General features: G+C 45.3%; 10 protein-coding genes, 4 long non-coding RNA genes and 1 pseudogene across 59 annotated transcripts; 9 read left to right on the forward strand and 6 right to left on the reverse strand.

Moving 5' to 3' along the window:
- Positions 1-16,962: 16,962 nt before the first annotated feature.
- CCDC87 (coiled-coil domain containing 87) lies at positions 16,963-20,194 on the reverse strand. Its single transcript, XM_072790008.1, has one exon. The coding sequence runs from the start codon at positions 20,141-20,143 to the stop codon at positions 17,522-17,524; it is 2,622 nt and encodes an 873-aa protein (XP_072646109.1). The 5' UTR covers positions 20,144-20,194; the 3' UTR covers positions 16,963-17,521.
- Positions 19,971-31,579, forward strand: CCS (copper chaperone for superoxide dismutase). Of its 6 annotated transcripts, XM_072790009.1 has the most exons (9): positions 20,280-20,450; positions 20,775-20,869; positions 24,148-24,188; positions 25,956-26,093; positions 26,311-26,488; positions 27,032-27,092; positions 30,890-30,967; positions 31,044-31,147; positions 31,264-31,579. In XM_072790009.1, exons 1-9 carry the CDS (start codon positions 20,412-20,414, stop codon positions 31,415-31,417), a joined length of 888 nt encoding a protein of 295 aa, XP_072646110.1. In that variant the 5' UTR covers positions 20,280-20,411; the 3' UTR covers positions 31,418-31,579. The 6 variants fall into 6 exon arrangements, with proteins under 6 accessions (XP_072646113.1, XP_072646111.1, XP_072646110.1 ...); XM_072790012.1 differs by lacking the exons at positions 20,280-20,450; positions 24,148-24,188 and adding an exon at positions 19,971-20,101 and having other exon boundaries at positions 20,797-20,869; XM_072790010.1 differs by lacking the exon at positions 24,148-24,188 and having other exon boundaries at positions 20,264-20,450; positions 20,797-20,869.
- Positions 31,580-51,170: 19,591 nt separating this feature from the next.
- Positions 51,171-96,613, forward strand: LOC140612491 (RNA-binding protein 14). Of its 19 annotated transcripts, none has more exons than XM_072790042.1 (4): positions 66,780-66,973; positions 67,943-68,365; positions 93,700-93,788; positions 96,338-96,613. In XM_072790042.1, exons 2-3 carry the CDS (start codon positions 67,954-67,956, stop codon positions 93,762-93,764), a joined length of 477 nt encoding a protein of 158 aa, XP_072646143.1. In that variant the 5' UTR covers positions 66,780-66,973; positions 67,943-67,953; the 3' UTR covers positions 93,765-93,788; positions 96,338-96,613. The 19 variants fall into 19 exon arrangements, with proteins under 19 accessions (XP_072646152.1, XP_072646153.1, XP_072646146.1 ...); XM_072790036.1 differs by lacking the exons at positions 93,700-93,788; positions 96,338-96,613 and adding exons at positions 71,684-72,377; positions 74,174-74,613; XM_072790043.1 differs by having other exon boundaries at positions 66,781-66,967.
- LOC140612493 (uncharacterized) lies at positions 55,719-67,035 on the reverse strand. Its single transcript, XR_012013685.1, has 2 exons — positions 66,409-67,035; positions 55,719-61,593 (listed from the first exon to the last, which is right to left on the reverse strand). It is a non-coding gene; the product is annotated as an uncharacterized lncRNA (long non-coding RNA).
- LOC140612492 (RNA-binding protein 4B) lies at positions 93,790-103,718 on the reverse strand. 9 transcript variants are annotated; one of them, XR_012013683.1, is made up of 5 exons: positions 103,520-103,718; positions 102,413-102,836; positions 98,707-98,809; positions 96,851-97,527; positions 93,790-94,399 (listed from the first exon to the last, which is right to left on the reverse strand). XR_012013683.1 is itself a non-coding variant. In XM_072790054.1 (4 exons), the coding sequence occupies exons 2-3, from the start codon at positions 102,822-102,824 to the stop codon at positions 96,860-96,862; spliced, it is 1,080 nt and encodes a 359-aa protein (XP_072646155.1). In that variant the 5' UTR covers positions 102,825-102,836; positions 103,520-103,709; the 3' UTR covers positions 93,790-95,287; positions 96,851-96,859. The 9 variants fall into 9 exon arrangements, 4 of the variants coding, with proteins under 4 accessions (XP_072646155.1, XP_072646156.1, XP_072646154.1 ...); XR_012013682.1 differs by lacking the exon at positions 98,707-98,809 and adding an exon at positions 95,126-95,287 and having other exon boundaries at positions 103,520-103,709; XR_012013681.1 differs by lacking the exon at positions 98,707-98,809 and adding an exon at positions 95,126-95,287 and having other exon boundaries at positions 93,790-94,480; positions 103,520-103,709.
- A 5,661-nt stretch (positions 103,719-109,379) lies between these two features.
- On the reverse strand, positions 109,380-147,901 carry SPTBN2 (spectrin beta, non-erythrocytic 2). Of its 4 annotated transcripts, none has more exons than XM_072790059.1 (37): positions 147,420-147,901; positions 140,364-140,542; positions 135,771-135,922; positions 135,129-135,302; positions 134,245-134,336; positions 134,005-134,085; positions 133,565-133,680; positions 131,499-131,611; positions 131,176-131,363; positions 129,568-129,685; positions 128,888-129,046; positions 128,263-128,565; positions 127,030-127,183; positions 125,909-126,779; positions 124,457-124,594; positions 123,339-124,095; positions 122,302-122,504; positions 121,878-121,968; positions 121,502-121,648; positions 118,847-119,110; positions 117,412-117,636; positions 117,003-117,092; positions 116,399-116,659; positions 116,179-116,309; positions 115,737-115,941; positions 114,851-115,225; positions 113,926-114,170; positions 113,686-113,824; positions 113,360-113,444; positions 112,884-113,080; positions 112,391-112,533; positions 112,224-112,299; positions 112,090-112,140; positions 111,647-111,867; positions 111,150-111,323; positions 110,563-110,605; positions 109,380-110,239 (listed from the first exon to the last, which is right to left on the reverse strand). In XM_072790059.1, exons 2-37 carry the CDS (start codon positions 140,518-140,520, stop codon positions 110,006-110,008), a joined length of 7,173 nt encoding a protein of 2,390 aa, XP_072646160.1. In that variant the 5' UTR covers positions 140,521-140,542; positions 147,420-147,901; the 3' UTR covers positions 109,380-110,005. The 4 variants fall into 4 exon arrangements, with proteins under 4 accessions (XP_072646160.1, XP_072646161.1, XP_072646158.1 ...); XM_072790060.1 differs by lacking the exon at positions 147,420-147,901 and adding an exon at positions 146,753-146,838; XM_072790057.1 differs by lacking the exon at positions 147,420-147,901 and adding an exon at positions 146,556-146,571.
- On the forward strand, positions 138,434-141,408 carry LOC140612497 (uncharacterized). Of its 2 annotated transcripts, none has more exons than XR_012013688.1 (2): positions 138,434-140,061; positions 140,628-141,408. It is a non-coding gene; the product is annotated as an uncharacterized lncRNA (long non-coding RNA). The 2 variants fall into 2 exon arrangements; XR_012013687.1 differs by having other exon boundaries at positions 138,434-139,896.
- A 5,504-nt stretch (positions 147,902-153,405) lies between the features above and the next one.
- On the forward strand, positions 153,406-157,099 carry LOC140612496 (uncharacterized). Its single transcript, XR_012013686.1, has 3 exons — positions 153,406-153,542; positions 154,716-154,943; positions 156,798-157,099. It is a non-coding gene; the product is annotated as an uncharacterized lncRNA (long non-coding RNA).
- A 3,858-nt stretch (positions 157,100-160,957) lies between these two features.
- Positions 160,958-263,152, forward strand: TOP6BL (TOP6B like initiator of meiotic double strand breaks). Its single transcript, XM_072790076.1, is given in 15 exon segments — positions 160,958-161,092; positions 167,010-167,151; positions 173,153-173,206; positions 214,619-214,728; positions 221,914-221,997; positions 223,178-223,233; positions 223,817-223,888; positions 225,855-226,050; positions 234,857-235,007; positions 237,873-238,019; positions 242,280-242,398; positions 243,032-243,142; positions 244,924-245,022; positions 258,240-258,312; positions 262,718-263,152. Coding segments are annotated over 15 exon segments (1,788 nt in total). The 5' UTR covers positions 160,958-161,062; the 3' UTR covers positions 263,062-263,152.
- Positions 263,153-263,251: 99 nt separating this feature from the next.
- On the forward strand, positions 263,252-266,404 carry RCE1 (Ras converting CAAX endopeptidase 1). Of its 7 annotated transcripts, none has more exons than XM_072790069.1 (8): positions 263,252-263,476; positions 263,611-263,713; positions 263,807-263,890; positions 264,150-264,228; positions 264,755-264,922; positions 265,050-265,121; positions 265,338-265,454; positions 265,739-266,404. In XM_072790069.1, the coding sequence occupies exons 1-8, from the start codon at positions 263,292-263,294 to the stop codon at positions 265,972-265,974; spliced, it is 1,044 nt and encodes a 347-aa protein (XP_072646170.1). In that variant the 5' UTR covers positions 263,252-263,291; the 3' UTR covers positions 265,975-266,404. The 7 variants fall into 7 exon arrangements, with proteins under 7 accessions (XP_072646170.1, XP_072646168.1, XP_072646169.1 ...); XM_072790067.1 differs by having other exon boundaries at positions 265,349-265,454; XM_072790068.1 differs by having other exon boundaries at positions 265,352-265,454.
- A 1,747-nt stretch (positions 266,405-268,151) lies between these two features.
- PC (pyruvate carboxylase) lies at positions 268,152-369,809 on the reverse strand. Of its 4 annotated transcripts, XM_072790063.1 has the most exons (22): positions 369,688-369,809; positions 364,468-364,505; positions 290,999-291,134; positions 290,656-290,840; positions 290,241-290,406; positions 289,970-290,115; positions 289,691-289,808; positions 289,238-289,389; positions 287,607-287,725; positions 285,251-285,413; positions 282,798-282,980; positions 272,846-272,990; positions 272,403-272,492; positions 272,094-272,315; positions 271,459-271,615; positions 270,722-270,962; positions 270,347-270,596; positions 269,896-270,140; positions 269,633-269,812; positions 269,308-269,556; positions 268,873-269,013; positions 268,152-268,787 (listed from the first exon to the last, which is right to left on the reverse strand). In XM_072790063.1, exons 3-22 carry the CDS (start codon positions 291,132-291,134, stop codon positions 268,539-268,541), a joined length of 3,537 nt encoding a protein of 1,178 aa, XP_072646164.1. In that variant the 5' UTR covers positions 364,468-364,505; positions 369,688-369,809; the 3' UTR covers positions 268,152-268,538. The 4 variants fall into 4 exon arrangements, with proteins under 4 accessions (XP_072646164.1, XP_072646163.1, XP_072646162.1 ...); XM_072790062.1 differs by lacking the exons at positions 364,468-364,505; positions 369,688-369,809 and adding an exon at positions 318,031-318,186; XM_072790061.1 differs by lacking the exons at positions 364,468-364,505; positions 369,688-369,809 and adding an exon at positions 318,001-318,024.
- LRFN4 (leucine rich repeat and fibronectin type III domain containing 4) lies at positions 275,752-279,758 on the forward strand. Of its 2 annotated transcripts, XM_072790066.1 has the most exons (3): positions 275,752-276,580; positions 277,010-278,368; positions 278,916-279,758. In XM_072790066.1, the coding sequence occupies exons 2-3, from the start codon at positions 277,020-277,022 to the stop codon at positions 279,475-279,477; spliced, it is 1,911 nt and encodes a 636-aa protein (XP_072646167.1). In that variant the 5' UTR covers positions 275,752-276,580; positions 277,010-277,019; the 3' UTR covers positions 279,478-279,758. The 2 variants fall into 2 exon arrangements, with proteins under 2 accessions (XP_072646167.1, XP_072646166.1); XM_072790065.1 differs by lacking the exon at positions 275,752-276,580 and having other exon boundaries at positions 276,657-278,368.
- Positions 295,954-305,261, forward strand: LOC140613292 (uncharacterized). Its single transcript, XR_012014446.1, has 3 exons — positions 295,954-296,464; positions 301,549-301,724; positions 304,894-305,261. It is a non-coding gene; the product is annotated as an uncharacterized lncRNA (long non-coding RNA).
- A 10,199-nt stretch (positions 369,810-380,008) lies between the features above and the next one.
- LOC140612504 (small ribosomal subunit protein eS25 pseudogene) lies at positions 380,009-380,360 on the reverse strand (annotated as a pseudogene).
- Positions 380,361-380,658: 298 nt separating this feature from the next.
- C21H11orf86 (chromosome 21 C11orf86 homolog) lies at positions 380,659-382,606 on the forward strand. Its single transcript, XM_072790075.1, has 2 exons — positions 380,659-381,132; positions 381,751-382,606. Exons 1-2 carry the CDS (start codon positions 380,863-380,865, stop codon positions 381,844-381,846), a joined length of 366 nt encoding a protein of 121 aa, XP_072646176.1. The 5' UTR covers positions 380,659-380,862; the 3' UTR covers positions 381,847-382,606.
- The last annotated feature ends 27,399 nt before the right edge of the window (positions 382,607-410,005 follow it).

The raw sequence follows: 410,005 nt of genomic DNA on the forward strand, positions 1-410,005 counted from the left end.
ACGTGTACACCAAACCACCATCAATAAAAACTCCAGACCCCTAAACAAAGATTCATGCTTCTTTCCTTTCAGAGTCTCATGGACACTCCATTTGTATCTGTTCTCTCTATATCTTCAGTGAACTCTGCCTTCACCTCTTACTAGCTCACATTTGATTTCCATTCTATGTGAAGCCAAGGACTCACTTGGCTGGTCCTGCAGGAGCCCGCCTCTGGGTCCTTGGACCTGGCCTATCTGCATCAAAACCCAGGGCATGCCAACATTCAGAAGCTGAATAGGAAAGAAGGAGGCAGCTGTGGAGACTGGGAAGAAGTGGACATTGAGCAGGGAGGAAGGCTGAGAAGGTGATGTCGAAGAGAGTGTATTTCAAGGAAGAGGAAGTGGCTGACTGTGTCGAATGCCATGGGACCTTTGGATTGGGTGACATGTAAGTCATTGGAGACCTCACTGAGTGGTAAGCTGAGGGAGGATATGAAAAATGTGGACAATGGCTGGAGACAAGGATGTCAAGAAGTTTTGCCCTGGAGGAGTAGAGAAACAAGGTGATAACTAGCCAGAGAAGAGGCATTGGGACAGTAATTTTTAAGATGGCAAATACTAGAGCATGCTTATGGGTTGGTGTGAATGGCCAAATGGAAAGGAATATGTTGAAGATTCAGGAGAAAGAGGAGAGAATTTCAGGAGTAAAGAGATTGGAAGGTGAGGGGTGAGTATTTGTTATCTGTTACTGTGTGAAACATTACTGCAAAATGAATGGCCCAGGCTACAGTGTCCTGGGAGGCTGGCCTGGGGAAGATCTGCTTGGAAACTCAATGTTCAGGTCCAGGCTGAGGCCTCAGTTGTTTGCTGTCTGATGGCTATGAGTTGCCCTCAATGTTTGACAATGTTGGGCTTTACCAACATGACCACTTGCTTCCTCCAAAGCCAGCAAGGGAAAGTGAGGATGTTACAATCTTGTGTGAAATAACCACGTACACATAGTCACATATCACCTCTGCCATGCTCCGTGGTGTACTCCATTGGTTTTGGAAGCAAGCCACAGATCCCTCTCACACCCAAGGGGAGGGGGAAATGTGGTGTCTCTCCCTATCAAATAGGGTCCCCAAGTGTGGGGCAACTGATGGTGTAGAAGCCAGGGTGCGCAGTAAAAGAATTCACCCAAGGCTGAACAAAGGAGATAACACTTTATTGAATATGGCAAGGGAGTGGAGGACAGGACAGCAAAGCAGAGACAGCAACGAGGCAGTGGTTGATGGTCGCATTTAAAGGACGCAGGTGAGGAGGTATGGGGACTTTCTCTCTTGGTAACTGTGTCTGATTGTAAGTAGCCCATTGGTCAGTTGAAGCCTATGGATATTTTGAGGTAGGTTGCCTAATGAGCCAGTTCTTATTCAGCTCATTGGTTGGTCGGTGGGGGTCGCGGTGGGCCCTTTCTACATTCTTTTGCTTAAGCCTCTTGCCTAAAAGTGGCCTCTACAAGGGAGACTACACCAAGATGTGGATACCAGGAGGTTGGGATCATGGGGTCACCTTAGTGTCTGCCTGCCACAGGCATTTCCCAGAGGAGTGCCTGGTGCACAAAAATATTAACCACAGTAAAAATAATGGCTAACATTTAGCAAGCACTAACTACATCTGAGGCCTCAATGTCCTTGCCACATTCATGCATTAGCACAACAGCCCCATGAGACAGGAAATACAGGCAACAAGAGAATCCGTAACTTCCTCAAGTTGCAGAAATAGTAACTAAAGGAAGCAGAGTTTGAATCCAGTTTTTTTTTTCCCAAAGATTTTATTTTTTTATTCATTCATTCATTCATTCATTCATTTATTCATTCATGACACAGAGAGAAGGCAGAGACATAGGCAGGGTCCTCACAGGGAGCCCGATGTGGGACTCGATCCCAGAACTCTGGGATCACACCCAGAGCCAAAGGCAGACGCTCAACCGCTGAGCCACCCAGGAGTCCCTGAATCCAGTTCTTTTTTTTTTAAAGATTTATTTATTTATTCAGAGAGAGAGGCAGAGACACAGGCAGAGGGAGAAGCAGGCTCCATGCAGGCAGCCTGACGTGGGACTACATCCCAGGCCTCCAGGATCACACCCCGGGCTGCAGGCGGCACTAAACCGCTGCGCCACCAGGGCTGCCCCCTGAATCCAGTTCTAATACCAACAAAGATTCTCCTTCTCAAACTGGCCTCTGCGGACCCCCCAGGGCCATTGAAAGCCAGAGTCAAAAGGGAAGCATTGTTCATCCAAGCCAGCCAAATAGACTAAGGTCTTGGTCACCAGGGGACAGAGTAGTGGGGGAGAGAGGGGGAAGAGTTGACAGAGCAAGATCCCAGGTTGTGCTTCAGGAAGTCCAGGTAAGGAGTTTGGAATATGTGGTGAATCTTAGGAGTACTCATGTTTGAAAAAGTCTGCCTTTGTACATCACTTTCTACACTAAGATGAAGTTCATTTTAAATTTATGTTTTAAATAAATAAATAAATAAATAAATAAATAAATAAATAAATAAATAAATAAATTTATGTTTTATTGGGCATGCCCCCAAAATATTTGAGATGGTGTGTAATATTTGCAGCACATCTTTTAGGACCTGAGTTTTCAGTGAAATAGCAGCTGCTAAAAAAAAAAAAAAAGAAAGAAAAGAAAGGAAGGAAAGGAAAGGAAAGGAAAGGAAAGGAAAGGAAAGGAAAGGAAAGGAAAGGAGGAAGGAAGGAAGGAAGGAAGGAAGGAAGGAAGGAAGGAAGGAAGGAAGGAAGGAAGGAAGGAAGGGAGGGAGGGAGGGAGGAATAGCAGCTACTTGCAGCTCATTCCTAGATACCAGCCTAAGGAGTTTATTTCACTCTCTCCTGCCACTGGGGTCTGAGAAGGTCTGCACCATTTATACTGAAGCAAGTGCTACCTAGAAATGAAAATATCTAGGAGACGGAGCAATACCTAAGTCATGGCCGGATGGAACTGACCTTTCTGGGTCAAGGGAGCAAACAGCAGGGTTTCCTTCTGCAAATGCTGACCTGATTTATGAGAATGACGATTAACAGCTCTATGGTCTGAATACATTCCAGACCCCTCAGACCCACCTCCTGACTTTTGAGAATGGAGGACACCTCATAAAAATTTTACCTAGTAAAGTGAGACATTGCAGTTTTTAAAGCCTCGGTTCTCCATGGTAACAGAATCTTCCGGGACTGGGAGACAGAAGACAGTGACATGAGGTTAGAAGAGAGGGCAGGATCCCAGGCTGTAGAGTCAGATTGACTTATGTGGATCCATTCTAATTCCGGTTCTGCCACTTCAGACTGGCTCTGTGACTACGAGCAAGTTACTTCACCTCTCTGAGTCTCTTTGTAAAAATAGAAAGATAGAAATCCACCTCATTTATGATGAGGAAACAGAAGGCAGACTGAGGGCAAAGATCAAGCTGACACCCCACCCACCACCCACCCCCAGGTAGGATATGTGGGACACCTCTCAGGCGCTCCTGGCTGTCCTAATGCTAAGGGATGGAAAAACATGGTTAACCAATAGAAATCATAGTCCAGCAAGACCTTTGTCTCCCTCAGTTTACAAATGTCGTAGTGATTTACAAGAAAAAAACATTTTTATCAATAAACTAACTTCCAGGGGCACCGGGTGGCTCCGTGGTTTGAGCGTCTGCCTTTGGCTCAGGTTGTGATCCGAGAGTCTTGGGATTGAGTCCTGCATCAGGTTCCCCATGGGAAGCCTGCTTCTCCCTCTGCCTATGTCTCTGCCTCTCTCTGTGTGTCATGAGTAAATAATGAGTAAATAAATAAAATCTAAAACAAACAAAAAAACTAACTTCCAGAAGGAAACTCCCAACTGTCTTAACATTAATGCTTTGCCTGAGGGAGAAACAACCTTAACTTGACAATGGCAAGGCCTCCAATATTTTGTAGCATACAAAAATTCTTTTGAAAATCTCCCTTTTTAGGGCATCTGGGTGGCTCAGTCAGTTAAGCATCTGCCTTCAGCTCAATCCCAGGATTCTAAGTTAGAGCCTTGAATCTGGCTTCCCGCTCATCAGAGAGCCTGCTTCTCACTCTCCCTCTGCCCCTGCTCATGTGCTCTCACTCACTCTCTCTTAAATAAATCAATAAAACTAAAAAAGAAAAGAAAACCTCACTTTTTCCCTACCCCCAACTCCCAAGTATATAATCAGTCACCCCTCACAACCCTGGGGCAGCAGCTCTTTCTGCCCACAGGCCCTATCCCTGTGCTTTAATCAAACCACCATTTTGCATCAAAGACATCTCAAGACTTCTTTCCTGGCCATGGGCTCTGGACCTCACCCCACCAAACCTCACCTATATTTCAAAACTATATTATCTATCACATCAGGGGATCCCTGGGTGGCGCAGCGGTTTAGCGCCTGCCTTTGGCCCAGGGCGCAATCCTGGAGACCCGGGATTGAATCCCACGTTGGGCTCCCGGTGCATGGAGCCTGCTTCTCCCTCTGCCTATGTCTCTGCCTCTCTCTCTCTCTCTCACTGTGTGCCTATCATAAATAAATAAAAGAAAAAAATTAAAAAAAAATATCACATCAGTTCTAACCTTCCAGAAAAAAAAGAAAAACAAAAACAAAAACCACTTGCAGGGAGAATCTTAAAGGGAGGGATGAGAAGTTAAGAGTGTGGAAACCCAAGTCTTTGGGAGGGGCCCTGAGAAAGGTAGACCAACAAAGCAAAGCGTGGGCATTTGGGCTTTTACCATACCAGAGGTCTCAGAGGGAAATCTACTGTCCCTGGAAATTTGGAGTTGGAAATTTGTAGGGGTGTTTTTGGTTATCACATTGATGGGGCTCATCTTGTCCTTAGCAGACAGGGATCAGAGATTCCTAATGTCCTTTAATGTTTCGGACAGACCCACATCACCAAGAATTGTCCCATGTCCTTTTTTTTTTTTAAGATTTTATTTATTTATTCACGAGAATACAGAGAGAGAGAGAGGGGCAGAGACAAAGGCAGAGGGAGAAGCAGGCTCCATGCAGGGAGCCTGACATGGGACTCGATCCTGGATCTCCAGGATCACCCCTCGGCTGTAGGAGGCACTAAACCGCTGAGCCACCGGGGCTGCCCGAATTGTCCCATGTCCTATGCAACTTCCTAATGTCCCACTGGTCATTTAAGTGGAAAAAATTGTTTATAATTACCTGCACCAAGTACCTTAACTCTGTTATATGTGTAAACACAGTTTTAGTATATACTGAATTATTCAAGAATGCTACTGAAGTGTAAATCAAGGGAATTTTCCTGGCACAAGTGCGGAGCTTTACAAGGAACATATACCATTTCAGGAGATTGTGTCTCTGTAGGCAACAAGCCTGAATCCGTCTATTTGGAGCCACTCAGTCCACAATGATGGCTTCAGTTATATCTTCTCACGTGATCTGGACTGAGCATGTACATGTGGAAATGCAGATTTCTATAGCACAAATTACTTTCATTTTATTTTCCCTTGATTTTTAAAATTACGTGGGTAGGTGGGATACTATCTATTTCATTTCACCCCTCCCCTGCTTGTGCACATGCTCTCTCTCTCTTTCTCTGCTCTCTTTTCTCAAATAAATAAAATATTAAAAAAATAATAATATAGGGATGCCTGGGTGGCTCAGCGGTTGAGCCTCTGCCTTTGGCTCGGGGCATGTTCCCAGGGTGCGGAGATCAAGTTCCGCATCTGGTTTCCTGCATGGGGCCTGCTTCTCCCTCTGCCTGTGTATCTGCCTCTCTCTCTGTGTGTCTTTCATAAATAAATGAATGAATAAATAAATAAATAAATAAATAAATAAATAAATAAATTTCATTCATTTAACAAACATAGACCAAATGCTTGTCATGCATTAGGCGGTATCTAGATGCCAGGGATGTCGACGGGGCATTGCAAAATATTTGTTGTTAAATGGCCTGTTGGTTCTGACACAGTTGAGATTCACTGGTCGTCTAAGCTGACTCCTACACACATCCGAGACACATCTTTTCTCCTCTCTGAGCCTCGGCGTCCTTGCAGACTGAATGAGATGATGCAGCCTCTCACATGTGCCTGCTGAATGGTAGCTGTCAAACACAGTCACTATGTAAATCTATTTCTGTATGGCACAGGTATACTAAAACCCTTTTATCTTTCTTAAATAAATCCTCAAACCCCATTGTCTAGATCTATCTGTATTTTGAGGCTCCTCCTCTCCCTCTCAGCTCTAAGATGTCTAGAATCCTCAGGGATTTATTCAGTCCGAAAAAGCGAGTGATAGGGACCGTGTGTGAGGCCCTGGCTATGGGCCGACCTCACCCCACACCACTCAGGGGCCTGGTCTCGGGCTGCCGTTGTGACTCACCACCGCCACACGATGGCGCTGTTGGGGTTTGGTCCTGGACATTCCGAGTGTCGAGATCCTGAGAGACGCTATCCTTATGCTGGCTCACCTCCCACGCAGCCACTGTCTTCCAAAGCATAATCGCTAAGCCAGGGAGGCAAAACCAAAGAAACAAGTGCCTTTGCATTGTCTGCTCCCTCAGGAGAGATTTGTGCTCTGTAGAGGTCACACTCTTTCCCAACTGTCCAGTCTCTGCCTACATGCTTTTTCTTCAGAGTAGGACCACCGCATCTAAAGGAGCCCCCTCTGTCTCAGAACATTTTACACCTTTCAGCATTTGTCATAACACCTCCTTATTTGCTTATTCCCACTGGACTGTAAACTTCTGAGAGCAGGGATCTTGACTGTCTCATTCCCCTCTGTTTGTTTTAAAGATTTTGTTTATTCATGAGAGACAGAGAAAGGCAGAGACATAGGCAGAGGGAGAAGCAGGCTCCCTGTGGGGAGCCTGATGCAGGACTTGATCCCAGGACCCTAGGATCATGACCTGAGAGGAAGGCAGACGCTCAACCATCGAGCTACCCAGGTGTCCCTCCCCTCTGTTTTTTATCTCCGATGTTTCTGACCCTCAGGGCCATTTTCCCCATCAGACACCACAGGCTTCTGAGCTGTCCAGGGCCTGTGAAAATGTTAGAGTCTAGAAAAAATTTTTTACTGAATCCAAAGGTTTTTTTTTAATTAAAAAAATTGCTATCTATTTAACTAAATGCCTATAGAATAAGTCATTGTTGAACTTGATATTCATAAATATTTTGGTATAACTGAGAAGGATTTTTGAGTTATAATTTCTCAACCCGAGACCATTTGGAGTATACAGGATGACTGCTTAAAAACGTCACAGCAAATTGTAATTTAAACAAGCTAATTGAAGTCAGAAAATTTCAAAAGCAAAACTGTAACACTCCTTTCAGAAAATTTTTGCAGCAAAGTATTATTTAATATGGGACATAGGTACATTTGGTCATATGTGACAAGATATAAGGTGGGAAACTAAGACCAACAAGGGTCTTGGGTCAAAACGATGATGAAGCCTTGACTCAGTGGATTTGCCCTAGTATTTGTTGAATGCCTGGATGGATGGAGATTCTGGGCTCCAGGTCTTGAGCCCAAACTCTTTTCCTGGAGGTGAATTTATCTCAGAGACCATCTCTCAGCATCAAGTGAGCAGCTATGATCCACCTCCAGGTCTCCCTGGCTGAATCATCAGGCTGAGGGTTAGGGTACTGACCTTTCATGCCTCCACCCCTAAGTGCTCCAAATCTTCATGCATAAATTAATTCATATCCTCCCTGCTTTGTGGCCAAAATCTCAGCAGCTTTGGAGAGAGAGTCTCAAAAGATTCCTGTTACACCCTAATCCCTGAATCACCTTAACTCACTGTCGTGTAACTACAATCATCCAATCACAGTGATAATAACGCATAGCTAGTGCTTACTCTGTGCCCTGTGCTACATCCTTCAAAGGAATTACTTTTTAACTTAAAAAGGTCATCTCCAGGTGATCTGGGGCCTTCAGACCTAGAAGGAGAGGCTGGCATCTTAAGGACTTCCTCAACAGAAACCACTTAAATCTCTGCTTTAGTTAGCCAGCCAGCAAGTTGTTATTTTGGAGGATTTGGTCAAATGAAGTATAGCAATTTAAAACGTGAAACTAGACCCAAGTCTAGGCCAGTACCACCATTTAGGGGGTGGGGGGAGCAAGCATGGGAGTCTGTGTGCAAGGGCTGTAAGAAACCAGTTTGTCCAAGGAAACCCAGCATCTGACAGCATGGGAGGATCATAGGCCCAGCTGTCCAGAGGTGGTGTGGGGTTGGCTGGCGTAGAGACTCTCCTGGGGTGGGTGAATACAGACTTGTGGGAAATGACAGTCACTTGGCCAGCATCTGCTGGGGAGAAGCACAGAGCACACCTATCCCCTAGATGGTCCAGACTCTGGTCCAGAGCCTTGGGGTTGGGTTCCCTTGCATGCCCATGGTGTACCCCTCACCCCTCCCTGGGAAGTGCTCTCCTGCCATACTCTTCCCTGTCCCAGTCCTCAGGCTGGCTCCAAACTCCAGGCAGCAATCTCCTTCCCCAGGGGCCAAATCTTGGTCCTCAGCAGGTATCATTCTATAAACATTTCCAAATAACACCTGAGCCAGTCCTGTGCTCCAGGGAGAGCTCTGTTGTCATCAGAGCCTAGCTCCTCTGAGCTCGTGGACTCTGAGATTCTGAGAGATTAATTTGTCTAAGGTCTCTAGCAAAGCTCCCCTAGAGCCTCTGTTCTCTTTCTTTTTTCTAAGATTTTATTTATTCATTCATTCATGAGAGACACACAGAGAGATGCAGAGGGATGCAGACACAGGCAGAGGGAGAGGCAGGCTCCCTGCAAGGAACCTGATGCGGGACTCGATCCCAGGACCCCGGGGATCATGACCTGAGCCAAAGGCAGATGCTCAACCACTGAGCCATGCAGGTGCCCCTAGAGCCTGTGTTCTTGCCCTGAATCATGCTATCTACCCTGGAACCCAACTGTGGGTGCCTCTCTGCATCTCTAAAGCAGGGACTGATGTTGATGTGACAGGGGTTATTGTGAAGAACAAAAGAGTTCATGCCTGTAACACCAGAACAGAGCCTGGCATGTAATAAACCCTTCAAAACATTAATTGTTGTTTTGTGACTCCCTCACACTTTTGTAACTTTTTTTTTAGATTTATTTATTTGAGAGAGAGAGAGAGAGAGTTCACAAGCAGGGGAAGGGGCAGAGGGAAAAGGAGAAGCAAGCTCCCTGTTAATCAGGGAACCTGACACCGGGCTCCATCCCAGGACCCTGGGATCATGACCTGAGTCAAAGATAGAAGCTTAGGGACGCCTGGGTGGCTCAGCAGTTGAGTGTCTGCCTTTGGCTCAGAGCGTGGTCCCGGTCCCGGGATCAAGTCCCATGTTGGGATCCCTGCGGGGATCCTGCTTCTCTCTCTGTCTGTGTCTCTGCCTCTCTCTGTGTGTCTCTCATGAATAAATAAATAAAATCTTAAAAAAAAAAAAAAAGACAGAAGCTTAACTGACTGAGCCACCCAGGTGCCCTTGTGAGCAGCTTTTATTGACTTGTTTACAGAGACGGAGCAGGTCAAGCTGGAGTGGACCTTGTAGATGATCCACAACCACCCTTTCAGTTGACATGTAAACCAAGAGAAGGGATCTGCCGACGTTCCGAAATAGCAGACCTAGAAATAAGGTGCAGGTCACTGCCTTCAAGTAAGCTTGGCTATGCAAAAAGAGTATGAGCCCTAAATTTAGGGGATCCTTGTGAGCATTAAAGGAGAGAATTATGGGAAACTCCCTACCTGGCACAGTGACTTATCCAGCACATAGTTGATACTCAGTAAGGTTGGTTTTTCTTCTTCCCTCAAACACCAGTTACTCTAATCTTTTCACAGAGTTCAGAGGTAAGAGCTGACATAAATTAGGAGACTGGAGAACAGCTGGGAGGGGAGGCACAGTGGGTAGTGGGGACCTCTGGACAGCCAATAGGTACTAGGCCCTGGCAGAGGTAAGTGGGCACCAATGTCAAAAAGAACCTTCTGGTGTCTTGTTCTCCCCCACTCCCTCATGTAGTAACAGAAGGACACAGGCTCTGGAGTCATCCAATCTCTACCAGTTTGTTGTTGTTACAACTTTATTGAAATATAATTCACATACCATATGAGTCATCCACTTAAAGTATATAACTTGGGCCACGTGGGTGGCTTAGTTGGATAAATATCTGCCTTCTGCTCAGGTCATCATCCCGAGTCAGGCTCCCTGCTCAGCAGGGAACCTGCTTGCCCTTTCCCTCTGTCTTCTTTCTTTTGCTCTGCTCTCTCTCTCAAATAAATAAAATCTTTGGGGTGCCTGGGTAGCTCAGTCAGTTAAGCATCTTTCTTAGACTCAGGTCATGATCCCAGGGTCCTGATTGAGCCCCACATCGAGCTCCCTGCTCAGCGTGCTTCTCCCTCTCCTGCTCCCCCTGCTTGTGCTCTCTCTTTCTCTGTCAAATAAATAAATAAAATATTTTAAAAAGTATATAATTCAATGGTTTTTAGGATATTCTCAGAATTGTGCAACCATCATCACAATCCATTTTAGAACATTTCCATCATTCCAAAATTAGCCCATTAGTAGTTATTCCCCACTTTCTCTGTCTTCCCCTAGCCCTCAGCAACTACTAATCTACTTTTTCTCTCTACGAATTTGCTCATTCTGGATATTTCATGTAAGTGGAATTATACAATATGTGTCCTTTTGTGCCTGGCTCCTTTCGCTGATCATGTCTTCCAGGTTCATCCATTATATAGTATGTATCAGTCGCCATGGCTTTTTATTGCTGAATAGCATTTGATTGCATGGAGACACTCCATTATGGATAATGCTGCCATGAACATTCATGTGCAAATTTTTGTGCAGACGTATATTTTCATTTCCCTTGGGTGTATCCCTACAAGTTGGAATTGCTGGGTCATGTGATAACTCCGTGTTTATTTATTTTTTTTTATTTATGATAGTCACAGAGAGAGAGAGAGAGAGAGAGAGAGAGGCAGAGACATAGGCAGAGGGAGAAGCAGGCTCCATGCACCGGGAGCCCAACGTGGGATTCGATCCCGGGTCTCCAGGATCGCGCCCTGGGCCAAAGGCAGGCGCTAAACCGCTGTGCCACCCAGGGATCCCAATAACTCCATGTTTAACAGTTTGGGAAACTGCCAGATAATTTTCCACAGCGACTGCCCAGCTTTACATTCCCACCCGCAGTGTATGAGGGTTCCAGTTTCTTCACATCTTTGTCAACACTTGTTGTTGTCTCTTTATTATTGTAGCCATCCTGTTTGTGAAATAGTTTCTCTCTCTCTCTCTTTTAAATTTTTATTAAAAAATTTTTAAAAAAAGATTTTATTTATTCATGAGAGACACACACAGAGAGGCAGAGACATAGGTAGAGGGAGAAGCAGGCTCCTCACAGGGAGCCCAATGCAGGACTTGGTCCCAGGACCCTGGAATCACGCCCTGAGCCAAAGGCAGACGCTCAACTGCTGAGCCACCCAGGCGTCCCTTCTCTCTTTCTCTTTTTTTTTTTAATTTTTTTATTTATTTATGATAGTCACAGAGAGAGAGAGAGAGAGAGAGAAGCAGAGACACAGGCAGAGGGAGAAGCAGGCCCCATGCACCGGGAGCCTGATGTGGGATTCGATCCTGGGTCTCCAGGATCATGCCCTGGGCCAAAGGCAGGCGCCAAACCGCTGCGCCACCCAGGGATCCCTCTTTCTCTTTTTAAAAAATATTTATTTATTTATTCATGAGAGACACAGAGAGAGGTAGAGATACAGGCAGAGGGAGAAACAGGCTCCCTGCAGGGAGCCTGATGTGGGACTTGATCCCAGGATCACACGCTGAACCAAAGGCAGATGCTCAACCTCTGAGCCACCCAGGCGTCTGGTGAAATGGTTTCTCATTGTAATTTTGATTTGCATTTCTCAAATGAATAATGACACTGAACATCATTTTATGTGTTTATTGGCCACTTGTATCTCTTCTTTGGAGAAATTTTCTCAAACTGCTTTACCTATTTAAAACTTGGGTTGTCAGGCAGCCCAGGTGGCGCAGCGGTTTAGCGTCGCCTGCAGCCCAGGGTGTGATCCGGGAGACCCTGGATCGAGTCCCACATCAGGCTCCCTGCATGGAGCCTGCTTCTCCCTCTGCCTCTCTCTCTGTCTCTATGAATGAATAAATAAAATCTTAAAAAAAAAAAAAGACTTGGGTTGTCTATTATTGAGTTGTAAGAGTTTTTCTTTTTTAAGATTTATTTACTTATTTTTATTTATGATAGAGAGAGAGAGAAAGAGGCAGAGACACAGGCAGAGGGAGAAGCAGGCTCCATGCCGGGAGCCCGACGCGGGACTCCATCCCGGGACTCCGGGATCGTGCCCTGGGCCAAAGGCAGGCGCCAAACCGCTGAGCCACCCAGGGATCCCGTTTGTTGTTGTTTTTTTTAATATATTCTAGATACAATTCCTTTAGCAGGTATGTAATTTGCAAATATTCCCTATTCTGTAAGTTTTGTTTCACTCATCATCCCATCTTACCCTAATTACCTCCCAAGGCCCCACCTCCAAATATGAGCACATTGAGGGTTAGAGCTTTAATATGAGTCTGAGGAGAACATAAACATTTAATTTACAGCAATGTCTAACTCAGTGGTATTAGGTATTAAGTGAACTTCGTATTTAGTAATTAATAGCTTTTTTAAAAAGTGCAGCCTTGGTAAAATTTTAAATCAATCATTTTTCTAGACATTTTAGGTCCCAGATTGATACTTTCAGTCTAAAATAGCCTAGAAAGTTACAGTTTGGGGTGTGAGGAGCTACAGAAGACATATGTGGATAAGCACACTATTTAAAGAGGATTCCTATGTTTAGCAAAATTTCTGTCAGTGTATGAAAAAAATATTTGCCTCTGGATCTCCACTCAGATGCCCGAAGGCACCTCAAACTTAACCTTTTGAGGGCTCAACTCATCATCTTCCCTCACTCTTGTCCCACCCCACTCCCACAAAACCCTCCATCCTCCCATTTCAAGAAGGGCTCCACCAGAGGCCCAAGCTAGAAACATTTAACTGACTTGAACCACCCAAGGACCCCACCTGTCTATATTGTTTTTGTGGTATCATGGAGCAGATGGTCAGGGGGCATTTGCTGAGGAATACATGGCTTCCCACCACCTACACAATAAAGCCCAAACTCCACCTGGCCCTGCCTCCCCCTCCAGCCTCACTCTTTTCCAGGAACTTTAAAGGCTGTTAATACCAATGTTCTTGTGCTTCCTCCACATACATCACGCTTATGATCCATACTTTTGTTCATTCTAGACTTAGAAATTTTTCTCCTTTGCTACCATGTGCCTGACAACTCCTGCTCAACTTTATAGAAACTAGATCCTGTGTAGGTGTGGCTCTCCCTTACCACTATTCCCCCAGCTCTGTTGAATGCCCTTTTTGTGGGATCCCACTGTGCCCTTTACTTGCTACATTATTGAAATTATCTTCCCCACTAAGCTTTAAACTCCTCAGCAACGGGACTGGGGCTCTCTGTTTTCCTTCCATTTCCTACCTCCCTCCACAGAGAGCACCGGCCCTTGGGAGAGGCTCAGGCAAAGTGCTCTAGATCTGAAAGAATAATGCCAAGAGCCTCAGAGTCACTTCTGGAATCAAGGTGGCTGAGAGCCTGATTTCCTCAGGGCACAGGCAATAATGAAAGTAAAAAATTTGGTCATATATGGCTTCATCCTGCAGGCCTTAACTGGGCAGACTTGTTTTCTGTATTTTATGATAAGAAATAGTACAGTGGTTAAGAGCGTGTACTTCAGAGTCACACCACTGGGTCTGAATTCAGACTACCATGTTCCTAGTTGTGTGACCTTGGGCAAGTCATATAACCACTCTGTGCCTCGGTTTCCTCATCTGGACCTTGAAATGATAGTCATACCTATCTCATTGCATTGCCATGAGGATTAAGTGAATTACTGTGTGTAAAGTGTTTAGAACTGAGTCTAGTGCTTAATAATCACTACATGGATATTAGCTAATCTGATTTAAATTGGCTTTTTTTTTTAAAGATTTATTTATCCATTTTGGAAAGAGAGAGAGCACAGCAAGGAGGGTCAAAGGGAAAGGAGAGAATCCCAAACAGACTCCCCGCTAACCTCAGAGCCAAGTGCAGGGCTTGATCCCACAACCATGAGATCATGACTGGAGCTAAAATCAAGACTTGGGGGATCCCTGGGTGGCTCAGCGGTTTGGCATCTGCCTTCGGCCCAGGGCGTGGTCCTGGAGTCCCAGGATCGAGTCCCGAGTCCCGCATCAGGCTCCCTGCAGGGGCCTGCTTCTCCCTCTACCTGTGGCTCTGCCTCTCTCTCTCTCTCTCTCTCTCTCTGTCTCTCATGATTAAATAAATAAAATCGTTAAAAAAAATCAATATTTAGATGCTTAACCAACTGAGTCACCCAAGTGCCCTTCTTTCTTTTTTTAAGTAGACTCCATGCACAGCGTGGAGTCCTTTAAACTGCCTTTTAAAATAAGCTTTAACAGCAAGTCAACATGAAGGAAAGTGTTTGGTAAATGACAGGACAAGGAAAAGGTGGACCAAACGCCCAAAGCCTCAGGACCAAGAGGGGTGGGGCTGTAGGCTTAGCGGAAACACCTGCGCTCAAATCTGGTCCCCCGCAACACCTGTAGTCTTCAGCCCTTGGTTTCAGCTCTCAGCTTCTCAGCTTCCCAGTGTGGCCAGATCGCCCAAAAGCCAATCTGTCTATCCAGAACATAGATGATCAATTTTTTTCTTTTAAGCTGTAGTTTTACCTCTGGCCTTATCCTTGACATTTTATAAACAGATATTACTGATAAAACAACCCTTCCCCCACTTCTACTGCCCTTGCCCCAGTAACTGCCCAGTTCCCTGATCCAACATGTCCCCCAGCCCCTACCATCCTTACGACTGCCTTTGTCCTCATGTCTGCCCCTTTTCTGCTTCAAACAAACCAAAAATACAAATAGGGACTTGAGACACTTTCTGGGGTTTCGCGGTGTCAGAACTATCTTCATAATATTGCTAAGACATTATTTGCCTTTTCTACCCTCACTCTTTCCTTAGTAGTTTTCCAGAGGCTACATGACCTCTGATATTGTCACAGATGTATGCAGAAACAGGTAGGAGAATCCAGCTATCTCTCATTAAGCCAGACATTTAAAACATTTGCAAAACAGTAAAACTGCTTCACTATGTTTTTTGTTTTGGAAGAGTTACATCTCATAAAAATACGTTATTTCTGTTTATAGTGAGATTAATGTTAATTTAGATAATAAATATATATTTAAATATGCAAATGATGAGCCATCCTTTTAATGCAACAAAGAGATGAGATTTTTCAGCTTTCATGGGCTTGGTCCCTGCTGCTGCCTGGGCAGCAAAAGGGCTGCAGCAAATCATCCCAGCCAAATTGAAGTATTTATATGTCTGATGGCTCTGGCAGGCACAAAACTAAAATGTCTACAAAAATCCTCAGAAATTTAGATAATTGATTTTCATCCCATTACCCTAGAGTCTAGTTTCCCTAGAGGGAGGTAATATAATAACGCCTTCTCTTGCATTGTAAGATTGGTGTGAGGCTTAAATGAAATAACACCCTGGGGTGCCTAAGTGGCTCAGTTGGTTAAGCATCCAACTCTTGATTTCAGCTCAGGTCATGATCCCAGGGTCCTGGGATCAAGCCCCACTTTGGGCTCCATACTGAGTGTGTAGTCTGCTTGTGATTATCTTTGTCTCTGCCTCCACTCATGCTCACTCTCTCAAATAAGATCTTTTAAAACAATGAAATAATATCCTTAAAGCACCTGAGCATAACACTTGGCAAATGGTTCTCAGCACAGATGAGTTTGCCAGAATGGAGTTAGTAGCCTCTGGCTGCATGGAGGCTTGGCAAGGAGCAAGGATCCCCACTGCAGCCAGACAGCTAGGGCCAAGGATTTGAAGTCCCCAGACCTGAGTTTAAGTCGGGAATCCACCACTTCAGGAGCAAGTTATATTCAACTGATTCTCACCTGAATGAATGTGAAAAGCACTTTATAGGGGATGCCTGGGTAGTTCAGTGGTTGAGCGTCTGCCTTCAGCTCGGGGGATGATACTGGAGTCTTGGGATAGAGTCCCGCATCAGGCTCCCTGCATGAAGCCTCCTTCTCCCTCTGCCTGGGTCTCTGCCTCTCTCTCTCTCTGTCTCTTATGAATAAATAAAATCTTAAAAAAAAAAGCACTTTATAAACTTCACCTCTCCCCCTTGCTCTGCCCCACCCGCACTGTTCACCTTGCTTTTCTGAAACACTCCAGGCACCTGCCTTCCATAGAGCTTTATAGCAGGTGTCAAGGAAGGAATCCCCAGTGTCCACGGGTCTTGCTTCTTTCCTCCATCAAGCCTTTGCTCAAACCTTCCCTTCTCAGAGAGGCCTGCACTGACCATCCTAATTAAAACTATATCCCTCAGCCTTTGTTTCCTTTCCCTACTCTTTTTGTCTACAGTACTTATTACCTTCTAACATTTTATTATTCAGCATGCTTAGGTACTATGTCTATGGTTTATGGTCTGTTTCTCCTGAGTAATGAAGATGTTTATGAGGGGTAGAGATCTTTGTTTTGTTCAGTGATATAAATCAAACATAATTTACGTAGTAGGTGTTCAATTAAGTATTTGCTGAATTAGGGAATGGAAAATACACAAGAACTGGTGACAATTGCTTCCCCCAGGGAGGGGAACTGGGATGTGTGAGGTAGAGATGGGAAGAAGACTTCCTTTTCAGTATATATCCTTGTATTCTTTGTACCATGTGCTTATGTTAACTTGTAAAAATATAATACAAATTTTTAGCTCTACCAACAGGATCCAAGAAGTGGAAGTGAGAGCCTGGACCTAACTCCTTCATCTTATGATGGTCCAGGTACAGAGCAGTTAGGTAATTTGTCTGAGGTTACAAAGCCAGGATTTAAATCCATATCTCCTAACTCCAGAGCCTTAGTTTTTTTTTTTTTTTTTTTTTTTTTTTTTTTTTAATGAGAGAGAGAGACAGGGACACAGAGACACAGAGACGCAGGCAGAGGGAGCAGGCTCCATGCAGGAAGCCCCATGCGGGACTTGATCCTGGGACCTCAGGACCACGCCCTGGGCCGAAGGCAGGTGCTAAACCGCTGAGCCACCCAGGTGTCCCTAGAGCCTTAGCTCTTAAGCATCATGCCATAGAACCTCTTGATTTGGGACTCTAATCAGCCAATTTAAATGTAGTTGATAAATGCTAAACTGAGGTGTTTCAAAGGTGAAGGTTTGCCTCTGACATTTCCCATTACAATAAACTACAGATGGTCTCAGTTTTTTGGATGTATGAGATTTTGGCTACATTGTGCATGGCTTGAAATAAATGGCAATATTGGGCTTCTGGGCTTGGAGATTCTTTTATGAGAACTTTACAGTCAAAATAAAGTATTAATCTTAGCCGTTGGTAGTTGGAGGCACAATGTTCCTGAATCCTGCAATCCCAGATAATTTGTCTTCTAAAGTAGTCAAGAGGTCTGAAGGATCTGCTAGGTGTTTGGGGGTGAGGGAGGGATTTGAAGGCACAGAGTAATAGGAGTATTCCCAGGAGTTATTGAAGGCTGGATGCTGAGCTTCTTGAACAGCCCTGGCTGGTGGGAGGCCTTCTGACCCTGTGTCAGGTGGTGGACCCGTTGCTGCTGCTGTAGCCAGTACAGCATCTCCACCTTGTCATGCTTCATCTTATCCAGGTATCGCCGCCCCTTGAAGGTCACTGGCTCACCAAAGATTAATTCAATTTCCTTCAGGAGGGAAACCAAAGGAGCCTGCACCAGATTGATCTTCCTGTGTAGACGGTTGCGGAACTGATTCTCCTCCAGGAAGCTACCCAGGCCCATGTTAGTCTTTTGGAAGAAGCGGTTGGGGTCAGAAGCTTGTCGCTCAAACAATTCTAGTCTCCCCAGCAACATTTCCCGCAGCTGAATGGGCTTCAGGACTTGCTCCCAGGCACTCACTAATGAAGGCAGCTGACTCAGACGGGCATTGGAGCTGTACTTGATGACCATGTCTAGCCGGTCCTTGTCAGGGACCTCAAGCATGGACCACAGGTGCTCCAGACGCTTCTGCAGGTTCAGGATTTTGTAAGGTTCTCCCAGGAGGCTGGTCCTCTTAATTCCTAGCCTGTGCCTTAGCACTGTGTTCCAATCCCACTCTCCTGGCACAAAGTCTGGCTCTTCATCTTCCAGCAAGGGAGGTGGGTATTGAATCTTTAGGGACTCTCTGACAGGGCCTATGGCCTCCCCAGGACCTTCCTCTTCATACATTTGGAAGATGACATGGAGAAAATCTGTCTCCTGGTTGGTGAGGTACTTGAAATAGTCACCCACAGACAGGGTGGTTTTCCACCAGTTCATCCATGAGGCTTTGTTTGACCACTTCTCCCAGCCTTTGTTTGCTTGGAGTGATGTGAGGGAGATTATCTTCTCAGAGGAGGGCTGTAAAATGTTTGTTCTCTGGGAATAAAATCCTGCTAACTTGGGATTGATGACGCGATACTGTTTTTCTTGATGTAGCAAGGCTGAGGACAGGAAGGTCGACCAGTCTTTATTGGCTGCAGGCTCAACCAGGGGTCCCTGGTCAAAAGAGAAGTGGTCAGGAGAGACACGGCTCATCAGCTCCTTGTAGACCTCACTGATGTTATTGCCAACAAAGCAACCAATATCCATTTCCTCGATAAGTTTGGGTTCTAGTTCACCAGCCAGGTGGTTGTATAGGACTCCGGCCCCATCAACATGGAAGGAATCCAAAAAGTTTCTCTCAGAGACCTGCACAGCAGCTGCCTGAACCACAGCCTGATTCTTTAGCTTCAAACTAACAGTCACTGGCTGTGGTTGAAGTGGAATGGATTTGAGGCATTGGGGGCCCCACTGCCCAGTGGCTTCTTCCTCTTCAAGGCTTTTTAACGTTCTCTGCAGTTCCTGCATGTGATGTGCTGCAGCTGGGCGGCGGGTCAGGGCTCCCAGGAGCAGGGGCAGGCCCGAATCCAATGGTAAGTATTGAGTCCTCTCCAATTTCATGTTCTTTATCATCTGCTTCAGGTCTTCAGCCACCATGTCCCCTGCCAGCTCTGTTTTGCTTCCTGGAACCAGAACCAACGGGGTTATGGGGCGAGAGGGGAGTGGAGGAAGGCCCAGCTCATCTGCCAGCTTCCAGCCCTCACGTAGGGAGGGCATGGATTGGCCTCTCTGTTGTTGGGAGTAGAAGGGCAAGTGGGAAGAGGTGGAGGGAGCCTGGCTGGCGGGAGTCACAGAGTATTTGGGAAGTGACACAATCTGTGTGGAACTGAAGTCGCTTTCTCTTTTCTTCTGCATGGAGGACAGCCACTGGAGAGGCTTTTTCCTCTTCAGCTGGGGGATAGACTTCACTTCCTTCACTGGATCCAGTTCAGGCTCATTGAGAAACTCCCGTGGGCGGCTAAGTTGGATGAGGTAGTTTAGGTTGAGGTTGCAGCTTGGTGCTTGGGCGAAGCTGGTGCTGTGAAGCCATTGAAAAGGGAAAAGCTTGAAAGCCCCAGTAGGGCCTACTGGGCGCAGCTTATGCATGCCACCGTGGGCCTGTTCTATCTTCAGTAGGGTGAGGAAGTCGGCAAACAGGGAACGGTAGACCTCAGGACTGGTAAGAAAGATTGTGCAGTCCCTGGCGAGGCCGGCGGTCAAACGCGTGAGTGTGGCTGACTCAGTGAAGACTCCGCTGGTGGTGGACATGGTCTTCAGCAGGTGCAGGTATCGTAAGAAGAGCTGCTCGCTGCTGAGCAGTACGTATACCTGGAGCCGCTTCCGCAGTCTCTGGTTGTCCAAATGGCTCAGACTAGGTTCAGTGGGAGGCTCCTGCCAGCTGCACTTTAACTCGTTCAGGATGACCTCAATGAAACGGAGTCGGCCTTTGGTAGGCACGCGCACCGACCGCCCACTGTTGGCCAGCCGCTTGGCCACTTGACGGCACAGCGACGCCACCGTCAGCCGTGAGACTGGCAACGGCAACAGCATCGGGGCCTCCGGCGGGAGGGGCTTCTGAGATTCTGGGCACGTCGCCTTGCGGGGGAAGAGCGACAGCGGACACAGCAACCGGTGGTAAAACCGCTGGAGGTCGGGTTCCGGTTCGGTGGGCTCCATCTTTGCGCGGCGCGGGAGGGCTGAGTCAAAGAAGCCAAGAGGTTACTAAGGCAACCAGGCGCCGGATGGTCCGAGTGCGCCTGCGCAGCCAGTGCCTCCCTCCCAAAGAGTGACGTAAGAGGGGAGGGCCTGACGTGCGCGCGCACCAGGAGGCTGAGCAAAGTGTGGCTTCCGAAGCTCCGCCTCCCCGCGACGGAGTTAGGGGTTTGCCCGGCGCTACCTCAGCGCCGCGGCAGTTCAGGTCCTCGGGCCGGTGACGGGGTCCGGGATGGCTTCGGACTCCGAGGACCGCGGGACCGCCTGCACGGTGAGGGTCGAGGCCTCGTGTGGGAGCCTCTCTGGGCAGAGAGCCTCGGCCCCTAGGATGATTGTTAACGCAGGAAAAAGGGAAGGAGTAGGCACCTGGGGCGGGGCCTGGGGCCTCCGCGGGAAAGGGTGCGAGATTAGCAGAGTCCTTGGCCTTAACTTTGGGGAGTTGGGGGATTGGACCTGGAACGATCACGACTGATAATGAGGGCACTTGAGAATGGGTCACGTGAGAAAGATTTGCCCTCTCCAGGCTTTTTGGGGTGGTCATAGGGGAGATGAAACAGGGTCACGCAAAGTAGGGGGTCCCCTCGACTCTCATCAGCCTGTCCCTGCCGGCCTTGCAGCTGGAGTTCACAGTGCAGATGACCTGTCAGAGCTGCGTGGACGCGGTGCGCACGTCCCTGCAAGGGGTGGCAGGTAAGAGCCAAAAACTTGTGCAGACAGTCTGGAAGCCTCTAGAAGGAGCGGCAAATCTCTTAGAACAACGCCACTCTCGTTTACAGATGTAGAAATTGAAACCCAGAGATAGAAAGGAATGTCCTCAGAGTCACAAAGGGACCCAGAGGCAGAGTCTAGATCTCAAGCCTGCCTTGCCAGCGCTCTCTACAGGCTCTGACACACTGGGACCTCTCCGGCACCCAGGGAGTGAGGAGCTAGGCTGAGTATAGAAAGCCCCACCTACAGAGGGAGTTCCCGGATAGCAAGCAGCTTTTGCTTGCGAAACAGCATAATCTTGACAAAGCAAACAGCAGCCCTGGCCATGTTCCATCCTAGGCAGCTCCCAATTCTTATAAGCCAGCTAACTGGTCTGGAGGTGACCTTGCACAATCAGAAATAACTGAGAAGGCAGAACTACCAGCATGGCACTGGGAATTGGCCTCCTTTGATTCCGTTAAATATTTGTCCAGGCCTTCAGCAGGTATGGACTATAGACTGAGGGCTTTTTAGGGAGAAGGGTTCACAGGTGTTTCAGACACAGTCCCTGCCCTCAGGTGACGATGAGCATGCAAGCATTGCTCATGGAAGAGCAGTTCTTGAAGGATATGAGATGAGATAGGTTCTAAGCTGGGACAGTGGTGGCACTTGTCCAGTACAAGGGAGCAGTAGTGGATAAAGGTATGTGCCCTAGAGTCAGACTGCATTGAAATCCCTTCTTTGCCACTTAATGGTGCTTAGATTTCTTTCTTTCTCTCTCTCTCTCTCTCTTTTTTTTTTTTTTTTTTTTTTTTTTTGGTGCTTAGATTTCATGCATGTTGCTATTTTTTGCCTTTTTCTTCAGTGTTTAAATGGGCATGATAATGGAAGCTACTCTGGAGGATTGTCATGAAGCGTGAGTTGGTTAATATGTGTGTAAAGCACTTTAGAAACTTCTTTGGCATGTAGTGAGAGCTCACTAAATTTTAGAAATTATGAGGAAGGACTATAGGTAGCAGTCTGGGCAGAGGCATTTGGGGACAGATTTTGAAGCAGAGAGAGACAGACAGAGATTTGCCCTCTCCAGGAGGCCTGGGACTTTGGGGAAGAGGGTTCCTACTCTTCTAGGAATAAATGGGAGTTGCTCCCAGCCCAAGGCAAACTTCGTTGAACTCTTATCACTCAGCTTAGAGTTCCCTGTGGCCTTATGTTTTCTTTCTTACCGGGCTTTGAGCTAAGCAAGGGCTGGCCTGACCACACTCTACACAAGCCACCCTGAACCTTGCTCACCTAGGCAGAGCCAGCCTTTTTCTTGGTTCAGATGCAGTTCTAGAGTTCAGGAAGTGCACAGCTCCTTGCAACTACAAGGAGCTGCCCCATGGGTCCCTCTCACTGGAGGAGCAAAGAATCAGCTCCTAGGAGACCCTAGAACAGGAACCCACCTGTGTGGAAATCAGTCCATCAGAAAGTCTTGTCTTATCTGCTGTATATATACAATATACTCAGAATTTAGCCTCTCTTTTTCCATACTTTGGCCTTCACATAAATCCAAGCCACCTTACTTCTTCCTGACCCACACGAGAACCTCATCTGTGGGCTTCCCATTGCCTCTGTTGCCTCCTCCAATTGTTTTTCCATATAAAAGCTAATGTGATTTTTAAAATCATACCTTAGATTATATCACTGCCCTGCTCATTTAAGGTTTTAATAACCCTCTGAAGTAGGTAGTATTATCTCCATTTACAGATGAGGTAACTGAATAGAAAACTCAACAGAAAGATTGAGTAACTTGTCTAAGGCTATACAGCTTGTATGTGACAGACTCTGTGTGACATACTCATGATTTCAACTCCAGAGTCCACACTGTACATTGTGCCTTTTCCCAGTGGCCTCCCATTGCATTAAAATTAAAATGCAGATTCTTTCCCTTTGGGCTTTGTTTGCCTAGTCTCCGCTTATAGCTTCCTCTCTTACTATTCTGTTTACTCCCTGCTTTAGTCACACTGCCCTTCTCTTAGAACATGTCAGTGCTGTTCCCTCTGCTGGAATGCCCTTACCTTACATTCAGGTTTTTGCTTAGAAGCTCAGAGAGACCTTCTTTGACCAGCCTATGTGGGGGCCCCATTTGTTTCCTAACCCTATTTCATCGATCACACCTTTCAGTATTTGAACCTTTTTTTTTTTTTTCCTTTTTAAAGATTTTATTTATTTATTCATGAGAGACAGAGAGAGGCAGAGACATAGGCAGAGGGAGAAGCAGGCTCTTCTGGGGAGCCTGAACCCGGGATCATGACCTGAGCCAAAGGCAGATGCTCAACCACTGAGCCACCCAGGTGCCCCTTTGAACCTCTCTTGTGTGTATATTTGACTTTTGTATTTCTACATCAGAGTACATACTATTTCATAGGGCAGAGATGTTGCCTGACTTGTCTACTCTGCTTCCACTGCCTGGAACATGGCATGTGATGGGTACTTAGTGTATGCTTGTTTTTTTTTTTTTTTTATTTTTTTTTTTTAGTGTATGCTTGTTAAATGAGGTGAGCAAGCAAAGTTTCTCATACTGTGTGGTTCACTGGGCCTTGGGAGCCCCTGAAAATCAGCCTTGGGGGTTCAAGCTTACTTTCTTGGGGCAAAGGGACTGAGTGTCAGTTTTTGGGTTGGACAGGCTGCCTTCCAAACTTTGTGACCTCAAGCCAGGTGTGTCACCCTCTCACCTCATTCCTCACCTGCCAGATGAGAACCATATCATCACCCTGATGTGTGTAAGGCAGAGCACAGCTCTTGGCATCTCCTGGAGGGTCAGACCAACAAGAGTTCCCCCATCATCCTCTCTTTACCCTTTTTGCAGCCACCAACATCCAGAGGTATCCCTACGTTGACCCAGAGCTCCCAATGCTGCATCGGTTGCCTGGTGGCTCAAGATAAAATTTTGTGTGAAGTGAGGTTGGATAACATGGAGGGTTTTCGTCTCACAGAATCACCCTGTACTTGCCGGAGACGGGCTATGTGTGTTAATCTGATGTCTTACAGATTCTGCCCCTCCCCCAACAGTATCACTGCTGCTGCAGGGGATCTGAAGAAACAAGCCTGTGGAAGCTTTTGTAACCATATACCAGATATTCCTGTCTTTCAGATGCCACCTGCCCCTAATAGCATTTCCCAGTTTTGCCTTGTTTTAAGCCAGAAGAAATCCGAACCTTTCCCATACCTTGGGGATTGTTATTCCAGTCTCTGCCTGGTGGTTAATCCAGGCATAGTCTGGCTCCTCTGTTGCTCTACAGGGTAAAGCCCAAGGGAGCCATGGGCAGTCTAGAAGGCAAAGGTAAGACCATTTCATGCTGTTGACATGGTGCCCTATAGAACGGAACACTACACTGACTGTTGGTGATGCCTTCATCTTTGGTTTCCCTCCCCCGTATTCTTTTTTTTTTTTTTTAAGATTTATTTATTCATTCATGAGAGACACAGAGAGATAGAGAGGCAGAGACACAGGCAGAGGGAGAAGCAGGCTCTTTGCAGGAGCCCAATGTGGGACTTGATCCCGGGTCTCCCAGGATCAGGCCCTGGGCTGAAGGCGGCGCTAAACTGCTGAGCCACGGAGGCATCCCAAATGCATGCTGGGCATGGAAGAGGCCAGGGTCATGGAGGAGGCCAGGGTCAGGAAAAGCACTGGTCCTTGTGCTCAGGGAGCTAGCAGGCTTGATGGCCCTCAAAGGTGAGCATGTGTCAGAATCATCCTGACGTCTGTGGGCACACAGGTTGACATCGGGGATTTGGAGGGCAATTGAGACATGTAACTTTTGAACCTGACCTTTGCGGAGCACACGGGGCCCCTGCACTCACAGAGGGTTGTCATTATTACAGCATGAGTTACTCGGGGAAGAGGAAGCTTCTATAGGAGGGCACAGGAGGGGTCCCAACCAGCCTGGAGGGTAGGGGCTGCTTTTCAGGGTGAGCAGGATCTGGGTAGGCTCCAGAGCTAGGCTGCCTGAGATGATTTCCAGTTCCACAATTTACCACACTGTGCCTTTGAGCAAGGTTCTTAAATCTCTCTCTGCCTCAATTTTCTCATCTGTAATATAGGGACAGTAGTACCCACCTCACAGGTTTACTTGGGTGTCTAATGAGCTAATATGGGTAAAGTGCAAAAAAGCCCCCAGTGCACATGCAGTAGATGTTAGCTCTCATGATGATGGGGATAGCTCAGCCCTCCCTGTTTTGGATGTGCGTAACAGCATTATTGGCATATAATTCAAATATAAAATATATCCATTTTAAGTGTAGAATTCAGTGGTGGTTAAAATGTTCAGAGTTGTGCAGCCATCACCCCTATCACTTGTACATTTCAGCCCCTCACCTGTGTTGGACATTGCATCCACAAAGGCATCATGTAATATGTGGTCTTTTGTGAGTGGCACTCACTTAAAATCATATTTTCAGAGTGCTTCCCTGTGGTAGCATTACGAGCAGTTCATTCCCTATCTTTTTATGGCTGAGAAATAATGGATACACATTTTCTTTATCCTTTTATCAGTTGAATTTGGGTTATTTTCACCTTTTGGCTATCATGAATAATGGACTGTTTTATTATTTTTTTAAAGACTTTATCTATTTACAGAGAAAGATAGCATAAGCAGGGGGAACAGGAGAGGGAGAGAGAGAAGCAGGCTCCCCGCTGAACAGGGAGCCCAATGTGGGGCTCCATTCCAGGACCCTGGGATCATGACCTGAGCCAAGATGCTTCACTGACTGAGCCACCCAGGCGCCCCAATAATGGACTATTCATTGATGGCCCACTTTTATAAAAATATCTTAAAATAATTATCTATGTTTCTTAGTATGGGACATGATAAGGAAAAACAATAATCCTGGGGGTAAGGTGGCCTTCTCCTCCTTTTATTTATAAAGATACAGGCTCAGAGAGGTTGAGGGCCTCACACACCCAGAATGCGACTTCTGAGCTTGCCTCTAGCCACAGGAAGGTTGGCGAAGATGAGAATGGGAAATTAAACATTCTGTACCTCTCTTCTCCGCTCCCAGCACAGGGGTGTCGGCCCTCTGCTGCCTTTTCCCCTCTCTTTCCCTCCAGGCATCCAGAGTGTTAAAGTGCAGTTGGAAAACCAGATGGTCCTGGTGCAGACCACCCTGCCCAGCCAAGAGGTGCAGGCCCTTCTGGAAAGCACAGGGCGGCAGGCAGTACTCAAGGGCATGGGCAGTGGCCTCCTGCGTGAGTAGCTACTCTGGTCCTGGCCTGGGCCTCTCTGGGAGGGAGGTGGCCTGGAGCTGGTACACATCTAAACTATAGGATTTGGGGACTTGGGGTTTGAGTGGTTTTGGGGAAGGCATGAAAGTTATGCAGAGCTCTCTCCTTGCTCTTTCTGAGCTGATGAAGGTGTGGGGCTAGCTGAGGTGGCGAGCCAGCCTGGGTATCTGATACCTTGCAGAGAATCTGGGAGCAGCAGTTGCCATTCTGGAGGGCCCTGGTCCCGTGCAAGGGGTGGTGCGCTTCCTACAGCTGACCCCTGAACGCTGCCTCATCGAGGGGACTATCGATGGCCTGGAGCCTGGGCTGCATGGACTCCATGTCCATCAGTTTGGAGACCTCACCGGGAACTGCAACAGGTGAGTCATACGTAACTTCCCCTATGGCGTCTTCATCCCTGTACTCGTGCACCCAAGATTCAGCCACCTGCACACACTTTGATGCTTGGTCCTCATGGGTACTGTGATGCACATATATGTTGGCCCTGTCTATAGACGAGGAAACTGAGGCTTAGAGGGTTCAATGACTTGTCAGAGGCCCCAAGGCATATAAATGGTGGGGTGGGATTTGAACTCAAATCTGACCTTCATGCTCCTGCTCATAGCCACTTTATTGCCTCTGAGGTGGAAGCAACTCATAGACACAGAAGGGCTGGTCCCCGTGTCACAGTGTTTGTCGTGCTGTGATGCAGTTTGTTGCTTACTCATCTGTGTCTCCCCTGAAAGCTTATTGAGGGCAGGACCCACATCTGATTCTTCTTCATGCCCTCAACCTAAAACCTGGCGCAGAGCGAGTCTGTTTGTTGAGTGAGTGAATGAAATAAATATAGTTAAAGTGAGAGAGTGGGTCAGCTGACCTAGGAGCCAGTGTCTTCCTGCCTACCTGCTACCTTTTCTTCTTAGCTGCGGGGACCACTTTAACCCTGATGGAGCATCTCACGGGGGCCCTAAGGACTCTGACCGGGTAAGTAACCATCTGGGTGAGGCTTAGGCTACTACAAGAGGGCCCCAAGCCTCAGGCAGGGGAGGCCATTCCTAGGGCCTTAGCATGAGATTCCTTTTCAGTGAGGTCCTCTCGCTTTATTTTGTTCTGTTTAAAAACATTAACCCTTTCTGTGGTCATGGCCTGCCCCCTAGGGACTCACAGTCCTGTGGGGAAGATCCCTGAGAACCCTGTGGTTGCAGGGCAGTGAGATGATCCTTGCAGGAGCCTGCAGGGAGCCCAGAGTAAGCAGTGACCCAGCCTGAGCCCAAGCACATGGGCAGTGGGAGAAAGCTTCCTGGAGAAGCTGAAGGTGTGGAAGTGGAAGATCTTATCTGAACTAAAAAAAAGGCAGTTCCTGATGGTACAGCTCCTGGCCTGGAGTTTCACTTTTCACCAGAGAATTGTTTCCCTGTCAGCAGTGAGTTGCATGCTGCCTTGGTTTTTGCTTCTCTGAGTACTACTTGTTCTGTTACTTCACATTTTGCTGTACGGTGACTCAGTGCTTTCCTTAGGTAAACTTAGTTACTTTTAATGTTTTGATCCATCACAGAATGTTTCAAATGTTCCAAAGTACAGAAACTTGTCCCAAATTCCTGTGTCCCTATCACCCACTTTCTTTCTTTCTTTATTGTTTTTTTTAAAAAATATTTTATTTATTTATTCATGAGAGTCTCACAGAGAGAGAGGCAGAGACACAGGCAGAGGGAGAAGCAGGCTCCATGCAGGGAGCCCGATGTGGGACTCGATCCAAGGTCTCCAGGATCAGACCCCGGGCTGAACCACTATCACCCACTTTCAACAGTGACCCAACTTATGGCCAATCCTGTCTCATCTATACCTCCTGCCTTTCTCTACTATTATTTTAAAGCAAATCAAGATAACATTTCATGTAATTAAGGTAGAGGGTTTTTTGACAAGAAACCCAGTATTGCCACAGAGAATGGAAAACCAGGACTTGTAGCCATAAGAGCAGGCTCATTTTAAAGTGGAGGCCAGGAATCCCTGGGTGGCGCAGTGGTTTGGCGCCTGCCTTTGGCCCAGGGCGCGATCCTGGAAACCCGGGATCGAATCCCACGTCAGGCTCCTGGTGCATGGAGCCTGCTTCTCCCTCTGCCTGTGTCTCTGCCCCTCTCTCTCTCTGTGTGTGACTATCATAAATAAAATAAAAAAAAAAAATAAAGTGGAGGCCAAATAAATGGTAGTAGAGTTCTGTATTTTGGCCTGCAAGGTCTGGGGATTAAGGAAGGCCCTCATTGTCGTTGTCATTTTGTCATTGTCATCGTCTTCTTCTCCTTCTCCTCCTTCTCCTTTTAAGATTTATTTATTTATTTGAGAGAGAGAGAGAGAATGAGCACAGGGGAGGGGCAGAGGGAGAGAGAGAATCTCCAGCAGACTCCCTGCTGGGCACCGAACCCACGACCCTGAGATCATGACCTGAGCCCCCAAAACCGAGAGTCGGATGCTGAACTGACTGAGCCACCCAGGCGCCCCTGTGGTACATGTTTCTTACTTCATGTGCCTGATTTTTTTTGGACTTTTGATAGCTCTGTTACATTGCCAATGGTCAGAAGTTTGACTCCTTTCCCCTCTCACCCTGGGAAGTTGGAGAAGGGTTTTTGTTGGGTCCCCTGTGCAGTGCTGTGTTTGTACTCAGTGTAACAATTTATTGCTATGCGTCAAGTTACTCCAAACTTGGGGTTTTAAAACAACAAGAATTCATCTCAGTTTGCTCTGGAGCAGGAACCTGGATGCAGCATAGCTGGGGGCCCTTTGCTTAGGGTCACTGTAATCAAGGTGTTGGCTGGGGCTGCAGTCATCTCAAGGCTCATGTTGCGGTTGGCAGGCCTCAAGTCCTCTCTGGCTGTTGGCCAGGGACATCAGTCCTTTGGCACATGGGCCTCTTCATAGGGTGGCTCACAACATAGCAGCTAGTTTTCCCTCATAGCAAGTGCATGAGAGAGGGCATCTAAGACTGAGCCAAACTGTTCTCTTTTTGTAGCCTAGTCTAACAAGTGACACTAGGTCCAGCCCACCCTCAGTGGAGGAGCACACAAGGATGTAAATACAGGGAAGGTGCATCGTGGAGGCTGTTGTCCTCATGGAGCCCTGAAAGGTGCTGCACAGAAATTAAGCAGGTGAAGAACAGAGAGTGAGAATGTCAGGCACAGCAGAGAAAACTCCTTAGGCAGAGCCCCTGAGGCATGAACCAGCAAGGAGCATTCAGGAACTGGTAGCACTGTGTCTCTTATGCAGTAGAGATCAGAAAGGTAAGAGACTGCCTTGCCATCTGTGCCTTGGCCTGCTGTGGCCTGGGCCCCTCTCGGGGCAAAAAACTAGAAGGGGCTGGAGCCAGCTGCTCTACTGTCCCCAAGTCCTTGACAGGGGTAGAGTAACATCTGGACTGTCAAGGCCACCTGTGATGGCTGACAAGTTCCTTTGGGATTTCTCCATCTGTTTTTGCCCAGTTGGAAGTGAATTCAGCGTGGGGATTTACGCCAGAGCCTGGTTGTCCCTTTGCACATCTAAATAGTCTCCAAGCCGCCTTCTCTTCTCTTGCCTCCCCCCCAGTCCTGCCTATTCATGCACTGTGCTAGAGGGATTGCTCCAAAGCACAGAGTAACCATGGGATGCCCCTGTCCACAGCCGTTTTTGGTTCCCCAGTGCCGGAGGATAAATAGGCCCAGCCCAGCCTCTTGGTGTGACATTCAGGGCCCTGCGGTCCAGTTCCATCTGTCCTAGTGCAGGGGAGGGAATAGACCATTCTCTTGGGTCACTCCTCTGAGCCACACTGCCAGGCTGCTCACTCCCTCAGCACAGTCCTCAAGATGTTCCTCAAGGCTCAGTATCGCCTCCCCTGCCTTGATCTTTCTACCATAAAGGCTACCAATGCAGGGTAACAAAATGCCAGGTGTAAGCAACAGATTTCTCTCTGGAAAACAAGATGTGGCGCTTCTTGCCGCTTCTCAGCCCCATCACATAGGGGCATCACCCATGTGCATCAGCCCACACTGGTACAGGCACTTGTTTCTGCCTAAAATATCCAATCAGAGACTATTTATTTGCACAGATGTGGGTCTCTGTGACATTCCAGTAAGATCCAGTCATCAGAAAACCTACTTACTGCTATACTTAGTGTGCATTTCATAATCACTGGTCTGTTCTATGTCTATCTCCCCACCACGCTTCCAGCTCCTTGAGGGTGGAGACTGCATGTGCTCCTGACCCCCGTGCCAGTGGAGTAGGTCTGATGTACAAGATGCTCAGTAGATGTGTTAGGACATTTTGTATTACTTTAAAAGGGGGAAGGGAGAACAGAGGCTGAGCCAGCTTCTAGGGGGTGGGACAGGTCCCCTGCTCCTTGTGTTTCTTTCTGTTCCTGGAGGCTAGGAGTCAGGGAGGGATGCTGGCTGCTTCCTGTGGTCAGGAAGCCAAGTCTAGCCAACTTAAGCCCAGGGGAATTGTAGACTGCCAAGGGTTAGTGTCAACAAGAGGTTGGAGAACTGAGCTAGCTTCTGAGGCTGAGATGCAGGGAGGGCAATAGCCTTGCAGGGGAAACAGTCTGGTCCAGTGGGCATGATTTCCTAGGAAGGGTATTGCTGTCCAGGATTTCAGTTCCTGGGCCCGTTCCTTGTGTCCTAGGCCATCCCTTTATCCTACCACACTGTACCCAGAGGAAGACATTGATATTTGGGGGAAGGGGAATTAGATCCTGGGAAGCTAGAAGTCAGCAGCTGTGTCTCACGTGGCCCTCTTCTCTCCCTTGGGTCTCATTGCAGCACCGTGGGGACCTGGGGAATGTCCATGCTGGCACTGATGGCCGAGCCATCTTCAGGATAGAGGATGAGCAGCTGAAGGTAAGCTGGAAAAAAAAAAAAAGTGGGGACCTCTCCTAACAGATCCACTATCTGAGGCTGTTTTCTGCCCTCATAGGTATGGGATGTGATTGGCCGAAGCCTGGTCATCGATGAAGGAGAAGATGATCTGGGCCTGGGTGGCCATCCCTTATCCAAGGTCACAGGAAACTCAGGAGAGAGGTACGTGATGCCACCTGCAGCAGGAGGCTCTGCTCTGCCAATGTGGTGCATGGGCAACTCCAGGGGAGCCCAAATCAGTGCCCAGAGCCCACTCCTGACCACACATTCTTCCTCAGGTTGGCCTGTGGCATCATCGCACGCTCTGCTGGCCTTTTCCAGAACCCTAAGCAGATCTGCTCCTGTGATGGCCTTACCATCTGGGAGGAGCGAGGCCGGCCCATTGCTGGTGAGGGACGAAAGGAGCCAGCCAAGCCCCCTGCCCACCTCTGAACATGGCCTCAGCTTCGGGTTTGTTCTCCCAGCTGTGCACTGTCTACTTCCAGAGAGAGGGGAGGGAGGCCCTGCTTGCCCAGTCCTAGGAGGACTTGGGTACAGGGTGTGAAGGTTGCTGTGATGTTCCCTTGCAAATTAAAGTTTTATTTTCCTACAGAACTTTGGGTTTTGTCCGTGTCCCAATGTCCCTCTATGGGCTTTGTGAACACAGGCCTTCTGCTTCTCCTGTTCTTGTGAGCCACCTTTTGGCTTTGGAGCCAAACAAAACTGGATTCAAATCTGTGTACCTACTGAGGGCAACCTCCTCATCAAGGTCACAGGCAAGGACACAGCACTCATATCTCTGCCAGAGAAGATCCTGTTTTAGTTTCTCCCTGTGGTTGGGCCTGTAATATGGGAATATGGGAGCTGCAGGTGGCCCTCTTCTCCCTGCCTTGTCAACTGAGTATCAGAAAACACCTGTCTGCTGAGAAGAGGGAAGAGGCAGATGCTCAGGGGGAATCTAAGAGTTGTTTGATAATGTCAGATGCCCCAGAGAGCCCACTCTGGGCCTTTCCTGTGGCTAGCCACTCCCTGACCTGGGGTTTAAGAGGCACTCCTCGATTTTCCTAGTGCATCCCCTCCTCCTGCTTTTAAAATTAATTTGGCTTTAGTTGATTTTTTTTCTTATTCTTAATAATCTTAATTAATTTAATACATAAAGTGTTCAGTGCAGGACTTGGCACACAGGAAGTTAAGGGAACAGTGGCTCTGCTTCTGAGGCCAAATGGGGCTCCTGGAGGCTGCCCCAGCTAAGCCCCCCTCTCCAGGGATGGCTGGTATCCAGGGACTAATGTGTGGGGCCAAGGATTCTGGGCCTCCCCACTTACCATTTTGTGCCCCCGTCCTGACCCTCCGCTGGACTTTGCTATGCTTGCTCATCCATGACAAAACTGCTTTTATAACCCAGTGGGCTGTCAGAATACAAAGTTTGCCACTTACTTTGTCTGCTTGGAATCTGGCAGGTGATTTTACAGATAGCTGGCCTTGCTAAGATGTGCCTGGCTCTGCTCCCATTCCATAAGCCTTGTCTGGGTCTCCCTGCAGGCTGCTGGCTCTGCATCTAGCCCTAGCCCTTGGACCCTGCTCTTTCTTGCCAAGCCTATACTGGTTGCTTTCCAGCTCCCTTGATTCCTGGGAACCAAACCCCTTTTAAGCATAGGGCCTGGGCTGTCTCCCCCAGATCAGTACAGGAACTCCTCTTGGACTCTGCCCAGAGCCAGCCCCTGACCTTCTGTCACCTGAGTCTGGAATGATAGCTGGGTTTAACCCTTTTATGGCCAAACCTCTTATCAAACCCCACCACTCTGTTTCCACATTCCCATTAGCTTTTCTCTCTTTTAAACTCTTGACTGTGTAATTTTTGTTTTTTAAGATTTTATTTTTAAGTTATCTCTCCACACAATGTTGGGCTTGAACTTACAGCCCCAAGATCAAGAGTCCCATGCTCCACCGATTGAGCCAGCCAGGTGCCCTTTAACTGTGTAGTTTTTAAACTTTGGTTTTAAACCACAGAACACTGTTCAAACATCTTGAAGGCCCAGCTGTGAACCAAATGTGGAACTGCAGCCAGAGATGTCTAGCCCTGATTAAGGACTTCCCAAAAGTCCTGGGCTCCTGGGAGCATAGTTTGAAAAGCTTTGCCAAGTTCAGTCATTTTTGTGTTGTCTTTCAATCTCTGCCATGTCCACAAACCCATTTGTGCTGTCATTTTCCAAATACTTAAAATTTATTCACTTTTAAAACTAATTAAAAATGAAATTTTTATGATATTAGCTAACCCATATAACGATTATTAGAGTGTGGGGCTCTTTTCTGAACACTATGTGCAGTGATTTATGTAATCCTCAAGATAGGGGCAGCCTGGGTGACTCAGCGGTTTAGCGCCGCCTTCAGCCAAGGGCCTGCCTGATCCTGGAGACCCGGGATCAAGTCCCACGTCAGGTTCCCTGAATGGAGCCTGCTTCTCCCTCTGCCTGTGTCTGCCTTTCTCTCTGTATGTCTCTCATGAATAAATAAATAAAATCTTTTTAAAAAATCCTCAAAATAATACTACACCAGGGATGGCTGGATGGCTCAGTGGTTGAGTGTCTGCCTTTGGCTCAGGGCCTGATCCTGGATTCCCAGAATTGAGTCCTGCATCAGGCTCATTGCATGGAGCCTGCCTCTCCTCCCTCTGCCTGTGTCTCTGCCTCTATTTCTGTGTCTCTCATGAATGAATAAATAAAATCTTAAAAAAAATAATACTACACAGTAGCTTCTGTTATTATCCCATGTTACAGATGAGGAAGCTGAAGCACAAAGTGGTTATATAACTTCCCCAAGGTCACACAGCCAGTAATGTGGCAGCGTCTAAGTTCAGACCCATGTGGTCTGGCTCTGGTGTATACTCTTAACCACCCTATTGGTTCTCATTGTAAAATATGGAAAGTAAGATTCATTTGTCATAAATAGAAATTTGCTAGAAAAAGAACATACATACATAGCTATTAAAATAAAAATTACTCATCCACAAACTGCCCAAAAATGGTGTGTAACTCCTGGTTTTACATTGCACTTCAGGGAACCCAGACACTTTGTTTTGTTTCTCATTCTGTCTGCCCCCATTTATTATTTTCCCTCTGCTGCAGATGCTTTTCCATTGGTGCCCAGCACCCAGCCTCATACCCATGTCTCAGGGACTTGTCTCTCCTTTCCCTCTCCTCTCTGGGTTTCCCCCTCCTGGGATTCCATTCTGCAATGCAGCCTGGGATTCCATACTGTGGGTTTGTAGAGCTGTGGACATTTGAGGAAACTTCTGTTTTCCCAAGTAGGAGACCTCCCTGGCTGAGTCCTGAAGGAGGGGCCCAACTGGAGTATCCTTTTCAGAGTAGTGGTAGAGCCTCTTAAGGACTCCTGGCTGCTGGTGGAGGTCCTTGGAAGAGATGGGACTGTTTCCAAAGGCAGGCAGTTTCTGACTCCTGAAAATCCTTTTCCCAGTGGCTCTCAGGTGGGGACCCCTGTCCCTGGACCAGCAGCATGAGCATCACTTGGAAAGTTTTGCAAGGCAACTCCTTGGGCTTCACTCCAGACTCATCGAATCAGAAACTTTGTGGGTAAATCCTGGAAATCTGTTTTAAAAGCCTTCTAGGTGATTCCGAAGCACACTAAAGTTTGAGAACAACTGGTGTCATCTTTTAAAAAATGGTTAGCTCAGGGCCTGGGAATCAGAAACTTTGTGGGTAAATCCTGGAAATCTGTTTTAAAAGCCTTCTAGGTGATTCCGAAGCACACTAAAGTTTGAGAACAACTGGTGTCATCTTTTAAAAAATGGTTAGCTCAGAGCCTGGTGCCCTCTCAGAGCATCGTGTCTGCCTGCCATTCCCTATCCTCATGTAGGAGCAGAGTCCACAACTATCCTCCAGGCCCCAAAAACCTTTCCTAAAGTTTATTTATTTATTGTTATTTATTTATTTTGTATTGTAAAGATTTTAATTTATTCATTCGTGAGAGACACAGAGAGAAAGGCGGAGACATAGGCAGAAGGAGAAGCAGGCTCCCTGTGGGGAGCCTGATGCAGGACTTGATCCCAGGACCCTGGGATCACAACCTGAGCCAAAGGCAGACGCTTAACCAATGACCCACCCAGGGGTCCCTAAAGTAACTTATTTAAACCTTAGTTGAATTTCCTTTAAATTCAAAAGATAGGGATCCCTGGGTGGCGCAACGGTTTGGCGCCTGCCTTTGGCCCGGGGCGCGATCCTGGAGACCCGGGATCGAATCCCACGTCGGGCTCCCTACATGGAGCCTGCTTCTCCCTCTGCCTGTGTCTCTGCCTCTCTGTCTCTCTCTGTGTGACTATCGTGAATAAATAAATAAAATATTTTTAAAAAAATAAAAAAATAAATTCAAATGATAAAACTTATTATTCTGTTTACAAATCTAGTAAAGTAAGAACTACTATTTTTACCCCTTTTTTTTTTGATAAAACTGAGGTTGGATACATCAGACTCCCTTATATAATCACATCCATTTGCAACTTAAGTTCCCTCAAAGTTTTAAAATTGTATTTGTATATCTAATTTTCTTTCTTTTTTTTTTAAAGATTTTATTTATTCATAAAAGACACACAGAGAGAGAGAGAGACAGAGACATAGTCAGAGAGAAGCAGGCTCCATGCAGGGAGCCTGATGTGGGACTCAATCCCAGGACTCCAGGATCATGCCCTGGGCCGAAGACAGGTGCTCAACCACTGAGCCACCCAGGCATCCCTGTGTATCTAATTTTCTTAAATATCACAGATGCCTGGACTGAAGGTAAAGCTTCACAACATACTTTTATCTTAAATTTATAAATACAGTGAAACTATTCTGTTGCTTACAGAATTAAAAAAAGTATATATTTTAGCTAAAAATCGCAACCCTAAAATCAGTTTTTAGAAACTTTTTCTTGGGCACCCTGGGTGGTTCAGCGGTTTAGTGCTGCCTTCAGCCCAGGACCTGATCCTGGAGACCCAGGATCGAGTCCCACGGTGGGCTCCCTGCATGGAGCCTGCTTCTCCCTCTGCCTGTGTCTCTGCCTCTCTCTCTCTCTCTCTCTCTCTCTCTGTTTTAAATAAATAAATAAATAAATAAATAAATAAATAAATAAATAAATAAATAAAAAATCATTTACATAAGATAGTAGAGAGCTCACCATCTCGTCACCAAGCTTTTTCTCTTTTTCTTTTTTTTCTTTTTTCTTTCTTTCTTTCTTTCTTTCTTTCTTTCTTTCTTTCTTTCTTTCTTTCTTTCTTTCTTCTCTTTCTTTCTTTCTCTCTTTTTTTCTAAAGGTTTTATTTATTATGAAAGACACACAGAGAGATAGGCAGAGACATAGGCAAAGGGAGAAGCAGGCTCCCCACTGGGAGCCTGATGTGGGGCTGGATCCCAGGATCCTGGGATCACAACCTGAGCCAAAGGCAGATAGATGCTCAACTACTGAGCCACCCACATGCCGCACCAAGCTTTTTCTTTTTTTTTAAGCTTTTTCTAATGTTAGTTTATGTAAGTATAGTGCAGTTATTAAGCCCAGTTAATTAACATTGACATAAGACTAGTAACTAAACTGCAGACCTTTCTCAAGTTTTGCCAGCTTTATTGCTAATGATCACTTTCTGGTTTTAGATCTAATCCTGGATGGTACATTGCTTTTAGCTGTCCCATCTCCCTGGTCTCCTATCTGCAGCAGTTTCTCAGACTTTGTCTTCGCTTTCTTGGCTTGATACTTTAACGAGTCCTGGTCAGTATTTTGTAGGTTGTCCTTAATTGGGTTTGTCTACGTATTCTTGTGGTTAGGTTGAGGTTATGTCTTTTTGGCTTGAATACCACAGAAGTGAAGTTGTGCCTTTCTCAGTACATTGTGTTGATATATCTTATTACTGCTGGGGTTTAATGTAATCATTTGGTTAGGGTGGGGTCTTCTGAGTTTTTCCACTGTAATCATAACATTTTCCCCTTTGCAGCTAGTAAATATTTTGTGGGTACCTGCTACCTGGAGACCAAGTAAATACTCTGTTTCTCATCAAACGTTTGCCTACTGTTTTTTTTTTAAAGATTTTATTTATTTATTCATGACAGACACACACTCACACACAGAGGCAGAGACACAAGCAGAGGGAGAAGCAGACTCCATGCAGGGAGCCTGGCATGGGACTCAATCCCGGGTCCCCAGGATCACACCCTGGGCTGAAGGCGGCACTAAACCACTGGGCCACTGGGGCTGCCCTGCCTACTGGTTTTAGCATCTAAAGTAATTTTACTGGTGTTGGTGGTGGGCGCCTGGGTAGTGCAGTTGATTAGGTGTGCAACTCATGGTTTTGGCTCCAGTTGTGATCTCAGGATCTTGAGATCGAGCCCCTCATTGGTTTCCACATTTAGCGCAGAGTCTGCTTAAGATTCTCTCTCTCCTTTCCCTTCTGCCCCTCCACCCACATGTTCACACTCTCTCTGAAATAAATAAAAACCAATAAAATTTTAAAAATTATTTTTTATTATGACAAAATATAAAATTTACTATTTTTTAAAGATTTTATTTATTTATTCATAGAGATGCAGAGAGAGAGAGAGAGAGGCAGAGACACAGGCAGAGGGAGAAGCAGGCTCCATGCAGAGAGCCTGACGTGGGACTCGATCCAGGGTCTCCAGATCACACCCTGGGCTGCAGGTGGCGCTAAACCGCTGCACCACCGGGGCTGCCCTAAAATTTACTATTTTAATCTTTTTTTCTTTAAAGAGAGAGTGTGCACCCCCCAGCATGTGGTGGTGGGGGAGGGGCAGAGGGAGAGGGAGGGCTTGCTCTCACGACACTGAGATCATGACCTGAGCCAAAATCAAGAGTGGGACACTTAAGCCATTGAGCCTCCCAGGTACCCCTATTTTAACCATTTTTAAATGTATATTTTTGTGACTTACCTACCTTCATATTGTTGTGCAACCAACACCATCATTCATCTCCATCTTATTTTCCTAATCTGAACTCTGTTCCTGTTAGGGATGCCTGGGTGGCTCAGTTGGTTAAGCATCTGCCTTCAGTTCAGGCCATGATCCTAGTGTCCTGGGATCAAGCCCTTAGTGCCTTGCTTAGCCACAAAAATATACACTTGCTCCTGTTGTGGGACATGGAGCCTGTGTAAGATTCTCTTCTCTCCCTCTCCCTTTGCCCCTCCCCTGCTCTTGCTCGTTCTAAGTCCCTCAAATAAATGAAACTCTGTCCATGTTTTTTTTTTTTTTTAATTTTATTTATTTATGATAGTCACATAGAGAGAGAGAGAGAGAGAGAGGCAGAGACACAGGCAGAGGGAGAAGCAGGCTCCATGCACCGGGAGCCCGATGTGGGATTCGATCCCGGGTCTCCAGGATCGTGCCCTGGGCCAAAGGCAGGCGCCAAACCGCTGCGCCACCCAGGGATCCCAAACTCTGTCCATGTTAAACACCAACTTCCCCCTCCCCCTCCCCCAGCACCTGGCAACTACCATTCTAGAGTCTTTCTCTATGAATTTGACTATTCTAGGGACCTCATGTAAATGGAATCATACAATATTTGTACTGCTGTGATTGGCCCATAAAATCAGTTTCTTAATTACACCTTCTAAATGAGAAAACAAACTGATCTGTCAGATTCTCCAATATGTCAACATTTCTTTAACATTACACATACTTTAAATGCCAAATATATTCAGATTTCCCCAAATATGACAAAAATCTACTTGTGAGCCTAAAAATATTACCACTTTGGGTTTCATTTATTTCAGCATGTTTGTTTCTAATTCTGTATTTTCCCAGTATTGAGTTAGATTACCCACTAAAGGGACACTTTTTTGGCTGAAAAGAAGTTGGGGTTACAGTCCCCAGGACAAGGGCTGCTCACCTCTGGAGCTGCAGGTGTCAAGGACAATTCTCCTTGTGCAATACATGTACCTGCTGTCTATTCTTCTTTGTAAGTATTGCTGTGGTAACAGGGAACTCCAAGGCCAATCCCTACAGATGGCATTGGCTTTACAAACTATGGTCCCTAATTTTAGATTGAGCCTGTAAGGTATGTTTTCATGATCTCTTAATTTTATTTTTATTTTTTTAAGATTTTATTTATTTATTCATGAGAGACACAGAGAGAGAGAGGCAGAGACACAGGCAGAGGGAGAAGCAGGCTCCATGCAGGGAGCCCGACGTGGGACTCGATCCCGGGCCCCCAGGATCACACCCTGGGCTGAAAGCGGTGCTAAACCCCTGAGCCACCTGGGCTTCCCATGATCTCTTAATTTTATTACCTGATTTAAGCAATAAAAATTACATAAACTGCCTCCCCATCCCCACACTTGTAGTTTTTTTCTCAATTTCATAAAAAATTAAACCCAAGTAGGGATGCCTGGGTGGCTCAGCAGTTTGAGCACCTCCTTTCGGCCCAGGGCGTGATCCTGGAGTCCCAGGATCAAGTCCTATATTGGGCTCCCTGCATGGAGCCTGCTTCTCTCTCTGCCTGTGTCTCTGCCTCATTCTCTCATGAATAAATAAAATCTTTTAAAAAAAATTAAACCCAAGTAATCTATTAGAAGTTGGCTTTTATTTTTCTTTCTTTTCTTTTCCTTTTTTTTTATTTTTTTTTTTGGCCATAATCCTAGAGAAATTCTAAGGACAGATTTTTTTCTGGCTCTGAAAATGTATTTATCACAAAGAAGCATCTTTACATAATGAATAAATTCTTTGCTAGTGTTATCAACACTGCATTTATGTTCTATATATGGCCATGCTTAATAATCATTCTTACTCATGCATATACCCAGGAAAATGTAATAGCAATGAGCTGGGCTTTGGGTCCAGATCCCAGGTCTACTGCTTTCTAGCTATGTGACTTTGTCTTCTCTGTGAAATGGGGATTATAATGGGCCAATCTCATGGGCCTACTATGATAATCAAGTAAGATTGCCTGAGCAAAGAACAGTACCTGGAAAATTTAGTAACTGTTCAGTGTTAACTATTATTATTTTGTTATTCGCTCACTTGTTCATTCATTCATTCATTCATTCATTCATTCATTTATTCATTCAGGACTTAAGAACCTGCAACTATCTCAGGAAGCTTTCTGCTGCTGCTTAGCTACATAAGGAAGTAGAATTTAAGTAAGAACTTTCCCACATCTTTCTCATCACTTTATTCTGTGCTTTTTAGCACAAAATAGGTCAGCAGAATGTAAATGTTCTCCAACTTTATCCTATTTGATAACGAACTTAGTACTTTTTAAAAAAGATTTTATTTATTTATTTAAAAGAGGGAGAGAGAGAGAGAGTGTGTGTGTGTGTGTGTAAAAGTGTGTTGGAGTTGGGGACAGGCAGAGGCAGAGAGAGAAGCAACTCCCTGCTGATCTGGGAGGGACTCCAGACTCCAACCCAGGACCCTGAGATCATGACCTGAGCCAAAGTCAGCAACTTAGCTGACTGTGCCACCCAGGCACCCCTTCACAAAAGGTACTTTAAATTTTATTTTATTTTATTTTATTTTTAATGTTATTTTTACAGAGGGAGAGAGAGTGGGGGAGGGACAGAGGGAAGAGAAAAGAGAGAGAGAGAGAGAGAATCTTAAGCAGGTTTCATGCCCAGTGCAGAGCCAACATGGGGCATGATTTCAAAACCCTGAGATCATGACCTGAGCTGAAATCAAGAGTCAGATGTTGGGATCCCTGGGTGGCGCAGTGGTTTAGCGCCTGCCTTTGGCCCAGGGCACGATCCTGGAGACCTGGGATTGAATCCCACGTCAGACTCCCGGTGCATGGAGCCTGCTTCTCCCTCTGCCTATGTCTCTGCCTCTCTCTTTCTCTCTCTCTCTCTGTGTGACTATCATAAATAAATAAAAATTAAAAAAAAAAAAGAAGAAAAAGAGTCAGATGTTTAACTGACTGCACCACCCAGGTGCCCCTAACTTTTAGTTTTATTTTTATCTAAGTAATATATGAATACAATGTAAAAAGTCAAATAGTACTACTAGGTTTATGATGAAAACATCACCCCCTGTCTCATCTCTTCTGAAATCCAGTTCCTCGAGGCAACTGCATTCAACTCCCTTGGCCAGTTCTTCTGGGATTTACTTCCATATTTTTAGGCAACATGACGTATTGCTGTTTCTTATTTGCAATCTTGCTGTTGTCTGTTGTCTATATTAGGATGAATTCTGCAAGTGATGAGAGTTCTGACTAGTAGCGGCCAGAGCAATAAAGCTGTTCTAATTATCTCGTAAGACAAGTAGACTCTTTTGGTTGCATGGGTAAGCCTCCTTTACTCACATGCTAACACATAACAAGGTCAGGGTGGATAGCAGGAAGAAGGAGGTGAAAGGGAAAAAGCTCTTGTCCTTTATTAGGGAAGAACATCTATGGAACACCATGTAAATCCATGCTGTGAAATTGCCTTCTGTGTTGTTAAGAAAATATAATTTATGATGATTAGATTCCTGTGGCTGCTGTAACAAATTACCACAAACTGGGTGGCTTAAGACACCAGAACTTCATCCTCTTATAGTTCTTGAGGTCAGAAGTTCAAAATTACTATCACTGAGCAGAAATTAGGGTGTCAGTGGGGCCACAGTCTCTCCAGAGGCTCTTGGAAAATATTCATTCCTTATTTCTTCCAATTTATGGTGATGGCTGGCATTCCTTGGCTGTGGCCACACCACTCCAATTTTCAAGGCCCAAATCTTCAGATCTCTCTCTGCTCTGTCTTCCCAATACCTTCTCTATTTATCTGTGCCAAATCTCCCTCTGCTTCCCTCTTATAAGCATACATGTGCTTGTATTTAAGGCCTACTTGAATAATCCAGGATAATCTATCCATCTCAAGATCCTTAACTTAATCTGCAAAGACCACTTTTCCAAATAAGGTAACATTTCCAGAAGCCAGGAATTAGGACCTAATACCTTTGGCCTATTAGAATGACCTATTAAACTAAAGAACTTTTGGGTTGTTAATATAATTAACAGAGGCAAAAGTCATGAGTAAATTTGGGCTCTCTTCTCTCCATTACAGGACAGAATTTCTAACATGTCCTTCCATTCACTGTAAAGAGATAGGGCTTTTGCTATCAGATTGCTTTATTACAGAAATGAATTTTTACCCAAACTTAGCTTTTTTGAGACTTTTGAGAGCTTGAGGGAAATTATTCTGGTTGTGATGATACTGAGTGAGTGTGGGGGTAGGTAGGGACAGAGGGTGTTCTGGCATTTAATGGGGGAAGGCTAGGTACCCTTGCCAACCTGCAATGTGCAGGATAGTCTGGCATAATGAAGAATTAACTGTCCCATAACCTGCACAACTTTCAAATGTCCTACCAGATATCCTTGTAGGTGAAAAACTTGTTTATAATTAGAACCTAATTTATTTAGCATATTAATTATTGGATTTATAAACAAAGTATTTTAGGTACAGTCTTACTATACACTGATTTATCCTGTTCTTTGTTTGGTTTAGAATATTACTAAGAGTTGTTCACCATTTTGGAGAATGATATTGCCGGTGGTGGTGGCAGTAGTACTATTGGAGTTGCTGATGCAATAGCTCTGTATCAGTCTACGTTTGCAGCTGACCAGAAGACATTTTGTTATAAATATTTCATATTATATATATTATTTTATTAGAAGTGTCTTTCCTTTTGGTTCTTTTTATTACAGTTAAGGCCATTTGGGGCAGCAGTGATGGGCTAGGTATATCACTGGTATTACCATGTGGGGAGAGATGACACATCAGGGCAAGTCTAGCATTGTTAGCAGAGAAACAGGTCTATTTTTTTTTCAACTTTTTATTTTTTATTTATTTATTTTTTTTTTTAATTTTTATTTATTTACTTATGATAGTCACAGAGAGAGAGAGAGAGGCAGAGACACAGGCAGAGGGAGAAGCAGGCTCCATGCACCGGGAGCCCGATGTGGGATTCGATTCCGGGTCTCCAGGATCGCGCCCTGGGCCAAAGGCAGGCGCCAAACCGCTGCGCCACCCAGGGATCCCTTTTTTCAACTTTTTAAAGATGATTTTATTTTTTTTATTTGACAGACAGCAAGAGAGAGCACAAGCAGGAGGAGCAGCAGAGGGTAGAGGGAGAGGCAGGCTCTCTGCTAAGCAGGGAGCTCAATATGGGGCAGGGTCCCAGGACCCTGGGATCATGATCCAAGCCGCAGGTGCTTAACTGACTGAGCCACCCAGGCACCCCAGAGAAACAGATCTAATTGTGGGCTTTTGAAGTATGGCAAAAACAGAGTACGGCAATTTTTAGAAAATTATGACTCTAATTGAATGTTGGACATTATGACTCTAATTGAATGTTGTTCCAGAAACTAGAAGAACACCTGGCAGATGGTAGGTGCTTAATAAAATTCTAGTTGGGATACTATGAGTTCTTTTTATTTGACGTATCATAGAATTCTATAACAAACTCTTCTAATTGTTCCATTTATTGAGCTTACTATATGCTCATATTTTATCATACCCCATTTAATGCTCAGAACGACCTTGTGCTTCATAGGTCTTTACCAAGAGAAATTAAAGCTCTTGTTTGTACAAATACTTGTATGCCAGCTTTAGTCATAATTTCCGAAAATTGGAAGCAGTCCAGATGTCCTTCAACTTGGGAATAGAAAAACAAACTGTGGTACATCCAGACAATGTTGATCATTGATAAAAAGGAACTAACTACTGATACAGGCAAGGACATTTATGAATATCAGATACATTAGGCTAAGTGAAAGAAGCTAGACTCAAAAAGCTGTATACCCTATGACTCCATTTGTGTAACAATTTGGAAAAGACAAAACTATAATGAAAGATGAACAGATCATTGTTTCCCAGGACCTGAGGTTTGAGGGGAGGTTGACTGCAAAGGAACAGCATAAGAAAACTTCGAGGTGATGTAACTGTCTTTATCTCAATTGTGGTAGTGATTCTGTGACTTTATGTGTTGTCAAAACTCAAAGAACACAAAAGAGGTTGTCAGTATATGTAAAGTATACTTTAATTAAAACAAAACAAAAAAAACAAAACCAAACCAAACCAAAACAAAACAAAAACCAAAAAAACCCCATAAAACCCAGCAATTTCACTTTTGAATATACACCCAAAAGAAGTGAAAGCAGGGACTCAAATAGATATTTGTATACCTGTTTTTATAGCAGCATTATTCACAGTACCCAAAAGTTGGAAGAAACCCAAATGTCCACTGCCGGATGAATGGAGAAACAAAATGTAGTATATACATACAATGAAACAGTATTCAGCATTAAAAAGGTAGTTCTAGGGCAGCCCGGGTGGCTCAGCCATTTAACACCGCCGTCTTCAGCCCAGGGCCAGGCGATCCTGGAGACCCGGGATCGGGTGAGTCCCATGTCAGGCTCCCTGCATGGAGCCTGCTTTTCCCTTTGCCCCCCCCCCCCCCCCCGCCCTCTCTCTCTCTCTCTCTCTCATGAATAAATAAATAAAATCTTAAAAAAAATAAAAAGGAAGTTCTGATACATACTATAGCATGGATGAACGCAGAAGACATTATGCTAAGTGAAATAAGCCAATCACAAAAGGACACATACTATATGATTTCACTTATACGAGGAACTTAGGGCAGTCACATTCATACAGGTGGAAGGAGAATGGTGGTTGCTGGGTGTGGAGGGGAGGAGGGAATGGGAAATTAGAGTTTAATAAGTACCAATTTTCACTTGGGAAAGATGAAAAAGTTTTGGAGATAGAGTGTGGTGGTGGTTGCACAACAATGTGAATGAATGTACTTTATGTCACAGAACTCTATCCTCAAAAAGAGTTAGAATGGTAGATTTGATCTTATGTGTATTTTTACTGCAAACACATACAACTTGTTCAAAGAGAAAACAAGGGGCACCTGGGTGGCTCAGTCAGTTAAGCATCTGACTCGATCTCAGCTCAGATCTTGATCTCTCAGGGTAGTGAGTTCAAGCCCTAGGGTGGGCATGGAGCCTACTGACTGACCAAATAAATAAACAAATAAGGAAACAAAATCCCAAAATCCTTGTAGGAAGGCCAGCTTTTTAAGATTGTATTTATTTATTCACGAGAGACACAGAGTGAGAGAGGCAGAGACACAGGCAGAGGGAGAAGCAGGCTCCATGCAGGGAGCCCAATGTGGGACTCGATCCTGGGTCTCCAGGATCACACCCTGGGCAAAAGGCAGGTGCTAAACCTCTGAGCCACCCAGGCTGCCCAATGGTGGGCTATTTTAAAAAATCAGATACATCACCAACATTGAAGTTCTGCTTTTCCAAAGGACGTCTCTTCAGGATCTGAAGGCCATTTCAGGAGGAAGGCTAAACCTGCAGTAGCCAATATGGCAGCCACTGGCCACATGTGGCTACCAAACACTTGAAATGTAGCTAATCCAAACTGAGATGTAAGTGCCGTTATTGTACAATACACAATGAATTTCAAAGACTTAGTACAAGAAAAATAATGTAAAATATTAATAATTTTATATATTAGTTATATGTTGATAGTTTTTTAGCTAGGTTACAAATATTGTTAAAATAAATTTTACTTGTTTTTCTTTTTAAAGTGGATAGCAGGGGGGCATCTGGGTGGCTCAGTGGTTGAGCATCTGCCTTTGGCTCAGGTCATGATTCTAGGGTCCTGGGATTGAGTCCTGCACCGGGCTCCCTGTGGGGAGCCTACTTCTCTCTACCTGTCTCTGCCTCTCTTTCTGTGTCTCTCATAAATAAATAAATAAAATCTTTAGAAAAAAATAAAGTGGATAGCAGAAAAATTAAAAGCACATATGGATTTTACATTATTTTTGTTTCACAGTGTTCTGACTCTACACCCTACCAGCAATATAGGAACAAACATGGAACTGCCCCACAATACCCTTAAAATGGCTGTGCTTGCTGGGTAGCCAGAGACCTGCTGAACCCAGTCTGGGAATACTGCCAGCAGTTAGGATTTGCAGAGATATTAGAGTACTATCAAAATGATGTCCCACTTTTCTTCCTTAAGATGCACTTTTTTAATTGTAAAAAAATTGGATTCTCACTGTTAAAAGTCTAATGATATGGAAAAGTGTAAAACAAATTAAACCCTATTTCATCCATAGCCAATGTTATTTCTCTGCTGAAAAAACATGCACCTATGTGGAGGATTTTTCCCCCTATAGCTTAGAAAAATGTAACATTATACAATTACATTGTATTTTTCCCTCTTAAATTATGGTCATCTTCCATATCAATAAATTCTTTATTTTTAAGATTTTATTTATTTACTCATGAGACACACAGAGAGAGAGGCAGAGACACAGGAAGAGGGAGAAGCAGGCTCCATGCAAGGAGCCTGATGGTGAACTCGATGCCAGGATCACACCCTGAGCTGATGGCAGATGTTCAACCGCCAAGCCACCCAGATGTCCCCATATCAATAAATTCTGAACTGTTTTTAGTAGCAACATAATATTCCATCTTTTTTAAGGCTTTGTTTTTATTATTATTATTTTTTAGGATTTTACTTTTAAGTAATCTCTGTACCCAATGTAGGACTCAAACCCACAACCCCGAGATCAAGAGTTGCATGCTCCACTAACTGAGCCAGCCAGATGCCCTCGTAATATTCCATCTTAAGGCAATACCTTATTTACAGACATTTAGGTTGCTTCCACTGCTTGCTACTACAACAATGCTACAATAAGTAAGTTTATATAAATATTCTTATGAATGAGTTTTTTTGTAGACTAGATTTCCAAAGTAGGATTACTATGTTAAAGAATCACCACACTGAAACTTTCAATATTGCCAAAATAGTTCCCAAGAAGGATGTAGAGTTTACACTGTCATCAGCATTATGCATGTGCTTCTCTCACACCCTTATCACCAATAGATATAAATCTTTTTTTTTTCCATTTTTTTCAAATTCAAGAGTGAAAAATGTTCTTATTTTCTTAGGAAATTGTATTTCCTTGGCTACCAATGAAGTTTCTTGTTTATTAGCCATTTGCACTTCCTTTCCTATAAAATGGCCAGTTCGTATTGTTGGCCCATTTATTTCATCTTTTTTAAATCAGTTTATAAGAGTTCTTTCTACAGTACAGATATTAACTTTTTAGACTCCCAAACTTCTATCTTCAGCTCAGACCTCTGTCTTGAACTCCACACACATATTTAATTGTCCATTGTATCTCCACTTGGGTGACTTAGAGGCATTTCAAACTTACCATATCCCAAACTGAATTTCTGATCTTTCACAGAAAATCTGTTTCTCCCACAATGTTCCCCATCTCACTAAATAGCAATTCCATACTTCCAAGTTGCTCACTGTCATCTTTCTTTTTCTCACAACTCACAACCAGTTGCATATTGTGTTAGCTCTACTGTCCAAGTACATCCAGATCTGACTACTTCCTCTGAATTCTACTGGAGCTACCTTGATCCATGTTAATATCATCTTTCTCCTGGATTCTAGCTATTGTATTCTGAACAAACAACTGTTTTCCATTGGTTTTCGCTCATTTTAATAGCAGCCGAAATGATTATTTATAAAACTGTGGAAGATAAGCCCTATCAGATGAGCCCCCAGCCCTGCCCTCTGCCCTCCACAGATTTCCAGCCTCACTTAGAAGTAAAAGCCAGAGTTTTTTTCATGAATGTTGTACTTTGTCCAATGCTTTATCTGTCCCTCTTGAAATAATCATGTGCTTCTTATCCTTTATCTTTTTTTTTTAAGATTTATTTATTTATTTATGATAGAGAGAGAGAAAGGCAGAGACACAGGAGGAGGGAGAAGCAGGCTCCATGCTGGGAGCCTGATGTGGGATTCGATCCCGGGACTCCAGGATCGCGGCCTGGGCCAAAGGCAGGCACTAAACTGCTGAGCCACCCAGGGATCCCCTCTTATCCTTTATCTAATGGATGTGATATATCACATTGACTGATTTGTGAATAGTGAACCAACCATTCATAGAAAACCCAGAAATAAACCCACAATCATATAGTGAATTAATCTTTGACAAATCAGGGAAGAATACCCAATGGAAAAAAGTCTCTTTAACAAATGGTGTCGGGAAAACTGAACTGCAACATGTAAAAGAATGAAACTGGGCGGGATCCCTGGGTGGCGCAGCGGTTTGGCGCCTGCCTTTGACCCAGGGCACGATCCTGGAGACCCGGGATCGAGTCCCACGTCGGGCTCCCGGTGCATGGAGCCTGCTTCTCTCTCTGCCTGTGTCTCTGCCTCTCTCTCTCTCTCTGTGACTATCATAAATAAAAAAAAAAAAAAAGAATGAAACTGGGCCACTTTCTTACACCATACACAATAATAAATTCAAAATGGATTTAAGACCTAAATGAGGCTTGAAGCCATGAAGATCCTAGAGGAGAACATAGGCAGTAACTTCTCTGGCATCAGCCAGAGCAACTTGTTACTAGATAGGTCCCCTGAGGCAACGGCTATAAAAGCAAAAATAAACTATTGGACTACATTTAAATAAAAAGCTTCTGCATAACAAAGTAAACATCAACAAGACTAAAAGGTAACCAATGGAATGGGAGATGTTTGCAAATGTCATATATGATAAGGAGTTAGTATCCAACATATATAAAGAACTTATACAACTCAACACCCCAAAACCAATCTAATTAAAAAATGGGCAGGAGACATGAACAGACATTTCTCCAAAGAAGACATACAGATGGCCAATAGATGTGTGAAAAGATACTCATCATCACTTATCATCAGGCAAATGCAAATCAAAAACACCATCACCTCACATCTGTCAGAATGGCTAAAATCAACAATACAAGAAACAACAGGTGTTGGCAAGAATGTGAAGAGAGGGGAACCCTCTTGCACTGTTAGTGGGAATGCAAAGTGGTGCGGCCACTGTGGAAAGCAGAATGGACTTTCTTCAAAAACTTAAAAATAGGGGATCCCTGGGTGATTCAGTGGTTTAGCACCTGATGATGAAGGGATAAAGAAATTGTGAGATAGATATATAAATCTGTCTATGGAGCCATACTGGCACTTTGCTGTTATATGCTATTATGTATATATATATATATATGTTCCAACATAATGTATATATAATGAAATATTATTCAGAATGAAATCTTGCCATTTGCAATATCATAGATGGATCTAGAGAGTATAAGGCTAAGCAAAATAAGCCAGTCAGAGGAAGACAAATACCATATGATTTCACTCGTGTGGAATTTAAGAAACAAAATGAAAGAGCAAAGGGAAAAAAAGACAAATCAAGAAACATTTTTGGGGCGGCTGGGTGGCTCAGTGGTTTAGCGCTGCCTTCCGTGCAGGGCGTGATCCTGGAGACCTGGGATTGAGTCCCACATCCGACTCCCTGCGTGGAGCCTGCTTCTCCCTCTGCCTGTGTCTCTGCCTCTCTCTGTCTCTCATGAATAAATAAATAAAATATTAAAAAAAGAACCACACACACATTTTTTTTTTTTTTTAAAGAGGGAGAAAGAGAGAAGGGGGTGGGGAGGGGCAGAATCTTAAGCGGGCTCCATGCCATGGAACCCGATATGGGGCTCCATCTCTCACAATCCTGAGATCATGACCTAAGTTGAAATCAAGTTGGACACTTGACTGAGCCACCCAGGCACCCAAAGAAAAAAACTTAACTGTAGAGAACAAACTGGTGGTTACCAGAGGGGAGGTAGGTGGGGAATTGGTTATATAGGTGAAGAGAATTAAGGAGTGCACTTGATGTGATATGTACTTGGGTGAGGTATGGAATTGTTGAATAAAACAAACACTTAAAAAAAAGTGAAAGCCAGTCATTTCATCGATCCACAGGGTGCTACAACCTCACCGTACATCCTCATGCTCTTTACTCTGTTATAGTTTCCAGCCATACTGGCACTTTGCTATTTCTTGAACAGGCAGACATACTCTTGCCCCAGAACTTTTTGACTTGTACTTTCTGGCTGGAATGATTCCCCTTAGGATGGCTTGCTTGCGCTGTCATTTCAAATCTTTAGCACCGTCTTTTTTTACTTTTAAAATTTTTGATTAAATACCCACACCCAGCACGGATCCCAAAGCAGGGCTCCAACTCAACCCTGAGACCCAGATCTGAGCGGAGATCAACAGTCCGTGGCCCAAAAAATGAACCACCCAGGCGCCCCTAACACCATTGAATAGTCTATATATGTTTTACTTGTTTGTTATGTTTCTCTTCACCATAGTATAAGCTACAAGGACAGGATTTTTTTGTTTGTTTTGTTTTGTTTTGTTTTTGTGGAGGGCCAGGTGTGCCCGCGCACCCGGAGCCACCAAGGACAGGATTTTTGACATTTTTTGTTCACTGCTATATCTTTGGTGCTGCCCATTTGGTAGGTGCTCAATAGAACTAGTAGAATGAACATGTAGGTAAATATTTTCCTGAATTTGTCACATGTATTTATGTTTTTGATGTCTTCTGCCATGCAAAATATTTTTATTTACATACATCCGTTGGTTTTAATTTTTTTTTTTTTTAAGGCTCAACTTTTGATCCCTCAGAGACTGTTCTTCTGACCTAACATTGTTTCATTAAACTTTCTATTGTGTAAAATGTCAAATCCACACAAGAGTGATCTCATTATTCCTCTCTTGGAAATTCCATAAAAGCAAAGATGAAACTCTGATTTTTCAGTCTCCATCCTCTGCCAAGGATCTCAGCAACATCAGGGAATGTATTTCCAAAGAATGAATTAACAGCACGAAGGTGCTCCTGGGCAGATGCCTCTCAGGCCCTCAGACAGCCCAGCATGGTCCCGGAGGCGGCAGTTTGCTGACTGAAGGCGGCTGTTCTGGTTTCTTCCGTCAGGCCCGACCCTCCCACGGACGCGCTCCCTGCTATCACCAGGTTTGGCTTAGGCTGCCAGGTGGGAGGAGTTCTGACTTCCGACTGAACAAAGTTTTTCCTTGGGCCCGCAGATCCCGGCCCCACCCGGGCCAGAGGCCGTCTCACCGACTAGGCCTCTCGGCCGCCGACGCTCCCCGCGCGCGTTCCCCCCTCTCCAACCCTCCTCTTCCCCCTCCCCCCGGCAGTGGCGGTTGGTCGCGCGCCGTCGTCCCTTTCCCGCCCCCTCTGCTAACGAGCGGGCTCCAGACCCTCTGGGATTGGCTGCGCCTGAGTGCATCTTCCTTCAGCCTCTCTGATTGGTAGAAGGACGCGCGGGATATGGGCTCCGATTGGCTAGGCCAGAGCGCCTGCGCGGCGGGGTTCTCGGTCGCCAGCCATTCCTGGGGAGGACTGCCGGCCGGTCGGACGTCTCGCCTGTCGCTGGAGGAGAGGTCCTGGCTCTCCGGGAAGGCGGCTGCGGCGGCAAAATGAAGATATTCGTGGGAAACGTCGATGGGGCGGATACAACGCCAGAGGAGCTAGCGGCCCTCTTCGCGCCCTACGGCACGGTCATGAGCTGCGCCGTCATGAAACAGTTCGCCTTCGTGCACATGCGCGAGAACGCAGGCGCGCTGCGCGCCATCGAGGCCCTGCACGGCCACGAGCTGCGGCCGGGGCGCGCACTCGTGGTGGAGATGTCGCGCCCACGGCCTCTTAACACTTGGAAGATTTTCGTGGGCAATGTGTCGGCTGCGTGCACGAGCCAGGAATTGCGCAGCCTGTTCGAGCGCCGCGGACGCGTCATCGAGTGTGACGTGGTGAAAGGTAACGCGGGGGCGCGCGGGGGCGGGGGCGCGGGCGCGCTCTGGGCACTCAGCTTGTTAGCCACGCCCCTTTCCCGGGGGTCGGTCACCGCGCGGTTGGGGCGGGTGGGGAAGTCCGCGGGAGCGAGGCCGGAGGTGTTGGGGGCGCGTTGGGTAGTCACCCTCCTCCCCTGCGGTCCAGGCACTATTCTCCAGATGGGAGGAAGCGGCTCTGGGTGGGTTCGGCGGCCACTGTGAGCCGAGCTACGGGGCCGGGGACGCGCCTGAGAGACTTGCGAGTGTACCGGGGGCGCGCCTTCCACTGGTCTCCTGGGCCTGGCACCGAGCGGAAATTGGGAAGTGACGGGCACAAGCCGGATCATGGAACGGGGAAGATTTCGCCACTTCCCCCCTTCCTCTCCAGACGTCGGTCAGAGCAAGGGAAGAGGGAAAAGGTGGGGGCTGATGCCCCAAGGCCACCCTCGTGTTCCCTCCCGATGAATGCTCCCGAGCGGAAGGTAACGGGGCCCTTGGACATTTCTCGGGCTGGGATCTTCTAGCTTTGTGTGGCATGGGTCTACTCATGGGTATAGTTACTCGTGGGTATAGGAGGGGCCCCTTCCGAATCATTTTGGCCTTTAAGTATCGTTAGGTGGGTTAGGCGTGGCAACGCTGTTTTCCAAGTCCCACAAACTAGGCTCGATTTTACATCTATGAACTGGGAACCTGGACCTTTTGAATGTGGAAGGAGGCCTGTTTTATGAAGGCCTCTTTTCCATAACCTTTACTTGCCAGCCCATGTCCTTGGGGCAGTGTTCTTTTATAAGCTTGGTGATTTTGCAAGGGGGCATATACTCTGGCTGAGGGTGACATGGAGAGGCACGTGTGAGAGGTCTTGGTTAAACATCGGCAAAACAGGTTTACTTGCTAATCGACTTTGCTGGAGTAGTCTAATCCTTAGGTAGATCCCAGTTTGCCTTTTCTTGGAGAAAAATGTATCACTGTAACTTAGGCCTGACTTCTTTTTGGGACCCAGTTGACCTTTTTTATAGTCTAGGTTTCTATCCTGTAAGTTCTTTTTCTTTTATGTTGTCAAGGTTCGGTGGGATAGCCCTTTTGTATATGTGGCCTTTTTCGGTTTCTCTTGGGAACAGATCAGAGTTAACTTTGCCATCTTCAAGGATGTAACCTGGGGGAGCATCTGATGCCCTACTCCTGGTGCTGGATTCATACCTGCTCTTACTCTGAAAAGTTTTGGTGATAGGAAATGGTGCAGGTGCTTACTTCCACCAAGACACTTCATTTGCTGTCCTGGATGGGCATATCTTTTGGGCTATTCCTTGTCCTTTCTGAAACTGGGAAAGTGTAAGGGGTTGCAGGCTCCACTACTAGGAGCAATTCCTTGTTCTGCATTAATACTGCATTCTGTTTTCCTTAACTCAGGTTATGCAAGTCTACGAATATCCAGAATCAGGCTTTGCTGCTGGGGGCTCTGAGGCAGGCTATGTTGCACATTGATTTTTGCTTTTGTTTAGAGTTAGAATAGGAAGGACTTCAGATTGGGCATCTGGCCAGGAAATGGATAAGGGTACATGACTCACTATGAGAATTCTGTGTTTAATTGACTTACCACATTTCTTTTGTGGTTCTCAGGCATGATGACTACTAGATTGGGAATCTAGAAATTAGCACCTAAGGGGACAGTCTCCATGGAACTCATTGGTCAAGATGCTTGTTTTCAGCTGGTGGACAAACCAAAAATTTCCTTGGATTCGCTTTGGTGTGAGACCAAGTGACAGTGGTGGGAAGGGTGAAGTGTATAACTGCATGTGGTTTATAGAACTCCTGGCTGACACTTAGTGAGAAAGCGAAAGTTTTGACTATTTTATCCTTTTGTAAACATTCAGTTAGTGGAAATGTGTTAACTTCATCAGGGAGTAGTGGTTAGCTGTTATTTGTAGTTACCCTGATAAGTAACAGAAGTTCTGACTCTTTGACGTCAGACTCTGGGAAAGATTTGACTGTCCTTTCCTTCACTGATGCTTTTCTGTCTCTCTGGGGTGAAAGAAAGTGAGATTTTTAAGTTGGGAATGTAGCAGAAGAGACTGGCTCTGGTTTTATAAACACTCATTTCTTGGGTTGAGAATGGGCATTCGATAATCAAGTCTTCTGGTGTTGGCTGTCAGGTCTTTGAAAAGCACAGAAGCTTGGGGTTGCACAGGACAACCAGTTCTGTTTTATTTCACAGTGGAAAAACATAGTTGCTTGGTTACCCCTGAGGTGTAGATATGATTTGATTTAAAGAGCAAAAATCTCCATAGCAACTGGATTGTAACTACTTTCCATGGTTACATTCTATTGGGTGTTCAAAGATGAAGTAGGAGAGTTGCTGACAGCTTTAGGAACCATTTAGGCTTCAGGGGAGGTCTGAAAGGCAGAAGAGGAAGCTGTTTCCTCTATTTTTTGTAGGTGGCCGTTTTTCCCTGTTGTAGACAAATCTGTAGTTTAGAGATTTCTACTTCCCTCAGGATAGGAAAACTCATTTTTTTGGATTCTCTTGATGCTAGAATTGTGATGCCGCCAGACCAGTAGGTGATCTGTGTAAAACATTGCTTGCTTTTTTGCCTTTAAATGCAGTGGATTTCTCCCAGAGGTTACTGTTTCTTGAACTAGCTCTCCAGGCAGGTAGGTTTCTGGAGTCTCTAGATTTCTGGTTTTTCATCATCCTAGGATTAATTGGGTTCCTGGGCATCTTTGATAGGGTTAGGTCTTGGTTTGGCTGCTGGCTTAGCCCTGATGTGATTAGATTAGCTGGACAACCAAGTCATACTGTTCTTTACTGTTTGGCTTAGGAACTCTTTGATGTAAATTGGTTATAATTGTATCTAATGGCTTTTTAAAAAGCCAGTGATAAAAATCAGTGATATAATTCATATGGGCAGTCAGTTGAATCATACATGTGAAATCTCCGTTTTCAAACTTCAACTTGGTTTCTTAACAAAACCTAGCTAAGTAGAGAGTAGACAGTGGGATGTCCTGTTGCTCTTACAAACCCTTTGAAGTTGTTGTTGGGTGTTTTTCCCTAGCTTGTTCTAGTCTCAGGAATCTGTGGATGGGTTAGCCAGGACTGTAATATCATTCATTAATACTCATAGTGTTTGAAGATTTTTTTTTCATTTCCCTTAATCTGCCGACAGGCTTCTGTTTTCTGCTTGGCACTGCATTCTCTGGAGGGTCAGCTCAGTCTCTTGCTTTTTTTTTTTTTTTAGTCTCTGCTTTTAAAGAGGTCTCTGATCACTAGTATCTGTTTTTAGTTACCTCTACCCCAAGTGGTGGTGAGAGACCATAGGACAGTTCTAATATCCTGTGGCTAATCCAAAAGGAACACTTTGCCTTAATTGGTAGGTAAGAAATCAGATTCTGACCATGGAGGTATGAGGGCTGAGAGTTGGGATGGTTCATTTTGTTCTTCCATCATCTCTGGCAGGTTCTAAGCTTGCACGTACAAATGGTATGGTAGCTGTTATTTTTTATTATTACAGATGAAGGATAATACTCTGTAGGGAGAGAAGCCTATGGTTATTCCTAGGATTGAGTAATCATAATTCTTTATCATTATTATATAGCTATTTATATTTAACAAGGCACTTTTATTTTCTTATTTGAACCTCCTAACTGAGGTGGGTAGGACAGATTTGGCAAGTCTGTAACATCTGGATCTGTAACAGGCTTTTAAGTGCCTAACTCAGTATTCTTTGGCTATATCATACTTATGATTTGTACCTGTTGATTATATTTTTATTTTCATTTGTATGAGAGGCAGGTTGATGGCATTGCCTCACACTGAGAAAAATAACTTGCTCTCAGAGCAGCTAGAGAGGGCATCCTGATAGGAAAATTTCTAGAAATTCAGACACTTATTTCAAGGCTATGTAAAAGGATTTCTTATCTTCAGGAATAGAATCTTAGTAATTTCATCCAGTTAGTTTTTTGTTTCCTAAACTGATGTGTGAGAGATGGGGTCCTGGTACTTGGTACTTAAATAGCCATGGGGTCGGATGGGTTAAAGTGCATGGCCTTATTTCCCATGAGCGTGATCTTGTCATTGTTTTTCAGATCCTGCTTGCACCATTGTGGTTTGTGAATTTGGACACGAATAAGAATTTCTTCCTACTCCTCCCTTTTCTAAAGTTGTCTCCTTCTGTATGGGAGATGAGTAGGACTTTGAGATCCCAGCATCCTATCTTAAGTCTGTATCCCACCACAGCTCATTCAGATCCTAAATGAGGACCTCAAGGGTAACCTGCTTAGCAGAACCTGCAATTGTAGCTTCTCATCTTGAAGCTAGGAAACCAGATCTTTCCTGTAAATAGTCTGCTCTGTGAACAGGAATCCAAGGGGTAAGGTATATATATTTCTGTCCCTTGAAGAGGAACAAGTAGAGGATATGACATAGCCTACGGTAGGGGGCTTAGGCCTGAATTCAGCCAAGAGGCTCAGTTTCCATTCCCACACCTCAGTGACTTACATGAGCTCCAGCTGCACCTGTTCTCAGTTTAAATTTCTAGTTATCTTACACAGTCATGCCTTATATATTGATTTCTCAGGGATAGACTGGTATAGTGAAGGGGCACAGAAGAACTGGAATTCTGTTCCTGGCTCTAATAAGTTTTGATCTAGGGCCATATAAATTCTCTGAGCATGTTTGTACACCTGTAAAATGGAGATAATGATCCTTTCCTTTGCCTGTCTCAGGATTATTGTGAGGCCCAAATGAAGGCCTGTGCATGGAAATCCTTTGAAAATGAAAGTACTCAGAGAAAGGGAGATGACATTGGAAGCATTTAATGAACTGTGCATTTCAGTCTAGCTTTCTTGCTTTAATTGGACCCTGGGCTGAGACATGGGTCATGCCAAGACATAATTGGTTATTTCCAGTATTTCAGAGTTATGGTTCAAAGGTGAGCAGTAGTGTTTGGTGACCTTGGGCTAGAGAACACTAAGTAATCGAGTGATCCAAGAACCCTTTCTGTGTTTTGTCTGGTGGTTTACACTTACAGGAACTGGGGAGATTTTTATCCTGTGTTACAGTTCATCTTTGCTCTTCTCTCCAGAAAGTTGAGTGAGGTAGCAGGGGGAAGGGGAGAATGGGGAGAAGGCCATAGGGAAAGGTGATGCTTGGGACAGTTGGAAGCTTTGTTATGTGGGAACCATGTTTTATGACATACTCCTGGAGAGGAGGGTTTGGAGGCCTGGAGGTAGCTGGCAACAGCTGGGTGCTGTTGTGTGTCCAGTTTGGGACCCATCAGGTAGCATGCCCTGCCCCCCTAATTGCTAACCCTCTGTCTGCTGCTTTATCAGACTACGCGTTTGTTCACATGGAGAAGGAAGCAGATGCCAAAGCCGCCATCGCGCAGCTCAACGGCAAAGAAGTGAAGGGCAAGCGCATCAACGTGGAACTCTCAACCAAGGGTCAGAAGAAGGGGCCTGGCCTGGCTATCCAGTCTGGGGACAAGACCAAGAAACCAGGGGCTGGGGATACGGCATTCCCTGGAACTGGTGGCTTCTCTGCCACCTTCGACTACCAGCAGGCTTTTGGCAACAGCACTGGTGGCTTTGATGGGCAAGCCCGTCAGCCCACACCACCCTTCTTTGGTCGCGACCGCAGCCCCCTGCGCCGTTCACCTCCCCGAGCCTCCTATGTGGCTCCTCTGACGGCCCAGCCAGCCACCTACCGGGCCCAGCCCTCAGTGTCACTGGGAGCTGCCTACAGGGCCCAGCCTTCTGCCTCTTTGGGTGTCGGCTATCGGACTCAGCCCATGACAGCCCAGGCAGCCTCTTACCGCGCTCAGCCCTCTGTCTCCCTTGGGGCTCCATACAGGGGCCAGCTGGCTAGCCCTAGCTCCCAGTCTGCCGCAGCTTCCTCGCTTGGTCCATATGGTGGAGCCCAGCCCTCAGCCTCAGCTCTCTCCTCCTATGGGGGTCAGCCAGCTGCGGCTTCCTCGCTCAACTCCTATGGGGCTCAGGGTTCCTCCCTTGCCTCCTATGGTAACCAGCCATCATCTTATGGCGCGCAGGCTGCCTCTTCCTATGGGGTTCGTGCGGCTGCCTCCTCCTACAACACCCAGGGAGCAGCTTCCTCCCTAGGCTCTTATGGGGCCCAGGCAGCCTCCTATGGGGCCCAGTCTGCAGCCTCCTCACTAGCTTATGGGGCCCAGGCAGCTTCTTACAATGCCCAGCCCTCGGCCTCTTACAATGCCCAGTCTGCCCCATATGCTGCACAACAGGCTGCTTCTTACTCTTCCCAGCCGGCTGCCTATGTGGCACAGCCAGCTACAGCTGCTGCCTATGCCAGCCAACCAGCCGCCTATGCTGCACAAGCCACTACCCCGATGGCTGGCTCCTATGGGGCCCAGCCGGTTGTTCAGACCCAGCTGAATAGTTATGGGGCTCAAGCATCAATGGGCCTGTCAGGCTCCTATGGGGCTCAGTCAGCTGCTGCGGCCACTGGCTCCTATGGTGCTGCAGCTGCCTACGGGGCCCAGCCTTCTGCCACCCTGGCAGCTCCATACCGCACTCAGTCGTCAGCCTCATTGGCTGCTTCCTATGCTGCCCAGCAGCATCCCCAGGCTGCTGCCTCCTACCGTGGCCAGCCGGGCAATGCCTACGATGGGGCAGGTCAGCCGTCTGCAGCCTACCTGTCCATGTCCCAGGGGGCCGTTGCCAACGCCAACAGCACCCCGCCGCCCTATGAGCGTACCCGCCTCTCCCCACCCCGGGCCAGCTACGACGATCCCTACAAAAAGGCTGTCGCCATGTCGAAAAGGTACTGTATGCCCCCCCGCCTCTGCCCCCAGCTGGGGCTTAGGGCAAGGGGCTGAGGTTGGCAGGGGAGGGAAACTGGAGCCATTGGCCCCTCCCTTGGTCTTCTCTCCTCCCATGGGATGTCCAAAGGCCGAGGGGGTTGATGTCTGTGAACTTTTCTGGTCACCAGGGTTCAGGTGGAGCATTAGTGCTCAGCCTGGGGTGGTGCCAGCTAGTCAGGCTGGGAAAAGTGTCACCTGTCTAGGCTAGCCCAAGTGCCATTGGAGCTACTGCCTGCAGGATTGTGGCCCATAGCCTTTCCCACCGTCTCAAGGATCCTTAAGCCTGTCATGTGGTTGTCCTGGCTTTGGTGGGGTGGGTTTGAAAGAGTAGTCCCTTTGGCACTCACTGGCTGAAGGCAAGGTGTATGAGGTGCGTCCACTCTTTGGGGAAGTTGGGGACCTTGCTTTCGTCCGCCGTTCTGTTGATAAACAACCAAGGTCTTTCTGTGCGGGGCCCAGGGGGGATAGTTTGTTTGTGATTTGGGAATATAGACCAAAATCCACCTTGGCCAGTTGAGAAGGGAGGGCTTCAGTGGTGGGCTTGGTTTCCCACTGAGTTGAACCAGGCTTGATTTCTTGCCCTGGATAGGGTGATGAGCCTTCTGACAAAATCTTGTTTGTTGGAGACCAATCATCACACCCTCCCTATCCCCATTGGCATCTCCCCCATGCCCACCTGGAGCCCTCCCCTCAATTGTCTCATTCACCAACTGTCTTCTTCTCTCGACTAGGTATGGTTCCGACCGGCGTTTAGCCGAGCTCTCTGATTACCGCCGTTTATCAGAGTCGCAGCTTTCGTTCCGCCGCTCGCCGACAAAGTCCTCGCTGGATTACCGTCGCCTGCCCGATGCCCATTCCGATTACGCACGCTATTCGGGCTCCTATAATGATTACCTGCGGGCAGCTCAGATGCACTCTGGCTACCAGCGCCGCATGTAGGGCCATCCTGGGATGGGGCACCACGGGGGGGAAGGAGAGGAAAGGTGGGGTAGGGTGCAGACCCAGGTTATAACCACTGGCCCATACCTCTCCTGTTTGCGGTTTTTCATCCCCTCTACCCTGTGGGCCTTCCCCAGGAGATGATCCTTTTGAGTGTTCGGCAGTAACCTTTGTTCCTTCGCCTCAGCAGCAAATCTTGCTACTGGCTCTAGATCTGCGGTTTCCCCTCTCCCCTGCCTCCCATCTCCCAGGATGGGAATTTCTTTTATGTTTTTATTTTTTCCTGGCTCCCTTTTATTTTTGTGCGCGATATTTAAGGTCGTCTGGATGGGGAAGCAACCTGCAGCTGAGAGGTCGGCGGCGCCTTTTTCTTTTTAGATGTGAGGGAGGCCAGGAAAGGGTTAGCTTAACCATTTCCTATGCGCCAAGCTGTGCCAGCAGTCCAGGGGGGCCCTGACTTTGTTCCTCTATAGACTGTGTTGAGACTGAGTTCCTGTCGGGACAGTCGGTTGGTATATGTCCAAATCCCTACTGACCCCCTGATGTTCTAGCTGATGCTGAGTGGCACAGTCCCACATCCCCATCTCCCCAAGTAGGTGGTGTTAGAAAACCTTGATTTTTTTTCCCTTTTGTATGGACTACAAATAAAACTTGGGGCAATTTGCAGTTTGGAAACCTGGTTGTCATTGTCTTGATTGCACTCAGTTTCAGAGGAGCCAGTTTGACATCCAGGAAGACATGACAGCTAAAAGGAAGGCAGCTGGAGAATCCCAGGGCAGATGAGGAAAGGGGTTTGAATGTGGGAATTAGTGATTTCCCTGCTGCCCAAAGGCATTTAGGTCATCGTTGTCCTACTAGTCTGCCATCTTTAGGACTGGAGAGTCCAGACCAAGTTGCTTGGACTTCTCAGCCCTTAACTTGAATTGATCACACCAAGTAAATTTATTGCCCATTTTCCCCTAACTTATCTCCAGTTCGGGAACAACCTGTGCTCCAGTAGGGTGGTCCTGGGGTATGGCTTCTCAAGTGAGAAGTGGGGAAATAGGCTGCTTTGGTGCTTACAAGGCTAGTCTCCAGGCAGTGGGCTTGAGTGAGCGTTGGAGCTGGGACCCAGAGGGGAGCCAGTAATGGGGTAGGGGTGATTTCAGTGTCTGGTACTTCCCTGTGGTTAGCGAAAGGAGGAACAGGGACAATTGGAAGCAGGTATGGGGGATCTGGCAATATACCTGGTATTTCGCCTGTTGAACATCACCGTGGAGCGTCCTTCCTGCGTCCTGTCAACTTCTACCATCGTAGTGCCGAGACTCACTTCCCCTATCTCCATTTGTCAAGGTTTCCAGATGTTTTCTTGCTGGGTTTATATCTGAAGGTGACCTCAGACTGGGAAAGGGGTGAGGTACAAGCATAACCCAAGTAGGGATGCTGGGTTAGAGGGAGGAATTGAAGAATCTTTTTATATTTTTATTCTGGGACTGGTGGGTGGGGTGGGTGTGTTGAGAGGACCTGGCAGGGGGGTGGGGGGCAGGCAATTCCAGGCAGGGACAAGATGGAGGCTTGGGCTTACTAATAGTGAGTGAATGGAAGAAGACTGGTCGGGTAGGAACATAATGATGTTCCTTTGGGCATGGGGACTTAAAGAGATTCGATTTGGGAGTTTGCTGGGGCAAGGTGATTTTGGGCAGTTATATGTGTCAATCAAGTGGAGTTCAGGTGGGTTCTTTTCTGCCTCTCTCACTGGCTTCTCGTGAATTTGCCTGATTCAGAGTAGCTTGCCCCAGATGTTTTCTTTCCTCTGCCCAGTGGGCAAAAGCCTATGATCTTTATAACCATGAACTCTTGTGGATGCTAATTGGGGTAATTTCAGAGGGTTACTGGGGTCATAGCTCTTTTCCTTGTTTCTCTTTCTGCTCACTGCTTTGCCTCCAGGTGCATTGCTGTTCCTTTTCATTTCTTTACAGGACTGTGGGGGGAGTTCAATAGGTTTCTTGTCACTTTTCTGCAGGGAGGGTGGGGTGATCTGAGGGCCAAGCTAACCAGCTTAGCTCTGGTTATTACTCTGGAAAATACAGGGTTGGTTGATTGCAGGGCTGTGATTGTGGCCTGTATATTTGTAATATTTGTCATGTGGCTTTCTCTCTTCCTTTTTCTCCAGTGAGGGTTCTGCCACTACTCCAATCCCACGGTTCCTGTGGAAAAAAAAAAAAACAAAAAAAACAAAAAAACACTTAATGTGCTCTTGAGGCCAGTGTTGATGTTCTTTATTGCAGCCCAAGTTCTTCAGAGTGACCTGGCCTAGATGATCACTCTAACTGCCTGTCATCCTTAGGTCCTGATACCCTTTCTGCCTCAGCCCTCAGGCTTTTCGTTGTTTAAGCAGAAGAGTCTACAAAGCGAAATCATTTGTCATTCTCTTCTTCCTTGCAGATTGTTTTAAAATTCCCTTTGTCCTTTTTTATTTAAATTATGCCACCTGTGTTAATCCTGTAGCCCACTCCTTATACCTGGCTTTCTGTGGACTTCTAAGTTCTGGGTCCTATAACCTGAGATGGTTGGGTTGAGTGAATGGGAAGACAGATATTTAATGTGTGTTTGGGGAGAAGAGGGTGGGGAATATGGGCTCCCAGTGTCCTTCAGATTTTTGCACTTCTGCATCTCTCACCTCTACAACTCGACCTTCATTGGAGAAATTTAAGATGATTTATTCCTGGAACAAGATCACATAGAGGCTTCTAGCCTTGTCAGCCTGCTCTCTTCTGAGGTTTGGACTTTGTTTCACATTCTGTCTGGGGTAAGCCTGGGGCTCGATCCCTTGTATTGGAGATAATGGGACTGGCACTGACTGGTCAGCCTCTGGGCAGGCTGCATTTCTAGTCATGCCCATCAGTTAAGCTCTGCCAATGTCTGTGCACAGACTGCTTATTCTCTAGTCATTTTGTCCCATCAAGCCATGTAAGCTGACCATAATAGGGGATGACTGAGATCATAATGAAAATACATTTCTTAGATTTATGGACTATTATGTGATAGAAGGTTGGGTAATAGAGAAGGTAAGATGGAGAGCAGGTGATGGCAGCCTGGATTGCTCAGTTGGTTAAGTGTCTGCCTTTGGCTCAGTCATGATCCCGGGGTTCTGGGATTGAGCCCCAAGCCAGGCTCCCTGATGAGTGGGGAGTCTGCTTCTCTGTCTCAACCCCCCACCCTTCTTCCTGCTCATGGTTTCGTTCTCTCAAGTAAATAAAATCTTTAAAAACGTGTGGAAAGCAGGTGAAAAACTTTATAGTTACTTTTAGAGAGATCATAAGTGGTAGAACCTAGAGTTTTCCAGAAAAAAAGTTCTTAAAATTATTTCAAGTATAGCTCTAAGTCATTTGAAATACAGTGTTCAAGTAGCTGAGCCCTTGCGCTGACCTTGAATTTATAATAGGGAGGCAGGACCTACTTCAATGAACTAGTTACAGTTAATAAACAATGCTAGGGTAGTGGAAGATAAGGAAGAGGCAGCTCCACTAGTTAAAACTTTCTGGAGATGGAATTTGTTTGGAAAATTGTCCTGGTACAGAAAGAATGACTAGTGGTGTTGGCTCTAAAGTCACAGGTTTCCCGAGTTTGAATTGTCACTACTTAGCTGTGTGATTTTGGACATGTCAGGAACTTTCGTTTTTTATCTATAAAATGAAGGTAATTGCTAACATTTATTGAACACTTGCTAAATAAGCACTGTTAAAAGGGCTTTTCACAAAGGAATTACATTTGCTCTTCATTGCAGCCCAAATGCCAATTAAGTATTTTGAAACCTCTTTTATAAATAGGGAAATTGAGGCTATAGGTTAAGTAACTTAAGATCATATGGTTAGAAAGTAGATCAAGGGATTGAATCAGTATTTTGAATCGAATTATTCAGAACTTTGTAATCATTATAATACTGTGGAAGGATCAAATAAGAACACGGGACAAGTGTAGGACCTTATATATAGACAGTGCTCATTAAAAATGCTAGCTATCTCATAGAGTTAGAACATTCTGAGGAGATTGGGGTGGCCTAGTGGAGCACATATCCGAGCAAAGGACTTTGATGTAGCTGTAAGTGCAGCACATATGAATAATAGTGAAGCAGTGTATTTTTAAATGAGTGGTACCTAGGAGTGAAGTTGGCCACGGACCACACCAGTTTTTGTTATCTCCAGCAACACTTCAGTGTCCTGAGATCAGATTCTCCTTGAGTATAGAAAAGAAAGGTATGAGGATAGGGAAAAGTCGGTAAGGGGAGGGTAAGCGAGTATAGCTGGCAGTGGGATTGGAGGTTTAGAAAGCCTGCTTGACTGGCCTAGTCAAGGCAGGCCAGTCTGAACATCCCTGGCAAATACTCGTTTTTAATTTGAACTCTTACCTAAAACAGTAACTCGTTTCTGGACAGGAGCCAGAGTTATTAATGTGTATAAATTATATATATTCACCCACAAGGGTGTGAAAGTAATAGATTGTTTATTCACATTTGAATGGTTTTCACTGACATCAGTGTTTCCTACCTAAGTTTGGATTTTCCCCTCATTTCCCTTTCAAGAGTCCAGGCTTCAGGCACTTGTCTTTTCAAAATCTGCAGTCAGAATGTATATTTATGCTTGGCTATGACATACAGCTTTCTAGATAACTTTGGACAAATCACTTTACCTTTTAGGTGCTTGGCAACCTGATCAACAAACTAAGAAATCTCCCAAATGACATCTAAAGTGTTCTGGACAAGGTGTTTTTAAAACACTGCATTCAATCCTATTTTGGATTGTTGGGTTGGTAAGGTTAGAGGTTTTGGACCAGATGTCTTTAATTTATAAGCCTTAATAGTTTTTAAGGAACAAGTATTAAGCTTCTTTAGTACTCAGTAAAATAGAGTTGGATAGGTGAACATCATGGAGGTGGTTGAACTACACAGATCTTTCTACGTAAAGCATTTTGCAGCATTTGTCAAGCTGGTAATCTTGGTAATCAAAAGCTGTAGTGTAGGTTACCCCCCTGGCTTTTGGGCACCTGATTTTTCTGTTTAGGGAGACTGGAAAGCGTAATAGGTGATAAGGGTTTGATTTTAGAACTAAGTGTCCATGGTCTTAGCTGATATTGACTGAAAATCCAAAGTATTTCTCCTTTTGGTTTCTAAGAAGTCTTGCATTCATCCCCCCCCCCCCCCCCCCGCCCCATGTTAAGTCAACAAATAATTGAGTACCTACCATGTTCCAGGTGCAGTTCTAACACTGAGGATAGAGAAGGGAAGAAGAAAAAGTCCCTGCCCTTGCACAAGTATTTGATGGGGGAGGGGGGTAAGAGGTAGAACAAAATGGAATGAACACATAGGATTTCAAGTGGTGGTAAGTATTTGGAAAAATAACATGAAGTCATGGGATGAAGTTTCAAGGTAGGGTTGGAGTAGGAGGGATGGTTTTGGATGGGGTGGTCACCGAAGTACCTGGAGAAAGAATATTCCAGTCTAAATGAACTTGAAACAAAAAGGCCAGTGTACTGGAGCATGGTTGGGGTTTGGAGTGTGTGGGGTGGAACAATGTGTTGGGGGTGGGTTTGTTTAAGAAATTGGGAGATTTTGGCAAGAACCAGATCAGATAGGGTGAGTTTGAAAATTCCAATTTTAGTGGGTTTTAAGGAGCAGGAGGGGATGATTGAATGCATTTATTCAGTTGGATGAGCTTGCAAAATGAAACAAATATAACTCCCTCTTAAAGGCTTTCAGAAGGTAAATAATTAGATTGAGGGTGGGGGGGTGAGGGTGGGGCTGTGGTCTGCAAATCAGCATAGATTGTGATCCTGAGATTTATATTCCCAGTCCTCTCCCCTTTGGACCTGGAGAGATTCCTATAGAGTGAGTGGATCTCATCTGCTTTGGTATTTTGGAAGAAAGTTATCTCCAGGGCTGTTGGGACACACAAAATTTGGAAGATCAAACTGAAAGGAGCTGAGAGGATTTCTATACCAGATGCATTTCCCTGCAGATTGAGTGGTGACCCTCACCCGATGGCTGGCCACCTCAAAAGGGCACACACAGCTGACTAACGTGGAATTGATTTTCATCATTGATTATATGGCCTTTACTCAGTCTCAGAATATCAGCATCCACAATGAAAATGGACCAAGATTAGTGCACCACATCTGTAAATGTCATATTTCGATGATTTTAGGTCCTTCGCTCTTCCCACCCTAGAATAAGTCTTGACCAGTTTTTCACCATTTGATTCCTGAGTCATGTCCGGTTTTAAAATTCATTTCCGTAATTTTGACTCCTTCTCTTTATGGCCCCCACCCCCTTTTCTGGGGCTGCTTTTGACGGTCGTATATCATCTCTACTGATCCCTTCCTCATAGATAATTCACTGCTTTTTGTGTTTTAAGTTCTTTAATCTATCTCCCCCCCCCCCCAACTCCCTCCTCAAAAGCTGCCTCGCAAAAAAGGGTCATTGCTTGCTCACTGAATATGGGATTACATGAAGATCCAAAGGATGAGAAAGAAAATGTGATGAGGGAGACAGACGCTCCGGAGAATGCTGTTTTGATTGTATTTTGTTTATAGATGGATGTGACTAGGCTTTTTTAAGGTCCGTTCTAGGAGTTTAAACCTACAGCTCTGGCTGATGGTGCCCAATAAAATAAAACAAAAAACTTTGCTGCTCCAGTTTTTTCTCAGGGCGGGGTGGGGGCGTTTTCAATATCCAAGGTCATACAGAGAAGCCGTTTCTTCATTTTGGACCCACCCCGGGAGGCTGGTTCCGCGCGGGAGCTGGTCTCAGCGCCTCCTGAGTAACGCAACTTCCAACCGGGCCAACTTCGGGGCCGTTATAACCTAGTTGAAGCTGCGCCCATTAACCGTTTCCAGAGTTCCTTTCATCACCTATGACCGTAGTTTGATTTTGGGGGAGCTCCGGGACTCCTAGGGCTACGGTGTGGATTCTTGGGCAAAGGACGAGGTTGGTTTTTCAGGTGGGGAAGCTTCGTTATTTTTCTTACCTGGCGTTGGGGTCTGCGTAAACTATCGCTCGTAGCATCCTGGCTGCGAGGGGGTGGTGGTTGGGGAGTGGAGAAATTCGGAGAAGGCAGAATGGAGCGGGGGATACTGTCAGAATATGCACGTGTCGGTGGCAAAACGTGGAAGCTTCACAAAATTGGCGCCATGAAACTAAAGACCGCCGCACCGGAGCTCCTGCCTGCTCCGCCTAATGGCGGGCCGCACCCCGCCGGCAAAGCCCACGTTTGTAGTTCCTCCCTCACGCCAATCTCTTGCCCAATCACTGGCTTCGGCTTCGCGAGATAGGCGCTCATTGGCATTCGTATAAAAGCTCCGGGGTTACTGACGTTTCCACCTCTTCCCGGCCTCTCAGGTAATTGGCGTTGGTGGTAACCAATCAGGAAGAGGATCTGCGGGAACGCCTGCCTTTAACTTAACTGAGCAGCCAATCCGGTGGTACACTCACCTCCCCTTCTACCCAGAGTCACTGCTGCGGCCGCCGCCATTTTAGCGTTTTGTCAGAAGCGTCTGCGCCGCGAGGAAGAGCCCCTGCTGATTTCGGTGCGGGTGAGAGACTGAGCCCTCCACTGTTGTTTTTTTTTTTTTCCCCTGTTAAATCTTATCTCACTCCTTTGGGCTTCACGGGTATCCTAGTGGGTTCGCGGCCTCTGCACCCGTCTCTGAGAGCCGACCTCGGTGCTGGGCATTGCGCGGTAAGCCTGAAGCGGCCCTTCCCCCACGACCTCCCCCGAGAATACCCTGCTTTCTCCCCACCTTGCCCTCTATCCGACTCGGCTCGGTTTCCTGCTTTTGAGGTTTCCATAGAGATAACCGCGCTTTCCTTAGACTCAGGAAAATTGAAACCCTTTTCGAGAATTTCTTGGCCCGTGAGACGTTGTCTGGCTGATGAGTCTGAAGCCCCCTTTTTTGGCCACGCATTTCCCCGTACTGCAGGAGCTCTTAGGATGGCACCTCGGGAGAGGCGTTCCCCACTCCTGCACTTCCTGTACTGCCCTCATGCCTAGCTCTCTGTCCCGAATTGCCCGTTCACTGCTTCCAAAGAAAACCCTAAAACGTAGCTATTCCAAGGCCCACTTTTCCGGAAATGGTGGCCACTCGGTTGCGAGAGAAAGAGCTAATTGATAATTTCAGTAGTCAGTTCAGCTAGCCAGTAGTTAGACATTCGTTTTCTGACCTCTCAGTGGGTAGAGAAGCCCAGTATTCCTAGCCTTGCATGTATGTTCTTATTTTCGTTAGAAGCTTTTCAACTCTTCTCAAATCCTTTGTGTACTGAGGACATTTCTGTTATAGACCTCATCTTATTCTTAGGGATTCTACAGCTGGTACTGTAGCAGGCCTCCTTATTCCCACTTCCCTTTGATTTTTGTGTGGAAGTGGGTGTGTAAGAGAGAAGGAAGACTGGAAATGTTTGCTAGAGTCAAAGGAGATTGTAGGTTTTGGGTTTTTTTTTGTTTTGTTTTGAAGCTGATGTGAGCCTTAGGTCTTTTGTTAGAAAAAAAATTTTTTTTCATGCAGGCTACATCGAGATGGTTAAGCTGTTCATTGGAAACCTGCCCCGGGAGGCCACAGAGCAGGAGATCCGCTCACTCTTCGAGCAGTATGGAAAGGTGCTGGAGTGTGACATCATTAAGAACTACGGCTTTGTGCACATAGAGGACAAGACAGCAGCCGAGGATGCCATTCGCAACCTGCACCACTACAAGCTGCACGGGGTGAACATCAACGTGGAAGCCAGCAAGAATAAGAGCAAAACCTCCACAAAGTTACATGTGGGCAACATCAGTCCCACCTGTACCAACAAAGAGCTTCGGGCCAAGTTTGAGGAGTATGGTCCAGTCATCGAATGTGACATCGTGAAAGATTATGCCTTCGTGCACATGGAGCGGGCAGAGGATGCAGTGGAGGCCATCAGGGGCCTTGACAACACAGAGTTTCAAGGTGAACCACCCTCTTTGGGAAGAGGGTTGAACACAGGCTATGTGCAGAAAATAGGTTGGATAAGTAAGGGTGGGGTTTAGGGTATAGATGCAGCTGTTGGTGTTGATGGTGAAGCATTGTGGGTGATGGACTTAAAATGGAGAATTCATGGGATTTAAAGGCTTTACCTTAGGGCAGTGTCTGCACCACATGGCTTTAGTTTGGAACTCCTAAGGCTTTTATGCTTGTTAGCACAGAAATCCTTTCCTTTGATTTCCCTAGTTAGCTTTTTTTTTTCCTCACCTTTTCTTATAAGTAGGTTCATTCTGAATTTATTGTCTCAGCCCAGTATCAGCATTATGCTTTATTTTACATTTGAAGAACCTGGCAGAACTGTTCTAAGCAACACTTTTGGGAGCAGAATCCCTGTTAAGCTTCCCCTAAACCTCATCCCAACTCATAATCTCCCAGTAAAGATAACTAGTCACTAAATAGCTAGTTTTTAGATAAATGGTGTCTTTAAAGGGCTATTGCTCTTATTATGCTTCTACCAAGATGTTCTGTTTTGACAGTAAGGCCACTCCAGAACAAAGGTTTGATTTTAGAAGTTTCTGAGGAGAAAGATACTGGGGGGCGATAATGGCAATGCCTTTTTACTATTTTAGAGGGTGGACTCTTAACATCTTTGGTGAATAGAGCATTTAGATGGGTGTTAACCTTAGAGCCTTGGTTAGGTTATTAGTGTGTCTGGAGGGCAGCATGAATGATGGTATGGATTGTCATTTTATTTGGAAGGTTTTATGTTTTCTTGGTTTAAGATCTGAGCTCCTATGGCAAGAGTGGCAGTCGGGAAGGGTGAGTGTGGTAACCATGGTGAGTTGCTATCTATTCTCCCACCCCAACCCCTCCTTCCCCCTTTGTGTCCTCAGTATCAATAAAGCCTTTTCCCTTTGGTTGTAAACTATATTCAGGTTAAGAGGTACTCCCACAACTCCTTGCTACATTTTTAAAGTATATTCCAACCTTTTTAGCCCAGACAAGGTAGTTATTGCTTCTTTTCCTGAATACTGCTCTTGTTAAGAGTCATTGCTGCTGTTTGGGGTGTTTATTTTTCTTAAATTGAACCTTTCTTAGAGCTGGAGGTCCGATCATCATTCCCCCAAGTAATGGGTGCGTTGTGTCATGGGTATTGCTGTGCATTATTAAAGAAAAGTGTCCCCAGTCTCTCAGGTCTAGTTTGTTTTCCTTTTTTAATTGGTAAGTTGAGAATTATTTGCTGTCAGCAACTTAATTGGGGTCAAAGGCTGCTTTTGTGGAGGGTTTATGATGAGATACCTAATTTTTGGACACTCTTCTCCACCTTAACCAAGTCATAGAATGGGTGCTGTGTCTTTTTGTAGCAGTTACATACGAAAGGGGAGGTCAGTGTGTACCAATTCAGGACACCTTGTCCTTATGGTGTAACTCAGGGCTATGAACCTTAGGCTCTCTGGTGCTATTTATGCTTATTTATATTTTCACTATATTTATTATTAGTCGTTCTCCTTAGTTCTATTCAGTAGAGTTCTTTGTGCGTGAAGTAGCAGAATTTATTAAAATGGTCTTCTATATCCTTTCGCTTTTCAGTGTTGGGTGTATTCTCTATTTGCTCATTTAAAAGACACCAGTTATATATGTTTTTAAAGACTTAGTTTCTTTTTCTAGCTTTGGAATAGATAATATCCTCAATCAGGGTGTTAGTTAATGACCTTATATCATGAATGTGCAAGGTTAAGTTCCTTGGTTGCACTTGTTTTGCTTTGGTTTCGTTAGGTGCCAAAATGGTCCCGTGGGCAAATGCCAGAGGGACATGTGAGCACTTTAAAACGTTTAAGTACTTAATTGTGAATCTTAGTTCCTAACCTGCAATCTATTTACACTTACCAGATGCAGTATTTACAAGAGATTTTTGGGGGTAGTTTGATCCTTCCAACCTCTTTTCCCTTTCCTAGCTTGCTAGGACTTTAATTTTGCTTGTGAAATTGTTTATTTACCGATTTCTGTAATGTTGGTTGAGTAGGTGACCTGTTGACTCTCTTGTACTTCTGACCATTCACTTTGATACCTGCATGTTTGGGTACATCATAGCCAATTGCCTTGGAAGTTTTTGCTGGAATTTTGCATACTGATAAATTGGTAGATCATGTTAGCTGGAAATTGTTCCTGTGAAAAGATTTAAACCTTAAACTTTTTTTTTTTTTTTTTTTTTTTTAAGATTTTATTTATTCGTGAGAGACAGAGATAGAGGGAGAAGCAGGCTCTCTGCAGAGACTCGATCCCAGACCCTGGGATCATGCCCTGAATCAAAGGCAGACACTCAACCGCTGAGCCACCCAGGCATCCCAAACCTTAAACTTGCTGAAAAATTTCTTTTAAGTTTTTCGGAAGTAATACTTTTTATTTCCAGAATACAAACTAATTTTCAGCAGAAGATAATATTAACTGTGTATTCTTAGGCTCTCTGGATCCCTAGTTTAGGGAGAAAAAGTACTTTAATCTTGTTAAAGTGAATGCTTTGATACCCTAATATTACTGGTTATTCTCCATTTTTCTCATATCCCTTCCCCTTTTTCTTCCATGATTTTCATAATCTTTCTAAAAATTCAGGCATCTTCTGAATTACCTGTCCTGTTCCTTAGGAGGTTACTAAAGTTAGCTCTCCGATTGTAAAGAATCTTTGGTGGATTGAATATCAAGACCAGCAATTTTAAGGACTCCATTAACAGGGGAGGCAGTCCTTCAATGAGTATTTATTGTCCCTTCCCCCATTTCATGAGTGTTTTTCCCAGAAATCTTGAAATTTGCCCATCACACTCAGTCACGGATCATGTATGGGTCATATTCTCCATCACTGGTAACTTTAGGGTCTTAACTCTTCGATTTTGGGGTGGGGAACTGAGGGATTGGCCTTTGCATGGTTCTGCTTAATGAAATCAGTCTTGATAGTGAAGATGGGAAATGTCAGAATCTTGTGGAGCACTCTAACTAGTTTCTTTTGACAGTGGGCCATTGTTAGGGGTAGTTTTTGTCTGCAGTTATCTGGCAAAAGATGAAGTTGCTGGTTTTGGGGCACAAGCATTAAACTAGTGTTAGAGCTGAAACATTTCATCTAATTGATCTTTGCCTGAAATCACGTCATTATAATGAATTTGCATAGTATTTTTTTTTCTTTAATCTTTTGGCAATGAGTCCTGCATTAGAGTTGTCTAGGTAAAGCCATTGCTATGACCAGTGTCTGGGGTAGGGGCGGGGGCTATGACTAAGAGTGATAGCAACCCTTCTTGCGTCTGTTTCTTCAAGGCAAACGAATGCACGTGCAGTTGTCCACCAGCCGGCTTAGGACTGCGCCCGGGATGGGAGACCAGAGCGGCTGCTATCGGTGCGGGAAAGAGGGGCACTGGTCCAAAGAGTGTCCGATAGATCGTTCGGGCCGAGTGGCAGACTTTACCGAGCAATATAATGAGCAATATGGAGCAGTGCGTACACCTTACACCATGAGCTATGGGGATTCGTTGTATTACAACAACGCGTACGGAGCGCTCGATGCCTACTACAAGCGCTGCCGTGCTGCCCGGTCCTATGAGGCAGTGGCGGCTGCAGCTGCCTCTGCGTATAATTACGCAGAGCAGACCCTGTCCCAGCTGCCACAAGTCCAGAACACAGCCATGGCCAGTCACCTCACCTCCACCTCTCTCGATCCCTACGATAGACACCTGTTGCCGACCTCAGGAGCTGCTGCTGCTACAGCTGCTGCTGCTGCAGCAGCCGCTGCTGCTGTTACTGCAGCTTCCACTTCATATTACGGGCGGGATCGGAGCCCCCTGCGTCGCGCTACAGCCCCAGTCCCCACTGTTGGAGAGGGCTACGGTTACGGGCATGAGAGTGAGTTGTCCCAAGCTTCGGCGGCCGCGCGGAATTCCCTGTACGACATGGCCCGGTATGAGCGGGAGCAGTATGCGGATCGGGCGCGGTATTCAGCCTTTTAAGGCTTGAGGTGAGAGCGGTGGGGTGTCCCCTGTTCTGGTTTTGCCATCCCTCCTAAAGGCTCCAGTTAGGTTGCCCTGCTTGCTTGCTTTTGCTGGGTTAGGGTAGGGTTACTATCATGGTTCACAGGCTAGGGATAAGTCCTTAACTACCTAACTTTTTGAAATACATAAACATCCTTAGCCCTCATGGCTATTTTTCCAGGGCTCCTAGTAGTGGGAGTCAATCTGATGCTATTTATCCCTGGAAAAACAAAGAATGGTGTGATGAATCTTGGGTCACACTTATGTGCTGTAATTAAACGGAACCTGGGACCCATATATTCAGACTGAGGTGTGCTGTTTCTCAGAGCCTTTGTTGAAATTCCTAGGTGTGCGACATTATTAAGGTTTGCAGCTTACTGTTCTGCTTCGTGCCATGTGAAAGGTCGGTTATGACCTATAGTAATATAAATTTGATAATTAGTTAACTAGTCATCACTGCTTGGGTCCCAGTTACTATGAAGACTACCCAGTGGCATCATCTTAATCTTGAAGCAGCGTTTTTCTCACGTTCCTGAACAATTCACTCCCTATGAGCTTTATAGAAAAACTCTTTGAAGTTAAGTTGGGACAGAGAGAAGAAAAGGTATCTTAATTTATAAAGCTTTCAACAAGGAGTCTGGGGCATAGACTCAAATCCAACTTCACTCAGCTCAGATTCATTCCCTGAATATAGAGTGTCCACTCCGTTGCTCTGTCTTTGAATCTGTCCTATAAGAGCCTGTTTACTTTGTTCAATTTTTTTTTTTAAACTGTCCCACAGTGTTATGGTGGACATCTCTCCACTTCTTCAAGGTTTATGGTAATATAAATCTGCCATCAACAGCAGGGGTGAGAGATTTGCCTTAAGCAGATCACTCCCTTCATCTTCCCACTAATTACGGGCATTTAATACTCTTGAACCACCAGCTCTACCTTGAGTCCTCTGGCTTTTTCCTCTACTATACATTTTGAGCCTCATGATCCATTGGCTCTACCTGAGTATATTCTTTCTGATGCTTGCCAGCTTTGGGCTCCAGGTGTTTGAGTTTGCTGCTGTATTAAAGGGTGATTCTCAATGCCCTTTGTTTTGGGTAGACCCCAGTTTGTCCTAGACGTTACCTTTGATCCATAATTCAGTAGTGACAGTGTGAATGATATTCTGTTATCTTTCAGTTAAGGCAGAAGGTATGTGAGTTGCCCAGGATTATTGGGTAGGAAATCACTGATAGGGCTGGGAAAGTAACTTGAATGACTTGATATGTAGCTTATACAAGTCCTCCACTACATTCTTTTGGATAGGCAGAGTTGGATACCTGTTCAATTGATGCTGCTTTTTCCTAGACCTTTAATCATTTTTAACTTGGACCTTGGCAGTAAACCGAGTTTCAAACATGCTTTTGACTTTTAGACCAGAGAGCTAATTGGAACCTTTCTTTTTTTTCTGCCCTTCAGTGATAATTTGTGATGTGGAAATAACCTTTTCTGAGGAATGGTGATTTTAACATCAAGAGAAATGCATTATCTTTGGTTACTCTCATGAAAAAGTATTTGCTATTTAATTTAGAGAAAGGCCCCAGCCTGGGATTGCTTGACCTTCCCAGTTACTCTCTGACCTCCAAACTCTTTTCATTTTTAGAGGTTATTGTGTATACTGGGGATGGGTACAAGTAAACTTAAAAGGAGTGTCAAGTTACCAGACTTCATAAAGATATTCTTTGAAGTTTTAAGTAGGAAAGCCCTTTTGAGCTTTGCTGTAAAGCCCCTGTATTGTGCTCTCTTTCAGGTGGGATGTGTGTGGGCTGAAATTCCGAGCTGCGGTTGTGCATGAGAATACACCCTTCGTGGTACCCCGTCTCCGGGACGTTCTCGGCTCTGTACGTTCAGTCCCTCAGGAACCGTGGACCTTAATTTACCTTGCTAAGTTCAGACCACCTCTTCCTTTCCTCCCTCCTGCCCATTTTCCTGTTCTTCCTGTTCTTCAGTACTTCTGTAGTTTCCCATTTATGTTCTCTTCTCCCAGCAGGCCTCATTGTGTGCAGAAACTGGTGGGGGTTGTGCTGTCTCCCCGCCTCCTGCTTCCAGTGGGTATTGGACTTGGGAATGACCTTGATGAGAGTGTCACTGCTCCTGAGTCTTTTTGGCCCAAAGGCTTGTGGCGGGTAGACACATAGAGTTGGATAACTTTTTTTTTTTTCCCAGTGAAATAAATGGTTTTTCAACTTAGGGTATGTGTGCTTTGAGAGAGTTCTTGCTTGGGCTTGTGTCTGGATTCTTTATTTGTCCCTGGAAGAGAAGGGGAATATAAAAAGTTTGACATTCAGCTCTGGGTGAACATCACTGCAATTACTTTTATTGTAGATAGGACTTAACAGGCACCAAAGGAAAGAAAGATCGTGTGCGGAAGAAGAACTCAGGCAGGTAGTCTTATTCCAGTAAAGACTACTTTTATTGTAGATAGGACTTAACAGGTGCCAAAGGGAAAAAAAGATCGTGTGTGGAAGAAGAACACAGGCAGGTAGTCTTACTCCAGTAAAGTCTTCCCCCTGTTCGTACACCTTTGTAATAAAACCAACTTACTTACTAGTGGTTTTGAGATGGAAGTTTTTTCCTGTTTGTGAAGCCATCATCATGTACCTCTTACCATTCCAACCACCCAGTCAGTACATTTAGCTTGATTTATTGCCAAGATACAGTTCTAGGAAAAGGAATAGGAGGTCAGCCTTCATTTTTCATGCCATATGGAAAAATAAAGTTGTGGCTGTTAGTATTCTGCTGCTTTAGGCCAGTAAAGTAACACTTTTTTTTTTTTTAATTTTTTATTTATTTATGATAGTCACAGAGAGAGAGAGAGACAGAGACACAGGCAGAGAGAGAAGCAGGCTCCATGCACCGGGAGCCCGAAGTGGGATTCGATCCCGGGTCTCCAGGATCGTGCCCTGGGCCAAAGGCAGGCGCCAAACCGCTGCGCCACCCAGGGATCCCCTACACTTTTTGATGCCTTTTACCATCTGTTTCTATACCTCTCCCCAAATACAAATCTGAAGTGCTCAATGGTAGCACTAGCACTTCATTAACTTGTACTTAGAGCCTTTAGAATGATAGGCACAGGAAAAGGACCCAGCAGTGAGCTTTTAGAGTATTTAATAATGAGCATAGGGATGAATACAAGGAAGAGCCCTGTCTCTTAGTTCCATGCTTCTATCAAAACAGACCGTCTTCCAGATCTTTTTTTTTGTCTGTACCTTGTTTCCAGTTTTAACATTACATATAGTAGGGTATTTTCTAGAACTATTCATTCAACAAATAGCACCTACTGTATATGCCTTTATGAAAGGTGGGTTATGGTAAAGGGAGATAAGAAAAAGGATCTGGTTTTTAGTTGGGTGATTTCTCAGATTTTTCTTAAGGCTTCTATCTGACTGGTTCTAATTCATAGATGGCTAAGATGGGAATAGTTATGGATATAACTTATAATTTACTGAATGTTCTGTTGAAACCCTGTGATTGGTTTTGTATGTGTTATTTAATGCTCCAAGCAGCCATTTTTCTGTCCATTGCAATGTTTTATTCCTCTTATCCTCAAAATACAAATAATTGCTGAACATATAGGCTGTGTTTGATTGAGAAGTCTAGTGATGTAGAGTAGTTCCAGGAAAACTATTGGTGGAAATAAGGTGAAAAGGATGAAAAGAGTTCTTAGCTCCTACAGATAGGAAGTGGTCAGTAATGAAGATTATGAGTAAAGTTTGGTTACTTTCCTTGCATTTGGCTTTATTTTCCTTGGCTGGGTTGGATTTCTGCCAGTGCCACTTCTTGGAGGGTGGTGCCTACTTTGATCCCCTTTTCTCTGAAAAGGTGGACCCATCACTCTTTGGCATTTTTCATTGGTACACCCCTTGGTCTAATAGGTGGAGTTGGTAAGTTTCAAAAGGTGGAGACTGACAGTATTCATTGCTTCAGCAAATGATTTGAATGATACTCTGCAAGGTATTGTTGTAGGTGCTGGGTATAGTTGGGTATAGTTCTGGAGCCTAAGGTGTGTGGGGAGGACAAAATAATGTCAAATAGAGACTTATTTAGATGAGAGTAGTGGGAGGAGGCTTTTCTGACGTGATGGTATGTCAGTAGATTAGATATGGAAATAATGTATTTTTGCTTTATAAAACAGGCTGGTTAAAATCTTTAAAAGGAGTCATTTCTGCTTTGAGAGCATGGTCTCCCTGTATGTAATAGATAACCTAAGCAGTTTTTCATGACTCAAAATCTGGGCTAGGTTAATGCTACATTCCTACTGTGCTTTGTAATTATTGTTAAAAGGCAAAACACTATTAAAAATAGTGGAAAGTGGATTCTAAAACTATTTAAATTGGACTTGCTGATATTTCAACATTAAGATTTTGGAATTAGTGTTTAAGCTTCTGATCAAGTGTACCTTGAGTTGAGGCAACAGTCTGCTCTGTGTAACGGACAGAATTAGACTGTTGTTGGTTAGCTCAGGAGTTCTGGGGTAGTTTAAGAGTAATGCTTTCATATATTGATTTTTTTTGTAGGCTTCCACCATTTCTTCTGTTCAGTAAAGTGTGCTTAGCATCCTCTTGAGAGCTGATTTTGTAGTTCATGAAGTATTTAACTAGTTGCCTACTGTAAGTACACATGTGGAGAATACAAAGATAACTGTCCCCACCTTGCCTCTGCAAGCAGCTTTCTATTTAGGCCTTGGATGTGTAGATGATCGGATCACTCACTGGAAGGTTGGAGTGGAATGGTCCCAGTATTCTGTAGTGTTGGCATCTGGCACAGATCTGACCCATCTAATTCTGGATGGGTCAAAGGACTTAGGAAAGCTGTTTTTAGGGTAATACTGGGGTTTGATTTGGTGTTATACCAAAAGTTTGTTAACTTAGAGTTCTTCCAGGCATCAGACTTGGAGTTGATTTGAATGCCAAATTAAGCCAGACTCCTTAGCCCAGAGCTACCTCAGTACTAAAAGGCTCTAGGTAGAGCATTAGCATTATGGTATTAAGTACTGTTGCAAACTACTGGAGTGAAGTTTACTCAGTACTGAGCATTATGGTATTAAGTACTGTTGCAAACTACTGGAGTGAAGTTTACTCAGTAATGATGTTTTCTCTGTGGTCTCACGCGGAGTCAAAAAATTGCCAGAATAATGACAGTGGGAAGTCCCCTGAGTACTTTGCTGTGGGTTTGGAGAACAGTATAGTCTACATTGAAGCAGAGCAAAGTAGTTACAGAAGGGAATGTCTCCCAAGACAGAATTTAAAAATTCCTGTATTTTAATACTTATGAAATTTTTGGTTCATTTGAAGAGTGCAGAGCTGAATTCCTAAGTGCGTAGAAAATAAATGAAAAAACTTAAAGTGTTTTACCAAAACTTTAAAATAGAATTATGGGGCTCAACCTAGGCGAGATCATGGCAGCACTGAATATTTAGTAAAAGAATTGTCAACTAACTAAATTGGGAGAATGGGAAAGTATGGATGGGGAGTGATGGGATGTGTAAGAGCAAAACTCATTCCATAATAGAAATTAACAATTTTTTTAAAGTGGTAAATGGAGAGTATTGACCAACTTGAGTCCCATAAAGGTAAGAACAGCTAAAAAGTTGTTATATCTGGGGAAGATGAAGCTAGAGACTTGAAAGCCTTATACTATTTGTTAAGCCACGTTCACGGGTTATTTTGATAAAAAATAAAAGTTGGGGATGTCTGGGTGTTTCAGTGGTTGAGCGTCTGCCTTCTACTCAGGTCGTGATCCTGGGGTCCTGGGATCCCTGCAGGGATCCTGCCTCTTTCTTTGCTAAGGTCTCTGCCTGCTCTGTCTCTCATGAATAAATAAAATCTTAAAAAAGTTTTGTCATGCTAACAGCTCTTTTCTGTTTAAGCCTGAGATGATGGCTAGTGAACCTTTTAAACTAATAACAGTTTACTGTTCTACAGTGATACGTAAAGTAATAAAGTAATATGACTTTATTAACAAGTAAATAGCATCTCTGAGATACGAGGTGGGGATGGTGCTAGCAGTCTGTCAAGGAGATAAGACACCAAAGAAGGAAGTGCTTAGCTGTTGGTAAGTAAACCTTAAAAGCTGAATTGAGCATTTTATTACTGCTCCTGTTTTGTCTAATTTGTCAGTGCCAACAGGGGAAAACTTAGTACTCTTTTTCTTAGTCCTTCAGGGCTTGTTCTTTAAGAGCTGAGCCTGCTGGTTTCATTCAGTCCTATCCAACATGTTGAATTGTTCCTACTCCATTATGTAGCGAGATGAGAACTCTTAATTTCACTATGTAAGAAATGTTAAAACCAGATGTGAGAGTCTGGAGCTTCCTTATATAGAACTTCAGACTTAACTATCATCCAGGCTGCTGCAAGAGGAAGGGAGATAGTTTTTACCCACTGGCTTGAGCTGGAGTAGGGTCTTCTGATTTATTTATAGAGTTGAAATGGTTTGAAGAGCAGGTTTTAGTAGTGAACAAAGACGTTTTTCCTGGAAAGCCTGGGAACTAAGATGCCAAAAAAATGTTTCCTGTAGAGTTTCCCTATGGTACCATCTATAAAATGCGAGGCCCGGTGAAGACTGGGAACTAGATTTCGAATATATACCTCAATTTCGAAAGAAAAAAGTTTTATGGAATGAAACTAATATGAGGTTTTAGGATTATGTATTTAATCAATTCATTTTCCTCTTGTTTTTTAATATCTGAAATTTGAATGCATTTTGATATCCATAGTTTAATTAGCACTGTGGTTTTAGTGATACGTAAAGTAATGATACAACTTAAAGTCAGTGACATTTTGTATTAAATGAAATACGGTTATATTGCATGAGCACAAGTGTATCTGTAAGCTATATATATATATATATATATATATATTTTTTTTTTTTTTTAGGACTTTATTTATTCATGAGAGAGAGAGAGGCAGAGACACACAGGTAGAGGGAGAAGCGGGCTTCACGCAGGGAGCCCGATGTGGGACTTGATCCCGGGACTCCAGGATCACGCCCTGGGCTGAAGGCAGGTGCTAAACCGCTGAGCCATCCAGGAATCCCCTGTAAGCTATATTCTTAAAGGTGGAATGGCATTTTGCATTTTGGTACAGGTCAGATTGTTCTCAAAAGTTACTACAATTGAGGAGCACCTTGGATGGCTCAGTCCATTATGCATCTGGTTCTTGGTTTTGGCTCAGGTTATGATCCCAGGGTTGTGGGATTGAGCCCGGCATTGGGCTCCATGCTGAACGAGTCTGCTCAGGATTCTTGCTCTCCTTCACCTTTTGCCCCTCCTTCCCTCTCTAAAATAAAATAAATAGAATCCTTAGGGATCCCTGGGTGGCGCAGCGGTTTAGCACCTGCCCTTGGCCCAGGGCTCGATCCTGGAGACCCGGGATCGAATCCCATGTCGGGCTCCCGGTGCATGGAGCCTGCTTCTCCCTCTGCCTATGTCTCTGCCCCCCACCCCTCTCTGTGACTATCATAAATAAATAAAAATTAAAAAATATATATATAATCCTTAAAAAAAGTTATTACAGTTTATATCCCAACAAGTTATGAAAATCTTTTCTTAAATCCTAATGCAGTGTATGTGTTGATCTTTCCCAACCTAATAGTGTAAAATGATAGCTTATAAATATAGTATCTGTTTATATGAGTGAGGTAGATCATCTTTATATTTTTAACAGTCATTTGTATTTCCGTTTTTTTTTTTTTTTTAATTTCTATATGATAGTCACAGAGAGAGAGGCAGAGACACAGGCAGAGGGAGAAGCAGGCTCCATGCACCGGGAGCCCGACTTGGGATTCGATCTGGGTCTCCAGGATCGCGCCCTGGGCCAAAGGCAGGCACTAAACCACTGCGCCACCCAGGGATCTCTATTTCCATTTTTTTGTATTCTTAGTCCTTACCTTTCTAAAATCCAGTATTGGTTTTATTTGTGGAAGCAATGTATAAATTAAGGAAATTAATTTGGTGATCTGAGTTGCTAGTGTTTTTTCCAGTTTGTCATTTCATGATGATTTTGCCATGTAGAAAAATTAAATGTGTGGTAATTGAATTTCCAGCCTTTTCTTCTAGCACTTGAGGATTTTGCATCATACTTGGGATTTCTGCACTTGAAGAAAGTAAGAAAATTCTTTTTTTTCCAGGTATTTTTACGGTTTCATTTTTTAAGTTTAGAATTTTTTTTTTTTAAGATTTATTTATTTATTCATTCAGAGAGAGAGGCAGAGACACAGGCAGAGGGAGAAGCAGGCTCTATGCAGGGAGCCCGACATGGGACTCGATCCTGGGTCTCCAGGATCACACCCTGGGCTGCAGGCGGTGCTAAACTGCTGCGCCACCGTGGCTGCCCTAAGTTTAGAATTTTAATCTACTTGGAATTTGTTATAAAGTGTGAGGTAAATCTCTAACCTTTTTTTTTTCTAGATGGCCACTCAGTTGGGGAACAAATAGAAACAAATCTCAATTTAATTGCAGTGGAACAAAAAGGGATGAAAATGATGCTATTTGAACATCATATCTCCTGTTCTGATTATAAGAAGGAAACCATTTTAGCACCCTTTTTGAAGAAAGCGGAATGAACAGGACATTGGATACCTCCTACCTACTCTTATAAGCCCCTGTTTATGCAGGGAGGAACTATTGCCTTAGATTAATTATTAAATCGTAGTCTCTAGGGGTTGGCCGGTGGCAAAATCAACTCTTGTGAATCTATGCTCAGAGTGCTTAAAGTATGTAGTCTTTACTTTATGGAGTGTTAATCAGATTGGTTGCAGTTGGCATGCCTGGCATGCCTGTCCTTCAGGATTCATTCAGTAGTAGTCAACCTACAGAACTTGATGAAGAACTGGTGTTGCTCCCCAATCCATTTGTGGCAATGCCCAGGGGCTTCCCTATCAGATTTGGGCCTACAGGGACTTGCCTTGGCTTGTAATCATGATGGATGAGACTGATTTTTCTCTCGTAACTGTTTCTTCTGTTATTACACTGTTCGTAGCTCTGAGAGAAAGCCTGCATACCAATTTAGGGACAGACATGTAAGTTTTAACCCCTTAACTTTAGAAATTTTCTTTGGCAAATTATACTCATTGGCAATCTAAGAATTTACTTGGAGTCTTTAAAATGTTCTCATATTTGGTGAAAGGGCTTATTTGATTTGGCTGCTCAAGCTCCACCTGTGTATTGGTATGTTTGGCTTAGTCTTCTATTCACTTTGTTAGGAGCCCGATGTGGGACTCGATCCCAGGACCACACTCTGAGCTGAAAGGCAGACACTCAACCACTGAGCCACCCAGGTGTCCCACTAAAACAGTTTCTTGAAAGAAATTTCCTTTTGGCTTTAGTGTTGGATATCTTTTAAGAAGTGGAAGTGAATAAGAAATCTGGTAATATTTTCCCCCTTCACCAAGGGGAAATGGGTAAATCACATCAGTGGTGTACCAACTGATGTGGAAGGGTGTCTTGGTTTTCTCTGGTTTGGAGACCGTCCTTCCAAAATGCCAGCCTCTTTCATTTTTAAAAATTCACTTCCTTTTCTTATGTTAGCTATCTTGTGTCTTTCTTTTCTTTTTTTTTAAATTTATTCATGAGAAAGGCAGAGGCAGAGGGAGAAGCAGGCTCCATGCAGGGAGACTGATGTGGGACTCGATACCAGGACCGCAGGATCAGGCCCTGAGCCAAAGGCAGATACCCAACTCCTGAGCCACCCAGGTAGTCCCATCTTGTGTCTTTCCAGATTGCTTTCTTCAAAGTTTCAACCCTCTGATCCCACTGGAACTTCTGATTCATTGATCCAACTTTTCATTGTCCCTCACCCTCTTATATTCTCACCACTTTCCCCAACTTGAAAAACATACCAGTCATTATCATTTCTTTGTCTACATCATTTTCTTTACAAGCCCTGGGGCTACTCAGTCCCCCAGCATCATCATACACACTTGGCAGTAAGTACTGCATCCCAGGTCATATCCAGTTCATCTGTTCACAGTCACTTGATTGATGAGGCTGAAGGTGATGGAGGAAAAGTTTCACTTTGAATGATCGTTAGCCTGACTTGTGTAGACTATGGTTCTGCCAAGAGATCAGGAGGAGTACAGTTCCCTAGTCCGTTGCTGTCTCTTTTCACTTCCTCTCTTAGGCTCACTCAGCTACTGGCCTACTTCATTCTTACTGAGAAAACAATCAGAAGGGAATTCAGCCTTCTTTTTTTTTTTTTTAAATAGTTATTTATTTATTTATGATAGTCACAGAGAGAGAGAGAGAGGCAGAGACATAGGCAGAGGGAGAAGCAGGCTCCATGTACCAGGAGCCCGACGTGGGATTCAATCCCGGGTCCCCAGGATCGCGCCCTGGGCCAAAGGCAGGCGCCAAACCGCTGCGCCACCCAGGGATCCCAGGAATTCAGCCTTCTCATCACACCTGTTCCCCTCTAGCATCTGCAGCCACATCACATTCCCTCTGGTTAGTTTCTTTTACCTAGGGCCAGTGCCCTACTTAACACCTTAGGGCCAGCTTGCTGCTGCAGTTCTTTGCTTCTTATATCTGGTTTTCCTGTTTACTGAATCAGTCTTACTAGCATTATAAATATTGTTATTCCCACTAAAAACTTTCCCTTGCTCGTTAACACCACTTCATTTCTGCTGTTTTTTTTTTTTTTTTTTTTAAGATTTATTCATGAGAGACAGGCAGAGAGAGAAGCAGGCTTCCTGCGAGGAGCTGGATAGGGAACTCGATCCCAGGACCCCGGGATCACCACCTGAGCCAAAGGCAGATGCTCAACCACTGGGACACCAACGTACCCCTCTTCACTCTGTTTTGTAGCGAAACTCTTCAAAAGCATTTTCTATGGTTTCTGTCTCCAATTTCCATTGAAATTGATTTCCATTGAAATTGATTTCCATTTTCTCTTAAGCCCTTTTTATTTTTATTTTTTTTTTAAAGATTTTATCTGACATGGAGTGAGCAAGTGAGCAGTGGGCAGAGGGAGAGGGACAAGTAGACTCCCTGCTGAGCAGGTAGCCCAACACGGGACTCCATCCCAAGATTCCAGGCAGATGTTAAACTGACTGAGCCACCCACGTGCCCTGTCTTAAACCCTCTTTTTTTTTTTTTTAAACCCTCTTTAATCAGATGTTCACTTCTACCATTCCACAGGAAAATTGCTTGTGATTTTATGTTGCTAAGTCACGTGGTCAGTTTCTTTTACCTGAAAAGAAGAAGGCTTCTTGTTCATGTCACATGCCCATTGTGGTGGTGTGGTGGTTCCTCTTTGTGTTAGTTCTCATGACTCAAGGATTGACAGTGAACATAGTGAATTGGGTGTTAAGAAATAGCTTTGTATTAAAAAAGGGAAGACTTGAATATAGAGTGTTAGGAGAGCTAGAGTACTGTATGTATGTGCAGATTACTGTGATAAATAGGGTGCCAAGCCTTATTGAGAAACTTGAGATTTGAGCAGATTTGAATGAGATAAGAGCCAAACAGACTTCTAGTATTCTAAGCGGAGAGAACAGCTTGAGTAAGGGCCCCAAGGTGGGATTGTAGCTGGCCTGTTTTAACAGGCCGGTAGGGGGAAGAATGGAGTGACAGGGAGAGAGTAGTAGGAGAGGAGGTTAGATCTTTAAATGATGGGGTAGTTCACGTAGGTCTGTTTGGCCTTTACTCTTGAAATAGTATTGTTTTTAAGCAGGGGAGTATGGTGTGATGCACCTTTTATAAAGAAAAAAATGGCTTTACCGAGGTACTCTTTCCTTTTTTTTTTTTTTTTTTTTTTAAGATTTTATTTATTCATGAGAGAGAGAGAGGCAGAGACACAGGCAGAAGGAGAAGCAGGCCATGCACAGAGCCTGATTGGGGACTCCATCCTGAGACTCCAGGATCACACCCTGGGCTGAAGGCGGCCGGCGCTAAACTGCTGAGCCACCGAGGTGTCCCTAGGTACTCATGTCCATGAAATAAGAGTACAGATTTTTTAAGAGTACAGTTTGACACATTGATAAATCACAAGATGAACATTTTTTCACCCCAAAAGGCCCTGTGCTGATTTGCAGTTAATCCCTTCAACCCCTGGTCCTTATCTACTTCTATCTTTGGTATTAGTATTTTGACAAAATTGATTACTTTCTGTTCCTGAACAATTAATTTGACTTGCAGGACATAACACCTGGTTTTTCTACCTTTTCAATTTCCTCTGCTAATTTTTTCTCTTTCTGACCTCTTGATGTTAGAGGCTCCATAGTTCAGCTCTGAGTCTTTAGTAATCCTGTGGATTCAGATGCCATGTGAATATTAGTATTCCCAAGTTCAATCTCTGGTCCAAGTCTTCCAAATTTCAGATTCATACCCTGTTTGATATTTTGATATCAAAAATTTGATATTTTTGCTTGAGCATCTGATATTTCAAAACTTGTGTAAATTTGATCTTCTGACAGGTATCCTTTTCCACAATCACTCCTCTTATACCCTTCCCTCATCTCAGTTGATGGAGACCCCATCCTTCAGTTATCCTGGCCAAGAACTGGATTATACTCACATTCAGTCCATTAGGAATCTTGCTGGTTTTACTTCTCACAGTCTTCCAGACTTTTGGCCCTCTAGTAAGAGCCACTGTCCTCTCTTACCTGTATTTCCTAAAGTTCTTTCCCAGTTGATCTCACTGCTTCTACATCATCTACTGTCTACACAGTACAGCAACCAGAATGCTCCTTTTTAAAATTTTATTATTGCCATTATTTGATTTAAGTAGGCTCCATCCCCAATGTGGGGCTTGAACTTACAACTCAGAGATCAAGAGTTCCATGCTCTATTGACTGAGCTATGCAAGTTCCCCTTAGAGTGATGCATTTATTTATTTACTTTATTTTAAAAAGATTTTTATTTGTTCATGAGAGAGAGAGAGGCAGAGACACAGGCAGAGAGACAAATAGCTCCATGCAGGGAGCCCAACATGGGACATGATCCCGGGACTCCAGAATCACACCCTGAGCCAAAGGGAGGTACTCAACCACTGAGACACCCAGGCGTCCTGAGTGATGCTTTTCAAATGGAAATCACATAATGTCTTAGACCCCACCTCTTTAATCCCCCTACTGCAGCTAGAGGCTCTTCCTTTCAAATTTAGAATCCAGTGCAAAGTTTGTAAAGTCCTGCATGATCTGCCCTACTCATCTTTGAGTACTCTTTGTCCTACTCCTTGTCCTACTCCTTTGCTCCCTTGGCTTCATCCATACCATATGCTGAACATTTTACAGCCAGGCCCCTTCTCCCTTAGCGTTTACATTGGTGGTTCTCTAGATATTCCTTATAATCCTCCCATTTTTGTAAATGGCAGATTTGGGTTTTCAAGGTGAAAAGGAAGCTGGTAAGTTTTCAGGGCAGTAAAAATGAAGCTAGGGGCTGTATTCTCTCTTTTCTCCATGCTTATTTTAGTGGTATTGCCAATTCCCTTGGCCTTACCTACCATCTATATTCTGAAGATTCCCAAATGTTCATCTCCAGCTCCCTACTTTCTTCTCTATGCTCCAGCAGGCTGTCCACAAGGCAATGAAAGTTTGAGATTTGAATTTATTCCTATGGTTTCCTCTAATTTGGATAACTGCTGGTCTTTCCAGAAAGGTATATGGAATTTTTCTTTGAGGACAGTCAGTGGTCCTTGGTACATGCTTTTGAAATTCTGTGGCTATTCCTTGGTCTAGAGGGAAGGGATCAGAAAAGATGAGAAAAACTTAATTCTCACAAGTGGTGGTGGGGAAAGACTTCTTGATGTTGCTATTGAAACATAGGTTGGGTTTTTTTATGTGCCAGAAATGTGCTGAGGTCTTCATGTGAAATCACCATACCCCTTCCTTTCTTTTTGTTTCTTTTAATTTTCTGTGTATATTACCTACGGTGGATGCCAAATCTGGAGGTCTCCAGAATTCTCCTGGACCCTCTTCAATTTATACTCTTTCTGGGTCAGTATTTCTCAATCACTGGTGATTTCCGCTCCTTGTTCCCCACCCTCTGCTGGGACAGTTTGGCAGTGTGAAGTTTTTACTTGTCTCAACTGGGGGGATGCTACTGGCATGTAGTGTAGAGTCCAGGGATGCTGCCACGCATCCTACAGTGCATAGGAAAGAATTCCAATTCCTTACCACAAAGAATTACCTAGCTCTAGATGTCAGAAGTGCCAAGGTTGAAACCCTGTTCTAGGCAATTTTAATCAATTCCTTTCGTTTTGCATACTAACTAAAGTTGTGCTCTCCAGTAGGATAGCCACAGACCTATAGGGTTCTGTGAGTATAAAATTCCCATGGAGTTTCAAAAGCCTAGTACGAAAAATAATGATCATTCACATTTAAATGATCATTATATCAAATTATATGAAATAATATATTGGATCTGTTGGGTTAAATAAAATAATTTTACCTGTTTCTTTTTACTTTTCTAAATGTGGCTATTAGAATTTTTCAAATTACAGTTGACCCTTGAACAATATGCATTTGAACTATGTGGATTCATCTATATGTGGGTTTTTTCCAGTAAATACAGTGTAATGCTATAAATGTGTTTTCTCGTCCATATGATTTTAATATTTTCCTAGCTTTATTGTAAGGATACAGTATATAATGTGTAAAACATACAGTATATATTAATCAACTGTTTCGTGTTATCAGGCTTCCAGTCAACAGTAAGCTATTAGTGAAGTTTTTTGGCAATTAAAAGTTATATGTGGCTTTTTGGCTACACTGAAGGTCGGTGCCCTGACCTCCATATTGTTCAGTATGTAGGGTCAACTACATATGTAGCTTGCATTTGTGGCTCACATTATGTTTTTGTTGGATTATGCTGATCTGGATGAAGACTGAAATTTACTTCTCTTGTCCTAGACCTGTCTTCTGTGCTCAAAGTTCAGGGATCCAGAGACATACATAGGGTTCTTTTTCTTGGTTGTCTTTTTTTTTAAGATTTATTTTTTAAGAATTTATTTGTTTTAGGGATCCCTGGGTGGCGCAGCGGTTTGGCGCCTGCCTTTGGCCCAGGGCGCGATCCTGGAGACCCGGGATCGAATCCCACATCGGGCTCCTGGTGCGTGGAGCCTGCTTCTCCCTCTGCCTGTGTCTCTGCCTCTCTCTCTTTCTCTCTGTGTGACTATCATAAATAAATAAAAATTTAAAAAAAAAAATTAAAAAAAAAAAAAAGAATTTATTTGTTTTAAAGATTTTATTTATTTATTTGAGAGCACAAATAGCGGAGCAGCAGGCAGAGGGAAAAGGAGCAGGCTCTCCACTGAGCAGGGAGCCTGATGGGGGGCTTGATCGCAGGACCTGGGATCACAACCTGAGCCAAAGGCAGATGGTCAACCATTGAGCCACCCAGGTGTGTTGTCCCTGTTCCCCCCCCCCCCGCCCCGCCCTTTAAGATTTATTTTTAGGGAGAGCATGTGCAAGTTGGGGGAGGGGCAGATGGGGAGAGAATCTTCAAGCAGAAACCCCCCACCCCATCATAGAGCCCAAAGGAGGGGACACCTTGATTCCAGGACCCCAAGATCATGACCTGAGCCAAAATCAACCAAAGCTCAACCAACTTAGCCACCCAGATGCCCTTTCACCCATCTTTTTCTAACCACTCTGCCCTGCCTTTCAGGTCCTAGTTCACCAAACACTCCCTCCCTCAGGTCCTTCTTTCTATTTGGAAGGATTTTCCCCCTTGGCCACTTTTGAGCTAATTTCTTATCCTTAATATCTTAGCTTCAAGTCCTCCTAGTAGACACCCCCTCCCATTTTTCCTTACCCATGTATTTGGTACTTAACCCACTATTTTGCTTATTTAACATTTTCTTCACAAAACTGAAAGGTGATCAAGGAATTTTCCCCCATGCCAGGCGACAGCGCCTGATACATAACAGGCATTTAATAGTAAGTATGTAAACTATCATTTGAATTATGTGTTCCTCTGGAGAACATAATACCTTCTGCCCTTATCCCCATTCATTGCCTTAGCAGTCCTAGTCATTCAAGAAATGAGTGTCCTCATAGAACCAGGACACGAGCTCTATCTACCCTTCGGGTTCTGGCTTCCTTGTGGGGCCCAGGGATCTGTGCCTGTCTAATGAAGCCTGGCTTGCCCAGCCCTTTTTAGTGCAGTGTGATTCCAGATGGGAAGCATACCAGCACCAGTGTGATTCCCACAGTATTGGCCAGTTGCCTTGGATGACCTTGTTTAAAATTTCATTGTGTCTGTAAGGAGAGGTACAGTTCACACAGCCACTGAAGTATCCTGGCCACACCTCAACATGGAGGGAGTATGATACCTTTGGAGGGGAAAGCCCTTTCCCTAACCACTCATTTTCCTAATTCACATGGCCACTGCCCTGCTTCAGAGATACCAGAGCCAAGGGCAGTGCAGGACCACCATTACTGTGGCAGTCAGGTTCACCTTGCCAAATGAAGAAGCTTATTAAAAACCTTCCATTGGGATCCCTGGGTGGCGCAGCGGTTTAGCGCCTGCCTTTGGCCCAGGGCGCGATCCTGGAGACCCGGGATCGAATTCCACGTCGGGCTCCCGGTGCATGGAGCCTGCTTCTCCCTCTGCCTATGTCTCTGCCTCTCTCTCTCTCTCTCTCTGTGTGACTATCATAAATAAAAAAATAAAATAAAAAAAAAACCTTCCATTGTATCTCCTCCATGTAGATAGGGTTTTCCCTAAGACTGCTGGATCCCTTTGCCAGCTGCTCCTCTCCAGTAACTTCTTACTGTGGCTTTCTGCTATAGAGAACAAGCACTAGGTATCAGAAAGCTTTCCCTCAGCATGTGTTTGTTGGTGGTGGGGGGTGTTGGGGAGGGGTGGCCCAAGTCATTTAAACTTTTAAACCTCTATTGCTTTAATTACCAGGGCAGCCAAGAATGCTACCTCGTGGGGTTCTTGTGGACTAGCAGAGATGTTGGATAAATCATCAGATCTGGGCCCTTGTATAGTTTGAATTTGGCTGGGACCTTTAAAGGACTTGGAAAACTAAGGCACTACTGATTTAAATAATCTCACCAGACTTTAGCTTCTCCTCTGTTCCTGGGGCTAATCTGATATTTCTGGTACTTCAGTTCTCTTCAGCAGGAGAACATAGCCCAGATCTTAAAAGCCCTGAAGACGGGTTATTCTGACAAGTTGACAGCTTTTCCTAGTAATGCATTTTTATCTCTCTTTTCCTCCGAAATCTCCTAGGGCAGGAGACTGTTTGAGGACTACATTTGTGAGACAAATCCTGACAAGCCATGAAGTCCATCCTGGGCAAGCTGCTTCCTCTCTCTCTTTGGGCTGCCTTGTAGCCTCACAACCCTTTTTTGCGTTTCAGGCAAGCTCTGCACAGTGCATTGAGTGCTGAAGACCTGGTATCTTTTGTGACACGTTGTCTATCTCTACAAGGCTGCCACTGGCCTAAAAGGTGGAACAAAGCTTGGGCTATAGTAGGACTTCTGCCAAGTAGAAGCTGTGGCAGGTCTGTGTCTCCCCTACCACCCCAGGGAAGATGTTGCAGTAGAACCCAGGGAGTTCTCAAATACCACCTAGGGGAATCTGGATGCTTTTTTTCTGGGCATCAATATTTAAATCAGGCTAGGATTTATTTTGCTTTGTACTTGAAGTGTCTTACTGTGCTGCTGCTGTGTTTGGGTCTTGCTTGGGTGGACTGCTCAGGAAGAAATTCATGGAAATGGAAGACCTGGGATGTTCTTCATTCCCATCCCCCACCCTGAAGCTGGGCCAGGGATATCCCCTTGGCCTTCATTATCCCTCCATTTTCCCTGTCTCTGTAAACTGGTAAGTTTGTTTCAAAGGGGAGATGTCTTTTCTTTTTTCCCTTTTTTTTTTTTTTTTTTTAAATTATTCATGAGAGAGAGAGGCAGAGACATAGGCCGAGGGAGAAGCAGGCTCCTTGTGGGGAGCCCGATATGGGACTCAATCCCAGGACCCTGGGATCATGACTTGAACCACTGAGCCACTCAGGTGCTCCAAGGGGAGAGGTCTTAAGTAAGGCACAAAGAATAAGCAGTAGAGTTTTGGTAGAACCACATAAATAATTGCCCTTCTCTGAACTCACACAGTACTTTTACATTTCTCCTAACAATTAACATTTTTGTCATACCATCCTCTCAGCTGAGACCTTATCTCATCTCCCCTGCCCCTCAGAGGTGCCTTGTGCAAAGCCCTTAGGGCCTGGCGAACAACAGGTGTTAAGCAAATGTTAGGGTAGGAGGGGTTCATGCAGTTATTTATGGGTTGATTAACCTCAGGGATTTAAACCCTACCCCTTTGGACTATCCCTAGAATCACATGCCTTTATGAATGAATGATCCTTTTCTTGTCTATAGGGTATTTTTTTTTTCCCCTTTAAAATGTCACTTTTTTTTTTTTGTCTTCATCATTAGGGGAGAGACCTCTGTTAAATATCCCATAAATTTCACATTTATATTGCTATTCATTTTTTTCCTTTCCAGAGTGATCTTTTAAGTGAATTTGATTCTTAAAGAGGTTGATTCTGTTACCCCCAAACTTAAAACTGCTTAATGGCTTCCAGTTAGTCTTTTAAGGTGAAGATGAAATTCCTAACACAGCCTTATAAGGCTCTAGTGAACTGTCCCTGTAACTTAACCTCTTCACATGCCTACTGCAGTTTATTCCTGCCACAGACTCCCTTTCTTGTTTCTCATGGATGCCATGGTCTTCTTGATCAGGGGCTTTCATATGCACTACTTTCTCACTTGGACATAACTGCCCCATTCCCTGTCCACCAAAGTCAGTCACTACTGTTTTCATAGCATCCTGTACTTGACCCTCCATGGTACATATCAGAGATGTAATTAAGGTTTGCTTCTCTGTTAGGAACCACATAGGCCTTCATTCATCACTCAAATCTTGGCTCATAGTAGGAATTCAAATCGTTGATGAATGAATTCAGGAGCTTTTTAGCGTTTTGAGAGGCCTCATGGGACTCTGAAATGGTCTATCATGAAACTTGGTCTTGTGAATAAAAGGGATTTATGCTCACAACATGCAATTTCTCCTGGTATTTTTTAAAAATAAATTTTATTTATTCATGAGAGAGAGAGAGAGAGACAGGGAGAAAGAGGGAGAAGCAAGCTCCATGCAGGGAGCCCGATGTGGGACTCGATCCGGGGTCTCCAGGATCATGCCCTGGGCTGAAGGCGGCGCTAAACCACTGAGCCACCCGGGCTGCCCAATTTCTCATGGTATTAATGGAGATTTAGAAATAAATACATTTGTTCCTACTCAACAGTTCTCTTTTTTTAAAAAAGATTTTCTTTATTCTTGAGAGACATAGAGGCAGAGACACAGGCAGAGGGAGAAGCAGGCTCCATGCAGGGAGCCTAACATGGGACTCAATCCTGGGACTCCAGGATCCCGTCCTAGGCTGAAGGTGGCGCTAAACTGCTGAGCCACCGGGGTTGCCCTCAACAGTCCTCTTACATTGGCTGAAAACTAGCCCCTTTCCCAGTGTTAACCTGTTTTTTGGGGGGAATGAAAGGGTTTTTTTTTTTTTTTTTTAAAGATTTGAGAGAGAATGAACAGGGGGAGAGGGTGAGGGAGAAGCAGACCCCCTGGTGAGCAGGGAAGCCTATGTAGGGCTTGACCTAGGACCCTGTGATAGTGACCTGAGCTAAAGGCAGACACTTAACCCACTGAGCCACCCACGTGCCCCATGTAAGTTTTTAAGGGAAAAATATTTTGTAGGATTTTTCCTTGCTCATAAGGGAACTTATTTTGCCATCTAAACTGCTGTCCAGTATAATAGCCACTAGCTACATACTGTGACTAAAAAAGTTTCTCAGCTTCACTAGCCAATTTAAGTACTATTTAATTGCTACATGTAGCTAATAGCTATCAATTGAGGACAGCACATATCTAGAACACTTCCAACATTGCCAAGTTTTATTGGAGAGAGCTGATGTGGAACTGTTCCTAGACTATTTTATCTTGCCAGCAAGACAGGAATCAAAGTATGTTAAACTTACATTAAAAGTGCTTATGTGCCTGTGAGCATGAGCGTGCACACACCCCCACCGAAGAGGACCTGAGATTTTGGTGAGGCCAACAAAACGTGTACATATTTCTTTATTCTGCCTGGTGCCTGGTACATCAATTATAAGGGAATCCCAGTACCTCTGCCTTTTCCTTCATGTAAAAGAGCCCTGCCTTTTTAGGGAATATTGAAGCTAACATGGGCCTTGTATACTTTTAACCTCTTCAGACTGTTATATCCTAACCCCCCAAAACCAGGAAAAATTTTGCTTCACTTGGGTTAGATTTTTTTTTTTTTAAGTGGGCTTCAAGCCCAGCATGGAACCCATTGTGGAGCTTGAACTCACGACCCTGAGATCAAGACCTGAGCTGAGATCAAGACTTGGATGCTTGACTGAGCCACCTAGAAACCTCTGTCAGGATTATTTTAAATAGAAAATATGTGAGGGAGGGGCATCTGGGTGGCTCAGTGGTTGAGCATCTGCCTTTGGCTCAAGCTCCAGGGGAGTCCCACATTGGGCTCCCCACAGGGAGCCTGCTTCTCCCTCTATGTCTCTACCTCTCTCTCTCTCTCTCATGAATAAATAAATAAAATCTTTAAAAATAATTTAAAAAATACGTAGGAAATGCTATAAAATTAGATTAAAATTCACAGAATTTACACATGAGCATTTCCACATAGGTTTCAATACAGAAAGCTTAAGTAGGATTGAGTCTATCACTAATCTTGCTTTTATGGAGACCTAAGCCATGATAAAATATAATGTTCATAAATCTCAAAAAAAATTCCGTAGACACGTTTAATTGCAGAATGTTGTTACTGCTAATCATTAACACCCCACTCTTCTGCTAAAAATATGACATGTTCTCCTTTGATCTCTCATAATGGTTATTCATTTTAGCCATAGTCTAAACCTAGCAAAATACTAGCACCACAGGAAGTGAGACCTCTTTAAGTAGTTCATAAGAGAATTTAATTGAACTTGTACTATGAAGTCATTGTTCATTGAATCAACCTGATAGGTCCATGGCAATATTGCAGTTTACCTTTTTCCTGATACCGGGGTTTTAACCTGGGTTTGCTAGCCTGTAAAGTGGAAAGAGTAGCTTTGATTATTTAGAAATTAATTAAGATTCTATTAATTAATAGAATTAAGGAACCTGACCACGAGCAGTAGCATACTTATCAATGTCTCAAGATTCTGGATAACTTTTCTCCACCCGTTGTTGAGGCCATATTACTTAGACCTCACTAAATCCTTCCTTTTACATCTAAATTTCAGGCATCTACTCATTTGAATTTTGTAGTTTGAGCACTACTAAGAATGAACCAGAAAATACTTGGTAAAGAACAGTCAACAAACACAAAAAGGTACTTAAGTGTTAGAAACGTTTATTTGTCAAAATATTAAAAAAAAAAAAAAAAGTGGGAGGAGTGAAGTAAAACAAGGCTAAATTTCAGCTAATGCTGTACCACGATCACAGGTCAGACATAAAACAAAACAAACAAACAAAACAACAACCCCCACCCCCAAAACCCCAATGGTCCTAGCAGTTTCAGATTAGCTTCAATGTTAGAGTCCAGAGCTAACAGAAGAGTAAAAGGTCTCTTGCCACTACATGGTCATTTTAAAGGGAAAGGAGATGTTGCAGGTAGACAGGGAGAAGGGTTCAATTCCTAAGGAAAGCAAGATAAGAGGGGGTTCCACTGTACAGGAAAAAGGGGATGCCAGCATAATCCTTACCTAGGGCTGCTCAGAGGCTGAGAATGTAAGGAATGGAGTGAAAGGCTACAGAGACTAGTATCAAGAGGAAAGAAAAGTCAACTTAGAAGAATTAAATTAAGAAAGAAAACATAGTTGGTCACAAACTCCTTTGTTTACTGAAACATGAAGCAATGGAAACATCCCGGCAAGGGGGACCGCGCGGAGCAAGTTCTCATATATGACCGCAGCCCGAGGGTTCAGTCCGCAATTATCCTACCTGAAAGAGAGCACAACACAAGAGGCTTACACAATGCCTGGAGAGCAGCTTGGTTCCGAGTACAAGGGCCCTGGTCCCGTCCTGTATTCCAGGGGGAAAAGAACAAAGAACAAAACAAAACCAAGTCAGACTGGATCAAACTTATATCCCATATAATTACCAAGGAATCTACTTATAGCTACATATAAGAAGCAATCTATCTGCAAGACTGCTGTGTTGGTGATAAGATATATCTTTCTCATGTTCTAATCCATCTTTTAAGCAAGACAACCTCTGTGATACAAGGGTACTGTCCTTGCAACAAAGGGCAGACACATACTATAAAAAACCATAATTTAATTTTTTGCATCCAGAAAAAAGCAGATGATGTCAAGATCTCAAATATGGCCAACTGCACTACTCTAAATTTGTTTCATTTTATTCTTCCATAGTAAACAAGGTTTCAGAAATGACAATCAAAGGGTATCAGGGAACGGTTCAGTCACCCTCCAATATACCTACATGTCATTACTGTCACAGATTTAGAACCATAACTCCAGTAGTTCCCCTACTTGGTCAAACCTCCCTTACCAAATCAAAAGAAGAAATCCTAAAATTCTCTAATTCTTCCACTGATGATGGGAACTCCAGACACCAATGGCTGGGGGAAAAAAGAAGTTAACTCACACCAAGTTCCTCTACTTATTACAGACAAAGGGCCAAATCTTGGTCTTGATCTGTACCAACCGACTTCAAAAGTTGTGACGTTCTTGAATCAGTTCTGCTAGGGTGAGACCCAAATTCAGATCCCCAACAGTTCTGGAGTATTTCATCCTGGCAGCCTCATTAACATCAGGCTCCTGGGACTGCAACCAACTCAGGGTTATTCAGTCCATTTGAGGTTCACACCTGGAAGGTAAGTTTCTTTAAAAGTCATCACTAAAAAGAGGTTAGTTGAACAACCACTGCTTGCAGTCAAAATTCACTTTAAAATACCTTAGTGATACCCTTCTAAAGCTACAATATGCTAATTTAACTATGAAACACATTTGAGGAAAACAGAAGTTATCTGGTAGATACCACCTTTAGAGAAATATCCCACTTCGTGGTAGATCCAGCTGCATTAAAAATAAAAATTAAGGCAAACTACACAAGCTGTTAAGATTACGTACTTCATGCACATAAAGACACACTGCTACACAATGGTCTTAAGAGATCCGTTTTTGTCATAGTCATATAGGATATCATTTATCACAGGTTCAAAGCATTATTTGCTTCTCACTACATATAAGGGCAAATTCCCATTGCTTCATTTTCTTCTATATGTATATACCAATGGGATAAGTTAGGAACCCTGGAAACTGTTCAACAGCCCTCCCAATTCAAGTGATGCTCAATTTCAAGATACAAGGAAAACCATGAGAATAGAAAGTTGTCATGATGCCATTTCCACTCAAATGAAATTTATCTAGAAAATCCTACTAATTATTCTTGCCATTCCAACATCTTTGGTATACATTTTCTGAAGTAGGAAAAATTAAATTTCTGGGGTCATCACCAGTGGGATTTTATACATTTGGAAATTACCTGTTTTATCTAGTTCCTTATGTGTTCCCCTTGAACAAAAACCAAAACAAAAGTTGCTTGGAAGAAATGAGAAGTGTTTGGGACTCTAAATGTTAGTAACAGGCTATGCAGAAATATGGCTTCAAGAGCTCATGCATAAGGTGTCTGGACTACTAATAAGGAAAGGACTCCATGGGATAGTGGCACCAAAACATTTTGCTTTCAAGTGTCTTAGAACCAAACACCTATAGCTTATTGGACTTTATTTGGCTTATAGATCTACTATATTAGTTTCCTCTGATAAAGGCTAATGACCTAAGTAGTTATATTAGCAAGTGAGAAGTCTAAAGTTGTAGTTAAAATTCTCACTGTGACATTCATTATTAACTCCAGGACCCGTATTCTTCTGCTTACATCGCGACTTTTCCAATGAAGAGAGTTCTGGAGTCTGCCAAGGCTGAGTGAATTCTGACTACCTCTAAATTATCAGATGACTTCAAAGTACTTAACCTCTCTGAGCCTTCATTCTTTTCTCTGTAAAAGAGAAAATATTTTAAAGGCTTACTGTATAGATTAAATGATACAATGTACAAAGAGGGCACTCAACAAGTGTTCTCTTAACTATGTGTCTGTAACCCAAATTGCTTAATTAAATAATATCCTCACTAACGGAGTTTGTTGTTATTCTCTCTGAAGGAACAAGCTGGTTGGAGTCATAGACTAAAAAACCTCAACAGGCCAAATGAACCTCTGGCCTAAGCTAGAGAAATGCTTCACACTAATATGTAAATTTTTACTTCTTAGATACTGTCCTGACAGCAAACAGGTGGCTTTAGCCTCCTCTATGCAGCACTGATCTCTTTCAAGGTAACTATAGAGTCTTAACCACACCCACCCCACTCTCACCTCCAGTTTTTAAAAGGCTGAGTACCGCGCTCGGTCCACATACTGCTCCCGCTCATACCGGGCCATGTCATATAGAGAATTCCGTGCAGCTGCTGAAGCCTGAGACAGCTCACTCTCTGGCCCATAACCGTAGCCCTCTCCAACTGTGGGGAGCACAGCTGCAGCACGACGCAGGGGGCTCCTGTCCCTTCCATAATAGGAGGAAGTGTTGGCAGCGGCAGCAGCCATAGCAGCCGAAGTGGCAGCAGCACCTGAGTTCGGCAACAGGTGTCTGTCGTAGGGATCAACAGAAGTGGAGTTGAGGTGACTGGTCACAGCTGTGCTCTGGACTTGAGGCAGATGGGACATGGACTGCTCCGCGTAGTTGTACGCAGAAGCTGCTGCTGCCGCTGCCACTGCCTCATAAGAGCGGACCCGGTAACGCTTATAGTAGTCGAGTGCTCCATATGCATCGTTGTAATACATGGATTCCCCGTAGCCCATGGTGTAAGGCGTGCGCACTGCTCCATACTGTTCGTTATACTGCTCGGTAAAGTCCGCCACACGACCTGTACGATCTACTGGACACTCTTTTGACCAGTGCCCCTCTTTCCCACACCGATAGCAGCCACTCTGGTCTCCCATCCCAGGGGCAGTCCGAAGTCGGCTTGTGGATAACTGCACGTGCATCCTTTTGCCTTGAGGAAATAGATGTAAGAAGACTTATTATAACTCACTGGCATTCTTTAATCCTCCCAAAATCAAAGTAACTAGTTAGCATAAGACACACATACATACACACACTCCTGCAACCTATTTCAGCAATCCCCTCCAAAAGAAGTCAGAGTGAAGGTTTAATACAGATGAGAGAAAATTTGAATCCTCAGAGACCAGTCAATACTTTCTACTTTTATCAGGTAGCTTGATTCCCTCCTACTTCTGTCTCCACAACTTTCCCTTCCTTCCTCTGGCTCCCAACACAGAAACTGAAAAACTTCCCACTGCTAATACTGGTTATAACTGTAATGATTCAAGACCTGCCAATTTTCCCAAATAGCCAACAAAACCTCAGTTATGCCAGATTTGAAAAGTATCTTACCAACCTCTCACTGATTTACTCAGGGCAATATAGGGCCTCAGCAATTACTGTAGCTTAAAAACCACGGCAATCTTCTGTTCATCTTGTTTCCTCCAGCCATTTTTGCAGGTGTCACCAGAAGGCTATGTTGGATACACAAATCCTACCTGGCTCATCATCTGCTTCACCTTAGTACCTCTAGGAGTTATGTGACTCTCCAGATTTCAACCCCCCACCCATGTTTTTCAGCAAGGGCAAATCCGTGCCTACTGTGGAAAGAAAACTTGACCAAGGTCTCTCAACAGCAAGAATTAGATACTGAAGCAGTACTCATTTCTTAGAGACAGTGTGTTCCCAAATAATTCAGCATTTCATCCAGACATGTGGCTCACAATTCTTCATAGGGGATTATCTACTTGTTAGAAAAATGCATCATTTGCCTAAAAGCCTCTGGGCATCCATACAAACAAGCAACACCCATTCTTCAGGAAATGGCCAGCACTACAAACAGCTAAGAGAAGAAACAATCTTTGCCTTGGGCTTGTGTACCAGCAAGCCCAGGGGCCCTTACTGATGAAAGCATCCAAGGTCTTTAAAAGCAGTTTGAGGAAAGGAATATTCTTGGCAGTATTTAGTCCCAAACTGCCTAAGACTTTGGAGATCAAGTCAGTATTTCTCAAATTGTAGCCAAAAGGCAGCCATTACAGATGCAGAGAACAGGGGCTTCACATCACTCTTAAGGGCTGCTCAGAACAAATCCCCCCTCCGCAATCAGCAAGTTGCTCTCTCTTTAACAGACCTTGTTCTGGATGCAGCTATGCGATAGGAGGCCTCGTGCTCCACCATCCTGTTGGAAACAGCCCGATTCAGGACGGCAGCCAGAACAGCGCCATGCACTGACCCTGAGAGGGGAGCGGGTTAGTGCAGTAATAATCACTTTAGTCAAACTCCGTTCTGCCCGATGTCTAAGATTCCTACCACCCCAGTTTCTAGTAGTTGTCACCTCCAACTTAAAACCCTTTCTTTAGCAGAACAAAGATGCTCAGGTTTTTACTTCCCAGCTGCGAGCAGAGAGGGAGCATCCACCATCACCACTGATAGTCAACAATACCAAATGGCAGTAATTCTCTGCAGCATTTAGCTACCCATTGTTTTCAGAGATTTAAATACTCCTAACTCTACGAAGTTATTAAGGACCACATGCTAACTATGCTTAGAACAGAAACACATTTTTTTGCCCTAGTTTATATCCCAAATGTAGAGCTCCCTGATTTAGACTGGAAGACTAAGTTACTTGGTTTTCAAACATGCATGGTGACATTAACCTATGTGATAGACACAAACTGCTTCCATTCTGAAGTCGGAATAACCATGTCAATCTAAAAAGCCAATTCAGAGACCTAAAAGTACATTTTTTAAAAATTTCAATTTAATTTGCTTTTTACTTTTATAGATTCTGGCCCTGGTTTTGTTTTTCTTTTTTTTGAGAAACAAAACCCAGTGATTTTTCCTTGGTATTTGTTGCTACATCCAATCTTCATTCCTGTTTTATTGAAAAAACTCTTAAGTTTATAAACATCTATGTTTATAAGATGTTTATAATCTACCTCTGTAGCAGCTGTAAAAAAGATTCAGGTAAAAAAAAAATTTTAAATAGAACTAAAAAATCTGTAATAGAAGTATTTTTGCCACACAAAAATTTCCAAAGATTGTAACTAGGTTTTTAATTTAAATCCCCTGAAGTTATTAGAACTGAAAAATACTGTGCTTCTCTATTACCTTAAGGAACCAGGGCAAAGAAAATTGAAAGATTAAATTCTACCACTTTGCTACACTTGGAGAGGCCAAAGCTTAAAGATTTTATTAGACCTCCAAAGTTACTGAAATACACTGCCAACATTTCCCAGAAAACTAGCCTAATAGAAGTGTTTTCTTTTGAAAGCTGGAACAGATTATTAAAAATACTGAGAGATGGGCAGCTTGGGTCCCAAGTGCTGAGCTCCTCTCATGTGCCAGGATTCAGAGAAGGCTGGGGGTGTAGCTAATCCACAACAGGACTCCAGTTTAGTGCCCATTTACATATGGGGAGAAACAAGACACCTGAACTCTTATATACCATTCCCAACTCAGTTGCTTGAACTGTTACTTAGGAACAGCTTTTTGAATTAGGGTCTTCCAATGCAAACTGTTTGCTAATTCAACAGTGGTTCAGTTCACTGCTGCTTGTGGAGAGGAAACAGGTCTTGAAAGACCCAGGTTAACTCAGGTTCTGCTGCTTCCTTTTATAAGTCATAAATGCAGAAGCCTAATGGCACTATTAATAAATGTTCAAAAGATGTTCAAAGTGGCACTCTTAAAGGCCACCTTTGGTAGGAAACGACTAAAAAGGCTTTATCGACAAATGTGATCAATTGGTATCTAGATTATATTTTCTGTAAAACTGCAATATGTATCCCATGCTAAACTTTCTCTTGTCATCTGGAAAAAAACAGAGCTGGTTATAAAAATGTCTGAATGTATAACTCAGAGTAGAGTGCTTTCTTCGGAGTAGATAAGCTAAGAACATGAAAACCAAATAAAGGATTCTTTTCCAATGATTACATTTTAAAGAATTTCATGGATCACTATTACTAAAACACCCACTCCTAGAATAATCAGACTTGCTTTATTAAAACACGCACTCTTCCCAAGCCAACTCCCCCAATTAAATGACTTATGCATGCATGCTTTTGCCCTTATCTTTTTATTCAATTGTATATTAAAAAGGTAAGGACATGCAGTATTACATTACCAGGACATCTTTGCAGTTTGTACCCGACTTTAATTGCAAATCTTTTTACATTTTGTTACCTGTCAAGAGAAAACCCCTATTTTCCCTCCACACACTGTCCATTCATGATCCCATCTCTATCAAGTGAAAATTAAGAATATTCTTAAAGCTGTATGAAGTGCAACAGCTTTCCAAAATAATAAAAGAAAAATATAAATAAGAGACGTAAGTGAGAAAAGCTATCACATTTTAAATAAACCTCTAACCGTAATAGAAACACACTCATTGTTCCAAACAACACTCACCTTTCATCATATAGTGCTTACTGTCAATACACTTTCACATCTATTACCTCATTCTAGCCTCACTACCATCCTGTGAGGGAGGTACTGCAGGGATCATTAATTCTATTTTATAAGCGGGGAAAATGAAGCACAGAGAGATTAAAACACTTGTCCAAAGTCACACAATTAGTTAATGGTAGCAAGTTATCTATAACTTTTACCCTCTGCTTTAGAGAGGAGCTAAAGGTCAAGACACCACTGGCTGAGGCCAGAGAGATCTGACACACTATTTGCAATCTACAGTACTTGCAAACTTTCTTACCCTTTTCTGTTAACTTTTCTTCTTCTCCCATTTCTTTTGTTTTCTAGGTTTAGCAGAGAACACTTAAGTATTTATTTCTCAATAAACCTTTTAGTGGCACTCAGAAAAAAATAGTGTTAACTTATGAACCTGAGAAGTGGCTATAAACGTGTGGGTCAAGATGATACTGTCAGCAAAAAACTTGTAGAACAGCGCTGCCCAACAGAACTTTCTAAGATTGATGGAAACGTTCTTATCTATACTAATAAAGTCACAAATAGTCTCATGTAACTTCTGAGTGCTTCAAATGTGTACAATACAACTGGAAAACTCAAAATTTATTTAATAGCCACATGTTGTCTAGGGGCTACTATATTAGCACAGTGGCAGAGTCTTCAGATAACCTTGAGGTATTAGTGATAACCTTTGTACCTTTATAATTGGTAAAATTATACAATACACACCACGCCACCTTTACTGGAACCTTTCAGAAGCAGGACCATCATTTCATTCAATCTAGTCTTTAAAATTTTTTCTTTTTTTACATTAGGGTTAAATAATAGTAGGTGGAGAATAGTCCAATGGCATGGGTTTTGGCCCTGCCTGTATAGTTCATAGACTGAACAAATTTGAGCATTCAAAAGTTACTTCCCCAAATTCAGGTTCACCATTCAGGTTTATAATATAGAGATCCCTCTAGATGTCTCTGTCCCTCTTTCCCACAACAACCTATCACATAAAGCAATAAAGAGTATAAACCCTAATCATTTAAACTCTCAAATATAAAGCTTCCTGGTCATAACAAAAGCAGGAGGTAATCCACAGACTTTTATCCCCACTTCTTTGAGGTACTTATTTGCCCAGATTAAACTTCCCACAGCACTCAAATGAATGAAGACTATGGGATAAAGTAACCCAGTTTGTGACTCTACACAGTTGTTGAACATTTTGGCAAATAAATCTGAAAAGGGAGTGTTTGCTTCTCCCAAGAGTAAACTGTGCTTAAATGTGGTAAACATGCAATCTTTCTATTATATCCAGTTAAAATAGAAAGGAAACCACCACCCTGACAGCCGCCTGGTCCTGTGTTCTTGTCTCTGTCTTGACCTAGACCCCACTACTCTGCCACCCAGACCCCAGAGCAGTTCACCTTGAAACTCTGTGTTGTCAAGGCCCCTGATGGCTTCCACTGCATCCTCTGCCCGCTCCATGTGTACGAAGGCATAATCTTTCACGATGTCACATTCGATGACTGGACCATACTCCTCAAACTTGGCCCGAAGCTCTTGGTTTGTACAGGTGGGACTGATGTTGCCCACGTGTAACTTGGTTGAGGCTTTGCTCTTATTCTTGCTGGCTTCCACGTTGATGTTCACCCCGTGCAGCTTGTAGTGGTGCAGGTTGCGTATGGCATCCTCCGCGGCCGTCTTGTCCTCTATGTGCACAAAGCCATAGTTCTTAATGATGTCACACTCCAGCACCTTCCCATACTGCTCGAAGAGTGAGCGGATCTCCTGCTCTGTGGCCTCCCGGGGCAGGTTTCCGATGAACAGCTTCACCATCCTGATAAGCGCCTGGGAGAGAAGAAATAAGATTTCCAAAAGTTAAGGGTGGAGTGGGAAATTTCAGGGCATTGCATTTTGGTCTAATCCTCCAAAGAAGTTCTTGGCACCTTCAAGATTCAAGATCTCACATAAACGTTATTATTTTTTTTTTCTTAATAGGAAGAAAAGGTTTGTACATAAGAGGTAGTGTGAGGTGTGTGACACCCAAACAGGAGGTCAGGGTCAGCATGCACTGCACCGTCTATTATCTCCGTGGAATGAGACGCATTTAAATAACAGAGTTGGCTGTTTTATGTCTTAAAATACTCTTTTTGGGGTGCAGGAAAGAGAAGAGCTCAAGAAGGGGGCAAGACGCATGTATTTTGAATGTCCCTGATAACGAGGTTTTGGAGGGAAATCGCTGTACCTCTCCTCCGTGCGGTATTACCCTCAAAAATACTCCAAGAATAAAGAGGCTTCCTCGGCCCCATCCCAGACCCTCAACGACCCAACCTCCAGCTCTTTCGCCCCAACAAAGACTCACTCGACCCCTGCCCCGCCCCCTCCGGAGACCCGGCCCCGCCTCCTCCCGTTGTCTTCAACGGACCACCCGCAGCAAGAGAAACCCAAACCGTGGGCCGGCCCCGTCCGCTAGAGGCCCAGCCCGGCCCGCCCTCGGGCTCCCCGCACACCTCCACAAGACCCCCTCGCACCTCCGGGTGGCGGCGGCGGCGGCGGCGGCTCCCGCGTCAGAGAGAACCCTACAAAATGGCGACGGCCGCTCGAGCCTCGGCGCGACCGGGCCCTACCTCGCGCGCCAGCTCACGCACGCGCGAGTGCGCGCGGCCTCCTTCCCCTCCCCCTCGCGGGAGCCGGGCGACCAATCCCGCGGCCGCATACAAATGGCCGCCCCAGGCTAGGCTCCCAGCCGCCTCGACACGGGGGCGGGGCCAGCTGGTGACGGCGCCGCGGAGCCGAGGTCAGCCCGCCCCCAGTCCCGGCTGGCCAATCAGCACCCTGGAAGCGGGGGTGTCGGGGCTCAAGCGTCAGAAGGACTCCGGGCGCAACCACTACGGTGGTGTAATCAGGGTCCCGGGGAGTTGCTAACATCACAATGGATCGTGCTGTTGGGCCAGTTAGGGCGGGAGGGGAGCTGATGACAAAGGGTTATCTCGCCGGGTCCTCTAAACGGGGGCTTTCTTAGCTGGCTGGCCAGCCTCTTTGGGAGCTTGGGTCAACATTTTAGAAACACAGAAGAGCCGCATTTTCAGCAAACGTAGTCAGTTTTTGTAGAGCTTTAAATATAACGATATTTTTCGCTGCAAGCATGTTATTCACTGGTGAGAAAACAGAACCAAAGATGGCAGAGCTGGGATAGTTCTAAGAAGCATTGTATCCTGGCTACATTTATCGGTCACATCTTGTTTGTGCGTGGATATATGTGGGCTCTTTCTCTCTCTTGTTAGAGCATTAGCTCTAATTGTATGTCCCTCGCAGTTCCTGGTCCGTGGTGAATATCCCAAAGGAATACTTAGTGCAGAGGCCCAGAGAAGTTCCTTGTTTAGGGCGGGGCGCGGGGACTGGGATGAGGAAGCGTCTCCAAATCCACACCAGCTGCTGGAGGTCTAGGCAACCTGGGCTCCGGGCACTTTCCGGCGTTCAAAATTCAGCTGTGGTCCACGGGCGCCTCCTAGTGGCAAAAGAAAAGCTATTAGATGGGTTAGTCACTGTCACCCTTGAACAAAGAAGGGACGTGTATAGAGATGGATGGACCCAGCTTATCTCTGAGTGGAGTATGCCAGGGTGGTTGTCAATCACCTTCTTCATTGTGGTGGCTCCATAGAAGCTTCTCTGATACCATCAGGCACAAATTCCCCAGGCTGCCCTCTTCCTCCCTAGCTACTTTGATATTTCTTTCACTGAATTTTTTTGGTTTCCCAGCCATTTCAGAAGAGGCACTGACTGTCCTTGCAATTTTAATACAATTCATGATTTCTCCCACCTAATTCTATCTACCTCTCCCCTTCCTTCCTCCCCTTGGTCATTTCCAGTTTCTCTCTACACCTAGACTTTTAAAACACGTATAGGGACCTCCTCACCCATTTCTAAAAGAGCTTTCACTCATCGTCACTATTATTGTTTTCTATCTTGGGTTCCTTGCCTGTGTTCCAGGCCGGACTTCTTTGCAAAAGGAGTCTGAACCTGTGATGCCCACCTTCATACACTGTGTTTTGGGTTCTGCCCACCTCTCCCAATTCCCCAAATTTTCTGAGCTCATCAAAACTAATGTCCTTTTAACAGTTTTCACCCTTCTAAAGCTTTCATTTTGTTCACTATCCATTTTCTCCCCTGTGTTTTTATGCTGTTCCTTCTCATTGTTGAGCATGGTTCCATCTCCTTCCTCCCATCTATTTTCCTACCCTTATCTATCCCCTTTGATCTCACCTCCCCTTATAGGCAACCATTCTGATAAGCTTAATGTGTATTATGCTTGTGTTCTTGCCAGACATTTCTTTTCAGTGTGCATTTGCTTTATCCATTTTAAAAAATGTTTTATTGTGGAAATTTTCAAAAAAGTCATATACAGAGAATGTCATGATAAACTTTTATGGACCCTTTACCCAGCATTGGCAGTTATCAACATTCTGCTGACCTTATTTATTCCCTGTACTTTTTTTTGGCTGGAGGCTTCTTTCTTTCTTTCTTTTCTTTTCTTTTCTTTTCTTTCTTCTTTCTTCTTTTTTTTTTCTTTTTTTATTTGTCAGAGAGAGCACTAGCAGGGGGAGAGGCAGGCAGGAGAAGCCTGCTCCCCATGATCTGAGCTGAAGGCAGGCACTTAACCGACTGAGCCACCCAGGAGCCCCAACTGGAGTTTTTAAAAGCAAATCCCAGGCATAATGTCATTTCACCTATGAGGACTTCACCATCTACCTCTAATTAAAACATCAGGACTATGCTAATATTATCTAATCTATATTAAAATTTCCCCTAGATTGTTGCATATGTGTCATTTTGCAGTTTTTAAAAAAGATTTTATTTGATAGAGCATAAGCAAGGGGAGTGGCAGAGGGAGAGGGAAGAAGCCGACTCCTGGCTGGGCAGGGAGACCAATGTAGGGCTCAATTCCAGGACCCGGAGGTTATGACCTGAGCCAAAGGCGGACGCTTAACTGACCAAACCACTCAAGTGACCCTGTAGTTGGTTTCTTCTAATGCGGATCTAAACAAGGTTCATTGATTTCTTATAGGGGTAAATTATCTAAATGTTTATGCAAATTGTGTTGCATGGCTCATTGTTTTAGTTTTTTCACTAAGCACCTGTGTTGCTGTGTGTTCTCTTACCACTGGGTAAACTCCCTACTGTGCAACCACCATATTTTCCCTATCTGACTCTACGTATAGGAGACTCATGTTGCCTCCAACTCCCCACCACTATAAACAAATTTTAAATGCCATTAAAAGCATCAACAAATTGTTGATGTTACAATTAACATCGTTAATTATATGTGCCCTACTGGATCCCTGTGAGAAACAGGGGTGGGGAGTGCATATAAATCCAGAGTGGAATTGCTAGGTTGCTGGGTCATAGGGTATACGTGGAACTAACTTTAAGTAGTGCCAGATTATTCTCTGGAGAAACCGTACCCTCCCACCCACAGCACGTGAGGGGTTCTCTATATCAATGATTCTGCCACTGTTGGATGCTGTCCAGTTTTCTAATTTCTATGAGTCTAATAGGTATAAAGTGATGCAGCGCTATTGCTTTAAGGATCTCTTCTGTGAATTTCCTGTTCATATCTTTTGTCATCTTTCTTAGTAGGTTGCAATCTCCTCTTTGTTGTTGATTTGCAGGATTTTCTTGTATATTCTACACATGGATCTTTTACTGGTTTCAAATATTTTGTCATTCCACTAAATTATTAACTTTGTCCATGGTGTCCTTCATTGGAAGAGAAATCCTTTTTTATGGAATCTAATATTTGTCTTAAAGTTTGTGCTTTTTCAGTTTTGTATAAGATAACCATTTCTACACCCCTGAGTGACAAATATATTCTCCTACATTTTCCTCTATTAACAGTCATGTTTTTACTGTTCACATTTAGGTCTGTAGTCAGTTTAAAGCACTGCCATCCTGGGGCACTTGGCTAGCTCAGTAGATGGAACATGTGACTCTCAATCTTGGGGTTGCGAGTTTGATCCCCACACCGGGTATAGAGATGTTAAGAAGATAAACAAAAGCAGTGCTGTCCAAACAGAAATATAAAAGGTCATCATCTATGTAATTTAAAATTTCCCAGTAAAGACATTTAAAAAGTAAAATGAAACAGCTAAAGTTCATTTTAATACTTTCAAAACCCAATAAAGCTAAAATATTTCAACATAAAATCAATATAAAAAGTATTAATAAAATATTTTGAATTCTTTTTCTCCTTTTCAGTTTTTTTTTTTTTAAGATTTTATTTATTCATGAAAGACACAGAGAGAGGCAGAAACGCAGGCAGAGGGAGAAGCAGGCTCCCCCCGCAAGGAGCCTGATGCAGGACCCGATCCCAGATTCCGGAATCATGCCCTGAGCCAAAGGCAGACGCTCAACCGCTGAGCCATCCTGTCCTCTTCAGTTTTTGAAGTTGGTGAGCATTTCACACTTAAAGCACTCTTCACTTTGGACTGGCCACATTTCAAGTGCTTAGTAGCCACATATGGCTCATGGCTACTGCCATGGACAGTGCAGATCTAGAGTTCACCCTCAGAGGCAGTGTTTGGTAGGAAGGCAGATACATATTTGTCCAAATAATCTAAGTTTAGCTGTCCATATGTCTCATTACTGTGGTAACTGTGTATATTGTATTTTTGTGCTCTAATCTATCTTGTATCCCTCGCTGCTCTATTTCATTAAGTTTCTTTCTGGAACTTTTCTTCCACTCATATCTGAAGGTGTCTCTCAAGATTTATTTCCTGATCTTATTTCTATTTATCTTTTCTGTCTTGCCACCTAGATGATGCTCAAACCACATCTTCATGACTTCCCCATTCACAGTACAGAGATTGCATCCTGCTAGACTGTATTTTGCTGCCCTATTTTCATTCAACTTTTACATGTTAAAACGAGCAGTTCTTCATTAATTTCTTACTCCCATATACACTGCCTTTCTAAAATTTCCCATTATTGCTTCCCTTCCTAACTTCTATGCTTGCCACATTGGAGTTGTAAATACCCTGTTTCCCTGAGGACTCTAAAATGTATGACTTTTTCTTCCTTCACACAGTGGAGATTTTACAGTTGTACCTGAGAGGAACAAGGGAAGGTTGTAGTGCTGATGTATTATTCCATTTAGTCCCACAACAGATTGTTCCAGTTAACATTTGTCCAACATGTTTACCATAGAACACTTCTAAATTTGCTTTTCTTAAGAGAAAGAGAATTATTCTGTGGGCTGTTTGGTCTACCAGATCTCATGTTTGGAGACCATTCTGGGGCTGTGTTGTGCTACTCCCAGGCATGCACATACCTGACCCTGTCTTAGTCATGGCTGATGATGGTCAGGGGTCTACTCAGCCAGGGCTCTTGGCCAATTATACTAAGGATAGGGCTGCTTAGGGAGGGATTGAGGAGGTGGGTAAAATAGGTGATGCAGATTAAGGTGTGCTCCTAAGGAGCACTGGGTGATGTATGGAAGTGTTGAATCACTATATTGTATGCCTAAAACTAATATAACACTGTGTGCTAACTATACTGGAATTGAAAGCAAAAAAATTACAGATAGGGCTGTTTCTCTGGAAAGATCTTCTCTGAGCCCTGAAATGGTTGGTCGTGTATTTATGGGAAACAATGAAAGAACAAAGATTTTCTTGTAGGAGACCACCAAGGCAATACCTTGATGTTTCCAATTGCCAAGCCAGAGAAAAGGGAGAAAGCTACCTACCCCTTTTTTATACTTCACCAGATCTAGAATATATTCTGTTGTGTTTGTGTGTGTTTATACACTTTGGATGTACCTTGTGGCTTCCCAGGTGATGCCATCCTATTGGTCGGTGGATCGGAGACCTTGCAACTTAACTGACCTCTGTCTGAACCCCCCTGATCCTCTCTATTGGGGAGGAGACAGAAGATGGGGTCAGTAATCACCCCCATGCGCTCCCTCCCTCTCCACTGTTGGGCTGAGCAGCGGCTGAGACTTGCTTGTGGCTTGAATTATTGAATTATCTTTCATTTTTGAAAATGGTCAAGAGAGTCATGAGTAAAGAAAGTTGTGTACCAGGGAAGTAGTTGTTCACTGCCTTTTAACATGAACAGTGCTTTTTAACATCATCCTGACCCATGGTGAACTTCTTTGGTCTAAAAGGAGGCTTGTCCTCTGTCAGCCCAGCAAACTGGAGGTCATTATCATGGGGAAATGAGACCAGGGGTAGGGAGGCTCTCAAAATAATGTGGTTCTTTGAGGGCTTAGAGGCTGGAGGGGGAGGGAGGGTGCAGAGTGGAAACCTGACATACAGGAGGCCAGAGCCAGAGGCAAGAATGTGGGGATAGGCAGGGAGGCTTGTGGTCAGGAAAGCAAAAGACACCCAGAAGCAGTACGAGAAGCTGAGCTGTTTAATCACCTCCTTGGCCAGACTCAAGGCTGTGGCTGCCCCTGAACAACTCACACCTGGAAGCCACTGAGCATCGCTAGAGATGGAGTGGCCACTTGAGTCAGAGGATGAGTTAGCATGGGAAGGGGAAACTTGGGCATCTCTGACTGGGTCATCTGGCAGTCCTGCCCCCGGGTCCTGCTTCAGCTCTAAGAGGTTCCTGGCTGGTCCCCAGGGGCAAGGAACCAAAGGGCGTGCCCTGGCTGCGGGGAGAGAATGACCTGAGGCAGGGCAGCCATTCCCACATGGCCTATGTCGAGGTGCAGCGCTGTCCGCACCAGGGTGAGGGTTGGGGTGGAGGGCTCGGGGGGAGACAAAAGAAGTTGGGAGATGGGAGTGGAATTGGGGGTTGCCTGGGTCCCACCACCAGTCTGGAATTAAATAGCAGAAGAGGAGCATTGCCTTTGGGAACACTGACTTATCCCCCGAGACAGTTCCTGGTGATGGGCTGACCTTGGCAACAGACCCTAGCAGCAGGCAGTTGTCCTGCCAAGAGGGTGGTCCCTGTTGACAGTCCCTGGCAGTTTCCTGAATAGAGGGAAGAAGCTGGCCTGGGAGTCTTGCCCCCAACTACTTGCTCTTCTTGAAAAAGCTGAAGCGTTTTTCTCTCTCTCGTTCTCTGCCATCCTTGCTGCGAAGTACAACAGGCCCCTCAGCCCCGACCGGTGATACTGGGGGCATGGTCATGGCCCGGGTCATGCCCCGTGTGGCACTGGGCACCGCTGGCTCTTCAGGCTCTCCAGAGGCAGAGGACGCGGTGGCAATGGCAGCATTCACCACCCGCAGCCATGAGCTCATCTCTGCCTGCAGAGGGCACAGAGAGACAAGTGGTTAGCTTCATGGCAGCTGTACTGAAGCTGTACTGAAGCTGGAAAGCCTACGAGAACAGGCAGACAAGTGACTGGACTACTTCACCTCACTGGAGAAAAAGACACCTTTTAAGATGGGGAACAGGTTTTTATGTGGCTTTCACAAACATCCAGGTGACACATCGTGAGCTATCTGATCACGAAGAATGAAACACTTCATCAAGGAAAAAGGAGAGGAAAGAAAGTGAATCTGTGACTGGAATGTTCTGGGAATGGCACAGAGAAATGGGAGCGTAGGAGGAGAAGGGGCCAGCTCACCTCATCCTTGGCCTGGAATAAATATTCTTTTCCATCCTGTAAGCTGTTGGGAGAAAGAAAAACCTCAGGGCAGGGCTGAGAATCTGGAATGGCTATAGCAGAGCTGAGAGCTCAGTTATCACCCTGAGACCAGGCTGCAGAACATGCCGCTCCAGCCCTCGGTGCCAGACCAGACATGTCCTGCACATTCTTCAGATTCCCAAACCCTTCCTGTTTGGCTGCTGAGGACCATGGCGAGCTCACCCCCACCTCAGGCCACGCCTCCTGCTCTGGCTGCTCACTAGCAGGCTGGGGCAGGCCCCTGGAGGTCCCCCAGCAGCAGGGGGGTACCAGCACCCCACCTTCAGGTTTCCTACCCAGGATAATTTTTTTGCTGGATGTTGTCAGTGGTCAGGCCTGCATCTGGGAGCCCCAGCTCCCCTTACTGTAGATCCCAACCAGAACCCCTATACCTCTCCTTCATCTCTATCACTGGCCCCTCATGCCCAGCCCTCTAACTCTGTTCCCTCAGCTCCTAGCTCATGGCTCCCCCTACTTTGGGTCGCCTCCATCTCCCCTCCCATACCGAGGGCACCTTCCATTCCTACCCCAGCTTGAAGACATGTTTGCGCTTTCGATAATCAAAGGCGACGCTGCCTTGAGCCCTGGCCAGGCTGACAGGCACCTCTCCGTGGTATGGCACTCCCATGCTGGCTGCCTTTGAGTCCTTATAAAAGCCGAGGCTCCCACGCCGCAGGACGCAGTACACATTTTGCCAAGACCTGGGAGGGCCCATGGTGCCGGTGAGATGGGTGACTGGTATTTGAGGTGCCTGGAGCCCTGGGAGTACCTCGGGTGTCTGAGGCCTTCCAGGGCTGTTCCTGTTTCTGAGCTCGTCTTTTTTTTTTTTTTTTTTTTTTTTTTTTCTGAGCTCGTCTTTACCCGCTGCTGACCCTCACCTGAGGCCTACTCTTCTCCTGGGTCCTCCCCCTTTCCCAGAGGACCCTCCTCCTTACAGGGCACCTCTTCCCTGAGGTTCCAGGGAAGCTTCTTCAGAAGGCAGCAATGGGAGAGGCCACCAGTACTGTATGGCCAGGACCAGTACCTGTTGGCAGCTTTCTTGCCAAAGGCCTCCATCTCCTGTTTGCGACACAGCATCCCCTCCATCTGCTCCTGGGCTGAGAGCTCAGGGCCTCGGGGGGGCAAAGTGGCAACACGGGCTGACTCGGAGGACCTGCTCTGGGGCATCACAGGAGGGGCTGGGCCCCGCGTCCGGGTCTGCTTCTCTCCTCGTGGCCCATTGGCCTCGTCTCCTGTGCCAGACCCCTGTGGGGAAAGTGAGGAATGGTGTCAGTGTCACAGGAGAAGATGGGAGATCCCTAGCCTGAATGTCATAAAGCCAAAAGTCTAAAAGCTGGTTTTCCCACCCCCATGTTTCCTTTGGGCCCCTGCCCTCTCCTCTGCCTAGTATCACCACTACCTGGCTCCCACCCTCTTCATCCCTTCATCTCTGGGTGATTAACACCCACACCTCTGGGAGAAACTTACAGGTCCTTCTGGGAAGCTGCTCTGCTCAAGTCTCTGTTGTTCCAGCAGGGGCTACAAGGATAAGAAGCTGTAAGAAGATATGCAAGGTGGGAGCTAAGATTCTGATGGGGGTGCACAGGGGAGCAGGGGGCGACCTGTGGGGACTCGGCATCTGTGCAGACTCCATTAACACTGGCCTGCTGCGTGGGTGCTGGTGGCCGGGGGTGGGTTCTGGAACAGCAGAGAGAGAGACACAGAATGTTAGGCCCGGGATTGCTCAGACTCAGCCTCTTCCTCCTTCCCTGAGCGTCCCAGCTCTTACCTGTCCCAGGTGGCATCAGGAGCTGTCTGGCTGTCCACCAGGTCCCCTTCAGGCTGACGGGCTGTGGGCTCTGGAGCAGGGGGCTGTTTCCTCCGTTCTTCCTCCTCCTTCTTTCTTTTCCGTTCTTGCTCCTGCTCCTCCAGCTGTCAAAACATTCTGGGATCAGAGCATAGAAGGTCTCATTTAAGAGGACCAGGGCACTGGGGAAAGCTGAAATGCCTCAGCTCTAGCCTGATGAAATACAAAGGATGGAAAATATAATTCCAAAAGAAGGTGGGGATTTAGAGGCAATGAAGGAGATAGTGTCTCTTAGTGTCACCCAGGGCGGGTGGGGGGACTGATGGCTCCTGAAGCTGCAGTGACAATGGGTACTCTTGGCCCACATCTGGGAGATGTTGGCGCAGAGGGAAGAGAAGACACATCTTCTTCAAGCAGGAGTACCGGCCTGGGCAGTGGGAGGGAGCAGGCAGTCCTGCGGTCCTGTAGCCCTCACCGCTGTGAGCTTCTCCAGTGCGCTGAAACGCTCCTCCCAGGCCACTGCTGACTTCTGGAAGGCCTCATGCCGCTTGATGAGGCTCTCAACTTCATCGACTGTGCAACCCAGCTCAGCACTTCGCACCAGTGGCTCTTGGCTGCACAGCCAGGCCTCTGCCATACCTGCGTCTCTCCCAAATACAAGCACTTCCAAAACTGCAGGGGTTCGGGAGGGGTCACAGAGAAATGGCAGGTCAGAGCATCAGCAGGGCACTGTAGCCACAGTCCTTCAAGAACAGAGACATGGAGGAAGCTACTGCCCCAGAGCAGGAGCACAGGGCAGAGCCAGGCAGTGCCAAGGGTGGGCAACCTTGAGTTCCATGCCCAGGCTTCTTGGTCTTATGTACTCTGGAAACTCCAGTGTATGAGACCCCCAGCCCCTTCTCCCGAGGCCTGGTGCCCACAGCCAGCTCCCTGGCCCCCAGGGCAGCTCACCAAGCTGGAGCCAGTCCATCTTTTCCTGCCACTTGTCTGCTGTCTCCTGGCGCCGGGCCTGCAGCTGAGACAGCTTCTCTGAGATCTGGGGGGCAGAGACGTGAGTTAGCACCCAGTGGGACCTTTCCAGGGTCCCTGGAGGACTCACACAAGGAACTGGTGACTTCTGATTTCAGGAGGCAGATGGTTCTGGAGAAGAGTTGGAATGGGGAAATCCCTGAACAGCACTGAGGGGGAAGAGGTTTCTACAAAGGAAGAAAGAAAGGAAGGAGGGAGACTCATCCTCCCCTGTGAGGATGGCCTGGCTGTACCCACACCTCACCCACCTCCTCAGCTGCATAGTGGCTCCTGGCAAGCAGCCCCTGCCCCATGTCGATGCATGAGGAGAAGCGGTCGGCCCTGGCCTCTATCTCTGCCTTGATGCCTTGATGATTCTTGATGACCAGGTCTGCGGAGGACACATCCCTGGGGGGACAGAGACCATATTACTGCTGCTCACAACCCTGCCCCAGCCACCAGCCACCAGTCCACAACCCTTGGAGGCTGCTGAGCACCATAGGCCTCACCGGGGCCGCTCCTGAGCATCCATCTGCAGGTTCACCCCATCCATCCACAGCATCAGCTCCCGAACAGCCTTGAAGAAGCGGAACTTGTCCGTGGTGTCCAGTAGCAGCTGGCGGCGGGCAGCAGAGCTTCCTTGAAGCTGGGTCCAGGCCTCGGCCACAGCCTGCATGTGGCGGCCGATCTCCTCAGCCTTGTCTCCAGCATAGGCCTTCTGGAGTCGGTGGCCATCATCCTGTACCTGCTGGACCTGCGGGGCCCCAGCTCAGAGTGAGGTACAGCTGGGGGGACTCCGAGGAGCTGGAGTCTCCCCAGTCCTGGTCTCTGTTCTCTACCTCCTGTCGGTTTCATCCATCAGAGAAGCAGGAGGCAGAGCAGAGGGTGGGGTGCTGGGAAAAATGAAGGCTGGTGGCTAGCCTAAGCCTTGTCATACCCTTCCCAGCTAGGTCTCAACACGGGGCCTGCAGAGTCTAGGGGAGCAAGCCTTTAAAGGGACTACTGGCCAGTTGAGCTTTCAGAGGACTGTCCAGGATACACAAGACCTCAAAGACTGCTGGAATGAGATTTTCAGCCAAGAAGGGGTAGTGGCTGATTGGGTTTAAATGATTGGAGGAAGAATCTACAACTGCTCAGTGTAGGTCTAGAGCTAAGCTGGGTGGGACCGCAGGCAGATTTTAGTACAATATGAAGACTCTAGTCATTGGGACCATCTGGAAATGTAGGGGGCCCTCGAGAAGTCTGGTCACTAAAGGTGTGGATGCTGTGGCTGGATATTCCTTGGCCAGAGATGTCACCCTGGAACCATTCTAACCTCATTCCTGAGTGTCCCTCCAGGATGGCATCCTCCTAGCATTTCTGAGTGCTCCCCCAAACTGTTTTCCGCAAAGTCTCCCCCTAGCCAGCCCCCATACCACCGTCTGTGGGTCAGACCTGGGCACTGAGGGCCTGGATGTCGTGCTCGAAGGCGCAGTGTCGGCGCTGCAGGGCTTCGGCCGCGTTGAGGTCCCTGCCGGTCCCGTCTGGAAGTTGCTGCTGTTTGTGCTGCACCCGTGCCAGGGCTTGGCGGGCCCCGTGCAGGAAGCGCTGCAGCTCATGTGCTGCTGCCAGCACCTGACCCCGAGTGTCTAGCAGCTCAAGCAGATCTGCCCAGGCCTCATTGAGACTGTCCTTCCATTCAGCCACAGTGGCCCGGGCGGCATGGCCCCCAGCAATGAGACCGTTGGCCAGGGCGTTGGCACCATCCACGCGCTCCTGACCGATGGTACTCGTGTCCCGGGAAAACTCTCGGAATTTGTCCCGGAGCATCTGGAGGAGGAAACAGTCACATGGACTGGATGGTGCTGTGATGCCGATGGATGTGGTCCCTGCCTGATGGGGGAGTCTTCTTGCCCCAGACCGAGAAGCCACTTCTCTCCCTGGGCCATGTGGGCCAAAACAGGTTTCTTCTGCAGAGCAACTGGCTTCCATTTACCCCAGATGTGACTGATGCCCCCGGCCCCTGGCCAAAACACTGGTCTTCAGACAAGGATACCCTAACTGTGGTTCATATATCTACACGAATAATGACAGTCCAAGCCCCCAAACTGTGCAAGGAAACCTTAAGTTCCCTGTGTTGGAAAAGAATGATTGGAAATTTTCTTTTTGCCCACGTCTCCGAGCAGCCCCATGACCTCCTTTCTGCACAGTTGTTCAAATACCCAAGGACAGCTCCTGCTCAGCCTGCTTTTGTGCCCCCCCTTGCTGGGGCCCTGGCCTCCCACTAGGTCCCCTACTCCTCCCAGAGCTGCTCTGCCCCTGGCGTCCACCCCACACTCACGGTCACGTGCTCGTAGTCCTGGCCCAGCTCATGGGATGCTGCCACCACCTCACGCTCCTGGATCCACTGCTCCAGGTCGTCTAGCTCGCGTCGGAGCTGGCACAGCCGCAGGTGCTCCTGCAGGCGCTCCCGCCGCTCTCCAGCCAGCTCTTTGAGGCTGGCATATAGCTTGTCCACTTGGGCTTGGCGGATCGAAATCCGTGTGCTGCAGGAGCAGGGGAGGTACCACAGGACTTAGGATGCCGTGCTGGGATCCCTAGCCTATTCCATAGAGTCCTGCCCCTCGGGCCCCCCAACTACTTGCCAGGTCTCTGCCTCTCCAGCTCTCTAGACATCTGTGTACACGTGTTGTACCAAAGGCTCCACAGTCCCTGCACCACCCCAGAACCGGCTCCCATCTCCCCCAGGGGCTGTTCCACTCTCTGTTGCCTACTATATTCACCTCTCTGGGTGGTTGTGGTCAATCATGTCTTGGCTGCTGACTGCCAGCTGGTGGATGGTCTGAGCATAGTCAGCCAGGGCTTGCTCCAGCACCTGATGCTTCTTTACCTCTGCTTGGGCGCTGAGCTCATCCTGGGGATGACAGTGGGCATTGGGCAGTAGGGCAGGGGTGGGGTGGGGGAGCAGCAGCCACACAGCCTGAGCTCTGCCCTGCCGCTCACCTTGGCTTTCTCCTGGCCCATCATGTGTAACTCCTGCTCGCCCATCCAGGCCTCCGCCTCGGCGGCATCGCGGTAGAACTGCTGGGCCCGCAGGGCCTCCTCCAGCCGCTTGCCTCGAAGCTCCAGCTCACGGCTCAGGTGTTTCCACATCTCTTGGAGCTCAGCCAGCTCCGGGCCTGCCGCTGCCGCGCCCACAGCACGCTGCCGCTCTGTTAGGTCTGCGATCCGAGGCTCATGGCCCTGTATCTCCTTCTGCAGGGTCTGTCCCCAACAGCAGACGAGGACAGTCTGACAGGGGACCCTTCATCCTACCCTCCCCCCTTACACCCACTCAACATCCGGCCCCTCAGTTCGCACTTCTCTTTCTTCCCTATTCCTCCTCCCATGTCTTTCCGTGGCCTAAGGTTGTTAGGCCTTCGATCCACCTGATCTGCTACAATGGAAACCCACCCTCCAGCAGTGAGGGTAGGCCAACCACTGATGGGTAGGATCACACATAGCCTCAAGGGAAGCCAGAGAAACCCCAGGTTTTAAAAGAAAAAACAAACTTCTGAGTCTGGGAGGCTCTTGAGATCTTTTCTTTTGCCTTTAGCTTCAGCCTCACCTGGTTTTTCTTCATGAGAAGCTGGACACTGGGCAGGTCCTTGCCATGTTCCATGGAGCTAGCCATGGGTAGCCGCTCTGTCACCCACAACTGGATGAGAGAGGGGGCGGTCAGTGGAGATCCAGAGGGCAAAGCAAGAGTAGGAATAGACAATGGGGAGGCCTGGGGGGAGAGGTTTTCTAGGGCTCCTGGAACATGTGTGCTGGGAATAGTCATCTCTATTGATAGGGTGAAGGGACCTAGGGGGCATCCCCAAGAATCCCTTGAGGGTCTACTTTCAGTGCCAAAGGGAAGAGAAAACAGACCACTGCTGGCATCTCCCCAGCCTCCAGGAGGGAGACTGGAAAGCAAATGTCAGGGAGTAATTTGCCATGATCACAACTCTACCCCATCCAGACTGGTGACTCACAATCTCATCCTCCACATCCCGGTGGAACTGGTGCTGCTCGCGAGAGGCTTGTAGGCGCTGACAGCGCTCCTTCATGGGCTGGCACAGGGCTCGGAACTTCTCCTCCACAGCCCTGGAGGTCCTCTCCACCTCCCCCGCACCCTGGTCCTCCTGGGCCAGTGCTGTCGCCTGGGCCTGGATAGCCTCCACCTCCTTCTCTCGCACAGCCATTTCCCGTTCCAGCATCTGTGACCCAGGAGGAAGGAGATGTCATCAGCGCGCAGCTGCCTTTGAACTCAGAGGAGACTCCAGTCTTTATGAGCCAATCAAGATTTCTTATCCCTGGGGTTTGCCTTAGAGAGAGCATATCCTCATGGCCTACCTCAGTGGATCTCAAACTTTAATATATGTAAGAGTCCAGGGGGGTGTGATAACCAGGCCAGTTATCAGTTTACTGTCTCTCGGTCCCAAATTCAGATGTACCTGGGTTCAGGTACATCTTAGCCTGTTTGAGACATTGCAACTGAACACTGTCAAGGGTTCATTGCCAGCTGGTGCAATGCCAGGCCTTGTGAGTAGAGGACACTAGAAGGACACCACAATCCAGGAGAGTGGAAGGTGCTATTTATGGTTCCAGTGTGCCTTTCTTCCTGCTCCTGAGGTAAAACTGCCTATGGTGTGTAGGAAATCCAGTGGCTCTCACCCTCTGGCAAGTTTTGCTGACATCCCAGTGGCAACTTCCTACAGGTCAGTTTTGGCCTGCCAGCTTTAGACCTGCTTGGTCCCATGATACCCCAGCAAAGTTCTATAGCATCCAGCAGGCCTCGGCCCTCTTCAATGAGGTCCTGAAACTCAACCTTGGGGTTGGGTGGGGGGAGGGTATCTTGTTCCTCCTGGGGTACCCCTCCTCAGCCCTAGAGGTAGTAGCTGATCCCTACATTTGCTATTTCTGTGCTCTTTACAGCAGGGATCAGCAAAGCCTGCTTGTTTTTGTAAATATAGTTTTATTAGCAATAGCCACACCTATTACACATAATTTTACACATCGCCTATGGCTGCTTTTACCCTACAAGAACAGAGTTGAATAGTTGTAACAGAGATCGTATGGCCTACAAAGGCTGAAATGCTACTGTCTGGCCCTTTGTAGAAAAATGTTTTCTGGTCTCTGCTTTCAATTTCTCTTTAGCCTTTTGGTAGTTAAACACCTTTTACTGATTGATACTTTTTATTAAATTTTCCTTGTTCAAGTTAAAGTATGGGTTCTGTCTCCTGACTACTTTGACTGATACACACTCCTAGGGGTGCTGCTACGGTGGCCCATGGACGTGGCCTTGAGAAATACCGGTAAAGATGTTGTCTGGGAGACCTTAGAATGACCTCCCCAACCCCAAGAGCTACAGACCCCCTACTCCTTTCTGCTGCAGTTCAGCAGCCCCATCCCAGGCCCACCGGGCACCTGTTGCTTCTTGAGCAGGATGTTGACACTGGTGAGGTCCTTGCCATAGTCGTCAGAGTGTAGCTGGGCCTGCAGGCTCTCCAGCCAGCTCTCCAGGGCTGAGCAGCTCTGGGCAAACAGCTCGGCTCGGTTGGCATCGAAGAGGCTGCGGGCCTTGGCTTGAGTGGTGCTCTCCAGCCTGTCCCAGCGCTTGTGGAGGTCCTCTAGCTTCTCGGACACCAGGGCTTTCAGCTCAGGCTTCTCAAGGGTCAGTTCCCGCCCCTCCTGGGAGGTGGGATGAAGAAGGTGGCAGTGTCAGAATTAGGTACCACTGAATTTTACGGGTCAGTGGCAGACCAGGGGCTAAAAGGAACCTGAGGTGTAGGCATTAATTCCAAGTTCTTGTGTACTCTCCACAGCACACTTTTCTCAAAGGTTCCCCCCTACTCTAAACTGACTCCCCCATCCCTCCAATGCAGAGTCCACCCTACTTGTTCAAGCCCCAGCTCAAATCTCATTTCAACCACAAAGAAGCCACAGAGACCTTTCCTATTTGGGGCTCCCTCACACCTATGGCTTCTGGGGTGATGCCACACATGGTCTTGTGTATCCATCCTCTCTTGTTTGTCAGCAAGTCACCCCTCACCTGAGTTATGTACATACGCAAGTCCCACACGTTCTCCTCACTCCTGGCCTTTTGTTTGAGGACTTTTGTTGCCAGGGAGATGAGGGAAGCATGGTCTCTTGACCTGTATGCCAGGCAGACTGGGAGTGCCTGATACTTACTGCCCCAGGAAGCAGCCCTCAACCAGTGACAGGCTGGGAGCTGGAGGACAAATGCTCTGCATCCTCATGCCTTGGTTGAGATGTCACTGATGCATGTTCTACACAGTCTCCCATGGTGCCTCATTAGGACTGAGTGCCAGTTGCTCACTGGGGTGCCTGGCATGGCAGTGTAACCATTATTGAATGCCTTGCCTTTCCATCCCAGCTTCCCACTTCCGTACTGGTGTTTTCTTTTTTTTTTTTTTTTAAGATTTTATTTATTTATTCATGAGAGAGAGAGAGAGAGAGAGAGAAGGCACAGACACAGGCAGAGGGAGAAGCAGGCCCCATGCAGGGAGCCCGACGTGGGACTCAATCCCGGGTCTCCAGGATCAGGCCCTGGACCCAAGGTGGCGCTAAACCGCTGAGCCACCCGGGCTGCCCCATACTGGTGTTTTCTATGGCCATCGCTCATAGGTAGGTGACCTGCACTGAAAACCTTGCTTCAGGGTCTGCTTCTAGGAGAACACAAACCAAGGCGCTGCCTTGAGGCCATTTTGGGTATGGCTGCCAGGATGAAGAGGGTCAGAGTCTAACACTGCTTGGGTAACTTCAGGAACCTTTAGCACAATCCATGTGTCAATGTACAGTCCTTACATGTGATCAAGGCTTGTCCTGACCTGCCCGATCAGGCTTTTCCCACCATTCCTTCCTTTCCACATTCTGTGTTCCTGCCAGACTGACTTACCCCCTTGTTCCCATATAGGCACCTTGGGTTTCCTGTTTGCTCTGTTTGCCCTACCCAGAAACATCTTTCCTCTACTATCTCTGCTTGTCAAATCCTACTCATCCTCCATGGACTGCTCTGGAGGCTCCTACCTCTAGGATTCCTGTACCTCCTCCTCTCTCATTGCAAAAAAGTTTTGTTGGCACATAGCTTTACTGGCACATACAGAGGAGGGCCCAGGCTTTATCAAGCCCTCTCTTGCTGCATTTGTCAGATTCTGCTTTGGATATAATTTAGGTATTTGCAGATGTCTCATTCCCTGGCTGTCGTGTCTGTCATTCCTCAAGGGTGGAGCTCACAATGGAATTGCCTTCATTTCCCCTCTCAGTGACTCATCCAATGCTTTGCATATAGTAGCACCAAGTAAGTATTTGCTGAACAAATGGAAACACTGGATATACCCTGGTCTCCTCCTCTCCTCAACCGTCATGCCCTTGAGGGAAGGAAAGTGTCTTTTTATGTGCCTCGCAGTACCTACCAGAGTGCTGAGCACACAGATTGTCACCCGGGGAATACTTACTGAGTTGAAATAAAGTTTCACCTATGCTCAGCTCCAGAGGAAGTGGTGGGTTTGGTGACCAAGGACCAGGAACAATAAGACTCAAGAGCAAGGGTTGGCAAACTGTGCTCTGCGGGGCAAATACAGCCCCCACTTGTTTTTATAAATAAAGTTTTATTGGAATGCAGCTACACTCAATCATTATGTATTCTCTATGGCTGCTTTTGCACTACAATGGCAGAATTGAACAGTCATAGCAGAAACTGTATGGCCCGTAAAGCTGAAAATATTTACCATCTGGCCCTTTGCAGAAGTTTGCTGATGCCTGCTGAAAAGTGTCCTTCTGCTCTGGACACAGGGATAATGATGGTGTTGGCCCAAAGCAGCAGTCTGGCACCCTATTAATTTGTACTTGCTCAAGGTTCTGTAGTTACTGTCTCATAGTCCTAAGACTTTTGTTCCCAGACCATAAGTTTCCATCTTGGAGGTTTGGCACTAAAGACCCCATGACCTCTAGCCCCAAAAGAACCAGAGCCTGAAGCCAGGGTCCTCCCCTGCACTGTGGCCAGGATCCTGTCCAGGGGAGCCCCTAGGGCTCTCTTGCTGCTAATTTCACATCACTCACCTTATCTACCTTATCCAACCAGTCTTTGTTGGCGGCCAGCTCAGCCATGAACGCCTGGTGCTTCTGCCACTTCGTGTGCAGGTTGCGGGCTTCATCGTAGGACACATCCTGGGCTGTCAGCATCTTCTCATCAATCCAGAGCTTCAGCTGAGTCAAGCATAGAGCAAGGATGAGAAGGGCAGAGAGCACTGCATATGCAGTGAAGCATAAGGGGGTGAAGGGAGCGAGGGGAATGGTGGATGTGGGGAGAAGCCATGCAAGGGTCCACTTAAGTAATACTACAACAGACTTATTCTATGCTCAGAAAGCTGGGGCATGTTAGTAAGGGGATGGCTAGGGAATGTCGGAGGGGACATGGAGGAACCAAGAGCCTCACCTCGTGACAGTCTTGTAGGAAATGTTGCTGCTCGCGGTTGTCCCGAAGACGGCCCAAAAGCTGCTGCACTGCTTCTTGATTCTTCTTGTGTCTGTAATGACAGTCCCTTGTGAGACCCGCGAACCTGCTGTCAAAGGGTTATTACCCTCTAACTAATCGAGAAAGCCACACAGGAATTCTGGTATCCAGCAATCAACTATGCCAGTGGACTTCATCTCCCCTGGCGTGGGGAGGCTCAGCTCCCCAGCTCATGGCTTAGTCCCATTCTGACCACTAAGTTTTTCCACCTCTACTTTTTGTCAGTCCCCATCGCCATCCATCTGCCCATGCTGCACTATCCAGCTGCTTCATCAGTAAAACAGGCCACACTGTTCTCATTCACTTCCCTGTCGGAGCTCTCCTCTACCCGCTGTGTTTATCATACCTCCTCTCAATGGAGTCGGCCTTCTCCTGGATCTTCTCGGCATGGATGTTGCCCTCAGACACCAGCTGGCGTCCAGCCTCCAGCAGGCCGCGGATCCGCTCTCCATTGGCATCCATGGTGCTCATGAAATCTTCCAGTTTTTTTATGGCGGCATCAGCAGCTTGGAGTGTCCCCGGCATCTCCGTGTGGGACAAAACATATTCCTGTGTGGGAGGAGAGCACTTGTCTACCTTTCAGAAGGGATCTACCATATTGGACATGAAGGCCAGCTGAGGATGGGAGAGTGGACGGTCTGGCTCTGAAGACAACATGTGGGGGGTGGGAATAGGGTGGGGGGGGTGCTTGATTATCTATAGGCTCACGAAGTAACAAGAGAGCTGGGCAAGAGGACCTTAACAGCCCAAACCCTGTTCCCTCTTCTTCCTGGCCACTGATTTGATTTAACAGTTATATGACAGGTCAGGTTTTCTATTTCTTCTCAAGTCAGTTATATTTACACCTCTTTAAAAAACATTCTGTTAAAAAAAAAAAAAGGGCGAGGGGGATCCCTGGGTGGCTCAGTGGTTTAGTGCCTGCCTTCAGCCCAGGGCGTGATCCCGGAGTCCCAGAGTCCTGGGATTGAGTCCTACATCGGGCTCCCTGCATGGAGCCTGCTTCTCCCTCTGCCTGTGTCTCTGCCTCTCTCTCTCTCTCTCTCTCTGTCTCTTGTGAATAAATAAAATCTTTAAAAAATAAAAATAAAAAAACATTCTGTTAAATCCATTTCTTTTTTTAAGTAAGCTCTACACTCAACATGGACCTTAAATTCATGACCCTGAGATCAAGAGTCACATGTTCTACTGACTGAGCCAGGCACCTTTATCTTTTTTTTTTTTTTACTCCCTTATTTTTCTAATATGTTCTCCCAGTCCACCAGTCCATCTTGGTTCCTCAATTGCCCGCTGCCATTTCCTCCCCATCCACTTCTGTCCTCCACACTTCCCTGTCCCTGGTTCCCTCTTCTTCCTGGGTGGGACTGCGTGTCCCTGGGCTCTCACCTGGCTGCTGAGCACGCCCTCGGCCTGGCGAGCATCCCGCAGGAAGCCTTGGAAGCCGTGGGCCTGGGCCAGCCGGCCTTGCCGGCTCTCCCACATGCGGCCCAGCTCCTCCCAGCCGGTTCCCAGGGCTTCGAGTCGCTGCCTTAGGAAGAGGCACTGCGGATCAGCCTGGTCCCGGGTCACCTCCTCACCCAGGGCCCGCAGCCGGCTGTACTCGCCCCGGGCCCGCTCCACCTCTCCCCGCAGGGCTGCATGTTGGGCCAGGAGGGCCTCTGCCTCAGGCAGGGTGGCTGGCCCTTCTTCAGAGGCCACAGAGGTCTGCGTGCGACCGAGCCATGCCTGGAAGTCATCTAAGCTGCGCAGGAAGTCCTGCAGCCGCCGCGCCTCACCCAGTGACTCTTCTCGGCGTCGCATGGTGGCCCGTAGGTCTTCCCAGCCAGCTTGTACCTCTCCAAGCCGGGCATTGATGGCAGAGGCTTGGGCAGGGTGGCCAGTGGCCAGGGCATTTGCCTCTCGAGTCAGCTCGCCCACCCGGGCGGCGATGGCCTCCAGGTCCCTCTCGGTGCCGGCCAGCTTCCGCTGCAGTGCCAGCACCCCAGCTAGGTCGTTGCCCAGGCCCTGGGTGGACTCGATGACCTTGGTCTTCTCTCTCATCCAGGCCTGGGTCTCTGTGCACTCTAAGTGGTAGTTCTGGATGCTCAGGGCTGACATCAGGGCTGCCTTCTTGCCGTCTGCCAGGGTCCGAAACTGCTGCCACCTGAGAGTGGAGGGAGGGTCTGGTGTCCGGAGCTGCTCAGTTTCCCTGCGCTGTCCAGGTATGTATGGAGGCTTCTTCCCTGCCTCCCCCTTCTCTGGTATACCAGAGAAGAACACCTGCTTCTGCTGTTAAAGAGGCTGCTCCCTGCTCATTCTCCCTTGACTCCTTGATTACTCCCTGTCTAGGTACAAGCCTTTTTGGACTACCCCCTTTTGTTTCTTTCCTCATTTCCCACCTTTGCCCCCACAACGTATTCCAGACAGCCTGCTTTCCCTGTTTTTAGTCTCCATACCATGCCCTGGAGAACTTCCTTCTGGCTGCCATCCCTGCATCCTTTCTAGGTTACCCTCCCCAGCCCCACCTGTGGTTGAGCTGCTTCTGGGTATTGACAATGCTGTCCTTGCCCGGGGGGCTGGCTTTCAGCAACTGCTCTGCAATGTCATTTACAGCAGTAATCCGTGCTGCGAGGGCGTTCATCTCAGGCTCCAGGGTCTCGAACCTGAGCAGGTAGAAGAGGCAGCCATGAATCACAGGAGCCGTGAATGCACCAGCCCTCCTCCCCTAGAGGCCTAGGGAAACCTCTCTGTCAACGTGAGGCTGATTGGTAGGAGCCTCTGCACATCTTAAACTACAAGGTCTATGGGATCTATGGGTCAAGTGGGGAGCCCCAACTCCCCCCAGACAAGTAGAAAAACAACCATCTCTTGAGTTAACTCAAGAAGATGGTGGAAGTTTAATATTAGGAACAGTTCCACAAGCCAGACTCATTCCTGGCCCAGCGCCCTATTCTTTATCAGAACCTCCCTATTCCTCCTGGGATTGACCTCTTAGCTGCCTACCTGGGACCCATCCTACTACCATGTGCTAAAAATGAACTGGTGACCAAAAATATTTGAGCAATGAGCATGTGAAGTATAACTTCTGTGATATTCTCACAGTTGGCATATGCTTTCTGTAAGGGCCAGATAGCAAATATTTTAGGCTGTGTGGGCCATAAGGTCCCTGTCATGAGTATTTAGCTCTGCTGTTGTGGTGCAGAAGCAGCCAGGGATGATATGTAAATGAATGAGCCTGGCTCTGTCCCAATAAGGATTAAAAAAAAAAAAAAAAAAAAAAGGCAGCAGACTGGATTTGGCCCCAGAACTATAGTTTGTTGATGCCTGTCACAGGATATCTTGAAAACTTAAAAAAAAAAAAAAAAAAAAAAACTTTATATTTTTAAAACCACCAGGAAATTTGACTGTAGAACAAGTAATAGATGATATCAAGGAATCACTAATTTTGTTCTATGCGATAATTAATGGTATTGTGGTTCTATAAGAAAAATGTCCTTTCTAAGTGATTTTAATATGCTTCATTCTGTAAATAAAGCCACTTTATGAGGTTAATCAGCGTATCTGTCTAAAGGTTTATAACATCAAAGCCTCAGCTATTTTAAGTCCACACACGCAATTAAAAAATGATTTACTATATTTGAGAATACTTCATATTTCTTAGAGGATGCATCCTAGAGAATATAGAAGTTAGATGGTAATACGCCGGATTTGCTAATTTTTAAAATGAAAAATGATCAAATTATAGCAAAATACTGACAATTACTGAATCCGGATGCTGAGTATATAGGAATTTGTTTTATCTTTTCTCCTTTTGAGTATGCTTAACATTTTTCATTAAAGCAAAAAAAAAAAAAACAACAGTCAACTGTTAAGACTCAAAGGGTTGTAGCAAGAGCAGGCAGTTGTTGGCAGGGCCCACCACGCATACGAAACTCCCCCATTCCTCCCCACCCCCAGGGAGTCTGCAGGGCGCCTACCTTTGCTGCACCACCTCCAGGTCTTCCAGGCGCTCAGGCAGGGCCAGCCCATTAAGCCACTGCTCCTTCTCCTCCACCCACAGCCCACAGGCCCCTGCCTCGCTGAGCATGGTGTAGAGGGCCAGGGCTGCTTCCAGGGCCCGTGCTCGTTCGCCTGCCCGGGCCTGCAGCTCCTTATAGTGCCGCTCCAGGCTAGGCACCCGGCCCTGCACCTCTGGTGTGCGGCTCAGTGCAGCAGGCAGGGCCACAGCCTGATCCCGCAGGGCATCCAGGGCTGGCCGGTGGCTTCGGATCTCCTCCTCCAGGGCCCGATGCTGTCGGGCCAGGGCCTGTGTGGAGAACTCATCATGCCCCAGCTCGGGGCTGGACACGAGGCGCAGTGCGTCCACCAGCCAGGCCTCCATGTCGTTGGCATCTGCCTGGAACTGGTAGAGACTGGCGGCCTGGGCAAGCCGCTGGGCGCGCTCCTCTGCCAGAGCCTCCAGCCGCTCCCACTGGGCCTGCAGCTCAGCCATGCGGGTGGCAGCCTGGCGGGCTCCCGGATGGCCCTCTGCGACTAACTGCTGGCCCTGTTCCAGCGTAAGCTTCAAGGGCCCCTGGCGGCCGCTCATCTCACCCCGCAGGGCTGTGTGTTTGTTGAGCAGGCGGAGGACGCCAGTCAGGTCCCGGCCAGTTTCTGCTGAAGCCAGCAGATGCTGCTGCTCCCGAACCCAGGCCTCGGCCTCACCCACCTCCCAGAGGAACCGCCAGAGGCGCCGGGACTCCTCCAAACGGGCCCGTCGGGCTGCTGCTAACTCACACAGTGCCTCATAGCTCTGCTCCAGGGAAGCCACCCGCTCTGTCACCAGCTGCGGGTCACATGGTTTGTACTCTGAAAAGTTCAGGGTGGAGGGTTGAAGCACTGTAACCCAGCCATCCTGCCGCCCCTTACCTACTCCTGGCAATGAATCTCCACCGGCTCCTTAGGCCTCCCTCCCTAATGCTGTCACCTACCATCCACCCATCATCCTTCCTGTCCTCAGTTTGCCCAGTCTGGCTGCTTCAGTTCTCAATGTTCTCCTTCCTAGCACCACCACCCACCCACCCTGCCCCGCTCCCCAGCTCCTTCCCCCAGTGTTCACCTTTCCCTGGGTCACAGAAGCGCAGCGCAGAGGCACTGACAGCCCGCACCCTCTCAGCCTGCACAGCGATGTCTGCTTCTACCAGCTCGTGCAGCTGAAGCAGGTCCTCCACTCCAGCCAGATGCTTGCCCAGGTCCTGAGACTGCAGCCGGCCCTGCCAAGACAGCCGACATGCCTGTGTCCCTTGGAGGCCCCCCAGGTTCCCTCCTCACCGAGTTTCTTTCAGCCCCATCACACACCTGGGCTAACTTGGCTCCCTTTCCCTGGATCTGCTGCACCTTCCAATCTCCAGGTGCTGCACCTCCCAACCTCCAGATGAGCACACCTGCTCCTGTCTGGCAGCCTGAACTCACACGTGCAGTGACACCCCAGTTCTGTCCTGGCACCCCGGCCACTTTGTACTTAGCCTCTCCCCTCCTGTGGAACCACCGATTCTCTTACTAAATCTTGCTCCTGAAATCTCCATTCTGACTTATCTTCTCGGCCTCAGAATTACCACGGTTCAGTCTCCAGCACATCCAGTGTCTCTCCTGACCCACCCCTACACCCATTCCGGGCCGAGATCACTGCACAGACTCTAACTGGCCCCTCAACCTCTACTCTGGCTCTCCATGATTCTCCTTCACATCGTGGTCACATGTCTCTCCTTTCCAAACCTTCTGATCACTCTCAGTGCTCCATGTGACTCTGAACAAGGACCCAAACCCCTGAGCAGGCCCAGAAGGCCCTGGGTGAGCTGGCTGCTCCCACCTTTACCTCATCCACTGCCTTTCCTGTTTGTGCAGTACTACTGGCCCTCCTGCCTATGCTGAACACAGCATGCCTATGCAGGCCCAGAGCTGTTCCTTCTTCCCGAGACATTCCCTGCTCAAATCTCCCCGTGCTGGCTCCCTGTGTTAGTCTGCATTTTCTCAGAGGCCTTCCTGGATCACTTCACCATGGGGCCCTGTTCAGTTTCTTGTAGGCTTTAAGTCTACCTGCTATTTTGTTTTTTTTTTTTTTTTTTTTTCAGTACTATTTTGTTTTTTTGATAAGCCCATGGGTTTCCTCATCAGCCCCCTCCTGCTAGAATTTGAGCCCTGCAAGCACAGGGCCCTGTTTGCTCTGTGTATCTGAACTGGGATCAGGGCCCTGCACTGAGACTACTGCCACCAAGATGCGCCAAGGGAATGAAAATCCCCCCAGTTGCACTCCCACAGTCCTGTTCGTCTTCACCCCCTCATCCCGCGTTACCTTCATCTCTTCCATCCAGTCCATGAGGTAGAGCAGGTCCTGAAACACCTTCTGCAGCTCCAGGTTGAGGAGGAGCCGCTCCCGCCGGGCTGCCACCATCTGCCGCAGGAAGTCCCAGAGCCGCGCCACGTTGTGCTGGCGTGCCGCAATGCGCTTGATGTCATGGTAGCGCTCGGCGGCCAGCTCTGCGGCCACTGCATCCACGGCTTGCACCCGGCCGCTGTAGGCCACGATGTCCGTCTCGATGGCCTCGTGCTTCCGCACTGCTGCCTCGACGGCTGCCAGTTCCAGCCCAAAGTTGTCCTGGAGCAGAGAGCCGGCCAGGGAAGTGGAGGAGCCCAGGCACCTTCTCTGCCCATTTGCCCCTTCTCTCCAGAGAGCTTCCGCTGCATGATGCCAACTCCACAAGGTGGCTCTGTTTCCTCCCTACCCTGTCCCATCCTGTCTCACTAACCCTTTCTCCTGTTCAAGCCTCTGGCCCCTGGTTCCAGGGACTCTTGGTCTTCTGATCTGTATGATGGAATTCTCATCTCATTAGCTTTCTGTCTTGCCAGGCACCTAATCTACCGCTCTCTCCTATTTCTCCTGCCTGTCCTGCACAGGCCAAGAGCCCCCCATGTTCTACCTGGGACACAAGGCGCTGGTTCTCGCTCAGCCAGGTCTCCCGCATGGCGGCTTTGCGGTCGAAGCGGGCGGCCAGCTGCTCCAGCTTCTCCTGGCGGATCAGCTCGGTGCGCAGGGCCAGCTCGCGCTCATGCTCAGCTTTCTCCAGCCGCTCCCAAGCCTATGAGGTGAGGACAGGATTGGTACTAAAGAATTGGGCTCAGGAAGTGAGGGTGGGGAGGGGTCACGGGGACTGGGGCATGCGATTAGTCCCAGGGAAGTCTAGTGGATCTGTGGAATGTGGTCAGTTAAGACGCTAGTGCATGGAAGTATGAGACATGGACAGCATGAGGGCCACGGAGCCATGTGAAAGCACACCTGCTTCTAGGTGAGGACTGGAGGGGGATAGGGAATGATGGAAACCACTGGATTTGTTTGTTGGGGGGGGTGAACCCTATTACTTATATTAATCTTCAAACATTGTCTGTGGAAAAATATAAAATATAAGCAGAGAGTGAATTGGGGGCGTGTTGTACAAGATAAAGAACTGGGCTATAACTTTATCATGTGCACTTGCATGGGGAGACAGAAGGAGGAGGAAGGGGGAGGGCAGCGGGCAGCCAGGACAAGTGCTCCAGGTGGGGTGGCAGGGGCTGGGGCCGAGGACAGGACATTGGTAGGGCGGGAAGGGAGGCTGTGCACCTTGTTGATGTCAGAGATGAGCCGGCCCTCGCGAGGTGTGTAGACCTTCTGATTGTTGGCTCGCAGTTTGCTCTGGATGGTGAAGAGCAGAACTTCCAAGTTCCCCTTCTCAGTGAACCTGAGTCAGGAGGTCGGGTTTGGGTCAGAGTCAAAGGTCATAGAGGTCATAGAGGCACAGGGGCTCTACGTTTCAAAACAAAGCTTCCTGTGTTGCTTTTCTTCTCATCAAAGCAATATACATGGTCTCAGTGCAAAAGCCAGAAAATACTGGCAGGCGTGAAGAATATACTTTTAAAACAAATGAAAACCAGACAGAAACAACCAGTTAGACTTTGGCATGCATGTTGTTGTTGTTGTTCTTCTCCTTCTTCTTCCTTTTAAATTTTTTTTAAATTTTTACACAGATGGGATTATTTCAGAACCACAGCTGACATTTGCCAAGGACTCACCCACCACGAGCCAGGCCCTGCTCTCATTTGGTTCTCTGTTATCTGCATTCTCTTATTACCTCATTTTCCAGATAAGAAAACGGAGGCTTGGAGAGGCTAAATAAGATGCCCAATGCTTACAACTGCTTGATGGCAGAGCCAGGATTTGAACTCAGGTACTCTGAATCTGAACATTTAGTCATTTGTTCCCTGCTGTCTACAAATAAGCAATTTTTAAGACTGCTTTTTCATTTCTGTTTCATGAACATATTTTTTATGTCAATAAGTATATTTCTTCAACATTATTTTCAGCGGCTCTCCTGTGACTTATTTTTCTTTTACCAAGGTCAGGTTAGTGAACATCCTGGAAGCTATGTTTTTGTTCACTGCCCAAAAGAGGGCTTTCTGGATCAAAGGGCACACCTCAAATCATTCTTGGAATATGTAGGAACAGATGTTTTCTGGATTAGTATTAGTTTTGGAGCTGAAACATATTAACTCCAAAAGAGCTCAATAATAAGCAAACAGAAGTTTTAGCATGTACTATATAGAACTGCCTACTGGCAATTCCAGACTTGAAAAAAGTCCACTTCTAAAACAGGTGAACAGTGAGAACCTTGGCAGTGTGCACATCACCAGCCATGCTCCCGAGTCACTGACTGTGACCTGCCTGTCAGATCCAATCCCCCTGTCCTTAAGCTGGGATTGGGTTCTGGGACGCCCGGCCAGTAATCTTGTCTGAGTGAATTGCACTGACTCTACATACCATAGTAAGCATTTCCACACGATTAATTTTTTTTTTTTTTTTATGATAGTCACACACACAGAGAGAGAGAGAGGCAGAGACATAGGCAGAGGGAGAAGCAGGCTCCATGCACCGGGAGCCTGACGTGGGATTCGATCCCGGGTCTCTAGGATCGCGCCCTGGGCCAAAGGCAGGCGCTAAACCGCTGCGCCACCCAGGGATCCCCATGAATTTTTTTTTTTTTAATGGATCATCATTTAAAAAGTTTATCTTGGGATTGCTTCTGGCACTTTGAGCTGGGGGAAATGAGCGTTCACTGCATTTACATACTGCCAAATTTCCCTCTCCAAAGGCCACCCTAATTTGGGCTGCTTCTCCCACGAGCATGGCTCAGGGCAGGCATGCCGCAGCAGGAAGTGGTCCAAGGGCACCTACTTGGGTGGCTTCTCTACCGTGCGATAGGAATTGAAGGACTGCAGCTGGTTCTGGACCCCGCTCAGAGAGTTGGCCAGCTGCCGGTCATTGAGGGTCACAATTGTTTGCTCAATCCACTGCAACAGCTCTGAGGCCAGGGACTCATACTTTTCCACTAGGCGCTCTGCCTCCATGGCATGGTCCAGCACCTGCAAGACAGAAACAAGGGGGTCCTGCCATGGGGTCCCTGGCCCACCCTACAGCTCTACCCTGTCTCTGCTTTTGGGGGAGGAAGACCCCACCAGGCCAGATCTTTGCTTCAACCACCCCACAGTAGGGAGTACCTTGCCAATCCTTTTGCCTTCCACAGCCAGGGCCTTCATCTTGGAGAAGTAGTGATAATAAGTAGCCACATAAGTAATGATTGATTTCTCATCTGGTTGGTCCACATTCACATCTGAGAAAAAGGGCCACTCGGGTCAGGCATTTATTTTTGGAGATTTGAAACCTGCCTCCCAGGAATACACCTGCAACTTGAATCACTCACCCCGAATCCCAGGGCCTCCCACCTCTGCCCTCCAAGACTGACATCTTTCAACTCTTAGTGCAAAATGACAAATAAATCATTTGGACTAAAAGGACATGAAAAAGCTATGTTTTTTTATTCCCTTAGAAACAAGCTGAAGACAAAATGCAGAAGCCCAAGGAGGCTTTTTACCAGTGTTTCCAATGGAGACCAAAATTTGCTGTTTAGGGGAAGAAAGGCAAAAAAAAAGAAACAGTATTCCCATTTGGGGATAGATCTTGTACTTATGGGCTGGGTAGATGTCTAAGAAATCAGTGGATTAAGGGTCAGCAAGATGGAAGATACAAACTAAGCTTCCTAACACCAGGATGTTCAGAGGGACAGGTCCAGTGAGCCCTAGCAGTTCTCAGGGCTGTGTCAGGGCAACGGTCATGGCTGTTGCTGACCTCAATCCCAAAGTTCAGGTATGAGTCCAAGGAGGTGAGGGTCCTTCAGGCAAGTCAGCTTCTACCACAAAGACCAAGGCTGGAGCTCTATATGCCTTGGGTTCTCTTAATTAGGCAGATTCCATCCTACCTACAGGGGAGACTATGGGACTAGAAGCCCTTGTGACCACCTCACAAAGCCCACAGGCAAGGAGGACCCATTGAAATCACTTCATGAAGCTACAGGATACTTCCCTTTACTTAAATGTTCTTCATCAGAGCTGTGCTTCTCAAATGCTTTCCCAGGAACCTATGTCTACCCTGCTTCCACCACTAGTTAACTAATATTTGTTACTCTGGACTGAGATGGTGCTACGGTAGGATGGAAAACAGGTAACTGAGACCCAAGTCTGCCCAGTGAGCTTAGGAAGAAGTGTTTCCCGTGGGGAAGCCCCGTGGCCCTTCTCCGCCTCCCTTTTGTGGTAGCTCCAAGTCTTGTCTGTCAGAGATGTGGCTAACACAGGTCTGGAGTTTGGATCTCTGCTCCACCAGCTGTATGACCTTGGGACAGTCACTTAACCCCGTGATAGGTCCCCATCTCTTCTTCCATAAACTGAAGACAACGATGGCACCGATTTCAAGGGGGTGTTGTGAGGATTCGGAGCATGTCGAGTGCAGCTCCAGGTACAAAATAAGAGCCCAGCGGCCACTGCCAGTCTCACCAGCATTCAGATCAGAACCCCAGAAGCCAGTCAGCAGGGCTCTGCTGACCATAAGGCCAGAGCTGGGTGAGAGCTCAGGATCATGCAGCTTATTTAGGACCCTAGAATTTTAGAATAAGAAGGGCTCTTAGAGGGATGCCTGGGTGGCTCAGCGGTTGAGCGTCTGCCTTTGGCCGAGGGCATGATCCTGGGGTCCTGGGATCGAGTCCCACATCGGGCTCCCTGTGAGGAGCCTGCTTCTCTCTCTGCCTTTCTCTCTGTGTCTCTCATGAATAAGTAAATAAAATCTTTAAAAAAAAAAAAAAAAAAGAAGGGCTCTTAGAGACCACATAGACCAATCTTCTCATTTTAGAGATAAGGAAAATGAGCCACAGAGAGGCTAAGTAACTGGGTTTAAGTCACAGAGCTGCTCCATGATGGGGCTGGCATAGAACCACATTTCAGGGCTCTCTCTGCCACAGGACTGCCCCCTTCCTAATTTTTTTGGGGGGCGATATAATTTTTGTACCATAAAATTCACCCTGTAAAGCATACTATTCATCAGTTTTAAGTATATTAACAAGGCTGTATAGCACTTATCATGATCTATTCCAGAACATTGTCATCAGCCCCAAAGGAAACCCCTTACCCATTAGCAGTCCAGTCACCTCTCCACCCTCCACCCTCAGCCCCTGGCACCCACTCATCTGCCTTCTGTCTCTATCCCACAGCAGCTTCTTTACATCACTTTGCCCCACCTTCAGGATCCAGCAGCTTCGTGAGCCCCAGCTCCTTCTCAGCCAGATTGAAAGCGTTTTGCAGATTGTAGTGTGCGTTGCACTTCTTCAGCGATTCAAAATCCAGCAGATCTGGCCTGTACAGAGGGAATATAGAAAGTATCAACAGCACATAAGCTCCTAAAGAAGAAAAGTAAAGTCACCCCTGTGTTTATCCCTGTCACCAGCTCCATTTTGTCTAGAACCAGGCAATCCAAACCCACACCCACTGCTCCCCAACCCTCTGGCTCCCATCACTGTCCTTTATGTAGTGTGGTGCCCCCACATCCCAGCTCTTGTCTGGATGTTCACTCCTCATAACTGCTGTGTAGTCCATCTCATGGCTCGTCTATGCATCTATGCACCCCTAGGCCATGAACCCATCCAGCAGGAGCTCAGGCAGGCTCGCTAACCCAGCTCACCGGTGCTTATGCACAATGGCATTAAAGGCCAGCCCATCTCTCCAGCTGGTGGTGAAGTTGTGCACGTTGACATTGGGATACCTATAAATAGAGACCAGGAAAAATAGTGAGTAGGGCCCAGCCCTGGTCTGCGACTCAAGGATGGATCCCCAGCTGGTGCTTCTGGGAGACCATCCCTCCTTTACCGCACAGCTTTGGTGCCTCCAACCCTCCAAGGCCACAGTCCCTGGGCAGCCTCACCCTGCGGTCTTCATCTGGCACCACAGCAGTAGGGCATCCTTGGCTGACTTCTTCTCCTTGTTGTCTTCTGTTTCCACACTGATGTCTTGGATCTAAGAAGGAAAGATGGAAAGTCCTCACTCCCTAAACAGGGGCTTCTGGAGTTACTGAACATACTCAGCAGTACACAGCAGGAACTTTAGGTTCCTATAATAGGGGTGCAGGGACAGAGCCTGGGGCCCTTTCATTCTGGAATAGTGACCACAAAACATCAGTTCAAAAGGACTTGAGGCAGCAGAATGGGTCAGAAGTCAGAAGAGTGGAAGAGTCTCAAAGCAAAGGATGATGGATGGCTCCTTGGAGCGGGGAACTGTGTGGAGGGGTGAGTGCTTCCTGAGAGCTGGGTTTCAAAGGGGGCGCTGATGGAGCTCTCTCAGGGCTGGGAGGAGCAGAAGAGGTTACACCCAGGGAGTCAGGGGACAACTGGGATGTGATGGTATCAGGACGTTGGGTTGCCTATGCTCAGAGCGTAAGAAGCAGTAGGGGGACTGTTTTAGGGAGGCAAGCGGAGTTTGAGGCAGAGGAGTGGAGCAATGAGCAGGAGGTGAAGGTCCAATGTGTAAAATCTCCAGTCCCCTGTGGACCAACATGCGGCCCTACTACATGTGGCCAGGTAACAGACCAGGCCACAGGGAACCTGCCACAGAAGTGTGACAATACGCACACTGATCTCTATCCCATTTAAGGAGGAGGGTCCCCTGATCTGGTGCCTGGATATCACAGCAACCACAAACTGCTATACCATGTATAGCATGTTTTTATCGATCATGACGTGTACAGCACTGAGGCATGAAGCGCTTGCACTGAGGTGTGAAGCACACTCTGCATGGCGCTGTGCCAGGTACCTGGAATCGAAGGATGATGGTCCAGACCAGCCCAAGGGTCAGACGGTGGTTTCCGTCCACGATGTCATGGGAGCCCATATTTTCCAAGTGTACTTTCTGCTCCTTCAGGAACTGCAGAGCCTTGTCCACATTCTCCAGGCAGTGGATCCGCATGCGGCCTTTTGTGGGCTTTGGCTGTTGAGGGATAGGAGACATGACAACATGGGGCCCTGTGGGCCCCCTCCTCCTTCCCTCTCAGCCTTCCCAGGGCCCTGCTTTGCACACCTTCCCCATCTCCCCCACCCCCATCCCCACCCCCAGGAGCACAGAAGCAGCCCTCAAGGCTGGGCCAAAGTTCACAGAGCCAAAGCGGAGGTTCCAGAGGTGGCTTGGGCAGATTAAGATTCCCAAGGGAATTAATTGCACCCTGAGTGGGTGGGAAAGGAAATGTTTTGAATGGGGCCACTGTTCCTGTCTCCGTGAAGCAATGCTCCTATTTAATCCACGCAGCAAAACCTCTCAGAATGAAACCATCCTCTGACCAGAGGGCAGCCAACTACTTTCCGCTCTGTGCTGTCACTCTTCTCTCTGAGGGTGCCTCCCAGCTTGTCCCCTCAACCACTGTTTCTCGGGCTCCCTCCTCCCTCTGTGACCACAGCTCACCAGTGTCTCTCCCGAGAGCACCTCGAGGAGCCTCAGGAGGTTACGTCCATCCCGGAGGTCGCTGTACAGGTCTCCCACCCGGCATGTCACCCGGGCCAGGTGCGAGTTCACCCACTTGGTGAAGGTTTTCTTCTGCACGGCTTCCCGCTCATCTGTGGCGGCAACATGGGGTCATTTCTGTCCTTCAAGTACAGTTCACCTGCTTCTAAACACCAGTGGATGGGGTTGGGGGCCTGGGGGGAAGACCCCAGAAGTGAGGTCTGGGAACGAGGATTGGAAGGAAGATGCCTGAGATGAAAATCTCTAACTTAAAAAGCAGGGAATAAAGAAATTGGAATGAGCTCATAAGGGTAAAGATATAAATGAGCAAATGGGCTTCAAGAAGAAAGGATGAGAGAAGTTAGAAGCAGTGAGACATGAGGGGAAGGCTTGGGATTTGGGATCGGGGATGCCCTGTAACAGTGGAGGAACACTGTTACTTAATCAGAGACTCATGTCTTCATCTATAAACCAGGCATACTACTTGACTTTCTACTTCAACGCGTGACTGTGTTGATTAAACAAGACTATGTACGTAAGATGCCTGGCACACATGATGAGTTACTCCTTGATGAGTTACAGTTATCCAGGCATGATCTAACCCGAAGGAAAGACCCAGAGCTGCTCAGGAGCAGCAGGAGGTGTGGCTGTTCTCTTCGCTGTTGGACAGGGCGTGGACTTAAATTACACCAGCAGCTCTTCCAAGTGGTCATTAGAAGGACACGACATTATAGAGGCTCTAAGCCTCCTTGAGTCAGCTTGCTCTCCTGGGATAATTTAAAGGAAAGATGGGCTCCTCTATTTGTGGGGTGGGTTCATTCAATTTGCTGCAATGGGATTCAGTCCTAGGACATCAACATTCCAATGCTAAGAAGGAAAACAATCTTGAAAGTTGGGAATAGGGAAATCACTGAGCCTAAGAAACACAGTGGGGAGTAAAACAGGCAGAGTTAGGCACAGATCTCAAGGACAGGGAGGAAATGCCTTGCTGCCCGGTCCGGTCCGTTGCATAGGAGAAGCTGCTGCTGAGTGCATGCTTTTTAGGTTCCACAGAAAAATTAAGATTTTAGACATTATAAATGACAAAGTGAGGGAAGAGGCTCAGGCCATCAGAAGCTGCTCTGGCCACTCAAATTTCTGTCTGTTTTCCCCAGAGAAGCCTAGTGTGATCCCCGAAACCCAAGTGGCTGGAGTCTGAAGAGTCACTTTTGTTTCCCTTCTGGGCAACAGCATCTCAGAAATCAAAAAGACTCGTCCCTGAATTTCACATTCCTATGCACCTCACCCATTAAACATAATGACACACCCACGTCTACTACTGTCTCTCTTACCTCCAACCCCTGAACCTGAGCGAAACTTGGGGTCCTGACAACTGCACTGGCAGGGCCCTGCTCTGTGGGCTTCCTTCCTTTCAGGGTCTATGCGCCCTGCCTGGGCTGGGGATTGCCCAGATCATCGTCCATCACTGGATCGTGATGCCAGGGGCACAGGGGTGAGGCCATTTTGGCCCCCAGGTAGAATAAGAGGAAGATGTAGAATCAGTGGCAGCTAGGAGGAAACTGGGCAAAGCCAAGGACCAGAGATAAAGCATAGCTTTACAGGGTGTCCACAACATCCACAGGCACCTCCCTCCAAAAGAAACCCCACAGTGGGTCCCAGGAATTCACTGAAATATTGCTGCCAGGATGAACATACACCTGCTCTACACCTGAACCTGTCTGCACCAACCCTCTCTGACATAGTCCCTGGTTTCTACACACACACACTGCTCCTTCCACACCTTTAGACACCTACTCAGAAACCCAGGGCAACAGGGACAAGCCCTGGGTTGCTTGGCTTAACAGCTGTCCCAGCAGGTGCTTCATCTCCAAATCCTCCGTGGTGACAGCCTCCCCGTGTGCTGACCTGGGCGCTGCCACCACGCTCACTGTCCTGCTTCCAGGGGGCCCGAGCCTTTCCCCACTCTGTCAGCACCCACGAGGCATTTTCTGGCCTCTGGTAATTAATTATTCCCCTTGCACACTGTCTCCCAACACTCCGCGGGGGCTCCTCCGTCGGGGCCCGGGGCGGCCGCTCACCTTGCAGCTGTTTGAAGCGGCCTTCCAGCACGCTGGCGTACTGAGCGGGGTTGATGAAGGCGGCTGGCGACAGCAGGGGGCCCCCCGGGCTCTGAGCCCCTGCCACCGCCTCATAGTAAAAGTCGCCCGCCCCGTTGAGGCCGGGCCCGTGCGCCCGGCTCAGCCCGTTACCATTCATGCCGCCCGCTGCCTCTCACGCGGCCGGGGCCCGGCGCCCATGCCCTGCCCGTGTCCGTCCCGGAGCCCCGGGGTCCCGAGCGTGGGCTGCCGCCGGGGAGTCGGCTCCAAGGCGGGGAACGTGTCGCGGAGCCGGGGAAACCGCGTGCCGGCCGGCCGAGCGCCCGAGCTCCGGGGCCCGTCGGCAGAGCACACCTGGCTGCGGCGAGAGGACGCGGAGGCGGCTCCCGACAAACAGGTCGGACGGTGTCGGGGAGGGGGGAGGGGGAGGGGAGGGGAGGGGAGGGGCGGCGGGGGGCGGGGGGCGGGGCCGGCGGCGGCGGCGGGCCCGGCCCTGCGGAGCGAGCGCCGAACTGCCAGCGCCTGCAGACCCGCCCCTCCGGCCCGAAGCTGCTCCGCGCGGGCCCCAACGCAAACGCCCACTTCCCGAAGGCTTGCAGGTGGGACAAGGATGGCCCATCTTGGGGTGGCGCTGGGAGGTCCGCCTTCGGGACGTGAGCTTTGGTCCCCAGCTCGGAGAGCAGAGAAAAGAGAAATCCTTGAGGCAAAACCAGCTCAGAAGGTGCCGGCCACCGTACCAGGCGGTTGCTTAAATACTCTTTATCTGTGACACAGGTGATCGAATCTTCCCTACTTGTTTGCCAGCACTTGCAGTTCCGGCCTCTTTCCTGCCACTTGGTTCACCGAGCCCTCCTCAGACAGGCCATTCCTGGCCCCCAGTACAACCCACTGCTGGGACATCTGCCACATTCTCTTCCGACCCCTCTCTGGGCTTCAGCTCATGCCCCTTATAGCCTACTCCTGCCTCTCTCCTGTCTTCATTCAGTATTTATTTGGCATCTACTGGTGCAAGGCGTAGTGCTAAGTTAAGTCCGTACAGAGAAGCCTCTTCGGGAGAGCCCAGTTTGCTGGTGGAGAAATGACAGCTCAAGGTGGCATGTGTCATGTGTGCACAGACATGGTGACAGTCCTGGGTATCATGTGGCATGTGCACACAGACAACATGACAGTTCTAGGGTCAACATGCATCCCAAACCAGGGTATCAGGGAAACTTTTCCTCAGGTGACATTGTCCACAACCCACTCTTCTGTCTTCTCTCATCTATAGAAACACTGATATGATTGTTTCACAATCCAGCCTAAAGACTCAATCGGAAGGGCAGAGAGGTCCTGGAGAAAATACATGACAAGGGGTTCCCACAGCTAAGGCCACCACACAAGGGTCCTCAGATGCTGGGCTGCCTGAGAGGAATTACCTGGAGAGCTTTTTAAAAATCCTAATGTCTGGACCATAGGTCCAAAGATCCTAATTCAATGTGTCTAGGAGTCTGTATTTGGAAGTCTGTATTTGTAAAAATGTCCCTGGGTGATCCTGTAAAGACTGCTGCCTGGTTTGGGAACCACCCCCTCAGTGTCTCCCTACTTCCAGAAGGCCACCCACTCATTCCGGGGGCACTGCTTCCAATGGGGAGGAGCAGTTGTGGTCTCTCCCACTCACTGGGCTGGGGGGACAGCAGGTCGGTGGAAGAGACAAGGGTGGGACACGGAGGAGGGAAGCCAGACGGGGCGGGTGGCCTTAGGGTGTGTGGGTGATTCAGCCCCACGCCAGCCGCTGGTGGTGTCAGGTGGCAGCTGTACTCTTGTTGCCATGACAACTCCTCCCCGGAACGCAGGGAGGCCCGTCAGACGGGTTTGTTTGTGCTCAGAAAAGCTGAGGGAAGAGCCCAGGCCTGAGGGTAGGGCAGGGGCCGAGGTGGGTTGAGAGCAAACTCGGGAGAATGGGCGGCTGCAGAAACCAGCAGCGGGTGGAGGGAACTCGCTTCAGGGAACAGGTACATGAAATAAAGGGAGGAACAGGTACAGGAGATAAAGGGAGGAACCGGCAGCAGGTGGAAGGAACAGGTGGGGAGGGAGCGGGGAGGATAATGGGCTGGGAGGGAGAACAGGTGTGAGAGGTGACACAGAAAACCAAGGAAGACCCAACAAGGGGATGAAAGGTAAGGGAGGGGTGGGTGGAGATGGCAGGGACTAAGTATGAAAGAGTCAAGGACCATGACTCAGGACATAGAAGAGCAGAGCTGAGCCCTCTGCTCGGGGGAAGGGAAGCTGGGGAACATTCTGGATTGTATGAACTTTACTCTTGGCACTGGAATTGGGGACCAGGGGCTTGCGGGGGTAACGTGGGTCAGCTGGCAGCTTAGAGAGAAAGCTGGTCTTCCCACGAAGTTGGAGGACCCTCCCTGACAAGCTTATCTTCCCAGACTCCACAGCATGTCCTCTGGCCCTCCCCGGACCTCACCTGCCAGGGCCTTAATTCGAGACCTCTCAAAGAGGCGGGCTGAGCTGCTGTCATTGTCCCAGTCCGAGTCAGGCAGGTCCCAGCGGTTGTTGATGTCGCTGTACTGGCCCTGGATCTCCAAGCTGTCGAAGTCTGTGGGTGACAGGGTGCTGCTCATGGTGGCAGGTGGCCTCCTGCTCCTGCAAGGGGGAACATGGCTGGTGAGGGGCATCTCAGGACCACTGAGCCCACTACTCACTGTGTCCTTCTCTCCTCTTGCCCTAGATCTGCTCCGCTCTCCTGAGGGCCAAAGGCTGAGACTGGTTCATCAATGGAGATCAGACCTTAGTGGGAGAAGGGAAGCCATGGTGGGGAAGTAGAGGGACAGGACACCAAGAGATAAATGTGGAGTGAGACAGAAAGGCAGGAGTGCCTCAAAGTGCTGTGGCAGAGAGGAAGGGCTGCAGAGACGGACAGTGAGCAAAGCTGGGAGCTAAAAGTGTTAACGATGGCTAACAAATGGCATGGCTCAGGACAGCAGTGCACAGGCCAGGGAAACACACAAGCAGATGTGGGACCCCATGAGCAATAATGAGTATAAACTTTGATTTCGTGGTTCCACAAACTGTTCGGAGCTCCCACGCCACACGAGACGATCTCCTATCCCCAGGAGGTGATTTGAGATGAAAAGACCCTAATCCTGCTCTCGAGCTAAGATGCATTTATAATACACCAGGAAGCTTGTGATGCCCTTAGGTAAGTATAGACAAAGTGCCCAGGAATTGAGAGGAGGACACAGTATGGTTCTCCCTCCTTTGCTTCCTTTTGTTTCTCACAGGGAACAAGGGAATACCTAATAGGTGCTAGATAAACGTCAGCTATGAGGGGGATCCCTGGGTGGCTCAGCGGTTTGGCGCCTGCCTTTGGCCCAGGGTGTGATCCTGGGATCGAGTCCCGCATCGGGCTACCGGCATGGAGCCTGCTTCTCCCTCTGCCTGTGTCTCTGCCTCTCTCTATCTATGTCTATCATAAATGAATAAATAAATAAATCTTAAAAAAAATGTCAGCTATGATATGTGTCCCTACTATGTACATGCATCGCCTCATCACACCCCCTAAGGGGCAAGGGTTCATTGACCAGGAAACTCCACCTCTTAAGTCATGGTTCAAGGTCACGCAGCTGGAAGGGGCAGAGTTGAATTTTAAAGAGAGGTTCTTTCTGACTTTGGGGAACAAGCTCTTAATCACAATATTTACATGTGCCTCGAATCTCCTGGAGCCCTTCAGAGCTCCCTGGGACATTTCAGCACCCATGGCTCCCTTCTAGGGCCCAGGCTACTGAAATTAGGACCACACATGCTTGCCAGCTCTACTCATGATTCTACATTATGCAAACTTTGTCCTTCTCAAAACTAACAAATAAATTTTAGATTAGCTGCTAGGGATTTTTAAAAACCCTCTACTGTCCACAGTTCTCATGTAATTCACCATTCAGCAGCCATTCAAGGGAATGGAGGGGGCCCAGTCTGTAACTTTATTAGAATCTCAATTCTACATTTCTAATTTTCCTAGCACCTCTCAAACACAAAGACATTTTAGTCTTTCTGTAGACATAGCTACTTCCTAGGGCAGAGGCTATCATCTTGGCAGTCTCTGGCTCTGGAAAGATGGACAGGAGAACCTCGTGTGTAGTTTAGGAAAAGAGGAAGGGATGGGTGGTGAGTTGTGGGAGGGTAGGAAGGTGTGTTCCCTGGCACACAAAAGCAGAGCTTGGCTTCTGTCATTAACTGGTTCCATGAAGCTGAACCTGACCCTGACCCCCAGGAAGCCAGGATTGTCCGCCCCTCCCCTTTCTTTCAAAGACAGAGCAGGCAAAGTTTCCCTGGGAGTAGCATTAATGAGGGGTGAGGAAACTAAGGTCTAAGGTTCCTAAATTGGGCTTTGCATTCCCTGTAATAGGAAAAAGAGCTTAATTTCCACTAGCCTGGGACACGTTTCTCATTTTAAAATCCATCATTTCTTTTAATCTCCAACAGATTCTTTGAATTTACTCTGTAAATATTTATATAAAAATAAATTCTAGGGCAGAATTCAGTCACCCTGAGCAGAGTGCTGTGGGCAAGGTGTGACCTGAACTAGAGTCATCTAATATAGGCAGGCACTGAACAGGGAAGCAGCCCAAACCCCAGGACCTGTACTAATTCCATTTCTCTCAGCCCTTCAGGTCCAGGCTTCCTCACCAGTAGCCAGCTCACACTTTGCTCTGGGATTGACATTTCCAGTACTTTCTCTCTACATAGACCTCCCTGCAGAAACACCTACATACAATGCCCTCCAGCCTTCTGTTTCCATGACCCTTTTGCCTTTTATTAGGAGTCACAGACCTACTAAATCCTGCCCCCAAGACTATGGCCAATAAGCTGTTAAAATATAACTGATTTGGGGGTGTTTGTGTGGCTCAGTCAAGAGTCACAGAGCATGTGGCTCTTGATCTTGAGGTCGTGAGTTCAAGCACCATGTTGGGCATAGAGGTTTCTTTATAAATACAATTGAATAATAATAATAACTGATTGATTTTGGATTCCTTTGGGTGGGCCTGCACTTTCCAGTTCTCTACAGGCCCCGCCATTCCCTTTTCTCTCCCTCCTAGCCATGTCACATATTTTTCTTACTTCCCTGGGCTCTGAAAGCCTCTGAGGTTTTCATTTTTTTTTTAAAGATTTTAAAAATTTATTATTTATTCATAGACATAAAGAGAGAGAGAGACAGAGAGAGAGAGGCAGAGACACAGGCAGAGGGAGAAGCAAGCTCCATACCGGGAGCCCGATGCAGGACTAGATCCCGGGACTCCAGGATCGAGCCCCGGGCCAAAGGCAGGCGCCAAACCGCGGAGCCACCCAGGGATCCCCACTCTGAGGTTTTCAAATCCTGCTTGCCTGACCCCGTCTCCAAACCACTGTGTCTCCCTGGGGCTCCATCAACTGCACAAAACCTAAACACATCTTAATCTGGCTTCCTTTTGGTGATCCAACCTGGTCCTCCTCTATGGGGACCCAGGCATGGGATCTAGACCTCCCAGTGAGGTCTGGCTGTTAGATCCTCTCCATAATTTTGAGGAGAAGGTATGGAGTAGGAATCTCTCCTCCTCCCAAATAGAAATTCAGCTACTTAAATGCTCCTTTGGCTAAACTGAGTTTTGACACATGTGCTTTGTGTCCTGAATTTCCGGGGATGCTGTCATACAGATAAGGAACCAGGGTGGCACGGTGTCCTTAGGTCATGGATCTCTATAGGACCACATGTTGGGACTCCAAGGAGTTTGTTTTCATGGACTTGCATGTGAATGATGCTCTCTGGTGTTGTTTAGTGTGGTGGTTCTGCGGGGCTCTGAGTTTTGGTTTTCACGTATCTGGGCTCTGCAGTCCCTTGGCCTTTTGGGTGATACTCTGTGTTCTCTATTCTCTGCTGCTATCTCTAGATTCCTATAGTTTTCTATGGAGTTTCTTTACATAGATCCTGCTCTATGTCATTCCTTACCTATGATCTGGGTCTCCATACTCATATTTCTTTAGCGTGCCTGTCCACCAGCCTCATAACCCCCTGTCTCTCTGTACGCTGGAGAATCTTCAACCTTTTTTTTTTTTTTTTTAGAATCCTCAACCTTATTCTTCCCCATGGATTCCCAACTCTGGCAATAGGATGGCACAGCAGCTAATCCAGATTACAGTTTCACCAGCACCTTATTCTTAGCCACTGACCTCAAGGCCAGGCCCAAGTAGCTTACATTGTTTGTTCATGCTAGAATAAAGCCAACTCCCACCAGCTGCAAGCTTGGGGTCCTGCTAGATTCTCCACCTAAAGTGCTGCTGGATACAGACTCTGCTCAGCCACGTGAGGATCCTCAAGAGCAGCTGTCCCACTTCCCGTTTCCTCCCGTTTTAGCTGGCATGTAAGGCTAGAAATCCTATCCTGGGCTAGAGCCTGTCTTTTACCCTAATTCCTCCTCTGGCCACATCCCGCTCCTGATTAATTCTTTACCTAGCTCCGAGAGTTGACGGTTCCCTCGTCTGCGCTCCCACAGCACTTGGAGAGCAGCTAGTATTTGCCCCCATCACATTGTATTACGCTTAGTTGTTTATGTGTCTCTCTGCTTGCTCCACTTTTAACCCATTGAGGACAAGAGCCGTGTCCTACTCATGTTTGTCTTTTCCAAGCCCATACAATTGGTATTCAGTAAAGAAAGAATGAATGACTCAACCATAATTCTTTTTTTCTTGCTGCTGCTGGTTTGTTTTTTTTTTTTTTTTTTTTTTTTGCCAGCAAATTGATTCTTAGAGCCGGAGAAAAACTCAAGGAAAGAATAAAATGGGATTGGAGAATACCCTCTGCTGGAGGACTCTCTGGGTTAAACCCTCAATTCGGGATCCAGGATTCTCAAACTTGCATGAATTACAATTACCTGGAGAGCTATTAAAATACAGACCACTGGGCCCTGCCCCCCCCCCTCCACCCCAGGGTTTCTGATTCAGCAGATCTGGGGTGGGGCTCATAAATTTGCATTTCTAACTAGTTCCCAGAGGATATTAAAGTAGTGTTTTGGGGACGACACTTTGAGGGCACAGTTGTCCAAAGATGAGGAGGAGTAGAGTTGGTTAGAAGAGCAATGAGGATTGAAGAGACACAAAGTTTCAGGGGTGAGTGTGACTGGAGGTTAGCTTCTGGGGGGGGGTTCAGGCTCTATCCAATGCTAAGCTCAAATATAGCTTCTCTGAGAGACCCCAAGACCCACAAAGAGCCAGAAGCCTCAGGCAATAAGAGAGGAAATGAAGATGGAGTGGACTCTAGATCTAATGAGACAAATAGAGCTGCTGGTCCCACAGGCAAATCACAGATGTGCGGAAGAAGGAAAGGACGATGGCGGAGACGCTATGGGGGGGTGGGTGGGGGCAGAATTGAACAAATGACAGTAGGATGAATAACAGATGAGAAGAAATGGGGACCTTGGGCAAATAAAAGTCTTTTTTGATTCAAAGTATGAGTGATTGGCAGAGACGTAAAAGGAAAAAGAGATCACAAACTCAGGGCAACTAGGAGGGCATAAGAAAGATGCACCCAGGGCAATCAGAGACCCCTGTGGAGAAACAAAACCCTAACCCATATTCCTCAAGGCTGAATTCCTGGTGAAAGGCAGCGACTCTCCTCCAGCAAACTTAAAGACTAGGCTGAAGAGTGGCACTGAATTTTTGTTTGATCTTCTTTGCAATCCTCCACTCAGGACAGAATTATTCAGATTAATTTTCACTCCCTTGCTGTGCCTCTCCCCCAAGCCTGTAATGGCCGGGTTACATCAGTTTTTTGCAAGGGACAAATCCAAGATCCATATTAACTTTTTCCTCTTCGGAATTGGCCAAGAGGTTGTCCAGCACCCGAAGCCAACACCCACACTTGGAACTCAACGCTGGCCCTTTCACCTTCAAGGAAAACTGGTTTGTGGATACCCTGCCCATACCTGCCGGAACCGACCGGCTCTCCAGCGCTAGAATTGTGGCTGCTCGAGGGCGAAACAACCCACGGAGAGCAAATGCAGCAGGTTCGTAAAGGGACAAGCCCGCAGCGCAGCCGAGCATGCGACGCCATGGGGCCGATGGGGGAAAGTGGTTCCGCGCCAGAGTGGACAGTAGATGCCCCACCGTGGTGCCGGGGTCGGAACACCCCAGCGGGGAGGCCTTGCCCACTAGTTCTGTGCGGGGCGACTCTAAGCCAGCCGTCCAGGTGTCCCGGCCACGGAAACACCTTACACCGCTCCTTCCCCACCCCCTTCGCCCTCAGCTCGTGTTCTGGTCACCACCGCCAGCCGTGTCCCCTCTCACACACGCACCGTGAGGAAGCATAAAGGAGAGCATGGAGCAGCTACCGAAGAGGCGAGGAGGAGCCCCTTGGGCTCCAGAGGGAAGCCCCCAGCAAGCCCCCGAGAGGCAGCGGGGCGCTCGCACGCGCGGGCACAGACGGCGGAGCGCGTCCGCAGCACCTGGATCAGCGCCGGCCGCTCGGCGGAGGAGCGTCGGCGACCGGAACAGCGGGCGCTGTCAGACACGCTCCGAGCACCGCCGACCCGATGCCTCAACGCGTTTGTCAACCTCAACTCTTGCAAGACTCTTCTCTCCAATCCGGAAAGGCCCGCGTTCCCCACGCCTCGACCCCCACCCCCGGTACCTGGGTGGCTGGCACATGACTCTCCATCCTGTCCCCGGGACCGGGCGGAAGCGAGGGCCCGGCGCCGCATCCTCCCTCCCGGGCTCTCCCGGCGGGCCCGACCTCGACCCCGACCCCAACCCCGCCGCCCGCACGCGGCCGCACAAAGCGCGCCGCCCCGCCGCCGGGACAAAGCGGGCCCGGGCGCCGGCACCTACCTCGGTGCGGAGCGCCGGCCGGGCAGGCGGGAGTGCGGCGGGCGGGGGCGCACCGGTGGTCGCCGCGCCCGCAGCCTGGCCGCGAGGGGCGGTTGCGGGCGGCGGCGGGTGGCCGGGGCGGCGGCGGGGCGCACGGCTAGCGGCTGCGGGCGCTGTCACGGGGCGCGAGCGGCGCGGGGGGCGCGCGGGGCCGGCGGCGGCGGGGCGCGTGGCGGCGCGCGGGCGCGAGCGGCGGGACTGCGGCGCGCGGAAGGAGGACAATAGCCTCCCCCTGCCGCAGGCCGCCGGCTCCCGCGGGAGGCCCGGGACCATCTGGAGCCCGCGGCCCCGCGGGGCTCTGGGCGGGGCCCGAATCACCCCCTCCCCGCCCGGCGCCATGGCAACCGCGGCCCCTCTCCGTTCTCCGCGCTGCTCCCCGGCCCGGGGTCGCTGACCTTCCCCCGGGCGAACTCCGGCGGTTCTGCGGCCGGCTCCCGACCCCCGCCACCTTCCGCGTGGGTGCCCCCTATAATGCCGCCTTCCGGTCACCCCGGGGCCACCGGGTACCCCCCACACAGCTTGCGGGGCTCGGGCTCCGCAGATTGAGGACCCTCACCTTTGTCCCCACTCCTCCTTTCCTCCCAAATCTATCCCTGAGACACACAATCCTTCCTTTAACGGCACTCACCGCCCGGAGGGTTTCCCCAAATTCAGCTTCTGTTTCCTTTTCAAATTTTCATCCGTGGGCACCTCCAGTTCATCTCCCTTTAAGCAATGCTTTCATCCATCCCTTCTCTCGAGCATCCTCCTTCAGGCAGGTAGGCCAGCTCTCTTTCCCAAAGCGTCTCCATGGTCTACGTGGTGGAGATTCGCCTGCTCGCAGATCAGATTCTCAGAATAGTCATCACTGCAGCTTCTCTCTGCTCCTTCTCAGCTCCTCTCATTTATCAACCAGGAGAATTCCGTCCTACTCACTGTCTTAAAAGGGAGTGGGGGTGGGGATGGACATTTCTAGGCCTGGCACAGCTGGGTTTCTCCTTGGTTTAGTAGCATCTGAGTGGTTGCAAGGTCTTAGGTCATTAAGCAAGGTGAACTGCTATCTGCTTGAGAGAAAAGAATTATGCTCAAATAATAATAAAGTTATAAAGTGCCACCTGCACGTTAAAAATGCATTATCCAAAAAAAAAAAAAATGCATTATCCCATGTGACACCCCCCACCCCCCACCCCACACTCCAGCTCTGAGAGGTAGGTTCTGTTCTTCCAGACTAAGAGGCTAGGCTTGGAGATGCACAGCAAAAACAGATTGGGCTTTGTACAGAGCAATCAGAATTTACCCATTAGATTGTGCTGTCTCTGATGATGCAGGCCTGTTTCCACCTGGGAAATGCCTGAAATGGCCAAGTAAGGGCAATGTGAAGGATAGGGTTTGTGTGAATTACTGGGTTTAAGGTTTTATTTATTTACGGGTAATGGAATTGTAGGATTTTGCTCCTTTCTGAAAAGGTACACCTACTGAAACAAATTTGTAAGTGATTGAAGCACTTTTCAGTTAGGATTTTGGCGGGGTGAAATCATTTGTTTTAAACTTATTTGAAAACATTTCCAAGGGGGAAAAAAAAAAAAGATCTGCTACCAATCCTGTCTGGTTGTATCATCTCACCTATCTGGCCTTGGTTTTCCTAGTTTATAAAATGGGTTGGAAGGGATATCAGGGAGTTGCACTAAAAGGTGACCTTGAACTTCTCTTCTAGGTCTGATATTCTGATTTCACCACCAGACTGGAAATTGATCTTCTGAGGTGTGCCTCACTAGTAGCTACAGTTCAGGCTTATTTATTACTTATTTTTTAACAGTCGCTCTTCAGGCAATGGAGTCAGAGAAGGGAGAGCATAAACTACAACTGTTCCCAAGGGTAAGAGTGAGTGTGTTCAGGGGGAAGGGAGCAATGAGGTGTGTTTTTGGTCATCAAGGAGCCTTGGCCAGGGATGTTAAAGCTGATGGGATGAGAATCAGCTGATCTGCCAAGGAGCCAGAACACCCAACCGACTACTGCTCTACTGCTATGGGAACCAAGGGTCTCAACAACAGCTATTGGATTGTGACCCAATTAGGAGACAAGAATATTAAGTCTATGGTCAGCATACTAACAAGATCTTTTATATAGTATTTCCTATTTTTAGCATTTCATAATCCTTTAAAAAGCCTTGTAGGGTAATGGGTAGCCCGGGTGGCTCAGTGGTTTAGTGCCACCTTTGGCCCAGGGTGTGATCCTGAAGACCTGGGATCGAGTCCCACGTTGGGCTCCCTGCATGGAGCCTGCTTCTCCCTCTGCCTCTCTCTCTGTGTGTCTCTCATGAATAAATAAATAAAATCTTTTTTAAAAAGCCTTGTAGGGTAAACATTATCATTCTCATTTTCTTGATGAGCACACTGTTCTTCAGACACCTAAGTGAATGCCCAAGTTCAGAGTTAGTTCATGGTGGGGACATCAGGTCTTCCAATTCCTAATATGTTCTTTCCCTTCTGTTAGAGAGAGTGTAGCAGAGTGGTTAAAAGCATCAGTTTTGGAATCAGACTCTTTGGCTTTAAAAGTAGTTTTGCTGCCTACTTGCTGTTGACTTGGGGCAAGTTGCTCAACCTCTCTGGGATTCAGGTTCCTTACCTGCAGAATGATATCATAGGTGGGGATCAGATGCGTGATTGCAGGTGCCTGACACATAGAAAGCTCTCAACCGGTGTCAGCCATTATTATTTTAGGAGAGTATCATTTTACCATACTATTTCCCAATTTGGGGAGGAAGCATGCTCAATAAAGAGAACAGTGAGATGGCTGGTCTCAGTTGTTTTGGAAACTTATTATTTTCTCTGTAGTACGTCAGTATAGTCAATGATGGAGGGGAAAAACGTCTTCTTCCTTTTTACATGATTTGCAACAGTGAATGGAAGGAAATCCACAGAGTGTGCTGAGCTGCTCTGGAGAATCCAGATTTGCTACTCATGTTACCAAGATTAGTGGAAAGTCCTGCCCCTAAACCTCCAGACCTAGCCCAGGGTTCATCTTTCATCCTGTACCATGGAAGAGATGTCTCTCCTGTCTGAGACTGATTCTTCTGGTTCCTACATGAAGTGTCATCCCCTCCGGCAGTCTCATGGCTCTCAGTCATTCTGGTGAGTTCCCTCTCTTCTGGCTCCTTCTCATCAGCATTTGAACATGCGCCAAGTATCTGCTAGCTTAAAAAACAAGTGAGAGACCCTGATCCTCCTCTGCGTCTTGCCTTTATGATCATGATATTCTTGAGTGATTTGAATGCATTGGCTCTACTACCTTGCTTCTCCTTGAGCCAAACATTCATTTAAAAACTATCTGACTTAGGAGCTCGTAGGTGGCGCAGTCCGTTGAAGGTCCATCTCTTGGTTTCAGTTCAGGTCATGATCTCAGGGATTGAGCCCTGTATCAGGCCCCACACTCCAGAGTCTGCTTGAGATTCTCTCTTTCCCTCTCCCTCTGTTCCTCCCTCACACACACTCTCTCTCAAATAAATTAATCTTTTAAAAAAATTAAACAAAAACTATCTGGCTTATGTGTCAGGCACTGTGCTGGGATCTGGGGATCTAATGATGAGTAACATGGACAGTCTCTATCTTCTTGGAGCTTATATTCTGGTAGGGTTGACAGACATTAATAAAATAACACCCTTAGATATATAATTACAAAGTATAACGAATGAAAAGTTCAGGATGCTAGGTAAGAATTTAACAGAGCGTCATAATCTAGTTGGGGGGGGGGGCATGTCAAAGGGGACCTCCCTCAGATCATTAGAGCTGTGATCTGAAACATGACAAGTGTTAACTAGCCTGAGAATAGAGGATAATAGTAGTGGGTAACTAACACTAATTGGGGATTATGTTTCTAACACTTTATGCATATCATTTCATTTCATTCTTATAAAAACTCTGACAGGTGAGTATTAACTTTATTCCACAGAAGAGAAAAATGGAGGCATAGAGAGATGAAATGTCTTGCCCAGGGTCATGTAACCAGGCTGAGGTAGAGCTGGGATTTCTAGACCAGACGTCTGACACTTGAACCATGTTCGTAGCTACAGAGACACAAGAGCATGTGGATGACAGACTTGAAGCAGCAGGGCACATGGTGTGTGTAAGAAATGGAGAGAAGGGTAATGGGAGGGAAAATAGAGGGCAAGAGGGAATATGTGCTGAATTCTGGCTGGGGAAAATAGGCAAGGGCTTGATCATGCAGGGGTTTCTAGGTCCTTTAAAGAATTTTGGTTTTCACCTCGGGAGCCCTGGGAAACTATCGAAGGATTTGAAGCCATGGAGTGAAGTGATCCACTGTGTATTTTTTTTAAGATTTTATTTATTTATTTGAGAGAGGGAGCAAGAGCCCAAGCACGCAAAGCAGGGGGAGGAGCAGAGGCAGAAGAAGTAGGGTCCCCACTAAACAGGGAGCCCTATGTGGGTCTCGATTCTAGGACTCGGACCCGGGAGTCTGGAATCATGACCTGAGCAGAGGACAAACAACCCTCTGAGCCACCCAGGCACCCCTCTACTGTGTATTTTTAAAAGATTACTCCAGCTGCTATGTGGGGAATAGAGGAGTGTGCATGTTGATGTGAGAAGCCAGTTGAGAAGACCGGATTTGGGTGAAGAGAGTGTAGGTCTCAGAACCTGCTGGGTTTGTGATATCTTTGGCCCAATCAAGTGGACATACTTAGGGGCAAGTGCATCTGGGTGCACAGCTCAGAATGGAGACTTGGACTTCGATACACATCTGGAAAGCATCAGTGCAGAACCAGATGGTGAGTGAAGGAGACGGATGGGCACTGATGCAATTGATTTAGTCCAATGCAATATAACTTCCATTTCTCTGTAGCTACTTTCAACAAGGTCCTCAGGAATCCTCTTGCTAAATCCAGTGTTAATTTACAATTGCCTCCTTACTATTCCTCTTGGCAGTGGTAGATTTTAATTATGCCTGCCTCTTGGGATTTTCTTCTTTTGGTTTATGGTTGCCACAGTCCTGGTTTTCCTTCAACCCCTGTGGTCCCTCCCTTATTTCTTTTGTGAGTTCCTTTCTGCTCATCACTTAATTGTGTTGTTGCCATTGGTAATAGTGTTTTGTTCTAGGCTCTTTCCTAATTCTATGCATTCTTCCTGGGCCTCTTTATCTACCGCTCTGCAGCCAGAGCATCTTTTTTTTTTTTTTTAAATCATTTAAAGATGTTTTATTTTTTATTTATTCATGAAAGACACAAAGAGAGAGGCAGCGATAGAGGCAGAAGGAGAAGCAGGCTCCCCCCTTCCAGGACCCTGGGATCACGACCTAAGCCAAAGGCAGATGCTCAACCACTGAGCCACCCAGGTGCCCAGAAAGCATCTTTCTAATACAACATTCTGACAAGTCTCTCCTCTGTGGAAACCCCTTCAGTGGCTCCCCAATGCCTTTGGGGGTAAAGCCCAGAGTTCTTAGGGAGTTGACACACCCCACTTACCTCTCTACCCTCATTGCTCACCACTCCTCTTTTGACGCTCTATATCCTGACATAAGGAATCTGTTGGAGCTTTCCCAATGTTTGTGGGATTTTGAACATGGTATTCTCTTTGTGGGAAATTCTTCCTTTTCCATTTACCTAGGATTGATTTACTGGTCTGTTGGGTCTAAATTTAGGTGTCACTTCCTCCAAAAAGCATTCTCTGGGCTTCAAGTCTGGGACAGGGGCCTTCTGACAGAACTCCATGTGACTATTACTGCCCATTGGTTGTGTTCCTTCTTAGATTATGAACTCTGTGAGAAAAGGGAGCACATTCATTTCACAGTTGTGTTCCTAGTAGAGCAGACATGTAGATATCTGTGCAACATTTTAATGAATGACAGAAAGGACTTTGGGAGAGAAGGGGATTTCTTTTTGTAAAAAGATAAAACTAGATGTTTTCATATCAAACAATGTGTTTCTGTTTCTTTTACCCTGAATCTATCCCCCATGATTAAGTAGCAGCAAGTGCTTTCTAGATGCAGTATCCTCTGCATAGGGATGACACAGAAAGATCAGGGTCAAAGTCTTGGGCTTTTGAATTCTTAACCAGACCATTTTTTTTTTAAGATTTTATTTATTTATTCATGAGAGAGACAGAGAGAGAGAGAGAGGCAGAGACAGAAGCAGGCTCCATGCAGGGAGCTCGATGTGGGACTCGATCCCGGGACTCCAAGGTCACGCCCTGAGTAGAAGGCAGGTGCCAAACCACTGAGCCACCCAGGGATCCCCTTAACCAGACCTTTTAAAATCAAATACAGAGAAGATGTTCTTTTATTGTTCCTCCAAGTTTTTATTTAATTCCAGTTAGTTAACCTACAGTATAATATTAGTTTCAGGTGTAAAATTTAGTGTTTCAACACTTACATACAATGCCCAGGGCTCATCATAACAAGTGCCCTCCTTAATACCCTTCACCCATCTAGCCCATCCCCTACCCACCTCCCCTCTAATAGCCATCAGTTTGTTCTCTATAGTTAAGAGTCTGTTTCTTTGCCTGCCGAGAAGCCTGCTTTATTTATTTATTTATTTATTTATTTATTTATTTATTTATTTATTTATTTATTTTTGGAAAAGAGTTTAGATGCATCTTTGGGCTCTGCCTTCTGTGCTCACCACAAACAACAGTAGACAAAAGAGACTTATGTTCCATTCTGATCCTAGAACTCTGAGAAGACAAAGCATTTCAAAGTTCCCTGTGCTAACAAGGGACTGCTACCACAGAGTAGAAGTGGCACTGTCACCTCTGGAGGCAAAGTAGGTCTTAGATAAATTGAATTTCTTCATTACCTACAGCCTTCTCACTCCCTAAACCTGAGTCTATTTGACTTGACATTTGGGGGAAATTTGAAAAGTTACTTGGTGCCCAGCCCCTGAGAGGAGTGTAATGATGAGCTGAGAGCCCAGTGACTGTGGGGATTGCTGTGGAGTGGCAGGTGAACCCCACAGTAGAGGCTGAGGGCTGCATGGCTCAAGCCAGGAGCCAGTTGAAGACTCAGGAGTACTAGGAAGAGCTGAGATAGGAGCCACTGAGCTCCTCATAAAGGAATCACTGTCTCTTTCTAATCTACACACCAGGGAACACTGTAGCAGGTACAGTGGCAATGGAGTCCAATGGCCAAGACCAAGCGAGGCAAAAGCAACAGAAGATGGCATTTGACCTCGGTACCCTTCCCTGATGTCAGAGTGATATGTGAACCCCCAACTGGAACATTGTCAGGAGAAAGAAACAGTTGAAGTTTAAAACTTGGAAAGATTGAGTTGTCTGGAATTGGCAAAGTTATTTTTCTGCCATTAGTAGAAATGGGGGCTGTAGAGCTAGGTTAAGAAATAAGGAAAATTGCACGTCCTCACCTGGGTCTGTGACTTGAGATTATAAACAAGCCTGGTGTACAAAGTCAAGGTCAGAAAGGTGGACTTGCAAGGAAAGTCCACCTTGTGTCTTACAAGGACTGACCTAATTTCCTGATGACTGTGGACCAGGAGGCTTGTATAACACCAGCTGGGGACAGGATTTGCAAAGAATGATCATGTATTTGAAAGCAAAAGTCTGCAGATGAACCAAGATAAAGCCTCAGGTCAAACAGGGTGTTCTGATGCTGGGGATGGTGGAGGAGGGGAACAGAGGACAGAAGAGTACTACCTGGAGCTCCCTTATATAGTGTAGAAAAGTCTGAGGTTCTAGGAGTCTTGAGGGGTGCATTCTGAGCTGAACAATGTTATGCATGCATACTGTTGGTGACTAAACTGGAGAAACTGAAACTGATTTGAGGACATAGAAGTATTACATCCATTTATCTTTGTCCATTTTGGATTCAAAACAGCAGTTTATTTATGGACCATCCCTCCCCAACTATTTTTAACTTGCAAATCTAAGCACCATTAGAAATTGGACCTAAAAACACATTTGAATGATTTCAACCTGTCTAGGAGCAGACTGGTTGATGATGATTCCACCACTTTTGATTTCACCTGTCAGTAACGAACCACTTCCTTCTTCTAAGAAGCTGATACCATAAAGCCCTGAGAATACACAAATCCTTTGAAAAAGTGTCTGATCACACCCACCTGCCTGAAATAAATTTTGGCAGCATCTGCTTCATCCTAACAGCTGAAGGGAAGTCTTTGGAGTTCCTTGATCAAATTGCACTGAGAAATGTGAGTTGTGTGGGAAACCTACAAAGAGTAGATTTTTGGGTGCCAGAACCCAAAATGAGTAGACTTAGTGTACATCTTTGAAGCTGTAAACATTTTAGGTCAGTTTTCTGTATTGTAGCCTAATTCTCTGATGTGGAGATCCACAGCTATGTAGCCAGTCATTTCAATTATTATTGGCATCTGAAACTTCCTGATGGTTAAGACAGAAGACTCTGGAGTCTTATGGCCTTGTTGGAATTCAGGCCCAACATTTTCTTTCTTTCTTTTTTTTTTTTTAAGATTTTATTTATTTATTTATTCACGCAGGGAACCCGATGTGGGACTCAGTCATGGAACCCCAGGATCATGCCCTGGGCCGAAGGCAGGTGCTAAACCGCTGAGCCACTCAGGGATCCCAACATTTTCTAATTGTGTGACCTTGTATCAGTTATTTAACTTCTCTAAACTTTGGTTTCCTCATCTGTAAATAGGGGATGAATTTATTTTTTAATTTAATTTAATTTTTAAAAAAGATTTTATTTATTTATTTATGAGAGACACAGAGAGAGGGGCAGAAACATAGGCAGAGGGAGAAGCAGGCTCCCTGTGGGGAGCCTGATGTAGGCTCCATCCCAGGTGGTGGTAGTGGGATGGCAGACGTTCAACCATGAGTCACCCAGACTCCCCAATAGGGGATAATTTTAAAGGAGTTATGGTAAGAAATTAACTAATGCATGAGAAGCACAAATTAGTACTTAATAAATATTAGCTATTGCTATTATCATGATTTTACTTGTTTTGTATGCAGACAGATCTTGCCTTAAGTAAAATATAACATATAAAAATTGAGATTTGCATAAAAGTTTAATGGGGGAGGTTCTTCATATCACAACAAAGTTCTTCAGTCTATGAAAGAACGGATAACAGGGTTTCTTTTAGACAGTCGGCTTCTCAGTGTGTCTAAAACAATTTGATTCACACACAGCTAGGTTTACACAATGTGTTTGGAACATAGCTAGTATACAAAGCACAGGACATCTGTAATACAATCATCCAGGCCAGGTCTGAAACACTGTGACAAGTTAACAATAACAATCCTGGATATTCCTCTCTGTCCTTTATACAGGGATTAGATGACTTCTCTGTGGTTTCAAAGTGCAGAGGTGGGACCAATGGGTGGAAGATGCAGTGGGGGAGTTTTAGTTCAATATAGTGAGAAACTCCTTACCAAACCACTGCTGTCCAGAACTGGAACGGGTTGCTTCTGAGGTGGCAAATTTCTCAACATAAGGTATTCAAGTAAAAGCAAGATATCAATTTGTCAGGACTGTTGGAATGAGTATTACATGAAATGGGGAGGTGAATTAGGGCAGTGTTTCACAACCCTAAGTACATGAAATATATTGTGCAAACTAGGTCAGTTCTCTACCTTGGATACCAGAAAGGGGTTGAGGAAGGAGGTACAAAGAGGCTGTTCAGGAGGAGGGTTGGGGATAAAGGAAATGAATTGGGAAAAAAATACTACTTCTCTGGTTGGGAAATACTAGATTAAATGACTTCTAAGATTTCCTCTAAAGACTCTAGGGGCATGTGGCTAGCTCAGTTGGTAGAGCATGCAACTCTTGATCTCTGGGTTGTAAGTTCAGAGCCCCAAGTTGGGTGGAGAGATTACTTAAAAATACAAAAAAAAAAAAATCTTAAAAAAAAAAAGATTCTAAGACTCTCAAATTGTTTCACAGATTTTTTTTAAAACTATATTCCTGGGATAATTTTCCCATTTTAGTTGAGGAAAACTGGAACATAACACCAAAAGTAAGTGATAAAACAGGAAAAGAATCCAGACATCCTCACCATTTTAGAATTTTGATTCCACAGCCTCTTTTCAGCTGGTGAGAAGGGAAGTTGAAGAAACAGAAGATAATAGAAGTAACGCTAGAATGGATGAAATCAAGTCAACCTCAGTGATCAGTGGAAAATCAGCTTCACGAAGACTGCATATTACTAGCTTTAAAGACTCCATACACCAGCATGCCTGGCAGAGTCCTTAGAGTACTATAATCAGATGAAGACCGAACTAAGACTACATGTGGAGCCAGTGTCCTCTTTTTCCCAGAATCTTTTTCCCAGTTAGCCTATTTGTCTTTCAAATAAAGTTGATCATCTGGCCTTTGGATCAATAGGTTTCCTCAATCATACAGGACCAGATTACACTGCTTTTTCCATTCCCAAAGCTTCTGTGCCACAAAGAATGCCTCCTACACAGTGGACATCAGCTAAGACATCCAACCCTGCCTAGAGAGAAAGTTAAAAGCCAATTAGACAGTAGAACAAGCTTTGTGATATAGATTTTATTGGTTATCAGGGAAGAGTAGGAATTACACATTAACAGGGATGAAATGAAATCTCCCCAGTTGGCCTGGGAACTTACTACTGATGGATGAGGAATCAGACTCTGTACGGGGGTGGAGTTAGGGGGTTGGGGGGGGATTGTCAGCTGGGAAAACCAGGAAGTCATCTAAGAAGTTGAGGAAGAAAACATAGGGAAAAGTGGTGAAGAAAATAATACTCCATCTATACAAACTCTAGTATTGTCTTGGGGGAGAATTTTTTGCCCATAAGTCTTAGAATGAGGAAGGACAAATGCTGTAGTCCAAGAATTGGTACAAAAGTCGGCACCACTATGGCCTCTAGTGCCCCCAAAACCTAACATACCTCTGTGAGAACATCCCTGTCTGACCCCAGATAGGAAAGCAGAGAGGGAGGTGAGTAGCAAAGCTGCCCCAGATTCTGTGCTCCAGGTGGAGAAGGCCTCAAGAAGGTGAAGGGATGAGCTAATCTGAGCTTCCTGGCCCCATTTCCAAGGATGTGATTAGTGGAGAGGCACCTGGGACCTGCTCCATTTCAGGAAACCCGGTTATGGGAACTGGTGGGGGACAGACTTGGCTCAGGACCCGAGAGAAGCAGTTAACCCTTTCCTATTGCGTGTATGGGAAACAGCCTCTTTTAGTAGTTTCCCAGGGGGAAAGAAACTTCTCAAATGGATTTAGTTTTGCATCAGTCCGATAAAGGAGACCTCAGGGATATTTTCCATTTCAGTTCCTATGGTCTATCTTTTCAGGGCTTTTGAATGCTCTAAAGGAGCCTGAGCACAAGGTAGACCTAAGAGGTGTCTAGGAATGACATACACAGAGAGGGCACATTTAAAAGGGAAAGACAGCTCAGCAGTTCCTAAAATGTCAAATGTCACTGTTGACCTGGCAGCATTTCTTAGATTTCTGGTTCCACTTTAACCCTTGGGTTTGGGTCAGAACCAACTTGGGGCTCTTTAGACAGGGTCTCTTCTATCCAGAGGATTTCTTCTCAGAATATGCAGGATGTTCAAAGCAGACATGCAACACTATTCTAAATACTGAGATGGGTGCATAAATGTCTGCATATTAAGGAGAATTAATATGCCACTAAGTCCAAGGACTGGGGATAACTGGCCCCCTGAAGACACTAATAATAAGACCCTGAACACCAGGGCTAAAAATGTCCAGAGCAGCATCCCAAAGCTCCTTGGCTGACCTGGTTGACTAAAGTGACCTTAACTTTGGAACTCAAATTTCTTCCTTGATTGAAGGTAATTGATAACCTCTACGGTCCCTTATGACTCTGACATTCTACTTCTCTGAGGATGGGATCTGAGTAAAAACAATTTTAATAATGCAGAGTCCAATAGTATATTAGTTACCAGACCCCAAGCAGGATGGGGCACATATTGAAGGGTTAGGAGCTTCCGTTCATTCAAACCTTAGTTTGTGGGAGAGGAGGGCATCTAAGTTCATTGATTCCTTAGTTTTTGAATGGAGGGACTGGCTTTACATGGTAGAGTTAATGTTCCTATACCACAGACCTCAGACAAGCAATCACATCCAAGTAGGAGATGCGCCGGGGAGCAGAAAGAAGTGTTAAGAGATGTTTGTTTCAGATTCTGGCCCTCCATTTACAACTCACTGCCATACAACCTCTTCTTGGAACCTCATCTTCATTCTTTATAAAACAAGGATAACACCTTCCATACAATACTGGGAGGATGACTTAAAACAGATAAGAAAAAGTGAAGACCACTTAGCACAGAGTAGATGCCCACCAAACGTCAAGTCCGCATCAAACTTTGTCTAAAGGGGGCACCTGGCTGGCTCAGCCAGTTGAGTGTGGGACTCCTGATCTCAGAGTCATGGGTTCAAGCCCCATGTTGGGCATGGAGCCTACCTAAACAAACAACACCATGTTGCTTAACTAAAAGGGTTTATACTATGGAAGTCCTGATGGCAGGCCTTCATATCAAAGGCTCCCCTCCTCACTTCTGCCCACATCCAGTATGGAAGGTGGCTGTGTCCCTGGCCTCTGTTAGATTTCCTCTGACTCTAGGATGGTGTTGGGTACTCCACTGCATGTTCATCCCTGAAGCTCACTCCAAGACCAAAAGCTGGAAGCCAGGACAACCAATTCATCTGAGGTACTTCTACATTTCCAACTGTTCCTCCACCCTTCATTCCCAATGCCGCTCTCAAGGTGGGGCATTTCCTGCTGAGCCAGAACTCTCTATGGGAAATATTTTTGAAGAGCCATCCTCAGCGCCTTGGTTCCTCACTGATGGATAGTGAATATAGTAAGGATCTCACAAGATAGTTGTGAGAGTGAAAAAACTTGTGTAAAGAGCCAGTGGTGTCAGACAACATGAAGTCATTCAATAAATGTTAGCTCCCTTCTCCTTGGCAACTCCTTTGCCTAAAAGGAACACCGGAGAGAGAAGACAGTGAAAGGGAGAGGTAGGCTCCAAGGATTCCCCTAATGCCAGCTTTCTTATCAAGTCTGAGATGGTTTTATGATGAATTTTCCAGAAATAAAAGCTACCTTTCTCCAGTAGGTCTACCTGTGAGCAATTGTGCTGGAGAAGGTGGTCAAAGGCACTGGCCATGGGCTGGCCAAGGCTATGATTCAGATCTTAGCAGACACGTTCTCTGGAGTAGCACCAAGGTTGTGTACTGGGTGGGCACTCTGCCAGCTCCCCCATCTGTTCTGTCCAATCCTGGCTTCTTGGAGTTGGGGTGGAAGAATTTTCCCTGAAGGAAAGCAGCCAACACCCTGTCCCACCCTTCTCCTTGGGCAACTCTTTGCTACACAAGAATCTCTCTCACCTGTTTTCTTTCAGCTGCCTGGGGAACCAGCTGCCAGACTATCAGTTTGGGCTCAAGCCCCGCTCACCACGTCCCTCCCTGAACCTGCCCGAAGTCCAGCAGCTGGTCTGGAGTAATATCTTCCTTCCAGCTGGGAACACTGAAAACCCCAGAGCTTGTCGAGTCAGCTGAAGCCCGTGAAAACCAGCTCCGGCCGTTGGCATATTTAGTGCAGAGCCAAACGTGGGGCGGGGCGTTCTAGGTCCTGCCTGGGGCTGGCCAGGCACTTTGGGATTAGGCTGGGGACATGCTTGGGGCAGTTGCCAGGTAAAATACAGGATGCCTAGTTTTGAATTTCAGATGAGCGAATAATTTTTTAGTATACTTAAGTCCCAAGGATTTCGAGGGATATTCGTAGCTTAAAAACATTTTTTTTAAAATCTGAAATTCAGTTTTAGCTGGCCGTCCTGTAATTTTATTTGCTAAATCTGGGAACCAGAGGCAGGTCTAGGGCACCTGGGGCAGCCCCGGCAGGAGGTGAGGCGGCGGGGGAGTCAAGAACAGGCTTGGGGATCTCGCACCGGGCCTCAGCAGCTCCTCCCGGCTGAGGGCTGCACCTCGGCGGGACTGTGGGAAAGTCTCTTTCCAGAGGAAGGAGAGTCTTCGCCTGGCCTCGTTCCCGCAGCCACCAGCCTCAGTCGCAGCCCGCAGGCTCTCCCCAGCCCGGCGGCTCGCCCATCCGTCCGCCCACGACCCTCGCGGCTCCCGGCACCTCCCCACCGCTCCGGGCAAGCCCTGGCTGCTCGCGGCCTGGGGGCGGTGCGGCGTGAAGTGCGCACGCGCGGTGGGCCAGGGGGCGGGGCGCGCGTGCGCGCGCGCGGGCGGGAAGAACTCTGCGCTGCCTGGCGTGGGCGTCGGCGGAGGTCGACGTCCCAGCGGGCAGCAGGTGGTGGGCGTCGCTGCCGCTGCCCCCGCGCCATGGAAGGGGCGGCCGTGGCAGTATGCGAGGTGATGCCAGGGAGGAGAGAAGGCCGAGAAGGACCCTCTGAGGAGGGTTTCGTGAGCGAACCGCAAAGTTTGGGGAGAGGGGTCTGGTGGTGCCTGAGGTGGGAGTGGGGTGATTCGGCGGAAGCTCGCTGGCCCCACACGGTGCTGTGAGGAGCAGATGAGGGACGGCGCCTCAGTTGGGGGAACGCCTCATTTCACAGCCCAGAAGACCGAGGCCCCAGGAGCTGAAGTGTTTGCTAGGCGTTCGCGGACACCCAGGTCAGGGCCGGGGAAACCAGCCTGGAGTGAAGGGGGCCTCTCCCCGGGGCGGAGGGGGTGCGCAGGAAAGACTACTGGGCAGCCTCGGGCGCAAGGCGAGGCCAGGGCGGGCGAAGTAGGAGAGAGGCGGACTCGTGTGGCGTGGGGCGCAGGCCTGGGTCTGGGTGGTGGAAGGTGGTGCAGAGGCCTCCCCCTCGGCCTCTACCACCCTGCGCGTCCCGGAACTTTCCCGCTCTGGAAAGTGGGATGGGGCGTCCCGCGCCGCCACGCTGCGTGAGTTCACCCATGGCAGCACCCTCAGAGCCGCCACCTGCTCACATTCTTAGCCCTTGGTCTTGTAAGGGGTACTAGACAGAACAGAACCACAGGCCTGACGGGGTTGACCTGACGGCCCCTGAGCGTTCGCCCGGTCCTCTTGCCTTCAAGGCCTTATCCTCCAAGTTGAAGGATTCGATTTTACAGACGGAGGCTAGGCTAGAACCCAGAGCTTCTGACTCCCAGGCCAGTGTTGTTTTCCCTATTGCAATCTACGGATAAAGCCACTGCGGGAAGATCTTAACAGAGGGGAGCACACTAAATCAGAGGCTGTGTGAAGGAAAGTGCTGGATTGTAGAAATGTCTGGAAGCCATTCTTAGAAACTTGGGTGCAAATTAGGATCTTCATTCCCAAGTTCTCTGAGATCTCCTCGCCTTAAAAGAGGTAGTAATTTTCCCTGTGATACTTTAGTGTGGAAGTGAGAGTGTGCTTTTATAAATAGTGGAATTAAATACAGAATATTTTTAATAATACATTTATTTTTTATTGGTGTTCAGTTTGCCAACATACAGAATAACACCCAGTGCTCATCCCGTCAAGTGCCCCCCCTCAGTGCCCGTCACCCATTCACCCCCACCCCCCGCCCTCCTCCCCTTCCATCACCCCTAGTTCGTTTCCCAGAGTTAGGAGTCTTTATGTTCTGTCTCCCTTTCTGATATTTCCTACCCATTTCTTCTCCCTTGCCTTCTATTCCCTTTCACTATTATTTATATTCCCCAAATAAATGAGAACATATGTTTGTCCTTCTCTGATTGACTTATTTCACTCAGCAGTTCCATCCACGTTGAAGCAAATGGTGGGTATTTGTCATTTCTAATGGCTGAGTAATATTCCATTGTATACATAAACCACATCTTTTTTTTTTTTAAATTTATGATGGACATAGAGAGAAGTAGAGACACAGGAGGAGGGAGAAGCAGGCTCCATGCCGGGAGCCAGACACGGGACTCGATCCCGGGACTCCAGGATCGCGCCCTGGGCCAAAGGCAGGCGCTAAACCGCTGAGCCACCCAGGGTTCCCAAACCACATCTTTATCCATTCATCTTTCGATGGACACCGAGGCTCCTTCCACAATTTGGCTATTGTGGATATTGCTGCTATAAACATCGGGGTGCAGGTGTCCCGGCGTTTCATTGCATCTGTATCTTTGGGGTAAATCCCCAGCAGTGCAATTGCTGGGTCGTAGGGCAGGTCTATTTTTAACTCTTTGAGGAACCTCCACACAGTTTTCCAGAGTGGCTGCACCATTTCACATTCCCACCAACAGTGTAAGAGGGTTCCCTTTTCTCCCCATCCTCTCCAACATTTGTGGTTTCCTGCCTTGTTAATTTTCGCCATTCTCACTGGTGTGAGGTGGTATCTCATTGTGGTTTTGATTTGTATTTCCCTGATGGCCAGTGATGCAGAGCATTTTCTCATGTGCTTGTTGGCCATGTCTATGTCTTCCTCTGTGAGATTTCTGTTCATGTCTTTTGCCCATTTCATGATTGGATCGTTTGTTTCTTTGGTGTTGAGTTTTATAAGTTCTTTATAGATCTTGGAAACTAGCCCTTTATCTGATAACGTCATTTGCAAATATATTCTCCGATTCGTAGGTTGTCTTTTAGTTTTGTTGACTGTATCGTTTGCTGTGCAAAAGCTTCTTATCTTGATGAAATCCAATAGTTCATTTTTGCTTTTGTTTCTTTTGCCTTTGTGGATGTATCTTGCAAGAAGTTACTGTGGCCGAGTTCAAAAAGGGTGTTGCCTGTGTTCTCCTCTAGGATTTTGATGGAATCTTGTCACACATTTAGATCTTTCATCCATTTTGAGTTTATCTTTGTGTATGGTGCAAGAGAGTGGTCTAGTTTCATTCTTCTGCATGTGGATGTCCAATTTTCCCAGCACCATTTATTGAAAAGACTGTCTTTCTTCCAGTGGATAGTCTTTCCTCCTTTATTGAATATTAGTTGACCATAAAGTTAAGGGTCCACTTCTGGATTCTCTATTCTATTCCATTCTCTATCCTGTTCTCTATTCTGTTCTCTATTCTGTTCCATTCTCTATTCGGTTCCATTGATCTATGTGTCTGTTTTTGTGCCAATATCACACTGTCTTGATGACCACAGCTTTGTAGTACAACCTGAAATCTGGCATTGCGATGCCCCCAGCTATGGTTTTCTTTTTTAAAATTCCCCTGGCTATTCGGGGTCTTTTCTGATTCCACACAAATCTTAAAATAATTTGTTCTAACTCTCTGAAGAAAGTCCATGATATTTTGATAGGGATTGCATTAAACGTGTAAATTGCCCTGGGTAACATTCACATTTTCACAATATTAATTCTGCCAGTCCGTGAGCATGGAATATTTTTCCATCTCTTTGTGTCTTCCTCAATTTCTTTCAGAAGTGTTCTATAGTTTTTAGGGGATAGATCCTTTACCTCTTTGGTTAGGTTTATTCCTAGGTATCTTATGCTTTTGGGTGCAATTGTAAATGGGGTTGACTCCTTAATTTCTCTTTCTTCAGTCTCATTGTTAGTGTATAGAAATGCCACTGACTTCTGGGCATTGATTTTGTATCCTGCCACGCTGCCAAATTGCTGTATGAGTTCTAGCAATCTTGGGGTGGAGTCTTTTGGGTTTTCTATGTAGAGTATCATGTCATCGGCGAAGAGGGAGAGTTTGACTTCTTTGCCAATTTGAATGCCTTTAATGTCTTTTTGTTGTCTGATTGCTGAGGCTAGGACTTGCAGTACTATGTTGAATAGCAGTGGTGAGAGTGGACATCCCTGTCTTGTTCCTGATCTTAGGGGAAAGGCTCCCAGTGCTTCCTCACTGAGAATTATATTTGTGGGCTTTTCGAAGATGGCTTTTAAGATGTTGAGGAATGTTCCCTCTATCCCTACACTCTGAAGAGTTTTGATCAGGAATGGATGCTGTATTTTGTCAAATGCTTTCTCTGCATCTAATGAGAGGATCATATGGTTCTTGGTTTTTCTCTTGCTGATATGATGAATCACATTGATTGTTTTACGAGTGTTGAACCAGCCTTGTGTCCCGGGAATAAATCCTACTTGGTCATGGTGAATAATTTTCTTAATGTACTGTTGGATCCTATTGGCTAGTATCTTGTTGAGAATTTTTGCATCCATGTTCATCAGGGATATTGGTCTATAATTCTCCTTTTTGGTGGGGTCTATGTCTGGTTTTGGAATTAAGGTGATGCTGGCCTCATAGAACGAATTTGGAAGTACTCCATCTCTTTCTGTCTTTCCGAACAGCTTTAGTAGAATAGGTATGGTTTCTTCTTTGAATGTTTGATAGAATTCCCCTGGGAAGCCATCTGGCCCTGGACTTTTGTGTCTTGGGAGGTTTTTGATGACTGCTTCAATTTCCTCCCTGGTTATTGGCCTGTTCAGGTTTTCTGTTTCTTCCTGTTCTAGTTTTGGTAGTTTGTGGCTTTCCAGAAATACGTCCATTTCTTCTAGATTGCCTAATTTATTGACGTATAGCTGTTCATAATATGTTTTTAAAGTCGTTTGTATTTCCTTGGTGTTGGTAGTGATCTCTCCTTTCTCATTCATGATTTTATTTGAGTCTTCTCTCTCTTCTTTTTAATAAGGCTGGCTAATGGTTTATCTATCTTATTAATTCTTTCAAAGAACCAACTCCTGGTTTTGTTGATCTGTTCCACAGTTATTCTGGTCTCGATTTCGTTGAGTTCTGCTCGAATCTTTATTGACTCTCTTATTCTGCTGGGTGTAGGATCTATCTGCTATTTTTTCTCTAGCTCCTTTAGGTGTAAGGTTAGCTTTTGTATTTGAGTTCTTTCCAGTTTTTGAATGGATGCTTGTATTGCAATGTATTTCCCCCTCAGGACTGCTTTTGCTGCATCCCAAAGATTTTGAACGGTTGTATCTTCATTCTCATTAGTTTCCATGAATCTTTTTAATTCTTCCTTAATTTCCTGGTTGACCCTTTCATCTTTTAGCAGGATGGTCCTTAACCTCCATGTGTTTGAAGCCCTTCCAAACTTCTTGTTGTGATTTAGTTCTAATTTCAAGGCATTATGGTCTGAGAATATGCAAGGGATGATCCTAATCTTTTGGTATCGGTTCAGACCCGATTTGTGACCCAGTATGTGGTCTATTCTGGAGAAAGTTCCATGTGCACTTGAGAAGAATGTGTATTCAGTTGAGTTTGGATGTAAAGTTCTGTAGATATCTGTGAAATCCATCTGGTCCAGTGTATCATTTAAGCTCTCGTTTCTTTGGAAATGTTTTGTTTAGAAGACCTATCGAGTGTAGAAAGCGCTAGATTGAAGTCACCAAGTATAAGTGTATTATTATCTAAGTATGTCTTAACTTTGGTTATTAATTGATTGATATATTTGGCAGCTCCCTAAATACAGAATATTTTAAATTTGTCTCCTCAAGATTGGATGCTTTATCTGGACAGTTGAAACCTGTTCAACTTAAAATATTGTGTGCAGTCTTAACTGCTTATAAACTTACTAGAAATAAAAGCGAATGTCTGTTAAGCATTTACTATTATTATCTATGCCAGGCACCATGTTAAGCATTTTGCTCTTATTTTGTTTACATTTAGCAGTAGCCATACGTGGTAGTTTTGTCCTCATTTTCGTAAATGAGGAAGCTGAGGTAGAGAGGAGTTAAATAATTTCCCCAAGATCACATAGCACATCAGAGACTCAAACCCAGATATCTGGCTCCAAAGCCAGTGCTTTTAACTAGTATTCTGATCCTCAGGATGATTTAATGAAAAATAAAGATGATTCATAACCAGATGCCATTCTTATTCATAGTCTTCATATTGGCTTTTACTTGGGGGAGGAAAAAAGAAACAGGAAAAACAAACTCCCACATAATTTTTTCGAATTATTATTTCCAGATAAACCTACCTTTTATTTATTTTTTAAAAATTTTATTTATTCAAGAGAAAAACAGAGAGAGAGCCAGAGACACAGGCAGAGAGAGAAGCAGGTTCCATGCAGGGAGCCCCATGAGGGCTGGATTGCAGGACTCCAGGATCACCCCCTGGGGCTAAGGTAGACAGACGCTCAACCGCTAAACCACCCAGGCTTCCCGAACCTACCCTTTAAATAAAGCAATTTATTGTCTCCATTTCCTGTCCTGTTGAGTATTGTGTTAATTTCTTATGTCACTTTCCTAGTTACTTCTTTTGTTTAGACACAGTGCTTTGTTCTGAATAGATGTAAATCTGACATTTTGCAAGCAAGAATATTATTTTTTGGAAATTAGGATTGTTAATTCAACTGTCATAAATTTATTACCACCATGATTTCTAAAGATTTGTTTCCTTTGAATTCTGCCCTTTTCAGATTTTGAAATATTTAATAATTCACTGGAAGTGTGAAACAGCAGGAGTATCAAAGGGAACGTTGCTAGAACGACAGCTAGTGATTTCCATGGAAGCATTAAATTCTAAGCACCAGGCAAATACTCTTCATTGTGTAACAACTAGTAAGTAGGGGAAGAAATAATTGATTTTCTGTCTTTGTTATGATTTGTTATAATTAAAATTTTCAGTTAGTCATAATCTTTTATCATGTTATCACTCCAGGGTTACTGAATAGTTAAAAAACTTAAATAATCATGTAATAAGTATCTGGTGATAGATTTACAAATGTGTTCTACAAAACTCTTTTCAGAGGAATATTTTACTGGCTTAAGAATTCTCAGAAACAAACAAAAAAAAAAGAATTCTCAGAAACAATCTCCTTGCTCTTGGTTTTAACCTCCTCTTTCACAGCATATTTATATTACATTGAATTTTATCTCCTTTTATATGTTCAGACTTTGGTAGTTAGAAGAGAGCCAAAAAATAAAGGAAAAGAAAGAAAATGACAAATGGTGCATACTTTAATAATTGTAATTTGCAATTAGTTTGAAAATAAACCTTTTCCACTTGACTCTTTTTCTCTCGTTTTTGCCTACACCCTTGAGGGAAGCTGATGCATTGAGTGGCCCTGGAACAACTTATTGTCTTGAACTTTGGAAGTGATCCTTTTTTGTTTGGTTACTTGTGTGTGTGTGTGTGTGTGTGTGTGTGTGTGTGTGTGAAAGAGAGAGAGAGAAGAGAGTGTATCTGTCTGTAGGTTTACTGAAGGATACTGTGGGATGAAGTTATCTTGTCAGCCTTAGAGGAGTCACCCTGAGTCCCAGTTGAGACTGAGTAGTACTTTAGGCTCTATAAGACATTATCTCACTGAACTGAAATGCCCTTTCTTCCCTTTGGGTATCTAGCAATATATCCTTGAGAGAGATATGATAGGCTGGTTTGCTGTTACTGTGCATGAACTCTACTCTGACTGGACAGAGTTCCCACCATTCATAAGAAAGTTTTGGTTATGATGGCTAGGGTGATGTTGGTCTGTATATGGTTATTAGTTTATGCATTGATTCTAATCCAATAAACTGGCCAAGGTAGCAGGATTGATTTCACTCAAAGCAGAGGACTTGACCACAGTAGCTTTTGGCAAGAGATCCAGTTCCATAGACATTTTGAGCCAAATGGACTTCTTCAGCCCATGTGAAATATAGGGGCCTCTCTCTTCTCTTTATTGTCTTTATTGTCTCTGATCTTTATGTAATAATTTTCATATTTTTTTTGTAGAAGGAAGGGAAATACATGCTTATCATAAAACATTCCAACATTACAGAAATATATTATGGAAAATGAGACTTTCTAGTAATTTCATCCCTTGAGATAATAATTACTTTTTAAAAGATTTTAAAAATTTATTTGACAGAGAGAGAGTTTGAGAGAGAGAAAGAGAGAGTGCATATAAGCTGGGGGAGCAGGAAAGGGAGAAGCAGGTTCCCTGATCAGCAGGGATGCGGGGCTCATTCCCAGGACCCTGGAATCATGACCTGAGGTGAAGGCAGATGGTTAACCAACTGAGCCACCCATATGCTTCCTCTTTTTTTCTTAAATTTTTAAAAATTTATTTATTTATGATAGTCACACACACACACACAGAGAGAGAGAGAGAGAGAGAGAGAGAGAGAGGCAGAGACACAGGCAGAGGGAGAAGCAGGCTCCATGCACCGGGACCCTGACGTGGGATTCGATCCCGGGTCTCCAGGATCGCGCCCTGGGCCAAAGGCAGGCGCTAAACCGCTGCGCCACCCAGGGATCCCAGCTTCCTCTTAAGATAACTATTAATTAATGTTCGATATATATTCTGTTATATTTTTCTAGGCATAAATTTGTTGCCTCTCATCAGGCAGAGAAAAAGCCAGATTTTACAAGTGTTCTAGGATGGAGGGGTAAGAGAGATAACTCAGCATTCAGTCTTTATGTTCATTCAGGCCAGTTATTTTTAATACAACTTTGGTCCTCAACTGGAAAACTCATGCTTCTTCTTTTCAAAGAATAATCCTTCTGGGGCGCCTGGGTGGCTCAATGGTTGAGCATGTGCCTTTGGCTCAGGTCATGATCCTGGGGTCCTGGGATCAAGTTCTGCATCAGCTCCCCACAGGGAGCCTGCTTCTCCCTCTGCCTATGCCTCTCTCTCTGTTTCTCATGAATGAATAAATAAAATCTTAAAAGAATAACCCTTCCTTCTCCCCCACCAAGGTTAGGAAGGTGACCCTAGAATGCTGAGTGGAGAAAATAATCTAAAGACCTGACTACTTAGGGCAGCCCTGGTGGCACAGTGGTTTAGCGCAGCCTGTGGCCCAGGGCATGATCCTGGAATGAGTCCCGCCTGGGGCTCTCTGCATGAGGCCTGCTTCTCCCTCTGCCTGTGTCTCTGCCTCTCATTCTCTCTTTGTGTCTCTATGAATAAATAAATAAAATCTAAAAAAAAAGGGAGCTGACTACTTAAATTCATTTTTTAAACTAACTCTCCTTATTTTAGCTCCCTCCCTACCCCTACTTCCATAAGTTCGTGATTCTGTCATTCCTGAGTCTTTTGGGGATTTTATTGCATTATTCGTGTTGTTTTTTGGCCGTTCCATTTTCTGGATTTAAAATTATTTTTTTTTGAAGATTTTATTCATTTGAGAGAGAGTGAGAATGAGAGGAAGAGCACAGAGGGGGAAGCATACTCTCGGCCGAGCAGAGAGCCTGATTGCGGGGCTCAATCCCAAGACCCTGAGATCAGGACCTGAACCAAAGGCAGATGCTTACCCAACTGAGCCACCCAGGTGCCCTCCTTTTCTGGATTATAATTTGATTTTTAAGGTCCCCTGAATCCTTTCCCTCTAATCCTTCTGATTTTCAGTTTCTAGAATTTTACTATACTCATCTTTGTCTCTTCTCTATCCTCATGGGTTTGTTCCTCTAAAAAATAACCCTTTTCTATTGTCTTACTGCCATTTCAGGAGGAGGTAGTAAAGATAATGTGTATGTTCAATCTGCCATCTTTACTTGAATGTATGAAATGGTGTGTTTGGTCTGAAATCTCTGATGATGAAAAACCATATATTAGTTATTTAAGGCTGCTATAACAAAGTACCACAAACATAAAATAAACTTATTTCCTCACAGGTATGGAGGCCAGAAGTGCAAAATCAAGGTCTAAATAGGGTTGATTTCTTCTGGAGACTCTGAGGGAGGAATCTATTCCATGCCTCTCTCTTTGCCTTTGGTAGTTGCTAGCAAGTCCTTGGTGTTTGCTTGTAGGCATATCACTACAGTCTCTGCCTCTGCCTTCATGAAATACTCTCCACTGTGTTTATATGTTTCTGTCTTCACACAGCCTTCTTAGTTAAAAGGACAACAATTGGATTTAGGTCCACTCTAACCAGTATGACCTCATCGTAACTTGTTTACATTTGTGAAGACCCTATTTCCAAATAAAGTCATATTCACAAGTAGCAGGGCTTAGTTCTTCAAAATCTCTTTTAGAAGCACAAAATTCAACTCAAAACACACCCACAAATATTATTATTTGAATGATCCATTAAGAGAAACTGAGAAGTCACTATATAGTTTTTCCATCAATAATTGTTGAAGTCTTTAATATATTATTTATTGCAGTGTTTTTCAAAGTGTGCTACGGTCAGTTTATGAGTTATGAGGAAGGAATTATGTAGTCATCTAAATTTGGGAAATTCTGGTTAAAATCAAATGAGGGCTGCCTGGTGGCTCAGTCAGTTGAGCATTAGACTCTTGATTTCAGCTCAGGTGGTGATCTCAGGTTGTGTGAGATTGAGCCCTGTGTTGGGCTCTGCACTGGGTGTGGAACCTGCTTAAGATTCTCTCTCTGCTGCTGCCAACTCCCCCACTTCTCTGTCTCAAAAAATAATCAGATGAGTTTCATTATATGTTCTCAGAACCTTAGCTATGCCAGTGTAGACTGTGAATCTTCAAAAACGGACTATAGTATACAGCATTTCCCAGACATATTAGATCTTGTAGCTCTTTTTAAAAATATATCATCTTCTCTTCAGAAAGAATTTTGGGGAATGCTGTTGCTTTAAAAATATGTGCTTTACAAATAAGCCTCTACTGTTATCTTTGCATTTGAAGGATAGCACTTTAGTACAGAAACATTAGAAAGAGAGTTGAGAATTAGGGACTAAAAGGGGTGTGGAGCAGGCAGGATAATTGTTCTCTGAGTATATTCACCAAAAGTGACCCACTTTCAACAATTGTTGATATGGTCCTTGTTAAAATTTAAAAAGGATGTTTGAAGAAACAGTGTGACATACGCAATTGAGAAACATCATAAACACACTGTGAGATGTATAGGTTGTATTTTTTTTTTCTTATTATTGTTCATCTCCTCACTAATCACTAGTGTGGGCCTGCCACTCCACCTGCCATCTCTGTCCACTAGTGTCCCAGTGACCCACTCTCCTTAAGTTAGAACTAGTGTATGCCTGTGAGGAATGTTAAGAAAAAAGAGATGATTGTCTTTTTTAGATTTTTTTAGATTTATTATTTTATTTTTAGATTTATTTTTTTTATTTATTTTTTTAGATTTATTTATTTATTTGAGAGAAAGCAACAGAGAGCACAGGGGCAGAGGAAGAAACAGGTTCCCTGCAAAGTAGGGAGCCCCATGGGGGGCTCAATCCTAGGACCCCAGGACCATGACTGGAGCTGAAGGCAGATACTTAACTGGCTGAGCCACCCAATTGCCCCGAGATGATTGTCTTTTATTGAATGTTCTGTGCTACTTGGGCTCAGGCCTTTTGAAATACCATTTGTCTAGAATCATTCAAAATCTGGAAACCTAAAGCACTGCTCTAATAGCATTTTAGTAGAACTTTTTGTGATGATAGAAATGTTCTATATCTGTGCTGTTCGGTACAGTAACCATTAGCCAGCCACACTTGGCTAATGACCACTTGAAATATGGCTAGTGTGACTGAGGAATCTTATTTTTAATTTAAGTTAGCTAAGTTTAAATTTAAATAGCCACATATATCTAATAGTTATTGTATTTGGAGAGCACACGTTTAGATAATGGTGTTGCCTCTTACTGTAGTTCAGTTATTCTCAACCTTTTCTCCCTGCCTGAAGAATACACATTTCTGGAGGGATATACACATTTTCATTGGTTCCTGTGGCAGTTATTCTTAGATTCTTAACTGTGGGTTAACCCTGTGGGGGAGAGATGTTCAATTTAGAAAGTCTCCAGGTGGTTCTGATCTTTTTTTCCCTCTTAGGTCCCTACTTCCTTCCTCACACTCTTACGCTGGAGAATCATTGCTCTAGGGCCACCTGGCTGGCTCAGTCAGTTGAGCATGTGACTCTTGATCTCAGGATTGTGAGTTTGAACCCCACATTGGTGGTAGAGTTTACTTAAAAAAAAAAAACAATTAAGGGGCACCTGGGCGGCTCAGTGGTTGAGCATCTGCCTTTGGCTTAGGTCGTGATCCCAGGGTCCTGGGATCAAGTCCCACATGGGGCTCTCTGGGGGGAGCCTACTTCTCCCTCTGCCTGTGTCTCTGCCTCTCTCTCTCTCTCTCTCTCTCTCTCTCTCTCGCTGCCTCTCATGAACAAATGAATAGAAAAATCTTAAAAAAAAAAAAAGACTTGCTTTAAGTGTTCTGATGTTCAGACTTCTAACTCTAGGTATGGAGAATTCTTACCTGATAGTCTAATATTTTCTGCTAGAGAGTAAATTGTTTAAAAGGGCCAAAATTTTTAATTGAATCTTATACTGGAATATGGGTTACTGACAAGTTTTCTGATTACAGACTACAGTTTGCAGTCTTCCTATAATCCCTTTCTCTCGGGAGTAGTACTACCTAAAGAAGCAGTCGTGGTATTGGATATAGGTGAAAAGACTTGCCATTTAGTTCTCATCTCTAAGAAGTTATTCTGCTCCCTGAGAGTCATTGTAGCCTCATAATGCTTCTTTGGTGCCTCCATTTTCAGTAAACTCATTACAGAGTGGTTACCTTTTAATGTTCTGTATCTATAAACAGTGTTTTTAGGCTCCCATTGGGTTCTTTAGATAAAATCTGTTTGTGATATTTCTTTGTATTCTCTTTCTTACAGTTGCTTCTGCGGGAAGCATTTATGATGGTTTGGTTCTCAGGAAGTTCCTAAAAGGTAAATAAAGAATTACTTTCACGAGATTAAATCTTTTCCTGGCAGTGAATTTGGTATTTTCTGAAACAGACAAACTGAAAGATAGCATTGCCAGATATAGCAAATAAAAATACAGGATGCCCACTTAAATTTTAATTTCAGATAAATGATGAGTAATTTTGTATCGTAAGTATGTTCCATACAATATTTTATCCGGCAATCCTACTGAAAGATGATCTATAAAATACAGATCTATAAAACATAGCCTCTTTGAATACTCTGTATACAACCTCAGGCAAAATTATCACGTATATAAAATGAAATTTTTGGTAAAGTATTTGTTTCTATCTATCTCAAAGAAATAATGTGTGAAGGAGGCTTTTATAAATTGTTTTGTTGAGTGTTAATACTGTACAACATATGCCAAAGTTGGTATGGTTTAGGTGACCTTGGTTTTAGTTCTTTCCTTTGATTTGAGAATAATCCTAAAGGACATACACATATTTAAGGAGATCAAATGATCTGAGAACTTGTGCTTTTAAACTTATCTTCTATAGTTGTGTGGTTTGTAGAGTATCCAATGGGCCTGTCTTTTCCTAATGCATAATTTACAAATTTCACTAAATAATTTTTAAAAGAAACCTCCAGTTAAATTTGGAACATAGATTGTGGGTTTTTTTTTTTTTTTAGATTGTGATGTTTTATCTTTATGTTTGTCATTACTTTAAAAAATGTGCTATGTGTAAAATATGGAAACAATAAAAAACTACATCAGAGCAGTGTAATGTTATAAGTGTTTATGAAATATATTACCATTGGACTATTTATTTTACCATTGGACTTTTAAAAAGATGGTAGTGTTTCTTGTTGCTTTCTAAAATGCAGTCAATTAAAAATTTTACTTAGATCCACATTCCCAGTAACTCAATTACTACATAAAAGTACCTTCCTCTATCTTGGTGATATCAAAGAAGAAGAAGAAACTATATTTACAATTCACAAGATGTCTAAAGACATAAACATATAGGAAATAATTTTCCCTTTTGGAACTTCTTTTTTGAAGTAATTTTAATTTTTTAATTATTATTTGTTAAAGTTTTTATTTATGTTCCAGTTAACATACAGTGTAATATTAGTTTCAGGTGTACAATTTAGTGATTCAGCACTTACATATAACTCTCAGTGCTCATCACACTAAGTGCACTTAAGCCTCATCACCTTTTTTACTTATTCTCCCTCCCACCTCTCCTCTAGTAACCATCAGTTTGTTCTCTTCTTGTTCTCTTTATTCTGTTTCTTGGTTTGCTTCTCTCTCTCTTTTCCCCTGTGTTCATTTGTTTTATTTCTTAAATTCCACATATGAGTGAAATCATAGGTATTTGTTCTTCTCTGACTTACTTTGCTTAGCATAATACACTCTAGCTCCATCCACATCATTGCAAATGGCAAGATTTCATTCTTTTTTATGACTAATATTCCATTGTGTATACAAGTGTATATATTATACTATGTAATATTATATATCATGTGTATAGTATAGATATATATTTCACATCTTTTTTTTTAAAGATTTTTTTAAAGATTTTATTTATCTACTCATGAGACACAGAGAGAGAGAGGCAGAGACACAGGCAGAGCGAGAAGCAGGCTCCACACAAGGAGCCCAATGGGGGACTCGATCCCAGAACCCCAGGATCACACCCTGGGCCAAAGGCAGGTGCTAAACTGCTGAGCCACCCAGGTGCCCTATATTTCACATCTTTATACATTCATCAGTTAGTGGACATCTGGGCTGTTTCCATAATTTGGCTGATGTAGACAATGCTGCTGTAAACATTTGGGTGCGTATATTCCTTTGAATTAGTATTTTTGTATCTTTTGGGTAAATACCCAGTCACTTTTGCAGTGACTGGATCATAGGGTAGCTCTGTTTTTAACTTTTTGAAGAACCTCCATACCGTTTTCCAGAATGGCTGTACCAGTATGCTGAAGTAATTTTTAGTTTAAGCATGGGGATTTAAAAGTGTTTGCTTGCCAAACTAAGGTTATCAGGTATATTTTCCTTAGCCTTTGGAATTGTCTTGGCCCTCTGAATCTACTTTCCAGTAGTCTGTATCCTAGATTCTTTTTTTTTTTTTTTTAAGATTTTATTTATTCATTTGACAGAGAGCGAGCGAGCACAAGCAGAAGGATTGGCAGGCAGAGGAAGAGGGAGAAGCAGGCTCCCCGCTGAGCAGGGATTTTTTTTCCCCCCTGACACACACACACATGTGGGGCTGGCTCCCAGGACTCTGGGACCACCTGAGCCAAAGGCAGATATTTAACCAACTGAACCATTGACATGTCTCCCAACTCTTTAGATTCTTCTTGGTGTGTACACATTGAAAGCAGTAATTGTGGAGGAAAACTAATAGCTCCATAATAGATATTCTGTGGGAGCTTGGGTAGAATGTTCACCCTGTGGTAATCATTGTAATGTTGCTTTATTGAGCATTAACTATACATTGAGCCTTGTGCTTGACATGGAGGGGTTACAGAGGTGATCAAGACAGATTTGGTTTCTCCCCTTATGCCCATACTTAAGATAACTTTTTTTTTTAACTTTTTTTTTTTTTTTTAAGATTTTACTGATTTATTCATGAAAGACAGAGAGAGAGGCAGAGACACAGACAGAGGGAGAAGCAGGCTCCTTGCATGAAGCCTGATGCAGGACTCAATCCCCACACCAGGATCATGCCCTGAGCCAAAGGACGCTCAACTGAGCCACCCAGGGGTCCCCATACTTAAGATATCTTAATTATTTAATTCTGCTACCTGCCACAGCCTGTTTAAAAGATAGGGAGAATCAGCTTATTGTCCTGGAGAGTTTGTTCTGTTTCTAAGACTTTTGGGTAACATGAATCCAGCTTTAAGAATATGAGTTGACTGCCTCAAATCCATCTAATCTATTTTTTAAAAGATTTTATTTATTTATTTGAGACAGAGCACAAGAGAGCACAAACCTGGGGGAGGGGTAGTCAGAGGAAGAGGGAGAAGGAAACTCCCCACCAAGCAGGGAGCTCAACATGGGGCTCCATCCCAGGACCCTGGGATCATGACCCGAGCCAAAGGCAGTCGCCTAACTGAGCCACTCAGGTACTCCCATCTAATCTATTTATCAATCTTTAGTCCTCTGCTTTTTTGAATTCTGTCCTTTGGATGATGTGAAGAATGGAAAGATCATTCCTCACGCCACTTCTCTAGTTAATATGTGTGAAAGTGGTTTGAAAGGAGTGAAAATCCATATAAATAACAGGGAGTATATTATTATTAGCACTAGGGAGGAGATAGGAATATTTCTTTTTTTTAAATTTTTTTTTATTTATTTATGATAGTCACACACACAGAGAGAGAGAGAGAGAGAGAGAGAGGCAGAGACATAGGCAGAAGGAGAAGCAGGCTCCATGCACCGGGAGCCCTACGTGGGATTCGATCCTGGGTCTCCAGGATCGCGCCCTGGGCCAAAGGCAGGCGCCAAACCGCTGCGCCACCCAGGGATCCCGATAGGAATATTTCTTGCAACATAACTTACACTTACCATGCCTGTACAATTAGTGATCAGATTGTAGAAAACACTATTTCTTCAATTTTTAAAAAGGATTTTATTTATTCATTCATGAGAGACACAGAGAGAAAGAGAGGCAGAGACACAGGAGAGGGAGAAGCAGGCTCCATGCAGGGAGCCCAAAGTGGGACTAGATCTTGTCTCCAGGATCACACCTTGGGCTGAAGGCAGCGCTAAATGGCTGAGCCACCCAGGCTGCCCTATTTCTTCAATTAATATTTGTGAAAGTGCTTTGACAAAAGTGAAAAACTATGCAAGTACAAGGAAGTGGTTTTATTACCACTGTTAATACCTGGAGAGAATGTATTGAGTTGAATTTAGGTTATGGAATAACCCCCTGTTTATTATGCTAATACAAACTTTAGACAATTTGTGTCCTGGTAAGTTAGTTTTAACTTTAATTATTTTAAAAGCTTGCAGCAATTTTAAGCCATTTATTTAATCTGTTTTAATATCCTTGTGATAAAGTACAGGTGGTTAACTTTTTGTACAAAGAGGAATTACTGCATATCAAGTACACAATAAAAATTGAGTCATTTGGGCAGCCCTGGTGGCTTAGTGGTTTAGCGCCACCTTTGGCCCAGGGTGTGATTCTGGAGACCCGGGATTGAGTCCCACATTGGGCTTCCTGCTTGGAGCCTGCTTCTCCCTCTGCCTGTGTCTCTGCCTCTCTCTCTCTGTCTCTCATGAATGAAAAAATAAAATATTAAAAAAAAATTGAGTCATTTGCTCATGGTCAGTCATATTCAGTAGCCAACTTCAGCCTGTCTTCTCTCCAGGCATTTGTTTGTTTGTTTATTTATTTATTTATTTATATTTTATTTATTTATTCATGAGAGACAGAGAAAGAGGCAGAGACATAGGAGGAGGGAGAAGCAGGCTCCTCGGAGCCTGATGCAGGACTCAGTCCCTGCCCTGGAGGATCACGCCCTGAGCTGAAGGCCGCTCAGCTGCTGAGCCACCGAGGCATCCCTCTCCAGGCTTATAGTACTAACCTTCAGTCAATAATATTACTTATTTTTACTAATAAGTAACAAAAATAACTCAGTGAAATTCACAAAGGAAATTGTCCAAGTTTAAGATTTAAATCCCTTAGCAACCTGGTTTATGCACCATTAATTATGCCTTTATTACTATGGTTATTTATTTAGCATTCCTATAACATTATTAACAAACTGCTTTAAATTGGTCTGTTTGCAAATCTTTACACTGATTAATTAGCTTCATTAGGAAGTCTCTGGTGGCTGACTCATTAACCATTGGATTTCCAGGTGTTAAAAAATACTTATTTTTACAAAATTAATAGTATGCCTCTGAATTTACTTTAACTATGTTCTGTTTATTGCTTGGTTTATGTCTCTCCCTGCCTAAAATAAGATCTGACCCCTCTTTGGGGGGACTATGCTGTTGTATAGCCATCCAGCTTCAGTTTTCTTTACTCTTCAGTCTCTTCTATCAGGATCTTATCAAGGTACATTTTCTCTGGATCTGGAATACTTCAGATCAATTTGTATACAAACAGGCTCTTATTTCTGGGTGTTTTATTTATGTTGGATTAATAAATAGTGACCAAGATTTTACTCCTTCTCTAATGGTTTATGTTCTCTTTTTGCTCACTTTTTTCTCTGGTTCCTAACTATTCATACTTTTGTCCTTTGTCCAGAAAACCTTTAATTGAACATCTGCTTTGAAACAGGAAGTCATAGGGAGAGATAGCTCTGAAAATAAAATATAATGTGATAAATGCTGTATGAAGATATGCATATTCAGGGTGCTTCTTTGGTAGCCCAGAGGATATTCCTTAAAGTTCAGTCACCAGTATGCCTTTCATCCCTTCATTATTCTGTATTATAATACTATATTTACTTCAGATAGCTTTTCTACTTTTAAAGTTTTAGTATTTTGTGCTGATGAGACTTAAGTTTTTTCTTCTCTATCACTAACATGTTTCCAGGTTTGACTGTCAATTAGACTATTCCATTTGAAGGTTCCTTTGAAATCTATGTGCTGGGGACGCCTGGGTGGCTTGGTGGTTGGGCTTCTGCCTTCGGCTCAAGGCATGATCCTGGAGGTCCTGCATCAGGCTCCCTGCATGGAGCCTGCTTCTCCCTCTGCCTGTGTCTCTGCCTCTCTCTCTCTCTGCCTCTCTCTCTCTCTCTCTCTCTCTGTATCTCTCATGAATAAATAAATAAAATCTTAAAAAAAGAAATCTATGTGTAACATATCTAAAATGGGTTTCATTTTCTTGCAGCTAACTTGCTCTGTAATTTCTCCAATTCTTTTTTTTTCTTTTTTTTTATGATAGTCACAGAGAGAGAGAGAGGCAGAGACATAGGCAGAGGGAGAAGCAGGCTCCATGCACCGGGAGCCCCACGTGGGATTTGATCCCGGGTCTCCAGGATCGCGCCCTGGGCCAAAGGCAGGCGCTAAACCGCTGCGCCACCCAGGGATTCCTCTCCAATTCTTTCAATGATACTAATGTTCATAATTTTCAAGGCTTATACATTTTGAGGTTTTTTTTTAGGATCCTCTTTTTTCTTTTTTCCATTATCTAATCTAATTTAATTTTTGTTAATTCTTCTTTTGGTGTTTATAATTATTATTTGTTCAGCTATATATTAATTTAAACATATATTTAAGTTCCTGCTTTGATGACTCTCTTTATTGCTTATTAGGATAAGACCCCCTCCCCGCCCCGCAGCCCGGGTGGCTCAGCGGTTTAGCGCCACCTTCAGCCCAGGGCCTGATCCTGGAGACCTGGGATTGAGTCCCACATCGGGCTCCCTGCGTGGAGCCTGCTTCTCCCTCTGCGTGTGTCTCTGCCTCTCTCTCTCTGTGTCTCTCATGAATAAATAAATAAAATCTTTTTTTTAAAAAAAGGTTAAGACATCTCAGACCAGATATGAGGTCTTCTGTCAATTAGAATAACTTCTGTACTTTGAAGGATGATGCCCATTAAGATAGATAAATTCTTACATGTTTAAAAATTCTCATTAGTTCCTATTAATATATGTACTATTATTCTTCATGATATGTTTATCCATTTATTAAAAATTATTTTTATATGCATATATATAAGCATATATATCTATTTATCCATTTATAATAGAACTACTTCTATTATAAATACCTGTTTGGTGAAGTGTGATGGTTTTAGTTTGTCCATCTTGCCTGGATCTAGATGCTAGTTCTTACCATCCTTACTCTAGTGAGAAAAAGAGGAAAAAAAAAAGGGTAGAGTGGTAAGATGGGGGAATATGAAAAAGGCCGTATTTATAGGTCCCTATTTTGCTGTTTCTTTCTTGTTTCTTCCGTTCATATTATTTTGATTTCTTTTTCTTTTTATCTTTTAATCTCTTTTTATCTCTTCCTTATTCCCATGTTTATTGACATAATTTAACACTTTTGTAAGATATAGTTTGGCCAATCATGTTCAGATGTATTTCCCAGGTCAGAAAATTTACAGCCTTTTCTTTTTCCTCTTCAAAAGACTAGATAAGAATAACAGCCTTTGAAAGTAGGGAAGACAGCTGTGCTATTGATGTATGGTTATATGATTATGACAGTCTAGTTTTTGCCTCTTCTCTGTACTCCACCCTTTTGCCATTAGGGAGACTTTACAAAAAGGTTTAGTTTAATTTTGTCCTTTTTGTTAATTTGTGAAAGGAAGTGAGGAGTCATGGTTTTTGTATGTTAGATTGATAGGTCCAGTCTTGCTCATCACTGAGTGAGAAATTTGCAATGGTGAACTCTTGGATGTCTGACTAAATACATACTTTTAAATCTGAGATTCTCGTATTCAAAGATTAAATATCTATTATAATTTTATATTTCACAAGATCAGCAACTCTAAGGCTCAGTACTCACCCAACACTTTCTCCCCAGGAGCTCGTTTTTGTAAACATGATTTCATTCATTCTCCAGAGGTAGGTCAAATTTACATGTTATCACAATTTCTTTTTCCAAGATGAGGAAACTGAGCTTTACCTCAGCCTGATATATTAAATTTAGTGGTAAGGGAAGAGTTTGTGGACTCATAGGTCATTGGTTACCCTGTGAGTCCACATTAAATCCAAACTTTTGATATGTTTTAAATAGTCTCTTGCTATGAAATTTGCATAACATGTGGCAAGACTTCAAAAAGAAAAGATTGATTAAACATCAAGAGAAGTTAAAATAAATGAATTTATTGGGATGCCTCACTAGCTCAATCTGTGGAACATGTGACTCTTGATCTTGAGGATGTGAGTATGAGCCCCACACTGGGTGTAGAGATTACTTAAAAAACTAAAATAAAATAAAAAAAAAAATGAATGAAATTTGTCTTCTTTTGCTTCCTTAATATTTCTTTACTTTTTTCCCTGTTAAATATCTAATCATACTTCACTATTGAGAATATGTTTAAGATTTGATGTGAGAGGGGACCCCTGAGTGGCTTAGTGGTTGAGAGTCTTCCTTTGGCTCAAGGCCTGATCCTGGAGTCTAGGGATTGAGTCCACATTGGGCTGCCCACGGGGAGCCTGCTTCTCCCTCTGCCTATGTCTCTCTCTCTCTCTCTCTCTCTCTCTCTCTGTCTCTCCTGAATAAATGAATAACATCTTAAAAAGATTTGATGTGAAGGGAAAGGGAATGGAAAGGACATGAATCTTGACATGTTTCTTTTCCTTCTGAGCTTGAGTAGATGGAAGAGGAAGAAAAGGACAGCTTTTTTTTTTTTTTTTTTAGATTTATTTATTTATTCATGAAACACACAGAGAGAGAGGCAGAGACACAGAGGGAGAAGCAGGCTCCCTGTCCCGACATGGGACTTGATCCCAGGACTCCGGGATCATGCCCTGAGCTGAGGGCAGACGCTCAACCGCTGAGTCACCCAGGCATCCCATGGACAGCTCTTAGTATCAGATATCCTGGGAGTTGGCTCCTACTTCAGGCGAGTGGCTTTTTTTCGGTAGAGGAAGCTAGCCTGCATTGTATCTGCTTTGGCTTAAAATCCTCGAACTGTTGTTACCCCTCATTGGGTAATCAACTAGATGCTTAATTGGTCCAGCTCTGGCCTCTTGGGTTACCATATCCATTTCATCTCCATAGCAGACAATGTTAGCTGCTTATAGCAGTGAATTTGGCTGGTATGGGAATAAGGACATTATTTCCTGAGTAGACTTTATGGTTACCCATTTAGCACATTTTAAAGAGTCATATGACACTATAGATAAAAGTTAACTCAAAATGGATCAAAGAGGGCAGCCCGGGTGATTCAGTGGTTTGGTGCCGTCTTTGGCCCAGGGCCTGATCCTGGAGACCCGGGATCGAGTCCCATGTCTGGCTCCTTGCGTGGAGCCTGCTTCTCCCTCTGCCTGTGTCTCTGCCTCTCTCTCTCTCTCTCTCTGTGTCTCTCATGAATAAATAAATAAAATCTTTTAAAAAATGGAACAAAGACCTATATCTAAGAGCTAAAACTATAAAATTCTTACAAGAAAATGTAGATGTAAATCTTCATAGATAAGACATTTAAAGCATGAGCAGCCAAAGGAAAAATAAATTGGACTTCATCAATATTAAAAACCTTTGTATTTCACAGAACATTATCAAAGTGAAGAGACAATTTTGTGACGTGATGGACGTGTTAGCTCAGGCAAAGGTGGTAATCATTTTGGAACATATAAGTATCAGATTTATAGGTTGTACACTATAACTTTACACAATGCTATATATCAATTATACCTCAATAAAACTGGGGAAAAAAGAAAAAAGCTTAGAAAAAAACCTATAAAATTGGAGAAAATATTTGCAAATCATGTATCTGATAGGAGTCTAACATCCAGAGTACAAAAACAACTTTTATAACTCAACATTAAAAAGACAACTAATTTTAAAATAGGCAAAGGATCTGAATAGACATTTGTTACGAATTGAATGTATGTGTCCTCCCCAAATTCCTGTGTTGAAGCCCTAATCCCCAATGCAGGGGTATTTGGAGATGAAGCCTTTGGGAAGTAATTAGGGTTAGACTAGGTCATGAAGGTGGGGCCTTTATGATGGGATTAGTGGTTTTATAAAAAGATGAAGAAAGAAATATCTCTCCAAGTGTACCCTTCCAGGAAAAGCCATGTGAGGACACAATGAGAAGGCAGCTTTTGCAAGCCATGAAGAGAGCTCTTACCAGGAACTGAATTGCTGGCACCCTGATATCGAACCTTTCGGCCTTCAAAATTGTATGAAGTAAATTTCCATTGCTTAGGCCACCCAGTTTGTGGTATTTTGTTATGGCAGCCTGAGTAGACTAGGACAACATTTATCCATGTAAATGGCCAATATTCAACATCATGGTTTTTAGGGAAATGCAAATCAAAACCATAATGAGGTACTACTTGATACCCACTAGTAGGACTGTAATAAAAAAAATATTGGCAGGGATATAGAGAATCGAGTTCCTCATACTTTGATGGTGGTGTAAAATGGTACAGCTACTTTGGAAGTTCCTTGAAAAGTTAGAATTATCTTCACTCAGAAATGTCTACACAAAATCTAATGCACTAATATTTATGGCAGCATCATTCCTAATAGCCCCAAATTGAAAACAACACAAGTGTCCATCAATTAACGGGCAAGATGTGCTCTCTCCATACAATGGAATATTATTCAGTCAAAAAGAATGATGAGGTCTTGATATATATTACAACATGATTGAAAATTGGATACATGCTAAGTGAAAGAAGCTGTATACAGAAGGCTGTACATTCTATGATTCCATTTATATGAAATGTCTGCAATAGGCAACTCCATAGAGGCACATCCAAAGGAGATTAGTGGGAGGAAGGAGGAATGGGGAGTTACTATTAATGGATATGAGTTTTCTTCTTGGAGTAATAAAAATGTTTTGGAATTAGTGATGATGGTTGTATAATGTTGTGAATATACGGAAAGGCACTTAAAGTAGTGAAATTTATGGTGTGAATTATATTTCAGGTTTAAAATAAATCTGCCCAATGTTAGCAGCACTATCCCACAGTAGTCAAAATATGGAAAGAGCCCAAATGTCCATTGGCTGATGAATGACAAAGGTGTATACACATACATGCCACACACATACACACACACACACAAGAATATTAGCCACCAAAAAGAATGAAATCTTGCTATTTGCAACAAGATGGATGGAACTAGAGTGTATTATGCTAAGTGAAATAAGTTAGAGAAAGACAAACTTTGATTTTACTAATGGAAATTAAGAAACAAAACATGAACATAGGGAAAGGGAAGAAAAATATAAGGTAAAAATAGATGGAGGCAAACCATAAGAGACTCTTAACTATAGGGAACAAAGGGTTGCTGGAAGGTAGGTGGATAGGTGGATGGGAGTAAATGAGTGATGGGAATTGAGGAGGGCACTTGTTGGAATGAGCACTGGGTATTATATGCAAGTGATGAATCACTAAATTCTGCCCCTGAAACTAATACTACACTATATGTTAACTAGCTTGAATTTATTTATTTTTAATTTTAAAAAATATTTTATTTATTCATGAGAGACACACACGGAGAGAGGTAGAGACATAGGCAGAGGGAGAAGCAGGCTCCATGCAGGGAGCCCGATGTGGGACTCCAGCCCCAGGACTCCAGGTTCACGCCCTGAGCCGATGGCAGATGTTTAACCACTGAGCGACTCAGGCATCCCAACTAGCTTGAATTTAAATAAAATCTTGAAAAAAAAAAAAGAAAGGAAAGAAAGAAAGAAAGAAAGAAAGAAAGAAAGAAAGAAAGAAAGAAAGAAAGAAAAAGTTGTTACATGGAATTGAAGTTTTTTGAACTCTCATCTTCCCCTTTCCTTCTCTCTTCTTTATATTGCCACCCCTTCTGGCCTCCCTGCCCACAGTTAATTAACCATTTGGCACAGTATAATCCCCTGCTGCCTTGACTTTCTATCTTTCCTTTCTTGTAGTCTTCAAGCTTAGATAATCCCCACTATTTGCTTTACCTGTTCTTATTTCCAAGCAGCCAAATGTTGCTAGTACAAATCGTAACAGTGGGAACTTGGTACACTATAAATTTAAGCAGAATTTCTAAATTTATGAGGGTTGTCCAAAAAGTATTCTTTTATTTATTCTTTTTTTTTAATGTTTTATTTATTTATTTGAGAGAGAGAGAGAGAGAGAGAGAGAGAGGCAGAGACACAGGCAGAGGGAGAAGCAGGCTCCATGCAGGGACCCCAACGTGGGACTCGATCCCAGGTCTCCAGGATCACACCCCAGGCTGCAGGCGGTACCAAACCACTGCGCCACCAGGGCTGTCCATTTTATTTATTCTTTAATATTTATTATCCTTTTATATAATTCCATTATTATATGCTCCAACCTACCTGTACGCATTTAAACAAATTTCTTTACCTTCTGTTTTACTTGAAAAGATTGAGGTTGTCCAAGTGGTATTTCTTTAAATTCTCTTTGTAACTTAAATTTGAAATACTAAGTTGTAATGAAAAGATCTGTCTGTCATTAGCTCCATGGCCTTAGATGAATCAGTATTTTTTTTTTTTAATTTTTATTTATTTATGATAGTCACAGAGAGAGAGAGGGGCGCAGAGACACAGGCAGAGGGAGAAGCAGGCTCCATGCACCGGGAGCCCGATGTGGGATTCGATCCCGGGTCTCCAGGATCGCGCCCTGGGCCAAAGGCAGGCACCAAACCGCTGCGCCACCCAGGGATCCCCAGATGAATCAGTCTTATGGCAACTACTTCACCATCTCTAGTATATCTTTTCAGAAGTTTGACTATATGTGGGGGATCCCTGGGTGGCTCAGCGGTTTAGCGCCTGCCTTTGGTACAGGGCATGATATTGGAGTCCCGGGATTGAGTCCCACATTGGACTCCCTGCATGGAGCCTGCTTCTCCCTCTCCCTCTGCCTATGTCTCTGCCTCTCTCTGTCTCTGTGTCTCTCATGAATAAATAAATAAAATCTTAAAAAAAAGTTTGACTATATGTGGAACTTAATTTGTAATTGTCTTATTATAAAATGCTCTTCTATTACAGGGAAGTACTTTTGATTGAGTAGGTACAAGATGTTTTTTTTTTTTTAAACCTTTTTTTAATTTTTTTTTAAATTTTTATTTATTTATGATAGTCCCACAGAGAGAGAGAGAGGCAGAGACACAGGCAGAGGGAGAAGCAGGCTCCATGCACCAGGAGCCCAATGTGGGACTCGATTCTGGGTCTCCAGGATCGCGCCCTGGGCCAAAGGCGGGCGCTAAACCGCTGCGCCACCCAGGGTTCCCGGTACAAGATGTTTATAAAAAAAAATTCCCTACAAAAAAGTCACAAACTTATCTAAATGTCTATACTGAATGTTTACAGTCAGCATTAAGATGTAGAATAAATATTGGGACGCCAATATTTATTGGCGGTTCAGTTGGTTAAGCACCTGCCTTCAGCTCAGGTCATGATTAAGCCCTAGGTCTGGCTCACTGCTCAGTGGGGAGTCTGCTTTTCCCTCTCCCCTTCCCCTGCTTGTGTTTTTTCTCTCTCTCATAAATAAATCTTCAAAAAAAAAAAAAAAAGATGTGGAATAAATGTTAAAGAATATGGGTTGTAGTCCTGACTCTGACATTAACTACTTGGTGTGATTTTGGTTATCTTGATCTTTTTTGTACTTGGGGTTCTTGGAATTTAAAATGTAGGGATTTGCTGTATAAAAAACTTTCAAAATCCAGTTTTAAAATTCTGCTTTATATCTCTGTACCTTAGTTTTCTGATATATAAAATGAAAAATGTGGTGTCTGTCACAGGTAGCTTTAATTTTATAATAAGAAAGCAATTTGAAAAAGTATAAAGTACCATGTAAATGAGCATGAGTAATATTCTGTATTTCCAGAAGTATTTCTCATTTCATAAAAAGGATAAATGTGCTATTTCTCTGGACTCTATTATCTTCCTGTTGAACCTAGGTCACATCAGTTTTTGCTATATAAATCTTTGCCTCTGTTATACTGGCTTCTTTGTCCTATGTGCAAATGTTACCAGATCTTTTCCAGTCTTAACAAAAGAAGGAATGAAGATAATTAATTCTCAATCCTACTGTTTTTCTCCTTTCTTACATAAATTTCTTAAGGGAACAATCTCTACTCACTGCTCTTACCTATTCTTGTTCACTCAATTCCCTAGTCCCTTATAAATTGACTCTTCACTCTAAGCATTCCATGAATTAAAGTTATATGTTTGTTGTAGAACTGTAGTAAAATATAAAGAAAAAGCAAAAATTATAAGTCTACCATTCAGAGAGAATTTTTTTAACACTTTGATGGTTTTTTCTTCCAATCTTTTTTTTTTTTTTTTTTTTTTTTTAGAGAGAGAGAGAGAGAGAGAGAGAACATCCATGCGTGTGATGGGGAAGAGGTAGAGAGGGAGAGAGAATCTTAATTAAGCAGGCTCCATGCCCAGTGTGGAGCCTTATGCAAGGCTTGATCTCATGACCTGAGCTGAAATCAAGAGTCAGATGCTCAACCGACCTAGACACCCAGGCACTCCTCTAATCTTTTTTATAGTAGTAATTACACACAAGCCCAGACAGTTTATCAAACATATCTAATATGTTTTTTAAACAAAGTTATGATCTATATGTAGAGCTTTATAATATACGTTTTTTCTATTCTTAACATTATATTGTGAACATTTTCAATTACTTTAAAAAATTGCTCAACATAATATCTTATTCTGAATTTTTGTATTTTTCATCACGTTTTGTATACAGTAGGTAATCAAAAGTTATTTGTCACATAAATTGGTTAAAAAGCAGAGAAATTTAGATGAAGAGCATACATATGACTGTACAATTTAGCCATTCTGGTTAGCCATTTACCAGCTTTGTGATTATAGACAAGTTATATAACATTGTGTCTCAGTTTTATCATTTGTAAAGTGAGAATAATAACACTTAGGGTTGTTCGGAAGATTAAAATTGAAAAAAATATTTAAAATAATTTCAAAGCACCAAGAATGTAGAAGGTGCTCAAGGCTTCTGGTTATGCATTACACCACTCCATCTTTCTTCTCTATATTGCCAGCCAAGATCAATTCCCTAATCTTCAGATCTTTTCTCTATACAGCAATCTGAGTAATCATTAAGAAATATAAATGTATTATGTTATTCTCCTACTTAATACCCATTATGCATTCCATTGCAACTTAGAAAAATCTGTATCTTCTCATCATAAACTGAAAGATTGAATGATCAGACTCATTTCTGCCTCTCCAAACCTTATCTCAGACAGTTCTTTTCTCCGTTCACTTGTTCTTCAACCACATTGGCCACATTTCTGTTCCTTAATATACACTAAACTCTTTCTCATCTCTGAGTCTTTGTACTTGTTCCTTTACCTGTAATGTTCTTTCCCTAGTTTTTCATGTGGCTGGTTGGTTCACTTCATTTCTATTTCTCAGCTCAAATGTCACCTCCTCAGAAGCCTTCCTTGACTACCCTATTTAAAGTTTATTTCTTTCACTGCACCTATTACCTTCTGTAGGAATCTTGTAGGGTTTGTTGTTTTGGTATTTGTTTACTTATTGTCTTTTTCAATTGGAATGTGAACTCCATGAGGTGAGGGGTATAGTTTGCCTCAGTCATCCGTATGGGGGCACCTGGGTGTCTCAGTGGTTAAGCACTTTGGGCTTTGGCTCTGGGTGTGATCCTGGAGTCCTGGGATGGAGTCCCACATTGGGCTCTCTGCATGGAGCCTGCTTCTCCCTCTGCTTGTGCCTCTGCCGTTCTCTCTCTCTCTCTCTCTCTCTGCCTCTCATTAATAAATAAATAAAAGTTAAAAAAAAGAATTTAGTGTTTCATCACTTACATATAACCCAGTGCTCATCAGAACAAATGCCTTCCCTAATACCCATCATCCGTCTAGCTTATCCTCCACCGACCTCCCTCTATCAACCCTCAGTTTGTTCTTTATAGTTAAGTTTATCTGTATTTTAGAATCTACTTGTCAATATCTACAAAAGCCTGCTGGGATTTTGACTGAGATTGTATTGCACTGATAGCTCAGTTTGGGGGAGAATTAAATATCTAACTTAGCAATATTCAGTGTTCTGATACATGAACATGGTATATCTATCCATTTCTTAGGTCTTTAATTTCTCTAAGTGTTTTATAGTTTTCAGTGTATGGGTATTGTATCTTTTTGGTCAGGTTTAACACTAAGTGTTTAATATTTTGTTGGTATTATAAATGATATTTTTGAAAATTTTAATTTCCAGTTGTACTACATTGGTAATATTTGAAATACAGTAGATTAAAAATTGTCTCAGCCTTGCTAAACTGTTCTGGTAGCTTTTTTGTAGCTTCCATAGGATTTTCTACATGAGAATCATAGCATCTGCAACTAAAGAGAATTTTATTTCTTCCTTTCCAGTCTGGATACCTTTTATTTATTTTTTTCTTGCCTTAGTGAACTGGCTAGATCATCTAGGGACAATGTTGAATATATGTGATGAGTTCAGACACCCTCATCTTGCTCCTGACCTTAGAGGGAAATCAGTTTTTCACCATTAAGTATGCAGATTATCTATTTTTCTTTGAGCAAATGTGGGTAGTTTGTGTCTTTCAGGGAATTTGTCCATTTCGTCTAAGTGTTTAATTTATTGGCATAAAACTGTTCATAATACACCCTTATTATTTTTCTAAACTTTGTAGAATCTCTGGCAATATCCCCTCTCTCACTCCTGGTATTGGTAATTTATAGCTGGCTGTTCATTCTCTCCTTCCCTCCCTCTCTCCCTTACCTTAATCTGTCTGGCAAGAGTCAAGTTCTTTTTGTTATATTCTGTTTAATTGATTTTCACTCTGATCTTTTATTCTTTCCTTTCTTCTGTTTGCTTTGGATCTCATTTGCTCTTCTGTTGCTAGTTTTTTGAAAGTGGAAGCTGCAATTATTGATTTGACACCATTCTTTTCTATGCTGAATCATGACATTATTTAATAGTTCTAAAATTTCAAAATTGTGTTTAATTATTACATTATTACAATTAGTCTGGAGCTTATTTTGATTTATGATACAAGTTAGGAATATAATTAAATCTTTTGTTTCCCCCAATAATTTGTATTCCTATTCTATCACTTACTACAAGTAAGTACATATATATACCCTGTTTCTGGATGCCCTGGCCTTTGTGTCTGTCCCTGGGCCAGTATCATAGAGTCTTATTTCTTAATGCTTTAGAGTAAATCTTTCTATGTAATAAGGCAAATCCTTCCCCCTTATTGTTATTTTTTAGAATTATCTTTGGTTTTTAAAACTGTTACTCTTGCCTATGGATTTTATAATTTAAGTTTTATGAAAACTCTTGTGATCTTAATTATTATTTTACTGTGTTTATAGATTAATTTGGTAGGCAGTATTTTTATAGTATTAAGTGTTTCTATAAGTTGATATAGATTGTCATTTATTTAGATCTTCTCTCTAAAAATGTTACTTAATTTTTTTAAGTTTTGTATTTTCTTAAATAACCTCTACACCCCAACATGGGGCTCAAACTCATAACCCTGAAATCAAGAGTCATATGCTCCTCTGACTGAGCCAGCCAGGTGTCCCAAAAATGTTACTTAATTTTAATTGTCACAACCAGGAGGTAGGCACTATCATTTCCAATGTAAGGATTCTGTAGGAAAATAAGGAGCTTCCCCAAGAGTGCATGGCTAGTAAAGCCAAAGTTGGCCTGATTCCAGAGACCATTTTGCTAGATTTTATCATTTATTCAAAATATTTTCTCCCCAGGGGAGAATTACACTTCTTGTCCCATTAATAAGTTGGGTGGTAGAACTTGCATAGGCGAATGAAATGAGTAGAGATGATATGTGCCATCTCCTCAGGAGAAGCTTTAAGGGTCAATATGTTTTGGTCTTAGCCCCTTTTTTTCCTGCTTTTCATCAGCTTCTAAGGTATCTGAGATGGAAGATACTCATTTAGCCTAGATCCTGTTCTGCAGTGGTTCTTTTTTGCACTTACCTGGAGTCCTGCAACCCTTAGCTGGTTTCTTAATTCTTACAGAGGCAATTTGGTATTGTTAAGGCAGTATCTCCAGGGGGAAGCAAGAGCCTGGGACTTCCTCTTCTGCCATTTTGCCAATGACACTCCTAATTAGATCCTATTTTATAATAACATGGCAATTCTTCTCATAACAGTCTTAGGCATATTTTGTTATATTTATCCCTGGTGTCTTGATTTTTGCTGCCAGTTGTGAGTGGTATTCATTGTTTCAACACTGCTGAATTGAACTGTTAATAGTTATGGTAGTTATCTGTAGATTCTCTTGGATTCTTTATATGGGTAATCATAGCATCTCTAAATTATGACAATTTTGTCTTTTCCTTTCTTCTATGGCTTACTTCTTTTCCTTGTCATATTGCATTGGATAGAACAGTACTAGTACTGGTTAGAAGAGTAAAGGTGCTATTAGGTATCTGCGACTTGGCCTTTCTTTAATGAGATTACTGAAAATTACCCCATTGAGTACATTTACTGTAGTTTTTGGCAGTTGTTCCTTGTCAGGTTGAGGGATTTCTCATCTTAATTTGCCAGTAGTGTTTGTTATGAATGAGTGTTGTATTTTCTAAAGTGCTTTTTCTATATTTTGGGGGATTATGATATGGTTTTAAAAATCTATTAATATGATGACTTATAGTGGTAGACCTTCTGATGAAACATCCTTGCAGTTCCATCACAATTTGATCACAAAGTTTTTATATACCCTGGATTTATTTTTTTAAAGATTTTATTCATTTGTTCATGAGAGGCAGAGAGAGGCAGAGACATAGATAGACATAGGGAGAAGCAAACTCCCTGCAGTGAGCCTGATGCCGGACTCAATCCAACTTGTTTTCTATGATGATGTTTGGTTTAAATTTTCTGTTTCTCCCAGAGTCAACTTTGTAGGTATATAGATTTATTTATTTTTTATTTATATATTTTTTAGAGCAAGAGAGGGGCAAGGAAGGAGGAGGGAGAGAATCTTAGGCAGACTCCACACCCAGTGCAGAGACTCATGTGGGGTTGGATCTCACAACCTTGAGATCATGACCTGAGCCAAAATCAAGAGTCAGAACCTTAACCGTCTGAGACATCCAGGTACATTGCGATTCATATATATCTTTAAAAGAATACACAGATACACACAAATTATTTCTTACTCCCTTTCAGTCATTCATCCAGTACATATTTATTGAGCAACTGCTATGTGTTAGGCATTTCATCTTAGTTTTCAAATTATGTGAAGTTATTAATAGTACTTTTTATGATTTAAAAACATTTGTATTCTTATCTCTTTGGGGTTTCTTATGTTGTTGGTTTTTTGCCTTTTTCTTAATGGTGGTGATTATAACACTAATAGCAAACATTTCATTTTAAACGTGAAGAGGTTAAGTAACTTGTTTAAAGTCACAGAGCTAGTAAGTGATTGAGTGGGATACTTGAACCTAGACAGACTGGCTCCAGAGGTTGTCTTAACCACCATGACATAGTGTTTTGGTTTACTCTACAGTATACTGTTTTGCCGGAGGTTTGCTTACTATGTTAGCTTTTCAGATAACTCTCATTTATCCTGAATGAATGAACAGATAATTTCTCTCTTCTTTTGACAACTTCTTACTTAACTCTTAAACCACAAGTTGAGGAAATCTATAACCTGTATCACATTTGGTGGTTGAGTCATTCTGGTTGTGTGAAGAGGCAGGTGTAGGTTTGGAAAAAATTATCAAGTTTTTTCTCCCTCTATTCTCAGTTTATATCCTTTTGGTTTGGGAACCAGTAGTAGTATGAGACTCGGGTGCTTATTCCATTGTTAGAGACTTGAGTGATTACATCTTTTCTGACTGGTTTACTTGGCTGGATGAGTCCACTGAATATGCAGCAATGGCTACTAGTCTCTGCTTTTTTTTTTTTTTTGAGGGAGTGAATGAAGGTTTGACACATTTCTGAAAGGTTGCTGATCCTCCATTAAAATGTTCTGCTTTCTATTTCTTTCTCTAAAGCATGTCTGGGGTTGTTTTATAATGTGGAAATAATTAGCCAATTTAACTAATGACATCAAGCCACAGAGCCAGCCAAAGAACTTTTCATCTTTTGGCTTAATTAGCTTCATTCTTTAAAATGCTTGATACTGCTGCTTTATTTACTGGTACATTATTTGCAAGCATTATGAGAAAGCTATGTTAAAGGGCAGGAGTCAGGCCAAGTAAGATGGAATAGTTACTGGTTTGCTGAGTCTCTTGGAAAAATAAAACAACATGCAGCCAGATCTCAACTTTTGCTACCATCAAATAAATTTTATTTATTTATTTATTTATTTATTTATTTATTTATTTAATATTTTTTTCAAATTATTTTTAAAAGGAACTTTCTGTTAAAGAGAAGCAATATTACCCATTTTAGAATATTGGAAAAAAGAGAAAAGGAAAACACTTCTTGCACAATAAATGTTGGCATTTTATTATATTCTCCGCAAATTCCTCTCCCACATATTTTTAATATAGTTATAATCACAATATATACACAGTTTTGTGCTACTACTTTTTTTTAACTTAACATGTAAGCATTTTTTCATGTTATGACATAGTCTTTTAAGACCTTATTTTTTTTAAAGATTTTTATTTATTTATCCATGAGAGACCGAGAGAGAGAGAGAGAGAGAGAGAGAGGCAGAGACACAGGCAGAGACAGAGACAGACAGATTAATAATAATCCTATTAGCGCCACCTTCAGCCCAGGGCCTGATCCTGGAGTCCTGGAATCGAGTCCCACGTCAGGCTCCCTGCATGGAGCCTGCTTCTCCCTCTGCCTGTGTCTCTGCCTCTCTCTCTCTCTCTCTCTCTCTGTCTCTCATGAATGAATAAATAAAAAATCTTTTTAAAAAATATTTATTTATTCATAAGAGACACACAGAGAGAGGCAGAGGGAGAGGCAGGCGCCCTGTGGGGAGCCTGATGCAGGATTTGATCCTGGGACCCCAGGATGCTCAACCACTGGGCCACCCAGGTGCCCCTAGTCAACTGATCTTTGACAAAGGAGTACAGATACTACAATGGAGCAAAGGTGGTCTGTTCAACAAATGGTACTGGAACAACTGGATATCCACATGCAAAAACATGGATCTAGATAGATATTACACCTTTATAAAAGTTAGCTCAAAATGGATCATAAATGTAAATGTAAAACACAAAACTATAGAACTCCTAAAAGAAAACATAGGAGAAAATGTAGATGACCTTGGATGTAGAGATGACTTTTTAGATACAACAACAAAGGTATGATCCATAAAAGAAATAATTGATAAGCTGGGACTTATTAAAATTAAAAAGTTCTGCTCTGTGGAAGATAATGCCGAGAGAATGAGAAGGCAAGTCACAGACTGGGAGGTAATACTTGCAAACGACACATCTGATAAAGGATTGCTATCCCAAATATACAAAGAAATCTTAAAACTCAACAGGAAGAAGACAACCCAGTTAAAAAATGGGCAGAAGACCTGGATAGGCATCTTACCAAAGATGAACAGATTGCAAGTAAACACATGAAAAGATGCTCTATATTATATATTAGGGAATTGCAAATGAAAACAACAATGAGGTATCACTACACACCTGTTAGAATAGCCAAAACCCAGAACACTGTTGCCAAATGCTAGCAAAGATAGAACAATGGAACTCTCATTCATTGTTGGAGCCACTTTGGAAAGCAATTTGGCAGTTTCTTACACATAGTATGATCCAGGAATCATGCTCTTTGGTATTTATCCAAATAAATTGAAAACTTATGTCCACAATAAAGCTCTTACATGGATGTGTTAGCAGCTTTCTTTGCCAAATTTTGAAGCAATTAAGATATCCTTCAGTAGGTAAGTAGTTAGATAAACTATGTGTACCTGGATAATAGACTATATTATTCAGCACTAAAAAGAGATGAGCTATCAAGTCATAAAAATATATAGATGAAACTTAAGTGCATGTTACTAAGTAAAAAAAAAAAAAACCGCCAATCCCAAAAGGCTACAAACTGCATAATTCCAAGTATAGAATACTGTGGAAGAGGCAAAACTATGGAGACAATAAAAGGATTCAGGATTCATGGTTGTCCGTGGTTGGGAGGAAGGAGTGATGAATAGGGAAAGTGTCAAAGATTTTCAGGGCGGTGAACTTTTCTCTATAATATCATAATGGTGGATACATAACATTATACATTGGCCAAAAACCATAGAATGAATAACACCAGTAATGAATCCTAAGTGAATACCATGGTCTTCTGGTAATAATAATATATCAATTGGTTTATTAGCTTCAGTGCTTATGACAAATGTACCATTGTGGTATTGGAAGTTGACAGTGGGGGAGGATGTGTTTGTATGGGGATAAGGATATATGAGAATTTTCTGTACCTTCCCTCAATTTTTTCCCTCAGAACTGCTCTAAAAAATAAAGGTTATTAATTTTTTAATTTTTAATTCTGATGTAATTAGCATACAGTGTTACTATCAGTTTCAGGTATACAGTATAGTGATTTAACAATTCTATAAATTAGTCAGTGCTCGTCATAAGAGTACTCTTAATCCTCTCCACCAATTTAACCCTTTCCTCCACCCACCTCCCTTCTGATAATCATCAGTTTTCTATATTTAAGAATCTGGTTTTTTCTCTTTTTTCATTGTGCATTTGTTTTGTTTCTTAAATTCCACATATGAGTGAGATCATATGGTACTTGTCTTTCTTAGTCTTAGCACTTAGCATTATAGTCTCCAGGATTTTTTTTTAAGATTTTATTTATTTATTTATGAGAGACACAGAGAGAGAGGGGCAGAGACAGAGGCAGAGAGAAAAGCAGGCTCTATGCAGGAAGCCTGACGTGGGACTCAATCCTGGGACTGCGAGATTGTGCCCTGAGCTGAGGGCACATAGATGCTCAATGGCTGAACCACCCAGGTGTTCCTATACTCTCTAGAGTTATCCATGTTGTTGCAAATGTCAATATTTCATTTTTTGTTAGGGTTGAGTAACATTCCATTGTATATATACACCACATCTTCTTTATTTATTCATCTAACAATGGACTCTTGGGTTGCTTCCATATCTTGGCTATTGTAAATAATGCTACAATAAGCATAAAAATCCACAGATCTTTTTGGATTAGTGTTTTTGTTTTCTTTGGGTAAATAGTGGAATTACTGGATAATATGGTAATTCTATCTTTAATTTTTTGAAGAAAGTGGTCTGTATTGTTTTCCACAGTGGCTGCACTAATTGGCATTCCCATCAGCAGTGCATGAGAGTTCCTTTTTCTCCACATCCTGTCAACATTTATTTCTTGTGTGTTTTATTTTAGCCATTCTGACAGGTGTGAGGTGATTATCTTACTGTCTTTGGATTTGCATTTGCCTGATGATGAGTGATATTGAACATCTTTTCATATGTCTGTTGACCATCTAAATGCCTTCTTTGGAGAAATACCTGTGCATGTTTTCTGGCTGCTATTTAGTTGGATTATTTATTTTTTGAGTGTTCTTTGTATATGTTGGATACTAGCCCTTTATTGGTTGTGTCATTTGCAAATATCTTCTCCCATTCAATAGTTGTCTTTAGTTTTGTTGATTGACTCTTTTGCTGTGCAGAAACTTTTTATTTTGATATAGTCCCAATAGTTCATTTTTTGCTTTTGTTTCCTTTCCCTTAGGAGACATACCTAGAAAAATATGGCTATGGCTGATGTCAAAGAAATTACTGCCTGTACTCTCTTCTAGAGTTTTTATGGTTTCAGGTTCTTAACCTGTTTTGAGTTTACTTTTGTGTATGGTGTAAGAAAGTGGTCCAGTTTCACTTTTCACATGTAACTGTCCAGTTTTCCCAACACCAATAGTTGAAGAGACTGTCTTTTTCCCATTGGATATTCTTGCCTCCTGTGTTGAAGATTAAATAACTCCATTTAATCATTGGTTTATGTCTGGGCTTTCTATTCCATTCAGTTGATCATGTTGTCTGTTTTGTGCCAGTACCATACTGGTTTGATTACTACAGCTTTGTAACATAACTTGAAGTTTGGAATTGTGATAAAACAAATTCTGAATTTGTTTTTCTTTTTCTTTTTTTCTTTTTCAAGATTGCATTGGCTATTCAGGGCCTTTTGTGGTTCCATGCAAATTTTAGGATTATTTGTTCCAGTTCTGTGAAAAATGCCTACGGTATTTTGATAGAGAGTGCGTTAAATCTGTAGATTGCTTTTCATAGAATGGACATTTTAACAATGTTCTTGGAGTCCATGAGCATGAAATCTTCCCATTTGTGTCATATTCCATATCTTTCATCAATGTTTTATATAGTTTTCAGAGAGTAGGTCTTTCATCTCCTTGGTTAAGTTTATTCCTGTATGTTTTATTATTTTTGTGACTGTTTTCTTAATTTCTCCTTCTACTATTTCATTATTATTATTATATAGAAATGCAGTGGATTTTTATATACTGATTTTTGTATCCTGTAACCTTTATCAGTTCTAGTAGTTTTGTAGTGAAGTCTTTAGGGTTTTATATATATATTACATCAGCTGCAAATAGAGTAAGTTTTACTCCTTCCTTACCAGTTTGGATGCCTTTGTTGTTTTTGTTGTTCTTGTTGTTGTTGATGATGATCTTGTTTTGGTATTAGGGTAATGCTGGCTTCATAGAATTAATTTGGAAGCTTTCCTTCCTCCTCTATTTTGGAGTAGTTTGAGAAGAATAGGTTTTATTTTTTTCACATTTTAAAATTTAAACTCAATTTGCCAACATATAATATAACGCCCAGTGCTCATCCCACCCATCAAGTGCCCTCAGTGCCCATCACCCAGTTACCCCATCCCCTCACCCACCTCCCCTTCTGTAAACCTTTGTTTGTTTCCCAGAATTAGGAGTCTCTCATGGTTTATCTTCCTCTCTAATTTTTCCCACTCAGTTCCCCTCCTTTCCCTTATAATCCCTTTCACTATTCCTTATATACCACATTTGAGTGAAATCATGATGATTGTCCTTCTCCGATTGACTTACTTCACTCAGCATAATACCCTCCAGTTCCATCCACATCAGAGCAAATGGTGGGTATTCGTTTCTTCTGATGGCTGAGTAATAGGATTTAAATGTTTGGTAGAATTCACCTGTGAAGCCATCTGGTCCTGGACATTTGTTTGTTTGGAGTTTTTTGATTACTGATTCAATTTCATTGCTGATAATCAGCCTGTTAAATTTTCTATTTCTTCCTGATTTAATTTTGGGAGGTTTTGAATTTAAATGGAATTTATCCATTTCTTTTAAGTTGTATAATTTGTTGACATGTAATTTTTCATCACATTTTATTATAATCTTTTGTATTTTTGTGCTGTTGGTTGTTATTTCTCCTCTTTCATTTCTGATTTTGTTTGAGTCCTCTTTCTCTCTCTCCCTTTTGGTAAGTCTGGCTAAAGTCTTATCTATTTCCTTGATCTTTTCAAAGAACCAACTCTGGGTTTCATTGATCTTTTCTATCTATCTATCTATCTATCTATCTATCTATTTATTTATTTCTCTTTCACTTATTTCTGCTTTAATCTTTATTATTTCCTTCCTTCTCCTGGTTTTGTGTTCTGCTTGTTCTTCTTTTTGTAGTTCCTTTAGGTATAAGGAGGTTAGGATGTTCATTTGAGATTTTTCTTGCTTCTTGAATATACCTGTATTGCTATAAACTTCCCTCCTGGAACAGCTTTTGCTGTATTCAAAGATTTTGGACTGTTGTGTTTTCATTTTCATTTGTCTCCATATATATTTTTATTGCTTCTTTGATTTCTTGGTTGACCCATTGATTGCTTAGTAGCATGTTATTTAACCTCCATGTAGTTGTGTTCTTTTCAGATTTTCTTGTGGTTGATTTCTAGTTTCATAGGATTGTGATTTAAAAAAGGTGCATGGTATGACTTAAGTCTTCTTGAATTTGCTGTGATTGTTTTGTGCCTACCATGTAATCTCTTCTGGAGAATGTTCCATGCGCATTTGAAAAGAATATGTATTCTGTTGTTTTAGGATGGGATGTGTTCTGTTAGATCCACCTAGATCCATCTAGTGCAATGTGTCATTCAAAGCCACTGTTTCCTTGTTGATTTTCTGTTTGGATGATTTATCCATAGATGTAAATGTGATGTTAAAGTCCCCTGCTATTACTGTATTACTATTGGTTACTTCCCTTTATGTTTGTTATTAGCTGCTTTATGTATTCTGGTGCTCCCATGTTGGGTGCATAAATATTTGTAATTGTTACATATTTTGTTGGATTGTTCCCTTTATGGTCATATAGTGTCCTTCTTTGTCTCTTGTTGCAGTCTTGTTTAAAGTCTATTTTGTTTGGTAGAAATAGTACTACTATGGCTTTTTTTTTTCACTTCCATTTGCATGATAAATGTTTTTCTGTCCTTGTACTTTCTTTTTTTTTTAATTTTTATTTATTTATGATAGGCACACAGTGAGAGAGAGAGAGAGAGGCAGAGACACAGGCAGAGGGAGAAGCAGGCTCCATGCACTGGGAGCCCGACGTGGGAATCGATCCCGGGTCTCCAGGATCGCGCCCTGGGCCAAAGGCAGGCGCCAAACCGCTGCGCCACCCAGGGATCCCTGTCCTTGTACTTTCAATCTGCTTATGTCTTTAGATCTGAAATGAGTCTCTTTTAGGCCCAAAAGTCTTGCTTTTTTATCTATTCTGTCACCCTATGTCTTTTTTAAAAAAGATTTTATTTATTTATTTAGAGCATGAATGGGGGAGAAGGGGAGAGAGAGAAGCTCAAGCAGACTTCACACTCAGTACAGAGCCCAATAAGGGGCTTGATCCCAGGACCCCAAGATCGTGACCTGAGCTGAAATCAAGAGTCAGACGCTTAACTGACTGAACCACCGAGGCACTTCACTATATGTCTTTCTTTTGATTGGAGTCCATTTATATTCAAAGTGGTTATTGATTCGTATGTAGTTATTGCCATTTTGTTCCTTTTATGGTTGTTTTTGTAGTTCTCTGTTGTTTCTTCTCTTGCTCTCTTCTCTTATGGTTTGCTTGTTTTCTTTAGTGATATGCTTCAATTTATTTCTCTTATTTTTTATATATATAATTCCAGTTTTTGATTTGTGGTTACCATTAGGTTTAAATATAACATCTTATGCATATAGCAGTCTATATTAAGTTGATGGCCACTTAAGTTTAAATCCATCCTAAAAGTACTAAATTTTTACTCCTTTCCTCCTTCCCTATGCATTTTAGGTATATGGTGTCACATTCTTTTATTTTGTGAACCTCTTGACTTGTTTTTATACATACACTTAATTTTACTGCTTTGGTGCTTCCTACTTTTCTTACTCCTGCTTATGATCTTTCCACTAAAAGAGTCACCTTTAACATTTTTTGTAGACCTGGTTTAGTGGTGATGAATTCCTTTAGCCTTTGGAAAACCCTGTCTCTCTATTCTGAATGATAGTTTTGCTGGATAGAGTATTCTTGGTTGTGGGTTTTTTTTTTCTTTTAGCACTTTGAATATGTCATGCCACTTTCTTCTGGTCTGAAAAGTTTCTGCTGAAAAATCAGCTGATAGCCTTATGTGATTTCCCTTGTGTGTAACTGTTTTGTCTTGCTGCTTTTAATATTCTCTATCACTACTTTTTGCCATTTTGTTTACTATGTCTTGTGTGGACTTCCTTGGGTTGATTTTGTGATGGGGGGCGGGGCTCTCTGTGCGTCCTGGATCTGGATTTCAGATCCTCCTCAGATTCAGGAAGCTTTCAGTTATCATTTCTTCAAATAAGTTCTGCCCCCTTTTCTCTTTCTTTTCCTTCTAGGACCCCTGTAATGCAAATGTTATTATGTTTGATGGTGTTGCTGAGTTCCCTTAAGCCTATTTTCATCTTTGTTATTTTTTCTTTCTCTCCTGTTCAGCTCTACTGCTTTCCATTACTCTTCCTCTAGGTCACTGATCCATTCTTCTATTTACTCTAGTCTACTATTTATTCACTCTAGTATATTTTAAATCTTGGTTATTGAGTTCTTTGCCTCTGACTGGTTCTTTTTTGTGTTTCTGTCTTTTTCCTGAGGGACTTATTGAAATCCTCCATTCTTTTCTCAAGTCCACTAAGTGTCTTTATGACCATTATTTTAAATTCTCTATCAGGTATATTACTTATTTCCATTTTATTTAGCTCTTTGCTGTGATTTTGTCCTGTTCTTTAATTTGGGACATATTCTTATATATCCTCATTTTGTCTAACTCTCTGTGTCTGTTTCTGTGTGTTAGGAAAGTCAACTATGTCTCTTGCTTTTGAAATTAGTGGCCTTATAGAGAAGAGGTCTTGTAGTGCCCTGCAGTGCAATGTTCACTGTTTGCCAGAACCTGGCACTTCCAGGGTGTCCCCTATGTATATTGCGTGTGCCCTACTGTTGTTGCTGAGCTGTATTTGCCTTCAGTCCAGTCTTCTTCATTGGTTCTCTTTGCCTGTTGTAGGCAGGGTTTGGTCCCTGTGTTGTTAGTGGACAAGAGTGGAGCCACCTTGGGCTTGAGTTAAATCTGACCAGGCATTTGCCAGAGCTGTGGTAGCACTGAACTGTAGGGTGCTTTCCTTATGTTGTCCTGAGAAGTTTTCACTGGTAGATGGGGCCTGCAGTCAGACCAGATGTCTGCCCACTGCTGGGGCTGCAGTCAGACTGATGTGTGTGACTATCTTCCCCTCTTCTTGGGGTGTCACTTTGGAATTGTGCTAGCCCCTCTAAGGGCTGCTTGTACACTGCTAGGGTTGTGGTACCATTCTGGATGGGCTCCTGCCAATTGGCGAGGATGTGGCCACAGGAGAATGCAGTTGCAGGGCCCATGGTGTCAGCAAAGTCTGCTGGTCTGCTACAGAAGGGGACCTGCAACCTCTGTGGAAAACTCCTGCCCAGGCCAGGATGGAGGAGGGGATTTCAGCAGGAGAACCCTGGGAGTGAAGCATGCAGCAAGCTAGGTGGAAAGTGTTTGCTCTGCACTGGTTCTTGCAGGGGTCTCTATATCTAAGCTGGGTCTCTATATCTTGCAGGGGTCTCTATATCTGAGTTAGGGGAGGGAAATGATGCCTGCCACCTCTTTTATTCTTTTGTTTTTAAAGATTTTTATTTGTTTATCCATGAGAGACACAAAGAGAGAGAGAGAGAGAGGCAGAGATACAGGCAAGGGAGAAGGAGGCCCCATGCAGGGAGCCTGACATGGGACTCGATCCCTGGTCTCCACGGTCACGCCCTGGGCGGAAGGCAGTGCTAAACTGCCGAGCCACCCAGACTGCCCCTCTTTTATTCTTTAAAAAAAAAAACTATTTTGTTTATTTATTTGACAGATAAAGAGAGAGAAACCACGAGCACAAGCAGGGGGAACAGCAGAGGGAGAGGGAGAAGCAGGCTCTCTGCTGAGCAGAAAGCCCAATGTAGGGCTCAATCCCAGCACCCCAGGATCGTGACCCAAGCTGAAGACAGATGCTTAACTGACTGAGCCACCCAGGCACTCCTCTTTTTTTTAATTTATTTTTATTTTTTTAGAAGATTTTATTTATTTATTTATTTATTTATTTATTTATTTATTTATTTATTTATTTATTTTTTCAGTTTGGGACTTTTATTTTATTTTTTTATTTTTTTTAAATTTATTTTTTATTGGTGTTCAATTTACTAACATACAGAATAACCCCCAGTGCCCGTCACCCATTCACTCCCACCCCCCGCCCTCCTCCCCTTCTACCACCCCTAGTTCGTTTCCCAGAGTTAGCAGTCTTTACGTTCTGTCTCCCTTTCTGATATTTCCCACACATTTCTTCTCCCTTAGAGAGAGAACATGAGTTGGGGAAGGGGCAGAGGCAGAGCAAGAGGGAGAAGCAAACTCTCAGCTGAGCAGGGAGCCTGCTTCTCCCTCCTGACACAGGGCTTAATCCCAGGATCCTGAGATCATGACCTGAGCCAAAGTCAGACATATAACCTACTGAGCCCCCCCCCAGATGCCCCCCAGCTCTTTTATTCTTGGAGGAGTCTCAAGTGTTTTTCAATCTGCTGTTTCAATGCTTATCTCAGCAGGTCTATTGTTGTACTGTGTGTGTCTTTAAGGATGGGAACTCAGTTTCCTATCCCTTCCAGCTCTCCCAGAGCTCAGCTACTGATTTTTAAAGTTCCGGGTATTAAGCCCCACAGATTGTAAGAACTTGTGAAGTTAGGACCCTATGATTTTCAAAGCCAAATGTTATGCTGGTTTTGTCTTCCTGGCATGGGTGCCCTGTGCCTGGGGTGCCTGGTGTGCATGGTGTGGGATCTTATCTCTCTCCTCTCTATGCCCTGGCGTCTCTCCCTCCCATGGGTAGATAGCCCTCTGGGTCATTTTGGCTCCTGACTGTGTTTCTGCCCTTTCTACCCTCTTTGATGTGGCCTCTTCTCTAGATTTAGCTGTCTGTGCTACCAGTGTTCAGGTCATTTATATATTATAGCTGAGTTGTTTACACTGTGTTTATCTAGGTATATCTGTGGGACAAGGTAAGCCTAGGATCCTCCTACTCTGCACTCTTACCCAGAAGTCTCCAAGAGCTGTTAATTTTTTTTAAAAAAAAACAGGGAAAATGAAAGGGTGCCTTGGGTGGCTCAGTTGGCTGAGTATCCAACTCTTGATCTCAAGCTCCATGCTGGGTGTGGAGCCTACTTAAAAAACAAAGGATACCTGGGTGGCTCAGTCTGTTAAGCATTCAACTCTTGATTTCTGCTCAGGTCATGATCTCAGGGTTGTGAGATCAAACCCCAGGTCAGGCTCTGCACTCAGCAGGGAGTCTGCTTGAGATTCTCTCCCTCTGTCCTTCCCCCACTCACACACTCTTTCTACACTCTCTCTCTCAAAAAACAAGTATAAGTAAAATCTTTAAATCAAAATGACAATAAAAGACAGGGAAAATATATGGAAATGAAAAGGACCTAGGATAACTAAAACAAACTTGAAAAAGAACATTATTAGAGGACTTAACCAACCCTACTTTCTATAAAGCTACGGTAAGGCACCCCGGTGGCGCAGCAGTTTAGCGCCGCCTGCGGCCCGGGGTGTGATCCTGGGGATCTGGGATCGAGTCCCACGTCGGGTTCCCTGCATGGAGCCTGCTTCTCCCTCTACCTGTGTCTCTGCCTCTCTCTCTTTCTGAATAAATAAATAAATCTTAAAAAAAAATAAAGCTACAGTAATTAAGATAGTGTTGAAATGGCATAAAGACAGACAGAGGGCAGCCCAGGTGGCTCAGCGGTTTAGCACCGCCTTCAGTCCAGGGCCTGATCCTGGAGACCCGGGATCGAGTCCTACATCAGGCTCCTTGCACAGAGCCTGCTTCTCCCTCTACTTGTGTCTCTGCCTCTCTCTCTCTCTCTCTCTGCCTCTCATGAATAAATAAATTTTTAAAAAATCTTAAAAAAAAAAGAACAGTGAGAAAGAATAGAGTCCAGAAACAGGCCCATACTTACAGGCCCATACTTGATAAAAGCACCAAAACAATCCAATGAAGAACAGTTTTTAAATTGAGATATAATTGATGTTTAATATTATATTAATTTTAGGTATACAACAATGATTTGATGCTTGTATACATTGTGAAATGACTACTACAATAAGTCTAGTTAACATCCATCACCATATATAGATACAAATTTTTTTCTTATAACTTTTAAGATCTATTCTTTTGGCAACTCTCAAATGAGCAGTAAGGACATGAAAGTACATATGAGTACAATATTAACTAGTCACCATGGTGTACATTACATTCCCTTATTTATTTTATAACTGAAAGTTTGTATCTTTTGCCTCCCTTTATGCCTCTACCCACCCCCTTCTGGGAACTACCAGTCTGTTTTCCATATCTGTAAGTTCATTTTTTTTAAAAGATAGATTTTTTTGTTTGTTTATTTATTTATTTATGATAGACATAGAGAGAGAGGCAGAGACAGGCAGAGGGAGAAGCAGGCTCCATGCCGGGAGCCCAATGCGGGACTTGATCCTGGGACTCCAGGATTGCACCCCGGGCCAAAGGCAGGCGCCAAACCACTCAGCCACCCAGGGATCCCCATTGTTTTCTTTTTTAAAAAAGATTTTATTTATTTGAAAGAGAGAGCATGCACAAGTGGTGGGGCGAGGCAGAGGGAGAGGGAGAAGCAGTCTCCCGCTGAGCAGGGGGCCTGACTCAGGGCTCAATCTCAGGACCCTGGGATCATGACCTGGGCCAGAGGTAGATGCTTAATCTACTGAGCTACCCAGGCACCTTGCATTTTTTTCTTTTAGATTTCACACATAAGTGAGATCATATGACATTTGTTTTTTTCTCTCTGACTTCACTTAGCATAATGCCCTCAAGGTTCATCTGTGTCATCACTACTGGCAAGATTTCATTTTTCTAAAGACTGAATAGTATTGCATTATATATATCCTATTATATATACACATTATGTATATATACATACAATAGAATATTATCCCACATATATATATATATATATATATATGCAATATGGAATATTATCCACATTTTCTTTATCCACTCATCCACTAGTGGAAACTTAGGCTGTTTCCATATTTTGACTATTGTAAATAATGCTGCAGTGAACATGTGTATGCATATAACTTTTCAAATTAATGTTTTTGTTGTTTTTAGATAAATACTCAGAAGTAGAATTGCTGGATCATATGGTAGTTACATTGTTAATTTTTTTTCATAGTGCCTGCACCAATTTACATTCTTATCAACAATGTACAAGGGTTCACTTTTCTTTACATCCACACCAACACTTTATTATTTCTTATCTTTTTGATAGTAGCCATTTTGACAGGTGTGAGGTGATATTCTGGTTTTGATTTGCATTTCCCTGATGATTAGTGACATTGAGCATCTTTTCATACATCTATTAGCCATCTGTATGTCTTCTTTGGAAAAATGTTTATTCATATCCTTTGTATTTATTTATTAAACATTTTTTTAAAGATTTTATTTATTCATAGAGACACAGAGAGAGAGAGAGGCAGAGACACAGGCAGAGGGAGAAGTAGGCTCCATGCAGAGAGCCCGATGTGGGACTCGATCCAGGGTCTCCAGGATCACGCCCTGGGCTGCAGGCAGTGCTAAACTGCTGCACCACTGGGGCTGCCCTATTTATTAAAATTTTTATTTATTTATTCATGAGAGACCCACAGAGAGAGAGGCAGAGACACAAGTAGAGGGAGATGCAGGTTCCCTCCAGGGAGCCTGGTGTGGGATTCGATCCCAGTACCCCAGGATCATGACCTGAGCCAAAGGTAGACCCTCAACCACTGAGCCACCCAGGTGCCCCTCCTTTGTCCATTTTTAAATCAGATTGTTTGAGGTTTTTGCTATTGACTTGTATGAGTTCTTTATATATTATAGATATTAACTCCTTATGAGATATATGATTTGCAATTTTCCCCTCACATTCATTAAGTTGCCTTTTCATTTTGTTGATGGTTTTCTTAGCTCTGCAGAAGCTTTTTAGTTTGATGTAGTCTCACTTGCTTATTTTAATTTTTGTTGCCTTTGGCTTTAGTGTGAAATCCCCCCAAAATAATCACCAAGCCCAGTGTCAAGGAATTTTCTGTTTTTTTTTTTCTGGGAGTTTTATGATTTCAGATCTTACATTCAGGTCTTTAATCCATGTTAAGTTAATTTTCATGTATGCTGTTTAATATTGGTCCAGTTTCATTCTTTTGCAGCGTACTTACAATTTTAATTTAAAAATAATTTTAGACTTACAGAAGAGTTGAAAACATAGTACAAAGAATTCTTATATACTCTTCATCCAGTTTCCCCTCCAATTTATATTTTAAATACCTATAGTGCAATTATAAAAAAATTAACATTTATAAATAGTATTAACATAAACTATAGACTTCATTAAGATTTTACCAGTTTTCTACTTACATTCTTTTTCAGTTTCTGGATCCATTACAGGATCTCACTTAGCATTTAGTTGTTATGTTTTATTAATCTCTTTCAATTTGTGACAGTTTCTCAGTCTTTCTTTTTCTTTCATGATCTTGATACTTTTGAAGAATATTTGTCAGTTATTTTGTAGCTTGTGTGATATGTTCTTATATTAGATTGAATGTTATATTGTTGGAAACAATGCCACCGAGATAATGTATCCATTTCAGTGTACCATATGAAGGAACTGATGATGTTGATGTTTTTATTAGTAAAGCTGACTTGATTATTTGTTTGAGGTGTTATCTGCCAGATTTTTCCAAGTAGAGTTACTTCTTGTAGGTTTTAAATATTTAGGGGAAATACTATGAGACTTTGCAAGTACCCTGTTTTTCCTTTTTTTCCTTAAATGTTCGTCCACTAATTTAGTATTCATTGGTAGATCTTGCCTTCAGCAATTATTACTCTAGTGTTATTGTGATTTCATATGTCCTCATTTCTTATTTTTTTGTCCTCATTTCTTCTATATTTGTTTATTGAAATTTGTAAGCAAGAGCTTACACCTTCTTCACCTTTTTATTAACCCAGTTATTTCTATCAGAATAAACTTGTGGATATTTATTTTATTTGGGGTGTTATATAATTCAATATTATTTTCTACTCTGAGTATTTTCAGATGTTATCATTCTAAGATGTTATTCTTTTGCTTTAAACTGTTAGTTGTAGGTTAGGAAAATATGAGAAAAAATTATCTTTTGTATTTACTCATTTATTTCTGGTGCTCTTCATTTCTTCGTTCCTTCTGTATTTTCTTCTTCAACCTAAAGAACATCCTTTAGCATTTCTTGTATACAAGTCTTCTGCCAACAAGTTATTTAATCTTCTGTTTGTCTAAAAATGTCTGTATCTTACCCTCATTTTATTTTTTGTTTTTAAAAAGATTTTATTTATCTATTTGACAGAGAGAGTACAAGCAGGGGGAGCAGCAGGCAGAGGGGGAGGGAGAAGCAGGCTACCTACTGAGCAGGGACCCCAGTGTGGGGCTAGATCCCAGGAGCCTGGGATCATGACCTGAGCCAAAGGCAGATGCTTAACTGACTGAGCCACCCAGGTGCCCTTTACCTTCATTTTAAAAGAATGTTTCATTGGATTTGAAATTTTAGGTTGGCAGTGTTTTAAAAGATGTCACTCCATTGTCTTCTGGCCTCAACTGTTTCTCAGAAGAAGTCAGTGTAATTCATATTATAGTTGCTCTGTATGTATTATGTGCGTTTCCCCCCAGCTTGTTTCAAGATTCTCTATCTTTTTTTTTTTTTAAATCACTTTGACCATTATGTACTTAGGTGTGATTTTCTTTGCATTTATCCTGCTTGGGGTTTGCTGAGTTTTTCACATCTTAATATTTTTCATCAAATTAAAAAAATTATCCATGAGTTTTTCATATTTTTCTGTCCTATTCTACTTTCTTTTCTTTCTGGAACTCCGATTATACATATCTGTAACTGGTTGATATTGTTCTATAGATTTCTAAGATTCTATTTTTCTTCAATCTCTTTTCCTCTGTTGTTCAGATTGGATAATTTTTGTTGTCTCCTATAATTTTACTGATTTTTTTCATATCTAATCTATTAAAACTGTCCAGAAATTTCATTTCATTTATTGAGCTTTTCAGTTAGGGAATTTCCATTTGTTTTTTTTTTTTACAGTGTATACTTCTCTGCTGATATTTCGTATCAGTTGACTTATTTAAACCACCTTTGTATTTGAACATTTTAATAATAGTATGTGCTTTAAAGCTTCTCCTAAATGTAACATTAACAGGCTTGGTTTTTTATTGTTTTTTTTTCTTTGCATGTCTAGTAAATCCTTAATTTTATATTGGGTACTGTGTTCATATATTATATTCTGTTTTACCGCTGAAGAGTGTTGATTTTTGTTCTAGCAGGCAGTTCTAGTAGGCTAATCACCTTAACCTTGTGTTAGCTTGTTCTTGTACATTTTATAGAATTGATATGTAGAAACCAAGTCATTTTCCAAACTCTTTTAACTTGATACTACTAAACCTCCATACTGTCTCCTCTGTAGATCTTAAGACTTGGAGTTTTAAGGCTTAGAGTCTTAAGATCTACAGAGGAGGGGTAGATTTTTTTTTTAATAGGGTAGATCAAGAGCAGATTTTCATCCACAAATTGTTGTTGGGTTTTGTTTTTTTGTTTGTTTTTTGTTTTTAAATTCTTTTTTTAAAGAAGATTTTGTTTATTCTTGAGAGACACAAAGAGAAAGAGAGGCAGAGACACAAACAGAGGGAGAAGCAGGCTTCTGCAAGGAGCCGGATGTGGGACTTGATCCCTGGACTCTGGGATCACACCCTGGGCTGAAGAGGCGCTAAACTGCTAAGCCACCCAAGCTGCCCAAGCCTTACCTTTTTTTGGCATCTTAGTTAGACACCATCAGTTTTATCAAGGTCTCTCCATTCTGATTGGACTTGAAGGCCAACATTTTCCAGTACTGCTTGACCGCTGGTATTCCAATCTCCATTGCCACTGCTGTCTGGGAGATTTTATGTAATCCCACCTGTACATGCATAGTCCAGCTTTTGACCAAGGACTCATGGGGACCTCCCACACAGACTTTCGATACCCACTTCTGTAGAAGTTCCTCTCCTCCAGTGCACCCTACTAGATTCCAGGTACTTCTGCAACTCTGAACTCTGTTCTGTGTCTCCTCAATTTACTGGAACCACTGTAGTCTGTTTGGGCTCTAGGTCCCTGCTAGTGGATGAGAAAATTTCCATAGGCAGATATCCAGGGCAATTGTAGGTTCACTTCAGGAATTTGCCTTCTGTCAGGGATCACAGACCTGTGCTCTTATCCAGTGCCTGAAAACAACTGACTCATATGTTTTACCCAATTTTATAGTAGCCTTTGGTGGGAGGCTGATTTGGTACCTGTTATTTCATCATTGCTGGAAAGAGAAGTTCCAATATGTTGTTTTGATGTATGTTTACATTGCCACATGATTGAAATGTTTCTACTTTAACAGTTGAAGAGTTGCATGAAGAGATAGTTTGATATTGTTGATGATATATTCATTCTTCCTTATCACCACTATCTCAGCAAAAAGGTGAAAATTTCTTTTTAATATTTTTTTTATTTATTTGAGAAAGAGAGAAAAAACATGAGCAAGGAGAGAGGCAGAGGGAGAAGCAGACTCCCCACTGAGCAGGAAGCTTGATGCAGGGCTTGATCCCAGGACCCTAGGATCATGACCTGAGTCAAAGGCAGATGCTTAGCTGACTGAGCCACCCAGTTGCCCCAAAAAGGTGCAAATTTAAAGTCATTTTTAAGTGGTTATATTGATTTATTTGGTTTATTTAGGTCTTTTTCATCAAGAGCTTGTAGAACATAAATATTTACAGTTTCTCATTCTTTAATGGTAATTTGATTTTCCTAAACGTCCAGATTGAAAGTTAATTTTTTTCTGGTCTTTGACAATAGTACTTAATTTTATCTTCTGGCTTCTAGTGTTGCTGATGAGAAGTCTAATTCATGCTTCTTTGGGATAATTTCCTTCTCTTTTGTAGTTTCAACAGTTTTCTCTTTATCTTTGTTATTCTGGGTTTCATTGTGATATGTTCTGCTGTGTAACTTTTTTCGTGCCTCTTTTTTTTTTTTCCGTGCCTCTTTTTTAAAAGAAATTTATCCTGCTTGACATTTGGTACATTTATTCAAATAGTACTTACATCTGTGTTTGTTTTATGATAATTCTCAGTAATTATTTATTCTGGATCTGTTAATATCCAAATATTTCTTATTTAAAATTTTTAATGTTTATGACTTTTTAAAATCCTTAATATCTTTGTGGATTTGCCTATTTTGGACATTAAATATAAATGAAATAATACAATATGTAGCCTTTTTCGCCTGGCTTCTTTCATTAAGCATTATGTTTTCCAGATTCATCATCTTATAGCAGGTAACAATAATTTATTTTTGTGGCTGAAGAATATCACATATTTTGTTAATCTGTATATTATTGGTGGACATTGGGTTGTTTCCACTTTTGCCTGCTATGAATTGTGCTGCTATGAAAGATTCAGGTACTACCTTTTCCTTTAAGTATGTTCTTTTACAGCCACTAATATGCCTTCTGTAACATTTTCATTTCAAATACTGTATCTTTAATTTCCAAGATTTATAACAGGGTTTACCCCTCTTAATCTTTCTGTTTAATTGATGGCAATATATTATTTTTTGAAAAACTTTATTGAGTATAGTTGACACAGTGTTATATTAGTTTCATGTATACAGTATAGTGATTGAACATGTATATATGTTATGCCATGCTCAGCACAAATGTAGCTGTCACCATACAACAGTATTGCAACATCATTGACTATACTCACTAAGCTGTAACCTTTTATTCCCATGACCTGTTCATTCTGTACCAGAAACCTGTAACTGTTACTCTCTACCACCCATTTTGCCCATCTCCCATCCCCTTCCCCTCTAGCAACCATCAGTTTGTTCTGTTATGTATAGGTCTGATTCTTTTGTTTGCTTGTTTATTTATATGTTTTGTTTCTTAGATTCCACTTATAAGTGAAATTCGTATGGTATTTGTCTTTCTCAGTCTAACTTATTTCACTTAGCAGAATACCATTCGTGTTGTCTACAAATAGATATGATTTTTTTAAACATTACATTTTATTTATTTATTTTAGAAGAGAATATTTTCTTTCTTTCTTTCTTTCTTTCTTTCTTTCTTTCTTTCTTTCTTTCTTTCTTTCTTTCTTTCTTTCTTTCTTTCTTTCTTTCTTTCAAGATTTTATTTATTTATTCATGAGAGAGAACGGAGAGACACAGGCAGAGAGAGAAGCAGGCTCCATGCAGGGAGCCTGATGTGGGACTCGATCCCGGGACTCCAGGATCACGCCTTGGGCCAAAGGCAGGCGCTAAACCGCTGAGCCACCTGGGGATCCCAGATATGATTTTTATGGCTGTGTAATCTTCCACTGTGTGTGTGTGTGTGTGTGTGTGTGTGTGTGTGTGTGTGTGTGCTTGTACCACATCTTCTTGTTCATTCATATATCAATGGGCACTTCTCTATTTTAGCTGTTGTAAATAATCCTGCAATAAACATAGGGGTACATATATCTTTTTGAATTAATTTTTCCCTTTTCTTTATATAAATACCCATTAGTCGAATTATTGGATCATATGGAAGTTCTATTTTAAATCTTTTGAGGAAACTCCATACTATTTTCGACAGTGGCTATACCAGTTTACTTTCCCACAAACAGTGCATGACAGTTCCTTTGTATCCATATTCCTGGTTGGTAACTTTTAGGTAAGAGTTAATTGTCCATCATCTATTTGTTTTGAACACATCCTGCATTGACAGGTTTCCAGTAGGGGGTTTTCTGTTGCTGAGCCATGTATATGTATATGTATATAGATTTATGTTTATTTATATGGCAAAACTTAATCTTATATTTACATATACGGGATTATACATATATATATATAGGATTATATATGTATATGTACATATATATGTATATGTATATATGTGTAGGATTAAATCCTATATAATGTAATATAAATCCTATATAATATAGGATTAAATTTTGCTTAAGTGGCAAGATACAATGCGTTTACATCTTAAGAAATTATATAGTTCTGAATCTTATTTCCACTTATATGACATAGCTCTAAGGCCCTCAACCTGCGTCATTGATGCTCTTACTAGCATCACTTGGCTCTAACCAACTCTCTGGTAGGCAGATGGCAAATCTCTGGCCTCTGTTCATGTTTGTTTAGATCTCCTATGTGTGGCCTGTATGGATCTTGCTCTTAAACCTGTGGCTGTTGCAGTATTAGCCCCATATGTTTTCCCTAGTTCAAACCCCAAATACGGTGTGCATCTTCGGTCCATACCTACTATTATAGATTCTCTCTCTTTTTCCTTTCTGAAGATGAGGGAAATTTACCTCTCCGTTTCTGATCTATAAGGATTTCTCTCTCTTTCTCATCGTGCTATGTATTTATTAAGTTTTAAAAACACTTGTTTTAATAGGTGATGGGGATTAAGGAGTGTACTTGTTGTAATGAGCACTGAGTGCTGTATGGAAGGGTTGAATCTATATTATACACCTGAAACTAATATTATGCTGTGTGTTAACTAGAATCGAAATAAAAACTTTAAAATATCTGTTTTATCATTTTATGTGTTTGGGAAGATGCAGTTTCAACATATGCTCAATTTACCTTGAAATAGAAGACTTTTGTTTAGTTTTATTGTTCTACTTTTCATATTTAACTCTAGTCAATCAATCTGGACTTTGTGTGTGTGTGTGTGTCTGTGTATGAAGTGAGGCAATTGAAATTGATTTCCCTCAAATCACTACACATTTTTTTTTAATTTTTTATTCATTTATGATAGTCACAGAGAGAGAGCGAGAGAGAGAGGCAGAGAGAGAAGCAGGCTCCATGCACCGGGAGCCTGATGTGGGATTCGATCCCGGATCTCCAGGATCGCGCCCTGGGCCAAAGGCAGGCGCCAAACCGCTGCGCCACCCAGGGATCCCTCACTACACATTTTATTTAAATTCTTATTAAGATTTCTGCAGAATTTAGTTATTATTAACAAGGCTTCTTCTCACATATCTACACGTTTTCCCCATTCTGCATTGTATCAATACTTCAAAGACAAAATAAGATTCAGGAACAAATTTTATATTTCACAGAAAGGTAATTTAGTCACAGTAAAAAGAAAGTCACCTTAGGTCAGTAAGTTGGTCACTGGTAAAACTGAAGATTGATGCAAGGCATCTTGGTTCAGTGCCAAGTGCACTAAACTTAAGTGTAGCGTAACCTTGCAGCCATATTATTCCATGCTTTATGACTGAATACACTTGAAAAACAAATAAGGGTAAGGAAAATACTACCCATTAAGAATGATAGCTAGTACTTGATCTTGGTAATGTTCATACTTTTTGAGATGGTTAAAGCTTTATTAGGTATGTAATACGAATGCTGTAGGAGAAAGTTGCACTATTAGGATGTATTTTGTAAATAGGTTTTTGAAGTTGAATTCTTGTATAATAGCAATATTGTCAACCTCATTTACAAGTTAGAGCTTGCAGTCTCTGCAAGCTATCTTTATTCATTTGTGGTTCTCTATTTTAATAGTACTGTAGAGGGGAAATAAGGGATAGCATTTTATAAAATGGGAGATTTGTTTTTTTCCTTTATGAGTGCCAAGGTACAGAAAGGAAGAACCATGATGCAAGTTTTGATGATGCAGGACCCACTGGCACTTTGTGGAAAGATAGTTCTAAGTCTACATATGTAACTATACCAAGTGGTTAATTTATGAATTAAAATATCAATAGTTTGCTTTACTTTGTTAAAGACTGCCTTATTAATAAACATACTGTGTTAGGTAAATGCCTGAGAGGGTCATTCTTGAATTTCTCTGCTTTAGTTCTAAATTAGCTCACTTTGTGTTTGTTAAATAAATTATTTTATTAAAAATACAAGAATATAAGTTAGAGTTATCAGCACTGAAGATTTCTGGCTTTGGACATGACCTTGTGGAAATTAACTGAAAATACAAATTGATTTAGCAAATGTGAAAAATTGAAAACCTGAGATTAAAAGTCTCAACCCCATAAAGTAATTCTAAATATTCAAGCAATTTGCTGATGCATAGCCATTTCCAGTCATATTTTAAATTTTGCAGATAATCTTTTCATCAGGGAAATGCCTTCTTGGCTCATCAGTTTAATAAACAATTCCAGAAACTCTGGTGCTTATCCAAACTGCTTTTTCTTTTGTCGCCATTTCTTCTCACACAGAAATACAATCTATATTGCCTGGATTCTCTGCAAAGCTGAATTGGTCTTCAGAGGAACCCAGCTCTTCTCAGGACATATCAGGGGTAACAAGATTCCAGATGATTTTTGAGGCAGGTTTTGTTGTGGTTCTATAAATTACAGATGTCTCAATTCTTATTTTTCTACAAATCTAGTAATGGTAAAGAAAAACCTAGGTACATCATAGTTCTAAGTTAAAATGAAATAAGGCATTTGTTCCTGAACTTCTCTGTACAGATTTTAAAACACTTGGTAGCTTCCAAAATATTGGTATTTGTGTTCTGCTCCAAGAGATTATGATTTTATTGGTCTAGGGTGTTGGATTGGTTTGCTCCGTTGCCATAAAAAAACAAACTATGAATTGGGTAGTTAAACAACAGAAACTTACTTCCTCATACTCTTGGAGACTAGAAGTTTAAGATTAAAGTGGCTTGTCATTGTTTCCTCATATGACCTTTCCTCTGTATGTGGAGAGGGAGAGCTCTCTGGAGTTTCCTCTTCTTATAAGGACTACTGTTCTATCAGATTAGGGTTCCACACTTATGAACTCATTTAACTTTAATTAAATATCTTTAAGGCCCTATCCCCAAGTACAGTCACATAGGAAGCTAGGGCTTCAGTGTGTGAAATTTGGGAGACACAATTCAGTCCATACTGATGCAGCCTGGGCTTTGGGATATTTTTGAAATCCTAGATGGAAAAAAATCCCAGATGGTTCCTAATGTGCAGATGAATTTAAGAACCACCGAAACAAGCAGTCGTTTGAATTTGGATCTCCTGAAAAAGAAAATAAAAATGGATTCTCAGTGCAGATACTATTTGGATAATTTTTATTAGGTTGGCTTAAAGATCTTTATTGATTTATTTGTAGCACAGATTTATAAGAGTGACAGTTGAGTTCTCCATTCCCTTTAACAATTCTGTGATCCCTTATCTTTGTTTCCTTTGAGTTTGTGGAAACATAAGGAATTAGAGTGCTTTAAACATTCTCCGAAGAAGCATTTGGGAGGCCTTTCTTCATGTTTGGACAATTATATGTTACTTCTCAAAGGAAATGGGTGCAGTATTACGACAATAGATATCTCTGGCTGTGCCTTATCTTCTTTAGGGGAATGATGGGTAAACAATCTAGAGCAATTAATGGTTAGTCAGCTCTGAAACTATTAATGTCAAGTAGCAATAAAAAAAAAGTTTTTTTCCAGTGAACCAAGAAAAGCAGTTCTAGAAAATGAGATCATGTGTTTTACCAGTCTAAACTGATCTTTTTTTTTGTATATTTATTTTATTGGAGTTCGATTTGCCAACATATAGTATAACGTCCAGTGCTCATCCCGTCAAGTGCCCCCCTCAGTGCCTGTCACCCAGTCACCCCAACCCCCTGCCCACCTCCCCTTCCACTACCCCTTGTTCATTTCCCAGAGTTAGGAGTCTCATGTTCTGTCACCCTCTCTGATATTTCCCACTCATTTTCTTTCCTTTCCCCTTTAATCCCTTTCACTATTTTTTATATTCCCCGAATGAATGAAACCTTATAATGTTTGTCCTTCTCCGATTGACTTACTTCGCTCAGCATGATACCCTCCAGTTCTATCCACGTTGAAGCAAATGGTGGGTATTCGTCATTTCTAATGGCTCAGTAATACTCATTGTATATATAGACCACATTTTCTTTAATTTTTATCCCTAACTTTTATATATATTATTTAAGCCTCCTGACAACTCTGTGAAGTAGATAGAACAGGGATTATCTCCCCATTTTACAGATACAAGAAAACTAAGATTCAGAGAATTCAAAGGACTTTTCCATGGTCATATGAAAGTTAAGTGACAGAATTAGAATTTGAACTAAAATCTTACTCATTTTAATCAGGTCTGTTTGAATATATATTCACTCACACAGAAATATATATTCTGTGTTTGTTCAAGTCAGCCTCACTGTAGTAGATGTTGAAAGTACAGAGTCCCAAGATACATTACTTGATTCCAAGTTCCTAAAGGAAAAGATAAACAAGCAAACATATAATTACAATATAATGTAATATGTGTCATGATAGAGTAGGGTGTATAACATAGAAGAAGGTACCTAACGCAGTGGGAAGTGGCCAAGGGGTCTTGATGAGACTGAAAACAGATTTTCTGGGCATTACAGGTTCAGAGACTTGAAAGAATAGGAATTTGTCTTCAGACTGATAAAGTTTGTCTTATTGTTTCCCTCAGGAAAATTTAGAACACAAATAATTTGACTTAATCATGATAGCCACTGTTAACATCTTGGTGTGCATCTTTTCACATAAGAATGAGGCATTTCAGTTTCAGGTTTTTAGAATGGTACAGTTCCAAACGATGGCCATGGAAATAGGTGGCTGGAAATGCGTGGATGTCAAGGTTATTGGAGTTGAAGAGGTCAGGAAATTGTGAGATTAAGTTGTTGCTTAGACAGGCCATCTACTTGGATGTGGAAGTCAGCCCAGCTGATGGCAGATCTTAAAGTACAGAGGAAACATGAGCTCAGTGCCTGTAGTCAGCTGGCGATAGATGAGGAGCAGCAAAGAACAGTATGACCTCAGAATAGGACCAAGAGTTCCCTGAAAGCATTTGTTCCATTACATCTCATTGTCTCTAGTACCTTGCAGCTATTTAAAAGATATTTGAATGAAGAGAGTGAGAAAAGAAGAAGGGGAGATTGTGAACAACTTATATACCTCAAATGGGGAGAAGGATCAAGTATCAAGGTTCATAGTGGAGGCTAGTCAGTGGAGACATCCATGAAAAAACTATAATAGATGATCCACTGATTTGGACATGCAAGGAGAGCTAATCGCAGGGAATACTGAAGCTTCATTTAGAAGAGATGCAAAGTCTTGTGTTTATGCTCAGACTTAGCCTTGAATCTTGGGGTCCATTGAGCAGGGTAACATGTCCCTCCAAAAATAGTTTGGTTTTACAAAATCTTGAGACTTTACCCATTTTTATATTAATTTTTGCCATAATACTAAATAATAAAATTTATAGAGATACACATGTATACCTACAAACATATCTTCATATTTGTCTATATTTCTTTCTATATCTATTTAACTAGAGGCAAGAAGAGACAGAGGCAGTGATTGACTTTTCTCTAGACAGTTATATAGGGCCCATGAAAACCTAGGTTCAGTTTGAAATATAAAACAGCTCAAATTATCTGTGATACATTTAGATTTATACTTAAAGGTGAAGGCTGGAACATATGATTCAATAGTGATTTCTACTGCCCAGGGCTGGCAGCATCTATGTTTTCCTAATAACACTTAAGTAAGTTCCCTGCTTCTATATGTATGTCAAGATGGGGTACTAGGTTTCTAATACCCAACTCTAAAAGGCTGTAAAAGACCTTATAGATATACACACATACATTTTGTTCATTCTCTCTCTCTCTCTCTCAGTAATTTATGAGTAGATTTTAAAAGGAGCTATTTACTTCATGTTAACTATCCTCTGCTGGTGTGATATTAGATCACTTTATCTGCCAGTCCTTCTTGTTTTTTTCTTTAGCATCTCTTATATATGTAAATCATAGGACTTTTCATACTGTCATATAAATTATTTATTTGCCTTTTGGTTTACTTAACTGTGAACTCTTCAAACTCAGAGGTTGTGTTATTTACCTCTGTAAGCTCAGGTACATAATAAACTCCATTAAGTGTCTTGAGTGGGTAATTCAGTAGTTTGCATAAGTATTGCCTATCAGACTCCATAAAAGTAATGATAGATTACATAATGTCCAATTCACCAACCTATATGCACAGATAATGAATTATCTTGGAGCAACAGTATTGCGTAGTGGAATGTGGGGTTTGAATTTAGTCAGATCTAGGTTTGAATTCCAGTTCGGCCACTTAACTAGCTAGCTATGTGTGACTGTGGACAAATTAAACAGCTTATTTAGTCTCATTATTCTCATAAATAAAATGGGAATATTTCCTGCTTGCATATAAACTGTTTGGCATGTAGCAGGTGTTCAGTAAGTGGTAGCTCTCATCATTTATTAATTCTAGCCTCTCTGGTAGCTGCTGAAGGAATCTTTAGTTACTTGGTTTACTTACTGCTAGATATAATTAGCCCTTTCTGTGATGTACCCTATAATAACCAAGGCTACAGAAGTTTGAAACTGTTCCAAGAAGTTGTTTTGGAAGTGCTAAGTACAAAAAATGCTTTGAAGAGATCATTGCTTTTCTATTATTTGAACATTTTATAATAAAGTTATTTTTTAAGTTATTTTTTTAAGTAGCCTCCCCACCCAGCATGTAGCACAACCCAGGGCTTGAACTCACAACCCTGAAATCAAAACTTGAGCTGAGAACTGAGCCACCCAGGCGTCCCATAGTAAAATTTTTTAAATGAAGGATGTGGCTGTGAGGTGTATGCTGCAGCTACTGTTTAATCACCACTATTTACATATATGAATAATCCTAGATCTGTTTCCAGAATTTTATAATAATTCCCATCCATTTTTCTGATATTTTTGTAATGATTCTATAATAATTTAATTTTCCCCACTCATTGCATAATTCTTGATCTCATTTTCAGTGTACTTAGAAAAAGTATTACAATAATTTATTCTTTCCATTTCTTCTTCATTGTGTTATGATATTTTGAGGTCTGGGACGATTTTTTTCTTTAACATGTACCTACATGGGTCTGTATTCTCTGAGTCATCAATAAGAACTTACTGATTTTTTACTCTATTTCTTCTCATTTTCCTAGACTTTTCCACTTTCTAGAAGACTCCTTCTAACTTTGGTTTTAGGGACACTGTATTAAATATAGTGAACCATTCTAGGAAAGTGGTTAATACTAAAGCTTTGGAGCCAGATCAGGTAACCTTGAGAAAATTGTTTGATCTCTTTGAGACTCTATTTTTTCATCCATAAAATGTGGGTTTTAAGTATCTAATAGGGCTTTTCTGAGGAGTAAATGAGGTGATATAAGTAGGATATGTTAGCTCCATTTCTGGACTAGAGAAAGCTTTCATTAGATTATAAATTTTTATTATATTTGTAGGGAGGTATCTGAGTATATTGGAAAGAGCATGGACAATTGGTGTTAGACAGATAGGGTCCGATCCTGGCTCTATCACTGAACAGCTTGAGTAACTTTAGGCAAGTTGCTTAATTTCTCTGAATCTCATTAAAGAAAAAAAGCTACAGAGATGCCTGGGTGGCTCAGTGGTTGAGCTTCTGCCTTCAGTTCTGCCTGGGCCTGGGGATCGAGTCCCGTATCCGGCTCCCTGAAAGGAGCTTGCTTCTCCCTCTGTCTGTGTCTGTGCCTCTCTCTCTGTCTCATGAATAAATAAATAAGATATTTTTAAAAAACTACAAAGAAAGGATAGTAATATCTGCTTCCAGGATTGTTATGAGGTAATAAGAGATATAACACTTGCACAATGCTTGCTACATAGTAGGCATTCAACAAGTGATATCTACTATTGTTGCCATGTATAATGTATACTTTCAGATTATTACTTGATCCTTTTTTTTAAAGATTTTAAAATTTATTCATGAGAGACACACAGAGAGAAGCAGAGACATAGGCAGAGGGAGAAGCAGGCCCCAAGCAGGGACCCTGATGCTGGGACTAGACCTCGGGACTCCAGGATCACTCCCTGAGCTGAAAGCAGACGCTGAACCACTGAGCCACCTAGACGTCCCTATTATTTGATCCTTAAAACAATTCTGTGAAGTAGAATGGGTAACTTTTATCCCTGTTTTACAGATTAGTAAATAAATCCCAGAACAATTAAGTGATTTTTTTTTCATGGTTACTTAAATAATTTATACAGAGCCAGTACTGGAACACATGTCTTCTGACTTGTGAATTTTTTTGCTTTACAACTTTTCCTAAAAAATAAGTGTTTAGATAAATAGATTGATGTTAAAAATAGGTTCTTTTTAGTTGTCTGCTCCTTTCACTCCATTTTTTAAAAAGGTTTTATTTATTTATGAGAGACACACAGAGGGGGTGGGGGGGCAGAGGGAGAAGCAGGCTCCATGCAGGGAGCCTGACCTGGGACTCGATCCCAGGTCTCCAGGACCACACCCCAGGCTGAAGGCAGCACTAAACCGCTGAGCCACGGGGCTGCCCCCTTTCACTCTCTTCTTAATACAGATCAACTCACATGAGGATGGTAGAGCAAGATAGAGTTATTCTTCTTAGCTCTGATCTGAATTACTGTTAAATTTATTCCAAAAGGTAGTTCTGATATTGTGGATTTTCCTCTGATCTTTGTTCATGTATCTCCTGTAGTTCCATGAAATAGTTTAAACTGGGCAGCCCCGGTAGCGCAGCGGTTTAGCGCCGCCTGCAGCCCAGGGCGTGATCCTGGAGACCTGGGATCAAGTCCCGCGTTGGGCTCACTGCATGGAGCCCATTTCTCTCTCTGCCTCTCTCTCTCTGAATGAATAAATAAATCTTAAAAAAAAGAAAAAAGAAATAGTTTAAACCAAGGGGCCTCTGGGTGGCTCAGTCGTTAAGCCTCTGTCTTTGGCTCAGGTCGTGATCCCAGGGCCCTGGGATCTAGCCCCATGTCAGGCTTCCAACTTGGCCGGCAGTCTGCTTCTTCCTCTGCCTCTGCCCTTTCCCCTGTTCATGTGTGTTTTTTCTTGCTCTTTCACGCACTCTCAAACAAATAAATAAAATCTTTTTTTTAATAAAATCTTAAAAAAAAAAAGAAAGAGTTTAACCCGAGAAATGACAGCTATTAGATTGCCTTTTGCATGGGTCGCCTGGGTGGCTTAGCAATTTGGTGTCTGCCTTTGGCCCAGGGTGTGATCCCAGAGTCCTGGGGTCGAGTCCTGCGTCGGGCTCCCTGCATGGAGCCTGCTTCTCCTTCTACCTATGTCTCTGCCTCTCTCTGTCTCTCATGAATAAATAAATAAAATCTTAAAAAAAAAAGATTGCCTTTTGTGTACAAGTTTTAGACCCTTGGGTGTCTGAAAAGCTTAAAGTTACCTTTAAAGGAAGAAATACCATTATTTATTAAAAAGATTTATTTTATTATTATTTTAGAGAGGCAGGGAAGGGCAGAAGAAGAAGGAGAGAGAATATTAAGTGGACTTTGAGCAGAGCTCCACATGGGGCTCAGTCTCACCACTTTGAGATCATGACCTGAGCTGAAACCAGGAGTCTGATACTTAACCCTCTGTGCCACCCATGTGCCTAAGAGATACTATAATTTAACTCATTTGTACTCTTGGGTTTGTGTATGTGTAGTGGATATTTTTGTTGTGTTGTTACAGGTTAATGAAAAACCCAGAACTTTGATGACAGATAGTCTGGTGATAAAGAATTTTTTACATAAAATTGTCATGGTACACCCTAAGGTAAGCTGTTCTTTTGCACAGTAATGCTTCTTTTGTCATATGATTTCAGGAGATTTCTACTCTGCAGGACATGGAAGGATATGGTTGGTCCTTTTTCTTTTCATGATAATGATTACAGCTTTTAATATTGAATTGATTTGATTTCTGTGTCCCTAACATGGTGTTGATGTTGGTCATGTGACATAGGTGAGAGCCCTTGGATTTAGAGCTTCCATTGGGTTGTTTTTACTTCCTTACTGTTTTATAGTATCAGTTTAGATACATTTTTTTCCTCTGTACTTCATTATCCTATTAAACTTGGATAATAAACCTTGCTGACTATCACCTTCTTTTCCAAAGTGACTTAGAAGAGCAAATCAGGAAATTTTGATAAAGTACTTCAAACTTTAGAGAGCTATCGTTTTTATTATTTCTATAGTTAGGTATATTTATAGGGGTGCACAACATTAAGTATGCTATATAATTTCTCCTTTTTTTTTCTTGCTAACTATCTACTTTTTCTGTCGTCAGCAGGACTCAATGCTTAATTATGCCAGTCACTATTCTGAGTGCTTTCCACACATACTCATTCACTCACCGCATGCAACAGCCCTTGTGAAGTAGGTTTTATCATCATTATTCCCATTTTACAGTTGAGGAAACTATGGTACAGAAGTTAAGTAACTTGCATAGTCAGGATTCGAATTCAGACAATCTGGCTCCAGAGTCCCTTATTACCCATTATATTATATAGAAAGAAAAATGTAAGTCAAAGGTAGGAAATAACTAGAACAGTGAAATAAATTGAAGGGAGGACATAAAAATCAGTTAGGGGCCAGGGAAGAAAAAACAAAGAAAAAAGCATGGAATTTTCTACGTACAAAAACAATGGAAAAAAAGAGAGAAAAATTGATAGTTCCTTTAAGAGGGAAAACACATAACATTGGGTGAAGAACAGAGAACAAAAGGTAGGATCTCCTGATAATCTATGACCACTTGGAATGAAGTATAGGACTTAATATATTTAAGATGCAGAATTTGAGCACAGACAAATGTTAATTGTGTTAATTATGTTATGTTTAGGAAAAGTACAGGTGAAAAAAAGGAGATATAAAGAATATCTTCCCCTCTGGAATTTAAGTATAGAAGTTTTTGATTTATGTCCTGGTTCATGTTAAATCTCATACCATTTACTTTGCAGATTAGATTTAATTTTAGTGTAAAAGTGAATGGAGTCCTTTCCATGGATATCTTTTGGTAAGTTCTTAAATCCATGGCTTAAGTTTATGCCATGGCTTTATAGTTTTTCTCAGTCATTATTGTCCTATTTCTAGTAGCTTCACAGTTTGACCTTTTTTAAAGATTTGTTTGTTTTAGAGACAGTGCACATGGCGGGGAGGGGCAGAGGGAGAGAGAAACCCAAGCAGACTCCACTCTGAGCGCAGAGCCTGATGCAGAGCTCCATGAAAGGCTCGATCTCATGACCCTGAGATGATGACCTGAGCTGAAATCAAAAGTCAGGTGCTCAACCACCCAGGTGCCCCACAGTTTGGCTTTTTGACCCAAAGTCACTCTGAAACTAATTTTCTGAGACCCCCACATTTTCTGATTCTATGTTAGCTTTTAATAAGCAAGTAAATTCATCTAAACACTTCATGTCTTTCCCTCTCACTAGAGTGGGTGATATTAAAAGTTGCCATTTTCCCCTTGGTTATTTGGTTATTGAATTCTAGTAATCTCTGGAGGAGGGGTGTGTGGTAGTCATGGTCCAAGATTTGTATCAGGTAAAGATTGATTTTAGAATCTCTGAAATACGGCTTAGCTTTTCTTTGCTTTGCAGGACAAAGAATGAACCCACTTTGAACCTGTCAAATGGAATTTCTCTTGTTATAAGCTATCGGCATTATGTGAGGTGAAGGGTTAAAAGCATTATTGTCCCTTTCCATGTTTTAATCACCTATTAAAAGTATGAATGTGGGAAAAAAAAATGTATGAATGTGGGTAGAAATTGAAAGTAGCCTCACTCGTCATTTCCTAGTGCCAGGTGTCAGATTTTCTGTCAGAAAAGTAGAAGTAAAACTTTGAAATTATTTGTATTAAAAGCTCTTATTATTTCTGGCTCCTTGAATAATATTCTAATTAACCCAAGGACATATGCCTTCTCTTTTCCATGTCTCATTTTCTTCTGTAAATGAAATAAAACAAACCCTGCTAATTTCAATCTTATTTATAAGAAGAAAAGAATAACTTTATTTTTTTTTAAAGATCTTATTTAGTTATTCATGAGACACACACACACAGAGAGAGAGAGAGAGAGAGAGGCAGAGACACAGGTAGAGGGAGAAGCAGGCTCCATGAAAGGAGCCCAACATGGGACTCGATCCCAGGACCTCAAGATCACACCCTAGGCTGAAGGCAAGCACTCAACCACTGAGCCACCCAGGGATCCCCAAGAGGAATGACTTTAGATGGTTACTTGAACTCTTGGCTAGAAAGATACTGTGAACACAAAGGAATTCTTTGTATGTTATTTTTTTGTGCACCAGCATTTTGCATATGTTTGGAAATCATCTCTCACTACCTCCTCCTTCTTCAGACTATAAAAAAAATTCTATGGAGAAGATGGTAAATAAATAGAATAGAACCCTCTGCCTTGCCTTCCTGTGTTATCCACCTACCTCAGAATCCAAAGTGAACACGCATTATAGCAAGAAAAAACTAATTATTAAGTCCAACTAATTTATTATTTATTCAGTAGTTTTCGACTCCCATTTGTATGTCTTAAATCAGAACTGATAGTCATAGGATCTTAAGGCTTGAAGAGACTGCCCATGGATTTTTAGTCTGTTTTTTGTTTTGTTTGTTTGTTTGTTTTACTCTTACCCAGAATTACACTTCAAAGTAGAATTTAAAAAATTTTTAGAAAAAAAATAATTTTTAGTTATGCAGGAAACAAAGCCCCACCCCCTTATCTTTCTTTAGTAGGCCTCTACTGTCATACAGTTCTTACAAGAAGACAGCTCATTATCATAGATTTACTGAAAAAGTTTAAGCCTCTGAGCCAGTATTTGTGGACATATTTTCCTGGATGACCTGATCAGTTTAAAGAGAGGAAAAGGTTCATTAATATTTCTTTCTGTTTAGAAAAGAGCTGTTGGAAAGTAAGCAAATATCAAATTTCACTAAGTTCTAGCAGAGAAAGATGTCCTAATTTTTTCTTATTACTCTTATCAAACAGTGACCTCAGATTCCTTCAGGGGAAGGTGTAGCATGTGTGAAAACAGATCTAAGTAGCAGGAGCTAGTTTTAGGCCGCTGTGATTTAGAGACCCCTCCACCCCTACCCTCACCATGCTAATCTTTGATCTTGGAAACTTATGCTCAGAACCATAGAGTAATTTTAATGAAGGAAATACACTTTAGAGAATATAAAACTGCATTAATGGCAGCAAAAGCAGGAGCCATGATATCATTCCTGAAAGGGCAATTTGTCTACTCTTTCTATTGCTTGTGATTCCTTGAATGAGGTACAAGTTGCTTATTCCAATAAAACTGATATGGTGAGTTATATGGTTACACATATGTTAGAAATATCTAAGGAATTTTAAATGCCCTTTAAAATAATCTGGATGTGGGGCCTACTTTATTTATTTATTTATTTATTTATTTATTTATTTATTTATTTATTTATAATTTAAATAATCTGTACACTCAGTGTGGGGACTTGAACTCAAAACTCCAAGAGTTGTACACACCACTGACTGAGCGAGCCAGGTGCCCCATAGTGGAGCCTACTTTAAAAACAGAAAAGAAAAAAAGAAAGAAAATAATTTCTTAAAAGCAAGAAAAGCTAAATTTATCTAACCTGTTTTTTGACAGTAGACCAAAATTTGGTACAGCTGAATTACTCTGCAGCAGAATCCATCCTGTGTTAGGACATCCAGTAATACTTTTCATCCCTGATGACATGGCTGGCATGGGCTTCTTGGGAGAGCTGATACTGACTCCAGCTGCTGCTCTGTGTCCCTGCCCCAAGGTCTTTTCCAACCAGCTGAATAGAATTTCTTCAGTTTCCATATCCTTTTGATTATAGAGTCCATAAAATCTTCTTTTTTTAAGATTTTATTTATTTATTCATGAGAGACACACAAAGAGAGGCAGACAGAGACAGAGGCAGAGGGAGAAGCAGGCTCCTTGCAGGGAGCTGGATGTGGGATTCAATCCCAGGACCACAGGATCACACCCTGAGCCGAAGGCAGAAGCTCAACCACTGAGCCATCCAGGTGTCCCAGATGTCCCAAGTCCATCAAATCTTCAAATTAGTTGCCTTGAAAAATGAAATTTTTAAAGATTTTATTTATTTATTTGAAAGAGAGAGAGAGTGAGTGAGGGTGGGGAAGCAGAGGGAGAGGGACAAGCAGACTCTGAGCTGAGCATAGAGCCTGGTGCAGGGTTCTATCTCACAACCCTGAGGTTATGACCTGAGCTAAAATTAAGAGTTGGACATTTAACTGACTGAGCTACCCAGGTGCCCCCCAAAATGAATTTTTATATCTCAGTTCTAGAAAAGCCTTAGCATTATGAACTCTGCCTAGAAGCCAGTATGATTTGTATAAAAACAAAAATCTAGTATGAAAGCCGAGCTTTAGAAGTTTTCAAAAAAAAAAAAAAACTGAATACTATAAAATGTGCCATATGTGCCACATGCTTTTCATATAATTTAGTATGATTGAAGCATGGAATGAATGGTGCAAGCAGGAAAGATGAGAGATGAATATGGCAGCTATTGTGTGCCACACTAAAGAGTGTGAACTTCATTGTCTAAGGAGTAGGAAACCATTGGATGTTTTAGGAGTCTCAAGCAGCATCATACAGTGGGGTATGATGAGAGAGGAGGAGAGAAGTCAGTAATCACTAAGTAAATAAGTAAGTGACCTGGGCAAGAGATAATCCTTACCTGAGTTAAAAGTATGATGAGCATGGAAAAGAGTGACTTTTCACTGGAAGGAATCAGTGTAACAAGGCAATCAATTCATTATTAGGGTAGGGAGAGATTAGGGGCAGGGAATGGCCAAAGTTGATGTAAGTATTTCTACATCCAGAATAGGCAAACCATAGAGATAGAAAGTAGATGGAAGGGGATTTGGGGGGGAGGTGATAAAAATGTTCTAAAATTGATGGTGGTGATGATTGCACAACTTTTTGAATATACTACAACACATTTAACTGTGCACATTAAGTGGATGAATTGTATGTTATGTGATATGTTTAAATCTCAGTAAACTGTTTAAAAACATTTCCACAGATGGCTGATAGAATAATAATACTGTCAATAAGATGCAGATCATAAGATCATAAATGGCAGATTTGGAAGGTAAAGAAGATTAGCTTCACTTTAAACATGTTAAGTTTATGGTTCCTACAGCACATCTCTTGAAAATAGCAAGAGCTGAATAGAAATTTTGGTCTGGAATTTTGAAGTGTTTAGATTTAGTTCTAAATTTTAGAGCCTCAGCATTTTCCCTAAATATAGTATAGTGCTGTGGTTAGAGCATGGCACAAGAGTGTAAATACTGGATTTACCAGTATTGGTAAATTGTCTATGCCTTTATGCAGCTTGCTCAACCAGCCTAAGTTTTTATTTCATCAGCTTTAAGACAGAGTTAATAATACTTTGTATATTTATTTATTTCCCCTTGCAAAGGTTTTATTGTTGTTATGGCTGTTCTTTTGAGATTTGTTTGTTTGTTTTAGGATTAATTATATACTAATCTGGGATCCCTGGGTGGCGCAGCGGTTTGGCGCCTGCCTTTGACCCAGGGCGCGATCCTGGAGACCTGGGATCGAATCCCACGTCGGGCTCCCAGTGCATGGAGCCTGCTTCTCTCTCTGCCTGTGTCTCTTCCTCTCCCTCTCTCTCTGTGTGACTATCATAAGTAAATAAAAATTAAAAAAAAATTATATACTAATCTATGTGAAGCTCCTAGCATTCTGCCTAACACATAATAAACATTCAATAAATATCAGATATTGTTGTTATATGATTGAAGCTATAAGAGTAAGTGAAGTTATAGTAGAGTAAAAAGAATAAGAACAGAAGAAGGCCAAGGTCATAGTATGATAAATGTCAGCTGAAAATATCTTTAGGGAGGAGGAAGGAGCAGGATGGTGATAAAGACTATGCAAGGAAAAAAAAAAGACTATGCAAGGACTTTTGGATTTTAAAATCTTAATATCTAGGTCATATAGAAGAATATAAAGTAAAATATAAAAGTTTCTCCTTCCCCCTCATTCCATTCCCCCCGAGGGAATAAGGCACATTTTTCTATCCTCTTGAAGTTTACACTTAATGGGACATTTTAATAAATAGATGTCAGGTAGTGATAAGTACAGTAAAGATAAAGCAGAAAAGAGATAATAGGGAAATTATTTTGAATATTATTGTCAGTGAAGACTCTAGGGAGGTGATGTTTTAGTGAAAAGAAAGAGAGCTAACAGAAAACTCTGGTAGGATTTCAGTTTCTGAAAATGGCAAACTAGGTAATTTAGACCCACCCTCCCATTGAGGACAAGTACTGGATTAAATATTAAAATATCATAAAAGAATTTTAGAGGGCAGCCCTGGTGGCGCAGCAGTTTAGCGCTGCCTGCAGCCAAGGGCGTAATCCTGGAGACCCTGGATCGAGTCCCATGTCTGGCTCTCTGCGTGGGGCCTGCTTCTCCCTCTGCCTGTGTCTCTGCGCCTCTCTCTCTGCATCTCTATGAACAAATAAATAAAATCTTTTTTTTAAAAAAAAAAAGAATTTTAGAGCTAGTGAATAGGGAAGAATTTCTGGGCCATCATAGGAGAAAACAGGAATTACAGAAAGCTTGGGCCCAGCACTGGGGGCTACTTTTGCCCTGAGGTCATTTGCAAATTAGAGCAAGCAGCCAAGAAGCTAAGATGCACTTCTGAATGCATGTAGGACAAGAAGGCCAAAGAGTTTAGGGCCTGCTGAGCTGGGGTGATGTTAAAAGCACCTCTTATTTTGGGCAGGGATAACTAAAAGGTTACACTTTAAGGAATAAGGTGAACCCGAAATAAACCATCCTTCAAGTGAACTGCATGTAGTTTTTGGGTCATTTTAGGAAGGCTAGAATATCTTAGACTTTCAAATTGGATTAAGATGATTCTAGATTTCTGATTCTCCCAGATGGCCTTGTAGAAACAAACAAAAATTCTTCCTAGAGGAAGATAACCACATCTGTGCTTCAAATTATTTAACAAATACTTTCTCAAAGTGTCTAGCTTATGTGCATTTCTCTCTCTCTCTCTCTCTCTCTCTCTCTCTCCTCTCTCTCTTCTCTGTCACAACACACACACCCCACACCTAGGCTAAAGAGCGGATAAGGTAACATGAACAAGAGCTCGCAAAAACAAAAGCAACAGAAGCACCCACTGGAACTCCAGATATTGGTAATAGCAGACACTGATTTTTAAAATAAAAAATTATGTTTACTGTGCTTATGGAATTGAAAACCAACCGTAAAAATCCTGTCAGGAAACTGTAAACTGTAAAATGTGACATAATTTTTAAAAGAACCAAAAAAATTGTAGAACCAAAATATATAGTAACCAATATTGAAAATAAATAGGTTTAATAACAGATTAGATACAGTATAAGTCAGTTTGTGAAGTAAAAGATAATGATAGCAAAAACTTAATAAAATAAAGCAGAGAGAGAGAAAACTATGGAAAATACCGAAGAGAGGTTAACAGATGAGAAGAAACAGTGAGACCATTTAATGTACATTTAATCCATGTCCCAAAGGAGAAGAGAGAAAATGTGGCAGAACGTCTTTGAAGAATTAATGCCTAAAGCAACTAAAACAGATTTCAGATCTTAATAATCAAGCAGGATAAACTAAAAGATACCTATACCTGTAAAAAATAAAAAATAAGGAGAAAAATCAGCTAAGGAAGATGGATTTTCTTCAAAAGAGAAACAAATTGACAGCTAACTTCCCCATACCAACAGGATGTAGTAGTTTAATAGTGTTAATATCCTGAAATTAAAAATATCACCACACTAGAATCCCATACCCAATAAAAGTATTTCTCAAAAGATAATGAACATACCTATATACATTAATGTCATAATTCATACAGTAAGAAGAATTCAACTGACTTTAGGACAGTTTTTTTTTTTTTTTTTTTTTTAAGATTTTATTTGTTTATTTGACAGAGAGCGAAAACACAAGCAGGGGGAGGGGCAAAGGGAGAGGAAGAAGCAGGCTCCCCACTGAGCAGGGAGCCTGATACAGGGCTGGATCCCAGGATTCTGTGGTCTTGGCCTGAGTGGAGGGCAGATGCTTAATAAGCTGTGAGCCACCCAGGTGCCCCAGAACATAATGTTTTGACATATATTCTTGGTGGGATATATTCTAAGGATGAAGTGGATTGTATAAGCACTCTTGAAATTTATTTAGTGGACTTTATTCTTACTAATAACATTGGGATTGTACTGAAATTACTGTATGCATACTTATTATAAAGCAAGTAATTATGATAACATAGTTGGAAACCAAAATTTTTAGCATAAGACTGCAGATATATGAGTATAAATTCAAAGCAATATTTTTTTATTTTAAAATAAAAAAATTTTAAGTAATCTTAAAGTGGAACTGAAGATACCAATGTATACTCCCAAGTTTCCTGACTTCTGAAATTATGTATTTCTTAGCGCTATCTGCTAAACAAACAACAAACAAACAAACTTAGGAGCAATGAGCACTCCTAGTACCCAGAATGTATTCTCTAATTGTCTTTGCTCACTAAAAAGGTGGAATGACTGATTCCAGGCCTAAAGTAGAAATGTACAGGATGAGCCTGAATATCTTGTGCTGAGCCAGAAAGCAAAGACACTATCGAAGTCCATGAGATCATGTCAGAGGATTTCAGAAATTGTACTTCCAGCCGTGAACAGATAACAGGGACTGGATCCAGTCTCCTACCTTGAACAACTAAAAAAATGGACAAATTATATAAACAACAGTACAGGACAGTGGGTCTAGAGAGAGAGGAGAAACAAACCCTGTGTTGTACCACTGTATTACCTAGAGAGAAGTTCACAAGGAGGGTATACACAACTAGACTCTAGAGGATCTCTCTGAGTTGAGAAGACAAAGTTTACGGAGGTCCAGGCAGCTAGAACTGTAAGAGACAAATTTACAGAGAGTGCTCCAGACAGAGGAGAATTCCTGGAGTACACACAGAGCTGGGGATGGATTCTGTTCCTACCAGGCAGTATGTAAAACCTCGTATTTCATAAAGCATCAGTTGGGAGTGCTAAGAACAGTTTGACTGAATATAATGGAGAAGTTAGCCCTAGTGTGTAGGCTACCCTGGTCCCACCTAACAAAGCTTAAAAGTAAGTTCCAAAAGCCTCACACTGTTCCTAGGTAACTTTATAGTATCCTAGAAAAAAGTTCAAGAACATTTATAGGAATACAAAAATGTCCTGCATTCAACCAGATAAACTTTACTATGCTGGACATCCAATAAAAAATTATATAGCATGCAAATAAGCAGGAAAATAGGACCCATAATAAAAGAAAGAAAAATCAGTCAATGAGAACTGCCCAGAAATTATACAGGTGATAGGATTGGTAAATAAGAACATTAAGACAGGTATAAATATATCCACATATTCAAGAAGTGAGAGGAAAAAATTGAACATATTAAGTAAAGACACAAATGATATAACAAACACCCAAAATAGGGGCATCTTGGTGTTCAGTGGTTGACTGCCTGCCTTTGGCTCAGGTCTCAATCCCGGGGTCCTGGGATTGAGTCCTGCATTGGGCTCCCCACAGGGAGACTGCTTCTCTCTCTGCCTGTATCTCTGCTTCTCTCTCTGTGTCTCTCATGAATAAATAAGTAAAAATCTTAAACACCCAAATAAATATCTAAATATAGAAATTACAATTTTTAGGATAAAAATACACTAGATGAGGTTAGTGGCAGATGTACACATTGCAGAAGAAAAGATTAGTGAACTTAAAGACAACAATAGAAACTAAAATGAAACAAACAGACTAAAAAAGTAAACAAGGCTTCTCTGAACTTGGGATAACATCTCATGGCCTCATTTGGTGACATATAATTGGATTCCTACAGAGAGGGAGGGCAGATAAAATATTTGAGGAAATACTGTCCCCCAAATTTCCAAATTTGATGAAAAGTATAAACCTGCAGATCCAAGAAGATCAACAAACTTTAAACATAACAAACATGAATAAAATTATATCAAGACACATTTATAATTGAATTGGTTAAGGCCAATAATGAAGAACCTTAAAAGCGGCTAGAGGTAAAAGGACATATTAACATACTGAGGAACAAAGAGAGGAATTACCTCAGATTTCTCACTGGAAACTAGGAGAAAGTGAAGCAATGTTTTTATTTTATTTTTTGTTTTTTTAAGATCACAGGAGCAGGGGTGGAGGGGTAGAGGGAAATGGAGAATCTTTTTTATTTTTTAAGATTTATTTATTTATTTTAGAGAGGGAGAAACCAGGAGTGGCAGGGAGAGGGAGAGAGAATCTCCAGCAAACTCCCCACTGAGTGTAGAACCCAGCACAGGGCTCCATCTTAGGACCCTGAGATCATGACCTGAGCTGAAATTAAGAATCAGACACTTAGCTGACTGAACCACACAGATGCCTGAAGCAACATTTGTAAAATAATACAAGAAAAGAAAACTTAACCTGGATTCTATATCAAGAGAAAATATTTTTTAAAAATGAAGGCAAAATAATTTTTCAGATGTACAAAAGATTTCATCACCAGCAGATCTATATTATAAGAAATGTTAAATGCTCAGGCAAAAGGAAAATGATTGTTATAATGTCTATTATAATATCATTTGAGGTAGACAGGATAAACTAAAAGTTTATACTATAAAGCCTAAAGCAATCCCTAAGTTACTACAACAAAGAATTGTAACTAAGAAGTCCAAAAAGGGGATAAGATGGAATTGTAAAAAACACCCAGTCCAAAATAGAAACCCAAAAATAGAAAAGAGGGAAATATAAGGAACAAATAAATGCAAAACACTTAACAAGATGGTAGGCTAAACCTAACCATACCAGTATTTATATGTAATAGTTTCAACAACCCAATTAAAAGACATTCACACATTTTGACTCTTCAAACACCCCACTCTTCCTGAGTTTGCAGTGCATCAAAGCTCCCTTGGCTCTAAACAGTAAATGTATTGGCCTTAGCTCCTGTGTAAATGTCTTAGATTTGTGATAGAGACTTCATTTATGGGTACTGTCTCCCTTTGTCCTGCTGTGATTTACCCAGTACCTACTGGGTAAGGATTTTAATCTTCACACTTAATACTTCATGTTTACCCAATTTTTAAAAAGATTTTATTTATTTGTTTATTTATTTATTCGAGAGAGAGAGAGAGAGGCAGAAAGCAGAAACATAGGCAGAGAAAGAAGTAGGCTCATGTGGGGAGCCTGATGTGGGACTCAATCCCGCGACTCCAGGATCACACCCTGGGCTGAAGGCAGATGCTTAACCACTGAGCCACCCAGGCATTCCTCATGTTTACCCTATAAAAAGAGGATGAAACAAAAAAAAGATAAAGGAAAATATATTTCTTGTTTCTTTAGCCTTGGTTCAGGGGATAAAAAGGGTTAAGTATTCTTAACTGGATAATTTTGCCCCCAGAGGACATTTGGGAATATTGGGGGGACATTTTTGACTGTCATGACTTGGGGTGCTTCTGGCACCTAGTGGGTAGAGGCCAGGGATACTGATAACCATCCTACAGTGCACAGGACAGCCCCTACAATAAAAAATTATCTGGCCCAAAGTGCCAGTAGTGCTAAGGTGGAGAATCCCTGGGTTAAAGGGCGAGCGAGGGTTGTAGTGAAATCAAGAGAAGGAAAGCATTTTAGAGGCCTGACCCCCTTGGTCTTGGTTAGAGAAAATGCTTAGGGAGGATAAGGAATTTCTCTTTTTTTTAATTTATTTTTTTTAAGATTTTTATTTATTTATTTATTTATGAGAGACAGAGAAAGAGGCAAAGACACAGGCAGAGGGAGAAGCAAGCTTTCCACAGGAGCCCAATGTGAGACCCGAGCCCTGAGTCAAAGGCTGAGCCACCCAGTTGTCCCAGGACAAGGAATTTCCTTCTTTATCTGAATACACTCAAATACTTCCTGAAAGATATTTCTTTGTATATACTTCTAGCGTGTATCCTGCCATATTTTACTAATTTTTATATATATCTCCAATACTATAAATATGATAACTTGACGGTAGATATTAAATCTTAATATTCATCTTTGTGTTCTCTGAACTTAGTACAGTGTTTAGTCTGTAGTACCACAAAAAAACCTATGATGAAATGAGTAAGATGAAAAAATAAACTAATTGTACCAATACTATACCTGTAACACACATTTACACCCAGATTAAATTTCTAGGGAGGGCAGCCCCGGTGGTGCAGTGGTTTAGCGCCTCCTGCAGCCCGGGGTATGATCCTGGAGACCTGGGATTGAGTCCCACATTGGGCTCCCTGCATGGAGCCTGCTTCTCCCTCTGCCTGTGACTCTGCCTCTCTCTCTCTCTCTGAATAAATAAAAAATATAATCTTAAAAATTAAAAATTAAAAAAAATAAAATAAATTTCTAGGGATTCTAGTGGATCTATCTCTGGTGCCTCACACCTATATTCAATGTGGAAAGGCTTAATATATAATCCTCTAGCACCCTAGTTTATTTCTAGGAGTGTGAACCAGGTCAGTGTTATGTTTGTTTTATGCAAATGAATACATAGTCATAAAAAACTAAAATCTAATACTTTTCTTTAGCAACTATACATATTTCTGTATGGACCTTCAGGTCTGCCTCTGATATTGCCAAGTCAGGAGCAGCCAAATACTACTGTCTTCAAAGATATCTGTTATTTCATTGACTGGAAGAAATACCACTTGTGTATGGTGCCCAATTTGGATCTCAGCTTGGATAGAGGTATATTTCCCTCTTTTCACAGGAATAAAGAAACCTGGAGAATATCAGAGAAATGCAAGGAAATATAAATAGCAGGTGTACAAAAAAAATGGGACATGGTGATCCGATGGCTTAGGTTGGGGGCTGCTGGTAGGTTGGGGACTTAGGTTGGGGGCTGCTGGTATGAAGTCCACAACAGGTCAATAGGCAAAGCTGCATTAGAGCCTAAGTATTTTGGCATTACATATTTATGCTGGTTTTCCTCTCACTTCCTCTACAGCCTCCTCTCTTCCTGGACCTCTTGATATAGTCAAGTAGAAAACTTTATCTTGTAAGAACTTGTTCAGAAGGTTTCTGTTGTATCTTAATCTGTCACTGTGGGGTTTTAGAAGGGTTACTAACATCATTGAAATACTGTGGAAGAGAAATATCTCCTAATGACATAAAAATCCATATAAAATTACTTTAAAAGATGAAAACACCATATAAATACAAAGCAGGGGTATAAACCAAGTAGTAATGAACCTAGGAAACTAGCTGTAGTTTTCATGTAAAGCCTAATTCATTAACTTTGAATCATGCTGAGAGTTGGACACTTAATAACTGAACCAAAAAGTAAAACAGGAAAGTAGGAATATGAAACCATGAGGTGATATTTAGGAGGTTTACAGTCTTGAGCTTGATGACCATTAGCTAGAATCCTTTGAAATTTAGAAGGTAGTCTGGTAAACTGGATCCTGAGGAAGGTGACCAGTGAGGAAGAGGCATTCTAGAGCGGTGACTGGTATGAGAAGACTGAAGCCTCCTGGGATGGAGAAGTATATCAGGGAGAATGATAGAATCTTCTCTGAGAAGGAAGCCTCAGAGTAAGGATTTTTTTTTTTATTGAGTTGGTAGTTGTTACAGAGTGTGCAATGAAAGGAGGGTGTCTTTGAATAGGGTCTGTAGGGGGCGGAGCAAGATGGTGGAAGAGCTGGGTCCCCAAGTCACCTGTCCCCACCAACTTACCTAGATAATTTCTTTCTTTCTTTTTTTTTTTTTTTTGATAACTTTCAAATCATCCTGAAAACCTATGAATTCGGCCTGAGATTTAAAGAGAGAACAGCTAGAACGCTACAGAGAGAAGAGTTTGTGCTTCTAACAAGTACAACTCATTTTTAGCCACTCTGCACTGAGCAAAATGATTAGAAAGAACCCACACAAAAGAAAGAATCAGAAACAGTACTCTCTCACAGAGTTACAGAATTTGGATTACAATTCGATGTCAGAAAGCCAGTTCAGAAGCACAATTATAAAGCTACTGGTGGCTCTGGAAAAAAGCATAAAGGATTCAAGAGACTTCATGACTGCAGAATTTAGATCTAATCAGGCCGAAATGAAAAATCAATTAAATGAGATGCAATCCAAACTGGAGTCCTAACGATGAGGGTTAATGAAGTAGAAGAAAGAGTGAGTGACATAGAAGACAAGTTGATGGCAAGGAAGGAAGCTGAGGAAAAAAGAGAAAAACAATTAAAAGACCATGAGGAAAGGCTAAGGTAAATAAATGACAGCCTCAGAAGGAAAAATCTACCTTTAATTGGGGTTCCAGAGGGCTCCGAAAGGGACAGAGGACCGGAAAGTGTATTTGAACAAATCATAGCTGAGAACTTCCCTAACTTGGGGAGGGAAACAGGCATTCAGATCCAGGAGATAGATCCCCCCCACTAAAATCAATGAATAGGGTCTATAGAAGTGAGTTTTTTGGGGAAGAAAGAATGCCTGATCTTAACAAGTAGGATGTCCTGCCATTAGAATTTTTGAATCTCTACTCTAAGGCTCTCTGTGTTTCCTTTTCTCATTCATTTTTATTTTCATGCTTTGTCAGTTTCCTTCATTTTTCGCCAATTTGTGATGCCTGAACTTGCTCAGTTAACTTTGGAAATAAGTAATATAGAAAATGTCCCTTCATCTCCTTCTCTCCCTCATTGCTCTCAAGGACAGAACCAGAATCCACATGGAGATATTCTCCATATGGATCTGGGTGGAATTTAGGACTATCATTATTGTATTCTAAAGGATCAAGGTGCTAAAAAGTGACTGTAGGGCATCAGATTACTTGGGAATACAAATATAACATAGTAATGTGGTTAAGAATGCAGACTTTGAGTCTAAAATCAGTTCCATCGTGTCGGACAATGTATTTAACCTATTTGTACCTCTTATCTGTAAAGTGACCTAAGAATAGGTCCTATGACATAGTGCTGTTGTGAAGTCTAAATGTTTAGATAGTTCATGTGAAGAGTTTAACACAGTGTCATGTAGTAAGCATTTAATACAAATTAGCTGTTGTCCTTATCATTACTCAAACTTGACTCTGACCTCTTGCCTTTTGTTTAATTTAAAGATTTTGTTTATTTATTTGAAAGAGATAACAGGGAGAGCACAACCAGGGGGAGGGACAGAGGGAGAAGAAGAAACAGGCTCCCCGCTGAGCCGGGAGCCCAATGGGGGCTCAATCCCAGGACGCTGGGATCAGGACCTGAGCCAAAGGCCTAACTGACTGAGTCACCCAGGCACTGCTGACCTCTTGCCTCTTACTAGCGATAGCTATCTTAGAAAGTTGTATGGGGAATGAATAAATGTATTAATGTTTCCCAGTAAATTCTAAGGAGTGCTGTTTGGTTTGCATTTTGCACACCCAGTTGTTATTTTTATGTTCCTTCTGTGAGTCTCTATTATTTGCTTCCATCATATGGATAGAGAAACAGGTTCAGGAGGAGAAGGGAGTGTTCAAATTTCAATCTGTCTCATATCCTTCTTTGTTTGAGGCATAGGTTCTTTATTCACTTATCATTCTGAGGGCTTTACTTATCTTAGACTACAGTGTAATATCTTGTACTCTAGATTTGGTGCTTCCAGATGTGAGTTATCAGGTGGAATCCAGTGAGAGAGATCAGTCTCAGAATACGGACTCCCAGGGACAAACTCTGCTGCTTTTTCTCTTTGTGGATTTTCAGAGCGGATTTCCAGTCCAGCAAACAGAACTATGGAGTAGGTATAGGGGCTGCTAGTTTGGGTGTGCTTAAATGTTAAGAGAGTAAAGAAAGGGAGACTATATATAATGCACATAATCTGAATTACATATATTTCTGTAGAATAATGAATTTTAATGAAAAACCTTGCTTAAATAAGTTAAACAAATGATATGCTCTATGGAAAAGGTTTGTATCTTGAAACATCACTTAAATGATGACATTCCCAGATTTAATTGGCCAGATATCAGTGGATACTTCCTATAATGCTCTCTACGGTCTGTTACTTCAGATGAGTGGTTCTCAACCTTAGCTGCATGATATATACCTGAGGAACTTCTAAGAAATGTTCAGACCTCACCCCCAGGGATTATGAATTCCTTGGCCTGAGGCAAGACTCAGATATCAGTACGTTTTTAAAGCTCAGGCCTGAGAACTGTCCACCACATTATTGCTTTTCCAGGTGGACTCAAAAAATGTTATTGGCCTTACTTGGCCTTGATACAGCATCTCAACTACAATATAAGGAGGTATGGGAGTATATTGGTGTGAATGACTTTATGTGATTGCCTCATAAACCTCTGGAAATTGTCCTTGCTTAAGATAACTTGTTATCAAAAAGGTTCTGTTTAGTGGTCCATGAGTCAGAATCACCCGCAGTATTTGAAAATGTGCTGAGCCAAGGATTAACTCAGTATTTTGTTATAATGTAAACATATGGTATAGCTCAAGAATCTGCATTTTTAGCAAGATTCTCAGGTAATTTATAAATATAGTAAAGTTTGAAAAACACTGAGTATGAACAGTATTTGGCTTGTGCATTTTAATCCAATAAGCCCTGAGATATAGATTTAAGTGTTTCTTTTTTTTTAAGATTTTATTTATCTATTTGAGAGAGCAGGGAGGAGAGGAGGAGATGGAGAAGCAGACTCCCTGATGAGCAGGGAACCCAATACAGGGCTCCCTTCCAGGGCTGCATCCCAGGGTGCCATCCCTGGGATCATGATCTGGACTGAAGGTAAACACTTAACTGACTGAGCCACCCAGGTACCCCAAATTTAAGTGTTTCTCAATGCCCTCCTAAACTTAGAGGGAAGTAAGTAGCAAGAAGTGGAGCTTACAAATATCTAAAGAAAGGCTCATAAGCCTCCCTTTTGATGCTTCTGATATATTCCTGTGTTCTTTCTCTGTGAGCCAGTGTTTTTTCTTGGGACTCTACTCTCCAGCCATTCCAGTGCTGTTTGGTGTGGCCTGCTCCTACTGAATCATGAGAGAAATGAGACAGCTTATATCCCCGGATCAGAAGAGCTCATGTTGACTGGTGCCAGCTATTTATTGAACAAACTGTTGTCAGCTGTGGAGTTCTTCCTACTGCCTGCCTTCTATGCTTCTCCAGTCTTTTCCCAGGATTATATATTGTTTAGGCAAGAAGCTCACTGCTTTCCTGGGCTCTGGCTTACAACTCTTTATTTGAAGAGCTGTTGTTGGCTGTTGCTCCGCTGTTTCATTCATCAAGGCCATAGAATGGGAGCATAGGAGAGACCCAAACTGGGGCATCTCGGTGGTTCAGTGGTTGAGCATCTGTCTACCTTTGGCTCAGGTTGTAATCCCAGGGTCCTGGGATTGAGTTCCACATCAATCTCCCTCTGCCTATGTCTCTGCCTGTCTCTCTCTGTGTCTCTCATGAATAAATAAAATCTTAAAAAAGAGAGAGAGAGAGATTGAGAAGAAGAAGAGACCCAAACTAATGAGGCTTCCATCAGGGAGGACAAAATGAGGATGCCTAGGGTTGTTACTTGGCCTGCACTCAAGTGGACAGAGGCTGATAAGAGAAGCCTCTTAGTATAGTGGAAACGACTTTAGGGTGGAGTCAACAAAGCTGGGTTTAATTTTAGTTCTGCTACCAAATTCCTTGGTGATTTTTGGGAAACAAGTCACAAACATCATCTGATCTTCCTTTTTCATATATTTAACATGAAATTGTTAGACTAGATGCCACAAAGTCCCTTCCAAGTCTAAAGACCCTCTTAAGACTTAAGATATACTATCTTTTGGCAGGGTTTTTTTGTTGGTTGTTTTTTGGTTTTGGTTTTGGGGTTTTTTTGAGGTCTGCTAGAGGGAATTACCACGTTCAGTCTTCCCTAGGATGACATAAAGTCTGACACCATTTTCTGATTCCTATTGAACACACCTAAAGAACTCCAATTCCTTTAAAAAAGTGTTTTCTGTCATTTTTGTAGTACTGTGATAGTTTATACATCTGTTTGGTTTGACCCTATAGCATTTCAGGTAATGACACTCAATATTGGACTAAATAGAAGTTCATCACTGCATTAAAAAACATACTAACTTTAAAAAAAAGGTTTATTTATTTGAGAAAGAGTGGGGGAGGGAACACAGGGGGAGAGGCAGAGAGAGAGAAAAAACCCTAAAACAGCCTCCCCACTGAGAATACAGCCCAGTGACAATGATGCTGGGCTTGATCCAGAACCCCCGAGATCATGACCTGAGCCAAAATCAAGAGCCAACCACTCTACCAATTGAGCCACCCATGCACCCTCATCCTCTGTATCTTTTCAAATTTCCTTACACATCTGGTAGTTTAGCCTTTGAAAAAGGATGTATGGTAAAGGAAGGTAGATATAAATATATGGTTAGAGATACAGTAATTTTATCTTTTTTTCCCTTATCCTTTCTCATATCCTTGAAAGCTTTCTCTAGAGCTACTTTTAGGAAACAGATTGTGCAGAACTACAGTCTGTTTCCATGTGTCTTAAAAAAAATCACTTAACTGGCCTCCTGCCCACCTTGTCATGGTAACTTTTCTATGATTAACTCATTATTTTGCTACAACGTTAAAGGCATCTGGTAGTATCAGCAGTTTTAGGGGAACAAACTTGTAGCTTTTTAATTAAATGTCTGCTTTCTAAAGGGGTCTAACTGATTTCTTGAAGCTATTCTTAGCACCAAACTATAGAAAACAGTAATCCATATGATAGCATCATAGCAATAGTGATATTTTCCCTTTGAATATTGCAATATACATTTCAAAACACTTCATAGATACTGTCTCAGTTTGTCTGCATGACATGCCTGTTAGAGCAGGTGGTATAAAGCCAATTTTAGTTTTGAAGTGAGAAAAGTGAGGGGACTTGGTCACCAATAAGTGGTAGAATTCACTCTAGAATCTATGTTCCTCAGACCCCTTTGAGTAGACCACATTTTACATTCCTTTCTGGGAAAGCATCATGGTGCCTTGGAGTAGAAAAGGTACCTTCTGGTTTGCATTTTTAATGCAGCCCTGAGAAAACCAGCCAGCTGTAGGCTGCTTCACCGTAGTGCCTTTGAACAGACTATGCAGGAGAGAATAGAAAAAACACTGAAAAAGGAAGAGTTAATTAAATATTTTCTTGGGATCCCTGGGTGGCTCAGCAGTTGAGCGCCTGCCTTCGGTGCAGGGCATGATACTGGAGTCCCGGGATCGAGTCCCACATCAGGCTCCCTGCACGGAGCCTGCTTCTCCCTCTGCCTGTGTCTGCCTCTCTCTCTCTGTATCTCTCATGAATAAATAAATAAACCTTAAAAAAAAGAAAGAAAAATATTTTCTCAAGTATAAAGTGAAATTGTCTTCCTATGTCTGTAGCCTCTGGGTCATCAGTGCTGCTAGCCTATTGTTAGATGACATATTTTGCCTATCATTCTTACCTGTTAGCTTTTCTGCTGAGCAGTGGTGCCTATGGTTACTTTACAGAAATAGCCCCCATTTTAAAAGACTTTATACAAGCAGTCTCAGAGTCATCTTTGTGAGTGTTAACTTTTTCTGTATCACAGCATACATGAAAGGATTGAGACCTTGATGATAACACTGGCTCATCACAACAGTGATGCTCACACAGGAATGGATAAACACACTCTCCAGGAGGCTTTTCCTCTTCCTCCTTCTCCTATCCTTTGAGAGTCACCAGTATCATTTTTTATAGTATGTGGTATATATTTCTGTTTCTGATATGAATTAAACAAGATCCCTTGCTTGTTTCTTCAAAAATAATGTCAACCTTCACATTAATTTTCGAAGCTTTCTTTCATTTGTAAGTGGAACTCGGTGGGTTTGAAAGTTGCTGAGTTAGTGGTTTTGGTTTTGGTTTCATCTAAAAAAGTAATTATTTGTGGATAGGCAAAAGTGGCCTCTTGTTCCTAGAGACTTTGACTCATAGCACATAACAGCAGTCTTGAAGTGGCCATTCTCACTCAAGGTTACCAATATTTTTCCTTCCCTTAGGAGTCTACACGTTGCTCACTGCTCATCTCAGTACCATCCTCACAGAGAGCCACAGTGTAGTGCAAGATTCCATCCAAGTTGCTGTGGACCAGGCCTTGGAGCAACATTACCAGGCTAAGGTAATAAGAGATTCATTACTTGTTTTCTCCTACTGTCTCTAAGAAAAAAGAACCAGAGAATATGACAAAGCCTAAGAGCCCTCCCTTAATGCCTCTTCCTCTTTTGTCACCTTGGCTGATCCTTACACTGCCTCTTGCCTAGGAACTCAAGCTTTAACTTAGGATATGTCACTGTAACCAGTCTTATCTCCTAATAGATGAATTTGAGTAAATGGGGACAAAATAATATAGAAAAATGACTAATAATGAGCCTCTTCCTTATCTGTCTATCTTCCCTTCCCACATATACTTCTGGAACTACTGCTTCACTAAATCTTACATTCTTCCCTCATTTCCTAATGCTTTCTAACATCACTTTCTCTTCCTATATGACTTTCTGATTTCTTCTGTCCTGTGTACTTTTGGCAACATATTGCTTAACTTCATATGGCCCCCCTTTCAGGGAAATAACAACCACTAAGAGTAAAGTTGTCCTTTATATATGGTGTGATCTCACTAAGCATTGTTGATAGAGGGGGAAGAATTGTTGAAATTCTGCTCCTACTGAAATCTTTAATTCCTTTGGGATTCTCTGACCCAGCAGCTTGGGATTATTATAAACAGTCATCTCTGCTTACTTGTTATATTTCTTAGGATCATCAGAAATTGCAGGCCTCACTCTCAGTGGCTGTAAATTCCATCATGAGTATCGTGACTGGAAGCACCAGCAGTAGCTTCCGAAAGATCTGTCTCCAGACTCTTCAAGTTAGTAGGAAATTGGGGCTGCTTAATACTGCCAGAATTTTAATGATATTCTACTACCTATCATAGGAATATGTTCAGAGTTTTTAGAAACATTATTTCATTTTCTCATACTGTGATCCTACATAGTATAGGCCTGTGGTCTTTTAAGAAATATTTATTGAATGGATAGTATATGTATACTATTTTATAAATGAGAAAATAAGTTACCTAAAATTTCTACTTGCTTTAGGTCACAAAGCTAGTTACAGTTAGAGCTAAGACTAGATCAGTGATTCCCAGTTCTCTGTTGAAGAATGTTTTGTTACCTCATGGTGACAGAAAACATTGGAAGTAACTGAGTAGCCTTATGTATTACACGTATTTGGCAGTATGGAATAGTGTAACAATTGAGATCAAAGACCTAAGTTCAATTCTTGGCTTATTTACTTACTGGCTATGTGGACTCAAGCCTGTACTTAATTTCTCTGAGCTTCATCTATACATTGGAAAAAATAATAGTACCTCAGTGGGTTATTACAAGGGTGAGGGCTAAGTGTGAACATGCATAGCACATGGTAGGTACTGAATAAATATTAGTTTCTTTCTTACCTTTAAGGAATGTGTGCTGACCAGTTGGTATTATCAGTGGGGTGACCCATTCATTCCATATCTTTTGCTTTATTTTTTTTGTACTTTTTTCTTGAAAAATAGTATGATACATTCAAAATTTAAAATAGCTAATATTTATCACTATAATTTAAAATTTTTGCATATTATCTCATATAAGTTATGTTGGATATTGTAACCAAAATATTCTATATTCATATATAATTTGACATTTTCCTGCCATTTCAACTGTCTTAGAATTTGTATTAGTTACCTAATTCCACTGCACTGGTTTAATCTAATTTAATGAACCATTTCCCTAATGATAGGCATTTAAGTTGCTTATATTCTTTTTGCCATTATAAATAATATTGCAGTTAATACCTCTGTGTGATAACTTTCCTCTTCTGAATTATTTCCCAGAATAAATCTCTATAAGTGGAATTACTAGGTCTAAGAGTATAACATCTTTATAATCTAGTGCATCCTACAGCTTCAGCTTTCTGGATCATGTGGATAGCACAGGGTCAATAAGAATGCTGTATTGGCATTCCTAAGGTCAGCCCTAAGTTTTGTATTAACAAGCCATGAGATCTTAGATGGGTCATTTCTTCTTTTTGGATTTCAGTTTTCTCATCTATATAATTAGTATGTTGTATTAGATGATTACTCTTGTCCCCTTAAACTCTAATATCCTGTTATTCTATACTAAAAAGCAGAGGTTATTACCCATTCCCTATGGATATTATCTTCTTCCTTTCTTCCCTAAAAGACTTCTGAGGAAAAGTTCTTATATCAGCCTTAGTTGAATATAGCGGAACCTCTGCTCTCTTGGAACTTGTTTTAGAAGAAAGAAATTTATATAACCCCTTTATGAACAGATGGATCTCTGGAATATATATTTCCTATAGAGATAAGAGAACAAAGGCCTTATGTGAAAGATCTTGCTTAAGTAACAGAAATTGGAAGACATAGGAGCCACAACTACCTGTCTCATGCCAAGTATCCCAGTATCACAGGCCTTCTCTCTACTTCTCCTGTATCCATAGGAATTAAGGAAACTCCTAATACAATATATGAAGGATGTCAGTGGGTTGCCTTCCTATTTGTCTCATCCTCTTCTCGTATCCTGTGGATACCCTCCTTTTGGTTGCCAGTACTGGAATTCAGCATGTTCCATCTCTGGCCCATTCTAGGCAGCTGACACTCAAGAGTTTGGGACCAAACTGAATAAATCATTTCATGAGATCACCTGGCATCGATATCTTCCCTACTGCTCATGTGAGATGAAGCAGGTAAGTATAAAGTATTAATCAGTACTTTGGTGGAAATCTTCCATATTGATGTGTGAGAACTCTGTATACAGGGTGGTTAGGTGCAGGTACTTTAGATTGCACAATCTGAGATTAGTTTTTCAGCAAGAAAGACTGGTTTAAGAAAATTTTATAGAATATAGTATTACACAGAGGTCAAGAGCATGGCTAGATATTGCTCGAATTCCATTTCTGCCACTAATTAGTTGTGTGGTATTGTGGAAGCTATTCAATCTTTCTAAGCCTTAGTTTCTTTATCAGTAAAATAGGAATAATGCATACCTAAAGTGATTGTTGGAGGTTTGAATAAAATATTTCTATCAACTAGAGAGGAAAGGTTTGTACTTTATGGAGCATCAGGTAGGATAGTAAGAAGAGACTTGCCTTGGGAATGGAGAAAAATTAAACCTCTGCCAAATAAACACTCCTCTGCTTAAAAACAGAAGCAAGACATAAATCAAGTTGTTTCCAAGTAATTCAATAGCATCACAAAACAAAGGTCAAGAATATTTATAGAAGTATTAGAAATATCCAGCAACCACCAAGGTAATACTCACAGTGCTTTGCATCCAATCAGTATTAACAGGTATGCTGAGAAGCAGGACTATACAACCCACAGTGAAGAGAAAACTTAATCAGTTGATTAATTATTGAATCAAAACTGATCCAGAACTGACACAGAAGATAGAATTAGTAGACAAAGACAATAAAAGAGTTGTTATTATAACTGTATTCCATATGTTCTAGAGGAAAGACTGAACATATTAAGTAGATATGTGGAAGGTATAAAAAAAAAAGACCCAAAACTAACTGTAAGGATGAAAATTATGATATCTCTGAGGTGGAAATTAGACTGGATCATATGAATGGCCCATTGGACACCTAAGGAGAAACACATAACAATAGAAAAACTTTGAAATGAAATAGATCTAAAATAGTAATTGGGATGCCTGGGTGCCTCAGCAGTTGAGCATCTGCCTTTGGCTCAGGATGTGATCCCGAGGTCCAGGGATCAAGTCTTGTATCAGGCTCCCTGCAGGGAGCCTGCTTCTCACTGTGCCTATGTCTCTGCTTCTCTCTGTGTCTCTCATGAATAAATTAATAAAACCTTTTAAAAAAATAATAGGGACCCCTGGGTAGCTTGGTCAGTTAAGCATCTGACTCTTGATTTCAGCTCAGGTTGTGATATCAGGGTCATGAGATTGAATCCTGCATTGGGCTCCATGCTTAGTGCAGAGTCTGGTTAAGATTCTCTCCCTCTCCCTTCTACCTCCCCACCCCCTGCTTGCACATGTGCTTGTTCTCTCTACCTCTCAAAAAAAATTAATTAAAAGGGTAAGATTTCTTTCCAAATAATTATAATAAAGCATAGAACATCTGTGACTTATCAGACAGCTTCAGGTAGCCTAAATATATGTATAATTGGGGAATCTGAAGAAAAAATGGAGGCAGAAAATATATTCAGAGGAATAATGGCTGAAATTTTTCCAAATTTGATGGAATCTATAAATGCACAGATCTAAGAATCTTAAACACCAAGCCCATAAAACAAAACTGCACCAAGACACATCATAATTAAATTGGTTAAAACCAGTGATAAAGAAAAAATCTTGAAAACAAATGGTTGGGGAAAGCTATTTACAAGGAAACAAAGATAAGGATTACAGAAAATTTCTCATCAGAAACAGTATAAGCTAGAAGGAAATGGAGCAACATCTTTACAGTACTGAAGAAAAAACCTTCAACCTAGGATTCTTTACCTAACAAGAATATCTTTAAAAGAAAAATGATGAAGGACTACTGGGTGGCTCAGTGGTTGAGCATTTGCCTTTAGCTCAGGACGTGATCCCTGGGTCCTGGGATAGAGTCCGTCATCGGGCTCCCTGCCAGGAGTCTGCTTCTCCCTCTGCCTCTCTCTCTGTCTTATGAATAAATAAATATTAAAAATAAATAAATAAAGTAAAAAAAAGATGCAATAAGGACTTATTCTGACATACAAGAATTAAAAGAATTCAGATGAGAAATGTAAAGGAAGTCCTTCAAACAGAAGAAAAGTGATACCATCTGGAAACCTGATTCTATACAAAGGAATGAAGAGTACTGAAAATGATGACTACATGGATAAATATAAAATTTATTACTTAAATCTCTTTAATACATAATTAACCCTTTAAAGCAAAAATAGCAATAATATATTATGAGGTTTATAAGCTATGGTAAAGTAAAATGTATGACGACAACAACAGCACAAAAACCAGGAGGAGAGAAGTGGAAATATATTGTTGTAAAGACTTATACTGTGGAGTGGTGTAATATTACCTGAAGGTAGACTGGTAAGTTAAAGATGAAGGGAACCATCAGAAATAATACAATAATACAGGTATTGAGCCACGAAAGGAGATAAAATGGAGTCGTAAAAAGTATTCAACTCAAAAGACACATATGGTTAAAGGACCACTATCCAAAAACTCACAATAAAAAAAAAAATTTAAAACAGGCCAAGACCTTAACAGACACCTCACCAAAGAAGACATAAGATGACAAATAAGCACATGAAAAGATGCTCCATTAAAAAAAAAAAAAAAAAGAAAAGATGCTCCACATCATATGCCATCAGAGAAATTCAAATTAAAACAATAAGATCCCTCGATCAATGACCAAAATCCAGAACACTAACACCACCAAATGTTGGCAAAGATGTGGAACAGTAGGAACTCTCATTCATTGCTGATAGGAATGCAAGATGAGGGATCCCTGGGTGGCGCAGCGGTTTGGCGCCTGCCTTTGGCCCAGGGCGCGATCCTGGAGACCCCGGATCGAATCCCACGTCAGGCTCCCGGTGCATGGAGCCTGCTTCTCCCTCTGCCTATGTCTCTGCCTCTCTCTCTCTCTCTCTCTATGTGACTATCATAAATAAATAAAATTAAAAAAAAAAAGGAATGCAAGATGATACAACTACTTTGGAAGAGTTTGGTAGTTTCTTAAAAAAATAAACATATGCTTACCATGTGATCAATAATCATGCTCCTTGGTATTTATCCAAAGGAGTTAACACTTGTGTTCACATGGAAACATGAATACAGACGTTTATAGCAGCTTTCTTAATAATTGCCAAACTTGGCAGCAACCAAGATGTCCTTCAGCAGGTGAATGGATAAATAAACTTTGGCACATCCAGACAATGGAATATTATTTTGCACTAAGAAATAATGAGCCATCAAGCCATGAAAACACACAGAGGAAGCTTGAAGGCATGTTATTAAATAAAAGAAGTCAATATGAAAAGGTTACACACTTAATGATTCCAAGCTTATGATATTCTAGAAAAGGCAAAACTCTGGAGACAGTAAAGAAAACTCAGTGGTTTCCAGGAGTTATAGGAAAAGGAGGAATTAATATACAAAGCACAGAGGACTTTTAGGGCTGTGGAACTACTCTGATTCTGTAATAGTGGATACATGTCATTATACATTTGCTCAAAGCCATAGAACATACAACACTAAGTAAACTCTAATGTAAACTATGGACTTTGAATGATAATGATGTGTCAATGAAGGTTTATTGTTTGTAACAAATGTACCATTTGGATGGGGGATGTTGATAATAGGAGAGGCTATACCTATCAGGCAGAGGGCATATTATTTTTAAAAATAATCAAAAAGAGGGCAGAAAAAGAAAAGAGAACAAAGTACAGATGAGACAAATAGAAAACAATTAGCAAGATAATATATGTAAATTCAGCTATATCAGTTATATTAAATGTAAAGGGCCTTTACAACTATTTACATGAAAAGGCAGAGATTGTTAGATTAAGTAAAAGCAAGAGCCAACTATATGCTGCCTATAAGAATCCCACTTTAAAATAAAGACTGGGTGTTATACTATATGTTGGGAAATCGAACTTCAATTAAAAAAATAATTAAAAAAATAAAGACAGAAATAGATTCAACATGTAAAAGATGGAAAAAGATAATACCATGCTTAAGATATATACCATGGTATATCACTAATCAAAAGAGCACTAAGAAGGGTACCTGGCTGGCTCAGCTGGTAGAGCATGCAACTCTTGATCTCAGGATTTTAAGTTTGAGCCCCATGTTGGGTGTAGAGATTACTTAAAAATAAGCTTAAAAAAAGAAGCACTTGAAGAGGCTATAAAGTAGATTTCAGAGCAAAGAATATTACTAGGGATAGAGAGGGTCATTTCATAATGAATAATACAAAACAATGTAATGAAAATAATAGCCCCAAACATTCATGAAACTTTTGAGAGAACTTTATTTTTTTTTAAAGATTTTATTTATATTGGGCAGCCCGGGTGGCTCAGCGGTGTAGCGCCGCCTTCAGTCCAGAGCCTGATCCTGGAGACCCAGGATGGAGTCCCACATCAGGCTCCCTGCATGGAGCCTGCTTCTCCAACTCTGCCTATGTCTCTGCCTCTCTCTCTCTCTGTCTCTCATGAATAAATAAATAAAATCTTTAAAAATCCATGCAGGGAGCTTGTTGTGGGACTCGATCCCGGAACTCCAGGGTCACATCCTGAGCTGAAGATAGACGCTTAACTGCTTAGCCACCCAGGTGTCCCTTGAGAGAACTCTAAAAGAAACGAAAAAAACTGATGGAATTATAAGGAGAAGTAGACAAATCCCCTATTATATTTGGAGATTTCAGTATACTTCTATTAACAATTGGTAGAACAAGTAGATAGAAAATCAGTAATCAGACTTCTATGGAAGTCTTAAATAACACAATGAATTAACTTGACCTAACTGATAACCATAAAACACTCCACCCAACCACAGCAGAATATCCTTTTCAAGTACAAAAGGGACATTTAACAAGATAGACCCTATTCTGAGCCATTAAATACATCTCAATAAACTTAAAAGGATTCAAGTCATACAAAGTATGTTTTTGACTACAGTAGGAATTAAGTAAAATCAGTGACAGAAAGATACCTAGAAAATTCCAAATATTTTGAAATTAAGTAACACACAAATAACCCATGGATCAAACGCAAAATCAAAAGAAGAATTAGAAAAATAATTTAAATGGAAATGCAAGTTATCAAAATCTGTGAGCTGTCTCTAAAGCAGTACTTAGAGGGAAAAATGCCTATGTTAGGAAAGAAAAAGGTCCCAAATCAATGATCTCAGCTTCCAATTTAAACTAGAACAAGAAGAGTAATTAAACAGAAGAAATTAAATAATAAAGTCAGAGTGGAAGAGAATAAAAAAGAAAACAGAAGAACAGTAAGGAAAAATCAATGAAACTTAAAGGTGGTTCATTGAGAAGATTATAAAATTGATAAACATTTAGCCAGACTAATCAGAATAAAAGAGAGAAGATACAATTTTCTATTACAGAAATTAGAGAAATAACATCAGATATTAAAAAGATCATCAGAGACAATTATGAACAATGTTACTTCAGTAATTTTGACAACTTAGATTAAATGGACAAATTCCTTGAAGGACAGAAATTACTAAAGTTCATTCAAAAAGAAATAGCTTTAGGAGCGCTTCAGTGGCTCCATTAGTTAGGCATCTGCCTTTGACTCAGGTCATGATCCCAGAGCCCACATCAGGCTCCCTGCTCAGTGACGAGTCTGCTTCTCCCTCTTCCTTCTCTTCCTTCCCCTCTGTCTTTCTTCCTGCTCGTTCTCTCTCTCTCTCTCTCTCTTTAAAATAAATAAACAAATAAATCATTAAAGAGAAGAAGAAATAGAGCTCTATATATGTGGCAGTTCTGTCTATTAAAGAGATTGAATTTTTAGTTTAAAACCTTACCAGAAAAAAAAAATAAAAAAAATAAAACCTTACCAGAATATTGGAAATACTTTTTTTTAAAGATTTATTTATTTATTTATGATAGAGAGAGAGAGAGAGGCAGAGACACAGGCAGAGGGAGAAGCAGGCTCCATGCTGAGAGCCCGATGCGGGACTGGATCCTGGGACCCCAGGATTGCGCCCTGGGCCAAAGGCAGGTGCCAAACCGCTGAGCCATCCAGGGATCCCCCTGAAAATACTTTAAAACCCTCAAAACCTAAACATAAGAAAACAACCAACTTTTAAAATGTGCACTAGATTTGAACACACATTTCACAAAAGAAGATACACAAACAGCAAATAAACATATAAGAAAGATGCTTAACATTATTAGTCATTAGGGAAAATGCAAGTCAGAAGCACAATTTCACACCTACTTGGAATAAAAAGACTGACCACACCAGGTATTGGCAAGGATGTGGACCAACTGGAACTCTTATTCCCTATTTGTAGGAATAAAAAGCGGTATAACTCTGGAGAGTAGTTTGGCAGTTTCTTTTCTTTTCTTTTCTTTTTTTTTTTTTTAAAGATTTTATTTATTTATTCATGAGAGATGCAGAGACACAGGCAGAGGGAGAAGCAGGCTCTGTGCAGGGAGCCTGACATGGGACTCGATCCCAGGTCTCCAGGATCAGGCCCTGGGCTGAAGGCGGCACTAAACCGCTGAGCCACCAGGGCTGCCCAGTTTGGCAGTTTCTTAAAAATTTACATCATATGATCCAGCTGTTCTACTCCTAAGTATTAACACAAGAGAAATGAAAGCATATGTGCACACAAAAATTTATATACTAATGTTCATGGCACCTCTGTTGTATAACCCCAAACTGGAAACAACCCAGTGTCAACAGGTAAATGGATAAACAAATGGTTCATTCAATGGAATACTACTTGGCAATAAAAGGAATGAACTGTTGATATGCACAATAGCATGAATGAATCTCTAGGTAGCCATGCTGAATGAAAAACCTTGAAATATTGGATCAGGTGTGATAGCATCCAGGGGAAAAAAGCACTTACAATACAAGAGTACATACTGTTTGCATTTATATAAAATTTTTCAAAATACTAAGTAATCTTTAGTTACAGATCAGTGTTTGCTTAAAGATGGGAAGTATAACAGTTAGAGGGAGGGTGCCTGGATGGCTCAGTCAGTTGAATGTCTGTCTTCAGCTCAGGTGATGATCCTGGAGTCCTGGGATGGAGTCCCACATAGCATCAGGCTCCCTGCTTAGCACCTCCCCCACTCATGCACTCTCCCTATCTCTCTCAAATAAATAAATAATCTTTAAAAAAGTTGGAGGAAATGATCATGAAGGTCAGAGGAAATTTTTGAGGGTGATGGATATGTTTGTTATCTTGATTAGGATGATGGTTTCACAAATATGTATATGTGCCAAAACTTAATTGTACATCTCACATAAATGCAGTTTATTGTAAGTAAGTTATATTCCAATAAATTTGCTATAAAAAATTAACTGTTTCTGACAGAATAATATGGCCTTTTGCACTTCTACTTCTCTCCCTCTCCTACTTTAGTTTGCCTGTTTGGCGAAGTTTAGGTGCCCAGACACTCAAGGATCACAGCATCTCATTGATTTGCTTATCCTCTGGTTTGTAGTCAGAAAAGCTAGAGGACAGGAGTGAATCCCCGTAAATGCTCCCTTCACCACACCTTTTATGTACCTTCTAGGAAGCACTTTAGCATGCATCCACCATTCCAGCAAGAGTGGTTTCCCTGCAACTTGGAAAGCTGTTGTCCCTAACTTGAACAAACAAATTTCCACAAACTTTAAAGCTTAAAAACACCAAAATTTATTATCTCACAGCTCTGGAGTTTAGAAGTCTGAAATCAGGAGCACCTGGGTGGCTCAGTTGGTTAGCCTTTGGACTCTTTTTTTAACACTTTTTTTTTTAAAGATTTTATTTATTTATTAATGAGAGACACACAGAGAGAGAGGCAGAGACACAGGCAGAGGGAGAAGCAGGCTCCATGCAGGGAGCCCGATGTGGGACTCAATCCCCAGTCCCCAGGATCATGCCCTAGGCTGAAGGCAGTGCTAAACCACTGAGCCCCACCCCACCCAGGCTGCCCTAGCCATTGGACTCTTGATCTCACTTGAGGTCTTGATCTCAAGCCCAGCATGGAGCCTACTTAAAAAAATAAAATAAAAAAGATGAAATCCGAAATCAAAGTTTTAGGAGAACCATGCTTCCTCCAAAGGCTCTAAGGATCCTTCCATTCTCCTTCCAACTTCTGGTGGCTCCAGATGTTCCTTGACTTACAGCCACAACACTTCAGTCTGTGCCTCCATCTTCACATGGCCCTTTTTTCCTATGTCTGTCAGATTTCCGTCTGCCTCTTTTATAAGGATACCTGTCATTGGATTTAGGGCCTACTCTAAATCCATGATGGTCTTAAGATTCTTAATTACTTTTGAAAAGACCCTTTTTTCCAAATGAGGTCACATTTATAGGTTCTGGGGGTCAAGGCTTGGACATTCCTTTTTGGGCGTCTCACTTCATTCACTACAGCTATCCACACCTTTAGATTTCTAGGGATGGGTTCAGGGTAAGCATGTGCCATTATCATAGGACCTAGGAGGTATGTGGGTAGGATCCAGAAGTGTTCAGCCTGTGAAGACCTTTTGCTTGGGCCTTTCTGATATCACAGTGAGAACTCATAAGGAAATGATATGACCTCTTTTGCCCCATTCTGTTGCCATAGTGATGGCTCATAGCCTCAGGGCCATTTATAGCCCAATTAATTTGGCAGATGGCTAGTGAACTCAAGGTCTTGTCCAGTAGTCATAATAGGTCTTGGAAGAAAGGAACATTTGTTGAATCCTTAATCTGTGCCAAGATTTCCACTTTAATACTACAAAGATCCTAAAAAATAGGTTGTAGTTTCCCATTTTATAGATGACTAAACTGGTTAGAGAATTTTCCTGATTGGCTCAGAATCACATAGTCCGCAAATGGCAAGGCTAGGCTCTCCTGGTACCAAAGCCTAGTAACCTTGTTACCACATAGGACTGGTATAGGAATGTTCCACACCATATAGCCCAGGGAAGATGAGTGATCAGAGGCACTCATGAGCAGAACCTGTCTGCACTCAAGATCATTAGTTTCCCTCCGGTGAGGTCGTTTTTTTTTTTTTTTTTTTTTTTTTTTAAGTGATAAATAACTTGGTAGTGGCACAAGAGTGGCACCCAGTGGCTTAGCTAAAAACTACAAGATCAATGATGAAAGGTCAAGTTCTTTTACCTCTAGACCAGTCCCAGTTTCCATTTTTAAACAGAATAGAATAGCTGACCTCTTGAATAATAGAGAATAAAACCATCCATTATATTTTTGTTATATGGTTTTATTATATGGATATTACATGGTTTATGGAGAAGTAGAAAAAATGAGAAAATATGTATTTAGGCTTATAGAATATATTTAGGAAAATGCCATTCCAGGAGTGGAGATTTATAGCCTGGGTGTGAGAACATAGGACAGTGGGCCATGAAAGAGCAGACTAGGCAGTTCTTCAGGGCTAGTGTCATAGATGTGCATAGCGGCTAAGAACATAAACCCATAATAAACAGGAGCAGTAACAGGGAGGTAGTTTTGTCAGGAAAGGTATTGTTTCTCTGGGGGAGTAGACCAGAATTAAATATCTCACAGTGTTAAATCCCAGGAGGTGTGAATATAGGGTTGTCTCATCTGGGGAACTGATGACGGGTGTGCAAGAACTCCTCTAGGGCTGAGAGCTTTATATCTGAGTGTGGGTTATTTCATTGGTGATACCAGCTTCAGGGTAGTAGAAGGATTTGTCTATTACATGAGACTTTCCAGGCAACAATGAAGTAAAAGAGTCAAGCTTTCTCTCAAAGAAGAAAAAAATTGTCTGGAAGTTTTCTTAGTACTGTTTTTTTTTTTTTTTCCCACACCATTAGGGCTATCTTTACTCTTCTTTGTTCCTTGGAATGTACTTAGAAGTTGAGACTTGATTTAGTAAAGAATTCATGATAATTTTTTATTGAGTTGCAATTCACATACCATAAAATCTACCCTTTTTAAAAAGATTTTATTTATTCATTTGAAAGAGGAGGAGAGAAAGCATGAGCAGGGGGACGGGCAGAGGTAGAGAGGGAGGCAGTCTCCCCACTGGGCAACAAGTCTTACCTGGAACTCTGATCCCAGCACCCTGAGATCATGACCTGAGCTGAAGGCAGGTGCTTCACCGACTGAGTCACCTAGATGCCCCCAAACCTACCTTTTTAAAAAAGATTTTTTTATTCATGAGAGACAGGAAGAGAGAGGCAGAGACATGGCAGAGGGAGAAGTAGGCTCCATGCAGGGAGCCCAAAGTGGAACTCCATCCCGGGTCCCCAGGATCATGCCCTGGGCCAAAGGCGGCACTAAATTGCTGAGCCACCCAGGCTGCCCTACCATTTAAAATTGTACAGTTCAGTGACTTTAAGTATATTCATTGTGTTATGCAGCACTCACCACTAAATTCCACAATATCCCCATCATGCCAAAAAGAAACCACGTACCTATTTGTAGTCAGTCTCAATTCCCCTTTCTACCATCCCCTGGCAACTACCAGTCTTCTGTCTCCATGGATTTGCCTATATGGGTATTTCATGTAAATAGAATCACATAATAGGTAGTCTTTTGTGTCTGACTTCTTTCACTAAGCAAAATGTTTTCAAGATTCATCCATGGTAAAAAAAAAAAAAAAAAAAAAAGATTCATCCATGGTGTAGCATGTGACAATGCTTAATTCCTTTTTATGGTTGGATAATATCCTTTTGTATGGATATACCACATTTTTTCTATCCATTCATCAGTTGATGGACATTGTGTTACTTGCACTTTTTGGCAATTATGAATAATGGTGTGAACACTTATGGGTGGACATATGTTTGTAATTTTGGTTATATATCTAATAGTAGAATTGCTGGGTTATATGATAACTCTGTTTAACTTTTTTTCTTTTTTTAAAGATTTTTTTAAAAATTTCATTCACTTTTTAAAAATTTTTATTTATTTATGATAGTCACAGAGAGAGAGAGAGAGGCAGAGACATAGGCAGAGGGAGAAGCAGGCTCCATGCACCGGGAGCCCGATGTGGGATTTGATCCCGGGTCTCCAGGATCGTGCCCTGGGCCAAAGGCAGGCGCCAAACCGCTGCGCCACCCAGGGATCCCTCATTCACTTTTTAAAAGATTTTATTTATTCATGAGTGAGAGAGAGAATAAGAAACATAGGCAAAGGGAGAAGCAGGCTCCCTGCAGGGAGCCTGATGTGGGATTTAATCCCAGGACCCCAGGATCACAACCTAAGCCAAAAGTAGACCACTGAGCCATGGGGTGCCCCTCTTTTTAAAAGATTTTAAGTAATTTCTGTACCCAACATGGGGCTCGAATTCACAACCCTGAGATCACAAGCCACACAGCTTACCAGCTGAGCCAGCCAGGTGCCTCACTATGTTTTAACTTTTTGAGGAACTTTTTAAAAGATTTCATTCATTTATTTGACAGAGAGCGAGAGCACATAAGCAGGGGGAGCAGCAGGCAGAGGGAGAGGGAGAAGGAGGTTCCTCGCTGAGCAGGGCGCCTAATGCGGGGCTCAATCCCAGGACCCCAGAATCATGACCCCAGCTGAAGGCAGCCACTTAACCAGCTGAGCCACCCGGGTGCCTCCTTTTGAGGAACTTTTAAACTCTTTGCTAAACTGGCCACTTTACTTTCCCACCAGCAATGTGTAACAAATGGTTTCAGTTTTTCCACATCTTCGTGGTATTGTCTATTATTACTGTTATTTTATTTATTTACTTGTTTTATTACTATTATTATTACCACCACCATCCTAGTGGGTGTAAAGCGGTTTTGATTTGCATTTCCCTAATGAATAATGATGTTGAGCGTCCTTTTGTGGGCTTATTGACCATTTGTATCTCTTCTTTGGAGAAAGGTCTCCAAATCTGATAACCATTTTTAATTAGGCTATTATTTTATTGGTGCCTGAGACTGCAGGTGCCAGGCACTATTGTTGAAGTATAAGAGTTCTTTATTCTGGATTCAACACAATTGAATCAGATACAATTTGCAAATATTTTCTCCCATTCCTGTGGGTTGAATTTCTTTATAGTGCCCTTTGAAGCACAAAAGTTTTTAATTTTGATGAAGAGGATGTCTATTTTTATGTACTTGTGTTCTTGAAAAACAAGAAGCTAGAATTGGGTTCTGATCTTGGTAAGAAATTTTGTTTATCTGTCCAAATTGAACCAAGAGTGGCAAGGCTTTGAAAGGCAACAGAGGACCACAAAATGTACCCTGTGGTTTCCCAGGTTTGACCTCGGTCTGTTATAGTTTGAGTACTTACCTATGCAAGACACTATGCTAGCTGTAAAGGGATGCAGGAACAGTGAACCTTACCCTTCAAGGAATTTAAAGTGTGGAAAATAGGGTGCCTGGGTGGCTCTGTCAGTTAAGTGTTTGACTTTTTAAAAAATTTTTATTTATTTATGATAGTCAGAGAGAGAGAGAGAGAGAGAGAGAGAGAGAGAGAGAGAGGCAGAGACATAGGCAGAGGGAGAAGCAGGCTCCATGCACCGGGAGCCCGACGTGGGATTTGATCCCAGGTCTCCAGGATTGCGCCCTGGACCAAAGGCAGGCGATAAACCGCTGCGCCACCCAGGGATCCCTTTTTTTTAAAGATTTTATTTATTCATGAGAGACAGAGAGAGGCAGAGACACAGGCAGAGGGAGAAGCAGGCTCCATGCAGGGAGCCCGACATGGGACTCAATCCCGGGACTTCAGGATCACACCCTGAGCCAAAGGCAGTGCTAAACCACTGAACACCCAAGCGTCCCTAAGTATTTGACTCTTTATTTCAGCTCAGGTCATGATCTCAGGGTCCTGGGATCAAGACCTGCATCAGGCTCCACACTGGATATGAAGTCGGCTTGAGGTTCTGCCCCCCACCAACCCTGCTTGGGAGTTCTCTCTACACACACACACACACACACACACTTTTTTTTTTGAAATAATGTGGAAAACAGGCAGATAAAAATGATAAACAAGGGCAGGCAGTGCATCTTCAGAGCCAAAGGAGCAGGGTAGTTGGTAAGCAAGTGACCAGAGTGCAGAGGAGGAAGGAAATGCCTAAAGTGCCTGGGATGAGCTGCAAATGCTCTGACAAGAGGAAGCCTTGATTAGGGCGGGGTAGGGGGACTCCCATGAACCAAGAGGAAGTAGAGTTCCAGGTAAGGGAGGATAGCCCCGTGAGTTCTACAAGCTACCAGGCACTCTCTCTCACTGGGGCTTGTTCATGTTCCTACAAAACTCACTTAGTACTTCTGATTTTTAAAACAGCTACTCCCAGAGAAAAATGCAGAGCAGAGCACAGAGGATGCACATGAAAACAGCAGCCCTGAGCAACTTGCAGGTAAGGCTTCAGCTTTTCAGGTGAATCCAGGACCAACACTCAGAAGTAAAAAATGTTGACTTCAAGCTTTCAAGCTACACCTTCCTCCACAGCAAAATCCTGGGATTTAGTTGGCTCCCACCACCACTTTGGGTGTTCTCGGACAGCGGCGGGGGAAGGGCATTCCCTCCCCAAAGCTGGTATGATAGAACTAGAAATTCCTCATAAATTTTGTGCAGTTAAAGATAGTGGCACATGAAGGGGCGGGTCCCTGAATTCAGCTGGTTCCTTTGTGTCTTTTCTCCATCATTACTGCCGGTACTGCAGCTCTCCCTAATTTTGGTTACTCCTCTGGGGCTCTGGAGGCTACTCCTGGGCACAGAGCACCACCTCAACTTTGATGTATATTACAGGGAGTTGTTGCGTGTGATGTTGGTGATTATATTGGTCTTTCCACCCTCCCTCCAACACTTACACAGTGGCAGAAGGTGTGTAGTGTGTATATGGCTGGAAATAATCACAGCCACTGGTGCCTGAGCCTGAGAGTCCAGGTGTCAGGCACTATTAGAAGGTTTTCATGATTTTTAAAAAGATTTATTTATTTTGGAGGGAAAATGTGAGCATGAGCACATGGTGGGGGCAGAGAAACTTAAGCAGACTCCCCACTGAGCACAAAGCCCAATGTGGGGCTCAATCTCATGACTCTGAGATCATGACCAGAGCTGAAATCAAGAGTCAGATGCTTAACTGAGCCACCAACGTGCCCCGATTCTGAGCTTTTAAAATGGAGTAATGCTCTTAATTCTCGAAACAATCCTATGAGGTAGTGTTACTATTCTTATTTTATAGATAAGGAAACTATTGTCAGTAAAATTACTGGAGGTCATGCAGGGAGTAAGTGGAGAGCCAGAGTTCAAACCCACATGGCCTAGCTCCAATCTGTCTTCACACAGCCAAGACTACCAGGGATGCATTGTCAAAACTATGTGGACTTGAGGAAATTTGGGGACTGATTCTAGCACCCATACTTTGTTGGTAAAATTCCTCTTTCCAGGGTCACAACTACAACATGCTGCATGTTGTCCAGACTAGGCCTAAGAGGTGTTCCTGAATCATTCTGTCAGTTGAACCTTGTTTTAAATGTGGTAGGGGCTGTTGCTACTGAAAAGAACTCTGCAGTGAAGGCTTGTATAAAGCAAAGAATCTATTTTTATAAATACAGATTTGGAGATTTAAAAGAATGGATGTATACCACATACAATTCAGTATTTATGCAGCAAAGAGTAAAAAAATACTTTTTTAAAAGGAAGAACTTAGTATTTTATCCAGCACCTGCTGTGGACCCAGGGGAGGGGATGCTAAACTTGTCCACAGTGACCACTGTGACAGTGGTCCCCTTTCACAAGAGACCACCCAGGCTCAGAGGTTGCTTTGCAGGAAAATAATTTCATATGCTGTCTCTATGTACAATATAAGCCTTAAAACCTAGGCACTTATAATCTGGTAGAGCCACTGGAAGACTGCTTGAGCTGCTCTGCTTTACAAAGCTGCAGCTCTAGTCACCATCAATTCTATGTCCCATGTCCCCACAGTTCTGCTAAAGAAAATAAGTTAGATGATGCCACCATGCATCCGTGGTCTGTTCACTCAGGAGCCTTTAGCCATCAGTCCTTTACATCGTCTTCCTCGCCTTCTTGTCAGCGGCTACTCCATTCTTTAAAATATCTACCCAGCCTCTGCCTACTGACTTCGTGCCCAAACTGTGTCAGCGTGGCATTAGCCCTACTGCTTTCTCAGGACCTACTTGCATCATCACCATTTCTGCACCTTTAGTTTCTCTTCCGAGTTCTGTCCCCTCAGCAGGGCAATCCCTTGTTAAAGAGGAAATATCCCATGATCTTGAACTACTTCTTTTTTTTTTTTTTTTCTTGAACTACTTCTCTTTCTCTCCATCACATCTCAGCCATGGTTCTCAAAAAAGCAAGCTGTTTCCTCTCCTATTTTCCTCCCATTCTCTAATTCTTCTTTTAAAAAAGTTTATTTGAGAAGCACACAAGTGAGAGAGCATGAGGTGGAGGAGGGGCAGAAAGAGAGGAAGAAGCAGGCACCCTGCTGAGCAGGGAGCTCAATGCAGGACTTGATCTCATGACTCTGGGATCATGACTTGAGCTGAAGGCTTAACCGACTGAGCCACCCAGGTGCCCCCCAACTTCTTTTTCTTTTCTTTTTTTTTTCTTTTTTTTTTATTTATTTATGATAGTCACAGAGAGAGAGAGAGAGAGAGGCAGAGACACAGACAGAGGGAGAAGCAGGCTCCATGCACTGGGAGCCCGATGTGGGATTCGATCCCGGGTCTCCAGGATCGCGCCCTGGGCCAAAGGCAGGCGCCAAACCGCTGCGCCACCCAGGGATCCCCCCCCCAACTTCTAATTCCAACCCAGGCACTTGCTTTCTCTGTGGTCTCTGCACTGCAAATTCTCGTTTGGGAAGACTTCCTAAGTACCAAATTGTATATTTATTTTTACTGTGCCTGAACTATTTATAGAATTCATTCAGCACTGTAAGACTGTGACTCACCTCATTCTCCCCTCTGATCTTTCAACTAGCTTCCTTTGACCACCCCTCAGCAGTGCTTGTATAGCACTCCTTCCCTAGCTGCTCTCTTCTATCCCAGGCATTGAACTTTGCTCTGGGCTCAAGACTTTCCAGTTGGCATGAACAGCCCAGGCCTCTCTTGAGTGCCAGGTGGGAGATAAATCTGCTTACTAGGCAGCTTCATGTGGAGGTCCCACTGGTACCTCTGTCAGGATTAATAGCACCACTTCCCATCCAGTTTTTCACATCTAAAATGAGATTCATTCAAGATGCCACTCATTCTCATGTATTACACCTAATCTCTCACCAAGGCCTGTTGATTTGGCCTCAGTTGACCCCTAGTGGTGCCTGTGTCCATTCCTGCTGCCTTCACTCTCCTGAGGTTTTGAGGACTTTCTCTTTTTTCTGTCTCTCCTTTCTTTTTCTTTCTCCTTCTCTCTCTTTCTCTTTTTCTTTTTCTCCTTTTCTTTTTCTCTTTCCTTTCTTTCCCTTTTTTTGCTCTTTCCTCTTTCTCTCCTTTCTTTTTCTTTCTCTCCCCCCTCCCTTCCTCTTTCTGATTTGAGAGAGTGAGAGAGTAGAAGAGCATGTGCCTGCATATGCCCAAACACTCAGTGGGGAGGAGCAGAAGGTGAGGCAGAGAGTCTTAAGCAGACTCCACACTGAGCACAGAGCCCCATGCAAGGCTTGATCTCATGACTCAGATTAAGAACTGAGCTGAAACCAAGAGTCAGATGCTCAATCGATTGTACCACCTAGGCATCCCAAGGTCTTCCTATTTCTAATTTGACGCTAAGCTACACCTTTGACATAATAATCACTCTAAAATAGAAAATTAAAATCTCCAGTGCTTATTAAAATTCTTCAGTTTCCTACAGATAAAAATCCTTTTCTTAGTCTTCTGATTCCTACTAACCCCTTCAGATTCATCTCCTAGGGAGCCCTCCCCCCCATTTTGCATTTTATGCAGGATATTAATTAATGCCTTTGGGTATTTGCCTCTTTCTGCCTGGAATTCCTTTTCTTTCCCTTGTTGGTCTGGCTTATTTCTCTTCCTTTAAAACCCAGCTCTGAGGGCAGCCCCAGTGGCGCTCGGTGGTTTAGCGCCGCCTGCAGCCTGGGGTGTGATCCTGGAGGCCTGGGATCGAGTCCCACGTCAGGCTCCCTGCATGGAGCCTGTTTCTCCCTCCTCCTGTGTCTCTGCCTCTCTCTATCATAAATAAATAAATCTTAAAAAAAAAAAAAAAAAAAAAAAAAACAGCTCTGACTTCTCCTCGGGGAAACCTTCACCTCTAGGAATGGTTAGCAGCTTTATTCTATGTTCTATCCCTGGGCTTCATACACACTTCTGCATCCCTCCTGGCATTTGCTAGCTTCACCCAGGGAACACCTCATTGAGCTACATTCCCAGGACCTGCTCAAAAAGAATCTATGGATCCTAACTCACTTTAAATTTGCACACGTGCATCAGTTAATAGTAGGGAGAATGCCACTGGGCATTGCTCAAGGCACTGTGAGCTACGAAGGGAGAGGTGATGCTTTCAGGCAAGGAGGTCACAGCGTGGCAGGGAGGAGCTGGTTAGTGCAGACTCCACGAGGAATCTGTATGCAGATGAATTGAGTGGATGCGAGCCCCAAGTAAGACTGAAACGATTCTGCAGCCTCAGCCTTAATTCCCAGAGCTGCCAGGTTTTGATTCCGACAGACCTGTTTGAAAGGAATTTGAGGTGGGAGGGCTAAGAGAGGGGGGACCAGCTCCTCCCTCTCTCCTGCCCTTGGTGTCTTTCTAGCACAGGGTCGCGGGCGCAAGGTAAGTGGGCTTGTTTTCGTCTAGGGACCGGCGGGCAAGTGGAAAACAAGACGCTCAAAAGGGGCAGCCTGCGGCGGGGCATGAAGGAGACGCGGACCTTCCCCTCTGCCAAGGCCTCGAGGCAGTCAGAAGCCGCCGCGTGCCGCACGGAGCCCACAGGGGCAGGGGCCTCCCCGACATCTGGCGGGAGCAGGGAGAGTCCCGGGGGCGGCCTGGAGGTAACCGGGCGAGGGTCGCGCAGGGGAGGTTAGAAACGGCCGCTGTCGACGGGTCCTCATCCCGGGCTCCCTTTCCTCCCGCAGGACTCGCTCTGGCTGCAGGAGGTCTCCAATCTGTCCGAGTGGCTGAGCCCAGGCCCTGGGCCCTAAGCTGGGGTGCCCTCCCGGCGCTTCCACACCTGCCGGGCGGCTGTTGGGGCCGCGTGCTGTCTGTTGTTCAATAAACCAGCTCTGCGTGCGCCGCATCTGTTTCAGTGTTGGGGGCGAGGGCGGGGGCTGGGTGCCCGCGCTGCCCGATGACGTCACTCGCGCGTCCGGCAGGGCGCGGGTCGAGCGGCGGCGGGATCGCGTCATTGGTGCGCGCCGCGGGTCCGGGCGCGATGGCGGCGCTGGGCGGGGATGGGCTGCGCCTGCTGTCGGTATCGCGGCCGGAGCGGCAACCCGAGTCGGCGGCCCTGGGCGGTCCAGGCCCTGGGCTGTGCTGCTGGGTGTCAGTGTTCTCCTGTCTCAGCCTCGCCTGCTCCTACGTGGGCAGCCTCTACGTCTGGAAGAGCGAGCTGCCCAGGTGCGGGGGCTGCGCGCGCGGCCAGAACCCGCGCCTCCGCGAGGCGGGGCTGTGGGCGGAGCTTGGGCGAACTGGGGGCGGGGCCGCGCTGTCCAGAGTCTGTGGGCCCCCAGAACTTACTGCTCCCTCCGTAGGGACCACCCTGCCGTTATCAAGCGGCGCTTCACTAGCGTCTTGGTGGTGTCCAGTCTCTCGCCCCTCTGCGTGCTACTTTGGAGAGAACTCACAGGCATCCAGGTGCGAAGGAGGCGGGGCAGAGGGCAAGAGGGGGAGGATCTCAGGGGTCTTTTAGAAGAGAGCAAGACTGATGCCTCCTTTCCTGTGGCTCAGCCAGGCACATCCCTGCTCACCCTGATGGGCTTCAGGCTGGAGGGCATTTTCCCAGCAGCACTGCTGCCCTTGCTGCTGACCATGGTGAGTGCTCGTTTTATTTTTCTCGTTATTAGCATGATGTTCCTGTCCATGGCCTTTTTTTTTTTTTAATCCTCATTGTGCCTATCTTTTGACTGATGGGCAACAGAAATTGTGAGATGGTCCTTGGCTGTTGGTTATACATGGGTGGGAGATTGTCGCTGAGAACAGGAAGCTTGAAATCTCATGAGACTTTTGCTGGGCACGGGTAGTGGATTTTGGCTTAAGCCTTTCCTTTGATCGCTTGTTTTTCTATTCCCAGATCCTTTTCCTGGGCCCACTAATGCAGCTCTCTATGGATTGTCCATGTGACCTGGCAGATGGCTTGAAGGTTGTCTTAGGTGAGTCCTTAGGGCTTAGGGAGAAAGTAGGCACAGGCAGCCCAGCACAGTGGAGCAAGAGAATAAGTGGGCTCATGGTGAGACTTAGATTTGAGATGTATGAGTTACTCTTCGTTTCCTTATCAGTAAGATGGGAGCATGTAGCAGACAGCCTGTAAGAGTTGCTTTGACAGGCCCCTAGGAATCCCCAGCAGTACTTTGTGTGGACTGATGAAAGTTGCTTTCTCTTTTAATATTTGGCTTCTTCAAACCAGAGCTGGTCTTGAGTTAGGATTTTGATGCTTCCAGAATTTACTACCAGAATACCCTGCCTTAGCTACTAATACTTTTCCTTTCAGCCCTCTTAAAACATTGTTTTATGCTTTGTGTGATAACAAAGCTTGACTCTTATCTGTTCTCAGGAGCATTGATGCCAATCTGAGTTTGGCTAAGGAAAGATTGTGGGAGAGGGACCCTTGGGGACTCTAGGATCTTTTTGTTCAATAACTAGTCACTAATTCTTGGTCCTGAATCCCCCCACCTTCAGCCCCTCGCTCCTGGGCCCGCTGCCTCACAGACATGCGTTGGCTGCGGAACCAAGTGATCGCACCCCTGACAGAGGAACTGGTATTCCGGGCCTGCATGCTGCCCATGTTAGCACCATGCACGGGCCTGGGCCCTGCCGTGTTCACCTGCCCACTCTTCTTTGGAGTTGGTGAGTTTGTCTAACCTGGTCCTTTTGAGATGTTCCCAGCATGAGAGCCAAAAATGGGGTTTGGAGCAAGGGCGTGGCCTATAAAGCAGGCATGAGGAATGTGACATGGTTCTTGCCTTTCTCGCAGCCCATTTTCACCACATTTTTGAACAGCTTCGTTTCCGCCAGAGCAGTGTGGGGAGCATCTTCTTGTCTGCAGGTGAGTCCTAGAAAGCTTGCTTGGGGCAGTCCTGGGTTGGGGTGTGTAAGGGTGTCCCCAGTAGCCATTCTGGAGGAAGACTTGGGGACAGAGGGCTCTGGTACTGAAAGGGCCCCTGGCCGTGGGAGTTGGGGTGTAGAGGACAGCCATAGGTGCTGGGGCAGGCAGCCACTGCCCTCAGGGGGAAGGGGATGTCTCTGGCTGATGGGTGTGCAGTGTTGGGGCAGAAGAGCATACAGGTGTGGTCACTCGAGGCCTCCCCGTCTCCAGCGTTCCAGTTCTCCTACACAGCTGTCTTCGGTGCCTACACTGCTTTCCTCTTCATCCGCACAGGTTGGTCCTCAGTCTCTCATGGGTCCCCCTGGGGGCTCAGGGGTCCACAGGAGAGGGTGGGAGAATGGGAATGCTGTGTTTGTTGTAGGAGTGACAAGTTTCTTCTACTTTGGTCTTTGAGACAGACAGAGCCAGGGCTTTCAGTCTGTGAGGTCTGAGAGGTGGAAGGGAGCAGGGGCCATATGGTGTGTGTGGGTAGTCCTTGATCTATTTCAGGGATATGGGTGATTAGCCCTGGGAGGTGGTGGGGATGCTCCATGAGCTGCTCTGTCTCCCCTCCCTAGGACACCTGATTGGGCCAGTTCTTTGCCACTCCTTCTGCAATTACATGGGCTTTCCTGCTGTATGTGCGGCCCTGGAGCATCCGCAGAGACGGCCCCTGCTGGCAGGCTATGCTCTGGGTGTGGGACTCTTCCTGCTTCTGCTCCAGCCCCTCACGGACCCCAAACTCTACGGCAGCCTTCCCCTTTGTGTGCTTTTGGAGCGAGCAGGGGACTCAGAGGCTCCCTTGTGCTCCTGACCCATGCTCCTGTACATGCTCCTATGAACTCTCACGGGCTCCCCAGCCCCTCCCCATCAAGGGGTACTGCAGAGGGGAGGAGCTGGCTGGGGTCCCCGAGATCTCAGGAATTTTTGTAGGGGATTGAAGCCAGAGCTAGTTGAATCCCAGGGACCAAGAGAAAGGAGCAGATATCCAAAGGGTGCAGCCCTTCTCCAAAGGAGGTTGAGGAGCAGCTGGGAGGGGACAAGGGGCAGGTCCTAGGAGCTGTGCACTCCCTTCCTCACTTTGGACTGCTGCTTTTCTGAGCTCCTCTGCCCCCTTCTGCCTCTGAAAAGCTGCTCGGGGGTGGAATTTACAAAATCCCTCCCCCCAACTTCCCAGGGTTTTCTCATTGTCTTTTTGCATCAGGACTTTGTATTGAGATATTAAAGAGATTTAACTTGGGTAACATGGCCTTGGACCTTTGGGAATCGATCTACTTGGGGTCTTGTGAGTGTGCCTGCCACCTGTCTTGGCTACCTTGTACACTACCCTCTGGGAAGTTCAGCCTGGTAGACTTAGGTCCCTGAAGTAAAGGATAGGATGGGGTCCTCTGGCTGCCTTGGGTCTGTAGCTTTCTACTCTCTTAGCCACACCCCAACTCCTAGCACAGGTGGGCCTGGGACTGCAGGTGCCAGGTGTGAGCTCAGCAGAACCTAGCACCTGTGTCTTGGCTACCAGAGTCAGGGAATGAAACCTAGGCCCGGACCCCAGTGATGGAACCTCCAGCCTCCAAAGGGTAGAGGGTTGACTGTGGGGCCTCCACCAGGACCTCCCCAAAGTCTACCAGCCTCAGGTTGCACAAGCAAGAATAAACATTCAAAATGGTAAAGGAACCAGCTCAGAGTCACCTGGGAGTAGAAGCTTTTCTGCTTGGACCTCTGCCACTGTGCTGCTAGTCTGGTCCCTAGAGGAGCTCAGAGCAAAGGCTGCAGCCCTGAGAGTAGCAAGGACCCTGCTGAGCAGCACTGGAACTCAGGGTTCTTTCTTAGAACTCTCTAGTTCCTTCCTCTTGATTTTAGAATGGTTTCCATGTTTTTATTACTCTGCCCCTGGGTCTTAACTTTTTTAAAAGAATATTATACTCTCAGTTCTCACTCTAAACTGAAGGAGGCTGTTCCTAGTCCCATCCCCTGAGGCTGGTGGTTGAAAGGAAATGGAAGTGCAGTCGCTCCCCAGGGTACCCCCAATTTGGCTGTGACTACACTACATGCACCTGGATCTAAAAGGTCATCATGATAGTCACACACCTACCTTGCTATGGAGAGCTTTCTTGTCTTCCACCCTGTGTAGCATCTGTTGGGGAGGTAGAGGGGGTGAGCATGGGCCTGTTTTAGAGCGTACCTTTGGGATCTTGAAGTCCAAAGAGGAGAAAGCCCAAAACCACCCGCAAAGAGCACTGTGCTGGCAGGGTGCTGGGGGTGAACTGCCTGCCTGGTCCCCTGGAGATTGTGCTCTACCTCTTCTTCATGCTCCTGCTCAGGAATTACCCAGCACCCCTATTTCACCTTCCCTGTGGAGTTTGGGGGTGGGCAACAGTGCAGTGATGCACGCAGGGTTGCTGTCCTGCAGGTGAGGGATTCTCCCTAAGGCTTAGGAATAGGAATGGGCAGGATTAGATCTGGAGACTCAATCCAGTGCTCCTAACCTCCCACTAAAATCCTCACCCACAGGTTCCCACATCCAAGGGTTTTGCCCACCTCCTAGATGTTGGTGCCTGTTTGCATCCAGTCCTGAACTAATGGGGTGGTAGGTTTTCCCTGGTTTTAGGAAGTAAAGCAGTATGGTTGGGAAGCAACTCCACTGACAGCTTGAGTATGAATGCTCTGCCTCTTACTAGCTGTGGGGTCCTGGACAAGTTATTTAACCTTCCTAGGACTCCATTTCTCTGTCCATAAAATGGATGACTGATGCCTTGAGTTAATGGGTGTTAAATGCTTATAACAGCCGAAGCTCTCAGTACAGTTAACTAATTCTGTTAGGGTGTGTATACCATAGGCACTCCGTAGTGGCTGAAACCAAGGCCACTATTCTCCTACTCTCCAAGAGTTAGATAAAACTAACCTGCCCTTGCTATGAGGAGTCCCAGTAGGCAGCCCTGCCCCTCTGCTGAGTGGCGCAGGGTGGGGGTTTGGGGTACTGCACAGGACCCAGCATAGAGGGCAGGGGAAGCCAGTTTTATTGAGCGAAGTTCTCAGGACTTGGAGCTAGATCTCCCCCTACGAGGTAGCACCCCTAAACCTGCTCCCCTGGGTCTTAGGCCCTCCTACACACCATCACCTGCAGTCTCCGACAAGGAGAGGAATCTTGTTTGGCAAGAGATGACTATGTGAGCAGCTGTCCAGCAGGGAAAGACAAATGGCTGGAGGAAAGGAATGTGCCACAGCAGGCAGTGTTTCTCCTGCCACAAGCAGCTGAGGACAGGAGCTCCAGGGCTAAGCCTTTCTGCTCTCAGGCATGGGCTGGCCTGGGCCTGCCCTGGCAGCACAGTGTCTATTGAAGGCTTGGGGTGGGGATGGCCAGGCTGCCAATCTGGGGCAAGATCACTCAATCTCCAGGATGAGGTCATCGCCCTCCAGTGTCATGTCTGTGGTTACGTGGACCTTGCGGACAGTGCCCTCCATGGGTGAAGTCACCACAGTCTCCATCTTCATGGCACTGAGCACACAGAGGGGCTGGCCCTTGGCCACCTTGGCCCCAGCTGCCACCTTGATGTCTATCACCTTCCCAGGCATGGGTGCCCCAATCTGGCCCTTCACATCCTTCAGGGCCTTGGGGTGGAAGTGCATTTCCTGTAGACAAGACAAGAGGGGGAGAGACATGAGGCATCGGCCCTACCTGTCCCCACCACGTGGCTGGCCCTAGGAGGGGCTGTACCTTCATGGCCTGAGTGTCCTTGACCAGAATGGACCGCAGCTGTCCATTGAGCTCAAAGAAGACCTGCCTCTGGCCAGCCCGGTTCAGGTCACTTATGGCCAGAGCCTTGATGTGCAGTGTCTTGCCCCGCTCCAGCTCCACCTGCAAGGAGGGCACAGAGACTCAAGAGCCGGGGGTCAGGGGCAATAAAACACACCAAGTCTGGGTAGAGCAGCCCCCCAACCAAGTCCCAGGCAAGTCCCTCAACCCTGGATCTCAGCTCTTCACTTGTGAAGGCCTAGCCTCCTCATCTCTCAAGGGTTTTTTGGGCACCGACAGCTTGTGAGGCAAGGTGACAGCCAAGCCAAAGCCTGGAGCTCTAGATGTGCTAGTGTCCTTAGGGATGCAGGGGTAGGGCTGAGGGGGGGAGTGTAGATAGGGGCCAGAGCCACTCACCTCAAACTCCTCTGCAATTTTGGGTCCCTGCAGGAAGAGGCGGGTATTGAGGCTATCCAGGGGGCCAAAGGTAGCTGTGAAGTCCTTGAAGTGGGCAAAGACGTCTGGATATATGGCTGCTGAGAGCACATCTTCTGGGGTCACCTCCTCCCCATGCCGTTCAGTCAGCTCCTTCTCCAGCAGCTGCAGATCCAGTGGGGGGAGGGAGGCTCCTGGCCGCCCTTCTACCCTTGGCAGGTCCTTTAGCACCTGGGGAGCAAAGCAGAGGGTCAGGCCTGATGCCTGCACCCAGTCTCCACCATCAGGCTGTGCTGGGCCTTCCTACCTTAGAGCGAAGGGGCTCAGGGAAGCCCCCGTGGGGAATGCCAATGTAGCCCTGCAGGAACTCCACCACGGAACGGGGGAAGGACAATTCTTCTGCCTGGGCTTCAGCCTCTGCCCGGCTCAGCCCATTCTGTACCATGAACTGGGCCAGGTCCCCCACGATCTTGGAGGACGGGGTCACCTGAGAAGAAAAGCCCCAGGTTGGGATGCTTGGCATCTTATGGAGGCCCAGAGGCAGGGATAAGAGCACTGGGCCTAGCTCACCTTGATGAGATCGCCCAGCATCTGGTTGGCCTCCACATAGGCCTTCTTGACTTCCTTGAACTTGGAGCCAAGCCCCATGCTGTGTGCCTGGAAGTGCAGATTGGTGTACTGGCCGCCTGGGATCTCGTTCTCATACACGTCCGAATTGCCAGACTTCATGGTGGCCGTGCAGTCAAAGGCCGCATACAATCCCCGGGCCCCCTCCCAGTACTCACTGTAGTCAAACACACGTTCCAGGGGCACCCCTGCAGGGAGGCCAGGAGAATTTGCTAAGTTCCCAGGTGTTCCTCCTCCCAGGACCCCGGAGCCAGGTTAGGTCCCATCTTGGATGTGGGTGATAGAAGACAAAGTCAGGAAAGCTCATCTGGATTCAAGCATAGGCCAGACTCTACTAGAACTAATAAGGTCCACAGCTGCGAGGGAAGTGGCCATGGACTCCCGCCGTTCTTACCTGTGTCCAGGGGAGTCCCTCGGGTGCAGGCCACCAGGGCCCCCATGCTGGGCTGTGAAGTCATCCCGGACATGGAGTCAGATGCCACATCTACCACATCAGCCCCAGCCTGGGCACAGGCCAACATAGCTGCCACACCTGCCCCTGATGTGTCATGGGTGTGGATGTGCAGTGGAAGGTCGGGGAACCGGTCCCTGAGGGAGCTGACCAGCATGGTGCAGGCTGTAGGCTTTAGCAGCCCTGCCATGTCCTGGGGCAAGAAGGAAAGAAAAAGGCTGGTAAGGAGGGGGTGTGATGGGGAGACAGGCTGGGGGTGGGGTGGGGAGGAGAGATGAGTAAGGGGCAAGGGGGAATCCCAGGGTGGGGGGAAGGCACCTTGATACACAGGATATGGGTGCCAGCTCGCACCAGCTCTTCCGCCAAGCCCATGTAGTACTGCAGTGAGTATTTGGTGCGGTTGGGGTCGGCCACGTCACCAGTGTAGGAGATGGCAGCCTCCACCACGCCACCAGCATTGCCTGCAGCCTCCATGCCCAGTAGCAGATTCGGCATGTAGTTGAGGGAGTCAAAAACCCGGAAGACGTCCATGCCATTCTCCTTGGCTACCTCACAGAACCTGAGTGGGTAGGAGAGCGCACCCTTCCGATAAGGGTCAACCCCATCCCACTCCCTCCTGCACATCCCTCTCTGGCTCTGGCCTGGCAGGGGGAGTGGCACCCCAAGGTGGAAAAGGCCTTCTCTGGGGCAACCTGGCTGGGCAGAGCCACCCTAGAGGCATTGGGCATCCAGCAGAGCTGCCCTGCCCTAGTCATGTACAGTGCAGTTCAGTCGGCCCAGGTCAGAAACATCGGCTGGGGAGTCTTTGCAAGAGTGGCAGTCCTGAGGGAAAAGGAGCACTGAACAAAGGAGTCCTGAGGTCTCCACTGCCCCCGTGAGCTAGAAGTCCTTCCAGTTCTTCTATGATTCTGCACTCCATGAAATTTCCAGATAGCCGCCCTTGCTGGGTACAGCTAGGAGGCTTGGTGTCAAGCCCTCCACGGGGACCACAGGCCATCTCACTGTGGCCCAGCACCCGACCACGCAGTACAGTGCCCACCCGACCCCAGGCTCACTTGAACACCACATTGTCAGGGTAGTTGGTGTAGCCCACAGCATTGGCCCCCCGCAGCAGCATCTGAAACGGGATGTTGGGGATGAGCTCCCGGAGCTCCTGCAGCCGCCGCCAGGGGCACTCGTACAGAAAGCGCATGGCAACATCAAACGTGGCTCCTGCACAGGGACCGAGAAGTCCAGGTCAGCCCCTCGCTTCCCTGGGACTCCACCACACCCTGCAGCTCTGCAGCCTAAGCCTCCAGCCCTCGAACCATCCAGCCCTCTTCAAGATCTCTCACAGTCCTGTCCCAATCCTTGAAGACTTCCCTTTGCTGCTCACTCAGCGTAGCTCAGGATCAGTGACCTCTGTGCCCCCTTTCACCTGCCACCAAGTCTCTGTGCTGTAACTAACAGGCTGGTGGCCACTCTCTGACCTTGAGCATACCAGGGTCTCAGCTCTGCGACCTCATGCCCAGCACCAGGCCTGCCCAGAGTGGGCACCAGGCATTGCTGAACAAATGAACACCATGCCTTGTTCACTTCTCACTGGTTTCCTCGATGTTAACATCTCCAGCTTCTGGAGTGGCCAGTGGCCACACTGGATACCCAGTGCCTTTCAGGTGCTGTCCCACATTCCCGCCCTCTTCCAGCCTACCTCCCCAGTTCTCTATGCTGAAGAGCTTGCTGAAGTTGTGGGCAACGTAGGGGGCAATCTTTTTGAGATCATGGGTTCGCACACGAGTGGCCAGCAGCGACTGGTGGGCATCCCTGAAGGTTGTGTCCATGAGCAGCAGCCCCTGGTGGTTCCTCACAGCTCGAGCAAAGCCCTCAGGCCCCTCCCGCAGCAGGATGTCTCTGAAACCAGCTGGGGGTGGGCCTAGGGCAGAACTGGGCATCAGCACTCATCCTTCAGGCAACAACCTCCTCTTTGTGTCCCCAAGTTGGCAGAAGGAATCTCACCTACCTATGGGCACCGCAGGGACAACAGGGTCCGTGGGGCTGGGGCTGGCCTTGACAGGGATTGGGGTGGTTGGTCCGTTCACCATGACATGACCTAGGAAGAGAGTGGGTAGTGGGGTCAGGACAGGCTGGGGAGTGTCTGAGGGCAGGAATGACAGTAGATGGGCCTGAGGATAAGGGGTTCCTCCAGGATCCCCACTCCTCCAGCTGGCCCCTGTCCTCTCCAAAGCCAGGGCCTCCTGGGTCCAGGCAGTGGGAACCTACTGAGGGCTGTGTGGGCAGACGAGGGGGCACCTCTAAGATCAGGAGCAAGGAAGGTGGGCAAGGTGGGAGAGTGAAGCAGAGGAGGTGGGGTGCAGGACCAAAACGAGGGCAGGGACAGTGGGTGCTAGGAAGCTCTTCTAGACGGGGCCAGGAGGGGAGAGCAGGGCAGTCTGGGGGCCAGACCGAGGTAGTGCAGCAGCTTCTGAGCCCGGTTCTGCGCAGGCCGCAGCTGGAAAAGCTCCGGGTTCTCATCGATGAACTGGGTGTCCACGGTGCCTGCCAGGAACTGCTGGTTGTTGAGCACATTCTGCAGGAAGGGGATGTTGGTCTGCAGGATAGAGGTGGGTGGGAGGGTGTCATGATGTAGCAGGGATGGGGAGAGAAGAGGCTGAAGGGCCAGCGTGGGCCAGCATAGCTCCCCCACGTTCCCCAGGATACTAGGCTGAGGTCTGAGGCCTCCCTGTGGGATAACCTCCTCACCCACCCCCTATTCTGGCAGAGTCCTGTAAGTTGTTAGGGGGCTGAGTCCACTTCCTCCCCTCTTGCTCACTCCAGAGGATGTGCCGAATCAGCTCCTCCTTCCTAAGGGATCTGGAAATAAGCACCTCCCCTTCACACACCCTAGAAACTTGGTCAGGCCTTTCCCATAGCACCATGACAAAGTAGCTATGCTCACCTTCCCAGCCATGCTTCTTGACAGATGTCCCCTACCTTTAGCAACCCCCTTTCCTGCAACCCCTCCACTCCCCACAGCCACACTTTGGTACCCTTGCTAAGATCCCTCCTTGTGGCTATCTCCTGTGGGCTCTTTCCCACCCTTCACTTGCTAATAGCTCCCACCTGGACCTTCTTCTCGCCCTGGGCTTCCAAGACCTCTTGCTCTCCTCCCCAGTCCCCACTGGGGGCTCCTTTCACCCCTGCAGGATGGAGTTCTCAGAGCTGTCACTGGGCCTCTTCTCCTCACACAGCACATTCTCCCTGGGTGGCCTCATCTTGGGCTTCCAGCTTCAGAGCCAAGACCCTAAAGTAGAAATGCCTCCTCGACCCCTCTCCTTGTGTGGCCCTCACCCACCTCGTCAAGTCCAAAGTCAGCTTCCTTCACCCAGTCCTCCTCTGCCTTCTGCTGAGTGCCTCACTGTCCATCCAGTAACCCAAACCTACACTCCATCGCCCCCAATACCCACTCCTGTGTCACTGGTCAAGCCAGATGGCTCTACCATGGCCATCTCTAGACTCTATGACCCCTTGTTTCCAGGTCATGCCTTCTGCCACACTTCCAAGTCATGGCCACCTCCAGCCTTGCCAAAGTCGCCATGTGTTCTCATGCCTCCACTCCTTTGTGCCTGCCTGGGAAGCTCTTCCTGGCAGTCTGAACTTGAAGGCCTTCATCTGTACCTCCCCCTTTTTAGTAGGCTTCTGTGGGGTCAGCTGTTGGAAAGTGCCTCCCTAGGCCTCAGCTTTTGCATGTCTGCCTTCTTCCTATACTTGGGAGCCCTGGGAGCATTGTGCTGCCTTGGGTAGCTGTATCTGCCCATTTTGTACACAAGATCCCTCATTTCTGCTCATTAACTTATTGGGTGACAGCATGAAGCTGGAGCGGGCCAAGTCCAACCTAGAAGCCACACGGGGGCCTGGAAGCCGGCACACAGAGATGTCCCGTGACTGCCAGGCCACGTGGGTGGGATTCCAGCATGCAATGTGCCTGTGACCACACAGCTGTCACTTCAGATAAGGCACCTCCATGTCACCCATTCATGGCCTCTGTTGGCAACTTCAACAGGGACTCCAGGCCCTGCATGGGCTGAGGAGCCCTGCTGCTACTCAGAAATTCTACCTGCCCCCCTCCTTGGGCTCCTGTCACCTGGAGGCCCAGATGGGAAGGTTGTCTCCCCCACAGTCATTGCAGACCCAGCCAACATTGCCTCATGCCACTGGTGTGACAGATCTGTCTATCTGTCCCTGAAACTAGTGGCTGCCCCTCCTAAAAAAGAGATGGAAACATTTCAACTGGACCAAGGCATGGCATCTGAAGAGATAAACTCAATTAAGCCATCTAAAGAACCTGGAACCGCACAGGGATAAGAGGCATTCTCAGAGGCCTCCCCTCTTCCACCCTACATTTCCCATTTGTAGGCCCCCCTCCCCCCTTCATAACTCTGTGGGGGATGGGTGGTCCTTATGTACTGTGAGCTGGATGCCAGCAGGAACCAAGCCCATCTGGTTCCTCAAGTACCCTAACTCCCAGCACAGAGCCGCTTGATGGATGCTAGTAGATTTGTATGTTTAGAATGAAACATTCTGGAAGGTGAAATGAGGAACAAAGATAGCCCATGCTACTGAGCACCAGAGTGGACCTGGGCTGGAATTCAGTGCCTTCATTTTACAAATCCAACAGCTGAGGCCCAGGGGGTGGCAACAGTTAAGAACAGATTCCAGCTGACAGGTAGCCACCCTCACGGGCCACATCGCTACTCTCGGCCCTAGGAGGGAAGTGTATGTGCAATTAATACCCCCTGGCCAAGATGGGTAGTGTTTCAGTGGTTAAATAACTTGCCCAAGGTTACCTGCTCTACCAGGCAAAATCAGAATTCCATGTTTCCCAGGGGGCTGGCCTACCCGGCCCTAGGAATCATGTCTGAAAGGAAGGGAAAGGGACGGGAGTCGGGGTGTCCAGGTGGCCTAAGGACTAGAAGAAACTTGGAGAAAGTGGTGACTTCCCCTGTTTCCCAACGGCCGAAGGGTCCGAGCACTCAGCGCGCCCACCCAAGCCCCGACGACCGGAGGCAGGAAGCGAGGAAGCGGGGATCTCAACCGCCACCGGGAGACGAGCCCACCCTGGGCCGCTCTCCCAGAGAAATGGCCCGACCGGGGCACAAGGGGGAGGGAGGGGCTGCCGGCTCGGCGAGGACCACTGACGACAGCTTCAAACAGCGTGCCACCGCCGGCCTGCTGGGAAACGGCGCCGCGCAGACCAATCGGGCCGGAGGCAGAGACCGGTTGGCTCCCGAGCGTGCCGGGCGGGGCAGGGAGCCCGGGAAGGGGAGGGAGGGGCGGGGCACGGCGCCAGCCGGGAGGCCGAGCCCTCTCGGCCCCACCCCGCAGCAGGCCTGCCGGGGGCGTCGCCCCAGCCCCTCACCCCCACCCCAGGCCCCTTGCCTGCTGGGGACCCTCCACGTGACTCGGTGATGCAGAACGGTTATGACCTTCAGCGTGTGTCTGTGAGGGTCCCAACAGTGCGGGTTTGCGCCCGGCCCTGTCTGTGGGTGCGGGGACTTGTGGGTGTGTGGGCATGTGTGGGTGTGCTGGGGAGGGTGCCCAGCGACATGTGACACAGGCTCCCGTCTCTGGGAGATGGTGAAGGGGCCCGCGAGCTGGCGCTTTGTCTGGCTGTCTGCAGAGTGACGGTTCGCGCGGCGGCGGCGGGCGCCCGTGCGGTGCAGGATGCCGGGGCGCCAGGGTGGCCGGGGGCGCGCGCGCCTGTGCCAGGGTGAGTGCGCTGCGGCAGCGCCGGGGGACTGCGCGGCGGGCCCGCGCCGGCCCGGGCCTCGGGCGTGACCAGGAGCCACCCGTGGGCGCTGCAGTGGCCGCGTGTCCCCGTGACCTCGGGAGCCAGCCGGCCCGGGTGGATCCCCGTGCGCCCCTCCCTGTCCGCCCTCCACGTGCGTGTCCGCGGAGCGCGCGCTCGCCGGCGCGCACCCGCCTGCCTGTCGCCGCCACCGCCGCCGCGAGCCGCCGGGAAAAGGTGCCGGGAACCGAGTGAGCCGGGGCCGCGGGCCCGAGCGCCATGGGCAGGAGGGCGCGCGGCGGGCGGCCGGTCAGCCCCTGGCCTCGCCCCCGCGGGAGAGCGGCCTGGAGTCGGCGGGGGCCGGCCAGGCCCGCGGGGAGGCCGGCCCGCGCCCCCTGAGCTACAGACACCAGGTGAGGGGGCCGCGGGGCACAGCAGCGGTGGATGGCCAGGGAGGGGCGACGGGAGGGGCTTGGGGGGGCGCCGGCGGGGGAGGGGATGGCGCGGAGGGAGGGGGCTGGCGGTTCCTGGAGACGCCAGAGAAAGGAAGTTCCGGGACCCTCCCTGCTCTAGTGTCCACCTCCGCTTCCTGCCTCACGCTGCACCCCATCCCCAGAGCCAGGACCCCCCTACCGGCTTGGGAAATGTGACCTTTACTCTGGGGGGGGGGCCTGGCCCTGCAGGCCCCGGCCTTCTTTCAGCCCTGGGGGGCCCCTCGGGCCTCTGACCCTGACCCCCACGTGGGCCAGACTCTGGAAGCTGGCCCTTGGGACTGGGCCACGGGCACAGCCAACACCTGTCCCAGCCCCACCTGTGCCTGGGGCCCTGGCCCTTCCCTACAGGGCACTCACCATGGCCCCGCCACTCCTGCTGCTGCTGCTGGCCAGTGGAGCGGCCGCCTGCCCCCTGCCCTGTGTCTGCCAGAACCTTTCCGAATCGCTCAGCACCCTCTGTGCCCACCGAGGCCTGCTGTTTGTGCCACCCAACGTGGACCGGCGCACAGTGGAGTTGCGGCTGGCTGACAACTTCATCCAGGCCTTGGGGCCACCAGACTTTAGAAACATGACAGGGTTGGTGGACCTGACGCTGTCCCGAAACGCCATCACCCGCATCGGGGCCCGCGCTTTTGGGGACCTGGAAAGCCTGCGCTCCCTGCACCTGGATGGCAACAGGCTGGTGGAGCTGGGCGCCGGCAGCCTACGGGGCCCTGTCAACCTGCAGCACCTCATCCTCAGTGGCAACCAGCTGGGCCGCATCTCACCTGGGGCCTTCGATGACTTCCTGGACAGCCTAGAGGACCTGGACTTGTCCTACAACAACCTGCGGCAGGTACCCTGGGCCGGAATCGGTGCCATGCCTGCCCTGCACACCCTCAACCTGGACCACAACCTCATCGATGCACTGCCCCCGGGTGCCTTTGCACAGCTCGGCCAGCTCTCCCGTCTTGACCTCACCTCCAACCGCCTGGCCACACTGGCACCTGACCCGCTCTTTTCCCGGGGGCGCGACGCAGAGGCCTCGCCTGCCCCCCTGGTGCTGAGCTTCAGCGGGAACCCCCTGCACTGCAACTGCGAGCTGCTGTGGCTGCGGCGGCTGGCCCGGCCTGACGACCTAGAGACGTGCGCCTCCCCTCCAGGCCTGGCTGGCCGCTACTTCTGGGCAGTGCCCGAGGGCGAGTTCTCCTGTGAGCCTCCCCTCATTGCCCGCCACACACAGCGCCTCTGGGTGCTGGAGGGCCAGCGGGCCACGCTGCGGTGCCGGGCCCTTGGCGACCCTGCGCCCACCATGCACTGGGTTGGCCCCGATGACCGGCTGGTTGGCAACTCCTCTCGAGCCCGGGCTTTCCCCAACGGGACCCTGGAGATTGGGGTGACAGGCTCTGGGGACGCGGGGGGCTACACGTGCATTGCCACCAACCCTGCTGGTGAGGCCACAGCCCACGTAGAGCTACGAGTGCTGGCCCTGCCCCATGGTGGGAATGGCAGCACTGAGGGGGGCCGCCCTGGGCCCTCGGACATTGCTGCCTCAGCCCGCACTGCTGCTGAGGGCGAGGGGACACTCGAGTCTGAGCCGGCTGTGCAGGTGACGGAGGTGACTGCCACCTCAGGGCTTGTGAGCTGGGGGCCGGGGCGGCCAGCAGACCCCGTGTGGATGTTCCAAATCCAGTATAACAGCAGCGAGGACGAGACCCTCATCTACCGGTGAGGATGCACTTTGCAGCCCGCAGCCCCTGCTTCACTCCCAGCTGCCCCTCCTCACCCCTCCCGGACTCAGCCACCTCCATTCACCCCTCCTCAGCTTCTGAGCTGCCTGCAGGGAGAGGGGAGGGGCAGGCACCAGGGAGAGGTGGGAAGTGCCCCATGAAGTCTCTTGGTGTGGCTGAGCAAGTACAGGCTTCCTGGCATCTGGTCTCTGCATTTAAGCACACCAGCCTGGGCCACACATACGTGTGTTCTTTCTGGCTCTGACAACGTGACTCTCCACCACCTCCCTGGCTTGCCCTGGGCTTGTGCATCAACACATATGCCTGCCTGTCCCCTTGCACTGTCCCCAGCTGCACACATGCATGCCTGTCTTGGCTTCTCTGCCTTCTTGAGTAAACCGACAAGGCCCATGTGGTCCTAGGGGAGAGGAGTGATCTGAGCTGGACCTGGGAGCATGCAGTGAAGGTGGGAGGTGTGCAGTGAAGGGGTGTGAGCTGGGGCCAGGGCCTGGACCCAGGCTCTGATCAACCACCCTTGCCCACAGGATCGTCCCAGCCTCCAGCCACCACTTCCTGCTGAAGCACCTAGTCCCTGGTGCCGACTATGACCTCTGCCTGCTGGCCCTGTCACCTGCCGCTGGACCTTCCGACCTCACAGCCACGAGGCTGCTGGGCTGTGCCCACTTCTCCACACTACCGGCTGCACCCCTGTGCCACGCCCTGCAGGCCCATGTGCTGGGCGGGACCCTGACCGTGGCCGTGGGGGGTGTGCTGGTGGCTGCCTTACTGGTCTTCACTGTGGCCTTGCTGGTTCGGGGCCGGGGGGCCGGGAATGGCCGCCTCCCCCTCAAGCTCAGCCACGTCCAATCCCAGACCAATGGAGGCCCCAGCCCCACGCCCAAGGCCCACCCGCCACGGAGCCCACCACCTCGGCCCCAACGCAGCTGCTCCCTGGACCTGGGAGACGCCAGCGGGTGCTACGGTTATGCCAGGCGCCTTGGAGGGGCCTGGGCCCGGAGGAGCCACTCCGTGCATGGGGGGCTGCTCGGGGCTGGGTGCCGGGGGGTGGGGGGCAGCATGGAGCAGCTGGAGGAGAGTGTGGTGTGATGGGAAGGGAGTCAGCCCAGGGTGGGCTGGGGAAGGGGCAGAGGACATGGGGTGGGCAGCTGCGGGGCCTGGTGGGTCAGCGCTGCCTGGGAGTCTCTCCTGATTTTACCCTTGGTACCTCAGGCTCCCTTTGTACTTGGCAGGACAGGGGGCCCTATCCCTGGTTCTGGCCTCCAGACCCGTGTTCCTCCAACAGGTGCTCACAGCCACCAAGGCAGGGGCTGCAGCCACCAAGCGGAAGTCTTGTTTTTCTTTATAATAAAATTGTTGGGTACACCTCAGTGCTAGCCTGTCTCATCCTGCTAGGCTCCCTGAGAGTGGAGGGGAACGCGTGGGCCAGTAGAGGCACACAGGACAGGGTCAGGCCTGGGGCTGCTAGCCCCATAGAGGTGGCCCAAACAGCCTGGGGTGTGTGCCCTCATCCTCATCTGTCTAATGGCCAAGTGCTTGGGGCTGGTACCTCCTGTCCCAGGTGAGCTGGACCAGCACCTAGAGAAGGGGAAGGGCTGTGACTGAGCCTCTGGGCCCTGGGCCTATGTCTGTGAGGGAAGAGAACACCCCTTCCTGGCAGGACATGGAGGGGATGTGACATCCTCATGGAGGCATGGATGTCATGGTGCACAGAGTGGCAACAGGGGCACAGGGGATGTGGCACAGCCCTTCAGGGCAAAGGGACCTTGTCTGGTAACAGTCTTTTAACTCAGTAGGAAGGCCCCCATGGCTTCCATCAGGGACAACCTCTTTCACCGTCTTTCAGGGCATCTTCTGGATTTGTAAAATGTTATCCTGGAGGGATTGGAATATGCTTGGAATCCCACTGCCCTATCAGCCCAAGACCTTCTGGAAGGTTCATCAGTGCTAGAGGCCCTGAGCTCCCAGCTGCTCCACTGATGCCCTCCACTCCCCATCCTGTGGCTTTGCTCTGGGCTTATCTTGAAAGACTGAGTCAAACCCTTGCTGGACACTGGAGGGGTAAACACTAGGAAGGGGGTGCCCACACCCACAGGGCCACTGCCCTGCTTCTGTTCCCCACCCCGAGGAGCTGGAGTTTGGGGGGAGTGGGCATGCCCTGCTCTGCCTCCTCTCGACCCAAGACCCCTGCCAGCCTCTGGCCCCGGGCACAGGCTCTGCCAGCCTTTGAACAATCACAGCTCCAAGTGTCAGCTGAAGGAAGTCCGTGCTCCAGACACAAATACTTGCCGATGTGTGGCTCTCTGCTGGGCTAGGTGCACCCAGATGCTTTAAGAACATGCAGGTGCCTGGGCCTCACTGAGGCACCCCATAGCCTATAATGGTGCCCAGGTCGTGGCAGCCACAGTACATGTGCCAAGGGGTGCATGGACATTTATCTGAGGCCCACCAGGGTTCTAATGGGCAGCCCCGAGGAAAACTGGAACAACAGGTATGTGTGTGCACACGTGTGCTAGCCAAGCTCACACACTTGTGGGTTTGCACGGTGTTGACATATGTGCGCTTGCCCTCCCAGCCCCAGAACACATACCTGGGTGTGGCTCAAGAGAGATCCTGGTTTAATTAAATGAAACGAGGTCCTAAACAGAATAGCAGGAGAGCATGGGCCCTCTAAGGGGCTGTAGGGTGAAGGCAGAGGGGAGGGAGGGCCCATGGTGTGTAAGATGAGAAGGTGCAAGGTGCTGCAAGGTGCTGGGTGCGGGAGGCTCTAGAGGTGGCAGGAGCCAGCGGCCTAGTCAGGGTGCACATTTGGGGAGGACTCTGGTGCCCCAAGGAACCAGAAACACGTGTCCCAAGGCTTCCTCCTTGTGAGCCACAAGGCTCTGGTCTCCCTTCTCCGCCCTCAGGGCTCTCAGACACTAGGTGTGCAGGAGCCTGCCAGCTGTAGGGCAGGTGAAAGGCCCAGTGGCCCAGGGGCACAAGCACAAGGGCCAGCCGGGCTTACCAGTAAGAACAAGAGCCACAAAGGCAGGCAGGCAGGGCCACGGTGCATACTGGCCACCCGGCCCCCAAAGCACCCCTAAGACACCATGTGGGGAAACCCAAGGCCCCTCAGAGAGCAGCACATTGAACACATGACGCCACAACACGTCTCTGTATTTGTGCAGAGAACAGCCCCCAGACCAGGAGCCCCGAGGCTTCCCACAGAAGTGCACAGAGACGCCCCAACACCCAGGGAACAGCCATTCCCTCTAAGGTGGGCCAAGGGCCTGAGGAGAAACGGCTGACCAAGCCTTGACCCCACAGGTACGCTTCCTCCCTCCTTCCACACCACGTGCTTCGAGAGGCTTCTGCACCTACCAGGGCTCCTGCCAGGACACACCACATAGCCAGACCAGCAGGTGAGAGGACAGTACTGCCCATATCCCCTGACCTCACCAGCCGAGCCTGGACCCCAGGCAGGACTGGAGGCAGCCGAGAGGAGAAGGTGACACAAGGGGGACATCAGCCAGTACCTCAGCACACACACCCTGTGCCTCTGTGCAGGGCAGGCCAGAGAGGGCATCCTCTGCATTGGGTGCCATCCTTTGGGCACTCCCAGGAGAGGCTGAGGGCTGGTCTGCCCAGAAACCACCCCCATGGTTGGGCCGGGTGGCACAGTCCACTGAGGGCAGAGCCCTCCTTCCTGCTCTTGTGCCGCAGAGTGTCTGCTGGCAGCATCTGCCCAGGGGATGCCCACATATATGGAGGCAGTGCTGGCCTCAAGGCCAAGGCAGTATGTGGCTGTGGCTTCATCTCTAGCCACAGACGGGGCATCGAGGGGCTGACGAGCATCTCAGGTCCTTGCCTGACAGCTGGGCTAGGAACGCTCTGAGGGTGGGCGATGTGCCCCACTCTGCCCTTGCTCAGGCCTCCCAGCTGCAGCCTCCCTTCCTCGCTGTCCCAAAAGCACCAACATGATGCTGGTGCCAGGCCAGGGGATGGGAGCTGTGAGGGCAGACAAGGGTCTCATTTTATGCCCAGTGACCTCATCCACACAGGCTTGTGCTCTCACCCAGGGTTTTCCTGGGACTCAGAATTCCCGAGAGCTTGTTCAAAACTGGGGTCTCTACCCCAACATGCGGGATCAGAATTTCCAGAAGGAGGCCTATAATATGTGGATTGAACACAGACTCCATGTGATCTCACCTAAGAAGGGCAAGAAGGAGTGTGGGGCTCCCCGGAACAAGTCTCCTGTCTCTGGCCGAGCGTCCCCTGAGCATCTGATGCCGAGGCCTACTCCCAGGAGGCTGAGGGGCCTGGCACCAGCAGAGGCAGAGCAGTTGGGAGAGTCCCCGTGCAGCAGAGGGACAGAACTGAGCGGGACTGTGAGCGACTAGAAAGCAGGCAAAGCATACAGCCTCTCTCACCTTTACACCTCGGACTCGGAACTCCGCAAGGGCTCTGCTCATCTTGGTGGCGGCCGTGGGGTGGTCTTTGCCATGAGCAATGACTTTGACGAGCAGGGAGTCATAGTGCGGGGAGATGACAGCTCCTTGGAAGGCAGATGCATTATCCAGGCGGATGCCCATGCCCTCTCCGCTCCGGAACACCTGTGGGCACAGGTGAGCAGGGTCAGGAACTGGGTCTTAAGCAGGAGTCAAGATGTGCCCCAACCCCACCCCAGGCTGGACAAGGGCAGATGTGGCAGGGGGCTGTTCCTAGCACAGGTGCACCAACTCTGGCTTGTGAAGTTCTGCCTAGTTTTCACCAACAAAGCCAGGGGTGCCAGTGCGTGCTCTGGGTGCCAGTGACTGCTTCCTTCTCCCTGAGAGCTGGCAGGGGAAGAGGCAAGAGGGGGAACAGGGGAGGCCCTGCTCTTCCCAGTCCCAGGGCTATACGCCCAGAGCTCAGGGCTGACACAGAGCTCAGCAGAGCACAGACAGGGGCCCTGGGCAGGCAGGAGCCAAAGCCCCCAACCTCCCACCCGCCTTCCTGCCTAACCCTCTTGCCTTTCAAATTCATTCATCCCACAGCATTTGTGGGCACCAGGGTGAGCAGCTAAAAGAGGGTCCCTGTCCACAGGGGGCTCCCAGCCTGCTGGGCAAGGCCGTAGACAAACGTACAAATTCAGATTAGTGACAGGGACACTGCAGGGCATGAGCAGGCCAAGGAGGGAAGGCAAGCTGAGGGGTTTTGTTTTAACATACACAGTGAAATGATGAGGAAGGCCTCGGTGTCCCCTCACTTTCCCCTCCTTCAGAAGGGGAGAATGGAAGGGAGAGGGAGGAGAGGCAGAAGAAAAGCTGAGAATGGCAAGAGGGGCTGGATGCAGAGTTCTCGGGAGAACAGGTGCATACTCGCATGTGAGAGAGGGAAGCAGGGCAGAAGAGGACGGGTCCCAGAGGCAGATTCGGGGGGTGAAGCGGGGGTTCCAAGTCCAAGGCTGGACAGAGACAGGGTCCTGGGGGGACAGGGGTTTAGGATGTCTGGGGTAACTGGTACACACATGAACATCTGTGACGAGGACAGGGGTGAGTTCCTGCAGGGAGAGCCTTCACCTGGGGCCGGGGGACCCCTGTGAGGCACCAGTGAGGTAGGAGGATGAGGAGTGGGAGGGACAGCCCAAGGGGCTTGGGACACCCACTGCACCATGTTTCCGCTTCTAAGGGACACAGGCCTGTGTTCGATAAAAAGGAACTTAATAAAATATTTAAGGGTGAACACTCAGCTGTGAGCAGGAACTGTCAGCTAAAAATATTCTGTGGTAAACCAGGCTCAGAGGAGCCAGGCCTTGGAAGTGGAGGTGCAGGAAGGCAGTGGCGCGTCGCAGGGCTGCCCCTTCCCCGCTGAGGGCAGAGAAGTCAGGGGCCGGCCCACTAGACAGCACTCCAGCCTTAGCACTTGCCCCCACCTATGGACTTGAATTGTTCCAGAAATGGAATTCCAGTGGCAGCTGTCTCAGGACTCCCAGAATTCTGCAACTGTCAGAATCCAGATATTCCCTTTCCCTTCCCACATCACTTGTTCCTCAGAAGCCCAGTATTTGTCTCAAAATCATCCTGGGCTTCTCCCTGGACCAGAACCTGAGCTCTCGCACATGTCCCACTTCCTTGGAGGCTCAGGCCAGATGGGGAGGCAGTAAACCTGCAGAGCTGGGAGCAGCACTGCTGATGTGCAGGTTCAAGAGGTATCCTTAGCCAGCATGAGCTAGAGGGCCAGGAAACAGGCACCCCAGCAGTTCAGAGGGCTCCTGCCCCAAGCAGATCCAGAGGCTGGGAGTGGGGAGGGAAGGCGTGTGGAAGGGGGGCTGTCTGTGCTGAGAAAAGAGAGGGCGTGTGGGAGATACTCCTGGGGCAGAGGCATGGCAGGTCCACCTCCACAGCTGGCCATCTAGCCACTGGTGGCCCAAGCCTGCCTCTTCCCTGCCCTCCACAATTTCCCTGACTCCCTCATTCATCCTTTAATGGGCCCCTCCACTGGGACCCACTGGCCTATCCCCTCCACTGGGACAACTGGGCCCCAATTCTTTGCAGTAATCCTTGGGTTCTGCCTTGCCAACTACATAGGACAGAGGCTACTACTCTGTCTTTGGGCTCTTGAAAGAAGCCAAAGTCCAGGGCCTGGGCTTTGTTTCTGGGGAGCTTACTTTTGGCTCCACCTAACTGGTCTGCTCCCTGTTCTGCACGATTCACTCACTGGTTTCTTCGTCTGTGTTCATGGCAGTCTCCCCCTGGAAGGCTCTCCCTTATTTTTGGACAGAGCCTGGCTCCTGTGTACCCTAAGCCAACCGAAGCGAGGGTTCTTACTCCCTGCCGGGCCCACAGGAGGGTCTTCCCACCCAGACTGTGCCAGTGCATGCTCCATTGGAATGCTGGCCTACCTCGATTCGGCCAGTGTCTGGCTGGAAGCTGCGTGCAGGGTCCTCGGTGGTGACCCGGCACTGAATGGCACAACCGTTGATACGGATATTCTCCTGCCGCAGGCCCAGGTCAGGCAGGCTCCGGCCCTCGGCCACATGGATCTGGGCGTGAACCAGATCCACACTGCAGAGGGGGTAGGGAGAAGGGGAGCATGAGGCAGGGGATGGATGGGGAGGGTGATCCCCATCCCTGCCTGCCAGCTCTTCATTCACGAGCTGGGGCAGCAGGATCCTTCCACCCAGACCTATGGCCCCTGCCTGGGCCCATGGGGGCTGGGAACTCTGGGCAGTGGGAGTAAGAAGAGGGCAGCTGGAGGGGGGGCCAGCTGAAATATCTACATCTACCTGCTGTCGTCCCTCCCACCAAACGACGCCTCCCCATACTCTGCCCTAACCTCTCCCTAGGGTCTCTCCATCCTCCCACCTCCCCCGGACCCACCCTTGGTGAAGCCTGATTTGAAGGCTCAACTGCTCATGCTGAGAGTGGTAGGTACTATGCCCAGATGGGGGAGGAGGGGCGGTTGGTGGGAGAGCAGGGTTGTGAGGGCTGTAGGGAGAGGCTGTGAGGGGACATGCTTCGGTGAGAGTGCCTTCCACCCAGGAGGTGTGTCAAGGCTGGGCTCGTGCCTGAGACCCCAACCTAAAGAAGATCTCAGTGCACAAAGCTCTCCAAATGTGCATGATTTTATAAGCTCAGCCTCACTGACTGCCATGCTCCTAAGGACAGTGACAAATCCAAGTGGAACAGCTATTAAAAAAAAAAAAAAAAAAAAAAACTCAGGGTCATAAATGTATTGTCACTGAGGCTTGTGGCAGGGACAGCCTGTAAATGGCACTGGAAGATCTTCTCCCGGGTCCTGTACTTGCCACTAAAGCATTTCATGGGAGTGACAATGACTACCGGGCGTCCCTATGTCCACGTACCACGAGCTTAAGGCTGTGTTCCAGCCTGTGTTCCACAGTGATACTCTGAATCTGTCATTCCCATCAGAGGAGGAGCCTGAGGGTCAGAGAGGCTGCAGCTCACCCAAGCTTTGCGTGGCCAGTGACCAGGTAGGAACCTGCACCCTGGTCTGTGTTGGACACAAAACCCCTACTCCAGAGCAAGCACAGGCTTCCATCCTTAACAGAGCAGGCTTGTGGCAGGCCCAAGATTGACAGTGAGTTTATAGTGGCACAATGGGGCAAAGTCTCATGGAGTCAGAATCTGAAGCTGGAGCGGCCACCTCAATTCAGCCTTTACCTCAAGAGAACAAGGCATCTGGAGGCCTGTGTGTGCCTGCTGGGCAAAGGCAGGCGCCCCCACAGCATCCTCAATCTCAGGTGGGGGTCAGGGGAGGAACAAACTGTCAGAAAAGTTCCAGCGTGAGATGTGCTGGCCCAAAGCCAGGGCTTCACACTTAAATGGCTCAAAATATGATCCTGAAACAACTGAATGGTTTATAAAAGGAGCAGATTTTTTAAAGGTCTGTACTCAGTGCTTGTGGAGCACAAACTGATACAAGCAATCTGGAAACCTGATTAGGCTTTGCTCGGGTAACTGCACTGTAAGAGTCTATCCCCACAACTCTTCAGGGGCGAAGGAAAAGATTTAGACACAAAAATGGTGTGACCACCCTTTATGAGCCACAAAAACCAGAAACGACCTGACCCGCTAGCAATGGAGGGCCATTTTGGGAAGTCATGAAACACACATCTACAGTTCTAGAAAGACTACTGGCCTGGAGGATGCCTTCAACTAATACTAATTTTAAAAGTAGAAGAGGAACTCTACACATAACATCTCAATTGTGTCAAAATATGTATATAGTAAAATAAAGATGGAACAAAACCAGGAGAGTTAGGGTCGACACTGACAGTTCTGCTGGGCTGGCAACTCTCTTGACCTGAGCCTCCACTCCTCATCTGAAATATGTTAGACTTTCCTCCTCAGCAGCCTGGTTCTGAAAGTGGGGCTCTGAATCGTTTTTTTTATTTGCTCCTTCATTTTTATGATAAGCATATGATGCTTTTCTTTCTTTTGTTTTTAGAGAGAATCTTAAGCAGGCTCCAGGGCCCCATCCCACAGCCCTGAGATCATGACCTGAGACAAAATCGAGAGTCAGCTGCTTACCCGACTGAGCCACCCAGGTACCCCACATGTAATGCTTTTCTAATAATTTTTGTAAAAAGTACCTAGATCCTTAACTGCTCTCTACCACAGTGGGGGGTGGGCCGAGCCCCCACTAAATGCCCCCCCAATATGTGGATTTTATGGGAAACCTGGAAGCTGCCCCGCCCTCAGAAGTGCCCCGCCCCTGAAGCCCCACCCACTCACTCTGTGATCTCCTCGGTGACTGTGTGCTCCACCTGCAGGCGTGAGTTGACCTCGATGAAGTAGTGCCTGCCATGCCGGTCCACCAGGAACTCCACCGTGCCTGCGTTCTCGTAGCCCACCTGTGGGGCGGCCGTGTCAGCAAGACATCAATCAGCAGGGCGGGACCGACTGGGCCCTGAGTGGGCCCTGACAGCCACTCTGGCTCAGCCACAACCATTGGCCGGTTCCAAAAAGAACAGACTGCACTCCCAGCCTCAACAGCCCTGCCCCTAGGGCAAGCGCCTGCAGCTCACGCCCCTCCCTTCCCCCTTGGGCTGAAGGGGCTGAAGTCCCAGCCTCTGGCAACTGCACCCAGCTTCTCTGAGGCAACAAGTCAGAAGCTGCCACTGGCTCTGCACTCAGAACCCTCCCCAGTGGACAGGCCCCACCACGCACCCCAGTCTCTGCTGGACCTTCTCATTCTCAGAGGGTTTTCAGAAAGTTCCCCTCTGCTCTACGCATCACCAGGACCTCTGACCATGACCCAAAGAGGTGTCCTCTGAGAGGAACCAGCAGTGATGATCCTTCTAATACAAAATTTAACCCTCTTTCCAGTCTCACTCTGGTCCTGCCAGAACCTGAGTGAGCTCCCTCAGACCTGTTACAGAAGGACACGCTGCCTAAGCCAATGAATTAGACCCAATTCCAGGTAAGATTACTCATATGAAATAACCCAAATGGCAATTCTAAATTAGATCCTAACCAAGCCTTATATTAACTGTGTCTGAAGCTTCCCTGTGAGTGCTGACCCTCTCTTTCAGCTGGGGAAGGTCATAGAATCATCTGCTGCCCGAAAGGTCTGAGGGGGCCAGGCTCTGCAAGAAGAGCAGCACCCGGGGGCCCACCTGGGTGCCGAGGAAGGCAGATTTGAGAAGATGCTCTCACTCGGGGCCCTGGGAAGGGAGGTAGAGGTGGGGGCAGGATACTCCGACTCTGAGAGGGGGTGGGTTCAGGAGGGCCCAGAAGAACAGAAGGGGGGGCCCCCTGCTACAGGCCTGGCCACGGCAGGTGCTCTCCTGGGCAGGCCTGGGGGCAGGTCACTGTTGGGGAACCACCTGCCATCTCCTACCTCCACGCCCCAGTAGAGCAAAGACTGGCAGGAGGAGGAGAACCTGAGGATTCGATGGGTGGCAATAAAGGTGATGCAGGGGCCAGTCAAGAATGAATGATAGGAAATGCCTTAGTAATGTTTCTTAATCTTGACAGAATCCACTGGATCTCATTCCTTTTGTTTCAGGAGTGAGGCAGTGCCACGCAGAACTCCCATCTGTGCAGAGGGAGTGGCTGGAAACCTCTTTCCCTTCCTCTTCTCAGCCTTTCTGGACTCCAAGCTTGGTCTCTGGGCCTGGCACCTCTGCTCTCACACAGCAAGGATCCAAATCCCATGTTAGCACTTTCTCCTCCCCAGAGAGTCCTCACCTCTGTCTCCCAGAGCCAGTCACTTGGGGCCTCCCTGCTCCCTAGCAGATTGTCCACATGTGGACATGACTACTGGTCACGAGGCCTAAGCTGGCAGGAGTTCAGAGGAAGCCACAGGTACAGGCTCCTTATCTCCATGAAGGAGACTGTCCCAGAAGGCCCCTGCCCTTCACCTGCTTAGCAAGTTTGACAGAGTCACTGGTGAGCCGTGTCCGAAGCTGGGGATCCAGGTGGGCTGCAGGAGCAATCTCAACCACTTTCTGGTGCCGCCGTTGGATGGAACAGTCTCGCTCATAGAGGTGCAGAATATTCCCGTACTGGTCTCCTACAGTGAAAGGTAAGCTGGCCTCAGTGTCTCCTGGGACCTAAACACTTCCTAAATACCCACCAATCCCATATAGCCTCCCAGGGCCAATCCATGCTTGCCCTCGGCAGTTGGGGCAGTCAGGAGGGAAACGGTCAGCACCAAGGCCAGGGCCCTGACCAGTCCAGCCTCCACGGCTGGCCTTCCCAGGGGAGGTGCTTCCTGAGGGGTGGCTCCTGGACACCAGCTGTGGTGAGCCCAGAAAGATCAAGCCCACTTGGCTCCTGCCTCGTGTGGTGGCCCCGTGAACGCCCCCACTCACCCAGGATCTGCACCTCGATGTGGCGTGGCTTCTCAATGAACTTCTCCACAAACAGCGCCCCATTCCCAAAGGCGGCCAGGGCCTCCGAGTAGGCCCGGTTATAGCTTTCCTCCAGCTCCTGAGAGGGCAGGCAAGCTGAGCAGACACTGGGCCCTGTAGCTCAGCCTCACCCTCTGTGGGACCCCCGCCCACTCTGGGAACCCCAGGCTCTGTTCTGCAGGTGGCCTCACAGGCCAGCGGGGCTCCCTGCTCTGCTCCCAGCCCTGGGCTTCTGCTCACCTCATAACTGTGCACGACCCTCATGCCACGTCCCCCACCTCCATAGGCGGCCTTGAAGATAATGGGGAAGCCATAGGTGTTAGAGAATTCATGGGCCTCGTGCAAGGAAGTGATGGGGGCATCTGTGCCAGGGACCACAGGGACACCTGTTGGGAGAGAGGCATGTGGGTCCTCTGTAACAGGCTGGAATCTCTGCCCGAACCCATCAGACCCTCCTTAGACAGCCCCTCCCGAGCTGTGCGGGCCATAGTCGCTTGTCCACCACATGTACCTGCAGCAATGGCGATGGCCCGGGCCTCCACCTTATCGCCCATCTTGCGGACCACCTCAGGGCTCGGCCCAATAAACCGAACCCCTGCATCCTGGCAGGCTTGGGCAAAGTCTGCTCGCTCTGACAGGAACCCGTAGCCAGGGTGCACTGCATCCACATTGTTTTCCTGGGGGCAGGAGCAGTCAGAGACATGCAGCATCTCTCAAAATCTCTCACACAGGTCCAGCCCAAAACCTGTGGCTCAAGCATCTCCCCCCACCTCATCTGGTTGGTCCATCCATCCATCCATCCATCCATCCATCCATCCATTCATTCATTGATTCATTTACCCAGTCCCCTATTCACAGACACTTACTATGGGCTGCCCTGGGTGGGGGGAAGGCACAGGACTCAGGCCTAGCCCAGCCCAGCTCACCTTGGCCACCTTGATGATGTCTGGGATGTGCAGATAGGCCTGCACTGGGGCAAGGCCGCGGCCGATGAGGTAGGCTTCATCTGCTTTCTGCCGGTGCATCTGGCCTGTGTCCTGCTCCGAGTAGACAGCTACAGTGCGGATGCCCAGCTCTGTGCAGGCCCGGAACACACGGATAGCAATCTCACCTTGGAGGGAGGGGGCAACGGGACCAGATGTTAGATTCCTGGGTCCTTAACAGAAGCAGAAGGGGAGTGGAGAGCTGGTGCGCAGGGCAAGCGCAGAACAGAAACACTAAGGTTGGGCTAGACACGTGGCTCCTCTTGCTGGCCCCAAGGGCACTCACCTCTGTTGGCCACCATAACTTTCTTGATGGGCTTGTACTCCAGGCGCCGGACATTTGGGGAGGCAGCAGGGGCAGTGGAGCTTCGGTGGATACCCAGGAGCCTCAGGCCCCCACGGACGGTTTGGAACTTCAGCATCTGGGAAGTCAGAGCTGGGTTAGAGCAGCTTCGGCAAAGAGGGTCTCCCAGGAAGAATGAGAGTCCTACCCCACCCTGCCCTTGTAGCGGCCCCACGTGAAAGCCAGCACCTCACCCTCCTCAATTCCCGGCCACACCCAACATTCCCTTGGGGGCCACCTGGCTGTAGGGAAGGGAAAAAGCCAAACCCAAACAGAACCCAATCTCACCCTAGCACTCTAATAACTTTCACAACACTCCAAGCTCTTAAAGCAATTGTGGGGACCAAGCAGAGACCCTGAGTGCCCTCAGTGTGCACATTGTCAGAGTCCCCTTCAATGCCTTCTGTGAGGCCCAGCAGCCTGGGTTTTAGGACCTCTCCACACCACACTGGCCCCTGTGTCCTTCCAGAAGGGTTCCACCTGGCCAGGCAATGAGGGTAATGACAGATCTCTCGAGGAGCCAACCTGCATCACCGTGCCCTCTCAGGAAGCCACACCTCTGTCAGACTTTAGAAGCAAGGACTTGTTCACACAGTGGCAGAAGCCTCCTTTTCTACCAAGGGTTAAAGTGCACTGAACTTCAGATATCACCGCATTATCTCCCCCTCACGGATCCACCAGCAGCCCAAGCCTCTGAGATCTGCTTCAGATAACAGGCCCACTAGCCCAAACTACCACATAGGGTTAAGTCAAGAAGAGGCAAAGCACTCCTTTAGAACAAGGGCGGCAACAGAGCAGTAAATAGGTGGTTAATAAACCATGAGCAGTTTCACCTCACCAGAAATCACCAGGGACAAAAGAGAACAGGGAGGTGCCACTTCGCCTATTAAATTAGCAACAGTGTTGTAAAACAATCAGATTTAGTGCTGGTAAGGCCTAGGGAGACAGACACACAAGGTGAGGTCTGGATATCAGGGCAGCTCTCTGGAAATCCTATCAAGAACCTTTGAAATATTTATGCCCCTTGGCCCAGTGGTTACCATTCTAGGAATCCAACACAAGGAAATATTCTTTTTTTTTAAATTTAATTTTATTTTTTTAAATTTTTATTTATTTATGACAGTCACAGAGAGAGAGAGAGAGAGAGAGAGAGAGAGGCAGAGACACAGGCAGAAGAAGAAGCAGGCTCCATGCACCGGGAGCCCGATGTGGGATTCGATCCCGGGTCTCCAGGATCGCGCCCTGGGCCAAAGGCAGGCGCCAAACCGCTGCGCCACCTAGGGATCCCAAGGAAATATTCTAAAATGGGAACGAAGATGGATGCAGAAAGATGTTCAAAACAGCATTATTTACAATAGAAAATAATTAGAAGCCACTTAAAGATCCAACAATAGGGCACCTATACAGACATTATAAAATCATTAAGAATGACTATTTGCACAACTCTATTTACAAGGGAAATGCTTATAATGTGATGCTACAGAAATTAAAAAGGTAAATAATACGATTTCATGAAGCTTTTTTTAGGTGAGGAAAAGAACTAGAAGGAGCTCTGTCAGACAACATGTCACTCATTCCTGTATTCTAGAATTGGTGCGGTGTTGTTCTTTTCCTTCTCTATCTTCTCTAAACAGTCTATATCTTCTCCACTAGGGGTGTATTATTTACAATTAGCACTAAGGAGGCATATACGGAAGGGGGAGGAAGATCTTTGCAGAAAAAAAAGGTAAGGGGAGCGCCTGAATTGTCTCCCTGGGGGAGGTAAAGGACTCAGCATTTGTCCTGTGAAACCACAGGCAGTAAGGCTGAGCCCCCTCTCCCTCACAGTGGGGCCACCTCACCTTCCTCATCTCTTGGTTAACGAGACGGCTATGGGTCTTCCTCACCTGTGTACAGATGAGCAGCCTCACAGCTGAGGGGCAGTGGCACCAAGATTCTCAAACCTCCAGAAGTTTCAACTATTTTCCAGGGAGGCCAAGCTTTTCTCCCGCCTGGGTGGGTTTGCTCCTGCTACCACTTAGGCACTTACCTATCATCTTGTGTGTAAACACCCCCTTCTACTCCTGCTCTCTTTTCCAAATACAGAAAGGGATCACTGGAGGCTGTGTGGAAGGTGGGCATCAAGTGCCTCTCAGCTCACAGCTAGGAAAAGAGGGAGCCTGAAACACCCACGCAGGCCTCAGAGCTCAATCCACCATGACTGATCTTCACAGATGCCGCCCCCCGCCTCTGGGCTGGGACAGAAGCCTCCAAATGCTGCTGAACCCGCATCCAAGCAGATCAAGCCCTGGGGTACAGCAGAGAGCCAGGCAGAAGTTCACAGAGAAGGGATCCCTGGGTGGCGCAGCGGTTTGGCGCCTGCCCTTGGTCTCGCGATCTCGGAGACCGGGGATCGAATCCCAAGTTGGGCTCCCGGTGCCTGGAGCCTGCTTCTCCCTCTGCCTGTGTCTCTGCCTCTTTCTCTCTCTCACTGTGTGCCTATCATAAATAAAATAAAAATAAAATTAAAAAAAAAGAAGTTCACAGAGTAGATCAGGGCCCTCTCCCTGAAGTCAGAGCACTGGGGAAAGGAATGCAGAGAGCAGCCCCATCCAGCCACTGGTGGCCCAGCATGCAAGCCTGGAGTCCATAGGCCTGGGTCTGCCCCAGCTGAGATCCAGGCTCCCAAGACCTCATGTCCTCATCTGTGAAACTGGAAACCACCACCCCCAACCTCGGTGGGTCATCCTGGGGGCCACTGAGCCCGTGCCCTGAGCATGGCAGGATTGCTGAGACACTAGCACTTGCTTCCCAGAAAAGAACAGGAGCAAGAAGGTACTCCATCTCCATGCAGCCCCACACAACCCACATTCCTGCGCACACTCCGCAGCACCAGGGCCTGCCACCCCAGTGTGCCTGGCCCATGCTCTCCCCATAGCACTCACCCTGCAACAGCCAGGCACCCACAGCGGCTTCTGCCCAGGGAGGCCGTGGACAGCTGGCTGCTCTGCCTGAGGTCACTGGCACTGGGATACAAAGGCCTCAGGCACTAGAGTGCTGGAAGCCTGGGTGGTAGCCAAGACTGAAATCAGGGGAAGGGGCGCCCCCAGTGGCTCTGGGCCCGAAGCAAGGGGAGGCAGAGAGGTCCAGTCATGAAGGCAGCAGGTGACTCACAGCCTGCCCTGACCCCCTGGGGCCAGGAAAGATTGCAAGGGAGGTGGTCTGAGGCAGGCTACCAGCCAGCAGACAGACAGCAGGCAGCCATGACTGATTTAGGACCTGCTGCCACTTGGGGTTAAAGGCACAGAAACATCAGTGAGCAAGGAGAGCGGGGTCTGGGAGGCTAGGAGGGCGGAGCTCGTGTGGATGACAAAGGACACAGGTCATGCTGCCCCGCAGAGCCCAGGCAGAGCTGAGTCACACATGACCCTGACCCCCCACCCCTCCTGCCCACCAATGCTAGGCTTGGGACAGGAGCACACAGAGCTGAACTAAAATGTCACCTCAGGGGGATCCCTGGGTGGCTCAGTGGTTTAGCGCCGACTTCAGCTCAGGGTGTGATCCTGGAGACCCAGGATCGAGTCCTGCATCGGGCTCCTTGTGTGGCATGGAGCCTGCTTCTCCCTCTGCCTGTGTCTCTGCCTCTGCCTCTGTGTGTGTGTGTGTGTCTCATGAATAAATAAATAAAATCTTAAAAAAAAAATGTCACCTCATTCCCATAACATGTCCACCCTTCCTAGAACTTTGCTAACTCAGTACCCAGCCTCTCCCCTTGTCAAATCCCACTCTCCTCCTAGACCTGAAACCCAGGGGTGTGGGGGTCAGGTGCCTGGTGCTTCCTGAGACCTTTCCAGAATCAATTACAGTTGAGGGAAACCTGCAGGACAGAGGTGGGTTGCCTCACAGAGCCCTCTCTTCCGGGAAGTAGGACATTGTGGGTCATGTGTGAGAGTCCACTCATGGTATGTTGAGTTTGAGGGATGGGCCAAAGGGAGGCGTTGAAGGGAGGTGCTGAGTGGGCAGATTCTACTGCTCCCTGAATCTTGCCCCATCTCCTAACCCTGGAGGGAGGAGAGGCCCTGTGCAGTGCTGGGTGGGGGTGGGGGTAGGGGGGATGCTGTGGAGGCAGGAAGCCATGCCGCTGGAGGCTGGCGAGATCTACTGGTAGAAGTGGAGTCCCTGAGATGGGAGCAGAGGGCAGTGGGGAGGTCTCCAAGTACCAAACTCCTTTCCCACAGCCCTCCTAGAGGGGCTGCCTCTGGCATTAAATGGGGCCCCTTGCTCAGAGATCAAGCCCTGGCATCGTGGAGTCACCTGAGTCCCAGCCTCTCCCCACAGTGGCACTTTCCCAAAAACAGCCTCTGGAGTGCCAGCCTTCCCTCAGACACTGTTCCAAGTGGCATCCTTGTCATCCTCACACCAGGGCAGAGAACACCCAAAGGTGCTGGTCACAGGGGAGTGGTGTGGGGTTGGGGCCAGGCTCCCACTGTGGGTTTTTGGTTAGTGGATGGTAACCACAAAATCCTCAAACTCATTGATAATCTGGCTAAGAATCTCCCTTAAAAGCTCCAAGGGCCTCGCTAAACAAAACTGGCATCTTGGAAAGCTCTCATGTTGTTGCATTATGACCTTCCCTGATCCTCCCTGATAGAGCTGGAACCCTTCAGCCAGCGAGGCTGCTTTCCTGGACAGCACAGCCTTGCTGGCTGGATCTCCTCAGGAGAGGCAAGGCTGCTCAGATGCTATCAGAGCAAAGAGCCTCTGGTTATCTGCCCCAGGCACACCATGTTGCCTTGCTCCATGCTGATGATGTGCATGGGTGAAAATCTTCCCTAACATCAGCGATGGGGAAAGAAATAGTAAGAGAAAAGCAACTACTGTCACCTGCAGATCCCTTACCCTGGTTTCCTCTCCAGAGAGCTGACAGTCCCAGAGAGGCCTGTTTGCTATTTTTTGCAAATGCCAGCTGACAGATCTCTTTCCTTGGCCTTGGGTTGTACATTAGAGACAGGGAATAAGACGGCTTTGACTCTCACTTGGGACATGTAAACAACGCCTTGCCGGCAAGCGTGAGGCAGAATGAAGCAGGGAGTGTCTGAACACCTGCTTTCTCCCTGCTGCCTCTCAGTGTGACTCCACACTTTCTACTTCTCCCTGAGCTTCGATTTCTCCTCCAACACTGGATCAATAAGCTCAGCATTCTCCTTCGAGAAGGCAGTGATAACAATCAAGTCAGGATGGTGCCTACAACAACCCGTGGAAGGAGGGAGGGGAAAGGTGTGGACACCTTCTGCCCAATCTCGATGATCTGCCCGCTTTGCTTCTAGGACATCCGATGCTCACCAAGCTCTGCCTACATGCCAGGCCGGTGCTGGCGGGTGGGGACACACGCTGACCAGCACACCGAGCAGTGCCTCTACTCTTTACCAGGTAACTGAGCTACGCATGGGATGTTCTGCAAGTACTAACTCAGGTATCTCTTATCATTCCCTGGTATGGATAAGGAATCCAGTGTAGGGGTATTACAGAACACCCCAGGTCACCTAGCAGGGCTGGTTTAGAGCCCAATTTGTACACTGCCCTCCGAAGCAGGAGCTCTGATCCATGAGGGCATTTGGAGTCATCACAACTAAAGGAGTAAGTTGTGGCTTTCATCAAAAGTACACCATGACAGGTACTTGGAAACCAAAAATCAAAAATCACAGTCTTGATAAAAACTGTGTCACTGGTCTGAACTTGCAGCAGGGCCCCCAGGGGCACTCTGCCACTTCCCACCAGGGAGCCGGCTAGCAGTGCCAGCCTTCATGTGTTTCTGGTAAGCTACAGCAGCTTCAATTTGTCCAATAAATAGTCAAAATGGCACTAGAAGTCCCACCACTTCAGACCTAGACTACATCTCCCAGGCTGCCTCTTGCAGCAAGGAGCAGCACAAAATTCTGCTGTCAGGCCACTGTTGTCCAAATTTTGGTCCACACAGTACGGCCACTGTGCTAAGGGTGGGTGTACTCTCAGCCAGAGGAGCCCTGCTGGGACCAGGCTAAGGCAGCCACCTGCATGGTCACTGTGGCCAAGCGTCAGGCCCTGGAATGCTCCTTCAAGGATCTGTACTGCTTCCACCCTAAATATCCCTGGTCTTCACATGGCATCTCCTACAGCCTTAGGGGGCAGCTGTGGGCAGGAAGCTCACTAGAAGGGAGAGCCGTGGCTCTGCTTTGGGGGTGCCTGGCTGATGGCAGTTTTGGAAGCCCTCAGTCTGGACTGCCCGCCACTCGTTCCCAAGCCCTTCAGCAAATCCACATCAGAGGTATGTAGGGGGGCAGCAAGAAGAGGTGAGAAGGGAGAGCAGATCAGAAACAGGCCCCAGGAATCTCCAAATGAACTAAAAAGACTCCTGTATATCTACTCCCCCGACCCTCCCCAGCACCAGCACCCCCACCAGGCTCCTTCCCCGGCCCCCAGCTGGCCTCTGCAGGGCCAGCAAAAGCAGGTCGAAACCAGAAGGAAGAAGTTCTTGGCAGAGGACTCCAGCCATGGCAAAAGCAAGCCTCTGGTGGATGGGGCCGCTCTTGGGGAGCTTTCTCTCCAGGCAGCTCTTGCACTGTCCTAAACGTGTCCAAGACGGGGCCTCAGGACTGGTGGCCAGCAGGGACAGATGAAAGGAAAGAACTCAGCCGGTATCAAAGAGCCTAAGAGAGGCCTGACTAGGGCTATGATGTCTGGGTAGGGGAAGCTGAAGGGAGGACACAAAAACAGTGAAGGTGACAGACAAAGTAGAAAGAGCGAGAATACCAAAGTCAGAGACAGGAGTGGAAACAGCATGTGGCCCAGGGCAGCACAGCCGGCTGCTGCCCTAAGTGGCCACAAGGGTTCAGAGACACACCAGCATGGCCCCACAGGCCCCTCCTGCTCCCCTGGCCCTCTGATTTCAGGCAGCAGGCACAGGGGAGAGGGTGGGACAGCCACGCCAGAACAAATGGTGCTGTGTGAGTTGCTGGGATGTGCAGGCAGGGGGACGGAGCAGGCTCAGAGAAAGGAGGCGAGGAAGGGGTCTGGTCCTGCAGGGAAGGACAGGACTGAGGAGGGGGCAACTGGCATAGCAACTGGCATAGCCTCTTTCAAGGACAGGGAGCCTTGCAGGGCGAACAGTGCCCCCTGGTGCAAAAGGAGAGCTACTGCTGACCTGCGCATGCTTGCCTAGGTACCAGCTTGTCAGAAGGCCACTGGCCCTGAGTGCTCTGAGTCCTTTAGGACTCACTCAGAAGTCAATCCTGGACACCCACCTCCTCAGTGAGCTTGAACCTCCCTGGAAAAGCTCTGTCATTGTCCTTGCCACACCCCACTGTCTTCCTGTCTATGGAGGATGTCTATAAGGTCCTCCATGGCACAGCTGTCCATGGCAAGAAGCACTTCATGTCCTAATGATTCGTTGACCCATCTCATGAGCCACTGTGAGGACCTTGGGGATAGGATCCTCAGTTTATTTTGTCTTCTGTTGACTTCCTAGCACTCTGTACTGTGCCCGACACCATGACTAAATGTCTGGGGAACAAATGAACAAACCAATGAATGAATCCTCCAGATCACACAAGCTTCCAGAAATATTATGGCATGCTAATGCAAACGGTCATGACCCCTGCTAGGAGCAGCACACACAAGTTAGTGGGGCATACAACACAGATTAGAGCCCAAAGGGTTGATAAGGAAGTTTAGTTAAAAGGGCAAGGTCAGCAAAAAGCACCTCCCAGATGGAAGGTGGGAACCAGGAGGGCTGAGCAAGGTGCTCAACACTAAAGACTCCATTCTGGATGGTGGCTGGATAGGAAGACAGGTACCAGAAGGCAGCAGGGATGCAGGTGGTCCCGGAAGCTCCTTGATCCCTTCACAGGATACCACCCCAGCTGGAGAGTCACATAGGACCTCCTCCCCCACTTGCTCACCCAGTTCACTCCAACCCCAAGGTGGCAGGAAAGTGAATGCCAGTGTATGGAATGAACTGTGTTCCTCAAGGAACTGTGTTCCTTCTACTCTGTGGAAGTCCCAACCCCAGGCCTCAGAATGTGATCTTAGCGGGAAACAAAGTCTTTGCAGGGGTAATCAGTGAAAATGAAGCCCCTGGGGTGGCCCTAATACAATATGCTTGGTGTCCTTATAAAAAGGAGATATTCTGACACAGAGAAAGACAAAGAGAGGGAAGATCATGTAATGACACACAGGGAGAAGACAGCCATATGTCCAGAAAGATTCATCTACAAGGATTGCTAGAAAGTACCAGGAGTCAGAAGATAAGTAAGGACCCCTATGGCTTTGGGAGGAAGCACATGTCCTGCCAACACCTTTAGACTTCTGGCCTCCAGAAGTGTGAGATAATAAATCTTTGTTATGAGTTCTGGGGACTTTGCTATGGCAGCCCTAAGGGAACACATGCCCAGGTTCCCCACTAATGACCAGGACCTACAGAGACTCTAAAACCAAGGACCAGGTTGGGGGGCACAGGCTGATAAAAATGCCCCCTTCTTTTACCTGCTCAGGTTGACACAGGCCACAGCAGGGCCTTCAGAACAGGGAGCTATTTAGGATTGTGATCAGTGATCCCTCCAGGGAAGGCCGAGTGGGAGGCAGCAAACACGAGCAGTGAGCAGCGCCAGCACGAGCACCAGCTGCATGAAGAGCAGGCAGCCAGCAGGAAACCCTCCTGAAGAACACCAGGACTGAAGCATCCAGGACAAGGAAGCGGGGGGAGGCAATTTGGGCGTGAGGCAGCTGGAGCAAAGGCCAAGGAGCAAACAGCCTAGTGGATGTACACTGAGGCCAGAGGCAGGAATGAAGGTGCTCAGGAAGAGGCCAAGGGCAGACACCTGGACTCTGACAGCAAGGGGCAGGGACCAGATCCCCTGGGTCAGGAGGTGCCATCCAAGAAACCAGGCAGGGAAGAAGAGTGCTGCAATTCAGCGGGACCACTCTGCCCATCCTGAGGAAGGTGATGTGAGGAGGAAAGATGAGAGGGTGGAAGACAACTGAGGAAGACATTCTAACATAGGCAAGAGACAACAGGAACCCAGAAACGCAGCAGCGGCAGTACCTCCAGCACCTCTTAGATAAAGGATAGTGGCCACAAGTAAGGATGACTCATGACTCTTGTTTGAAAAGTGGGGATGAATAGCGGTAACACCAAGTTAAAGAACACAGAAGTGGCTGTAGGTAGAGAGCAGCAAAGAAGAGCAACACCCACAGCCCTCATAAGGGCCACCCGGTCCTGAGTCCCCTGTGGTCACACACAGCCCCCCCACCAACCCCACAACAGTTCCTGTGCCCTGAGAGCACGGGTCTAGAGCCGCAGGAGGTGAGACCCAGGCAGGCTAGATGATGCTATCTCCGGCCATCAGGCTCTGGAGAGGCTCCACCTGGGGTGGGGACAGGCAGCAGAGACAGCCTGTGAAGCCCTTGAGTCCCGCCATGCCCAGGCTTTCCAACCTGCATCCACGTCAGCCTTCAGCATGAATGGACAGCCAAGATCACCAGCTATTTGAGCTCACCCCAAATTCACCAAAACAAATGGAGAATAAAAAACAAGAAACTCTCAGAAGAGTAATATGGAGAGCAGATAGTTAGAAAGAAACTATAATTAATCTCAGAGAAGTAAGAGAAGCTATTGCATTGAGAGGCGGCAGCTATTTTAAAGGCAGGAGAAAGAGCTCTAGGAAATTAAAAATAGTTTCAGACATTTTTAACGATAATAAATAGAAGAATGAGAAGACAGTTAAGGACAATGCCCAGAGAGCAGAACAGGAAGACTGGCACATAGCAGTCCCAGGGCTGAGGACGTGCAGTGGTGGCGAGGGTGCTTGGAGATGCCAGTGTGACGCTGCGAGTCCCACCTGGCAAGGGGACCCAGCGGTATCCAACAGCTTCCTGCATGAGTTTGCTGGCACCACTGTCATAAATCATCACAGACTTGGTGGCGTAAAACAACAAAGGTATATTCTCTCTCTGTTTTAGAGGCCAGAAATTCAGCATCAAAATGGTCCAAATGGAGATGCTGGCAAGGCTACACTCCTTGCAGAGGCTCGGGAGGGGGTGTCCTACCCCATGGCACCCTGCTTGTGGCACCTGGACACCTCTGCTTATGGCCATATCCCTCTGGTCTTGGCCTCTGTGGGCACTTGGCCTTCCCTGACATGTGTATTCTCCCACCTCTATCTCCCAAGGACACGTGTGACGGCATTAAAGGGTCCCTGGATAATCTGGGGTCATCCCCATGTCAAGGTCTTCTACTTCATCACCTCCACAAAAACTCTCTTTTAGGGGTACCTGGGTAGCTCAGTGGTTGAGAGTCTGCCTTTGGCTCAGGTCATGATCCCAGGGTTCCGGGATCAAGTCCCATATCGGGCTCCCTGCAGGGAATCTGCTTCTCCCTCTGCCTATATCTCTGCCTCTCTGTGTCTCTTATTAATAAGTAAAATCTTTAAAAACAACAATAACAACAACAAACAAAAATAACAAACTTTTTTCATTAGAAGGTGCCATTTACAGGTTCCAGGGACGAGGACCCGGAGATCTTTGGGGGCACTCATCCAGGCTACTATGCTTCCAAAAAGGAGACTGAGAAGGCATGTAAGAGTCTTCAACAGTGACACTGAGCCAGAAGCTACTTCTGAGGGAAGACGTCCTCCAAACTACAACTCTCCACCTGGTTAGTCTACCAGTCAAATGTGGGGGCAAAATAAAGACCCTTTTCAGGCACACCCAGCAAAGGCAAGTTCACATCCCAGGAGCCTGTTGGCCTGGGAAGCTCCTGGGGAGAGGAACTAACAAGACAAGGGAGTAAACCAAGATGTGGAATGCGGGAGCCAGCAGAGAAAGAAGCAGGGGACCTCTAGGGAAAGTAATGACAGAGAACCACTGCCCTGGACAACAGCAGAAGTGGGAAGGCTCCCAAGGGTGGGGGTGGGGGAGGCTCCAGGGGAGGGGAGGGAAGTCAGGGAGTTAAGTAAACAACTAAAAAAAAAAAAAAAAAAAAAGGCTAGATTGCCTGAAGTCCCTGAAAGAATGGAGAGGGGATAGCAATTTACAATTTAGGGATGAAGAATGAGGCAAATAATAACTCCAGGAAACTGAGAAGGTATACAAGAAAATGTTACCATGTATACACTTGGAAGTTCTCAAGTATGACTATTAATACTTGATTTTAATAATGTGCAAACTGAAAATGTACTTAAAAATGGTTACCTAACCAGGGAAAGTGGGTACAGGTAGGGGGCTTAGGCAGAGGTAAAAGCAAGCAAAATCTTCCATAGCAGGAGCCCAGCAATCAAAAGTCCTGTGTAAATAGGGTTGTCAGCAGCTAGGAGTAAAGAGTTTGTCTTTGGGGAGACAATCAAGGAGGGCAGGTCAGAGAGGGGACTGAGGGAGTTTTTATAGGCCTCATGACACAATTTGACCACCCCAAGTGTCCACATGTATTATTATGATAAAATTACAGCTAAAGTTAACAAAAGGAAACAGTTCCTACAAGCAGTTCCAATTTCTCTCGCTGTTCTTCCAATCCCATCCCTCACCTCTTTCCTCCTCCCCTGATCCCTAGGTGTGTTACCATAAGCCAGTTGCTGGGGTGCTCCCCCTTTATAGATTTTACGCTGATTAGATAGATATATGCCCAGAAAACATACACCTGTATTTTAATTTTTCCATAAATTATATACTGTCATTTTTTAACTCAGTTTTTTCACCCAACATATTTGGAATCTATCTACATTGATACAAGTCGATCTAGCTCATTAATTTTAATGGCTTCATAACAGTATACATATCACAGCTCATCCATGCCCAAATGAGGGACACAGAGGTTGTCTCCAAATTTTAGCTATCAAAAACTGTATATGGATTGGCAAATGGATCATTGTTGAAACTGGGGGACAGATACATGAAACTCACTGTACTATTTGTTCCATTTTTATGGATGTTTGGAAACAACCATAATAATATCAATTAAAATGTTAAAAATGAATAACCTTGAATCCGTGTACAAAATATGCAGGAATTTCTCCAGGTCCTACACATGGAATTGGAACTGCTGCCCCAGATGGCAGACACATTTTACCGGTTTTTTTTTTTTTTTTTGAGAGAATGTGTGCACCAGTGGGAGGGCAAAGGCAGAGGGAGAGAGAGAGAATCCCAAGCAGGCCCCACGTTCAGTACAGACCCTGATGCTGGGCTTGATCCCACGACCTTGAGATCATGATCTGAAATCAACACTCGGAAGCTCAACTGACTGAGCCACCCAGGTGCCCCCAGCTGGCGCATTTTAAATGTCAATACTGTGATGCCTGTGATTGAGTGCCTGCCTTTGGCTCAGGTTGTAATCCTGCAGTCCTGGGATCGAGTCTCCACAGGGAGCCTGCTTCTGCCTATGTCTGTGCCTCTATGTGTCTCTCATGAATAAATAAATAAAAATAAACAAATAAATAATAAATGTCAATACTGCCAAATAGCTCTCTAAAGCAGTTGTCCCAATACTTCACACAGCTACCAGAAGCACAGCAGAATTTCTATTTCCCCAAACCTCTGCTAACTCTTCTACTGTTAGATTTTGATTTTTGTCAATCTCATAGGTAGAAAATCATTTCTCTGATTATTAGTAAAGTTGGATATTTTCTCAAGATTGTTGAGATTATTTTTAGATTTTCTTTTTTATGAATTGCCTGTTCATATCATTTGCCCCTTTTTCTAATGGACTGGTTGTCTTTTCTTTACTGAGTTGTATTAAGTCTTTATGTATTTTAAATATGAACCATTCTCCATTATACACACAGCAGGCTTTGTTCCACATGACAGAGTACTTAGTCCTACAAAGAGGAGAGGGAGAGAAGAGACAGTAAGAGACAGCAAGCCCAGGGAGGGTCCCCCTGGCACAGGTGAAAGACTGACGTGGAAGTCGATAGAGAATGCCTCCCTCCTCTGAAACCAAAGTACCTACATTTCCTGGAACAGTCCCAGTGGAAATATGCCAGTGCCTAGCCACAGGCAGGATGCAGTGGCACCTGACACACTGAGCAGGCCACAGCCTGAAATGACCAGTAGCTCTTGGACTCTGGCTCTTCAGGCTGAGGAGCCCAAAGACATCACATTCCAGGAGGCACAACCAGAAGAGCAGCAGCAGAAGGAAGATAAATTTGCAGATGGCAGGGCATCCTGTTCATATCCAAACTCCCTGTTAGCAGCAGCTGTTCCAAGAACCAGGAATAATTAGTCCAAGTTGCATCAGAGACGACTGATATTTAACTTTAAGAAAAATGTCTGGCCAGTCAGATCAGCAAAAGATACAGATTAGACAAAGAAGTGGTATTTCCCTCTGAGGGGGCTTTTAAAAGAATTGAGACAGTTTTCTGAATGAATGGGCTTAGGTCAAGTGACTCTTTTGGAATAGCAAAATGTTAGAATGATTGTATGAGAATTCTTGAATTTTGGTTGTGATTATCCTCAGGAAATGGGGAAGCAAAGCAGTTTTCTACCTGTATTTTGGCATATTCCTACAAAATGTTGTTTTAATATTCTTTCTTTAGAGGAAAAAAAAGCAAAAGTGATGTTTGGAGTTTAGATATTTTATTTATTTATTTATTTATTTATCTGTTTGTTTATTTATTTATTTATTTATTTAAAGATTTTATTTATTCATGAGAGACACATACACAGAGAGAGAGGCAAAGACACAGGCAAAGAGAGAAGCAGGCTCCCTGCAGGGAGCCCGACATGGGACTCGATCCCGGGACTCCAGGATCACAGCCTAGGCTGAAGGCAGGTGCTAAACCGCTAAGCCACCCAGGGATCCCCTAGATATTTATTAAGTATGTTTTACTTTACAGTGTACCATGGATCAGAGACCTGCAGCCCACAGCACAACCTGGCCAGAACCGTGAGCAGCAAGATCACTTACCTCAATCTCTTCCCACACTCGTGACTTCACTCTCACCCAACATAAAACTAGCTGAGGGCTGCCATTCAGTTAAAATCTGATGTTCGGGGCAGCCCTGGTGGCTTAGCAGTTTAGTGCTGCCTTCAGCCTGGGGAGTGATCCTGGAGACCTGGGATCAAGTCCCATGTCAGGCTCCCTGCATGGAGCCTGCTTCTCCCTCTGCCCATGTCTCTGCCTCTCTTTCCTTCTGTGTCTCTCATGAATAAATAAATAAAACCTTTTAAAAAAATAAAATAAAATCTGATTTTCGGATAAATAGTACTTTTTTTCAAAGTGTGAGTATATACCATGCAGTATTTATTGGGGTATATTACAAAAATAATTTTTTTAAGATTTATTTATTTATTTATTCATGAGAAACACACACAGAGAGAGGCAGAGACATAGGCAGAGGGAGAAGCAGGCTCCATACAAGGAGCCCGACGTGGGACTCGATCCCAGGTCTCCAGGATCACACCCTGGGCTGCAGGCGGCGCTAAACCACTGTGCCATGGGGCTGCCCGGTACATTACAAGACACCATGAGAAACAGGGTCTGCCTGCCCAGCTGAGGACCCCCCGCGAGCCACACAACACAGATGCGGCTCACTCCTGCTGGCTCCCACTGGCTCCTGGACTCTGCTTCTGTCCAATTCTGTGGTCAGTGTCATCACACCAGGAGCTACAATCGGCCACAGTGGGCAGACATAGACCAGAAATTTGCAAACTCGGTGATCAGGGCCCTTTCCTTACCTCTCAGACAGCCACTGAAAGAGAACCCAGATGGCTCGAGTATCCCACCTTGACACAGAGACAGGCAGGGGGGTGGCTGCATGAATGGCACCCCTTCTCCATTTTCTTTTTGGCTACAGAACCCAAATAAAGAGGCCTCTGTTTCTTTTGTAAAAGCCTGATGTACAAGTGCCTAATGCAGTTAAAACATGAGGGTGAGCTAGGAAAGAAATGAATTTGGCACTCTCCATGTCTTAAGGAAGTTCAGAAGCCATTCCGCAACACCAATTAACCTGTGAGAATATCAAACTAGAGATTCTTTTGATAATCTCATTTAACAACACAAAAATTATTCTTTTGTTTTCTAAGGGACTGATTTCTTTGTTCACATCCTGACACCCTGTCTCCCCCTCCTTCCCTCTTAACCAGTACAGGCATTTGCAAGTTGAAGTGTGAGGATTTAAAATAATAGCTGTTGGATATAGATGCGAAATGTCAATTCTACAACAGAACTACCTCCCCACCCTCTTCCTGCTCTCCCAAATGACACACACACCTCAAAACCCAAACTCAACACTTCTTCCTGTCTTCCATCTGCCCAGGAACCAGGGCTTCAGTTTGGGGAACATCTTCAGCTCTTCCCTCTCCCTCACCCACCATCTAGTCAAGGAGGCCTGTCAGTTCCTGTCTCTAGACAGGAGGCCTGTCATGTTCTTCTTCCTTTCATTTCCAAGAACATACCCTAGATCATCTCTTTCATGCTACTTCAACTAGTGCAAAAGGCTCCTAAACATTGCCAACCATTACTCTGGGTTAGCTTTAGCTACCAATCTGCACTATACACTAGTGGTAGTTAGCACCCCAAATACAGGCCTTATTTCACTCTCCTCCTCTCCCCACCCCCCCACCCCCACCCACAGGTAAGCTCTCCTTCCTGCTGGCCTTTTCCTCATCAGCACAACCTGCCTTTCCAGCCTGATTGCCCATCAGTCCTCAGCCTCCTGAATCTTGTAACTCCAGCCAAACTGCCTCCTCCTTGTTCCTGAAGAATCCACGTACTCTCCATCTCCCTTGGAGCAGTCTTCCCCAGGATGCCTCCACCTTAACACCCTTCTCCTTGTGCTGACCTGTGCAAAGCCTCCGGCTGGGTTACGCATCTCATTTTCCTTTCTCCTAAAATCGCAGCAGAACTTGAATGAAGAGTTTTTTGTGGTCATATTTAAAGCTCTAAAGCCCCGAGGACAGAGAGAGCAGGAGAGGAGACCACAGCCACACAACCTGGAAACTGAAAGGCAGCTGATATCTGATCTCAGGTCATCTATCTGGTGGTGGGGAAGACTGGGGTTTCTCCACGGAATCCATGGAAGACTAGGAAGCAATGGCTCTGGGGCCCCTGGGACTGGGCTGAGCTGCTCCTCTCATGTCTAGAGACTACTCACCTCTTCTGCTCTCTCCTGAAGAACAGACATTTAGTCTCTGGAGAGGGCAAAGCCTAGGGTCTACATTGGCGGATGTGAGGCACAGTCAAGGGCCTGGCTATCTGGTCAAAAAGGGTGATGGAAGGTTCAGTCAACCTCCGCATGCTGTTGCCTTATCCTCCTCTGCTCCCACAACACAGCAGCCCATCCTTCCCTCCTTGGAGACCTGACCTTCTTAAGGGGGAAGACCTCAGGATATTGACACTGAGGGCCCCCAACAAAGGGCACACATATCACCTACTGTGCAGCTTAGGAATCGGACTCCCAGGCAGCTTTTAGCCCCTGGTAGCAATCATGAGCAGGCCACCAAAGGTCACTGGGCAGCAGAAGACAGAGGCCCTAAAAGGCAGAGACCAAAAGAAAGCAGCAGAAAAATGCAACTGGGAGGAAACAGCCTGTGCAAGGGAAAAAAGGCAAACACACATTAATATCCTCGGAGAAGTCAGGAAAGACTACAGTACCAGCAAATCAACAGGCAACTATGCACAGATTGTTAAAGGCCCATTCAGAGAGCTACCAGAGCTCTTGGAAATTAAAAATATAGAAACGGAAGCAGAAAGACAAACAGAAAATGGGCTTGAGATGAGAGCAAAAAGAATCAGAGGGCTGGTCCAAGCGCTCCATTGACAGGAGTCTCAGAAAGAGAGAACAGAAAAAAACAAAGGGGTTACAGTAAACTCAAGAAACTCCCTGCACAGGAACACATTTCCACAGAAGGACACACCAAGAGCCAACAAGATGGATGAACCCCAGACCCACACCAGGCGTGTTGTGAAATTTCAGGTCCTATGAGTTTTCAGAAAAGGAGGAAAAGGGAGAAGGACAAAAAAATCAGACATCAGCAAGGTTTAGGATTTCTCAACAGCAACTCGGGAGGCCAGAAAAGTATAAAGCGATCCTTCAAAATTGCAAAGGGAAAACTATTTCAAACCTGAAACTCCATATCTAGCTGAACTATCAGTTATGTGTACAGGTGAAATAAAGACAGGGGCTGCCCAGCTGACCTCCCTGGCACTCGGCACTCCTTCTCAGGAAGCTACTGTAGACAAGCTCCACCAAAACAAGGCAGTGGACAGGCCAGAAATGCAGCAGGAACTACAATGAGAGGTGGCAGGAAGACCCCAGAGCATAGGCCACATAAGGAAAGGGGGCGTGCTGGGGAAGGCAAGGGCCAGACTGGAACCCCTCCGTGGACACCCCTGTCTCTAGGGGACCTGAAGGAAAGCAGTGGCAGCATTTCTACTGATGGGACCCATGGTGAGTCTGGCTGAACACAACTGTGAGGCAGGGAGGCAGCATGAATGACACCTTAGCCTGAGCCTTCCATTCCGGTGCACCAGCAGGGGAAGAAGCCAAACCTGCCCCACTCACAGGAGTTCTGCTATAGAGACATAAAGTTGCTCTGATGAGTGTAGAATATTCCTAAAAGCAGACTCGAGGCGCAGGTAACAGCAGGTGCCTCTGGAGAAAAGACGTGAGGAAAATGTCTATCTTTCACCGCTTACCCCTCTGACTCGACAACATGTGATTGATTATTCAAAATATGAAGTAAATACAATATATGACAAAGAGATCCACCCACTCTCAAGACCCCTCCCACAGGGAGTCGTCCCTGGCTCCCCACCCATGTCCCAGACATGGCCAGGGAAGGCTCTGGTGTCTTCCTGCTTCTCACTGAGCACTAGGTAGCTAGTGCTGGCTGAGGCTGGACCTCCAGTTCTTTTTTTTTTTTTTTTTTTTTTTTGACCTCCAGTTCTTTTGTGGTCAGATCTCACTCATCACTCATCTTTGAACTTGCTCCAAGAGCTCTGCAGTGGGAGGGGGGGCGCTTTCATTTTCTGCTCATTGGATGCCAGGCTTCCTCTAGCTTGCTTAATTCACACCACAATCGCAAGGGATCACCCCTCACTATACTGATAAGAAAAATCAGCCTCAGGAGGACCCACAGGGAGAAGACAACTCAAAAATCACCAAACCTATCCAAATCCAGAACCCCGTTTTTCACAAGAGTATCCAGTTTGGTGCCTGATTCACAGTAGGGTTCCAGAACTTTTAAACTAAACCAAAATGCAAGTTGGGTTGGAATTTTGGAATTAAAATTTTCCAGGGGATCTTCCCATGCTCTGAGACCCAGAAAAAGAGGCAGAAGGTGCTCAGTGGCAGGTAGCACCTCCGCCCCCAGGACTGCCAGCATCAGCCATTACAAAACAGTAGGAGTTTCCTCAGGAAGTCACAGACTTAGCCTACTGGATTACCCCCTGGGGGACAGGTCTGTGTGGGTTGTTTTAAACACCTTTATTGAGGTTGAATTCACACACCAGACAGTTCACACACTGAAGTACAATTCAGTGGTGTTCAGTCAATGGAGCTGTGCGTCCATCACCAGAATCAATTCTAGAACATGTTCACATCCCTTAGCTGTCATCACCTCACCTCTCACTAAGTTCTCTATCTTTCTGGATTCGCATATTCTGGATGTTTTGTATAAAAGGAATACAAAGGTTCTTCATGTCTGGCTTTTTTTCCATTGGCACAAGGTATCCGAGGTTCTTCCATGTGGCAGCGACTGCCAAGTCCTATCCCACTATAGAGACAGACCATGTTTTACTCACCTGTTCATGAGCTGATGGACATCCGGGTTGTTCCCACATTTTGGCTGTTAGGAACAAGCTGCTATGAGCATGTCTGTGCAGGTTTTTGGGTGTACCTGTGTTTCATCTCTCAGCTAGGTACACATTGCTAGGTCCTGGTGACTCTATGTTTAACTGCTTGAGGGACTGCCAGACAGTTTTCCACAGCAGCGGCTCCATTTTATATCCCACCAGTTCCTCCACATCCTCACCAGCCTCTGCTACTGTCTTTCTTTTTAAGTAGCTGTCCTAGAGGGGACAAAGTTGTACCTCACTGTAGTTTTGATTTACATTTCCCTGATGGCTAATGATGTTGAACATATTTTCATGTGCTTACTGGCCATCTGTCTATCTTCTTTGGAAAAATGTCTATTCAGATCCCTTGTTGGTTTTATTTTTTTTTTTAAGTTTTTTTTCCCCCACCATTTTTTGTTAAGATTTTATTTTTTATTTATTTTATTTATTTTTATTTTTTATTTTATTTATTTATATTTATTATTTATTTGTTTGTTTGTTTCTTTATTTATTTATCTGTAATGAGATACAGAGAGAGAGAAAGGCAGAAGACTTAGGCAGAGGAAGAAGCCGGCTCCAGGCAAGAAGCCCGATGTGAGACTTGATCCTGGAACTCCAGCATCATGCCCTTAGCCGAAGGCAGATGCTCAACTGCTGAACCACTCAGGCATCCCAAGGTTTAATTTATTAGAGAGAGAGAGAGAGAGAGAGAGAACTCGTGAGCACAAGTGGTATGGGGGCGTGGGGCAGACAGAGGTGGAGGGACAAGCAGACTCCCTGATAGACACAGGGCTCGATCCTATGACTCTGTCATGAAAAACAGGGACTCTGGATTTTTAAGGTGGATTATTTGTCTATTTTACTGTTGAGTTATAAGAATTCCTTAAATATTCTAGATAAAAGTTTTAGATAGAAGTTCCATATCAGATATAAGATTTGCAAAATTTTTCTCCCATTCTTTGCATTGCATTGCCTTTTTGCTTGACAGTGTCCTTAGCTGCTACAGAAGTTTTTAATATTGATGAAGTCTGATTGATCTATTTTTTATTTTATTGCTTGTGTTTTTGCTGTTGTAGCTAAGAAACCACTATCTACCCCAACATCACAAAGATTTATGATTATGTTTCCTTCTAAAAGTTTTATAGTTTTAGCTCTTGCATTCAGGTCTTTGATCCATTTTGATTTTTGTCTGTGGTGTAAGGTAGGTGTCCAATTTCATTCTTTGGCATGTAGACCTCTAGTTGTTCCAGCACCATTTGTTGAAAAGGCGATTCCTTCCCCATTAAACTGTCTTGGCACCCTTGTCAAAAATCAATTGACTGTAAGTGTGAGGATTTATTTCTGGACTCTCAATTCTATTCCATTGATCTATATGTCTGTCTTTATGCCAGCACCACACTGTCCTGATTACTGTAGCTTTGTACAAAGTTCTGAAATCAGAAAGTGTGAGTCCTCCGACTGTGTTCTTTTCCAAAATTATTTCGGCTGTCTGCTTCTCTTGCATTTCCATGGGGACTCTAGGATCATCTTGTCAGTTTCTGCAAATAAAGGCAGCTGAGATTGTGAGTGACCCTGCATTGCATCTGTGGATCATTTGGAGGGGTACTGCTATTTTAACAGTATTAAGTCTCCTGATCCATGAACATGGGGAATCCTTTTATTTAGGTATTCTTACATTTTTGTCAACAATGTTTTATGCTGTTATAGGTTTTATATTTCTTTCGTTAAATTTATTCATAAGAATTTTATTCTTCTTGATGCTATTCTATATGACACTATTTTCATTTTCAATTTGCTCACTGCTACTATATAGAAATACAATTGATTTTTGTATATTGATCTTATGTCCTGCAACCCTGCTGAACTCTTTTATTCATTTTAATGGGTTTTTAGTGGATTCCTTAGGTTTTCCTACACAAGATCATGTCAGCTGCAAATAAAGATACTTTTACTTATTTTTTTTCCACTCCATATGCTTTTCGTTTCATATCTCTCCTAATTGCCCCGATGAACAAATTTTAAACTGGTGACTGATGGGCAGGCTGGGAAACCGGGGCTCCAAAATGGCGGATCATCCCGCCAACCCTCTCCAAGATGGTGGACTTTCCCACCACTTTCACTGCGGCCTCCAGGTCACCACCAGGAAATTGAAATTTTCCACCCAGGAACTTCACAATTGGGAACTGTCCATCACGGGCTTCTCCCACCCCATAACCTCCATACCTTACCTAATATGGACACAAGCCTATGTCCTGCCTCAACCCGATAAAAGGACCCTGCCAACTCCCTCCCAGCGGGAACCCCCCCCCCCCCAGTCGTGGAACCTCGCGGAGGGTGCTTGCAATAAAGTTCATCTCTTGGATCCACTTGCCTTGTAGCCTCTTTTCTTACCACCATCAACGGGAGCAACTTTACAGTGACTACTTTGGATTTGGAGGTAGTGCCGTCCCAAAAAATAGCAGCTGCTCTGACCCACAGGAGGCCAGAGCCCTCATTCCTCTGCTTGTCATGCCTGTTGAGTAGATGTCTCCACACAGATTTGGCCTTTAGGAGAGGCTTCCTGGTTGGTTAGGCTCTGCTCACCTCCCCACATCCCTCTAGCTCTGTGCCCAGGGAATCTGAGACCTGTGAAAGACTCCCTTTGCAGGCTGGTTTCCCGCATGCATGTTCAGCCACGGGGAGGCACAAGCAGGAGAGGAGGGTGGAGGAGAGCATGGGTGTATCTTCCTCACTCTCTATGGGGTTAGATGCCAATACGGACTGGAGGTGTGTCCTGCCACTATGACAGTCCCTGCTGGGCACTTCTGCCTCCATGTTTCCAACCATCTCTGGAGTCTAGAGGAAACACTGTTTCCTCTCCCAACCTGGAAGTAATGGCTTCCTACTGCTGTCTGTCCTGAGTGCCTCGACTGCCCTGGTTCAGTGCCTGATTTGCTTTGCCTGATTAATTCAATTTCACAGAATCAGTGTGTGACCTCCACTATACCTGGCCAGCCCTTACCGCTCTTCTGTTAGATACCACCACCACCCCCAAAATACCCCTATGGGAGGACAGGTAGAACCTGGCTCACTAGAAAACTTGGTTCTCTGGGTAAACACTCACCAGAGTGTCCAACTATGAGTCAAGGAGACAGTGAGGAAAATCAAAGGCAAAGTGCTTCAATTCCTAGAGGGAAGAAAGTAAACAGCAACCCAGACAGGATACGACCGTGAGGCTGCTGCGCTTGCTCCCTCTGTTCTTGACCCCAGAAAAATACATCTCTGTGACCCCCTGATCTGACCTTTCACCCTCTGCTTTGGAATTTGAGCACAAAAACTGGACTAGAGGCTTTTCCAAGACAGAGTTGTAGGCACTCGCTATTGTTGGCATCCTCATGACCAAAACACATGGCAAAGTGTCAGAACCATTGATAATACCTGGGCTTGCTACTGGGTGCCAGCCACTGCATTAAGTGCTTCACATCATTCCATTTAATCATCCAAAACCTTGTCTGGCAGGTGTTATGGCCCCAGCTTTGTAAGTAAGGAAACAGAAAATCAGGATAAATAGCTTAGCCATGGCTTCCAAGCCCAAAGGCACCCATACCCCAGTCTGCCTGTCACCCCAAACTGTGCCTCACTCAGGGCACTAATTCCCAGGGGCCTCCTGTGGCTCCCATCCCAGCTAGGTTATTAGTTACCACTCTCTCCCTTTCCTGCTTATCAATCTCCAACTATTTTTCCAAACCATCACACTCGCCCCAGCCATCCCTGGGCATTCCATCACTGTGTGAAGAGCCTCCTCCCCCCTCTACCTGGATCAGCGTCACACTTGTGTCACCCTCTCTATCACAGCCTTCCCTTGCAGGCTAACTGTGCTCCGTCACAGTGGTGGGAGCCTGACTGAGTACGCAGCTGATTGGAGCAGACAGAACCTTCCCCTAGGATGTTCTGGAACTCGGCAGAAGTGACCAGAGGCTCCCAGTGGCCTTTACCCTGCTGTGCACGCCCTGGGAAGGGAGAGCATGGTGTCTGCCAGGAACTCTGGCAGCTCCAACCCTTCACCTACTGAGCAGGTTCTGATTCGCCGAGACTCACACTTATGCTCTCCTGATAGCAGGGGATATGCTCATTTGAATATACTTTCTCTGGGGATCCCTGGGTGGCTCAGTGGTTTGGCATTGCCTTTAGCCCAGGGCGTTATCCTGGGGTCCCGGGATCGAGTCCCACATCGGGCTCCCTGCATGGAGCCTGTTTCTCCATCTGCCTGTGTCTCTGCTTCTCTCTCTGTCTCTGTGTCTCTCATAAATAAATAGATAAAATCTTAAAAAAAAAAATGAATATACTTTCTCCTCAGTGTTGAGAAATTAGATTGAGAATTCCCTGGGAAGAAAAACACATCCTAGCTAAGAACTTCAGCCTTCATGAGGGACAGGCTTTCAGGACCTAAGATAGTAAGTGAATTACCAAAGTCCCAGGCAACAGACTGCCTTTCTTATCTTCTTAGTCCCAAATCAAAGGGACATCCCAACCCACTCCAGGAAGTCTCCTCAGGGCCACCCACCCTGCATCTGAGGGAAGAGGTCATATGTTATAATAGTTATGAAAACAATAATTAATTACAGCTGTATGTGTCTGTATAGTGCCAGACCGCTGGACGAGGTCATCTCCTAACACTTAGGAGGTGAGTATTGTTTCATTTGACAGTTTTATTGAGCTGTTAATCTATGTACTGTAATTACATTCAACAACAATATACCTCTGGCTCTCTGCCATTTATAAGGTACTTTAAGAGATACTCTCAGGGATCCCTGGGTGTTCAGCAGTTTAGCACCTGCCTTCAGCCCAGGATGTGGTCCTGGAGTCCCGGGATCGAGTCCCGAGTTGGGATCCCCGCATGGAGCCTGCTTCTGTCTCTGTCACTCTCTCTGCCTCTCTCTTTGTCTCTCTCTCTCTCTCGAATAAATAAATACAATTTTAAAAAAGAGAGAGAAAGATACTGTCATTTGCTACTAACAGCAACCTTGCCTCAAAGGAAGGGCAGGCATTACCTCAATTTTACAGACAAGGAAAATGGAGCTTTTTCCAGGCCCATCTGCTGACCCCCATCACTTCTTGAACTCCTTGCTGCTGCCTGACATCACAGTGTTCTTTCAAGCAGCTCACTGTGTCAACAGTCCCAGGAGTTGGGGCTTTGGAAGGATAAAGGGGAAAGCAGCCAGACCCTTTTGCTCCCCCTCCCCCGCCCCGCCACTGTGAGGTCAGGCAGGAGAAGCTTTGATGAAGTGGAGGTGGGGGCCAGATGCTGCTGTAATTCCATGGAAAGGGCAAAGTCTTTGAGTCAGAAAAGTTAGGTTCAAATTCTAGCTTTGCCACGGGCTCGTCAAATGACCTTGGGGATCACTCTGCCTCTCTGCACTTGTGTGATATAGTGATAACAGAATTATTAAATTTGGTTTTCCTCCCTGGTTCCTGGAACAGAGCTCCTAAAACCCTCTGAATTTCTTGAGTGGTAGGAGAGAAGGGAGCAACTTTTCTTATTCATAATAAGCCCTTTTCAACCACACCTGACTTTATGCTAAAGTAGTGATGCTTGGTGGGCTCCTAGATGGCTTCAGGGTGAGGCTGCTTGCCAGAGGAACCAACCACATGAGTAGAATGATGGAACTTCCAGCTTCACTTCCACTTGGAGGGATGAGGGACCAGAGATTGAGTTAATCACCAATGGCCAATGATTTGATCAACTGTGCCTACATAATGGAACCTGCATAAAAACACCAAACAGTGAGGCTCAGGGAGCTTCCAGGATGGTGAACACATCCACATGCCAAGAGGATGGTGCACCCCAATCCATGGGGACAGAAGCTCCTACACTCAGAACTCTTCCAGACATCACCTATGTATTTCTTAATCTGGCTGTCTATCTGTATCCTTTACAATAAGTTGGTAATAGTAAAGAAAGTAGTTTTCTGAGTTCTGCGAACAGTTCTAAAAAATTATCAAACCTGAGGAGAGGATTACGGTCATTTCCAATTTATAGCTGGGTGGTCAGAGGTCCAGAAGGCCAAGTTTTATGTAGTGTCCCCTGTCTTGTGGGACTGAGCCCTTCACCCATGGGGTCTGCACTAACTCTGGGTAGTGTCAGAACTGAATTGAATTGAGGGATACCCTTTGGCGTCTGCAGAGAACTGAAGAATTGGTTTGTGTGAGGGGAAAAACCCACATATTTGGTGTCAGAGGTATTATGAATAAAAAACAGTTTGGCACCTGTTAATCCATCAATGAAACAGCCTGATCCCCCAGCACAGATGGCTGACAATTTAGCAACCTGCCACATGAGAAACCTCAGATTGACCCTCTTTGGTTTCGTAAACTAGAAGCCATAGTATGTATTCCAAGGACTAGGATTAGATTTCACACAATTGGAGCCATCAAATGTCTATTGAGAACCTATAGCCCATAAGAAACACTTGAGGGACAGAGGATCACGTAACAAATGCAGGGCCTCTCCCTTCGTTAAACTTTGTCTGGTAAGGAGACAAGACTACCACACTTGAAATGTAAGGGATATTAAACAGCCAGCATAGCAAAGGAACCACTTGGGGGAAAAGGGAAATTGGAGAAGGGTAAAGCAGCTGAGAAGAGCTACATAAGTGGCATGGAGGGAACCACCCCAGAGGCCTCAGCAGAGGTGGGTGGCACCTGGCCCACAAGACATCAGCACCCGCTTGCTTGGTGTGGACCAGTGGTGGAGGGAAGAACAGGGAGATAGCCTCTTCCTGTGAGCATGGTCTTGCCTGATTAGAGTCAGGGTTGGGTGACACCAAGTAGATGCTGATCAGGTGAGAAGGCTGGTATGGAACCAAAAAAAGATGAAACTGGAGAGATTTAGTGAAATGACAGGCAGAGAAAGTGTTCATTCATTGATTCATTCATTCACTCAATAGTGACAGCCTTTGCAACATGCCAGGTATCGTTAGGCACTGGAGATAACAGCTGAACAAGAGAGAAGAGGTCCCTGCCTTCAGGAAATTTGCTGCTTCCTTCTAGTCAGGAGCAGACCAAGTCCGCAAATGAGATCATTCCAGATCCAGCCCTTCAGATTAGTAAGCACCGATGGTCCTCTTGCTTTGACTTCTTCCTGATGACAGGTCTCCCTCTGAGTCACCCAACAGGAAAGAAAGTCTAGAAGCCACACCCTTCCATCCCTGGTCCAGAACACCAGGAGAAAAGGCACATTTCTTACCAACTTCTGCAAATGTTGTTAAGCAAAGGGAGATGTAGGTCCTCCTTCTCACCTGTTCCTTGAAACACACACACACACACACACACACACGCACACACACACACACACAGAGTTACTCCCTTCTTGAATCTTTATCCCATGACCTGGAGAATCTAGCCTGCTGCAGTAAGAGATAACCAGGAGCCATCTGGTGCCCTTAGTTTCTCCTCCACCCGAACCAAGGGAAAGGTTTTCTTCTAAGCAAAAGTTTTGTCCCTTTACACCTGTGCAACAGGTTCTGCTCAAATGCCAGAGATTCGTTCTCCTGAAAACTGGGTAGTTTCGTGCTTTCCCTTCACTGTTCTCTAGGACATAATCATAAACTCACCTCCTGAAGAGATCTGATCTTGGCCCTTCTACTTCCCAGATTCCTAAAGGAGAGCCAGGCCTCCCTGTTCTGCAGCTCCAGAGCATCAAGGCCCATTCTGGCCAAGGAACTGGAGCACAGCACATGTGGGCTCCCGAGCCCTGGCCTGGTGCTGTTCTCAGAGCAGACCCTTCCCCTGACCACTTGCTGCATCACCATTTCCACAAGGGGCCCTAGTCAAGGGAACCACATGGCCTTTCCCCCAACTTCATCACCACATAAAGGAACTCTGGCCCAGAGCTCTGGACCCATGGCACATCTTCCTCTGTCCCCAAGGTCTCAGGCAGAATCCATTTTCATTGTCATGTAGGGTTTGTCCACTTTGAGCTCCTTCGTCAAATACCTATACCTGACCAGAGCTGTCCCCACAGGCCTGTGAGCAATGATCCAGCACACTCGTCCCCTGGATTCCTGTCTCCAATGACTGTTCCCAGAGTCCCTCTGCCATCTTCTTAAGTAAAAATAGACTGCCAAGCTCCAAAGGAAGAGAAACAATAACTACACTGCATACACACCCCCACCCAGGACAGTACCTGGGACTGTTGAGAGGTGGGTCCTCTTACCGTGGCAGTTGGTCTGCAGAGTCCCAGAGAGGCCATGGTGTTCCTGGTACCGGAATACCCAAATCTAGGCCCTCTGCCCGCTTCTTGTTTATAACTGACTTTCTAGATTAAGCCTCTGTCAATGACTTTCTAAACTATCCCCTCCCTACAGCTCAGAGGAGAGAGAGCTGCTTGTGAGCCAATCTCTGGCTCAGGAATAGACCTTGAACAGCTTGTTTGAGGGAAGGGAAAAAAACAAAACCAGGTCAGGGGTGAGCTTGGAGAGGGCGGTCAGAACTACTGCCTACAGGTTAGCAGGAAGGATTAAAGGGCAATGGTGTTTGGCTTTTACAAAGGAAAGAGGGACAGGGACAGGAGAGCCAACCAGGTGAGAGAGCTTCTGGCCTAAGGAAAGGAGCAGAGGCTTTGACAGAAGAAAAAATGAGGACTCTGAGGTCCTACTTCTCCTCCTGCTGAGACCTCAATAAGTCTCAGGTTGTCCCCTTGAGATCTGGAGATATCCTGGTCCTTTCTGCCCTGGGGCCAGGAGACAGGCTTCCTCACAAGGGCACATGGTACCTAGTGGCTCTTGTGAGCACTTAGCCTGGTCTGACTTCATTAGCAAGGTTTTTAAATGCTTAAATATAATATTAAACCCACTCAGATCAGGGCACCTGGGTGGTTCAGTGGTTGAGCATCTGCTTTTGGCTCAGGTCATCATCCCAAAGTCCTGGGATCGAGTCCTGTATCAGGCTCCCCACAGGAAGCCTGCTTCTCCCCCTGCCTATGTCTCTGCCTTTTTCTGTGTGTCTCTCATGAATAAAGAAATAAAATCTTAAAAAAAAAAAAAACAACACTCAGATCAATACATTGAACATAGTGTTATCCCAGAGACCACTCTAGTCCAGAACAGGGATAGAGTGCCTACCCCCTGTATGCCACCCCGCTATCACCAAAATAAAAACCAGCAGTGGCTTAGCTCGGATAAGAGTGCTTGGAGGAAGCACAGTCAATAACTCACTATTCTATCTTTGCTTAGCTTCCTGAACCCAAGATTAATTAGTCAGAGATGCCTTCCCTGCTTCTGAGTGCTCAATCCTAGACCAGGCAGGTGGCATCCAGAGAAGTGGGAAGGATGATCCTGCTAATGAAATGTGGGCAGCACGCCTGACCTGGGAAGAGGTTCTAAGTCAGGTGGAAGTCTGAATGTCAGGAGTCTCTGGGAGACCCACAAGTTAAATGCAAACTCAGCATGGGAGGGAACCTGCTTACTCCTCTTGGATCCAGGCCCTCACCCTGCACAGGTACTCTGTTCCCCCTTTGCCTACAGCTTTCTCCAGAGCTGACAACAAGCAGCTTTCTTTATTTTTTTTTAAAGATTTTATTTATTTATTCATGAGAGACACACACACACACACAGAGAGGCAGAGACACAGGCAGAGAAGTAGGCTCCACACAGGGAGCCTGATGCAGGACTTGATCCTAGGTCTCCAGGATCACACCCTGGACCGAAGGCAGCGCTAGACCGCTGAGCCACCTGGGCTGCCCCAACAAGCAGCTTTCTGCCTCCCCTCTAGTCCATCAAGGAATGGGGCTAACCTCTAATAAACCCTGACAAAGGCAGGCAGCTGCAGATCCCCGAGGTGGCCAGTGACACTCCAGAAGGGCCCTGCCCAGGAACAGTAAGAGTAAGAGGGTCTGCTGGAATGCCGAAGTAGGAAACCACAGAGGCTCCCTGCATACAATGCTCTGACTTCTGAGCTGAGGAGGGCTTTGTCCTCCCCCTGGCATCAGGTCAAGCACCCAGGATGGCTATCCCAGCTGAAGGTAGAACAGTGCCACATCCACCTTGAGACTGGCTACCTAGCTGATGGGCCTGCTGAGAGGGTGAGCCAGAGGGAGCAGCTGGCTTCAGGCTGGCACACAGGCCTCAGTCTCATCCAGGGGCAGGGCCAAGAGCAAGATTGGTCTGAGGGACATTTCTTAGAGATCTTAGTCCAGCACTTGCACACACCTTACCTCAATCTCCCTACACCACAGGGATGAAGACAGAATAGGAACATTTACCCCCCTGACAAAGGGGAGCAGAGACCCTCCTAACATAAGTGCAGAAACAGGTCCTACGACTAGACAGTTGGAGACTACCTGGGGAAAGGCAGAAACTCTTGGTGAGTGGCCGAAATCAGGAAAGATAGGACTGCCTTCACCAAATACTTAGTATGCTGGCAACACGGGTTACAGAGTGGGGGTGACACTTGCTGCTCATGAGGACGAGTGAGCATGAGAGAAGAACAGGGCTTTGCTGTGAGATGCACCTGGGGTGGGTCGTAGCTCTGTTCTGTGTGTGTGACCCTGGGCAGGTCCCTTAACCTCCAAGTTTCATTTTGGTCATTGGTAAATGGAGATTGACAACCCATACCTTGTAGAGTTATTTGTGGGGGGTCAATGGATCTGATTACTATGAACAGGCAGCTTCAACTTCCAACTGTTCCCAATTTTTCTCATAAAAGTAGAACCTTCTTTATGAGAGAATAGGGTAGATGAGAAGGAGAAATATATCCTAACATTCTACTGTTTCTCCGACTTTTGTTAAATCTCCCAGCATTGAGGAACTCAACAAAAGAAGCACGAGGGTAAGGGGAAAAATTAGTAATGGAACCGGCCCCGTTAGATGATTAGGTACATGCCCTCCTTTATCTGTAAGCTCCTGGACATTCACAGGCATCACAGAGGTGCCATGAAATCTGGTACCTGTCTCCCCATAGCATCCAGGTCAAGACAAGATCAAGGAAGCAAGTAACCTAGCTTTGAGTGGGGATAGTCCCAGGGGCAGTGTTCTGAGAGCTGAGAGGACCCAGGCCGCCCTAGGTTTGGTCGGAGGGGGTCGGGGAGAACTTCCAGTGGTACTGGAACGCTTTTCATGGGCCCCAACTGCCTCTGCGCATGCTTCATTTCTAGCACACAGAGATCAGGCCAAAGACCAGGAACCTTTAGAACAGGTGTCTACTCATCCAGATTAGAAGCTGCCTGAGAATGGGGCAGCCTGGGTGGCTCAGCGGTTCAGCACCGCCTTCAGCCCAGGGCGTGACCCTGGAGACCTGGGATCAAGTCCCATGTCTGTCTCCCTGCATGGAGCCTGCTTCTCCCTCTGCCTGTGTCTCTGCCTCTGTGTGTGTGTGTGTGTGTGTGTCTCTCATGGATAAATAAATAAAAATCTTAAAAAAAAAAAAAAAAAAAAAGAAGCTGCCTGAGCTTTGGCCCAGGTCTTCCGAAGCTCTGCCTGCAGTAGACACTTCACAGGCTATAACCGGACCGCAGCAGGGATACCATCACTGCCAGCAGCAGCACCTTGTTTTCCGTTTAGCACAGTGCAGCCTGCCCAGCTGTCTCTAAGGCAGTGGGGATGCAGAATGATGGAGGGAGAGGGGTGGTCGTTGCCCTCAAGGCACTCAGGGTCAGGGAAGACTAAACACATATAGAAATGAAATGAATTGCTCAGCAGTGACTACAGTAAACAATACCACACTGTATATTTGAAAGTTGCTAAGGGAGTAGATCTTCAAAGTTCTCATCACAAGAAAAACAAATACATATATAAAAAAAAAGAAAAACAAATATATACCTGTGTGGTGATGGATATTAACTAGACAATGTGATTGTATCACAATACATACACAGTGAATCATTGCCTTTTATACTTGAAAGTAATAATGTCAATTATACATCAATAAAAAAAGGAAAGGGGCGCCTGGGTGGCTCAGTTGGCTAAGCATCTGCCTTTGGCTCAGGTCATGATCCTGCAGTCCTAGGATCAAGCCTGGGTTGCGCTCCCTACTCAATAGAGAGTCTGCTTCTCCCTCTCCCTCTGCTCCTCCCCCTGCTTGTGTTCTCTCTCTTGCTCACTCTCTCTCTGTCAAATAAATAAATAAATAAATAAATAAATAAATAAATCTTAAAAAAAATAAATCAAGGGGGAAAAAATGCCAAATGAAGTGTGGTGGATACTATCAGATAGAAATATGTAGATAGGATGATGGCCTAAGCGGCAGGTGTCAGCTCTAAGCTAATGGTAGGCAAAGGGGGAATCGAGGACCCAGAAGAGTATCACAGGAGGGAGCCTGAAAGATGAGAAGAGGGACAGGTGGTCTGGAGAGAAAGGAGGAAGGGCAGGCATTCAGGAAGAGGGAGCAGTGTGATAGGGACACCACCTGGCTTTGCGTGTTCACAGCCATGCACAGCTTGGCATGGCTGGGCAGCAGGTGCCAGAACAAGGCTGGGGAGTAAGGCAAGCTCACTGCATCAAAGAGAAACATAATCATCTGTGCCACTGCTTTCAATCTAAGAAGAATATCCAGCATCAAAAACTGCACCAATTAACTTTCTAGACAGTTGTAAAATACTGCCAAGGCCACCAATGACTACTACTTCATAGTTGTTTTCTTACTGTAGAAAAACAGAAATGGGGATAGAGAGTAAGGGTCTGGCTCAGTTAAACCAATGGCAAAGATATTCAGTGCTGTTCTGGTTCATGGGTCACTCCGATGTGGAAACGACACTGTAGACCCAGGGTATAACAGACCAGATGTCCAAGACACCAAGAAGGAACCATATCTGTCTGTGCTCTGCTCTGGAGGTAGAGAGGCAACCAACAAGAGGCAGAGCTTGCATCTCTCCCATGCCTTTTGTCTCACAGCAGCAGGACAGCTGGACCCTTCTAACGGCCTTGTCCCCCTTTCTTCTATATCACCCCACATCCAGCCACAAAGGCAGTGAGGTTCTATGACTTCTATGGGGCAAAGCAGCTGGTAGAATGTCTTTCATTTATTCAAAAAACTTATAAGGAATGGCTGTTGGGTAATGAAAATGATGCCAAGTGTTCTGGAGAAGCAAAGAGGGAGAAAGCAGCAAGGAGCAGCAAGCCAATCATTTTGAGATACCAGTTCCAGGCCAATGAGCAAAGGCTTCTGGATTGATTCAGTTCAAACCTGATGTTGATGACCCTCACAGTTTCCAAGAAAGCCCCCATTCCCTCCTTCCTCCCCACACCTTCCTTCATTAAGCACCATACTTGGAGCTTTTGGAACAGCGTTGAACATGTAACTCACTTTTTGATTGGGAGTTTCCGTGACTCTTTGAACTTTCACCTCCTGGTCTATAAAATGCAGAGGGATCTGAGTCATTTTGTGGAGTTGCTCTGAGAACTTAATTAGGTTACATATTTTGGAAATACTTAGGAGAGTCTGGCACATTAAAGATGTCCAGGAAAAAAAAAAAAAAAAAAAGATGTCCAGAAAAGTGACCCCAATGGTCAGCCATTGTGATATCAACCTTATTCCTTCTCTTCCCTTCATACCCTGGGGCTCAATATGAGAGGTAGAGACACAACCACTGGCGGGGGGCGGAGGGCAAGAACAGAATGTCAGGGGTGGCTGGGTGACTCAGTCCATTAAGTGTCTGCCTTTGGCTCAGGTCATGGTCTTGGGGTCCAGAGATTGAGCCCCATATAGGGCTCCCTCTTCCTCTGCCCCTCCCCCACAACCATCCTCAGCTCGTGCTCACATGCACACGCATGTTCTCTCTCTCAAATAAATTAAAAAAAAAAAAAAAAGTAGAGTGTCAGTCCTATGCAGGATGATGCCTGGAAAGAGGAATGGGCTCTGAATCAGAAAAACCCTGATCCTACCTCTGCTACCACTAATCAATGTTGTGCCAAGAAACAAGTCACCTTGCACTCGGGCTGCAGTTTCTTCAACTACTAGGCCAGGGACAATAAGACCATGCCTCCTTCACAAGGGCAGTGTGAACAAAAAATAAACAAGAAAATCTCTACTCTGTGCACTGTGCTACCAAAATGCCAGGCCCTATGGAGAAGTCTAGTTGAGGAGGAGGGAGGAATTAAACAACAAAGTTAAATCAATATACAGTAAGACAAGCATGAAAAGAACAAAACATCAAGGAACAAATTTAACAAAAGAAGTGCAAGACTGGTACACTGAAAACTACAAAATATCATTGAAAAAATTTGAAGATCTAAACAAAAAGAAAGCCATCTCATGTTCATGGATCAGAGACTAAACATTGTTAAGATAGCAATATTCCCCAAAATGATTCAATACAAACCCTAACAAAAATTGCAGCTTACTTTATTTATAGAAATTGACAAGATGATCCTAAAATCCATAAAGGAATACAAAGGAACCAGAACAACCAAGAGAATCTTGAAAAAGAACACAGTTGGAGGATTCATATTTGTCAATTCCAAAACTCATTAGGAAGCTACAGTAATCAAGATGGTGTGGTACTGGCATAGGGATAGACACATATATCAATGGAATAGACTTGAGAGCCCTTAAGACCCTCATAGTTACAGTCAATTGATCTTCAACAGGGTGCCAAAAACAATTCAGCAATGATGCTGTAACAACTGGATAGCTACAAGCAAAAGAATGAAGTTGGACCCCTAACTCACACCATTTATAGACATTCACACAAAACGGATGAGACTTCAATGCAAGGGCTAAAACTATAAAGCTTTTAGAATAAAATATAAATTTCTGTGGCTTTGGTTTCCTAGCTATGACAGAAGATATATAAGCAACCAAAGAAAACAGATAAATTGATTCCATCAAAATATAAAAAACTTTTGTATTCTCAAGGACACCAAAGAGAAAAGACAACTACACAGAATGGCAGAAAGTTTATACAAATTAAGTAATCTTCTAAAGGTTTAATATCCAGAATATATATATTTTTTAAAAACCCTCTTACACCTCAAACACAAAAATACAAACAACTTCATTAAAAATAGGGAGGAGATTTGAACAGATATTTCTCCAAAGACATACAAATGGCCAATACATACATGAAGAGATGCTCAATGTCATTAGGAAAATGCAAATCAAAACCACAATGAGATAAACTTCACACCTACTAGGGTAGCTATAATCACAAGACAGATAACCACAAGTATTAGTGGTGATACAGAGAAATCGGAACCCTCACACACTCCTGATGGGAATATAAAATGATGCAGTGGCAGCCCGGGTGGCTCAGCAGTTTAGTGCCACCTTCGGCCCAGGGCCTGATCCTGGAGACCCAGGGTCAAGTCCCACGATGGGGTCCCTGCATGGAGCCTGCTTCTCCCTCTGCCTGTGTCTCTGCCTCTCTCTCTCTGTGTCTCTCATAAATAAAATAAAAAATAAAATAAAATAAATTTTAAAAAATGATGCAGCCACTTCAGAAAATGTTTGGAGTTCCTCAAATGATTAAATACTGAGTTACCATATGACCCAGCTCCTAGATAGATACACAAGAGAAATGAAAATTTATGTCTACACAAAATGTGTACACAGAGGATCACAGTAGCATTGTTCATAATAACCAAAAAGTAGAAATAAGCTAAATGTCCAATTGGTGAATAAACAAAATGTGGTATATCCATATAATGGAATATTATTCAGCCAAAGGAAAAAAAATGATGTACTATTACTTGTGACAAAGTGGGTGAGCTTGAAAACATCCTAATTGAAAAAAAGCCAGACACAAAAGGCCACATACTATATGACTCCATTTATATGAAATGTCTGGAATAGGCCAAACCACAGAGACAGAAAGTATATTAGTGGTTGCCAGGGGCTAGAAGAGGGGTGAGTAACAGAGAGTGACTGCTGATGGGCATAGTGTTTCCTTCTGGGGTAAGGAGTATGTTCTGGAATAGTGGTGTTGGTTAGACAACACTACATATACTAAAACCACTGAATTATATACTTTTTTAAAAGGGTGAATTTTACAGTATGTGAATTATATCCCAAATAAAGCTATCATAAAAATGAATTTTTAAAACTAATGTATATTTGGATGCCGAGGTGACTTGGTGGTGGTTGGGCATCTGCCTTCAGCTCAGGGCGTGATCCCTGGGTCTGGGATCAGGTCCTGCATCGGGCTCCCTGCATGGAGCCTGCTTCTCCCTCTGCCTGTGTCTCTGCCACTCTCTTTGTGTCTCTCATGAATAAATAAAATCTTTATAAAAATAAAAATAAAAAATAAAAGTAACGTATGTTAAAGCTTGAAAAGTTAAAATCCGGGCAGCCCAGGGGGCTCAGCAGTTTAGCGCCACCTTCAGCCCAGGGCCTGATCCTGGAGACCTGGAATAGAGTCCCATGTCAGGTTCCCTACATGGAGCCTCCTTCTCCCTCTGCCTGTGTCTCTGCCTATGTCTCTGCCTCTCTCTCTCTCTCTCTGTCTCTCATGAATAAAAAAAATTAAAAAAAAAAGTTAAAATCCTCACACAAATAAAAATTCTATATGCTTGCTTTTTAACCACCAATCAGAAGCCTATATGCATAGTAACTTCTTGCAAGATACATCCACGAAGGCAAAAGAAACAAAAGCAAAAATGAACTATTGGGACTTCATTAAGATAAGAAGCTTTTGCACAGCAAAGGATACAGTCAACAAAACTCAAAGACAACCTACAGAATGGGAGAAGATATTTGCAAATGACATATCAGATAAAGGGCTAGTTTCCAAGATCTATAAAGAACTTATTAAACTCAACACCAAAGAAACAAACAATCCAATCATGAAATGGGCAAAAGACATGAACAGAAATCTCACAGAGGAAGACATAGACATGGCCAACATGCATATGAGAAAATGCTCTGCATCACTTGCCATCAGGGAAATACAAATCAAAACTACAATGAGATACCACCTCACACCAGTGAGAATGGGGAAAATTAACAAGGCAGGAAACAACAAATGTTGGAGAGGATGCGGAGAAAAGGGAACCCTCTTACACTGTTGGTGGGAATGTGAACTGGTGCAGCCACTCTGGAAAACTGTGTGGAGGTTCCTCAAACAGTTAAAAATATACCTGCCCTATGACCCAGCAATTGCACTGTTGGGGATTTACCCCAAAGATACAAATGCAATGAAACGCCGGGACACCTGCACCCCAATGTTTCTAGCAGCAATGGCCACGATAGCCAAACTGTGGAAGGAGCCTCGGTGTCCAACGAAAGATGAATGGATAAAGAAGATGTGGTTTATGTATACAATGGAATATTACTCGGCTATTAGAAATGACAAATACCCACCATTTGCTTCAACGTGGATGGAACTGGAGGGTATTATGCTGAGTGAAGTAAGTCAGTCGGAGAAGGACAAACATTATATGTTCTCATTCATTTGGGGAATATAAATAATAGTGAAAGGGAAAATAAGGGAAGGGAGAAGAAATGTGTGGGAAATATCAGAAAGGGAGACAGAACATGAAGACTGCTAACTCTGGGAAACGAACTAGGGGTGGTGGAGGGGGAGGAGGGCGGGGGGTGGGAGTGAATGGGTGACGGGCACTGGGTGTTATTCTGTATGTTAGTAAATTGAACACCAATAAAAAAAAAAAAAAAAAGAAAAAGAAAAAAAAAAAAAAAAAAAGAAGCCTATATGCTCCCTGACCTCAGAGAGTCTTCTAGTAAGGGGAAGAGAGCTTTCTGTGGGCAAAGCAAATTCAGTGCTAGGTTACTCTGGGATGTGGTACCCTCATTTATATTGATTAGTGTTTTAAAATAATAATAAATATATTATAGGTTAACAAATACTTTTCATAAAACACAACTATATTTTTAAAAACACTGAGGAGAGTGATATTATTTTACATTTTTGCAAATCTCCTTAATGTCCAGCTTAATAGAAGATACTGGATTCTCACATCTGTGCTTCTACATTCAATTTGTTGTAGTAAATGATGCTCATGAAGAAAATATGGACAACTCCCCCCAATATGTATTAGCCAAAAGAAGGAATATATATGTATATATATATTAAGGGAGGAATATTTTAGTAGCCATTTCAGACAATGGTGGATACTCCTGTTTAATACACCAAAACTTGACCAAAAGTTATTAATGATAACGTGAAATAGGAAACCCTATGAGCCTTAATGTACTCTGTTATGTTAAAATCCACTGGCCTATCTTGAAAAAATAAATGGGCCTTATACCAAACATAATTTTGTAACCTTACATACCACACTGGTCATTTGGAAACATATTGGTTCACTGAGTTATGCTGATGCTCAAGATGGGGACACATTTTATAATAAAATGCCAAGATATCACATGTGTGATACTACCACCAATATCATCAGGAAAGTCTAAGGACTGAAAAGCTGCCCAGCTCAAGATGTTAGATAAAAGCTTTCCAAAATTCTAATTGTGGCTTGACAGCTCCATGATCATCAGCAATAAATGCTATTAGTTATTTTCTTTGAAGCAACAGGTTCACTACTCCATTTTTTGAGAAAAAGTCTATCGAATAACCCAACTCTGAACAACCACAATTGCCAGTTGTTCTTTCAAGTAAAAACAACATTCCCTGAAAAAGGTGACTATTCAGCTGGCTACCCAAACCACCTCAGAAGCACCTGTCCTCATGCTACCTAGTGTAGTTCAGCATGCAGAGTAACTCCCCATCTCACCACACAGGCTATGAAGGACATGTACACATGCATAGAGTTAATGAAATGAATGTTTTTCTTGCTTTGTCAAGGCCACTCTTAAGTAAAGCTGGCTCTTTGGAACAGCAAACTTGTGGAGGTGAAGGGCTCCATGCCTGCCGGATAGTCTGCTGCCACTGTCCTGACTCCTGCAAAGGAACCAGTTTTGCCCACCTCTGCTTTTGCACCATCAATGCAAATGTCAACATAGTGAAACAGACAAGGAACCTCTTGGTATCATTATGAAAATTATTCTGACTCGGGGACTCCCTTGTAAGGGTTTTAAGGACCCCACTTGAAGAGATATTTGTCTAGGAGACCACTCCCTGCAGACTGGGAGAAGGGAAAACCTTTAAAATAAAACAGACTTCTTCACGTGGTGACGTAAGGAGAGGCGTCAGAGGTGAGCAGAAAATGAGACATGACCTCTGTTCTGAGTCAGGGCAGGAGGCTGACTCAATGCCCTTTAACTGACAGTCTGAAAGGGCCCAGGAGTTTGTGCAGAAAAGATGGCTTGCTGTGGTTTCAAAATCTTACAAACAAGCTCCCTGCCTTTTTGCTCTCTGACCCCACTCCACCTTTCCATTCCTTTGACCTCAATATAAAAGGTGCACCTTCAATTCTTGGGATGGTTCTCCCGTTTCCACACCAAAGAGGGCAAAGTGGTAAACTTATGCAAGTTGGAGGAGAGCAAGAAGGCTAAAAGAAAGGAGAGCTGCAAACCCCATCCTCTGCTGTGGCCCAGCCGTCCCCAGCCTCGGCTTGCCCCACATTCCTACTACATTCCCTTCCTGCCAAGTCAGGGCCAGCCTAGATCCCTGCCAACTAGCTCCTTGGTTCAGTGTGAACAAAGGGGGTGGGGGGTCTCCCCACTTGTCCTTCTGCCACAGCTCAAGTCTGCTGGTAGGGAAGGCCCCTGCTCTCAGCACCTCTGTTCTCAGCTCCCATCCTACAGCAACTAACACAAGACCCCAAGTTGGCTCAAAGCCCTATCCTCCCAGGATATTCAGTAGAACTACGTGAAGTCAGAGTGGGAATGGATTTCTCATCCGAGATGTGATGGTTGCAACAGCAGCAGCAGAAAAGCCAGGGCCTGAGAGTTCAAATGCAGAAAACAAAGTGCCATTCAGGCCCCCAGCAACTAACAATAGGCCCTTATCCTGGTGTCTGGTGTAAGCCAAGACCTGCTAAGCAGAGCTGGAGTGCCCAGTGGGTAGTCCTGGGGCAGGTCTGCCCCTAGGATGTGTGGGGCCCCTGGCAACTATTTTAGGGGGATAACCTCATCTATATAAAAAACTTGAGTCACTCACGCTTAGCACCGTCAGCACCATCTGGCTGGCCCAATCTCACATGATCCTACAAAAGAAATACTATGACCACCAGTAGGGCCACCCTCCTGGAACTGGGCCCAGACATGGGACCCTGGAACAACCTCTTAGGACATCTGGTTATCCCTGCACAAGGCAGAGTTGAGAGCATCCCAGAGGGGCGATGTGGATCCCACCCAGGGTTAGGAATGGCCAGCAAGAACGGCACTGGAGGGGGACACAGAAGACTCACAGGGAGGTACCCCACACGTGGGGCCCCCTGCGGACCACACATGCCTGGCCTAAAGGTGGCAATGACCCTTGGATGCAGCCACAGTGGTGGGCTTGAAGGGTTAAAGGACTGCCTTCAAAAAAAGGCTAGGAACTTGGAGCTGGGGTGCTGCTTGTCTCCCAGCCACCAAGCACCCGGGCGACCCAGAAATGGCTCAATCTCCCCACCCTGCACTCATCCCTGCCCAGCTCTTTCAGTGAGGGCAACAGGTAAGGGGCCGGGAAGTAGAACCTAAGAAGACTTGAATTCTCTGTGGAGAGGACTGCTGAGCCTGGGCCACAGTACATGCTCAATAAACGTGAGGAAAGAAGAAGCCCGTATAATCCACAAACTGATGATCTGCTGCCAGGCAAGAAAGCATTTTATTCAACTTGAAACAGATCCTGGCCCCCAGGGGCATTACTGCTGTCACCTCAGTGACCACACAGGGGCTGGTCAAGAGTAGTGCCATCAGAGGTCCTAGGGCACACCAGTGGAAAGGGGCTCACCAGGTCTGCAGGTAGCCCCAGGAACCTAATCTTAGCTAGGGACTCAGGGCAGGTGAGGGGAGCACAGTGGCTGCCACAGCTCCTCCCACCCTCCCCTTCGGTTGACGGAGAGTTGAGCTGGAGTCCCTAAAAACTGCCTGCTGTGTAGGCAGATAACCACGTGGCAGCCCGCCCAGTTAAGGTGCTCCCCTTCCCCACCATGCTTTTCTTCCTAGGACTTATCACAGCTGTAATTAAACAGTCACTGGCTTTCTGCCCATCTGCTCTGATGCCAGGCAACCAGGCCTTCATCCTTCTGGTTCCCTGTTGTGTGTCTCCAACAGGTAACATGAGGCTTATAACACGAGTACTCAATAATTAGTTGGGGGTGCTTGCAAGTCTCTCTCAGCTACACAGTGGCCCTGAAGATGAGCACCAGCTGCAGACCACGTGACCAGTGAGGCCATGTCCAGTGACCACAGAGACCAAGGACCATTCAGCCCAGCCCACTATCTCCTCTTAGCAATGGGCAGACCAGGTTCACGGCTATGGACAGAGGCCTATTCTGCTTGTTGCCAAGCAGTTTTCTATGTGTGGTCCGTGTTCCTCACAAGGTGAAATAGAGCCCTACCTCCTGAGTGACATGGTTGGCTGGACGCAGCAAGGAACTCACCCCACTGCCAGGCCCGAGACCACAGATTATTCATCTTGGCATCCCAAACCTAGCCGAACAGGAAACCAAGCAGGCACTGGGTAAATCTCTGTGGAAGTAATAAGCACTTAAGGGAGAAACCTAGCATTGCAGACTGTCCAGGGGATTTGGTGGCAGAATACTTGGGTCCCAGGCCTGGTTCTTTGTGACCATCTGCATATTGGAGCCCCCGGCCCCCTCAGAACATAGGTGAACGTGCTGTGCTTGCCGTGCGGGTTTTCTAAGTTGGCCTTCACCTGCCTGGGATAAGAAGGATAAGGAGAATTGATAAGCTAAGAAAAGAGGTCAAATCTGAAATTCCAGAACTAAGCTCCAGGGAAAACTGGAACCAGGCCTGGAGGGCTGATTGTAGGTTACAGCAGCTAATGTGTCTGTTGTGTGTACATTGCTCTCAAGCTGTGTTTGCTATGTGTTTGCCTTAGCTAGGCCTAAGCTTAATCTTTTTTTTTTTTTTTTTTTGAGATTTATTTATTTATTCATGAGAGACAGAGAGAGAAAGAGAGGTAGAGAGAGAAGCAGGCAGGCTCCCTGCAGGAGCCCAATGCGGGACTCGATCCCAGGACTCCGGGATCATGCCCTGAGCCAAAGGCAGATGCTCAACCGCTGAGCCACCCAGGTGTTCCAGCTTAGAATAATCTAACACCTAAATAAATGCATGTCAACTGCTGAGATGGATGTAAGTCACCAAAAAGGGGAAAAGGTCTCAAAAACTGTTCATTCTTGTGTAAAAAGGCAGAGATTATTTTTTGCCTAGACGTGGGTGGCCTGGGACAGCGGCACGCACAGCCAACAGAAGGCTGTGGCAAAGGTCTCTGGAAGGCCCAAGACGACCTCCAGCTACTAGAAGGGAAGAAACTGGAATCCTCTCAGCTCTCTAAGTTATAAATGTTTTTATCCCTCTGGAACACTCCCCATCCACTGCAAAACCTTGACTCAAAATGCCCAAGTCCCTTTCAAGGCAGCAGCCTGTGAGCTCTCTAGGTGGTAAGGGAAACAACAAATGAAATCCTCTTTCCTCCTCCTAAATCATTTTGCATTAAAGGAAAGTCACATGAAGGCAATGAAGACAATCAGAATTCGTGTTTCTACTGGCAGCTCCTACAGAAGGGAGGTGAGCAAACCACCAAGCCTCATGTCTACTTTTTTTTTTTATTTTTTAGATTTTTTATTTTTATTTATTTATTCATGAGAGACACAGAGAGAGGCAGAGACACAGGCAGAGGGAGAAGCAGGCTCCTCACAGGGAGCCCGATGTGGGACTCAATCCCTGGACCCGGGATCACACCCTGAGCCAAAGGCAGACGCTCAACCACTGAGCCACCCAGGCGTCCCTCATGTCTACTTTTAATGTCTCTTTTGGGGGGTGTGGGTGGGAAGATGAGAGGTGAAGGAATAAATAAATAGAATGAATAAAATGTTTCTCCACCCTCTAAGCCTCTGGATGTTCTGTTCACCCTAGCCTCAAAGCAGAGCCCCACTCGAGTGGAAGCCTGCAACACTTCTGTCTTCTTTCTGAAGATTAGTCTATCCAGAAGTGCCTCTAATGTGGGAGCTCAGGGAGGAGACAGACCAAGCCCCACAAGCCTACAGGCCCATGAGCCTTCAGTGCCCACATAAGCCAGAGGGTTTCAGGAGAAACCCTGGAAAAGACTCAGACAGTCCTGGCACCATGGGCCCAAGGGGACTGCCTCAAGCCATGTCTCAAGCCATCAGGTTGGTCTCAAAGGGTAAAATGAATGAAGAAAAATTTTCTATTTTCAAATTCCCCCTTCACTCACATCCTTAAAGAGCGTCTTTTTGGAACTTGAGGGAGGGGCTTCCTGTGTGCTATCAGAGGCTCCCCTGAGATCTCCAGTTGCTGACAAGCTGTGAAGGAACAGAAGCCATTGCTTCCAGGGAAAGGGTGGAGGATCAGGGTAGTGACAACACTGGAATAGGCTCTAGGCCAGAGGCAGTGAATGGGCCAATCCCAAGGATCTGTGCTAGGAATAGCAAACAAATAGAAAAGAGGGAGAGGGGGCTCTAACTCCCAATGCTGAGACTAAAATGAGGCCTGGCAGTAAGGGGCCTGGCCCAGGCTCCCCCTCTGAATGAGGTCAGAATCAAAATCTAGGCCTCAACTCCTTGGGGAAGAGATACCGTATTACTCAGGAGGAACAGGAGTTTATAAAACAGGCATCAGGGGGGATCCCTGGGTGGCGCAGCGGTTTAGCACCTGCCTTTGGCCCAGAGCGCGATCCTGGAGACCCGGGATCGAATCCCACATCGGGCTCCCGGTGCACGGAGCCTGCTTCTCCCTCTGCCTATGTCTCTGCCTCTGTGTGTGTGTGTGACTATCATAAATTAATTTTATTTTTTACTTTAAAAAAATTTATAAAACAGGCATCAGGTCAAAGGCACATCAGTGACCCCAAACTTCTGCAAGTGATACTGGTTTGATAATGTCAGATACAACCTTGAGAATGCCGGTTACCACAATGCCTGGCACCAAATGCTCATCAAATGTATATGTGGATGAATGGATTCCTAATAATGCTGGTTCGATCTGGAGTACTCAGAGTAGCAGAGGCAGAGAGATGGTGCTTATGCAAGTAAAATGGAGCAAAGAGGATCACTTTACCATGGACCCAGAATATGTCATGCCTCTAATTGGGGCATAGAAGGAGGGGGAAGGGAGAAGGGGGAAGCCAGGGAGATGTGTTCTCAGATTCCACACGCCAACAAGACAGACCTCAGCTGTCACAGCAGACACCCTGAAGAAAGGTGCCAAGCTATTCATCCATAGGGCCATTGGCTCCAGAACTTGCCATATGAGGCTGGGAGAAATACAGGAGACAAGAGAAATGGCGTGGACCTAGACCAGGTGAGGTGTTTGGCCTGTCTTCCAGAAACCTGTTGCAGCTTCAGAAAGTACAAATGGCCAACTCCCGGCAATGGTTTCCTGTCAACTCCAGGCTCTCCAAAGCACCCCTCTGTCTTCACTGTGCCCTCCTCCAAGCAGCCTTACCTGGGGATTTCTTCCCTCCACACGGGAGAACTATGACCTCCTGAGGGAATGGCACTGGGCCTGGACTCACATTTGTTCAGTACAGAGAAATGTGATGCAGGGTGGCCAACACAAGATGCCTTACTGGGTCGGCGGCTTGACTGCCCCGGATTGCATCCACTCATACACGTGCCTCCACTGTGTCATAAGGAAGACAACGCCCTCTCACTAGGGCATCAAGAAGTGTGGCAACAACCTTGCTACACACTCAACTGTTCGCTAAAAAAAACCACCTCCTTTACATCTCTTCAAATATTTGGGCAGGCTTATCTTTTTCTTCACTACAGCCTAAAGCAGCAGTATTGTACAGAGGAAATTGAAGAAAAATGAAACAGAGGCCAAGGAAAATTTTGTCAAACAGAGATGAACCAAGATGTTCTGAGCAAAGAATCCTGCTTCCACACCCTGGGCATCATGTCAGATGCCAGCAGTGAAGGAAAAATAAAAGGAAGGAAAGCTTTGCAAAGGACACCACAGAAATGGACAAAGAGAAAACCCAGGCCAGAGAAATAAGTGAATGCACGGCCTTCTGGCAGAGGGTTCTGTCTTGTTCTGTTGGCAGTAGTACAGCAGCAGGGCCGGGGGCACGGTTTGGATGTTAGGGCAGAGAGAAGAGTCTCTGCTGCTCCATCCCTGGACTACTTGGGGCAAGTAGATCACTCTCAGGAGTCTCAGTTTCCTCAAGGTAATGCTTTTGACCTCCAGAAGAGACCACAGTGGAGCAGAACAAATGTAGCTGCCGTTATGACTTTACTATTGATCTCTATTATATACATTTAGTTTTAAATGAGGGAGGTAGGGAATCAACCAGCAGATACAAAACCACCCAAGAACTCTCCTCTCATTTTTCCCACACTTTGGAACGCTCCCTGAGAATTTTAGACTGACAAGGCTCTACAAAGAGAAAGCTGCCTACCCCCTACATGATTCACAAAGGGGCTCCTTCCCTAGCCCCCAGCTCAGTTACACAGCAAAAAGGAGACCCAGCATCTTCCTCATTACAATTCCTCTGTGCTTGTGAATGAAGCTGTGGGTCCTTTGTCTGCATAAAGCCCACCCAGCATCTACAGTCTACAGTCACAGAATAGACTTTCTGAAAAAGTAAGGGGATTTCCGACAGTCCTAATTTAAATCAGAGTGGAGAGGTGCTTCAAATCTAAATAAACAGAATAATGACAAGAAAGATAAACAGCTATAGAAAGATGTACTTTCATTCAACAATCTCCTTCCTCAACCTAAGATAAAAAACATTCTTTCAGTCTTCCTAGCGTCAACTAGGAAAAACAGTAGCCACCAGCTCTGCTGGATGTGCATCCATAACTCCAAGGAGGAGTGCCTGCTTATCCTGTGCTTTCCTATCTCTGATCCACACCCACATCCCCTCCACATGGCTGCGGGTGACATGTGCATGAGTTGTTTGCTGTCCACGGGAGCTGAGGGCCACTGGCCTGTCCATCACTGAGAAGGCCTGTTACTTTTGGCCTATATACCTTCTCCCTGATGAACTGTCCTGCCCAAGTTTGCTGTTAGCTATAAAAGGGGTTTCAAAGAAGGACACAAGGAGTATGCAAACATCCTCATGGGAAAATAACTCCCAAGAGAAAAGCAAGGTACAAGTCAGTAATATTAGCTTTGTAGTAGACAGTTGCCTGTCACTACTGCCATGTCTCACCTCACTCAAGGTTGCTGAGCCATGAATGCAGCAGAGAAAAGGGACCAGATACCACTGAGCAGCAAGAAGGCAGCCTAGTGAACATCTCTGCCACACACAAAGGGAAAGGAAGAAGTCTTAGAAGTCTACCACTTCCTTTCCACAAAAGAGCCATGTCATAGATGAAGGTTTTAATGGGTCACAGAAAAGCACACTGTGTCAAGATTCAGAAAATCATGAGGCCAAAAGAGAGAAAAAGAAAGAGAGAAAAGTTAGGAATTACGGAGGCGTTGACTTGGCAGAATAAATGGCGAACACTATTTATTCTTTCTTCCTATTTGCAAACAAGACAGACATGATCCTTGAACAAAAGGACAATGGCATCCTAGGCTCCTATCTCAGAGAAAGTGTCTAAGAAGCTATGTGGAAAGAAGTGATCGAAGCCAAACTAATTCAAGATGCAGAGAATATAATAAAAAGAATGACAGGGCAGCAAGATTAAATAAAAAGAAGAAGCTCCTTTGCAGATTTGGAATTGTCTGGAGGCTCCTAAAAGCTAAAGGCCACAGTCCAGTGAAGACCATTATCTGAATCTTGCTTACAATTACCAAATATTACCTTTGTGATCAGAAAAGCCAAGCACACGGGACGCCTGGGTGGCTCAGTGGTTGAGCGTCTGCCTTCAGTTCAGGGTGTGATCCTGGGGTCTCAGGATCAAATCCCACATCAGGCTCCCTGGGAGGAGCCTGCTTCTCCCTCTGCCTGTGTCTCTGCCTCTCTCTCTGTGTCTCTCAGGAATAAATAAATAAAATCTTAAAAAAAAAAAAAAAAAAAGCCAAGCACACTATATTCTCTCTGGAAAAAATATATACATAGCTCACAAATGTAAAATGTAAAGCTCCTACTGAAGGGCACATAATTTAAGAGATATTATCTTTTTTGAAACAATCTTGAACAAAAGGTAATTGTAGCCAATCTGCAATTGCCCCCACTAATGAAATGGGAATGGCAAGCATAAGTAATTTTACAAATGTTTCTAGAGTACCTCTGAAAGGCCTGGCATAGTGTAGGAAGCAGAATTTTTTTTAAATGATCAAATCATGGTAAATTGATAGGCCCAGGGACTAGGTACATGATCAATTAGAAAAGTTTGGCACCTGGGCCTAAGAAACATACACATAGTGGTTACAAGTATATACAAAGTGTATAGGTGCGCTGACAAGGAGTAGAAGAAAATCTAACATTAAGCCTTCAGTCTACAACTTTACATTTTTTTTTAGGTTTTTCCCCATCATTTTAGTATTTTAAAGTGCACAATTCAGTGGATTTTAGTACTTCACAACGTTGTGCAGTCATCACCACTAATCCAGAACATTTTTCTCTCCCCAAAAAGAAACCCAGTATGATTTTTTTTTAAGATTTAATTATTTAATTGAGGGAGAGGCACAGGGGGAGGGGCAGAGACAGAGGGAGAGAGAATCCTAAGCAGGCTCCACACCTAGAGCAGAGCCTGACACGGGGATCAATCCCATGACCCATGAGATCATGACCTGGGCAAAAACCAAGAGTCAGATGCTTAATTGACTGAGCCACGCAGTCACCCCAGAAACCCAGTACTGTTAACAGTCACTCCCCACTCCCTCATTTCTCCCCCCCCCCCCCCCCCCCGGCCCTAGCAACTATCAATCTACCTTGCTTCTATGACTTTGCCTACTTGGACATTTCCTTTTTTTTTTTTTTTTTTAATTTTTATTTATTCATGATAGGCACACAGTGAGAGAGAGAGAGGCAGAGACACAGGCAGAGGGAGAAGCAGGCTCCATGCACCGGGAGCCTGACGTGGGATTCGATCCCAGATCTCCAGGATCGCGCCCTGGGCCAAAGGCAGGCGCCAAACCGCTGCGCCACCCAGGGATCCCTACTTGGACATTTCCTATAAAGTCCATATACTACATAGCCTTTAGCACAAGCTTCTTTCACAGAGTCTAAAGTTTTCAAGGTTCATCCATGCTACAGCATGTATCATTCCTTTTTATGGCTGAATAACATTCCGTTTCATGGATATACCATATTTTATCTATCAGTTGATAAAATTTGGGTTGTTTCTACTTTTCGGCTGTTATGAATAATGCTGCTATGAACATTCATGCATATGTGACTGTTTAAATATATAATTTTTAATCATCCAGGCTGGCCTCCCTAATTATGCTTTAATTAGTCAGGGACTTGAACCCAATAGTCTAGACTCCAGAGCTTGACTCCCAGTCACACCACTGGACTCTTCTTCATTCCTATGCTCTGACATGGAAGGTAACAGCAGCCCAGAAATGTGCTAGATGGCAGAAGAAAGCTGCAGAAATTTGAAAGTCACTGTTGACAATCTATATACATGAAGCACTTAGCTACAGGGTCAGAAATCCACCTAACTGAATGTACTCCTTCCTGTCTTCACAGACCAATAGAAGGGAGATTATAGATAATCAATGGAAAACTCTATAAATTGACCTTTTGAATCCTATAGTAAAACACACTGCTGTAAAGCTAAATGGGACAAGGAGAACGACAAGTAGACAAGCACTTACACAACATGCTCCCTGTAAAAGTTCATTTGCTCATGCAAAAAAGAAAAGAACAAAAGGGCACCCAGGTGGCTCAGGGGTTAGGTGTCTGCCTTCACCTCAGGTCATGATCCCAGAGTCCTGGGATCAAGCCCCACATTGGGCTCCCAGGTCAGTGGGGAATCTGCTTCTCCTCCTACTCATGTGCACGCTCTCTCTTGCTCTCGCTCTCTCTCTCTCAAATAAAATCTTAAAAAAACAAAAACAGAATTTAGAGGGCTAACTTTGGGTTTTACTCTCCCTACTTGGAAGGGCTAGATGAAGTCGAACCTACTGAAGGTTAGAGAGTGGTGATAAAGGCAGGAAATCAGACCATGGGAAACAAGCAATGTTTGAAGAATCAAGACTAAGAGAAAAAAGAAAAATATGTAAAGAATAGGAGAAATTCACGTGAAGGAACAGGAAGGGAAGAAAATCTAATACAATAAAAACACATAGAAGAATTTATGTCTAAACTGGCCCAGACAGGGCCACCCTACCCCTGGGTGGCTCAGTGGTTGAGAGTCTGCCTTTGGCTTGAGTGTGTCCCGGGGTCCTGGGATTTAATCCTGTATTGGGCTCCCCACAGGGAGCCTGCTTCTCCCTCTGCCTATGTCTCTGCCTCTCTCTGTGTCTCTCATGAACAAATAAATAATGACTAAGAAAGAAAGAAAGAGGCCCAGACAACACACTAATGGTGTGTGATGAGCATAACATGACAGGCAGATAAAAGGGACTAAAGAGAACAAAGACCACCCAGGAGCAGGGGCAGAACCACTGAAGAGGTTCATCCTCCCAGGGGTACCTGGGTGGCTCAGTAGTTGAGCGTCTGCCTTTGGCTTGGGGAGTGATCCTAGGGTCCTGGGATTGAGTCCCACATCGGACTCTTCACGGGGAGCCTGCTTCTCCCTCTGCCTTTGTCTCTGCCTCTCTGTATCTCTCATGAATAAATCAAATCTTAAAAAAAAAAAAAAAAAAAAAAAGAGGTTCATCCTCCAAAATGTGTAGGCAAAGTAGTCACTGAATGAAGTCACGTATGAAAGTACATTGGAGGATCCCTGGGTGGCGCAGTAGTTTAGCGCCTGCCTTTGGCCCAGGGCACGATCCTGGAGACCCGGGATCGAATCCCACGTCGGGCTCCCGGTGCATGGAGCCTGCTTCTCCCTCTGCCTGTGTCTCTGCCTCTCTCTCTCTCTCTGTATGACTATCATAAATAAATAAAAATTAAAAAAAAAAGAAAGTACATTGGAGATGGTAAAGTACTACAAAAAGATGATAATCTGTATATATACAAAATAATAAGTAGGAGGATGCTGGGAAGATGGCAGAGTATGAAATATCAGGAATCTGACTTCCCTCCTAGACAACTACACTGGTAGAATCTTCTGAAGTAACTATTTTGGAATTCTGGAGTCTACTGGAGTCTGTTGAAGTTTGAAGTCTGCAATTTCCATGGGAAGTCTTGGGGGGTAAGCTGCGGTTAATTCCTGTCTATTTCGGCTTTTAGCACAGTAGCCTCTATGTAGCCCCACCTCCTAGCCACAAGGCAGGCACATGTTCCTAGAACAGGATGCACCCAATATGTGGGAGCCAGGGCAAAGAGGACCTTGACTTTCAAATACTGATGATCTGTGCTCTGATCATAAATTGCTGCTTCTGATCACAGAGGTGCAGACAGAGGTGAGAAGCCATGGTTGCTGTGCTTCCCTCCACGGTTGCAAGCCCCCTCTCCCTCCAGTTGAAGTGACTGCTGGGGGATTTTGAGAACATGTACAACTGCATATGCGAAATTGGAAAGTGACTATGCACTCTGGGAAGATGCACAGAAAACACCTAAAAAGACCTTACACATACACCTCAGGCTGATCCTTGGCAGAGGCAGCCTACAATAATCATTTTTAAAAACAACAAACAAAAAGAGCAAACCCTAAGAGGGAGTTTCACACTTTTGGAATCAAATGCTCGGTAGTCAGCGACAAAAAACTCAGGAGGTGTACAAAGAAACAGAAAAGTATGGTCCATTCAAAGGAAAAAATATAAACTGTCCCTGAGAAAAACCTAATGGCAGATTTACTAGATAAAAACTTTAAAACAACTGTCAAAGATTTTCAAAGAACTAAAGAGAGATATGGAAAAGGTCAAGAGAATTAATTATGTGGAAAAATCAATAAAGATACAAAAAAAAAAAAAACTAAAAAGAAATAAAAAAGAAATTCTAAAGTTGAGGGACACCTGAGTGGCTCAGTGTTTGGCTCAGGTTGTGATCCCGAGATCCTGGGATCAAGTCCCCCATTAGGCTCCCCAGAGAGAGAAGCCTGCTTCTCCCTCTCCCTATGTCTCTGCCTCTCTATGTCTCTCATGAATAAATAAATAAAATCTTAAAAAAAAGAAATTCTAAAGCTGAAAACTACAATACCTGAAATGAGAAATTCACTACAGCAATTCAAAGGCAGATTTGAGGAGGCAGAAGAAAGAATCCATGAACTTGAAGACAAGACAATGGAAATTACCAAATGTGAGGAAAGAAAGAAAAATGACTGAAGAAAAGTGAACAAACAGAGCATAAGGCTACTGTAGGGTTGTCAAGCACACCAATATATGTACTGTAGGAGCCCAAAAGGAAAAGAGAGAATATCTGAAGAAATAATCCCCCCTGCAAAAAAGGAATAATCCCAAATTTGATGAAAACCATGAATATAAGCACCCAAGAAGCTTAACAAATCCCAAGGAATATGAAGTCCAAGAGACCCACACAGATAACATAAAATTTAATAAATTAATTAATTTAATCTAAAACATAAAAATTTTTAAAAAGAGATTCACACAAAGACACCTTATAATCAAATTTTCAAAGGACGAAATCAAAGAGAATCTTGAAAACAGCGAGAAGCAAATTGTCACAAATAGGGATCTTCAACAAGATATTTAGCAGATTTGTCATCAGAAACATTGGAGGTCAAAAAGCAGTGAGGCAATATATTCAAAGTGCTAAAAGAAAAAAAAAAAAAAGAAAACTATCATGGGCAGCCCCGGTGGCGCAGCGGTTTAGCGCCGCCTGCAGCCCAGAGTGTGATCCTGGAGACCCTGGATCAAGTCCCACGTGGGGCTCTCTGCATGATGCCTGCCTCTCCCTCTGCCTGTGTCTCTGCCTCTCTCTCTCTAGCTGTGTCTCTATGAATAAATAAATAAAATCTTTAGAAAAAAAAAACTATCAACCACAAATCCAGTATCTAGCAAAACTGTCCTTCAAAAGTGAGGAAGAAATTAAGGTATCCAAACAAAAGGGGACAGGGAATCTTGCCCTGCAAGATATTTTCAAGGAAATCATGCGAAATCATGCAAAATTATATGAATAGATACTAGATAGTAATTCAAAGCCACGCACAGAAATAAAGATCTCAATAAAGGTAATTACATGGGCAATTATAAAAGCTAGTATTATTGCAACAATGCTTTATGATTATACTTTTTGTTTTCTACATTATTTAAGAGACTTAAATATTCGAAGAAAAAAACAGTTACTAGTGTAAACACTAGTATTACTACAACTTTAGTTTATAACTTCAAATCTTCTCTACATAATTTAGAAAACTAATGCATTTAAAAGAATTATTAGTTTATATTTTGGGGCACACAACATACAAAGATATAATCTTGTAACATCAACAACTGAAAAGAGTGGGGACAGAGCTATAAAAGGGCAGTTTTGTATATTATTTAAGTTAAAACGGTACAAGTGAAAATTAGACTGTTATATATAAAAAAAGAAAAGAAAATTAGACTGTTATAACTTTAGTACATTAAAAGTAATTCTCATAGTAACTATAAAGAAAAAGCTATAGAATACACACAAAAGGAAATGAGAAAAGATTTAAACATTTCACTACAAAAAAATCAACTGAACACAAAAGAAAAAAGTAATGCAGTAAATAAAGGACAAAAAACTACAGGGCATATAGAAAACAACACAATGACAGAAGTAAGTCCTTCCTTATCAGTAATTTCTTTAAATGTAAATGGATTAAACTCTGCAAACAAAAGACATAGATTGGCATAATGGATTGAAAACACATTGTCTACAAGAGAATTACCTGAAATCCAAAGACACAAACTGACTCAAAGTGACAGGATGGAGAAATATATTCTGTGCAAATAGTAACCAAAAGGTTACTATTAGCAGGGTGGCCATACTAGTATCGAACAAAATAGATTCTAAATTAAAAACATCACAAGAGACAAATATATATTAATAAAGGATTCAACACAGCAAGAAAATATAACAATTATAAACACAATTGATCATCAACTGACAAAATTGAAGAGAGAAATAAACAGTTCTACACTAATAGTTGGAAACTTCAATACCCCTCAAAATAATGGATAGAACAACCAGACAGAAGAGGACTTACAGAACATAATAAACCAACTAGATCTAACAGATATATATAGAATACTACCCAATAACAGAATACACATTCTTCTCAAGTGCACATGGACATTTTCCAGGCCACAAATTAAATTCTGATTAAAAAGATAGCTATCATCCAAATATCTTCTCTGATCATAATGGGATAAAGTTAGAAATCAATAAAAGGAAAAGGAAAATTCAGAAATTTGTGAAATTTAACAACACATTTTTAAATTTTTTTTTTTTTTTTTTTTTTTTTTTATGATAGTCACACAGAGAGAGAGAGAGAGGCAGAGAGACATAGGCAGAGGGAGAAGCAGGCTCCATGCACCGGAGCCCGACGTGGGATTCGATCCCGGGCCTCCAGGATCGCGTCCTGGGCCAAAGGCAGGCGCTAAACCGCTGCGCCACCCAGGGTTCCCCAACAACACATTTTTAAATCACCAATGGACCAAAGAAGAAATCACAAGGGGGAGGGGAGGAGAGGAGAGGAAGAAAGAAAGAAAAAGAAAAAAAGAAAGAAAAAGAAAGAACTCAAATCAACAACCTAATTTTATAACTTAAGGAACTAGAAAAAGAACAAACTAAACTCAGTAGAAGGAAGGAAATAATAAAAATTAAGAACAGAGATAAATGGAATAGAGAATAGAAAACATTTAAAAAAATCAAAAGTTAATTCTTAGATTCACAAAATTGATGAAAATGTAACTAGATAGACTAAGACAAAAAGAGAAAAGACCCAAATTACTAAAATGAGAAATAAAAGTGGGGATATTACTACTGATTCTACAGAAATAAAAAGGGCTATGTAATAACTATAAACAATTATACATGACAAATTGGATACCCTAAATAAAATGGACACATTCCTAGAAACACAAAACCTACCAAGACTAAATCATGAAGAAATAGAAAAATCTGGAGTATCTGTGACTAGTAAAGAGATTGAATCATTAATCAAAATTTCCCAACAAAGAAAAGCCCTGGACCTGATGGCTTCACTGGTGAATTCTACCTATTTAAAGATGAACTAATACCAATCCTTCTCAAACTTTTTTTTTTTTCCTTCTCAAATTTTTACAAAAATTGAAGAGGAGAGAGCATTTCCTAACTCATTCTATGAGGCCAACAGAACCTCGATACAAAAGCCAGATAAAGACACCTATAAGAAAACTAGATCAATATCCCTTAGGGACACTGATACAAAAACCCTCAAAAAACAAAACAAAACAAAAACAAAAACAAAACCAACAAACAGAATTCAGCAGCATATTATAAGGATTATTCACTCCACCTTATCGGAATTTATTCCTGGGATGCACAAGTTCAATATATGAAAACAAATCAATGTAATAGGCCACATCAACAAAATGATGGAGGAAGGGGATCCCTGGGTGGTACAGCGGTTTGGCGCCTGCCTTTGGCCCATGGCGCGATCCTGGAGACCCGGGATTGAATCCCACGTCGGGCTCGTGGTGCATGGAGCCTGCTTCTCCCTCTGCCTGTGTCTCTGCCTCTCTCTCTCTCTCTGTGACTATCATAAATAAATAAAAATTAAAAAAAAAATGATGGAGGAAAAAAACAATTGATCATCTCAACTGATGCAGAAAAAATATTTAACAAAATCCAACATCCTTTCAGGATAAGAACATTCAATGAAACAGGAATAAAAAGAAACTACCTCCACATAATTAAAGCTATATATAAAAAACCCACAGCAAACATAATACTCAATGGTCAAAGACTGAAAGCTTTTCCTCTAAGATCAGGAACAAGGCAAGGATGCTTGCCCACTTTTGCCACCGCTGTTCAACATGGTACTGGAAGTTCTAACCAGAGCAATTATGCAATAAAAAGAAATCAAAAGCATGCAATTTAGAAAGAAGGAAGTAAAGTTATCTCTGTTTGCAGAGGATATGATCTTATATGTAGAAAACACAAAAGAAACCACAAAAATGCTATTAGGATAAATAAATTCAGCTAGGTAGCAGGATACAAAGTAAACACAAAAGTCAGTTGCTTTACACATGAGCAATGAACAATCTGAAAAGAAAATTACAAAGACAATTTCATTTACAATAGCCTCAAAAAAACAAAATACTTAGGAATTAACTTAATCAAGAAGGTAAAAAACTTGTACAATAAAAACTACAACACATTGCTGAAACAAATTAAAGAAAACATAAATAAATGAAAACATCCTGTGTTCATGGTTTGGAAGACTTAATATGATTAAAATGTCAGTATTACCCTACGTGTTCTACAGATTCAATATAATTCCTAACAAAATCCTAATGACTATTTTTTTTCAAAAATAGAAAAATCCATCCTAAAATTAATACTGAATCTCAAGGGACCCCAAATAGCTAAAATAATCTTGAAAAACAAAAATAATAAAACTGGAGGACTGACACTTGATGATTTTAAAACCTACCACAAAGCCACAGTAATCAAAATAGTGTGGTACTGGCATAAAGACAGACATATAGACAATGGAATAGAAGTGAGAGCCCAGAATTAAACTCACATATATGAGCAAAGGATTTTTGACAAAGATGCCAAGTCCACTGCACGGGGGAAGGATAGTCTTTTCAACAAATGGTGCTAGGAAAACAACATCTTCATGCAAAAGAATGAAGCTGGACCCTTACCTAACACCAGATGCAAAGGTTAACTCAAAATGGATCAAGGACCTAAGTGTAAGTCCCCAAACAATAAAACTCTTAGAAGGAAACATGAAAAAAGCTTCATGCCATTAGTCTTGGCAATGATTTCTTGGATATAACACCAAAAGCACAGGTAAGAAAAGAAAAAAATAGACAAATCAGACTCCATGAAAACGTTTAAATTTTGTACAAGACAATATTCCCAGAGTAAAAAAGCAACCTACAGAATGGAAGAAACATTTACAAGTAATATATCCAATAAAGGACTGATATGCAGAATAGATAGGACTCCTAAAACTCAACAACAAAACAACCCAGTTCAAAAATGTGCAAAGGACCTGATCAGACATTTCTCCAAAAAAGACATATAAAAGGCCACTAAGCATATGAAAAGACAAAGTATAATGGTGGTTTCCAGGGCGGGGAGATATATGGGAGGGGAGAATTGAAGTTATCGATTAATGGAAACAGAGTTTCACTTTTACAAGATGAAAAAAGTTATGGGGTTGGATGGTGGTGACAGCTGTACAACAGTGTGAATATACTTAATACCACTGACCTTTACATTTAAATATGATTAAGATGGCAAATTTCATGTTCTGTGTATTTTACCACAATAAGAAAAAAAGGAAAAATAAAATAAGTAGCTTCTTCAGTATCCAGACAACAGATGGACCTTATAAAAATGGGTTTTTATGGGCAGCCTGGGTGGCTCAGCGGTTTAGCGCAGCCTTCAGCCCGGGGTGTGATCCTGGAGACCGGGGATCGAGTTCCATGTCAGGTTCTCAGCATGGAGCCTGCTTCTCCCTCTGCCTGTGTCTCTGTCTCTCTCTCTCTCTGTGTGCCTCTCATGAATAAATAAGTAAAATCTTTTTTAAAAAAATGTGTTTTTAAGTTTAATTTTTTGAGAGAGATAAAGTGTGGGGAGGTGCAGAGGGAAAGAGAGAGAGGGAGGGAGAGAAAAAGAATATCAAGCAGGCTCCATGACCAGCACGGAGCCAGATGCAGGGCTTGATCTCACATCCCTGAGATCACGACTTGAGCTAACTGCCACCCAGGCACCACAAAAAAAGGTTTAAAACAAAAGATCAATTTGGCAGCAGTAGAATGACAATGGGATATTCACACAGTCTCCACAGAAATGCAAAAATGTGAAAATTATGGAGAATTTCAGAAATCAAAAAGGCAAAATACTTGGAAAAGCAACTATGCAAAAGCAGGAATCTGCAACCAGAGACAAGGGGGACTAGAGTTTAAAATAGGATATCATTTTAAAAGTCCATTAAGGCAGGTATCAATAATTGCCTATGTGTTATTCCTGCTCTCTAAGCAACCCTAACTGTGTAGTGAGTGCTAGAGTAGACCTAGCCCTCAGCCAGACTTACTTGATACAGATGGGTCAACCACAGGCCTTTAAATGAGAAGGGCAGACCCCAGGGATTCTATCTTCCATTACAAATTCAAAGTACCTTCCAGGACAAATCAATGGCAAATAAGTTTAAAATGAGTGAGTCAGGGACGCCTGGGTGGTTCAGTGGTTGGACAGTTGCCTTCAGCTCGTGTCATGATCCCAGGATCTGGAATCGAGTCCTGCATCAGGGTCCTGCGAAGAGCCTGCTTCTTCCTCTGCCTGTGTCTCTCTGCCTGTCTCTCTCTGTATCTCTCGTGAATGAATGAATGAATGAATGAATAAATAAATAAATAAATAAATAAAATAAAATAAAATAAAATAAAATAAAATAAAATAAGTCAGATTTCCAGGTTCGACCCAATCATCAAAGTACTACAGCTCTGGGGGAGTGACCCAAACCATCTCCATAACATCACTGTGATGCTGGTGGTCTTATTTTCAAGTGTTAAATCCAAAGACCCATGAGAATGGGACCCATATCCTAGGGATGAAAGGATCCTGCCTCAAAAGCACTACTTTAAAGTTAAACAAGAATTTTTCTAGCTGGGTCAGATAAACATTGATGAAAAATCGAAACAACAGGCCCCAAATGGAATCACTTGTGCCAAGCCCCACATCAGCAAGCCAAGATTTAATACCAAACCTAGTTGCAGGTTCCACCTCTCCCGGAAATGTAATCTTAAACCACTCAATCTGGACTTTTCTTTGTCAGCAGTAGTGAGGTATCTACCTGCCTGATAGACCCCATTCCATCCCCCAAAGAAAGGTGAAGTAATCTGTTCTTTCCTTGTCCCTGAACCTTTTGCCCATTTTGTATAGCTCTTTAGAGCTCCTTTCTACTTGCTAGATGAGATGCTGCTCGACTCAAGAGCCACAAAATAAAACCAACTAAATCCTCAAATTTACTCAGTTGAATTTTGAGTTTGTTTTTTTTAATTCATGACTCCTGCAGATAACTAAAAATGCTGAATAAAATACCTGTATATATTTCTTAATTGTTTTTTCATTTAAAAAAAAACTTGATTTTTAAAAATCTTCTTAAAAGTGTTGACAAGCTAGCAAGAAAATAAGGAACACTCAGATCAAAATCTAAGTGGAGGAAGAAACCAGGAGGGACAAGTAAACACTGAAGCCTTTGCCCTGAGGGCATCTACAGAACCAGATGATCCTTCAAAGCTTCAACAAACACAAGGGCACAGCTCAGAGCCCACACAAGGTGGGGAGTCTATAGAGGTCTTAACACCAATGCAGCTGGGACTTTGAAAGGATACTCTTTTTGCATGAGAGTGAACCAGAAATAAACCTATCTACCTCCTCACTGGCAAGAGGTATCTGAAAAAAAAAAAAAAAAGTGTCTTAATCCCTGTTACTGAACAGTTGGAGAACAACAACCCCCACACACACACACACACAAAAGTTGTAGTTACAACCCCCTCCCTTTGTAGTTACAAACAGCCCTCAAAGATTTGCAGTCCAAATTCCTACTACATGGGTGATCAGAAAACATTGCTCTAATACTGCTGATGGGAAGAAGGGTAAATTATCACAACCATGTTGGAAAAATTTCCCGTAAGCTAGAAGGGTCAGACATGCCAGCAATTCCACTCCTAATTTATTCCCTGGTGAAACTTGTGCTCATGTATACCAGGAACCATGGACAAGAATGTTCACAGCAGTGCTGTTCCTCAGAGCAAAAACATCAAAGTAGACCAAAGGCTTCTTGGCAGGGGAAAGGATCAATACGCTGTAGTGCATTCATACAGTGGAAAGTTACAGAACAATGAAAATGAAGGGAGCTAGGTGCATCCACATGGACACATTACAGACACAATACTGAGTGAGTCAGAGGTCTACAGTATGACTCCATGTCTAGATGTTCAAAAATAGGCAAAACTAGACAGTAAGTTATTTAGAGATTGGTCACAGGTGGTAAAACTCTTGAGAAAATCAAGAGACAGGGTGCCTGGGTAGCTCAGTCTGCCAAGACGCCGACTCTTGGATTTCGGCTCAGGCCATTATCTCAGGGTCATGAGATCGAGTCCTGCTTCTGGGTCTGCACTCAGTGGGGGTCTGCTTGAGATTCTCTAAGTAAATAAATCTTTTTTTTAAGATTTTATTTATTTATTTATTCATGAGAGACACAAAGAGAGGGGCAGACATAAGTAGGAGAAGCAGGCTCCTCACAGGGAGCCCCATGCGGGACTCGATCCCCGGACCCAGGATCATGCCCTGAGCCAAAGGCAGACATTCAACCACTAAGCTACCCAGGTGCCCCTAAGTAAATAAAATTTTAAAAAAAGAAAAAGAAAAAGAAAATCAAGAGAATGATTATTACAGAATAGCTGCTGTGAGGGTAAGGCTCTTCAATTGGGGTGTGGGGCTATACATAGGAGATTTATATGGTCCTAGCCTTTTTATTCCTTAACCTGAAGGATGGAAACATAGGTGTTCATTATTTTGTTTTAACGTGTGTGTGTGTGTGTGTGTGTGTGTGTGTATGTTTTAAATACCTCTTCTATGTGATATATTTTGTGGTAAACATATGGCAAAAAAAAAAAAGAAGGAAAGAAAGAAACTATGGAACGTTATGCAGCTATTAAAGAGTGAAGCTGACATCTGTACTGATATGGGAAGCTCTCTAAAACACAATGATAGATGAAAACAGCATGGAGCAGAGAGTGTTGGAGGAAAAAAGAAAAGAAATAGATTTATATTTTAAACAGACCCATCATCTCTAAAAGGATAGACAATATACTTTATCCAGAGGTGGCTTCTAGGGAGCAGAACAGCGTTACAAGGGAAAAAAGAACAAAACAAGGCTTTTATATATGTCATGTCAAGATTACTCAGCTAAAATACATACTTTTTTCTTTCTTTTTTTTTTTTTTTTACCACTTGGTAAATTTGTTGTAAAACTATTAGGTTCAGCCTTCTGCGCTCAGGGCTCGGGGTCTGCTGTCTCAGTCCCTAAAACCCGATGAAGTCCAATAACAGGTACAATTTTGAAGTAAAAAAAAAAAAAAGACTATTAGGTTCATGGGTAGTGCCTCTAGGGCCACTGCCTGGGCCACACCTGGGCATTCTTTGACTCATCCATAGTTGTTCCACCAGACCTCAGTTTCCAGGATGGAAGGCACATCATCATCCCAAAGATTTCACTGCAAGGGTCCACCAGTCCATCCAAGCCCAGAATCCCACAAGGACCTGATGATACTGTAATATAATAAATATGAATTTGGCCCTTATTCTCGGGTTTCTGGCATAAAAAGTTCTAAAACCCTTGAAATTTCCTGAGTGACAGGAGAGAGGTATCTTTTGTTATTCACAAGCTCTTTTCAGCCCCACCCTTAGGCCTTTAGGAATGGGAGAGGGGCTAAAGCTTGAGTTAATCACCAATGACCAATCACGTTTATGTTATGAAACCTCCATAAACACCCTAAACAACAGAGTTCAGAGAGCGTCAAGTAGACATCCCCCCAGCTCCACGAGGACAGAAGTTCCTGTGCTCAGGATACTTCTGGACTTTACCCAAAGTCCTCCTTCATCTGGCTGTTTGTTTGTATCCTTCATAATAAATAAGTCAGTAAACATAAGTAAAGCGTCTCCCTGGGTTCTGTGAGCCATTATAGTAAATTATCAAACCCAAGAACATGGTCTTGGGAGCCCCCTATTTACAGCCAGTCGGTCAGAAGTACAGATGGCAGCCTGGCACTTGTGACTGGTGTCTGAACTGGAGGTAATCTTGTGCAATTGAGCCCTCAACCCATGGAGTCTGCACTAACTCCATGTGGTTAGTGTCAGAACTCAAACTGTAGGACACTCAGTTAGTATCAGAGAGTCAGAAACCTGGTTGGTGTTAGGAAAAAACACCATACATTTAGTGTCTACAGTGCTGTGGTTAAACACCATGAGAGATCTTTGGATGGGAACCCATCAATGACTGGAACCTTGTGTGTACTCTGCTTGGCTGGCTGATCTGGGACAAAAATCTCAGAAAAACAGTGGCTCCTGTGGGAAATGTCCTCCTGGGACCATAAATCTGCTAGGAATGGCTGTATTTGCCCTTTGCTCTAGATAGACCCTTCATCTGCTTCCTGGGGAATAAAACCTCTTTAAGCTATGTTCTCGCCTTTCGGAGAAGCGAAACAAGCTAGGATAGAGAAGAAAACAGACTCAGAGTTGTAAAAACAACAGAGAAGCCGGAAGCAGGATTAGACTCAGAGCTTTGCTTAGAAGGGAAAGCATACCATCCCCTCACTGGTGACCAGTCTCAATGTACTGACTTCCCCTGTCCTCAGCAGGTGCCCAACCTGTCTGTTCTGCTCACCAAATACCATTCCAAAGCCCCAGCACATGAAACATGAAAACAAAGCAGTTGGAAGAAGAACAGAAACCAGAGTTGTAAATGCATATTCTGAGTGTGCTAGGAGGAAGGATCCTCCTCTCCAAAATGCCTCCCTCACCTCACATTTTTACAAAAAAAAAAGTAAAAAATAAAACTATTCAAATTTAACCTCCACAAATACACTGTTTTGCTTAGACTAAGTCCCAGTGCTGGCAGGCAGTTTCAGCTTCCACCTGCCCTGCCTTGGAAGTAAAGGGAAAGCTCCAAGTACCTGGAAGCGGTTCCTCCTGCCAGCCCACCTAACCAAGCAGCAAGGGGCTCTGGGAGGCTCACCAGGCAGACAATATGCGGTCTCTCACCCAGACACTGTCAGTAGCACCTGCTCTAAGAGGGAGAAAAGGAACAGTCCTATGAGGCAACAGCTAGAGAGATTCAGGAATTAGAGGACTCTGTTTGATCTCTCTCTAGATGTTTTCTCCAGGTACGTCTTCAGACTAGCTGCTCTGGTCTCAAGCAAACTCAATTTTCTCAGGAAATTGTGAGTTAGGCTTAACAGCCCAGTCCAAACACCGCATTCCATTCCAATTCCCTATTTCTATGCCTGTCCAGTTAGTCTCTTCAGCTTGAGGAATGAGGATGCTTTCCCAGCTCTGCATCTCAAGGTGGAGGCAGAATTGAAAATTCGTGCTAAGTCCTTTCTGCACTCCACCCATGGTAACCTTTCTTCTCTAGCACTCTGTATTTGCTTCTTCCTGCCCACTGCCACCTGGTCCAGTCCATGTGTACATCAGGGATGTCTGAGTCGCAACGACTGCCTCTCAGCTGGTCTCCCACCCTGACAACCTGCCTCTCCCCATTCTGGGCCAGTCAGCACGCTACTTCCAGAAGAGTTTTTCAAAACCCCATTCATCTGTGGGTGGTTGTCTGTTCAAGCATCTCAGAGGTTTCTCATTTCTCAGATCCCAGCAGGCTGCTGGGCATCACAGAAAGAATTCCCCCAACAGGAGCCATTCTTTCAACAAGTTTCCTAAGCACAGAGTCTGTGGGTTCAGCAGTGAACCTAACAGGTGCAAATCTCCATCCTCACAGGGCTTCCATCATCTTCCTCCCACCAGTGAGGCTGGGGCATCACCCTTCCCCATGCATGGCTCTTCTTATCATCATGACTTTTCTCCATGTGCCACCACCTGGATGCTGTCCTCTCCTCTCTGTAGAGGTGGCTTTTAGGCAAACAGGCTTGAGCAATGGAATGTAGAAAGGGCCCACAGACCCTTCTGGTGACTCACCTCAAAATATCCATAGGCCCTAACTAACCAATGGGTTACTTGCAACCACAGCTTGGCATAGTTACCAAAAAAGGGAGAATTCCAACAGCCCCTACCCACTGCCTCGCTGCATCTCTGCTCTGCTGCCCTGTCCTCTGCTACCTTGCTGCATTCTATAAAGTGCTATCTCCTTTGTTCTGCCTTGGACAAATCCTTTTACCACCCAGCCTCCACTCCACATCTGGAGGCCTTCCTCTGATGGGAGAGACTCCCCACTTAGACACCACACTCTCTGCCAGCCCAAATGACCCCCTTGTCTCTGGGACAGCTCTCCCAAGAAGTCCCTCCTGTGTGGCCACCCACCTGACACAGTCCCCCTCAAAGTGCAGGCCTCCCACCTCCTGTCTCCCACTCTATAACATGTTCTCCCTGTGGCTCCTATCCACTAGCACCATCAACACAGCCACTATGATGATGTGTCTGCTGGGTGCCACTTTAAAAAGTGATTTCGTTTAATTCCCCCAATGGCCCTGTGAGGATGGTTTCACTGCCTCTATTTTATAGATGAGGAAACCAAGCCTCCCAGGAGTTCAGGAAACTGCCAGAGTGACAGGACTGGTAAGGGGCCAAACCCAAACTCCACTCCTGACTGCCTGACTCCAGAGCCCTGCTCTTAACCACTTCTCTGGGAACTGCCTGCATTGGGCAGCTCACCTGACAGAAGCAGCCCTCAGGGGGGAGGAGTTATAATGCTTCATCGTTAACAGGCACTACTTGAGCGAGCCTGTATTTTGCCCCAGCACACGCATGCATTTTCTCTCCCGAGCCATGGGATACACAACCAAAGGCAAGGGCCACAGCATTGTCAGATCCTCCTATAGCCCTACAGGATTTAGTAAAGAGCAATGCCTGCCACAGATGCACAGCAAACGCCTGAGGAAAGAACAATTTCTTGGAACACCTCACAATCATAACCTTTGCCTTTCTCAAACTATTCAACTGTGAAACATCTGTAGGCTTAGGTCATGGGGAATGTATTCTGCCAAATATTCAACTGCCGTTACTATCAGAGATAAAATGGGAGGGAAAGGGAAATATGACTTGGGTCAGTAAAAACACAAACAGTGGCTTTGCAAACCAGCTGGAAAAGAACAGTCGAAAGCCTGGCAGGCGGAGCAAAACCTTCAAGTCTTGTAGAGATGGCCCTGCCTTCGGCCTCTGGCAACATGGCAGGGAGGAGCCCCCAGCCCTGAGTGAAGGCTCCTGGTTGGCCAAAGTCCAGTGCCAACAAATGGCTCCTATGGGAGGAGCTGCAAACCCCCATCGAGAGTTGATGAACTAAAGTAGGAAAGACTGAGTTTCTGAGTGATCTCTTCAGCCCATACACTGTGACACGGCCACATCACATTCTAATCCTGTGTGACAGCAGGAAGGTCTCAACGCCAGGAGTCAAGTTGCTGCTTTCAAAGCTTCCTGGCAGAGCTGGTTGAGTCACTGAACCCCTCCAATCTCTGATCTATCATTCATAAACAGCGAAACCATGATCTTGACCAGTGTCTGTGAGGACTATCCAATGAAATGATGAAACTGTAAAGTGCGGTACATATATGAGGAGTGTTACCAAGAGAAACAATAGAATATCAGCAGATGATGTTCCATGGTGTCCTGGGAAGTGCTGATCATGATTAGCCCCCAATATTTGGTGAAACCTGATGACTAATGGTCAGGGGAGAAGCTGCCACTATTAGGTTATAGCAACAGTGCTATTTTTCAAAACTTTCTTTTTTTCTGTATTGTAATTCCATTCTGCTATCCACAAGCAGTCAGTAAAATTTTGTAAAATGTCCAGTAATATTTTTAAATGCTGTTTTTCAAAGTTATTAAACTGGTTAGTCTGCATGTTTCAGGCAAGATGGTATAATAACCCTTAGACAGGGAGAATGAGATGACACACACAAGAGTGGATAGACAGCTGACCAAAGAAGGAAGCAACCCAGACAGGTTTCATTCATTTAACAGATATTTTGGGGGGCCTATTACGTTCTAGGTTTGGTAGAAAATAGAATAAGCATTCCTTAGGTATTTCTAGAAATACTTCGGGAGGGGAACATGGTAAAAGACAGACTTCTTGCAGAATAAGTGTGAAAAGACCTCAAGTAATTGTTATTTAAGGATTAAACTGATATGTTGTCCCTGATGACAGAAGAGATCCAAGCTATCTCAGACTCAAATGTCAAATACATTGAAAGTTTGCCTCATCTGGTACCTGTGTTCATCCCACTGCCTCTGGCCTCTGTGGTTTGCAGGGAGAAATGAGCTCTTAATCTTATCAAAGATTCCTTGTTTGTGATGAGTTGCTTAAGTGCTGCTTTAAAGATTCTTTATGAGATGCCTAATGTGGCTTTCTTTGAGTTTTCCTATTTGGAGTTTGCTGGGCTTCTTGGGTACATAAATTACTGTTTTTCATCAAATTTAGGAAGGTTTTGGCCATTATTTCTTCAAATATTTGTTCTGCCCCTTTCTCTCCATCCTCTCCTGCTAGGACTCATTATGTACACACTTTACCAGAAAGCCACAGGGATGCCTGGCTGGCTTAGTGGGTAGAACATGCGACTCTCTTGGTCTTGAGGTTGAGTTCAAGCCCCATCTACTCAACCTAAGTAGAGGTTACTTTATTTTTTTTATTTTTCTTTTTTTTATTTTTCTTTTTTCTTTTTTTTTTATTTATGATAGTCACACAGAGAGAGAGAGAGAGAGAGAGAGAGAGAGGCAGAGACACAGGCAGAGGGAGAAGCAGGCTCCATGCACTGGGAGCCTGACATGGGATTCGATCCCGGGTCTCCAGGATCGCGCCCTGGGCCAAAGGCAGGCGCCAAACCGCTGTGCCACCCAGGGATCCCTAGAGGTTACTTTAAAATGGAAATTGAGGGCAGCCCAAGTGGCTCAGCCAGGGCAGCCTTGGTGGCTCAGGGGTTTAGCGCCGCCTTTGGCCCAGGGCCTGATCCTGGAGACCCAGGATCAAGTCGCAGGTTGGGCTTCCTGCGTGTTGCCTGCTTCTCCCTCTGCCTCTCTCTCTCACTCTGTGTGACTCACTCTCACTCATGAATAAATAAATAAAATATTTTAAAAAAATAAATAATAATTGCAGTTTCAAATTCTCTAGGATTGGAATCTTAAACCAATCAATCTAGAATATGCTGGTCAGCACCAAAGAGGTAATCTGTCATCTGGGCCTTTGCATCTCCCAGAGAAAGATAACGTAATCCATCTAATAAGATCACCAAAGGGAAGGTGACTGATCTTGAACAATTTCTTCTTTTATTCTGCTAATAACTCCTTGCCTCACCCACCCCCTCCTATAAATACCTTCTTTTAAATACCTGGTACCACACCTCAGAGCTCTCCTCTACTTGCTAGTTGGGATGCTGCCAGATTCATGAATCATTTAATAAAGCCAATGAGAAAAAAATAAATAAATAAAGCCAATGAGATCTTCCAATTTACTGTTGAATTTTTGTTGTGTAATAATGCTGATAGGCTTGATGGTGTTATGCAGGTGTCTGAGGCTCTGTTCATTTTCCTTCATTCTTGCTCCCTTCTGTTCCTCTGAATGGATAATCTCAATGACCCATCTTCAAGTTCACAGATTCTTCTGCCTGCTTTATTCAGCTATTAAGCCCCTCTATTATAGCCCCTTTTAGCTATTGTATTTTTCAACTCCCGAACTTCTTTCTGGTTCTTTTTTTAATAATTTTTTTAAGATTTTTTTTTTAATTTATTCATCACAGACAGAGAAAGAGAGGCAGAGACACAGGCAGAGGGAGAGGGAGAGAAGCAGGCTCCATGCAGGGAGCCTGACATGGAACTTGATCCCGGGTCTCCAGCATCACACCCCAGGCCGAAGGCGGTGCCAAACTGCTGGGCTACCAGGGCTGCCCCTTTTTTTTTTTATATAATTTCTATCATTTCTATTTGCTGAGGCACTGTTCTCATACTTAGTTTTTTAGACATGTTTTAACATAGCTGATTTAAAGTCTTTATAAAAGTCCAACATCTGAGCTTCCTTGAGTACAGTTTCCTTTGGCAGCTTTTCCTATGCATGTGCCATTCTCTGTTTCTTTGCAGAATTCATAATTTCTGTGGAAAATAAGATTTAGTCATTTCTCTTGAGTAAATTTTCCTTGGATTGCTGCAAGCCTTTAATTTCCAGAGTTCTGAAAAAGATTATTTTTACAATTTTTGCCAATTTTTTTCATTTCTTTAGAGAGGAGCATCTTTTAAGAAGTCTTTATTCCACTATTACCCAGGAATCTATATCATGTATGGCTCTTAGAAAATGGTTTTCATCCCCCTAAACAATTTGTTGGAGAACTGAGGTAAAAGAGAGGAAGTCTGATAATTAAACACTATCCCTGATCTTATGTCCCACATAGTATTATAAGTTGCACCCTTCTATTTTTTTTTGTGGAGGCCAAGAAAAATTAAGGCCATCCCACCTAAAGTTTAGCATTAGCACAAGTACAGCCATCTTAGGCTCCTGTGAATAAGAGCTGAACTTTATGGGAAAAACTGCAGAATGTCCTCAATGTCCTCGGCAGGTAATCCCATATCAGAAAGACAACAGAGCCCACGCCCATGGTAGAAAGTCTCATATTAGAATGAGAACAGAGCTCAATGCCCTTGAAAGCCCCACATCAGAATGTAAACAGAACTTGGAGAAATTCTTCCACCCTTCTGAAAATCCCCTAGACCAGCCTGTAAAAAACCCAGCTGTAACCCCCTTCGGGGTTCAAGTCCCTGTTCCGCTGTGTCGGGCACACTTGGACCCAAGCTCGAGCTTGCTAATAAACGCTTGTGCACTTGCATCGGTGTCGGCTCCGTGGTGGTTTCTCGGATTCGCACAACATTTTTAAAGCTGATTATTCAAAATTAAAAGACACAGCAAAACAAAACAATTTAAACACATAATTTTATAATTCCAGCATCCAGGAAAAAAATGTTGGTATAGCATTTCAAAATAACCAAAAAGATGTTATACATTCTGTTTTATAATATACCTTTCTCAAATAAACACATCTTGTTCTAGGGTAACAAATTTAGAGCAACAGTTTGATTAGGGTACATGGGCTATTTTTAAAGCTGCATTATATAGACATTGAACAGACTGCATATGTAACAATACTTTTTTGATGTACATTTTGGTTTCCCATTTTCTTTTTTTTTCCTTTTTAAAGATTTATTGTTAAATAATCTCTACACCCAGTGTAGGGCTCGAACTCCCAACCTCAAGATCAAGAGTTGCATGCTCCACCAACTGAGCCAGCCAGGTACCCCAGTTTCCCATTTTCTGCTATAAAAATGCTGATCTGAACAGCCCAGTTTGTGTGCTTGCCCCATTATACTTTATGTTACATATCTAGAACTGGAATTGCTATATCAAGTGCTGTTTATTTACATTAAGTTTTAGGTGAGATCTTCTATATATCCTCTGCCATTTAATGTCCTGCCCCACGGTGGAGCACATCTTCCTCCCTCTCTGAACAGAGATTCTGCTAACTCAGTGATTCACTGCCATCATCAATATACTCTTTATTATCACACAGTGCTGCTTCACCACCTGAAGGGGAATCTCAGAGCCAAAGGTAAATAAAGACTGTATTTCAGACTGCAGAGCAGAAATCTAAGACAGTCCCCCACTCAAATTTCCTTTTCTTGGAACTCCACAGACCTTCACTCTTACTCACGTGGGGTGACGTCAGCATTGGCCATCACAGGAGAGGTCAGGCTGCATTAATAATTTTCAACCAGGTCCCACTAATCACCCACAAGTTTCCTGAGGCCCCACCTAGTGACCAGGATGGGAATGCAAGTCCACATCCATTTATCACCTAACATCAAATCTATAAATAGAATTTGATGGTAATGGCCCCTCCAAAGAGATTGGTAGCTCTCCACCGTAAGGTCGGGAAAAGCCAGGGTTCTTAATATTTCCAGGAAGGTGAACTGAAGAAAAGGAAAAAGGCAGGCATGGGTTCTTGGTACCAGGATTTCTTGGTAACCAAGCCTGACCAGAAATCACCAGTCTCTGAAGTACCAGATTCCCTTTCTCTTCATTTGAGAAGATGTAAGAAATGGAAGCCGGGGGGGGGGGGGGGGGGGGGGGGGGGGGGGTTAGGGGATATAATGTTAGACCTAGACTCCGAAGACCAAGACTCAAATTTTCGCACTGCTGGGTCACTGACCTGATTTTACAGCTATTCCTTGGTCTAACAAAGCCTTGGAAGTACACAGAATCTCAACTCCACCTATTTCGTACTTTAATTCCACCTATTTTGTGACCATAGTACATGAGAAATGAAGCCTTAAATAGGCTAATTGAATCTAGTGATCCAGTCATATAGTATGGCAGCCTGGGTGGTAAAGTGCAGAGTTTCATGGGAAGAGGATTAGGTAATGTGATGCTTCAATCTGGGACATATGGGCTGCGAGACTATCCCCATTTGGGGGCAAAACAGCAATGAATCAGGGCTCTGCCTAGCAGTTGGACTGAAAGAAAAAGAACTAATTTTATCCTGGCTAGGATCTCTTGAATTATAAAGAAATGTCATCTAGTTGAGAAACTCCTCAAGTTCCTTAGGAAAGTAACTTATTACAGTTTGAAATCACAGCATGATTTCTTTGTTAGGCAAGATTCTCTAATTCCAGGAAGATAAAGCATTAAGAATAAATATACCCAAGAAAATAAAAACCATAGTATTTATAATTTTGTTTTTTTTTTTTTTTTTTTTAATATTTTATTTATTATTTATTTATTTAAGTCACAGACAGAGAGAGAGAGAGGCAGACACACAGGCAGAGAGAGAAGCAGGCTCCATGCACCGGGAGCCCGATGTGGGATTCGATCCCGGGTCTCCAGGATCGTGCCCTGGGCCAAAGGCAGGCGCCAAACCGCAGCGCCACCCAGGGATCCCTAATTTTGTGTTAAGAAATCTGTATGTTATTGGGACGCCTGGGTGGCTCAGCAGTTGAGCGTCTGCCTTTGGCTCAGGGCGTGATCCCAGAGTCCTGGGATCAAGTCCCACATCGGGCTCCCTGCATGGAGCCTGCTTCTCCTTCTGCCTGTGTCTTTGCCTCTCTCTCTCTGTGTCTCTCATGAATAAATAAATAAAATCTTAAAAAAAAAAGAAAATAAAAAGAAATCTGTACATATCTATTATTTTATGTACTTTAATTCAAGGGAATTCAGTCTGTTCAGAATAACAAGTTAGTCTCAAGATTCCCAATTAACATATGTAACTGAGTAATTGGTTCAGACACAATTTTAAGCAGGAATTTTATTAAGTTTAAAATCAGTATGGCAGATGACAAATAAGCTCAAATATGCCCAACATCAATAGTGACAAAAGAAATTCACATTGGAACCACAAAACATGAATACACATCTTTTAGAATGCCTAAAATGTAAAAGACTGACCATATCCAGTATCAGTGAGGTGTGGAGAGCCTGGAGCTCTCATACACAGCTGGTGGAAATGTAAAATGGTACAGCCACTTTGGAAGAAGGTTGGGCAAGTTCAAGTTACACACATGCCTACCATATGATCTAGCCACTCCACTCTTACATGTCTACCCAAGAGAAAAGGAAAGATATCCACACGAAGACTTGTACACAAACATTTATAACAGCTTTATTTAGAACCACCAAAACCTGGAAAATGAGTGAAACAACCAACAACAGGTGAATGGATAATAAACACACTGTGGGGTACCCACATAATGGAATACTACTCTGAAGCAAAAGGGAAAGAACTACGGATGGATGCAACAACATGGACAAACCTCAAAAAATTATGCGGAGTGAAAGAAGCCAAACAAAAAAGGATACATACTCTCTGATTCCACTAATGTAAAATTCCAAAAGATGTCAACTAATCTACAGTAACAGAAAGCAATTTAGTGGTTACTTGGGGCTGGGGGAAGCAGAAAGGGGTGGAAGGGAAGAACTACCAAGGGGCATGAGGACATATGGGAGGTGATGGATGTGTTCATTATCTTTTTTTTTAAAGATTTATTTATTTATTTATTTACGAATGATAGAGAGAGAGGCAGAGACACAGGAGGAGGGAGAAGCAGGCTACATGCTTGGAGCCCAATGGGGGACTCAATCCCGGGACTCCAGGATTGCGCCCTGGGCCAAAGGCAGGCACTAAACCACTGAGCCACCCAGGGATCCCCGATGTGTTCATTATCTTAAGTGTGGTTAAGGTTTCACAAGAGTATACATATGTGAAAACATACACTGTACACTAAAGATGTGCAATTTATGTTAAATACACCTCAATAAAGTGAGTAGAATAGCTTTCAAGTGGTAAAACATAAGAATGTTTAAGAAAATTTGTCAGCTTAATTTATTAGATTTACAGGAATTATTTAAGCATTAGAGATATTTGTTAAACAGACAATGGAAGCGTTAAAATAATTAAAGAAAGTTGAATGTAATTTATAAATTCAAGTTACAATTTTCTTTTTTTTTTATTAATTTTTTTTTAATTTATGATAGTCATACAGAGAGAGAGAGAGAGAGAGGCAGAGACACAGGCAAAGGGAGAAGCAGGCTCCATGCACCGGGAGCCCGACGTGGGATTCGATCCCGCGTCTCCAGGATCGCGCCCTGGGCCAAAGGCAGGCGCTAAACCGCTGTGCCACCCAGGGATCCTCAAGTTACAATTTTCAAATGAGTTAAGTTTGCAAATGGAACCAAGTATTAATCAGAAAGTCCCTTCAGGGATCCCTGGGTGGCGCAGCGGTTTAGCGCCTGCCTTTGGCCCAGGGCGCGATCCTGGAGACGCGGGATCGAATCCCACGTCGGGCTCCCGGTGCATGGAGCCTGCTTCTCCCTTTGCCTGTGTCTCTGCCTCTCTCTCTCTCTCTCTGTGTGTGACTATCATAAATAAAAAAAAAAGAAAAAAAGGAAAAAAAGAAAGTCCCTTCAAATTGACTGTCAAAATTTTCTAGAATCATAAATAGAACAGAAAGATCTGTAGGCCCTACTTAAAAGTTAAACTTAAAAGACTAGAGGCATCTGGGTGGTTTAGTTGGTTAAGCATCAGACTTCTGATTTCGGCTCAGGTCATGATCTCAGGGTTATGAGATCGAGCCCCATGTCAGCTCGAGCTGGGCATGGAGCCTGCTTAAAATTCTCTCTCTCCCTCTTCCTCTGCCTCTCTCTATCCTCTCCCTCTCTAAAAAATAAAAGACTAGCCTTTGGGACACCTGGTTGGCTGGAAGAGCTCAAGACACTTGATTTCAGGGTCGTGGGTTCAAGTCCTACACTGAGTGTGGAAACTATGTAAATAAATAAACTGAAAATAAATAAATAAATAATAAATAACAAAAGACTAGCCCTTAAAAGAAAAGGCTGGTTTTTCAGTTTGTGACGTTAACAAATTGAAAATCAATCTTTTTTTCAACCAAAGTTACTTCCAAATAATCTTTGTGTGACACAAAAGCCCAGGGGAAGGGGCGGGGGCCTGCATCACAAACCTCACCCTGACATTCCAGTCACCTAAAACTCACCAAATCACTTAGTCTCTGACCTTCAGTTTCCTCATCCATAAGAGAGGAATCCAGAATAAACAATACATTTATTATTAGTGATTTCATATTAATAAATTTCATACTGGTAAACAGCACATTAGTAAAAGCAGTGATATGCAAATACAAATGATCAGCAGCAGGATATCACTTCAGAGAAATAGCCTTTCCCAGACCCCTGGCTGACTAGGGACAGACATGTGAAAGGTGCCACACGTATCCTCAGAGACTAAGCATGACTCAGCACAGACAGATCATGGAATTTTACCCAAGGCCTCAGCCAGGGATGAATGTCTGTGGGGAGGGGAGCTGCCACATGTGGAGTTTGGCCCCATTCCCACACAGCTGGTGGAAATGTACTTAGAGTAGTCTTCGATACCCACCCACACCCACCCCCTTCTCTGGCCTGCAGGCAAATCAGGATGAGGAGCTGTGGACAGCAGCAACAAGGGGCTGCTGGGATGACCTCAGTTACACCTACCGGCATTCTGCTTAAAAAAAACCAAAAAACCAACAACATCCCGTATCCCCCTCCCTCCAGGATCACCAAGGAGACAGCAAAGGAGGAGAACAGGGCAGCCACCTCCCATGGCAGTCTTAGTTCCAGTAACTAATAAGCAAAACTCCAGGGACTCAGCAGGGACTTAGGGATGAAGTGCCAGACAAGCCTTAACAAATTAGATGAGCTGGTAAAAGGCAGCCCTTCTTGGCAACTAATTTTCCCTTGCTACTGATGGATTTGAGGGAAGATATACAAGAAAAGAAGACACTCTTAAAAGGGGGGGAGGGGGTCAGAATCTTGGATACTGCTAATCAGCCTTCTCTGGGCCCCAGTTTCTCAGCTCCATAAGATAGGTGGTTTGGGGCCTTCACCCAACTTTCCCACCTCTCCTCAAAGGGATGCAAGTAAGAGCAATAACATTCAACTCTGTCAACCAAGAACAGAAAGAGAAGAGCAAACAGAGAACAGGGCAGTGGAACCTTTATGGAGTAGAGTCCATCAAAAATTCACATCCATCTGCCTTTACTCCACCTGGTTCGCATATAATGAGTTTATATATATATATAAGTAGGCTCCACACCCAATGTGGGGCTTGAATTCACAACCCTAAGGTCAAGAGTCACATGCTGAGCCAGCCAGGTACCCTACTCCACGTGCTTTTCAAAGCAAATGCAATCCTAGAGTGGAAAATGGTCCAAGACATAGGACTAGAGAGGATCATGGGAACATATCAGAAAGCAGGACAACTCCTAAGTCATGAAGGGTCACCTGAGAAGAACTCCTGCACAATGGGTGGAAACCCAAGAAAAATCCCAACACAAAGGAATCTCCATTCTGAGCACAGAACCTGAGCCATGGGGAAAGTTGTCCCTGGGCCACAATGTCCCCGGGGCCCCCAGCTACAAAATGAGGATAGTAACTGGCCTGCCTCTGGATGTACAAAGAGCAACATTATTGGTGTCTGAAATACAGGGGGAATGCTAGACAGAGTGCAAGGACCGTGCCCAGCTAGGATGTTCATGTGGATTAGCAGCAGGAAAAAGTACTGGATCGTTAGGTGGACTCTGCCCAGAGGGCCTCGGCATTAGGCTGAGATGCACCCAGATCAGTGCATCAGGGGAAACCTGTGTGAGAGAAGCAGCTGGTTATATAGGACAGTGCTGCCTGAGCACTACATGGGAGAAGGTCCAACTGCACCCCCTGGTCCCCTTATCATTTTGACTCCCAAAGCCTGAGTGTCATTGTCTGGAAACATGTGTCAGGTGTTTTTACAGCCAGCTGACAGAGCCACCTCCCAGATCCAGCTTCACACTTCCCAGAGTCCCCCACTGCCCAGCCGTCTGTTCTACTCATTGACTCAAGGGGTCTTCCCAGGAGGTGCCCAGCTCTAAACATGCTTCTTGTGGTCCTGGGAAGCCTCACTGCCCTCCCCTTGACCAGCATCCCAAGCCACACACGCTTCCAGAAGTCAGGCCTCCTGCTGAGGCTGCCGGCTACCAACTGTGGCTGGCAGGGAGCCAGATGTCACTTTCCTGTGTAAACCAAGAGAGAGATCAGGTACAGATGACAGTCACTTGGCCTTTTTTTTTTTTTTAATTGAACTTGATAACTGATGTTCTAGGACTGCTAACATCTACAACTGCTCCTGAAGAAGACCCACACACATCCCACCGACCTGGATTCAGGCACGGACTTACCCTCAGTGTTCTGTCAGTTCTCAGAAAGCAGCTGCTATCTAAAGTAAAAGAAAAAAGAAGTGTTATCTTCATTTCTCCGAGCATTCCCCCAAAGAACCTAGGAGTGGCAAGAACATATATTTAGAACCCAGAGAGATACCTGTTGCTTTGCTTCCACCTTAGGGACTTGGGACAGCGGTGGGGGTTGGGAGCCCAGGACAGCACAGGGCTGAGAGCACCCTGGTTCTTTTTTTTTTTTTTTTAAGATTTTATTTATTTATTCATGACAGACACAGAGAGAGAGACAGAGACATAGGCAGAGGGAGAAGCAGGCTCCACGCAGATAACCTGATGCAGGACTTGATCACAGGACCCCGGGATCACAACCTGAGCCAAAGGCAGATGCTCAACCACCAAGACACGCAGGTGTCCCAAGCACCCTGGCTCTTATCCAGCCGTCTGGGCCCCACCCTTGACGCTCAGCCACCCATTCCCATAACCACTCAAAGCCTGTTTCCTCGTCTGTGAAATGGGAATGGTAACAGCATCCAGCTGTTCCCAGTGAGGTAACACAGACAAAGCACTGGCACCAAGCCTGGTACAAAGGATGCTCTCAGACATTAGCCAACGTGCTTATTAGTAAGAAGCTTAAAGTAAGACCTTTCCTAGCACCCACTACATAAGAACAAGAAGTTCTAGAAATGTGTATTGTTTTATCTGAAGTGCTTTCTCTTCCTGCCCACCTCCAGCCAGCCCAGGCCCACTTTCTGGGCAGAGCTGTCTCTAATCCTTCAGGAGTTACTTCCTCCCCTTTGGATTCTCTGAGCCTGGTTCCTATCTCACTAAGCAACCTGACACTAATTAAGAACTGTCTTACGTGACCTGAGAGCTGATAGGTCTCCTCTTTCCCTGTTTCTTCAGATCTTTTCCTGCAGAGATAATACACACATACACACATACACACACACACACACACACACACACGAGAGCACACCCCTTGTTTAGATCCATGGAAGCCCATAATTTTTCAGATTTCTACAGACTTTTTCAGTTTTTTTGTTTGTTTTTAAAGATTTTATTTATTTATTTGAGAGAGAGAGAATGAGCAAGAGCGGAGGGAGGAGAAACAGACTACCCACTGAGCATGGAGGTCTACAGAGAGCCAATCCCAGGACCCCCTGAGATCATGACTGGAGCCAAAGTCATACGCTTAACCAACTGAACCACCCAGACACCCCTTGTTTTAGAAAGGCCACATCTGTCTGTCAGCTCTAGCCACTGGTCAGTAAAGAGCAAAATGGAGACACAGGCCAGCAAGCCATCAAATGTACTGAATCCATGTTCTAAGAAGATCAGTTGCCTTGATAGATTATTTCAAGACTAGAAATGAATGTTTGAGGCATTAAATTCAATAAAATATTTATCGAGCACGTATCTTGCACGAGGCAGCCTGCTAGAAGGCACAGGCTCTGTTCCCCAAAGGCCCAAGAGCAAGTTGTTGAGGGCTAGCAAATAGAGGATGAAAACGAAGGGGCACCTGGGTGGCTCAGTTGGTTAAGTGTCTGCCTTTGGCTCAGGTCATGATCCCAGGGTCCTGGGACCGAGCCCCACATTGGGCTCCCTGCTCAGTGGGGACTCTGATTCTCCCTCTGCTGCTCTCTCTCAAACAAATAAATAAAATCTTCAAAAAAGAAAGAAAAAGAAAGAAAGAAAAGAAAAAGAAAAGAAAAGAAAAGAAAAGAAAAGAAAAGAAAAGAAAAGAAAAGAAAAGAAAGAAAATGGGGTCATGCTTGAGAGGGAGCCAGGGAGACTCCAAGCCTGGTGGCCTGGGGTGGACATGTAAATGAGGGCCTAATGGTACTTTTGGTGTAGAGTTGTTGTCATGATCACATGAAGTGATAGATGGGGAGAGGGGCCTTGCAAGGCCCCCTGCCACCATACAGTTACAGTAACAGCACCATAAAGGTTGGCTTTTATTGTTAATAACAATAAATCATTAGTTATCATTACTGTTATTAAAAGAGAGAGCCCACTTCCAACTGAACAGACTTGGCAAGACTTAATACTGTAAGAAAGCCTGAATCTTGACAAATAATTTCACTTTGATAGGACAAGGTACGAGGAAAAGCCCTGCAGAAAACAAGGTCACCAAGGAACAAGAATGGGGAAAGGACACAAAAAGAAAGTCTGGGATGACAGCAAGCAGTCTTAGACGAGGGCTGAGGCAGAAGAGGGTACCTGAACAGGTATCAAATGGAAGAAAAAGCCCAGAGATGGCCTCACATCTTTTCATTGAGTAGGGAAGAGGAAATGGTTCTTCTTCCCATCATTTCCCTGTCCCTTATGGTGTTCTACTCCTTTGGCAGTTCGGCAACATGTCTAAAACCAAGACTAGAAGCAGCTAGGGCAGAGACCAAGGAGTGGTCAGTCAGGCCCAGGTGAGGTTTCAGAGTAAGCAGGCAAAATGGCCCACTTCTGCAAAGTAGGTCTCTGGCGAGAGAGCAGCCCCCAAACAGGCACACTCTCCGGATGTGAGGGGTAGGGGCCCTCTCAGAAGAGGGTCAGATGCTGTTGGGAGGCAGCCAAAAAGAAGGCCCACACTAATCCTCAAGAACATCTACTAGAGGCATCCAGCTCATGCAGAAAAGTGCTAGCGATAAGATCTACATGGTCTGGGGTCTGCCCAGGCCTTCCTCCCAGATGCACTGCCATATGACAGTCATCGATGCAGCATCCAAATGTACTCCCTTCCTGGTTCCCCAACTTCCGCCCTTCCTTCCTCATTGGTTTCCAATTTGTGCCATTTCCAGTAATTCACCTGAAACATTTGTCAACAGCACTGACAGGACACAGGGCAGAGGTACACGGGGAACTGCAATTTGGAAAGACCTGGGTCTGAGATCCACCCTGCCATGGTCCCAGGGCCTCTGTGAGTAGCACTGGGAGGACTGGAACCTAGCACCATATGTGGGGTACTGGAGTGCCAGATGTGAAACAAGGAGAAAGCAAAGAGCAGGACAAAAAAGGGCAAGTGGCCTGTATTCATAAACCAAAGGTAGCAGAGGTCCAAGAGGCTACAGCCACCAGGGCAAACCTTCCTGAAGGACGATCTTGGAAGTGAGTACTGGCACAGAGGGTCCATCAGGCTGGAGTAGGCTTCGGGAGAGAGTAGGAAAGAAGGCACAGAGGGGACACTGGGACAAATTGTGGAAACTTTTGCTGGCAATCTAATTCAATTCAACAAACAGATATTGGGCAACAATTGTGAACAAAGCCACTTCCAGCAGGGCAGCCATTTAGAAACACAAGATGCTTCCCCACAAGTTGCTCACTACAACACAGACACAACCTGTAGCTCAGGCCTGCTGCTGGGCCCTGGGCACCCAACCAAGCACCCTGGCACCTGTGGAACCCAATCTCACTTCTGGCTTTTCTGCACCTTGGCAAGTGCCCTCACCTTGTTATATCTCCTAGAGAAGCCTCTTCTAAGTGCCAGACCAAACTTCTATCCAACTGGAAAGCACTACTTCCCCCACATTCTCCTCCCATCTTCCTCAACCTTTCTCTGGCGGGTTCTAATGCGTATAGCTCACCTCTCCTCCATGACAAAACCTGGACTGCTCAAATCCAAGCACTGCTTCTTCACCGTGGGCTCCAGTGGAATTGAAGGAGATTCACGACTCATCTCCTCCATAAAGCCTGCCCCAGTCCAGCCCCAGCCAGCCCATTTCTTCTCTCCCTGGCCTTAGTGTGTGGTTTGCCCTGATTTGTGGGCCTTTACTGAATTTCCTCTTCCATGTCCCCCTTAGAGGCCATACCTCACCCACACTGGGTTCTCTACAAATACCTGTGCCATGTACACTCAGGGCTTAGTTCTGCTTCTATTTCTCTCCCCAGTTTGCCAGCAGTCCTAGGGCAAGAATTAACTTCACCTCCCAAGTATCTCAATGCCCAGTCTAGGGCTCCCAACAGGGTAGGCGTGCAAAAGAATGGGATGGAGAGTTCCTGAATTAGGATGGTGAATGGACAAACAGAAGAGCTCCGGCTGTGAGCAACTACACATGTCCAGCACATCCACCCTCACCGTAAGTGTCTGCATCACCGGCAGGGGAAGGGTGGCATGGAGAAGCCGGGGCTGCCGTTAGGAGGGAAGGCAAGGACTTCTTGGTAAAGACACTGGAAGCTCTAACTGTGATCTGGCAAACACCGGCACCTCCTGGAGCCTTGGCTTTCTCAGCTGCGGAATGGGGACAATGGGCCCTGGCCTACTCTCTCTCACAAAACATTTTGATTTGTAGGGCTTTCAGAGCTGCCGGGAACCTAAGGGACTTGGCCTAACCCCAGCATTTAGGAGATGAGGAAAGAGCTTGTCAGAGGTGAAACAACTCAAAAGTACACAAAACAAGTTCCGCTGGAAAGAACCTGCCACGGCAGGTCCACGAAGCCTGCCCGGTGCTCCTGATTCCGTGCCCAGGAGGGCACCTCCAGGACCACCTGCTGCTCCTCACCGCCCCGAGGCCAGTGCACTTTGTAAACTGCTCCAGCCTGTAGAATAACGGGCTGAGTGCAGCCCCACCTCCTCCTCACTGAGCAGCCTCGGGCGAATCACTGCTTTGCCTCTAAAACGAATGCCCGACCGGATTATTACAAGAATCCCTACAGCAGGCGGAGTGCAGGCACTTGGAACACAGAAAGCCCTCGCCCGGCACGCCACAGCTTCCTTCAGGGCTGAACAACTTCCAGGACGCTGGGGGAAACTTAGGCTCCCGATTCTGACAGACTTGGGTTCGAATCCACAGGGACCTCTCGCCCGGGGCATCCGGGGGTTCCGTGCATCAGTTTCTCCATCTGCAAAATGGGCTCGAGGGCAGGGATAAGGCCGCCGGCGACCGCCAGGGACGCGGAGCTGACGAGGCCCGGCTGCGCCCGGGCGGACGGACACCCGCGGAGAGGCGGGACGGGGTCTGGGCGAAGGGTCCCGGGAGCTCTCGCGCGCCGTGAGGCGGGCGGAGGCGGGCCCGCGCCCGCCGCCCCGCGGGAGGGGGAGGGGGAAGGGAGGGGCGGCGCACGTCGCGTCGCGCACCGCCCGCCGCCGTCTCCTCCAGCCGTCACTCGTGGAGACCGCACCGCCTTGGCGCGCACGACCCTTACATAAGCGTCCCCCACGGCGGCGCTGGCGCACGCCCACGGGCTCCGACCCGTCGCGAGGAGAGGAAGGTGCGCAGCGCCGCCGGCACTCACCTCCTCGCCTCCGCCGCAAGTCGTCGCCACCGTCTCTACCGCCGCTGCCTCCACTGACAGGGAACAGCTGCGGTCTCCGCGCAACCGAACTTGCTGCAGTCCTGGCCCCGCCTTACGGACTTCTTATTGGCTCAGACAGCCCAACCCCTCCTGTTATTGGGCAATGACGACCGTCACTCACCGCTCCCGGCTCAGGACTCCTCCCTACCTCCCGCCTACCCGTCACGTTTAAGCCTTGGCGCCCCACGTCGGCTCCGCCCCTCGCGTCGCCGGCGGGCCCCTGGATTGGTGAGGAGGCTGGGAGAGCCAGCCCCCGGCGCACCACCGCCTACTCCCTTGCCTTTAGAGCCCCACGTGGGCCGCGGCGCCGGGGCCTCCGCCCGCAATAGGCGGAAGTAACCGGGTTCCGGCACGCTGTGATTGGCTATCGGCGGGGGTGGGGACGTGCGATTCATTCACCCGAGTAGCACGTGTCTCCCAAAGCCGCAAGCAAAACAGATCGCACCGAGACCCGGAGATCCCGGCTGGACGCGGATGCAAGGAGCGGACCGGGAAGAGGGCGGAGGAAAAGCGTTTGCGGAGCGGGCGGGAGGAAGGAGATGGCAGTTGTACCACAAGAGTGATGGAGATTGTGTCGGTTAGCTGGGGTGGGGGTGAGGGGGCGATGAGCAGGAGTCCATCTCTGTGTGACCTTGGACAAGCAACCTCACCGCTCTGAGCCTCAGTTTCTTAACCTGCAAATCGAGGCCCCTGGGGACCTAGAAGGTCTAGAAGGCCTGATTAAACAGAAAGCTTCATAAACTAGGCTCTGTACCAGCCAAGGGGATATGGAAATGACCAAAACGAAGCAAAATCTCTGCTTTATAGTGAGAGAAAAGACAGACGATAAACAAAATATAGGGTACATCGTGTGGTACTCAGGACATGGAGGAAAAATAACCTCCCTCCAGACAGTAGGGAGGATCAAGGACTATGAGAACATCTTGTTAACTAGAAATTGCTTATTGAGCATGGAGAAATATTTACAACTCCATGCTCTGTTGTGTCTGTTAATGTTTGTCTCTCCCAACTTTCTTGTCCTTCCTTCCACCTATTGGCTGAACTTCAACATAGGTCAATCCAACACAGTTATTTTAGTAGCAGAAAAAGGATTAAAATCCTAATTCTCCAGATCCACATATTCATTCAATTAACAATTCATTTGACTGTGGGATGCCTGGGTGGCTCAGTGATTGAGCATCTGCCTTCAGCTCAGGTCCTGATCCTGGGGTCCTCCAATGGGATTGAGTCCTGCACCGGTTTCCCACAGGGAGCCTGCTTCTCCCTCTGCCTATGTCTCTGCCTCTGTGTGTGTGTGTGTCTCTCATGAATAAATAAATATAATGTTTTTAAAAATTCATGTGATTGTGCACCTACTATGATCCTTGTGCTATGCCAGGACACTACTGTGAAGACATAGCCCCTGGCATCACATCATAGAGCTCATATTCTATTAGATGTCCAAGTCCTATGACTCTTTCTACCTCAGAACTTTATGCCAGAAAGCATTAAAGCTGTGTGATCTTGGGCAGAGCCCCTCCCTCTCTGGATTGAATTTCTTCTTAAAAGCGGTTGGGCTTGATGGACATTGAGTCCCTTTTACATGGTTGTCCCTGTTACTATTCTTCTAGCATGCTTACCTTGTGATTTCGACATTTCCTGCCTGTATCTTATCTCCCCTACTGTGTACATGTAAGATGCAGACCCTGGTGTCCCTCAGGAAAGACAAGGGTCCTTCTCTACAGCTGGCCATGCTATAGATGCTGCGACATGTCAGCTCAGTCCTGGCTGGTCCCTGTGAACCTGTGGGTCTGGAGCAAAGGTTGGGTGACTCCAGCCAGGTTCAGGTAGTCCCCCATATCAACACCACCAGGTAAAGGTCTGAATGAAGAAACTAATTGAGAACTAGAAAATGGACTGCTGTGAACCAAAAAAGTATGGATTTTGGACAGTTAGCTCAGACACATAAATTATCTAGTTCAAATGAGATTAGGAAACAAGATACTTCTCCATCTGGCCTCTGTCCTACCCTCAGGCTGATTTCCCCAGAAAGACAAAGTTAGAAGGTGTATTGCATCCCAGATAGAGAAAACTGCCCAGACAAAAACCTTGGGTGGAGAGCCACAGTGGCTAGAGAAAGCATCTCTCTGTTTGGGCTTCCATACCTCTAGTGATAGAATCTCCTTGGGACAGGGTGCTGGCTAGTGGGAAACAGATTCCTGAGCCCCACTCCATGGTTCTTATGCATATTGATCACCAATATGACCAGCAGAATACCACCTGGGTCTATTTTTGTTGGATGAAATCCCTGCATTGAATTGCTAGTTTAAGAAGCTCTCCAAATGGTTCTAATGTGGGTCAGTGTTGAGAACCACTAATAGACCAAGAGAAGTTACTCTCTTGATTTCCTGATAATAAGACCCTCCCTGGGGCTCTTTAAAAGCAAAACTGATGGGGCACCTCGGTGGCTCAGTTGGTTAAGCAACCAACTCTTGATTTCGGCTCAGGTCACTATCTCAGGGTCATGCTTGTCCCTCCCATGCACCCCCCACCCCACCCCACCCCGCCCACAACATACATGCACGTGTGCGTGCATGTGTGCGTGCGCGCGCAGGCGCGCAAGTGCACTCTGTGTCTCTCTCTCTCTCAAGTGAATAAACAAAGTCTTTAAAAAACAAAAACAAAACAGATGGCTGACTCCCTGGTCCCTGATTCGTAAGGGTTCAGTAAGTCTGGTGGCCAGGCACAAGAATCTTTTTCTCTATCAAAAGCCCCCAACTGAAAAAAAAAAAAAAAAAAAAGCCTCCAACTGATTCTTTTTTTCTGTTTTAAGATTTATTTGTCCAGAGAGAACAAACAGGGGGAGGGGCAGAGGGAAGGAGATAAGCAGACACCCCACTGAGCACGGAGCCTAACATGGGACTCCATCCTAGGACCCTGAGATAAGGACCTGAGCCAAAGTCAGACACTTAATCTACTGAGCCACCCAGGTGCCTCTCAAGCTCAACTGATTCTTGAAGCTACAGAGAGCTTGGGAAACTTCGCTGAGTTCCTAGGGGGCTATAGGGGAAGGTGATGTGAGAGAGATAGGCTGAGATCAGCCTGAGAATGCTAATGAGGAGTCTAGCTCTGGTGTTTAGGGCCCAGGCAGCATAGTTCTGGTAAGAGAGTGTGGTCTAGGGGTAGCTGCAGAGCAGCTTATGGGCTCCTGTTAAACTAGGATTATGTCTGCCTTATTGCTTCTTAGTATCAATCACTTTCTGGAAGTTTCTTGGTTTGTTTCTTGCTTCTATTCTCCCAACCCCTTCTCATATTTGAATGTTACCACTACAAGAGCTGAGTCTGGCACAAAATAGATGCTTAATAAGAGTCAGCAATTGAAGGAATGGGAGTCATCAGCCCACTTTTAGTGGTTAAAACCAAGGGAGGGAATAAGACAGCCCCTGAGGCTGAGTAGAGTCCACCAATAGAGAAGGCACCACATTTAAGAGGAAGGGAAGAGTTAAAAAGAGGGCAAGGGCTGGCAGGAAGAGCAAATTCTGAGGGGGGGGGGGCATCTCCAGGGCCCCAGACTGGAAAGGAGGACTGAATGGCAAGAGACAATGAGTACATTCACTCTGCACCCATTTTGGCAACACGCAATAGAAAAAGGAGCTACTTGCCCCACCCTCAAGCTGCTCCTAGACCAGATGGGGAAATACACCTCAAAGCATATGATTTTAAAATAGTTTGTGCTGTGCTAGAGAAAATGGCCAGAGTACTATAGAAATCCAAAGAAGGTGTCACTGACCCCATGAGAGGGGTGTGGAAGGCTTCCTGGAGGGGGCAATACCTATCTATGCTAAGTCGATAGATAGATTAGATAGATAGATAGATAGATAGATAGATAGATAGATAGATAGATAGGCAGGCAGATAGAGAAAAGTTGAGAACTTATTGGGTAAATTTATTGATAAAAAGAATCCTATACACAGCCTAAACAAAGACAGGGAGGCATGATAGGATCAAAGCATGGAAGGGGTCAGTGGGGACTCACTAACAAGTTCAGGAAGCATTGCCTGAGGGGAAGCTGTGGGGAAGTCCAAGAACAGTTAGAACTCAGGAAGCTTGAATAAGCAGAAGCACCCAGGTGGATGAGGACTCCCAGACAAAACCATGGACCCCTCAAACACTAACAGCCACCATGAACCCACCTCTCCGTGTTGATAGTTCAGAAAGCTGGCTTTGCCCTGAGGATCTCACAAGGACAAACCAGATATCCCAGATCCCCTGTCCAGGGAGACAAAGGAAAGTCATTTTTTTAAAAAATTAACCAAATTCTGGCAACTGGAACCTCAGATAGCTTGTCTGCTGGCAATACCTTAGGGTTAAATCCTTAATGATGGAAAAAGGAGGCAAGAAGAATGCACAAAATAGTCCTTTTCCACAGGTTAGATAGTGTGTCTTCTAAGCAGCATAGAGCCCCCAGTGCGTGTGTTGGGGGTAGAGGTGGTTCAAGAGTTTTCCTCCCTGCAGGTCCTCAGGGATCCAGGTTGCTCCACCATAAACACTATTAACTCATGCTGTACCTTGTGATAATGAGGAAAAGATGCTCCTCTGGCATCATCCTAGTGGTGAGATCCTTCTTAGGACAGCAGCAGAGTCATGCCAGCATGTGACTGAGCTGGCAAAGCATGGGTTGGATTGCAGTCCCAGCTTGCCAAGAGTGGTTTGTGGAAACTGAACATCTGTGTGAGGTTGCCCTGGACCCTTGCCATGGCCACCTAAATACAGTTTTGGAATTGGGGGAAACTAAAGCCCAACGCCTCACCATTGCAATCTCTAGGCTGTTAACCATGTATGTAGACCTCCTACTCCTAGGGACCCACCCTGTCTTTTTGGTCTCCTTTGACTCTGGGTAATCAGTCCACTGACCCTGTGAAGCCCATGCCATCATGGGATCTCTAACAAGACAGTCAGACCTTCTACCCGCCAAGGTGGGCCTTGGTCTAGCAAATTCCAGCCCCAGCACTTCAGGCCCGAAGTAAGGCTGTTGCTCACAAGGCAGAGAAGGATCAGATCCCACTCTGAGCCACAGCTCCTCTGATTCTGCTGCTGAGGCTCAGAGAAAGGAATTGAGTTCTCTCTGGATTACATAGCTAGTCAGGGGCAGGGGCAGGGCCAGGACCAGACCTCCAGTCTCTTGATCCCCAACCTGTAGTCTTTTTGCTCCAATGGCTGCCTTGGGGGGAAAAGAGAAGGCAAGAATGTGCAGAATTCAGATTTCAAAGGAAGGAATTTGGTTTGCAATCTAAGTCCTATAATCACAGACCTCAAAGGCAAAAGGGCCTTGAGCAATTATGTTTCCAAGATTTCCCCTAAGAAATAGATCACCTAGGGCATGATTGTATAGACAACTTCTCAAGCCCCTGTGGGAACCTGTTCATGCAGGGGGCTTGAGACGGGGACTAGCAACTGTTTTTTTTTTTTTTTTTTTTTTTAACAAGGGAAGTTTGAGATGCTCCAGCTGGACCCACTCATTTTACAGATGAGGAAATAGGTTCACACAATAGGAGAAGGGACAGGCTCACCATCAATTGTCATCAGGGCCTGCATATTTGAAAAACTGAGAGAGGGACGCCTGGGTGGCTCAGCAGTTGAGCGTCTGCCTTTGGTTCAGGACATGATCCTGGAGTCCCCCTATGGAGTCCCGCATCGGGCTTTCTGCATAGAGCCTGCTTCTCCCTCTGCCTGTGTCTCTACCTGTGTGTGTGTGTGTGTGTGTGTGAGAGAGATGAATAAATAAATAAATAAAATCTATTTAAAAAGAAAGAAAGAAAGAAAGAAAGAAAGAAAGAAAGAAAGAAAGAAAGAAAGAAAGAAAGAAAGAAAGAAAAAGAAAAACTGCGAGAGCACCTATATTATCAGCTCCGGGACCTTATACCAATTGATCCCAATTGCTTTGTTTTTTTTTATTTTTTTTTATTTTTTTAAAGATTTTTATTTATTTATTCATAGAGACACAGCTAGAGAGAGAGGCAGAGGGAGAAGCAGGTACCATGCAGGGAGCCTGATGTGGGACTCGATTCCGGGTCTCCAGGATCATGCCCTGGGCTGCAGGTGGCACTAAACCACTGCGCCACCAGGGCTGCCCTGCTTTGTTTTTTTTAAAGATTTTATTTATTTATTCATGAGAGACACAGAGAGAGGCAGAGACATAGGCAGAGGGAGAAGCAAGCTCCTTGCAGGGAGCCTGATGCAAGACTTGATCCCAGGACCCTGGGATCATGCCCTGAGTCAAAGGCAGACACTCAACCACTGAGCCACTCAGGCGTCCCCATCCCAATTGTTTTGTATGTAATGTAGAAATAATCCTCCCCTGGTTTCTTGGGACCACATAAAGGAAGCCCTAAGCGCAATACCTGGCACAAAACGGGTGCTCAGAACATGGGAGCATTTTTTTTTTTTTTAAGATTTTATTTGTTTATTCATGAAAGACACAGAGAGAGGCAGAGACATAGGCAGAGGGAGAAGCAGGCTCCCTGCAGGGAGCCCAAAGCGGGACTCGATATGGGGACTCCAGGATCATGCCCTGAGCCGAAGGGAGGCACTCAACCACTGAGCCACCCAGGTGTCCCATGGGAGCTTTTATAATCAGTATTATAATAATTTTTCATTCCCTTTGTTTGATTTCTCCAAGCGATAATGCGGCCAAAGTCGGGCATTGAACCTGATAGCCTGCATTCTGGCTTCTTGGAGGGAAATGAAAACCAAAGCAGTGAACACATCTGGTACTATTATTCCAAAGTAAAAAAAACTAGTTCCCCAAAATGTACTGTATAATAACTGCTGCTCAAGCAAAGAGATTTTCCCTATCCCCAAACCAGATGTGGTCTCCCATTCTCTTTCCTGCACTCTCAGCACTTGGCGTCTGTTTTAAGGTGCCTTCCTTTATGTATATGAGAATCCCTCCTTTTCCCGGGACAATGATTCTACCCTGTTCTCCTTGGCCTTACTCTAGGCATCATCAAAAAAAGTCTTGCCTGCAGTGTGTAGATGTGGATTAATTTCATTGGCTCACTAATAAAAAGGAGTATCTGGATGGCCTGCCTCCATTCGCAGCCTTCCCGTATCTCTAAGTCCCGGAACCCACTTCAGGAAAGAGATACCAAGTGTTTCATTAATTTCACGGCACATTATTTTCCCCCATTTTAACCTCTCTGAAATGGACTGCATTTTCCAATGAATGAGCAGTGAGTATTCTTTTTTTCTTTTTTCTTTTTTTTTTTAAGATTTTATTTATTTATTTATTTGAGAGAGAGAGAGAGAGAGCACAAGGCAGGGTGGGGGGAAAGATCATGACCTGAGCCTTAGGCAGACACTTAACCCACTAAGCTACCCAGACACCTTGCGTATTCTTTCTTAATGGTGTATGAATTAATGCTACCTTTCCATCAACACCACCTTAGGTTTGATTAAATAAGGTATTTTCCCCCACTTTGTAGCTGAGAAATTATAGGCACACGAGGTTAAGCCACTTACTCAAAGTACAGAGCTAGCACACAGAAGTGCCAGGCTCCAAACTCAGGCAGTGCGAAGGCTTAAAATACAGATCTGGGGCCCTTAGGTGGCTCAGTTGGTTCAGCATCTGTCTCTTCATTTCAGCTCAGATTGTGATCTCAGGGTCTTGGGATCCAGCCCTTAGTCTGGCTCCATGCTCCGCAGGGAGTCTAAATTTGGGGGATTTCTCTCCCTCTCCCTTTGCCCCTCCCCCTGCTCGTGCTGGTTTGTGAGTGCACATGCTCTCTCTCTGTCTCTCTCTCAAATAAATAAATCTTTTTTTTTAATAATAAATAATGAATTTTTTAAAATAATAAAATTCAGGTGGGTAAGCACCTCCATGATGACCCCCAGTGATCCCACCCTCCTGGTGTTCAAACACTGTGAGGATTCTTCCCTGGAGGGCGGACTGGACCTGGTGACTCACTTAGGAGGGACAGAACACTGGCAAAAGTGATGGGAGGTCGCTTCTGAGACTGAGCTCCCCAAAGACTCTGGCTTCTGCCTGCCTACCATCTTTGCCCTCTCATTTGCCGGCTCCAATTGAAGCCAGCCACCATGATGTGAGCTGCCTCTTGGATGAGACCCACATGGCAACAGCCAAAAATCAACAAGGAAACTGAAGCCCTTAGACCCTCAGGCCCTCCATCTACAAGGAACTGAGTCCTGCTAACAACCCAGAGTGACCTTAGAAGTAGATTCCCCCCAGCTGACCCCTGAGATGGCTGCAGGTTCCTGATTGGGCCAGGCCTGGATTCCTGCCCCTTGGAAACCAGGAGGTGGTACATGAATGTTGCTTTTAGTCACTAAGTTTGGGGGTAATTTTTTAAGACAACAATAGACAATTAATAGTCTCCAATATTTAGGACAAAATATTTACTGCATTGTGTCCTGAGAACACAGAGATGAAAAGCCTTCAAGGGACACCCAGTATCAGGGAGAAAGGCATATGTATGTGGTTGCTGCTACTGTGTTTATTGAGTGGGCTGGGGAGGAGCTGCCTCCCTAACCCTTGCAGGGGGGAGAGGCAGGCTTCCAGAGGAGGTATCACTGAGCACAGCAGTGTCTGGAAAGGCAAGAGCTTCCCAGGGAAGGAAGGAGGGCATACATCTGCTTCTTGCCCTCCATGGATTTGGGAAATGGTAGGATTACACACTTGGCAGGAGGGTATTGGGCAGCTCTATGCTTGACAAAGCGTGAGTGATTCACTCCAGCACGTCCCAGAAGTCTGAGTCAGCAAATTGTTCCTGGCACAGGCTTCGGCAAGAGCAGGGGTTTGAGTCCACTCAAACTGGGTGAGGGTGGTGAAGGTTATAGAATGGCTTTGTTGCCTTTCAGCCAGAACCAGGGCTGCCCTGTGGGTCAGACATTAGAGGTGTGGTCAGGCTGGGAGTAAAGAGGCTTGTGTGCAGGTCACAGTCCAACTTTGGGACAGACTGGGGCAGGAGATCAGGCCCTCCTTCTCCTTTCTCTTCTTTGCTCTGGCCCTGCCTTAGTTCCTCTGGCTGGGAGATGAGCCCGGAGGGTATCACAAGACCCTTTGCCCAGGGCAGGCCTAGCAACCCTGAGAGAGGAAACAGAGCAAGGCCAGGCCTGGGGAGAGGTCTGGGACGAGCCAATAGTTGCAGGCAGCGCTTCCCTGACTCCAGACAGGGCGATTTGTGCAACAGCCCAAAAATAAAGGAAGACTCCTGGCTCTGGGTCCTATGTCAACCACCAATACCGGAGCAGGGCAGTAGAGTGGTTGAAGCACGGGATCTAAGGCCAGGCTGACTGAAGAGCGAGTCCCAGGTTTGCCTCTTACTGAATGTGTTCTCGGGTCAGGTGCTTCATCTCTCAGCTTCTGTTTCTTGATCCTTGAAATGGGAATAACAATGTTCACCTCAGGACTATCATGAGTTGAAATGCAGTGCTGGGGGGCAGCAGGGGCAGGGGTTAGCCCCAGAATGAGGAAAAATACCCATAAAATAGTAGTTAAAAAAGAATGGCCAGTTGTGTGAGGTCCCTTTCAGTCCTCAAATTATATGATTCTGGGTACCTGTTGGTCCAGCCCAAGTGCCTCTCTCTTTCTTTTGTCTTGGGAGAAAGAGCTGCTGCTGGTAGTCTGGCTTTTACACATTCATGATTTCATTGGGTTTTCACAGCACCCCATTTTGGAGCTGACAAGATGGAGCAGGAAGGGGAAGGGATTCATCTAGGCTAATGAATAATTTCCGGTTGCAGTCAAATAGCTAGAAACATAACATTTACCATTTAGCCATTTTATGTATAATTAGGTAGGGTTACATATATTCACAGTGTTGTTCAAACAGTCTCCAGGATTTTTTTCTTTTCTTTTCTTTTTAAAGGTATTCTTTATTTATTCATGAGAGACACACAGAGAGAGGCAGAGACACAGGCAGAGGGAGAAGCTGGCTCCCTCTGAGGAGCCTGATGCAGAATCTGATCCCAGAACCCTGGGATCAGGCCCTGAGCCAAAGGCAGACACTCGACCACTGAGCCACCCAGGTGCCCCCAGGACTTTATCATCTTGCGGGACTGAAGCTCTATAGCCATTGTACTGGCCATTCCCCACCCCTGCCCCTGGCAATCACGGGGCTACTTTCTGTTTCTGTGATTTTGACTCTTCTATGTTGGAGCTGTCCTGTTTCTTTCTTTTTTAATTTTTTTTCTTTTTAAATTTAATTTAAAATTTTTAATAAAACTTTTTATTTTTTTAGGACATACAGTTGGCAGGATCTGTTCATGCAACTTGGCCAGCAGCTGGGGCATTTCCACCCTTGGTGTTGCTGGTGTAAATGACTTGAGTCTGTGCTTTGAAGCCAGTTTAATAAGTCCTTTGCTGAGATCCTGGGGAGGGGGCTTCCCTGGCCAGGGGACCTTGAATCTTCTCTCAGAGACAACAGCTGGGGTTCTATGCTTGTAGTTGAGAACTTCACAGTTTGTCCTATGTCACTCTGTCACACATTGAGCATGCCCCCAACCATGCCTTTGGGCCCCTTCTTTTGGGCCTTGCCCCTAGATTTGCTCACCAGGTCTTTGTCTTTCTTGGCTGACTTTCAGGCATCTCTCTTCTTGTCATCCTTGGGAGGCATTGTGAAGCTCAGAGATTGGTGGCCACCCTGGCAGCCTCGCTAAGATGTCGGACAAAAAAAAGAAAAAAAAAAAAAAAGAGCTATCCTGTTTCTTAAAGGCACATCTCTGTTTTGCTGTTGAGCCATCTGTTCTCAGCATCAATAGAATAAATTTGGACAGCCAGGGCTGCAGGAGTTCAGGGGGGGGCCAAGCACTTCAGGGGTGGAGAGATCAGAGAAGGCTGCAGAGAAGAGGAGGAGAAGGAGGAGGAGGAGGAGGGGAGGAGCAAGAGGAAGAGCCCTGTACCCCTTGCCCTAGAAGGCAAAGAGAGGCAGTGGTGACACTGACTCAGAGATGCTTGAACCCTGTGGCCTGCACTTTGGTTTATGATGGCCACCTCAGCAGTACCAACCTTTGCCCCCAAGTAAGTTCCCATCACGTGGGTGGAGACTCCAGGCCATCTCAGAAGCCACTGGCCTGCCGAAGGGCTGTAGCAGTCCTGTGCTTGCAGCCTCAAGAACCATGGGGCCAGAGCCACGCAGCCAGTCCTTGCGACGGCCACAGTCCTCCTACAGCAAGCTCCAGGAGCCCTGGGGGAAGCCTCTAGAGAGCCGACTGCGCCGGGTGCTGAGCCTCAGACAGGGGCAAGAGAAGTCCAGGCCCTCAAACAGAGGACCAGAAAGGCTGGACACACCCGGTCAGGAGGGGCTGCCAGGGGGCCTGGAGGACACAGAGCAGCTGATCCAAGCCCAGCAAGGAGACAGCCGGCGGTGGCTGAAGCAGTATCAACAGGTTTGGCTGAGGGTTGTTGGATGGAGGAGCACTACAGGGGGAGGGTGGGGATTCCATAGAAAGGGATCCAAGGTAGCAAAGGCTCAGAAGTAGAAACATATAAGGCCAAGAACCAAGAAGACAACAGAGCTGTCTGGAGGTGAGGCTGGAAAGAGAGGTGTCCAGGTATCATATTTCAGAGAGCCCTAAATGCATTTGGAATTTATCCCACAGGCACTGGGGAGTCCTGGAAGGTTTTACAGCAAGCTAGTGATGTGGTCAGAGCTGTTTTAAAATGATTAATCGGGCAATATGTTGGATGGGTGGATTTTGCTAGAGGCAAGGAGATCAGCCAATAAAACTTCCCCAGGGTTGCCTCTTGTGTTCCTCTGACCCAGCAAAGGGGGCATCCTGACCCCCTTGGTGGGAGCAGCTGGCTCCTGGCCCTGCCTCCTTCTTCTATTTTTTTTTTTTTTTTTTTTTTGCCTCCTTCTTCTAGGAGAAAAATTTCCCAGTGAGCAGAGCTCTTGTCTCTGGGGTCTAGCACCACCTGGTGGCTATAGGTGGAAAATACCTGAAGCCTACCAAGCAGCTGTGAGACAGGGACCCTGATTCTCCCCCTCCTCTGTCTTCCAACAGGTAAGGAGAAGGTGGAAGAGCTTTGTCTCCAGCTTCCCTAGTGTGACCTTGAGCCAGCCAGCCTCCCCACAGCCCTCTCTGGGCACCAGCAGCTAAGGATATTGAAAGTGGTATTGGCCCTTGCTGCACCCAGGTCAGATGGCCATGTCTATTGACCTACCTCTTCCTGGCCCTCTGGACCCTTCTGCCGTGGACTGCTCCTGCCTTCCTTACACGGTGCACCAAGGCCTCTGCCACCAGCTCACCCCTTGGCCCTGGCCCTCCACTCCAAGACTGGCTCTCAACAAAGACCTCAGAAGGGCAAGAAGAAGGGGGCTCAGCTGTTTCTTGGTGGATTCTGCCCTGTGGGCATGGAGGCACCCCTGGACAGTGACATGTATGAAGGCCTTAGAAGCCTGCCTAGAAATAAGGGTGTCGATACCCCTGACCCCACACAAGACCAGTCTTGAACTTCCAGGACAGAGCTCAGTGAAGCCAGACCTATGGCTGAGAGGCTCTTTGCCTGCCCACACCCCTACCCCTGCCATCCCCTGCCTGCCAGCAGCTAGTGGTAGGCAAGGCTTGGGTCTCCCTCCCTGACAGTGAGCTCCCCAAGGGCAAGGACAGTCAGGGCAGTCATCGGTACTGGAGCCCTGTAGCTGAAAGGCCCAGACCTGGATATGCTCACTTGTATCCTCAGTGTCCCAATGAAGTAAGCAAGGGAAGCTTTCCCTCCCTGTGTGACAGAGGTGGAAACTGAAACCCAGAGCAAGGAAAGAATTCTTGTTTTTGGCACCTCCAGCCCCACCCCCACCCAGTTCAGCCCCAACCTTGGGGCTGAACACAGGAATAAAAATTGCTGAGCTGATGTCAACAATTTGCCTAGTGATTAACTCGTCTAACAGGGGAAAGCTTGGCTCAGAATTTGCCAGAATGGTGGAGCAGGGGCACCATAGGCAGGTCACCTATGGGTCCCCAGGAGGCTGGTTCCTTCTTGCCACTTCTCTTGACCTCACTCCATGGAGGATTGCCACCTCCTCCTGTGCTGACCTCCAGTCAGCTTTGGGGGACCCACTTTGCCTTTGTGCTCACCCTCATGAGGCCCAGAAAGAGCACGGGCTCATCCAAGGCCACACAGAAGGGAGGGTCTTACCCCCAAAAACCTGAGCATTTTGAGAGGCACTGGCATTTCTTGTGGGGTCCCCAGGGCTCTCGTGGCTCAAGCAGACTGAAGGTCAAAGGTGAGAGGGCAGGGGATCCCAGGGTGGCACAGCGGTTTGGCGCCTGCCTTTGGCCCAGGGCACGATCCTGGAGGCCCGGAATGGAATCCCACATTGGGCTCCCGGTGCATGGAGCCTGCTTCTCCCTCTGCCTATGTCTCTGCCTCTCTCTCTCTCTCTGTGACTATCATAAATTAAAAAAAAAAAAAAAAAAAGGTGAGAGGGCAGCTACAAGCATCCTAGTGTAAGGTCTGTCCTGGGATGATGGGGAGACCCAAGGGTTCAACCAGACAGAAGGGAGGTTCCCTGTTTCCACAGAGCCCAGAACCCTGGCAGGACTATTGGGGAACAAGGAGGGTCCTGGGTAAATCATGTCCCAGAGAGACACTGGGATCAGAGACCTGGGTTCCTGGCTTGGAAGCTGGACTCTGGGAGCTGACCAGAAGCTTCCGGCCCAACTAGTCACAAACTTTAGATGCCCACTGCTCTGCTGCCTTCTGCAGTAGCCTTTTGGGTGTCTCTGGGGAACTCCAGGCTCCAGGAAGCACAATCTGAGTCTATAGCTCCTGCAAACCCTCTGGATGTCTGGAAGAGGAAACTGAGGCCCAGAATGTGAAGGTGTCCTCATCACCCTCTAGGTCTCAGCCCTTGAGGCTCCTGGAAGCCTCTGTGTCCCCGAGGATTTTTCTAGCCCAACTCTTTGCTGTTCTCTTTTTTTTTTTTTTAAGATTTATTTATTCATTCATTCAGAGAGAGCGAAGAGAGAGGCAAAGACACAGGCGGAGAGAGGAGCAGGCTCCACGCAGGGAGCCCGATGTGGGACTCGATCCCGGGTCTCCAGGATCACACCCCGGGCTGCAGGCGGCGCTAAACCGCTGTGCCACCGGGGCTGTCCTTTTTTTTTTTTTAAGATTTATTTTTATTTATTTATGATAGACATAGAGAGAGAGAGAGAGAGAGAGAGAGAGAGAGAGGCAGAGACACAGGCAGAGGGAGAAGCAGGCTCCATGCACCGGGAGCCCAATGTGGGATTCCATTCCGGGCCTCCAGGATCGTGCCCTGGGCCAAAGGCAGGCGCCAAACCGCTGTGCCACCCAGGGATCCCCTCTTTGCTGTTCTCTTACTCACCATGCTCTGTGACGTTTGTTCAGTTAGTAGCTTTTGTCATCCACAAGACAAAAGGTTCCATGGAGACCTGGCCTGCTCACCACCAGGACCCCAGTGCCTGGTTCAGAACCCAGCCCATACTAGGTACTCAATAAGCTGTTGTTGAGTGAATGAGGCACTGGCCCAAGGTCACTCAGTAAGTTGATGGCTGGGTGGGCCTACAGCTCACAGGTCTGGGGGCTCCCACTCAGGCAGAACAGTTCTGCCTCAGCCTTACCGGCAACTCCATCATCAAGGAGCACTATCTGGGGCCCTTGGCAGAGGCCTTCAACAAATCATGCACACACTCTGATAGGTTGCTTCCAAAGGTGGCCTCAGCCCTCCATCCTATGGTTCACACCCTCTTGTGTTGTATCTTTGCCACACCTCCCACCCAGAGAAGTATTTTATTTTCTCTCCCCTTGAATCTGGGTGGGCCCTGTGACCTGCTTGGACTAACTGAATGCAATGGAAATAATGTTCTGGGTCTTCTAAGTTTGGGCCTTGAGAAGCCTTCCAGCTTCTGTTTCTGGCCTCTTAGAAGCCAGCTGCCATGTAGAGGAGTCCAGGTGATCCTGCCTCTAAAGTGTCCCCTAAATAGGTATGTCTGTATTCTAATCCCCAGAACCTGTGAATTTTTCCTGATACAGAGAAAAGATCTTTGCAGATACATCAAACTAAGGATCTTGGGATGAGGTGATCATCTTGTATAATCTGGGTGGGAGGGGCCTAACTCCAACATGAAGCTTCCTTAGAAAGATGCACAAAGGAAAAGACGTAGAGGCCGAGGCCATGTGAAGGGGGAGGCAGAGAGTGGATTGAAGTGACCACAAGCCAAGGTTGTACCCAGCCACCAGTAGCCACTGATAGAGTCAGGAAGGATTCTTCCCTGGACCCTCAAGCATCTCAATCTCAGACTTCTGGCCTCCAACACCAATAAATTCCTGTTGCTTTAAGCCACAGAATTTGGGGAATAGGTACAGGCTCCCCAGGAAACTAAAACAGTGTGTTTGTGTGGTTCTACTTGGCAGAGACTGGCCAGATGGCTAGGCAACATTTCCCAGACTTCCTTGCAACCCAGTATGGCTGTGTGGCCAAGCTCTTGCAAGCAGAATATGAATGGAAGTGGCATGTGTTGCCCTTCCAGACCCAGCCACTAAGCCTCCCTGTCCAGCCCTCAATGCTTCCCTCCTCACTCACAGGCCCGCCCAGTGCAAAGGGTCTAAGGGGGCTTTGAGGCTAGTGGATAGTGATGACCCAAAGCAGAGCCTCTTGTCTCCCATCTGGACTGTGAAGTGGCTGCAAAATAGGTCTTGGTTGTGTGGAGCCTCTGATTTGGAGCTGCTTGTTATAGCTGCAAGTCTATCCCAACTATTTCATGTCAGCTCTGTGTGATTCCTTGGGGACTAGAAACCCCCAGAAAGGACAATTCTCTTTTTGCTCACTTTGGACAGTGTCTGCCTTGTTGTAGGTGCTCAGGAAACAGTTGCTGAATTACTGAGTGCTCAGCAGCCAGACCTAACATGTGAGCAGGAATTAGCCAGGCGGAGGGAGGGAGTAAGTGTTCCAGGTGGAGGGAGTGGCCTGGAAGGTCTAGAGTGAACACAATGCATCTAGGAGGTTGACCATTTGAACCAAACCATTTGAATGGTCTATGACAGAACAGAGGTCCCTGGGCAGCCCAGGTGGCTCAGTGGTTTAGTGCTGACTTCAGCCCAGGGCGTGATCCTGGAAACCTGGGATCGAGTCCCACATCGGGTTCCCTGCATGGAGCCTGCTTCTCCCTCTGCCTGTGTCTCTGCCTCTCTCTCTGTGTCTCTCATGAATAAATAAATAAAATCTTAAAAAAAAAAAAAAAGAACAGAGGTCCTTGTCTCAGGCTCTGGACATACGTGTTGCCTCCCCCCAGCACCTCCCCAGATGTGCCCTCTGCAGGCCTTGCTTGTCTTGGTTTTGTTTGCACATGAAGACTTCACTCTCGTGGGATAGGCAGGCCCCTGGGAGGACCCCTGGGCCTCGGGTCAGGCTCTGGGACTGCCACTCATACACTCATGCCCCTGGGGCTTCAGTTTTCTCATCTGTCAAAGAGAGAGAATAACCTTGCTTTGCTACCCTTTGGGGTGGGGTGAGGTGACAGGAGGAAGCATAGGTATCACTAGGATGGAGCTGGGAGCTGGGCTGGAGCCTCGGCAGGGGCTTGGGTTCAAACAGGGTGAGAAAGAGAAAGAGGGGATCTAAGGTTGCTTCCAGGTGGGCCAGCAAGCAAGCCAGCAAGCAAGCAGACCTCCAAGGACGTTACCGACATTGTGGGTCTGAATGGAAGGAGGTGGCTCCCTTGGAGGCCTCCCAGATATGCATGGTAGCGGTGACCTGTGTGGAGAGATGACCCAGCCAGCACAAAAGCCCCAGGCTCTCTAAGGGCCAGCATGAGCCCAAAGATCACATAGAGACCTGTGTTCTGTATCTGATGCCCACAAGGGCAGAGCCTCCCAGGCCTTTCCCCTGCCATGGGGGCTGAGAGCCAGGAGCTATAGGAGTCTGACACCCTTCAACCCACTGCCTGCTCAACATCCTGCCCCTCTGTGCATGCTTCCAGAACAGGAGAGCTCGTGGTTTATCAAGTCTTGCTCCTTCCATGTGACTTCTGCCCTCAAGCTCACAGTCCTGCTTGAGAGGGGGACAGATGAGCAGACAGACAGATGGCCAGCTGCTCTGTTTCAATGCAGAATGGAGTAGGAGCTCATGAGGCTGATCAAGTAGGAGGCCACGAGTCCTGAACCAGTGCACACTCTGGGCTTGGCTGGACATCTTCCCCAGCTTCCTGCAGCCTGCAGCCATGCTGGAGGGGAAGAGGTTGTCCTCTGGGGAAGGAAGAGGGAGGGCAGATCCTGCAGGTGGAATGGGGCCACTTGGTGTACTAAGGGGGAAGGCAGCAGGGCAGGTGGGAAACATCGTGTCCCCAAGCACCTCTCAGAGCAAGCACAGCCAACCCAGCTGCAAGGGCACTCAGAGCAGTTTGGTCTCATCTGTTCAATAAATATAAAACTGGTCCCTCCTCACAAGGTTGTTTTAGTTCTTCCACATTAATGCATGTAAAGCCTTTGGAGCGTTTGGTCCTCAGTTTTTTTTTTGTTTTTTTTTTTTAAGATTTTATCTATTTATTCATGAGAGACACAGAGAAAGAGGCAGAGATACAGGCAGAGGGAGAAGCAGGCTCTCTGTGAGGAGCCTGATATGGGACTTGATTCCAGGACCCCAGGATCACAACCTGAGCCAAAGGCAGATGCTCAACCACTGAGCCACCCAGGCATCCCTGTTCCTCAGTTCTTAATAGCCAGGTCCAGAACATTCACCTTATGTGACCCTGGGTGGGTCCCTTCTCTGGGCCTCAGCAGCCTCCCCTGGGAAATGGGGGTGCTAATAATAGCATCAGACTTGCAGTTTGTTGGGGACGAGATGGGCCGAGGCACACATGCACTGACCCAGGGCCAATGCACAGAAGTGCCCATTCAGTGAGAACCTCAGGAAGCCTGGCGCTCAAAGCCCGATGTGTCCTCAGCTCACCTTGGCCTGGCTGGGCCTTGGCAGGGCCGTGGGCATTGGAATCCAGGAAAGTGGGCCCAGCCGCAGACCAGACAGCTGCCCCCAGGCTTCCCAGGACACTGTCTGTCCTCTAGCATCAATGCAGACATGGCGTGGGAAGGCCTCTCCTCACCCTGCACTGTCTGTGGTTGTCGCTAAACCTCCCTGCCCCACTCCCCACAAGGCCCAATCTCCCTTCTCTGAGCTCGACACAAGCAGTTAGTTCAGCCAACACTCAGAGCCCTGCTCTGGTAGAGACTTCAGACGGGATAACATGCACAGCCCCTGAAATTCCCCACGGTGACAAACACATAAATGAACCTGCATTCCAGGAGGTGGCTCAGGGAGTGGGTGTGCCCAGAGAAGGGTGAGGTTAGCTTTTGCAGGGTGGGTGTCAGAGAAGACTTTTTGAGGACCGGACAGCAGAGCAAGTATGCTTGCCCACAGTGGAAGGTTGGGAAGGGCGTGCCAGGCAGAGGGAAGAGCATGGGCAAGGACATGGGGATGTGGCATAGCTGGAGTGTGAGGAGATCCAGGCATACCTCATTCAGTTTTCCTGGGGAATGAATAGGAGTGGGGAAGGCAGGGACAGGTCCACAGGGGACAAGGCTCAAAGGACTGGGGATGGCACTTCACCCAGGGAGCTGTCACAGGGTTTTCAGTAACAAAGGAAGAAAGATAGCTTAAAGATTCCCTGTGACCACTCCAGCCCAGAGCGTGGTGGGAACCCTCTGGGAGGAGTGCAGATGAATTGTGTTGCCATTTTACAAATGAGAGTTTTGAGGCCCCAATGGGCTTGAATGGGTCACACCCAGTGAGATGACCCGGGCTGAGCGCTCTATATTTCACATCCTATCTCACCTGTTAGGCCCAGGTCCCCACATGCACCTTGGCTTAGCTCCACCTTCTGTCTTCTTTCCTCTGCTGGATTCCACCATCTCAGCTAGTAGCTCCTAGCAGGAGGGGTGTTTGGCCCTCCCCTTCCCAGGGCAGGCTTTAGCCCTGAGAGCTGGGGGTGGATGAGTGGGTTAGGATGGGTGCCAAGGAGGCTGCCTGCAGGTCTGGGCCCCTGCTTCTGCCCTTGGCACTGGACACCTTCTCAATCTTTCCACATCTTCCTCTTACTCCCGTTCTCACCTCCACCCCGGAGGCAAGTAACCCACCTCTGCATCTTTGCTGGCACAGTTGCTGCCTCTCAGAATACAGACATCAGACACAGTGACTAGTCAGTGTGCATATGATAAATATCCATAGGCTATGGATGATTGGAAGGCTAGAATCCAAAACTGTTCCCAATGTCTGCCCCTTCACCTTCCTACAGCAGAAGGGCACCGGGGATTGGTTCCATGGGGAGCTTAAGTGAGCTGGAGCCTGCCCAGTGGGCTCCCTGCAGCCAGTGGAGTCCCTGAGAAAGGACACTCCTCCTGGTCAGATTTCCCAGGTGCTCCACAATAGAGACTGTATTCCTGGAATGGGGGCTGGGGCAGCCTATTCCCAACCAAGAATCCTGGATCTTCAGAGACATCAAGAAGGGATTTGGTTGCTTGGCTCAAGGGGCTCAGTTACCCATTTGCTCACTTGTCGTGTGACCTCTGGGAAATCCTCCATCTTTTCAGGGTTTTACCTTTTTTTAAATCTGGAAAATGAAAGGATTGGATGGTTTTCCACGTACAGCTCTTTCTGTTTCAATTAACAAGAAACTCAACCCAAACTAGTTTAAGGGAGAAAAGAATATGTTGGTATACATAACTGAAAAGTTTAGACATAGACTGGCTTCAGGTACAGCTTGCTCGGGGGCTCAAAGCCATCCCTAGGACCTGCGTTATCTCCCTCTCCCTTTCTCCATCTCTCTCTCAGATTAATTCTCACTTCATGATCTCCTCATGGATCTACAACAGCTCCCAGCCCTTATATCCAAAAGTCCACAGGGAAAGAATGCTTATCTCTCTCCACAGGCTCATCCTTGAACCAGTCACTGTGACAGGTAATGTAAGGCTCTGACTGGTCAGGTCTGAGTTGTCTTCCTGGGAATCACATGGGACAGGATGAATTCTCCAACTCAAACATAAAGCTTTTATAGGAAATAGTCAATTTCCCAAGGTCACACAGTCCCCCCCCCTCCGTGTAACACAGCCCCCACCCCCTTACATGTCCCAAACCTTTTCCCAGTCATCTGGTCCAGCCTAACAACTCCAAGCTTTCCATAGGCAGGACCAGAAAGCTTGTTGCTCGGCGTATCAGTCAGAGTCCACCAGAGAAACAGAACCAGTGTGAGACATATATACATACAGATTTACTATAGAAATTGTTTCATTAAGAGGCTAAGTGCACAGTTGGCAAACTGCAGACCCAGCAGAGCTAATAGAGTAAGTTCCAGTCCAAGTCTGGATCTAAGTCCAAAGCCTGTAGGAAACCAATGTCCCAGCTCAAAGACAGGTGGGCAGAGAGAGTGAATTCTGCCTCACTCCACATTTTGTTCTTTTCATACCTTCAACTGATCAGATGAGGCCCACCCACACTGGGGAGAGCAAGCTGTACTAAGTCTACCAGTTCAAATGTTAATCTCATCCAGAAACATCCTCACAGATGCACTCTGAATAATGTTTAATCAAATGTCTGGGCCTTCCATAGCCCAATCAAATTATGCATGAAATTAACCTTTACAGCTTATCCCCTACTCTCCCCATGCCACTTCCACTAGCTAATCTTGTTGGCCTCATCTTCAAAGTTCATCCAAATTCTGAGAACTTGCCTTCCATTTTAGTACCAAAGCCCTGAGCTAAGTCACCATCCCCTATCATTAGGACTATGTCTGTGCTTTCCTATCTGGTAACCCACTTCCAACTCAGCCCCTTGCCATCTACTTTTCACGTTTGTCCGGGGTTATGACTCTAAAGCTAGGGATCCCTGGGTGGCGCAGCGGTTTAGCACCTGCCTTTGGCCCAGGGCGCGATCCTGGAGACCCGGGATCAAATCCCACGTCGGGCTCCCGGTGCATGGAGCCTGCTTCTCCCTCTGCCTGTGTCTCTGCCTCTTTCTCTCTCTCTCTCTCTCTCTGTGTGTGACTATCATAAATAAATAAAAATTAAAAAAAAAGCTAAAGTCAGATCCTAGCAATCTTCTCAAAACTCAGAAATGGCTTCCCTACTTATGCACTTCAAATCTCATGGCATACACCACCCAACACCATCTGGCTACCTTTCAAACCTCATCAGAGGCCTCCCCTCACCTTGTCTCTCAGCTGCGATCACAACAATCTCCTTGTTGTTCCTTAAGCATATTGACATACTATCCCACCTCAGGGCTTTTACATTTACTGTTCACTCCACCTGCAAAGTTTTCCTGCAATACCTACCTTACTTCCTTGCAATCTGTTTTTTGTTGTTGTTGTTGTTGTTGTTTTAAGATTTTCTTTATTTATTCATGAGAGACACAGAGAGAGAGAGAGAGGCAGAGACACGGGCAGAGGGAGAAGCAGGCTCCATGCAGGGAGCCTGATGTAGGACTTGATTCTGGGACCTCAGGATCACAACCTGAGCCAAAGGCAGATGCTCAAGGCTCAACCATTGAGCCACCCAGGCGTCCCTCAATCTTGGCTTATTGATTGCCTCATCACAGAGGAATTTCCTGACTTTGCTAATTTAAAACAACTCTCCTCTTCTCATCCTTCCTCTCTGCACCTTACCCACTTATTCTGGCCAACATATTTTCTTACTCCTATTCTCTCTGCCATTAGAAATTCAGCTTTATGAGTCAGGAACTTTTTTTTTTTTTTTTTTTTTTTTTCCCAGCAAAAGTGGCTCAACTTTATTACAGGGAAGCTAAGGAGGAGCGGGGCAAGTGAGGGTCTCTGTCAGGAACTGCCATCACTGAGCGGGACTGCCAGGCCCCAGGTCTCTCTAGAAGGCAGGAGAGGATCAGCATCCTGCTCCCTTTGGTCCATCATGGGCTCAGGGGTCCAGGCCCTCACTACTTGGGGCCGAGGTAGGAAACGGCCTTTCCTGTTTTCTCCTGGGTCCCCAGTAGAATGTCCACGCTGTGCTCAGAGTTGATGGAGACCTTCTTGTTGGGCAGGTCAGTGTCAAACTCAACTCCTCCCAGCTTGTTGAGCACCCGACTGACCGCGTTAGAGCATCCTTCACAGGTCATGTCCACAGAGAACTCGTGCTTCGGCATGACTGTGGATGGCGGGTGGTGGTGGTGGTGGTGGTGGTGGCGGTGGCGGCGACACTTCGACACTTCGGCAGGCTCAGGATCGGAGCGCTGGCTCGGCGGGGATTCCGGGGCTGGGCACCGGGGAGGGCCGCCCCTCCCGCCAGGCCCCGCGCCACCGGCCCGCCCGCCAGGAGTCAGGAACTTTATATTCTTTCTGTCCTGTTGTCCCCCCAATACATTATGCATAGTAGGTGCTCAATTAATAGTTGTTGATGGGGACACCTGGGTAAAATGAAAATGGAATGGGAGAAAATATATGCAAATCTTATCTCTGATAAGGGGTTGATATTCAAAATGTATAAAGAACTCGTGCAGCTCGATAGCAAAAACACAATATCTTTTTTTAAAATTTTTATTTATTTATGATAGTCACACAGAGAGAGAGAGAGGCAGAGACACAGGCAGAGGGAGATGCAGGCTCCATGCACCGGGAGCCCGACGTGGGATTTGATCCCGGGTCTCCAGGATCGCGCCCTGGGCCAAAGACAGGCGCTAAACCGCTGCGCCACCCAGGGATCCCTCTTTTTTTTTTTTTTTTTTTTTTGATAAAAACACAATCTCATTAAAAAATGGGCAGAGGATCCGAATCAATTTTTTCCCAGAGAAGACATACAGATGCCCAAGAGGTACAAGAAAAGCTGCTGGACATCACCCATTGTCAGGGCAATGCAAATCAAAACCCCAATGAAGGGGTGCCTGGGTGGCGCAATTGGTTGGGCATCTGCCTTGAGCTCAAGTCATCCTGGGGTCCTGGGATGGAGCCCCAGGTTGGATTCCCAGCTCAGTGGGGAGTCTGCTTCTCCCTCTGCCCCTCTCCCCCACCCATGCTCTTTCTCTCACTCCCTGTCTCTCTCTCTCTCTCAAATAAATAAATAAAGGCTTAAAAAAAACCACCACAATAAGATGTCACCTCACACTTGTTGGCAATGGCTGTTAGCAAAAAGAAAAGAAATAAATGTTGGCAACGATGTGGAGAAAAGGGAACTCACCACTCTACTCAGCCTCAGAGTTGTTAGTGGGAATCTTCTCTGGATCCCACTTCTCTGGGTGGGTGGTAGATCATCTTTTGCTATTCATAATAAGCCCCCTTTCAACCACACTCCAAGTTTGTGCTAACTAGGAGACATGGAAGCTGGGGGAAGAGTTGGTTGTCAGAGGAAAAGGCCCTGTGATCAGACAGTTGGAATTTCCAGTTGCACCTCTGGACCTCTGGGGCAGAAGGGAGCTGGAGATTGAGTTAAATCATCAATGGTAAAAAAAAAAAAAAAAAAAAAATCATCAATGGTGAATGATTTAATCCATTGTCTTATGTAATGGAGCCTCCATAAAAATTCTAAACAATCGGATTTGGGGAACTTCCTGGTTGGTGAACACTCCAAGGTACTGGGAGGGGTGGTTCTCCTGGAGAGGGCATGGAATCTCCACATCTCTTCCACATACTTTGCCTCAAGCTTCTCTTCCATTTGGCTGTTCATCTGTATCCCTTATTATATCTTCAGCAATAAACTGGCAAACAGAGTGTTTCCCTGAGTTCTCTGAGCCTTTCCAGCAAACTATTGAATTTGAAAAGGAGGTCTGGGGACCCCTGATTTATAGCTGGTCAATCAGAAGCAGGTAACAACCATGACTGGCTTTTTTTTTTTTTTTTTTTTAAGATTTTATTTATTTATTCACGAAAGACACAAAGAAGCAGGCTCCCTGCAGGGAACCAACCTGATGCAGGACTCAATCCCAGACCCAGGATCACTTCCTGAGCGGAAGGCAGACGCTGAGCCATCCAGCATTGCTCTGTGATTGGCTTCTAAAATGGAGACAATTTTGTAGAATTGAACCTATTGCCTGTGGGGTCTATGCTAAATCCAAGTGGTTAGTGTGAGAACCGAATTGTAGGACACCTAGTTGGTATCGAAAGTTGGTGGATTGTTGAATGTGAGGGAAAATCCACACGTTTGGTGTCAGAAGTGTTGTGAATATAGAGAGAAACTGCTTTTCTTTTAGATGGTTGTGAGAGCTCTCTGGAGACACAAGTGGAAGCATTTGGGGGTGAAGGGGCATAACACTTGTACCCCATTCTCAAATAATGTGTATATAGGTGTGGGTATAAATGTATGTATATGTGTGAATGACAAAATCAGTGTGGCAAAAACTGGTAAATCAAGGTGAAGGTGTACCATCCTTGCAACTTTCCACAGGTCTGAATTTTTTCCAAAATAAGAATTTTTTAAAGTAAAGCAATATGATAACTTTGCAAAAGGAGAGGCAATCGGATAGTATGTGTCTCCTGATGGAAGAAACAGTACCACCTATGAAACAATCTTGCCAAAAAATAAAAGTTGAGCCTGTATCTTATTATACTTCTAGATCCAACTCCGAATTTACAAGATCCCCTTGGGGACAGAGAAATATGTTATATTACACCTCAGGGCTGCAATCAGCAAAATCCAGGCTATAGTGATCCCTAAAGGACAGGCCAAGCTTTTTTTCAGAAAAGAAGTTGTAAAGAAAACAAGAGAGATGAAAGGGACCTCTAGAGTAAAAGAAACCTAACACATTAGCCGATCACAGTGTATTTGGATACTAATTCAAACTTTTTTTTTTAATTTATTTATGATAGTCACACAGAGAGAGAGAGAGAGAGAGAGAGAGAGAGGCAGAGACATAGGCAGAAGGAGAAGCAGGCTCCATGCACCGGGAGCCCGACGTGGGATTCGATCCCGGGTCTCCAGGATCGCGCCCTGGGCCAAAGGCAGGTGCCAAACCGCTGCGCCACCCAGGGATCCCTCAAACTTTTTTTTAAGGAAATTCTTTAGGAAATATTTGGCGCTTTGAATGTTGACCAGACAATTTGATGGTGTTACAGAACTATTCCTGGGAGGCGGGCATGAAAACTATACTATTATATTAATGAAAAACTCCTCATCCTTTAGATTATTCTTGCTTCTTGTGGATAAAATGATGCACCATCTGGGATTTGCTTTAAAGGTGAAAGATATGGACAGGAATGCAGATGAAGTAAGAGCAGCCCTGAATTGAAGCAGGGGGAGTGGAGAACTACTACAGCTATTACATTTGTTGATGTTGATGGTGGAGATGCCCCCACAGGGCAGGTTTCCGCACAGCAAAGGACATGTGCCATCCTTAGGACAATCGAAGACCCAGAATCTGACCCCTGGAGGGGCAGAAGCCAGGTGGGATGTTTGGAGTTCCAGCCAGGACCAGCTGAGGTGGGAAGGAACACTTATCTCTGTATATTTAGAAATTTGTAGGCGGTGTTTATTTGTTGCAAAGTCTGGGTCCCTTCCCCTGTGGGTGCTAGAAGCCGCAGCGGCCAAAGGACATGCACTGGAGGCAGCTCAGGAGGGGGTGGCTTGGGGTGGGGCTGAGGGCAGGGCAGGTTCCCTGGCTGAGAAATAGCTGCTGATTCACTGGGGTCAGAGGTGGCCTGGCAGTGGGAGGGCTTGGGCAAGGCCACCGACCCACTGCGGGGGCTCAGATAAGCACCATCTCTCTGGACCTTGGTTTCTAACTTGAGCAGTTATGTCCAGGGGCGCCTGGCTGGCTCCATCAGAAGAGCATGTGACTCTTGATCTCGAGTTCAAGCCCCACACTGGGTGTAGAGATTACTAAAAATAAATACGTTTTACTTTTTTTTTTTTTTAAGATTCTGTTTTTGTTTATTTATTCGAGAGAGAGATCACAAGCAGGCGGAGGGGTACAGGGAGCTCAATGAGGATTCAATCCAGGACCCCAGGATCATTATCTGAGCTGAAGGCAGACACTTAACCAACTGAGTCACCCAGGCACCCATAAAGAAACTTAAAAAAACAAAAGACAGGGATCCCTGGGTGGCGCAGCGGTTTAGCGCCTGCCTTTGGCCCAGGGTGCGATCCTGGAGACCCGGGATCGAATCCCACGTTGGGCTCCCGGTGCATGGAGTCTGCTTCTCCCTCTGCCTGTGTCTCTGCCTCTCTCTCTCTCTCACTGTGTGCCTATCATAAATAAAAACAAACAAACAAACAAACAAACAAAAAAACAAAAGACAGTTACATCCAGTGTCAGACAGACCCAGGTATAAATCCTGACTTTGCCACCTGGGCTGGCTCTGCTGTGACTCATGGCAGGCAGACTCCACTTTCTTTCTACAAAATGGACACAATAAAGGGACCAACATTATGGGTTGTCCTCAGGGGTCAGTGAGACAGGTGTGGAAGTTCTTAGCCAAGGGTTCGATGCTCCAAGGGCACTCACTACATCAGACCTGCTGGTGCCCCTGATGCTGTCTCCTGATGAAGATCCTTCCAACTCTAAAGAGACAGAATATGTAAACCTGTCTGAAAAGACCATAAAAAAAAAAGACACTATAAACATGGTTAACACACAGGAGACAGAGGAATAAAGGAAGGAGATTAAAGGAAGGAGTGGAAGGAGATTCCACTTAACAGTGGAAAATCTGCCAAATACTACCTCAGTCAGGTCGGCATCAACAATGATGAGAGATATGACAAACATGGCACTTAACCTCTGTTGTCTTCCCTCAAAGCCCATGGACCCCACCTAATCATGAGCAAATGGACAAATCCTAATTGAGAAACATTCTACAAAATACTAACCAGTTGCCCTCAAAAGTGCCAAGGTCATTAAACACACACATGCAAACACATAGAAAGTCTTAGAAACTGTCACAGTCAAGAGGAAACTAAGGGGCGCCTGGTGGCTTAGTAGGTTAAGCATCTGACTCTTTTTTTTAAAGGATTCTTAAAAAATATTTTATTCATTTATTCACAAGAGACACAGAGAGGCAGAGACATAGGCAGAGGGAGAAGCAGGCTCCCCGCAGGGCATTTAACGTGTGCTAGCCTCACCCTCAATCCCAGGACCCCAGTATCATGACCTGAGCCAAAGGCAGACAGACGCTCAACCACTGAGACAACCCAGGTGCCCCAGCATCTGACTCTTGATTTCAGCTCAGGTCATGATCTCAGGATCTTGGGATCGAGCCCCACATTAGGCTCTGCACTCAGAATGGAGTCTCCTTGAGGATTCTCTCTCCCCTCCCCCTTCTTCTGCTCCTCCTCCAACTCTCTCTCCCTCTCTCTTCCTCTATCTCTAAAATAAATAAATAAATCTTAAAAAAAAAAAAAAGGAGAGAGAGAGAGTTGCTTAAGAAGGTACAGGGAAACTAAAGGTAACATGGCCTCCTGGATGGATCCTGGGACAGAAGGAATGCCTTAGAAAGGAAAGACATCTGGAAAAGTTCAGGCTTTAGTTAATAATAATGTGTAAATATTGGCTAATTAATTGTGATAATTGTGCTATATTAATTAACATTAAGGTGTTAATAGAGAAACCTGGGTGTGGAGTATGTGGGAATTCTGTTCGACCTTCGCAAATTCACTGTAAGCCTAAAACTATGCTACATTAAAGAGTCTCAAAAGAGGGGCACCTGGGTGGCTCAGTGGTTGAGCGTCTGCTTTTGGCTCCAGTGATGATCCCGGAGTCCTGGGATTGGGTCTCATATGAGGCTCCCCTTGGGAGCCTGGTTCTCCCTCTGCTTCTCTCCCTGTTTCTCCTTCTGCCTATTTCTCTGCCTCTCTCTGTGTGTCTCTCATGAATAAATAAATAAAATCTTTATTTTTAAAAATTTTAAAAAGATTTCAGGGGAGGGGAGCCTGAACTCCAGGATGACGCCTTGAGCCAAAAGTAGAGCTTAACCACTGAGCCATCTAGGCGTCCCAATAAATAAAATCTTAAAAAAAAAAAAAAAAGTCTCAAAAGAGAAAAAAAGACAAGAGGCAGCGTGGGAGAAAAATATGCAAACGTCTAAAACAAGATTTGTGGCCACAATACAAAGGAACTACCAGATATAGGCAAAGGAAGGAAACAGGAAAATTCACAGAAGACAAACAGATCAGTTCTCATGTGAAGATGTCCTATGACACCATAACCAGAGAGATACAGATTAAAACAAGAGTGAACCACCATCTTCTCACCTGACAAGAAATTGATGGTGTTCAGGATTGATGAGGACACAGCGAAATAGTCAGTGTCTGCAGAAGTATGAACTGGTGTAATCTCCAGAGGAGGCAATTTGGAAGTAAATTTTAAAAATTAGTACACAAACCCTGTGTGTTTGTTGAGGCATTATTAGTAATAATCAAAACTAGAAACAGCCTTGGTCCATCAATAGGAGACTACAATGCTCCCATAAAATAAAATACTCTGCAATAGGGCAAAAACATGAGGTCGGCCTTTTGCACAAATAGTACAATAATCACAGGTAACACTGTGGCATTCACCTTCACCATGTGCTAGTCTCACCCTCAATGTTATTTTCACAGCTCTGAGTTAATCGCTATTTTTTTTTTTAAGATTTTATTTATTCATTCATGAGAGACACAGAGAGAGAGAGAGAGGCAGAGGCACAGGCAGAGGGAGAAGCAGGCTGCATGCAGGGAGCCCAATGTGGGACTCGATCCTATGTCTCCAGAATCAGGCCCCAGGCCAAAGGCGGCACCAAACTGCTGAGCCACCTGGGCTGCCCGTTAATAACTATTGTTAGCGATTTTTATAGATAAGAAAATTGAGTCACTGAGAGATGAAGTAACTTTCCCAAGGTTATACATGTAGTGAATAGCAGAGTGGGGATTTGAACCCAGGCAAACTGGCTTGAAACAGCAAAAATAACAGCAAAATATATATGTATACACCCAAATCTGTGTGCATATATATATATGCAAATACATAAACAAACATCTGATAAATGTACTCTTCTTTAGAGGGTGTCCCATAGCACCAGCCAAGAGGGTCCTCGGCTTCATGCAGGGTAGAAAACAAATGTGAGCCAAGAGGAAGTGAGAGCAGAGTTTATTGAAAACATAGAGTACAGGGATCCCTGGGTGGCGCAGCGGTTTGGCGCCTGCCTTTGGCCCAGGGCGCGATCCTGGAGACCCGGGATCGAATCCCACATCGGGCTCCCGGTGCATGGAGCCTGCTTCTCCCTCTGCCTGTGTCTCTGCCTCTCTCTCTCTCTCTCTCTGTGACTATCATAAATAAATAAAAATTAAAAAAAAAAAAAAAAAGAAAGAAAACATAGAGTACAGACAGAGACAGAGCATCTGGGAAACCCGGAAAGGAAGTAAGAGTGAGTTTTGCCTTGGCCTATGGCCTGTGGTTTTATAGAGGATTGTGGTCTGGTACATGTGTCTTCTCAGGCATCCTGGAACAAAGATGGGTATTTAGGCGTCCTCCACAAGTCACTTAGGCCCTGGAGCTAGGAGTCTCGGTGATGAGTCAGTGGTCTTCGAAAACTGTTTATAACAACCCTGCCCAGTCACTCCTTAGATGTTATCTGCTGTGCTGGAAGACTCCAAAGGAATCATTAAACCCTTGACCTCTACAGGAGGACACACATTATCTGTTCTACAACACATGCATGAGATGGAAAGGTAGGGCTAGTAAGAACAAAAGCAGGAAAGAGCCAAAAAAGCAGTTTTTCATGGGGTCCCTTTAGTTTCCCTGTCTCAGCTGCTCTGAGTTTCAAAGTGCAGTGAATATCCTCCTTTAGCCAAGATCAAAAATATAAGGCAAATTTTCCCCAAGACTACAAAGCCTAAGTGTCATGGAAAGTGCCCAGTGCTAAATTGGCAGTATTAGGATTTTGCTGCCATTGAGCAGAATCGTGGGCAAAGGGAGCTGAGTCTAGTTATTACAGAGTTAGAAATTCGGGTGTTCATACCAATTTTTGTGTTTCAAATCTTAAACGGCAGCCATTTGTTTGATGTTTCACACCGTGATAGAGTTTCTGTAATTTAAAAAAATTTAATGAATGTATTTCTTTTTTTTAAGATTTTATTTATTTATTCATGAGAGAGAGGCAGGGATATAGGCAGAGGGAGAAGAAGCAGGCTCCCTGCAGGGAGCCTAATGCAGGACTCGATCCCAGGACCCCACCATCACAACCTGAGCCAAAGGCAGATGCTCACCACTGAGCCACCCAGGTGCCCCTAATGAATGTATATCTTGATCATGACTATCAAATAAAAAGCAAAATGGACCAAAGGCCGTGAGGTTGTCCAGGGCCTTTAGCAGCTCTAGTATTTTGCTCTTGTTGTTGTTTTAAGATTTATTTATTTTGTTTTTTTTTAAAGATTTTATTTATTTATTCATGAGAGATAACAGAGAGAGAGAGAAGCAGAGACACAGGCAGAGGGAGAAGCAGGCTCGATGCAGAGAGCCTGACGTGGGATTCAGTCCCGGGACTCCAGGATCACACCCTGGGCCAAAGGCAGGCACTAAACCGTTGAGCCACCCAGGGATCCCCCAAGATTTATTTATTTTATTTATTTATTTATTCATGAGCAACAGAGAGAGAGAGAGAGAGAGAGAGAGAGGCAGAGACACAGGCAGAGGGAGAAGCAGGCTCCATGCAGGGAGCCCGACGTCAGACTCAATCCTGGGTCTCCAGGATCACGTCCTGGGCTGCATGCGGCACCAAACTGCTGCGCCACTGGGGCTGCCCACCCCCCCAATATTTATTTATTTTGAAAGAGAGAGAAAGCTCACATGCAGGGGACAGGGGCATGGGGAAAGGAAGAAAGAGAATCTCAAGCAGACTCCGCACTGTGTGCAAAGCCCGACTCAGGGCTCCATCCCATGACCCTGAGATCATGACCTGAGCCACAATCAAGAGTCAGACACTTAAAAAAAAAAAAAAAAAAAGAGTCAGACACTTAACTAATTGAACTATCCAGGCGCCCCAAGGCAGCTCTAGTTTCTTAAAGCCAAATGATGAAGAACCCAAAAGATTTTTTTAATTGTTTTTTAAAAAATTTATTCATGAGAGACACACAGAAAGAGGCAGAGACATAGGCAGAGGGAGAAACAGGTTCCCTTCAGGAAGCCTGATATGGGACTTGATCCCAGGACCCTGGGATCACGACTTGAGCCAAAGGCTTAGCTGAGCTACCTAGGCATCCCAAACCCAAAAGATTCTTCCCCCATTTGAACTAGAAGCAGCCAGCTCCCTCTCTGTCCCTGCAGACGGTCCTCACTGCACACCCAGGTAATGATCATAAAGGGACTGAGAAGGGGACCAAAGGTGACAAGACTAAGCCCCACCTTCAAAGAACACCTTACCATTTCTTGTACCCATTCTGTGCCAACCCTGTGTGAGGCATCAGGGTGACGATGGTGACAAGAGTCCCTATCATCAGAAAGAGACCAGGGAGCCCAAGAGGCACAAAATTAGCCATCGTGATAGATTTGGGGTATCCCTACTGGGCGGTGGCCCGACACAGTGCAGGCAGTTAAAGAATTCACCCAAGGCATAACCAAAGAAATAGAAGTTTATTGAATCTGCTGCAAGATGCAGCGGGCAGGACAGCAAAGAGGAGACGGTCTGGTCAGGGAGCCAGTTATAGGGCACAGTGAGGGAGTATGGGGATGTATGGAATTTCCTCTTTTTTAGATAATTGTGTCTGGGTTGTCAATGGCCCAGGGGTCAGTTAGGGCCTAGGGCTTGATGGTTGCTGTGGGCCCTCTGCCTTGTTCAAGTTTCCATTGCTCAAGCCTATTGCCTAAAAGCAGCCTCTACAATAGGTTTGGTGGGAGCTCAAATGGGGTAAGATAAGACACACAGGAGGGTGGGGCACCTGAGGGGCTCAGTAGTTGACCATCTGCCTTTGGCTCAGGTCATGATCCTGGAGTCCCAGGATCGAGTCCCGCATAGGGCTCCCCATAGGGAGCCTGCTTCTCCCTCTGTGTCTCTGCCTTTCTCTCTGTGTTTCTTGTGGATAAATAAATAAAATCTTAAAAAATAATAAAAGACACACAGGGGCGCCATGGGAGGTGGGCAGAAACAACATGCAGGATGAGGATGGGTCATGACAAGTTCTGAAGATTGAGCATGAGTTTGGCAGTCATGGAAAACACCAGTCAGGCAGCTCCAAAGGTCCCTGAAGGGGTGTGAGTGCTCTTTACCCCAGACGGCTATGTGAGATAAAGTCAGGGGGAGACAGGGTTGAACAGGGTGCTGCCCAGGGTGAAGACTCCAAGGCTGAGAACAAAAACCAGAGGTCCACCCCAAGGGACAGTGCCACCTGGTAGATCCAAGGGGCAGGCATGAGTCTGTGCACGAGATGCAAGCACAGGGGCCAGGAGCCTAGACTGGATTGTATCCTCTCCAAATGCATATGTTCAAGCTTAACCTCCAATGTGACTGTATTTGGAGATTGGGACTTTGGAGAAGTAATTGAGGTCAAATGAGGTTGTAAGGGCGGGGCCCTAATCAGAGAAGACTGGTTTCCATTTGAGAGAACAACACACCAAAGAGCACTTTCTCTTCCTGGGCACCTAGAGGAAAAAGGTCGTTTGAGGACGAAGTGGAAAGTGGCCCTCTACAAGCCAAGAAGAGAGGTCTCACCAGAAACGGACTTTGCCAGCACCTGGATCTTGGGCTTCTGAACTCCCTACGAGAGAACCAGTTCCTGTGGTGTAAGCCACCCAGTCTAAGGTATTTTGTTATGGCAGCCCAAGCCGACTAAGACGCTCAGGTGAGGCAAAGAGAGGAGGACTGGGTACACAGTTTACAGGGCTTTATGCAAAATATAAGTGCTGAATCTTTTTGCAGAAATTATTGTGAATTTCAAGGTGGCAACAGCAGAGCATTCAACCGTGCACAGGCTGTACACCCGAAGACAGCCCTGAGGACGGTCTAGGGTGGAGGCCTTGAACTACTCCATGGGTGAGGAGTCTGCACCGCACGCTGGGGGCCTCAGGTAGGCTGGTGCACGAAGATGGGTACACGCAACCCAATCAGAAAGCAAGCAAAAGAATGCGGTTGGACTTTAAACTGCGTTGCACAGGAAGTGCTGTAAACACACGTAAGAGTGAGGAATTCTGCAAAGAAGCGTGAGGGTGAGAAACAAGCAGGCTGGCAGCTGGGGACACCTTCTGGGTGACGTCAACATTCCTCACCCTTCCCCTCACTCTCGGAAAGCAGGTGTGTGAGCCCGGCCTGGACCACGTGACAGCACCACCGGCCAAACTGGATTGGAGAAGGGTGGGTCACCTGATCCGCGCCAGCCAATCAGCGCTGACTCCAGAGAAAGTGGCACAGGTGGGATTCTAGATGCTGTTGACCCGGGAGCCCTGGGCGGCCTTTCTCCTGGGTGAGGGGGCTGCAGAGAAGGAAGGCGGGGTCGGAGCCACAGAGGGAAGCCATTAGGGTCCATGACAGCCTCCCTGTCCCCAGCTCCTTGTCCTTTATGGACATCTGGCTGCATTGCCCGGGCTCCTTGAGACACAGCATGTGTTTGAGACACCCCCCCTTCTGCTTCAGCGAGCTTGAGTGGGCTGCTATGACTTGCTGGGGTGGGACAGGGCTCCCAGAGGAGCTGGGTTTCCAGGGATGAGCAGGAAATGGGAAGTGGATGACATGGTGTGAGAGTGGGGTTCCTGGTGGGTGCTCTGCCGAGAGCTTCCTTCACACTCCCTCAGGTTTGCTATTTTTACCCAGAGCTCTCTCAGTTCCCAAGTGAGAGGCAATGGTAAAAGGGGGTGGGAGAAGGAAGAATGGATTTATTAAAAGACTGGATTTGGATCAAACTGTTTCTCTTCATTTCTGAGGGGGAACATTTCCTTTCTGATCCTGAAGAAGTCCCTCCTCATTTGATTTTCTCCTGTGGGTCCTTTAAGTCATCTGTTCATTCATCAACTCATTGCTCTTCCACTTCCTGTTTTTCCTCATTATTGTTATTGCTACTGCTATTACTAGTCATTTGTTTGAATCTCACCTCTGCTACCTGCTAGTGTTTGCTCTTGGTCACATTTCTTCTTTCTTCCTTGCTTATGTGTGTGTGTGTGTGTGTGTGTGTATTGTATATATGTGCACAAATAACATGGACACTATATATATTTCATATATATAAAATCATTTGATTTATTCTCCTACCAGGTAAAAGTAAAGACCACGCTTAAGTACGATCAAATTGTAGGAGCATCAAATACATAAGCTCCCTCCCATCAGGTCTCATTTATAATTTGTCAGAAAAACCATGCTTTCTTTAAAAATAACTCCTTTATGGGGCACCTGAGTGCCTCAGTCTGTTAAGCATCTGAGTCAGGTATAATCTCAGGGTCCTGAGATGGAGCCCCATATTGGGCTCTGCACTTCCCAGGGAGTCTGCTTGAGATTCTCTCCCTCTGCTCCTACCCCCACTTGTAGGCATCCATGCCCCCCCCCCCAGTCTCTCAAATAACTTTTTTTTCAAATTTTAAGATTTTATTTACTTATTCATGAGAGACACAGAGAGAGGCAGAGACAGGAAAACCAGGCTCCATGCAAGGAGCCCAATATGGGACTCGATCCCAGCACCCCGGGATCACACTCAGAGCCAAAGGCAGACACTCAACCGCTGAGCCACCCAGGCATCCCTCTCAAATAAATTTTTAAATATTTAAAAAGTCATTTTTTCCAGCATTATTGAGATATAATTGACTTAGAACATTGTGTATGTTTAAGGTATACAATGCATTGATTTAATACACTTAAATAGGGGATCCCTGGGTGGCACAGCGGTTTGGCGCCTGCCTTTGGCCCAGGGCGCGATCCTGGAGACCCGGGATCAAATCCCACATCGGGCTCCCGGTGCGTGGAGCCTGCTTCTCCCTCTGCCTATGTCTCTGCCTCTCTCTCTCTCTCTCTCTCTCTGTGACTATCATAAATAAATAAAAAAAATTTTTAAAAATACACTTAAATATTGCAAAATGATCTATCCCACCAGATAACACCTCCATCACATCACATGATTATATTTCTTTTTTGTGATGAGAACATTTAAGATTTTCTCTTGCAGCAACTTTGAAGTGTATAATACAGTGTTATTGACTGTAGTCACCGTGCTATACATTAGATACTCAGCAGTTATTCATCCATAACTGGAAATTCATACCCTTTGACCAACATCTCCCCAACTCCCCCCACCCTGCCCCAGTAATCACCACTCTACTCTGTATATCTGAGTCTAGCTATTTTAATTCCATAAGTGAGACCATATGTTGTCTTTCTCTGACTTATTTCACAGTGTAATGTCCTCAAGTTCCCTCCATGTTGTCACAAATGGCAAAATTTCTTTCTTCTCCATTGTATTTGCCCTCTACATCTTCTTTAATCATTCATCTGTTGGTGGACACAGGTTATTGCTGTATCTTGTTGGCCACGCTCTCTCTATACCTCAGTTTCTCAATTAGCACTGTAGGGGCTGATAAAGGAATTTGCATCGTGGGAGCATTTGGGAATCAAAACATGTAACACACTGAGAACTGTGCCTGCCACTGAAAGCCCTCATAATTGTGGGTTCTTGATTTTTAAAATACTAACAAAGCACCTGCTGCATGCTGGGCCAAAAGAGATATCTGAGAAATGATACCTGCTCTTCAGTTGGCCAGCATCCTGTAGAGACAGGCACAGAAAGAAATACTTTTGGGGCACCTGCATGTCTCAGATAGTTAAGCCTCAGACTCCTGATTTTGGTCAGGTCATGATCTCAAGGTCATGAGATTGAGCCCAGCATGGAGCCAGCTTATGACTCTCTCTCCCTCACCCTTTGTACCCACCCCCACCAAAAAAAAAAAAAAAAAAGAAAGAAAGAAAAGAAAAGAAAAAGAAATACTTTCATGACAGACTTTATATGTTGATAGGCTAAAAGGAAGGCCCAGGTACTGTGGGAAAGGAGAATGGCTGAATTATCAGGACAGTTCTAAGAGGCATTGCAGAAGAAGGTTTTGGAGGATGAAGAGGAGTTTTATATGGAGAGAAGCAGATAAAAGGCACTCCAGGCAAAAAGGAATTGCATTGAGCAAAAGCCTGGAGGCAAGAAAGGCTTTGGTGTGTTTGGGGAATAGTAAGGTATTGTGGCTGAAATTTAAAATGAATAGCCCGAGGGACAGAAAGGACCAGATAAGCTGAAGATAGGGGTGAGAAGATGCCACAAAAATATCTGACCTGATTTCTGGCTTCCCAAGACATTAAGAGAAAATATTTTGCCACTTCCCTGGCTAGAAAAAGAAAAAGCAGAGTCTTGGGACGCCTGAGTGGTTCAGCAGTTGAGCATCTATCTCCCTTCGGCTCACAGCGTGATCCTGGAGTTTCAGGATCAAGTCCCACATCGGGTTCCCTGTGAGGAGCCTACTTCTCCCTCTACCTGTGTCTCTGCCTCTCTCTGTGTCTCTCATGAATAAATAAATAAAATCTTTAAAAAAAATAAAAAAGAAGGGGATCCCTGGGTGGCGCAGCTGTTTGGCGCCTGCCTTTGGCCCAGGGCGCGATCCTGGAGACCTGGGATCGAGTCCCACGTCGGGCTCCCGGTGCATGGAGCCTGCTTCTCCCTCTGCCTGTGTCTGTGTCTCTGCCTCTCTCTCTCTCTCTGTGACTATCATAAATAAATTTTAAAAATTAAAAAATAAAAAAATGGAAAAAAATAAAGAATAAGAAGAAGAAGCAGAGTCTTAAGAATTATTCAGAAGAAGAATCTTTAGTCATTCATTTTTTCCCCCATGGAAGCATCCAGGTCAACCCTATTCCAGGGTACCTCGAGGGGGAGGGTGTAGCATGATTTCTGCAGCTAGCCACCTTGCCCAAGTCCGGGTTCCATCTCTATTGTGCTGGGTCCTAAGGCCTGGGTAGGACAGATTAGAGCCAAATGGAGTATCAGAGTTTAGACTGTAGGCATCGCGATGGAGCTGATCTTGCACAGTGCCAAGCCCTGCCCCAAATCCTAGGTCCCCTAGCCCACTTCCTGGGCTCATTCCCTTCATCTTGTCAGGACTGTTCTGGCTCTGCATTAGCTGCTTGCTCAGCACCCTGCTGGTGATACCTGCTGCCACCTCCAAATGCTTTTTGTGGCTGCCTTGCATCCTGCTTGCGCCTATGAGGTCCTGACACCCTATCCTGGACATTCTGGGATGGAGGGTAGCCTCAGCTATCACTCAGCACCTGGGGAAGGGTTAGCAGGTACATTCCTGTTGTTCTTTTGCCCTATTTTAACAGGGGCTGTTGGCAATGGTGCCACACTTTTTTGGTCTTCCCCCCCAAACATGCTGAGCCAAGGGAATTCCAGGCTTAGGGTGGTAGGGAAAGGATTTGGGGGCCAGGGTCATTTAAGGCTTTCCTAAGGCCCCAGGTTCTTCTTCTCCTGAAGGCCTCATCCCATAACACATCACACAAAATGTATCCACATGTCACAGTAAAGAGGATTCTTTGTCATACTATGTTGAGGTACAGTTTACTGGTTGGCAAAATATTTGTGCATGATCAAATAGCAACTTTGGTTTTCTTTTCTTAGTTTGAAGGCAATAATTTTTCCAGGTGTCAGTGTTATAGGCCCTTGCAAACTGGATCGGAAGCACTGGCCTGTCTTTGAAGAGCCTCCCACAGAGGTCCCCCAATCCCTTGGCCCTCTGGTAGCCTCCTGCTCTGAGCCCCACATATCCCCTGTCACAATCCCACCCTTCATGACAAACCTACAAATCAACATTCTCGTTAGGTATGAGGGACTTGTCTCCCAGTCCAGCCCAGGCATACTGCAGGTGCTTAATGAATGGGCCTCGATTCTCTGCTCATGAAACTGTTCCTCCTCCATCAGGGCCTGGAGATTGAAAGAGCCTTAGTCTGCAGGACAGACCTGACCTTGTGCCCCACCCTTCCTGGGAGCTGCCCCTCCATCTCACCGCTCCTCACAGCAAGCCTGTGAGATAGAAAGGATGAGGAGTGCCCATTGTACAGATGAGAAAACTGAGGCTCTCAGGTGGGGTCCCTAGTAGCAAGAAACCAGCTGCAAAAGGCAGATGGAGCCCCAGTTGCTAGTTATGTCAGCAGCTAAACTAACAGTAGAGACAAAGTCTCAGAGTTAGGCTGTGATCAGGAGAAGAGCAAGGTGCCTGGAAGAGCACAGGCCAGAGGCAGGGCCAGGAGAAGGCAGGGGGAGGCCCAGGCCCAGGGAAGGAAGCCCCAAGGTTGGTTGGATCAGCAGGCTGGAGCCTTGGAACTGAAGCCCAGAAACTCCAGATCTGCCCCTCACCCACTTACCGCACTCATCCCAGCAAAAAGATTCCTTTGGATGTGCATTTATACTCTTAAAGTCCAAATTACAGGGACACATCAGGCCCTGCTTGGCCCCTGCCACAGCCCCATCTTGTTCCATTCCCTTCTGCAAGTAAATTTCATCCCCTCAACAAATATTTACAGGTCACCTCCCAGGTGCTGGACACGCAGGGTTATCAGCTCAGATCCTCTCCCTGCTTTCAAGGAGCGGTCATCTTTCAGGCCTTAGCTTAAAGGTCACCTCCTCCAGGAAGCCGTTCCCCCTCAGATTGGGTGAGCCACATTCCTTTGCACTCCCACCATGCTCTATGCTTCTTCATCACATTGTCTTGTACCTGCTTGGTTACAAGTTAGCTGCCTCTCCCACACTGTGAGCCTCAAGAGGATAGGGTCTATCTCATTCATGGGCCTTTAGACTGGCCTTCGTCTGAAAATGTGGGTATTTAACATGCCAGCAGGTGAACGGGGCAAAACAGCCTTGAAATCACCACAGGATCTGGTTTCCCCATTGGCCATGAAATGGTAATAAGAGCCATCACTCACAGAGCCACACCCCAGATTCTAACTTGTCTAAGAAGGCAGCCAAGGTTGCTTTGCAGTTTGAGCAAACTGAGGCACAGAGAAGGTAAAAAACTTATCCAAACTCCCAAAGTGACTCTGGCACTTACCTAAGCTTCTGAGGGTTATGGAGAAGGTTAGCAGATGCCAGATACTTAGTGTGAAGTAGGTGCATGCTTAAAAGCGGCTACAGTGGATGTTCCTCGAGAGGGGATTCTTAGGGCAGAACTTGAGGCTTTGAGGTCCAGGAGAGTTAGCTTTTCCTTTGGGAGGTGGAAGCAAGAATCCACCTGTTTTTCCTGAGTTCTAGGCCTCAAGGGATGGCATCCATGTCTCCACAGGTGACAGGCTGCGGAGTCCGGCAGTAAAGGGGGTGTGGGTGACTTGAGCCTAAGTAATTCAGGGTGATAGAGTCACTGAGTGGGGAGGATAGAAGGAACGGTCCAGCCAGGCAATGTGTAGGGTGTCAGGATGGAAAGAGTCCCTCAGAGACCACCTGTAACAAGCCATACCCAGTGCTGAGTTCTGTACCAGGCACTCTTGGTTTGCTTTCCTTTGATGGGGATGCTTTCAGTTTGAGAGACTCTGACCATGAGAAAGTTCTTGTTTATGCTGAACTGACATCTGCTTCCCAAAGCTGCTTCTGACAGGTGGTGCTCAAGGCCCACTTGGATCACACCTTCCTTTTCTCCCTGCAGCCCTTCCGGGAGCTGGGTAAGCCATCCAGACCTTTCTGGTTTTCAGCCAAGATTCCTGCCTCTTTCTGCTTTGCCCCAAACCTGACATTCAAGGGCCTTCAGGGCCTGGGTCCATCTCCTTCACAACCCCCCGCCCCAGGCTTCTGGCCCACAACCTCCCTCCCTGGACCAAGGCCCCACCAGCCAGTTAGCTGGGTGCTGAGCACACCAAATGGTCATGCCTGGGACCCTCCTCACCTATGAGGTCCTCCTGTGTCCCATCTCTTCCCTGTGAGGTTACAGGCTGATGTCAAGTGTGGCCTTGGCTGAGAAGTCTCCTTCGACCTCCAAGTCAGGGCCTCTCTGTCCCCAGACTCCCATGGCACTCTGCCCAGTACACTGGCACAGGTTGGGGTTCATGCCAGCTGTATTAGGTTTCTGGGGCTGCTGTAACAAATTACCACAAACTTGGCATTAAAACAACAGAAGTCGGGATCCCTGGGTGGCGCAGCGGTTTGGCGCCTGCCTTTGGCCCAGGGCGTGATCCTGGAGACCCGGGATCGAATCCCACATGGGGCTCCCGGTGCATGGAGCCTGCTTCTCCCTCTGCCTATGTCTCTGCCTCTCTCTCTCTCTCTCTCTCTCTGTGACTATCATAAATAAATAAAAAATTAAAAAAATAAAAATAAAAAATAAAACAACAGAAGTCAATTCTCTCACAGTTCTGGAAGCTGGAAAGTTTGAAATCAAGGTGATGGCAAGGCTGGGTCCCTCTGGGG

The sequence above is a fragment of the Canis lupus genome, chromosome 21, assembly GCF_048164855.1.
Source record: "Canis lupus baileyi chromosome 21, mCanLup2.hap1, whole genome shotgun sequence".
Classification (NCBI taxonomy): domain Eukaryota; kingdom Metazoa; phylum Chordata; class Mammalia; order Carnivora; family Canidae; genus Canis; species Canis lupus.

Bases quoted from the DNA above. Each gene is read 5' to 3' on its own strand.
- CCDC87 (XM_072790008.1), bottom strand. From the start codon at position 20,143: ATGGAGCCCACCGAACCGGAACCCGACCTCCAGCGGTTTTACCACCGG.
- CCS (XM_072790009.1), top strand. From the start codon at position 20,412: ATGGCTTCGGACTCCGAGGACCGCGGGACCGCCTGCACG. The intron at 26,094-26,310 runs GTGAGTAGCTAC...GATACCTTGCAG, and splicing joins CATGGGCAGTGGCCTCCTGC to AGAATCTGGGAGCAGCAGTT. The intron at 31,148-31,263 runs GTACGTGATGCC...ATTCTTCCTCAG, and splicing joins ACAGGAAACTCAGGAGAGAG to GTTGGCCTGTGGCATCATCG.
- LOC140612491 (XM_072790034.1), top strand. From the start codon at position 51,288: ATGAAGATATTCGTGGGAAACGTCGATGGGGCGGATACAACGCCAGAG. The intron at 51,625-56,963 runs GTAACGCGGGGG...CTGCTTTATCAG, and splicing joins CGAGTGTGACGTGGTGAAAG to ACTACGCGTTTGTTCACATG. The intron at 58,429-59,199 runs GTACTGTATGCC...TCTCTCGACTAG, and splicing joins GCTGTCGCCATGTCGAAAAG to GTATGGTTCCGACCGGCGTT.
- LOC140612492 (XM_072790054.1), bottom strand. From the start codon at position 102,824: ATGGTGAAGCTGTTCATCGGAAACCTGCCCCGGGAGGCCACAGAGCAG. The intron at 97,528-102,412 runs GTGAACTGCTCT...TATTTCCTCAAG, and splicing joins TGACAACACAGAGTTTCAAG to GCAAAAGGATGCACGTGCAG.
- SPTBN2 (XM_072790058.1), bottom strand. From the start codon at position 138,065: ATGAATGGTAACGGGCTGAGCCGGGCGCACGGGCCCGGCCTCAACGGG. The intron at 131,364-131,498 runs GTACTCCCTACT...TCTGTCTTGCAG, and splicing joins AAGGCAAAAGGATTGGCAAG to GTGCTGGACCATGCCATGGA. The intron at 122,505-123,338 runs GTGAGAGCCCAG...CCTCCCACACAG, and splicing joins AGGGCGTGCTCAGCAGCCAG to GAATATGTTTTGTCCCACAC.
- RCE1 (XM_072790067.1), top strand. From the start codon at position 263,292: ATGGCGGCGCTGGGCGGGGATGGGCTGCGCCTGCTGTCGGTATCGCGG. The intron at 263,477-263,610 runs GTGCGGGGGCTG...CTCCCTCCGTAG, and splicing joins TGGAAGAGCGAGCTGCCCAG to GGACCACCCTGCCGTTATCA. The intron at 265,455-265,738 runs GTTGGTCCTCAG...TCCCCTCCCTAG, and splicing joins TTTCCTCTTCATCCGCACAG to GACACCTGATTGGGCCAGTT.
- LRFN4 (XM_072790066.1), top strand. From the start codon at position 277,020: ATGGCCCCGCCACTCCTGCTGCTGCTGCTGGCCAGTGGAGCGGCCGCC. The intron at 278,369-278,915 runs GTGAGGATGCAC...CCTTGCCCACAG, and splicing joins GACGAGACCCTCATCTACCG to GATCGTCCCAGCCTCCAGCC.
- PC (XM_072790062.1), bottom strand. From the start codon at position 318,066: ATGGCCTCTCTGGGACTCTGCAGACCAACTGCCACG. The intron at 291,135-318,030 runs GTAAGAGGACCC...CTGACTTCCCAG, and splicing joins TCTGCAGACCAACTGCCACG to ATGCTGAAGTTCCAAACCGT. The intron at 268,788-268,872 runs GTACAGCCCCTC...TCTTGTCTACAG, and splicing joins AGGACACTCAGGCCATGAAG to GAAATGCACTTCCACCCCAA.
- C21H11orf86 (XM_072790075.1), top strand. From the start codon at position 380,863: ATGGGGCCAGAGCCACGCAGCCAGTCCTTGCGACGGCCACAGTCCTCC. The intron at 381,133-381,750 runs GTTTGGCTGAGG...GTCTTCCAACAG, and splicing joins GGCTGAAGCAGTATCAACAG to GTAAGGAGAAGGTGGAAGAG.